The sequence below is a fragment of the Apodemus sylvaticus genome, chromosome 17 (assembly GCF_947179515.1).
Source record: "Apodemus sylvaticus chromosome 17, mApoSyl1.1, whole genome shotgun sequence".
NCBI classification, from domain to species: domain Eukaryota; kingdom Metazoa; phylum Chordata; class Mammalia; order Rodentia; family Muridae; genus Apodemus; species Apodemus sylvaticus.
Genome location: NC_067488.1, coordinates 9,273,937 through 9,850,652, shown reverse-complemented (window position 1 = coordinate 9,850,652; position 576,716 = coordinate 9,273,937). Strand labels below are relative to the sequence as shown.

General features: G+C 39.2%; 3 protein-coding genes, 1 non-coding gene and 2 pseudogenes across 10 annotated transcripts; 2 read left to right on the top strand and 4 right to left on the bottom strand.

Annotated features, from left to right (window-relative positions):
- Positions 1–34,136: 34,136 nt before the first annotated feature.
- Positions 34,137–34,254, bottom strand: LOC127668263 (uncharacterized; annotated as a pseudogene).
- A 28,204-nt stretch (positions 34,255–62,458) lies between these two features.
- LOC127668097 (60S ribosomal protein L7a-like) lies at positions 62,459–63,210 on the bottom strand. Its single transcript, XM_052161530.1, has 2 exons — positions 63,121–63,210; positions 62,459–62,956 (listed from the first exon to the last, which is right to left on the bottom strand). Exons 1-2 carry the CDS (start codon positions 63,208–63,210, stop codon positions 62,459–62,461), a joined length of 588 nt encoding a protein of 195 aa, XP_052017490.1.
- A 38,406-nt stretch (positions 63,211–101,616) lies between these two features.
- Positions 101,617–105,417, top strand: Abra (actin binding Rho activating protein). The gene is made up of 2 exons (XM_052161430.1): positions 101,617–102,266; positions 104,909–105,417. The coding sequence occupies exons 1-2, from the start codon at positions 101,617–101,619 to the stop codon at positions 105,384–105,386; spliced, it is 1,128 nt and encodes a 375-aa protein (XP_052017390.1). The 3' UTR covers positions 105,387–105,417.
- A 6,225-nt stretch (positions 105,418–111,642) lies between these two features.
- On the bottom strand, positions 111,643–521,452 carry Oxr1 (oxidation resistance 1). Of its 7 annotated transcripts, XM_052160406.1 has the most exons (17): positions 521,316–521,452; positions 436,594–436,749; positions 321,811–322,007; positions 172,590–172,672; positions 169,475–169,582; positions 168,432–168,545; positions 155,488–155,640; positions 150,637–150,821; positions 146,958–147,718; positions 143,930–144,098; positions 141,335–141,497; positions 119,910–119,990; positions 118,076–118,201; positions 117,238–117,390; positions 115,379–115,474; positions 113,519–113,592; positions 111,643–112,720 (listed from the first exon to the last, which is right to left on the bottom strand). In XM_052160406.1, the coding sequence occupies exons 2-17, from the start codon at positions 436,614–436,616 to the stop codon at positions 112,585–112,587; spliced, it is 2,622 nt and encodes an 873-aa protein (XP_052016366.1). In that variant the 5' UTR covers positions 436,617–436,749; positions 521,316–521,452; the 3' UTR covers positions 111,643–112,584. The 7 variants fall into 7 exon arrangements, with proteins under 7 accessions (XP_052016366.1, XP_052016368.1, XP_052016370.1 ...); XM_052160408.1 differs by lacking the exon at positions 119,910–119,990 and having other exon boundaries at positions 521,316–521,448; XM_052160410.1 differs by lacking the exons at positions 321,811–322,007; positions 436,594–436,749; positions 521,316–521,452 and adding an exon at positions 220,517–220,581.
- Positions 142,018–142,148, bottom strand: LOC127668317 (small nucleolar RNA SNORA57). Its single transcript, XR_007974085.1, has one exon. It is a non-coding gene; the product is annotated as a small nucleolar RNA SNORA57 (small nucleolar RNA).
- A 5,079-nt stretch (positions 521,453–526,531) lies between the features above and the next one.
- On the top strand, positions 526,532–543,932 carry LOC127668096 (60S ribosomal protein L5-like; annotated as a pseudogene).
- The last annotated feature ends 32,784 nt before the right edge of the window (positions 543,933–576,716 follow it).

The window sequence follows — 576,716 nt, the reverse complement described above, 5'->3', positions numbered from 1 at the left end:
TTCTCCTGGTCAGCTGTGTCCTGCTGGTGCCCACCCAGCTTCTCCGGGCCATCTTACATAGAGCTCAGCTACGAAATGTTTGGCACAGGGTGATTGCTCAAAAATGATCCTTGTTCCTCACGCTGGTAAACATAGTCATCCAATGAAAACTTCCCTAAGTAAATGGACAAAAGAACAATGCTCCTAAATTTTGATTTTCACCAGCCAGGGTGAATACTCAAGCTGGGCAAATTAGGACATTAAGATAACTTCTCTGATTCTAGCAGAATATGCATCAGCAGACAGGTAACTTCGATGTCTTGAAGTTTAGTATCCTAATACGTAAATGCAGAAGTTAGTTCTCCCTTGACGATTAATCCAAATATTATGTGAAATGACATGAGAAAAAATAATATATAAAGTGTTCTCTACTGTGTATTAGGTGCTCACTAAATGCTCAAGGCAGTGTAGGAACCAGGGTTTTCAAGGCTGCAACTTAGAAATGAGATCAAGATGAGAGTCCTAAACTGAATCTTGTACACAGATGACGACCGCCATGTAGTGTCGAATCAGAGGGAGGATGAAAACAGGGTGTCTGGAGAAGCATCTGATTTAATGAAAGGTGGGGGAGAAGGAGATACAAGGAGGAAAACAGGAGGGGATTAGCACAGAATTAGATCCTGGGAGAAGCCAAGGAATGATGCCAACTGTGGAAACTGCTATAAGGAACAGAGATGGCATCTCACAAGAGTGGACCAATAAATAGTGAGGGAGTCAGAAGCCTATATTGAGGACTGGACAGTTCTGAATTCTGGACATGTGAATGACTATTAGAAGAATTTTTTTAGGATGTGTGTAGATTGTTTTAGTTGCTGTTGGCAAGGGAGGCTTTGTTCTGATTTTGAATTTTAAATTATTTGTTACCCATTTACTATTAATCCTATAAATAATGCTATGTTCATCTATGTTGGTTTAAAATTTTTCATATTTTTACCTGTACAAATGTCAACCTCCTTGTGTGTATATATCTAGTTACACGTACTTAAAGGGCATCTTTTCACACAACAGTCCTGCGTTTTGATAATCCAAAGAAAACAGAAGGTAGTTGTAAAAATTGAGCATTTTCAATAATTTAGAAATCTGACTATTCAATATAGTTTCAAACAGTCATACCCACACAAAATGTTTCCATTCTTCAGACTGCAGTCTTCTGAACTGACTATTCTGTGTCTGTTTCCTTGTCACTAAATGGGAGAACTCTATTTGGAGCAAGTGGTTTCCACAAAAACATGCAAACACCACCCACGAGAACCCAGGTCTTCTTGGTGCTTCCTGCCCACAGCCTATTAAAAGCCATCTGGGATCCACCAGCCAGGCTCCCACTGTAACGGGGTGCATCCAAGGTGGGTATGCAGCAGATGAAGTCATTCTCCACTTCCTCTGCAGGAGGTGCTTACAGAAGGAGCAGCTTAAATCAGTGTAAAGTTTCCCCATGTAAATTCTAGAGCCCAACTGCCTGTATTCAATTGGTAGTATTGGCATGTGGAAGTTTTGTTATCTGTGTAACTGCTTTGTAGAAAGCCCTCAGGAACTATGTTAGAAAGTATATTTTATAAGCCTCATTTTTTTTCTTGTCTCTAAATGGAAAAGGCTTTTATTTTCCTCTTAACAGGTTGTGAGGGCAAAGCAAATTATGAAATACAAGTACCTGGAACCATTCCTACTGCACAGTTAGCGTTCTGTGGCGTGCCTGCTAATTTTCCTCACTGTCAGCTCACAAATGGATTGTATAGCGATTGGAAGGCTCAACATTCCTTTGTGTCTTACCTCATGTATGAACTGAAATCCAACAGAGAAAGTGAAATAGAAAGACACCCACGTGGTGCAAAGAAAATCTCAAAGTGTTTGATGTTCATGCCACCCTGAAGAAACGGCTATGAAGACTAAAGTCGTCTGGATGTGCTGAGACCCATCAGAGACATCATGGTCTCATAATTTTATGAATTCCTGGATGTATATTTATGCCTGTTAAAACTCTCACATCAAGCTGTGGTCATGATGATAAAAGGGTTTTTATTATGTGCCGAGCAGTGGACAACAATAAAAAGCAACAAGCGCTATGTTTCAGAATTTGAGACATGTGGGAGTCTAATGAAGTACACGCAAGGGAAAGGTCAAATACGCAGTGGACACAGAAAAGCTTACAGGCTGTGCAGCAGCAAGACCTGAAATGAGTTGGACAGTCCATAGAAAAATGCCCACGACACTTCATACACACACAATAGAGAGAAAATGGGCTATGAAAGGACAAAAACGCTCCAGACCAGATCAGAAAGGACTCTGAAGGGCAGAGTGTAGGCGTTACCTGGTCACACTGCGGTCAACTGAATGCCAGGTAACACAGAGGTTCAAAGTGTCGGGATATCAACTACAGGAGAGAGAAGGAGCTCTGCCCTCTGCACATAAAAATGATTCCTTGTGGAAATAAGTATGGGATTGATAGGCATCTGTGTTGAGACAAATGATACGAATAAGGGGAAAGTGTATTTGCAGGGGCCTGGAACACAGCGTTTCTCCTTCTGATCACCCTATTTGATTGCACACGTTTGTAAAAAGCCCAAGGGCAGAGAAGCTGTCCGCCGTGTTCAAGAGGCCTGACGAGCTTTGAGAATCTCCCTCACTGCACCTTTATTGTCAATACTCGTCTCTTTGTCTACTCGTAATTACAGATTTTAGGCAAACTAAACAAACTCTTTGAATGAACTAGAACTTGGCCCGTGGATGCTAAAAGAAGGAAAACTCCAATTCTTCGTATCCTTCCACTCCAAGATGGAGTTTCCTGGCCATTTTGTTTATGATTGTTTTAATAATGGAAATATTTCAAGTTAAAACTCCTTTCTCGTCTAAATCATCTGGGCATTTGTCTCAATTCACGTCCATTTAGGGAAGGAACTCCAGTGTTTATTTGGCATCACTGAGAATGAGGTGCAGTTCTCACAATGTCCGCAGGGTGGCAGGCAGGGACTTAGTCTGCCTTTCACAGCCGCTCCCAATATTCAATGAAGCAACAAACCTCTCTAAAACACATTTCCGAATGCCAAAGGTTATACTGGATTCTGAGGGCCAGCATTACCTAATTCTTAAGTGTACCTTAATGTATTTTTAATGAGTTATCTTTTTTTTCTGGGTGTTTTTGTGGGGAGGAGTTTTTTGTTGTAGTTTTGTTTGCTTGTGGGGAAAAGTCAGTAATATTTTAAGAATATACTAATACAATTAAACAGTATCCGAGAGGCTATAATTTAAAATCATGGAAAGAATGGAACGTGTAAACTGAGTCGAAATATTGGAAATATTTTTGATCTCTACCAAACTGTTTAAATCCTTCCAAAATTACCACACACCAAAAATAAATAAGACAAGAGTCCAAAATCAAGGGGCCTTTCACTTTGAAAAAAAAATTCCTTTGGAATTTAATTTGTTTATAATAATAATATGTATATGTATATATGTATAATATGTAAAATAATAATATGTATAATAATAATGTGTTCTAATAATAGATGCAAACAGAATTGGAAAATTCTATGTAGTATAGGCCTTTTCCCATTCATATATTCATATTTTTGGTTTCCACATCATAGAACACTGCAAACTAATTACTTAAATTAATATCAAAAAGAAAAATTAAGAATCATATGCTAGGTTAAAGAAGGCAAAATAGTATGCTAAAATGCAAGACAGTGTCATAGAATCAATGTTGGTGTAGAAAGAAACTGGCAGTTACTGGTCTGAAGATCTGTTTATAGGTTTTCAAAAATGATTCCTGCTAAGGGGCATGTTAGAGATAGAAGGGGAGCTAATTGGTGTCACAAAGGAAGTTTTCATTCACAGAAAAAAGATGTGAAAAAGGAGGGGAAAACAGAAGAAAGATATTCTGCTTCCTATAAAGACTTATTTCCCAGATAAACAATTCTGGACCCTGATAAATGCTGACCAACTCCACTGATGCTCCCACTGTCGTCACAGGCTGTCACCTGACAACCCAAGAATAAACCCCACAGAGAAAGGATTCGCAGAGCGCTTCTTGAGAAGGAAGGCCCGCACATGCTCAGGAAGTGCTATTCACTCCTTCCTTATTCAAATATATTCATATATTCAAAAACATTCATATTATTCAAAAACAACATGGTACCTTGCTGTTGTTTTCCAAAAACTAAACAGATAGATTATGGTTTTAGTCATGTCCTTATTTGAAAAATATTTCAGCCCCAGGAGGCATAAAATATAGGAGCAGCAAAATCTGTCTTTTAAAATAGAATGGATTGACCATCTAGATTTCTTAATAAATATTGTATTTTATTAGAAAATATGTGCCACCAAAAATTCAGTCAATAAAGTGGAAAATATTCAGGGAAACGTAACCAAAGATGTGTGTCCTAGGCTTTCTATTGCTGTGAACAGACACCATGACCGCAGCAACTCTTCCAAAGGAAAGCATTCATTTCCTTTGTGAGGCTGGCTTACAGTTCATAGGTTTAGTCAATTGTCACGGTCATCACGGCTGGAAGTATGGTGGCACTTGTGCAGACATGGTGCTAGAGAGGACATGGAGGGTTCTCCATCTGGATCCACAGGCAGCAGGAAGAGACAATGAGACCTCAAAACCCAGCCCCAGTGACACACTTCCTCCACCAAGACCACACCACCCAATAGCACCACTCCTGATGGGGGCCATTTTTATTCAAAGCACAACAATATGTCAGAAGATAAAGAGTGCTGAAAGTTTTGAGACATGTAAGTTTACAAAGTCAAAGCTAGAAAAGGAACAAACACGGATAAAGTGCTCAATGAGATGAGTTAAAGTCTCACTACTCCGATTCTGTAATCTCAACCACTCTCTGTCAGTTAGTTCTCTGTTTATGAAGAAGGACTACACCATATAGCAGTAGTGGGTCTCTCCACGGGATAACTTATGAGCTGTGAGAAATGAAAAGAACTGCGAACACATGAGTGTTGATTCAAAACTTCAAAACTTGTTTGAGAAAGAGTTTCAACTATGCTAAGCAATCCTGTGGAGTTTGCCCACCACGAGCAACTGACCATCGCATGCATTGGTAGTTGCTGCAGCAGCAATCAGCTGACCTACCTGGTATCCAAGGAAATTCCCTCCTATGGTGGGCTTGGAATCAAGTAAGATGTAAGATGGCTTCCCCTGGGGAGCCTGGCCTGTAACCCAGACACCCTGGGAATTATTACAGCTGTTCTGCAATGCAGCAAAAGAAGCCAGGTTATAATCCTTGTTTAAAATAAACCTTGTAGGGAAGTACAGAGAGGAAGGCCACAAAGTGTCTTGCCAAAGGTTCAAATCCCTGGATCTTACTGGGGCATTTCCTAAAGCCCCATCAACATCCTGATCTTTACTTTAGTGCTGAACCCAGCATCTTAACGACAAAATTCATTTGACTTAGTTCCTTTCAACTAACATAATGCCAACTACTTTTAAAAAATTGGACAGCAGGAACAGAATGTAGGAAACCAGAGGTTGTTGTTTTGAGTGATGGATCTGCCACCACAGGATTTATAACATACAATAGCTTGCAATCTGCACCCAGAGATTATGTTACCTGTTGATTCTAAACTTAAAAAAAAAACTTGTATTCCGCCTTTGTGTCCCCTTCAGTTCTCCCTCTTTCTGCCCCGCCCTCTTTTCTTTGGCTGTATCTCAAATGCTCATATCCTTCCCGAATTCCCATTCTGGAACCAAATGATCTGGAATCCTCATGAATCAGATCAGTGCCCTTACAAAGAAGGCTCCAGAGACTCCTTTGCCATTCTGAGGACCCGCTGGGAAAATAAATGAGAATCTGCAAGCCAGGAGTGAGCCCTTACCAGGCACTGAATATGCCTGGACCTTCACAGACATGCTCCAGAGTTATAAGAAGCTAAATGTATTGTTCATAGTGTAACTTGTGTATGGTAGTTACTTTACATACACAGTCACCTCTACGAAATGTTCAGTCGTTGTGTGTGTTATAGTTTAGGCGTGAAGCATCCCCAAAGGATCTTGTGTTGAGGGCTTGTTCTACCAATGAGGACACTACCATTATCAATGAACTGACCTACATGAATTTACAATAGGAAATGCTATTCACAGATGGAGCCTAGTTAGGGAAAGTAGTAGGTGAAGGTGTGCCATTGAACAGTATTAACTATGTCCCTCTCCACTTCCTGGCTGAACACTGAGTGTCCTCTGCTCTGGCATCCAGCTCTGATTCCACCTCACCATGAGCCTGACAGAGCCAATTGCTATGGACTAAGCCTGTGAACAAGTTTAAATGAGCTTTTCTTCCTTATTAATACTAGGCTGATTTGGATTTTCCTCTGCAAATGCAACTAATCCAAAACACTTCAATTTATAATCAGGCAAATTTTTTGGACAAGGGCAGAAATCAGCCACACTCTTTACCAAGCTATCACTAGAACAGTCTCTAGGTCACATACAAAAATTTCTCTCCTCTGAAACCTTCTAAGCTAGGCCCCCACAGTTCAAATAACCCTTAACACCACCTATCTTCCATGCCCCTATTAGTATGGCCTATTAATCCACACTTAAATCTTTCAACTGCTTTTCTAATCCAAAGTCCCAAAGTACATCCCTCCAAACAAAAGAAGCATGTTGTTTAGATAGATATAGATATAGATATAGATATAGATATAGATATAGATATAGATAGATGTAGATGTAGATATAGATAGATGTAGATGTAGATGTAGATGTAGATGTAGATGTAGATATAGATATAGATATAGATACAGATACAGATACAGATACAGATACAGATACAGATACAGATACAGATACAGATAGATATAATACTAGGGGCTAAAACTGTCAGTGGGGATGAAGCAGAGGGTGCACGAAAGGTGTGAATGGCAGCAGGTGAGCCAACACTAACAATTGTGAAGAGATCCTATAAAATCCCACTCCTTAATCTAATTAAAAATATAAGTTTAGACTGAGTGTGATGAAGGCCATCTTTAAACCCAGAACATGGGAGGGAAAGGCAGGTAGATATCTGTGAGTTCAATTCTGGTCACTACTTAGTTTCGGAATATATATATTCCGAACACCTCTCTGCTCATGGATAAACAAAGTTGTTCCCAGAAGGTGTGGGTGGGTTATTATACTGTTAGGCATGTTATCTCTCTATTGGTCAGGGAGGCCCCAGAAACACCCAAAACAATACAGGTTCTAGAATGTCCACCATAACTAGGTGGTAAGATTTAATTGCTAGATACCACCACTTTGGTTGCAAGACACAAAGAAATAAACCTTAAATTTGTCAGGAAATTCTGCCCCTGTTGACTAGATTTCAAAGTATGGAAGGTGTATTCCCACACTGCTGGAGAAGAAAGGTCATCAATTGTCTTACCAAGATAATCAAGATATGAACACTTGTTCAATGGTAACAAGACTATTCATAAAAATAGCTAACCACACTCTTGATTTCAGTCCTCCACATAAAGAAATTCATGCCTGATACTATAAACATGATCAGAACCCATGATTAGGGGGATATCATAAACCCTAGGAAGAAACATATGTTTATAGCCACAGATTTAAGCTGTTCTCAATGTTGACAAGAGAAGTCTCTTATTGCAGTAGGAAATGGCTAATTCAGAGACTCATAACTACTCTAAGTACAGAGAATAAGAGACTGGGAGTCATCAGCTATAGACAGAACATGTACATCAACCAAAGATTCTGGAAACCTTGAGGAAAATAGAATGGAAAGACTGTAAAAGCCAAGGACGATCTGTTAAGTGCTGTATTCTGGACAGGACATGGCCATAGTGCTGATAAACTAATAGTAGGTAACTGTAGTTACTACATAAGACCTTCAGAAGATCAAACCAGCTGAAATTCCAACATAGATCATGGAAGGATTACCAAGGGCTCCACTTTAGTAATTTGATGGTTATTGGAGAAAGGGAAATTCACCTTTCTTTGGTAAATTGCCATTGGTAGCTTGCCCATTTTCTAGTGTATGAACTCACATGAACACTCAAATTGGGAACACTAATTGGATTCAGTGAATTAAAGTAGTAAAATTGATAATACTAATTTTGAAAGTCAGCGATATGCAGTTGGAGGGACATGTGTTGGGGAATACTGTAGAAATTTTCATGAGAAGGGATGGAGATGGATATGATCAAGAAACTTTGTATACAAGTATGAAATTTTCAAAAAATAAGTAAAAGCTATTATTAAAAGGAAAGGAAAAAGGACTCTTCTGATTTCTGTCTGTGCTAGGAACTGATCCTGTACCACAGTACTCGATACCCAAATACTGCTGGGAGAGACCTGGTCTCCCAAGAGTGCACACTTGCCTGTGAGCCCAGAAAGACCACCACTGCTGCTCAGAGGGAACAACCCACAACCCTCAGGACACAGGAAATGAGGACTAGCCTATAACAGGATTTTTCAGTTTCTGTCTGCACCCTGGAGCTGACTACAGCTCTCCATGCCCAAATTCTTCCAGGAGACAACTGGTCTCCCAGGAGTACTGACTCATAGTCTTGCAGGAGGGACAAGCCACAGGCAGAGCAACAAGACCAGCAAACACAAGAGATAAACAGATGGTGAGAGGCAAGGGCAAGAAGATAAGCAACAGAAACCAAGGCTACTAAGCATCATCAGAACCTAGTTCTCCCACAACAGTGTGCCTTGGAAACCCCAACACACCAGAAAAGCAAGACTCTGATTTAAAATTATATCTCATGATGCTGATAGAGGACTTTAAGACAGATATAAATAACGCCCTTAAGGAAATACAGAAAAACACAGACAAACAGGTAGAAGTCCTTAAAGAGAAAACACAAAATTCCTTAAATTATTAGAGGAAAACATAACCAAACAAGTGGATGAATTGAACAAAACCATCCAAGATCTAAAATGGAAATAGAAACAATAAAGAAATCACATAGGAAGACAACCCTGGAGATAGAAAACCTGGGAGAGAAATCAGGAGTCATAGACACAAGCATCACCAACAGAATACAAGAGATAGAAGAGAGAATCTCAGAAGCAGAAGATACCATAAAAAACATTAACACAACAGTCAAAGAAAATGCAAAATGCAAAAAGATCCTAAGGCAAAACATCCAGGAAATTCAGGACACAAAGAGAAGACCAAACTTAAGGATAATAGGTATAGAAGAGAGTGAAGATTCCTAACTTAAAGGGCCTTAAACAAAATTATAGAAAAAAATTCCCTAACCTAAAGAAAGACATGCTTATAAACACACAAGAAGCCTACAGAACTCCAAATAAATTGGACCAGAAAAGAAACTCCTCTGTCACATAATAGTCAAAACACCAAATACAAAAAACAAAGAAAGAATATTAAAAGTAGTAAGATAAAAAGGTCAAGTAACATATAAAAGCAGACCTATCAGAATTATACCAGACTTATCAACAGAGACTATGAAAAATACAAGATCTTGGGCAGATGTCATACAAAGCATAAGAGAACACAAATGCCAGCCCAGACTACTATGACGAGCAAAACTCTTAAATAGCAAATATGGAGAAACTAAGATATTCCACGACAAAAACAAATTTACACAATATATTTCCACAAATCCAACCATACAAAGGATAATAGATGGAAAACAACAACAAAAGAAAAGGCAAGAAAGTAATTTTCTTTCAACAAACAAAAAAGAAGATAGCTACATAAACAGTAAAATAACATCAAAAATAAGAGGAAGCAACAATTGCTATTCCTTAATATCGCTTAACATCAATGAACTCAATTCCCCAATAAAAAGAAATAGACTAACTGACAGGATAACATAAACAGGATCCAGCATTCCGTTGCATACAGGAAACACACCTTAGTGTCAAAGACAGACACTGCCTTAGAGTACAGGGCTGAATTACAATTTTCCTAGCAAATGGGTCCCAAGAAGTAAAATGGATTAGCTATTCTAATATTGAATAAAATTAACTTTCAACCAAAAGTTATCAAAAAAAAGATAAGGAAGGACACTTCATACTCATCAAAGGAAAAATCTACCAAGAAGAACTCTTAATTCTGAACGTCTATGTTCCAAATGCAGGGCACCCACACTCATAAAAGAAACTTCACTAAAGCTCAAAGCACACATTGCACCTAACACGATAATGGTGGGTGATTTCAACATCCCATTATCTTCAATGGACAGATCATGGAAACACAAACTAAACAGAGACACAGTGAAACTAACAGAAGTGATGGACCAAATGGATTTAACAGATATCTATAGAACATTTAGTCCTAAAACAAAAGAATTTACTTCCTTCTCAGCACCTCATGGTACATTGTCCAAAATTGACCGTATAATTGGTTGCAAAACAGACCTCAACAGATACAAAAAGATTGAAATAATCCCATACATCCTATCAGATAACTACAGATTAAGGCTGGTCTTCAATAACAACAAAAACAATGGAAAGGCCACATACACATGGAAACTGAAAACACTCTACTCAATGATAACTTGGTCAAGGAAGAAATAAAGAAAGGAATTAATGACTTTTTGGAATTTAATGAAAATGGAGGCACATCATACCAAAATATAAGGGACATAATGAAAGCAATGCTAAGAGAGAAATTCATAGCTCTCAGTGTCTCCAAAAAGAAACTGGAAAGAACATACAGTATTAGCTTGACAGCACACCTGAAAGCTCTAGAACAAAAAGAAACAAACACAACCAAGAGGAGTAGATGGCAGCAAATTATCAAACTCAGGGCTGAAATCAACCAAGTAGAAACAAAAAGAACTATACAAAGAATCAATATAACCAGAAGTTGGTTCTTTAAGAAAATCAAAAATATAGACAAACCCTTGGCCAGACTAGCAAGAGGGCACAGAACAGTATCCAAATTAATAAAATCAGAACTGAAAAGGGAGAGATAACAATAGAAACAGAAAAAAATTTTTAAAAAATCATCAGATCCTACTACAAAAACTTATACTCAACCAAACTGGAAAGTCTGGATGAAATGAACAATTTTCTAGGCAGAAAGCAGGTGTAAAAGTTAAATCAGAATCAAATAAACCATCTAAACAGTCCCATAATCCCTAAAGAAAAGAAGTAGTCATTAAAAGTCTCCCAACCTTCATGCTTAAAGTCTTGGAGAGAACAGGAATTCAAGGCCCATACCTAAACATAGTAAAAGCAATATACAGCAAACCGGTAGCCAGCATCAAACTAAACGGAGAGAAACTTGAAGCAATCCCACTGAAATCAGGGACCAGACAAGGCTGCCCCCTTTCTCCTTATCTTTTCAATATTGTACTTGAGGTACTAGCTCGGGCAATTTGACAACATAAGGAGGTCAAAGGGATACAAATTGGAAAGGAGGAAGTCAAACTATCATTATTTGCAGACGACATGATCGTCTACCTAAGTGACCCAAAGAACTCCACTAGAGAGCTCCTACAGCTGATAAACAACTTCAGCAAAGTGGCAGGTTACAAAATCAACTCAAGCAAATCAGTGGCCTTCCTATACTCAAAGGATAAGCAGGCTGAGAAAGAAATTAGGGAAATGACCCCCTTCACAATAGCCACAAACAGTATAAAGTATCTTGGGGTGACTCTTACCAAACATGCGAAAGATCTGTATGACAAGAACTTCAAGACTCTGAAGAAGGAAATGGAAGAAGACCTCAAAAAATGGGGAAAACCTCCCATGCTCATGGATCGGTAGAATCAATATAGTTAAAATGGCCATTTTGCCTAAAGCACTATACAGATTCAATGCAATACCCATCAAAATCCCAACTCAATTCTTCACAGAGTTAGAAAGAGCAATTATCAAATTCATCTGGAACAACAAAAAACCCAGGATAGCTAAAACTATTCTCAGCAACAAAAGAAAATCTGGGGGAATCAGTATCCCTGACCTCAAGCAATACTACAGAGCAATAGTGTTAAAAACTGCATGGTATTGGTACAGTGACAGGCAGGAGGATCAATGGAACAGGATTGAAGATCCAGAAATGAACCCACACACCTATGGCCACTTGATCCTCGACAAAGAGGCTGAAAACATCCAATGGAAAAAAGATAGCCTTTTCAACAAATGGTGCTGGTTCAACTGGAGGTCAGCATGCAGAAGAATGCGAATTGATCCATCCTTGTCTCCTTGTACTAAGCTCAAATCCAAATGGATCAAGGACCTCCACATAAAGCCAGACACTCTGAAGCTAATAGAAAAGAAACTGGGGAAGACCCTTGAGGACATCGGTACAGGGAGAAAGTTTCTGAACAGAACACCAATAGCGTATGCTCTAAGAGCAAGAATTGACAAATGGGACCTCATAAGGTTACAGAGTTTCTGTAAGGCAAAGGACACCATCAAGAGGACAGATCGGCAACCAACAAATTGGGAAAAGATCTTCACCAATCCTACATCAGATAGAGGGCTAATATCCAATATATATAAAGAACTCAAGAAGTTAGACTCCAGAAAACCGAACAACCCTATTAAAAAATGGGGTACAGAGTTAAACAAAGAATTCTCACCTGAAGAACTTCGGATGGCGGAGAAACATCTTAAAAAATGCTCAACTTCATTAGTCATTAGGGAAATGCAAATCAAAACAACCCTAAGATTTCATCTTACACCAGTCAGAATGGCTAAGATTAAAAATTCAGGAGACAGCAGGTGTTGGAGAGGGTGCGGAGAAAGAGGAACACTCCTCCACTGCTGGTGGGGTTGCAAATTGGTACAACCACTCTGGAAAGCAGTCTGGCGGTTCCTCCGAAAACTGGGCACCTCACTTCCAGAAGATCCTGCTATACCACTCCTGGCCATATACCCAGAGGATTCCCCACCATGTAATAAGGATACATGCTCTACTATGTTCATAGCAGCCCTATTTATAATTGCCAGATGCTGGAAAGAACCCAGGTATCCCTCAACAGAAGAGTGGATACAAAAAATGTGGTATATCTACACAATGGAGTACTATTCAGCCATTAGAAACAATGAATTCATGAAATTCTTAGGCAAATGGATGGAGCTAGAGAACATCATACTAAGTGAGGTAACCCAGACTCAAAAGGTGAATCATGGTATGCACTCACTAATAAGTGGTTATTAACCTAGAAAACTGGAATACCCAAAACATAATCCACACATCAAATGAGATACAAGAAGAAAGCAGGAGTGGTCCCTGGTTCTGGAAAGACTCAGTGAAACAGTATTTGGCAAAACCAGAACGGGGAACTGGGAAGGGGTGGGAGGGAGGACAGGGGAAGAGAAGGGGGCTTACGGGACTTTCGGGGAGTGGGGGGGGGGGCTAGAAAAGGGGAAATCATTTGAAATGTAAATAAATTATATCGAATAAAAAAAAAGAAAGAAAAAAAAAAGTCTCCCAACCAAAACTAGCTGAGGACCAGATGGGTTTAGTGCAGAATTCTATCAGACCTTCAAAGAAGACCTAATACCAGTACTCTTCAAACTATTCCACAAAATAGAAACAGAAGGAGCACTACTCAATTTATTCTATGAAGCCACAATTATGCTTTTATCTAAACCACACAAAGACCCAACAAAGAAACATAACTTCAAACCAATTTCCCTTATGAATATCAATGCAAAAACACACAATAAAATTCTGGCAAACAAAATTCAAGAGCACGTCAAAATAATCATTCACCATGATCAAGTAGGCTTCATCACAGGGATGCAGGGATGGTTCAATATATGGAAATCCATCAACATAATCCACTACATAAACAAACTCAAAGAAAATAAAACCACATGATCATTTTAATTAGATGCTGAAAAATCATTTGACAAAATTCAACATCTCTTCATGTTTAAAATCTTGGAAAGATCAGGAATTCAAGGCCCATACTTAAACACAGTAAAACAATACACAGCAAACCAGTTGTCAAAGGCAAACTAAATGGAGATAAACTTGAAGCAATCCCACTAAAATCAGGGACTAGACAAGACTGCCCACTCTCTCCCTGTCTATTCACTATAATGCTGGAAGTTCTAGCTAGAGCAATTAGACATCAAATGGAGGTCAAAGGGATACAGATTGGAAAGGAAGAAGTCAAAATATCACTATTTGCAAATGATATGATAATATACCTAAGTGACTGCAAAAATTGCACCAGAGAACACCTAAACCTGGTAAACATCTTCATCAAAGTGGCTGGATATGAAATTAACTCAAAAAAATCAATAGCCTTCCTCTACTCAAAGGATAAACGTGTTGAGAAAGAAATTAGGGAAACGGCACCCTTCACAATAGTCAAAAACAATACAAAATATCTTGGTGTGACTCTAACCAAACAAGTGAAAGGTTTATACAATAAGAATGTCAAGTCTCTGTAGAAAGAAATCAAAGAAGACCTCAGAAGATGGAAATATTTCACATGCTCATGGATTGGCAGGATTAATAAAATTAATTATTAATTAATAATTGGCAGGATTAGTAAAAATGGCCATCTTGCCAAAAGCAGTCTACAGATTCAGTGCAATCCCCATCAAAATTCCAACTAAATTCTTCATAGAGTTAGAAAGAGAAATTCTCAAATTCATTTGAAATAATAAAAATCCAAGCATAGCAAAAACTATTCTCAACAATCATGAATGGTATTGGTACAGAGACAGCCAGGTAAATCAGTGGAATAGAATTGAAGACCCAGAAATGAACCCACACACCATAGTCACTTGATCTTTAACAAAGAAGCTAAAACCATCCAGTGGAAAAAACACAGCATTTTCATCAAATGGTGCTGTTTCAACTGGAGGTCAGCATGTAGAAGAATGCAAATGGACCCATTCTTATCTCCTTGTACAAAGGTCAATACCAAGTGGATCAAGGATGTCCACAAAAACTAGATAGACTGAAACTAATACAGGATAAAGTGGGGAAGAGCCACAAACACATGGGCACAGGGGAAAATTTCCTGAACAGAACACCAATAGCTTATGCTCTAAAATCAAGAATTGCCTAATGGTATCTCAAAAAAATGCAAATCTTCTGTAAGACAAAGGACACTGTCAATGGGACAAAATGGCAACCAACAGATTGGGTAAAGATCTTTACCAATACTACATCCAATAGAGGGCTAATATAAAATATATACGAAGACCTCAAAAAGTTGACTCCAGAGAACCAAATAACCCTATTAAAAATGGGGAAGAGAGTTAAACAAAATTCTAAATTGATGAATCCCAAATGCCTGAGAAACACGTAAAGAAATGTTCAACATCCTTAGTTATCAGGAAAATGCAAATCCAAACAGCACTGAAATTCCACCTTACACCAGTCAGAATGGTTAAGATTAAAAACTCAGGTGACAGCAGATGCTGGTGAGGATGCGGAGAAAGAGGAAAACTCCTCCATTGCTGGTGGGATGGCAAGCTGCTCCAACCACTCTGGTAATCAGTTTGGTGGTTCCTCAGAAAATTGGACATAGTACTACCTGAGGACCCAGCTATACCCCTGCTCAGCATATACCCAAAAGATGCTCCAACATATAATAAGGACACATGCTTCACTATGTTCATAGCAGCCTTATTTAAAATAGCCAGAAGTTGGACAGAACCCAGATGTCCCTCAACAGAGGAATGGATACAGAAAATGTGGTACATTTACACAATGGAATACTACTCAGCTATTAAACCAATGACTTCATGAAATTCTTAGGCAAATGAATGGAACTTGAAAATACCAACCTGAGTGAGATAACCCAATCACAAACGAACACACATGGTATGTACTTACTGCTAAGTGGATATTAGCACAAAGCTCCGAATATCCAATATACAATTCAGAGTCTACTTGAAGCTCAAGAAGAAGAAAGACCTAAGTGTGGGTGCTTCTCTCCTTCTTAGAAATGGGAACAAAATACTCAACTGGAGCAAACACGGAGACAAAGAGTGGAGTAGAGACTGAAGGAAAAGTAATCCAGAGACTGCCCCACCTGGGGATCCATCCCATATACTATTACCAAACCCAGACACTTTTGTGAAGTGCTTGCTGACAGGAGCTTGAGAGGCTCTGCCAGAGCCTGAGAAATACAGAGGCAGATGCTCCCAGCCAACCAATGGACTGAATGCAGGGTCCCGGATAGAGGAGTTGGAGAAAGGACTGAAGGAGCTGAGAGAGTTTGCAGCCCCATGGAGGGAGCGATACAGTGTCAACAGGACAGGGTTTTAGTTTTGGTTTTTCCTTTTAGACACAGGCTCCCACTCTGGGGTCATGATTTGGGTAGATTCCTCTCCTTCTGCCTCCTCAGTGCTGAGGTTGCAGCTGGTCTACAACAAACGAAGCTTACTAGGAATATTTGTAGTTCTCCATTTGCATGTGTAATTCTTTAATTGCATTGGTCCTTACATATCCTTGTGGATCAAACATCCCATATTGTACTCTTCAACACCTTCTAGGGATGCGTAGGCAGAAGCACAGAAGCATCTAGTATGCTCAGAGACCCATGTCTAGGAAGCTTGCATGCTGAGATTTGAATCTGGATACTCTCTATTCAGGACTCTACTCATAACCTTCATACAGAGATTTCTAGTATAAAATTTGTTGCTTTCAGGCTTCAGCCTTGTTGAGATGACCACAATGAAAACAGCTCTTATGTAGGCTATGTCAAGATCAAATCAAAATGAGCAAATTAGAAAAGATTCAATGGATTTTTATCTACTCAGCAAAATGATAAATGACTAAAGACAAGTTAAAAGTCAGTTATACTCTATGTTATATTGGGGAATGGCAAGAACTACAAAAAAAGAAACATCTGAATCTTATTTTATCCCTATAACATTCAAAACTATCATTGGGCCATCAGAACTCACCAGAATAAGTCTTCTTGGTTCACTCCAGACTGCCTTATATAGCTCTATAAAAAGTTAATGGAATTACACTAGTGTTTTAGTGAAACTTGATGTCTTGTTGACACTAGGTGATTTTTAAAGCACCTAATAATAAATTGAAGGTAACTCTCTTGTTCTCTTTAGAATGCCTTTAACAATAAGAAATCCTGTGGAGGTCAGGAATGGGGGTTTAAACTGCAGGCTTTGAGCAGAAACCTAGTGTATGAAACAGGAAAAGCATGGAAATCTCATGGAATGGACTGTGGTGTTCCGGAGCCTCCTGCAGGCCACAGAATCTCAGTTTTTCTCTCTCTTTCCCCAGAGCCTATAAGGTCTCTCTGAAACCCCTCTGCTAAGGTACCACAGTTTGAAAACTGTTGACACTGAGTTCACCACAAATGGGCAATATTTCCAGATTCTAGCAGTGATACACAATGCTCACTGAAGGCCATTTTGATTACTTTGTCAAAGCGAGCTAGTAAATCAACTTCCCAGAAAGGCTCGATGAGAATGGAAGGGATAAAGAAAAAACTTAGTTTTATATGCCCTTTCCTAGAACTGAAAAATAACCAACCAAATATGGTAAATCAGACGTGAGTTCATTTAGGGTACTAGGAGCATCTTAATTTAAAATTACTCAGCAGAGTGGATCAAACTGAGAGAGAAAAAGAGTGACATTATGCATACAGACATTGCAGAACACAAGTATACAGGATTGTGACAAAACTGCTTCAACCATGTATAAGCACAAAGAATAAACAACTAGCAATTAATGAATTAAATAAAAGTGACTGTCTAACAGTAAGAAGTCTGAGAAAATGAAGCTGCATCACTAAAAGAGGGATTGTCAATATAGACTTCTTGGAAAGCTAGAAAGCATACCGAAAACAACAAAGCACTCTGTAATGCTTAGGTCATATCTTAGAAAGCCCAAATGTTCTTAACAAGAGAGGCTGGGATGGGTACCGTGGGGCAGAGAGCAGAGACATGGAGCAATAGTGACTGTCACTGGCAGGGTTGCCTCCACTTTAAAAGGTTCCCAATGCCTATGTCAAATTTCTTTTTGATAAGTATGTCTGCTCTGGGAAACATGTTTTGTAGATTACATTTCTTTTACTGTAACATTTTTCTATGACTTATATCTGAATATCATTCAGAAAATCCCATTGGTAGCTCACAGTCAGCATGTTTTTCACTGAAGTAAGATATAATATTAAATGCTTATAATGCAGTAAATGCAATAAGTGTTGAATTTTTTGCTTTAAAAAATCTTTTTATCATATACAATATGTGCATGTATGTTGCATATACACATTTATCTATATGATTATATATGTTATCGTTTGTGTGTTTATTATGTGTATATGATTCAAATGTGTGTTGAGTCAATTTTTTTTTTTTACCATTTAGTCATACTAAAGATAATTTTGTGAGTCACCTTACTAGATGACTTTCTGGTAATAGCAATTAACTTCTTTTTTTTTGAAATTTCATATCCATAGACAATTTTTAGAAATATATATAATTAGTCTTATTCAATACTAATATTGAATAAGATCAGCTATAAAGTAATATACCAAAAGAGAGATCGAAGGGTTGGAGGGAGGAAACAGAAGGGGGAAATTACATGTCAATAAAATGTATACATTTCAACTAAAAAATAAAACTGAAAAAAGGAGAGTGTGTACCTCCTGTGAGACAAGGTCTTTCATTGGCCTGAAGTTCACAAGTTGAGCTACAAAGGTTGGCTAGTGACTGTGCCCCAGAGATCTTTCTACTTCTCCGCAGCATCAGAATTAAAAAGTTATCCCGTTTTGCTGGCATGCCTATGCAGGTTTTTGACACAGAGTCTTTACAAACTAAATTCTCTTCCCAGTCCCAGTGACTGGTCTTTTGAAACATATGACTACACATACAGAGTTTCTTCATTAAGCCTTAATTGTAATATGGGCAAACTCACTGTGGACTCAGATAGTAAATATATTGTGCATACTAGCTAAATAGTATCTATTATAATGTCATCCAAAAAGGACACATACGCATACATGTAGTTAATGTTCCGTAGAGTTTATTTTCAAAAACTGCAACAATTAATTTTGCCTGCACATCAGGTTGCAGATTCCAAGTTTTGACAGTATAAATATTACAATATAAAATGTTCTCTGTATAACTGAAATGACTCCAAGGTCTCTTTCTCTGAAAATTGTAAAAAATTGTTTAATTCTGGATGCATTCTCAATCTGACCAATCCACTCAGATTAGAGTACTAAAGGGTCATATTACAGTGAATATGCAGATTTTGGGTTTCTAGTGAACACAGCTCCTCAGTGGCTATAGACCTACTATTACAGAGATAGTGTTAACTGCTGAATTCTTGTCTGCGTTTTTCCTGAAGCCTAAGAGGTATATGCTTCTCTGAATAGAACAGTAAATTTAGGGTAAGGTATTTAGGTATTTCTCCTCGTGCCTTGCTTTTCAGATCTACTGAAATATCATCCAGGTTTCCTAGTGATAACTTGAATAAGCTATCAATCAGCTCACAGTCAGATCCTGTTCCTAATTCCAGTCACTTGGGGTCAGGAACTTTCACAAAATTCTTCACCCAACTCAGGACCTAGGGGACTTCCAGACCCTTCAAATGACTCAAAGAAGCTCAAATGAGAAATGAGGGCAGATACCCTGATTTCAGTTACTACAAACACGATGTGCCCTGTGGGGTGGAGCTACAGTTTGCTTCTCTTCAGTGTTTTCAACATGACAAAGCTATGAATCTGGATCCCTAAATCCAGTGGCTGTGAGGAGTATTGGAGCAGTGAATAGAGGTACTGTGTTGGCATCAATCTCTATATAAACTAGTTTGAATTCCACCAGGAATTCTTAATATCTGATAGGAAAGAGCTTTAGTTTTGAGTTCCTTTCACTTTAAATTGATCTGTGTTCACTCTCATTTGGCGGTTGGAGTATATGACCCGGCAGGGGGTGGGGAGGTGTCACAAAATCACATGAAAGCATGACCTCCCAGAATCCAGCTCAGGGTCATCTGAGCCTCATCCCAAGCAGATGCTCATCTGTACCTGTAAGCATCCTAGAAACCTGTGAGTTGCAGAGGCTGGTCAATGACTCTGCTAGATGAAAGCAGTAGGAAATGAAGAGTTCAAATGTTTTCAGGTGATTTTTGAAAATTTTCTTTTTTAAAGTGGTACTTTAATGTTTATTAAAGCTTCCAGTATCACAAAATGGATAAGATAGGGAGTGGCCTTTATTGAAAGACTTGGCAAGAAATATATTATCATCGTGGAAAACCACATTTTAATTGGAGAATAATTGTGTTTAGAAAAGGAAGAGTTTGAAAGACGTTTCAAAGTACAGTGTTGCCTTTTTAACAAATGGTATTAGGGAAAGCTGAACATATACAGGTGAACACTGTGGTGGTATCTTACATTACACTATGCATAAATATCGAGACAACCTGGCATGAAGAGCCAAACAATAGAATCAAAAGTATACAACCTAACTCCAGCCAAGGAAGAAGTTAGGCTAATTGCAGATCTTCACCCCTGCTCCTCCAAATCCAATCCTCAGTCCCCCACCCCCAGCTCTGGAGCAAAACATCTGCTTCAGCCTCCTCCTCATCATCATCCTCCTCCTCTTCCTCTTCCTCCTCTTCCTCCTCTTCCTCCTCCTCCTCTTCCTCCTCCTCCTCCTCTTCCTCCTCCTCCTCCTCTTCCTCCTCCTCCTCTTCCTCCTCCTCCTCTTCCTCCTCCTCCTCTCTGCCCTTTACTGCAGTAGATCACACAGACCTTCCATTCCTATCTTCTCTCCTTTCACTCATTGCTTTATTCACCCTCAAACCCCACAGGAAATCCATGGCACTACTCACAGGCAGTGCCAGCCAGGTAATTAAAAAAGTTAAATGCTTCTTTCCTTCCTGCATTCCTCCAATCCAACCGCCCCCCCCCCCCAGTTTCATCCCCAGCTCAGTACCAGACCACCTGCTGTCACCTCATCTAACCCTATGTCCCTATTCCCAGTGGATCCTGATGAAATACACTGCTTTTCTTCCCTCTTGTGAATCCCCAAGGACGCCCTTTCTCCTAGACAATCCCCGTTTCTGTCAGTTCTCACTACTTTCAAATACTTTAAAATAGTTTATCTGTAACCTGTGGCAACACCTATCAGGATGGCATTATAATTTCCTACCAGGAAACACTCAGCTACCACATTCTTCTAAGACAACAAAAATCAAGGAACAAAATGCCTACCCAGTGAAGACAAAACCAGATATCAGCAGCAAGAATTACAGTCTCCACAGACCCAGATGCCTAGACAACAACATAAAACTACAGTCAATAACAGAGCAATGTGTGGCCACTGGAGCCCAGCAAGACCAGAGAATTGCAACATGGCTGAGCCACAGAAGAGAAAGACCTTAAAATAGCCTGTAAGGATATGAAAGGGATCTGTAAAGAGTAAATGAATAACTCCATCAAGGAAATTGATAAAACCCCAAAAATCAGTGGAAGGAAATGAATAAAACAGTTTAACACTTGAAAGTAGAAATAAAATCAGTAAAGAAAACAAAATTGAGGGAAATCTGGAAATAAAAACTTTAGGAACTCAAACAGATAACCTCACAGGTAATCCTCATCAAAACAATAGGAGAGATTAAAGAGAGACTCTCAGGCCTTGAAGACATGCTAGAAAGAATGTATACTTCAGTCAAAGAGAATGATATATCGAAATAACTCCTGGCACAAAATATGCACGAAATTGAGGAGACTGAAATGACCAAAGCTAAGAAAAGTAAGACAAGGGGAAGGAAAAGAAATATCAGGGTTTTTACAAAAGCATAAAAATATTTTTTTTAATTTTTTTAGGTAGTATAATTTTTATTATATTCTAATATTTTCTAGTTGGCCTATTTCTGATAACAGAGACCATAGTGAGGTGGATACTTCTCACCCTGGGGTGAGACTGCAAAATGAATTGTAAGTGCAGTTCTAGCTGTCTTTACGTGAAAGAGTAGATTGGGAGCCACTGCCACCTCCTTCTTCTTTTATTTTTTTTATTGGTTATATTCTTTATTTACATTTCAAATAATTCCCCCTTTCCTTGATCCCCCCTCCCCGCAAGTTCCATGAGCCCTCTTCCCTTCCCCTGGTCCCCCATCTACCCCTTCCCACTTACCTGTTCTGGTATTCCCCTACACTGCTGCACTGAGCCTTTCCAGAACCAGGGGCCACACCTTCCTTCTTCTTGGACATCATTTGCTATGTGGATTGTGTCTTGGGTATTCCAAGTTTCTAGGCTAATATCCGCTTATCAGTGAGTGCATATCATGAGTGTTATTTTGAGACTGGGTAACCTCACTTAGGATGGTGTTCTCCAGAGCCAACCATTTGTCTAAGAATTTCATGAATTCATTGTTTCTAATGGCCAAATAATACTCCGTTGTGTATATATACCACATTTTTTGTATCCATTCCTCTGTTGAAGGACATCTGGGTCCTTTCCAGCTTCTGGCTATTATAAATAGGGCTGCTATGAACATAGTGGAGCATGTATCCTTATTACATGCTGGGGAACCTCTAGGTATATGCCCAGGAGTGGTATAGCAGGATCCTCCGGAAGTGTCCTGGCTAGTTTTCTGAGGAACCACCAGACTGATTTTCAGAGTGATTGTACCAGCTTGCAATCCCACCAGTAGTGGAGGAGTGCTCCTCTTTCTCCACATCCTCTCCAACACCTGCTGTCTCCTGAGTTTTTAGCCATTCTGACTGGTGTTAGGTGAAATCTCAGGGTTGTTTTGATTTGCATTTCCCTAATGACTAATGATGTTGAACATTTCTTAAGGTGCTTCTCAGCCATCTGAAGTTCTTCAGGTGAAAATTCTTTGTTTAGCTCTGTACCCCATTTTTAATAGGGTTATTTGGTTTTCTGAGGTCTAACTTCTTGAGTTCTTTGTATATATTGGATATTAGCCCTCTGTCAGATGTAGGGTTGATGAAGATCTTTTCCCAATTTGTTGGTTGCTGATTTGTCCTTCTGGAAGAATATTTCCCTACTTTAAAGAATTAAATACCTATCAAAGTATAAGAAGCAGGTAAAACAACAAATAGATGGTGCCAAAATAGAAATCCTCTTGGTACATAGTAATCAAAACATTAAGCAAATGTATAGAACACACACACACACACACACACACACACACACACACGGGAAAAATCAAGATACATATAAAGGCTGACCTATTGGAATAACACCTTACTTCTCAGTGGAGACTCTAAAACCCAGAAGGGCCTGGGAAGATGTGCAGCAAACAATAAGAGACCACTGATGCCAGCCCACACTACTATACCCAGCAAAACTTTCTATCACAGATCATGGAGAAAATAAGACATTCTGTAATAAAAATAAATTTAAGCAATATGTATCTATAAATCTAACTCCACAGAATGTGACGAAAGGAAAACACCAACCTAAAGATGGTTAACCATGTCTGAGAAAACACAAGGAAAAAATCATCAAAGACGAGCAAATCAAAAGAGGAGAAACACAAAACAAATACACAAAACACCACACACATGTACACACAAACACACACATGCACACACACACACACACACCATCACAACAATGACAAAATAAGAAGAATCAATAACCATTATTCTTTGATAAATCTCAACATCTATCTTCTCAATTTCTCAATAAAAAGAGAGTAAGAAAATGAATATATAAACAAGAACAGTTCTTCTGCTGCATCCAAGAATCACAAATCAACATTAGGGATAGACATCAACTCAGGTTAAATGGACAGAAAAAACAAATGGAGCTTAAAAAAAAAACAAGCTGGTTAATTTATTTAAATATCTGAACGCATAAACTTCAAACAAAAGCTAATCAGAAGAGATAAGGAAAGACACTCTCATACTCATCAAAGAAAAAAATCCACTAAGAGGACATCATAATTCTTAACATTGCACATTCTAAACACAAGGGCATACAAGGTTGTAAAAGAAACAATTCCATGGCTTAAATAATATAATGACCCTCATACACTGATGGTGGAAGGTTTCAATACTCCATTCTTGCCAATAGACAGGTCATCTAAACACAAACTAAACAGAGAAATACTGGAACTGACTTCATAATCCTAATGGACCTAATAGGTATTCACAGAACATTTCACCCAGACGCTAAAGAATATATTTTCTTCTTACCACCAATGGAACTAGCTCCAAAATCAACCACATATTTAGACACAAAGCAAGTCTCAACATATATAAGAAAATTGAAATAACACACTACATCCTATCTGACCACTAAGGATTAAAGCTAAATATCAATATCAAAAATAATAGAAAGCCTACAAACTCATGGAAACTGAATTATTTACTACTGAATAAAGCAACAAAAAATGGATCAAGACAGAAACTAAGAAGAAAATTAGAGTCTTTCTAGAACTGAATGAAAACAACACACAACATCCACAAACTTATGGGATACAATGAAGGTAGTTCTTAAAAGACAAGTTAATAAAATTAAGTGCATACATAAAAATTTCGAGAGATTTCATTACAACAAAAATAATACTGCACCTGAAAGCTCCAGAACAAAAGGAAGAAATCCCCAAAAGGGAAAGGTGCTGAAATAAACAAATAAACAAAAAATACAAAGAAATCAATGAAACAAGTTGATTCTATGAAAAAAAATAAGATTAATAAACTCTCATCTAAAATTCAGTCCACCATATAAACAAATTAGAAAATGAAACCACATGAACATCTGAGTAGATGCAAAAAAGCCCTTTGACCAAATCCAACATCCCTTCATTAATAAAAGTCCTAGAGAGATTAGATATACAAAGAACATTCCTAAACGTAATAAGGCCAATTTACACCAAGTCCATAGCCAAACAACATCAATTTAAATGGAGAGAAACTCAAAGCAATTCCACTAAAATCATGAACAAGACAAAGGTGTCCATTCTTTTCACCCCTATTCAATATAGTACTTGAAGTCTTAGCTTACACACACACACAAACACACACACAACAGGATAGCAAAAAAACAATCTTGAATAATCAAAGAACTGCTGGAGGTATCACCATCCTAATTTCAAGTTGTACTTGTAGTATATACAAGTTGTGTATTTGAGCTATAGGAAAAAAATTGGTACAGGAAGGGTCTCTGCATGCCACCAAAAGAGAAACATAAACACAAGGCCAGCCACAAACCAGTACTGTATATCTACAATGGTGTCCTACCTATAATATATGCTAGGACAATGGAGGCACAAAGAGCCTGTGTGAGTAACAAATATCTGATTTAAATGAAGGCCCATTCCACAAGATGGAAACCATACCTGAATGGCACTGCTTGAGTAACTGAAACCCTGAGACTGGATAGGGCATGGACCTAGAATAAAACTAAATAGCAATAAAATAGCATTCAGCTACCTTGTTCAGCCATGTGCAGAGAAGATCTCTCTTCAGGAGATAGAAATAAACAGAGACACAGAAGACGAAGACACTATGCAGAGAGTGAGAGACCTTGGAACACACAGCCCTTAAATAGGACTGTCTCAATAAAATCCCTCTTCTCGGGGCTCAAGGAATCCTGCACAAGAGGAGGTGGAAGAGTGGAAGAGCGAAAGGGGAATGAGGACACCAAGAATACAAGGCCCCCTATATCAATGTGGCCAAAGTTCTCAAGAACTCATAGAGAGTGAAGCAGCAAGCACGGGGTCTGCACAGGTCTGTACCTGGTCCTTTGTGTACATGATGTGGCTTCCAATTTAGTGTTTTTATGGGATCCCTGGGCCTGTGTATGAGTTGGTCTCTGGTTTGGGCAGAGGGGAATCTTCTCATAGCCTCTTTTCTTCCTGTTTGTTTGGTCCAATTCTGGTGTGTTAGTTGTGTATTATCTCATTTTTAATTTATTTATTTATTATTGGATATTTTCTTTATTTACATCTTAAATGTTATCCCCTTTCCCTGTCCCTCCCCAGACCTCCTTGCTCCCCTGCTTCTATGAGTATGTTCCCCCACCCAACCACCCATTCCTACCTCCATGCCCTCAAATTCCCCTACACTGGGGCATCCAGCCTTCAAAGGACTAAGGGCATCTCCTCCCATTGATGCCCAACAAGGTCATCCTCTGCTACATAAGTGGCTGGAGCCATGGTCCCTCCCTGTGTACTCGTTGGTTGGTGGTTTAGTCCCTGGGTGGGGGTGGGGGTCTGGTTGGTTGATATTGTTGTTTTCCCCGGGGGTATTTTTATTTTATTAAAAAAGAGAAAACATTTACTTTTCGGTAAAAACCAGTAGTCAAGCAAAGAAAGAAAGAATCTCATTTTTCTTGGGTTTGTTTGTTTGTTTGTTTGTTTGTTTTACGCAGAAGAGGTCAGACCATGACAGCTAAAACAGACTGAGAGTAGAATCGACCTCTTCCCAAAGTCTTCACAACCCTCTCAGCATCTCTCCACACCTTTGACTGCACTATATTTACCTGTGGCTTTTTCTGCCTCCTACCTCATCTCATTTTGGAGATTTTGTCATGGAATCTCTACTGATGTGTCCAGACACTTCACTCTGAGTGACCGTATATTGTAAAACCTGGTTCTACAAGCAATTTATCAATGCTAATGTTTACTGACACATTATTTTCTTCAAACTCCGGGGGCCCTGTGTATAGAAGAACAAGGGCTTCTTCTCTTACTTTGAGGGATGTTGGAAATAAATATTTGACATGGTAACTTAGATGTCAAATGCAAAAGATTTGTCAAGGGCCCTTGCTGTGCTGTAGTAACGGTGTCTGCATCAAGGAAACCTTGTTTTAGCATAGCTCGTGTGCTGCACTTAGCACGCTGGCTGGATTGGAGTGACTCTCCTCAACTCTGTTATATTTTGTCTTTACATTAAAGATACGCTCAAATTATCAAAAAAAATGTAGCTCTTAAATAGAAAAAAATTGTTAAGACATTGGATCACTGGATGTGTTAATGACTTATTGGTTATGACTCCAATGGTTAATATTTTGCTAGGTACGTCTTATATTGTCAAATTTAAAGAAAGTGAGAAGTTATTCACAGAGTGGAAGAAACCATCTGCAAATCATAACTGACAAGAGTTCTTCAGATGCTCTGTATACCAGGCCTTAAACATCAATAAAATCAAGATCCAATTGATATAGTGCTTTTGAATAAATATATACATATTTGACTGAGTATATGTGCTAAGTTTGTATACTTATAATTATTTATAAATCAGATGTTGTCTAATACAGGGATTCTGTATATTATAAACATTCGTAAATTTATACATACATTCTATATAAAATATAGAATGCAATTATAGCATATTGCATATATTATGTATATAACATACTGTGTATATAATATAAATATACATATTATATTGTATATATTACATTGTATATTATCATATACTATATATTATAATATATTATATTTTATATAAACTATATAATACATTATTATAAAATATGTATTGTATATCATTATACATAAATTTAAAACATTATATACAATTTTTTTTTTTTTTTGCTTTTTCGAGACAGGGTTTCTCTGTATAGCCCTAGCTGTCCTGCAACTCACTCTGTAGACCAGGCTGGCCTTGAACTCAGAAATCCACCTGCCTATGCTTCCCAAGTGCTGGAATTAAAGGTATGTGCCACCACTGCCTGGCTTACAAATGTTAACAGTACTTTATTGAGAGGAGCCAGAAGATGGAAATAACTTCCTTAATGAATAGATAAACCAATTGTTAGTGTACATATATACTCAAAATTTATTCACTGATAACAGGAATGCAGTAATTATACATAGAGCAACATGGGGAAATTTTGAAAGCATTATGGTAAGTGAAAGAAGTCGTATCCATAAGAATACATGTTGTATGAGTCCATTTACATGAAATATCCAGAATACAAAAATTAATAGAGCAGAAAGCAGATTAGTGGTCAAGAGCAGCTGGCATAGGAAGAGATAAATGGAAAGTGACAGTTAGTGACTGCTGAGTTTCCATTTGTGGTGCTAAAATCCTTCTAGAACTGGAGGAGTGGCTTCTTGTTCGGATGACTATGTTCATTGTACTGATTTTTATGGCGTGAGAATGGTGAGCCTGGCTCATTTTGTGTTGCATGTATTTTAGCATAATTCTTAAAATTGTCAGAGATGAGAAGTTGTGCCCCATGTGTCAGAAGGACAGAGTATGAACTGGGAGAAGTTTCAAAAGCCATCGGAAAGGTGTTCTTAGACAAAATTTTACAGAACCTTGAACATCCTATGCAGGAATATGTTATTACACTAACAAAATAAAGAACCATGGTCAGGCTTTACTTGAGGATTGACTGGTATGAGATTTCTAAAGTCCCTGCAATATTTTGAATGGATGGGTGGCAGACAGGCCATCTAAATAATGCTTGAGGGAAAACACATTAAAACTAGACTAATAAATGGAATTCTCCTGTGCTATTTTAAGCAAGTTAAAACCAGAAACCCACACTTCTAGTGTACACTTTTTGCAAATTCCTCCTACTATAAAGCTAAAAGTGCTCAGAGCAGTGATCATCTTGATAAAATGGTTTTAAATCCTCCTCCTCCTTGAGTACTTTTACAGAGAATGCTGCCTCCATAAACAATCAGTGGATTACATGCTTAAGCCAGCTTCTCCCGCTCCCAGGCAGCCCTGGGCCTCCTCTGAGCTGTGAGTTGATCCATGCGTGTAAGAACAAAAGCTATGGCTGCTAGCATTTCATGGCCAAAAGTCAACTGTGACGCCTTCAAGTCTGGCACATAAGGCATAGAGATCTATCAATCTGTAATAGTAATAATAATAATAATATTATCATCATCATCATTAAGAAAACCACCGACAGTTGGCACATTGCACATGCCAAGAATGCAGGCAGGAATTCTCTATGATCCAGCACTGACTGACCAGCACACACGAACACCTGATGTTGAGAGGCTCTTGGCATCTGTCACCCTTTGCTTGTCAGGATAGTCTAAATGCCACCCTACCATAAGTCAGTAGCTGTGGCCAGGCTCATATAGAGGTCTCATTGCATAGCCACCTCTTTGTACACCTGAGTGATTTCTAAATTAATGCTAAAACTTCTCATTCAGATGTCAAACTAAGAACTATTTCTTTTATTCTAAAATGAGCCTCACAACAACTGGCATTCATACAGGGGCCCTTTATGAGCCTCAAAGCGTCCTCTGCTGTTCTAGACTATGTGCTGCAATTCTCCCTTATCGCTCTCAAATCCAGTGGCTTATTGTGTGCTTGCTGATATGAGAGGTGCTAAGAATGCAACAAAGTAAGTATGCTTCCTGCCTTAAGATGCCACAGCTGCCCCATAGACAAACATGTTTCAGGGACAAAGCTATCTTTCAAATGTGTTTTCTCCCAGGACTGTTTTAGAAATGGCAAATCGGCGGTGGCATACGCCTGTAATCCCAGCACTCTGGGAGGCAGAAGCAGGTGGATTTCTGAGTTTCGAGGACAGCCTGGTCTACAAAGTGAGTTCCAGGATAGCCAGGGCTATACAAAGAAACCCTGTCTTGAAAAAACCAAATCCATAAAACAAAAAACAAAAAGAAAGAAAGAAAGAAAGAAAGAAAGAAAGAAAGAAAGAAAGAAAGAAAGAAAGAGAGAGAGAGAGAGAGAGAGAGAGAGAGGGAGAGAGAGAGAGAGAGAAAAGGAGAGAGAGAGAGAGAGAGAGAAAAGGAGAGAGAGAGAGAGAGAGAGAAAAGGAGAGAGAGAGAGAGAGAGAGAGAGAGAGAGAGAAAAGGAGAGAGAGAGAGAGAGAGAGAGAGAGAGAGAGAGAGAAATGGCAAATTTCTGTGCCAAGCACCTGAAATTAGAGACATGGCTCTATTCTAAGCAGGTTCTGACTTTGTTTATTCATAGTGTGGTAAAAATTTAGGAAAATCAGACAAGGCAAGGCAAAAGGGTGGCCCATACTTGTCAAGGTGAGAGCTAAAAGCATCCAGTTTTTGACAGACTCCCCTTCTCCTTCTCTGAACATGAAGGTATGCCTCCTCCTGCCTAAATGACCCAGGACCCTACCAACTTACAAACAACAGTCACTCTTCATTCCCATAATCAAGTAGTGATATTAAAAGGCAATTGGGTGCTATCTTATTACATATTGAGCCTTAACTGTACTATGTCATTATAATCTTCGACTTCTTTCAAGTCATTAACAGTCAGATCTCTTGATAAAGTGTTCTAAAACCACTAAATGTTATGCAAAGTTTGAGGACATGTGGAGCTTTAAGCCATTTTACAAGATGAACACAATCTCTCCCTTTGCATAAGTCAATGTAAGATAAAGTCTATGTATTTAAGATGCAGATATAATCTTTAAATCCTAAGCTGTTTCTGCTGAGTGAACCATGGGATAATAATCACATGTAGATGTCAGAGATTCTCACTGAAGACTTCTGTAGTAAATATGACACAAGATGCTGGCCTCATAGAGAATTTATCATATGCGTTTGCTGTGGGTGGGGGGGGGACATATGATAAATGTGCTGGGCATGCTGGAAACAACAGAAGGTGGCCCGGCAGTAATTAGGCATGGCTATGCTTCTATGCTGTTAAGGAGCTGAAATGATTATAAGAAAAGCAAGTCCATCTTTGCGGTGTGGGTCTTATTTGAAAATTAGAGGCTGGGCTTAATTTCCAAGACTCTTTTTCCTGTCTGAAAACTGGTTTTTATATACACTTAAACTGCCATCCTCGGCCATTCTTACAAATTAATAATCCCTTCACTTTTTAGTCAGACCCTTATATCTAAAACCTAAAGAGGCCTATCAATACAAACCTCCAATTTGGGGCACATAGTAGACACTTCATAAAGTCAACTTCATCTTTCAATAAAATGACGGCAATTCTAGTCCTACATCTGAGCTCCCACAGAAAAGTGCTTGATACTTTTTGTGTAGCTTATTTGGAATCTCACCAGAGGTCTCAGTGGGACTTTTTTCCCTATGTCTGTTACAACATTCCTATTTACACATAACAGTTGAATATAATAAGTTGAAACTTTTCAGTCATGCTCACTTTGCAAACTAAAGTCATTTTGCATCAGAAGAGTTGGGTTAAGACAAAATTCATTGTGGGGTACCTAGTAATCATGGATAAGATCACAAGTTTTCATTGTGATCTACACCAATTAATAGTACCCATTATGTTAAGGCAAACATACATATATATGTTTGTGTATGTCTGTATGTATGTATGTATGTATGTATGTGCATGTGTGTATGTATGTATGTGTGTATATGTATGTATGTATGTAAACATACACACACGCGCGCGCACACACACACACACACACACACACACAGGGCTACCCAAGGTCTAGATTTGGATGGTGGCAGAAAACAACTTTTGGTTTTGTCTTAATTGCCAAACAGATATCCCATACATTTGGGCAGGAAAAATAAATTACTTTTGTATGTGCTAGGTCTGTTTTGCATCTATTAGCACTCAGAGCAGAACAGGGATGATTAATTGAAACCCCAGGAGCCAAAGGGTTTAGAAGGCTCAATTTCAGAGAGAAAACTTTCTTCATGACTCTGAGGACAAAGAAAACCTGTCACAGGAATGAATGAAGATCCTCCTCCAGCTCCTCCTCCCTGTAGAGCACATGAAATCTCCAGCTATTTACCAAAGTCTGAGTTTAAAACTTACAGCGATTTTTAAAAGACAGGATCCTCTAGTAGAGTAGTCAGTCAATGCTTTTCACCACTGAACCATCTCTCCAGCCCCAAACCAGTAAATCTTGCAGGACATCTGGTCCCTAATTCTCTCCCAGGGAGCAAAAGCAAAATTCCACAAATGTAGAAACTAGACACACTATGGGGAAAGAAATAGGCTGGTAACCATATAAGCTAAAAAAATTAATTCAACTTCAGAAATTAAATATCTGAATACTGGAGAAGTTAAGCAAAGAAATGCAACAATGTGCCCTCAAAGCTAAAAGCTGTGGCCTTGCATCAAAGAGCTCTAGAAAGGATGCACAACTTGGCCAAGAAATGCAAAGTTCTGAGATGCAAACCCACTGCACAGGCAGGAGACACAAGGTCTCCTGCTACCCAAAGCAAAGGGAGGGTGGCTTTTGCTCACATCACCTAAGAGGCCAGCAGGTGTCAGTGCCAGCTAGGAAAATAGAAAGCATCTCCCGAGGCCTTTGGAACAGTTTCTGTAAATTTTCATGAGATTATGTTGTATACGTTTGTGATTTCAAATATAAAGAGAATTTCAGATGTACGGATTTTGTTAATAAACATGATAGATAAGCTGCCATCTTGTTCATGAACTAGGGGAACACACAGCGAGAGACAGAAGCAAAGGTTTGTGGTAGACAGTAACCAATTTTAATAAACAGGAACAGTCCTGCTCAGGCTCAGCATACATGTGGTACACAGAAAGGGCTGTCTGGATCCATGGACACTCTGTAATTCCAAAGGATGTTAAGGCTTCCTCACACACCCCTTGCTAGTGACCTTGCTTCAGGGATTTTGTATGTTTGCTGGATTTTGTTTTGCCTGTTAAATGAAATAGAGTCGGTATATTAAGAAAGTAGACAGGGAGGGAAGTGGAGGAGGTGTGGGATATGGAACAGTCAGAAGGTGGACTGGGAGGGAGGGATAAAGTCTGAACTGTAAAAAAAGGATTTAAAAAAAAAACTAAAAAAGAGTAGCATGCACCCCTGAGAGTGACCATGGGCTAGAGGTCTGGGAAGAAGACAGCTTAGACTTATATATGTATAGACTGTAAGTATAGACTGTCTATACATATAGACTTACACATCACTTACAAAGGCTGTGTTACGCTTAGTCTCAGTGGGAAAGGGTTCCTGTCCTGCTTCTTGTCCTGCCGACTGTGTTCTGTCATATGTTGTGTTTGTTCATTTGTTTGTCTTCTTTTATTTTAGGGACAGTCTCATCATTTAGCCATGGCTGGCCTGGAGACACTACACTGGCCTCACTGCAGCCACATTCCCAACTTGTATGCTTTTCTTTATCTTTATATTGATTCCTTGTGAATTTCACATCATGCACCCCAATCTGACTCATCTCCCACTCCCCTTGTACCCATCCTCCACCCTAGCAACCTCCCCCAACAGAAAAAAAAAACTCATTGTAGAAACTGTATTGTGTCACAGTGTATCCCACAGTATATCCTTTTGTCCACATGCCTTTCCTTGCAACTGGTCATCGCAATGAGTCATTGGTCTGCTGCTACAAGACCTCTGGCTTCTGCTCTCTATCAATGCTGGAACCTCAATGGTACTCTCAAATATCCTGTTGTTTTCCTGTGTCATAAAAACCCTGAAGTTTTGGATCTGTAAGACCAGCCCCTTCCTGCACCCCAGGAGTTCATCAGTGTGTCAGATGTTGGAGAGGCCAATTCTCAGCCCTGTCTCTGGGTCTGGGAGATATCAGAGCTGGTCAGCCAGCTGGCTCTTTCTGTTCTCCTGCCCTTGGCAGGTCACGTATAGCCCTGCAAACAGGGCAGTTCTACCCTGAAGTGTAGTGCCTCTCCCAAGGGTTTCAGCTGGTAACAACCATTTCTCTCACTCTCATGACCAAAGGGCCAGATCTTCCATCTGCCATATATGGTAAGGGTCAAGGAAGAGAAGAAGACATCTCTCACCAATGCCACTGAACAACAGAAGTCTGTCTGGACTTTTGTGGTAACAGATCCCTGCTGCTGCAGGCCCATGAACCCAGACATGGCCTCTGGTGGCAGTACAGGCCAGGACTCCACCATGATCCCAGATGGTATCGTTGACTACTTCACATCAGGCTGTTCTTCACTACCCTTGAGTGTCCACTCTTCATTGTAATCATATCCTTGTTTCTCGATCTGTTTCTCCACCACTTACTTGCTCCTCTTAGTAGAGACTCAGAGGGTGACTCTGAGTGTCTGGGGTCATCCCAGGAGTGTTCTCATGAGTGCTATACCAGCTTGTGAATTATAGCACCAGACAGCGGTCATCTCAGGCATGATCTGTCACCTAGGCTGTTGGTCATCTCAGGTTAGCTCCCTGTTCTGGCCCCATGGCACTAGTGGCTGTCTTGCCCACCAAGTAGGGCCACGTGAGGGTCATGTGTCAAGCTTGCTCCTACCTGGGGTTCCTCTAGTCTCTGGCTTGCTCCCCACCCTGGGTGGGGGCCAGGTGGTCATCTCAATGTTGCTTTTTTTTTTCAGGGAATATTAAGTTAGCAATCATTCAGATATCCATAGGTCATAACACTAAACATGGAGATAACCTATCTCCTCTCTGCCACCTACTGACAAACATGTGACACAGCAGCCTCTAGGGGCATGGTCATATGGTCATTTTAATGCCTCTCTTCTCAGCCCTACACCATCAACGTCCCCTTTCCCCCAAAGCTGTGGTCTCAGAAAACTTTTTCAGGGAACTGAAAGATGTTTCTGATTCTTAATAAAAAGTGGAACACTGTTCAGTTTATTTGGAGAGTGCCTCTACCACATAGAATTAGATAAAACAAACCACTTCCTGTTTCAACATGGAACTTGAATTATTCAGATTGACAGTCATTGCCCAAGAGTCAATTTCATGTGTTTCTATCTTAAGGAGCCCTGGGGTGTTGGGGAAACATCACCTAGGCTTTCCTATTTTCATAATGAGCTGCCAATTATTCATTAAAAAGTTAAAAAAAAGATCTTGAAGGAAATAAAGTCACTATTACTATATCTGCTCACGCATGTTCTTTTATGTTCACAGTTATCTTATGCAGTGGAATATGCATTATGTCATTGAGGAGAAAGAAGCCCATGGCACAGTGCCTCAACCTGCTAGCCTCTACTTTCCTTCCATAGAAGTTTCTAAGCAGATCCAAGAACAGATGCAAATAAACAAATGCATGCTACTAAAAAGGAACCGTTTCTATCAACGACCACTACACAGCAGCCAAACTGTCAACTAAGTCAACTTTTGGTCCAATTTTGTCTAAGGAGGTTGAAACTGCTGCAAGGTTACAATACTGTAAACAAACACAACACTGTTCATTGTTTTTCCCATCTTTGGCAGGAGTGGAGAAGGCTAAAGGCAAAGTTACACTTAGTACTGATTTATAAAGGTTAAATCCATACTTTTAAATTATATTATAAACAATTAAGGTAGAGAAAGTAAAGGCTATAGAGATGGGTGAAGGAATCAGGCAATCAGTTACTTCACTGGCTTCAGACCTGGAGCAGAGAAACCGGGTAGCTGGGACTGCAAATGCAGTTTCATGGGGCAGGTGGCTACAGTTCCTAAATACTGATCCCACCATCACCCAGACCAGAAGCAGATGAGGAAAATATCCATGGATTATAAGAATTGTTCTAAGCATGTCAGTCTGCGTCTAGGAGTGAGAAAAAGAAGAGAATCTACAAAGCTTCTGCAGTAAAGCCAGATGTAGCCTTGGGCAGCTCACTGCCGTGAGTCTAACAGCCTGAGTCTTGTCTAACAAGAAGCAATTAATAGAATGTGCTGAGGAGAGAAGGCTGTGTCCAAAAGGTCAGTTTTGTCTGAGGATATCACCTTTTCACCTCAACTCATCCACATCCAGTTTGCTTTGTGTACAGAGCAAGAACACTTTCGTATCTAGGAGACACCACCACTACCATCCCCAGCCTAAGCCCAACTGTCTCCCAAAAAAGGGCAGGTATCTTTAACAAGCAATTGTCTGGGTAAAGAGATAAATTCTGGAAGAAGAAAGAAGAGGTATCAAAGTGTTTATTATAGCCATCAAGTATCAAGCAGCATAGGCCAACCACATCTTGCCCAAGGGCAGGCACCTAAAATGAAGGTTGCCACCTGGCCAAGATAAGACATTAGGCTTTCCCAACCAAGGGCACAGTGATTGAGCTGTACTGGTTTCATTTCTTACCAAATTCAAATCAAAAGATTGAGAGGGCAAAGGGAATCAGGAGTATACTCTGATGGAACTGGGGTGGTGGAATCTGCCCACATGGATAAGTCCAGAAGAGTATTGCACAGGCAAGACATGTATGTGTATTTTAATCTCCTGGAATGTTTTCACTCTTGTTCTTTGCCAAAAATAGTTATCTCGGCAAGCAAATTGCCTGCTTTACCTTAAGTTTCACCAAGTAGTTAGCATATTTCGACAGAAAAGGAGCTGTAATTTAGGCTGTAGAGATCCAAAAGTCAAAATCACATTTCAGAGACAGTCAACTGGCATGGAATTCTAGTTTTTAACATATGTCTTCTAAGGAGAAAAAAATCACATCCCAGCCATTCAACAGGAAAGATGGCCTATGGAAAACATATTGTATAGCTCCCAGATATCAAGCAAACTGACTTTACAAGATATGAGAGGTGACTAAGCAAAAGACAATGCTGTGAATAGCAGATGGCTTACTGCAGAAGCTGTCAAGGTGAAAAAGTTTTACTAGATTATATCATATTTGTATTAAAACTAAGTGGAATCTAGATATGACAGAACAATCCACCATCTAAGGCATTTACTTCATTAGGAGATGTAAAAGCCTTCTGGCTTGAGAGATATTTGGCACCCCAGATGTGTGTTTGTGTGTGTGTTTGTGTATTTGTGTGTGTGTGTGTGTGTGTGTGACAGAGAGAGAGAGAGAGAGAGAGAGAGAGAGAGATATGCATTTATGTCTGTGTATTATTGGCATTGCATCAAGATTATATAATAACCTTTCAAGTTTACAAAAGCGTAAGCTAATCAGTGGGCCTACAAATTTCTCATACAATAGCAAATAGGAGCTGTGAGAAACAGTGGAGAGCATTAAGGATCAAAGTCATTCAGCATGTGTTAGATATTGTGGTGGTCTGAAGAAAATGGCTCCCATACGCTCATAGAGAGTGACACTATTGGGAGGTGTGGCCTTGTTGGAGGAAGTATATCACTCGGGTGGGCTTTCTGGTTTCAGAAGCTCATGCCAGACCCAGTGGTGCACTCTCTTCCTGCTGCCTGTGGATCCAGGTGTAGAACTCTCAGCTGCCTCTCCAACACCATGTGGGCCTGCATGCTTCCTGCTGTGGTGATAATGGACAAAACCTCTAACCTGTAAGATAGTTCCCAGTTAAATGATAATGGTTGCCATGGTTATGGTGTCTCTTTGCATCTCTTTGTCATCCTAAGACAGATGCCTTCAAAGCAGATGGAAGATTATGGAAAAGACAGGAAGGGGATTATGTTTAATAACTTCGTTACAAATTAACAGCTTAAAATAACAAGAGTTTCTTTGTATTGCTTCTGAAGGCCAGGAATCTGGCTGGGAGAATCAGATCTGTAGTTAGGTCACATTACAGACAAGAGTCGCAGAAGTACATCTGATTGGAGGATCTACTTCCAAGATCACTCATAGGGCATCTGACTGCATCATAACCTGTTTTTGCCAAGTAGGTTTCCTCATAAAGGAAACCTCAGTGGAAAGCTGTGTCTTTAGAAATAAGAGCCGCAGCTGCCAAGAATGCCTTAGCAAGGCTTAGAATCAAACATGGCATAGCACCACTATTTCCTTTATACCAGCAACAAATACCAAGCCTGGAAGAATGTTGGAAGGGACATTTATGAATACTGATATCTATACTAGTAGGTAGAAGATTAGATTAAAAATAATAAAATAAAATAAGGACATCTAATAAGCCACAGCAGGAGAGCATTTCTATTGTGGCCAAAGGGATGACTTCCTCACTAAAATGTTGCTAGTTTCTGACCCCTGAGTCAAGACCTAAAAATGGTAAGAAAAAAGCCTGATCTATTAGAGGAATGAAGCACCCCCTACCCAGGAATGATAAGAAAAAGGGCAAAGGAGACACTTGGATGGGAAAGCAATCAGATCGATTGTGAACTAAGAGTACAAGGAGTATGCGCTGGGAAAATTGCTGCCTCTCACTTAAGAGGTTTTATATCTAGTCCTCAGAAGGGAAGGAAGTCTGTAGCTCCTTTTTCTCCTAGCATAATCCTTATACTAATCTGTATTTCTAGGTGGTTAGGTTGGCTTCCAGATATGCACCCCCACTGGAAACCTCAGGACCCACATAGCTGGAGAGGTGGAAACCCATCAACCACAGACCTATCAACGGGTTCCAAACAGACAGAATCTCTGGAGGTCATCATTAGCAACCGCCACGGTGTAAGTGGTGCTTGAACAGTGGTTCACGAAATGCCACCACTGGGAATTGCAGACTACAAACAGAACCATATGCCTGAAATGGTTCTAAAGGCAAATTGTATTTGTTATGGTCACTGACCTAAATTATAGGTTTGACCAGAACAAAAGTATTTGGGGTTTTGTCTGTGCTGAGATCAAGGCTTTAAAATGAAGTATGACTGTGGTAGTTGTAAGAGAGTTCTATGATATTTCTCCCCTCTGGGCTACAATGGAATCCCTCTTGCTTGAACTATAATCCAGTCTACTTGCCTCCTAAGAAGCCAAATGGAGCTAAAATAGCTACTGTACTAGGGTTTTCGAAAAGAACATAACTTGCAAGTGGTCCTTTCTTGAAGCACAAGTATCTGGAACCCTCAGGCAATTTTTCAATGTCTGGCTGCCATGAAGCTAGAATTGCCTCCTAGAAAAGATATCAAGACTCAAGGAAGAATCTGGAAGAGTTCCTGAGGTGACATCCACCTGGCATCCACACTTTGGGGGCCTTCCTTCTTCTTAAGCTTCATATAGTCTATGAGTCTCATTCCAAGCTTTTTTCTTAATATTCACTTATCAGTGAGCACATACCATGTATATCCTCTGGGTCTGGGTTACCTCACTCAGGATGATAGTTTCTAGCTCCATTCATTTACCTGCAAAGTTTGTGAAGTTATCAATTTTTAATAACTGAATAGTATTCCGTTGAGTAAATGTACCACAATTTCTATACCCATTCCTCTGTTGAGGAGCATCTGGTTTATTTCCAGCATCTGGCTATGATAAATAAGGCTACTATGAACATAGTATACATGTGTCCTTGTTATATGTTGAAGTATCTTTTGAGTACATGCCCAGGAGTGGTATAACTGAGTCCCCAGGTAATGCTATGTCCAATTTTCTTGAGGAACTGCCAGACTGATATCCAAAGTGGTTTTAAAAGCTTGCACTCCCACCAGCACTGGAGGAATGTTCCTCTTTCTCCACATCCTTGCCAGAATCTGCTGTTGCCTGAGTTTTTGGTCTTAGCCATTCTGATTGGTATAAGGTGGAATCTCAGTGCTCTTTTGATTTGCATTTCCCTGATGACTAAGGATGAGGAACATTTCTTTAGGTGCTTCTCAGCCATTCGAGATTCTTCATTTGAGAATTTTTGTTTAGCTCTGTACCCCATTTTTAATAGGGTTATTTGGTTCTCTGGAGTCTAACTTCTTGAGTTCTTTGTATATATTGGATATTAGCCTTTATCTGATGTAGAGTTGGTAAAGATCTTTTCCCAGTCTGGAGGTTGCTGTTTTGTCCTGTTGACAGTGTTTTCAGTTTCATGAGTTCCATTTGCAATTATTTAATTAGAGCCTGAGATATTGGTGTTCTGTTCAGGAAATTTTCCTCTGTACCCAAGTGTTTGATGTTCTTTCCCACTTTCTCTTCTATTAGATTCAGTGTATCTGGTTTTATGTGGAGGTCCTTGATTCACTAGTACTTGACCTTTGTACAGGAGATAAAAGTGGATCAATTTGCATTCTTCTACATGCAGACCTCCAGTTTGACCAGGAATATTTGTCGAAAATGTTTTCTTTTTTTTTTTTCCACTGTATGGTTTTGTCTTCTTTTCTAAGGATCAAGTGACCATAGGAATGTGGTTTATTTCAGGGTCTTCAACTCTGTTCCATTGACTGACCTGTCTGTCTCTGTACAATACCATGTGGGTTTGTCTAGGTTTAGTTTAGTTTAGTTTAGTTTAGTTGTTTATTTTAGTTTAGTTTTTAATCACTATTGTACAGCTTGAGATCTGATGATTTTTTTTTTAATTTTCTCAGTATCTGTTGTTATGTCTCCCTTTTAATTTCTGATTTTGTTAATTTGCATACTGTCTCTATGTCCTTTAGTTAGTTTGGCTAAGAGCTTAATCTGTCTTATTGATTTTCTCACAGAACCATCTCTCAGTTTTGTAACAAAGTTCTCTTTGTTTCTCATTGGGTGATTTAAGGACTGAGTTTACTTCTTGCCATCTACTCTTCTTGGGTATGTTTACTTCAGAGTTTTCAGATGTGCTGTTAAGTTTCTGTGTAGGATCTCTCCAGTTCCTTTATGAAGGCACTCTACTATGAATTTTCCTCTTAGCACTCTTTTCATTGCCCCATAAGTTTGGGTATGTTGTGGCTTCATTTTCATCAAATTCTAGAAAGTCTTTAATTTCTTTCCTTATTTCTTTTCTAACCAAGTTATCATTGAGTAGAGAGTTGTTCAGTTTCCATGAGTATGAAGGATTTCTATTGCTTTTGTTGTTATCAAGTTCAGCCTTAGTCTATGGTGATCTAATAAAATGCATGGGATTATTTCATTCTCCTTATATCTGTTGAGACTTGTTTTGTGCCTGATTATATGGTCAGTTTTAGAGAAGATACCATGAGATGCTGAGAGGAAGGTATATTCTTTTGTCTTAGGGTGAAATGATTATATGTATGTATGTATGTTAAATTCATTTAGTTCATAACATGTTAGTTTCATTGTGTCTCTGTTTAGTTTCTGTTTCCATGATCTATCTGTATCCATGATTGGTGAGAGGGAGGTGCTGAAGTCACCCACTATTATTGTGTGAGGTTCATTGTGCGTTTTGAGCTTTAGCAGTGTTCCTTTTACAAATATGGGTGCTCTTGCATTTGAGGGATAGAGTTATAGAACTGAAAGTTCATCTTTGTGGATTTTTCCTTTGATGAATATGAAATGTCCTTCCCCATCTCTTTTGATAACTTTTGGTTGAAAGGCTATTCTATTGAATATTAGAATGACTACCAACTTGTTTCTTGGGACCATTTGCTTGGAAAACTTTTTTCAAGCCTTTTACTCTGAGGTAAAATGTGTCTTTATCACTGTTGTGTGTTTCCTGTATGCAGTAAAATGCTGGGTCTTATTAACATATCCAGTCTGTTAGCATATCCAGTATGTCTTTTTTATTGGGGAATTGATCTGATCTTGAGAGATATTAAGGGCCAATGACTGGTGCTTTCTGTTATTTTTGTTGTCAGAGGTGATATTATGTTGTGTGGTTCTCTTCTTTTGTATTTGTTGTGAGGTGATTAATTTCTTGGTTTTTCTTGGGTGTAATTTCCCTTCTTGTGTTGGAGTTTTCCTTCTATTATCCAGGGTATGGCTGGATTAGTGGAAAGATATTTTTTAAATTTGGTTTTGTCATTAAATATCTTTATTTTTCTATCTATGGTGATTGAGAGTTTTGCTGGGTTTAGCAGCCTGTGCTTGAATTTGTGTTCTTTTAGGGTCTGCATGATATCTGTCCAAGGTCTTGTGGCATTTAGAGTCCCTGTTGAGAAGTCTAGTATATTCCTGATAGGTCTTTATATGTTGCTTGGATATTCTTTCTTTCTTCTGCGTATTTAATGATTTGATCATTATGTGACAGGTGGAATTTCTTTTCTGGCCCAATCTACTTAGTGTTCTATAGGCTTCTTATGTTTATGGCTATCTCTTTAGGTTGGGGAAGTGTTCTATGATTTTGTTGAAGATGTGTTCTGGCTCTTTGAATTGGGAATCTTCACTCTCTTCTATTCTATTCTGTTAGGTTTGGTCTTTTCATTGTATCCTGAATTCCCTGGATGTTTTGGGTTGGGAGCTTTTTGTACTTTGTATTTTCTTTGACTGTTGTGTCAATATCTTCTATGGTATCTTCTATTCCTGAGATTCTCTCTTCTATCTCTTGCGTTCCGTTGGTGATGCTTGCATCTATGACTCTTGGTCTCTTTCCTAGGTTTTCCATCTCCAGGGTTGCCTCCTTTTGTAATTTCTTTATTGTTTCTATTTTCATTTTTAGATCCTAGATGGCTTTGTTCAATTCCTTTACCTGTTTGATTGTGTTTTCCTATATTTCCTCTTTAAGGACTTCTACCTGTTTACCCATGTTTTCCTGTATTTCTTTAAGGGGGTAATTTATGTCCTTCTTAATGTCCTGTATCATTTTCATGAGACAGAATTTTATGTCCCAATCTTGTTTTTCCAGTGTGTTAGGCTTACTATGGTGGGAGAACTGGGTTCTGATGGTGCCAAGTGTCATTGGTTTCTGTTGCTTATGTTCTTACACTTGCTTCTCACCATCTGGTTATCTCTGGTGTCAACTGGCCTTGCTCTCTCTGACTAGAGCCTGTCCTGCCTGTGAGCCTGGTTATGACAGACCTCCACCAGTCAAGCTATCTATGGGTATGGGAGAGTCTGGAACAACTGATCTGTGAGCCTGCTTATAAAAGACCTCCTGGGAGTCAAGCTGTCTCTGGGGGTGGGCAGGATTGGGGGGAGCTGGAGCATCTGATGTGCCCCTGGACACATTTGCCAATGTGAAGGAAGATGTGTCTCTGACAGAGCAGATTGGTCCCGCATTCACTGGGCCCCGTGGGGGGGGGGGGTCCCAGTTAGGCCAGGTATTGCTGCATGTGATCTCACCTGTGAGCCTGGTTGTGACAGATCTCCTGGGAGTCAAGCTGTCTCTGGGTGTGGGATGGGGTCTAGAGCACCAGATATATCCAAGGCAGAATTTTGGATCCGAAGGATGACATGGCTCCAGCAGGGCAGATAGGTCCTGCATTACTAAAAGGAAAACTTTTAATGCAGCCTTAATATGAACAACTTCTGTCTTCCAGTGATATTGAAGACCCACACAAAACACACACACAGGTGGTTCTTTCCCAGAATGGAGACAGATGTTCTACATAGTGAAATATGCCCAATACAGGGTATGATCAAAGTGAGTTTTTTCCTGAGATTTAATTTTAGAAGGTGCTAGACATATAGGCATGGGAGTGGCCTCAGAATGATGAGAACAGTATATAACAATGAGAGGGACATCCCCAGCACTTTAGTTAGTATGGTCCTGAGAAGGAAGGATCAGAGGATGAATGGCAGTGAATAAAATGTGTGACCAGGGATAATATCAGACCCCTGATATATTGACTCAAAGGAACATCAAATATTTCTCCTTAATATATATACCTCCCACCCTCATTTGGCGCAACCACACATGACAATTATGAACCCAGTGTCATTGGATTCTAAACTCAGTGTCCCTAGTCATTCTTTCTGTGCACTGGATTTATTCAAGTAAAGCCAGAAAGTTTACTTGAATGCTGTTTTCTCTGTAGGACTTGGTTGCCTTTGCACACTGGCCTTTACCTCTGGGTCAGCTCTCCTGTCAATGACAAATGAAATATAGAATGGTAGTCCTATCCTTTTGGGTTTGCTGATGTTCTGCAGGTCTCAGTGCCTGTTGGTACCTGCTGTCTGTCTATTTCCATATGTAAACTTAATGCTACAGTAATACTGAAAATTGTCCCAAATCTGTTTTAGAGAACATTCCCTAGGCAGGAACATAGAAAACTACTAGAAATAAAAGGGCACAGAGGAGAACTTGTCTGTCTTGAGAATGAATCCTCTATAATCACCACTATCCTGAATGTACTCATTTTGCCTCAGGGATTTGGTAATGGCTTACAAGACTCTTATGCAACCCAAACACTATCAAATGTCCTCTAGATTAGAATGGGCAAACTACTGCACTGACACAACTCAGAAATATTTCTAAAATACCGTGGACCATTAATGTCAAGCTAACACTTCTTGAAAAGTGACAGAAAACTTAGAGAGCAAAATAGGTTTGGAGATACTGTCCCCTCACCTGTCATCTCAATAGCATCAGATAACTATCCACGTGGATCTAAAAGGATTTTCAATTTCAGGATTTTCAATTTCCCTCTTTCCTTTACAAACCTAAATCTTATACCTATATGTATAGCTTTCTATCTCTTTATTTTACCAGTGGTCCACACCCTTTATTTCTCACACCCAGGATCTATACTTTCTTTCTTCTCAGCTTGTAGGAGCTTGTGGTCTCATGCCAATTGTGTTATCCAAAACCCCATGTCCAATAAGTAGGCTAAAGGAAGCCTTCCCCCAGTTGGCTTTGATTGGGAAATAAAGTTGCCAATGGCCAACTGCTGGGCAGGACTTTTAGATTTTCCAGACAAGGGACAAAGGGAAGAGGAAGAAAAAATATACAATATACCTAACAATGTTGAAATAATGAAAAACTTTAAATACTCTAAAATCTGGGACTGTTACAGGTCTCCTTGGAGCCCTGGCAGAGGTCTAGCGAGAAGAGAGATTTGGTTTACAAAGAACACCCACATTTTTAGCCCACATAGAAGGAGGGAAGAGCATAAAGCTTCACCAAAAATAAAAACAAACCAAAAACATACAAAAAAAATACCCACCTTTCAACTAACAAGTAATTGAAAATGTTTCATAGTCTGTTTATCTTATTTTCAGGATTAGAGAGATACTAAATTCTCCCTTTCAAGTTTGTTAGATGTGAGGCTAAATGTGGAACAGAAGATAAGACAGGCACCTTCGAGGAAGTATTGAACATTTTCTTCCACTGGCTTTTTCTAAATACTCCAAACTGTGATCTCTCTAGCCACAAAGGAGATGATAAGCTCAAGGAAAGGATTTGGTCATTGTCTACAGCCTCATGACAAGAAAAAAGTGAGGGTAGACTTTTGAACTAAATTGGGATACAGCCAATCTGGAGAATATTAAGCCAATCACAGCTCTAGGACCCATTGGCTAGACAAGATAATTAGCTTTGTCAGTATTAAATTTACAAGCCTACTGAGTTTAAAGAAGCCTTATGATCTCAAAGAATCCTAAAGTGCAGCCTTCCTTTCTTCAGTTAGCTATGTGTTGTAAGGATGGCAACAATCTAGTGTCTACTGGATCACTAAATTCTATAAGTGGTATTTATGTAAAGAGTTTTAATTTGTCAAGTCTACGATTGCTAACCATTGGTAACCATCTAGTTTAAATATATCATGAGGATTGATTCACTGACAATACTTTTAAAAATGTGTTTGGTTTTGTTAATTCCTTTTGTAGTAGTTTGGATGTGCTTTTTCCAGAGGAAGTGGCACTATTAGGAGGTGTGGCCTTGTTGGAGGAAGTGGGTCATTGTGGGGCTTGGCTTTGAGGTCCAGTGTTCAGGCTCCACACAGTGTGGAAGAGACTCTCCACCTGGCTGCCTGCAGAAAACAGACTCCTTTCAGCTGCCTTTGGATCAACGTGTAGAACTCTCAACTCACCCTCCAGTACCATGTCTGCCTGCACACTGCCATGCTTCCCACCATGATGAGAAATGACTGAGCCTCTGAAACTGTAAGCCAGAGCCAATTAAATGTTGTCTTTTATAAGAGTTGCCTTAGTCATGGTGTCTCTTCACAGCAAAAAAAATCTAAGAAATAATAATAATAAACTGAAAGACCCTTCTTCTTTAAATACACCTGGTACTATGAAAATGGTAGCAACGCAGTCTCACTGGTAACTTTTAAGAAACAAGTGAGGATTTGTTCAAAAAAGGTCTTGATGGCCCTGTTAGCACCACTAAGTGTTGGGTCTCATTGCCGCAGTCTGATGTCTCATAAAAATCCCCACTAAGGGAAGCGCTAAGTACCACTACTCAGTGAATCTTGGTCTAGGCCTTTCATGAGGAGAAAGCAGACCACCGGCACAGGGCCACACCCAGCCTCTGCTCTTGCACCAGGCACAGGGCCACACCCAGCCTCTGCTCGTGCTGGTTTTGTTGTGTTCCATAGTCTCCTAACATGCCAGCAGTATGTTTGCTTTTCATTTGTCTGTGGCTTATTTAAGCCACAGATGTGGGTGGGTGGCAGGAACTCAGCACTTTTCTTCTTTGGCGATAAGGCTGGTCATCAACAAAGCACATATGGCTCCTATTAGAGTAAATGGAAGGCACGTGTCTAATTTGGAGGGTAAAATTGGAAAAATTGAAACAGCTGCAGCTAGTGACCCTCTGTTCTGAATGGATGTTGAAAAAGGTGAATAGTTCAGTCTTGCTTGCTAACCTGCTTGTACGCCTTCCTCGTGGTATAACTGCCATCTCTTTCAATCTGGTTCACAAGGCCTAGGGTTTTCTCTGAGCCTTTTGAGTTTAATATCCATTTCTTTCTCGTTATGAAAGAAGAAATCTGGAAAAGTACACTTCACATTAAGTCTATTAGTACTCCAACCAGTAACATGTTGGAGTCAGCAGAATATGTGTAACCAATGATCAGGATCTTTTAAAGTGACCCACATATATAACTGAAACAGAAAAGTGAGCATAAAACTCATTTTGCTCTCAATTGTAAATTAATAGTTTAATCCAGTGATTGGTGAACATCTCAATATGCCAATAACTGGTTAAAAAAAGACAGAAAATTCTCATTCTCTAGGATTTCATATTCTAGGAAAGACCAGCAAGACAGTTGTTATACACATAAAACCATAGAAGCAAAGATTTGTTGTTATTCATTATTATTTTGTCTGTGCTCAAAAAATTATTGACTGTAACAATAAAATGCTTACAATGTATGCGGAAAGGCCAAGCAAAGACACTGGAAACAAACCATAAAGTTGGATAGAAAATGATGTCTCATCGGTACAGAATGTCGATGAATGTCAAAAGGAATGAGACAGGCCAGGAAGAATGTGTGCAGTCTGGCTAGCTTTGGAGAGGCTGACCTCTAAGAAAAAGCCATGGGAGAGGGAGGCATCAAGATGTTCAAAGATGTAAGATTGAATAAAAGAGAGTGTGGCAAGGGGGAGAGGGGGAGGGGGAGAGAAAGGAGAAAGGAAGAGGGGGAGAAAAAGAGGGAGGGAGAGAAAGAAAGAAAGAAAGAAAGAAAGAAAGAAAGAAAGAAAGAAAGAAAGAAAGAAAGAAAGAAAGAAAGAAAGAAAGAAAGAAAGAAGGAGAGAGAGAGGAGAGGGGGAGGGGAGAGGGAGGGAAAGGGAGAGAGAGAGAGAGAAAGCATTTTCATGGCTAGATGCTTCACACAACACCCTCAGTAAGACACAACAAAGACTGGCAAAGTATCAACAAATATTATCTACACATTCGCATATTATCTATGCCTCATGTGAGACAAAAGACTTTATGTCACTAAAGAGGACACCACCAACCTTTCCTAGAATTCAGGTAAGTTAGGTTTAACATGATGAGTTTTCAATTATGTACTTGAGCTAGCTTTTTAGCATCCTTCTGCACCTGTTATCAAGTGCTAGAGGATGAGAAAGGAAGGAAATAAAAATGAATAAACATTCCAGAAAACTTGGGAAGAAGTTAACAATATTGGTTCTGTAATTTTAATTCATGTTTGAAAGTTTCATTTTATTTTTTTATTCGATATATTTTTTATTTACGTTTCAAATGATTTCCCCTTTTCTGGACCCCCACTCCCCAGATGAATTTGAGAATTGCTCTTTCTAGCTCTATGAAGAACTGAGTTGGGATTTTGATAGGTATTGCGTTGAATCTGTATATTGCTTTTGGCAAAATGGCCATTTTAACTATATTAATCCTTCCGATCCATGAGCATGGGTGATTTTTTTCATTCTTTGAGGTCTTCTTCCATTTCCTTCTTCAGAGTCTTGAAGTTCTTGTCATACAGATCTTTCACATGTTTGGTAAGAGTCACCCCAAGGTACTTTATATTGTTTGTGGCTATTGTGAAGGGTGTCATTTCCCTAATTTCTTTCTCAGCCTGCTTATCCTTTGAGGATAGGAAGGCTACTGATTTGCTTGAGTTGATTTTATAACCAGCCACTTTGCTGAAGTTGTTTATCAGCTGTAGTAGTGGAGATTTTTGGGTCACTTATGTAGACTATCATATCATCTGCAAATAGTACTAGTTTGACTTTTTCCTTTCCAATTTGTATCCCTTTGACCTCCTTATGTTGTCTAATTGCCTGAGCTAGTACCTCAAGTACAATATTGAAAAGATAAGGAGAAAGGGGGCAGCCCTGTCTAGTCCCTGATTTTAGTGGGATTGCTTCAAGTTTCTCTCCATTTAGTTTGATGCTGGCTACCAGCTTGCTGTATATTGCTTTTACTATGTTTAGGTATGGGCCTTGAATTCCTGTTCTTTCCAAGACTTTAAGCATGAAAGGATGCCGAATTTTGTCAAATGCTTTTTCAGCATCCAATGAAATGACCATGTGGTTTTTTTTCTTTGAGTTTGTTTATGTAGTGGATTGCATTGATGGATTTCCATATATTGAACCATCCCTGCATCCCTGGGATGAAGCCTACTTGATCATGGTGGATGATCGTTTTGATGTGTTGTTGGATTCGGTTGGTAAGAATTTTATTGAGTATTTTTGCATCGATGTTCATAAGGGAAATTGGTCTGAAGTTCTCTTTCTTTGTTGGATCTTTGTGTGGTTTTGGTATCAGCATAATTGTGGCTTAATAGAAGGAATTTGGTAGTGTTCCTTCTGTTTCTATTTTGTGAAATAGTTTGAAGAGTATTGGTGTTAGTTCTTCTTTGAAGGACTGATAGAATTCTGCACTGAAGCCATCTGGTCCTGTGCTTTTTTTGGTTGGAAGACTTTCTATGACCCCTTCTATTTCTTTAGGGGTTATGGGACTGTTTAGATGCTCTATTTGGTCCTGATTTAATTTTAGTATTTGGTATGTGTCTAGGAAATTGTCCATTTCCTCCAGATTCTCCAGTTGTGTTGAGTATAGGCTTTTGTATTAGGATCTGATGATTTTTTTAATTTCCTCAGTTTCTGTTGTTATATCCACCTTTTCATTTCTAATTTTGTTAATTTGGATACTTTCTCTGTGCCCTTTGGTCAGTCTGGCTAAGGGTTTATCTATCTTGTTGATTTTCTCAAAGAACCAGCTCCTGGATTCGTTGATTCTTTGTATGGTTCTCTTTGTTTCCACTTGATTGATTTCAGCCCTGAGTTTGATGATTTCCTGTCTTCTCCTCCTGGGTGAAGTAGCTTCTTTTTGTTCCAGAGCTTTCAGTTGTGCCATTAAGCTGCTAGTGTATGCTCTCTCCATTTCTTTTTGGAGGCATTCAGGGCTATTAGTTTTCCTCTTAGCACTGCTTTCATTGTATCCCAAAGATTTGTGTATGTTGTACCTTCATTTTCATTAAATTCTAAAAAGTCTGATTTCTTTATTTCTTCTTTGGCCAAGGTGTCATTGAGTAGAGTATTGTTCAGCCTCCATGTGTATGTGGGCTTTCTATTGTTTTTGTTGCTATTGAAGACCACTCTTATTCCATAAGAATGGTCTCTGATTACTTATTCCATAGTGATCTGATAGGAGACATGGGATTAGTTCGATTAGTCCCGTAGCCAAAATGGAGGTGCGAGCACTGGGACAGACTGTAGGCAGATAGCCTCCTGGCCGGGTTGGCACACCGATGCCCACCCCACCCCCTACCCCCGCCCCTGAACAGCCCAGGGCCTGGATACAGGTTAACTCCTGTTGGTCTTAGATCCCTGCAATGTTGACCTCTGGCTAAGTCTGCTTACCTCAGGCTGTCAGTTCTCTCTGGCATCTGAGAGCCAAGATGGTGGAGAGTCTCTTGTAACTGACTGGTGGGAAGCAGAGTTCTAATGTGGCTTCAGTGCGGTGAAAGGCACTGTAAATCAGCTGCCGCTTGCAGCCCGGCTGGCCAGCGATGGTCAGTGGTAGCAGGCACAGGGTCTGCCAGGACCCTGTCGCCTTGGTTCCACTGCTGATGGCCCTTCAGTTGGATCTGCTGCTGCCGCAGCTGCCACCCACCCCCACCCCCCGCCGCCCTCTCCTTTGAAAGTTTCATTTTATGTTATCAACTTAAAGTTCACTTTTAGGTTGTATGTCATATAGTTAATTAGCCATGTTTTGTGGTGTTTTGGAAAGTGTCATAAAATTTGGACTCTCTCCTGAACATATTTGACAACAACTGACCTAACTGGTTGTAACAAAGTGAGGAGACACCTAAATTATTATTTACATACATTTCTCTGATAAAAAGTGGGTATAAAGAAACAATTGGCAATACATGCTGAAACTGAAAAATAAACTATACTATATGATATCCTTTGTCCATTTCTTATCAGAAGTCTTAGAGTGAGTTTAATACATAATCTATTCTTTAATAAGAACACAAAATTTTACCTTGATCTTAAAGTAAAATGTTTTAACTAAAGACACAGAATAATCTAAAGTGGGTCTTCAAATGATCAGGTGAGACGAGTAAGGCTAGTCATTAAAGAAAAGAAAAGTAGAAATGTTAATAACTACTACATATATACACAGGCATAAACAGATACACACACACACATACAGTCTGCATTAATATTCTCAAAGTAGCACAAATAAACTACACAAGTTTTACAGAAGTTCTTTTAGGTGGAGCCTGGATTATGGCCTTTTTGCTGTTAAAGCACTATTTCAATGTGACCTCGTGGATTTTGGTGCTCAGAAGTATCATATCATGAATTTTAGGCCCTTACAAGGTTAATGAGGTTAACCACTGCCTACCTGATTTCCCTCCAAATATATATTCACATACATTCTCCCACAGGCTATGGAGTATGCTCCAAATCCTGGTGAAACTTTTTAATTCATTACTAAATTTAAAATTAAGAACTAAGACTTCCAATGTATCAGCAACAGTTGTGAACTGTTTCTTGCTTGTACCTAAAGCAGGCGGATAGCATGTCCACTGGAGGGAAATGCTCTCTGAAAAGGCAAATCCATGAGATAGACATCTGAATGCTATTGCCATGGTTGGTTTATGTGGGGGAAAAAAAATCTCTTAGAAATGCTCAATGCCTGTGGCTGTTTATGTTAAATATGAGGAAGGGAGCGGAGCACACACAAGTCTATATCTCAAAATAACTGGTCTCTTAATGTAGGGGGAAAAACTCTATAGAAATGAAATTCATCTCATTCCCGATGAAGATGACTCACATATCATGGCTATGCTATCGTTTTCTCTGCAATCACCCAGTAAGCTATGCAGACTTACCACTTTTCCACCCTAGGAGTATACATAGACACTGAATTGATTTATGAATCTGAACAACCTTTGCCACCTACATGAAGAATATTTCTCACATAGTTTTTCTCAGCTGTTACTTTTCCTGACAGGATATCAAAGGCTCTGGCAGGTGAATCCTGCACCCCTGTGGTGGCGGTGGGTGTTGGCATTTGTAAGGCTGCATATTTCTGTCATCACCCATGAGCCTGAAGCACAGAAGAAAGCTCTGTATGCACTAAAGGAGAAGCAGCTGTTGCTGTCTGTGGAGGAAAATGAAACTAAACCCGTCAGCATACAATCTCAGCATCTCCTTTCCGAGAATAGGGGAGAGGTGGAGAGCCAAGGAGCTTCTGCCCAGGGAGGGATACATTGGGCCCTGGACTTGACACATTTTCTAACTAATAGCCTAAGCAGAAGAGGCTGGTGAAAGGTCATGGATGCATTCCATTCCAGCTTTGGAGTCCTATGAAAGGTCAGGGGTATACCTCTTCCCACCTTTAGAGACCTGTGCAAGGGAGCACTCAGTAACTGCTTATGTTGACTCTGTGTAAAAGGACATGGAGGAGAAAGTAATTTCTAATATTGTCTATGCTACAGAGACAGAGACAACCTAGGGAAATAAAGGAAACAAAAGTAAAGAAGGCACCTGCTAAGCTCTGTGAACTGTCTGCTGACATGTCTATTACAATATCTTATGGGAAACCAATTAAAGATATTTTCTACCTTGGAGAAAGGAGAGGAAGGATTGGAGAGAAAGAAAGGGGGAGAAAAGGGGAAAGGGACTGAGAAGGAGAGGGAGACAGAGAGAACTGTAGGACAAGGAAATGCTTTATACATAAATTAGATTAAATTAGATTAGATTAGATTAGATTAGATTTTGGAATGTTAGAGCTAGGAATCACTCCAAAATTAAAATTTCTAAACCTTTCCTTTTTGGTGAAGAGGCTGAAGCTCAAACAATGACTTCATCTTCAACACTGTAATAACAGTAGCTACCATGATACAGCTTGTAAAAGCAACTTTAATTTCCCATATGTAATTGTCATTCTTGGAAGCTTACTGCTGAATAAACTCACCCTTTCTAGTTTTCTGAACTCGTCAAGCTGACTGATTAAAATCAGATTCTCTCGTCTTCTGACTAAATTGCTCTGCTTGCAAAGACTGCCCCTGAACTCCACCAAACTAAAAAGAGTTAATGGAACTTGAATTTAACCTCTCTCTCTCTCTCTCTCTCTCTCTCTCTCTCTCTCTCTCTCTCTCTCTCCCCTCCTTCCTTCCCTCTCTCTCTCCCCCTCCTTCCTTCCCTCTCTCTCCTCCTCCCTCCCTCCTTCCCTCCCCCTCCTCCCTCCCTCCCCTTCCTCCCTCCCTCCCTCTTCCTCCTCTCCCTCTTTCCTGTTTGTTCCCATAAGAGTTGGGTGCATTTTATCTCTGACTCATTCCATCAAATCTCTTGGCACTCCTTCTATCCCTCAATTATATATCACTTTCAAACATGGCTGGTTCCTTCTAAAAACTAACCTTATTTTCATTGTTTGGTATTAAAGGTATATACTCTGGGCTCGTCTATAATCCAGCAGAATCACACAGAGCTAGAATGTTTTCACATGTGATCCCTTGCTGGAGCAGCCTTGTTGTTGGATTAAAATTTCTCCACAAAAGCTACTTAGCTACGTCATGGTGCTTGGAAGTATAGGTACAAAGGGAGAAGCAACTGTATCTTGTATTCTTGTGGCTAAGAGGCTCTGGCTTCCAACTGTAGGTCCATGGTCACTGGTGAACTATTGGTTAATCTGGAAGGATACACTCCTCCAGATAGTACAGTGGAAGCATAGGAAGCACAAACTGATGTCAGGAGCAGTACAAGAGTATCCACAAGTCCTCATGAATACCTTCAGGCAATCCCTGAACCATGACCTTGTAAACTTATGTGATTACAGTAGTTAATATAAATCCCAATTGTTACACTTACTAAGGAATTATGTGAAATCTCACTATAGAGGAGATTTGGGTTCATATTCTAAGTACCCCCATATACTTGGAAGCTGTGAAATCACTCTTTCCCTGACATGCGTATCATCATACCATCTGACCTTCTAGTAGGACATCTTTTTCCAGGTTTTCCTCTAACAGTTTATTAATATCTCAGTACCTTGTGCACCCCATTTACTAGTCAGAATTTAAACAGAACCAATACACAAAAGCCATGGTGATTACCTTGGGCTCATGCCATTAGAGGCTGAGAAATTCCAGCATATCCTCTATGCTTGAGGACAAAATGGAGTCATTCTAGATCAACATGTTTTTGTTCTTTAGGCCTGATCAGAAGATATCAGATTCAGTCAACTGATTCACATGTCAGTCTCATCCTTAAAGACCATCATTTACACAACAGAAATATTTCACCAGCTACTTCCTGTCACTAACCCGGTTGAATTGATAGTTAAAATTAACTATCTTACTTGTCAGATCCTTTTTCAACAGCCACCTGATTATGAATGTTGAAGCCTACTCCCCCAGAATAGCTGTGGCCATTTTGTTCCATGCCTGCCAGTCATTTCATATTGTTACTGATGCAGAGAAATACCTTGACTCAGAGCACACTCAAGCTGATCACATACTTTGTTATGTTCTGACATTTGTTAATTTTAAGAAATTCCATAACTATAAGCTCCACTTAGGACCAAACAGAATAAAGGTCAGTTACAACTGTTCTGTCTAGTTAGTCCAAATAGCTTGAGTCTGAACTGACCACAGGACAGTGCTTTCTGCACGTGTGGATTTTTTGCCTGAATAAACTGGCCCTGGGAGACATTTGTGGCCACAGTCAGCACCTAAGTCTAAGACTATTGCCCTGATCAATCAGTCTAGGAGTGTGCATTCAATAAACCAGCCTTGTTTAACTGAGATCAATGACTGAGATGATGAAATTGGTGACGCTCACACGCTTAGTAAGTATAATACAAATTGAAGAAAAAAGAGTACATGCAGCAGTCTACAGTCATTGCCTGTTCTCTGCTCCCTCTGGATTCTTTACAAAGAAGGTTCATATTCATCCTCGCTATCCCAAGATGCTCGCTCTGGTCCAAGGGTCCGTCCTACTCCCAAGGGCTTTGTGTGCTCCAGGAATATCTGTCCTTACCGATATAGGACAAAAGAAGATCTGCTGAGTGAAGGATGTGTCTCCCTCACACTGCTTCAATACTAAAAAATGACTTTGCAAAACAATTAAAGTGTGTGTGTGTGTGTGTGTGTGTGTGTGTGTGTGTGTGTGTGTGTGCAGGCACTGGAAAACAAAAAACTCTGCCTATGTTATTCAGCTCTACTACTGAACTACCATTCAGTCAGTAACTGACACTTGAATTGTCCATTTCTTTGAAGAAAATCTACTTTCATTCGTAAGACTGTGGTCAACCTGTTCAAGGAAAAAAATCTAGAGTTTGGTGGCTGTCTTAGTCAGGGTTTCTATTCCTGCACAAACATCATGACCAAGAAGCAAGTTGGGGAGGAAAGGGTTTATTGAGCTTACACTTCCACATTGCAGTTCATCACTAAAGGAAGTCAGGACTGGAACTCAAGCAGGTCAGGAAGCAGGAGCTGATGCAGAGGCCATGGAGGGATGTTTCTTTCTGGCTTGTTTCCCCTGGCTTGCTCAGCCTGCTCTCTTACAGAACCAAAGAGCACCCAGCCCAATGGTGGTACCACCCACAAGGGGCCCTCCCCACTTGATCACTAATTGAGAAAATGCCCCACAGCTGGATCTCATGGAGGCACTTCCCCAACTGAAGTTCCTTTCTCTGTGATAACTCCAGCCTGTGTCAAGTTGACTCACAAAACTAGCCAGTACAGTGGCACTATAAGTGATCTTTGTCTTTGATAGGCAGAATGATGCCTAAAAGGTTTCAATATTATAATCCCTGTAACCCACAAACATATATGGCAAAAGATACTCCACAGATCAGATTAAGGAGCATGAGCTAGAGAATGTAACCTGGATCATCAGGGTTCTTAAAAGCAGAGGTGTGTTTAGTTGAAATCCTTTGGTGGGGCAATGGTCAGAAAAAGATGGGACTTTTAAAGAGTTACCATAATATAGTGTTGGCCTCCAATTAGGAAGAGAAGCCCAAACTCAAGTAGCCTGAGGCAGGGTAGAAAAGGGTAATAGGTATCCCCTTGGAGCCTCCAGAAGGAACATGGCTTTACCAATCACTTCTCCTCAGCCCATGGAGCCTCAGCTTGGACTTCTGCAGGGGGAAGTGGAATGTGTTATTTTTAACCATTACATTTGTTGCTCTCCTCTGCCCCCCTCTTGCTCAAAATAGCCTGGGCTGTTCGGGAACTCACTATGTAGACCAGGCTAGCCTGGTACTCCCAGAGATCCACCTGCCTCTAATGGGATTAAAGGCAAACTTGGCTCTTCTTGCAAATTCTTAAACCAGAAAAAAAATATCTCTTTCAGCCGCTCCACATTAAGGGTTCAAGAAGCATGGGAAACCTTGTTACAGTTTCCATGTGGGTGAATCTTGAAGGTAGCTCAGGGTATTCTCATATTCTGATGAGTAGCACTTCTTTTCCACTCTTGATCATCCTCAGAAAGAGAGAGACAGAGAGAGGGGGGGAGGAAGAAAGGAGAAAGAAAGAAAGAAAGAAAGAAAGAAAGAAAGAAAGAAAGAAAGAAAGAAAGAAAGAAAGAAAGAAAGAAAGAAAGAAAGAAAGGAAGGAAGGAAGGAAGGAAGGAAGGAAGGAAGGAAGGAAGGAAGGAAGGAAGGAAGAAAGAAAGAAAGAAAGAAAGAAAGAAAGAAAGAAAGAAAGAAAGAAAGAAAGAAAGAAAGGAAGGAAGGAAGGAAGGAAGGAAGGAAGGAAGGAAGGAAGGAAGGAAGGAAGGAAGGAAAGAAAGAGAAGGAAGGAAGGATGGAAGAAAAAGAAGACAGAACAAAAGAAGGAAGGGAAGGGAAGAAAGGAAAGAAAAGGAAAGGAAAGGAACCCAGGCATTCATAACCTTAATGAGATTGCTAGCTTGAGCCACATAATTATTTGTTGGGGTGTAGAGCTATCCTGAGCATTGCAGGGTTCTATGCAATATGCATGGCCTCTTCCTATATCATTACAGAAGCAATCTTTGAGGTGTTATAACTAAACTATCTTCTAGACATTGCATTTGGCAGACTTCAGACCTAAAATCATTTAAATAAAACAAAAACGAAAACAAGCAAAAAGCTCTCAGAATGCCTTCTCCCTTTTGTTCAAGTATGCACTCCTATGACACTCTTTGGAGGCTTACAGGTTCTTGTTCTCAGAAACTGTCTTCTATGGACAGCTTTTAGATTTAAAGACAGTGCTTTCAGCTGGGAAGTATACACTGATAGAACATTATCAATCTAGTAATCTAGTCCTGGAACAAAGAAAGCTGGAGACACAAATACCTATTTCCAAATGATTTAGGTACTCAGATATTTTTAGATAAATTCTCTATGTTTCCTCTACTTTTAATGCCAAATCCCTTTGCATGAGTCAAATATTTTTCCTGGCAAGGTTAAATGAGCCAGCTGCTTTGGCTTTTCTTGTAAGAGAATGGTATAACGTCTTGTGACATCATTCACCAGCACTACCATGTGCAACATACACAGCACACATTGACAGGCAAAGATGGGATGCCACCATAGAGCCTCTGACCAAGCAGGGAATGGGGGTCTCAAACCACTAAATGAACTTATACTAAAAGTATTGGATGGAATTCCTTTTTTAAAAAAAATATTTTTATTTTCTATATTCTTTGTTTACATTCCAAATTATTTCCCCTTTCCCAGATCCCCCCTCCCCATATGTCCCATAAACCTTCTTCTCTCCATCCATTCTCCAATCACCTCCCTCCTTTTATTCTCTGTCCTTATATTCCCCTCCAATGCTAGATCAATCCTTTCCAGGATCAGGACCTTCTCCATACTTCTTCATGGGAGTCATTTGTTATGCGATTTGTGCCTTGGATATTCAGGGCTTCTGGGCTAATTAATATCCACTCATCAGAGATTGCATTCCATGTGTATTCTTTTGTGACTGGGTTACCTCACTTAGGATGTCTCAAAAAAAAAAAAGACATACTTTTATTCCACATATAAGGCTTTGTCTTACCACTAATTTCAGGCTGTGACATACATAAGAAACCAAAGGTTATCTATTCTTCTCAAATATAGTAATGATCTAAAAATAGGGAGTGATTTGGGAGCTAAACAAAGCAACAGAGCTAGTTGTTTATATTCTGTGAATAAGTCAGCATATGACTTCAACTGTCAGCAATTTGAAAATGAAGAACCCAGGCTAGAGAAAGATGTAACTTCTCATCATGATTATAATAACATAAATCAATGCAGCAAGTGACCTAAGATTCAAATCTATAGAAGATCAGGTGGGATGTTTCTTTCAAAGTATTAATAAAATTGGTTGAGTTTCTTGAAATCTTACAGGGATTTGCTTTCAAGTGTGTTACAAGGGTTGTACATCCGAGTGCAAGTAAAGTCTATGAGTTTTTCTAAATGTAGCTCACAGAGATGGATGTCTGAGGAAAGTATTTTCATAAAAAAACAAAAACCAAAAAAAACTTTAATGTTGTCAACTGAGAATCATTTAGCAAGAGAATGAGGTTGACTATAAATTCTCCCACAGGGAAGGCTGCACCATTATTTATTAAAACTTGTTCATAGTAAAGCTGTAATTTAAATGGGAGATTAAAGTACTAACCCTTAGAGTGTTATCTTCACACAGCTGGAATATTCTCATTCCAGCAGGAGCCTCTAGAACCTGGATTCTAAAATACCATAAGACCACCCACCTAGGCCCAGAGGAACCTGACACTCACCTCTCTTCAATGGTAGGAGCTTCTGTGTGAGAGACTGTCATTAGAACAGAGCACATGGTGTCACCAGAACAGCTAATCAGGGTCTATAGTATGTCTGTTCCCTTTCCTTACCCTTATTTCCCTCTCTGCAATAATCCATGTTATATAATCCATTTGAGGTTCTAGCCTTAATTACTTATTGATACCCTGTTGGGAATTTGATTTGTGCTTATATGGGAATTTGCATATCTTCTGCCGGTCTCTGACAACAATTGGTTTTTTGACTAGTCAATAAAGAGACATCAGCCAACAGCTGGGCAGAGGAACAGAGGTGGAACTTTGAGGATTCCCAGAGAAGTAACAGAGGACAGAAGAAGAATCAATAGGGCAGAAGGAAGTAAGTGTATACAAACATGAAAGCTGTGGAAGGCAGAGAACCAACCATGTAAGAATCAGGGATAAGTAGCCCCAGGATCCACTCCCCCATTTCGGTCTGGGGTAGCAGAGATAAAGTACAGATTTTAGAAAGAATTAACTCAGGAATATCAGAGGGGAGTGTGTGCTAGCTATGGGGAGGTTTGGAAGTGACTGCCCCTTAAACTAATTAAGGCATATTCAAAATAAGCTAACATGTGAGTCTTCTATTCATGAATCCAGAGCTCTTAGGCAGGCAGAGCCGTGCACACACCTGCCAGGAGTGTAGAGGAAACTGGAACTCTTTACCACCTCAATGCCCTTATTTGTATTTTGGTTCAAAACTGTTATTGGTAGGATATCTTAAACTGAAATCACTTGCTACTTCAGTATGTATATGCTAAGTGTTGTGTCTAGCACTATAGGAGCACTGAGAACACAATGGTGAGCATGATTCAAAGTGTGAGTAGGGTCTCCTACTCTTCAAGCTATTAACAGTCAAATGGTAAATACATGAAGACTAAGAAGCAATGGCAGCGTGACCTGTGAGAGAGGACACAAAACATGAATACCACAGGAGAAGATGGTGAGGCATGGTCCTTGGTAGATGAGGCAATATCTGCCAGACTGGGGAGTCTATATGCTGATGCGAGTGGAAAGAATGGAAAATAGTCTAAAACTGAGTTCCAGAAAAATCAGAAAGAAGCATGGCCTGAAGTCAGGAGACCTCCATGCTTCTGAAGAAAGGCTGATAGCCATAGAGTGACCCACTCAAAGATATGAACGTTCTTCTCCCTTTGATGGCTATTTCGTTGAGCCATATTGAACCTACTAGAGTAACAAAGAAAGTGCCACCTTAGGCCACACTGACTCTGTGGATAACACCAAGTGGTAGTACACTCCATTCTTTCTTGCCAATGTCTAGAAGCAACACAAATAGCAGAGACAGGAACTGTTCCTGTACTTCATCTTCTATTAGCTACAAAAAGCTTCTGGAAATCTCTGCAGAGAATTCCCACTGACAAAGTGCATTTCACAGTGTGGTCTCTCAACCACCTGCAAGCGCCCTGATCCTGGTCCTATCTATTATGATCATAAAAAAGAGAAAGCAGAGTGAGAATATGTTCTAAGGACATGTAGGGGAAGGGGGTGCCTCAGCAGGCCCATGCCAAGGCATCCCTTCCCCCTGAGGGGCCAGACACAGGATGGTATAGTATAGAATAGAATTTATTTAGGGCATGGGGAGGGGAGTTAAAACGAAGAAGAAGCAGAGAAAGGCAGAGAGAAGGAGAGAGTAGAAAAGTAGAGGTTGGCCATGACCACACTGAGAGAGGGGGAGGAGAAGGAGAGAAAGAAGAGACCAAGGGGGCAAGAGAGAAGCTAAAAGAGTGAGACAATAAGGGAGAGGAGGGGCCAAGCATCCCCTTTTATAGTGGGCCAGACCTACCTGGCTGTTGCCAGGTAACTGTGGGGAGGAGCATAACTGGCTATTGCCAGGTAATTGTGGGGTGGAGTTTAGATGGAGTCCTAACACTACCTACAGAAACATGTCCAGTTGGGAGTGTGGAGCAGGGAAGTCAATTTGAGTGTACTCACTTTTGGCCTTATTCTTCATGCACTGACGTGCCAAGGGAGAAAGTTTAGCAAGGAATAAGTCAGTTAGTGTGCCCCTTCTCTCCTGGAAGGACTTCCATCCTTTCATCCCAATCTTCCATCAAGAATTTGAATATAAAGCACATTCTGGGATGACGAATACCTATTCTAACCTTTCTTCTCTGCTCTCAGTTTCCACACTGTCTGATGTAGGAGAGTGAGGTGGTATGTAGATGCAGCTATATTCAACACCATTTCTTTAATCTATATTTAGAGTTCTTATCTACACACTGCATATTAACAATAGAGATGCAGTCTCAGATTCTGCCAATTAGCCACTACCTATTAATCACGCTTACCAAAGGTTTTATTGATCTTCATGGCCTACAACCTCCTAAAGTCTTCCTGCAAACTGTTTTCCTGGGCCTTGATTGTGAGATTGAAAATGTAATGGGAGAAACAGATGAATGTTAGAAAGATTGAAATGTTTATATAGAAAAGGAGTGGTTGTCTGGTATTCATTCCAGTGTCATCTGACAATGAAGGGGAAGTAGGTACATAAGGTAAGTAGTGGAAAGATAGGTAAGACAAGCTTGGCCACTGGTTTAAGATTGCTGAACCTGGATGATGGATGTCTGGAGGCCATAAAAGTCATGCTATCATCTCTATCTGCAGCTAAAATTTCCTCCATAAGTCTTAAAGGGCATAAGTAGCCATTACATAAAGTACTAGACAGTTTTGAAGTCTCTGGAATTGTTTAAAAGGCTTTGATAAAAAGGAGTTCACATTTGAATAAAAGCAGAGCAATGTCTCCAGGGTAGATGGTGGATTCAGGAAACTCAATACTGGTTTTGTAAGATCTTCACCTGAGCACAGGAAAGTGAATACTTTGACTTGCAAAACTGAAATTAGCTTGTGTGGAAAGGAGATAAAGAGAGCACTATACATTCTTTCTTGGCAATGATACCATTGGATTTACCAGTAGATATAAAGGGGCACATTTGCTTATTTCCAAAATATCTGAGTTCTGGTCTGGCTAAAGATAGAGATACATAGAGAAAATCTCTTATGTACTGTATGGATACAACACCCGTCAATTAAATCTGATTGGCCTGTAGCTGAGGTAAGAAACAGAAGATGGGACAACTTCTAGGCAGAATGGTGAGTTAAAAGACAAAAGCATACCTGTAAAGAATGCCCGAGAGAGAAAAATCTTAGAGAATTTAAAATCATACATCTATAAGAGATTGTAAAGCACTGTTCTCAAGATGGATGAGACATTTGTATCACTCCCCTTCACCCAAGGCCCAGGGACCATCAGGGTAGATGGGTTGGAGTGATTGTAAGACCCCAAAAGATACATGACCTATCTAGGTTCAGGCATTAAATGAACTTGGTGTTAAATGAATTCAGGAGTTAAATGAAATAATTTATCATGACACATTGCTAAACCCATAGATCAGTGCACCACCCAGCCCCAAACCAAACCCAGATCTATTAGCAGTTATCCCCTCAACTCCTTTTCCCACAGTCCTGAAAAATATTAGCCTACTTTATTTCTCTATGGATTTGCCAAGTCTGGATGAATTATATTATATATACAGAATCAGTGTGTGTAAATGTAAATGTTGCCTTCATTTCCTCAGATGAAGTAATAAGATAAGAGCTGTACCCAACCTGTGTGAATGCATGGCTTCAGCTGAACCCACAGCATTTCTAACTATCCCTAGGCCTGGGCCTAAAAGTACCTAACCTCCATACAATCCAATCTTCTGAGATGACTGATTCAACCTGGGCTTTCTTGGCTTCTGACTGAAGTGTTCTGCCTATCCTCATACTATCTTGGGCAATAAGTTCTAGTCTTCTTCTCATTCTCTGGCCAATTCTGTCTTCACCCATATCTAGCTTGTTCACTCTATAACCTCTATCTGTAAAACTGCCCTGGCAAACTATATGGTACCACTCACCACACCCCCTTTTTTATCTCTTGCTGGTCTTTAGTAACCTCTCTTCCTCTGCTGTTCTCATGTGAGTTGAGAATATCCTATCTTTGAATCATTCTTCAAATCTTTCTCTGATACAGCACTTTGTATCCCCCACAATTAGATATCACTTCCAAACATGGCGGCTTTCTTCTACAAACTAACCTTACCTTCATTTTTAGGGATTAAAAGTATGTGCTAAGGGCATATCTAACCAGATCATACTGGAATCCAGGATATCTGAATTACAGACAGATCACACCTTTGGCTGTGATCCTTTGTCAGAGAAGACATGTTGTGGGATTAAAATTCCTCTATAGTGTGTGACATTTTGGTGGTTGGCTTTTTCCCTAAGCATTGTACTTTCAAGTTCTTTTTCTGCTGTGAGTGCTATTCTATCCTTTTTAGAGCAAAGGATGCCCCAGTTTCCCATTCCTCCAAGTTTGATCTTTTTCTCTTCTCCCTTTTGACTACTATCAAGAACACTACTATGGACATTCATTACTGAACTTTTAATATGGATTCAAAGTAACCTTGATCATATGTAAACACTTGAAGGAGGACCTTTAATATCATAAGAAATCACAGTATACAACATTTTTCGTGATAAGTGAGGAATATACAATTTATTTTTTTGGAAGATAATTTTGTAATTATATTCACATACAGAAAAACTTAGTGTACATTTAACCCAATTTAGTGGCAAGATTTTTAGCCTTTGCCTTTTCTAGCTTGGCAATGTGAGCCGCAGACTTAAGATCCAGGTCATTGCCTCCCCAGGGGTGGCGAGCTGTCATTGTAGTCCTAATAGTTTCCACTAGCATAGCCAGAGCACCCTTGTCTTCTGAGTTCACCTGTGTGAAGGCAACAGTGGTGCATGTCTTCCTGTGAACCAGGCGCCTCAGCCTGGCCTTTCCCTTGATGATGCAGTAGGGCACCCCCATCTTTCGACAGCGGGCAAGCAGTAAAACCACCAGCTCAATGGGGTATACATCTTGGGCAATCACCACAGGCTGAGCCTTCTTGTTCTCCACATAAGTAGTGATTGTGATTGACTCCTGCTCGGAGGACAGGTGGGACGTCCCCTTTGCCAGTGGTTTCTTCTCTTGCTTTGTCTCTGGCCTGTAATTGTGGGCAAGCTTAAGCAACTGAGTAGCTGTTTGCCTGTCCAGGGTCTGGGTGAACTGGTTAATGGCAGAAGGGACTTTGAGGCACTTATAGAGGATGGCTCTTTGCTGCTACAGCCTGATGTAGTGGCGCCATTTGACAAAGTGTGTTAGATCTCTTTTGGGCTGGTGGTCCTGGCCAATGCTGAAGTTCTTGGGCCTTTTCTCAAAGGGTTGATCACCTTCTTGGCCTCCTGCTTCTTGACGATGGTGTGGGGGAGGGGAGACTGGGGGGATACCTTCTTCCCCTTGACCTTCTTTCCTTTGGGCATCTTGCTCGGCTGGTGGAGAGAGGAAGGAATATACAATTTATAATACTAATTGCAATTTACAAAGTTCCTGATTTTGTCACATCCTTGCCAATGCTTGCTTTGCCTGTTATTTTCATTTATCTTTGTGGGTTAGAAGTCATTGTCATTTCCTTGTTGAATTTGCAAATATTTATGCATACATACACATACACACACACACACTTACACATGCACATACACACACATACATTCCCTATATATGTTTATTAAATTGACTTGGTATGTGTGTATGCATGTGTATGTTTACATATACACATAATATACATACACATATATTGTATATATATATGTGTATGGTATATGCATATACATATATGCATTTCAAAAGACAGATATGAAGTGACTAGGAAGCAGCAGTCTTCGGTGAACTAAGACATTAAGTAAACTTGTAAAATAATGGTATACATTGAATTGGAGTATGGTTTTCTGGTTTAATGTTGAGAATTAAAGGAAGCCAGTCTAATTTTAAAAAAAATAAGTAAAAATTGATCCAGGGAAGAAAAGCAGAACTTCCAAAGCAATATAAAGGGTCAAGGTCCTACCAAATATTTTTGTTCTTTAGACCCCAAAGAGGAAATAAAATACAAGAAATGAATGATTTATAATTTTAAGACATACTTCATTTGCTTTTACTTCTACAAGTTTCATTTATTACTAAGTCTACAACTGACAGCTTTAAATAAAAGGTTCTTCCATTCAATGTCTTTAAAAATGATAATTTAATCAATAGTACTTGCCTCATATTGACCATAGCTGATATTTTCAATTGTTCTATAACATTCAGTAAACTGATGTTTCCTTTCCATTTTGCATGGTCATCTTATGTGTAATCAGAGATCCACAGAGGCATTCAGAACCGTGAGTGAGTTTACACCCTGCTCTAATTAAAGTTCTTGACATGTTTAAGGCATGTTCGATGTACAGAAAGTGCTTGGAGGCGGCTCGCTATGAATGCCAGCTAAGCCCTTGAGGTCCCTTTTGTTTAAATGTAGAGGTCACTTGAGGGCTGCTTTTCCCAGGTGCAATAAAACTGCCTGCAGAGGGAAGGGCATGTGGCTGGTGAAGTGAGTAATAGCACAGTCTGCCTGTTGCTAGGCAATGTGAAAGGACGTAGCCAATAGATCAACCTGTGCCTGGAGACTTTGAAGAATACAGAGGTCAGGCTACATAGTTATATTTTTAGACTAAAAAATGTAGCAATTGTTCTTCAAAGTCAAGTCCAGTGGGAGAGCAAAACAAGCAGCGAGGAATGAGATCATACTGTCTCATCACTGCCTCGAAACTCATGATGTAAGTTTTGGGCTCTGCTGTTGTATCAGAGAAGATAAAAAATTTGCCAATACACTCAGCAGGGGGATCTGAAAAGATTAATGTTCTAATCAGAAAGCTTTACATATACAATGTGGATTTAGGATGTGAGTTAATTAGTTCTTAAAGAAATATTCTAGTGACACTGTGGAAAATATAGGCTGAGTCTAACCTGTTCCATGGTAGCAGTTGTGAACAACCTGTGCTGTGGACACTGACTTCTACACTGTAGTCTTTGTGATGGTTTGAGTAGGAATGGCCCCACCATAAGCCTATGTATTTAAATGCTTGGTCATCAGGGAGTGACACTATTTGAGAAAGACTAGAAGGATTAGGAGGTGTGGATTTATTGGGTTCAGTGTGGCCTTGGTGAAGAAAGTGTGTTCCTTGGGTGGGCTTTCAGCTTTCAACGATACACAGTAGGCCAATTGTGTCTCAGTCTTCATCTCTCTGCCCAAGCATCAGGATGTACCTCTCTGTTCCGGTACTTATATGCCACTCTACTGTAGAGGTCTCCAATTAAATGCTTCTTTCATAAGAGTTGCCTTGGTTGTGGAGTCTCTTCCCAGCAATAGGACAGTAACTAAGACCGACCTCAGTGTCCTTTCCTAACAATGATCCATGGCATTGAGTATCCAGATATTATGGGAATGAAGAGAAACCTTCGCCAGCTGATAAGTACCTTCCACCCTGCCGTGTCCTAATAATAGAGAGCCCGGAAGAAGGAATCATTTACTAATTTTTCAAATATTGGTTACTAGTCTTGTATCTGAAAGGAAAACAAATCAGAAAATTTGTCTAATTCAGCTTATAGACTCTATTTATATGCCAGTCATAACCGCCTACTTTCCCCGTGTTTCTTAAGTCAGTGTATGACATCCAGTAACACCTGTGTTTAAGGAGCAAATGCTGTGATTCTTGGAGAAGCTATTCTGATAATATTTCTGATGTCCTTCTATTACTAATTTAAAGCATACCTAAGTACTCTGCTTCCTGCTTAGCTCTCTTTCCTGTCTCAGCAAGAGTTTTTTTTTAGCAGATCAAATGAGGTATTCAGATTTCCAAATCAAATAGCTCTCCGGGCTGGAAATTTACAGAGCGGCGGTAGATTAACTGGTGTTTGGGAAGACTAAAACGAAAACAGTGGAACACTTCACAGAAAATTTTCAAAGAAAACACTTCCTAATCCTTTGAAATACAGGTCGCATGAGTCACTGAAGCCTCTCCCCCCATTACTGTCACTTTCTCAACAGCTCTATTCTCAATGACATTCAACACTGAGCCTTGGAAACAGCTTGAGCAGAGTTCATGCTGGGTCCTGAAGGTGAAACCATGCACAAAGTGCAAACCTGTACCTTCTGGATCAAGACATTCAGACGTCCCTGGGCAGGCTAGGGTATTGGGCTTCCGTGTGGTTTATTCAAATATAGACATGTGCATCACATGTTCCTGCTTATATCCTTTGAAACCCCCACAATTCTTATCAGAATTTAAAGGAAAAAAATCTCAATTTTTGTACCATTGCACTGTTTATGTTTAAAGATTGTCTAATTTAGTTGTTCTAATGGGTCTCAGGTTTTCTTATATAATATTTCCCATTTTCAGTCATGAGGAAAAGCTCTCACCTAAAAGAATATTATTGTCTAACATTAGCAACTTTTTAAAGATTCTTAAATACTTTTGTCTTTTAACTTTCCTAACATAATTGATTCAAAATATGTACATATTACTTAATCTGGATTCAGATTTTAAAGACATCTACGTATTATTTTTTGCCAGTATTATTAGTATTGCATGTGTGTCTCAGTTAGCGTTACTATTGCTGTGATGAAATACAATGACCAAAAGCCATTTAAGGCGCACAGGGTTTCATTCCATTCCACGGGACAATGCACCATCAAAAACAGTGAGGGCAGAACTCAGTCAGGGCAGGAACCTAGAGGCAAGAGCTGGTGCAGATGACATACAGGAATGTTTGATTACTGGCTTGCTCCCACTGGCTTGTTCAGCCTGCTTTCTTCTTCTTCTTCTTCTTCTTCTTCTTCTTCTTCTTCTTCTTCTTCTTCTTCTTCTTCTTCTTCTTCTTCTTCTTCTTCTTCTTCTTCTTCTTCTTCTTCTTCTTCTTCTCCTTCTCTTCCTCCTCCTCCTCTTCTTCTTCCTCTTCTTCTTCCTCTTCTTCTTCTTTTCTTCTTCTTCCTTCTTCTTCCTTCTTCTTCTTTTCTTCTTCTTCTTCTTCTTCTTCTTCTTCTTCTTCTTCTTCTTCTTCTTCTTCTTCTTCTTCTTCTTCTTCTTCTTCTCCTTCTTCTCCTTCTCCTCCTTCTCCTCCTCTTCCTCCTCCTTCTTCTCTCTCCCTTTCTCTCTTTCAAGATTTATTTTATTTATATGAGTGGACTGTAGCTGTTTTCAGACATATCAGAAGAGGGCATCGGACCCATTACAGATGGATGTGAGCCACCATGAGATTGCTGGGAATTGGATTCAGGACCTCTGAAAGAGCAGCCAGTGCTCTTAACTACTGAGCCATCTCTCCAGCCCCCATTTTCTTAAAGAACTCAGTACTGTCAGTCCAAGAATAGCACCACTCACAATTTTAATCCACCAACATGGCTGCTGTGGCAAGAGATCACATCTAAAGACCTTCCAGATCTATGAACTGGCTGGAATACAGACATGCCCTTGGTACACATCTTCAACCCCAAACAATAAAATTAAGACTAGTTTTTAGAAGGAAGCAGCCATATTTGAACGTGATAATTAATTGAGAGGCAGAGAACGTACAGAATCAGAGAAGATTTGAGAAAATGAGTCAGAGATAGGACACGCCCAATTCTCAGGAAAATAGCACAGGGAAAAAAAGCTATTTAAGAGAAGTTCAGTGAGAAAGAGTAAATGAGTTGGGAGTCAGTTAGGAATGTAGTAAAGTGGAGTTGAGTTTCTTTGTGCAGTTCAACGCAGGTCAGGAGAAGTGGTTGAATGAAGGGAATAAGGAACCAGATGCTTATAACAAATTGCCATAGTTAGTCTGAGGCCAAGTAGAGCAATTCCGTGAGAAGCCAGATTGAATCAGTCAGCTTGGAGAGGAGTTAGAGCCAGAACAGCTGAGTTAAACCACACAGTCAGAGTTCAAAAGGAGGTAGAAAGGGTGAGTTGTTCACCAGAAAGCTGCAGAGACTTCTATTAAAACAGGCAGATAAAAGTTATTATTATGCCTGTACCTTACAAATCAGTCACAAATCAAGAAAACTCTACAGGCTTGTCCACCACCCAATCTTATGAAGGCCTTTTCCTAATTGAGATTCCCTCCTCTAAGACGACTTTAGGTTGTGTCAAATTGACATAAAACTATTTAGTACACCTACATCGGTATTTTTTAGTTATGTTTACCTCTAATAATATTCTAGATGAAAGCTTGAATTTATTTCATGACCCATCAAGCATGTATTCTATGGATGTGTTCTAGATGCATCAGTTCATGCTAGGAACCATACATTCACTTTTTTTGTGAATGGTTTTCTGTAGCATATATATCACAAAAAGAAGTTTCTTTTTAAGGAGTGAGAACTATACTTATCAGTTGGTGTAAGGGTAAATACCCAGAATGTGGCTAGGAATTGTGCTGTTTTGCCCACTCCTGATTTCAAGGCTCCTGTAATATTGTGGAAGATGGATTATTGTAAGATCCAGAGAAAGAGTATGCTTGCTGTGAGATTGCACCTCCTAGAAATGTCAGGCAAGCTACATCCATGAAGCCTCACCAGTATGGCTGCCTAAACAAGGCCTGAACAAAAACAGTAACAGTAGATGTGCTGATATAGAATGAGGATATCTCACCAGGCCCCAACCCTAGATTAAGAACTATAGTCACCTAAAGAATACCGAAAGCAAAGAAGATCTTTTCCCCTAGAAGAAGAGTCTCCAAGTGGGTTTTCAAATGCTAAATGGTCAGCCCTGAAATCTTAAGTCATTATTTGAATATGCTTAGCCCAGGGAGTGGCACTATCAGTATCTGGGCCTCATTCGAGTAGGTATGGCCTTGTCAGAAGAAGTGTGACACTTTTGGGGTGGTCTTTGAGTCCCTATTCCTTGTTTCCTGGGAGGTGGTCAAGCTCTCCTGGCTGCAGTCAGATCGAGATGCAGAATGCTCAGCTCCTGCTTCAGCACCATGCTTCTGCCTTTATAATAGACTGAACCTCTGAACCTATAAGCCAACACCAACTAAATGTCTTTCATGGGAATTGCCTTAGTCATGGTGTCTCTTCACAGCAATGGAAATGCTAACAAAGAGAGAAGTTGGTACCAGGAGTAGGGTACCAGTGATAGTAGGTACCAGTGATAGGCCTGGCCATGTATTTGTTTGGAGGAATGTGGTTTAGGGGAGTTTGAATTTAGAAATGCCAGCCTGAGTCAAAGTAAGTTCTAAGTGGAGAAAAGTTTAAGTCAGTCTTGGTGGACCAGGCCTTTAATCCCAGTACTCAGGAGGCAGAGCCATGCAAATCTCTAAGTTCAAGTTCAAGCTACAGAGTCAGTTTCAGGACAGCCATGCTTAGGCAATGAAATTCAGAATAACAGCATAAATGTTGTTAACATTTTTATGCAGATTCCTATATATTACTTGATTACTTGAGACATGTTAAATCAATGGGTCATGCTAAACAGATTAATAAAAATACATAGTATATCATGCTAACTCAAATATATATAGTTTAATTTTTATAGCTCTCACAATTCAATACTCCATCAGTGGGTTAAGGTTAGTACAACACATTTGCATTAGCAACAAAACTTAAACTTTTAGTTGATAAAGAAATGCATGTAAATTAACATGAATTGAGAGAAATAAATCTGCCTTTTCATTGCTTTCCTAAGTGCTGTAAAAACATTTAGGTAGTAATAGGTTGTGGAAATTTGGTTGCATGCAAAGATGCTTCTTGAAAGTTCCCTTATAGAGTGACTTAATATGGCTTAGTTGACAGCAATCAAATGTGCATGTCTTTGGTAGATTAAGACAAAAAGTCTACCTAATGGGGCTGCAGATGTGGCTCAGTGGTCAAGAGCTCTTGCTGCTCCTCCAGAGGTCCTGAGTTTGGTGTCTAGCACTCATGTTAAGAGGCTCACAAGTGCCTATAGATCCAGCTCTAAGAAATCTGATGCCCTCTACTGGCCTTTTTGGGTCTTATACTCATACATGACCTATAGTCACAAAAACATAGACACATAAATAAAAAGTAAAATAAATATTTTTAAAAAGTACCTCTGAATGCACAGTGAATTTTAAAAAAGAACATAGTAGCAAGGGACTTATAAATGCAAATATCCTAAAAGGAAATTTTAACTAAGCATATCTAAATAGAATTCTAAATGTGAAATGCAAGGCATTCCAATATGAAGGTTATACAGGCACTGACAAAGGTGAGAAGATACTTCGAAAAGTAAGTGCTTGACATGGTGTGGCATGTGACAGTTCATGAAAAGGCAAAAGGCCATCATCAGAGTCAGGACTAGAACTCTCTCATATTCTAATATTATTGTCAGAACAGCAGTCATACTGTCATCCAACGGCCCAGAGGTCTGGTGTTGTTTTAACTAGTTTGTGCTTGCCAGGGAAGTTACAATCAGCACTATTTTACCAATTCCATTTCTGACAAGAAGAAAGACCTAGATGATTCAATGATTGTCAGGTCAAGAGAGGCAAACAAAGGAAAAGAAGCACAAATTGAAACTGTGCTGAGTAATGTCTGTTTTATCCCATCTACCCTCGGCAGAGCCTGTTTTGCTTCACAGAAAAGACTTGATGGTAGAGTAATGTACTAGAAGTAGTCAACAAGTCCAGGTGCAGGGTTACTTCTGCCACTGACAATTTATATTCCCAAATGAACACACACACACACACACACACACACACACACACACACAGCCTTTATATTTTAATATGCCTTAAGCAGCACAATAGCTGGGTAACTGCCTACCCTTCATGCTGTTGATAAGCCCAAGTTACAATATACTCATTTCTATGCTCCATCTTGGCTGCTATTGACGGAGTTGAGCAGCCCCAGGGCCATGTTCTCTTAGTCCCTTTACACGGTGGCTTTGTTTCTCTCTCCTGCATGCTCTTACCCTTCCATGGCCACTATCTTCTCTCCTCTCCTGCACATACTCCTCGTACAGCATGGTGGCAGCCTCCCTCCTCCCTCTTTTTCATGGTCCCAAGCCCAGGAAACCTAAAGCCTTGCCTCTCTCTTCTCCTCAGCTATTAGCTGCAGACATATTTATTTACCAATTAGAACTAACTGAGGCTAAGGTCGCAGAACCTACATGCACACCCTCTCATGCAAACAGTTTTGAGGAACATAAATTAGCATTAGAATACAAGCACCTACATTTCTCCCTTTTTGTCCAATTCAAAAAGCTCTTTTGCCTCAGATATACATTGAACACAATTATATAAATTTTAAGGTATGATAAACACTTATAACATCTAGTATATTATACTTGCTATTCTATAATCTATCCAAACTTGAAGAACTTACAATTCTGTACCTCAGTCATGTTTGATTTCTACTTGTATTACCATCTGAAAACCATCCCTTAAAATCTGGAATACCTTCTTTTAATGCTAAAACAACTTTAGTTCAATTGTGAGACTATTACTAGTCTTCAACCTTGTCAGATATTTAAGAAGGAATTAAATATTAAATGAATATGTAGGAAGCACAAAGACATAGCTTCCAAAACTTATACTATTTGTAGAGACAGCTGATTTCCTAGATATAATATTTTGTATGATATTGGAGCATCTATCTTTAGCCTTCCGGCTCAGAACAGAGTAATAATTCAGGTTTGAAAATGAGGCTGGATCCCTAAGTCATAGATGTGTGGGGTTTTCTTTATGGAATGCACAAATGGTACTCTTGTATTCAACCTACTCCACTTAATGGAGTTCATTTTCCTACCTTGAATGAATAGACTTCTCCTATAAATGAACATAACACAGGAAATGAAAATGATCTTGCCAATATTATCACTGAATCAAATTCATTAGGCACACCTAGTATTCATGCCCTGGAAGCTCAACTATGGAAATACAACATGTGTGTCCTTCATGCTCATTTGCGTTGTCCACACTGCTACAGATACAAGTGACTGAGAATCATAAACCATGTGACTCATTTTATCTGATCAACATTCTAGTAATATAACTAACTTATCAAGTACCATGTGCCAAGTGCAATTTTAAATCCTTTATCAATATTAGTCACTGATATGCATAATATCACCATTGTTAACTGAAGTGGAAATTTAAGGATTCTTTGAAAATCAGTTGTGTTGGACAGTGTTTGTTAAGACAAACACATGAAGGAAGATTTTGCTGAAACATACACAGGTAAAAAGATGTTCTACTAAAGCAAAAACATGAAAGGACATGTGATATTCTATGCTAACAACATATATGTATTGGTCCACTTTACATTGCATAGTTGAGCTCCATTTGTCAGGACTCCATAGAGAAAAACTTACCAAAAAACCTTTTAATGATATGCTACAGCTTCTCGCCACTTCCATGCGTTCAGACTGATTGACAGAGTGATACCAGCTGAGATGGACTCACATGCTAAGACACATGGCAAGACAAGACCAGTGGAAGAATGTGATATTTGGAGAGAATAAAACCAGACTCAACTGACAGTGACAGGGGCTGAGCTAGGCTTACTTATAGATCTAGCTGTGCAATGCTTGTTGATCTCAAGTCTTTATTGAACTTTGCTGAAAGGTGCACAGTCGAGAACTTTTCCTAGCATTCCTAGTGGCCCCAGTCCCTCCTGACTCTTGCCAAAGCTGAGGACTGGCTGGTTCTGCTAAGTAATATCACTGCTGTTGATTCATTTTTGCTGTCCTGAGACTACTGAAGTAGACTGCTGGTATATCTATAAAGTGTTTCCAAATGGCTCGAGCTGCCACTGCCAATTTCCAGACAACACAGATAGGAATTGCTCCAAGGAAACATTTCTAAACAGGTCTAATTCCCCTGAATCCTTTCTTTTCCACAACTTGGGCTTGGTGGGCTAAAAGGAAGATTAAAGTGTTTAAGAACCTTCATTAAAAATAGGTTTTAAAAAATTAAAATTACAGTTAACTTTATGCTTATATCCTTTTAACACTTAGATACATAAGAGAAGAGAACTTTTCCTAAATGCATCAGATTTCTGTTTTTAATACCTTAACAGTTGAAAACAACACTCATGAATTTAATTACTGACTAAAATCAATCTTTGCATCTTCTATATGAAAGGCCCTGTTTCCTGCTGGCTGATGGCTGATAGGTGGATCCTACCAATACATCTCCAAAGGCGTCTCCATCATAAGAACCACTAATTTCATCCAGCCACCATAGAGTTTTCCCATGAAAGTTCCAATCCCCCTTCTAAAGTCTTTTTACCTGATCATGTCAGGTTTATTTTAGGGGCTTGTTCTTCAATTGAAAACGGAAAAATTAAATTCATCTGCAAAGCTTCTTCACTTTTTCTATATTCTGTTCAGTAGAAACAAGTCCCAAATCCCACCCACAGTCAAGCAGAGGAGGTTATATGAAGTGAGACCCCCCCACACACACCTATCTGCTAACTAGATCAATGTTCTAGGCATGTTAAAAACATCTGGGAACTTGTTACATGCAGATTTTGAATCAGTAGGTCTGAGACTTACTGATTCTACATTTCCATTCTATATTTCTATATTCCATTCTATATTTCTTACTGAGTCTATATTTCCAACAAGTTCCTGGCTGTATCCATTGTAAGGGGTTGATCTGTGTGCCATGAGGACCTCATGAATCTGGAGATTAGATCAGCTCTTTGAGCTCTTGACTGCATATTCTCAACTGCTTCCCATGCACTTGTCAGATCTCTCAGGGGCAAACCTTGTTTGTTGTCCACAATGGGTCTAGATTTGTAGAGATATTTACCCTTGGGATCCTAAGGTAATTGATGTAGGTGATCATGATTGCTTCTTTCACTTTTATGGAAGAGCTTAGAGAAGACACTTTGATGTGTTTTGTAAAGCAAGGATATGTTCTGTAGAGTGTGATATGATGCAGTCGGAGCGAGTTCCTCAGCGGGCCCATGATCCCCTCAAGGTACCAGTCATACCAGTTTAGTATAGAATAGAGTTTATTTAGGGGCATGAAAAGGAGAATTGAGAAGGGAGTAGAGACAGAGAAAAAAGGAGAGGGAGAGAGGGAGAGGGAGAGAGAGAGAGAGAGAGAGAGAGAGAGAGGTTCAGAGAGGAAAAGGTCAGAGAGATGGAAGAGACGCCAAACAGTATCCTTTATAGTAAGTCCAAGCAAACAAGTTGCCTGGCTGTTGCTAGGTAACTGTTGGATGGAGCCTTGAAGGAATGCTAACATTCCTCCATTTTGGTTAAAATTTAAAAAAGGAAAAACTAGAAAGAGGTGATGGTAAAACAGGAATAAGGTCATAGTGATCTTTTCCTACTTCCTGCTGAATTTGGGGAACATGTGTATGGAAAACCTAAAAAAAATTGGGCATGGGTATGTTGATCTAGTCTTAGGGTTGGCATTTTCTTGCTGTCCAGGGTCGGTGGGACCATCCTAGGGTAGGAAGGTGAAGGTCCAGTGGTAGCATCTGTAAGAGGAGATTGGAGCATCTGTGGGTTGCTTCTCTGGAGATGTCCTGGAAGTGGATTTTGAGTAAATGCCTAGATTTGGTAAAATGCTGAAATACACATACATATTGAAGGTAGAAAACAACTAAAGGAAACTTAAATTTGTGTCTATGATAGCTGATAGTGTAGGTTTACCATGAGAAACCCTTAAGTTATAGTTAGGAGACAATCAAAGGAAGCTTAAATTTTGAACTTGTGGTTATAAAAGTGGATCATATAGTGGAATTAGAGTTAGGCTAATTTATCAGTACTCTATTGGTTAATGTTAGAATTCTGCATGTTTGAAGTCTCAATATAACAGTGGCATAGCAAGGGGAAAAATATGAGACATTTAGTCACTGAAAACTGAATTTAGATAAGAAAGTAGCAGAAGGTTCCATCTGTGAAAGGTTACATCTGAACTTGTTTATCCTTTATCATGAGGCCTCTGAGCAAGCCAAACCTCTCTGTCTTTTTGATAAGAGATATGGTAATCTTAATGAGTTAATGAATTGACCTTGGGGTAAGGAGCTAGTTGTCTGTTTTCCAACTGTCAAGCTGTAGTTAGTTTAGATGTCAATGTAATCAGAAATCTGGAAAGAATAAATTATAATCTAGATGTCATATATTAATTAAAATGACAGAGGTTGGTCTATAGTCCACTACCTAAACAATTCTCCCAGGTCCCTGTGGTCTCCATCACAACTTGGGCAGAAGTAGTCTGGCCAACCCTAACCCTAACCCTAACCCTAACCCATGGGAGAAAAGATGAGAGACTTTTTCCTTGGAGGAAGAACATGGAAGAAATGACTTACCTCATCTTAGGAAATATGAGACATTTAAGCCTCTGGGTGTCCTCTGTTTGTCCACAGTTTAAGCAGAAGCCTGGCAGTGGGCAAGACATGGAGCAGTGTTTCTAAATAGTTATCATACCACAATCCTGGTAGAGTCCTTTGTTGAATTACCCATATCTTCTTAGAGACCGTGCTGGGGCAGGGCTGTCACGATTTGGGGGCCCCTATCACAGTAAGCTTAAGCATTTAACATTATACTTAGCAGATTTGTGACAGGACTGAGAACTAGTATCTAATAAGCATATCTGAATTACACAATCTGTGTTTTTAATTATTTGCTCTAGATTGTATTTACCAAACAAAGAGGTTACATTATAACGTAATAGTAGCAAAAACAAGCTAAACATATCTTTAAAGCAGTGGTCTTTTACTTTTTTATTGTTGTAAATCTTTAAAGTAGCATTAAATTTGATTATTATAAACCTTACGAAGTCCATAACAAAAGTGGTGGATAGTCATGAGACTGCCTTCAACCAAGATGGCGCTGAAACTACAGTCAGCTATGTGATGGCCCTTGGGTTGGATGGAGCTGAAGTGATAGTCTCGCCTGTGGAGGAGCATCACAAGTTCGTTATACCTTAGAATGAAACTACAGAAGCATGGCTATGTATCAGCAGAACCAAATAAACATTTAAAGGCAAATAGACATGTTTTGTCTGACGGACAGGGCATTATGTGCCTAGGAGGAGATCTCTCCCTGTCACCACCATGGGTATAGCTGGCAGTGGCGGGAGGGCAGAGTCTGAGCAGCACACAGAAAATGCTCTGTGAAGCACATAGGGATCCCGTCTCCAGTCACAGCTGGCTTAGAGCTAGTGCAGACCAGAATGGAAAGAAATCAGAGATAGAAATTTCCTAGGAAGTAGACAATTAAGACTGCCCACTGCACCAAACACCTGGCAGTGGCAGCAGTGGCAGAGCCAATAAGGTCCAAAACAAAATCTGGATAGTGCTGTTAGACTCAAAGGAGCAGGACAGGAAACCTTCCATTTTTAGGATTGCTGGTGAAAGTTGTAAAAGTTTAAGTGGCCATTTAGAGTTATTATTTAGTGGTTCTTGGGGCCAAATTTAGTTTGTGAATTTGGAAGCCTTTAAAAGCAGGTGGAGTCCCATTAGGGAGCCTAGAAGTAGCTGCAAAGACACACCTAGTGAGTGAGAGTAGAAGTTATCAATTGTATTGCTTGCGGCACCCAGAGGATAAATTAATAACTAGGAATAGTCAGGCTTATCACCAGGTTGTCATGAGGTAAACTAGGACTTGAACTGCATGCTACCCCCTGAGCTGCAGAATAATGGTCTACCTAGGCCTAGCATTTCCTAGCAGCAAGTGAGAGAAACTGTCTCAAGGAGAGAGAAAGATCTCACTCAAAGGGAAGAGGTCCTAAGTAGAGGAGTCTGCAAGAAGGGCCAGATACCTCTGTCCCCACAGACAACAGAGTGGCTGTGAGTTTAACAGCCCACTTTTGGGACCAGGGGCCATTTATGCTGACCAGAGGATGACACAGACAGAGGAAACCATCAGGGCCATCCCAACTACTTCCTCCAACTTAAGGGAAGTAGGTGTTAAGTTTACTAATTTCCCAGTGTTTGGATGGAGAGATGTAGCAATCAAATGGCTAGGAGGTCCATACAGCAGCAGGAAATGTGAACCTGCAAGTTTGTAAATCTGCAGGTTTGTAAAGTCTCTGCAGCAAATGATGTGTTTTATGTTTTATGGGGAGCAGTGGGAGAGGGTGCCTGCCCCCAGAGGTAGCCATATGATGGGTCTAGTATAGGATAGAGCTTATCTAGGAGCTTATTAGGGGAGATGAGAAGGAAGTAGAAGTAGAGAAAGAGAGGGGACACAAAAGGACTCAGAGAGAGAAAGAGAGGAGAGAAAGAAGGAAAGAGGCCAGCCAAGAACACTTGGAGAGAGGGGAGAGAGGGCGAGAATGAAAGAGACGAGAGGATCAGAGAGAGGAAAAGGTCAGAAAGAGCAAAGAGAGGTCAAAGAGTCCCTTTTAAAGCAAGCCAGGCCTAGCTGGCTGTTGTTTGCTAACTGCTGAGCAGAGCCTAGAATGAATGCTAACATACTTACCCCTGTAACGTGGCCTTCCACTCAAACATTCAGACAAACTTCCAGGAGTTCAAGTGCAATGATTAATTGGCATTGTTGAGTTGACTGGATGAATGTAATGTCTAGTAGATTAATGACGGTTAGCCCTTCATTAATCTATTAATGTGTATTTTATCTATCTATGTGTTTTAATCTATCAATGTGTATTATTCAATGTGTATTAATCTATTTAATGTGTATCAATCTATTATTATATGCTTTTGAATGCCTTTTCCAGGGACAACAAGATCATCAGGGCTTGGCTTGAAGAATGGATCAATCCTTCAATGGATTCATACTATTATGGCATCAAGGGAAGTAGTTAAATATGAGAGATGAATTCAAGTTGGAGGAAGTAGGTGGAGTGGGAGTCCTGATGCTTGCCTCTGGATGTGTCATCCTCTGGCCCCTCACTGCTATCTCTTTTCTCTGTTTCCTGTCTGCTATAATGGAAACTCTCCTGTTCTGCCACACTTGTTTCCAGATAGAGTTCCGCCCCTGAGAGCCCATGAACAAAATACATTTCATCCTGCTTTAAATTTCTTAGGTACTTTCCTCACAGCCATTTATAAGAAATAAACACAAGTTTAGTTTGTTTCCCTCAACCAGATTTTTCAAAATATGACATCTGTTGGGGTTTTGTGTAAGCTCCACCCCACACCTACCTGGCAATAGCCAGGTATGCCCCGCCCCAGAGATCTGGCCCACTATAAGAAGGGCTACTTGCTCCTCCTCTCCCTCTTTGCTCACCGCTCTCACACACACTCTCACCTCTCTGCCCCTGGGGCTCTTCCCCCCCTCCACGTGGTCATGGCCGGCCTCCACACTCTCTCTCTCTCTCTTTCTCTCTCCTCTCTCTCTCCCTCTCTCCCTCTCTACCACTAACTCCCATCCCCTATTCTGAATAAACTCTATTCTATACCATGTCCATGTTCACTGACTCCTACATTGACTCCCTCACTGACTCCTGCACCGAATCATCCTGATATACTCCTTCATTGGTGCTGTTGGCCCGGATACGAGAAACACCTGGGATATTAAGCCTCTTCCATCAATGGGTAAGTCTGGCACTTCCCGCATTTCCCTACAGAACCGCGCTGTTCTGTTGCTCTTTCCCAGTGGAACTGCAGCGGCTATGCCCCACACAGAGTGCCACCGGGCTCTAATTCACTCCTGCGTCTTATTACTGGTTTCCTTGTTTTCCCGCGCGCTGGCTTGGCGGCCCGCGGGACTCATGGCGTGCTGACCATGGTAGCGGTTGCTCCCGGGGCCACCGCCGCCATCGCTGCCCCGCCACCACCTTCCCCGCCAACTTCCCAGCCGGTCGCCACGGTGGAAGTGCGCCTGGCGGCCGTTCGCCGGCCGGGGGCGGTCCCCCGCCTCGAGCCCGGCTGTAGCCATTCGCCGGCCGGGGGCGGTCCCCCTCCGCGAGCCCTGCAGCCCGCGGCCCATGCAGCCCAGGCCAGAGCCCCCTCCCGCTCCAGAACTGCTGCCGAAGCCACCACCGCAGCTTCTACAACAGTTCCGCCCCTCCCGCGTCGTTGCTAGGATACGAAACAAACTATTTCCAGCCACTGTGCTAACTTCCTACTTCCGCTGCTGACAGGAAGTTCCGCCCCGCGCATGCGCGATCACTGATGCCTCCTCGGCTCTCAGAGACCGCTGCAGCAAGCCGTACTAACTTTCCCTGCTACAGTTTTCTCGCTGACAGTCTACCATCAGAGCCAAACCAGGTTCTGGTAACGCAACTGTTACACATGGCGCGGTCTCCAGGCTCTCAGAATCGCCTACACTCCATCCCTGCCGAGCGATGCTGCCTCCTCGCCGCAGCAAGCCTACACCCTTTCCAGTGGCTGCGCCCCACCCCCCACCACCATACTGTCCCACTCTGCTGGCTACAGTGCAGATTTCTAGGGCCTTTACCTGCAAAAGCCTAGCCACAGCCCACGTCCCCACCAATTCTAGACCCGATTCTTTCACAGTTATACAGCTTCTTCCTACCACCCTGTCTTCCCTCTTCTACACTGCGTGGTCTCCCACAGCAGTCCATGACTGGTCTTGCAGCCACGCACAGGCAGGTGAAGCAAGGTTGGGGGACCGGGTCCCACAGCCAAGCTGTCCACACTGACTTCCACGTTCCCGGATATCGGATTGCACTTCCTTACCAAACACCATCGGCCTAAGAAGGTAAGGTCTTTCGGTTGGCTGGACGGTTTCTTAAGTTCAGAAGGGATGTGGCCAGTCCTTGCTGGACCTAGGTGCCGCTTGGCTAACACTCGTTTTACGACGCTCATAACCCCAGGTGTTTTCCGTTCCAGAAGTAATCCTGACTCTCCCTCATTGGCTTCCAGCCGTTCTGAAAATCCTGGGGCCCCAGGTGGGTTACTTTTTTCCGGCTTTTTTGCCCCAGCTCCCAGGTTTCCGCACGACGGTCCAGACTCTCTGGCTTAGCTGCCGTTTCTTTGTTAAACACTATCCGGGACGCCGGTAGTGGTATAACAAAGCCCCCCACACCTGATGGGGAACAGAGCATCCTCGCCAGTACCCCCAGGAAGTCCCCTCAGTTGCCTCCTGGAGAATCTCAAGTCTCTAAAACTAACTCACGATGTGAGGCGGTCAAAACTAATTAACCTCTGTAATAAGGTCTGGACTCAATATAAACTAGATAATAATTCAAAATGGCCACCTAATGGCACCCTAGATCTAATTGTTTTAAGGGATCTTAATACATACTGTCAGCAATCCGGTAAATGGGACCGAATCCTATACATTCAAGCTTTTATCTATCTCTGGTCTAAGCCTTCTCTTTGCCCTGCCTGCTCCCCATCTGTGTTCCCACACCCTTAGCTCATTTGCTCCTATAGCCTGAGTGCTCAAGTTGATGTTAACAAGCCTAAATCTGCCTAGACATCACAATTTTATCCATTGCTGCCAGCTTTCTTTCTGTGATCCTAGCATCTTTACTAACCAAGACAATATACTTTCCTCTACCTATACAATCTGTCAAAGCTTCTTAAGATTTCCATTCCTAGTCTCTCTTTAACTATTGCTCTCCTATCTTGCACTCAATCTTGTCAGAAGTTTGTTATTAGATTTAAGACAGACAGAATTCCCAAAGGCCTGACAGCTTCTCCCAGGAGGTCTCAGAAGAAAGATGGACACCGCCACAGGATGTCTCAGAAGAAAGATGGACACCGCCACAGGATGCTGCCTGAAAGTACAGTGGACAAAACTAGATACCTTGAGTCAAATGACTTAGCTAAACAAAGGTAAGCCATTTCTCATGTCATGGGTATCCATTCCACAGAGAAAAGCCGTGCATCTTCTGTGCTTGAAAGCCACACTGACAGCCAAAGCCGCCATGGAGACCAGAGACCACAAAGAACTGCTGGCTACTGGAATCTGTCATTCTTTAATAATATAACTGCTAAGTTATTGTTTATTCCTCAGACTTCTGACTACATTGACAGCTAGACAGTTATCTCCTTACCTAAACTCTGTTTCCATTAAATGCTTCATATTTCCTCTTCTTGCTCTGTCACTTTCCCAACCTTCAATTCTATTCCTTCTGATCCACAAAGGCTCATCTTAAAGACTGTTCATGTGGTTAACTCATGTTGTTATCCCTTTAATAAACTTGTTAGCTACAGGAAACCTACCCAGATCTACTGCTCATGGACCAAGTAGGCTCCATCCAGATAAGTACATCTGCCCAAGTTCCCACTTTACTACCTTTCGAAAGGGTGGGATTCCTCTGGGTTTCAATTGTACATCTTAAAAAAATTTTCCTTTCTCCCAAATGTACTTAGTCTTATTCCCTAACTATACTAATGTGATCCAACATCTTATCAAGTCCAGGCCCTTGCCATATCCAGGACAGCTCCAGAGAAGCAACCTTCAGATGCTCCAATCTCCTCTCAGCTTCTCCAGCCGCAGACAGCTTCTACTGGACCTGTTCTCCTGACTTATCTTCAAATGGCTCTACAAACCCTGGACAGCAAAGAAGCAGCCAGTCCTCCTGGGACTGGACAATCACCCCCCATACCCCTTTCTCTAGGTTCCCCAGAGACACGCTGCCCCAATGTCAGCATGAAGCAGCCAGATCACAACAACGACCCTATTCCTGCTTCGCCGTATGCGCCGTCACTTCTTTTCTTTTTTCTTTTTCTTTTATTAATAAACCAAACATTGGGGACTGTTGGGGTTTTGTGTAAGCTCCACCCCACACCTACCTGGCAATAGCCAGGTATGCCCCGCCCCAGAGATCTGGCCCACTATAAGAAGGGCTACTTGCTCCTCCTCTCCCTCTTTGCTCACCGCTCTCACACACACTCTCACCTCTCTGCCCCTGGGGCTCTTCCCCCCCTCCACGTGGTCATGGCCGGCCTCCACACTCTCTCTCTCTCTCTTTCTCTCTCCTCTCTCTCTCCCTCTCTCCCTCTCTACCACTAACTCCCATCCCCTATTCTGAATAAACTCTATTCTATACCATGTCCGTGTTCACTGACTCCTACATTGACTCCCTCACTGACTCCTGCACCGAATCATCCTGATATACTCCTTCAACATCTACCTTTGATTAAAAGTGATACTTTATAGAAAGAGGATTTTTATCTACTGAGGATATTGGACAACGTTGCCCTAGAGTCTAGGCCATCACGTCCTCTTCCCAAATAGAAGTCTTCCTTCCCATTCAAGGTGCTTTTTGTCATACATTTGTAAGACACTTGGATAAGAAAATGTTTTTGCTATAGATATACACAATAAAATTGTTGTAGTCACATAAATATAGTTATCATTAGAAGATTCTTATTGACTTTAGAAATTGGGCTGCCTTGAAAATTTTCATTCAGCTAAAGGATTTTACCTGAGAAGCCATTTTAAATAAAAGAAAATAGAATAAAGAGTTAAACATTCCTTGGTTTTTGAAGAGGTAAATACTCTCTTCAGAGAAATGTTCAATGAGGACTTAAAGCATCTTAACTAACTACACACAACCCTTCCCTGGGCTGTGTGTGGTAGGAGAGAATGATTCTCACCAGAAGAATAAAGAACTAACAAATGCAAGGTTTAGCATCTCTTCTAGACAGGAAGCTGTTATCTGTCCCTTCTAAAGTGTGTTTAGACCCTTAACAGCTTAAATTTAGCTCTCAGGCAGCCTCTCCAGTCTCCCTGTGAGGAATGAGTGGTGTTAAAGGACCGACAGATGTTAAATAAAGATACCTTCCCACACAGATTCCTTTGACTCTTTGAGTGAGCTTTAATCTTTACTCATGGGGGGTAGGCAGGGACCCCCAAGAAATAAGCCAGTCAGGGGCCTCAGAAACTCTGAAATTAACATACCTCAGATTTTTGTCCAATGTCCTAAATCTTTAAATAGTGAATTTCCAATTGTCTGTCAGGTGGCTTGCAAGTCTTTGAAGCTAACATCCTGCAATGAGATTTCCTACAGCAAATACCTAACTCCAGGAAGATAAAGACAGAAAGAGCAGGATACTTGTCTTTTTGTAGCTCTGCATGTTGAAAACCTGAGCTCTCCTGTTACAAAAGCTAATCTCTCTGCATATTTACTGAGTTGTCCCAGCAGCTTTACATTCTACGCCTCATTTAATCTTTACAATGTTGCCATCCAATGCTGTCCACTGAGTATTCATGGCTCCCATTTGGACAGAGTATTAAAGCAGGGAGATGTTAAGTTACAGGCCCAAGGTCACACAGCTATCTAGTAAGCTTGTCCTAATTCAACCCTAAACCTGCTTAGAAAATACAAACATTTAAAATATTATACAGGATGTTTAATCACACCTTAGTGTCTGACAGCCTTTGCTCTCAATGTCAGAATCTTATTTATCAGAGATACTCTCTCATCAGGTTTTCACACTAGCTTGTCCCTTGAGTTTTTGTTTTGTTTTTTTTTTTTTGTTTTGATTTGTTGCAAGGCCCGGTGAAATGTTATGTCTTATAGCATAAGATTGAGAATCAAGTATTATTTCATATCTATTATCTTAACATAACGTTTAATAAAGTGCAACAATCTATGAAAAAGTATATGCATAATATGATACTGAAAGATGATAAGAGGCCACCTGTTGGTATTCAGTCTGGACTCCACCCCCACAGTTACCTGGCAACAGCCAGGTATGCTCCTCCCCCCTGTTCCCTGGCAACAGCCAGGTAGGCCTGGCCTACTGTAAAAGGGGCTGTTTGCCCCTCCTCCCTCTCTTACTCTTACTTCCTTGTCTCTTGCCCCCTTGCTCCCCCCCTTTCCCTATTCCCTTCCCCCTCTCTCCACGTGGTCATGGCCAGCCTCTACTTCTCTACTTCCTCCCTCTATCTGCCTTTCTCTGCCTCTACTACTCTCTTATCTCCCCCTCCCCCATACCCTAAATAAACTCTATTCTACACTATACTATCCTGTGTGTGGTCCCTCAGGGGGGAGGGATGCCTTGGTATGGGCACCCCTTCCCCCACACCTCACCATACACCCCAGAGAACATATTCTTACTCTTACGCCTATTTCTCTTTTTATGATCACAACACCACCCTTAATAAATGGACCGAATTTCCCCTCCAAAGGTACAGCCACGTGTTAAGAGTCTATGTGAATGTGAAACCAGCTGAACAAAGAAGTTTTTGTAGATGAAATTAAAAATCTCCAGATGTGATCATGAAAAACTTGGCCAGTCTTACCCACCAGACCTCTGAGTGGACCACGTGGAGATGTAAAATGGATGCAAAATGCATGAGGAATTTTTTTATTAAAAATACTAGCATGCTAGGGTCACTCTGCATATGAAGAGAGAGTGACCACTACAGTCCGTGCAGTAGACTTTTTATATAGTCCCCAGAGCAGATACCATTAGGCACAATATGATTGGCAGATCGGTGATACTTTTAAACAGATTGGTCCCCTAGGAGATGAGGTAAGTGGCCAATGGTCAGTCTGGTCAGTCCTTTGGAATGTGTCCTCATCCCCAGGTCGGTCTCTCCCTCCCCCTTGTGGTCTGAGGAATGCAACCCAGCCCCTCGCACTTTTTAAAGTTTCTGAGTTAACTCTTTCAATCATTTTTGTATTATCAGCCCTCAATGTCCTTTGAATAAGACCCCCAAAATATCCTTTGACTAAGACCGCCTTTGTAAACACAGAGAAGGACAGGGAAGTGATGCAATCATTACTCTAGGATGTTTGAGTCGTGAGAAGCTGGTAAAGGCAAGGTACAATTCTCTGAACAGCTTTGAGAGGGAACGCAGCTCTGCAGACATCTTGATGACATACTTTCTACCTCCACAGCTGGGAAAGAATAGATTTCTGACCTAAGTAAACAGATATTTGGTAACTTAATACCTTACCTAACTTAATTGACCCTACCAAGCTAACACAGAATCCATATGTGCCATATGTGTAAGGGAGGCGTCGAATTTGAGGTTTACTCCTACTGTCCCTTGTAGTTAGCACCAATAGGTGTCTCCTCCACTAAATTTCTCTCACAGGAGAGGCACAGATGATTTTGCATTCACCTTTGCAATTCGGGGTGCTAACCAGTAGCTCAGTGAATGGTCATTCAAATAGAAATAGCTAGAAGCCTACAGAACAGAGGCTGAAGAAAGAGACTGTGAGCCTGGGGTGACCTGAGAATATGAAAGGGTTGTAACAAAGTGACAGCTATCTGAAAACATCCCTGCGACTCTTTCTTTGGTCTAAGAGTGGAAGAGGGTGCCCTATGGAAGTTCATGACAACAGGAATGTTCTCAGTCCTGGCCTAATCAAGAACAATCCTAGAAATGAGATTAAATATTATTAATTACACAATAGAGGGAAAAAGGGAGAATGGGGAAGGAGATAAATCTGAGGCCCAGCTATCATTCATTCTTGCTATTTCACTTTTCAAATTATTTTATTATTGAAATATCTCAGGCTACCCAGTGACATCTTGCTTCCCACAATTATTTCTATCGATGCATTCATTTATTAAACAAGTATTTGTCTAGTATGTATATTATTATTGTTGCTTTTGAAGAGGGAATAAAAAATAAGAATTGTGTCAGTCTTCACAGTCTCCAAGTGGGCTGAGCTGAGGAGTACGGGGTAGCCCTGAGAAAAGTGACAATTGGTATATGGAAGTTAGCTGAAGGGTGGGTTCCTCTGCAGCTGCCCTGATCCATGTTTCCTCTCACCTCCCTCAAGCCTCGTGGTTTCATCATGTCATTGGATGTGGCGCATATTCAAACACACATGCTCACTTTCACTCCTCTAATGGAAGATATTGTATACAGAGAGCTTTCTTCACTTTTGAATATCTTGGAACTTCTTATCAGGTAACTGACAGAAAGTTACCCTTTTGTGTCTGTTTGTGCTACTGAGATTGTCTATTCTGTAGACTAGACGGTGACTGAATCAGACCCCTCTAGTAGATTTAAGTTGTTTTCAATATTTCGCCATCTGGAAAAATGTTGCAATGTATAACTTTACACAAACATCATTTGAAGCCCTTGGATAATTTCCCAGAAGAGGAATTTCTAGGATATATGTGAAAGTTTGACAAGTACTGCCAGATTGCCTTTCATCATGGTTCTGTTAACACCGCAGGGACAGTGAAGGAGAGTCCTGGTTTCCCCACAGGTTTCTGAAAGCAGCAGAGGTCAGACGAAAGTTGCTGTGGTCTTGGGTTTCTCTGAGTCAATGAAGAATGATGATCTCATGCAATTTTTAATATTCACTTGTCCTTTTCTGAGGAATAGTAAACATTTTCTCATGTGTTTAAGAGCATGTGCAATTCTTTCCCAATGAACTCATTGTTCAAATTTTTATCCAATTTTTTGCTGGAAACTGGCCTTTTTCTCATCCGTTTCTATCATCTTGTGAGAGACTGTTCTTGTTTAATTAGTTGAAGTGTTCTTTCATGTGTTTTGCTTGTTGGCTTTGACTATAGCTTTCTCCCCACCCACCCCATAGATGTTTGCTTTGTTTAGCAACATTTACCAATTTTTTAAATAGTTTCTGATTTTTGAATCATGTTTTAAAAGATGATTCCATTCCATATTTATAAATAAGTTATTTCTTCTAGTGTAATTATGACTTTTATATTTTTGGTTAACTCTTTGATCTTTTTATAGTATAGTCTGCTATGTGGCTCAAAAAATGAATCAGTTAGATTCCAATGATTCTATAGCTTTCATATGAATATATCTGTATCCATATAATTTCATTTTAGCTGAAATATTAAATCATAAAAGTAGTAAAAGGTACCATGTAATGTATACATAGACATATTTATTGTATAATCTATAATTCCAGGTAAATATGTCTGTCTTCTCAACTATTTATCATCCCTTTATGGTGAAGCCTATAATGCCTTTAGATTTAGTTTTTGGCAATTTCACAAATACAGTCAAAGTATTTTGGTCATTTGTCCACTCTTCCTCTCCTCTAGGTTTTGGAAACATACACCATGGATCTTCACAGTCTCCTGCTTATACAAGCCCACACCAGAACTTCTTATTCCTATCTAGAGTAGTATAACACCAAGTGACCAATGCCCCAGGCCTCTTTCCTGACTTTTTTACCCCTGTCCTCTGGAACCCTTGATCTCCACTCAATTTTCATATCGATCCATTGGTGCTCTTTAAACTCTATGTTGCCATACTCATTTGAGATGCATGTCCCTGGCGATATCACAGTTGTTTTATTTTCAAGCATGGCATTATACTTTCCAATGCAAGCACATTTAATATTTATCAATAGTTGAACATCCTTTCTTTTGAAATGTTTCTCTGGCCAAGCTGCTTTTGTCTTGTTTCCTTTTTTCCCCCTTGTTGGTTGTTGTTGTGTTGAGCTAAGGGACTAGGCCTGGATTCTCTTCCTTCTATCTCCACTGTGCTGGTGTTTCAGGTGTTTACTACTGCCTCTTGTGCTTTGCCTGGATTTGGTCATTTAATTTTTCTTATGACCTTCAGAACCAATACATTCAAACTGTGAAATAATTGACATTTTGTTGGCATCGAATTGAACCTACTGTAGAGCAGAATGACGCTTCCAGCATATGAAACCCTCCAAGGTAAGATTAATATTTATGTTTTTCCTTGTTCAGTCATATTTGTTTCTTCTGAAGTACAATGGTCTTAATTTAGTTTTTGAATATTCATCATTAAGTTTGTTAACAGGCATTTTTATCCTTATTATATAATACAAAATGGTTCATCTCACCCATTATATCTTCTGATTTTGTCAAAAGTATGTATGGTATTTTTTGCATACTGCTTCTCTGTCCCATCATCCAACTGTATTCTTATGTTTTCTCTGTATGGTCAGATCTTTGTAAATAGCTCCACTGTTATCTCTCCATCCCCTATTTTTTACCCACTTAATTTCTCTAGTATAGCTTTCTTTTGGGAGGTAAGTATTTTGTCACCTCTGCCATGAATTTTCACATTTGCTTACAGAATCTCATGCCAGTACTTCTTGCTCCTATCCAGAATAGTTTAGTACCCAATGACCAATGCTCCAGCACTCTTTCCTGATCTGCTTACCTTGCCTGTGGTGGTTTAAACATGCTTGGCCCAGGGAGTGGCAGTATTTTAGGTGTGACCTTGTTAGAGTGGGTGTGGCCTTGTTGAAGGGAGAGTGTCTCTGTGAGGGCGAGCAATGAGACACTCATACTAACCACGCGAGAGTCAGTCTTTTCCTTGTGGCCTTCAGATAAAGAAGTCAGCTCCTCCTGCACCTTGCCTGCAGGGATGCTGCCCTGTTTCCACCTTGACTGAACTTCTGAACCTGGAAGCCATCCTCAATTAAATGTTGTTCTTATAAGAGTTGCCTTGGTCACAATGTCTGTGCACAGCAGTAAAACATTTACTAAGACAGAAATCAGTCACCCAGAACCATCATTCTACACTCAACTTCGGTATGAAACTATGAATACTCTTTGAAACTCTAATTTTCCCTAGGGATTTGAGATGAACATTCCTGAACATATTTTTATGTATGGGTTTCTCTATTTTTAAGCATGATGTTCTATTTGTCAATGTAAGTAAATTTAATACTGTTAAACAATTGAATATTCTTTCTTTCCAAATGTTTGTTTGACTAAGCTGTTTCATTTTTCTATATAAGTCCAGAAAGAGAGCTTTGGGATTTTGGAGCAAAGCTCTACCATCATCTTCAGGCAACTATTCTCCCTTTGAAAAAAGCTCTTGGACTACTATTGAACCTTAGTGGAAACTGAACATTTGACAATAGGACACCAAATTACCATGTAATCTGAACTGCCCATCATGAGCTGGATGTTATCGGACCCTCCAAGTCATAGGACATGAACAGCAGAGGTCTATTATCAAATGGAAATGGTATATACATGATCTGGCCCTATCAGGTCCTAAAGGCACAAGCAAGTTACATGAAGAAGTTGCTCAGATGCCTATGGTTTCTATTCCTGTTACAATGCCATCTGTTGCCAAGTGTGTGCCTATAGCTTCATGGGGTGATCCCTAAAAATCAGCTGACTGAAGAAGAGAAGACTAGGACCTGGTTTATTGATGGCTCTGCACATTATACAAGTACCACCCAGAAGTGGACAGCTACAGCATTACAGCATCCCCTTTCCAGGACAACCCTGAAAGATACAAGTGAAGGAAAATCTTCACAGTGGGCAGAACTTCAAGCAGTACACATGGAATTACAGTTTGTTTGGAAGAAGAAATGGCCAGATGTATGACTGTTTGCTGATTCATGGGCTGTAGCCAATGGATTGGCTGGATGGCCAGGGATTTGGAAAGATGATTAGAAAATTGGTGAGAAAGACATTTGGGGAAAAAGTACATGGATAGAGCTCTCCAAATGAGCAAAGGATGTGAAGATATTTGTGTCCCATGTAAATGCTCACCAAAAGGTGACTTCAGCTGAGGAGGTGTTCAATAATCAAGTGGATAAGATGGCCCGTTCTGTGGACAGTCAGCCTCCTTCCCCAGCCATCCCTGTCACTGTTCAGTGGGCTCATGAACAGTGGCCATGACAGCCAATATGGGGGTTGTGCTTGGGCTCAACAACACAGACTTCAGCTCACCAAGGCTGACCTGGCTACAGCTGCTGCTGAATGCCAGATCTGCCAACAGCAGAGACCAACTCTGAGCCCCAGATATGGCACCATTCCTCAAGGTGACCAGCCAGCAACCTGGTACAGGTTGACTACTTTGGACCACTTCCTCCATGGAAAGGACAATATTTTGTTCTTACTGTAATAGATACTTATTCTGATTATGGATTTGTCTTTCCTTCACATAATGCTTCCACCAAAGCCACCATCTGAGGACTTACAGAATGCCTTATCCATTGTCATGGTATTCCACACAGTATTGCTTCTAACCAAGGAACTCATTTCATAGCCAGAGAAGTGCAACAGTGGGCCCACGATCATGGAATCCACTGGTCTTACCATGTTCCCATCATCCTGAAGCAGCTGGTCTGATAGAAAAATGGAATGGCCTTTTGAAGACACTGTTAAAACACCAATTAGGTGACAACAGCACTTTGGAGGATTACAAAAGATCATGTATAGTTTCCAGACATTGAAACAAGAAGCTGTAACATTAAAGTTGCCTTGGCAATTCCATGATGTTTGAGATGCCAAAGCTGTGGGCTATCTGCTGACGAAAGCTGCTAACAGGGAGTGGAAACAGCCCAGGAGAAAGAAGTTTGCTGCAGTGAAAAAAGATAAAAAGGGAGTTTGGAGATCTGAAGACTGCTATAATATCAGATATGGAGATGCAGAGTTTAGAGTTTACCCAGCTAATTTCCTGTCTTGCTTTGGGGATTATAGTAAAGTGATTGGATGAATCTCAGAAGAGAGTTTGAACTTTGGGCTTTTAACATTGTGGAGACTGCTAGACTATGGGAACTCTAGAAGTCGGACTAAATGTATTTTGCATTATGCTATGTTTAGGTGTGGCCCCCACAGACTAATATGTTTGAACAAGTCTATGAAGGCCACTCAGTGAATGTGATGGTTTATATATACTTGGCCCAGGGAGTGGCTCTATTAGGAGGTGTGGCCTTGTTGGAGTAGGTGTGTCACTTTGGGCATGAGCTTAAGACCCTCACCCTAGAAGTCAGTCTTTCACTAGCAGCCTTCAGATGAAGAAGTAGAACTCTCAGCTTCTCCTGTTCCATGCCTGCTTGGATGCTGCCATGTCCTAATCTTGATGATACTGGACTGAACCTCTGAACCTGTAAGCCAGCTCAATTAAATGTTGTCTTTTATAAGACTTACATTGGTCATGGTGTCTATTAACAGCAATAAAACCCTAACTAAGACATGAGGTTAGGCACTGTGAGAGGCCATGGAAGGGCATTGGTGAAGGTGCAGCCTCAGGTGCAATTGATGGGCCAGGACTAAAGGGGTCCTGCAAAGGAGTTGAGGCTTAGCACCATGGAGAGAGCCTATGAGAGGCTATTGGTGAAGCCTAGTTGCAGTGGAAGACAAGTATTTTGGAGATGCCAGTACCACGGGAGGATCATCAAGAACACTAACAGCAGTGGTACAGGCAGCTGGAGCCTAGAAGACAAGCTGTGTTCCTCAAAGGGCAGTGCTAGAGAAGTGACCCAAGCCCGTGGAGGAGCTCAGAAGATCTTAAGTGGGTCCCAGACATTGGACAGTTAGAGTTTGATTTTGATTTTGATTGTTACTGTACCCGGATATTTTTCCCTCTTGAAGAAAGAATTTTACTGAAGCCCACAGTTAAGAGGCTTTGAATTGTAAAAAGACTGAATTTTAAAAGATATTGGATATTTTAAAGGGATTGAAAATTCTAATATATAAAGACTGTGGGATTTTTAAAGTTATTTAGATCTTGGGGATGAACAAGGCTTAATAGTGATATTTTTGTGTATCAGGTTGACAAGGGATCAATTTTACTGGCTAGTTTTGTATGTTAACTTGACACAAGCTGGAGTTAACACAAAGAAAGGAGCCTCCCTTGAGGAAATGTCTCCATGAGATCCAGCTGTAAGGCATTTTCTTAATTAGTGACAAAGGGTGGAAAAGCCCAGCCCATTGTGGGTGGTGCCATCCCTGGGCTGGTAGTCCTGGGTTCTATAAGAAAGCAAGCTAAGCAAGCAAGTCAGTAACATTTCTCCATGGTCTCTGCATCAGCTCCTGCTTCCTGACCTGCTTGAGTTCCTGTCCTGACTTCCTTTGATAATAAACAGCAATGTGGAAAGTATAAGCTGAGTAAACCCTTTCCTCCCCAACTTTCTTCTTGGTCATGTTTTTTGCAGGAAGAGAAACCCTGACTAAGACACTGTTCAATAACTGAATGTTCTTTCTTTTCAATTGTTTCTTTGAAAAAAGCTGTTTCATTTTGTTTTTCCATTTATCCTCATCTTTCTTTTTTTCATCAAGATGTTTATATTTAAATTCATGGCAGACAGCTCGCATTTCTTCAAAATTTTATTGCAACTTTTTTTGGGGGACGCTTGTTGATTTCCTTAATGTACTTCTCCATGTTTTTCTTAGCATTCTTAGTCTACTCTTCAGAAAACATTATCTGTTATAGAATGATGTGCATTGTTTTGAGTTGAGGGCAGTTGTAAAGGGCTGGATGCTCCCAGTTGGATGCCACCTCTTAAGCCCTGACATAGCTCAACTGTCTCCTGTAAACATGGTGCAAAATATATGTTTGTAAAACCCTGTCACCTCTTCATTCTCAAACCCTCCCATCTGTGCCACCAAATCTCTTCATCCACTGCAGCAAGTAAGCTACACGTGATTGCACCAATAAATGAGAGGTTGGCAGAGCTGTGGAGTCATATGGAGTGGGCCTGGAGCAAGAGTGGGTCTGAAGACTGTCCAAACCCTGGAAATCTCATCCTGAGATTGGCAGTAGAATTACTACACCTTGTGTTGGGCCTACCTGTTCTGGCACATGTAAACCTGAGTCCACACCTTTGCCTCATCAGAGGAAGTCACATAACCCCATAGCTAAGTTAAATTTCCTCTCCCTTTATAAGGTCACATCCAACAGTAACGGAAGTTCCTTCTTATGAAAATGAGGCATCCCTAGTCTACCATCCTGGTCCTGGCCATTGATATAGATTCACCAAAGTTCATCCCATAGAGTTTAAATTACCCTTTGTTCCACCCTAATTAAACACCTATCTCCCAAGAGTCTACTCTTCCCTTGCTGCCTGAGGTCTGCATCCCCAGGCCATTTTTTGCCTTGCTTCCCTGCTACCTGCTATGGGTGGGGAAATGGGGCTGTGAACAACAAGTAAATAAACTGCTTCACTTCAAAAACTGTGCTTTTCCACCCTTCTGTAACCCTGCATTTCGAGGATTGCTTAGTATCCTTTTTTGGCTTCTTTCTAGATGACTTCTAACATATCCTGGCTAGTTTCAGTGGTCATTGCACATGTGTTAGGATCTGCTAATTATACATGTCCTATATCTCTGAAAGTATAATGCTTGAGATGGTTTCTCTGTAATTCTACTGATAACATTTTGCATTTTCTAAAATATTAGGGTAACTTGATATATAAAGCTATATGGAAAGAGTCATCACACTTTTTAAAAAAAAAAAAAAAAAGTTTGCTCAAAATTCAGCTCCGCACCCAAAAGAATACAATCAAGCTTTCTGGAGGTTGCAGCTTGGTGTGAAATGTGTGCCAATACAGGAGTTCCCTGACTGTGGTATCACTGTGGACAGTTATTTCTTACTGACTTTTCAATTGTTACCTTTCCTGGCCTCATTCTCTCTCAGCACACATTACAAGCACGTTTATACATTCATGCACCTGTGTGTACACATGTATGCATATGGATATGTACTTGGTTATCAAATATTATTAAAGACGAAAATAAGTTGAGACTTAAAATGCTCTTTAGATTTGACGATGGGGCAGGTGGTCACCTGTAACTAGGTTGACTTTTTGATGAAAACAATAACTATTGGAAAACTTGAGATGGAACCAGGAGGCAAATTAAGGAGTGCAGAATGTCTTTCTAATATACTTGGCTAGTAAGTAAAGGAAAATTTTACAGGATCAAATTGAAAGTCATGGCTAAGAAATTCTAAATTTAGATCGTCGTAAGAAACTTGTTTAGAAAGTGGCGTCACAAGCTTGTGAGTCCTGTCCTTGAGCGTGGGTGAGGAAAGCAAAGAGAAAGGACAGACTTTTCTAAGGGCACAGACTTCAGCAGTTTTCATTCTAGAGTCACATAGCAGGAGCTTTATCCTTTGAAAGTTTTCCTTGGCTTGAATGACAGATTTTGTTATGCTAAAAAATGAACTTATGCAATATCCAAGACCCTTTTCCTGACCAACTTTCCCACACTACTGCACAACTTCCCCTAAATGTCCTATAGGTCATTCAAAGTCAATTATCCATGCCATAATTTAATATTTTGTCCAATGCCAAAGCTGGTACCTGTCTTCTCTATATTACCCTTTTTTCTAAAAATTATTTATTTATGTTATATTTATGAGTACTCTGTAGCTGTCTTCAGACACACTAGAAGAAGGCATTGGATCCCTGTTACAGATGATTACCATGTGGTTGCTGGGCATTGAACTCAGGAACTCTGGAAGAGCAGTTAGCCCTTTTAACCTCTGAGCATCTTTCTAGCCCTATATTAGCTTTCTTCACAAATATACAGCAATTATCTACCTAGTAACTCTAGTAAGACATCCATGTGTATCTCAAAGGCCTCCTTTTCTCCCCAATATTTAACTTGTAATTGTGAAAGGCTCTTAGGTGCCACACTAATTTATTTCACTTGAAGTGCTCATGTTCCGTTCTACCCTAACCACATTCTTTGAGTAGGCTATAATCAATTCTTGCCTATACCATTGCTATATTTATTAATTATTTTCTGATCTACTCCATATCCACATACTTTCCTTATGTCACCCTCATGCCTCTAAAGTAGAGATTTTTTTCCCAAAATGGATCTGACTTTGCCATTTCATAGGTTAAATCTTCTCTTAAAAAAAAAGACAAGAGTCTGATTGTACCTCTACCTTTCCTGATTCAAGCTACACAGTACCTTATAGCTGCATATCTTAGTCTCCACTTCACAGTTTTACCTAGACTATTTGCTTAGAGAGAAGAAACTATTCCTGTTGAAGAAAATATCCTGTTTAGAATGCAATTTTGGTGAACTTTTGGATATGCAATATACAATCTTAAGCATTGTGGAGATTATGAAGACTAAAACAAAGAGAACTAGCATATGAATCTTGAGAAAGATGTAAGCTGAAGTCATGGTGACTGAGGCAACACCCAGGTCAATGACAGGAAGCCAGGGATCTAAGTAAGAGATGGAGAATTTGACAGAGCACTGTGAGGCATTGTTTTTTCTCTATGTAAAATAAAGCCATCAAAAGGTTTTGAACAAAGGGATATGACCTACGCTTATAAGGGATCTGGGTGAGGAGGACACTGTGGACCTGAGCAGGTACAAAGGGACCAGTTGAAGAGACTGGGTCAAACTTCACGCAAGAGTTGATGGTAACTTGTGTGTGTGGGCATGTGTGCATGGGGAGATGGCAAATCACTCATGCTATGCAGAATTTGACCAATTCTTATCACCTCTACTAGCATGAGGAGAACTGTATGTGATGTATATGAGAGGAGGAAAATAAAATATCCCTTCAAACTATTTTAGACAAAAGCTTACTTTAAGCTGGAAAGAGGAGAATATTGCAAAGAGTTGAAATTAAAACCATAATTGTGCATTTAGTATTGCTGAAACTAAGGCTGTCTGAGTCATCAGACTGTTGTCCAGTAGAGATTCCTAGCAAATTGTTGGCTTTGTAAGCTAGACACGTATGAAAGACATCACTTTGAATATACTTATTTAGGAACAATCATAATAAAGATTGTAGTTGAAGAATGAGATCACCAGAGAGGTTCGTGGAGACTGGAGCTGAACTCACTCTGTTATTAAGAAGAAAACAATTAAAAACAATAAAGACGTAACCAGTGATGTAGAAAACAAAACAGCAATAACAAAGCCTAGTAGAACGTGCTGTCCCAGAATCCAGTAAAGGATTTCAATGAGAAACATGTTTTGTAGTGTGTCAGAGGGTGTTAATAGGACAAGCAAACTGAGAACAAGTTACTGTTCATCATTAAATTTAGCAATGTAGAAATTACTGGTGACAGGGAAGAGAAATCTAATAAACACCTGTTTGGATTGGATTTAGGAGAAATTAGTAGAAATTGGAGGCAGGTAGTCTATATATTAATTATTTCAAAACATTTTGCTCTCAGAAAGGCAGGGTAGACTATCTCCTGTGGTAACAGAGGAACTGTACAGGCTGCTCACATAAAAAGTAATAATCTACAGTCCTGTCTGGCTGTAATAACCATGACCCCAAATAATGACCACAATGGCAAGATTTTCCAGAGGGTGAAAGAGTGGAGCGTACTTGCTGGGCGTAGCCAACAACTACCTAATTGGTCTGAAGGCTCACACACTTGGAGAAATGCATGCCTGGTACTGTAAACTTAGCCAACTGCCTGTGGCTGGTGGGGCCATGGAACACAGAGAAAAGCCTACTACGGCCATGCTTCCAAACCAGCAATGTCTAACCACACTCTAAACACTTATCCTTACACGTGCTTTCTCCCGCACCAGATAGATGCCACTACAGAAAGATACAACAGGTCAAAAATCAGAGGAAAATCTCTTCACATGGTACCTGTCCCCAGTTGATAAGTCTACAATGCAATTCCTGTAGCTCAAGCTAAGGGTACATTGCAGAACAGGGGGTGGGGAGACCATAAGCTAGAGGACCAGGATGCCTGTTTCAAGACAATATCTTCTAAAAACAAAAACAAGCAAACAAAGGAAGGACATGAAGTACAGAAGTAGAGGGAGGAAGAAGAAGGAAGGAAAATTTGGGTCTTAGAGGAGTTGGTGGGGGAAGGGAGAGGTGGATATGATCAAAACATGTATTATGAAAAATTAATCATTAAAAGAATATAATATAAAAAGGAACTAATAAAATATTGTTCTTAATTTTAAACTTAAAATGAAATTAATAGCACTTCCTTTTCTTCCCTCCAAGCATTCATGTGTAGCCCTTTGCAGACACGCACACACATACACATGCACACACAATTTCCTAAATATATAAGCACATATGCTCAATATGTATAATGTTACTTGTATGTAATTGCAAAGAAATACAGCATATTTTAAAAATTAAATATGCTGATTTCTTTATATGATGTTGACAATAGAAAGAAGTAACTAAGAAGAAAGGTAGAAAAAAGACCACTTCTGTGTCTTCATGGAGATGAGGGGTTGCTCTTCTGGAGAGCACTGCCCACTCATACAGCATCTACGGTGAAGGCGTGGCTACAGAAGTGTGTGCAGATGAGAAAACAGCCTAAGAGTAGGCATCCTGGGATGTGCTAGTGTCTAAATGAATGGATAGCAAGCCTAATAGTTGGAACTGAGGGTAGGAGAAGAAATAATAGAAGTGTGGGGAAATAGAATAGCCAATGAGATAGCAGGAAAATGCAAATAAAAACAAACAAACAAACAAAAACACCACAATAGAAATACAGAAGATAGCTGAGTGGCATATGAGGCTATTCACATTTAGCTATTGCACATGGACAAAAAAGAACATACCATATTGGAAGAGTTATACTATGAGAGGCTCAAGGAGCAAAGAAGTTAGTGATATGGTAGTTATGGAGTTGGATTAGCCTATTCTACAGAATTGAGATACTCATCTGAATTAAAGAATTAATTGGGGATGAGCTAAACCAATTTAGTGTCACAAACATAGAACCACTGAGCAACTGTTAGTCAAAGACAAGCAAATTTGAGTCATAATTACAAGAATACCTTCCCACACTCTGGTTTTTCATGTTAAATTAACATAACATTATTTTTGTGTTTGCTTCCTGAATGTAATTAATGTATTAGATGCCACCACTATGGAAAACATTGCGGAAGCTCCAAACATAAAAATAAAAATTGTATTACAATATGGCCTAGAAATCCTGAGTATATACTTACGGCAGATAAAAATCTTATTACAATATCTGAATTCTTAAGAATAAGAGACTTTGAAATGCTCACCCCTAAATGGGATACCTATACACTCTTCCCCAAAGGCTCAGAGATCTCTGCAAAAGATGGGCTTGAAAAACTCTAAGAACCAAAGGTACCTGATGATCTTAAGGAAACTGTTTTCAAGACACAACAAGGCAGATGCATTTATGAACTCACAAGGACATAAGCTGCATAAAACCTGCTAAAGCTCAAAACAGACAAGTTCCAAGCATGGAAGAGAAGTCGGGTGAACATGAAATTCCACCTCTAGCCAAGGAGTTACGGGCATCAGATTGTTGCTGGGTCAGGAAAAGTCAGTTTTCTTCAACAGAGTGATAGATACTTGGTCATAATCTAAGCCAGGTTCCAGGTCCAGGAGTAGTCAGTCAATACAATGTGAAACTTATGGATTTTTTATTTTTAAAGAGAAAGAACCTGAAGTTGGGTGGCTAGGGAGGTCGGAGAAGATCTAGGAAGAATTGGCATTTGAGAATAATATGATAAAATATACTCTATGTAATTATCACAAAACATGAAAAAGATACTTTAAAAAAGATATCTAGGGTCTGGAGAGATAGCTCAGTGTATAAGAACACTGACTGCTCTTTTAAAGGACCCTGATTCAATTCCCAGCATCACATGACAGCTCACAACTGCTGTAACTTCAGTTCCAGGGCTCTAACACCTTCACACAGACAGACGTTTTTATAAAACAAAATTAATTAATTTTTTTGGAAAAGATATCTGAACTCTCATATTCATTGCAGTATTATACAAAGAGCCAAGATAGAGAAATAACTTCATTATCTCCCCCATGTAGTGAGCCTTAAAAACAGTAAGACCCTGTCATTTGATCCAGCATAGATTGATACAGAGACATGCTTATGCACTAAAATATGCATGCACTGCATATCATTTGTGATAAAAATGATAACATTTCTTTTGTGATAAAATATGAATGCAATGCACTAAAATATATAGCACCTAACCTGAATGACACATGGAATAATAAAAACAATGTCAAACTGAAAGTAATAATACTTAGCAGTGTCAGGGGAAGAACTGGGAAAACATATAGGAAAATACAGGCTAAAATCACACAGTAGCAGGTATGGAGGATGAATAATGCTCACGTTTAATATTTTAGGTTGGGAGTATAGTTGATAGAATTGCTCTACAGTTTTTTAAAAGTCAATTTTATCTGCTGTATCAAAAAAGAGACTATATAAGATGATTGGTATGTTATATTTCGTCATTATCTTACCATCTTACTGTTTGAACATATCCTATAATTTGTTATGAACCTATAAATCAAATAAATAAAATAATGAGTTTTTGAAATTGTTTGATATATATTCAAAATAGATAAAGATTTATAAAATATCTTTGGTGTATAACCACGTACTACTGGCTGTGAAAACTGGCTACACTTGATTTAGAAGAGTAATATGTATAAATATCTCTTTGTCTTTTCTGCTACCATACGTGTGATCATATAGGAAATAAATCAATACTGGTTTTTTTTTAAGTGTTTAAGTGTATTGCCTGCATTTAACTATGTTTACTACCTGAAGGTTTGTGCCTGTGGAGGCCAGAAGGCACTGAATATTCTGGAACTGGAGTGATAGACGGTTGTCACCTGCTCTTTGTGTGCTAGCAGGTAGCTCAGAGTTCTCAGTGGGGGCGGCAAGTGCTCCAAAGCCCTGAGTCGTCTGTGGTTTTTTCCCATGGCAAGCTTCTCAAGTGGTCATTACTTCTGGCTTCTATCTCAACCAACAGTTTTAAATCTTCCTTCACAAGCCTTTTGCTGTGAACTAGTATTGATACAAATCATTGGCATGTCTTATTATTTTCAATTTTTTGTACCATATAATTAATGGGAGAATATATAATTCCTAAGAGCTTGGACCTTGATTGAGAACACGAAGCTAACATTTTTATAGCAATCGAAAGATTGGTAGTATGCAGGCCTTACTTAAGGGAAGGAATGTCCCAAGCAGACAGGAAGGGAAAGTATTGTAGACTCCTCTGTAAATGCCTGAAGGGCTACAGTTGCCATCAAATCCAAATGTGAAGGGAACAGACAGACCTTTTTAGGAGCTACTCCCTGCCCGCTAAAGACCATCTACCGACAGCCTCAAGCCTCAGGCAGCCAGAGGCAATGCTTGCTAGCTTATGAAGCCCTGTTAACATCATCTGTCTGTATTTCTTCTCTATCAGGGTGGAACCTGTACAACACTGAGCTGGAAAGTAGCACAATCTCCAATGAGGAAATCCACCTGATCCTGGGCTGAGCTTCTGGGAGTATCAGAGGAACCTCTTCTACTCATGACCTTCCAGGGGAGGAAGGGACTCCAACTAGAACTCAGCAGTGTTTAATGTGCCTACATTTCAGGAAGGAAGGCCCGGAATTTAAGCTGAGGTTTAATTTTTTGTTAGTCTCTGCCCCTTGTGATCCCATTTCCCACGTAAGAGGGATCCTGTCTCTGTGCTTTTGATGTTATCACCTGCTGCTGAACTGAGAGAACACACCTGACAGATTTCTAGATAGAGTTTTAAAACATTCTCTGAAAGTTTAACTCCCAGGGCATAAATTACTGACATGGTGAAACACCGATACCACACTTTTTCTTTAAGTGAATGTGTCCATCAGAAGATATTAACTTTTATATTTTTCATACGGTCCACAGGTAACAATTTCCAATGTATGGTATGTCAAACTTAGAGAGATGTACCAAGTTTAAAATCTAAAGCAGTGGCAAAAGAAAAACAAAGGTCTATTTGTCTTCAAGAAATTATTTAATGCTGAGTCCTGCACATTTTCATCTGGTCTAATATACTGAACAGATGCTGTTTCTCTGTCCACATGACTTACCTTTTCAGTTCTCTTAAAAATATTTATTTACTTGATGTCTGAAGGTTCAAACAAATGTCATTGCCTGCTATCAAAAATTTTACTATTAAAAACAAAGAAGAATATCTGTTTTCAGGCCTGACCATTTGGTATTGGACAACCAATGCATGAGCTGGTCGCTGGGGAAGACTGTTTTTCCTGTTCCCAGCATTCCTTAGTTGCCTGTAGTGCTTTGTATACAATCGGAGTCACATATACATACTTTTATAAACACTAGCAGGTTGCATTTATTTATTTAGCAAACACACACACACATACACACACCCACCCACACACACACACACACACACACACACACCAACAACAACAACAAGAACTGATGAAAACAGAGGCCACACACTTGAATGTAGGGATATATGGGAGGTTTGTAGGGAGAAGAAAATGATGTGATTATGTTACAACATCAATGATAAAAGAAACAATTTAAAACTAAACTAATAGTTAATCATTAAAAGCCAGACAACAAGGCAGGAGCCAGATTGGTGGTTCATGCCTTTAAGTCTAGCACACTGTGGGCAGAAGCAGGTGGATCTCTGGGAATTTGAAGAAAACTTCTTCTACATAGCAAGTTCCAGACCAGATAGGGGTACATAAAGAGACTTTGGTTTAATCCATATAATGACAAAATAATGGCTTTTATCTGAAGCATGCACTATTTTATTTTATTTTAAGACAATTTGAGATTTTAAGAGATGATTTTAGTCATAATTTCTAAAATACACAAAAATTTAATTTTATGTCCTTAGAATAGTTTAAGTTTACTGTCTTAATATTAATATATACTACATGCTAATGTATATTAATAGAATGTCAACAATAACTAGCCTTTCAACATTTGGACCTTATTTTCCTCTGGGTGTCAATACATCCATCTAGAAAACGAAGATATGAGCAGACAGTCTTCTACAATTTGTTTCTACTTGTTATAAATTAAAAGGAAACTCCAGCTTTGAACCTCTCATGATTTGAGTTTCATGTATTATTATCTGCAGAATGTAAGATATGTTTTTACTCGTGTATTAAAGGAGAGCAAATAACAGGTGTATTGAGGGATCCAGAGGTTTACCAGAGAACAAGCCCTCAACAGTCTAGGACAATCTGTGCACTAACTGTACACTTTTATAAATGGTAGGATCATATTTTAAGGTCAAGGAAAACATAAAGCTGAGCACATGATTCAATCTAGTACTTTCCATTCTGGCACTTGGAGAAGAAAGGAGGGGACATATCGGTGTCCTTTGCCACCAGAGATGTCCCTCTGCTGTGATGAAATGGGACCTGTCAAGGTTTAAAAACAGAACACCGTCAGGGCCGTGGCACCACATCTTGGCAAGAAATGCTTTGCATAGTTTCCACCGTCACAGCGCTCCTTGCCACTCACACCCTGCTTCTATTTAAGGCCCAGACAACTCTCTCAACCTCATTCCTGCCGTAGCCAGTGTCCAGGCTGTCTGCAGAGAAGAAACAGGTACCATGGCTCCAGGAGAAAGGGAAAGGGAGGCGGGGCCGGCCAAGAGTGCCCTCCGGAAGGTCCGCACAGCAACCTTGGTTATCAATTTGGCCCGAGGTTGGCAGCAATGGGCGAATGAGAACAGTACCAGACAGGCCCAGGAGCCCTCAGGCTGGCTGCCGGGAGCCGCTCAGGACTCAGCTCACACTCCTAAAGAAGCCGGTCCTTACCAGCATGTCCCCAAACCTCCATCTCCAAAGCCAGATGGAGACAGAGAGGGGCAACGCTCAGAAGAAGCCACCGAGGTCTCCCACATCAAAAGGAAAGAGGTGACCAGAACGGTTGTCAGCAAGGCTTATGAGAGAGGAGGAGATGTGAACCACCTGAGCCACAGGTATGAGAATGATGCTGGCGTGTCTGAAGCTACTCCGCCAGAGAATGACATCGACAGGATCCTTCTCAGTCACGACTCACCGACGCGGAGAAGGAAATGCACCAACCTGGTATCTGAGCTGACCAAAGGCTGGAAAGTGATGGAACAGGAGGAGCCCATGTGGAAGAGTGACAGCGTAGACACAGAGGACAGCGGCTACGGAGGGGACATGGAGGAGAGGACTGAACAAGATGCAACGCATGTGGCTCCTGTCAGAATCAAACGCCCCTTGCTCTCCCAGTAAGTGAATGCATCCTCTCAGTCACCAAGGAGTTCCAACGAGTGCTAAACGTATAGCGATCAGACGATGAATTGCCAGTTCCAGTAGGTCCTTTAGGGTAGCACACCCCTGGGCTGAAAGGGCAGTGCTCACTTCTTCGACCGTGGCTCTTCTGGTCCGTGCCATCACTGATTTACCTCCAAGTGGGCACTGCTGTCTGCACTCTTCTCGGGCTTCCTGAATTAGATTTGTACATGGACCACATTCTTGGTGCGGTGGAAATAAATGCACGTGAGCTTAGAAAATGAGACGCCCAGACACTAAGACACACCAAAGTCACAGGAGCAGTAAGTGAAGCAGCTGGAAAGGTTGATCCAGAGCATGTGCTGTGATCCCCATGCTACTCGAATTCCCTTAGCATAGAGCAAGATGTCGGTTTGATTGACATTGGTAACCTCCGAAGTGCAGGGTTTTAGTACAAGGGCTTTAAAACAGAGAAAAAAAATCATGGCCTCTTACTTTTCTGTGTGTGTATGTGTGCACATGAGTGTGTGGGTACATTTGTGCATGCACGTGGGCACAGGAGGATGCCAGGTGTCTTCCTCTGTCTCTAGCCACTCATATACAAGAGAAGGTATCTCATTGAACTGGAGGCTTGATATTTTGGCTCACCTGGCTGGCCAGCGAGGAATCAGTTTATCTGCTTTTTTTTTTTTTTTTTCAGTGCTGGGCTTAAACAAGCATTGGCTAGACCTAGAATGTATTTTTTTATTTTATTTTTGTGTGGGGCCTGGGGATTCAAACTCAGGTCCTCATGTTTGCATAGCAAGAACTCTTAACCAATGAGCTATCTCTCCAACCTAGCTTGATAATTAAGCCCGCTCCCTACCCCCACTCTAGTAAAAAGAATGCTTTTCTTGGACTTTGGAATAGTTACCAATTTGTAAAAAGAATCAGAGGCCTGGGTCTCAAGCTTGTTAGAAAGGAAAACAAAGGTCAAAATTGCTGATCAGCAAAGATGGCACTGCAATTTAGATGGTAATCTTGACACATGACCTCCCCCACTCCCTGACAGCCCCTGGGCAGTGACAATGACCAGCATTTCTGTGCATAGGGTAATGGAGACCTGGGATTCTTTAACCACAAGGACAAGTGGGCACTGACTGTGGGGCACTACAACCCCACATGTACCCTTCATACTCATCCCAAACATGAACAGGGAACTTCCTTAAGACCCCTTGACCCCTTGACCCACTGAAGCTGCGATTCCGGTGCAGGAAATTTTCTAGAGACCTCTCAAGCTTAAGAAACTGCAAAACACTTATATTGTGTATAGTTATGGATGGGGATTTCCCCAGTTAGCCTTGCTGCATGTTTACCGCCCTCTGGCTCTGAAGACAAACAAACAAACAAACAAATAAACAAACAAAATGCAGTCCCTTCCCATTCTAGCCTAACAGTGAGAGGACTTAGCCTGAAATGAACACAGGAATTAATGAAATTTCGCCATCTAGTGGATGTTATTTCCTTGAAAATAGCTTGCAAGGGTGCATTTAAACCCTATGTGTGGTGTCTGCCCTTGATGGGCTGCATGTGTCTCTTTGATGTCTGCATGTGTGTCTTCCTCACAGCAAACACTTGCACCCTGGCACTGGGATGATGTAATGAGTCTCATAAACTCGGGCTATCCTCATGACCCCAGGGACAGAGGTCTGAAACGCTTTAGAAACAGTTAAGCAGTTACTGGGTGATTCACTGACCCCTTTGTCACCTGAACCCATTTGTCACTGAGAATTTAGAAGTTTGTATCTTGACAGATAAGCCTGGCCCTCTCTCTGGCTTAGAGCAATGATTTAGGAGTGCTCTTAGGGTCCTGTCACTCCACTCATGGAGACAGTGCAAGAACTCCTTGTCACATCTTCAAGTCCAAAGCTTCCAGGTGTGAGGCTACTTAATGCTCTAAAGGTGGGTGCTTTGTGAAGATGGCCTCCTTCCTCTGCTATAGACTCAAGCAGTATTTCTTAAGAGTCGCATCCCGACAACTTAACTTGGCTTCAAAGTCTAATCTTAGCCTACTGCTTGCTTTGTGTCTTTAGGGTGCTCCTTAATCTTTTTGGCTTCAGTTTCTTCATCAACACAGTTGAAATATTATCCATACTAAAGGTGCTTGTGGAGAATAATAACAAAGTGTTCAGAAGAATACCAGCATGCAGGGTTCAATAAGTATTTTTGGTCTTCTACCTGCATAACTCAAGACTTTAGACATGGGTGTTCATCATTGACTCTAGTGTAAATAGGCTTTCATAAAAACAAACAAACCAATAAACAAACAAGGAATTCTGTGTAGAACTACTCCAATCTGTCTAGTAGTACCCAAAAGCATGTTTGGGAAATGGCTGGTATCAGAAGCCCTCTAAGAACTGATTCCAGTTCAAGAATGTTCTTGACATGCAACACTTTGGTAGATAGTCTCACACTCTATGTAAGGAAGGTTTTGTGGTTTGTTTTTTAGAGCTTGAGTTGAATATTAGTGGCTAATCCACTATTCTTATTGATGAAGTAGTAACACATATCACGACAGAAACTATACATGGGAAGTACGTAGGGTCCATGGCACTTGCTGTTCACCTAGTCACCTTGTTTCTTCACTTCTCTCCTCTAGGGCAAACAGGTACTCAGAGACACTCAACTGTAAGGCCCACCGGAAATACAGTCAAGTGGACAACTTGAAAGGCAAGTGGCAGCAGTGGGCCGATGACCACATACAGTCACAGAAGCTCAATCCCTTCAGTGAGGAATTTGACTATGACCTGGCCATGTCCACTCGACTCCACAAGGGGGACGAGGGCTATGGCCGTCCCAAAGAGGGGAGCGAGACAGCTGAGAGGGCCAAGCGGGCCCAGGAACACATCCATCGGGAAATCATGGAATTGTGCTTTGTTATCCGCACGATGGCTCGCCACAGACGAGATGGCAAGATCCAGGTTACTTTTGGAGAACTCTTTGATAGGTATGTTCGCATTTCTGATAAAGTGGTGGGCATCCTCATGCGTGCCAGGAAGCACGGACTGGTGCACTTTGAAGGGGAGATGCTATGGCAAGGCCGAGACGACCGTGTTGTGATTACTCTCCTTGAGTAATCACCCAACGAATCAACTCACCGTGGTTCTATTAAATGATAATGTAGTACAAGTTCGGAGGCAAGTTGCTCTGGAATGTTATCCATATTAAATGATTTTATATCAATGGCGTTTGGTACTGTTTCTATGAGGTTACTATATAAAGATTTCAACAAAAGAAACTTGAGAACATTTTAGAAGACTGTAATACATAGTCAGTATATTGATATTTGGAATTCTACTTACCCTTTTAAGCAAAAATTTCTGGCCTTAATTGATAAAATTATTACAAGTTGAAAATTACACATTACAGGTAAGAAAACTGACCTTAGATAAAGTAGAAGAACAGCATCTCAAAGTAATACTTTAGGGGAGAAAAATCCATTGAGCTGAATAAAATTTAAAGTTTGGCTTAAAAAAAAAATCATAACTAACTCAGAGTAGCCTCCAACTCTATTTAAAGTTGGCCTCCAACTCCAACTAAGGACGACTTCAAAACCTTACATGTCAGCTTTTCCTCTGTAGTGCTGGGACAGCAGGCTTACATGCAATCATTCTCACTTTGTTAAAGTGTTAGGGCACAGACCCAGGGCCTCATGCCTGCTCAGGAAGTATTCTATTTCTGAGAATATTCTCCACTATTTTGAGAAGAAAAAAAAAAAATCACAGCACCTTTGGTGCATAAACAAAGTTAAAATTCAAGATGTTGAAGATCCTCTGTGTGGTTCGGTTCCAGCCAGAAACAAGTCCTGCAGAAACAGATGCTCTCAGTGGCCTAATGATGCACAAAGATGGGGCACACCAGTGAAGTGGGGCACAGGGGGAGGTTCAGGCCTGTCTTTGTGGAGCTTCATGATCAGGTTTGATTTCTGCTGAAAGTCTTACTGGGCAATGCTGCTTATGTTTATGTTCATAAATGAACAGGAAATATAGACATTCTATGAAGTGAATATTTAATAGAGAAATACCTCATAGAATCATTTAATTTAAAAACCTGGAACATATTTCCTTCCTGTTCTAATAAAGAAAATGTTATAAAACAAAAAACTTACCAAAACAAAGAAACAAACACAGTATCCATTCTTCTGGGGTAAAGAAAATGCTAATTTAATACAAGGAAGTTAACACTGACCTGCCTATGACAAATTTTTTCCTTAGTGTGTACTGTAACTCTAAAGCCAAATGAATAGAATGTGAGAATATCTCAAAATAATAGGAATTTATAATTGTTACATGTCAGACATAATACTGATTAAACTACTAGAAACTGTCAATAATGATTGCTTCAAACTAAAAGTTCCAACATGTTTAAGGACAAATACACGATTTTGTTGCCATACTAGTCTGAGTCACTAGTTCTGACTCATATTCCTAGTGGGATTTCTTATGTATACACACACGTGTTGCCACCGTAAGAAGCATGTCAGAAAGAAAACCAGCAGAGTGGGAGCTGTTACAGTTTTTGTTGCTTTTGTATTATTTTTAGATTAGATTCCCAAAACACTTTGTGTGTGTCCGAAATAAAACAAATTCAGACTTGAACTTGGGATACTCCCAGTATCAGCATTTCAACTAATGCTTCAACGAGTTCCTGCTTCCTCATCTCTGCATAGAAAGATTTTGCAGGTTCTGGCATAAGGTTACTCAAAGTTCAATTTGTTTGAACTTAAGAATACACTGAAAACCCTTTCTATATTGTGTGGCAAAGTGAGATCATGTCTATTCTCAGCTTGTTTCTGGGCTTTAACTTCCGAATGTCAGTTCCTTTCCTGATATCAACATTTCTCATGGTACAGGAGGAACAGCATGTAAGCTAGAATCCTGAGTGAGGGCTCTAAGGTCGCTACACCCCTTCTTAGAGGGAATAATGGGTTTCAGGCGCATCTTAGCAGTAAGCTCACAATGGTCACCATAGCTCTCTAGTAACACAATGAGTGGTTAATGCTATGTAGATTTTTTTCGTATATTCTATTTTACTGTGATTAATATTGAATTGTAAGATCATTAATTAGTCCTATATTTTTTTTTCCTCACTTCAAATCCAAAACTATTCTCTCCCTAAAGGACAGAGAAATCTGTACTTGAAAATGTAGAGAACATTTTGACCAAAAAGAAAATATGAGAAAGCTCAGGAAACAAACTGATGGAAAGACCTGTTTTAGCCACAAGGTATATAAAACGATTCTATTTTATGAGAAATAGTTCTAAGTTCCTAGCGGCATGCACCTGCTCTCTCAAGCCCCACGTTTTCCCCTTAGTGTTCAATCCTTCCCAGTTCTGCTTTCCCCTTCCTTCCCAGTGTGTGCAAGTTGCTGACTCCCTGATTCAGTCCCTTCTCACTCTGCTCACAACCCAAGAACGGAACAGCTGAGCTTTGGGCCACTTTTCTTCCCATATTGTGTAGTAAAATTACATCATACCCATAAATATTTTTCCCCCTTTCTTTCCCTTTGAAACACAGTCACAAAAGAATACACATGGAATGCAGTCATTGATAAGTGGATATTAATTAGCCCTGAAGCTCTGAATACTGAAGATACAGTTAGCATATCAAATGATTCCCATGAAGAAGGAAGAAGAGGGCCCTAATCCTGGAAAGGATTGATCCAGCATAGTAGGGGAGTGCCAGGACAGAGAAAAGGGAGAGGAAAAGACAGGAGAATGGATGGAGAGAAGAGGACTTATGGAACTGGGGCGGGGGACTGGGAAAGGGGAAGGCTTCTAGAATGTAAAAGAAGAATACAGAAAATAAATTTAAAAAATTAAAAAAAAAAGAAAGTAAAGAATTTAGTTGGGCATGATGATGCATGCTGTTTCTGGCTGCTTTATTTCACCTGACACTAGCTGACGATATTTGAATGGAAAGAACTTCAGTGGGGGAGAGGCCCTTGGTCCTGGCAAGACTGGTAGAGGAATACCAGGACAGGGAAGCAGGGTAGGGTTGATTAGGGAAGGGGAGATGGCTTATGGAATTTTCAGGGGAGAGGGGAACCAGGAAAGGGGACATTTTAAGTATAAATAAAGAATATGACTAATTAAAAAAGAAAGGTAATTATAAATAAACAAGTTAAATAAAAGCATTGTTTGTTTAAAAAAGAAAAAAGAAAAAAAGAAAGAAACACCAGTTGGTATCCTCAACAGAGATAACGTAAAATTATTACGGAATGGAGGGAGCCATTTTTCAAGGTACAATAATAACTCTATGTAAGCTAGAATTTTTACTACACACACACACACACACACACACACACACACACACACACAACTCAGTCATTTTGAGTCATTGTAAAGCAAAGCATGCAGCCCATGCTGAAGTGGTGTCCCAGCATGGATGTCCACAGTTTACTCTTCGTACCCTGGGCACTTCTTAGTGCAAAGCTGGCCCATGCGTTTTACTTAATTCCTAGGCTGACATACATGTACTATTTCGAGTTTTCAGAGCATTTTTCATTGCATTGCACTGCCTTGTGCTCAAATATGGGGCCGATTCCAGTATGTGCTACAATTACATTGTACTTATTCATTTGGGTGTAAGTTCTCTCCCCCAAATACCTCTTGCATGTAAAACTTAAGCAATATAAAATCTATGTGCATATAAAATCTATATATATGCATACAAAACAGGTCATGTTCGTGTACGTGCTCATCAATATGTTTTGAAGATGAGGGAATTATGAAATACTGAAATCAACGTTCTGTAGGAATGACAAGAAATGAGTGCAGAGAAGAGCTAACATCTTACCAGAGTATACTAGCGTCCAGGAGCTTCTAAATATGGTGCATCTCACTGCCATTGGGTACATACAAAGGAATCAAGTTTGCTGGTCAAAGGAAAGTTCATTGCTTGGCTTTAGTTGATATCACCAAAAGTTTCCCACCTCACAATCACATTCCCTTTGAAATGACTATTATTGAGTGATTTTAAATCTTCTAGAATTGCCCAGTTACTTCTATAACTTTTCCTTGTTCATGGAGAGATTGTTCTGCCCCACCACCTCCCTTACAAGTTCAAAGCTTGTAAGGTTTCAACACTTTGGTCTCAAAAACAAGTTACTTACCTAAGACTACTGTTAGCTTTCACTTAAATACCAAGAATTACCTACCTGGGCCTTGAATGGTTTCTAAGGTTTTAGTTTGTGTCTGTCTGTCTGTCTGTCTATCTATCTAATCTATCCTCTTACCAGCCTTTCATATGATGTTGCCCAACTGCCAAGTTTATTAATACAAAGATATTCATTTGTTAATGACACCTTTAGTCTTATTACTTTTTGTTGTTTTTTCTAACAAAGACTATTCTCAGATTATGTTTTGCATCCTTTTACAATTATATTGACTTCTGCTCTATCTATATCTATATCTATATCTATCTATCTATCTATCTATCTATCTATCTATCTATCTATCTATCTATCTATCTATCTATATTTGCACTTGCTTTGGGTACAATTTCTTTTTCTTTTAGCTTGAGAGGGAAGCTCAGAGCGTTTTCTTATGCTGGTCAGTATTATTTGGTGAAAAGGATTTATTTCAAGAACCCTATTTTAAATTAGGTCTACAATTTCAAGGGGCATTTTATCCACAGGGATATTATCTTATTTCTTTAAAAACTTAGTATTTTGAAACAGAACATTAAATGTTTTCTTAAAATTGTTAATTCCTCGTACCATACTAGGGTCTGAATGGTACGTGCTTGTTTTTTCCTCTTTACACATTGGCAACATGACAATAACACATGTGAGTTCTTAAGTCAAAACCCTAAGGATGTCCGAGATATTACCCATATTTTTGGAACTTCATATATGTGCTAAACATATATATATACACACACACATACAAATATATATATACACACACACACACACATAGAAAATGTACTTTGATCACAGCTATCTTTAAATGCTGATACCCAGTTGGTAGCCAGATCTTGTCAAGCCCAATTCTTAAACCTCTTTCATACTTCTTTTCATTTTTATTGTTTTTTGTAATTTTTTTCTTATTGAGGCTTCATTTCCCCCCTCTGGATTTTACAATAGACTCGCTTACTTTTTTCTTCCATCTCTAGCTTTTTTCTCTATTAACCTATTTTTTCCACAGAGATTTTTCCTAAAGGGTGCATCTTTCCATGTTATTCCTCTACTCAAATAAGAAACTGCTTGGTGCTGGGCATGGAGCCCTTCATGACCCTGGGATGTCTGTCTGTCATGACCCTGGGATGTCTGTCTGTCTGTCATGTACTCTCTTGCCCTCCCCTGCAGCTCAAACCCATCAACTCCCTTGCAATCTGCTGGGCTGTGTTTCTCCAAACATTTTAAACAGCCGTGCTCCCTGTAACTCAATTCAAACCTCTATCTGTCACTCCCTGTTGCCACACCAACACAAACCACACTAGCAGAGCAGGTGAGGAGGCTGGAGTAGGCTATTACCAGTTCTTAGATATGGAAATGACTTGGTTACTGAATAAATCCAAACTCATTTGCATTTATGCATTTAATTTTATTTGGTATACATCTCTATGACCTTGTTGTAGTTGGAATCCATTGCAAGGTGTTTAAAGTTTTATGATTTAGTCACCTCCACAAAGACAATAATACTGCTGTGGAAGACCAATGGGAAGGAAGGGCACATTTATTTACAGTTCCTTATATTACAGCCATCTAACCTAGACACTAGTACCTGACTTGTAATGAGTGCTTTACACAGACGACGAAACGATGCTGTTTCTAGTCATCGTCAACAACAGCGTGTCATAGAACACCAGAGATTCTGATTAATATTATGCTTTCTTTAGATAGTTATCTAAACTGTTCCCAAAAGAACTAGGTATTTTTAAGAGTTATATAACTAAAACTACTTAAGCCAACATACTTGGCTGGTAATTTCATCTTCAGAATAATTTAAAGTGCTATAAGCAACCTGGCAGTCAACACTTTCTATAAGAACAAAACTATCTTTAAACATTAATTTACAAGATATACAACATTTGTGTGGAACAGCTGAATTTTCAGCACAAAGTCACTGTCACGTATAACAGCAGGATTTATTTTTTTGCATAACATGAAGCTCTGAAATTTAACTGATGAATTGTTGCCACATGGCTTATTGTTGGTTTCCTACAAGAAAGAATACAGTTGCTAGTTGATTCTATCTTTTCACTTTTGAGGCCACTTGACAATAAAGCTTGCACATTCACCAAGTCTACTGAGTTACAGTGTTGTCTACTACAGTCACTGCCCTGTTATAAGAGCAGATGCTAATGGTAACTAATAACATATACCACTTAGAAAATAACACGTTTTTATTTCAAAACAATTTTTTTTCCTTTTGAGAAGAAACAAAACAAAACAAAAATGTATTGGGGGAGTTGGTATGCAACAAGGCTGAACAAGAGAACTGTAAAACAGTGTATCTGACACAATGTTGAAGAAATATGCACGTTTTAGTTTTGTACTTATGATAATGCCCTATTAAGCTACAAATATGTAAATAGTATTACTTGCTTAATATATTAAATCCAATTGAATCATTGAATTCCCATTCTCCTCTGCCAATTTGTAAGTCTATCTGAAAATTCAGCGATGAAAACATGTGCCCAAACCTGCAGATTGTGTGCTGTGGTCTATGCCAATCAGACTGCACCTCCAATTTCATTGTCTTAAAATGAAATTGAGAATGTTTACAAAATGAATAAAGAGAATGCTGTAGTGAATTAGAACTAGAAGAGGTCTATGAACTATGTATTATTTTGGCATATGGTTTCTTATTTAGAAGAAAATGTAAGTAGGCCCAAATGTCACCTGTGCCAACTCCACCAGATACCAAAGTATCTGGGCCCCATTTCCTCAATGCCCTGTGTACACTGCTCTATAAAAAGAACCAATACAGATTAAAAAGAAGTTGAACAGAGCACCATCCAGTTAGGACTGAGATGCCATGAACTGAAGAGGTGGTGGCCTCGGTGACCCAAGTGCTGCACTATGCTGACAACCCCCACCTGCTGCTCCACTACTGGGTCCCAGGCCGTGGTGTAAACAAAAGAACTCTAGGACAGAAACATGATTTGAAAAATAAACTCCAAAATTATAGTTGCAGTAAATGGCCAAACAGACTGACTTTAAAGCACGAGTGACATATTAATTGTATTGCTTCTTGAACATTCCAAACGATGCGCTTGTCCATTCAGGTTTGGGCCGATGTCCTGCTACAACCAAGAGCACTGTATTTATTCAAAAGCCCAGATTTCAATGTCTTGGATAAAGAAATCTTCCTTCTTAGAAAGTGTATGATTCCCAAACGTTTTACAGGAATGACTTCTTCCATGGTAGAGATCTCCATCAAGCCAAAGAGCAAATTCTCCTCTGAAATATATCAAAACAAGTATCACCATTCGTGCCTCAATTATAAAATAATTAACTTGGTTTTTCAATGTGCACTTACTCAAAGCCATGAACTTCTCTAAACCTTCTCCTAGTACTTTTCTTTGTGGGACTGGTGGAATATTTTTTGAGTAAAAAATCATTTATTACTCAAATTAGGAATAAATACAGAACAATAAAGTTTATTTCACACTGCAATGACCTTTGGCATCTGGTATAAGTGTATCTTTACTACTTGATTACCTTCCTTTTCTCAGGGCAGGGCTCTATAGCTGCACTGTACCCCAAGTCTTTCTCTCTGTTGTACAGTTTTAGGTTTTTTAAATTTGGTTTTCTTACAGGTGTTAAAATTCATCTATGATAAAATGAGGGTTAATGATAAAGGTAGGACCGGAAAAAAAAAAAAAAAAACCTTAGTTATTCTAGATGCTTAGAAATATTGTGCTGTTAAAAACAGTATCAGGACAAGCAACAAGAGTGTCTAATCAGATACTTCTCCAACAGAGAGAAAGCAATGCTGGCTGTTTTTGTTTTTGTTTTTGTTTTTTTCTATTGGTAGCAAGACATGAAAAAGACTTAAACAGACAAGAGACATGATACTGGACTCCTTTATCAAGCAGTAGGAACAAGACAGAAGCCAGGTGTGATAGAGCTTAAAGTACCAAGTACTATTAACAGATTTCAGTGGAATGGACTTCAGAGTCATCTAGATAACTTACTTTGTAAATAATCTAAACCTATTTTTGAAGAATCTCATAGTGAAATGTTCAAGAGACTTACCCTCCACCACCAAATGCTAATGAATCCATGTCTCCTTTGATAAAAAACATATTATCTCCTGTCCACTTAAAGACCTATATAAATGAAAACCAAGTGTTGACTATATGTTGAAAATGGTCCTCCCAACACAACACACACACACCAACACCAAAGTTGTAGCAGAAAAGATTCCAGTCCTTCAGATTTCAGTGTCTCTGATTCTCTGTGAAAGCAGGTGGGCAACTCTAGCCACCTCTCTGTCCCTATTTCTCAGATCCTAACTCTTATACATAGTTCTCTCTTCTGGCATTAACTGTTCTTCTAAGATCAAACATAAATGTTTATAAACTGCTACAGGGCCAATATCTTTTTGGTGGGTTCAAATTTCTTGTTCATTATTTTTAGATTAATAACGCTTTTGATATTTCTAAATTAAAACCTTTGAAAAATAAGAAAAGGAAAACTAGAGTTAACAGTCTTGTATCTACTTTTTTCATGCATGCATAAAAGCCCATGTGGAGGTACACGCCCATGAACATGCATGCTGAGTCAGAGCCAGGTATCGGATATCTTCCTCTATGGCTCTCAGCCTTTGGCCCTGAGGCAGGGTCTCGGTGAACCAGAACCCGACTAATTTAGTATGACTGGCTGGCCACCAAGGCGTGACAGCGGCCGCCTGCCTCAGCCCTCGTCGTCAAGGCTATGGACACATGCAGCCAAGCCCAGCTTTTACAGATGCTGGGGGTGCAAACTCAGGGCCTCCTTATTGCAGAGGACCTTAAGCAATGACTGTTTCTTATACCCCAATATTACATTCTTATATATTTAAATATCATATGCTATAGAAAATTAACTAATTAAGATAGCCCTAGTGCTTTATGTTTTTCAAAAGTATTACATACATAAATACATACATATATCATATATACATATATACATATCCACACATCTTTCTTAGTAAGTTTTTAAATCTACTTCGTTTTTGTATATTAAACCATGGAACGCACAGGCAGTGGGCTCTGGTAGCTCAGGCCCCTCTGCATTAGCTCTCATGGTGTTCTTCTCTTGGTAGAACAGGCTGGCGCTTCAGCTAAACCCAGTTTCCTTTCTCTTGGCTTTTTTGTAAAACCCATTTTCCTTTACCCTTCTCAGGAAGCTATTTCAGCTCACAGCGTACGTACTGTGCTCAACATGCACAGTAATTCTCAAGAATCGTATCCTAAGCTTGCTTGCTTTTAACAATGCTAATAACATGATGGGTGACACTGTACTCTTCCAGGTTTATGATGGAACAATTTGTGGGACATAACTATGGATAGTACCCATTCCCGTGATGTTCTTGTAGATCTGTATATATGTGGCCAAAGGAACATTACCCAGTTTCCTAGAAGCTAGAGCACATTTGTATGCGGGCCTCTTCCCTTTGTGTTTGTTACTGTGGCAGGTTACTAGAGGACTGACTATGGTGGCCACAAGTTTCAATAAAGCTTTGATATTTCAGTTGCATATAAATAATAACCTCATTTATCAGATAGCTACATATAACACAAAAAGGTTTCAGCATTAAGCACAAATGCAGATTAAATCTGTAGCAACCATCAATTTATCATTGATATGTTCTATGGAGACAAAAGCACTAATTAGTCTGCATGAGCTTTTTTTTTTTTTTTTTTTTGGTTTTTTTCGAGACAGGGTTTCTCTGTGTAGCCCTGGCTGTCCTGAAACTCACTCTATAGACCAGGCTGGCCTCGAACTCAGAAATCCGCCTGCCTCTGCCTCCCAAGTGCTGGGATTACAGGTGTGTGACACCACTACCCGGCCTGCATGAGCTTTTATAACATCTCCTCTACATACTTGCAATGCTGAAATGACTTTTCTTACCTCAAATTCCGGACAGAATGTAAAGACAAATGTTTCTCCAGTCCCGTAAAAGCCATCGCTCACTTTAAATGGCTCTGATGCTAATGCACCAAAAACCTAAGGATGAGAAGGACACGCTCAGTGACAGGACTACTAACTTATTTCATCTGCATCACCCTCCATACACAGCTCAATCCAGTATAAAAATCAATCAGTAGTCCTGGTAACCTCTCCTTAGGGGAAAGGACAAGCTTCTGTGTTGTCGTAGTTCAATCCAGTACAAAGCACAGCAGCTTCTCAATGACTGCAGACAAGATGCCCCCTGGCTTTGAGTCTAGAAAGATACAGTGGTTATCTAAAAGTATTAAATATATTTCAAGAGAAAGAAGTCAGAGTACATAGACATATCCTCTACTGGATCACAGCTTGAAGAAAAATGGAATTCCTTTACTGTAGCTAGCATCCTTTCCTTCCTGCATCAGTACACACAGAATACCCTAGGGCACACCGTGACTTGGGTAGCCTTGAATGTTGAAAGCGTATACTATTTCCTAGTAAAGATCAAAAGAGGACGGAGACTCAGATATTTCCGTGCTCTGAAGCATATCATGAAAGGACAATGTAGAACCTTTACAGTTGCTATGTCTAACATTCTACCATTACAGTATCAATTTTAACAGCTTACATATAAAAGCTTATTTTATTTAGAGGAATGTGCATAAAATATAAATGTATAGTTCAATTACAATTATCATAAGTCTCAAAATAGAGAACTTCATCAGTCCTTAGAAAACTGTGTGTCCCTTCTCAGCCCCACTTCCTGGAGGATATATGCTCTGACACCATCATAAGGTCATTTTTCTCACTATGAATTTTCTATACATGGAATTACAATTACAGAATGCTTTACCTTGTGGTTTCTGAACCAGTATTATGCTTTCAACATTTATATATATGCTATGTGGTATGTACTGGTAGTTCACTTATTTTCACTGATTCTAATACCTGTTCCTGAGGATATCGGCTCAGGCACGTTAACTCTAGTTGGGGATGACTTTTAGTAATCTCTGCAGGGTTTAGACTAGACAACCAGCAGACAGCTAGCTAGGCACCTGGTACGTAGCCAACCCCGCAAGCCACTGGACTGCCACTGTCCACTACTGCATGAAGCTCCGTGCTGCCCTTTCATTACTGTCCAGGGGTGGTCGTGCTTATTTATAAGTTTCCTTTATTACTACACAATGACCTTTAACTCGTAAAAACTACCTATTAACTACTATGGGGAAGGAGTCATTTTCTTCAATGGTATAGCCACTAGTAAGTGGTCCACGCTCCAGGAACACCTCCTAATTAAACACTATGGGATACAAAATCCCATGTCCCTCACAAGATCAAAGTAGGAGGGGAACTTTGGGGAAGAGAAAGGAGTTCAGTTTGATAAGAACTGTAGAGGCTATTAGTGGCCAATTATGAACAAAATACATCATGTACATACATGAAATCAAAGAATAAATGCAAAAAATGTTTTTAAACATCTACTCATTCTTAAGAGTCTTTTAATTTCTCTCCCTTCCATTAGCCTCATTCTTATCTCCCTCATAGACACAAACACTTTCTGGACTCTTGACAGACCTAGCAGATTATGCTCACCTTTAAAAATGCTGGTAGGATAAAAACCGCCTCTAGCATAACTGTTTCCTTTCAACGCCAAACACTTATTTACTATGCTTACATCTAGCCTGTAGAACGCTCAGTCTTGTGCAATGAAACAAGGATTATTGATTCTGCACTAAAATGTATTAATGAAATACATTTTATCAACTAAGTAGCTCAAGGTTACAGGTAAAGGCCAAAGGATCTAGACGATTAGATTTCCATACCTGTCCATCACTGTCTTTGATCACCATTAGCACCGGAGTGTCTAACCCTGTCATTGTTCGATACAGGGTCTTCAAACTTGTGCCATGTTTCCCAGTCCCGTACACCAGAGTCCATGGATAGCCGATGGTTCTCGGGGGAAGGTGCTTAGTAAGCTTAGAGAAACAAATGCAGGGTTTACTTGACTGCAAGCCTCGGCAGCTGCAATATAATCACTCATGTGCAACGCAGGTTCAAAAAGGAAACGGCAGAAACCGTCTTCTTACTGATTCTGTGATGCTACAAAAGGACTTACACACTTTTTAGCAAGAAATATCATTGCCTACTAGAAAATGAGTAATGCCAAACCAAACTCACACCAGAGATAAGAAACACGGCTTGCTTGCCACTTGTACTGTACTAAATTAACAAAAATATTGGGTCAACTTTGAGCATGATTATTCAAATGTCAGATTACCAGAGCTTGAAAATCTTTTATAGCTATGACACTGAATAAATAAATTACTTTACGTCTCTACATGAATGATTTCTTCACCTACCAAGACTATGAACAACTATAATCTATAATTTTGAGAGCTCTGTTAACAAAGGCATGCAGTAACACACAGGGGACATGTAACTTGGCACATAACAAGCCACAGATTGCCAGGCACGGGGAGGCACGATCGGCCTAGCTGTGTATGGCAGTACTGTGGCAGCTGCTGTGGGACGCTCTGCTTTGCCCACTTACTCTTCCTGAAGAGGAGCGGCAGCAGCAGGAGCCCTGCAGCTGGAGAGGAACTGAGGAGGCTGCTTCCCTCTCATCGCACACACTCAGACGCTGCAGCGGGCATGGCATACCTTTTCAATCTGATCAGGCAGTAAGAGTTCACTGGGGTCACTTAGGTTTGGTCGGAAAGATTCAGGCTCCAGGTCTGCTTTTGCCGGAGCAGCCTGCTTTGAGTTGATGTCGTCCCTTGTAGTAATCTAAGGAAGTAAACAGCAGGACTATGTTCATAGACTGTGGTGACGAGCTCTGCACAGTTCAGCCTTCTGAGTTAAAACTTTACCATACACAGGTGGCTAAAGTGTTAGCAGGGCACAGGATGCTCCCATTAAGTACAGACAGCATGCTTGATGCACAATAGGGCAGAAAAAGTCCATTTCGTCCACAGCATGAGGAAGAACTGGCAGCATATGCTATATCTCCTGTTTCTGGGGGACAGGAAGCTTACACAGGAGCAAGAGAGCTGTTTAAGTAAGTGTTCTTTAAAATATGTGCTATTTTTTCCACACAAAATACAAAAATTGCCAAAATCATTAATAAAATTTCTTGTATCAAAATTTTAAAGAATGGTAGACTAAAAGTGATAACTTTCTCTTGGGATGTATGTGTGTGGGTCACTGACACTACCATTTGATAAAACTGTCTTCTATTTTGAACTTACTAAAAAAAAATTACTTTTCATAGGCTGGGACCAAACAATAAATATGAAGACTAATTTGTTCATAATTAAATGTTAGATGAATTGTTGTATTCATTTGTAAAATCAACACACTGATATTTATAAAGTGACAAAAATGGTAATTAAAAACTTTACTTTATAATCGATTGTTAGTGCATACATTTTCCATTAATTTTAGAATCTAAAACAAGTCGGTAACCCTAACAATACCGTAATTGAAAACCATAATTGTTGTTGATGAAACATTTCAACTAGAAAGCCCACAGAATCCTACTGGAGCAGATAACTAAAATGCAGCCCACCTCGGAGACAGTGCCACTCAGGCGTGGCGCCCTGGCCCACCAGCACAGCGCGTGCCAGGTCTAGACAGGATGAGATTTCAGCCAATGCATGTTTGGGAGCTGTATTGTCTCTGATGAGCAGCTAAATATGAAGGCTTTCACATCACTGAATTACCTTTATTTCAATGATGCGAAAGGTTAAAATGAACAAAACAGAAGCCCAAGGCAGCACTGGGAAAACTAAAGAAGAGCTGCTTAGTCAGCTTAGGAAAGCAATGGAAGCTTAAAGCGTACTTTTATAACAAGGAAACACAACTGAAAAATGAGTTTTCAATTTTATTACTTTCCTTAAACAACACAGATTATTTCAGAACATTTGAAGTAATGTATCTAGTTCAGGTGTCTTCCCTAGACTACCCCGAAGCACTTCTAACCAAGACTGCCTCAAGAACAGAACCAATTTGTCCCATTAAGATTTGATCCTTAGTTCCTACAGCTCAAACAGCCTTGAAGAGAAAATACTTAAGCCTTACTTTCCATAGGGGAGTTTATAATTTTCCTACCATCTGCTATCTTTCAGACTTTAGTCAATAAATGTTCAATTTACAAAACCAAATATTCTCCCAATGTCAAAATTAAATGAAAACTCATAGGTGATAGTGCTGAGAATAGTTCTCAAGGGGCTGAGTTGTGGTGGAAACTTTTCTAGTGAAAAGAAGATAGAGAAGAGGCAAAAAAGAAAAAGGAAAAACATAACAAAGGAAAGAAAAAAACGTATTTCTACAGCTCTCCAAGAAAAACCATTCTTCAAGAGAGGAATTTCCTGGTGGCTTATTTTAGTGCTTTATTCAAGACAAATCCTTCTAATGTGAGATTTGTCTTGAGAAAGGACACTAAAAACAAGGAGCATTTACTCTCCAAAGGAGTTTAAACTACAGAAGGGGGCACCTGGAGACGTCTGCAGAGTGTGCGCAGTTCTTCAGTGTTTAGAGCATCGATCCTGCGGTGATACTCAGCCACCGACACTACCTGAATATGGAAACAGGAAGACAATAATTCCACTGACAGTTGAGAAGAGAATATGTATATAAAAAGGAAAGAGGACAGAAAGAGAAGGGAAAGGGAGAGATTTAAATGGGAGAAAAGAGAATGGTAACCAAGCTACCTTTTCCTAGTTCACGCCAGATATGGTAGAAATTTATATAGAAACTATAGTTAAAATACATGCAGTGGCATACATTTTACCACTACATCCAACTGGTAGAAAATATATTTACTTTATAGGTAATTTAATATAGATTGGATTTAAAGCAGATTTTTTTAAAAGAGGAAACTATAACATGCTTTACAGATGCAGATGGCATTTAGTCAAAAGTGCCCTACAGTTTACAAAGAGAGTGGTTACCAACCACCATCGCGCTCAAACACAGCCGTGGTCCTAGAATTTCTTCTAGGCACATGTAACAAGCACACCCAACTGTATAACCATGAGAAAAGAGAAAAAAGGAAGGAAAAGAATAAAATTCATTTACAAAAAGACCAAGAGCAAAGGAGAAGGAGGGGGAGGGGGATGGAGGGAGAGAGAGAAAGACACACACACACACACACACAGATAGAGAGAGAGAGAAAGAGAGAGATCCAGCAATAGGAAAACTTTCAGAGGGGTGTCTAATTTACAGTTTCTTAAATCTGATACATAAATTTGGACACAGTAAAATGGACCTACACTATAAAACCCACGGGAGACCCAGCACAGTAAAGGATTTGAGGCAGCATTCACCTGCGATGCTGTGAGCTCTCACTTCTGCCAGGTCTGGGCACACTGCATGTGCACTTGGTCACTCTAGTCACTGCACCATGCTGTGACAGCAGAGCCCACCGGCTTGGACTAGTTTATACTAGGAAGTGCAGTATTCCCTGCTTACACGATGTCCTCTGGTTTAATTATGGCAAACATAGCTGTAATATGCTCCACGATCATTTCTCAGCATAAGAGTATTAAATTAATATATCTCCAGATTGTATTGTTAGAAAATTTTATTTCAAAAACTGATGTGCAAGTAGCTGATAAATTACATATACACTTGTACACACCTCAGTAAATATTTGCTTAGAATTAGGGCAGAATTTCCAATAACTTCTGAGATATCCCTCAAAATTTTTTGTCACCTTGCACTAAATATTTATGTAATATCGCACTGTTAGAAGTGACAATTAAAAATTCATTAAATAAAAAAATATTATTGCATATACTACATTAATAAATCTTCAGTTAAGATTTAAATCCATATACAAAACCAAACACATCAGTATTCAGACTTCTTTTGTTTTTAGTAAGTTGCCAAGGATTGTTTAAAAATAAATTTATGATTTGCTGTTGGTAAATGTTTGATTTTTAAAACTTTTTTTTATTCTATAAAATGTAAAAATTTCTGGGGTGAAAGATGGCAGGAACTAGTTTAAAGAGTACCGTCTGCTCATACGCCTCTACCTCCCGCTTTGGGGGTGTGTGTGTGCAAGTGTGATCATGTATGTGAACATGTAGAAGACAGACACTGACACTGCCGTTATCTCCCCTGATCTTGTTTTTGAGATGGTCTGTGTGAACCTGGAACCCATGGCTTCAGCTAGACTGGCTGGGGGCAAGGCTCGGGCCGCCGGCCTCCATCCCACCCCACCCTCTCTCTCACTGCTGCCTTGGTGAAGGACCATGTCTTCTCCCAGGTTTTTCTGAGCCTTCACTTCTCTGTTGTTTGGTCTATAGTGGTTATGCATGACAAAAACTCTACTGTATTACTACAGGGACGTTCTTAATCTTCTAAAACTGCCTAGACTGCTCTTCTTGCTTGGTGCTAAATCGGAAAGCCACATATTACAGGTAAGAACTATTACAGAAAACAGACAAAAAAAAAAAAAACCTTACAAGTTTCCTCAGGCCGATACAACAATTACAGATCTTCCAGACCACAACATAATTACAACAACTTCCCACAATACAGTGAAGGCAGAGATACCACAAACACATGGTGATTTTTCTGAGCTGTAGCACTTGTGACTCACCTCAACTGGTTATGGTAGGGGTTGTGGCTACAAAATGCAGTTAAGCTAACTCATGGCTTTGAAAGGCTTGTTTTCATTAACCACAACGAACTGGCTACCACGGAACACAGGAACAGCCCTATGAAAACCTGCGTGGTGGTGGCAGAAGGAACACTGGATCAGCCAAGCAACAGGATTCTACTGACAGGTACAGTGCGGCTCACCTTCCAGACCCTGGGGCTTCGCTCCAGCTGGGTTTAACCAGAGTACAAAGCAAGCCGGAGGGCTGAGCAAAGCAAAGGCCGCCATGTTTACAGAGGCGCGAGGGATGACTGACAGGCAGTGTCTCGGGAGCACTCTATGGCTGGGCTTGGATGTATCACATTTCCGGTTACCCCAGGAGTAAATCAGAGCCTGACTGGCTGGCTCCTTTCTCACCTGGAGCTTCCTCTCTAGATAAGGGAAGTATTTTATATATTTTGGATGACTATTTTGAAATTAAAATTTCAGTTTCAGAAAAACAACAATAAAGATCTGCCAATTAAAAAATTACTGGTCGTCATCATCATCATCATCATCATCAATAATTTTTAGTTCCTGGCTGGCCTGTAAATAACTATATGGGCCTGCCTCTGTTCCTAGAGCTCTGGGATTAAATCTGTGTGCCATCATCCCAGAAACAATACAGTTTTTAATAAAGATGAAAGAAAAAGATATGAAAAATGAAAACTCGTGGCCCTGTTTTTCACTTTTCCACATTCTACATTCCTAAGGGCCAGAGGATTCTATGTGCTGTTTAATGACACTTTATCGTGAGTCTCCTCAGTAAGAATCTTCTCATCCTGAAGCTGATTTCTGTGCTCCTTCCTTCGCACTAGTCTTAACCCTACTTTAAGTGCTACTCCTCTGAGTATACATTAAACACACTTCCTGAGGGGAAGTGAGCTTATGCTCACAAAAGGGTTAGTTTTATAAACACTTTAAAATCCTGTTTTAATAAACATCACTGAAAGGAGGAGTCATTAATATAATGAAGGATTGGCATTAAGAGTCCAAGTTTATAATGTAAATATCTAGTTTCTTTAATGTCAGAAGCCTATCTTTTCTCATTCTATGTTTTCTTACCTTAAAGTGTGTGTGTGTGTGTGTGTGTGTGTGTGTGTGTGTGTGTGTGTGTATGTATGCATGCATTTGTGTGTGTGTGCGCACAGGCACATGCGTATGCATACGTATGAGTGCTCGTGTGTGTATGGGACACAGCACATGTGTGCAATTCAGAGGACAATTTACAGATGCCAGGTCTCACATTCTACCATGTGAGTCCCAGGGACTGAACTCAGATCAACAGTCTTGGCAGAAAGTGACATTTTTACCTTCAAGGCCAACTCCCTGGCCCATTCAAAATTTACACACACACACACACACATATATTGTTAGGTTTCTTACTGCACACAACAAGGGACTGAGGTTCATATTTTACATATCAAAGCCAACCTGGCCTCCAGGTTCTCCCAGCACCCCTCAGTCCCTCCCTGGCACACTCTGACTCCAACCCGGAACTTTCCAGCCCAGAGGTTGGTCTGCCCTTCCCCAGAGGCTCTTCCCTATATAGTGCAGACATTTGGGGCTTGGCACGCCCTTTTGTTCTCTCTCTGCACACATACTCTTTCACCACCCCTCCCATGGGGACTCCCTGGCCCCCATCCTTGCGGCTGGTGAGCTTGCCCACCCGAGAGCAGCGTCCCCAAAAGCCTGCCTTACATATATTCTAATCTGGCTCGAATCGGCTCATTTCACAGGCAGAACAATAACCCATCACATATATATATTAGTATCCCTTCCTTCCCAAGCATTATAAATTCATTAGTTTCTTTGTTTTATTCTTATTTGATTTAGTTATTTTTGAAAAAGTCTAATGCAGGTCAGGCTAGCCTCAAACTTGTATGCAGCTGAAGATGACCAGGATCCCGCCATCATGCCTTCATACTTTGTTAAATGCTAATATGTACGCATGCTCAGGAAGACACAGACAGGCATCATAAATAAAGCCTGCAAGTTAACAAAAGAAAAAAAATCAAACTGAGTACAAATGTGGATTTCTTTAAAAAAATGAGTAAAAGTGAGATAAAAGTTTCCAATATAGACTAATAAATTAAGACTTTCATTAATTTTTGGTTTTGGTAACTCATGAAATATGCACAGAAGTTACTAATTATCCAGAAGACTAAACCTAAAAGAAATGACACTTTCCATTCTGTATTCCATATCACACTACTGACAGTTAAAAATATACTTACTAGGAAGGAAAAAAGAACGTCCATGCAAAAGCACGCTCACTGTGGCTAATGTCATGCCTTCAGAAATAAAATGGTTTGGACGCAACTCTAAGGCCAATGGAAAAAGATGCTGACTTATGTACAGCACAGAATTAAACTGCACAGTGCATTCTCTCTGGTCTCTGAAGGACCCTCAGAGGCAGAAGGTACTTTTGCGAGCATTATTTCAATACTTATCAATGTACAAACAGAGTAAGATTTAGACAATCATATTTTAGATGACGGATAGCAATACCACTTGCCAACGAGATGATGAATGGCAATAACACTGGCCAATGAGGGAGAAGAGAAAATACAATTGAGAGCTGCTCTCATCCCAATCTCATGAAGAGAACACGGCCACCCCTGAGAGCCTGCCTGACAGGCAGCACTAAGGGGAATCCTACTGACTTACTGACCTACTCCTCACTGACCTATTGACCTACTGCTGGACCTACACATCACAATGTCTTTAGCCCTTCTGCAGGGCAGCTTCTCCTAGTAATGTGGTGACTGCCACTGAGAGCCAGAGCCCGTCAAAATACAGAGAAAAGACTTCTGTGTGCTCAGTTCTAAATGGAATGTCTTTATATCACACCTCTCCCTAAATGACACAACAATCCTGGGGAAAGGAGACAGAAAGATGGTTAGAGCCAGAGGTGCTGAGCGGCTTCAAGGAAACCACGTCCTTTGGATATAACAGGGTAGATGACCATATGACCTCACAGTGATTGTTACAGTGGACACAAGGCCTGCCCATGTTCAGGCCAGGGAAATTCAGGGATGTGGGTAGGGCAGAGCTGGGTAGACACAGTCTCACTCTTAGCTGCTGGGAGAGGGAGCGTCAGCTTCCTTCGGTGACATAAGCCTTCCTAGGTGTCCTATACTCGGCCAGGCCCCATTCTGAAGAGCAGTGGGAAAATACATACCGGACTTGATAGGGAGAAAACAGAAGCAAGTTAGAAACAAAACAAAAAAAGAAAACTCAAAGTTGGGTGAATTGAGAGGTAAGGGAAGTATGGGAAGAGCTGATGGAATTAAGATCAAAATACATTATGAAAATCTGATTCAATAAAGAATATTATTAAAGACAAACAAAACCTAGGATCTTCTTGGCTTAGTGGTTATTCTAAAATACTGTGGTATTCCTGTCTGAGATTGCTCCCAAACAAACCAAACCCTCTGTTCAAGTGTGAATAAAATCTGTGATTATATCACATTTTACTACTACTATTTCCTGTATAAAATAAAAGGCAGTAAAAATGCATTATCTACCATATATACTTACTTTGGTAACCAAAAATACAAAGAAAGAAATACAAACTTGTTATAGCTAATGAAGATGAGAGACAACAGTATTTATGAAGTCATGGAACTTGTTTTTTTTTTTTAACTATAATTCACCAATTAAAATCATCTTTATTACAAAAGAAGCCCTGCTCCACTTTGTCTAAGAAAAAACCGTTGCTTTCACAATAACACTTCATAAAATTATAATAAAAAATTAAAAGCAAAGTGGTAACCACAAATTAGATAATTAGAAAACAGAAATGATAGAAAGAACAAAAGGATAAATACGGAATAAAAAACAAATTAAGTCTGTCAGTACAACTGTTCCAGGGTAGGCTAGGAGTTGAGGAACTGGGTGGAATGGCTTTTCCAGGAGGCAGCTCGAACCTTTCAAATGCTCACAGTGCGGCTGGCACTCCTCAGACGATTTGTGATATTAGTAAAAAATGAACCAAGAACAGCTTGTGGCCCTGGAGTGGCAGCAAAGAAAGCTAAAGGATAAACTGACAAGAATATTTAGAATCATCTGTGTTCCTGGTCCAAAGATACCAAAAGGTAAAACATAAATTCACAGTAATAAGTAGCTATATCCTATGGCAAGCACACAGCCACACAGAACAGGCTAGAACTGGCTGTACAGCTAAACCAATAGTAAGACAATGCCATTAAATATTTCTTCCTCAGTTGGCCTTAGGCGGTAGAGCAATTTTCATGGCCAAGGCTCACCTCGCCCTGGAGAGAATTGTTTTCATGCCCTATCAATTAAAAGCCTGAAGAGGTCAACCTCAATAAGCCTCGCTCTTTATTCTTCCCCCACACTGCTTGCCTTGCTGCTTCTAGGCAGGCTGCTTTACCGTCCTTAAAGGCTGGCTTCATTCAGAGCGCCTTCAACCTTTCTTCCAGTCCATGTTTGGATCTTAAGAATCTCTATAGACAAAAATCCTTAACACTAGGGCACTTAATATAAGGATTTCCCTAACCTTAGGCCACCTTGCCCACAGGACTGAGGTGTCTTTCCAGTGCTGTAGCCCAGGTTGGTCATTGTCAACCTTTCTCTCTCCTCCTCACTGCTGCTGGGATTACACAGACACAGGGAAGTCTACACTTAAAAATTTACTTCCGAACCTCAAGGTTACAGGGTCTACAGGGTGAGTCCCAGGACAGCCAGAGCTTCATAATAGTGATACTTTGTCTCAAAAACAAACAAATGATCAAGCAAGCAAGCAAACAAACAACCCAAACCAGAAAATAATTACATTCGACTTCCTTATCTGACTTACAAACAACTCAGATTCTTTAAAGAAAGCAGAAACACTCAAAGCCTTTGAAATTATAGAATACGTATGCTCTAACAGCTTTTAGGAATGATAAATATAAAAAGCCAGTCTTGTAAAAGGGAAAATCCTGTTTATACCCCATCAAGAGAAAAGAACACCCATTCACAGAATCTTTTGTCCCTTAGTGTTTGTGTGCTCAGAGCAAGAAGACAGTCCTCAAGGAATATAAACATGTCACTTGTCACTCAAGGTTCTTCAGATACATTTGTTCTGTGGCAAATGAATGCAAATTTATGGAGGAGTTAATAGGACTTTGTGAAACTCAGGATTTTAACACTTACAGAAATAAAAAGATTACTATTAAACGAATCTCTTTTCAAAGGTTTTACTGTATTTATGTATAATGTGCACACATGGCATGTTAGTGTGTGGGTGTGTATGGAGCAGCACATACACAGTAATAAAAAAAAAAAAAACCCAAAAAACAAAGCTCTGTTTCATCAGTTCTTGGTGAGGATTGGTTCTTATGCTTTGAATTAATCAATAATCTGAGCGCCCAAAAACTGAAGGTCCTTGTCCCCAATTGGTTTTTGATCAATCAATAAATGGCCAATGGCTAGGAACTGGGAGAAGGAAAAAGAATCCCCATGATTCCGAGGGAGACAGATCAGATTTAGAGCTACTGAAAGAAACTCATCTGAAATGTAGGTGAGAAGGAAGGCAGCCCCAGGAGGGCTGCCCAGAAGCATCTGGGGCAACAGAGACTAGGGAGCCGCCCAGAGCAGCCAGGGCCACAGAGATAAAACATAAAATTAGAGGGTGTTAAGCCAGGATTACAGAGGGAAATGTGTGTTAGCTGCAGGGAGGATTAGAACTGCCCAGCCTTTGAGCAAGCAATGCATTTAAAATTAACTGGTGTGTGTGTGTGTGTATGTGTGTGTGTCCGTCCATCCTTCATTTAAGAATCTAGATAGTTTCTGGGTAGGTGCCAGGAGCCAAAGCAGAGTAGCTAAATTCACCTCTACAAGTTCTTGCCTTCAGCTGAGTCCTGGGACAAAACAAAGCGAAGACTGTGAGGGGTGGTGGCCAGTGCCTTAACCTACTAAGCCATATTGCTGGCTCTTACTCAGTTCTTTGATTAACTACCCAATGATTTTAAAGTTTATTGAACCACTATTATTTTTAACTTCTACTAACATTTTCAGTGCATCTACTTATGCCGTCATCATTTTTAAAGCGTGGTAGTTGTGAAGGTCAAGCTGGCTTACTCTAAAGGCTAATTTCAAAACACTAGAGTTGTCTGGCTGATACTGTTTTTAGACAGAGTATATCTGATCCTTAAAGGAAGAAATTCCAAGAACGGGACTATATGATCGGTTCATATAGTTAGTCTAGTCTATCAGGAAGACATACACTGAGAAAAACGTCATGCTTAATTCAGGTCTTCAAGACTCTCACAGACTTAGATACATAAAATATGGGTCATGATAAATGATAGCACATAGCTCTAATTAAGTTCACACAAAAACTAAGCCAACTCTAGATATTAAAATTATCTGACAGAACTTACATGTGATTTTTTTTAAATTCTAAAAATAAGCAAACAGGAAGAGATGACTAAGCTTATTGGGAAATTAACCAAGTAGGAGTTTTATACAATACATGCAACTCTGAAACCATCAGTTATATCAAAAAAGCAGATGCTCATGAGTATTGTAGTAAAACTAGGAAACGTGCCTACAACTACCTATGATACCTTACTAAGAACAAAGTCTGAGAACTGGAAGAGCTTAGCACAGGAATTAGACTAATGAAACACTATTAATTTCAATTAAGTTCCTGCTAAAAAGAAAACACTTGAAAAGGTAATGCTGAGAATTTTTCAGAATTGATTGAAGATAGATAGATTTATAGATTTAAGCATTCTACTCCCTAAATAAGAAATACATACAATATACCTACTAAAACTTCAAAATATTTAAAAGAGAAGGTTTTGTTGTTGTTTCATTATTAGGTAACAAGTGAGAAAATTCACAAATCTCAGAGTGGAGGCAAACATTCCAAGGGCGGATACAAAGCCTCTGAGAGTAACAGCCTCTTTACTCAGGTCCTGAGGACCATGATGTAGGGAAGCGCAAACCCAAAATAAGTAATTATCAAACAAATCTAGATCACCACATGGCAGAAAACAAATGACCCATCTAAAATTGTTCATCCAAGCAAAACTAGATAAAGAAAAAAAAAGGAAAAGGAAAAAGAAAAACCCTAAAAGGCAGTTTTGCCTCTGCTCTCCATGAGGAACCGGGTTAATGTAGAGTCTCAAACTCCCAGACATTGAAGTTATTCTCATACACTACAGACCATTCATGATGGAGTAATATCCAATGCAATGAGAGTTCTAGAAAAGAGCTGGTTGTTACACTGTATTGTTTCAGAATAACAAGGGACGAATCTGTGCGTGCTCAGGACAGTTTTCAACTTTCAGTACTCTTCTATTTCAGACATAAGCTGAGAGTGTTAACCACCAACAAGGCTTCAGAGAAGAAATTCATAGAGTAAATGTCAACACGAAGGAAAATGATCCCCAGAGAGAAATGTGAGATACGTACAACAGAAAAATACCTAAAATCTCAAATGATCAGTATTTAAGCACTGTCTCAATAAATCAGTAAAAGTGTGGTTTGTGAGAAAAGAAGAATGAATACAGACTTTAGAAGCCCATAACTGGGAAGAGGGCATGCTGAATAAGAGGTATCAGGGAATTCTTTTTATTGCTTAAAAAGAAAACTAAAGATCTTAGCAAGAGTTTTAAAGGACAAATTACATGGAATTCTAAGAAAATCCCAACAACAACAACAACAACGACAACAATAGAACCTTAATACTTAATACAACACACACTGCCATCGAAGACTGGGAGGGGAGATGAAGCAGACAGAGGTGCAGAACAGTGTGCCCTTAGGAAAGCACATCAGCTCAATGATGAGTTACAACAAGTGATTCTGTACACTGACAAGTGGAGAGAGAAAAAGGGAGCTTCCTACCTGAAACTATACCTTAAAGTTATGCACTCCAAATATTAGGACAAGCACTAGGAAAAGTTAGAATGAATATAATTGAAAGGCAACAGATGAAAACTATGCAAACACATGATGTTAATTAAAACTAGGGAAGGAGAAACGAGTGGGAGATCAATTCCCAAAAGACATAAACCACCAAAAGTCTAGAAGAAGCAGATCTGATTAGATCGATCTCTCTATTAACCGGAGTCAAGGATTAACTTTCCAAAACAGGAAGCACCGGGCCCATATGGATTTACTGTTAAGTAAATGTCAAACATGGAAGGAGGAAACAAAACTAATTCTCCACAATCTCTCGCAGAAAATAGAAGCAGAGGAAATACTTACTAACTCATTCTGTGCGGCCAGCACTACCCTAATAAAAAAACAAAGACATTACAACAAAAAAAAATTACAGACCACTATTGCTCATGAAAATATACACGTGCGTGCGCATGCACGCACACGTGCGCGCGAACACACACACACACACACACCAAAATATTAGCCAGTGCCATGAAATAATGCATGAAAATAAATGTATATAATGATCAAGTCAAATTTATTACAGGGAAAGTTTATTTATTTATACAAGACAAGTTCAATATCTGAAAAGCCATTGATGTAACCAGGAAGCTAAAGTAAAATATTATGATCACAATATCACAGAAAATCCCATATCCATCTGTGATGAAAGCAATTGAGAAGTTGGGAGGATGCCAATGTGATAAGGAACCCATACAAAGAGTGCTCCTACGGCTGCTGTCACAGGCAGCAGGGAGAAAGAAGATTCTTCTGTATAAGGCCTGAAGCAAGGAAAGGAGATTCCCTTCATTACTCTATACAAGCTTCCAGGAAGTCCTGGATACACAATAAAGACATGAAATACAAGGCAGGCAGATAAGAAAGGCGGAATTAAAACTGACTTTGCTCTAAAAACAAATGCTATGGTTTGTGAGTAAAGAAAATCTAAATTATCAACTTAAATACTGCTGAATTAACAGATGGCTGCAGTGTTTCCAGCATACCACGCTAATACGCAAAAATCAACTACTTGCCATTAACATTATTTTAATAGCGTAGGCACAGACCTAACAAAGTGCACATTAGACATACATAGAGAAAAGTGTGAAATAGCGGTGAAGAAAACTAAGGCTTAAGTAATGGAGGCGACCTATGTTCATGGGCAGGGAGAGCTAATCAGTTACCAAGGTACCCGCTCTTCACATTGCAACTACTGTTCCACTTCTAATTCCACCAAGTTACTCTGCCGCTTCCTCAGCTTATTCAACAGTTGATCTGGAAGGTTCCCAGGGAAGGAGGCCCAGCCCAGCCCAGCTAGAGACCACAGCCGGTGCCGCCCGGGGCACCAATGCTGCTCTTCTTTGCAACTTACCTTGAAGCTGCAGCAAGCAAGAGAAGGAGGCTGGCAGCCTGCAGACAGACCCTGCAGCAGGACAGGAGCACACCCACACAAATGTGGGACAGAGGAAGAAGGACAAGAATGGGAAGAGGATGCTCACTACCCCAGAGATCAGGCTGGCAGAAGAGGAGCAAAATGTTCTTGTTTTTTACAGAAAAATTCAAAGTAGGTTACAGGCTCAAATGGAAAATGCAAAAATAAAATTCTTTAAATATATGAAAAACTCAAGGTAACTAAGGGGTTGAAGAGCTGTTTTTAAATAGAATACCAAAAGGATAATCATGAATGAGGAAATCAAGAAGCTACATATGATTAAAGATTAAAACTTCATAAGTCAAACCACAGATGATCTCCTTTGTTCAATATATATAACCAAAAATAAATGCGTGAATCCACATAGACAGAAGATTATCACTATGTGCTTCTATTCGAATGGACCCACCCCAAACAACTGGCCGGATCTGAGCTTACTGCTGATCAATACGAAATGGTGTAGTCATTCTGGAATTGTCTCATAAAACTAAACACATTCTTAACATATAAACTACCATTTGGGCTACCTGGGGACCTACATGATTTGAAAAGATGTTTATACAGAATCTGAATGTCAATTTCCTTTTTTATGAACAGGCCAATAATTCACAAATTAATGGTAGCACAGAGCTTATGGGAGTAACCAACCAGTACTGAATAACGTAAGAGCCTCTCCATTAGATGGAAGCCAATCTGATACTTCCTGGGTAGCCAAGAACCTGAATCTATAAAGCCCGGTGATACAGGGTAAAACCTAACTGAAATAATAATAATAATAATAACAACAACAACAACAAAATACCAGCAATAAATGCCTCCTATGGCAGCCTGCTCCGCCCCTTGCTCATCAGTCCCTCCTTGCTCAGATCATCAGAGAAGTCTCCCTCTGCAGCGGACAGGAACAAGTACAGAGATCTGCAGCCAGACACTACACAACGAGAGGCCCCAGATAACTCAGCCCTAGACGGGATGTCTCCACCAAATCCCTGCCCTCAAGGCTCAGGGAGCCCCATGCCTATCTATATATTACAGCTTCCAATTTAGAGTTTTTATGGGATTGTCGACTGTGCAAATGTGTGAGTCTCTGTTTCTTGTACCTTCTTTTGGCCCCTTTTCTGTTTGTTCAATTCTGATGTGCTAGCTTGTTTTATCTTCTTGTATTATATTTTTATTATGTTGTATTTTATAATTAGCCCATAAAATGTAAATACAAGTAAACTCTATTCACGGAAGTGAAAAATGAGTGAAACAATAAGCAAAATATTCAGGGTGGTGCTTATCAATTCGGGAAGACAGCATCAGACAGAGAAGCCCATGTAAGCAAATGTAACGTGAACGTGATGTTATCATTTTAACGCTCAGTGGCAAAATCAGATCTTCATTTTATTCTGATGCCTTCTAATTTATATACCTAAGTACACTTTTCAACTACTACGTCCAGTACAGACATGAGTCTAATGTCAGTATCTGTGCGTCCCTTGGGTTAAGCTGTGCGTGTCCACCGAGCAGGGGGTGTGTTTCTGACAGGATGTCATGTGTTACAAGGTCACGCATCACTACACTGCCTATTGGTACACAGGGTGGCAGCAGGATGGGCAGAAGAATGGCTCTGGGGTCGGAGTTGGGTTTCCACTCAAGCTTCTTAGAGCTCTGTCAACTTCAGCAGCCTCACAGAAATGAGGCTTTTTATAAGGAATAAATATTACATATAAAACAGGTAGAGGGTAAATGTTAAAACAGGAAAAGTACCACCAGCACCACCACCACCACCACACCCACGTTCCGTTCCCCTCTTTCTACTCTAATGACTGCAAGGGCAGAGACTTTACCAACATGGATGAGAACTGGGTAACAGTGAAGGCCTCACTCTGAATTTAGCCACTGTAGTATGATGGCCCCGATTCACATACAAGAGAAAGCTGATAGTGTAATGGGGTTGTAGAACTTTAAAAAGACAACCCATGCCACGTATGTAGAACACTACGTAACATGCACAGCCCTGCAGCCCTTATCTCTGTCACTCTTCCAGCCACCTCAGACTGTGATGACCAACTTGCACATTTCAATACTGCTTTTTGGAAGTCCCAGTGTGAGCTGACTCTTGGACTGTAACACACCAGTAACTTTCCCTGAGGGTGCACACCTCAAATACCAAAAAAATGAAGCCCACCTTTTCTACACAAAGACAACCTAAAATAATCAAACTGGTGAAAAACCTCAATTATTAGTAATGCTAATAAAATAATGTTGGTGTATAATGACTTTACTGCTGCTGCTGAATTAGACTAACCCTCGTTTTTATCAAATGCTTTCAAGCAAATTACAACTTACTGACAAATAACCAGAGATAAGAATTGACACACGTGTCTACTAAAGACATGAATATCTTTAAACAAAAGACTGGAGATTCAAGTTAAAGATGTCAGCCTGAATTTTCAAAACAGCCTTAAAGCTAAAAACATGAAAAAAAAAAAAAAAACAAAAAACAAAAAACCAAACCAACCCAAACTCCAGAAAGCTAAGCATACTTGAGTAATAGGATTCTCATGGAATCTAAGTTGCAACGGGTTAACTTCACGATATACATTTGACCCGAGGCATCTTCTAAGTACTATTAATGATTTTTAAAAGTGCTTATTTATTTTGCGTGGGGTATGTATGTGCCATGGTGTTCGTGTGAGACAACTCCTTTCAGAAGGTCGTCCTCTCTTTCTACTACATGAGTCCTGGAAGTCAGGTTTGGCAGCAAGTGTCTTTACTTTTTGTCCCTGTTGCTACCTATGTTAATATTTTGGAGTAAAATGATCTCATTCATAAAATGAAAATATCTTGTATTTACATATGTGGTAACTGTAAGATCAAATTTGATACCACATATACAAGCATTAAGAACAGTGTTAGTGCTAAGAGAAATAGATGGCCACATTCTCACCAGGTCTGTAAGACAGTCTCAAGTCTGTAACTATTTATCAGCTGTGTAAAAAACAGGAAGCATGCTAAAAAGCACGGCACACAGAGAGCAGACATCAGCTTTCCTGGGTTCTCAAAGACTGCTTATTCTCTCAGAGGAAAACTGTTTCGCTTTCAGTTTCAACACAGAAGAGCATTGGTAAGTAAGGACTCTAGGCCACCCATGTGTTACAAACCCAGCCTGCTCCAGCCCTTCCCTGTCCTCCATTCCCAGAGGGACCCGTCTCAGGTAGGAAAACTGGGAACAAAGCCCGATAGAGATGAGGACACAGGGCACTAGCCAGAAAGCCTTTATGAGACAAACTAGTGATGTGAAATCTTGCTGGCTTCAGGCTGAATCTCTGTCACCAGATGTCACTTAGTCCAGGGCAGTGCCTGCCTGCCTCCACATCTCACGGCAGCGAATTCAAAGAAAGTATAAAGAAAATGAAATATTGTATGCTTGCCTATACTGCATGTGTGAGTAGAGCTAATGACCAGTGAAAAACTAGCTGTTCAGGGACCTGCGTGAGCGGCAGGACTCAGTGAGCGCCCAGTGTGCCATGGGCAGCACTGTGCTGACCCAGGAAGTTCAAAACATGTAAGAATTGCCTAAAGTTGCAACTGAAATATTTTAAAAATCACTAAGTATTTAATTAAATTGTAAATAAAGAATATGAATACTTGTATTGCTCTTGGCTAAAAACTGAAAAGGCTGAGATAAGTAGTTAATCTGATAAACCTGATCACAAATTTAAAAATTATTATTTTCAGGAGCATAAAACCCATCACCACTGATGTGACAGAAAATTAAAAACCCGAAATTCTAGTTAAATAAAATCAAGTAGAGGGACTTTGTTATTTTTGACATGCTTAACATTTAGTTGAGTACAGTAACTTTGGGACATTTTCTAAAGTGACTCCTGATGGAGAGGAGAACATCTTTACCTAATTCACCCTTAATTATCACAAAACAAATAGCATTCGTAAGGAAAAACAGTCCTAAATCACAAGAGCAACGGACAATACATTTTACCAAATAGTGTGCATAATTATATTGAAAACCAAGTAGGTTCCTTAAAATACAATTTAGTTTTTTCTGTATAACTGTACTTAAAGATCTGTGTTAAGTAGCATTAACCAGAAACTTTCTGAATAGTTTTAAAAACCATCTTAGACTACACAACAATAGCATTTTCTCAGAGTGCCCAAGGAAATGTCTAACAGAATCTAGTTTGTGATTTATTACATAAAATTTAGTTTTCACTCTCTTCTTCTAATCAAGGAAAAAATTCTGAATCCTTTCCTACAAGATTATATTTAAATGAAAACATTAAGGCAGTAATAAAGATATGCTATTTTTTTCTTTTGGAGTGAATAGAAAACCACCATGTTTTCACAAAGCAAAAATCTACTGACATACTCATCTTCCTTTGAAATATACTTAGAATTCTTAAATATATGCTAACTTTTCTGCAATCATGTAACTTTCTACTCTATAAATACTCTGCTTATACATTCAAATATGATATAATTTTACATAATGGCACTAATACAAGATTGGCAGGTACAGAAACTGCAGTAATTGATTAAGATTTACCAGAGTGTATTTATGATTAACTGGCTGATGTCTTCTCCCTTTTTTCCCATACCAGAGTCGGGACATTTCCTTCCCAGGTCACATTAAGCTTCAGCAAATCACGAAAGAACTGTTTTCAAAAGCATTCTTCCTCTGTCAGAGATAAATTTGCAGCACCAGAGCCCTGCTACAGTGACAAAACAGTTTGCTAGAGACAAAGATTTGATTGACATGACAGAGAGCTAATCACTAAGTGGTATCCATTGAACAGCTAGTCCTGAGTGGAGACTGTAAAGCTGGGGAGGGAAGAACTGTTTCCCATGCTCAAGTTAGGTTGCACTGCACCCAAATGTGCAAAGAAAGAGCTCAAAAGTTTAAAGACGCAGAGCACATATTTCCACAGCATTCACACACACACTAGGTGTCACAGTTATAAGGCATGAGATAAGTAGTTAGTTTGATAAACTGTGTAATTCCATTCTAGAATTTCTCCCAGATTCCAGGTAACTGCACTTTCCTGTTTGCTCATACATTCCCACAGTTCTGCTCTATTTCTTTTTTGTTAGACATTTATTCTTTAGAGCTAATAATCCTATGAAATTCAATCTTTTATGAGAATACTCATAGATAACAAAAAGATCATTTAAAAATGTTTTCTAGTGTATTACTTATTGAATGATACTTAGAGTTACTATGTCTTCATATATTGTACTTCATTAATTAGTAGTATAAGGACTACAACCAAGAGCTTATTTTCAAAAAAAATAAGTGCAATCTATAATTAATTTAGATGTAAACTGAAGTTATCTAGAGCTCAGTTTATCTATGGTGTAATGGTATTGTCCAAATATTTCTTTCATTTTAAGGCAAACTGATTCTATTGTTAACCTGCTATATACAGTACCCACAGACATTTCTTCACCATACACACACACACACACACATGCACACACTATTTTTCAAGCACATAGAGCACAGTGCGCCCACAGAATGCAGCACTCTCTGCAATTAGCATTCTCCACTGCCCTGTCCACCTGCCGTGCTACTCTCCATTCCTCTCAACCACATTCCTAAACATAACGTACACTGCGGTCAAACTCCATCTTCTCACACAAGCTCTGCACAGCACAACCATTAACAATGCTAAAAAACAAAAACAAAACAAAACAAACAACAAAAAAACATTGGGGGAACATTTTAAAAACCTTTCTAAAACACAAAAATAGGTGCTTCAAAATGAAGTGTGCTATGGAAACCAACAAAGCACCACAGGCCCAGCCCAGCCCAGCATCTGCTGCCTACTCACTAGCCAGACCTGAGAACTGTGCTCTACCTGGGCTGACTTAGACAGAAACACACCCTTCACTTGTCGATACTGTCAACTGAATGAGCTAATAATCTAATGACTACGCTGACAAGAGACTAGGATCATTTTTGCTTATTCTTTTAATATACTGACCCAATTTTAATTTGGGATTAGGTAGTTCTCCAATAACAAAGATGAAGTGTATTTGGGAAAATAAACCTAGGTCATTTGTTACCCAGCTGTTCATCAGATAGCATGTTAACTAAGCCATTGCGGGCCTTTGGCACATTGCAAGTTTCAGCAGTGATAACCAGTGTTCTTCTTTGGAAACATTCAGTGAATGACCATAGCAATAGCTCTACTAATGACAGCTGTGCAAACAGAACTGAATCTACACAACAGGATAGAACTGAGAGTAATGGTGTAGAAGACTAAGATTAAATATTTACATTGATATAATCAAACCAGAGAACACTGGAAGTTATAAGCAAAATCATCATGTAAGTAATTTGAAAAATTAGGTCATAAGTAGACATAAAAATGTTAATATTCCTTTGGGGGTTTATTTTCTAAGCTGGCAACATATTACACTTCTATTTAAACAGATAACCCGAGCTTTGACTGACTGAGAAGTTCTAAGTGATATCTAATACTGAAAAAAGATTCAGGTCTAAGAAACTAGTCATTAAATGGAGCCTCCAATGTATCAATGCTTTGCCAAAGGATAGAGTTAGAGAATACGTCAGAGCCTTTTCTTTTAATAACAATCATTTCAAAAACAGAACTCTAGCTGGAAAGATGGCCCTGTTGTCAAGAGCCTTGCAGCCAACCTGATTCCTGATTAGGAGATGCCACTGTTGAAATGTGGATAAATTTTCCCCGTCTTTTGTGGGAGAGGGGATATCTCTTGGTGTAGAGCTCACCTATAAATCTCTAACAATGCCTTTCCAACTGTCCTCAAATTTCTAACCCTGAAACCCCTGCCTTTTCTATTTAGAGTCAGAGATTTAATTTCTGTGTGTTGTATAAAAGCTCTTTTGAGCATGTCTTTAAACTTCTCCTATTCCAACTGCACATCTTAGACAACTGGGAGACATGATATATAAGGTTTGAATAAATCTTAGACTAAAGATGGAGGTGACACAGGGTCTGAGAGAATCACTGACAGTAAACAATGGAGTTAAGGGAAGTAAACTGGGAGAAAAGATCAGTCTGTCCACAGGATTGTGGGATAGCCAAAATCTGACATGTTTGGATGATGTATTGATGTTCCCTGGAAGAAGGAATAAAGACAAATAGATGAAACACGGTAACAAAGGACTTTCTGACAGAACTGTCCTAAGAGGGAAAGCATTACTCTCTCAATCTCTATCACTGATGTTAAAACAAAAGACCAGTGTAGGAAAGACGCAAACTGAGAAGACCAGATGGTAGCGAACTATGCGTTCTAAATTCTAACTTCATATTCCGATTTCATAAAACTTGCACTTGAAAAGGTTAACCATGCACACCAGTGGTCCAAACATCTGAAACGGAACCTAAGTGGCTGAGCAATCAGTCTTAACTCCATTGCTGCCCCGCATTACCCATACTCAAGAGCATCAGCCCGGAGTGCTGCTTCCAGAAGACAAGGAGGACGGCACTGCTACACACCACACTTTGCCACCACTTGATTTGTTTGTTTTGTTTTGTTTTGTGTAAATTCTCCTAGGACAAATGAGGAGGTATAAAGATTTTTAATCAATAAATTATAATCTGCAATGTTTTCTCCAGAAACTGAATCTGTTCTTTTGAGTCAGGTTAAAGAGTTTGTCGGGTAAAAAGAGACCCTAAATTGGGGAGCTTGGAGCCCCAGAAGCCATATAAGGCTCAGGTGGAAGTAGAGGCTGCTCATGCTAGTTTCAGACACTGAGATGGGGGCGGGGGGAGTGCAAGCTGGCTGTGGCAGTGGTGCCTGGGAGCTCTGGGCTCCACAGAGAAGGGCTGCCTAAAAGAATATGGTGCGAGAGCCTAGCAACCTTGGTTTCTGCGAATACACATTCGCACATAAACTACAGTTCACACATTTGCAAATATGCACACAACGTATGTACCCATATGAAAAGAGGAAAAGATAACAAGTCAGAGGTTTCAGAGGTTTCGTACTGCCAAACTTAACTGATCCAACCATAACTGGAAAAAGGTTTTGATTCTCTTTTGTGATGAAAATTCTGCCACCCAGCATGGTACTGCCCGGTTTAGAAACTTCATCCTAATCTAGCTGCCACTAAACTCTTGTCATTCACATGCTCTCCTTTCCCACCTTAGTTCCTCCTGTGATCTACTTTCAACTGTTGCTATCTTAAAACTTGCACAGGTCTTCCAAAATCTGGACAAATTTACCTTCTAAAACCAAGTAAGTATTCTGTGCAGTCAGTTAGCATGTGATCACCACTCACAGTGAGGGGCAGCAGGTGCCCAATACCCCAGCACCATCCAGTAAGGGGCAGCAGGTGCCCAGCACCCCAGCACGATCCACAGTGAGGGGCAACAGGTACCCAGCACCCCAGCACCATCCACAGTGAGAGGCAGCAGGTGCCCAGCACCCCAGCACCATCCACAGTGAGGGGCAGCAGGTGCCCAGCACTCCCCATAAATTTCCTTCCTGCCACTTTGCTACTCCACAGTTCCCAGGAACTCAAGAACCCTGGAAAGCAATGCATTTCAGCTCCTTTTTCACTCTTTCATATCAGGCCTTCCCTTGGGTCATCCGCATGGTTGCTTATATCATTACAAATTTCTTTTTATTGTTGTATTACTTAAAATTTTATAAACATCTACAAATTTACCCATCTATTCTCCTGAAAGGGACTCAGGTCATTTCTAATTTAAAGCTATTATAAATGAAGCTGGAATTAAGATTAATAATTTTTATTTAAATATTAAAATGAATGTAAAATATAGATTATTTCTTTTCCTTCATTATATTGATGATGATGTTATATGTAACAAACACAATGATGTTAGACATTGAAAATCAGAAACACAACTTAAACAGAAAACATATCACATATACTTTAATCATTGTACATGCTAAGTACATGCACAGTAAACTCATATACACAAATAACCACAAACTAACCAAATGGATAATAAAATTTGAGTCCATTTATTATCACATTTTAGCATCTGCTCTATGTTTTCTTTTTTTTTTTTTTTTTTTTTTTTTTTTTTTTTTTTTTTTTTTTTTTTTTGTTTTTTGGTTTTTTGGATTTGTTTTTTTTTTTTTTTTTTTTTCGAGACAGGGTTTCTCTGTGTAGCCCTGGCTTGTCCTGGAACTCACTCTGTAGACCAGGCTGGCCTCGAACTCAGAAATCCGCCTGCCTCTGCCTCCCAGAGTGCTGGGATTACAGGCGTGCGCCACCACCGCCCAGCCTGCTCTATGTTTTCTAATAACATCAAGAAGAGATTAAGACAAAAATATCAGAATAAGAAAAATGTTGTTACACCATCAACCTCCCTGAACAAAGCATATAAAATGGTATAATCCTAAAATTTTTTTATCTATGGAGGCTTTGAAAAACACTTATCAATATTAGCTTGGACACTGTTTACAAACTCATTAAACTTGAGCACATAAAAAATTATTCTTATAAATTAGTACCACCTTGATATCATCATATTCAAATCAAGAAAACGCTTGTTAGGTATGAAACTGAGGAGTAACATCTAGTTGTACTAAATGAATGTTTTTTTTATTCAAGAGAAAAACTACAGTTAACTCAAATAGGGACTTTTTATGACAATATGATAGCAATGTTACTTCTATCTTTGTCAGGTTATCTTCCTTTATGCTAGTATATGTAAAAATTACTTTATTATTAGTGACTTTATTATTAGTGATTTATTATTATATTATTATTTTAATATAAAAACAGTGACAAAGAGCATTAACGTTACTAGTCAGACTCACTCAATAAATACATTTGGGCCTAGACTACAAACTAGGTCTTCAAAAATCTGTTTTGTGCAATGGTTCTTAAGTCTACGGCATACCGTAGGTTACACACTCACACAAAGTAAACAGAAGCAAGCAGGGCTGACGGGAGCCTGGCCCTCCTTACCTCCCACTCCCTGGCTGCGGCCTCACCAGCAGGGGCTTCATTTGGTTCAGACTCATCCAGCTTTTTGACTACTATAAATCCAGGCTCTCTGGTATATTCACCAGTATCTTCTGCATAGATTTCTGGACTCCACTGAATGAAGAAGGCGTACAAGTGGTCTGTCCTGTCAGAGCAAAAAACTATTAGCAGGCTATTAGCTCAAGGTAAAAACTTTATTTGTGAAATATCTTAATAGAAGCTGAAGACTTTCAAAATACACCACACACTATATAAAATCGTAAAGTCTATTAAGGGAAGATATTATCCTTAAAACCTAACTTGGCTAGGATCTGTCAGGTCCTATAAAAGCTGTGCCTCTGAAGGCCTTCCCCATGGCGACTGCAGTGTGGTACTCTCCTCCACAGAAGATACCAGCAGTGGGAAAGACAGCCGCTGCAGCATTCGGATTGATAGCAGCAGTCCACAGTGTGACCCCGACATATTAAAAGGGGAGTAACTTTTCCCTTTAGATAATCACTAACAACAGTTCTGTTAAGTTTTCTATGATAAATTTCAAAATTCTAGTAATATTAATATAAGATAAAAACCAAGGTACATTTTATTCATATTCGCAATGAAATTTCTAACGGGTAGTAAGGTAGAATAGTACTATTATTATTTTTTTTTTAGGTTCACAGACTTTATTTTTTGACAATGAACAGAAAAAAACCCATGAACGGGAGGCCACAAGCACCGAAGGCATGATGCTGAGAGGACCGGAGCCTTTCTTCTACCTCTGTACATTACAGGGAAGTATTAGTTTTAATCAAGGAGAACTAACAGACTTTTTCCTAGTTATGTTTGGAACACTTAAGTTTGGAACTAAGAGCAACATTAACAACAAAATTCCATATAAATATTAAAAAATAACTGGGCTGGAGAGATGGCTCAGCAGTTAAGAGCTGACTGTTCTTCCAGAGGTCCTGAGTTCAATTCCCAGCAACCACATGGTGGCTCACAACCATCTGTAATGGATCTGATGCCCCCTTCTGCTCTGTCTGAAGACAGCAACAGTGCACTCACATACATTAAATAAGTAAATAAATCTTTTAAAAAAAAAGAGAGAGAAAACCAAGAATAATGAGAAACACTAAGTTTTATGTTAGATTTAACAAAATAGCAACATTTTAAATTATAGCCATTTTAATATTACTGGCTTATTCAACAGGCTTAGGTTCTTTCAAGTAGTGAATTATGCAAATCAAGCTATTTTAATTACTAAAATCCCATTTGATACAAAAATGTACACTGTTTGGTATATCTCATAGTATAGAGGGAAGAAGACGTTTACCAATAGATCCCTGAAAGTAATACTATTCAGAGCATACTATCGAGGATTTCTAAGACACACTTTGCCTTTGGCGTGTCACTCCTGACCAGCACTGTCTGGGGACTGTGTGGCCAGGGTGCAGCCCACTCAACCCGTCTTCTGCTACCACTAGTGTTTCTTCCACAATTAAAATGAGAGAACCCTAACACATCGGGTTTCTAGGAGGGCATTTTTAAGTATAAACACTCTCAAGCTGCTCAAGACTGGTGAGAATATTAGGAACAATTATACAAAAAAGGTCTCTTTGTAGATCCAGTTGCTTCCAATTCATGGAAGAACACAGATCTGAGCTTTCAAGGAATAGGTCACCAATAGTCACTAAAAATTATGATAAAAGACCACTGAACAATTTTTGGAAGACACACAGACACATCTAAATAACTGGGTGCAGTTATTATAATGAGACATTACTGATGTTTAGAAAACAAAGCTTCCCAGCAATTAAAGAAAAATGAAATGGGCATGGTGGTCCAATCCTGAAATCCACCGCACACTTTCACAGAAGGTGCGTCTCTGTGCTATAGGGGTTGCCGCACTGCTATGGCTTTAAAAGTGAAGCATGCTATAGGTGGTAACTGTCCCACTATGAAAAACCCGATACTCTCTTCCATCATCCTAGCAAGTAAAAAACATGCAATTTCAGTATATCCAGAAAAATATGTACAATTTGCTACAAAATTATTAATAAAGGATAAAAATATCTTAAAAGATTCTGTAAGAAAACATACTAGAATACACAAATTTGAAGATAAACTGTTAGATAAAGAACTACACATGATTTTCCTTCATAGGACTGTATCCGTTCATATGCTCATGAATCTTCATGGCCCAGGACATAAGTCCTGACCTACTCAAACACCACTCATGCTCCAATGTTTCGGCATTAAGCTGTAAATAACCAATTTTAAAGATATAAATTAAAAGTACCAGAGAGCAGCTGATTTCATACAGACTTAAAACTAGCCTTTGTTCATTTACTTAGAGATAGCCCTGCTTAAACATGATACTGGGCACCTTCAACTCCCTGAGTATGCCAAACTGCTCCTGACCCTGCAGTGCCCCTACTCAGGCCTTTCTAGTGCTGGGATCACAGGTGTATGCCACCATGCCTGATTGATATTAGCTATTAATTAGGAACTGTAGGCTTTAAGTTATTTTGTTTCTAGTGTTATGGTAGATAAAAACTCTTGTGAGCAAGAACAGATGCTTTGAAGCTTCTATTTTACCTTTCTTGTGGCACTGCAAACCAATATTCATGTTTTTTATCTCTTTGCGCATACTGTTGCATTGTAGCACTTGCTTGAGATACAAATGTCTTCCTCATTGGCTTTCCGACTCTGAGACACAGGAATTTATGTAGTCGATGCCTTCTCTTTTCCCTTAACAGCGAGGAGCCTAGAAGTGATGTGTCAACAGGATCCATTCAGTTCTCTCAGAGTATACTCAAGTAGCTTAGATGAATCAATTTTACATTTTAGCTTCTCATTGTAGAATAATGCATTTTACTGGTACTTGTGCACATTCATTTAACTCCCTTGAACCTTTCTTGGCATGGAATATATAGTTACTGAAACAGCAAGATACAATGGAAGAGCCAATTGGTGAATTCCGTTTTGTCGAGGGCCATTAAGAGAACATGCAAAGCTCAGCAGAGACTCCTGCTAATAACAGCTATGCTGAACTGCATACACACGTAAAAATGTTCTGCAGATTCTCCATTCCTCTACAAAAATCACATCTAAGAAAGTATACATAATTTCTAAATGGTTGTTTTAATATAAAGTAAAAAAAATTAATGAAATCTCTAGTTTTTACATACATATAAACAGAGGTGTAAGAAATCAACATCCTGAGAACTCTCACATTCTTCTCACAGCAAAGCAGCACTTGACTAAGCGTCAGGCTCCTCGCTTCCCACCCCACCCCCACGCGTCATCACCAGTGTGTGCTCTGTGTCTTCCTTGACTCCAGCACCATGGAGAAGCGGAGCACACACATTTCTGGGGTTCATATTTCACTCAGTTGCGTGCTGTCACAACTTACCTGCCTTAGACTTTCCTCTTTTTAAAAACGTATTTATTGAGATTATAATCCAGTGACATCACTTCCCTAGTCACCTCCTTCCTCTAAGGCGTCCCATATAGCCCTTCTTCCTCTCTCAAACGCATGGTTCTTTCTTCACTAATTGTCATTTTCATATACATATATGTATGTAACACAAACCTATCTCTTTAAACTTGAAGAATTAACATTTCCATGCATATGATGTGTCATATTTTATTTGCCAGCAGGATGATGCAAAGAAAATCCAGTCATATGCATGGCACTGTAAATCATTCTACTATAAACAAATTTTGTACAAGTATCTACTTGAGTCCCTCTTTTCAGGGTTTTTTTTTTTTTTTTTTTTTTTTTTTTTTTTGGAAGAGGGTTGAGGATCATAAACCAAAAGAGGAATCACCAGGTCCTTCCACAGCTGCTGTGGGTCAACTTCATCTCCTCGCCGTCCACAGAACTCTGGCTCCAAGGAGCCGAAGGGGTCTGCAGCCCCATAGGAAGAACAACAATATGAACCAACCAGTACCCCAGAACTCCTAGGAACTAAACCATCAACCAAAGAGCAGACATGGAGGGACCCATGGCTCCAGCTGCATATGTAGCAGAGGATGGCCTTGTTGGACATCAATGAGAGGAGAGGCCCTTGGCCCTGTGAAGGCTTGATGCAGGAGTGTAGGGGAATGCCAGGGCAGGGAGGCAGGAGTGGGTGGGTTGGTGAGCAGGGGTTGGAGGGATGGGAAAGGGGGTTTTCGGAAGGGAAATGAAGAAAGGGGATAACATTGAAATGTAAATAAAGAAAATATCTAATAAAAAAAGGCCTAAGAAATACTATTGTTGTCTTGAGACATGTTCTCTAGCGACCCAGCCAGACAGGCCTTGGTCCTTCTGTCTTCCAAACACTGGCTTTTCAGTTCCCATTCAACGATCAGTTTTTAAAATACTGAATTTTCTTACCCAACTAAGACAGTTTGAAAATCTAAGATTATATTCATTAGTAACTAAAGAATGTGTTTACTGACAGCAATTTCCGTAAAAGGTGAACTGTTTCTATGTTCTGTGTATGTGTGTGTGTGTGTGTATGTTGTGTGTGTGTGTGTTTATTCAGAACACAATGAACATTTATTAGGAAGGACTGTCAAGTACAGGAAGTTACAGTACAGTTTACAGAATTACCTGGAGTTGATAACCAAGGATGATCAACTAGTATTAAGGTTACTACAGATCTTTGGAAGGAAGGAATGTTTGGTTTTTACTCATAATGCATCTATCTGTACATTCAGATTTTAATGTAAAATCAGGAGTGTACAATATGTGGTGTTATTTCCTGATTCTTTTCACTTAACATCTGTGTAGTGTATGCTTATTATAGCTTTTTCAAAATGTGGTTTTATTATCTTTAATTTATCTAAAAATTTATGTTGTTTTTAACAATTCATATTGTTAAGGCATTTACTCGTTTTGATATTAGTAACACTGGCATAAAGATCTTTGTATATGTTCTTTAGCTTTTTTGAAACTGAAAAAGTTTAAAAATAGATTATTATTTTAGTAAAATAAATACCTGAAAATTTAAAAAAAAGCTCATAAAAATTAAATATGGGCAATATGTCAATAAAATTGGGAAAATGCTTACTAAATTAGTTGAGCTATAGCTACTTAATTCATAATGTATTAAGCAAAAGTACACTATATTATGGTAATGCTCATATTAAAAAAAAAAACTGAACTAAGACAAGAAGTGATAACTTTTATCCTGAGCATTTGTTTTTAAAAGAAGCCATCTAATCAGATGAGCATTTTATGTATGTAAAAGAATTGTAGAAGTAGACTTCTAATGTCAACAGTTTTTTTCTATAAAAAAAATTATGGATTTAAAACTTTGGCGATTATAAATTAAAATTCGGACATGATATATGTGATGATATAATGGAACAATCACTATACTATACAGTGTGGGTACACGTTCGTAAGATGACTTTATGGACAGGAAGTGCTGCGAGTTAGGAGAGCTTAAACATGGCAGAAATGCCGTTCAGAGGCCAGGCATTGCAGACAGGCTCCTGCAGGAGTGATGTCAGTCCAGGGCGGTTTGATTCTCATTCACACTGACCTAACTCAACAGTCTGCTCAGAGGGAAAGCAGAAAGCCACGTGCAGTACACAGACTAGCCAGCCTTCCAGCCTCCCCAGCACTTACCCTCTCCATGTGCCTCTGCAGGTGCACCGCCGTGTTTACCTTCTCTCTGGGACACCTGCTGAATTGTGTCCCTTTGCTGCTTGGCTTGCTGCATAGAGTGAGTTTTCCAGAGCTTGCGTAGCTCCTCGGCTTCTATCTCTGAGTCCCGTTTTAGCTCCTTCCCTTGTTGATCCTTAAGAACAGCTGGCTTTTCTTTCAGTTCTACTGTTTCTCCAGAAGATACATTGTCTTCACCTGCCTCTTGCTGCACTGAATTTTCATGGTGGAAAGAATCCTGGTTATCCTGACCTTTTACGTCTGTGCTTTGTTCTTTAGGGCCTGAGACTTCTAGACGGTTTTCTGTTGCTTTATCTCCTTCCTTAGTGGCTATTTCCAGACTACTTAAACCAGTTTCATGAGATAAAGCCCCAACTTCATTTGAAGAATGTCCAGTATTCGACTTAACACGGTCAGGAACATTAGCAGACTCTGACGTGGCTGTCAAGGACTCTACTTCGATCTGACTGACAGTTTGCACAGATTCTGATGAGGCGTCAGATGATTTCTCCTGTCTCAGCTCTGAAGAGAGCAGCTCCTCGCGGATAGGAGAGAGTTCTGACTCTGTGAAAACATCTTCAGAGAGAGACTCCTCAGTGCTCCTGGGAGCAGTGCTGGCACTGTCGTTACCCTGATCGCGGGCTCTCGAGTCTGTTTCCTCAGCAGTGACTCCTGTCATTTTCTTTGAATGGCAGAACCCCCTTCCTGACAACTGATCTATTTCTCTGTTATCAAGAAAATATAAACATATTAGACATTAAAAACTGTATCAATGTACCTTTTGCAAGCAAATAATACAATAGTATCACAGAGGAGGCTTTTCAAAAACAGTAAAGGCTAGCTATCAACAGAATATACAAATATCATGTATTTCATATATACCACGTAATTACATCAAGATTTTTCATCAACTATTTACTATCTGGGAAACATCCACATAAGTGTTCCTTGTAAGAAAACTACAACAAAGTTTGATACCCTAAATTCCTGATAAAATTATAATACTGAAATAAAATTTTCATTGGTAGGATAAGGACAATAGAAAATTTCAATTTATCATATACATATGCAGTACTTATTTATATGCAAATATAAATTTGTTTCAGAGATTTCAAAAAACATGAATAATGAGAATCAACCTGCAGCAAAACACTTAAAGGAAATATATAAACCCCAAACAGTCCTAAGAGAATCTGTCCAGTTAAAGAACTAAGGTGTTGGATTATAAACATTTTCTGATGAGGTCTCATATCCATCTTTAGGTAAATATTAATGTTCCCAAGATATATGTTCTAGATCATCATTTAAATAAGTCATCATTTAAAAAGTCAGCAATTTGTAATGACGATTAAAGTTGCTTCATGATAATCAAAAATTCCTTGACATCTCAGTGGCAAAGCATCAATGCTTTATATGGTCTGCTAGTCAGAGCGGTAGTAAGGAAGCGACTGTGGATAGTAATGCTAGGTCTCTTATGTATTTTCTTGCAGGTTTTCAAGTCTTTATAACAAAATATACATTTTTTCCTAAGGTATATATTTATTTTAAAGATTTAGTTTAAGAGTCCTCTGCTTTTGTACCAGATTCATCTTTTAAAAGAGGCAATCTAACTTGAGATACTAAATATGCAATGGTGCCATCTAATGGTGATTCATTTAAACTGCACCCACAGGATCAAGGAACTGAGCTTTGGGAGAGTTCATCTATATAGTTAACAAACTCAAGAGATTAGCTGTTAGCAGGTTCTAAAAACACAGAAACAAACAAAAATAAAAACTACCAAGCTGTGATTTAAGTGACTTTTTTTTGTTTTTTTTGTTTTTTGTTTTTTTTTGGGGGGGCGGGGGGATTTGGTTTTTTCGAGACAGGGTTTCTCTGTATAGCCCTGGCTGTCCTGGAGCTCACTCTGTAGACCAGGCTGGCCTCAAACTCAGAAATCCGCCTGCCTCTGCCTCCCAGAGTGCTGGAATTACAGGCGTGCACCACCACCGCCCAGCTTAAGTGAGTTTTTTATCCTGACATTTAATACTTTGAAAGGCTAAACATTAATGGTGCATTATTCCACACAGTTTAGATAGTACCTTAGAAACCAATTCTCCAAGCATTAAAAAGGAGGGAAGACCATTAACATCTTTTACCTCACCTTTGCAAGCAGACTATAACTTTGCAAAGCCATTCTATGTATTTATCTTGTTTGAAGTCAAATTCTGATTTCAATTAACATACAAGCCAAGACTTGTATATTTCCTTCTGGTGACATTGTTTAAAGTATTTGAACTTAGGTCCCTGCCTTCCCAAATAATATGTAGAATGCTAAGATGGCCATTTGAAAGGCAAGGGCTGCTCCATCTTCCTTGCAGAGCAACACAGACCATACAGAACAGTATGTAACTGAACCACTGAGCTAGGATGTCAGGCAAGCTCTCCCTGACGCACGACCCCCCCTCTATCCCTGTAGGGCTGGGTTTTTAGCCTGTGTCTCATCTCTACATCTAAGCTTAATAATTGTGGTTTGGTGTTTTCTTTTTTGTTTCTTTTTTCCTGAAATTGGCTTTTGTTGACAACTTAAAAATATATCTAGTAGTTTAGCATACTTATTTTCTGGGAATTATTTGTGATTCTAGAGATCATTTTACCCAGCCAACACAGAATCTGTCATTACAGGCTAAACAAACCTTTCCCAAGCAGGGGTTTTAGCTAATCGCAGGCACTCTAATAGCTTACATACTGTACCAAAAAAATACCTAGCTCCTTCTCTCTAACTCTTTTTACCCCAAGCTCTAATTTCTAAACTGGCATAAGACTGTAAATTATCTGTTATCAGTGAAGAAGGTGAAGCCATTTTTAAATGGTTGCCAGTGTCAACACACAGGGAGTGGAAAGGGGTCTCTGTTGTACACCAAGTCTTCCCTTCCTCTGTCTTTCTATGTCTTAGCTCCTTTTATTTCTCAGTCTTTGCCATTTCTGCCTCCTACTTAGGCCATGCGTGCTGCTTTAAGGGGCTTTGGCTGACATTGTAGCCTCATATCTGTGCTATTCCATCACACAGGCTCCTGTAGAAGCACGCTACAAACCCTCACCAGTGCCTCCTGGAGGGCTTTTCTTCCCATTTGACACTTTCTGCATCCAGAAGCACAACTGTAAATGTAAATGCAACGTTGTTCTTACCATCACAGCGACGCCAGGCCTTTATCCAGGCCACACTCAGAACTCCACGCGCTCTAGGTATGTTCATGGAACTCGACAGTTACACTTGTTAATACAGAGTAAGTTAAATTTTTGATTTTGTGTCTAAATAACAAAGGGTTGATAGGCACTGGATTACATAAGTACTAGAGGCTACTTGTCAAATATCTGGTTCTTTAATCAAATAAATATAAGTCTAATGAAATTACCTATTATATACCAGGCTCACTAAAAATCAACTATTCAATAGTACTTAGGTTCTTGTTTTACTACGGACAAAATAAAAAGCAGCTATAATAAAACTAAGGAAATAAGAGTATTAGAGAAGGTTGAACTACATAAAAATATACATTAAAAAAAAAACCCCAACCAACCAACCAAACAAACAAAAAAAAAAAGAAAGAAAGAAAGAAAAAAGAAGAGAGAGGCCGCAACACCAGCGCACTGACGCACTCACACGGGCAGTGACTCCTTTATTTTGCTATCCAAAATCTCTTTGTACATGGCAGCGGACATCACCTCTTCCATCGGACACATGATGCCGTATTCCTCACAACCGTTCTCTTGAACCAAGGGGTCTGTCTTGTGTGGATCAAACATTATGTTATTTGGTGTGACTAGCAGGACGCCACTGACTGTGCCCTAGGAGGAAAAAGAAAGTAGCATTCAATCTCCAATTTCCTAATTTCATAAAAGATTCTAGCTGCCTCTATTAAGCTCTTTTTTGGACTTCTGGCCATCTGCTCTCTACATTCTATAGTCAGGCACTGAGGTGCTTTCATGAAAGCATGCTTTTCTACTAAACTCTATTTTATTCCTCAGCAGAGACAGAATTCAAACAATATCATGTTCTGCTAAACAGTCATGTGAGGAATGAAGTTTGACAAAGTAAAATAATGATCTGATTATGAAGAAAACACACTGCACAAGACCAAGTTTTACAGGAATCTGCCCCCACCCACCTCCTGTGTTCTCCCAATACAAGTACTAACTGTAGCTACACGTGCCTTAATACCTCATTACTGGTGGTAACGGAATAATTTCATAGAAATACTGTTTGAAAAAGTAATTAGTTTTGCTTGAATTTGCTATTTATCAGTTTTAGGACTTTCAAAATGCAAAGTTTGGGGGCATATTTCTTCATCTGTAAAGCTGGTAGATTAGATAAAATTCACAGTAAGCTATAACTGTTTTTTCATTTACCATTAAAGACTATGAATTGTAAATGAGTTTATATAAGCAGTGATATAAATCCTAAGAGTCTACGCTTATCAGTGAAGGTTTAGAGACATTGACAGCATTGGTAGGAATTAATATTTACTCCTTCATGTATATCAAACTCTGTATGTATACTGTTAACTTGACTCTCATAATCCTACCTCTGAAATAGGTACTATTTCTGAAATGTCCTGAAATATCCTATTCTACAGACATGAAAACAAAGACTGAGATAAGTGGGCAATTTGTTCAAAAGAAAACAAGCAGTCCTGGCAGTCTGTTTCTTCACCCTATTACTATACATGTCACAAGGTATGAATACTCCAAATCAAGTGGCAAGTATCCCTTACTCTCAGTTTTAAACTTTTGGTCCAAGATATTTTGTATTCATAAAAGTAAAAAGCCTGACAATTTTCTGAAAATCCAATGCTTACTTAAAGTCATCTTGCTTTATCCTGAAGTGTCAGGGAAAGCAAGTGACAGACAGACTGCTTGACTTGGTATTACTTTATTCTTTCAAGTCCAAACACAGGCACAGTCAACTTGAACAAAGTGTGGTGTAAGTTACGCCAGATACCACCTTTATGGGACTGAGCAAAGAAAGCCTGAAAGACTCTCCTGATGAAATCTCCAGAATAACTGAGAAGATACAACTGTATCGTGTATTACAGGCATAAAAGACTTACAGTAAACCTATGTCATAGTAAAATAAGTACATATGGGTGCGTTTGGTGGGTAAGTGATCTAAAACATTTCAACTAGCACTTCTTTAAAAGATGCTATTTACTGCATGTGGATGAATGCTTATGTGCACGTTATGTGTCAGAACATGTGCAAGGTGGTCGGAGGACAGCTTGCCAAGGGTCTTACCCACAGGGCCATCTCAAAGGCCCCGAGCTGCCACTCCAGACAACGAATCTCCGTAAGAAGTAGTAACTTTATATAACTTTATATAAACTTCAGTTTATTTAGCCTTTGAGCAGCGCTTTCATGAGACTCATTTGCAGCGATTTATTCTGCTGAAGCACATGCCAACACAAAGCAATGAGAGCCAGTAAAGTGTCACGCAGGACACTTACATTGCCGGGGATAACCCAACAGTGCACAAACAAGGCCACAGTGCGGGCACTTAACAAAATCTTAAAAGGATTCTAACCTTTTGTTTCTTTTGTTGCTTCAATTTTTGTAAAGACTTTGAAATCGGAAAGCAAGCGATTGGCTAAAATTAAGCAATATACTCCACATATTCCAAAAGAGATTTTGTTAAGTTTTACTTGTATATGAATTTTAACTGATTATTTTCTTTCCAGGTTTTGTGTTTATTTTGGAAATACTGAGGAAGAATCCTGGAGCATCATGCAATCAGAGCTACGTCACAGTGAGGTAGCTACCACTGAGCTACAGTCCCAGCCTGGAGCAGATTTGGCATACAACATCAGCATGCTACATGTGACATTTTAAAGTACTTTCAGAAGACAATTCTAAGTAGCTACTGCCATGGTAGCCCAGTGAAGTCTGTAGATATGATATTTTACAGACAGAGGCGGAAAAAATATCTCCTGGGAATAATGGACCTCCCCGTATATTTAGAAGCAGATAAATCTCACTTGGCAATTTCTTAAACTCTCCTATTTGCTTATAGCTAAAACATGGCCTAACCAAGCAAATATAGATATGTTAGAATCTATCTTATAACAAAAAATTCTGCTTTGCTTCAACCATTTATGTTATTCTGGTAAAGAAGGCATTCCAGAAATTCCAGTCACAGGTTCTAGCTACTACCTTTCAGGGCAGATAGTTTCCAAACAATAGCCCAGACCAAAGATATTTACATCTGAAAAAATCTTACTATGTCCCGCCAGAAAGATGAGTATTTGGGCAAGGTAGAATTTACATTTGAGTTGGTCCCTAGCTACCTCCCCCCACAAGTTAATCTAGTTCCACCTGTTGACTCTTCATTTTGCTTGCAGACAGGCTACCTCAGGCCCACCTGAATAGCAAAGGAAGCTTTATGAGGAACTGCCCTTTAGTGTTACAGGCCTCACGCAGGGAGCCCTTAAGGAAAACAACTTTTCTTAGCTTAACCAGGTGTGATTTAGGGATTCAGGATACAGTTTATACTTACTAACTCAGAGAGACTAAATTGAGTCACAGAGACAGAGTCACAGGGAGAGAGAAAGAGGAGAGAGATAGAGATAGAGAGATAGAGAGAGAGAGAGAGAGAGAGAGAGAGAGAGAGAGAGAGAGAGAATGTCAGAGAGGCAGACAGAGAGACAGATACTTTTGATTTACAGAGAGGCAATAGATTCTCTCTACCTAAGAGAGAGACACTCAGAGGAGAAATGAATTAGTTAATTCATCAAGCTGCAGCCAGTTAGCTTTACCAGGCTAGAGGCTAGAGACTGCTAGCTGATCGCCCAGGGCCCACGATGGACTCTTAAAAGACAGGGCAAGCAAGACAGCTTCTCAAGTTCTACAATGTCGCCATTTTCACCAGGAGGCTAAGCACCTGGCTTAAGAACCACCCTTCTTCAGCTCCCCAGCCGGTGTAACATCGAGACCAAGATGAAGAAGCAGTTTAGCCACATGGACCCTGGACTTGGGGTAAACACCCTGTATTGCCCGAGAAAGCCTAACTAACTGGCCTTTTACAGATGTATATGATACTTAATTCGAGATGTTGACTGGACTGGACTTTGAGAGATACCCGAGAAATACACTCAGATTTTAAACCACCTCTGTGGTCATGTCGGTTTGTCATGTTTCCGCTGGACCTGTGTCTTCCTGGACCAAGGAACCCTGGTTACCCCTGCGGCAGACCCCCACGCGGTCGGTAACAAGCTACAAATGAGCAAAAGGTCCAGTGCTTCCCGTCCTGCATAGACATTAATACTACAAAAGGCCTCAAAGTTGCTTCTAATTTCTGGGCTAAACTAGGAGATACCTTACCCACTAGATTAATCAGTCTGCTTTAACTTTCTAGGAATCCAGCCTTGGAGCTAAAAGGATGCAGAGGGGAATCCTTTAAATTCCTTTTCCCAAGGTTAAAGTTTTGAAAATCCCAAGAATTTACCATTTCAAGCTCATTTGACTAAAAGTCTAAAATTATACACTGTCCATAAGAAATACACTTTATGATGACAGCATGATGAAGCATGTTAACATTTCTTAAAAGTATCGGAAATGACTGTAGCATTATCTACCACTATCCACCAGAGTGGAATTTAGGACAAGGATTCCCAAGATTAATGTGAGTTTTTCATAATCAGTCAATTCGTCCAGATAATATAAGAATGCTAATATTTTCACATATAATAGTACTCTGAAAATCCAAGAATTATAAACTTAAAGAACTGAAACAGAAAACTACCCTTTGCAATGAGATAGTTCCACTCACCTGTTAATAATTTACAAAAGAAAGAAAGAAAGAAATCAGTAGAGATACAGAAAAAGACCATTATTGTGCAATTTGATTTCATTGATACTGCAAAATATTCCACTCAGCAGAAGCAAAATATGTTTTTTAAGCATACATGGAAGGTTTACCAAGAGATTCTAGGTCAGAAAATAAGTCACACTATATTAAAGTAAGCCTTCAAATGGAAGTAAGGATATTGTCTGACCACATGGGATCTCATCAGAAATTAGTTAACAGAAAGATACCCACAGCTGGTTAAATATATTAAAGCAGTTCAAATAATTAGCACACCTCAAATACTTTCTACCATATAATATAGATTCACTTAAGATAAGTAATCTCTCAATTTGTATGTTATATCAGGTTTTCCAAAGCTAGCACTCCTGCTATAATCAATACTGCTGGTTTAAAGATTTGTTTAATATCCTAGCAAAAATCATTACATGTGCTTTAAGGTTTATTTATATCCCATTACCTTTAATAACTGCCATAGATCATCAGACTCTATGTCATGGGCAAGGTCCATTCTAACTCAAACATCCAGTTACCAAAACCATGGTAAAATAATCAGGAGTGGCTGGCATTATTGATATACGGTGCGCATGCCAAGTTTTCCTAGTTCAGTAAAAACTGAAGCATGACAAAAGTCCACTCTAAGCTGTTATTCATTACCTTGCCATTGGTGATGTATTTGCAATTAATTTTAAGAAATTTCTCAGTAAATGCTTCTTCTTCTTCAGAAGTTGAAGATACAACTCTTGCAGGCCGAATGCCACTCACAGTAGATGAAGGAGGTGCTTCTTTTGGGTGGACTACATCGGGAGTCTGAAGCAAAGCAAAACAAAACACAAAAAGCATGCCTCAGGAAACTAGGTACATACACTCTTAATGGCAAACAAATAGCCTTGGAGAAATCCTACTCTCCCTCTCACCCCATTACGATAAATACCCCAAAGTCTCACAAATTATAACAATAACAGTATTTTCATTTTTAATGAAGAACTTAAATACAGCAAAAACTTCAGTTTTGAATGCTTATAATAAAAGGTTGCATATGAATTATATCTCTCTATACATCTACATGCAGATATGTGCACATGTGCGCGTGTGTGTGCGTCAACACACACACACACACACACACACACCTAGAAAGCATTAAAATCTAAATAGCTTGTATCCCTCCCAAACTCAGCACACATTCTGTGCTGCTTGTGAGTTAAGCCACTGGTTTTGATAGCACTAAGGTGGCATCCATGACATGCCAGAGCAGAAAGGGAAGAACTGGCCAGTGATATCCAGTATATAGAAGCAAGAAGATAAACTCATCATGGGAGTTTTCAACTTATTTATTTTTCAACTCTGTGTGTGTGTGGGGGGGGGGTACACATCCAAGTTTTAGGTATATGGGCACACATGTGTGTACATGTGCTACTTGTATTTGTGGAGACCTGAGGCTGATGTGCTGCAATGAATCATTGCATTTTCACCATATTCTCTGAGGAAGCACCTCACAATCAGACCCAGAGTTTAGCCAATCAGACCCAGAGTTTAGCCAAATTCCACACCTGGCCAAACAAGTAAGAGGAAGCTGAGCTGTAAGTCTGGGATGCTGACCCAGAGCCAGGGAATGCAGTAATCAGGAAGACGCACTTCCCCTTCAGAACTTCCACCAGATGATGGATAAAATGTTCCACCCCAAAAAGTATGATCCAGGACCATCGGGAAGTCCAAGATGGCAAAAAGCTAGGAACAAATTATATTTATAAAAGTTCAGTTACTCCTGAATTACGCATTCATTGTCTAATATGAGTATCACTAGCTACTATGAATCCATGTTATTCACAGAACAACTATTTCAAAGGATACTGTCAAATGTTCTCCTTAAATGAAGGTGATCTCAGTGAGCAACATGATATGAGTCTCCCTTATAGTCTCAAGTTTCACAGTTCGGTATCTACTTAAATATCTCAATGTAATCTTATTACAAAGATACAAAAGTTAGCTTGGCAAATGCTTAGGATGTAGCACAAAAAGATGTTTTCTTTCTAAAAGATTCAAAGTGGTTCAGGGGATTGTGATCAGACCTCAATATAAATTCCATAAATGGAAATCATTCAAAATGTCATTATCTCTATGGAGAGCTTGTTTGAACTGAGAGTCTATCTCTTGATGCAATGGTTTTGAACCTCATTAGAGAGCTTCCTGATCGTTCTCTGTAATTTTGTTTTAGCTACAAGGAACAGAAAAGTCCTTGACTAGAAATCCAGCTAGCTAGCTAGCATTAGTATGTCCCCCACATTCAACTGTGAACAGCCGAAGGCAGGAGAGAGTGCAACCTTGCCACTTCCGTTTGCTGTGTGCCTAGGCTGTACTGTGTGCGTTCTTATGGGGTGAGAACTTCCCTCACAGCCCAGTAACACAGAGGTGAAACACAAGAAGGGTTTCTCTCCCAATATATACATATATGCGCGCTATATAAATTTTAAAATATTCAATGCAATCATTTATCTCTTTCTGCAAGTTATATTTACTCACACATTAATTTATTTTTATTTTACTTCCTAGAACCAAGAAGTTGAGGAAGTTTAGAAACAAGATGCAGAACGGATTTTTTTAGGTGAAGAAAAGTGGGGTACGATTTCAAGGCATTCGTGTGGCTTTAGATCCGACTGAACTTTTATCCTCAGTTTTAAAATACTGGATTTTTAAAATAATTTTCCTGAGATTATAATTACAGGACTTTCCCCCTCCCTTTCTTCTCTCCAGCTTCTCCTATGCCCTCTTCTCTTTCAAATTCATGGGTGTTGGAGAAGTGGCTCAGTAGTCAAGAGCACAGTCTGCTCTTCCAGAGGACCTAAGTTCAATCCCCAGCACTCACATGGTGGCTCACAAATATCTATACTGAGATCTTATAGCATGCAGATATACATGCAGATAAAGCACTCATATACTTAAAATAAATGAATAAAAATCAAATTCATGGCCTCTTTTTCATCGTTGTTACATATACTTGTATATGTGTGTATACATACATATCCCTAGACACGAGTACAGCCCCTCAGTCCGTGTAACATCACATGTGTATTTTCGGGGACAACCCCTGGGTATCAGATGACCAGTTGGTGTGCACTTCCTGGGGAGACTGCTTCTCCCACCTCCAGCATTCCTTCCCTGCCTGCAGTGCTGTCTAAGGTTGAGGCCTTGCTTTTCAAATTCTAATTACAGAACAAGGCTCCCAAACCTATTGCAGAAGAAAACTGTCACTCAGTAACTTATCCAAGTATGGCTGTGTAAACATGAAAATTTACAGTTCTATTTCACTGGATATTAACCATGAGATTTTAAATAGAGACTATAAGACCAAGGTCTGATTGCAGCATAATCTCTTAAAAACTATGCACTATTGGCTAGGAAGATGGGCCAGCGGTTCCGAGTGTGAGGGAGGAGCCCATGATTGACTTCCTCTACCTCCACTGCAGCTTACACGTGCTGCTAACTGTGGTTTCAGGGAATCTGATACCCTCATCTAGCCACTGCATGCACAGGCATACACACAGAGCACATACACACATACTTACATATAAATACTAAGACACATTAAAGAAAAAGTAAATAAATATAAAACAAAATTAAATATATTATAAAAATAGTTAAAGTTGAAAACATCACATCTAACTTATTTATGCATTTTTGTCCTATAAGCATTTATTAAAATAACTGGCTTAGACTTAACAAAGTGTGTATGAGAGTCAGATTTATGCTTAAATGCCTTGAGATTAACATTCTAATTTATATTAGTTAATACTCCCTAGTCTACGGTCAAACCACACAGAATGCACCCAATCTAATCAGGCAATACAGATAAATGTACTTTACGTATAATACATTTTTTAAAATAGGGATTAATTACTCTTCAAGCATATGCAACATTCAGCTTTTAAACTGCTCTGGTGGATCCAATATTTTAACTCTGTGACTGTCCGCCACTACAGCAACCAACATACAATCAAGCACGCAACTTCAAGGTGCCAAATGACAATGACAGCAAGAGGGCACGCTCTGTTGTATTGAGAACATTAACAAGCATGTCCACAGGCTTGCATGAGAAGTTAATCTTCCTTCTGCATATCTGCATGTCTTCTGCATATCTGCATGTCTTCTGTGTATAAGTAAGGATATTTCCTAGATGTTTTTAAACACTACTACTACTGCTCCAAACAAAAACCTATGCTAAAGTCTTTGTTTTTTTAAAAGTAAAGGTGACTAAAATATGTAATTATTAAAATTAAGATAATAAATTGTAATTCTCTTGAAATTTTATAATGTTAGGTATTGACTGTGTTTCCCAAATGATACACTGAAAATTTAAGGCCCAGAACCCCCCCAAAATTGGTCTTCTTTGGTTTACTTAGCTTTTCAACGGGCATATAGAAGCAGTGGAGCCCTTACCCTTGATGATAGGGAGAAGCAGGTCATGTGACAACACAGGCAAAAATTGGAGCAACACATTTTCAAGCCAAGGAGTTCTAAACACTAGCAGACACTAGTGTTCCCTGCTTGCTAGATAAGCAGAAGACTGGCCTCCTGTGTTTTTAGAGGAGATAATGGCCCTGCAAATGACTAGAATTGAGGCTTCTTGCTTCCAGAACTAGACGACAATAATTTTCTGTTGTTACAAACACTCAACTTGTGATCTTTTATTAGAGAATAGCAGAAAACTAATAATGGCAACAGGGAAATTTTAAATAATTTAGAAAGCACACTAAGAAAGCCTGCAGGGGCAGCTTGCTTTTCCAAAGGACCACAGGTCAGTGTCAGCACTGAAATCAGGAGGCTCTCAACAGCCTGTCACCATCTCCAGGAGAGCAGGAGCTCTCTACTGGCCTCAACAGGCACCTGCATGCATGTGTAGATATGCATACATTTAAATAAATTATCAAAAATAAAACAAACAAACAAATTCCCAACAGCCATAGCTATTGAGTTCAGAAAGAAAAAAAGCAACACTTCCTTTTTTCCCTGCAGTTTTATCCATCCTTCTGATCACCAGCCAACTATACTGTCAGTTTTACTTGATTGAGTCAAGTTTTGTACTTCACATCCACACATCTTTTTACCTCTACAAACTTTCTAGTTTCTATGACACATATTTTAATCTTGCATAACCTACAGCTGCACAGTATTGGTTTTTGTTAGTCCATACAACAGGTACTTGAGGCAACACATGAGGTGCCGCGGTGGTTTACATAAGAATGTCCCCCATGGGCTCAGATATTGAAATGCTCAGTCACCAGGGAGTAGCACTGTTTGAAAGGATTAGCAGGTATGGCCTTGTAGGAGGAAGTGTATCACTGGGAGCGGGTCCGTGAGGTTTTAAAAGCCCTGGTCAAGTCTAGTGTCTTCCTCTCTGCCTGTGGACAGGGATGTAGCTGTCAACAGCTGTCAACTACCTCTCCAGCACTACGCCTACCACACCTGCTGCCATGCTTCCCACCATCATGATAACGGACTACACCTCTGAAACTATCAAGCCCCAGTTAAATGTGTTCTTTAATAAGAACTGCAGTGGTCATGGTGTTTCTTCTTCTAGTCATGGTCATGGTGTCTTCTAAAGGAGATGTTATCAGCTCTGCAAATTAAATAAAGCTCTGGGATTCCTGAATGAAAAGAGGGGTAAGTGGTATTAAGCATGGGGCCACAACAAAACCAGCAGCACAATCCAATCACTTGTAAGAAGACATGGAATATGCTGGAACTCTGCTGCAGCCTTTCCAGTTTCCTCTTTTCCAGGTCCAGGTCTTTTCTAAGATCTCTTAACACTTTTATTTTTCCTTAGTATGCTGCGCTTCTATTTCTATTGCTATCCAATGCTCTACTACTATCTTCTATACTGACTATTTTAGGTTAAGAAGACAACAACTGAATACACTTCAACCTTATTATACCATCTCCCCACATTATTACCTAAACAGTCTCCCTCTGGGTTTCACCACCATATAGTTTTAGCCTTTCATATTACATCTGAAATATGTATTTCATATTAGACTTACAGTGCACAAGAGAAGTCAAAGGCACACAAAAGCAGATTTTGGTTCTTACAGAATGTGAAGCGCAGGACTCTGCCCTGGTCACTGCTGACAGTTAACCTGACTAAACTAGCGTCACCAAGAAAGGACCCTCACATAAAGGATTCTCTCTCTCCGACTGTAGCCATATAAACAAGAGAAGACTAGACTGGTGACTGACGGGGGAGAATAGTCATTGCTGCTGGCTCTGAGCTGTGTAAGAGAGCTAGCCCAGCTAAGGCAAAGAGTGAGCCAGTGAGCTGTATCCTTCCATAGCTTCTTCCTTCAGTTTTCCACCTAGAGTCCTGCCCTGACTTCCTCAGTGATAGATTACTGCCTGCAAGTGTAAGCCAATAACCTCCCCTGATGGGAGTCTTATCAGAGCAACAGACCAGCTCCGGGGCAGAAAACGGTAAACCATGGCAGCTGCTTCCATGCCCACTAACAATGGCTAAATTATACTTCTGTTTCCACATCCACAAACGGCTAGGTATTACTCCTCTCTGTGGGTGAAATTAATTACTTAACTGAGTGATCAATTTCCACTATAAAGCCATAATTAACATAGAACGTAAGTTCTGGACCCACTGAGTAACCTCAGATGCCAATCAGTTACTGACTAGTTTCACCACTTTTACTCTACGGTCCCTCCACGTGAGAATAAAATTCTTCATCCATGTGAGAATAAAAATGAATCATTTAGAAATTTAAATTTTCAAAGATAATATTTCTATGTGTAAAAAAATTATTTAAAAGTATAAATGAAAACTTGAATAATAATAAACCTATAAATATTTTAGTCTCATACATACTGTGCAACACAAAACTGGATATTCAGGAAACTGATCAATGTTTACTGGAAATATTGACAATTTCTCCAATAAGCACAAAAGAAAATCTAACAGACATGATTTAATATAATGCTAGAATGCAACATGCCTTATAAAGTATTATATTCAAATATAATACTTTTCTTCTAAGAATATAAATTATTAGAAGTATAATGGTATAGGAGACAAACAGTAGTTATAATGCAGAAATATAATCATCTAAGACATACAAAAAGTTAAAAAATTATCTTAGTGCCATAATAAATTTTATTTTAGGCAGAAAATAAAATCTATACTTTATAAAATGACCTTCAAAATAGTGTTCTAACTACAGCAAATAATGCCCTGGTGAACACTTCATAAGCTCTTCCATTTCTTGACTACTCAGAGTAAGGGATACTTCTTTGGACCAAGTCTGACAGTAACTCTGGTGAAGGGGTCACTCACAAGGCTGTGTTATTCTTCCCATCTTTCACCTGCATAGCAAAGGCCAGATGAGCATCCCATGGGGGAGGAAATCTGCCCCCCCCCCAGTGTGTGTGTGTGTGTGTGTGTGTGTGTGTGTGTGTGTGTCTGTCTGTCTGCTCACACATCTCTCTGTCTCTATCTCCTTGTTTATTTTAAGCTTCCAAATAAAGTCAGGAGGTAGAGAGATGGTCTGAAGGTAATACCACAGGTTTCTACTTAAAAGAGATAATGCAAGTTACTCTAATAAGTCAACTTTTAAAGCTAGAAGCTCAGAGGAACACTCCTCCACTGCTGGTGGGGTTGCAAATTGGTACAACCACTCTGGAAATCAGTCTGGCGGTTCCTCCGAAAACTGGGCACCTCACTTCCAGAAGATCCTGCTATACCACTCCTGGGCATATACCCAGAAGACTCCCCACCATGTAATAAGGATACATGTTCTACTATGTTCATAGCAGCCCTATTTGTAATTGCCAGATGCTGGAAAGAACCCAGGTATCCCTCAACAGAAGAGTGGATGCAAAAAATGTGGTATATCTACACAATGGAGTACTATTCAGCCATTAGAAACAATGAATTCATGAAATTCTTAGGCAAATGGATGGAGCTAGAGAACATCATACTAAGTGAGGTAACCCAGACTCAAAAGGTGAATCATGGTATGCACTCACTAATAAGTGGATATTAACCTAGAAAACTGGAATACCCAAAACATAATCCACACATCAAATGAGGTACAAGAAGAAAGGAGGAGTGGCCCCTGGTTCTGGAAAGACTCAGTGAAACAGTATTCAGCAAAACCAGAACGGGGAAGTGGGAAGAGGTGGGTGGGAGGACAGGGGAAGAGAAGGGGGCTTGCGGGACTTTCGGGGAGTGGGGGTGCTAGAAAAGGGGTAATCATTTGAAATGTAAATAAATTATATCGAATAAAAAAAAAAAGCTAGAAGCTCAATCTAAATTCACATTTGACTATGTTTTTCCTGTTATTTCTCCTACTGTATCAAACTTGGCACATCTTTGGAATGGTAGAAACATTTTCCAGTTGCTATTGTGTTAATAGTCAGCAATATCCATCATAAACCTCTGACCTCTACTGTTATCAATGACAATAAATATAATGCAGATTGAATTTTTTTCACTTTATTAGATACATTCTTCATTTACATTTCAAATGTTGTCCCCTTTCCTGGTCGCCCCCCCCCCCCCCCGCCCCAATTTCTTTCTCAGCCTGTTTATTCTTTGAGTATAGAAAGGTTACTGATTTGTTTGAGTTAATTTTATATCCGGCAACATTACTGAAGTTGTTTATCAGCAGTAGGAGTTCTCTGGTGGAGTTTTGTGGGTCACTTAAGTATACTATATCATCTGCAAATAGTGATAGTTTGACTTCTTACTTTCCAATTTGAACCCCTTTGACTGCTCTAGCTAGAACTTCAAGTACTACTATATTGAATAAATGTGGAGAGGGCAGCCTTGTCTAGTCCCTGACTTTAGTGGGATTCCTTCAAGTGTCTCTCCATTTAGTTTAATGTTGGCTACTGGTTTGCTGTATGTTGATTTTACTTTGTTTAGGTATGAGCCTTGAATTCCTGATTGTTCCAAGACTTTTAACATGAAATGTTGCTGAATTTTGTCAAATGCTTTTTCAGCATCTAATGAAATGACCATGTGGTTTTTTTCTTTGAGTTTGTTTATGTAGTAGATTACATTGATGGATTTCCATATATTGAATCATCCCTGCATCCCTGGGATAAAGCCTACTTGGTCATGGTGAATGATCGTTTTGATGTGTTCTTAGATTCGGTTGGCAAGAATTTTATTGAGTATTTTTGCATCAATATTCATAAGGGAAATTGGTCTGAAGTTCTCTTTGTTGGATCTTTGTGTGGTTTTGGTATCAGTGTAATTGTAGCTTCATAGAGCAAGTTGGGTAGTATTCCTTCTGTTTCTATTTTGTGAATAGTTAGAAGAGTATTGGTATTAGGTCTTCATTGAAGGTCTGATAGAATTCTGTACTAAACCATCTGGTCCTGTGCTTTTTTTTGGTTGGGAGACTTTCAATGATTGCTTCTATTTCTTTAGGGGTTATGGACTGTTTAGATGGTCTCTCTGATCCTGAATTAAGTTTGGTATTTGGTATCTGTCCAGGAAATTGTCCATTTCATCCAATTTTCCAGTTGTGTTGAGTATAGTCCTTTGTAGTAGGATCTGATGATTTTTTGAATTTCCTCGGTTTCTGTTATATCTCCCTTTCCATTTCTGATTTTGTTAATTTGGATACTGTACTGGCTAGTTTTGTGTGTCAACTTGACACAGGCTGGAGTTATCTCAGAGAAAGGAGCTTCAGTTGGGGAAGTGCCTCCATGAGATCCAGTTGTGGGGAATTTTCTCAATTAGTGATCAAGTGGGGGAGGGCCCCTTGTGGGTGGTACCGCCTTTGGGCTGGTGCTCTTGGGTTCTATAAGAGAGCAGGCTGAGCAAGCCAGGGGAAGCAAGCCAGTAAGAAACATCCCTCCATGGCCTCTGCATCAGCTCCTGCTTCCTGACCTGCTTGAGTTCCAGTCCTGACTTCCTTTAGTGATGAACTGCAACGTGGAAGTGTAAGCTGAAAAACCCCTTTCCTCCCCAACTTGCTTCTTGGTCATGATGTTGTGCAGGAATAGAAACCCTGACTAAGACAGATACTGTCTCTGTGCCCTCTGATTAGTTTGGCTAGAGGTTTATCTATCTTGTTGATTTTCTCAAAGAGCCATTTCCTGGTTTTGATGATTCTTTGTATAGTTCTTTTCGTTTCTACTTGGTTGATTTCTGCCCTGAGTTTGATGATTTACTGCTGTCTACTCCTCTTGGGTATATTTGTTTCTTTCTGTTCTAGAGCTTTCAGGTGTACTGTTAAGCTGCTGGTGTATGCTCTCTCCAGTTTCTTTTTGTAGGCACTCAGAACTATGAGTTTTCCTCTTAGCACTGCTTTCATTGTTTCCCATATATTTGGGTATGTTGTATCTTCATTTTCATTAAATTCTAAAAAGCCTTTCTTTCCTTATTGGTATCACTGAGTAGAGCATTGTTCAGTTTCCATATGTATGTGGGCTTTCTTTTGTTTCTGTTGCTATTGAAGACCACCCTTACTCCATAGTGGTCTGATAGGAGGCATGGGATTAGTTCAATCTTTTTATATCTGTTGAGGTCTGTTTTGTGACCAATTATATGGTCATATAATTATATGGTCATGAGGTGCTGAGAAGAAGGTATATTCTTTTGATTTAGGATGAAATGTTCTATAGATATCTGTCAAATCCATTTGGTCCAAAATTTCTGTTAGTTTCACTGTGTCTCTGTTTAGTTTGTGTTTCCCTGATCTGTCCATTGAGGAGAGTGGGGTGCTGTGTGAGGTGCAATGTGTGCTTTCAGCTTTAGTAAAGTTTCTTTTACAAATGAAGGTGCCCTTGCATTTGGAGCATAGATGTTCAGAATTGAGAGTTCTTCTTGGTATATTTTTCCTTTGATGAATATGAAATGTCCTTCCATGTCTCTTTGATGACTTTTGGTTGAAAGTCCATTTTATCTGACATTAGAATGGCTACTCCAGCTCATTTTCTGAAACCATTTGCTTGGAAAATTGTTTTCCAGTCTTTTACTCTGAGGTAATGTTTGTCTTTGACACTGAGGTGCATTTCCTGTATGTATCAAAATGCTGGATCCTGTTTATGTATCCAGTCTGTTAAGTCTATGTCCTTTTATTGGGGAATTGAGTCCATTGATGCTAAGAGATATTATGGAATGGTGATTGTTGCTTCCTGTTATTTTTGATGTTATTTTTGGTGGTTATCTTCTTTTGGGTTTGTTGAAAGATTACTATCATGCTTTTTCTAGGGTGTAGCTGCCCTCTTTATATTGGCATTTTCCATCTCTTATCCTTCATAGGGCTGGATTTGTGCAAAGATATTGTGTAAATTTGGTTTTATCATTGAAAATCTTGGTTTCTCCGTCTATGGTCATTAAAAGTTTTGCTCAATATAGTAGCCTGGAATGGCATTTGTGTTCTCTTAGGGTTTGTATGAGGTCTGCCCTGGATCTTCTTGCTTTCATGGTCTCTGGCGAGAAGTCTGGTGTAATCCTGATAGGTCTTCCTTTATCTGTTACTTGACCTTTTTCCCTTACTGCTTTTAATATTCTTTCTTTGTTTAGTACATTTGATGTTTTGATTATTATGTGACGGGAGAAAATTCTGTTTTGGTCCAGTCTGTTTGGCGTTCTGTAGGCTTCTTGTATCTTCATGGGCATCTCTCTCTTTAGGTTAGGGAGGTTTTCTTCTATAATTTTGTTGAATTAAATTGTAGATCTTCACTCCCTTCTATACCTATAATCCTTAAGTTTGGTCTTTTCATTGTGTCCTGGATTTTCTGGATGTTTTAGGTTACACACATTTTGCATTTTGTATTTTCTTTGACTCTTGAGTCAATGTTTTCTATGGTATCTTCAGCACCTGAGATTCTTTCTTCTATCTCTTGTATTATGCTGTTGATGTTTGTGTCTATGACTCTTGATTTCTTTCCAAGGTTTTTCTATCTCCAGAGTTGTCTCCCTTTGTGATTTCGTAGTTGTTTCTACTTCCATTTTTAGTTCCTGGATGGTTTTGTTCAGTTCCTTCACTTGTTTGTTTGTGTTTTCCTGTAATTCTTTAAGGGATTTTTTGTGTTTCCTCTTTATGGGCTTCTATCTGTTGACCCATGTTCTCCTGTATTTCTTTAAAGGAATTATTAATCTCCTTCTTGAAATCCAGCCCTACGAAGGATAGTAGATGGAAAATGCCAATATAAAGAGGGCAACTACACCCTAGAAAAAGCATTTCTTTAACGATTTTTGTGTTTCCTTTTGAAGGGCTTCTACCTGTTGACTCATGCTCTCCTGTATTTCTTTAAAGGAATTATTAATCTCCTTCTTGAAATCCCCTAACAGCACCATGGGATGTGATTTTAAATCCAGATCTTGCTTTTCTAGTGTTTTGGGGTATCCAGGACTTACTGTAGTGGGAGAACTTGGTTCAGATGGTGCCCTGTTGCCTTGATTTCTGTTGGTAATGTTCCTGCATTTTCCTTTTGTCATCTGGTTATCTCTGGTGGTAACTAGTGTTGCTGTTTCTAATGGTGGCTTGTCTGTCATGCAAAGCCTCTGCATCTGTGCTCTTGGGAGACCAGTTCTCTCTGTGTACACAGGTATGTAGGTACTCCTGTGAGACCCGCTCCCTTGTGGTTGTTTTGGGGTATGTAGCTCTGGGGCCCCAATCAGTTCTGGGTGTGGGCAGAAAACAGAAGACTCCTGTCCCAGGCTGCTCTTAGGTTCTTGTGTCCTCAGGGTTTCCTGCTGCTTCTTCTGAGCAGCAGGACAGGTCTCACCTGTGCTGACTGTGTTCTCTGCGCTGATGGATGGTTGGCTGCCTTCCTGTGCCACTTGGATGCCCCGCGCTGTGGCAGAGGATGGTCCCAAGACGGAGACAGAAACTGGAAGGCTTCTGCCAGAGGGCTCTGGATGGGATCCTCTGAGCAGCAGGGCAGGTCTCAGCTGTGCTGACTGTCCTCTCTGAGCTGATGGGTAGTTAGCTACCCTTCCTGTGCCACTTGGAATAGGGTGCGCTGTGGATGGTCCCAAGCCAGAAACACAAACTGGAAGGCTTTTGTCAGAAGGTTCACAGATTGACTCTCAGTCTCAAAATCTCAAGTGCTCAGAAATCCAAAACTTCCTCATCAGTGAAAGCACAAGTTGCAAAGACCACACCTGACCTTGGGTTACATCAGGTATGCCACTGTACACTTCCAAGGTGGAAGAAATATACATTTGAATTTAGGATTGATTTTACTCCCAAGGTTCCATCTCACTCCCTTTACCCATTCTTATCTCCCTTCCACTGCTTCTTCATATAAGCATATATTCACTAGAGCATGCGCACGCGCGCGTGCGCACACACACACACATAAATACAAATTCCAGAAAATAAATATTCAAACTGTATATGACTTTATCTCATGTTTTTAAGTATAATTCCATGAAAAATTAAATTTCATATATTTCTAAGATAGAAAAGTTACATTTCTTGAACCATTACCACCAAAGGTGTATCAATCCAAGCTAAGCACTTTAACAAAATAAATGGATCTACTCTCACTTTAACCATAGTAAAGTAGAAAGACAGTACAAAGAGTAACATGTCCACTGTAATCTCTACATAGCAGTGACTGAAAAGTGGAGTACTCACGGTGGTTTTATCAAATTCAGCCTCAGATGACGTTGGCGACAGAGGACTTACAGGGCTTAGGGATGGGGAACTCTCAACACTAGAGACATATTCAGGATCAGGAACGTACAAAACCTGTAAGAGAATGTTCACATATAACTTCAAAGAAACAAATACTAATGACCAAATAATGTTCTATAAGTAAACATTACTTAATAGTGATCAGCAATAAAAAGAAAAAAATCAGATTATAAGAGTAGGGCAGTATATATCATAACAATCACAAAAAACAAAAACACTTTAAATGGATTTAACAAATTAATTTAAAATGGCTATTACAATAATCTGTTTACATAGTACAGAAAACACCTCTCAATTACTGTATTACTATATTACAGTACTCAATTATTCCTCATCTCAAAGGCAACTTGGCAATAACCAGAGAAATTAATTGTACAAATTTCCTTGACCCAACAATTTTATATATAGAATTTATGCCACGGAATATATATAAAATAGAAACATACAAGTGTTTACTATAGCAGTGTTAGCATTAGCACGAGAGTAGCAACACACTAAGTCCTGCTGTGTAGCTGGTTAGACAGTGGTATATCAATACTATGCATCACTACAGACAAAGAAAGTGGTGAGAGTTCTCTACTTAAATACACCATTCTTTAAGGGTCATAGACAAGCTTAAAGATCCAAACAAAATCCCCTGATAAAGGCTAGGTTATTTCTGCAAGATTTAATTTGTTAACTACTTTCATGTAGAAAACATGTTTTAGTTGGAAGAATAGTTTACCTTTAAAAACATTGGAATTCTGTCAATTTACAACAACTGCTTTGAATGTTTTCAAAAATTCTGTAAGACTATATTTGAAACATAACTTACAATTATTTTCAGTTGTTTTAAAAAGAGAATTAATAGATGTAACTGATACTTTTATCTGGATTTGTTCTCTGAACACTAAAAACTATTTTCTACATTGTTAAACATTCAAAAATGAATTATATTTTACTTAATAATTTTAAACAACAACACATTTAAATAATTACAATACCTGTCCAGTCACGACTGCTCGGGAGAATAACTTATTTAACTGAACAAGTTCATTGGGTGTGGTATCAAATTTCAGAGCTATGCTATTCAAAGAATCCCTTGATTCAACCTGTTTAAAATGAAAAACAGATTACTTTCATCAGTTAAAACAGAAAATTTAAATTATAAGATTGAGTGATTACGCAGTGTTAATACATCTTGAAAACAATCTTATATCTGATTCATAAACTGTAATTTCTGAGAAAACTCAAGAAATATCACATTCTACAATGATCTCAATCTACAGAGACAGAGAGCATGGATGTTAAAACATGTCGTTTACCACAGTCCACACTAGCCGGCAACTCAGTTTCCAAATACAAAGCACATATGTTAAAGCATGTTCCCTTTGCAGCAGCATTACAAGGACTGAGGCAGAGAGATGCTCCCGGTCGGGGTCAGAGCCTGCGCTGCTCTACAGAGGCCTAGGCTTTGGGTGCCAGTGCCCAGGCAGAAGGCTCACCACGGCCTGGGCCTCCAGCTCCATGGACCTGGGTTGCCTTGCCTCGTGCACATGTGCCCTCCCCATAGCTGTGCTAGAAACACACAGAACGCTCAGTCCTGCCACTGCATGGAAGAGAAGAACTGCAATTCTCAAAGCAGGAAGTGACAGCAGGAAATGCAAGCACCTGGGAAGGGAGGATCAGGGGAAACAAAAATCTGTGACAGAGGTCATGAAACTCGCAAGAACAGGTGAGAGAGGAGAGAGGGAGCTTAAGGAAGAGAGGGTGAAGAGAACCCATGTGACGAAGACCGAAGACCGAGGAAGGAAAGGAACCAGCCAGGAGAGAGAAGGGGTGCTGGGGGAGGAGGGACCGATTACAGCAAAGCACAGAACGCCACATCCGCATGGCAGCTCCGTAAGGAAGTTTGCAGGTCACTTGAAATTTAAGCAAAAAGCAAAGGACAGAAAGTGTATGGTAGGAAGGACGAAGGATGAACAGCAGCAGAAAGAAAATTCCGGTGGCTTTAGTAATGGGAAACTGCTTCACTAGGAAGGTATACAGAATTATCAAAAGTGATAACATACGTGTATAAATGTGTATGGAGTGTATGATCACGTTTGCACGTCTATACACACGCGTACATGACTGCGTACAGCACAGAGGTCAGCGAGCAGTACCACATTGGATTGCTCTTTCTGTTATATTTCCTGGCAGTCTTCTGCTGACACTCAGGCTGAGTGATGACGCTAAGCTGACTGGACGTCATCATGCTCCAGGGACCTGCCGGCCTCGTCTCCCCTCCGCTGGGACGACAGGCACACCCAGGCCTGGGTGCTTACGCGGGTCCTAGGGATCTGAACTACAACCCCATGTTCCCAACACTGGTACTTCTCCAGCTGAGCCGTCTCACAGACAGTATGCATGTACAATATTTTTATGGCCCACTCTAATTCCCATTTAAAGTAATTTTACGATGAAAACCGCAGCGTGTGTGTGTGTATGTGTGTGTGTGTGTGTGTGTGTATGTGTGTGTGTGTGTGTGTGCGCGAGCGTGCGCGTGCGTTTGAGTATGTGTGCATGTGTGTATATGACCTGATTTTTAGCTTTTAGCTACCTAAAAATATAATGATTAACTTTATATCATATTATATTTACATATAAGCTACACCACATATATTTTTCAAGTGGCTTGGCCAAGTTCCTGGAACTCAGGTGAAAACAACCCTGCCTTGCTTCAGCCTCCAGAGAGCTGGGACTACAACTGGATACAACTATGCCATCGTGAGGCATAAGTATGTGGTATAGAAAGGTCATGCTCTATGAAGACCTGACAGACTTCATCACGTGTTTCATAGATTATAATAAAATAGAGTATAAAACAACAATATCTTGCCTAGCTTTCACATTTCTTTCTGTTTATAATTTGACATGTTGAATAAAAGAAAAAAATGAATCTTAAAAAAAGACCTCTTAGATGTTTAATATGATCCCTTGTCAAAAATGTGAGTTTTTAAAGAGACCATCATAAAGTAAGAATGTTGTGGTTTTTAATGGTCTTCCCTTACTCCACAATAAATGGTTCTTATTTTAAATTTTCTCCTTATTTATTACATGCCAAGAATGGCAAATTCCTAAATTCAAAACCAATAAAATTATATAGCTTATGACCATGACATCAAAACTATATCACATACATTTTTATAGCATAAAATATATCTGAAGTATCAAATCTTATTCTTTTTTAAACATTCAAGAATATACTTAATTGTATTACTGAACCTTTCACTACTTGAACGCATTTGCTCATTCCAACCATGTGGGCACAAACATGCATAATTTAGGGATGTAGTGGCTTTAAAAATCCAACTCTTTTTATAGCAGTTAATTTAATTTTACCTAAAGATGTAGTTTCTAGCCCTTTGAACATGTTTAACATGGCAAATACATGGCAAAGTATATGTGTGTGTATACAGTATAATACTGATTAATAAATACAGTTATGTTAGAAAAATACAAAGTAAAAAAATTAATCTGAATTCATATATTTGTTGTACAAAATGTTCAGCACCATCTAAATCATGTTTATATTCAACCTAGTAAGTAAAATGCCACACTCCAAAATTAATTTGTCATCTCAGCCATCCTCTATTACCAGAGGAAGAAACAGCAACACTGCCTGAAGCCTGTCTCAAGAACAGCAGAGCCCCGCTTTCACAGCTGAGGAGACTCAGTACTCAGCCGAGCTCGGAAGGTTCCACCCTTCCTTAGCACTATCATATCATTAGCACTGCTGGGAACTCAATTAGCAGCTCAGTCTTAAAAAAGGTAAATATTTTCCTAAAAGCCTAATCTAATAAAATTATTACAGCGTAGGAACCCTGATTCTAAGTTATCATCAATATTAAATTTAACTAGCCAGAATACTGTCTTTGTAGAACACAGTAAGAAAAACAAATCATAAAATGCAATTAAGAGTCCAAGGATTATTATTAATGAAAGTAACACACACAAAAAAAATTCAGATTTTTTTAAATGAGGCAATTAACAATACTTGACTCATCTGCAGTCAAACAGAAAATGCCTTTGGTAAGACTGTTACAGAGATATATTGCTTCTGCCAAAGTAACTTACAGTATATTCAATAGTTCCTTTAGGCTTCTGAAAAGACATCCTTCTCCCATCTTTCTTGTCTGGGGTCTTCTTTTGGCCAGTGTCTAAGAAAAAAAGGAAGCAAAACACCAGTTAAACTCATTTTCCTTTCAGAGTAATGACAACAGGAGGCTATCAAACTCACTAATTTAGAGGAGCATTATTATTATTATTGTTATTACTATTAACTAATGTCTACAAAAGATACCATTAACATATACAGGAAATTATTTATAATAGCCAGAAGCTGGAAAGAACCCAGATGCCCCTCAAAGGAGGAATGGATACAGAAAATGTGGTATATTTACACAATGGAATACTACTCAGCAGTTAAGAAACAATGAATTCACAAAATTTTTAGGCAAATGGTTTGATCTGGAAAATATCATCCTAAGTGAGGTAACCCAACCACAAAAGAATACACATGAAATGCAATCTCTGATAAGTGGATATTAATTAGCCCAGAAGCCCTGAATACCCAAGGCACAAATTGCATAACAAATGACTCCCATGAAGAAGTATGGAGAGGGTCCTGATCCTGAAAAGGATTGATATAGCATGGGAAGGGAATATAAGGACAGAGAAAAAGGAGGGAGGTGATTGGAGAAGGGATGGAGAGAAGAAGGTTTATGGGACATATGGGGAGGGGGGATCCGGGAAAGGGGAAATCATTTGGAATATAAACAAAGAATATAGAAAATAAAAATATTTTTAAAAAAAACTTGCCATCTGAGTTTGTAATCGCTGCCACTAAACTATACCCTCCACAGTGTGTGTGCTGCATTCTACACGTTCCCTTCAGGACCTACCAATGGCCTGGAGTACGGCAAGCCATTTGAATGGACATATTCTGACACAATTTAAACTAGTACCACCATAATTCTTATAACTGCAGCACACTTTCCATAAGGATGTGGACCAATGAGATAGCTCAGCAGATACAGGTCCATGCCCACTCCTGGGGACTCCATCTCTGGAACACACACCATAAACAAACAATTAATTAATTAAAGGTTTAACAAGGCGTTACAGTGTGTATACCACAAAGGTATCAGGGCAGATGTCTGACAGGTGCATCTTTCCCTGTGTACCCCAAACATCTCATGAACTCAAAGTGGAGAGGCTGTTAAAAGTCAAGTGTAAACAATGGGCAAAAGACAAACAGAAGCCACAAGACAATAAGAATTAGGTTCACAGAGAACAAGTGAAGTGCAAGTTTAAATCACAATGGGATACCTTTTCCTAAGCATCAGACTGAGGGAAAACTTAAATGCTTAACTAAACTGTAGGAAAACTGGCATTATCTTGTATTTCTGGTAGGGTGCAAAATGCTAAAATTCTTAAAAAGAATGTTAATTTTGTCTATCAGAATATTCTCTTAACCCTTCTGTATATATCTGAAACATATAATTAATTTTCTGGATGAGAAAATAGGCTGTCTTATAATCCTTGTAAATTTTAAATAGAAATTTACTTCTATTGCTTTGTAAGTCACCAACAGAGGGAGCCAAAAATATAATGCAAAATAAGCCCCCAGGGCTTGTGCCAAAGTGGGGAAATATAAACTGAATTTAGTCATTCTCATAATGTCAGATACAGCCACCACGACTTTCTCCATCCAAAGGAACAAGGGCAGAACATGTCTCTGCGGTGATTACGTTAGAGCTGACATTGTTATAGCTTTCTTTTTCTTTTATTACCAATCAGAAATGACTCTCACACAGGTTGCTCTTCCACCAACACAAATCCTGGAGAAAAGATGGAAGCCCTAAAAGATTACTCTGCACAGTGCATGCATGCCCACGAACCTATTCCTATTTTTGTTCCAGGTTAAACCACTGTGCATGAACTATCAGTGAGTTATTCAATAATTCATGCATGGAAAGCAAAGCGACTGGAGGGAGAAGTGAAGGAGTCTGGATTGCAGGCATTCATCAAACTGTCATTCAGTTCACAAGATGTAAACCACAGCAGCTGATCAAAATGAGAACTCTAACAACAACACAGGAGAGGGTCTACTGATTGAAATAAGAGCTATAAAACAGTGCTTGACGAAACCAATCGTGAATGTTATGAACCGGCAAACGGCAGACAAAATAGCTCACAACATGTGTAACATGTTCCACTAAAAATAAGTCAGATTCTAACAGTACCAAGTGGCTAATGCTGTGAAATCAGGCACAATCTTAGGAGCCGGGTATGATCTTTCATAAAGATCCACTCTCTTTCCTAACTAGTCATCTTTCTACATTTATTTCCACTACAAGAGATCCCAGCAACGATGATATTCAATAATAGTCTCTGAATGGTCAGGTTAAATTGATTTACAAAGTGCAATGTTCAGAATGGATAGCTTCTTTATAGAGAGATCAGTTCCACCAGAGAGAGAGAGAGAGAGAGAGAGAGAGAGAGAGAAGTCCTGTATGTGCTCTTCTAAAACCCAGTTTAGAATTCTGCTAAGTCAGTTTAACAGCCTAACACAACTCCCCACCCCACCCCCTTCACCCGCGCCCCACACCTAACCACCTCTCATAGCTCATCAGGTTCTCTGTCATCCACGGTGGCCCAGTAAGTCTGATCCCCAGGGTCTGATGAACCATGCTTTTTGTCAGTTTCCCATCATCCTGTGTTTACTTACCCAGGTATATCTGGAAACAAGCTCTCTTTCCTACTGCAAAATCCACTTCTATAGTCCCAAAGACTAGGTGATGAGTCTAAATATAAGTTTCTGACCACGCTTGAACAAATATCCATGAATTTAACATTAGCTGTCATCGTATTTTCTGAATCCAGTATTTGTGACTGTGTGGGACACATATCATACGTAAATATATATTCAACTAAACAGAAAAAGTTTTGAAACTGGAGTCTTAAAGGATGACAAGGGTTCTTTTTCGGTGGTTATTTTAGCTATTTTTGCTATCTTACAGAGTTTTTCTCTTTACTCATAAAATCAAGAATAACTGTTTATCCTGGATGGCCAATCATGTTGATCTTTGTCTTATGGATACTGATTTATGCCTTTATATTGATATATAATGGATATATAATAATATATATTTATATTTACATTATACTGATTTACATTTTGATTAATTGCTAGTAAACAAAAACTAGCAACCTCTGACACTTGTGCTTGTTCTTAAAGCATGTCCCTTTCTTAGAGCACCAATCATGTGAAGTGCGGGGCGCCACTTTGATAAGTCAGTACACAAAAGAGCCTTGAATGGAGGCTCGCTCCTCTTAGCTTCAAGATCACGCTCCTGTCTCAGTTACGTGATGCCAATTACAGTCTGAAAACATTCAATGAAGTAATGCAAAAACACATAATGGGCTATCACAGAATTTACTTCACTGACCTCATGGTTCAAATCCAAGGCCACAAAATGTAAATTTTTGTTTGTTGCTCAAAATTAAGCACTCTGACAGTTACGTGAACCATTTCAACTCAGCTCTGTATTTTCAAAATTCAATAAACATTTTAGAAAACTGGGAGACAAGCTAAAGTACCCAAGTTTAAAAAAAACAAACCAACCAAAGCTAGTTAACCTCAGTTTGTGACGTGGAAGCATTAAGGATGAAGTCACTCGGAAGCTCTGGATTCTTCTCCACCCATGCCCTTTACTCCATCATTTTTCATCAGCTCTATCATACACATAACACTAATGCGTGATAAATGCCTCAATGTCCAGTTCAACAGTTTGCAGATGGACAGCATTAAAGACACCAATGGCCGGCCCACTTTGAAGGCTTAAAAACACTGCTCACTATTGAGGTCAGAACTTACAGACCCGACAATCACCATTTTAGGAAACTGGTTCCACTACAACTCCTACTTCCGCGATGCCCTAGGAGCTTCCTATCCAGGGGGCATAAAGGACCAAGATAGCTAAGAGAGCCCAGCTTCAGAGTTCTCTCTCAGGCCAGTTAACAGAGGCATAATGAATTGGGATGGGGCAGAGATTTGTGAGACGTAAACCACACCCCTCTGCCACTCTGAACCCAACTAGATAAAAGAACTAGACTCAGTAAGCAGATAAGAGAGGCGGAGCTTTAAAGTCAAGTAAATATCCAGCTGTATTATTTGTTCTGATTTTTCTTTGATTATTTGTTTGATTAATTAATTGCTACACTCCCAGAGATTGAGATTTTTAAAATAAGGATAGTCAATGGTTAGTTTTATGTTTTAGGTTCTAAAAGGTAAATGAGAAGAACATTGACATGGTGATATTTAAAGAATCCTGTCATCAAGAGGAAAACAGAATTGATATGAGAGAGTTTTGACAAAAGTTGATACGTTAATTTAAAACCTTAAACTTGTCAAAGCCACTGATCTGTATTTAATTAGTAGAATATGATTTAGTAAATATTTTTAAAGGCTATACCATGAAAGCTAACATCATCAGCAAGCACATTCAAGGTGGGTACATGTTTACAATCAGATCATGGGCAGGATTATACTGTTTCTTCTGTAATTGTCATTGGGAACAATGGTGTTGATTAGCACCCTTACTGTGCCTCCGTGGTGTTTCAATTACCATTTTCTTATAGAGATTCACCTCAAAAGTCAGCAAACACTAACTGACAAATGATGGCCCTGCCCCAAGAGGGTCAGGCAGAATAATTCTGGCAGCCCAGTAACTGGGCTATTTGTACACAGTGTAAAACCAGAATGTGTGACCTAAGTTTTCTCTACTCTTTCCATCAGTACTAAAACATGATGCAGTAAGAAGCAATATGTGGACAACAAGCAGGGCTCCAGACTGCAGACAACCTATAAGAATGTAAGCATCTCTACCAGGAAACATTGTCAAAGGACCCAGATATTTTTTTTTTTTTTTAAAAAGGTATATAGAAATGTAAGCTATAAAAAACAAACAAACAAACAAAACAACCACAAACAAACCAAAAACCTATCCAGAAGGGCAGCAGAAGCTAAAGGACTCATATGCAAGAACAACTGTATCCCAGCCCAAACCCAACTGCAAGGTCCAAAGAAGTAAATTCTCATTTTAAACAAGCACTGCTCAGGAATCTTAAAAGTGTGGTTCTATACAAATGCACACATGGTGCTCTTTAAAACTGTGGAAAATGTTAGGGAGCTAAACTTCCTCGTAGCCGGGGCCTCTACCTCAGCAGTCTTGTCAGCAAGCACTCACTGTTGGTTAAGCAGGGAGCTAATCACACTTCTTATAGACTTCAGAACTCTGCATCAGAACTTTAGACAGGCGATTTTTTTCTTAACGGCTGCATGCTATTCCCAAGCTGTCTTAATTATCTTTTTCACCAGATTTGCTTCCAATGGTTAAAAACCCCAGAGATCATTTGAGAACCTCTGAGATCATTTCATCCAACCACATTCACAAGCAAGGAAATTCAGGCCCAGAGGGATTTGGTAACTTTTCTAAGTTCTTTCACAAGTTAAAGCTATGCCAAACCCACCCACTTACTGTGGTCATGCCACCAAAAGACATCTCAGGGCTTCGTTAAACTGTGAGATCTGGGGCAGCGAGAACATTAGAATGTACAAGGAACTCATAAGCGGTTTCAGCAGAAGACACATCTGAATGGCTTCTGAAGCTGTAGATCTGAAGAAAAATGTCAGATCTAGTGCTGTGTTCAATGTATGATCAAAAATGAATGCTCTGCATATGCCTGTGCACATCAGTTTGACATCAGTTATATCCTTCTCTAGTTGGGTGCTCCACATACGATGCGATCACCCATTCAGAGTGACCAACTACAACTGTCAAGTAGGAAACTGAATTTCAGTTAAAATTTTTTACTCAAACATTCTCAAGTATAGTTTTTTTTTTATTCCTGGTCTCAACTTTAAAATTATTCTTAATCCAGCTAATACCTTTACAAAATTACCCCCCCCAACACACACACACACCTTTGTTCTTTCTAATTTCAAGAACAGAAAACCAGGAGTTCTAATGAAAGAAGAAAAAAATGGGCAAGGTAAAGAAATATGTATTTAAAGGAGCACGCTGAAACTAGATTTTAAAAGTCCAGTTTTTTTTTTTTTAAGCATAAGTTACACACCCACACACAGGGATGTGCAACTCATTACTTCAGTGCTCCTTAATAAATATTGGTGCGGGACTATGGATAAAAATTTTATGTATTTTGTGATTTTTCCCTACTTTTAAAATTGAACTGCTCATATTGCCACTTTTAAAGCATCCACAAAAGTGAAGACAAGCTGATGTATGTATACATATACACACATATATGTATATACACATATACATGTATATACACATACATTCTCTCTCTCTCTCTCTCTCACACACACACACACACACACACACACACACATACACACATATATATGAATGACTGATCCCACAGAACGCCAATAAAGCTGGAAAAGCTACCATATGCATTACACCGGAATGCACACGCAGCACTTTACACTTCTCGGTAAGGGATCAGTATCGTGCCATTATAACTTTTTAAGAGGAGCCCAAGTTGCAGTGGTGGAAGAGAAGGCACGGCGGTTCTTCAAATCCGTGAGAAAAGTTTCCACGTTGGGCCTCAAGAAAACACACTTTGCAAAACTCACGTAGGTTCCCAGAGGAGGGAAGCACTTCCGATTACAAAGTACCATTTGTTTTTGTTTTGAAAGTTAGGACACCAGCCCTGGCTCGCACCTAGGAAAACGACAGACCAAAGCAAAGGCAGCGCAGACCCGGCGTTCTGGAAGTCTAACTCCGTGGACGTCACAACTGGTTGGAGGAGGCAGAGGAGAGGGGAGGATCACTCACGGACTCGGGACGGGTCGGTGGCGGCGCCTGCCGGGGCGGGAAAGGCCACCCCGCAGCGTCGGGGCTCGGGGTTCCCGCACACCTGCGCGACCACACACCTGCCCGCGGCGCCGCCTCCCCGATCCCGGTCCCGGTGCCCGTCCGCGCGCCGCGAGGCGAGCGCCGCCGCGGGGTCGAGGGGACTCACCGGGTCCCTCGGGACTGGCCGGCGAGGGCGGCCGGAGCTCCGCGGGCCCGCAGCCGGGGTCGCCCGGAGCCGGCTCCCTCAGGTAGTCCTCGAAGCGCACCTGCCGCGCTTCCCCGCCGCCGCCGCCGAGTGCCCACAGGCGGCTGGCCGTGCCCCGCAGCAGCCGGCCGCTCTTGCCGGTGAACGTGGTCAGGTAGTCCATGCCGCCGCCCGTCGCCACGGTTCTCTGGGCCGCGGCTGCCGCGCGACAGCGCCCGCCCAGCCTGTCGAGCCGGGGGCGGCGGCTCCGCGCCTCGAGGCGACCGGCGCGGGCCAGGCCTCCTCCTTCGGCCCGGGACGGACCATCGGCCGCCGTGTCGGGGGAGCGCGGACACACAAAGTTCCTGAGAAGTTCTGCCTGTCGCTGCCGCACTCCAATCCCGGCAGAGCTTAACTTAGCTGACTGTAGCTCTTCTTCCCCGATGGACCCGTGGGTAGAAACGCCGGGACCTCTGAGTGTCCCGCGCCGGTTCGAGCCGCCCTCCCCCACCGTCCCGCCGCGGTGGAGCAGGCCGGCTCCCCCTCCCGCCCCGCCCCACCCCGTCCCGAACTCAGCCGGACTTTCTGGACCTCTGCGGAAGGGAGGACTCCTAGCCTTCTCCCCGGGGCGAGGTGGCGCTAGCAGCTGGCTTAGACACTCTGCTAAGCGTACTGGAAGTTCAGGAGCCCAACAAAGTTTTTGCTAATGGTGTGTGTGTGTGTGTGTGTGTGTGTGTGTGTGTGTGTGTGTGTGTGTGTGTGTGTGTCTTGTTTCGTGGGGGAATAAACTATATAAAAACTTGTACCTTTAGAACAGTCTTTAAGAGTGAAGTGATGGGTACTTTAAATGTTGAGTCTGCAGTCAGAGTTTAAATAATGCAGTGTGTCCCATGTATAAGGTTCGCTGTGAGTTCATAAGCTAATGCTAAATTGATTTTGCAGGAATCCAATTCAGTGAGAGCTCTGATGAACAAACAGATCCACCTTTTAGGTGGAAAACAAGAGGTTTGAGAAAGATCAGTGAGTTTTGACACACAAGCTTACTACTCGGTTTTGCTTCCTGGGAGATATGCTCGATCTTTTTATATGTCTGTTTATGCTTTTGATAGTTTTCCCCCAAAATTGAATGAGCCCTCTTTTCTGGAATCGCCAGTATCTTAAAATAATTGAGGAAAAGTTGTGAATTGCTTAGTATGTTGAAAGGCCAAGAACTCTGAATAATGGAGTCCAGAAAATAGGGAACTTATTTGCCCAGTCACTAAAGTACTAAAGATAATTCCTTCTGGGCCTGCTGCCCTCTGATCAACATTTTAAATCTTCATCTTTTTCCCCATTCCTTTATCATTATCAGTTTAAATTCTAACTTGATTGCGTAAACTTCAGGATCCTAACAGCAGCATCAACTTTATATCTGGTTAAAAATATAGAATGTGTGGGCAGCCTCCCCAGAGTGCCCGATTTACAGTGCTTAGGACAAAGAGGCCAAGGAAATTGCATTCTCAGCAAGCATCCGTATGCTCAGAAGTGATGCTTGGTTTGAAATCTGCTCCAGCCTTCCTTCTGTATCTCTTAAGGACATATTGGTTAGACCCTGTAAAGACAATGTTTGTGATTCCCCCAAACTCAGATGTTCAAATCCTAATCCCCACAGGAGGGTTTACTGAAGTTATTAAGCCATGGTCAAGTCCCCTGGTAGATACAGCCTCCAAGCATAGCTACCACATAAGCATCCACAGCTAAGACAGTCTGTAACTAGAAGGGGGCATTGCCAACAAAATCTGGCCTTGTTTGTTTTGGATTTCTAGACTATGTTAGCCATAAACCACCCAGGAATGTAACCCAGGATGTCCTTTTGACATCCTAAGAACAGTGGTTAGTTTGCCTTGGTGATATCTGAGAATTACATTTCAGTAGAAGGCATTACTCCAGCTCAGTACCTCACCGAGTCCTCTCAGAGCATCAGCATGTGAGCCAGGGTTGGAAGACACAGGCCTGCAGTCCTGGCTCTAAGGAAACAAGGCAGCACTAACTGTTCAAAGCGAACCTGAGCATCCTACCAAGTCGTTTCAAAATAAAATTTAGAGAAAGGAGGAGGATGGAGGAGAGGGAGGGAGGAGAGGACAGAAAGAGAGGGTGCTTCAAAAATATGTTTAAAGAAAAAATCTTGATAAACAGAAATTATGTTTCTAGGGTATGTTTTCTATTGTCTCACTAAATGTGCTTGCTTTTGGGATTAGCATAAGCAGTGTTTGAGTTCTTAATACGCACTTTTTACAAACAGTATGAATCTGCGTCCTGCTGTTTCAAATACAATTTTACAAGAAGTTATCCCCTCTCCCCCTTTTCTGCATCTATATCACAGAAGGCAAGAGTTGCCGGACAAACTGTATACTTTAATGTCTGTATACCTTACTGACTAAATACTTTACAAATTTGATTTAAATTCACATGATCAGTCAACCTCTTTTCCTGTGTGCCGCACTTATTATCTGAACTGTCATCATCCTGGTGAAGTACCAAGCTTATCACTCAAAAGTTTCTTTATCTTCTACAGGACCCAGAGAATCATACACAGGCCATCAAATATGAACGCTCATTTTTCTTCCGTTTTCCCCTCTTATCTTTCTATACAAGTTCCTTTCTATATTTTGACTCAGAAAGAGGTTCTTATTCCTGTCCCTACCTCCCCCTAAACTCTACTTTTTATCTTGATCTGTTTGGCAATTATCTGTCACACGCCAGCCTGTGAGTCTTCTCATATCCTAGGTCAGCAGCATGAACTTCTGTTGTCCTTAAAAACTTTCCTTGTCTACCATATTTGTTTGTAGGCTACCATTTACCTCATGTTTAATGTATCATTGCTGGCATCTAATACACATATCATAAAATCCACCTGTTCAAAGTGTACAAATTATGGAAGCACTATTAAAACTATCTTTAAATGTTTCTATCATGTGAAAATAGGCCTTCTGTCTGTTAGAGTTCCTCCTTACTTGCTGCCCTGAGCAACCACTAGTAGACTGTGTGTGGGTTTGCTTTCACAACATCTCACACAGAGAAATTGTGTAATGTTGATCATTGAGGCCTAGTTTCTTTCACTTCATGTATCACCCGTGGACCTGTCTCATGCTGCAGATGTATCCGTATAATACATAATGCTCCCCCAGACAGAGGCCACACTTACCCATTTGTATGTTGAGTTTTGGGGCTTCCCTGATTTTATGCTTAGTATTAACAATGTTGTAACCATCTCTGTATCTAAGTTCCTTTCCTGACATACTTCACTTGAGTATATACAAAAGCTGGAGGTCTTTGATCGCCCAATTTCAAAAGATAATATAAAATTAAAACTTGTATATTGGTATAAAGTTAGACATACATCAATGGTAATTAAGCATTAAGAAGTAAACTTCATATGCCATGTTGGTTTGGTTTTCAACGAGGATGCTGAAGCCATCTAATGTGTGGGGGCAGAGGGAAGAGGTTACTCTCTGCAACAAACAGTCCTAGATGGACTGGTAGCCCCATGACTGTCCCCTTACTCCAAACACACATGTGAACTCAACATGACTCAAAGAAACAACTATAAGTGCTAAAACCTTCTAACTTAAACGTAAGATGCAAGAAATGTTAAGTTTTTGGACTTGGCAAAGGGCTCTTAGCTCAGATATCCAAAGTTCAGATAACCTAAGAAACCTGCAAGCTCCTGCTTGTAGTAGTCAGTGAAATGCAGTAAGCAGACAATAAATGCCAATTTCTTTGATTACAGTAGCAGAGTTTAAAGACATTTTGGTGACAGTGAAACTACTGATTTTTGTACATGACAGGTATGTGGGCATACAGCATGGTACTTTCTGCAAAGGGCATTTGCAGAATCTATACACAGTTGTTAAAAGTTATGTACTTTCAAATTGTGGGGCCCACAATTCAATTTCCTATATCACAAGGAGAAAATGGAGGGAAAAAGGTAACTTACTCCTTTCTGGCACAAGTAACTTATGTTAAGTGGGAGAGACTAAACTTTTATTGTATAGTATGTGTACACAGACTATTACAATGTTTTGTAAGATAAAAGATATTTCAATGAGGCTATTCTGTCTTGTAGGAAGTTGAGAGATTGTGCAATGTTAAATTACTGTTACTCAGTTCTGGTCAAAAGATATTTAACATAAAATGCTATATTGCTTAATCACTAGTACTTTCTGCAACGAGTGTAATGCGTTCTTTCTCTGCAAGGGTAATCTTTATATCAGTTAAGGTCACTGGAACATAGTACACATGGCTCCTAAGGACACAGGCCCTAGGTCTGCCTTAGGCTCCACCTTCCCCACCACTAGCAATGCAACGAGAAGCAACTGACCTAAGCGCTCTGTCCTTTGAACTCCTTACCTATGAAAAAAAAAAGACACAATGGAGGGGGCAAAAGGTAACTTGCTCCTTTCTGGCACCAGTAACTTGGGTTAAGTGGGAGAGAGTGAATTTTTATTGTAAGGTGTGTATGTATACATAGCCTATTAAAATGTTGAGAAGAGCTGGGCAGTGGTGGTGCACACCTTTAATCCCAGCACTTGGGAGGCAGAGGCAGGAGGATTTCTGAGTTCGAGGCTAGCCTGGTCTACAACGTGAGTTCAGGACAGCCAGGATTACACAGAGAGACCCTGTCTCAAAAACAAAACAAAACAAAACAAAACAAAGCAAAACAAAGCAAAACAAAAAAAACATGAGCCAGGTCTGGGGAGATAGCTCAGTGGCAAAGTGTGTGCTATATAAGCATGAAGAACTCAGTTCAGTCCTCACCATCCATTTAAAGAGCTGGCCACAGTGACACACTTTTTATCCCAGTGCTTTCATAGGTAGGGGAATCTCTGGAGCTTGCTAGCCATCAAGTCTAGCTTAACTCAGGAGTCCCAGGTCCCAGTGAAAGACCTTGTTTTAAAAAAAAGTATATAGTTCATAAAGAACAATTCCTACCCTTCCACAAATGTGTGACCACACACACACACACACATCTTCATGAGTATAGATGACTGCCTGAAGAAGGATATTAGTACTTAGTAAAGATGTTATTTTATAACCTTTGTTATGACAATTTTGATCTTGCTTAATACACTAAGTAACTGTACGGGAAGCAAATGCAGGATCTGGAGAGATGGCTTAGCACCCAAGAAAGCTTGCTTCTCTTTCAGGACCCAAGTTTGAATCCCCAAACCCACATCTGTCATCTACTAACTGTGAAACTCCTGTTCCAGTGGTGGGCCTGACACCCTTTTCTAGCCTCCAAGGGCACCTAGTCACATGAGGTAAATAACGTATATATAGACACACACACACACACACATATGCATATATATATTTATACATAAAATAAACTAACAGAATATATTGTTAATTACATTGGTATTCTCCATGCTCAATTTAAAAATAATTATGACATATATGCAGAATTTCCAATGAGGAACAAGTTACTTGTGAAGATGTAATACACAGGTTTTCATCAGGGAGTAAATTTTACCTTCTTGCCTTAAGTCTCAAACACAATAGCCATATCTTTTTCTTAGAGATGGAGAACTACACTGTCTTTTCCTTAGAGATACCTTGTCTCATTGAAATAATTTTTTTCACTAACATTTTTAAAGAAAGAGAAAATGCAGGTAATAAAACAAAAATTAAAGGAGTATTAAAAGCTAAATAGTAAGTTTTCACCTCTTTGCAAAACCAAGGGTCTGTGGCATCTTTTGTATCTCTTCAGGAATCCTATGTGTTTATGCATAAAACATCCTCACATAAATGTGCACTGCTATGAGCATGTATGTACATAGACATGTGTAGCTTTTTGTTTTAAAGTACAAATGGCAGTTTATTGTAGTCATCAATTTACTTAAATTTATTTATATTGAAGGCTTTTTTATACAAAAACATATTGGGGAACTTCATTGGTGATACAGTTTTGGAATTGAATTTGTTGTAAATCTGGAGTGCCAAGAATACCCTACATGACATTTACTTACCAAAAATTATGTTGTGAAACACTCATGGAGAGCATATTGCTCATTGGTTGGAGCAGTGGTGTGTGTGTGTGTGTGTGTGTGTGTGTGTGTTTACTAAGATTATTGGTTGAGTAAACAACAACTCCCCCAGATACCCCAAAATTTAAAGCCCTCCCAGACCCAGACACCATTACATAGAAGAAACATTGTTCTCTTGATTTTTGGAAACACCAACTGCAGCATCTACTGTTAAATAACATCAGCAGCTTACCCTTAAATAGGAAAGTTTCAAATAACCCCTTTTTTGTGGTATATATACACAATGGAGTACTATTCAGCCATTAGAAACAATGAATTCATGAAATTCTTAGGCAAATGGATGGAGCTGGAGAACATCATACTAAGTGAGGTAACCCAGACTCAAAAGATGAATCATGGTATGCACTCACTAATAAGTGGATATTAACCTTGAAAACTGGAATACCCAAAACATAATCCACACATCAAATGAGGTACAAGAAGAACGGAGGAGTGGCCCCTTGTTCTGGAAAGACTCAGTGAAGCAGTATAGGGCTAAACCAGAACAGGGAAGTGGGAAGGGTTGGGTGGGAAAACGGGGAGGGAAGGGGGCTGATGGGACTTTCGCAGAGTGGGGGTCTAGAAAAGGGGAAATCATTTGAAATGTAAATAAAAATATATCAAAAAATAACCCCTTTTTCTTTTCAGGTATCTGCAGATCAAACTGTATCTCTCTAGCGCATGTTAGCAAATGATTTTCCAGTGAGCTGAATCCCTAGTCCATCAACTAAGACAAGTCTGACTAAAAGTAGGAACTTAGGGAGAAAAAAAGGTGAGCAAACTAGAAAATCACTCTGAATTTATTATTCTACCAAAAGGTGTAATAATCAATCATTTGAGAATAATGAGAACTATATCTCCAAAATACATTGGTTCGTGCTTTTCAAATTTTCCTAATTTTGTGTTATTTATAGTTTAAAGAAACTGTCGCCTGATTTGTAGGTTTGCCTTACCTGAAGTAGTCCAATATTAACCTGGATTAATTACCTGGTTAATATTGTCTTTGTGATCCTTCCTCAATCCCCACCCTTATCGGTCAGTCACATTTTTCTAGGCTCTCCCAGTTCAAGATCACATATTTATTTATTTATTTATTTATTTATTTATTTATTTATTTATTGTAAAGCCGACATCACACGGCTTTTCTATTCATAACACCGCTGGCATCCGTCCTGCTTCAGTGAGACTATTAGGAATAGATCCTTTGCTTTGCTCATTACTTTTCAAAATACTTTCTAATGCCAATGAAATTACTGGATCTTCGAGGAGAAATGGGATTTCACCAGAAAGCATGACAGAACTGTTTTGAGAAAAATCTAGACATTTTCCTCTCAAATTGAAGCACCCGAGCATAGTGCGCATGACGGCGAGCCTCACCCGAGCATAGTGCGCATGACGGCGAGCCTCTAAACAGGACGGTAAGATGCAGCTCATGTTCTCATCAAAAGGCTAGCCACATTAATAAGCACAGGAGAGAACTGGATCTTCAAGAAGTCAGACTCTGTCAGACCAGGTACCTGCAACTATTACGGTGCAGAAATGTCAGCACTCAAATTTCTTATGGGAGAAGCAGAAACACTGATAAAATGAGAGAGACAGGCACTCAGCAGAGATGTTTCAAAAGCGTTAAGAACAGGCGTCTCTTTCAAATCACTGCCTCAAGACCTGTCAGTTAAGCTACAACCTAGCTTGGTACAGAGCCAAACCCTGGTTACCCTTGACTAACTGTTCTTTTCTTTTTAAACTCCCTTCTCTTTCTTCTCCCTTTCTTTTCTTCTCCCTTTCCTTTTTAATATTCAAAGCCTAGTACTATTCTGTTCACAGAGAGGGCTACTAAAGGTACACTTGTTGTCAAATAGGAGGCTTCCAATGTGTCCAAGTAGCAGAAGGGAAGATGGTAACTTATTTAGCTGTAAGTATGATTACAATATCAAAGCTTTGATTGGTCTTTCAGTAGAATGGGAATGGACCTGATAATACTGCCCTGCATTAATAATCTTTACCATCCTTGCTATGCACCAAATAACTTGTTCTTATTTCTGAACATTAAAAAGTGTTAGTTCCCACCCATGTCAGAAGACCATTTCCATGTGAGTGAAGCGAAAGGAGACCTAGCAATACCATCATTAAAAATTATAATTTAAACCTAGGTCACAACAATTCACATCACCTTAACATAGAATTATTTCTGTACTATTTTTACAACCTCCTGAAGGTTATCATTACAATTACATAATTACAGCCTTAAATACTCTATACCTGGAATGAGGCAGCTTCTGGGGCTTCTGGATCAATTTCACTCAGCTCTGAGTGAGGGCCAAGAATATTGCAACGTCTACTCACAGCTGTGAGAACCCAACAAAGGCGTTTAGGAAGCAGGTGCTCAGAATCCCCAGGAAGGAATGTGCTATTGCACTGGCAAAGTTCCCCTTGTAATGCAGGTTTTTGCTAATTCCCTGTGGCTGTAGGAGGGCGTGTATCTGCTAGTGCCATCCCAGCCATGGTGTGCTCCCAACCTCTGTCTTTCAGACCCTTTTGTAGGCTCTCATTCCATATTTTCTCCTCTAAGATCTACAGTAGGTCTTTTGATATTGCTCTAGCTTACTGTATTTATTTAATAAAATATTTGTGTCTTAAGCTGAGGAAAACATTTGTGAGATATTAAACACCTTATTTTAATGTTAATTTTAGATACTTAGATATTTTCGTTTTATGACATTAAATTATACTTAGAGATTAAGCTTATTAAAAATTAATTGTCCTGTCTTGGGATATGTATTTTTTAAGTGAGGAGAAGAAAACAGATTGAAAACCATAAAGAAGAGGACAGTTATAATTTGGGCAGAACTTAACTCTGTTGCTCTTATGACAAATCCAAGTTTCCAGTTTCACTCCCTAGGATTTTGAAGCCTTTATTCCCTGTTCAGGGATGGCAGTCAGAGAGACAAGTGGGATCTGAACCTGGTATTGTTTCAGCCCTAGACACATCGGAGTGTGGCAATAAAACAATATCCTGCTTCCAGGTCCATGTCTGTCTCCACCCAGCCATGCTGCACAAGCACTGAAAGAACTGCCCCCTTTCCTAGGGGAAAAATGGGATGCCCTGCTCCCAACCACTCTGATCCAAACACCATTTGAGAATGCACCAGAAATGACAGCATACAGGAAAAGAAACCCAAATCAGGACAGTGAATCCTTAAAAGATCCTGTCAGTAACCTGAGAGCTCTGGTTTCAGTGAATCAGGCACTGACTACTTGCTGCTATTCTTATTTTTTACTTCCCAGTCTTCCCAGAAATGAGCAGACCCAGCAATACACCCACATTCGAAATTGCAGTCTTTGCTACCCTCGCAGGCGTACAGGTAAATCTGATGCTACGGCTACCCACAAGAGAAGCAAGCAGAGCACTTCCATCCACCTCATCCTTTGCCCAAGCACTCTGGTGTCAACACCATGGTGACAATTATTGACTAAACTCAACAGGGACTGAGTGGTTGTCATGTTATGCTTTTTCTAGTTTTTATGTTTTTCTAGTTTTCTAGCGATCAGAAAGGAAGGGCTAGGGATGAGAATCTTAAAATATACAGAGAAATCCAAGTATTCTTAGGACACTGGGTTGAACTATCCCTGCTAACACACAGAATAATATGTGAACACATGCAAGCATGTTTTCTCAATAAAAACCATACAAAGTGAACGTCCAAGCTATTTACTCCCTCCTCTTTAGTCCAGCCCAATACTGCAGACACTGTAATCCTAAATCCTCCTTCTCTGCATTAAAAACTGTAGCTCACAGTACTTCCTGTCAATAATGAGAATCAGCTGTAGAGCATTTTAAAAAGCAAATTTCCCAGCTACACCCAGACACACCAATTCTCAGATTACAGAGTGAGAACTCATGAGTCTGCATTTTTTAAAAACTATTAGACAAGTTTAAGATACTGCTTAAACACAGTTCTTCCAAGTGATTTTACATATTTCTTTCAGTGCAATCATACATTAAATTATAAAATTAATTCTGGCACAGTCATGAAGAAGAAATTATATGTATGCTTTATACACATGTTTGAAAGACAAGAAGCAGTTTACTCTCCAGAGGAGTGTTGCTCCTGCCGCAGCACCCAGTACAGGACGTATTCTCAATCGTGCAGAAGCAAAGTGTTGGCTCAGAAGTCAACCCCTGAGTCATTTGGTAGGACTTAAGATATAATCAAGAAGCTTATTAAGAAATTAAGTTGTGCTATATCACAAGTTCCTGAGGTTTAGGAGTTCATTTGATGCTGCAATTGAAACCTAGCTTACCAGAAAGGTAATGTTTACTTTCCATTATTAAATCCTTTGCAAGAAGACAACATAGTTGATATTGTCAGGGTGATACATTTGGCTTTTAGGCACCTTCTGCCTGTTCTATACTCCGAAGAATATTCTGAGATTGCAAGACTGAAATTGATCTCTTATGTGTGCTGAGAAGAATCTTCTTAATGTAGTATAACCAGAAACAAACCAATGAAGAACAAAAATAAAAAGGATATACTAGAGAGGCACTAAAGCTGGAATCAATTATTTGTGAATTGCATTGTAAGAGCCTCATTTCAAATTACCCCAGTTCTGTCAATAAATACTTTTTCAATTAGAAAACAAGAATTTGAAGCTATTAAACATGTTTTGTTTGCAAAATCCAGTTTTAAATTCCATATATTTGTCTCATATAAAACTATATCAGAGGTCTTTCAGAACTATAAAGAAAGTCTCACTTATTGGTGATGGTGGTGATGATGGTGGTGGTGGTGGCAGTGGAGCCAGAGCTGAAAGCTAAGGTCTTTCCTGTAAGATATTAGTATCAACCTTAACATCAAGCTTGAGAAGGGTCTACACATTTATTTAGGCTTCATTAGCTTCACAGCTAGGTAGACAATGGCCAGGGAAGTACAGTGTGTCTCCCATTGGGTTAAGACTAGAGCCAGAAGGATCCAGGGTTTCCTCGCAGGAAGTGCTGACACACCAAATTTCCTTCCGTATTTCACGCAGGTATTAATTGTCCTCTCCTTGGTCTTCCCAAACATTGGTGAAATGCCAGGATGACCATAGTTATTCAGCTGTGTGTTGATCAGGAAGGATCTTCTTAAGGCTTAAATGCAGTTACAGCTTTTCTGAAGGATTGGTCGACTGAAATTCAACTTGTATGTAAAACAAGAGCACTTAATGCCTATTTGGGAGTTAACCTCTGAGTGAAGAGCACATGATAGACAATACAGACAGTGTTAGGCATAACATCTTCTGGACCGAGCAAATTTAGATGTATTGTCTTCCGACTCTTGCTATTGTTCTATGTACCAAGAACTGGAAAACCAATGCCTATGGATCCAGTCTGGCCTTCAACAGTTATTCTAAATCACATGTTATTGTCACACAGCCATATCCAGTCTTTTTTTTTGTCTGTGGCTGCTGTGTGTTTCATAACAGAGATGACATGTTGTGAAAGAACTTGTGACCCTCCCCCCACACACACACACACAAGGCCTACTATTATAGTCTTTACTCTGGTTTGCTTCAGAAAATTTTCGTTGATCTCTTCTGGCTTGCTGAGATCACTGTAAAATTACTTCATCCATAGTGACATTTTAATGTCTCTTTAGATAGAATTAGCCACAAATCCACCTCCAATGTTCAGGAAGATATTGAATCAAATATGAGGAAAGTTTTAAGGAACAAGTACTCAAAACTACTACTGAGGCTGACAATGACTTCCTTGTATTAACTACTTTAAAGAAGTTTGAATCTACTAGAGGATGACTTTACTTATGAACTGAAGATTTGTCTTTGTCCATGTAAAAGAAATTAAAGTTGGGAGTTCAAGTGATCACTGTCTTCCTCCCCTCAAATTATTTCAAGTCTACCTTTTTCTTCTATCCTTCAATTCCAATTTAATACCATTTTCAGAAAGTTGGTGTTTTCTGCAGTATTCCCTACAAGCTAGTATGTTTCTGGTCTCCAACTGGTGGAGCTGTTTGGGAAGGTTCTAGAACCTTCAGAAGGTATGGCATCACTGGAGGTAGTGGGTCACTGGGGACTAGGGATGGTCATGAAGTTTTATAGTACTGTACCACTTCCTGTTCTCTCTCTCTCTCTCTCTCTCTCTCTCTCTCTCTCTCTCTCTGCTTCTTGCATGCCCTGTGACGAACCAGCCTTCTCCAGCCACCTTCCATACCAGTTTCCATGTCTTTGCAGATGGATGGACTATATCTCTCCAGAACTGTTACGTCTATCAGGTATTCCATCACAGCAACAGGAAAAGAAGCGAGTGCACTTAGCTTCTCTACCCAGTTACAGTTGTCTGGCAGAGTTTCCATCATCCAGATGGAGACTAGCTAGCTGTCACTGATGATTTCATCTTCCTAAGGACATACCAACACTATTTCCCAGATTCCCTTTGGTCAGGAGTTCTCAAGCAGCTGATTTCTTACCCCAACATGGATTGCAAAAATGATCTCCATTGTTGCCAGGCCCATCACAGAAGATGGTTCTAGTTGATGGTCCTCAGTCCTTTTCCTCAGCATCTTTATGGCAGATAAGTATGGTGGTATAAGATGCCAGCTACAAAACATGGCTGAGCCTCACGCTACAAGTTTCATGGACCTAAACCAAGGGAAGTGGTACATTCTTACAGTTCCAGTACTTGGATACTATGGCAGGTAGATTGTGAGTTTGAGGTCAGCCTTTGCACAGCCAACCTATATTCCATACTGAGCCCTTGCTTCAAACAGGAGGAGGGAGAGAAAGAGGAGGAAGGAGCTGAAGTGGCCAAGGTACCAGTGAGTGAACCTAGATGCCCAGCTCTACTCTGAGAGAACCAGCCTTCACTTAGCTACTCTCAGAAACTGCAAGTATAGCATGTTGAGACCTAAATACAACACAAACTTCTAACATATTTCATCCCATAAATATATGTTTGTGACAAGGTACAGTATATGTTTTCCAGATATATCATAATTCCTCCAAATGTATTATCAAAGGCCACATATGAAAATTCTCAGTAACTCACTCCCCTGAACCAGGGAGTTTGTGTTTATGGGTATCCTGTGTACATATCCTCATTAATCTTAGCCTACATATTTCTATAGTCTAACACTTGTGTTCTTAATCCAGTTCCTTGTTACTGATTGTAAAGAAGAAAATACAATGGGAGTTAAACTTTGCTCTTATGATTATAATGTAAATACTGTACAGCTTCCTTAAAAGAGATTCTCTCCTGTCCTGTCTAGTGTTAGTGTGTGATGTCACCATTAGTGAGTTTCTTTTATCTCCTTAAAACCTCACACTAGGCTATGACCTTGCTGACACTCAGTGATGAGTTTTCTGCCACTGTTTGTTTATTTATTTATACCTGCTCATGTGTCATTCCTGCTTATATTACTTTTATGTGCCAACTGAGGAAATATCTTGTCAGATTACATAATTTCTTTCCAATTTCATTTCTCATTAGGGCTCTCCATACCTTCTCTCAAGAGCTTTTTAGTTGTTGGTGCTGTCTTTACTGTTTTAGACTTACAAATTAGATCACAATGTCTCCTGTTTATTTCCTGTCTTTCCATAGTACTCCAATGAGATTTTTCCCTTTTACTAAGAACATAGCCTGGCACTCAGATCTGTATTTGTTGACTGCATGATAGAAATACTTGTTTTTGTTCCCTGCATTTTACCCAAGATGCTTTCTACAGCCCCAAATGATCCCTAATTCCTGTGAATTAGGCTATCGTCCTTCTTCTCTTCATCACCAGAGCAACAATTATTACACGATACTTTTTTCTCCAAGGCACTCAGCTGTTGCTACATATTTTTGGACACCCGACAAGTTGTGAAAAGCTTCACACGCTTGCCACACCAGGTCCATGAAATTCGGGCTTGTCTATCATTGGATCCAGATTTCCAGCAAGAAACTTCTTGGATGACTCCAGTGTACAACCAATGGAGTCACTACAGGCTTCCCGCTATGCTATTGTGGTTCTCTGTCCTGATAATGAAACTGTACTCCAGAGAATAATAAACATGACAATGTGTTGTGGATTTGGTTTAATGCATGCATTATGGGTTCCCAAATTCCATGAGAATCCCTCATTTAAGACATTGTGGGTCCTGGCCACAAGTTGGTTCTAACTGGTAAATAAAGTTGCCGGTGGTCAAAGGCTGGGCAGTGAGATAGGCTGGACTTTAGATGTCCTGGGCAAGGGAACTGAGGGAAGAAGAGCAACAGAACCCCCATACTCCCATATTGGGGAAGCAGAAAGATCAGGCCTGGGAAGTGCAGAACAAAGAGACAGCACATTAAGAGTCCTGGATCATGGCCCAGGTGGGCAGGGTGCGGGGTGCTGCAGGCTGGGGCAGCCAGGATGGGATTTAGGTTTTAATAAGTAATAATTCGGGAATATTGGAGGGGAGAGTGTGCTAGCTGCCTGGAAGTTTGGGAGTGGCCTGGCCACTGAGCTGCTTAGGGAATATTAAATATAAGGCTGTGTGTTTGTGTGTGTGTGTGTGTGTGTGTGTGTTTCATTCAAGAATCCAGACCATTGGTGCAGGTAGTGAGGAACTTGTGTTGCCACCACAGGACCATTAGATCTTAGAGTGAGTTAATCTACTACAGCAACAACAGCGTCTTGTGAAGAACCACTGGAGAGGGCAATGAAGATGTATTGTTTCCTGTGAGAGGCACTGCACTGAGGGTTTTCACATACTGTTTTAAGTATAACTCACATTGTCTGTTAAGGAGGTTACAGAGCTGCCCTGTGCAGCCAGGAGGCTAGGGCTACTGAATCCCAGGAAGGAGATAGCATTGGGTAGGTGGTCAAGAACCCCTGTGTGTTCTCTTTAACTTACTGAGACATATAACAGGGGTTTTCAGGTGCAATATTTCACTGTCTATTCAACTAAGTTTTCTAGATCATCAGGAATCCAGTTAATGGTATATTTCCGATAAACAATATTTATATGGGTCACATCTATACCAAAAAATGTCACTTGCTGTTTGTCTGGAATTCAAATTTACCCATCTCTCATTTTACATATCTCCTCATTTTACATATTAGGTTTGACAATCCTACCCACAGGGATGATGAGGGAAAGCCTGGAGATTCTGTTAAAGAAAAGGTATAACTCCTGTAATGTCCTACGTTGAGGCTAAGGATGCTGCCCACAAAGGCCCAATTCTCAGGGTGCCCTTCAATGTCCAGATTCAAATGTCAGTACACTCCACATTGAGAATACAGTCTGAAGCAATGTTAGGAAAGATTAAACACTCTTAACCACATCCTATCCCTGGGAACTTTTGTAATGTGTTTTAAGAAAGGCTTATTTTATCCTGCATCTGGTCACATTATCTAACACCTATAACACTTGCAATTGCTGGCTCTGCAACAGGGACAGCCGTCCTCCCTGGTCCTGGTGTCCATTTCTCAGAGAGGGAGGGGGCAGGCTGCCGCTAGGTTCAAACATGTCTTTCTGTGCTTTTTTTTCAGGCTTAAGGTTTTTGTTTTGTTTTGTTTTGTTTTGTGACTAAGAGCTTCTAAAGCTTTGTGGTCCCATTTAAGACACCCCATCTCTGAAGTCCTCCTTACACCAATTGAACTTAACTGCAATTAGCACAGAGGAATCTGGGACTGGAAAAGGGGTGTGATATGTGGCCATATGGTAAAGGGAGAAGATAGCTATGTGAGAAGTAGCTCACTGTAAAGAGAGTGATGTTTCCTTAGCTACCACCACTGTACATGAGCACTGTTAATATGATAGCGTATGTTTAATGGCTGTACAGCTGCACTGCTGTCCATGCAGATGTTTCCTTAGCTACCATCACTGTACGTGAGCACTGTTACTATGATAGTATGTGTTTAACAGCTATACAGCTGGACTGCCATCTATACAGATGTTTTCTTAAAACTCTAACTCGAAAACTTTGAAATGAATTTTACCTCCGTGATTATATAGAAAGTAGATCATAGCTTGTCATGAGTAAAGCTAAGTAAACTTTTACATATGCATATATATTCATCTGATTTGGAAGCTTGTAAAAGTATGCTGAAGATTCTTTCAAATATTCCATTTAAATATGGTATTAAGTGGTTAAATTTGGTTAACATTTTGAAAAATATTTCTTTAAAAAGTTGTGCTTAAACATTTTCTCAAGGCAGTTTTGGGGCTTCAAAAGAAAAAATTTATTTTATCAGATGGAACATTAATCCCTGCTTGTAAACACTGATTTGCAAATAGGTGATTGGTCATAGAGGGTTATAATTTGATTTTCTTCTCAAAGTAAACATTACTTGCTATTCAGCCTCTCTCTCTCCTCTCTCTTTCTCTCTCCCTCTCTCTCTATCTCTCTGTGAGTATATAAGAGTGTGTGTACATATGTGTATGTGAGTGTTATTTTTAGACAAAGATTACAGTACTTTAAAGTTTATAATACTAGTGTGTACTATTAGTAGCACTAATAGCAATAGTAGTAGTGAGTACTACTTTTCCCCAAAAAGAATCAACCATAAGTTCTAAAATAAAAATAAAAAGAGCTCAGTGCACATTACATGAAGGAGGAGGGTGGTTAGTGGGGCAGTAAAGGCAGCCAGTGGTCAGTTGTGGTGAGAGTGGGGGCAGGGGAAAAGAGTTCAGAAGAAAATCAGCAAAAATACAGTATGAACGAAATGCCATTATTACTAAGCTTAGTCCAAAATATCAACAGCAAATATAACAGAGCCAGATGCCTGGATGTCCACTGAGTATTATCTGTGTTAGCAGCAGCAGCATAGTCCCAATCATCATGTGTGTTAGTCAGCTTCCTGTCACTGTGAAAAAAATCCATGGAACACAAAGGAAAGTTTCATTTTGGCTCAAATGTCAGAATTTGGTCTGTGGTTGCTCAGACTGTGGATGAGGGGGAGAAGGATATCATGGTATAGAAATGTGTGGAAGAAAGCTACACACTTGATGGCAGATAAGGAGAGAGAGGAGAGAGGAGAGGGGGGAGAGGGGAGGGAGAGAGAGGAGGAGACAAAGAAGGAAGAGAGAGAAGGGAAGAAGATAAGGCACACATCCTATACTGCCTGCTTACTCCAAAAAGTCCTGCCTCCCAATAGTCAATTCATCCACAAATTCATCCACAGAGTAAGAGGCTAGCACTTTCATGAATCCCTCATTACAATAGAGTAGAATAGAACAGAATAGATCCATCAGCTGTCACCCACATCTTTAATAGCCAACCTTTCAAAAGACACATCGATTCAAAACATAACATGAAAAGCAAAAATGTTAATGAAATTAAATGTTAAAGAGTTAAATGAAATACATGGATTCACATTTTTGTGCACCGTACTGTGCAGTGTACAGTAGTAACACTGATGTGATCTCCATCTTCCCACAGTTGATGTTGTTTTCAGCATACATGTAAACATATATGTGTGGGCTCTAAGGGTATTGTTTCTGTAACAGATAGAGAACCAAGAGGGGTACGTTTAACCAAGCCCCTTTCCTTTGTAGTACTAGAAGTAACGTCAAGAAACTGACTCTGGAGACAGCAGGAAGGTCATTGGGTCCTTACTTGGACATCACCTCACCATGGTCTGCACATTGTTCATTGTTTTCCCTGTATGTTTTTCTTTGAGAATGGGAAGCATTGGTGTAAGTGACTGTACGGCTGTCTTACAGATCATCTAGGAGTACTGTGAATGATACCCAACTCACAGGATAAAACATTAGTTGAAGGACACACTAGACATCTTTGAATACTACCTTAAAATGCCCATCTTATTTTAAGAATCCCAAGCAACCCCATCAGCATCCTTGTTCAGTCTTAATTCACCATACTTCAAAACCTACCTTAAACTATGCTAATGCCCCTATATGCTACCATGTTAGTTATGAATTGTGGTTTTTGATGGTCTTAGGGGATCCTTGTGAAAGGGTCAATTGATCCTGAGAGAAGTCACACCCCACAGGCTGAGAACTACTGTCCCGGACAATTCCCTAAAGTCCAAACCAATAGACTAAAACATAGTATCATGTAGTGGGGGGTGTTGCATTTGAAATTGAATGGGTCCCTGAAGCAAATCCGTGCTGATTTGCTGACTCACTCTGCCAAGGCATGGTGCCTTCTAAACCAGTCAGACATCAGTGGCTCACACACAGGCAGTACGCTGTCCACCTCTGATGCATTAATGTTGGATGCATTTATTTTCTGCTCTTTGAGAACTGCTCTCAGGTTTCTACAGAAGAAGCATACGGATAACATGAGCACAGTCGTATAACAAGTTTAAAATGTGTACGGTCTTTTTAATAATTTGTAAAATCCATTTTGACCTCTTTTTCAGGAAGAAAAATATGATACACTTTACAGTAGATATGTACCATGAGAGATTTATATGCTGTTTTGAAAGGCATGTCTTTCTACATGACAAACATATACCCACTTAAAGGTTTCTAATTGATCATGTACTTCAAAGGCCTCAGTCTGTACATGCACGGAACCTCAAAAGAATGAACTCAATACAGGACTCCCTAGTAAATGCTTATTTCCAATGAGTAGGAGGCACAGCAGCTCATCAGTGAGCCGCTAAAGTGACCTGCCGGGAAAGCAGGCTCTGAGAGGCAGGCTCAAAGGTCTCATCTTAGTTTTGTTTGAGCTGTAACTGTGGCATGAGATCTCAAACCCATATTCCACATCCACAGAGTATGACACCTACCGTGGGATCATTTTGGGGAAAGAATGCTCGACAGATTTGTAAGGATGGAGTCTAGAATTGCCCCAGTCCACATGAATTGTTCTGTAATTAAAATACTTTGGAGAAAAATTTTGGAATTATATGACTAGTCCCTTTTACTATATGAAAATTTTCTTTCACATCTATTTATAAAATCGCTTAGGGACAAAACTAACTCTTTTAGTCTTTGAACAAGTTTATGGAAAGTTCTAACACATCCAAAAGTAGCAAGATTGAATAGCCAGTGACAGAAACTCATCAATTTTTTAAAAGTTTTGTCACGTTTGCATAACTTTACGGCTATTGTCTTTGTTGAAAGATCGTAAGGGAAAATCCAGACATTTGTGCTTCAGTATGTGCATCTAAACTCTGAAGATCTGGGCGTTCATCCGTCGTTTTAAAATGCCATTGTTGTACTTTTTTAAAATGCCAAATTTGTACTTTTTCTTTGGCAGAATTTGATAACTATGTCTTGACCAAAATTCTCTATTGCTTAAAATGAACTTTTGTAGTTGATTTCCTAACTAACCCACAGGTCCGTATTCCAGCAGCGTAGGTCTCTGGTTATTGAGCCTGAGGTTTCCCAGTCTTTTGTTGCACATTAAGCATTTGGTGCTCTTATGACTCAGTGGGGGCAGGGAAAGGCCAGGCACGCTTCCTTAGTGACAATATTCCTGGTGGCGCTAAGCATGCTGGGATAAAGTGCCGCACACTTTAGAGCAACATGGAGAAAGACCTCATTGCTTATTTCTCACATGCCAATGCCATGCAGTGGGCCGTTATCCTGGGCTACCTACGCCCCATGTACTGTGTTTGCATGTTTGCTTCCAAATTGTTATTTAATTTATCCTTTTTTTGCATTTTAAAATATTTTATTCAGTTCTTTGAACTTTTCTAATTTCATTCTCAATTTCTTTTTTTTGAGTTTTTTTAAAATTTTTTTTATTTTCTATATTCTTTGTTTACATTCCAAATGATTTCCCCCTTCCCAGTTCCCCCTCCCCATAAGTCCCATAAGCCCTCTTCCCTCTGCTCATTCCCCAATCACCCCTCCCATTTCTCTGTCCTGGTAATCCCCTACAGTGCTGCATCAAGCCTTTCCAGGACCAGGACCCTCTCAATTGGACAAAATGGCAACCAACAAATTGGGAAAAGATCTTCACTAACAGAGGGCTAATATCCAATATATACAAAGAACTCAAGAAGTTAGACTCCAGAGAGCCAAATGACCCTATTAAAAAATGGGGTACAGAGCTAAACAAAGAATTTTCACATGAAGAACTTCGAATGGCTGAGAAGCACCTTTAAAAAGGTTCAACATCATTAGTCATTAGGGAAACACAAATCAAAACAACCCTGAGACTTCACCTCATACTGGTCAGAATGGCTAGGATTAAAAATTCAGAAGACAGCAGGTGTTGGCGAGGATGTGGAGAAAGAGGAACACTCCTCCACTGCTGGTGGGATTGCAAGCTGGTACAACCACTCTGGAAATCAGTCTGGCTGTTCCTCAGAAAACTGGGCATGACACTTCCGGAGGACCCTGTTATACCACTCCTGGGCATATACCCAGAGGATTCTCCGGCATGCAATAAGGACACGTGCTCCACTGTGTTCATATCAGCCTTATTTATAATAGCCCGAAGCTGGAAAGAACCCAAATGTCCCTCAGTGGAGGAATGGATACAGAAAATGTGGTATATTTACACAATGGAATACTACTCAGCGATTAAAAACAGTGAATTCATGAATATCTTATAGAATTGTGTGGTTCAATGAGCTATTCCTCATGTATGAATATGATTCTTCTGCTTTTCTGGTGACTGTGGTATTAAAGAGGAGGCTCTAGTATCAAATTTCTATGTTTTGATTTTTTTCTTTCACTTCTTACATATGTTACCTTAAACTTGTTATGTACATTTCCATAATTTATAACTTGTGAATGGGAGAAATGATCATTCCTACTCTAGATGGTTACCGTGAAGACACACATGTTAAGTGTTCACTAAATGCATATATTTATTGTTGGTGCTGTCATCTTCTCCTCCAGATATTTGTTATTTTGACATTTCTTTGAAGATTAATGTTTCATCCCTTCATTCATCTTAGGTTCTCCTATAATTACATAAAGCTCTTCTCAGCTTCTGTACAGCACATAACACAAAGATAGCAGAATCTAATAACTTATAAACTTTGGGGGTGTTTTATTTTTCCTGTATTAATTCTCCTTTTAGATTATTTCAGACTGTTTATATCTTATGTCAATTCATCCAGGTTTCCAGTGGTTTATCATGAACTTTAAATAAGAAAAATATAATACAAATTGTTTTAAAAAAAACAGTCAGCATAATTAAAAAATATAAACTAAGGAAGTTTGCTGTTTAATCATATAAATACTATAAATCCTTTATGAATTACACGGCTTTCTAGGTGTCAGTAGAAATGCAGTTTTGATGGGAAGTAAAAAAATAAGTTGAAAGAGGCTACTGAATGTTGAACTTACAACTCTCAGAAAATCCTTATCTTTATTGGGATAGGCCAGTGAAGTTCAGTGACACACCCAAAACTGTCTTGTTATTTAAAGAAATCTAAAACACTACAGAAGGCGGCTGACTATAATACCAGATAGCACAGATCATTCTGAAGTTTATGACTGACTTTATAAACATAGCAGATGATTGACGTGGACGAGAAATCTGTAGTTACAAGATGAAGTCATGGCTTGTAAATGCTTCATAGTAAATTCCATCTGCACAGATTAACTTAAGAATCAGTCTCTGTGGCTCAGATGATCAGTGCAGAAATACAGTAGGCCAGGAGCCCAACATTGATTTACTCCTCTTTTCTTTCTTTTTTTTTTTTAAAAAAAATTTATTGTATATTTTCTTTATTTACATTTCAAACCCTTTCCTGGTTCCCACCTCCTTCCCCGGAAACCCCCATCCTATCCCTCCTCCCCATGCTTCTATGAGGGTGCTCCCCTACCCACCCACCCATTCCCACCTTCCTGCCCTCTGAATTCCCTTGGAGGCATCCTTAGAGCCTTCACAGGACCAAAGGCCTCTCCTCCCACTGATGCCTGACAAGGCCATCCAGGCCATCCTCTGCTATATGTGCGGCTGGAACCATAGGTCCCTCTATGTGTACTCCTTGGTTGGTGGCTTTGTCCCTGGGAACTCTGGGGGGTCTTGTTGGTTGATGTTCTTCCTATGGGGTTGCAAACCCCTTCAGCTCCTTCAGTCCTTTCTCTAACTCCTTCATTGGGGACATGGTGCTTCTTCTTTTCCTTTGAATTTGATTTTTTTCAGATTTTTTTTAAAGATATGTGAATATATTTGCTTCATAGATTTACCTTCCTTGCATAATAATATGGAGAATAACATCAGAGGTTAGAATTCACAAAGAATACTGAAGAAAACTAAAGAAAAACTGTTGACAGAAGATTTTGGAAGTCTATTGTTTCTAAAGAGTTACTTGGGAGACTTCCATGTGGCAACGGAACAGAAATGTTTTTCTTAACATCATCACAGTGCTGTGGTGCTTACCATTGTATGTCCTGTGCATTATCCTATGTGCATATGCCAGGAGTAAAGATAACTTGAGACTGCAGGCAGATCACATCCTTCCATAGACAATAGGAAGCAACAATTAAGATGAACAGGAGCAGTGTATAAAGTGGTCCCCTTTCTTCCTTACATATCTCTTTAACCATCAGCCTGTCATTCCATCCCTCTATTGCACTGAACTCCAAATCTAGACTACTACAGAAGAAGCACTAGCCAACAGAGGATGCACAGCTAAATTTAGAGAACAGACTGCTTTCTTTGACAACTTGTTTTTATTTTCAGGCCTTTGGATGCATTTAACCTGAAATTATTGATAAAAGCTAAACATAGAAGGGACTAGACGGAATATAATTACTCAGAAACAAAATAATTTTACAAACTTTTTTTTATTTTTATGCCAAATTAGTCTTCCAAAATTTAGCCTTTAAAAAAAGTCAGAAAGTTTTTAATAATTAATTACTCAAATAAACGACATTGCAAAGATACAGCTACATGACATGGAAAGTAGAGGCTGTTCTGTCCTAACCACAGAAATGACTATTTTCTCTCTCCAAGCATTTTTTTTTACTAAAATAGGAAGTATGTGTCTAAGTGGATCAGTGTTGTGTCTTTTTACATTCTAAATTTTCTGGGAAGTCTATTTTCCTAGCCTATTATTTGGTTTAAGGACTATATCAATACTATTTTCTCAATGAATATCAATAATATTGGTCTTCTTTTCTAGGATATAAACTAAAATTTTTCCGAGAGATTCTGGTTTTACTTGCATTTCCAAACTAAGGATTCAGCATCTCTTTAGCATAGCATCCTAATGAGGCTGCAGTAGTACAGCACTCTCCAAAATAAACATCAGATGTGCACTTTCCTCTGAAGGCTAACCTTGAGCTTCACTGATGTGGCTTTTATTTTTTTTCAGTTGGCAATTAAATGTCCATATCAACAGTCTATCCCCTGTGTATGTTTGTGTTGAAAATTACTACATGTTTATACAGTCTCATTAGCCACAATACTTCTTAGTAGACTGATTATGATCTTTAATGACCCAATTCAGCTCATTACAGAAACATAGTAGCTATTCAATAAATACTGAATGACTAAGATAACAAGTACTAACCATGCAATGAAAATATAGTAAATGCAAACTACATGGCCCTAAACTGACCTCACAACTATAAAGTATTTTAACTTTCATAATTCAATTTATACCTACTTAAAAGTTCAAACTACAAATACTATTCTGATACTTTTTTGTTAAAAATGCCAGCTAATAAGTAAAAATTGCAAGTCATGAGAGACTTTGTTTTGCATTTGACTATTATAGTTAACTAAAGTTGACTATTATCCTCACAGATCGATAGCAAACATTGCTATAAGGATATGTGAATAAATGTTGTAATAAAGATGTGGGAGAAAAGGGAACTGTTAATGAACTGTTGGTGAGAGTGCAGATTTAGTTCTGCCACCGTGGCAAACAGTGTGGAGGTTCCTCAAAAATTAAAAATAGAACTGTCCTGTGATCCAATAATTCCCCCAAGTGGTATATACCCCCAAAGAATCAAAGCCAGCTTGCTTAAAGGAAACCTTCACATCCATGTTTACCATAGCACTGCTGGAAATAGCAAGCCATGGCTCTCGCCTAGATGGACATTGCATGGATGAGAGAATGAAACAAAGTGTGGCATACACACACAATGGACTTTCATAGAGGCACAAAGAAGAGCTCAATTATATCACTTTCAAGAAAACGGGTGGAACTGGAGATCATTGCAAAGCCAAGCCCCACAAAATATGTATGATGTGTTTGCTGTCATGTGAGGCTTAGGGGGAAAAAGGATATGAAGGTAAGAGAAGGGCTATAAGTGATCTGAGAAGGGGAAGGGGCAGAAGTGAGTGATAGTCGGGGTGAAGAGGATCAAAGTGTGTTATATGAATGGATGAAAAATGTCATAAGGCAGCTTTATACTTTGTACAGTTAGTATGCGTCCATTAAAAAGTGACACTTTAGAAAACCTGAGGTTGTAATTGTATATCTGTAGCAATGCAGTTGCAGGTTTATATTTCTATCAATAAATATGTACTCTCTATGCAGATAAGGAAATAACTAAAATGACAAAAAAAATCACCAATGTCCAGAGCACACAGAATTTGTTTAGTACTTACAATGCTCACCTTCAAGCACATCCATTCTCTAGTCATTTCCCACCCCTCTCAGCACATGTACCCTAGACTTCCACATCTGTCATCACTGAACCAGTATTAGACATATTTAATTAATCTTCAATAGTCTAGGTGTCCCCCTGCCAAGCAACAACTCCGTACTTCCCCTCCACCTCAAGTGACCCTGTGAGCACCTCACTTCCAGCTCTGCACCCAGCTCTTCCAGGTAGCAACGACATAAAGCAAGTCTTGATGCTTAAGGGTAAGAGCTGCCTGGAAGTCAATGTGAGTCCTAGCATTAGAAGCATGTCAAAAATAAGGAATGTGTGTGTTGATAATTCTATACACTTAAATATTTGCAGTGGGTATTTAACAATGAGAGATCTAGCAAATGAAAAGTCATGGTTGATAATCGATATGCCTCCTGAAGCTTCCCCTTTTCTCATCTGTATTCAAGTGGCTTCCTCTTCTGCATTATCTAATGATCTCCATATTCTACTCAAGTGCATGTTAGTCTTATGGTTCCTATCAAGGGTAAAAACATAACACATCTCTCAGTTGCCCAATATTAAAACAACAGCACAATGCCCTTCAAAAACAAACTAGTGGTAGAGCCAACTCAAGACTTGGGTGTAAGACTCCTGGGTGAGGCTCATAGGTAGAGTAGATTCTGTTTCTGTGCCTGGTTTCTTAGATGAGAGCAGGGAAATGGAAAGTTGGGGATATTAGGTCTCAAAAAGTGGGAAGGTTTCTTTAGTTCATGATTCAACCAGTTAGCAAGTTTCCACACAGCATTAATCTTTAAAATAGCATTGGGGTCCATGGAGAGTGACAGTTCCTCAATGCTGGAGATGAAGTAATGATATCTTAAGAATTAATGCTTCAACTATCATGAAATTTACCCCTCTAAAATAACTTCCTGCTCATGGAAAAGGGAGACAAAGTAAAGGAATGAAGTTTTTAGGGCTCATCCATAAATTCCTAGACAGGTGCATGAAGTTCTCTGTTTTAAGAATAAGAGTGGTATTTATAGAAACATCATGCTTTATCTCAGTCACATTGACTATCATTTTGTTTCACACTGTGATGATCTCCATCCAGAGTTATATCAGACCTCGCAATTAATGAATAGCACCAAGAATGAATGAGAGATTCTACTATCCAAGGGTGCTTGCGTTCCCCCTCCAAAACAGTTTATTAAAAATGTTTGCATTTTCCTCCATGGAATTATGAATATTCACAGGCTTTAATAGTTGATAAAATACTTTTGAAATTTAGAGCATGATATAGATTATAGAAACATCTGTACTGTTTGACATATCAATACATAGCACAACAATAAAGTAACTAAAGGCAAACATGTGCTTATGAGTTCTTAAAACTGTAATTAAACATGAACAATATAGACACTGATAATGATGATAGTTGATCTTGGCAGTTGTACCACAAACTATTCAGGGAACAAAGTGACAGTTGGATAACTAGAACCCTAAACTAGAGGACACAAGCTCCAAGCAGTGCCTTTGCTGACTCACGGGGTGGCCTTGTGTTTGCCAGTTCATTCCGCCCCTGTTTTAAGATGTTCACATTTAGGAGTGCATCCCTAGACTCCTGCCTGTTCAGATGACTACAGAATGTTATGTAAAGGATCAATAATAGGCAAAATAGATAAAAACCTGTTATTAGCAAAGAGTATAAAGGGTAAATCCTATTTTTAAAAAGAAGGTTTTCTTTTTACTTCAGTGTCATGGAGTGTTGCTTCTCTTCCTACACCTTTTCTGTCTTGGGCTAAGATACTCCCTCCATTATGGAGAGAAATGAGTGATGATGTCAAATGAAACCAAAGGGCAGCTTCCGTATCTCTTCCCTTCTCACCTTTTAAGTCAGATGGTGCTCTTTCACAATAATCTAGTGGAGTTTTGCCTGACCTGTTACTGAAGATCCACATAGCCTAGAAGCAAGAATTCATCACTAAGGGAGTGCCATATACTTCAAGACGTAGTTAAACCTGCCTCACCCTGCAACCCTTCAGCACTTGTTGGGTGCTCTGCCTGGTGTCCAGCTCAGAGGATGCTAAGCGGAGGTAAGTGACCACGCCCACAGCGCCGCCCCACTGATCAGCAGCGATGAAGACATGAGTTTGCCCATGCTCACTCTGGTGAGTGTGGCAGCCGATGACAGAGGAAGGTTGGGCATCCACCGATAGCCAGCGACGCTCTCGGCCACCTAACCTTGGGAACCACGGGAAGGAGGAAAACACTTTTCTAGACTCCATAAGTTTTATAGTAATGTGGTTTTGAAAATGAATTTTTAATTAAGTGGAATTGTACACAAGGCAGTATGCCAGACAGCAGGAAGATTTATAAAACCATCAACTTCAGAGTTGAAGAGATAAAATTACAACAGTTTCTATCTATAGGCATGACCTTGGGTGAGTTGCCTAACCTTTCCAAATCCGTTTTTCAAAACAATTTTGTTTTTAAAATAGAGCATATTTAAAAATATCTATATTTCCTGGGGTATGGGAATAGTAATGAAAGAATATACTGAAGCAAGCAGGCCAGACCAGTCCTTGGCACCTGGGAAAAGGTAAATTTGCAAAAGATTCATGAAGATGATGATGATGATGATGATAATGATGATGATGATGATGATGATGATGAAGAAGACGAAGAAGAAGATGATGATGATTTATTTATTTATTTTCTAACTGATCCTTTACAGCAACACAATGGATGAACTTATTGACAGTAGCACAGTGTGACCAGAACAGAAAGGAGAAGAGAGACAGATCTTCAAACATGCAGGGCTTTGGGAGTCATGATGAGGAGCTTGGAGTATGTCAACCCAGTAATAGGAGAGCTTGAAAGATTTTTGTAAAAGAAAAACCACTGCGCTATATGTATGGTTCAGAGAGCAGGGAAAAGAGGAAGGTGTTCACTTAGGAGTACTATACGAAGCCATTCGTGTAAGAGCAGGCATGAGACATTTTTGACTGGAATACTATACATTTTCAAGGGTCTCAGGAGAATCCTCTGTGATGTTACCATCCACCTTTTCCAACAATCGTCCTATCATGGAAAACACATTCATCCTTTGGTGGTTTGGGTTGAGAATGGACCCCGTAGGCTCATATGTTTGGGTAATTGATCCCTGCCTGGTAAATGTATAGGAGGGATTAGGAGGTATGGCCATACTGGAGGAAGTGTGTGAGGTGAGCTTTGAGGTTTCAAAAGCCCATACCATTCCCAGTCAAGTTTTCCTGTTTCTTGCTTGTGATGAAGATTTAAGCCCTGCATCTGCAGCCTGCCTGAGGATCAAGTTCCCCTGACTGGACCACCTGGTCTGGCCTCAGTGGAAAGGATCCACCTAGTCCTGCAGTGACTGGATGTGCCAGTGGGGTGAGACGCTGGGGTGGGGGCTTCCTTTGCTCAGAGGAGAAGGGGAGGGAGGGATGAGGGGAGGAGCTGTGTGAGGGGAACTTGGAGGAGGGGGATGATATTGGGATGTAAATTGTATTACTAAGTAAATTAATGGAAACAATGTAAGCCCTTAGCTAACTGCTCCAGTGTCCTGCCTGCTTGCCCGCCAGCATGCTCTCTGTCATGAGGGTGAACGCTAACCCTCTTGACTGGAGTCCTAGACCAAACTTTTCCTTTTATAAGTTTCCCCGTTCATGGTGTCTTATCACAGCAACAGAAAAGTAGCTAAGACAGGACTCACATCCCAAATGCTTAATTCTGCTAACCATAAACCCCACAATCAATGGTACTTTTGAAATGGTTTTTATTATTACTGACTGGCATACAGTCTGGATTGTCTCTTCAAAACCAAGAAATGAGTAAGCTAAACTCTGTGATGGAAATGGAAGAGCTAAAGAGCAACAGGAAGTTTCTCGGCTGCAGGAAAGCAGCAGAAGGAAATATTAGGATGGTCTACTACCATGGCCATTACTGCCTTCTTTCCACATTGCTGAGACCAGCATCACTAACCTACCACACTGATTCAAGAATAGTAAATCAAACATGGCTGCAGAGAATCACAAGCACACCACGGATCCTCATTCACCACAGCAATGTGACCTTTTCTTAGAGTAGCAGCTTAGAGCTTTTACAGTCCCTTGAAGCCATGTTGTTGCAGAGTACCAACAGAAGATGGGGAGTCTGAAAGGCAAAAACACTGGACTATCATTAATAGTATTAGGGACTGGTGCTAGTCTATGGGATGGGTCTCAAGTTGGGTCAGTTACTGGTTGACCTTTCCCTCAGTCTCTCATCCATCCCCTGTGCCTGCATTTCTTGTAGACAGGACACAGTTTGGGTTGAGAGTTTTGTGGGTGGGTTGGTGTTTTGATTGCTCCATTGGGATTCCTGCCTGGCTACAGGAAGTGACCTCTTCGGGTTCCTTATCCCCAAAGTTTAAGTCACAGCTAAGGTCAACCCCATTGATTTTTGGGTGCCTCCCTTATCCCCAGTCTCTGTCTCATACTGGAGATAACTCCACTTCCTCACCCCTGTCAGTTGTACAGTTGTAGATAGGAGCATGTTGTCCTCTGAGAGGCTCAGCCCAGGTGCTGACTCAGACAAAAACAGATACCCACAGCCAAACAGTGGAGGGATCTTGGGAACTCTTAAGGAAGGATAGGAGGAAGGATTGCATCCCATAAGGGGATAAGAACTCCACAGGAAGACCAACAGAGTCAACAAACCTCAAACTCTGGGGCTCTCAGAGTCTGAACCACTAACCAAAAAACATAGACTTGACCAAAGTCTCCTCACACATATGAAGCAGATGTGGGGCCTGGTCTTCATGTGGGTCCTAAACAACTACAGCAAAGGCTATCACCAAAGCTGTTGCCTATACATGGGATCTGTTCTTGTAGCTGGGCTTCCTTTTCTGGTCTCACGGAGACTAGAAGTGCTAGGGTGGGGGATACCTGGAGTCCCCCTACCTACCCAGAAGAGAAGGGGAAAGGGGGATGACAGAAGGATTGTGGGAGGCAGTGACTGGGAGGGAGGCAGTGAGTGGAATGCAAAGTCAATAAGTAAAAAAATAAAATTAAATAAATGAAAAAAACAAAACCCCACACTGGAGAATCTTAGAGATGCTGAAGAATGTAGACTGGGTGAAAGGGTGGCTTCCCTCTGTCAACCCAGAGATCTACATAGATACCACAGGAAAAAGTAAGCTGTCTTTTGAAATGGCCACATTTCTTTCTAGAATGCTCCTCATTCCTCATATGCTTCTAGTCCTATTTTGCTGAAAAGGACATCATCCTTTTCTCTTCAGTTGTTTTTATGACATGTACATGTTTTTTGGTATTTGTGCTGTTGCTGATGAGTTACTATTTGGAAAAGTGTCAGCACATATAAGAGAAAAAAGATTTAAGTATGTAATCTTTAATATTTGTGTTTTGTAGTATTCGTTAATATTTTTAGTTTTAAATAACAAAAAATTGAGCTCCCTCTTTAAAGAAGTTATTGAGCAGAGTAAAACTATAACATATTTAAAATGTTAATTACCATATAGGCTTAAATGTCATAAACTTAATAAAACTTGAAAGCTGTAAATAAAATAGCTGTAAATAAAATGATTTCATGTGATTCTTGAAATTATGCAGTGTTGTTTATCTAATACCTAAGCAAAAGTGTGCCACAACACTAGTGCAAAAGCGTGCCACAATACTAGTACAAAAGTAGGCAACAACACTAGTGTAAAAGTGTGTTACAGTAGTGGTACGAAAGTGTGCCACAGCACTAGTACAAAAGTATACAACAACACTAGTGCAAGGGTGCCACAACACTAGTGCAAGTGTGCCACAGCACTAGTGCAAAAGTATGTCACAGAACTAGTGCAAAAGTGTGTCACAGCACTAGTATGTAAGAAACCCTACCAGATCTATCCCCATGCTTACAATATTATAGTGGAAGTTTGAAAAAAATATACTTGCAAAGACCTATGATACTAGGCCAGTTTGGTAGATTTTTTTTTAACATTATATGTATCAGCAAAACAGTAGAAATTAGAATAAAATCCTTACATATTTATCTTAAGTTTAGTAAATGTTTAATCAAAACAAAACTAGAAAATGAACTACTTTTACAATAAAGACTTTCACAGCAAAGATCTCATCAGACAGGTAAAGCAAGCAAAGGAATAAGAACAACAGATTAAGTCCATCAACAGAAATATATAGAAAGGACTGACTTAAAAAAGAAAAGCCACCAAATTCCAATCAAGTCTGTGCCATACGGGGTTATTAAACCAATTAAAAGAACTGATTTGAAAATAAATTTTGAAGGTATCTTTTCCCCCTGGGGCCTAGAGACGGCTGGGTGGGTAAGAATTTTGACTTCATAAGTACGAGAAGCTCAGCTTGCATCCTAACGCTCACAGAACTGTGTGGCCGCCTATGTGTGTGCCTGTTACCCCAGTCCTGTATGTGTTGAGACACGAGATAGGGCTTACTGGGCATCGATCTAGCTTTAGGTTGACAGAGAGAGTCTGTTTCAACAGAGTCAGGTACAGAGTGATAGGCCTGGATACCTGACACCCTCCTCTGGCACCTTGACAAGAACAATCACCTTCACCTCATCCTCAGCTTTATAAAAACCAAAGGGTTTTTAGTGGAGACATGAGTAATGTCTTTCTTTAGAATGGCTTGTTTCTAGCAATTAAAATATAAAGGAGGAACATGTGGCATTGTTATATAGCTCTGACTGGGATTGTTTGGTTTTTCATCAACTCTGGCAACTCCTTTTCTCTTTTGAAATAGCAAGTCCTTCAATATTAAAGCCACAAGTCCATTTCAAATCTGAGTGAGAAGAGGCTTTCAACTTTTCAACAATTCTGAATGTACACAGGGAGTCAGAGCTTGTTTGCCTGTCTATAAGAAGACATCCATTTTGAAACCTTTTGAAGTGAGCCTTCATTTATGTATGGCCACCAAAGCCGAAATATGTGTAGCATCAAGCACAGCTTAAGAACTTCATGAAACTAAGTAAAATGAGAAGAGCTATATAGAAACTAGCTGTTGCTATCAATTAAACAGCTTACAGCAAATACAACTTATCCTCCCTTAGAAGTAATCATCAATTAGAACACAACATAATAGACAATAGAGTGTTTCCGGCTTAGAGGATGGTCAGATCAGAGTGCTCTACCAGCTATCCACTCTGATGGGATTCCGTATTCCTCCACTCTGGATACTGTGCTGGTTTTTCTTCCTGTGATAGTGTGGATGAAAATGGTCCCCATAGATTCATAGGAATTGACATTATTTGAAAGGATTAGGGCTTGTGGCTCTGTTGGAATAGGCTCAGTTTTATTGGAGGAAGTGGGTCACTGGGGTAGGCGTTGAGGTTTCAGAAACTCCAGACGAGTTCACTCTCCCTTCCTGATGCCTGTGCATCTGGATGTAGAACTCTCAGCTACCTTTCTATCACCATGTCTGCCTGCTTGCAACCATGCTTCCTCCCATGATGATAATAAACTAAACCTTTGAACTCTAAGCCAGTACCAGTTAAATGTTTTCCTTTGTAAGAGCTGTCATGGTCATGGTGTTTCTACACACAATAGAAACCCTAACTATGACCATTCCATTTGTTGAAAAGGCAAATTCACTTCCGCTCCAAGGCCTTTCTCAAGACCAACTTAGCTCTTCCGTGATATCCTTTCATGTTGCCTTCTTTGTATCATGAGTTACAACCCTAATGATACCTTCTAGGAGATGCCCCAAATTGTAATTATCTGAGCTAATTACACCTACCTACTGCCTTGGGCAATCACATTACTCTATTATTTTCTTCTCAGCACTTCTTATATAAACATTCTATTATCTTTTTACTTGCTTGTTGATATAAAGACCACCACTAAGCCCTCTTGAGTAGGACCTGAAATGCAGCAGTGAATCACTAAGCTGCTAAGACCATTAGGCTTTGGAGGATAGTGGTGGAATTTCCCGAGTGACCTAAAGAGATGGGGTAAATGATTAGCCGAAAACCTGATTTTCCAAAGAAGTGGGAAATTGCCAGGAAGTGAACACAGGATGTAAATCATACCAAACAGGCCCAGGATAAATGACTCTGCATAGCATTTAGTGTTGGAAGCTACAATTTGCCTAATACCTTAACAAACATAAAAATGTAGAACAGAATTTATTGTTCTGGTTTGCTAGTACCCTGTAGTTTGAATCCTGTGAAGTTCATTTGGGAAACCTGATCTTCACAATAGCCTTTGAGTAAGATGATATTCTACCACAAGTTAATTTAATAGTGCTTCTAGTAATTGATTTCCCTGGAATGTCATTTCAAAACTTTTGAAACAAAATTTAAAAATCTCTCCTAATTGGTTCTATCCGGTAGGGCAGAGTTGTGAGGGAGAAAACATGTGTTTGTCTTTTTCCCCTTCTTTCAGGAATGACTTCTTCCATGTGTCCTTTAACTCCCAGTGTCTGCCTCTCTCCCCAGATTCCAAACTCGGTGTTACAAAGTATGCAGTCTCATTGCCTCCTTATAGCAGTATACAGAGTAATTATATACATGCTTTCATATTATATTTCCCTATTATATTCTACTTTTTTGAGACTGTGTACATTGTTTTATTTTTACTAGGTCAAAAAAAAATCATATCTTCTTTAAAAATAAAATGTGATGGTGACAGATCTTCCTTATGTGTGACTGTTCTGTGCTAGTCAATTGACCCTGGAATTTTCCATTTAACTGCAATGAATGCATATGGAAAAAGACTGACTCCTGGAGGCTGGGGAAATGTAGGTTAGTGGTTGAGTCTGTGACTTACACGTGTTTTTATTACCATTAGTGGAAAAAAAAAATCTGACTGTTTTCCTTCTTGGTCACTAGAGAATCACCACCGTCATGAATCATCTTGTGACTATCTGGACTGGGAAGTTCATGGTCAACTATCTTCTTTAAAGAAAACAAGTGGTCACTTGACAAGTGGTCATCCTTAACCTTTGAAGCAGTGGAACCAAAGACAGAGAAGCTGTGGGGCAGTGGACTGTGAACAGGCCTTGGTTGAGCCAAAGGCTTTGAGGCACGAGACCCTGAAGTGACGGTAGAAGCTTTGTCTGCTCCCAGGCCCGTGTCATGCGGCCACAGCGTTCCATAGATTTGTAGTCATCTGCCATGTCCTTCCACGTGTGGATGAGGCATCCCTAACATCTCAAACGAAGACAATAGGAAAAGAGATGTGACTACAGGTCGCGTAGGTTCATGACGGAGATCTCTATGCTGATGAGGTACCTAGAAGCCTGGAGGACATAACCAATAAGCTTCCTTCCCAGAATTCCTCCCTGCAAAAGGTATTTAATCTCAGGCCCACCCTGAGAAGGGGGTATGGTTTTACACTTTCAACCATAGCAATAAATGGTTTGGAACCATAGGCTGTATTTTTTCATAGAGATTAGCCTTGGGGAGCCATGGAGAAGGCGTTCGCCTATGGCCGCCATTTAGTCTCCCGTAGAAGGTCTCTTTGTGCTCCCAGCCATGATCACAAGCAAGTCAAGCCAAGGACTCTCCCTATGCCTGCAAGGGGCGGAGCGGGGCCCCTCACTCCATTCTCAGCTCTTCCAAGGTCACTGTCCCTTGCCTCAGACTGCTCTTTCCTATCCCAGTGGTGCCTCAGTGCTTCATTATGACCCAGTACCCAGCCAGCTCAGTGTGCGATAAGCACAATCAAACTTTGTCTCCCCTCCCCCAAGCTTCCATGTCCTGTGGCAGAGCGGATGCGGGATCCACAACCCTATAGAAAGCCAGCCAAAATACGTAAAATATTCATCTGTGTTTGAATACAGAACTAGAGATAGCAACAAATGGTTTCTGTCTTAAATATGGTTCCTTGGAAGACAAAACATGACCTATATGAGAAGAAAAAGATCTTGAGAAAGAAGCAAAGAATGATTTCGGCCACCCAGAAGCCCCAAGACTCCCAGGGACTGAATCATCAACCAAGGGCACACATGGTTCCAGCCAAAAATGTGGCAGAGGAAGGCTTTGTTGGGCATCAGTGGGAGGAATGGTCCTTGGTCAGATAAAGGCTCAACAGAGGCCCGAACAAAGGGAAACTGAGGCGGGGAGGAGGGAGTATCTTGGGTGGAGAGGCATATACATGGAAGCAGCGGGAAGGAGGAAGGGGAGGTGTTGGAGGTCTTAGGAGAGGGGGGATATTGGGAAAAGTTTTACCATTGGCAATGTAAATGAAGATGATATTCAATAAAAAAATAAATTAAAACAGAAAGAAAGAAGCAAAGAAATGTGAGGATGGAAGAAAGAAGGTATCTTAAGCAGGTGTTGAAAGGCTTTTGTCTGCAGAAACAATCCAGGAAAGAAGTCCAAATAGTGACTCCAAATGTCCGGTTCCATTCCCATTTCTGCCCACATTTCTTAACATAGCACATTCTGTTCTTCCTTTTGCCTTTTAAAAGTATTTTATCCTTAAAAACATATCCATTAACCAGTTACCTCTTTACAAAATAATCTATGGTAGCACGGGCCTGTTACTTACAGAATTTCAGGTGTGAAAGCAGTGTGATCAGGTACAGCTGACCAGTCAAAACCTTACAGCAAGTAGAAGGTCATTTTGTGCTTCATAGGCCTTCACAGAAAAAAAAATCAGACTAACAAAAGACACCATCAATAGGGCAAAATGGTAGCCTACAGAACAGGAAAAATTTTTCACTAACTCCACAGGACTAATTTCCAAAATACATAAAGAACTCAAGAAACTAGAGATCAACAAATCAAATAATCCAATTTTTAAAAATTGGGGTAGAGATCTAAGCAGAAAATTCCAAACAGGAATTTCAAATGTCCTAGAAGTATTTAATATTCTCCTTAGCTATCAGGGAAATGTAAACCAAAAGCACACTGAAATTTTGTCTTACATTTGTCAGAATGGCTAAGATCAATAAAACGAATAACAGCTCATGCTGGTGAGGAGGTGGAGCAAGAGGGACACTTCTTCCATGGCTGGTGGGAGTGCAAACTTGTATAGTCACTTTGTAAATCAATATGGTGGTGTCTGAGAAACTAGGTAATCGATCTACCTCAAGATACAGCTATATCACTCCTTGGCACATATCCAAAGGATGCTCCATCCTACCACAAGGACACTTACTGAACTATGTTCATAGTAGCTTTATTTGTAATAGCCAGAAACTGGAAACAACCTAGATGTCCCTTAACTGAAAAATGGATAAAGAAAATGTGTTGATTTTATACAATGAGGAATTATTCAGCAGTTAAGAAACAAAAAATAAACATGAAATTTGAAGGCATATGAACAGACCTAAAAAAACAAAGTCATCCTAAATGAGGTAACCGAGACCCAGAAAGACAATCATGGCATATACTCAATTATAGGTGGGTATTAGCCCTTTCTCTTTTAGGATAACCATGCTACAATCCACAACCCCAGGGATGCTAAGCAACATGGAGGGCTCAAGGTAGGAAACATGAATTTCTCCTTGTAAGAGAAATAAAGCAGATACCACAGTTGGACTGGAGGGTGGGAACAGAAGGGATCAGGGTTGGGGGAGGATGAAGGTAGAGAGTACTGGAGACACAACTGGATTGGGGAAGGGCATCACTGGGATGAGCTAGAAACTAGTATAATGCAAACTCCCAGGAATCTAGGAGGATGACTCTAGCTAAAACTTCTGATAATGGAGCCTGAACTGTCCATCTCCTGTACAGTTCTGCGCTACAAACTTAGCCACAAAACCTTTGACTTATAGTTTGCCTTGCCTACAAAATGTGCCTGGGTTAGGGACTCCTGCAGAAGATGGGGAGGAATGGTTATAGGAGCCAGAGGGTCAAGAAAACCCACAGAATCAACCAACCTAGGTTAATGGGGACTCACGGAGATGGAACCAACAACCAGGGAGCCTGCATAGGGCTGCCTTAGGCCCTCTGCACATATGTTACAGCGGTATAGCTTGGTCTTTTGTGTGACTCATAACAGTAGGAGCAGAATCTGTCTCTTACTTGCCTCCTTGGGACCCTTTTCCTCCTACTAGGTTGCTTCTTCCAGCCTGAGTATGAGGGGAGGTATTTAGTCTTATTGCAACTTGATATGCATTGTATGATTTCCATGGGAGTCATACCCTCTTCTGAAGAGAAATGCAGAGGAAGTGACTGAAGGGCGCTGGGGCGAGAGGAGAGGGGAAACTGTGGTCAAGAGAGAATATGTGAGAAGAAAAAAATAGCCTAAAATAAAATAAAATCTAAACAAATCTTGTGTCTTATAGTCACGATAGCAAAAGCATTAATACTCAGCAGTAATATCTTAAGGATTTTAAAGGTACAATACTATTATTTGTTTTAGTCATATTTTCTGTTTTTGAAACCATGAAATTCAGTAAATAAATATAAAAGTAAATATTATAGAATATACACACAAAAATATCCTAACCAGGCTACTTTTGTTGTAGGGTTTTTAAGGACCAAGAAATTTATTTTCCTGTTTACACAACTATGTTCTTTTCTGAGATTCCTTTTTCAGTACACAGTTGTAAGATGACACTCTTCTTTTTTTTAAGATTTATATATTATCATATGTAAGTACGCTGTAGTTGTCTTCAGACACCCCAGAAGAGGGCATCAGATCTCATTAAGATGGTTGTGAGCCATCATGTGGTTGCTGAGATTTGAACTCACGACCTTCAGAAGAGCAGTTGGTACTCTAAACTGCTGAGTCATCTCTCTAGCCCTAAAATGAAACTCTTAAAATTTCAAGAAAAGAATATGAGGTGTAGGTCACCCCTTCCTGCATCATCCACCGTCATGAACACTTAGATGGTATCAGAGAGGAAAGACCTCACAGAATACCCATCAGCAGTGGGGATTATCTTATACCTATAATTGTGCAGGTGCTGGGAGGTACTTGGTTAAAAAAGTGTGTTCCTGTTATTTCAGTTAACATCTTTATGGAACATAGGGGGCCGATCAAATAAAGGTGGGTTTCCTTGACCAAGCAAAACAAAGAACACATGAAGAACATTCATTTTCTCCACCTCCTTCAGTTCTCCCCTGAATGTAAGGAGTAAACAAAATAGTCACAAAGACATCCTAAAGACATCCTACCACTAGAGTATACAACTTGTTTTACGAGTTTCAATAATGTAAAAGTCCTCTGCTAAGAGCACTTATGTTGTTTCTTAAATAGAAGGAACAAAGATGGGAGAGGAACTGGGGAATCTCAGTCTTTTATTTTTAATCCCTAGGAGAGACACTGTGGGCTATGGTTTGCTAACTGAATAACGATAGGTACTCTGAGAGTCTGGCATATGCTTATCACTGAGTTTCAGAATTGACAGTGTGCAGAAATTCTCTGCACATAGACTTCAGAGTTCTCAGTCTTATTTCAAATATGTGATGGATCATATCACTATTAGTGATGATAATTAAACAAGATAATTGTATCCTTATCAGTTTATAATTAATTATAAATTAATTATAATTCTCTTTTCAAGTTAACTTTTTCAACATATGAACATAGTAATCGTTTAATGTTGGTCTTTAAAATTTATTATTTAATCTTTAAAATTGATAATTTAATAATACTTGGTGATTTTAAGTACCCTCATATATATTTCTTCTTCAATATTTTTATTTATCAGTCACAATTGGTGTGCATGTGTGTATGATTTACCAATGTATATTTGTAAATACAAGTGTTTATGTGCATTTGGAGGTCCAAAGACAACTTTATTGAGATGCTACTCTCTTTAAACTCATGCAACCAGACTTGTTTAGTAAGCATTTTATACCTGAGCCCACCCATAGTCTAAAAACCAGTCATGTCTAGTCTTTATTTTGCTTTTATTGTGCTGGAGATCAAACCCAGGGCCTTGCCCTTATTAGGCAAATGAGCCACATCCAAGGCCGTCATTTTTATCATTTTTTTACAGTATCAAAGAAATACTGCAGTTCTTCAGATGGGCCAATGGAGATTTGTATCGCTTAATGTACATTGTTTCCAGAAGCAGAACTCTATGATAGCCTTGGATTTTAGTATCACAGTTGCGTTCCCTTTCCATATCATTATAGTTGAATGTTGTCATTTAAATCCTTAATAATTTTCTTTGAGTTTTTCCAGGATTCCTTTAAGACTTTTGGATTAAACGGAGGTAGAATCAGCATGCAAAGACACTAGGGAGAAGCAGAGGATTAAAGAGAGGCAAAATGGGCCATGGGTAAGCCGCATCTGAGAAAAAAATGAGGTGCTTTTAAAATTTGAGTATACAATATGCAGAATTTAGCATATTGTACAAGTAAAAGACACCCACATGCACATATTTACTGTTATATTTATCAAATTAAAGATGCTTTTCATTGTATGATAAAACACAATGAGAGGGTTTTTTGTTTGTTTTTGTTTTTTGTTTTGGTGCCCAGCACTGTAAAATAATAGTTAAAAAAAAATGCAAGCTTCAGAAGATGTATCCTAGATGTAAGGATATTCAGTGGTAATGATTAAAGAGGAGCATAAAACTTCTCAAAATCAGTGATAAAACAATTTTATCTGCCAATCAATAAGCATTTATTAAGGGACTATAAATAGATACAAGGAAGCATACTGCATAGTGGATGTGAAGATGCTTAAGTGCTGTAGGTATGAAATATTTATCACTATCCTCCAGTCTCAGAGTGATGACAGTGGGTGAGGAAAACAGACTCACTTGTGCAAAAAGATGCCTGTGTGTAACTACCAAGGGACCATGGTTAGGGCCATCCCTAACCATGGATCGATAGGGGCCGCCCAGTTAGGAAAGGGGGAGAAAGGCGGGTTGTGGGAAAAGGGGTGGGGGCTAGAATGGCAGAGAGATACGAGGTGGGTTTAACAGATCCAGGACATTTGATAAAATTTAATTGTGGTCTGAATCCTGTTCATCTCACATCTTTTTATCCCAGAAAACATAAATTCTACTTCACATAAGAAACAGTTTCATATTTTTTTGATAAAATCCAGAGTCATGTCTAAATGTTCCCCTTCTTGTGTATTTTTAAAAGTGTCCATAATTTGATTATCATTAAGATCTGTACTAAGTGAAATTGATTTAAGTATTTGGTACTTCTTAGAAGTACAGCTCTGTTGTGTGTGGTGATTAGCTTCCCCAGCGACTTAAAAGCTCAAGATTTGTGATTAAAATTATAGTTGTTTACCCTGAAAACAATTGCCTAAATATTTTTTCCTGAGGATTTTGCATATATTAGGATTATCACTGAATCTGTGTGATGAGCTAGAAAAAATCAAATTCAGTTGTTTATTTGTAATTAAACACATTCTGTTTTCTGTAATGGGAATTAAATAAATTGTTCTATGATGTGAAATAATTGCATTTTAAATTACCAAAATGAAGAAGAAAAAATATGCAGTCCTTTAGCTGTTCATGATGCCCATCCATTTGTTACTAATTTAAGAGAACTAATAGCCTTTAACACCATTAAATCTCATGACTAAGTGGCAAACTATCATACATTGTGATGTTGACACACAGTTGTTTGTGACTGAGGAAAAACTGGACTAGTTAATAGTAATTACTTCTTTGGAAAGGAAAAATTATAAATAAATCATATTGTAGAGCAATTTCATCTTAAAAGTCAATAATGAATTCCATCAGCTGCATGCCATCAAAGGGGTACAGACATATGCCTTGCCTCTTTTTATATCTGTATTCTTGCCATACTTTAAAAGTGCAGGTTGATCCATCAATGATAATATTATTTTGGTTGGTTTGATCAAAAGTTTAAAGCATAAAAAGGAAGAAGAAATAAAACTCCCAAACCTCCCACTTCTCTGTGGTTACAAGTTAAAGCCATAAATAAAACACAAAAGGAAAAAAAATAAGCCAATTTTTTAAGCAGATTGTCAAGAGATGGTTAATGAATTGTATCACAAGCCTTTGAAAACCAGAATATAGAGTTAATGAAAGTATGATGTCATGTCCTGATCGCTGTCACCATCACATTCAGCATGACTTTTAGTTAGGGAGATACAGAAATTGGATTGACACGGTTTCCCTGTTACTGAATTGAAAAGAAAATCACTAATAACTTCTTACAAATGTCACTGGACATGAGAGGTACCAAGATCATGGCTTGAATCTAGTTTTTTGAGCACTTCCTTATAGAATCCTAATCAGCACCAGTTCTTCCAGCAGTTCACAAGGAAAACACACACATATAAAGGTTTCTTGAAAACACACATTCAACTTAGACGATTTCAATAGGATTTCCTCTGTCCTGGTCTCCCCACCATCCATTAAGCAGCAGCTATAAAACTTCTAATTCCGTTGTCAGCTCACCTAGATTTTTATAATATAAACCCCAGCACGTTCAAATCTGCTTATGTTCCCAGAGCACCTTGGCAGGCACTTCACATACCTTTCCGCGTGCAGAACATCTCTGCAGAACTCCCTCCAGGCCCAGCTCAGCGGCAAAATGCTGCTTTCAAGAAGCTGAGGCTGGGATTTTGGTTTGTATGCTTCCCTGGTAACATAACACTTCCCTTTTGGAGACTGGCCTCTTCTTTGGCCCAGCCCAGTCCCTGGGCTCTGGTAGCAGTATATAAAGCTTCTATTTCTGCTCGCAGGCAGCCTACAGTACCTGCCGTAGGACCGTGGACCTGCTGTCGGCTCACTGAACACTTTGCAGGCAGTGCCAGCACGTTCTGCATGATCTGTTACTAAGCTGACCCTGTAAAAGTCTGTCACGAATTGAGATAAGAAAAGCAGTGTTTAACTTCTGTATGCCTTCTTATCATAAAGCAAATGAAAGGCATGGCTGCCCTTCCTAATTGTACCAGAGAGCCATGGGTTTGATAAGCTGACTGCTAACCACGTTTGTGCTCTGTATCTTGACTACTGTGAACTATGGTTGGAATGCAAGGCTGACTGACACTCACCACTACCCTGGAATCTCCAGTTGCCTCTTCATGAGATCAACAATCTTTTTCATACTATACTTATTTTCTTCTCTATTCAAACCCACACTTTCCATACTGTGGACACTTAATAATTCGGCAAGTGGATAAGAGTAACAACTCTATTTTCTACCCAAATTCTTAATCCCCATCCCCTGTGAGTACTGAACCCAGAGCCTGCCTCCCTCACATTCTCAAGCTTCAGAATCCAGCAGAAGACTTTGATGGCTATCTCTGTCTAGTCTCTGTTGTCATTTCCTGTTTGTCAGAACTTCCTTTGGCAATGCATGGAAACTTAAACAAAATGCGATTCCTATTTTTATTTGGGGTGGGGGGGCTTAAGATCACAAAAGCCATGAGCAGAAAACGGCATCTCAGTAATTACAGATTCTTGAGTCCAAGCACGATTGGAAGCTTGGACTGGCAGCATTCAGATGAATTGCAGAGATCTACAAGTCATCAAAAACTATGCGCATACTTAATAAACGATGAAACAAAAATGACACAATGAAATGGAGCCCATGTTTCCAGCAGTTTACATCTTCAGTGCTCCATGTCAGATCTTACATGCCACACACAGATGATGGCCCTTGTCGATGACGATACAAAAACTCTGTAGCAAGCTGGCTGTCAACTGGAAAAAGATGAGTCACTGTTTTAGAGGGAGTTGGTGCATTGGCAATATGAAGTGTCCTGTCTTCTGTGTTTGAGGGAGGTACATTTGGATCCCTTTCAAGAGCTGCTGCAACATTCCAAGTAATTGCTAGTAAATGAATAAGGTAACCTACAGGAAAATTGTAGTTTAACGCCTGGCACTCTACTGGAGTGAGTGTTTAATAAATGTCAAACTCCATTCTCTTCCTTAACGCCATTACTGGTCTATTATACTTCTAGGCACCATTTTGTTACCTTCAAGTGATGCTAATATCAGTGTCTTCACATGAGTTTTATCATTTAAAAATATTTTCTTGTTAACTATACAATCATCCTGGGAGATGCTGCCTATTCTTAAAATTTTGCTGAGTTTGTTACTCACAGAAAAACCATGTCATAATAGGGTTTTTTTTTTTTTTTTTTTTTTTTTTTTGGTGAAGCTAGATGGTTTTCCTTGCAGCCTTACATGACAAGCAAATGGGGAAGACAATGGTATTCTGAAGATGTCGCTGTGTTCAACCTCAAACCGTTCATCATGCTTGCAGACTCCCAAGAAGCCATAATAGCAGGTAGCAAGTGAGAAGGAGTCATCTCCTTTATAAAGCAAGATTTATTATAGAAAAAAACACATGAAAAACATATAACGTAAGCCAATATGAGCTTTTTATATACTTAAATTTCACATAATAGCAGATATTATTACAATCTGCTTCAAGATTAAAGATGAATAAAAACTATGAAACTATCCATATACATTCACACATACCTATATAAAACACAATCATTCATTGGTTATAACTGATTATATTGTAGGCACCCATATAGTTAAATATCTTTATTTATTATCTACATACAAGTCAAATCAATATGAGTATTTCCAAATATTTTGTCATTTGCTCATAATTTGTTTTTATTAAAATTCAAAAAAAATAGACTTAAGTCACTGGTCCCCTCAGATTAAGTTTAGAAGAAAGATTTTACAACAGCAAGTCAATCATTTAGCTTGCTTAGAAATGGCCATTAGTGTAGTGTCTGATGAATATTGACTGCCCATTGCTTTTGGGTAAAGGCTGCCAAGAAGCTCTGATTTATAAATGTTTCAATGTTGTGGTCAGAAATGCTGTTAATTACATCTATACTCAAAGTTTGTTGGTTGGTTTACATGGTTTATATTCTTACATTTGTTTTAAGACCATGCACACTAAGTAATCTTTAATAATGTAGTGTTCAGTGTCTAAGTTTGTTGGTTTATTTCTTTATAGTGCTTTATAGTACTGGAGACATACATGTACAGGACTTTGTACATGCTAGGCAAGTGTTCTGACCACTGAGCTGCATCCACAGTCTTTTGAGACAGTATCTCACCAAACAGCCTATAGTGGGTTTGAACCCGTGATCATTCACTCTCTTTCCTTAGTGCTGGAATAGTACGTGTGCACCATCAAACCTGGCTTTTATTTTTATGAGATCCATAAATATGACTAAATATATCTGCTTTTATTTATTTATTTATTTATTCATTCATTCATTCATTCATTGTTACTGCTTTCTTTAATTTAAAGCTGCTTTAGATACACCTTTCACCAAAAGAAAATGTATGGTAGAAAAAATAGTTTTTTTTTTTGAAGATGCCGTAAATTGGAGTTAGAAATAAGTTCCTTAATTAGAGATGTTATTTATTGATAGTATAATTATAAATATACATTTAACCTGAGATGTGTGTTTTCTTTGCAGTGTGCATTCATTACAGATGTGCTCTGTAGGCATCTTCCCTCAGGGCAATACTGATCTGCTAAAAAATGTGGGAAAATGATGGGGACAAATGGTATCAGTTCTGAAGGGAAGTGTCCAGAGGCACTTATACCATAAAGGAATCTTGTCTCTTTCACACAGTTTTCCTATGTGATAAAGTTTAATTAGCAAGATTTAATTTTATTCTGGGAGCAGAGATAGTAGTTGAGAGTAACTCTTAAAATGTCTGAAATGTGTATAGTGGCATTTCTCATTTTTCTGGCATTTATTGGGCATGCATATCAAATGTGTTTGGGTGCTAGAGTGCATAGATATCTCGTAAAAAGCCCTATATGCTTTGCACATATAAAAGATACCCTGATAACATACCCAGACCAAGTACTATGCTATAAAATTTAGTGTTGTTTAATAAGCAACTAAACATTACAACAGCACATCACAGGCTTACTGGGGTGACCCAGCCACTGGAGAATGCAGACTGAATTTCTTTCTCTCTTTTTTTCCCTTGTGGGAATATTTTGTGACTAAAGGCAAAAAGTTCCTTAAAAGTTCTGTGGTTTCCCCTTGTGAGAAATGTCTCATGTTGCACACAGGGTGTATTTACCGTTCTTTGTTCCTGTTAAGCTTCTTGCTGACCCTGCTTTCCCCAGGCAGTATAGACCTGTGCTTTTCTGAATGCTGGCATTGCAAATCCATGCACAGTAAAGATCTCAGAAACATTCAGTTTGGGATCAAGACTGTGGAATACCTGACCCATTTTCTTCTCAATTTTGTCACCAGTGAAAATAGGATTGCAATATTTTCTACCACAAAATGTTGTGACTATTGAGTAAATTTAACATGCATAAGATAAAGTAGGGTTTGCCATGTCATAAACTTTCATGATTACTTTCATGAGGAGAAACATAAAAGGATATATAGGCTTCTGAAAAGCTGGCCAAAGCTTTGGTATGACATTGCTTACTGTCACCAAGGTCTGCATTATGCCATGTACTCAAGGGCATGAATGTATAAAGAAAATCTGATAAATAAACAACTAGTTTGCCCAATAAGAAAATTACCAAAATTATGCCATTTGCAGGAAAACAGATGAAGTTGAATATCATCATGTTAAACTAAGTAAGCCAGACTCAGGAAGTTTAGCATCTCTTGTTTTCATCCGTGATGAATTTAGAGGGAACAAGGAGCATGAATGTAAACGATGAACTCTGTGGAACACGGAAGGGCAAAGGCAGGGTGGAGAGGAAGAATGGAGAGGGCCACAGAAGGGCTGAAGTAGTCACAGTCTATTTTATGCATGGATGAAACCATCCCAATAAAAACATGATTTTGCACAGTTATTATTACCTAATTTAAGAAATAATTTTAAGGTTAAAAGCATAACTCTGCTGTGGTACTGCAGATTACTGTGACAGGGTAAGTAGTGGAGAAGTGTAGATGCAGAAATAGGCAAACCAAGCAGCCTAGCAGCAGAGGGAGTTGTGTTGGATGGCACGTTCATCTGACAGAAAGGGACAGCCTCCTAACCAAATACAAAGCAGACACCAGAGACAGAAAATCTCCTGCCTGTGCGTTGTATCTTCCATCTTGTTCTCAAAAATAGGAAAATTGTCAATAGTAGCAGTGAATGGGTAGGATTTAATCAAGATATTAAAGAGAATATATGATCTTATAATTTACCCACTAGACCTAGATCTTTCTAAGTATATTCCACAGATTTTAAAAATAATTTTTCCTCATTCTGTCCAGGTGGGACATTCACAGAATAGTGGGGTTAATTTATGATAGCTGTCAGCTTTTCATAATTACAGCCATCTTTATTTAGAAATCAGTTCACAGTTTTAAAAGCTGGCAAAGATAATATGCATGTTATACATCTCAGGTTGTTTATGTAATATGAACTTCAGAAAATTATAATTGGCTGTTATACTGTTCAGATATAAGTCATGTACTAATGCATAAAATAATCATTTCTACTTTATTAAATCAAAATAAATTTTGTGAAATCTTTTTCCAAATGATCCTGAAATTCTTTCTGTTAAAAATGGTCCTTTTAGAGGGGCAGTCGCAGAGATGTGCCCCGTTTTACTGAACTATTGTCTACTGATGGATTTTTAAAAAATATTTTAGATTTAATTTTATTAATTTATTTTTCTTTACATTTACAAATATTTTTCTTGTTGAATCCTCTGGAGCTAGGGTTATAGGCGGTTGTGAGCCATGATGTCAGTTCTGAGAATTGAATGTGGGTCTTCGACAAGAGCAGCCAGTGCTTGTAACCACTGAGCCATCTCTTCTGTCCCATACAGATGGATTCTCATTGAGGGACAGTTTATTGTTCAGGGATGGACCTACTGAGGCGCCTATGAAGCTCCAGTTGACAGTTCCAAGCCCTGGCCACACAGATGGTCCTGGTTAAACTCGGTGGATTGCAAGACAAACAACTCAGCAAAAGTTTAAAAAGTCCATTTTTAATACCGATCTAAATAGCTTCTGCAACAGAAACTGGAGAAAATGGTATTCCAAATATTGTCTGCCATGTCAAGGTAAGTCTTGCTAGTATCATGTTCTTAACAGTATAGACATGTTTTATGGTCAACGTTTTGAAAACAAAAATGTTCTTTGTGCTTACTTTAGAGAATTCAAAATGCACGCATGAATTCAGGGTGCGTGTGTGTGGGGGGGTAAGCCTCAGAGAGTGGTAAATGAGTTTAGTGTTTGGTTAAATATTAATATCAAGAGTGAAGACTTTTGTTTTGGAGACAGAGTCTTTCTTCTTAGCCTAGGCTGGCCCTGAATTCACTGAAGTGCTTGTACCTCAGGCTCCCAAGTGCGGAACTAGAGGTTTCAACGACCACTGTGAAGACTGTTATAAATTGTATGGATTTTAATGTGTTGCCGTATACAACCCCACTGCACTGGGATTATGTTGTTTGTATACCTTGTGTTCATTACATTTTATTTATTTACCTGAGGCCTAGGGCCTCGGGCATGGGTCTCCCATCATAAGCTGCCTTCACATCTCCTATTTTTTCCGTTTTTACCATACAGAATATATACAAGGCAGACATTTACATTAGCTCTATTTTGAACATGTGTCTGGAAATGGTGAGAAACACAATATCATTGTATTATTTTTTTAGACCATTTGTTATACTTTCCAACAACAAACAACAACAACAAAAAATCTCTGTTGGAGTTCAAAGACAAAGAACTCTCTCCATCATCACCTAAAGGCTGGGAAAGAATCACACTGTTTCTCATCTCAGGAAGGAATAGGAATAGGGCTGGGAAACATCAGAGAGAAGAGAGATGTCAAAGCTGTCCTTATCACTGGTTTGCGAGTGACCAAAGCTTTGATCTACTGGCCGCTGTATTCCCGACATTGGTTGTTTCTGGTATTCTGGGCTCTGTTCCCAATCTTTTGGGCAACAGTATTGCACTAGGGAGTCTGTTTCTATTTGCCTCTGTCCCCAATGTTCTTTCCTTCTCACTAACTGCAGTTCAGTGTGTTGTCTTTATTTACACGGAATATCTTTAGGACAATTGAAATTAATACCAAGACTTCATTAGAGCCAACAGACTGAAATGTCTGTTTAAGAGAACAGGTTCTGCCCCATAGAGCTCCTCACCAGTGCCTTTTTGCTAATCCCTGCAGGCTTGTTTATTATTCCTTTACTATTACTAGGAACAAGCTAAGCATGTTCCCAGCTGGCTTTTGCATTGCAGCTCCTATACTTCTAGAATGTTCTTCCACCCAGTCAATGGCCTGACCTTGCCTCAGCATCTTACCTAAGTCCCTGACTGCATGCATGCTCTTTGATCAGAGAGCTCTTCTGACTACTGATGTGTATTGGAAAGCACCTTTGGTATGTTTCTTCAAAACACTTACTACAAAGTGATGCATATTAATTTATGAATAGTTAACTTTGCTAAAATTTAAGCACGGAAATGTTTAACAGTCCCTGCACCCAAACCAATAGTGTCAGATAGCAAAGCATACCTGTTTAATGATCCAAACAGATGTAGCTAGCCATTCAACAGATATTCAACAAATATTTATAGAAAAATTGAACTGAGTGAAAGCACAAGTGATATATACCAGATTAATCAATATACAAATAATAATGTTATTATATTTTAAATGTCCTTCTAAACTAATCATACTTTGGATAACATGAGTTACAGGATACTATCTAAATTTTGATTTAAGAATAAAGTAAATGGGAATATATTATTGAAATATTAGTTTTTATGGGGGTGGGGTGTCATGGAGAAAGTGCTTAAAGCAAAATGTCCAACTCGAGATGAAGTTCACTGTCGCTTCGAGGGGACAGGAAAGAGGAGATGACATTCTAGGAAACAAGTGACTTCATATAGCTTGTAAATTAGTTTTGACAATTTTGATTTTAATCTCAGAGCCACAGGAATACAATTAGAATTTTAAGCAGAGCATTAATGGAATCAGATTTGACCTTTAGAAATTAGTCATAAGTCATGCAATGGATTACAAAGAGATACACCCTGAACATAGGAGACCACTTCTGAGCTGATGTTGTAACCTGTGTGCTCTGGGTATGAAGTAGAATCATGGCAGCAGGAATTAAGAGAGGTGGATTAATTCATAGCCTGCATTAATTTTTCAGAGTAAGGTGTATTGTTTTCAGCTCCCCCAATTGTATATATACCCCAAATTCATGAATTATACTAATTACTTAACTATTTGAATTTTTCTTCCTATGATAAACATAACAAGGTTTGGAGGAAGATTTTCCATTTTATTTTATATTAAAAAGGCCATTTCTTTCCCATCTATATAGAAAGCACAAGGACAAGGATACTGTGTAAGTACGTTCCCCAATGGACACTTGAATTGCTGCTCTGTCAGGAGCAGGAAAACATAAGATCTAGAAATTGGTTGTCGTATTAAGACCATGTTATTATACTATTTAAGTTGCACTTTGCTCTCTTGTTTGATTGCTACTTTGTTTTGTTTGTTCTCCCCTGTGGCAGGGGTGAGGGAGGATAGAGACAGGGTTTCTCTATGTAGTCCTGGCTGTCCTGGAGCCTACTCTGTATGGACTCAAACTCAGAGAGATCTGCCTGCCTATGCCTCCCTAGGCCTGGGATTAAAGGAGTTTTTTCTCTCCCACTTCCTTTACCCCTCCCCCTTTCCCTCCCTGTTCCCCTCCCTCCTCCCCTTCTCTCTCCTTAAGTACAGTCAAATAAACAAAGGATGAGGTAGAGTATTAGAATAAGGCACAAAGTCAACTCGACCAAATAGTATTTAGAATTCAGATTTCTACTAAGGACATGCAGGATATAAAGCATTGTCACAAGTGAATTTGTGGTCTTGCAGCAAGGAGTTTAGAGGACACAGCATTCCCAATTTACAAGAACCAGAGAGGCATAATGGGAAGCTTTGGTTACTGGGAGCCTTCTGCACTCTCCAGTGAAGCTGCTAAACTGGTTCTGTTTCCTTTGTGGGTGTTTTGTTCAAAGAAGAAAAGCAAGTTTTGGCCTGCCACTGGTTACACTAAGGGTTGATCTTTAATGAAAAAGGAATGGATTTGTCAGGATTGTTTTCCTTCTGCGAGGATCCTAATTTAGTTGGGGTTTTTTTTTTGGTTTTTGGTTTTTTTGTTTGTTTGTTTTTTGTTTTTGTTTTTGTTTTTGGCTCAAAGCCATGCACACCTGAAAAATTTCTTACTTCTTCTTCGAAGCTTTGAGACATGTACCTGGATTAATCTGCATGGCCACCTTCAAGGAAGATGTTTCTCCAGTGATCAAAACAGTACACATTGCAGTTTTTAGATGCCCACAGAAACCGCCACCAACATGAAGAAGAATACATCTGTCATTAGGTCTCTGAGAGATCTGTCACAGAATCCATGAACTCCAGCAAGAAAGAGATGCATGCCTTAAAACCAGACTTGAATGATAGACTCCCAGAGGCTAGGTAAACAATAGGGGCTTTGACATCCGTTGAATCTGAGACTGAATTCTCCCTGCTACAGTTACCTCATTGCTTTTGCTGGACATTATAAAGTTCTCTGTGCCCCAGTTGCATCTAGAGTAAAAAAGAGAGAGAGAGAGAAATAATATCTACCCACTAAGGTATTAAATTAGGATTGAAGGAGACAATATATGCAGAATATCTAAACACAGGGGCTGGCATATGGTGGGTGCTTGAAATAGCTCCTGGTGCCCTTTAACATACTAACAAGGGCTGATGCAACACAAGACAGAAGAGAGACTGAAGGGAGAATAAAGGGAAAGAAGAGAACTGAGGCTTCTTCAGGGTGCTGGCACAGTCAGTGGAGGAAGGAAAGCAGGAGACAGAAGGCTACTTCTGTAGGCGGAAGGTGCCTCCATGTTTGCATGCATGAGCAAACTGCCAAGGTCCTTTCTGGAACATGTCCATCTCAGGAGACACTTCTTCCATCTGACATGGACACTTTTACAAACAGCTGCCTGAGCACAAATGCAGGAAGCCTATGTAACAAGGAAGGAAAGTGTCACAACACGGGAACATCATCAGGGAAGAGCAGAAAGTACAAGTAGAATGCGACTCCAAACGTTCACATGCATGGGAGCAAACAGTTGTGCTTCTCTCACAACAGACGAGATGGTGTGAGTGAAAGACATGTATTCAAAGTCTGGAGATGGGTTCAAATACATGTGGAAAACACTGGGGAGAGCTGCGGGCCTCAGAGCTGGATGTATGAGACTTTAACTTTGACAGAGGAGCAAGCCCTCAACTTCTGTGTGTACTGAAGGTGTTAGTGTGGAGGTAAAGTGTCCTTGAGAAAGAAAAGGCATGTAACGAGGGGAAGGGGCAGCAGCTTCAGAGCACAGGGCCCGAGGTTAGATATGACAACAGTGTTGCTCTTTTCTTCTCCCAGGTTTCTAGGCAGAGTGCCCAAACTAGTGTTTGTACAAGGTGTTGAAACTCAGTGACCTGGGGCTTCCGGCTCATTTAGTTTCTGGAACACTGGTCAGTTGGCATCCTCTTACCTAAATATTACAAGGCATGCAGGGAAGGACTCTTCCTCCACAGCAAAGGGCAGCAAGCTTTGAGTGGTTTCCAAGAGGCTGGTATTCTGATATTGTTGGCAGAATGATGACCTCTAAAGGTGTCTTTATACTGCTTGCAGTAACCTATGGATGTCACCACATGATGGAGGACTAATTAATGTCTTTCCAGATGAGATGTTTGCTAGTTCGCTGCTTGTGTGTGTGTGTGTGTGTGTAGCATGCCTGTGGGTCTACTGTAATCACAAGAGTCCCTTCTAGTGGCAAGGAAGGCAGGAAGGATGGAGTCAAAGGGATGCGACATGAGAAACTTTGAAGACAGTTTGAGACCATGAACTATAAAATACTCATGTGTTTTAGAAACCTGAAGAAGTAAGAAAGTAGATTCCTGCCTAGAGCGTCCAGAAAAGAAAGCCTTCATGAAACCACATCTTTAGTCTAGAAATATGGAACTGAACTTCCCACTACTGGGAATTTAGATTTGTGTCATTTAAGCTAATAACTTTTTGCTAATATACTGTAAATACAATAGGAATTAAGTATAACTGCTAAATACATGTCATATACAAGGCTGTACAAAGTATTATCATCATTTTATAGAAAATAAATTGGGGACATAAAGAAATCATACCTAGTCTGATATAAACAAACAAAACTTAAACATTTAAAAATTCATATTTTCCCTCCCCTCTTCCTCTTTTGTTCCTTCCCTTTCATTTCTTCTCCTCTCCTACCTTTACCCCGACCTCATGCTAGGCATCAAACCCACGATCCTGATATGTTAGGCTAGAGTTAGACCACTGAGCAATATTGCCAGCCTTGACCAAACTGGTTTCCCCTCCAAATTCCCACAAAGTATTTACACAAGTACCCAAGCCATCATCGTTCATATAAAACTACAATATAGCTGCTATCTAAAGATATGGCATCATACTGCAAGATGTCATGTCATGTCATCAGAAATGGTTATGATAAAGACTCAGGAAAATAGAATGATTGCATGCTTATTAGCAAGACTTGTTAGCAAGACTTGTTTTTATTGCTTGACTTCTGTTGTTTTTATTTTCTTACTATCAAAGAGGAAAACTGTCTGTTGACAACTGTCTTTTTTTTTTTTGAAACTTTGTGCTTATCTTCTCTCAAACTAAGTAATCAGGAGGCATTCTGTGTAGAGTTTATAGGAAGACTTTTACTTTTACCATTTAACACTATTTCTGCAGTCAGTGAAAAGGCTTATAAAGTGAGATACTCGTTAAGTCGGAGGAGAGTCGAGTTTCATCCCTGGAACCCACACGGTGGAAGGAAAGACCTGACTCTGACAAGTTATTCTGTGACCTCCACAATGCCTATAGGATACTCAACTAGGCATATGCGTAAGTAAGTAAGTAAGTAAGTAAGTAAGTAAGTAAGTAAGTAAGTAAATGGAAACTGCAAATAAACAAAAACTCATTTCTGTCTTGACTTCTATACCATACGAAGTGTTTGGCTTAACAAGGTAAGTGTATAGGCTGAGTCTTGTTGCACAAGAAAACATTATCTGACTAAATATAAATGAGCCCCAGAAACCAAATTACTAATACAAGATGCTAACCATGTTCTTTCTGTCTTATGTTTGACTGTTATGATAAGTAAATTGTTTTTTGAAAAAAAATTAGGTTATGTTTTTCATTACAAAGGTTTCATTTCATTAATTTCATTTCGTGATTTTTTATAGCAGACTCCCCAAAGCTTGCTTGTCATAGCAGAATACTTTTATCATACATCTTTGGGACAAAAGTAAAAATTTGCCTTAGGAAAAATTGACAGTCCCAGTGCCTTGCCTCATTGAATTTGTAAGGCTTCACAAATCAAAGGTCATTTAACCCAAGCACTAACAACCATCAGATATGGAAATCTGCCCAGGACAAATAACATCCCATGTTAACTCAATCCCTTTGTAAAAAGATATGTGCAGATCTCTGTACCCACAGAAGCACAGGTTCTTACAAACATACTCACATGCTCTAAAACATAAGGAGTCAGCTAACATCATTTCTGAAATGCTTCCTTCTTGGTAGAAGTTTCAACCATATTACATAACCATATTGTAAGCAACTCTATAAAAGCAAAAAAGGAAGGCTTATGTAACAATGATCAAAAGTTAGGCATGTCTCTCATGCCGTTACGAGCAGCTGCCCCACCATTTGTGACGCAGCTGTTCACTAGAAAGGCGTATTCAATAAACCCTTCCTCTCTCCCGTTTTGTCCCACATTTAAAGTCATGAAAGCTAACACTTTTAAGAAGCAACTGAGTCTCATAATTACATATATGCATTTGTCCACATAAAACAAATGGATGAGAGTTCAAAAATAGTAATTTTTAATGTTTCAAATCTTTTTATGCCTGTTTCTTTATAAATTTCTGTATGTTTGTTTATTTGTTATTTGGAGACAGGATATCATGTAGCCCAATCTGGCCTCAAACTCACTATCCCAGGTGAGCCTTTAACTCCTGACCCACCTACCTACCTCTGCCTCCCAAGTTCTGGGCTTACAGACATGACACTGGGTTTTAATTTTGCAAATCTTTATATATATTTTTACAACGATATAGCATGTGTATGTGTGGATGCATACATATATAACATGTGCGCATGCCATAACATGTGTGTGGAGGTCAGTAGACATTTCTCTCCTTCCACCATGTGGATCTGAGGTCTACCTCTGGTTGTCAGGCTCGATGTCAAGCACCTTTCCCTGCTGAGTGACTGAACAGGTCCTGCAAATAATGTCTTCCTCCGACAATCTTCTCAGAGTATGTAATGGACTTGAATCATTCTCACCCTCCATTTCCTCTCTCATTTCTCTCTCCCATCAAACCCAATCTTCCCTCCAAGTCCCTTTGTACTTTATACATCTTTGTGAACTGCTAAGTTTACCTTTGGTTGTTTTCTGTGAGCCAGAGAAGAGGGTTAGCTACTGAAACATGGTCAACCATCTAGAGGTTCTACCACTAAAGATGACACCCTCCCCGCAGCACTGTTGAAGTCTTATGACAAACTGAGTTTTATATAATCCAATAGCCCAACTAATTAGATAGCGATGACCCTTAGGCACACTCAAGGTAGGAACACAGCTATATCTATCCATCTATGATTGGGCTTAATTTTATGAGTCAGTTTGGTTGGTTGAAGGTGCCCAGTTAGTCAATCTAACGCCAGTTTAGATGTTTTGGAGGCATGCTTAAATGTGATTAGCATCTAAAGCGACATCTGAAGATGTTTGAATAAAGCTGAGATTTTTTTATAAGGTGACTAGGCCTTATCCAATCACTGAAGACGTTTTGAGAAAAGACAAGTTTCCCAAATAAAAAATATTTTGTTTTCAAGATTACAGTATAAAAATTCCTATTTGAGTTCCAAGTTTGTCTTGCTTTGTGGAATTTTGACTAATTTTTAGTAGCTTGTGAGGATTTTAGCTCCAATAACCACATAAACCATATACTTTAAAAATCCCTCTCTCCCTTCCTCCTTCCCTTTCTTTTTTTGTCTCTCTAGCTACATTTGTATACATTGATCCAACCATGGTCTGTGAATATGCATGCTCATGTATACACACAGACACACACACACACACACACACACACACACCCTGTGCATCTCTTTCTACCTTTTTCTATGTCAAATCTATATATGCTTCTGGTTCCACTTCTCTGGAGAACTCAATGTGCAGGGCATATGACAGTTTATTAAGGTTGTTGTAGGGTATTATTTGATACAGAACGTGATTTAAATTTTTCAAATTCTCAGTCAGTCCTTTAAGTAGGTAAAGGTGAAGATCCTGAGTAAATGATGCTTTACCCAGCAGAATTCCTTAATGAATTCCTGAATTACAAACTGCATCACAGCCCTGATTGAAGTGGATAAAGAGTTCTAAACAGCTTAACAACCTTCCCAGTTTGAGGGAGTTTAGGAGAACTGACATGGGAGGGGGTATTGGTTATAAAAATAACTTCTAAAACCAGAGACTGAAAGTCAAACAACCTGTCAAGAGTATGAGGAGGAAGAACCATTATGGAGAATTAGCCCCAAATTCAGAGGGAGCAATGTTCTATCTTAAGTTTGAATTGTTCCCTGTTGTTTGCAATCATCACCTTTGACTATCCCCTCCCACTTCCCAACCTCCAATAAAGGATGTTCCACCCATAGGAATACTGTGTGTCTGGGGGTTAAAAAAAAAGAAGGGCTTTTAGCTTGAAGCAGAGTCAGTAATCAATCGAGATTCTGGTCCATGTCTTGGTGGAGAGCAGTGTTTACCCTTACAGACAAATGTGACTCCTCTCAGTCTCAACCACAGAAACTTCTCTCCACAATAAATGGTGATAAACGCAGAGTTGCATGCCTTACAAGGTATTGAGGAGAAGTGATTGTGTCCTGCTCCGTCCTAAACAGGACATTTATAATACCAACTCTAAGGCTCAAGGATAAGGAAAAAGAGGAAGAGGAAAGAAATAGAGGAGACAACAATAGAAAGAAAGGCTCTGAAATGCCAACTTCTGAGTATGACAGCCAATTTTGATGATCTCACAGCTGCCTATATAGTTGCACTGCCTATAATGGGTTTGCACAAGATGGAACCTGTCAGCAGTCAATCATAGCTCAGGGAGGAGTTTATCTCTCTGCTATCTCTCTGCTAAACTGTGGGCTACTGTTGGATTTGGGGATTGCACACGCATATGCATGCACAACCCTAAAACCTAAATCACTGCTTATGTCTTCTCTGTCACTCTGTAGACAGGGTTGGTGCTGTGTCACTTCCAAATGTGCTTTCTCTTCACTAGTAGACTCCTGTTTCTAGGTGTTATTATTTTTTGGCAGAGCAACACAGTGACTTTGTAAATGGTCTCCACTCCTGTTTCTCTCTGCTCATCCATCATGGAGAACAACTATGTCATTCATTTTCTATTAATTTGCTTTTTTTTTTAAGAATAAAAATCTATCAGCATGGATTTGGTGCTTTATAAACAATGAAAGTTTATTATTTCAGAATTTACTACCCATCCTTTCCCCTGGGTGGTGAACAGGCTGTGGATTTGCTAGATTCTCTGCTCAGAGGATCTCGCTAGGCTGAAATGTTAATGAGAAGTAGACCTTTCTGAGATCATCTATGATCTATAGGAACTCTGTGGCATGTGCCATGAAGGTTCTACTGAATAGTACATTAACACATGAAGACTGCATTCCAAGAGCTGATTGTGTCCCTCTTGAAGTTATGTGTTTGGTGGTTTTATATGCTTAGCCCAGGGAGTGGCACTATTGCAAGGTGTGACCCTGTTTGAGTAGGTGTGGCCTTGTTGGAGTAGGTGTGTCACTGTGGGTGTGGGCTTTAAGACCTCATTCTAGCTGCCTGGAAGTCAGTATTCCACTAGCAGCATTTAGCTGAAGGTATAGAACTCTCAGCTCCTCCTGCACCATGCCTGCCTGGATGCTGCCATGCTCCTACCTTGATAACGGACTGAACCTCTGAACCTGTAAGCCAGTCCCAATGATATGTTGTCTTTATAAGAGTTGCCTTGGTCATGATGTCGGTTCACAGCAGTAAAACCCTGACGAATACATCCTGTCACCAGAATTGCTCAAATAGAAGTTGAACAACTACTAGTAAGGATGCATAAGAAAAAGAAAGAGAAAAAGAGTCAGAAAAGGGAAAGTGAAAGAGGACAAGCCCAGATGGGAAGGGAAGACACTGTGGTCCAGGCTGGGCAGCACACTGGGGAGCCACATTTGGAGCGTTAATGTATTTTGTTGGGGAGGCATACGGTAGGTAGACTATCTTTAGATAAAGCATATGTTCTCAAAGTCCCATGGTTTCTGCCACTCCTACTGTTTAGAAATGATGCCTTCATTCATTTATAAGAGCTGCTGTCTCTAAGTAAACCCATGGGCTTCTACTCTTGGACTCTGTAATTTTTATTCCAAAGCACGGATACAAAGGACAAGGTCATAATTTGAAAGGGTTGTTCTAATAAAGAGATATAAACTTCACACCCAAAATAATCCTCACTGTGTGTCATACCCATCTTTCCTCTGTCCCTTGAGCCTTGACATTCTAGCTCAGGGATTCTCATTCTTATTATTAAAGCTTGTAGCTTACTTTGAAGATTTTTATCTTTCATCAAAATATTAACTTAACCTTTCCCAGAAAGTGATTCATAGCAACCAAAGACATGCATTCTCCAAAAGGAAAAAAATAAAGAATCTCATTTTGTTCTTCATTGAAAAATAAGTATCATCCAATTCAGACATAAAACAACGATATACATCCAGTGAGAAGCCCCTCTGGGGCAAACACTGAGTGAGGATCAGGCTTCTTTATTATTTCAGTCAACTGAGTTACAGCTGTATTTGCTTTTATCCAAGTAAAATATAAAGCCAACTTGATTGATTTTTTTCAACCAATATTACCATTTGAGACGCAGTATTAGTAATTAAAAACTTGTCAATAATGCTTCCTCCTTTCAGATAAACAGAATCTGGGAGAAAGGAAAACTAGTCCTACATATGTGAAAGATGAGCCTTACACTAACCTCCTTAATTAGATGAAGCCTAAGACAAGCCGTTGAGTTTGGCTACAAGTGCCTCTATTGCATATTTGTGATTTTTTTTTTATAAAATAATAATATCATCTTTTATATTAGAAGCTAAATAATACAAATGAAATTTCTCTAATGTCCATGGATTTTAGCAATTTCTCATTTAATGAAATGTATAAAGCATTTAATTAAATTATATACATCTATGCATATGTATGTATGTGTATGATTTGATGTTTGAGACCAGTTCTCACTATGCAGCTTAGGATGGACTTGAACTTATAATCTTCCTGCTCAGTCCACAAACTGTTAACTACAGGTAAAATGTGTGTGGCACCAACAGCCTGCTGAAATACTTTTTAGCAGTAAAGACAGGAGAAAAGAATTACTTCTCAATTTAAGTAACTATGTACTTAAAACTCTAGGCTCCTATAAATTTTCTACAAGGGAGATACCCTGCAGTTGTGAGATTATGCTTTTGAAGGCTGTATTCAAGGATGAAAATTATTCCAAATCTCTATTCTGAAGGCTTTCCATCTGGGGGACTGTGGAAATGTATATACCAAACACTTCAAATTAGCAACAGTTTATTCATCAGTTTTATTCTTATAGATATTTTTATTCTTCCTAAAAACTTTTGAGATTTCTAGTTAAAATTATTAGGCAGCCATGTTCTATGAAAAACAGTTGTCTTGTGCACATATGAACTCGAGAGACAGAGGCAGCATGCAGAGGTCCTGAGTGGGTCTGCAGCAGAGGAGATCCTAGAGCTGAAGGAAGAAGTAGAAACAGGTCCCCACCCCTAACCCAGAAACTGTCTCTAATTTATAACCAACTGCAAATGAAAAATTAGTGTTCCCCTAGGGAGTCTCACTGGGGACACAAACTCAGAGTAGCTGCATGCCTGGCAATGGAAGGGCAACAGAAAATGACGTCAATGGTATCTTTGTCATAATGTCATATGACTTGTCATAGTGACTTAATGTCATAATGTCATATCAGGGCTTTCTCTTTTCTAAAAAAAAATCTTAACTTTTTTATAATCACACACACACACACACACACACACACACACACACACACACACACACTGCCTTTTAACCCCACAAGTCCTTTGTGTATCTATTATGGCTTCCATTTTAGAGTTTTGATGGGTTTTCTGAGTGTGTGAATGAATGGGTCTCTGCATCTATATCTAATTCTTGTTAGCTTTTTACTCTTTTCCATTTGTTTGGGTTTTTTCCTATTCTGATGTGTTGGTTTTTTCCTATTCTGATGTGTTAGTTTTTGTCTTGCCATATTATTATATTATATTATATTATATTATATTATATTATATTATATTATATTATATTATATTATATTATTATACCTCAGAAGCCTGTTTGTTTTCTAATGAGAGACAGAAAGAGGGTGGATTCAAATGGGAGGGGCGATGGAGAGGAAATTACAGGAGTAGAGAGGAAAATGGACTCAGGATATATTGTGTGAAGAAAAAAAACATATTTTCAATAAAAGAAACAGTCATCTTGAATTTTGCAATATTTAAAGCTTAAAATGTTAGTGTAATAAGTGAACCTGAAAACATAACCTGAGGTATGCCAGACTCAGTGTGGTTTAACTGACTTTAATTGACTGTGGTTGTACTTCATTTTTATGAATTCTTAAAGTGAAGAATTTTCAGAAAATCCTATCTATCCTCCTAGACAGCTGGCTGTTTTCATAACGTACCCCCCAAATTAGGATATTATAAAACAGATAAAGACACAAAGACTACACATTTGGGAGTCATTAGTACAATCATTTATATTAATATTTTTCTATGGTATTAACTGTATTTATTTTTTCTCAGAATATTTTTATATATTGTTAGGACCTTTTAAATAAAGTTCACTGTTCATTGACAGTGTGCCAATGAACTTTCCTTGACAATATGCCAAGTCGTTAAAGCCAAGGCCCAGAGTAATCAGTGCAGTTCTCCAATTTTGCACTTGTAGGTCAACTGAGTTATTTTAGTGGATGAAGGAATTTTCTGTCTGAGAGCCTCTTGTCTATGGACAAGTCCCTTCATTAGAAAGAAGATTCTGGAAGCATAGAAAGTACAGCAAACAAACAAGGAGGCACGGTAAAAATGACCAGCAGAAGCTTTGGGCTGGTGCCTTTGTCCTGTAACTTCTATGTAATCCTAGCCTGGGAAGAGCATTGACATTTCCTAAGCCTTTTAAACCTCACCTACAAAAGAGGTTCCAAGAGTTCATGAGAAACAACTGAAGCCCCTTGGATCGAGGGTTTGACTGTTTAAGTGCTAGAAGTCCTTGGGCATTAGCCATTAAGGGCTAGAGTTACAGCACAGTGGTGAGACACTTTCCTTTCATGTTCAAAGCCTTGGGATTGGTCTCTAACACTTCAAAACTGAAATTAGAAAAGAAAAAAATTAAAACACCAGATATTATTTATCTCCATCAATCTGCCATTATTATCTCTAGGGGGTGCTCAAAAGTAAGGAAATATCAATGTTTCTATTTCTTTCTTGTTTCTTTCATTTTCATTTGACACATGTGGATCAGATCCGTAACATCTGCCTGCGAGCTAATGATGCTTACTGCTAGTTGTTCTGACAACAGAATCTTGATTCTCCAGATGCATGAACATTTTCTCCCTTATAGAGCATGCGCACTTAGCAAAAGGTGAAACGGCGAGTAATTCTGAATGAAGTCAAATCTCACTAACGACCAGGTCTGCTTTGTATTGAATGAAGACAGAACAGCCATAGCAGAACACAGAAACTTCCAGCCAGCAGTAATGACCCAAATCCAAACAATTCTGCGGAGGCCAAAGGGAAGAAAAGATGAAGCTATCGTCTACTCTGTACTGACAGAACTGTGACAACCTAAGAATCTGGCAGGAGGCACATGACAAACATGTACCTGTAGGAGGTACCTCAGCAGAAGAGGTGTGACCAAAGCCACTAAGCTGCCATCTTGAATGGTAAGAAAAAAACTCAAAAAAAAAAAAAAAAGAGAGAGAGAGACATGAATGTAATGTTTTAGTCAGACTAGGGTGCGATGAAGGGAAACTGTCAAGAGAGATTCTAATGACCAGGAAGCATGCATGCAGTAGAAGAACGCAGCACTCAGAACAGACTGTAGGGCTGAGTATAGTCTGGACAAAGAATTTGTAGGCTAGTCTGTTGAAACATAACAGAGGTCATAAACCATGCAGTGAATTGTTGGAGATACTGTAACAGGCAGTGGTTGGTGCCCCCAGGGAGCTCCCAGCAAAGGAAACAAGCCAGACTAAGAAGCCAGTGCCATAAGGAGGAATGTCACAGGATGCTGTGGGAAAAGTGACATGGAGACACCGATTTCACAGTTAGCGTAACCTGGGAAGGCTCAGCAGAGGGAAGACACCCAACCGGAAAGATTCAGATCGTCTTTAGAGGGTAGCTGGAGGAAGCTTAGGCGCATCTCTATAAAGACCCCAAGGCAAAAAAGGGAGCTTCCACGTCAGGAACTAGCCTGACGTGATGTGGTTTCAATGTGGACAGCGAGGAGAGCCTGACGGAGATACAGATGGTGAACAGAGATCAAGTCAGGAGGGACCTTGTGGACCACTCGACCTAGGGCATCAGAGGGAGGCTGTTGGGGTTTTGTCTAAGCTCCACCCCACACCTACCTGGCAATAGCCAGGTATGCCCCGCCCCAGAGATCTGGTCCAGTATAAGAGGGGCTACTTGCTCCTCCTCACCCTCCTTGCTCTCCGCTCTCCCATACTCTCTCACCTCTCTGCCCCTGGGGCTCTTCCTCCCCCTCCACGTGGTCATGGCCGGCCTCCACTCTCTCTAATCTCTCTCTCTCTCTCTCTCTCTCTCTCTCTCTCTCTCTCTCTCTCTCTCTCTCTCTCTCTCCCTCTCCCTCTCCCTCTCCCTCTCCCTCTCCCTCTTTCTCTCTCTCTCTCTCTCTCTCTCTCTCTCTCTCTCTCTCTCTCTCTCTCTCTCTTTCTACCTCTCTCTCTCTACCACTAACTCCCATCCCCTATTCTGAATAAACTCTATTCTATACCATGTCTGTGTGTGTGTGTGGTCCCTCAGGGGCAGAGGTGCCCAGGCAAAGGCCCGCCTGGACACCTTCCCCCACACCACCTAGCCACACTCACCTAACCCCCTACACTCCCCCCCTTTTAAGCCCCTTCATCATCCTGCTGCCGAAAGTCCTTCAGAGGCACTGAGGCACACTGCTTCGTTTTTTCTGAACAAATAAAGTTTTATAGGAAATACAACTGCAAAGTATAAAAACATGTTCCTTAAGGTAGGACTACTGATGTTAGATTGTCTTCCTCTCTTTTCGGGTTGGAAAAACCAAATACCACAAAGTATGCAAATCATTTTAAAAAAGAAAGAAAGAAACTTCTTTTTAATGTCTCACAGGATGAAGGAGCAGGTTTAGTCTCTGTGTGAACTAAGAATCTGCTGCTTCCTAGGCATCAATGTGGTAGGAAGGATGCGGAATCTCCCTTGTGCCTCTAAGAAGTGTACGAGCCCCTCACGAGTGCTTTGTCCTCTGGACCTAATTCAGCTCCAAAGGCTCTAGCTCTTAACAAAGAACCTTGGAAGTTAGGATTACATGAGTTTCAGGGGATACACATATTCAAGTCCTGGTACTTCAATTCTTTGCTTTAAACATGTATTCTGAAGCTAGGTATGGCTCTCGCCTGAAATCATAGCACTCAGAAGGCTGAGGAAAAGGGACTGATCATGAGTTTGAGGCCAGCTGGGCTACTCAATAAAGCAAGCCATTCTAGGCTACAAAGGGAGATACCATATCAGAAAAGCCACAGAAAGCGGTGAGGAGAGAAGTATTCTTTAAGTGTACATAACGTGTACTACTAGTTCTTCACAGATTGATTTACACTCATTCAATAAAGGAAAAGAACCACGTGTTCTTCTGAATAGAAACCTCAAGGGGAAACAAAGAACAGACAAAACACCAGCTATTCCTCTGTAATTCATTACTTGAAAATCCCCCAAGCTATTTTGTTATCCTTATTTAAACATTCAGTGTAAACACCCCGTCTTTGATGTTTTATCTTTACATTTTGCAGTGTTCTTTTGACGTACCAAAAAATTGACACTTGTTACAGAATCTAAGTCTCTCAAGGGCAGGAAGTTTTGTTACTCGATGGTCCTACAGTACTTGGAGGCATGCCTGAGGCTACAGGGTAGCCAATAAGCAGCTGCGTGAATTAAATAAATAGAAGAGTGCAAAGTCTCTACTGGGCCACGCAGAAACCTACTCTTTTAAATAACATGCACAAACTGAAATTACCAAGTAGAGGTCAGGGGTATACCTCAGGGGTAAAGCTCTTCCTTAGACTATGTGAGGACCTGGTTCAAGGACCTAACAAACAAACAAACAAACAAACAAACAAACAAACAAACATGTGCAAAGAAGTTACAAATCAGGAAGCAGAAACATTTAGAGTGTAGGTTTTCCAAGTGTAAAGCCTTGATGCATACTGTCTTTTACAAGGTTTTCTATTTACTAGTCTCCTTGGATTGGGATCTTTAACACGCTATGGCTAGAATAGCCACATATTTCCAGAAACACTCATGTGTTTACTGAATTCTAATTCCATTAGGTTACTGGAACCATGAATCCTGCCCTAGGAGTTTTATTTGGCACCTTTATTGGCAATGATTCAATCCTATCACGCCTGTGGGCTCCTTTACAAGCAGGGCGGATGCATCCCCTCCACCAGTACAGCTTTCTTTTAAAAGTGATCATAACAACTTGACAAATGATGCCTTTCTTGCTTGTTTTTCATTTCCTCCGAGATGTAGTTCTGATGTTCCTGAGAATAGATGTTTGCACAGCAAATGCAGAAACTCCTGAGGAATTAATGAAGCAGAAAGCCTCACTCTGCCCATATTCCTTCTTAAGAGTCCAAACTAGTTTTTAATTAAAAATTACTTTATGGGTACATATCTAGTGTACTTATCTAGAGATGCAGCTGCCCATGGGTACTAGAAGAGGGTATCAGACTTCCTGGAACTGGAGTTGTGGACAACCATGCATCACCTGATGCGGGTACTAAGAATGGTGGCTCTTCTACAAGGGCAGCAGGTGTTTAGCTTCCAAGAGTAGCATCCTGGTGATCCCCAGGCCACATCTGACTGGCACAAAGGAGATAAGTTTGTCTATGAGCTTCAAAATCTCTTTGAACTAACTTGCCAACTTGTGAAGGACAAGAAATTTTTCCATAATATCAACTTCCATTGAGATATTTGGTAAGAGTAGGCAGGCATTTCTGCAGGGTATTCACTCCTAAGTGCTCTCAAGAGCTGCCTGTTTGATCAAGCAGAGAAGGTTCGTAGTCATTCTCAACCTGACCTTTGTCTGTTGTGCATGCACTTGCAAGGGGAGCATGGAAAGACGGATACCTGTGAATGGTAGACAAACCAGCTCTCTTCATAGATGATCTCTCTTGTCAGTGTTCACAGGTCACGTTCTGCATCTATGAAATATTACTAGTTGGTGTTCACCAGCTCCCTGGGAACCAAAAGTCCATGCTTCACACAATCATTGGCAGTCATTTTTTATGATTTATGTGCCAAGCATTTTTTTATTCTAACTAAGCTTGTTCTCAGAAAAAGAGGATTTGAGCATATTCAGAGCAAAAACAGAAAACCATAACTGAAGATCACAGGGCTCTGGCAGGAGCTCTGCTTCTCAACTGAACATTAGAGTTCTTAAAAGAACTCAGCCCAGCTCGGTGGTAATAGAGATGGAGTGTGGAGGCTGTAAGGCTTCTGTGGGGTCGTCCATCACTCCTCTGTTCTCATATGCAACAAGGAGCACAATTCCCTCTGCTTTCTTGGTTTCATCACTACCTTCACAAATTCTAAGCTGAAATAGCTGATGAATTAGTTTGGTCTGAATCCATTTAAAAGAAGATATGGGCCAGTGGGATGGCTCGGAGGGTAAAGGCGTTTGCTGTCAAGCTGGTAATCTGACTAGCAGAAGGAGACAAAAGACTCCTATAAGCCATTCTCTGACCTCCACACACAGGTTTGGTAAGTAATAAAAACCAAAGGAAGACAAGAAGGTCATTTTATACAGAAATATTTATGTTGAGATATTCCTGCAAGGTTCACTTCCTTGGAGAAAAAGCAGAAATCAGTCTTCACAGCAGCCAGAACCAAATCTTTAAACTGCCACTTAGATGAGAAAAATGTTAAGACACAAACAATCTAGCAGACATCTATGTTTTATTCCCCTTGGATATTCTGTGACCCTTCCTAGAAATATGCCATAAGAAACCATAATAAAAGTTTATAACTTGGCTAGCTCCAGTTGCATGTATCTTAAAACAGACATACCATCTAAAAGATGGTTCACCTCTGCACACAAGCCTTTCACCAACTGAGATACAATGGCTGTTCACTATATCTTGGTAAGATGCTATAAATCACTAGTTCCTGTCTGCATATGGTTACAGAAATGTCCGAAGAAACCATATACCTTGAACTTTGGTATTACTTGTGCAAATGGAGTTAATTAATGAGAATCAATAAAACCAAATTGATAAACAATTCACTGTCATTCTGAGCCCACCATTCTATGATATATTTATGTAAACAAAAAATAGATACTTCTCTTGGTAGATCCAATCTCTACCAGGGATTTCAGCTTAGAGAACAGAGTTTATATTGGATTTCTCCTCCAAACAGCCTTGATCTGGTGCCTTTGTAATAAGTCAATATAAAGATCAATGCAAAATGTTCTGATGTTGTAAATAATTCTCAAAAGGTAGGTTTCAATGGAAAGGAAGGAAATAGCAGAAGAATTCTGAATAGAATCCAATACTCAAAAGAAGAAGCAAGGCAGATGAACACAGGCCATGTTTTCGAAATGCCACAGGCTTCAGGATTGCTAGGGTTTGTGTCATATTAACTCAGAAGCAAGGAATACACTGCAAAGCTTTAATCACAGAAGTCCATGGAGTGGAAGGCACAGCAGGCCAAGCTGAGATTTCTGCTTTTAATTCAGTGCTCATCACTAAAGTGGTTTTTCAGGATACAATAATGATAATTCTGAAAACAAACAAACAAAAAACAGCCAACAATCATTTAAGCATTTTGTATTAATTTTGCTAAGTGTACACGCATGAGCGGACTAAAAAAGATGTGTTGGTATGGCCTCTAGTTTGCAAATAGGGAACTAAAAGTTGAAAGGTCTGTGTCCCTATGGAGGACAAGGTTACTAATTGGAGGGCAAGAGTCAGGTCCCTTGATGACACCAAAGTCCTTAAACTGATGTGTTCCCATTCAATAGTTCAGCACTATGCTGCAGCAATGGGTGGGAAAAATGGATGGAACAGGGAAAGCACGGGACATTGCAAGGCCTATGAGAGGTGATAAAGACAGGAAGAAGTAGATGTGATATTTCAGAGGAAGAATGATTCACACGGAGAAAGAGACTGGCTGTCCAGAACATGGAAGTATTGAATAAAGAAGGTCTTAATATGGAGTACTCTTTTGGAAATGGACTTAAACCAGAATCAATGAAAGCAAGTTGTTCCTTAACCCATCGCCATTCTGAATACATGATGCTGTTTATTCAAATTAAATAAAAGTGGACACTTACCTTAGTGGATCCAACCTCAACAGGGACCATGTAGGGATTAGGTTGAAGTTTCTCCCCAATGGCCTTGGTCTGGTGCCTTTGTAAAGGACTTATAGCATACACACTATTAAAGTTTTAAAGATAATTAGGAGTTCCAGGGACAGGTGAATGCAATAGCCTGGAAAGGTGTTCAGGTGAAAATCAATGGGAAAACCAGAGTCTGGAGTATTAGTGTCCCTCTCAAAGATGGAAGCCATGCATGGCATAGCATAAAAGGATGGGGGAATGATAAGGTTGTAGAATCTGGGCTGTGTGTCTGTGACCACGTTACATGAACACAAGGCTTATTTAAAAACAAAAACAAAAACAAAACAAAACTACTGTGTTTGGGTCTCTGTTACCAACAGCTAAGCAAGTAACTTCTTTTGATCCATATTTGACACATAATTTCACTTAAATAAAGAAAAAAACTGGTTGTCATTACCCTGTTGTCTCTTAAATCTACACATCAAAGGAATAAGTCTGAGGACTAGCTGACCTTCTGGTTCAGTGCTGATAGTCCTTGCAGGCAACAGAGATTTTGTTCCCTCTTAAAGTGGCAAATAAAGTGATATGAGGTGGCTAAACCATTTGATAACAAATTCCTTAATGTTTGGGCCAGAAGAATTCATTATTTATTTTGCTGTTTATGTGTTTGGGGTTTTGCCTGTATGTATGTCTGTGCACAATGTGTGTGCCTGGTGCCTGCAGAGGCCAGGAGAGAACACTAGATCTCCAGGAACTTGAGTTCCAGATGATTGAGGGCTATCAAGTAGATGCTGGGAGTCAAACCCAGGTCCTACTAAAGAGCAGCCAGTGTCCTTAACTGGTGAGGCATCTATGCAGCCCCAAGACAAATATTTCTAATTTAAGAAAAAAAAAACCCAATTAGAACCATTTCAAGGCATTTTATTGCTTGGACGAAAGTTTGAGTACAAAGACATTTTCCATCTAGATACATGAGTTATTCTTCATAGTTTTCTAAAAAGAGGTATCAAAAGAACTCTATTGCTAAGTCCATAATATGAAGTCTAGACTTTGCAAGGACCAGGCTAAAGACAACGAGGCATGGTGATTTAAATAGCCACAAATGCAATCTCACCTGCCATGGATTGCATTAAAGAGAAATGTAGTTATCCACCCATGAAATGGATGGTATCACATACAATTAAGTCTGGTTATTATCATTCTATCATCAGAAGGCTTTCCCGGTTACTGCCCAGGGCTTGGGTCATCCTGAGAGAAGCCAGAAGACATCAACATGAAGCAGGCTGCAGGCTCTGGGGAGGGCTCTCTCGGGTTTAGGAAGTTATACTTACAATAGAGGAGGCCTTGGTGGGTTAAATTACTGGTTACTCCAATTAGTTTCCTTTTACCAATTCTTGACAGATACTATGCTTCTCTCAACTTAAACAGTGAACCTCTTATATCACAAATTAGGTCACTCCTCTGGTTAAAAATCCTTCAATGGCTTCCTTCGTCTTGCTATTTGTAATGAAATCCTAGCTCCTTTCCCAGATTTGAGGCATCCTGCATGCTGCTGCCGCTCCTTTTTAGAGGGCAGAAGGTGAGATAGGGTCTCTTGTATCCCAATGATGTCAAAGTTATGCTCAATTCTCCCACCTCTTCCTCCCAAATTCTGGGATTTCCAGTGTTCACCACCATCCCTGGCTTCCTGTGCTTGCTTCTTTACTAATTCAAGCCATGACTCTTTTATTTTCCTCTCTCTCGTATTCCCAAACTCACCTTGTGTGGGTGTGTTGGGGGGGGGGGGCGGTGCTATGTTCATGCTGTTTTCTGAACATTCAAGTGCGTGTCAGATTTTCTGTTTTGTTGCTCTTTCTTAGTTTTCCTAGTCTTTTCTCCCTCCCTCCTTATTGAGTCCACACCACCTCCTTGAAAACTTTAGATTTAGGCACTCACCATGTCCTTACATATGGACTACTGCTATGTTTGATGCATGTGCCACAATCATATTTACATACTGATGTTCTTTCCTGTTTACTGGCTAGTTATTCTCACACACATATGAACTTTGTTAGTAGAGGCCCTGATCTTCCATTTCTGCATGGTAATGGGAATTCAATAAACTCTTAGATTTTTAATTTAGTAGGGGCAGGGTAAGAAAATAAGCTAAGATGAAGTAACTTTTAATATTCTAATCCTAAATCTCTCTCCACCCACAACACTACGTTCAGTTTCAGGGATTAAGGTTCCCCTTTCACTGCTGGGACTCTGTGACTGAATTATGGACATAGGAAGGAAAACTTTATTTCCAGCAGCAGATGGCAGCACCGCCTTGGAACAAAGGCATCTGTGGTTCTAAGGACTTTTGTCCTCTTGTTTCCCACTAACATGGCATTTACTGTTAAATGAGTAAGATTTGCATTTACTTTTTGTGGGAAAGAAAAGAGCTGATGCCTTCAAAGAGGTGTAAGCTATTCTTTCTCTCATATAAATGGAAGTTTTTAGTTCAGGGATCCAGGAAACCCATACTTGCCTGCTGCCTTTATTCAAGTGGGAAGCAGTTAGTTACAGACCCTGAAAGAGCTGGACTGTGGACATAGCTACAGTTCTCGTTTTCGGCTTTGTCCTGTTTTCCAGAAGTGGGGAGTAAGAGTAAATGGGAATGAATAGATAATTACACTGTGAAACTCACAACAATTCTGAGTTAGATATCCAACAATGAAAGGAAGAAATCTGAATTTAAATAGTCTGCCTAGTCTAGGCTCAAGCAGAGACAACACAGAGCTCTTAGAGGGAGCTTTGCACCACTATGTGACGTTATAAGAAACTGCTTCTTTTAAAAAGAAATGAGGGATTGCGACCATACAGTCATTAGTGTGCAACTTCAACATCCCACTCTCACAACGGATGGGTCATCCAGACAAAAATTAAACAGAGAAATCCTGGAGTTTTATAGTATCATCAAATCAAATGGACCTAGCAGACATCTCTAGAATATTCCATATAAACACAAATTCACATAGTTTCTTCTAGAAAGCTCTTGAAACTTTTTGAAATTGACCACATAGCAATCAGACCCAAAGCAAGTCTCAACAAATAAGAGAAAATTGAAAAAGAACTCTGAAAATTACCTGACCACCATGAATTAAGGCTAAATATCAACAACAACAGAAGTTTATAAACTGGTTGGAAGTGAAAAACTCTTTACCAAGTGAAAAATGGGCCAAGACAGAAATTCACAAGAAATTAGAAACTTTATAGAACTGAATGAGAATAAAAGCACAACCTAACAAGTATCTGGCTAGTCTTAGGTGAACTTGATACACACTAGAATTACTGGAAAGGAGAGAACCTCAGTTGAGAAAATGTCCCCATAACATCCCCCGATAAGGCATTCTCTTATTTAGTAATTGATGGGGGAGGGCCCAGCCCATTGTAGTTGATACCAGTCCTGGACTGGTCGTCAAGAATTCTTTAAGAAAGCAGGCTGAACATGCCTCCTCCCATGACTTCCCGTCAGCTCCTGCCTTCAGGTTCCTGCCCTGTTAGCTCCTGTCCTGACTTCCTTTGATAGTGAACAGCACTATGGAAATGTAAGACAAATGAACCCTTTCCTTCCAACCTGTCTTTTGGTCATGGTATTTTGTTGCAGCAATAGAAACCCTAAGACAACATCCAAGTCTATGGGACACAAGGAAGGTAGTTCTAAGAAGCAAGCTCATAGTACTAAGTACCTGTATCAAGTAACTGGACAGGTTTCATATTAGTAACACGTTGTCACACCTGAAAGCTCTAGAAAAAGAAGAAATAAAATCCCAAAAGTGCACATGGTAAGAAACAATCAAACTCAGGGTGGAATTCAATGAAATAGAAACACGTGCACATGCACATGCAGATGCATGCACAGGCACATGCAGACACATGGCCGTGCAAACACTCGAAATGAAGAATAAATAAAATGAAGAGTTGGTTCTTTGAGAAAAGCAATAAGATTGACCAACCCTTAACCAAGTTATCTGAAAGAGAGAAGAGATCTAAATTAATAAAATTATAAGTAAAAGAGATACATCACAATAGACAGCAAGGCTGTCCAGAGACACTTAAGAACATTAAAAAAACAACAACAACAAAAAAACTATGCTATGCCAAACTGGAAAATCTAAAATAAACAGATAAATTTCTCAATGTATTCTATCTGCCAATGTTAAATCAAGAGCAGAGAAGCCAGTATAACATACCAATATCCTCTAGTACAGAAGCAAGCAGTAAGTTCTATCAGAGTTAACAACAACAACAAAAGAATTAATGTCAATACTCCTTACATTCTTCTGCAAAATTAAAGCTGAAGGAGCATTCCTAATTCTTGGTACAATAACACTATTTCTCTGATATGACATACAAAGACCCAAAAGAAAATGAAAATTATACACCAATAACCATTATAAACATATATGCAAAAATTTTCAGGCATCAATGTATGTCTCCTCCTTTGGCGAGTTTGTCCCTATGTTGTGTTATCCTCTGTATGCTAAAGTCTCAGAAACTAATATACTATAGACCTCTTGTGGAGTTCTAGATTTGTATTTGCAGCAAGCTTATCCTATGCAGAGAGCTTGTTTACATATGAAACCTAACATAAGTGTTTGGAAATAAATTTTAGAGTTTTCAACCAGTCTGCTCTACTCTCACTGGGCCCAAATGAGAGCAGACTGACGACTTTGGGGTTAAAATGCTCTTGAGAACATGCAACTCCCCTTCTGTCTTTCTCTCGCTCTTCCTCTCTACTCTTTTACAGCCCACAGGGAAGCCATCAGTCATTCACTTACTTTGAAAACATACACAAAATATGTCCACCTGTCATCTTGTTTTCTGAAGTAGGATGATCACTGAATCACAGCTATAACTCCTAACTATACTGTCTGTTTTCACTCTGGTTTAGGAGTCGATTCTCCACACTCCAGACTGAACCAATCTTTCAAAGAGTAAAACAGTTTCTGCCAGTTATTTCCTGAGGGTCAATAGTAACCATCCACTGCACTTACAGTAAGGACGCTAGTCATGTAACAGCCTCCAAAATGCTACGGTCAGGCCCCCATCATCTACTCAAGCTCACTCTTCATCCATTCTCCATTCTAAGAGCCACACATATCTACTCAGTGACCAGCACCCCATCTTCACTGAATTCCATTTACCTTGCACCTGATAACTTCCCTGTCTCTTGAACTGGGGTGTATCCCAGCCGTAGCCATCTAACCTCCTTTACCTGGCTTGAGACTTCTTTACTTCCTAGCACTTGTCACTGAGCAAACTAAATGTTTACTTTGTGTATTTTTTCTTTTTCTCATCTATCTATACTTACTTTCCTACCTTCTGATGTGTTTGCTCCATGAAAAAAACAATTGTCTCATTTACTCAATAGCAGGTAAAATGGTGGATCATAAAATTTCAAACAGAGCGCTGAATTCAACTAGACAAACTAAATATGAACAGGGTAACATACACATGTATTATAAATTATAGTAGATAAAATACTTCTTGAGTCTATAGCAAAATAAAATTAGGGAACCTGCAATACACGAAGTTAGAAGAAAATAAGTGGCCTTAAACAGTCCCATGACAATTTGAGACTTGCCTTGCTAACTTGTGATTTCAAAAGAATTTTCTAGAAGTTGCATTGAGAGCCCTATTCTAGAGTGACCACCTGTAAGACTAAACTTTGATGTCAGTTCCACACATTACAGCAAATGATGACAACAATCTCCTTAGCTGAACAAATTTATTTCTTCATAATTTTTAAATTAAATTTGTCATTTGACAATCCCCCACATGGATTTAATGTGTTCTCAATGTTCTTCTACCCACAGCCCTTCCTCATCTCCATCCATCCCTACTGCCCCCTTTTGCTGATTAATGACTTTATTTTGTTTTGCGTCTTATTTCATTTAACCAGAGCTATCTCTGTGAAAACTTAACTGGGATTATGAAAAAAAAATTAATCCCGAGAAAGTAAACTCAGTAAGTGTAGAAATGATGAAAAATTAGTACTGCCCACATATGGTTTAGGAGCATAAAGGGTTTTGTCTTTCTTATTCATTTTAAACATATATGGATTATACAAAGTGAGTGATTTCATTATGCACTCCTATAGACACATAATGTCCTTTGATCACAATTACTCTGTTCCCTCTCCCCTCCCCCTTACTTTCATGCCTTATATGATTATTTAATCATGCCTAATCCATGATTGTTTAATAAGACTTTATTTCTTTGTATGATTAGCCTTATCTTTAGTTCTGTAAGAACTAAAGAAATCTCCAGCTCCCCTGGACATCTTTTGATAGACAGGCATTTTCCTCATTCCCCATAGCCCACCTCTCTGAACTCTTCATTTTGTGCTGCTCTGACTTGGAAAGCTGCTATCAGGGATGTACTAGAAAGGTCCATGGATGAATTCTTTCAGTTCCTCCTCTGGAGCCCTTGTTCATGAAATTCCTTATATTTTCCTCTCTTGTTTTATCATGTTGGTGGAACACCAAAGAAACTACATGCTGGAGAGAATATGTTTAAATATCCATAGCTGAGATTGGTTAGATACTGCTTGACATTTGACTCACAGTGTTAGTAGAAGCTTGCTAAGGATAATTTACCATTTCAATTCAAAGACATGATATATTCATTCCAAGCTTCTAGCACTGCTTTAAAATTCTTCATTATTGTGATTACTAATACATTAAAATTCATTTTTATCAAAGCAGAAGATCTGGCCTTTAGCACCAATATTCAGATGCCTCATTATAATATGTGTAGGTGAGTCTGCTTTAGTCATTATCGTGATGCTGGGTTATTAAAATATGGAAACATAGTGTCCTTCAGTTCCGCACAGCTTTTCTTGTTTTATTTCTTTGAGGGTTCAGTTTTCTCTTTTCTGGTATTTTTTATGAAGCTTTTCATTGAGTGATTGAATTTCCTCACTGGTCCTCTCATCTCATTTTTTCTCTCTCATTATCAGAACCTCTATTCTTTTGTCCTATCTTCAAAAAACATTCCATGAAAATCCAAACAGTATTCACTGTGTTCTGAATTTCTGTAATTACAGCTTCAGTTTCTTAGAGGTTTTTTCTGCTTGATATTTGAACTCATCTTTCTGCCTCACCCTATTCTTCTTTCATGGCTACAATATATTTTATTCTTTTGAGACTGATAAGGATGCTTTTTTAATAGATTTTCTTGCCTTTTGCATATATTCTATTATTTTAAGCTTTTTCTTCTCCTTTTTTAACATTCTTATTTTGTTAGTGTTTGCAAACCAGATGCCTCCTTTCCCAAGTGTCTTTCCTGGTCAAGAGGAGACCACATTTGTATCGCCATATGGACCATACTCATGTATATGGCGAGTATAAAGGTGTTTCCAAAACACCAAAGTTTGAAATGATGGTTACCTCTGCATCGGAATGTTGGAAAGTACAGGGAACAGGAAGATTTGTGAGAGGTACCAGGGCCCTTCCACTATTTTTTCAAAGCCTATGCTTTGAAGCTGGCTGTTGGTTGTTCATTTTCATTATTCTTGATATGCTTGTACATCATTTAACCAATCCATTATAAATAAACCAAAGAAAAGAGTATTTCTCCAATAAAAAAGAATATTGAGAGCAATGCTCATTGCTTGTTGGCAATAGTATTTAACTTAACTTTCTGGTGAGTTGCTGCCTAAGGGTTTGTAAATAAATATCTATAACTTTAGGTCTTTTGTAAGAAAGATTTTTAGATCCCACCATTATTCGTAAAAGTATCGAACTTGCTTTTCCCTTCTTCACTGTGAAGCTAATCTTTCTTGGTTTTCCCATGAACCTTAAATTTCTTAGGTTTGTTGTTCAACTTCATTATTCTGTTGACAAAGGTCCACTTCTATGGTTATGTTTTGGGCTTCTGTCTCCTATGTTGACAAAATCATTTCACTTTCAAATATAGAAAAAAAGAGAGATCTTACAGCTCTTAGCGGTGCATTTGATCTGCCTGCTTTTCCTGGAAATCTTTCAACTCCTGATTTCAAGATGCTTGAAATACTTAGGAGAATCTATTTTATGTGCTTTGTACATTTGATCAATTAGGTCTATAGGCTAAGTGTTTGGTGGATGGCTTTGTCCATATTGTGTTTACTCAATCAGACATTTAAAGTGCTTACTTCTTAAATTGCTTAAATCTCAGAAGAAGGTTGCACTTTTAATTACATTTATGTTTATAGAAATTATATATTGCAGCACAATTAATTTGAAGTTGTCCTGTTTTGGGAAAAGACACACCCCTCCAAATAAAAAACTAATTACTGGTTCTCGAAACACAGTCCAAAATGAAATTGTGTGAGATTTCTGAGCGCTTATGAGAAAACTCCAAGAAAAGAAGACCTGACCTCAGTTTCTTCAAAACACCATATTGTTCTTGGAATGTTTTTCATGCTCCTCCCAGACATCCATATCATAAATGTGATGGTAAAAGATATTACATAGTCTGAGGTTTCTAGCATAGCCTTCAAGTATTTCAAATCATTAACTACAAAGATGCTGGTAGAGAATTTCTTTGGAGAAAACGGTCAGTGTTTTTATCTATCCTCCTTCTCCCTTATTCCCCATATGGGTTCAGGCTAAATGAAGTACTGCCATTAAAGGGAATGAACCTTCTTCAGGGGAAATAATCAGCAGGCTTGCCCCACCAGCTGGTGAAGGAAATAGGCTGTGCTCTCTGGTGCATTTCCACATGACAGTTGTGATTTAGTGTTCTGGAATTTCCTGGTGACTACCAGGAAACTTGTTCATGTTGGTCCTGAGATAGTTTTAATAGGGATATCATAATGAGAGTTTCAGGTGGTTATAAGTCACCTTGTGGGTTCAGGAAACCAAATGGGTATCCTCTTGACCAATGAGCCATGTCTCCAGTTCTGTGTTATTGTGTTTTGAATACTGGATATACAACACTGCTGTGAATCTTGGGTTTGTTTTGCTCTGTATTGAATGTGGTATTTTCCTCTAAGTTTATTATTAACACATAATATCACTCATAAACACCACAGAATATGGCTCTAACACTAGCATAGGCTGGGCTAAAATGTCTTAAAATGGAGACTGTTGAAATGGCTCAGGGGGTTGCTCTGAACCTTATAACCTGAGTTCAAGCTCCAGGTGGGAGAAAGAGAGAACTTAGTTCATAAAGTTGTTCTTTGCCAGATACTTTTTCATTCATACATTTACATGTTCACATACACAGACACACAAGAAATAATGTAAAGAGAGAGAGAGAGACAGTCACACACACACACACACACACACACATACACAGAGTGGTGGGGAGGGAGAGAGGGAGAGCTCTAAAATGTCTTCTCTTCTTTTGTGGTCTCCATTGCAGAATAACACCTCCAAGTAGAAAAGTGGCCAGCTGGACAATGGTAGAGACCCACCTGGCCTCTTCTTGCTCAACGAAGCACTGTTAGAACTTCTTATGAAAGGAATACTTCTGTTCCTCAGGTTTGCTATTTTTAACTGCCATATAAGACAAGTGCAGTATTTATAACTTATTAACTAGGACTTACCCATATGCACATTATCTTATTTACTCAAATAGTCTTTTATATATTTTCTCTTCAAGAGAGCTCTAAATGTGATCATTGCTGATCTATGGGGTTTTTTTCCCCCTTGTGTGACCTTTTCAAGACAGGACTGCTTGTAGCTGAAGATGACTTTGAACTTTGACTTTCTTGCCTCCACCTTCCAAGTGTAGGAATTAGAGGCATGAACCACCATGTCTCATTTACATGGGGCTACAGATCCAACTCAGGACTTCAGGCATGTAAGGCGAACACTCTACCAATGAATCTAGTTATCTTGCCATATTTATTTTAAAATTATCCGATAGCATTAGAAAATGTCAGTCGCTAGCTGTAGAGTGCTATAATGTACTGACTCGTTACAACCATCAGTTCTTAATAGAATCTCAGTGTGCACAGAGGAAATGAGGATGATAGCAAGCACACTATAATTTTAAATTTTTTATTTATTTGCATATTTAGAATGGAAAAGGGCATTTGATTCTCTAAGTTTGTACTCATGAAGTGGAAGGCAGAAACAAAACCAAATAATATGAATATAAATAGGATAACTACTTTAAAGATTATTTTGATTCCTATCACAGAATCAAAATATTACATAATACCAAAAGGAAACGTATTTTTTTCATTAGAGGTAAGCAATTTCTGAAGAAATGCAATATACAAATACACACACACACACACACACACACACACACACAATTTGCTGTCCTACTATTTGATTGTCTTGCCTCCAATGGCTGTGCTTCAGTAGTAAGTCCCAACATTTTCTAATAAATGATTCAGTCAAATGAACAGATTTTAAAAATGTAAAAATACATGATTTTAGTAACTCACTTCGCGGCTTCATGGCTCTTGGCTGTATTTTCTTGGAGCTGACCCTTCGTTGGCTGTAGCTCCTTGCATTGTCTTTCAGGTGTTCTTGCTATTGCACTGGGTTCGTCCCAATCCTGAAATCTACATCTCCAAGTCCAGGGAGTCTTGGCAATGCCTGGTTTTCCCTTCATCTTCAGCAGATAGTTGGAGTAAGATGTCTGTCCTCCCCACTGTCTCCCTCCAACTAACACTGAGCTGCTTTTGATTCTGAGTAAGACACTGGAGGCTGAAAGCCCAAGGAAACAATATCTGTTTTAGGTTCAAAAGGACAAGTTATCCATTTACTTAAGGAATGTCCGAGGGTAATATTTAGCTTCTATAGCTAAACATGTTTATGGGGATACAGCCCTGGGCTTCTCCGGCATACATCATTCCTTGTGAAATGCTAGCTTAAGTTGTATTATGCTTTCTGACATAAAAATACATTGTTATATCAAAATGGAATAAAAGAGGTATAATGCTTCCCAGATAATAAGTGTCCTTGAAGATGTGTAGTCACTGAAAGCTATCAGCCAAAGTATAAAATGTGTCAGAAGGAAATGTGATGGGGAAGCTTATGGGATTTCCCCGGGAGATCAAATATTGAGCTGCTGTAGAATCTGTCAGTTCCAGCAACAGGAGTATATGGAGGATACTTGAGAACAGGATTTTAAGGAGCGCCTCAGAGCTACATGAGGAGCAACACCCTCCAGTGTGGCCAACCAGGGAATCCATCCAAACATTCATTGTGTTCAGATGAACAAATACTTCATAAGACAGTGAGGGAACTTGGGCATATTACTAGCCTTAATTAGGAAGGAAGTCTTACTACATGCTAAATCATGCATAAACTTTAGGAATATTGTTGTAAGTCACTCAACCATCCTAATATGTGGGGGTCATGACCTGTAATTTGACAACTGGTGTTCTAAGTCAAAAAGGTAAGCACAGAAGGAAAAAAATACTGTATAATCCTACTTTTATGAAGTATATAAAGTACTGAGATTCATAGAAATAAAAGTAGACTAGTGACTACCAGTGCCAGACAACAGGAGAAGTCAAAAGAAGCAATTTAATGGGCATGTAGTTTCAGGGTTGGGAAATGAAAATTCTGGACACCTGTTTTATAACAGTGAGAATATATTTAACTGCCCACTTAAAATGGTTAAGATGATGAGGAGAGAAAATGATTTTAAGGACTATTTATTTAAACTATTTATTTAAAATACTTGAAAAATAAATTTTTATTGTCTATTTTATTTATTTAAAGTATTGTTTGGTAGACCAGTGGCGGGTTATAGGCTACGTTTTCTAGGCTAAATCATGATTAAACACTGTATGCTGTTGTTATCCAACAGTGGAGGCCAATGGGAATGTTGTCTGTGAGCCCAGAATGGGGACAGCAGCAGGATGGTTGCCCTGAGACCAGTGACAACGTCCTGAACTTTTCTGGGGCTTGTGACTGAACAGCACATCACTGAACTATGGGGTTGATCAGATTATGAAGGATCAGTTACATAAAATAAAGCAGATGTAGTCATATTATGATTTAGAATGTGGGGCCAGAGCACAGACTGCTCTGAAGCCTGTAACACCGGGCAAGTGTGTGAACCATTCAGCACCTTAACGTGTTCTCTTACTTCACAGAGAGAATGGGTAACCAACCAGCTAGGGGCAGGCTAAGGAACAGCGTGTCAAGGAGCTGCATGTTTACCACAGCCTCTGGCACGAACACACTGAGTCTTTGTTACCAATAACAATAACTTATTTTTCAAAAGGGACGATTGAGGCTAAGAGCTTTTTGGCTGGGAAAACAAAATGATCCTGTTCCTACAATTCCCAGAGTCAGGTTTTAGAACTATTGCCGTTGTGTAGATTATTTGAGTCCTTCAAATATTTTGTTTTTATGGCTGCTCTCTCCAAATCCCGTGATACCCTGAGAAGCAGCCAAAGCTTTGCCTCTTTGTGAGATACTGGAAAGAACTGGAGATCCTGCGTCAAGGCATGGAGGGGCCCAAGGCAGTTAATGATTTGTTATGTAGTATTGGGAACACTGTGGAAGCCTTATATCTTTTTTTTAAAGGTTTATTGATTTATTAATTATTTTTTTAAAGATGTATACAGCATTCAGCCTGCCTGGATACCTGCACTCCAGAAGAGGGCACAAGCTCTCATCACAGATGACTGTGACCCACCATGTGGTTGCTAGGATTTGAACTCAGGACCTCCAGAAGAGCAGTCAGTGCTCTTAACTGCTGAGCCATCTCTCCAGCCTGGTAGCCTTATATGTTTAGATCTGTTTCTTCATATGGAGAATTAGATTACTATTTATTAAAGGTGGTTCCCTCACATTTTTGATCCACATTTCCAAAGTGCAGAACAAGTAAAATTGTGTATTTCAGCAACTTGGCAATGGGCACACTGCCTACACCTCTGGTAACTTCGATTTTGGGTTCCCACAGTCTTTGGGTCTCTGAAACAGAACCTAAGATTCTGAGCTGTTTTGTTAATGGCAGTTCCTCTCCCCCATTCTTCTGCTTAGAGAAATAGGTTAAACAAAAATGGAGCAGCAATATTTGTGTAAGGGAAGCGAGGTTTACTCCACACTGAGTTGTCTGATGGAGAAGTCAGAGAGTGGACATTCAGATCGGCTACTCAATGTTAGGAATTAAGCAGAATCTTCTAATGCTATCATCAGGGTTAATTAAAAAAAAAACAACAAAAACAGCGAACATTTAGCTATCATTACATACTGGATACTATCTAAGAAATCTGCAAAAAAATGTTTATCACGATAGAATATTCTGGAGGCTTATATGTTCTCTTCATATTGCAGTATGTAAAGACAAGCAGGGATGTTAAGAAAGTTCGAGGCCAGCCTGGTCTACAACCAGAGCTACACAGATACACAGAGAAACCCTGTCTCAGAAAACCCAACAACAACAACAACAAAAGACCCAACAAGTCGCTAAGGATCACATAGCTAGTTTAGTGAGCAAAGACTTGAGGGTCCAGAAATAGCAAGTTTAGGCTTTCCAATGTCCTCCTGATGTAGAAATGGGACTTTCTTCTCCCACTGTGACCAGACTTTCCAGTCAGTTTACTTAGAGTCACAAGCTCTTAGGTAGGCCTGGTAAGCAATAGGCCAGGCCTAGTCCAGGGCCTCAGGTAAGAAGAAAGGACAGAGAGGAGACACAGATATTTGAATAAATCAAACAAGGATCCCCATCTCAGGGAATTTCAATGAGAAGAATCAACACAGGAGCAGTGATTTTCATGTGGTCAGTGACAGCCAAGCACAGCCACAGGTAAAGTGTTATGACAAAAGTCCCACAGTAGGCCAGCTATGTGGGTCTGGAAGCCGAAGTCAGTTTAAAGACTCTACAATCCAGAGAGTTTCGGGGGGGGTCTATACTTCTGGATGTTTGGTGTAATTTCATTTTAAGGAAAAATAATTGTGGTTATCTAGGTGATAACTGAAGTCAAAGCTACCGTGGTAATCAGTGCAGTAGTGGCAGCATCTGGATGTTGGCAGGAGCACCGTGCAGGTAACAGGAGTAGTGGGTAAGAGCCACAAGTAGCCACACAGCACCAGGAAGGCTGGGTACTTGGCTAACACTTAACTTCAGTACTCAAGAGTCAAGGACTTGGGTGAAGGAGGACGATGAATTATTCTATCTTACAAATTAAGAATCATTCTATTTCTACAGCCACAATAAATATGTGGTGTTCCCTTTTGTAGCTCTGTACATTTTCATGATTACACACATCAACACAATGCACATAAAAATATACTGTGCGCGACAAAGAAGTTACAATGTCCCTTACCCATACACAACTATTCTCTAGGTGAATCTGCTCTTTTAGAAAACAGGCAAAGTCCAGCTAGCTCCCATCAGAGAGAGCTTCAGCATTCATGTCCATGGTAATGCATGCACGAGTGCATGGTAATGCACTGCAGCAAGAGGACTCTGCGCATCTCTGTCTCATGCTTTAGGAACTTGTGGTGGATCATCAGTGCCAGGTCACAGACTAGAATGAAGGAGCATTTAGGTGTACGCTGTTAGCCCTGGTGGTCACAAAGGCGGGGAGTTCAGGGAAGATGAGCTAAATGAGAGTGGGGAGCCTAGAGAAGTGCTTGGAATTAATAAAGCAGGCTTAGGGAAGAGAGCCTGCACAGGGGCTGCAGATAAATACAGGACACATGGTTAAAATACAGAATATGAGCAAGGTCATGCTTAATGATTATCTATTGTTAAATCTGAACTTTAATTAATCTGGTTACTGTGGGCTTTTATTTAGTAAATGCTCTTATGTGTGCAGGGCCGTAACAGGACTTGCCGGTTGATGAAGTTGCTAGATTTAGTGGTTGCCTCTGGAATTAGTCTTGGTTGCCAGTGCATGGAGGTTAGCTGGAAAAGTACAGGAAAGATAAATAGAAATAAAGGAGACACATCTGTGTCAGCCTTGTGGTTTCCCTCAGGTGCCCCCTGTAGGAAACAGAAACTTGGTCTGAAGAGACCCGACTCTCACAAAACTAAGGATTGGTTCAGTGGTGAGATAGCAATTTAAACACCAGCATGTGTACAACCATGGTCAATCCAATGGTATTACATCCTATTTAATACCAAAGGAAAGCGATACACATGTACAAAAACGATTTATTGGACTCCATTATGTTCTGTGCTAGAAAGAAAGATTAAAGGAAATTAAATAATATCTGGAAAATCTGCTGATCAAAAGTTTTACTAAAGGATATAATTTATAAATATAATAGTTTTCAAAAAAAGAAAGCACTGTGAGTTTTTCTACATAAAGGCATTTAAAAGTCACTCTTGCAAATACAGAGAGAAAACTCTGAGTAAAGACTTACTACAATAATAGGATATATCCTCTCACATACAACATGAGCACATAGCGAAAAATGGAGGCGCTTCATGGCTAAAATTACCAAAGAGATTATATTGGCCTGAAGTGTAAGGGTTTTATTTTATTTATCATTTGGCTGTTATCGTTTTTTCTTTAAGATACAGCCTTACTGTGTTTCCCAAGCCTCCCAAGTAGCTGAATCACAGGAGAGTATCGCCAAGTCTGGCTAGAATAATAATTTTACTTGTAAAGTATTTTTAATGTTATCTATAAGACAAGAACACTCTTTCTAAACACATAACTTATGATGCACGAAATTACATTTTTGCTGCTGAAATGTCATTGTGGATGATTAATCACCATGATCAGTATTTCACAGAACAAATAGTTTTAAAAACAGGAGTAGACAGTTCCAAAGGACTACTGCTTAAATTACCTAAATTACCATTTTTGATATCACGACTAATTACACATTTTGTATCTCTACCGCTTTCCATTTTATGTTATTTATTCTAGATTAATTTTGCAATCTGGATAAAGATTTAAAAAGATTGCATCTTCCCAAAGACTATTTACATGAAGTGTGTGACGCCAAGCTGGACGTTTTCTTGATTAACTTGGCTAGCATCTTCAGCCATATAATTTTATGTTATTAGTACACACTGGGATAATGATGGGAAAATTGCAACCAAATTTAGTTACTAAATTATTAGAAGAAACACTGGGATAATGATTTAAATTTTTAAAACTTCAAGATTATTGCTTACAAATAATATAATTTAATTAATTCAGCTAGAGTAACACATTATATATTGCAACCAAATTTAGTTACTAAAATATTAGAAGAAACACTGGGATAATGATTTAAATTTTTAAAACTTCCAGATTATTGCTTACAAACAATATAATTTAATTATTTCAGCTAGAGTAACACATTATATATTGCAACCAAATTTAGTTACCAAAAAATTAGAAGAAAAATATTACTACCCCAAGAAAAATAATATTTAATGTTCATTAAAGTTACTTACAGTGAGTCTTTTCAATATTATGTTTGTCATAAAATTTTACCCACAAATATATAGCTATCATTTTTACAAAACTCTGTGTAATATTTTCTAACATCTTTTGATAGCTGAACCATAATTCTACTATTACAATAAAACATAATTCTGAAAAAATAATTTCACACATTTGTTCATAAACATCTCCATCTGTCCTTTGTCAATTTCTTATCATTATTTATTTTAAGGAATCTGCTGCTCTTCTTATTTATCATTTCTACTCTGTCTTGGGTTTGAAGACTGTATAATCTAATGTCCTGAGATCTTATCTAAATTCAGAGTTAGTGTGCTCTGAAATGAAAAGCTAATGTCTACAACTACATTGCCTTTGGCATAGAAGTGCTGCATCATTCACTAAGTAAATCAATTCATTCTCTTTCCATCTTTCTTACTCTCTTTCTATGCCTTTTTCCACCCCAGTCTCTCTGACTCTGTCTGTCTGTCTGTCTGTCTCTCTCTCTCTCTCTTGCACACACACACACACACACACACACACACACACACAGGAGCCAGTGAGATAGCTCAGTGGGTAGAGCTAAAGTGCTCTCATCAAGCCCGAGAGCCTGAGTTCTACTGTTGGAGCCTACATGGCAGGAGAAGGACACTGACCCCTACAGATTACCCCCTGACCTCACCACACACAGACACCAAAATAAAGAAATGTGAAAACATTATATATGTATATGTATAAAACAATCTTTTTCATAATCTCACAAATATTTATCATGCAATGAAAAGATTAAAGAAACAAAATATGTCTGCAAATTGTCAGTATCTGACTAGTGTTTCTGCATTTCCTCAGTAGAAGCATTAACAAACTGGGCTAGTCTCCTGTAATCTGCAGAACACCACAGCATCTAATAATTCTTTCTTATATTCACTTCTGAAAGTATGAGACAGATTCAATCTTCCCTAAAAATATATCTTAAATAACTAAAGTGCGTGCATGTGTGTGTGTGTGTGAATGAGATGGACATTTTGAATTGCTAGTTTGGGTAAAGCAGATTTCCCTAATTCAGACAGGGCTTGTCATCTCATATAAGACCTTAAGACTTAAGAGAACAAAAGAGCAGAGGAAGCGAGAACTCTTGCTTGACTGCTTTGAGCAAACTGGGTCACCACCTTCTTAGACATTTACACCTGGATCAAAACATCTGCTTTTTTTTGGCTTCTAAGTCTGATTGTAAGATTTGTGAATTAGAACTGACTGTGTTTTCTCAGGTTCTTTCTTCCCTTGAAAGCATCCATTTGACAAGAATCATATGCCCCATTTCGTGTACAATCACAGAGAAAGAATGCAGGATGACTACACCGTCTTGTCTATGCAACCCCCTTGCCTGTTCAGCACCACCCATGAGGCACAAACTGATGAGCACTCAGCTTTTACCTTAAAAAGGTAGTAGTCTATAAATTTATCACGGCATATTGGGATATGCTTTGACACCGTGTATATGAATAGGTGTCAAAAGCATTATCAAAAAATCTGGACCCTAGACGTCATCCAACATGCCATACTGTGAAAAGATGCAAGAATACCCTTCCTGGACCCCTTAGGGAGGAGGACAACAAACTCTTCAATAGTGATGACCTCCACTTACCTGTCATCTGACCACCAATGTGTACAACAAGAGACCCATAAACAGAAAACTCTCAACTGATTCAGGAGCTTAGCTATATCCCCACTGTGCCATAGCCTACTCAAATTACAGTCCGTCTGTCAACGCCTAAGCGTTTCTGGACCCAGTCCTATGCCTCATCCCTAAGGCTTCCATCTTTTCTTTGTAGATTGACTCAATGCTAAGATTCATCTCAACCTGTGAGCCTGAAGATCCTGTAGTTTGGCTCCATAGCTAGGTGGATTCTCCAGATATAATCCAATAGGATTAAATTATAATGCTCCTGTAGACACCTCCCTCACCTGCCCTATCCATGGAGAATCTCTTTGTATCTCTGTCAGCCTTCTGCCTTGTCTCTAGCAGGTCCTGTTTGCACCTACTAGAATTTCCCTGAGGTCTCCTTACTGTTTTTGTAGCCCTTCTGGTTTATTTGTTTGTTTGTTTGGTCAGTTTTGTTGTTTTTCTTTTTTAAATCTATGTGTGTGTATAAATTTATAATTACTTATAATTACTATGCAATATATATGTGTGATCAAAGAGTTGATTATAGTACTTAAGATCAACTTAAGAATATAACCTGTGCTTGCAAGCTAGCAACCAGCTAGCAAGAGAAACTGGAACTATTTAGAAAATTGTAACCAATGAAACCAATTCAGCTTGCAAATTTACTGTTATCCAATAAATTCTGACACCAGAAATTTGTGAATATTTTGATCTATGCTTCTGACAAGTGTGCTCTTAACACAGGAAGTAGCCATTTCAGAACTGAGTGGAGGCTCAAAACTGGAAGACTTTTGAGGTCTATACCAGAAATTATAAAAGAAGGGCCATTTTGGTGATTCTTCAGATGAAAAATGGCTTATTGGAAACAAGAGGAACAGGCAGTCTGTTTTACAAAGCAGGAAAAATCAGGCTGATTTACATACTAATGTTGTATGGATGGTAGAATTGGCAAGCAATCAAACAATACTTAGCAGAAGTGACTTCAGAGCAAAGCAGTGAAGGTGCACTTTGGAATCTTATTACTGACTGGAGTCAACTGGGAGGTGAGAGAATGGACTTTAGAGAAATGTTAAGAAGAGATGATCACTAACTTAGAGGTCTGGAAACTTCTCATCTTACCTACATTGCAAAACACAGAAAGACTTGATCTAAAAGCAGCATTAAGCGGGTAGCCCAAGAAGCCCTTGATAAGGAAATGAGGGATGTAAAATATAGTTCTAACCACCTGTCCCAGCAGAGGCCGAGAATAGAGATAAGAAGAGCCAACAACTGTCCTGCTGGTTTGCAATAAAGGGAAGAAGATGAGGTGAAAGACACATAAGCCATTAAGTTGTATTCCAGAAAACAGGTTATTAGAGCTCTTTGGCTACAACTTGCAGTAAGTATTCTTTATAAATGAAGAGAGTCACCGAGGAAATTATTCACAAGTCATCAGGACTGCACGCAAGCCTAACCGAACAGGCTGTTTGCTATTTTTTTTTTCAGAAGAATCCAGCATAGAGAGATCAAGGGGTGCAAGCAGGCAGAGCTATTGGGATAGCATCATCACCTTCTCAGGATCTGAAGGTCAAATCATCGACTCCAAGACTTCTTCTAGGGTTTCTGGGTCTAATGGCATCTGCACTACTAAGATGAACCTACTTGGGGCTTGATCTCCCCTCTTTAATATCCTTCCCTTCTCATAAGAAGAGGTGAAAATATCCTAGCCCTGCCCATCATTATCTTTTGGTAACATAAACATGTCTGTCTGTGTAGGCTTATAGCTATAGAGCACCTTTAGTCTTAGTGCAAAGTTCTTAGTAAGATATTATTGAGGATGGACCATCCCCTTATAATTGGCACCCTGAAAAAACATGAAGAGAAACAACAGGATGTTATTTAAGATAACACACACACACAGACACACACACACACACACAGACAGACAGACAGACAGACAGACAGATAGATAGATAGATAGATAGATAGATAGATAGATAGATAGATAGATAATCTACACATGAGTGTAATGCCTCTAGAGGTCAGAAGAGGGCACCATGGGGCTGGAGCTACAGGCATTTGTGAACTGCCTGAGATGGGTGCTGGGAATAAACTCTGGTCATTTGCAACAGCAGTAAAAGCACTTAACCACCGAAACACTGCCTTCCTGCCTTGAGACTATTTATTTATGTCATTCACACCTGATTTAGGTAATATTTAGAAAAGAATTTGGACATTAGACTTGAAAATTTATTAGGGATGGCTTGTCACTCTTGGGATCTAAGCAGACATATGTTACATGTGGGGAGAGGAAGAATGCTAAGAACTCAGTACATTCTTTCAAATCCCAGATACCACCCTGGATTCCTGGGAAAGACGATGTTGGAGAATAATTATATTTAGATGAGGTCACAAGGGTGAAGCTCTTAAGATGGTTATGCACAAAAAGATGATTCCCATCTCTTTCTCTTTGAGAAAATACAGTGGGAAGGTAGAGGTCTAGGACCTAAAAGAAAGAGTCCTCTACAGAACTTGGTCATACGTATTGGGGCTTAAACATCCTTAAAATGTACTCCCATGTTTCCCTCTTAGTGTTGGCTATGCTGTTGGATAATCTACCTCTTCAGCCACTTGATATATATTCCTCTTATCCTTGGCAACAGCATCCCAATTCCTTAATAATTCTACCCTCTCCTAACTATGTTCTTCAAGAATTGCCATGAGAAGTGGATTAGTATCCACAGGCAGCCCCAATACCACCACCACCACCACCTTTTGAGGAGAAAAAGAGGACTGGAGGATGGGGGTGGAAACTGAGGGACTAGGAGGAGAAGAGGGAGGGAAATTTGTGATCTGGATGTAAAATAAATAAATTGATTGATTGAAAAGTGAGTGCATCTTTCCCCACACACATGTACACACACTCACAGAGAGAGAGAGAGAGAGAGAGAGAGAGAGAGAGAGAGAGAGAGAGAGACAGAGAGAGAAGTTAGCATGACTCTAAATAAAAATAGGATCCAAGATACAGGCCAAAGATATTTGCTATATTTTCAATTCCAATATATTGCAATTGTAGGGTAGGATAAGTAGTGTTTTTCAATTCAAAGTCTTTGTTAAGCCAAATGAGATTTTTCTGTTCAGAGTCTCATATTTGAGTTCTACTTTGCTGAATGTGCATGAGACAGCATTATGAGATTTGCTGTCTTAACTCTTCCCAGAAGAATGCTAGCTACTGAGGACTGGACAGTTTAATCATGAAGAGTCTGGGATGTGAACAAGATAGCCATCTGGGGACCATGAAGTAGAAATTCAGAAAAGAGTTAGCACCGTGGAAGCAGAGTCGAGAGATGGAGAGAAAATGGAAATGTTTTTGTTTGTTTTTAATCATTTCTTCAGATTGGTCCAGCCTCATTTCACCTCACCTAACCTGTGAACCATAGCCAGGCTGATTTTAAAGAATCTTGTATTTGTTTAAATACGTTTAATACTGATTTTGTTACTTGCATCCAAAAACAGTCTTGGAATATGGGGCAAAGTTATTGCTGTAACCCTGCCCACCCTTCCAGGGTCTGGCCCTGTCCTTCAAGTTGCCAATGTCTCCAACCAGCACCCTCATGTGAATAGTCCTCAGCCCAGTCAGTATGTGTACAGAGAGGGAAGTGGCCGGGGTTACAGGGAGTACTTCACTTAATAGCAACTTCCTGATGCTCTCCTCAAGTGTCTAGTTTTTAAAAGCCCTTTCTGTTTAAATTGGGAGTTTCCTTGGCACACCAAAGTCCCTCTTCTACAGCCAGCCTGGCATGCTGATTCTACAAATTCAGTCTCTGTTTGAGCTCAAAATGGGAAAACTGGTCTTGTTGCATAGAAGGCTTGTCTATACTTGTTAATGAAGCTAGAGATTCTGAAGAATTGTTGTTTTCTGCTTCAACGCTGACATGCCAGTGGATGTAGATGCTTCACTTTTCCTTCCCCCTTCCCTTGGACAGTGTGGCTTGGACACGCAGCATTCTGGCTTTCATTGACAGTTGAACAACTCAGCAACATATAAAACACCTTAGACACTATGATACAAAGACTTAATGTATTCTATGGGTATCTTTCTGAGCATCGGTTACCTCACTCAGGATGATATTTTCTAGTTCCATCTATTTGCCTGCAAATTTCATGAAGTGGTTGTTTTTTAATAGCTGAATAGTATTCTGCTGTGTAAATGTACCACATTTTCTTTATCTAGTCTTTGGCGGAGGGACATCTAGGCTGTTTCCAGTTTCTGGCTATTATGAATAAAACTGCTATGAACAAAGTTGACTAAGTGTCCTTCTGGTATGATGGAGTATCTTTTTATATGCACAGGAGTGCTATAGCTGGGTCCTGAGATAGAACTATTGTCTGAGAAACCACTAGATTGAGTTCCAGAGTTGTACAAGTTTGCACTCCCACTAGCAATGGAGGAGTCTTCTGATTGTTCCACATCCCCATTCTCACCAGAATGTACTTACTGCCCCTTGAGGTTTTATTTTTGTTTTTTTTTTTTAATCATAGCCATTCTGATGGGTATAAGATGAAATCTCAGTCTTTTTGATTTGCCTTTCCCTGATGACTAAGAATGTCGAACATTTCTTTAAGCTTCTCATCCATTTGAGAGTCCTCTGTTGGGAATTCTGTTTAGCTCTATACCCCATTTTTCAATTGGGTCATTTGGTTTGTTGGTATCAAACTTTTTGAGTTCTTTATACATTTTGGATATTAGCCCTCTTTCAGATGTACAGTCTTACCATTCTGCATCCTGCTGTAATTTTTCTGTTGATAATGTCCTTTCCCTTTCATGAGCTTTTCAGTTTCGTGAAATACTTTTTATTAATTGTTGATCTTAGTGCCCGAGCTGTTGGTGCTCTGTTCACACAGTTGTCTCCTGTGCCTATGCATTCAAGGCTGTTCCCCACCTGCTCTTCTGCCAGATTTAGGACATCCAGTTGTACTCTCTTACAAGTGGATATTAGCCAAAAAGTACAGGATAATAGAGCTACAATCCACAGACCCAAAGAAGCTAAGTAACAAAGAGGACCTAAGGGAGGATGCTGTATCTTACTAAGAAGGGGAAATAAAAATAGATATCAGGGGTAAATGGATGGGAGAAACTGGGTTGGAGAGGGAGTAGGGAGGGACAGAAGGATCAAATGTGAAGAGGACAGGAAGAGAGAACTGGGAGAGAGAACTGAGGTTGGGGGTTGGACATCTAGAAACCTAGGACAAGGAAAACTCCCAGAAACCTATGAGAGTGACCCTAGTATGACTCTTAGCAATAGGGAATACAAAACTAGAAACAGCCACTTCCTGTAACCAGACAAGCCTTCCAATGAAGGGATGGGGACACCAACCTACCCCCAAATCTTTGACCCGCAATTTGTCCTGCCTATAAGATACGCAAGGAAAAAGATGGAGCAGAAATTAAGGAAATGGCCAACCAATGACTGCCCCAACTTGAGGGATGGCCCATCCTTGACACTATTAATGGTATTCTCCTATACGTGCAGACAGGGACCTAGTATAAATGTCCTCCGAGCTGACGGAAGCAGATGTAGAGACCCACAGCCAAGCACTAGGTGGAGCTTGAGAAATCTTGTGGAAGAGGTGAATCAAGGACGTCACAAGAAAACCTACAGAATCAACAAAGCAGTATCCATAGGGGTTCACAGACACTGAACTACCAACCAGAGAGCGTGCATTGCACAGATTTAGGTCCCCTATACACATGCAACAAATGTGTGGCTTGATCTTCATGTGGGAGCCCTAACCCCTGAATCAGGAGCAGTCTCTGTGTTTGTTGCTTGACCTTGAATCCATTACCCATTATTGGGGTTTAATAGGAGAAGCAGCACCTAGTCCTACTGCAACTTGATAGGCCAAGGTAAGTTGATTTCTATGGGAAGCCTCTCCTTCTCTGAATAGAAAGGGAGGAAGAATGGGGGAGATAAGGTGAGAGGGAGGAGAGAGAGAGAGGAAGCCCTCATTGGGATGCAAAGTAAGTAAGTAAGTAAGTAAGTAAGTAAGTAAGTAAATAAATGAATAAATAAATAAATAAATAAACAGACAATATATTACATGTCTTCATGATAATTTAATGTCTTGACTAATTGTGTTTCACATCACATACCTCCATAGTAAAAGTGGTACTATAAACAGTGAGTCCTAAAACGGTCCTTTGGCATATAAACTTGGAAATAATTTGTCACATGTGTTTGGAATCTTTTATTTCTTCCTCTATAGATTGTACATAGGCTGCTGGCCACCATATATGGAAATATCTTTTCTCATATGTCTTTATTTGTAGACTGATTTGATAAGACGGTACAGTTATTTATTTCAAAAAGACATCCTGATAAACTTAATAGGAAACTGTAGAATAGTCACAGTTTAAAGCCAACACTTAACTCAAATCTTACTTCTGATCATGCCAGTCCTTTCCTTAAAGGTGTCTTTAGCTTCCCCTTTCTCATTTTTTTTCTTTTGTTAACTTATTTTTCCAAGTTCAGGGTACATTTCAGTTTTGTAAACTTCCATAGACCTTTCTTATACTCTATAGAATGTAATGGCAAAGAAACTCCTATTTTTAACAGACATTGTCTTGTATTTCATTTGATTTGCAAAACTTATGAGACGTGGGAAGTAAGGCCCATGAAACATCTCCAAAGTTCTGCAGAAGTTAATGGCTCTCAGGATTCGCATCTGATAAATGCAGTCTCCTCTGTACCAGACTCTGTTAGATGCTTAATCAATTTCAGACAAATAAAAAGAGACCAACAGATATAACATTTAACATTTGAGCTTTTGAACAGGGTCTTACCACCCTTACCAATTTTATAAACCTGTTAACAACTACACTTGAATTTAGGGAGAAAAAAGAGGAAGTTCTGCATCATTTTGAGATAACTTTAATGTCTTCCAAATTAGGTTCATGGAATCTTAAGAAAAGAATCTCATGACTGTGCTAATATTGGACACTTTGGCAACCAGTAACTAACTTGCCTAGCTCTTTACCCTGGTGCTCACCATCTGCTGTACCTACGACTTTCTCAAGGAACAGTTTCTAGGTTCTCCAAATTGCTCTAAGCTAGTCTGAGCACTGCAGGTTAAATTTACTTCAATGAATGCCTATGCAGTTCTCAGAGTGTGCAACTCTGGACTAGGCATAATTCTTGGTTATACTTTTGATTTCTCATTGGAATGTTTCCTTTGACTGGAATGTTTGGCTATTTTCTTTTCCACAGTAATCTCCATTCCCTACAGATAACATCTGTTCTCTATGCCTTTTCTATTATCTTTGCTACAGCATACATCAATGCATAAGTTTCTGTATTTTTCCTTTCAATATCTTGTTTAACCATTTTTCTTTGAATTCTCTTCCTTCTCCCCTCTTAGTTTCCATACTGTAAGTTATCCCTCTTCTATGTCCTCATGTTGGCTACTTTGAAAATGGGGGGAAAAGGTCTGAGTAATCATTAATTGACTATATCTAATTGGACTTGATGCAATATAAAAGTAGAAAGTAATTGGCTTTGGAAGTTCAGGAAGCCTTGAATGCAGAGAGAGAGAGAGGGAGAGAGAGAGAGAGAGAGAGAGAGAGAGAGAGAGAGAGAGAGAGAGAGAGAGAAGCAGTATGAATAACTGTCCTGAATTCCAAATCAGATAACACAGGAAGTACAACTAGGCATTATTGGGTTTATTGTTCACATAAAAGTGCATATTAACAATTCAAGCATGAATCACAGGCAGGGGTCAAACTCAGACCAAACCATCCACACTGTACCTTGGCAACATGCTGACAAGAATGCCATAGCTGTAAAAATTATGTAAGGCCAAAGTCAGCTGCTAGATGTGCTCATTATTCCAAGGCAGTTGCACCCAGAAATATAAATAATACTGGATTTACCTTGTGAGAACAGCTCCCACACAGATATTAACATTTGATTCTGAGGGGAAATATGCATATCACAGACACTTTACATTATACTATTCTGATTTCAGAAAAGTTAGAATTGATTTCAACCTGCAATGTCAAATTATTCAAATGTGAACCATGATTTTATTGTAAAAAGTAAGAATGTTATAGTGGGCGTACTAATGTGAATGTCAACAGAAAATATACATGTACTTTGTTATCTGTCATTCCTTCTAAATTAATCAAAACAATCAAACTAAATAGCATTTGCTTTATATACTTTTAGTAAAACCACATTGTCATGGAGTTCAAATAATCTCACTAAGGCTGCTCAGAACAATACGCTACACCTTCGTAATGCTCAACAGTGAGCATAAAATGATCTTTAAAGCTGATTTTTGAATTTTTAACATAATTTCTATTAATCTACAGGGAAATTAATTTATTCTGCTTATTAAATATATTTTTTAAAATATAAAGTAACATAAACATTCAGAAAAGTTGTTGGCAAGAGGTAGTATTTGCCTAACTTGTAAGATTACTTAAATTTAACGATTCTTTTAGGAATTGATTCTATGAAATAGTCATTTATATGGTCAGGAAGGTCCCAGAGACTTCCAAAACAACATAGACTATTGCCAATTCTTTTGGTTGGCTTCCAAACATTGAAAGGAAGAACCTTTTGCTGAAGACACCACATTCTTTGCAAAGCAAGCGTGAAAGAATTGAGCTAGAGCACATCCCTGAGGACTGGCTCTGATTACTGGAAGGAGCTATGCAAACTGTTGGAGGAGAAAAGTAATCAATGCTCTACCCAGCTGTCATGTGTACCAACCACAAGAATGACAAGATACTTCTATTGTTGCAATAGTGTCACTTATACACTGAGGGGTAGTCAACAGCTAACTGTGCCTCAATTGTCCTGTGCAGGAACAAGTTTACGGCTGATCCTGCAAACCTATAGCACTACTGGTGTCTGGTGAGTCCACGAACCCTAGCATAATGCCTAATATTGCCCCTTTCCTCACTCCGTATCATTTCTAAATGGATTCTGAATAGCCATCCTCATGTAGGTAAAAAAAAGTGCAGTTCTCACATCTCATCAAAGAAGTTTCATTTTGCAGCAGATAGAGCAATAATGCAACTAGACAGCAGCAGATAGAAAGCTGCAACTGGAGAGACCAAAACATTTCTATAACAAGTGACAGTCTGGTGCCCAGCCCCAGAGCATTTAACTCTAATGGAATCCCTACACCTAACTCTTGGGAGCACAGCAGAGAAGGGGAGCAAAAGGATGGTACGTGCCAGAGGACCAGAAAGTCGGCAGTGAGAGGACCAGGAAGCTGGTAGTGAGCTTGTGAGAAATGACAAAGATGCTTCCTCATGTTTCCTTAACAATATGGTGGCCTACAAAGTTCCTGAAGCACCAACTGACATGTCGCTGTGGATGCAGGAAATCTCACAAGGCCTCATTCCTTGATAAGGAACTACAGCTGCAAAGAGAGGGAAAATTAGTCTTCTCTAGGGACAAGTCCCCTGAGAGGCCCAATCCTCAGTGGACAGCCCGAAACACATACACATGCAAGAAAGCTAAGTGAACTCAGTAGGATATGATTACAAATTAATTTATAATCTATAAATATATATATTTATAATCAATGAAATATGTATGTAACAATAATAAAGAATAAGAAAGCATGGTTTTGAGAAAAGATGGAGAAATAGTTCTAGGGAAGAGAGGGAGGGAGGGAGAGAATGTAAATATGTTATTCACAAATGAAGTTATAAGTAAATAAATAAATAAATATTACTTGAATCAAATAAAAGTAGTTATTGAGTTAAAAAGATGAGGGGAATAAGTTGATCTATAAGCTGTAGAATAAAATGGTCATTCTAAATGCAAATGGACAACAATGAACCACAAGTCCAACAGCAAGGATCAAGAAGCTGTGACTATCATTGTACTAGAGAACACTATAGGATAGAGAATACTAGAGAATAACCATTGAATATGGTGATCAGGGGTACACTTATTGACACAAAATATGCAGTATAATATACATTACTACATGAATGGATGTTAGTGATTAAGATGTGATATACTAGGTTTAAAAGAGTAGACTTTATAAAGAGCATGCTCTTGATGCTGACACTAGTGAGTCTGAACCACACAGCCCTCTGGGCATCTCCCAACGTTTGAGGAGGATTTTTTTATGGGAAGTACCTTATAACCAGATAGTATTAATCAGTTTTGTAAATATGATATGTGTGTTTCTATGAAGTTAGAAAATTAGATATGTTACATAAAGCAACACTAGAAAACATGTTTATCTTTAATTTCATATACAGGCTTACTTTGTAATGATTTATGTAATTCACAGTCATTTTATTTTTATGTTCAGAGACATAATAGCCAGCAAAAAATACAAAATATTAGTGGGAAAAAGCAGAGATTTCTGATCCCACATGAAGTGAGCCATTTTTAAAGGCATGAACAGCGATGGCATCTGTACCTGATGGTTTTGAAATGCCCTGGTTGATCATGACCTCAGGAGGAGGGCGTTCCCTAGTTTTCACACTTGAAGAAATTCAGAAAAAGGTTCATTGTTCATGCTCACACAGCAAGAAAGTAAAGAAACAACCTAAGACAAACATAAGTAAAGTCATATCTGGGGCTGGAATCTATCTTCATTATGTGGTTGACAGAAGAGAAACAAACAAAATGTAATAAAAACCAATGACATAAAATGTCATAAAATATTAGATTTGAAAAGGATCCCATCATGTACTATCTTTGTACTGTGGGTGCACAGAGTTTCTGAGAGGCTAAGAAACCTGCCCAGACTCATAATCATACAGCACTGGGCAGAAACAATCAGAAAATATCATAACATGAACTATGAAGCAGTGGTCCTACCTTCTGGCAGCTATTGTTCAGTGCCTGTCAGTAAATTTTTCAGTGATGGAATGTGGTCAACACATATAGCTTCATATAAGAAATCCCATTTACATCAAGGATCAAAAACTCAGGAGACAGCAGGTGTTGGCGAGGATGTGGAGAAAGAGGAACTCCTCCACGGCTGGTGGGATTTCAAGCTGGTACAGCCACTCTGGAAATCAGTTTAGCTGTTCCTCGGAAAATTGGACATAGTACTACCGGAGGACCAAGCTATATCACTCCTGGGCATATACCCAGAAGATGCTCCAACATGTAGTAAGTACAAATGCTCCACTATGTTCATAGCAGCCTAAGTACAAATGCTCCACTATGTTCATAGCAGCCATATTTATAACAGCCAGAAGCTGAAAACAACCCAGATGTCCCTCAACAGAGGAATCGATACAGAAAATGTGGTATATTTACACAACAGAATACTACTCAGCTATTAAAAATAATGATTTCATGAAATTCTTAGGCAAATGGATGAAACTAGAAAATATCATCCTGAGTAAGGTAACCCAATCACAAAAGAACACACATGGTATGCACTCACTGATAAGTGAATATTAGCCCAGAATCTCAGAATACCCAAGATACAATTCACAGACCAAATGAAGCTCAAGAAGAAGAAAGAACAAAGTATGGATACTCTGGTCCTTCTTAGAAGGTGGAACAAAATACCCATGGGAGGAAATACAGAGGCAAAGTATGGAGTACTGAAGGAAAGGCCATCCAGAGACTGCCCCACCTGGGGATCCACCCTATATACAGTTACCAAACCCAGACACTATTGTGGATGCCAACAAGCACTTGCTGACAGGAGCCTTATATAGCTGTCTCCTGAGAGGCTCTGCCAGTACCTGACAAATACAGAGGTGGATGCTCTCAGCCAACCATTGGACTGAGCACAAGGTCCCCAATTATGGAGCTAGAGAAAGGACTGAAGGAACTTGCAGCTCCATAGGAGGAACAACAATATGAACCAACCTGTAACCTCAGAGCTCCCAGGGAGTAAACCACCAACCAAAGAGTACACATGGAGGGACCCAAGACTCCAACTGCATAAGTAGCAGAGGATGGCCTTGTTGGACATCAAAGGGAGAAGAGGCCCTTGGTCCTGTGAAGGCTTGATGCCCCAGTGTATGGAAATGCCTGCTGGGATGGGAAAATGGAGTGGGTAGATTGGTGAGAAGGGAGAGAGGGAATGGGACAGAGAGTTTTCAGTGGGGAAAACAGGAAAGGGGATAGCTTATGAAATGTAAATAAAGAAAATATCTAATAAAAAATGTAAAAAAAAAGAAACCTCATTTACATTCTCAATGCAGACATTCTATCTTTATCATGAAGTCATAATAGAGAGCTACAGAAAATTATTTTTGAAGAAATTAGTTTGCATTACTTTTCTTTAGCTTCTGTTATTTTTATCAATTATTCACGAGTGTTTTGTGATCTGAAGGGGAACATCAAAGATTTGATTTTCAAATTACATATTTACCGTTTTGACATATCATTGTAAGCTTCCAACAAGTTCCAAATAATAGTATTTGTATTTGGTATTACAATGAATTTTCATCAGCCAAGTTAAGACAGAAAGCTCCTTTAATTTTTAAGATACATTTATTTAATTTTCTGGATGTGAGCGTTTTACCTGTACATGTAACATGTGTGTTCCTGGTGCTTCTGGAGTTTGGAGGGGGACATGAGATTGCCTAGAACTGAAGTTATGGATGGTTGTCAACCACCATGTGGGTGCTGAGAACCGAACCCAGGTCCTCAGCCACATCAGTAAGTGCTCTTAACCGAAGGCCATTTCTCCAGCTGCAAGTAACTCATCTTAAGAAAAGGTTTGAACTCATTTCTTCCTTTTGAGAACAAAATAAAATAAAAGTCATGACATTAAGCGGAGTTTTCCTTTGGAGGTAGGATGTGCATTAAGCAAGTGTGACTGCTGAAGATACAGAGCATCTGGCAAATGCACTTAAGAAACTTTTCAAAGCTCACAGAACTTACCTGAAGTGTTTGGTTCATCTTCCTTTAATATAAATGAATTCAACACTCACAAATGTTTATTTGCATCACAAGCATATACAGAGACTAGCTCCTCGCCTGTCTCTCCTTGCACCCAATGAGATACAAGAATGAGAAATCACTGTTATCCCATGAGAGGTGAAATAATAAGTTCTTAAGCTTGTGGTCTACTTGTTATACATGAGAAAAACTCAAGCATTATGGTTTGATCAGAGTTGAGATCTATTGCTTATGGACCCTGGGGAGTCTCCAGTGACCTCAATACCATCTGGAGTCAATAATGTACAACACAATATTCAGTGGAAGAAAGTATAAAAGCTTTCAAATACTTCTCAGAATGTCCATAGATTGTGGGACCCCAAAACCGTGCAACTGGGAGAGCTGGTCTGGAGCAAGAGTAAGGTAGATACATGTGCAAACCTAAAATCTCATCCCGAGTAAAATTGCTTCCTCCCTGCTCTGGCTCTGCATGCTCTAGTCCACACAGCCATATGACCCCTCCATCTCTGCCACCCTTGAGATCACATACCCTGGTGTCCAGACTACAGGTTAAACTTCTTCTCTTCTTATCATGACATGTCCAGCAAGCACATGGAATTCCTCTCCATGCAAAGGAAGCATTCCCAGCATGTTGGCACCAACTACTAATGTACACTCAACCCCCACTTTTACCTATTGCCCAAAATTTATATAGCCCTTGTTACCCCCAATAAAAAGTTGTTTCACTAAGACCATCTCCAATGAAGCCTTCATGCAGACCAAGATCCTGTCTCAGCTTCATTCTTTCCAGTCAGCCTGATACTCAACAGTGCCTGGACATCCCAACAGGGAAAAACAGACCCATCCAGCAATAGAATGCCTACTACTGTCAGATCTGAAGTAACTTCCTGAAGTTTTATAAGGATGCCATCAAGGCAAAGTGAGGTGGGTGTGCCCATGCTGTCAGGACAGACTGAAGGAAGGAGCAGGACTTTGTGAGGAGTGCCAAAGCAAAACCCTCACCACTGTTTGGGGGCAGAAACCAGACTCTTAAATGTAGCTATCATACAACTCAGTGCTACCTCAAGCTAGACTTCCCTTAGCTGAGTAAAATGTATGTAGTTAGTGGTTTGCTGACTTTGGTACCGATAATAATTATGTATTTAAATATAAAATGCAACTATAATTCTTTGGGCTGTTTTCTTCTGCTCTCTTTGTACCCAAATAACTGCAGGGAATTTCTATGCCTGCTCTAGCCTGTTCCTTCTCCTGAATAACTGACATAAAGACCTTTTAAGTTTATTAACAAGCTGCAAGCCTAGGCTCTGGAGGTTCTGTACCATTCTAACCCTCTAAGGCTACCTACTTGCCAGCCACAGGTCCTTTAGCTTCAATCTGAGTTTTGCCTTGGCTTTCTCTAGTCCATGTGTGATCTCAGGTCTGCTCCCTCATGGTCGCCCCATGACGGCTCCTCCTGGTCTCTCCTTGTGTTCTTCCTCTTACTTCTTGTCCCTCTATGGTCTCTCTGGGATGCTTCCAACTGGAATTGGAAGTTCCATCCTATTCGCTTCTGCCTAGTTAGTTGGCTGATCATCTTTTTATTGACCAATCAAAAGGTGATAGAGAAGAATGATTATCAAACACCAAGACAGGAGATATGCCATTCAAATAACAATACCAAAGTTCTGTATTCAACTCTTTTCCAGTATAGAAATCAGCATTTGAATAATGCAAAGATAATCTTTACACAGTGCATAAAAACATCATTCCAACAATATACTCCTGGCCTTCACCCTAGAGATTCTGTCTTCCTCTTTATTGATTATAGTTTTATGCTTCTCCATGATTTTAACTCTTTGAAGCAAAGCATAAGGCCTTGTCATAGCATTAGGGAGATGCCTAGCTCTTTTTCAGTGTACCATCTATGAAGTAGAAATGTCATTAAAAAGCAAATCAAGTAATATCTTGTTCTAGAACTCCCAGCCTCCATACTGTAATAATTTCTCTTTTTATAAAGTACATAGTAGGTTGTAACAGCAACCTGGATGGCCTAGTAAAGAAATGGCTGCTTCAGTAAATACAGTGCCCTTCCCCCAAAATGTAGAAATAGCTTTGTATTGGGCAATGAGTGGAAGAAATAGGAAACATTATTATGAGAAGACCCAAAGGGAAATTACAGTGAAAGTTTAGAGGAGGGTGAGCAGAGAGACTTAGTCTTTTAGAAGTTTTTGAGTGGCTATGCTCAGAACATTGGCAGAATGTAGATGTTGTAGACTATTCTTTAGGGTGTCTCAAGTGGACTGTTGGAAACTGGAAGGCAGGCTACCCTGTTATAAAACAGCAGAGAGCCTGCATGAGCAGTGTTCTTGCCCAAATGTTTTGTGGATGATAAACTATTTGAACAAAAACCTAGAATACTTAACCAAATAAAATATTCAAACAAAGCATTGATATTACATCATGGCATCTCTTAATACTTTACATCCTAATGCAAGAAGACCGAAGTTCTCTTTATAACGAAAAGGCAGCAGACATAAAAGTTGCCGACATTCAAAACAAAACTCATTCTTTTGAATGGGCAGTCTGGAGAAACCTGATAAACAGGCAGTAGCCTAGATGACAGTCAGTGAATGACCCTGAAAGAAGAAGCTAAGTTGCCAACACAAAGAATTGAGAACTTAATCTATGTTCTTTTAAGGTAGTTACTTTTGAATGGGCTTATAATGCAGCAATAGCTTACTAATGCAAAAATCTATGTATGTCTAGTTACCATAGTACCCTCTTCAAAAATGGATTAGAAATTCCTTGTAACAGCTGTGTGCATATGGGTAGCAATAATTGGATTCAGTGGGGGTAGTGGGTGTAGAAACAATCAAGATACATTGCACAAATATATGACATTTTCAAATAATAAATAAAATATTTAAAATTATATGTAAATATTCACAAAACTTTGAGGGCAATTCCATGAAGGAATTGGCATTTCCACTGCCCACATGAGGAAAATGAAGCACATCAAGGTGAGACGACTTCTTTTAAGTACAATAAAACAAAACAAACAAACAAACAAAAAACAGTCTTATCAATTGGTAAATCCAGAATTCAAAACCAGTTAGATCTGATGGCAAACCACTGTGGATGAAATTGGGCATCCAATACATAAATGTTGAAGGCAGTATAGGGCAGGAGGTTCCACATTATCCTCACTTATGTTGGGAATTTGAGGCCAGCCAGAGCTACCTGAAACCCTTTCTAAAACCAAACCAAACCAAACCAAACCAAACCAAACCAAACCAAACCAAAACAAAACAAAACAAAACAAAACCAGGACAATAGAATAAATAACTAAATAAATACTGTTAGTATTCTGTCTAAGCTCCACCCCACAATTACCTGGCAACAGCCAGGTATGCCCCTCCCCCATAGACCTGGCCCACTATAAAAGGGGATACTTGCCCCTCCTTTCTCTCTCATCACTCTCTCTCATCGCTCTCTCTCATCTCTCTCTCTCATCACTTTCTCTCATCGCTCTCCCCTCTTGGCACTCTCAACTCCCTGCCCATCTTGGGCTCTCCTCCCCTTCCCCCTCTCTCCACATGGTCATGGCCGGCCTCCACTCCTCCACTTCTCTACTCTCTCTCTTTCCCCCTCTCTCTGCCTCTCTAACTCCCATCCTTTGTCCAGAATAAACTCTATTCTATACCATGCCTGTGTGGGTGTGGTCCCTCAGGGGGAAGAGGTCCCTGGGCATGGACCCGCCTAGGCACCCTCTTCCCCCACACTGCCATGCCACACTCCCTAAACCCTCTCTCTCTTTTTATGCCCCCTTCATTGGTTCCGTGACTTGGAGAAACAGTGCGAGTTTGCCAACATTGCCATTTAAGCCACAACCTTGCTCGCTAGCCCTGGACGGTAAGCCAACAACCTCCTTACTGGTCAGAGAGACAGTTTTTATAGTTCTAGAATAATTTGGAGCTACTTCTCCATTGTCCTGAGGACAGGAGTCTATAATTTTTCCCTCTTCCCTCATCTGCAAACTACCGCCAAGCCCCTGCTGCACTGATGCTAGGCTACAAAACAAGCTACTTGGGTACTTTCTTCCCCACCCCCCACCTCGGACACCACTAGCTCATTCACCTCTGCTTCGTTGCTAGGATACGAAACAAGCTTCTTTGGTACTTCCTTTTTCGGCCAGCGTGGGCTAAGACTTCCACCGCTGGCTGGAAGTCCTGTCCTGTGCCTGTGCAGTCATAAAATAGCCCGCCTACAACTTTTCCAGCTGACAAACTATTCTGCTCTATAGCCACTACTGCCCATGCGACTACTGTGAGTCCCAGCAGCAACCATCACAGCTGCCGCAGCAAAGCTCAGTCTCTCCAGGTGGGTCTCAGAACCGCACAGCCACATCACCAGTTTCTCCTGCCTTGCCCACCACAGCAGGCCGAGGCCCACACCCAGCTCAGCTCCACTATGGCTGCCTGTAATACTAATCTTGCAGCGGCTTTCAGAGCCACGCTGCTCCTGTTCCTGCTCCTGCAGGTGGGTCGCGCGGACTTGGGTGTCCATTCCCCCAGATGCATGTGTTGTAAGAGCCCCCCAAAACCGAGGGTGCCCCAGCACCCCACAGCCCAGAAGGCGACACCCAAATCACTGGCGAGAAAAGGTCTCGATGCAATCGCATGAGGATTTCTTTATTCCAGAATTCTGGGTTCTATAGCCGTGCACCACGTAGGGTTGGAGGACTACGGACCCCCAGTACCGAATTGCAACAGCTTTTATAAGTTTACGACAAATCACAAACCAATCATTTCTTAGCATGGAGAGCCCACGAAATGTGAGCCAATTGATTTGTACCACTCCATAGTTTTTAGGCCAATCAGTTTAAATTATCAGAGCCCGCGCTCAGTGGACCAATTAGTTTCCTATAATGTCTACAGCTGCGTGAACTCCTGCTTAGGGGTAATGGCATAAGTTTACAGAAGCAAGATAAGCTTAGCCCATTTCCAGTTACCCTATGGGGCCAGGATCACCTATTCAAGGCCTTTCTGCTAGATCTAAACAAAGGGCGGGCTCTGGAATGTGACCTTTTACCTAGTTTCTAACAGAGCGAGATAGCATTTTAAACTCCTGATTTCTTGGGGTCATTAGAGTTAGGCTGTAGTATTTTCTATCCTTTCAGTATCTCCCACATGTGTGTGGCTGTGCCACTGCTTACTTTTCTCAAACTTCCAGTTTCCCATGCCTGGGAAAACAGCCACACTAGCAGACAGGTTCTTATTTCTTCTACCAGAATACAAATTCCTACAAATAAACACTAACCATAGTAATAGGTAACCCTTAGCCTTCAAATAAAGCCTGGCCAGCCTCTTTTGGACTAAGGCTTGCTTCTCAGCTAACATTTCTGATAGGACATTTAAGCCCTTGGGTGTACCCTCACTTGGAAGTGACACAGACCCCCCCCCCCCCCCTTAGCTTTTACAGCTGCCAATAAAAGTCCTGGTCCAGGCCTGACCGCTTCTCTGGGCATTCCGGGAATGCCAAAGCCCCTAAAGACTCAAGACAGCCTGAGTCTTTCCCCTGGCTGTACCGTGTTGCTAATAGATTTTCAGTATGCTGAAATTATATTTAGCAACTTTCCCACCCACCCAATGGGCTATAACTTGTCTTTGACCGTACATTTTAAAATTAACAGTCTGGTAAATGATAAAGGACCTAAGCCTCACCTATTCCGTGTTCTCACACCCTTAACTTGTTCGTTCCTATAGCCTGTGTGTTCAGCTGATATTAATGAGCCTAAATCTGCCTAGACAAACTCATTTTCTGTCACTACAATTTAATCCATTGCTGCCAGCTTTCTTACTTTTATCCTAGCGTCTTTACTAATAAAGCAATATACTTTCCTCTACCTATATAACCTGAGAAAGCTACTTAAGATTCTCATTCCTATCCTCTCTTGACTATTGCTCTCCTATCTTGCACTCAATCTTGTCAGAAGTTTGTTATTAAATTTAAGACAGACAGAATTCCCAAAGGCCTGACAGCTTCTCCCAGGAGGTCTCAGAAGAAAGATGGACACCACTACAGGATGCTGCCTGAAAGAGTACAGTGGACAAGACTGGATACCCTGAGTCAAATGACTTAGCTAAACAAAGGTAAGCCATTTCTCATGTCATGGGTATCCATTCCACAGGGAAAAAGCCCTGCATCTTCTGTGCTTGAAAGTCAGACTGACAGCCAAAGCTGCTGTGGAGACCAGAGACCATAAAGAACTACTGGCTACTGGAATCTGTCACTCTTTAATAATATAACTGCTAAGTTATTGTTTATTCCTCAGACTTCTGACTACATTGACAGCTAAACAGTTATCTCCTTACCTAAACTCTGTTTCTATTAAATACTTTATATTTCTTCTTCTTGCTCTGTCACTGTCCTAACATCTGAGTTCCTATAGATTTGCCTAACTCTAATAATAAATATTCCACTATATGATCCGACTTTCAATCTTGTTCCTTCTGCTCACAAAAGACTCATCTTAAAGACTGTTCATGTGGGTAACTCATGTTGTTATCTCTTTAATAAACTTGTTAGCTACAGAAAACCTACCGAGATCTAATGCTCATGAACCAAATAGGCTCCATCCAGATAAGTAAATCTGCCCAAGTTCCCACTTACTACCTATTCCAAAGGGTGGGATTCCTTTGGGTTTCAATTGTACATCTTAAGAAAGTTTTTCCTTTCTCCCAAATATACTTAATCTTATTTCCTACCTATACTAATGTGTTCCAACATCTTGTTAAGTCCAGGCCCTTGCCATATCCAGGACAGCTCCAGAGAAGCAACCTTCAGATGTTCCAATCTCCTCTCAGCTCCTCTAGACACAGACAGCTTCTACTGGACCTGTTCTCCTGACCTATCCTCAGATGGTCAAACCATCTACAAACCCTGGACAGCAAGGAAGCAGCCAAGTCCTCCTGAGACTGGACAAACACCCCCCATACCCCTTTTTCTAGGTTCCCCAGAGACACGTCACTCCTAATGTGAGCATGAAGCAGCCAAATATCACAACGACAACCCTATTCCTGCTTCGCCATCACCTCTTTTTAAATTTTTCTTTTTTAATTAAACAAATACTGGAGTATGTTAGTATTCTGTCTAAGCTCCACCCCACACTTACCTGGCAACAGCCAGATATGCCCCACCTCATAGACCTGGCCCACTATAAAAGGGAATACTTGCCCCTCCTCGCTCTCTCTCAACACTTTCTCTCATTACTCTTGCCTCTTGGAACTCTCACCTCCCTGGTCTCTTGGGCTCTCCTCCCTTCCTCTTCTCTCCACATGGTCATGGCCGGCCTCCACTTCTCTACATTCTCTCTCTCTCTCTCTCTCTCTCTCTCTCTCTCTCTCTCTGCCTCTCCAACTCCCATCCTTTGCCCTGAATAAACTCTATTCTATACCATGTCTGTGTGCATGTGGTCCCTCAGGAGGAAGAGCTCTCTCTCTCTCTCTCTCTCTCTCTCTCTCTCTCTCTCTCTCTCTCCCTGCCTCTCTAACTCCCATCCTTTGCCCTGAATAAACTCTATTCTATACCATGTCTGTGTGTGTATGGTCCCTCAGGGGGAAGAGGTGCCTGGGCATGGGCCCGCCTGGGCATCCCCTTTCCCCACACTGTCGTGCTACACTCCCTAAACCCTCTCTCTCTTTTTATGTCCCCTTCAAATACAAGTGAATTAAAAATAAATGTCATTAAGGTTAATAAGCATAGCAAAAGTCAAGATATATTAATTTGCTGATATTTTCATTCCAATTTATGGGTTAAGTATCTTAAAATCATTCCTTAGTGTTTTCCTTTTTAATTAATATAATATATATATTTAGAATTTCTGAATAGAATTTCTAATTCTAGAGCATTAAATGACAAACTGCTCTACTGCGAAAGGAAATTTTTTCAGACTGTTTGTGCCTCAATATTTATTTAACTCATATCCATCAATATATACATTATTATATATTTTCTTTTAAGTTAGTATATAGTACTATTAGTATATATAGTTATAACTGTCAAAGATAGAGCAAAATTCTACTTCAGAATATAGGGCTTTGACAGCGATATGAGTGGAATGTGTTCACTACTTGGGTTAACAGCATTTTTTAATTGTGACCCTAAAATCTTGTTCTAGCTGCACGCTAGCTGAGCTCTTCTTTGGTTGGCTGTGAATGGAAAGTCAATGCTGAACCTCAAGATTCGTTTTGGTGCCAAAGGGTCAATGTGATCCATTTACAAAGGAGAATCTAGGGACTTGTTTGCTCCCTTCCTCTTTGTCCAGCCCCAAAGGTGCTGCTTTGCAACAGAGTTGTTCTCCAAAAGGAGGCAGAAATCCAGAGGATGCTTTCTCTTAATTCTTTGATGTGGCTCAGATAAACATGTCCAGAAGGCCCTGCTGGGTTTGCCTGGCTTTCTATTACTGCTTTCCTTTAGCAGAAGCTTAAGTACTATCCAGAGTCCTAGTGGACAACAGAACCCTTAATTCTGTGGTTTATATACTTAGAATCTCATTTTAAGTAAGTGTTAGCTTACATCTATGCAAGGGATTGTTTGCAAAGCTTCAGCTGCCCTAATAAGGACAAAAACCAACTGAAGTGGCTTTGACTATCTCAAAGAAGAAAGGCTCCTTTATATTCCATTGATCTTTTTCCCAGGTAATGGGTCATGACTCCATTATTAGAAAAAGAAGGAAATTTTAATTAATTGGAAAAGCTCAATATAGAAAATGTCTCATTAACTACAATTAGAGGAAACACTAAGGGGAAGAAGGGAATTTGAGTTTGTGTATTAAGTGTGAAGAGAAGAGGGAGACTTACAATCATATAAGAATTCACAAGGAGAAAAAACTGCAGGTGGTATTTGCTCAGACTTCTTAAATACCTTCAAGGTTACAAAATTAACGAGGGAAGGGTATCGCTCAGTCTCGGTTGATCAGAACAAGATTTGGCCTGGAGCTACGAAAGGAAAGATCAGCCTAGCTGTTAGGAAATGGTGAGCTAGAAAGAACTAGCTGAGACAGAGACAGAAAAGGAGTGTGCAGTAACATCAGCAGAGCCCTTACATAAGCAGGCTGGCCAGGTTATGTAAAAAGGAAGGCTTCCCTTTCTATGGTCATCTTGCATAACCACGGGCTTCTCGGAGTGTGCTTTCATTTCCTCTTCTATCTTTTGAGTTTTAAAGGACATCTGACTCCCTGTTATGCTCAGCCTCCTGTGTATGATCTCCTTGAATTATAACAATTTATAAATTGTTTTACAGAAGAAATAGTGCGGCCATGTGATTTTAAATATTTTGAGCAGATTACAGTTAACAGAGGCATAGGCAGGGTCCAAATGCATGCTTATCCTGCAGTGTGCAGTTTCTCACCAAAGTCTTTTTTTCCAAAGATTTGTTTTTATTTTATGTGTATGGGTGTTTTGTCTGCATACATGTCTGTGCACCACAGGCATGCAGTGCACACTGAGGCCAGAAAAGGACATGAGAGTCACTGGAGTTATGGACAGTAGTTAGCCAACAAGTAAGTGCTGGAATCAAACTCTTGTCTTGGGAAAGTAGCAAGTGCTTTTAACCACTGGGTCATCTCTTCAGTCCTCTTACCATAGTCTTAAATAAAAATCATTTTTCTCCTCTGTTGTCAGGAATTAATAGTTTTCATTCTCAAGTTATCTAAACATATTTTTTTAAAACTAAAAGCATACTATAAAACTAGTTGGTGATGCTTTCTTCTTACTGAGCAGCCTTCCGTATTATACCTGTAGGTCAAATGATCCATTTTTCTTCATTCTTCTCTCTTTTTCACAGTATTTACACAGTATTTCACACCAACTGTGCTAGTCTGTGACAAGTCCTAACCAAGGGCCAAGCTTAATGCTTTGTTTTGTACAGCGCTCATGTGATAGTTTGTATATGCTTGGCCCAGGGAGTGGCAATATAAAGAGGTGTGGTCTTGTTGGAGTAGGCATATCACTGTGGGCTTTAGAACCCTAATCCCAGCTGCCATGAAGCCAGTCTTCTGTCTGCCTTCAAATGAAGATGTAGAACTCTCAGCTCCTCCTGCACCATGCCTGCCTGTTTGCTGCCATGCTCCCGCCTTGATGATAATGGGCTAAATTTCTGAACCTGTAACAAACCCCAGTTGAATGTTGTTCTTATAAGAGTTGCCTTGGTCATGGTATCTGTTCACAGCAGTAAAATTCAACTAAGACAGCTCACATGTTGCTGGTGTCATTCAGTGAATCCTGGCCTTAGAGATCTTCTGCTACATTAATTTACAGTCTTCTTACTATGATCTTTAGACAAATTAAGACAACTTCCATAGCTCCGTTTTCCTCCTTTGTTAGCCTAGAGTTGGAAAAAGCCAATTTCCAAAGGGACATAGCACAATAGCCTTTATAGACAAACACATGGCTGATAATGAACAAATGGGTAACCCTGTATCTTTTACTCTGTGGGTTTCCCAACTTTATCAACAGTTTCACAGTCAATCCATACTAATGGAAAAGCATGTTTTAAGCCTCTAGTTTTCCCTCCTTCCTCAAAGATAATTCTCATCCTTCCCTGTTTCCAGAATAAGAAGTAATTAGTATTTACTGAAGTCTCAACATCAGAGAAAAATATTGTTTTCAGTTTAGATAGCATAACAATCCAGTCCTTTTTTTTAAATTTTTTTTTTATTTTTTATTTTTTTAGTTTTTTCGAGAGACAGGGTTTCTCTGTGTAGAGCTGGCTGTCCTGGAACTCACTCTGCAAACCAGGCTGGCCTCAAACTCAGAAATCTGCCTACCTCTGCCTCCCGAGTGCTGAGATTAAAGGCATGTACCACCAGTGCTTTGCAACAATCCAGTCTTAGGAGTGGTGTACGGCTAGATTCTTTTCAGTTTCAGCCTTTGAATACACACACATACAAACATAAAGAATATCAAAGCGGAGTATTTATCAATAAATGGATATTTCCAATAAGCTAAAGGATGCATATAAATTAGGCTCTAATATGTGATAATAGAGACGGGCCTAGAGCCAGGAGATCATCTTTCATGTCAGCATCCAATGTCTTGTTGAGCGAGCCTGTACAACACTCAAGGGTATTATGAGTCTGTAACAGCGTCTACACTACTAATCTCTAACTTCATTACTATTCCCATAGTCAGTTCATACTCTGTGAGAAGCTCTGCTTCAAAATATGAGTATGTAGCTAAGGTCATAACTGGTATTATACATATTATTAAGGAGATGTTAGGAAGTCTTCAGTTCACATTGAATAGAGAACACTTAGAAAAGGGACACCTTACAAACACTTGAGAAAAGAAAAACCCACTGACCACAAGGCGCATTAATTACAACCACCATCATTTTATGCATTATTTTATGTACAGTATGAAGAAACATATTCATATTAAACTTCATTCTGTCCAATGCCTGCTTATGTCAAATGCCTTCTTGAAGCAAAATACTCACTTTCTGAGGGCAACTATTCATCCTTTTCAGAACGTCAAATACCCTCTAGCAAAATCTAATTCTGGAGCATTATATGACAAACTGTTCTACTGAGAAGGGAAACTTTTCAGGCTGTTTGGGCCTCTGAAATTATTTAACTCACATCTAGCATCATTACATAGACCAATGATGGTTATCAGTATATATTGCCATTATTTCCCAAGTCATATGGATATTAAACAATACATATACATAAAGGGCTTCTTCTAGTAGAGATTCAAGTCCTAATGAATGTAGAATGTAATATATGCTAATATTTAGTTAGTTATAAATAGTTCATATAAGTAGAATTCATTTCAACACAGATTGTAAAAGCCAGCTTGGACAACTTTGTGACACAAATAAGTGTTATGTTATATTTATTATCATGTTATTTGAAAGAAAAGACTAGAACATTCTTTTACTGGATGTGAAAAACTTGTTTGACTTTCATATAGCAAGAAAAAATATTATTAGAAAACTTTTATTTTAAATGACAATACTGAGAACAAACATATTTTAATAAGGACAGAGATGCCAAGATTATCTTTTGTAAATATCCCTCATGAGATCTGTTGTTGCTATAAAAATGACATCCTGGGGAAGTATAATTAGAGCTGTGATACTCAGTAAATGCTGCAATATGATTAATTTCCAGGAGGCTTCCCTAGAAAGGAAACACTACAGCACAACTTGCTCTGGAAAGGAGAATCTTGAGAAAAACAAAGTGGAGGCTTACGACTTTTGTACACATCAAGCACAGTCAAGGGATACAGCTAAGTTTCTCTCCCTGAAGATCAGAAGACCATCAATCACTGAAGATCAAGACAAGGAGCAGCAGAAAGGGTTGCAGTTCAAGGAAGGAGTGAGCACTGCCTCTGCAGGGGTGTTGTCTAATGAGCTCTTAATGATGGAGCAGGTGTAACCAGGCCAGGCACCCTCAGGGTTGCAAGAGCAGAGACAACCCAGTAGATTTGTCCATAATGATGTCTACAGAAAGATGCTAATATTTGACTCCATTATTATTTGCATGCTATGTCCAATCATTCTTGCACAAGAAATTAAAAACAAAACAAAACAAAGAATCTCTGTTAACCATTCACCTCCATTACAAATCCCTACATGCCTGCTGTTGCATGGGTAAGTCAAAAGGCAAAATAAAGCAAAATTAACAAACTCCAGGTGAGTCAGGTAGACAGATACTCATCTCCCCACAGTGGAATAAAGCCTGTCACAGCTGGTACTGAAACAGGTGCTCTCATGTATTAATGAAGAGTTTCTAAGACATACTGGCCATGGATCATCAAGATAAGGCACAGAATTTCCCTCACTACCATTGCAAAAGAAATACCAGGGCTCACCACAAGCTGTGCTCTGGAAACAGACAAAAAAGCACAAAGGTTCAACACTCCACTAGAATTACAGGATCATTAGACTTCTAGAACAGCTCTTCTGAGGATCAAGGATCGCCAGACAGAGCAGAAAGAATGTAAAAGCCGGAGAAAGGGGTGGAGTTAAGGTTAAAACCTTCTATCTTGGAGACAAACTCACTGAGACATAGGCTATTTGTGAGAAGTAAAGCAACAGGATGCTCTAAAGGGTTGTATAACATTACACTCTGCAGAGAGGGTTCGTAAGACAGAGAGTAAACAACTCAAACAGCTTCAGGAAGTTCCTAAAACTAACAATATTCATTAGACTCCCCACTTCCCCAGTATATACATATTGAGACTCCTCACTCCATATATATGTATGTATGTATGTATGTATAGAGAGAGAAGAGAGAAGAGAGAGAGAGAGAGAGAAAGAGAGAGAGAGAGAGAGAAGAAGAAGAAGAAGAAGAAGAAGAAGAAGAAGAAGAAGGAGGAGGAGGAGGAGGAGGAGGAGGAGGAGGAGGAGGAGGAGGAGGAGGAGGAGGAGGAGAAGGAGAAGGAGGAGGAGGAGGAGGAGGAGAAGAAGAAGGAGGGGAGGAGGAGGAGAAGGAGGGGGAGGAAAAGGAGGAAGAGGAGGAGGGGAAGAAGGAGGAGGAGAAGAAGGAGAAGAAGGAGGAGGAGGAGAAGGAGAAGGAGGAGAAGGAGAAGAAGAAGGAGAAGAAGGAGAAGAAGGAGAGGAAGGAGAAGAAGGAGAAGAAGGAGAGGAAGAAGGAGGAGAAGAAGGAGAAGGAGAAGAAGGAGAGGAAGGAGAAGAAGGAGAAGGAGAGGAAGAAGGAGAAGAAGGAGAAGGAGAAGGAGAAGGAGAAGGAGAAGGAGAAGAAGGAGAAGGAGAAGGAGGAGAAGGAGAAGGAGAAGGAGAAGGAGAAGGAGAAGGAGAAGGAGAAGGAGAAGGAGAAGGAGAAGAGCCAGCCAAACAGCCTAGAAGAGGCAAATAAAAGCCAAGTATTCTGTAAGAACCAGACTGTCTAAGATGCCTAGGGGAATATCCATCAGACGGAAGGCACCAGGAAAGGATACTCTGTACTTAGCAAGCTGCCTCTTGGCTGTGCGGTAATCACTAGTTTCCGGATTGGTGACCTGTCACCCATGCTGATGTGGGCTTTGGTAATGTAGGTGTCCTTGAGGCATTTCTTCTCTCCTAAGTAACCCCTCATGCATATTTCTGCAATTAAAGTAGCCCTAGGAAAACCCATTGGCTCATCAAGCTGACTCACTGTTTTAATCCTACTCAGGACAATAGAAACTGTGGATTCAAGTACATTAAGAATCATGACTACCATTAGAAAACTGAAAGTGAACCCAGACTTCTGGTTACCTCTGTCTTTTGGAAAAGCTGTTTTATCTTTTGCAGACAGAAAAATCACTGAATACTCTTTCAGGAAGACTCAGACAACAAGTGGGTTTTCAATACATTTCTGCTTTATGCTTTTTCAGAAGTGTATCTAGATAATTAGTAGTCAAATGCACATAGTGCTCTAGGTTGGGAATAGGGCTCAATATGCGATATTTCTGAAGTCCACGCGGACTTTCAGGAGGCTTGCATATATTTAATTCAAGTTTGATTTCTAAGTGTTCTGTGAGTGAGACTGAGATTCACATATTTCTACCTAAAAATAGAAAACACATCTGTCAACAAAGAACACTCATAGAAATTGAGGGACAAGAACAAAATGAACTTTCTTTTTCATAGAAACTGAACTACTTAAAACAAATCCATTTTTTAAAAAAAAAAACTGTTTTTTTTTTTTTTTAAACTCAGGTACAACTCTTCTAATAGATGTCAGCCATGGACTTGGTATATAAGTAAGGTCAATGGTCAACGAGAGACAGCAGCTATAGCCCAAGCCAGACCATGAGACTCACAAAGATAAATGAATCTTCCCTGTTTCCTGGTACAAGGATTCACTTAATGTGAGTGATTCCCTTAATTATCTAGAAACTAAGAATATTATTATAGATCAAATATATTTATAAGAACTTAACTACATTAAATTCACACAAACCTCACCTAGAAGTTCCTTTCCCATCTTTTATTAACACTGAACTGGGTTTAGCCTCAGCATTTTATATTAAGCTGTGGTTTTTGCCCAAAGCCAGATTTCAAGTAGTTAATTATGTAGCTGGGCTATGTCCCTAAACTTTGCTCTTTTCTGAAGAGTAGGGATGTCACAGAGTGTCAGGGCTTGTGCTGTAATCTCAAGAGAGATAGGACATGAAGGTACAGTTCCCTGGGGGTAATTTGGTGAGTGAAGACAGGTTTTTGAATGACAAGTGTTTACAATCTAAAGGCTTGTAGAGCACCCCCCCCCCCCTCGCATGGAAAGACAAGGAGAAAAGAGCAGGTAAGAATTAAGAAACCAATTTTAACCAAAGAAAAGTCAGCAACTTGATCTTTCTTGGACTTCTCAGACTATGGAACTTTGATCACTGTTTATAAGGGAACTGGTGTATGCTGTTTTATCATAACAGGCAGGATCTAACAACAGTGATGAGATCGTGTTAAAAACAGGAAGGACTGCTGGGTGGTGGTGGCACATGCCTTTAATCCCAGCACTTGGGAGGCAGAGGCACGCAGATTTCTGAGTTCGAGGCCAGCCTGGTCTACAGAGTGAGTTCCAGGACAGCCAGGACAGAGAGAAACCCTGTCTCAAACAAACAAACAAAAAAACAAACAAACAAACAAAAAAACAAAAAAAACAAAAACCAGGAAGGACAACATACTTGCAAGGAAGAAATCTTGTTGTCTGGAGCAGAAATTAAACTCCAAAGGTTTTAGAACATAGAACTCTTGCAATTGTGCTCAAACATATTTGCTCATATTCAGTATTCATAAGTCATAGACACACTAGATATTTATTGTGTGTGTCCTGTGTATCTGTGACTGAATAAATCCCTGTAGAAATGATTATTTATCAAGATACATAGATTTGTGCCAATTGGGAGTTTACTGAATAAGTATGGATGAATGTAATAGGAAAAGGAGTTTGATATGCTTAATGACGGGGTAAACATGGGGGTGGAGGGTTGCAGCTTGATTTGTGACATTAGAATTTTCTTCACTTCAAGAAGCTTTGTCTGTGTAGCATGTTCTAATTCCCATGTCTTAGGCTCACACTGCTGCTGTTCTGCTGCTGTTTTTTCCCAATGGCCATGTCTTTGAGATTTTAGGCTGTTGCAATCATGCCTGACAACAGAATAACCACTTTATTCCACTTTAAGACATTCACAGATGTGCTGTGACTATTTTTGTTTTGTGATCAATTGCATTGAGGGGCAAGAATTCTATGGCGGATGTTTAGACAAGCAAGTCTTTTTCTGCTACTGATTTTTGTCACATTTTCAAACACTTACAGACTACATTACCTCTGCATCCTTAAATATTATGAGAACTCAAAAAGTCAAGCCCAAATCCCTTCATACGAATAGAAAATAACACACCAATAGTTAGTACTCACTAGTAGATCTAGCACTTGTAAACACTAACTTCCTCCAAACTATTGCACACACATACCTTGGCACATCTTCAGCTGTCTCTCAATCCATTATTGAATGAGAGAGGTCCAATTGTTTTTAGTTTACTTTTCTACACTACTTTTAGATGAAATAATTGTTCATTTTACATTGAACCCCCCAATGTGATATATTTTATACATCTTTCATTTATAAATTTATTTCTTTTGTTGTTTATCTATTTCTGTATACTAAGAGGTTATAGATATCTAGCAAGAGAAAGTGATAAATAAAGAGGAATGTTTCTGTTTTGCCAATCTTGCATAGCTTCTAGAACATTCTGATTTTCTGGGAGAAACACTGGAGTGAGAGTCAGGAATGGTGTTAATTCTCTGGACAGGAGTTGTATAAGGAAGAAGTACAATTAACTAAGTCATAGCTGTTGTGAGTTGGATGTCAAATAGCTTCATGTGTTGGCAAATTGGTATCCAGCTGGGGGCACTGTTCTGGAACCGTTCAGATGGAGGAAACTGCCTTGCTGGAGGAAACTGAGTTGCTGATGGTGGGCTTTTGAAGTTCATTAATCCAGGTTCTTTTCTGTTAACTTCTCTGCATCCTGACAACAGACACAGTGTGATCAGCTGCTAACACTCCTGCCTATTACCACACCTCCCTCAGTACGAGGGTCACTCCTTTTGAAAATGTAATTCCAAATAAAACCTTCTTCCCTTAAGTTGCTTCTTTTCTGATATTTGTTTACAGCTACAACAAATGTAATTTATATAATAGCTGAGGACCTCCTCCAGGTAAAATACAGTGTATACACGTTTAACATTCTCAAGGAATTGATAGAAATATTGTATTTTTAAAAAATCCAAACCTGTTTCATACCATTCTGTGCACATAAAAGCCCTAATACTTGTGGGAGACCAAACTGTGGGAAATCAGACCTTTAACAGCTCCCACCCTGAGAATCCACTGACCCTTTGTGACCACCTCCTCCTTCACACAAGGCTGATCCTGAGAGTCCACTGGTCCTTATCTTGGCTGAACACCTGGAGTTGTCTAGGCGGAACCAGCATTCCACAAAAACTGCTAGGTGTTTCAAGCCTGCAGTCAGCATCCGCCCCAGATGACCTTCCCTCTTTCTGTGCCTTTAGCATTGCCCCTCAGCCCCTCCCTACTTCCTCTCACTGTGTGCTTATAACCAGGCTTTCAGCCTTTCATTAAACAAACCTTGACCATGACAACCCTTTGCTTGGTCTGGCTCCCTTTTCTTGCCTGTTTCTCTTTCAGGCTTGGGCGTCCCCCCCACCCCCCACCCCCGAATAACTAGGTCCCATGGGACAGGATAAATACTGAAACAGCAACATATAGAAAGAAGTGTTGGCAAGGGTACGAAAATTTGGAATTGTGGTGCATCACTACTGGTATATACAATGGTAGAGTGAGAGAGTATGGTTGCTCTTCAAAACCTTAAGGAATCACCAAGAAAACTGAAAGTAGAGACATAGTTATTTTCTTAACCATATTATACTGAGAACAGCATTCTTTACAATACCCTGCAGGAAGAAGCAGTCAAATTATCCATCAAGAGATTAGTGCAAATTCAATATGTTGCTATAGGGCAGTGGTCCAATCTTCCTAATTCTGTGACCCTTTAATATAGTTCTTCATGTGGTGGTGAACTTCAACCATAAAATTATTTTTTGTTGCTACTTCATAACTGTAATTTCGCTACTGTTATTTTTTTATAAATATTTTTATTTTCTATATTCTTTGTTTACATTCCAAATGATTTCCTCTTTCCCGGATCCCCCCTCCCCATATGTCCCATAAACCTTCTTCTCTCCATCCATTCTCCAATGACCTCCCTCCTTTTTTTCTCTGTCTTTATATTCCCCTCCAATGCTAGATCAATCCTTTCCAGGATCAGGACCTTCTCCATACTTCTTCATAGGAGTCATTTGTTATATGATTTGTGCCTTGGGTATTCAGGGCTTCTGGGCTAATTAATATCCACTTATCAGAGATTGCATTCCATGTGTATTCTTTTGTGACTGGGTTACCTCACTTAGGATGATATTTTCCAGATCAAACCATTTGCCTAAAAATTTTGTGAATTCATTGTTTCTAATTGCTGAGTAGTATTCCATTGTGTAAATATACCACATTTTCTGTATCCATTCCTCCTTTGAGGGGCATCTGGGTTCTTTCCAGCTCCTGGCTATTATAAATAAGGCTGCTATGAACATAATGGAACATGTGTCTTTATTGCATGCCGGGGAATCCTTTGGGTATATGCCCAGGAGAGGTATTAGCAGGGTCCTCTGGAAGTGTCATGTCTAGTTTTCTGAGGAACTGCCAGACTGATTTCCAAAGTGGTTGTACCATCTTACAGCCCCACCAGCAGTGGAGGAATGTTCCTCTTTCTCCACATCCTCACCAACACCTGCTGTCTCCTGAGTTTTTGACCTTAGCCATTCTGACTGGTGTAAGGTGAAATCTCAGGGTTGTTTTGATTTGCATTTCCCTAATGACTAATGATGTTGAGCACTTCTTAAAGTGCCTCTCGGCCATCCGAATTTCTTCAGGTGAAAATTCTTTGTTTAGATCTGTACCCCATTTTTTAATAGGGTTATTTGGTTCCCTGGGGTCTAACTTCTTGAGTTCTTTGTTTATATTGGATATTAGCCCTCTATCAGATGTAGGGTTGGTGAATATCCTTTCCCAATTTGATGGTTGCCGTTTTGTCCTTTTAACAGTGTCCTTTACCTTACAGAAACTTTGTAATTTTATGAGGTCCCATTTGTCAATTCTTGATCTTAGAGCATAAGCTATTGGTGATCTGTTCAGGAACTTTTCCCCTGTGCCCATGTCCTCTAGGGTCTTCCCTAGTTTCTTTTCTATTAGTTTTAGTGTGTCTGGTTTTACATGGAGGTCCTTGATCCACTTGGAGTGAAGTTTAGTACATGGAGATAAGAATGGATCAATTTGCATTCTTCTGCATGCTGACCTCCTGTAATTTTGCTACTGTTATTAACTGTGATGCACATATCTGTGGTTTCTGATGTTCTTAGACAACTCCTGTGAAGGAATTTTTCATCCCCAAAGAGATCATAAACTACAGGTTGGGAGCCACTGCTATGTGAGTATGTTATTGAAATTTAAAAGGACAGACCTTCCAGGATAGTAAGCTGCTCAGTGGGAACAGACACTTGCTGCTAAGTATGACCTGAACTTGGTCCTGAAATTCACATGATGGGCAAGAACTCCTGTAAGTCACCACCTGACCCTAACATATGCTTCAAGGCATACACACACACACACACACACACACACACACACTAAATAAATAAATAAATAAATAAATAAATAAATAAATGCAATAAAATAATTTTAAAAAGAAATTATTATCTCCATGGAAGTGCCCAATAAAAAAACAGATCTACTGAATTTTTAAGGAAACTATCTCATTAATAATTTTATATAGAAATGGGTTGGATTAATAACAGTTTGAATGTGCTAAACAAAGTGGGTTTTTAACTTAAAAGTCTTCAGACAGACTTTGTCCCTGTGATAAATTTTAAAGTTACATTTCTTTTTGTCATTTTTATGTAGGCAGAACAAAAGCACATTTACAGGGCTGTATGTCAATCAAAAGTAATCCGGCACCAATTAATCAAAAGTAAACAGAGTCTTTTTGCTCAGTGACATCTCCCGCTGGTAGTAGGTTCACATGTTTAATTGATTCCAATAGGAATAATTCAGATACACCTAAAGGAACATTTGAATAACTAGTATTACGCTTTGATGTTCTAAAACTTACACTAATGGAGAATCTTGAAACATTCTTGTGCGTGTGCCCCCTTTAGCAGGATGATGCGTTCTAACAGGATGCTCACGAAGGCGAAGAACTGCTGAAGGTTGTGCACATGCACGGTCTAGGGAACTTGCCTTCCGGTGGTGCGTTGCACAGATCTCTTTCCCCTTGGATTCGTGTTTGTTAAGACTATCATTCTGTAAATCACTCAGAAGATTTTCCTCTTTGCAACGATTAAGAAGCAGGATAAGAGCGAGTGGTCACATATTTAGAATGTTGATTCTTTCAACGTTGCTCAAGCCAGTGCCACTGAGATAATCTACAGAAGCACGGGCATCTATCCAGGGTCTCTCTTAAGCATGGCAATGTGCTGCGTGCATCACTGAATGTATACAAAATGGCCTAGAGGGTTTAGAGGCACAAACTCCATATTTTTCTAAATTCTCCTGTAAGTAAAGCCTGCCTTTAGATTCTACTAAGAAAAGGTACTTCAAAGGCCTTTGAAAGTAGACCACAGCAAACCATTGCTTTCCTCTTTTAATGACAAAGGTCTAACGGGCACAGAGAGCAGACCTTTGCAGGGCTCCCTGAAATCTGTACCAATTTTCCTCATCAGTGCCAAGGCAGCCTAGAACCCCTGCCAAGAGTTCCTGCTTATCCTAGCACTTCTTGGTCTTTTGAAAAGCAGCAACAGTCTTCCCTACCCTCCAGCACCAGCCCTTTTATAGCTCTGCAGGCATATAACTACTAGTTTGAAGTTTCTTCTTGCTTAAATCCTTAGAGTTACCTTTTGCTTTCTTAAGGGAGTCGTCATCAAGGTAGAATCAATTCACCATTAACCACCTGTCATCGGGAGGCATTCCGGACTGCTGTTAAAAGCTAGTTCAATGGTCTAAAAATGACAGTAGCTCATCATTAGACTTTAAATATATTATAATTTCTAGAGAATCCTTTCCTTTTCTTGGCTATGTGGGTGTTTGTATTTTAATATTAATGGGGTCCCCCTGACCAGTTTGTACTAGCAGGTTTGAACTACAAGTAGCTTCTGGGAACCTGACCAAAGTTAATTCGTTTAGTAACTAAGGATGCCAGCAGCCAATGGCTGGAGAGGACAGACAGAGGCGGGATTTTAGGATTTCCTGGGCTTAGGATTAGGAGGAGAGGAAGTAGGAGATCCAGCATGCTTTGGGAGACAGTAGAAAGAGGAGAGACCAGCACCCCCACTGGGTAGAGCAGTAAGGAGAGCACCCTGGGCCCTGGACCAAGAAGGCATCACCCAGGGGGCCACACAAATGGTCCAGAGGGGCCAAGATGGAACATAGAAGTTAGTAAGTAATAACTCAGAATTATCGGCGGGAGGTGGATTCTAGCAGCATAGAGTCTAGGCAGTCGCCCAGCTGCTCTGCTGCTTAAGACATGTTAAAATGTAATGGTTGTCTGTGTGCCTCTCATTCAGGGACACTGAGGCAGGAAGCAACTCCATGCCAACCATGATTAATAATTAATACTACATGGATGGTCATATAATATTTGTTATGTCAGCTCATCGGCGGCATAAAATCTTGACCCCATAATAACGAAATAGTCCATCAACATGAAACCAAGAAAATGTTACACATAGTTAATGTGGACATATTTCCTTCATCACTTTGACCTTAAGCCAAATAATGAGAATTTTTTTTTATCTATTTTCCATTTGCATAACAGATTTGAAACATTTAAGAGGGCTCTAATGATATGCAGTAATGTCATGACAGTTTTACAGAAGAGAATTGGAATTAAAAATGGAAAAAAAATCAACAGCAAAGCTTATAAACCACACTAGAAATTTCCTAAAACCAATAACCCAATGATTGTATTTATGCAAATATATGCATATGTGTAATTTTCTCAAAATAAAAACCCTTGGCAGAAATATAGATTTGGAAGAAAAAAATCTTTTTTCTGAACTTTTAAAGTTCTTTACAATAATTTCATGTCTAAGAAGTTTTGCTCATATTTCTAGGAGCTCCTCAGTTCCGTGTTCTCCATTCTTGGGTGTGCCATACGCTAACAAACATTTTAGGATACTTAACCTTTTATTTCCTTGTAAACTTCTTTCTCCTTAAGATTTCAGGTTGTGATATTTATAGGGGTCTCCAAGCGTAGCCTGAGCTTTGAAGTAGACTATACACATCTAGAGCATTACCTCTGTAGGTTGTGGGAAGGCAACCTATTAAATGAGTGAAACAGTGTGCTCTGTTTATCGAAGACTGAACACAAGGGTGTAGAATACAGCTCCTGGACAAAAGGCAGAAGTCCTTATTCCATCTATTCTGCTTGAGATCTCAGAAAAGCTGTTTCCCATAAGATTTCATCTTGTGCCTTTTCTAAGAAAAAGACAGTATACTGATGATGGTGGTGTAAGGTGATGAGCACTGCTATGGCCACTGTGAGTCACAGCACTGGGCTTGGCTGAGTGCTGGCATCTTACTCTATTTCATTGTGTGTTTCTGCTCCAGTGCCTTTGACGATTCTCCTCTCTTCCTGGCTCCTCAAGATGCTCTTGGTCTTTGAACCTCTCTCCCTGCTTTTACAGCCTTCTCTGGCACCCTCTGTGTCTGTACTTCATAAAACCCCAGGGAGGAAACTACTTCCCCACATCTAAGGTATGAGTCACTAATTTTCCAAATCTAGTATTTCCAAGATGCTAGCAGGAATCAAAAGTTTGTTTGGGGGGGGGCAATAATGAAGAGAAAATTCAGCCTATTAACTGATTCATTGTGAGTTTTACACCCATGAGTTAGAGGGACAAGGGGTTAAAATTAGTTGAAAAGTGTCCAGGAAGGTGGCTCAGTGGGTCATGTGTTTGCAGCGAAAGCATAAGAACATTTTTGGATATTCAGAAACTATTATAAACACTGAGTAAATGAGGCAGTCCACTTCTAATTTCATTGTGGAAAGCAGAGCTGGAATACCTGGGGATACCTGGGCAGTAGCTAGACTGACTTCATAGGAAAGCTCTACAGTCAACTGAAAGGCTGTGCATAAATGAACATGGTGGAGATCTAAGAAGGCTCCCAAAGTCACTCTCTGTCCCCTACCATTTGCATGCACGTGCATTGGCACGCACACACAAGTGCCTATCTACACACAAAAAGTTGTTCATGCATACCACAGGCATATGTGGAAAACAAAAATTATAAACTGGGTCTGTATTGAAAATACCACTCCCCTCCTCGTTGTGATCTGCTGAACAGTGTACTGCACAAATGCCACAGCACACTTACGTAAGGGACATTAGTGCCAGAGGATGTGGGCAAACAAGCCATGACCTCAGGAGGGAGACGCAAATTGGCTTTGCTGTATGGGAGTAAGATTTTAAATGAGCTCAGTTTCTTCTGTTTAGTTTTTTAATATTTTTATTTTTAAGATAATAATATAATTTTTAATCATTTCCCCTCTCCTGTCCTCGCTCAAAACCCTCCCATGTAGTCCTTTTTTATTAAAAATATTTAGATACACCTATTTTATTTTTATGTATATGAGAGTTTTGCCTACATGTATGTATGTGCACCCTGTGCCTGTCAGTTGCCCACAGAAGATGGTGTGACAGCACCTGGAACTGGAGTTACAGATAGTTATGAACTGCCATTAGGGTGCTAAGGCATAGAACCCAAGTCCCCTGCAAGAATATATGGCCTTAACCACTGAGCCATCTCTGTAGCCCTGATTCCTTGATTTCTTTACTACTGTCCTTCTTTTTCTAGAGAATAAGAATGAAATTACCTTATACTTCCTGAGAAAAACTAGGAAGAATATATATCAAGAGTCTGTAATTCTCGGTCACAGATCAAGCACATAGCCAGCTGTGATCTGTCTCAGGTTCATCCATATAACAACAGTCCTAGGCTTGTCCTAATACATTTTGGTTCATGGTAACATATCAGTTATTAATTTTCATTTATTTATCACTTACCATATGCTTGACATGCCTGTAAATATTTAGAAAATGAAATATTATTTGGAGTATGTGGATACTTGAAATCAAACCAAGGTCCTCTGGTAGGGTAGGCAATATTCTTAACTACTCAGCCATCTGTTCAGGTATCCAAACTTATGGCTTTCTAATAGACTACTATTTATGTCTTAGTAGTTAAACACTTAACATATTTTAAAGCACATAGTTATTTAAAGGTATACCTTTTCACATTTAATTTTTGGAGTTGCAATGACATCATCTGCTCAATAATATAGAAACTGAAGTTCAAAGAACTCCAGACTTTGAAATCAAAGAAAATTCCTTAACAGTGTTATATGAAAAAGAAATCTTGTATTCTACTTTTAAAATTTAAATTTTAAGCTACTATTATTGCAGTGGACAAAGCATGTTTTTGCCCACATATGTGAAGGGCAGGGGCAACCTGTTTTCAGGGCTGCATTCTCTTTTTCTAGCATGGGTCTGGGGATTGATGTTAGATGCTCATGTTTATATGGCAAGTATTTTTTCCCACAGAATCATCTCATTGGGCCAAACCTCCTCTTCTCCACAGCTCCTAACTAATACATGGTCCTAGCTGAACAGTAACTCGGAAGAACTAGAAAGAAAAGGAAGTGATCGCAGAGGCTAGGGGCACAAGCTCCATCGGATTCATCATCTTCACTGTTCTCAAACTAGGAGTCTTGTTTTATGTACACTTTCCTCTCTTTGTTAACTGAAGGTCCTAAGAAAAATTATGAGAAGGTTCTGCTGAAATCAAGATATTTATACATTTTTCAAATCCTAAAGTCTTTGTTTTAAATACAGCAAAGGGATTTGACATGACTTATTCTTAAGAAATGTGTTCCAGGAGCCATAGAAGAGCATTTCAGTGAGGTTAATTATGATCTTTTAAATGAATACAACTGAAAATGTATAGCTATGGAATTTAGAGTGTAAAACATACAAACTATACAAGTCCTCCTTAGTTTTTATTAGAGACTATCAACACACACACACACACACACACACACACACACACACACACACACACTTCCCAAACTGAACCATATGAAGAGTTTTCAAATACTCGTGGTACTCTGACTTAATTTAAAATACAGAAATGGCATGATTAAAATGCTTCAGTGGGAGCAATATACTAATTATAAAGAGACATTTCAAATATACATATGAGAAGATAAGTTGCATGTGAGCAGGATTAGGCCTATAACTGATCTCATTAGTTATTCATTGATTGTTCTTTAGCAACCATAAATGACATCCTGCTTTTATCCAGAGTAGCAACCATCACAGTTGTCTAGCACTTTATAATTCACACAGAGCTGAGACAGGCAGGATCACACATAATGAATTGCTACTAGGTGATAGAGCGTGTACTATGGAAAAAAAATTAAATGAAGGAAGATGGGGTTCCATCTTTAAACACAAACTTCTATCCTTGCTTTAAAACATACAAGCTAGGTGGCATTGGACAAGTCAGCAGATCTGTCGGAACTTGACTTGTAAAATAAAGACTTGAAACCCTGCTAACATCAGAGTTGACTTTATAGCCAAATATTTGCCAAAACCTGCAGTGCTAGTGTGAGTCCTGCTAACCAAGAACCTGCCCCCCCCATGGGTGCATGATCAAGCTTGGCTTTGTCTGATTGTATACAAAATACAGGGACTTGAGTCATTCACATTTCTGAGCTTCTCAAAACTGTCTGAGTTCCTGAAACTAAAACAAATGACACGGCCACTAAAGAAAGATTTCAGAAAATTTGGACAAAAAGCCTAGCTGAGTTTTAGAACAGCAGAATTCAACGAAATAGCAAGAAACATGGGAGAAAAGGGAAGGCTTAAGTAGCCGACCATGTTTCTTAAAACAAAATACTACTTTGGTATTTGTTTAGAGAAGTACTGTGCTAGCAAATGTGAAGTGGGAATTTTTAGTTTCTTTGGAAACTCAGTTGTGTGCCTGATGCTTTTATAGAAACTCTCTTGAGAGGATGTTTTACTGAAACAGACATGAGAGAAGGCATTTGATGTTTTGTTGGAGCAGATGCTTGAAGAGACTATGTGACATTTGGAAAGAGTATAAATGAGACCCTGTCAACCATGAGAAGTCACTTCTGCATTGTGATGCCATGCAAGACTTCACTGATCTTCGCTGATCTTCACTGGCCATGGAATGCTTCACTGCTGTGCAATACTTTGCTTGCACAATGCTTTGCTGGTCTTTGATGATCTTCACTTCATAGCGGAAAATACGCCAAAAAAACTTCGTGTGTTTCAGCTGATTCTTGCCACTTCTGTTGACTCTGTTGATTCAGCAGAGTCTTATAGTTTCTGCTAGATAAAGCCACTGCTATTGATTAGTGTTTGGTGTTTGCTGTTGAATTGGACTTGGACTCCACAACAAAAAGTGGAGTCATCACAAAGAACTACTTCTAAGCAGGACCACAAACCCTTTCCCTATTAACCTTCTTGCTCCCCAACCTCTAGTCAGTGGGTTAGAAGAGAGGTTGAAGCATTCAAGAACCCTATATAAAGTAGGTTTAGAAAAATCCAACCCTACAAAAGTCAATGCTCAAAACAATTTCAATTGGATTCAAAACATGCACATCAGTTACAAATTGCAAAACCAATAACTCGAGGCTTCAAGAGGTCATGAGGACCAGGAGGATACAAAAGGACCTAAATGGGCAGACGAATGGGAATCCAATCATGCCCAGGACTAAAAGCAACATAGGAAAGAGAGGAAAGGATTTAATGTAGTTTGATTTGGGCCATGTCTTTTCATTATTAAGAATTATTAGTTGTGATCAGGTCACCTGGAACCTCTGCATGCCACAGGCCAATGCAGATTCTTTCTGCAACTAATACATAACTCTTTCTTAATTTCACACAGGAAATCAAATCATAGTTAATATACTTGGGTCAGCATCGACCTTGATAGGAATCCATGGGCTATCAAGGAGGAGGAGGAAAGAAGGGCTATCATGCCCATTTTCCCCTCTTTCCTCTCCTACCCAGCTCTCTCTGTCCTTGGTTCTTCCCTTCTCACTTCTTCTGAGCTCCACTTCCATATTGGGGGTATATCCTGATTGCTGTCAGCCCTAAAGCAATGTGGAGTTTCTAAGGATCTTCCTTACTTTCATTGTGGAGATCTATTCTTGACTGTCAATTAGAGTCATCCCAGTTCAACACTCATTATAACCATGGGGTCAAATGCAACCTCAAGACCTGCACCCTTGGGTCTTACAAATTTGTTTTCTACTTTTATCACCACTTACAGGTGCAGTGACTGAAAGGGTAGTTCGCACATGAGGAAACATTCACAAATACAGAAGAATGATATGTTTTACTAGTGGGCCATCTTTTAAAGCAGTTCTGATTATTTTTCTTGGAAGAAAGAAAGAATAGTTTTGCTAAGGATGGTTTTACCTCCTGTAATGTTATAGAAAACAATCGCAATAAGTATCATGTTTGTTGAATATTTAAGATAACTGAGCAAAGAAACTTGGAATATTGTTAATGGGTAACAGAACAGAGGCCACGGGAGAGATAGAGAAATTTGTCTCTGGGGGTTATATGCTGACATTTTAATGAAAGCAAAACACTGAGCAACTGTTTTGGTCTTCCAAAGGACCCTTTCCCAGAGAAGACTGACTTACACACAGAGAGGACAGACAAAGGTTTCTCTCTGTGTCTTAGAGGATAGCTGGGAAGGTCCAATACAAATTTTCCGATTTATAATTTCAGGGTTTAAGCTACAGCAAATGCCTGCCTTCTTCACATACCACTGAGGGAGGGTCTGTGGAAAGGGCAGCCAGTATGCTACTAATGTCCTCTAAATCAAGCTTTATCCACAAAACTTTGTGCTTACTTTCAAGAAAAAATAAATATGGAGTATACAAGTAGTGTGTCAATCACATTTCCCCTAATCTAGTACTACTCATTATTGTCAACTTATTGAATAGTAACTATTTCTCCATGGACCCATCTCCATTTGCATTCTCCAACTTTAATATCAGCAACTTGTTTAACATTGGCCAGACTCAGTACTGATTTTTGTATGCATTATTGTACTTTGTTTTATGATAAACAAATTTGATCAGTATAATATTTTAGTAATACAGCTAATTCTAATGCATCCAGCAAATTTCTAAGTGGTGATAAGTTCTTATTATTCCCAGACCTTTTTTTCGTATTCTAGAATATTTGAATCATTCATGGAGACTACTTTTGATGAACAATATATTCTCTTCTCTGCACTTTCCACAAAATAGGTTATTCTTTAATCTTGTGATGTCCCAAGGTCCCATCAAGGTTATCTCTTATGAATGATATGGTTTTATGTATTTCTTAAGCGGCCAATAGAGAGTAAGAATGGGGAAACTTATTGGATCAGGAAGAAAATAACAAAAACAGCTTCCATGTTGGATCCTCCTCAGCTTCATTTTAGCCTACTGACATTCTGTTCCCATTAAATAGAATCAAAGAAATCTGCAGAGGCAGCTCAACCCAAGGAGAACACAGCAGATTCACAAAATACCTTTGAATTGTATATGCATAATTAGATATTAAGCCCAAATTGAGTAAAGCAGGTATTGCTTTTGGATTTAGAATTCTGGACCCAATAAAGAATAAGAAAACAAAAAACAAAAAACAGAAGGGCAATTATCATGACTCTTCAAGACCTTTATAACTTTTCCAGCAAAGAAAATTCCAGTTTATTCTGTATATGTAGAAGCTGTATTGGATTGTACTTCTTGTTTTGCTGTGATTGTTGTGTTTTATTAAATTGAATTAAATGCATGACAAGATACCATGAACTTTCCTAGCCAAGAAGAAACCAAAGACACATATCAACTAAATGCAGCTTGCCATATCCCGGACCCCTAGAGGACACAGGGTAATAAAGTGGAACTTGGGGTAAAGTAAAGTTTTCTTTACTAACAGTGTACTAGCACTGCACCTATTGGGCTATCTTCCATGTACTTAATGCATTATTTTGCTAATATTTATAACAAATGGGTGCTTTTAAATTCAATATTTGTTAGTTCTAAAGGTCCATTCCTTACATGCTAATTTATGTGTTTTTTTCCATTTTGTGTACACAGAGATGCTCATTTTGCTTATATTTGTTTAAATATGCTTAACTCAAGGAGTGGCACTATAGGAGGTATAGGCTTATTGGAAGAATATGTCACTGTGGTGGTAGGCTTGAGATGCTCCTACTCCTGCCGGGAATACAGTCTCTTTCCTGTCTGCCTTTGAATCGTGATGCAGAACTTTCAGCTCCTTTCCCAACATCATGTCTGCCTGGATGCTGCCATCTTCGCGCCATGATGGTCCTGGACAGACCCTCTGAACCTGTCAGCTAGCCCCAATGAAATGTTGTCCTTTCAAAGAGTTGTCTTGGTCATGGTATCGGTTCTCAGCAGTGGAAATCCTAACTAAGGCAAGAACACACATATTTTTAACTCAAAAATGTTGATTGCCATTGTTCACAAGATTTGAAAGTGGATATAGTAGAACTAGTTTTTATGTACATGTACAGAGAACACGTAACGAGAACATTTCCCCCTTTCACCTCTGGCTTGTCATTGTTCTTCTGGATTTATGACCTCCATTTCTCTGGGATCATGTTGCATCTTTCTCACTTTAGGAACTGATTATTCTACATTAGAATGCTCTTGGCACATTGCCTTTCAGTTGATACCTACTGCCTGCTTACTATGTGTCAAGTACTAGCGATCAACTTAAAATCAGGCAAACCATCTTACGAACACCTGAGTGGTAAAGGGGATGTCAGCGAGGATAATTATTTATCCAATCACAGAGGGGCTAAAATCCTAATATAAGCATACATTAGCCTAAAATAAAATCTCAAATGCAACATCATATGACATCTTTTAACCTTCTACAATATTCGTCAATATTCTATGCCTACAATATTCTTCTCTACATAAGCACACATATACCCATCAAATCATCACACAATGCTTTATAAAGAAAAATTATCAAGATACTCTCCTAACTAAAACCCTTTCTTCCCAAACTCCCATAGTGCCAAAGTCAAGCCTAAACTCTCAAGCATCACACACAGGTCTTAACCTGATGGCTCCTCTCTGTAAAGCCTCTTCTGCACTCATCGACAATGATGACTGTTCAATCATTAATAATCTCCCCTGAACTGAGGCTTGAATAGGTTTATATAGAGATAAAGCTGAAAAAATAAACAAGAATCTAGAATTAGGCATCATGATTTTTGACCCTCTTCATCTTCTGAGCAGCATCCTGTAATCCCATACTCTATCTCAGTCTGAGTTCCTAATGCATTCTGCTTATTTCTAACAGTGCTTCTCAGGTGAAAAGGATCTGCAATATGAAAGCTTTTTAATTAATACATTTTTCCCTGATGGTATATTATATTACCAAGACTAGCTTTGAATTTAGTCCTTCTGTCTCAGCTTTGTGAGTAAGATCACAAGCACATGTCATCATCTAGTTTGAGGGAGTTATCTGAAGCATGATGCAATAAGTTCCTTGTTCTAAATAGGATACCACGTACCCTGCTTTTAGAGTGCATATTATTGTGCTACTCTTGATTATATTGAAGAAACACTTGCAAAGACCTCAAGACTCAAACTACCTAACGGCAGAGGAATGTGTTTTTAAATGGTTTGCAAGATACTCTAAATTTACTCACAATGTTCTACTCTCTGAAGGCACTTATGATATTTTATTGTCCAATAAAGTAACAGAAATTATTTTCTCCTTACAGATCAAAGAACTATGAGAGGAATCCAATGGTGTCCCTACCAATCTGTATTAAAAATTAAGTAACAAAGTAAATGCTCAAGATCTGCATAATAAATAGAGATCCAGAAGTGTAGCTGGGTGAGACCCCTTCTTGCTTCCATATTGATGTGCAGTTATCTATATATACAACACACTGTGGTTTTAATACTTTTAGGAATAATCTTGTAAACAAGATGCATGCTATCTCTTGAATACACACACACACACACACACACACACACGGAGGCAGGTAGGAACTTCAAACATCTAGTCACATCATATCCACAGTAAATCAAAGAGAGAAATGAATGCATATGAGCTCCTTGCTCAGTCCTCTCACTACATGGACACAGTTCAGGACCCAAACCCGAAAATGTAACTACCCATAATGGCTAATTCATCTCACTTCAATTAATGAAATCAAAGCAATCTCCAAAAGGCATACCCACAGCCCAACCTGATCTTCATTCAAAGTCTGTGTCAAGTTGACACGTTAAGCCAACCATTACAAATAGAAATACTAGGAAAATTTGGAAATATTTCGCTGCCCAAATTACTATAATTTCTAATCTTAAATGTTGAGAATAATAAGCTTTTCTTCCACAGCCACAGTCACAGTTCAGTAGACAGGAGCAGTCATGGCATCGCTGTGGGCGGATGGACACATTCTGAGAACCGATAGTGCTGAAACCCTTATTTCATGAGGGACTTGGCAAATTTCAAACATAATCACGATTATTTTTCAACCATGAAAAATGCCATTTTAATTATTGTACAATTTAAACCAACATAGGCTTAATTAGGCAGTTAGAAATCATTACATAAGTCGACAGGTATAATTTGTTTTTAATAAGTGATAAGACTATTATGCTCCAACTCAAATACAAAAGCACTACAATTTGCTGACAGAAACCTCAGGGTTATTGACGTTCTTTAATCCATTTATCACAGCTATGATTAAGCTGTGTTTCTTGATCCTGACTTGATTGCTTCTGACAGAGTACAATAACAGAATCAGGGCAAAAATGAAAGACACAAATTGACAAAACATGGTGCTGGCCACAGGAAACTAGAGCTGGCAAGCTTACAAACGACACCACAAGCACTCCCAGTCTGCAAATATCAAACCAACACTTTTCATTCTTTTTAGCGTACTTTCTGCTACTCAGGGAACTTTAGCTATTGACGTTACATACATGTTCAGCTTTTTAAAATCTGATTTTTTTTGAAATAAAGCTCTCATATTTATTCTAGAGTTTAAACGTGTCCTTTTCTTGAGGTTTTTCTTTGACTTCGTGATTTAACGTGAATTTTAGGTAGATTAAATAAAAATGACTTAAAAGCCCGATCAAGTACGCCCACCATTACTATGAAAATCAAGGTTCCTTCTTTGGGTTCATAATCTCATTAATAATCGAATTTAGAAATGGTTGTAGAAGGAAGCTTCAGGTCAGTTTTATTAGTGATTCACAGAACAATGGGCAATGGAAGTCAGCAAGGAGCTTTAGAGCATGCAAGTAGCTGTGTGATGGAAGCTTTGAAGAAACAGAGACAGAAAGTCCAGAGTGCCCTGGGAAGTGTGCCTAGACTTTGGACAATATCCAAAAGAAAAACATAGAAGGAAAAGGAAAAGTTACATTATTTGAATACTTCAGAAAAGCAGGCAGGTGTGGTGTTTCAAGACTAAAGCTCAGCAAGGGGCTGGATTTTGGTTCCAGTTTCTGGGAATGATGATTAGCATGGCTTTCAGTGGACCTGCCTTCCTGAGGGATGGTCTCCTGGCCAGGTGATTGAAAAACCGCAGTGCATTAACTCTTCAGGGAGCAAACTCCAGTTGAGTAATATTCTAAACTTTAGAGTAGATATGGAATATCCTATCTTTACCCAAGGCCAGAGGTGGATTCTGTTTTGACCAGACAGAGAATGTCCCTAACAGACTGCCATACAGAGCTGGTATCCACTCTCAATGTCTTCCAACAGCACTTTACTGCCTCACGATAGGCAAGTACTGACTTAAGTGTTTCTAAATTTGTACTGATGCTCAGGTCTGTGTATTCTATAAATAAACCACCACCACCATCACCACCACACCACCATCACTACCACCACACCACCACCATCACCACCATCACCACCATCACCACCATCACCACCACCATCACCACCATCACCACCATCACCACCATCACCACCATCACCACCATCACCACCACCACTACCACACAACCACCACTACAACACAACCACCATCACCACCACACCACCACCACCACTATCACCACTACCCCCACTACCACCACCACAACTACCACCAATGCTTAGATCCCTTATATCATCAAGTTCCACCAGCTTAAATACTTGTCCTGAGTGTGTGTGTGTGTGTGTATATATATATATATATATATATATATATATATATATATATCTTCTCTGATATTTATAAAAACCTCAGGTCTTTTCAGGGATTTCTAGCTTCCATAGATGACAAATAACTTCAGCCATGAAATAATTTCCTCTAACTTTCCTGTGACCTATAAAACATAAAAAGTCATCAAACTGTCAGAACCAAGATCAGCTCAAAACAAAGTCATTTTTCTCAGCAACATAATTTAATTGGAGCCCTCAGAACAGTTATCTGTTTCAGTTTCTGTGCTGTGAGATGGTGACCTGTCTGCCAAGATGGTTCTACTGACTAACTCACAGGGACTTTGGTCCCTCACAGGAAGAATCTTCTTGCCTGGAGACTAAGTTCCAGTTGATGGGTGACCTATTTTCAAGCTGTGGTATGTGTTACCTCCAGCAATATTAGCTTTTTCTTTCTTTCTATATTGTTTCTAAACTTCCTGCTACAGTATTTTCTTATTAGAGTTGATCTGTTTTATTCTATAATTAAAACGTCTGGCTTCAAAATCTGAAGCATGCCGAAAATGGGATGGTATGTTTAAATGTCTGCTCTGCTGCAATTAAAAAGCAGATAAATATGTGTCTTGATGTTCTCTTTTTAGGGTTTCAGAGCTAGTTATTACTGTTTTAATTTCACCAACCACTGAGACAAGTTCCCAGGAGCTTCTAATTCTTCAGTCTCTTTCTCAGTGTATAAACAGATTATGGAGAGTGAGACAAATATTTGCATTTGACTGCACTTCATTATGCTGGGACTGTATTTTAACCTGATGGCAGGAAAAAGGACAAGTTTGAAACTTCTCACTTTGGACAAACTGGTAAAAGTTCAAAACGGATACTTCAGGGGTCATTTCCTGATAATATTTGGCAAATAAGGTAGACTGAAAGAAATTAGTCTTATAAAATATCACTTACTCAACTAATGTACTAAGCCATGATTTCATAAATGTCATCTCATTTTAACACAAATAATGAAGGAAAGGAAGGAGAGAAGAATCAAAGAAAAGAAAACAAGAAGGAATGTAAAGTGTGTGGGGGAGGGGGGAGAGAGATTGAGAGAGAGACACACAGAGACAGAGAGACAGAGATAGATAGATAGATAGATAGATAGATAGATTGCTATAGAGATCAATGAGTCCATACTTCTACAATTAAAGTGTCATTAATTCTCTTCCTTCTTTTTCATTCCCTCCAATTTTGTCTCTTCCTCTCTCCCTCCCTTCCTCCTTTTCCAACTAAAGACACTGAGCTTTGAGACCCCAAATACCCTAATTATGGTCTTTTAGCTAAGAGGACTGAGGAGGTTCTACTTAAACATTCATCTGGGAGGTCAAGTTCCTCTTCACTAATATGACTGTTTTTTTGACCAGATTGAGAGAGAGAGAGAGAGAGAGAGAGAGAGAGAGAGAGAGAGAGAGAGAGACAGAGAGAGAGAGACAGAGAGAGAGAGACAGAGAAAGACAGAGAGACAGAGAGACAGAGACAGATAGAGACAGAGAGAACCCCACTGAGTGGCCATACTTCTGCTATCAGCTAATAAAATCCCTCTGAATGTCTGCTAATCTTGACTTTCTCCAGAGGCAAAGTGACTTCTATATTATTCTAAACAGACAACAGCTATATTTAGAAAAATAAAAAAACTCTAGACATTCTAGGATTTGTTATCTTCTCTCTGATATTTAATTTCACTATTCTCCACCCAGCTGAACCCACATGCATTTCATTGGTGGAGCAGGCATGGTTGGGGACCGAGAGACCAGGTCCCTGCCCCTGGGACAGAATCCCAGTGTGAGCCTTTGGGAGTGTTAATGGCTGCTGTGGCCTAAGGCTTGTACATATTTCACATTCCTCCAAGGAATGCTCTTTCTGTTAACTTTTTTTTTTTTGACTCCATACTAATCAAACAGCAGGAGTCCAGGAGGTGAAGGTGTGGCTATGTCTCTGCAAAACAATTGGCAAGCCCTGGGACGGTGTGCTTAAGGTTATGGAAAAGAGCTTTAAATACATGAGTTCGAAAATATATAATTTCTCAACTTTGCAAAAATTAGGATGCAGTATGAATTATGAGGGCTTCATGAATCTAAAGGAACAAAGGCAGCTGCTTTAATGAGCCAGCTTACCAGAAAGATACAAAGGCAGGCAGATAAAAATGCAGGCAGATTCCTAAATTCAAGGTCAATCTGGGACACAGCAAGGTTAGGCCCAGGTGTGGCAGAAATGGTAATTTCAGGATAGGGTCCCACCCAGCTAGTTTAGCATCTGTGTGTAACTGAGGCAGGCAGATCTCTAAATCACTTTGCTATCTTATAAGAAATGTATGCTTGCGGTTTCCTAAGAATCACAGGGGTGGGGCCATCAGTATGCTGATTCATAAAATAATCAAAAGGGAACCTAGGATAAATAACTGAATTGATATGTAAATACAAAACTGAGCTTTGGGTCTTCCTGAGATTAGCTAGCAGAAAGCAGTAGCAGTTCTCTGGAATTTTCTCTAGCAAAATCTGAGCTGTCTGGAGATCACTGGAGAGCAAAGAGTTTTTTTTCTTAACAGGATTTCTGACTTGGTCAGAAGACTCAGTAATTTTTTATAGCAGCTTTTCTAACATTGGTCAGAAAACCCCATGAGCCATTCAAATAGCTTGTAGAATTTTTACCTGCAGAGAGAGCTATTATTGTAAGACCCCCCAAAACCAAGGGTGCCCTAGCACCCCACGCCTTGGAAGGCGACACCCAAATCCCTCTCGAGAAACGGTCTGGATGCAATAACAAGAGGATTTCTTTATTCCAGAATTCTGGGTTCCACAGCTGTACAACGCGCTGGGGTAGAGGACTGTGGACTCCGGACAGCTTTTATAAGTTTACAACAAAGCCTGCGAATCACAAACCAATCATTTCTTAGCATGGAGAGCCCGCGAAATGCGAGCCAATTGACTTGTACCACTCCATACTTTTTAGGCCAATCAGTTTAAATTATTGGAGCCCGTGCTCAGTGGACCAATTAGTCCTATTTTCTTGGATGTCTATAGCTGCGTGAACTCCTGGATAGGAGTAATGGCATAAGCAGTTTACAGAAGCAAGATAAGCTTAGCTCCAGTGTCCAGTTACCTTATTGGGCCAGGATCACCTATTCAAGGCCTTTCTGCCTAGCCCTTAAAGGGTGGCCTCTGGACTGTGACCTTTTACCTAGTTTCTAACAAAGAGCACAAAGAGCGGGCTCTGGAATGTGAAGTGTTTGGGGCTCCTTAGAAGGCTGGAGTTAGGCTGTATTTTCTATTCTTTCATTATCATCTTAACCAGAGTTTTTAGAATAGCAAGAAAAGGCTGTCTAGAGCAGAGCAGAACACACACACACATACACACACACACACACACACACACACACACACACAGAGAGAGAGAGAGAGAGAGAGAGAGAGAGAGAGAGAGAGAGAGAGAGTTTGGAAAGCCATCTCCGCAGAACCTAGGCCACCATCTTGAACCCATGATTTAACTTCGAGTCTTTCCTTTTTCCCACACCCAGACACCCCTCTTCTCAGAACCCCTCTTCATGCCAAGACTGGTTGTTGGCTATTGGCAGAAATGAAGAACATCCTAACATCCTTGCTAGCATCTTTGCCTGGAAACAATACTAGGAACTTGTAGGTCCTTCAGTTACTATTCAATCTTTTTTCCTTCCTTCTCCTTCTTCATGTTATAACTATTAATTCCATTAGTCTTTTATATATATATATTAGTTCTATTGGAAAGAAAATAAAAGACCAATATTGGGAAAATCCATTATTAATACATCCAGTGAGTGAGGTTGTTGGTTTCTCAATGAGAGATGAGATAATGCATCTGATAGACTGTTAATAACAACTGTATAATATTTAAACACAGTTTCTGTGCTTAAATGCTGTGTTTCTGAAAAACTTGTCACCATTCTCCATTAACCTGCTTTATTGTTTTTGAAAAATGACCATTCCTTGACTATGTGTTAAAATCTGATTATATATTTATTCTTTGCTCATCTGCCTTGCTAGACTAGGAGCACACAATAGCAGATTTGGTCTTATTTACTTGGAGATTCCCAGCAACAGGCATTCAGTATTTTTTTTTTTACCGAATTAATAATTACTGAATTCATTAGAGACTAGACATAGTAGAAAAGTTTGAGATTTATATACATTCTAACATTCTACACATAAACCAGAAACAATTTTTCTGACTGTAACTGGAAAGCCTGAGTAAAGGAAACTTTAAATCATTGATCATAGGTGGTATCTAAGCAGGGTCAGGTATTGGATGGCCAGGGATTAACTTGGGATAGAAGGCAAAGGCTGATCCATGAGAAGAAATTGCTGATACTAAGCAGTTGGTAGGCTGCCTGTATAAGACTCTGGCGAGCCTTCACTTACCAATGACCCCTGACTGAACCACGTGGAGATGGGAATTGATGTGGAAGCAAGAGGAGTTTTATTCAATCCAGCATGCTGGGATGCTACACACAGGGAGGAAACTACCATGCACAGCTTGTCCAGGGAGACTTTATACAGTTCACAGGGCATCTGCCACTAGGCACAATGCGATTGGCAGAACAGTGTTACCTTTAAACTAATTGGTTGTTAGGGAGTGAGGTAGGTAGACAAAGGGTCCGTCCTTCAAAATGTGTCCCCACCCTCAGGTCAGTTCCCCCCACCCTGTGGTCTGAAGAATGATAATTAGCCTCTCCCTTCTGGAGGGGCAAGTATTCTATGACCTTTCAAAAGTTTCCGAATTGACCCCTTCTATGTGAAGCTGGGCACAATCTCGGCTGAAAGAAGTTCAGAGGCACAAATTCAACATAAGTCAGCCAAGGAGTCTCCTAACATGACATACTTGAAAAGCCCATGGACAGAAGGATCTGTCTATGAACACACCACACACACACACTGGGTGCTTGCAGGTGGTTTTACACAGCATAGGCTATAGTAGAGGACTCTGCTCCTCTGGGTATTTACATGAGTATGACGTCTTCATCATATTTTCCAGGCCTCTCCTCATCCTTTAACACCGTAGTGCTTCCCAAGTTGTTCCTTTGTATTATTGTGACTAGCTTCCATTTCTTCCTCTCTGTTGGGAAGGGCAAGAGTCACATGGAAAGCTTTTCCTACATCCCCTAGCGCACCCCAACTCTGACTTGGTCCTTAAGGGGCCATGTACACTGTAAACTCCCATCTCATCGTGACTGAGGCCAACTACAGAGGCAGATATGTCCAAACAAGGTAAGGGCAACAGTAATTATGGAAAGTTAAGGGGAGTATGGTGTTAGACTGTTGTTTGTGGGAGCAGTAAAGAACCTCTGCATGTCATTTCAGCATCTTTGCTACTTGACAGCAGCTCTCTAAGCCAGTCACCTCTGTCCCCTTCTTCCTCATGAAAACTTTGAAGAGATTCTGCCATGTGTTCGACTCCCTGCTGTCCACTGAAATCAGCTGTAGGTGACTGGTTTCCTCCATCCTTAGATGAGCATGTGACTCCAGAGAAAGCCAGGCTAGGCTTCATTTTAGCGGCATCCCAAGAGGTGTCGCTGGTACAATGTTCACATAGCAGGCACTGGTCAGGACCAGTCAGTGTTTGTGCCTCATTAAATGACCAATCACAGACACATCAGCCCAAGAGCTGTACTAATTCCTGTAACATCCCAAGTGTGGGAAAGGCACTTGGCTCCTTTAAGCAATGGTCACAGAAGCTGATGTGAGTTCTCTAACAACAATGAGCAAATACATCACGGAGTTACTGTAGCCTTAGAGGGAGTGATAATATAGTTTTGGATTCATTATGTACAGCTTTCTTTACTCTCTTTGTGCTAAATCTGAAAACAAAACAAAACAAAGAAAGCCTCAGAAGTCTGTACATATGATTCTCTGATTTAAGAGTAGTAGAATCAATGTAGAATCACTCCAGAGTTTGCAGTTTGCTTCACATTCTTTAAGTGGAGGCTATGGCGTCAAAGAATGCATTTGTTGAGTATATACTATTAAGCTTTGGTATATTGTTGAGCACAAACAAAAACTGAAGCAGGAAAAATGTCTCTGCTTTTTTTTCATCTATGTACCCATTAAGGAGTGTCTACTGAAGTGTTACTTTTCTTTTTATTCTAATTCTAATTAACAATCACATTAAAAAAAGAATAATTTTAGACATTGGAGGTTCTCTAACCAGTCCAGTGATATTGTCCAAACTTTGAGACTTAAATAAATCCACAACAGACTTCAAAATCAATTTTGTGAGTTGAGATTTTATTTGAAAAACAAAATAGGATAGAATAAGAACATCAGAAATGATAATAAAGGAAGTATTTTTCCAGGATCTTTGCTTGAGCTGTGTTGGTATTTCAGTGTGAATTCACTAGAGGTGCATAAAACTCCTAGAAGGGTTTCAAGGCAAATCTCCAGATCCCCACCCCTCTGCATCCCGCCTGGGAATGGGATAGTTCCTTTTATAATGAGGTTATGTGGACAGGAAAACTGACCACAGGGGGTTCAGGGTTGTGGGGAGAAATAGGTTTATTTCAGGTGTCCTTTAAGAGCAGGAAATGTTCTTGGTTGGCTATGCAAAAGGAAGATGGGAGAGGCAGGGAACTGGACACAGAATGACCCAGCTCAGAGACAGAGGGATTTACATGGTAAAGCAGGCAAGTGGCATCTCAGAGCTAAGAGTGGACCCTGACTAGAAACCAGCAAGGAATGTTGGAACAGAGTTCTACAGTAGCATGGATTTGACCCAAACCAACAGGAAGGCGCTTAAAGGCATCTCAATCCCTAATCAAAGCCATGCAAGCACCCAGCCTAGGCAACCTCGGGACAAGATCTCAGCTGTGCCAAATGGACTCCTGACACTCATTCGGTCAAACTGTCCACAACTCAGTTGAAAAAGTCAGAGACAAATCACTTGTTGAGGATTACCATTGGCAGCCAAAGCCAACAGAACACTCTCCTACTTAAGATGCAGTACTCATCTAGTGACTTATTTTTATTTTTTTAAAGGTTCAAATGAAGAGTCCGGTTTCATATAGACAATTAGCTTTCCCCCTAATTATTCTAAATAAGTAAACTTTCATTATACATATTCCAAGACTGATTAATCCATAAAAAGTGAGTTTTACTGGTATTAATTTTTGATATGATGTCTCTTCTATTAGGATTAATTAAGGACAGAAGGCAGTCATGTGTGGAAAGAGGACATGTTCTATTTCTTAAGGCTCTCTCAATAGGAAATAGATGCTATACAGAAGTTTGTGAAAGATAAATGAGCTCAAAAATAAATTCTTAGAGAAGCCACTTACATCTTTCATTAACCTAAAGAGGTATTTCAAATTGTTCTAGCTTTTGTTAAAATCGAAAATGTTCTAGCTTGATTCAAATATAGTAACTGTAAAGAATTTTAGAGGGCCATAGATCAACTAAGGTGTAGTACTGCACTGTGCCACCAGAGGGCTCCCTGGGATTTTTCAAATTTTCAGTTGTACAAACCCTGAACTGAAATATTGACAGGTACCGCCCTTCAACAATATCAACCAACCAGACACCCCTCAGAGCTACCATGTGCTAAGCCACCAAACAAGGAGTAAGCATAGCTCCAGCTGCATATATAGCAGAGGATTGCCTTGTCAGGCATCAATGGGAGGAGAGGTCCTTGATAGACGCCCCACTATAGGGGAATTGAGGGCGGGGAAGTGGGAGTGGGTGGGTGGGTGGGTGGAGGAACACCCTCATTGAAGTAGGAGGAGGGAGGATGGGATAGGGAGTTTCCAGGAAGGGGGGGGGACCAGGAAAGAGGATAACATTTGAAATGTAAATAAAGAAAATAACCAATAAAAGAAAGAAAGAAAGAAAGAAAGAAAGAAAGAAAGAAAGAAAGAAAGAAAGAAAGAAAGAAAGAAAGAAAGAAAGAAAGAAAGGAAGGAAGGAAGGAAGGAAGGAAGGAAGGAAGGAAGGAATTTTCTTGATTGGATCTTTAGAAATATGAAGACCCACTCTAAGTCCTTTGAGGGAGGAAGTTTCACCTTAAATTTGGGCCACCCCTTCCAGTGCCAGTGTAGATAATGCACATGGGAGAAAGAAACTTTTGCTATTTGCCTGCTTGCTCTGTCTCACCCTGGAGAGTCCATTCCTTCACTGGCAATAGAGTCCACTTCTTTGGGATTCTGGATTATACTGAAGACCTGCTGAGACACCCAGACTTGTGGAAATAAACAATTGGAATCTTAAACTTTCTATCAGTAGATAGACATTGTTGGACTAGCTGGACCACATTCTGTAAGTCATTGCAATAAATCCCCTTTAAATATATATTCACTCTTCTGCCTTATTCCTGAAGAGAATTGTAACACTCATGGAATTTTAAACATGCTTTTTCATTTTCTATATTCTTCATTTATATCACAAATGATTTCCCTTTCCTGGTTCCCCCCTCTTCATAAGTCCCATGTGCCCTCGTCCCTCCGCCCGTTCTCCAATCAACCCCCTCCTACTTCTCTGTCCTGGCAATCCCCTACAATGCTGCATCAAGTCTTTCCAGGACCAGGGCCCTCTCCTTCCTTCTTCTTGGGAATCATTTGATATGTAAGTTGTGTCTTGGGTATTCAGAGCTTCTGGGCTAATATCCACTTACCAGTGACTACATTCCATATGTGTTCTTTTGTGATTGGGTTACCTCACTTAGGATGATATTTTCCAGTTCCAACAATTTGCCTACAAATTTCATGAATTTATTGTTTTTAATTGCTGAGTAGTATTCCATTGTGTAAATATACCACATGTTCTGTTTCCATTCCTCCATTGACGGACATCTGGGTTCATTCCAGCTTCTGGCCATTACAAAAAGGCTGCTATGAATATAGTTGAGCATGTGTCCTTATTACATGCTGGGGAATCCTCTGGGTATATGCCCAGGAGTGGTATAGCAGGGTCCTCCGGAAGTGTCATGCCCAGTTTTCTGAGGAACCACCAGACTGATTTCCAGAGTGGTTGTACCAACTTGCATTCCCACCAGCAGTGGAGGAGTGTTCCTCTTTCTCCACATCCTCACCAACACCTGCTATCTCCTGAGTTTTTAATCTTAGCCATTCTGACTGGTGGGACCTCATAAAATTACAAAGTTTCTGTAAGGCAAAGGACACTGTAAAAAGGACCAAATGGCAACCAACAAACTGGGAAAAAAGATCTTCACCAACCCTACATCCGACAGAGGGCTAATATCCAATAAATACAAAGAACTCAAGAAGTTAGACTCCAGAGAGCCAAATAACCCTATTAAAAATGGGATACAGAGCTAAATAAAAAATTTTCACCTGAAGAACTTTGAATGGCTGAGAAGCACCTTAAGAATTGTTCAGCATCATTAGGGAAATGCAAATCAAAACAACCCTGAGAATACTTTTGTTTTGTACTCACAGTACTTTTTAAATGAAGGGATATTGAAATAGATTCATTTTATGAAAAGTACTTTCAGTTACATATTTGATATATTTTAACCTTAAAAATAATGCTTTGAGAGCCAAATTAGAAGATAGGTTATATAGACATATTAAAGCTGAGAATCCAAACAACTCTTTCAACACAGTAATTAAACGTGGTTTTGATACTGACAATAAATCAAACCGTTGCAAATTCATTAATTAAAATTTTGCTATGAGGCTGGGAAGATGACTCAGGGGGTGAAGTACTTTCAGTGCAAGCGTGAGAGTTCAGATCCCCAGCAACTACACAAAAATCAGGGGTGCTAGGATACGGCTGTAACCCTGGTGCTTAGTAGGGCAGAGATAAACCAGATGGTGATATCCAGTTCCATAAAGTGAGATGGAGAAGAATAAAATGACACTTGACGTCAGCCTCTGGATTTCCAAGGACACACACGGGTAAGTCTACACAACAGATCCGTGTACACACAAGGATAAGTGCCGCCAATACACACATGCACAAACACATACACACACAAGTACAACAAATACACACATGCAGAAGTATGTACACACAGGCAAGTGCACCCAATACACGCATGCAGAAACTTGTACACACACAGGTAAGCACACCCTATTAATGTGTGCACAAGCATGCAAACAGAATAAATAAAAAAACCCCAAATAACACACCGCTTACTTTTCTACCTTGAAATTTAACTTTTAGACTTCTCTTTTTCTAAAGTCTTGACTTTTTATTCACTATGGTCAAGCGTGGTAGTCTCTCTCTCTCTCTCTCTCTCTCTCTCTCTCTGTGTGTGTGCGTGTGTGTGTGTCTGTCTGTCTGTCTGTCTGTCTTATTTAGATGGAATATGGAGTTTATAAGATCGATTTTATTTCCTGAAGGCAAACCACTTACTCTTCCTAATCAGTTCATAAATCAGAAGACTATAGAAGGTTGCATAAGTGACAAACAGCAGGAGCAAAGGGCCCTGGCAAGCAGGCAGTGACATGTGCCTTGTGGGATTTTCTGGTTGATTCATTTTTTGAACTATGCTAACGTTACGTTTTGAAAGTGGAAATATGCACCTGTCTGCTGTACTGTCTTGCATCAATCAAAAGTGTTTGATGATAGATTGCCTTTAGAACGCTTTGTTTCTACCTGATTTTTTTTTAAGCCGTGAAAACGTTAATCAGAACAAGGAAAGCTATGAGAGGAACAAGGATGAGGATTTAAAGGGGAAGCAGTGGAAAGCAGTCTCCGCCACCAGCAAATTCCAAAAGAGCACTCAGCCCACAGGAGGCGTTTCCTCAAGGTTTGAAGGAAGCAATGACTCAGAAGAAACCAGAACATGTCCTGGATTCTAGAACTAGAAACCTGCTTTCTTGGTCATAATGTATAATATAAAATATTTAATTTATATATCAATATATAAATATATATTAAAAGTCTGAAATACCTGAGAAACACATTGTCATTTTAAAGCAAACACCCCATATTGAGGTTACAGGGTTTTAGGTGCCAGAAATATTCAACTTCCTCAACAGCATTTTGATGAACTAAGCCCCAGCTCCACTACTTGGTCAAACAGAATGAAATTCCTCCAAATGAAGGAGCATGCAGGACCAAGTAGCCATCTTCCTACCTTATATCCACAACTTACCTCCTGCCAAGTACAAAGCCTTTCATCTTAAACTTATCGGAAATGCTGCAAACTGTTACTTTTGAAAAATCACTTATTCAAAGATCTACTGGAAAGGCAGATCTACAGAATTTTTCAGCTCTATGTATTTAGGCCCGTTATGTAACAGTCTCCGGCAAAGTTCAAAATTCCTGAGCAGTCTTCTCTCTAGGGACACAGCAGCCTAATAACTACAAGACCCTGTTCAGAGCCTACTGCTTTCTGATATGATTACTTCTGGACTCTATACCCCTAGAGTTTGCAATGCAAGAAGTCCAACAGCTCTCCAATGTAACTTGTTCCTCAGAATGCAATAACTTTCTCCCTTCATAATGGCTCCGTGATAAGCTGACATCAGCCACTGCTTTTACAACCTGACAGAACAGGGTCAGAGACTTAGAAGCCCAGAGGGAAAATGAAAAGAACAAAAGCAAAGTATAAGAACAGTGTGGGCTGAGGGTGGCTAAAATGAAAATAGTAACGGATAAGGTTAAACTCTGAAAAGGTATTTTTCTTCTCTTCAGCTTAGATGGCCACTGGGCCCATTTTCTTACCCAACTTTGTTAAAGACTTTAGTAATTCTGCATCTTCCATCTTTCTTTTTAGACCAAGAAAATGTCCACACAAACCATAAGAAAGACACACAATTATGCAACAAGGAGTTATTTAACTTAACTAAGCAAATCCTGCATTCATTGGCACAGCTGTCAAAGAGGTACAAGTTCACTTGTCAAACCCCTTGCACTCACCAATGGTATAGAACCTCTTCAGTTCACTTTTTCTGGGAGGATGCTTCTGGGTGTTTGTTGAGTTGTTCTGTTCTTCCTCGATGATGGGAGTCTTGGGTGCGGGAGGCTTGCTGGCTTGGGGTGCTTGCTTCCCTGCCCCACCCAAAGGGTTGAACCCTGGAGCAGTGATATCCACTGACTGGGACTTTTTCTTCAACCTACAGATGAAGAATACCACACACTGTGAATCCTGACTCAGGAGATGCTTGTTGCATGTTTATTTGCATCATGACCTTTTATTTTTAGCACTAGAGTTGCTTTTGGTCTTAAATTAGAACCTGGTCTATTTAGAAGTTACAAAACTTTCCTCTAACGTTTTAAGAAAATTTAGTTAAAGAGGTATTAAGCCAATTAGAAAAATGGTTAAAGCAATTAGAAAAATGTTTCTATTTATTTTTAACAGCTCATTAAGATATATCAAAACATAATGTGGTAAAGGATGTCTATTATTTTAGTGATAACAAACAACGTGAGGTGGTCAAATGAAAGTAATGCCCTCAATGCAGCAGTGGGGGCCACACTCATAATCAGAACGTCCGAAGCTAAGTCAGAAAGGTCCCGAGATGAAGGCCAGATTGAAACAAGTAGGAAAACACTGTGTCAAAACTGCACTTGATCACTGCATTTATTTCTAAAAGGAACACTCCAATTAAATTTAGTTATAATAGCAATTGCAACTTAGCAAAATAAAATAAAATGGTTGCATTTTAACTAATATACTGATACCTTTTTTCTTTCTCATGTGTGTGTGTGTGTGTGGTGTGCACATGCATGCACAGGTGTGTGTTGCTGCATATGCACCCATGTGCAATGAGAAGACAAGTTGACATCAATAATTTCCTTGATTGCTCTCCACCTCATTTACTGAGATGAGCTGTCTTGCTGGACACAGAGCACATAGACTCTGCTGCTCCATTTTCCAGCTTGCCCCAGAGGTCCACTGTTCCTGCCTTTCCTGTTTTAGAATTACAGGTGAGTCACCATCCTCCATTTTAGACTCTAAGAGGGTTTTGAGGTCTGCACTGTGGTCCTCATACTTCTACTGACCTATATCCTCAACTTCAACTACTAGTAATTTTTAGCTTAATTTGTTTTATTATGTTAATGATGAAAATGAGAGCACTTGTACCATTTCTTAACACATGCCCAGTAATAATAAATGTTTGACCCACTTCTACGTTTTCAAGAGGTTTAATGTGAAAAGTCAAAGTTATCCACAAAATATTTTGTGCATTCATGTAGATATTAGGATTGTAAAAGTTACTGTAACTGATGAGCTCAATTCAAACATTCAAATGTTTTAAACCCACAACAAATAATTTAGGTCTTAAGCATAGTTTACCTTAATGATTATGAAAGCAAACATACATCTTAAAACATATTTTGTTTCCTATAGGAAGTCTAGCAATTGTCCTCATTATCTATGATTATCACACCTAAACATATGTACTTTCCTAGAAATCACATATATTTTCATGCCCTCATCATGAATTTAGGGTTTCCAGACCTCTGGCTTCTACTTATTTCCCCTATGTCAGACTCTGCTCAGCACTGGGGAACTAGCTTAATGGTGGCCTCTGAAGACTTGGGTTGGGATAGCTCCATGCCATCCAGCAAAAATCAGAATTTGCCTTCAGAAAGTTTCTCTTGAATTAAATGTACCAGAACAACAACCTTACAGGGAACATGTTCTACTAATACAGTTTCATTAATGAAAGTTGTATAAGTTTTAGTCAGCTAATTATCACCAATATAATTACTATTTTATTTCCATACTACCTGTGTGACTTTAATATCCATGAAAATATTTTACAATGGCAAATTAATGTGTTCAACAACATTATTTCTGAGACATAAAGAATAAAGCCATATTGCATTCAGAACACATGAGAGACAGTGGCTAAAATGTAAAATAGTTGAAACCATGGTGACAGGGAGTAACTGGAACTCCCATGTCTCAGTGGGAGGACACTCTGTCAAAATCATATTGGAAAATGTCTATCCATGTCTCCTAGGGCCCAAAGTATGCATATCTTATCTAGAAGTCATGTTTGAGAATATTCATACCAGCATTATTCATAATACACAGAAACAGAAAGTGCCACTCAACTCTGTGGCCACTGAATTTTACATTCTGAAGCTAACTGATGGTATAACAGATAGTTAGGGAATATTTCCCCTAACACAAAAGACTATACCTTCTTCTCTCCACCTAATGATGCTTTCTACAACAGTGTCCATATACTTAGACACAAAGAAAGTCTCAACAAATACAAGAAATGGAAATAACTCCCTGTATCCTATCTGACCACCATGAATTAAAGATGGGAAAAAAACCCACCCAGAAACAACAGAAACCTTACAAACACGTGGAAACTAGACAACCCTCTATTGAATGACAAATGGGTAAAGACCTAAATTAAGAAAGAAATTAGTTCACTTGTGTATATCAAAATGGTAAAGGGAGGGAGAGGGAACTTATAGAGCCCACCTCCAGCAGGAAGACAGGGCATCATATGAGGGAGAGGGCCATCCCACAGTCACAACTCTGACCCATAAATGTTCCTATCTGAAAGAACTACAGAGATGGAAATGGAGAGGAGCTCGAAGAAAAGAAGGTTCAGCAACAGGTACAAAGTGGGATCCAGCTCAAGGAGAGGTCCCAAGGCTTGACACTATAAGACTATGGAGCACTTACAAAAAGGGACCTAGCATGACAGCACTCCAGAAGACTCAACAAGCAGCTGAACGAACCAGATGCAGATATTTGCACCTAACCAATGGACAGAAGCAGATGACTCCTGTGGAATTAGGGAAGACTGAAAGAAGCTGAGGAGAAGGGCAATCCTGTAGGAAGACCAGCAGTCTCAATTAATCTAGACCCCCTAGATCTCTCACACACTGGACCACCAACCAGGCAGCATACACAAGCTCATATGAGGCCCCCAAAATATATATAGCAGAGTACTGCCGAGTTTGTGTTCATTCAAAGATGATGCATCTAATCTTCAAGAGACTGGAGGCTCCAGGGAGTTTAGAGGTCAGGTAGGGTGGGGAATGGGGACATCCACCTGGAGATAGGTAGGTGGGGAGGAGGTATGGGATGTGGAACAGTCGGAGGGTGGACAAGGAGAGGGAATAAAATATGGAGTTTAAAATAAATAAATAAATAAATAAATATTTTCTTAAAGAAATTAAAGGCTTCAGAAAACTGAATGAAAATGAATATACAACATATCAAAACTTATGAGACATGATGAAAGTAGTTTTAACAGCAAGTTCACAGCACAAAGTGCCCATATTAAAAAGGGAAGAAATTTCATTTGTAACTTAACAGCATACCTAAAAGAAAAATAATATGTCACACCCAAAGGAGTAGACAAAAGAAATTATCAAAATCAGGGCTGAAACCAATAAAGTAGAAACAATCAATTCAAATAATCAATGAAACAGAGTTGGTTCTTGAAGAAATCAGTAAGATTGAAAACCCTTATCCAAATTAACTAGAAGACAGATAAAGAATATTTAAGCTAATAAAATCAGAAATGACAAGGGGGAGAGAGCAATCGGCACCAAGGGAATCCGGAAAATCCTAAAGAAATAATTTAAAAACCTGTACTCAACCAAATGTTAATATCTAAAGAAAATGGATAATTTTTACAATAGCATCACTTACAAAAGTTAAAACAAGATCACTCATTGAAATAGATTTCTAACCCATAAGGAAATAAAAACAGTCATTAAAAGTCACCTAACCAGTAACAAAAAAACAAAAACAAAAACCAAAAAAAATGAAGAACAAAAAAGAACTCATTTGTACAGGAAAAGAGTTTCTGAGTAGAACACCATTAACACAAGCAAGAAAATAAATTTAATAAATGGAACCTCTTGATACTGAAATGCTTGTGCATAGCAAAGGACGTTGGCATTTGGACAAATCAGCAACCTACAAAATGAGAAAAGATTTTAGCAACTATACATGCTCAGCACTAATGGGATGTCTCCATAAAATCCCTCCCATCAAAGTATAGAGAACCCTGCAGCAGAGGAGGAGGAAAAAGTGTCAAAGCAGAGGAGATGGAGAACACCAAGAAAACAAGACCCTCTAAATCAAGATCACCAAAGCTCATGTGAATGCACGGAGTCTTAGCCAGCATGCACAGGGTCTGTGAGGGTGGATACCAGGTCCTCTCATTACACAGTGACTTCCAGTTTAGTGTTTTTATGGGATTCCTGGATGTTCAAACAAGTGGGTCTCTGAGTCTTATGTTTTAACTTGTTATGTGTTCCTTCGGTTGGTTTGTCTTGTCTAACTTGATGTGACAGCATTTGTTCATCTTAGTATATTTTATTTTGGTTTGTTTTAAAAACATGATGCCCAATCCAACATAAACCTAAAATCATGAAACAATATTTTGCAATTTAAATATTAGTTTCCTTTAATCCCGCTATTTTGAAAATACTATGAAAAATGGGGAGTTCAAGAAACTGGCATATTTTAGTATACAACTAGATGAAGAAAAAATTAGGGCATGGTTAATTAAAAGAGTGACTCCTCCATGCAATTCAGGAGATGACAATGGTGGCATCAAGGCACAACAGGGACACCTCAAAGGACACTTCCTTTTTCTAAAGGAATGGGAGAAAAGTGAAATAAGACAGCATTCCTTACTCCTCACATGTAGGAAAAGGAAAGGATGGAGATTGGACAGAGATGTACTTCCAGTTGACATCTTCCAAGAGTGCTAGAAAGGACCAATGTGGTCATTATCTACAACTAGATGCAGCATAAGGCTCCCAGTGAAATACATAAGTTAGTGTTAAACAGGGAAACAAAAAACAAAAACAGAACCAGGCCAAACTACATACAATATTTAAAGTGTGAACAGGATCACTGTTAAGTTATTAGACTGATGACAAATGAAGGCATTGCTGGGACTTTTAGTAATGATGTTATGTAATCTAAGCACTGAGCATATTAACTTTATGAAAAATGTATAAATTTTGCCTCTTTCCGAATACATGCTATAATTCATTAAATAACTTCCATGAAAAATTGAGTGACTTTTACCCTCCTCGTTTCAATGATGTAATGGCTAATGTTTCAAATGAAACATTGGTCTTCCTGTCTCCCCCAAAACGAGAACATAGTGAATCTGGCAAGGGGAGATGAGCTCCGAATGGAGGACGGCTACTTTCTGTGAGCGAGAATGCATGCTTCAGGGAGATGCAATGAACGGAAAGAGCAGATACCTACCACCACCTACCACCACGGAGCACTTACTCCTGTGAAGTGAAACCAGCAACGAACCAATACGTAACAATTGATGTGATGGCTTATATCTGATAAGCTTGTAGGTGTCATAGTTGCTAAGATTCTGTTACTGAGAAACTTCAACGTGGCCCACCACTCTTTTAAAGTTGCCTGGGCTGAACTGAGGCTGCAAAGCTAGAGTCTGAAAGTCCAAAGGAAGAAGAGAACACCAACTTTTCCTGCTTTCTTTGCATCTTCTGTAAATATCCTCCCTTGGAGACTTGAAGTGTGAAGTACTTTCTTACTTTTGTTAACATCTAGAGGATCCCTAATAGGTTTTCTGGCTTGCTTAAGACAAGCTTTTGCACATTCTTAGAAAGCAGAATTGTGTGGGTAATTGAATTACTCTCAAGAGTTCTAAAGTCGACTAAAGTCGACGATTATAGTTGACAAGAAAGCTTGCTAAATGCTACCTTTGATTTCTAAATTCCATGTGGGGAGAAGTCTTTCTAAAATTTAAATAATGTTCTTAATTAAATGTGTTAAATAATTGTAAATATAGCATAATGGAATATGTAGGTGTGTGTGAGAGATAAAATACCCTGTAGTAAAATGTTACAAAAAGACACAAAAATAATCTCCAAATAGGCACTGAAAGGATCTTTCTTTAATGAAATTTGCATTTCAAAAAAAATAAAAGAGTGTTAGTAACTTTAGTGGAGAATAGGAATTGGGTAATGAAAGCACCCTGGTTGGCTTGGCTCCCCCAAACAGATGGCCTGGTATTTCACAATCCTTGCTTTCTCTTCTTCCTCCACTTGTGAACAGAAAAGAACTAAGCTACACCTGTCTTCGGGCATTCCAACACACACACATTTAACCTCATAATAATGTCAGCATTGAACTTATAGGAGGTACACTGCATTTAGTAGGAGGTTGTGTACATTCAGGAAGGAAGATTTTTGCAAGAGTGGAGAGCAAAAAGGGACAAAAGGACATCGCTTGCTTGGTATACAATATGATACTTCAATGCATAATTATGATATAATTCAGAAAAGAAACACATTAGTGGGTTCATTTACATGAGCTTATACTTTTTATTTGTGGAGGCAGGAGCCAAAAGTTGAGATCAGAGTCAGGGGAAGAGTCCAGCGAACCACGAGGAAAAAAGGAGAACAAATAAGAAACTATGTGAGGAGCTTTAATCCGTTTCTAACTGTAAAAATGGGGTTCAAAAACATGCCAGAAAAGAATTAGAAGAGGCCCAATATGTTGAAGGTGGAATATGAGGTCAAAGTATTATAAATAATAAAGAAATTGGTAGAAAACCTTTAGGACTAAATGATTTAAAAAGTCATCAGCAAAATTTGACTCTCAAATAATTTTATGATTTATATTGGAATCACCGTTAATATTTGATTAAGTTTCAGTTCACTTTTTGAGTCCACTACCTAAAGCTTTTGGATTTAATGGGCATCTGAAAGCCAGAGTTTGGGGCAGTAGTGACTGAACCTAGATCTCCATCACCCACATCAGAGAAAAGCATCGAACTGAATGCTCAACTCTCTATTCAACAGCTCTCAGCATGAGATGCCTCCTTTTGTGGTCCAGCCTTCTCTGCTGTCACTTCGCATACTGGTTGGGTCTCATCCTCCTCTCTTCCTCTCACAAAATGAAACTTTCTTACCTACAACCTTCCACTTGAGTCTGACCAAGTCACGCTTTTCATTTGTTCCCCGTCAATCATGTTTTGCATCCTTGAATAGTCTCATTATCCCAGCTGTGTGAATACCACATGTTATATCACTCTGCCTTAAGTACAACAAACTCATAGTTTCTTTTTACTTGACTTCTTAACTTGCCTTATCCCTCCATCAATTGGTGTCCAAGTTACCTCTGCATTATTACTAATTGATTGTGTTCCTGAGTTCTGTACCTAAGTGAAAAACCAAACCAAAGCAAATCTATTCACTTATTATAGTCCTTGGATGGTAATGGTAATAGCAGCAATAGGTGATGGAATCTACAATAGTACAACAGGAATGTTCCCTTTGCTTCAGGAATTCATGGGAATATATCATTAGCACACAGACTGAATATGAAATGTCTTTGACAAGTTCAGATGCCTGAACATTTGGTCCCCACGTGGTGGCAGTGTTTGCAGAGACTGTGCATCCTTTGGGATGGTGGACCTTGTAACCAAAGGAGGTTACCAGGGAGAGGCCTTCAAAGTCGATTCTGTTTCTGCTTTCTGCTACCGGACTGATCTGTCCAGATGTGAGGGCATGAGGCTATTGCCTCATACTCCTGTAACCACAGAGGGATCCAGACCAATTACCATGTCTTCCTGCCATAATGGACCATATCACTTATAACCAGGAGCCAAAATGAACCTTTCTTCTCTTAAGTTGCATCTATCATGCTATTCTGTTTCAGTGATGAGAAAAACTGTAACAATATATAGAAGCCACATCTCTATATGATTTCTATATTCATCTGGAATAACAGAATAGGGATAAGACTACAGGCATACACTTCCTAGAACTAAATCCCCAATCTCACATGAGCTAGCTCTTTAGACTTGGGAAAAATTCAGCATCTTCTTGTTTTAATTTTCTCATTTTGAAATTGAAACATTAATACTAATGTAAAAGATATTGCATGAGAATTAAACTGGCATTTGGTAAATGTATTGGTAGGATGGCAATCATGTACTGTGTCATGTAAGTTCTTGCTTTAGATAAAAGCAAGCAAACCTGAGCAGTCATTAACCATTTATACTGTTTGATATACAAGGCTATAATGTCATGCATTCTACATTATATTGACCATGGACAATTAAGCAAAAGGCTTCATATTTCCTATGTGCAGAAGGGTCAACTGAGAGTATTGAAAGTGATGAGGTGACAAATTCAGAAAGCTGGAGATCAACCAGGACATTTAGAACGAAATTTCACACTAAGAATTAAAAGACAGAGGAGAATTTTAGCCTTTTTAATTCAGGTCTTTTAAGATCCTGAAAGACTCTTGAGCAATTGTGCTCTCCTGCCTTGATAATGGTGTGCATGAGGCAACTTTAGAAAGCCATGTGAGCCTAAGACATGAGACGCTTGGTAAACAGGGTGGTAGATCCAACTGTTGAAATTTGAGATGTAAAGAACTGCTCACATTCACATGGTGCCAAGTGTTTCTTGTATGGTAGTCAGACACAAACCTGAATGTACCTGAAGAAGCGTGTATCCCAAGGCTCAACACTGACAGCCCTTCCTGTAATTTCCAGCAGGCCTTCTGTGGCTTGCACATCTCATTACTGCCAGAGAAGCTGTCTCCTGGTGTCCTAAAAGAGCTAATGTAAGGGTATTATTGAAAGGAGTGAAGCTGCTGAGAATGCAGGTTTTCCAAGCTGGATACTGTGTTTCCGCAAAAGTCTTAGCTCTCTAAAAAAGAGCTTTGGGGAGCAAATGCCTAAAAAAAAAATTCACTTGCAAAATTAAGGGCTTCTCAGTATAACTGAGAAATCAGCAGCTGTAAACAAAATGAGAAAAAATAATTGGGCATACTCAGTTCACATTCAGAAGAAAAGGCAAATTGGAAACTTATGCATTGAAACAAGGAACCTATTTCTTAGGTAGAAGAAAACAGCAATCCTGGCTTACTCCATGACTGCAGTAGCCATTTTTTCCTCCAGTGGCATCAGAAATTATCATTCTCATTTACACTTCTAAACCAATGCAAAGAGCTTAAATAAAAGCATCCTCTGGGAATGCAAATTAGAATTGGAATAGTTAACAGGACATCAGAATTAAAGCGCTTGTTACCATAAAATACCAGTCTGACCTTGTCTTCATTCCAAGAAATTCATGTTTTTCATACCACAGGTATTCACATATCGGGAATTTAACATCAAACTACATTCCTAAATAATATGTAGGAATGATGTAGAAATCCTTGCATGAACAGGACAATTCCTTGTTAAATACAACTAATTTCGACTTTGAAATCGGGTCACTATTAAATATGGAAAGAAAGCACTGAATCCATTGCAGTTATATCTAATGTTATGGTAGAAATAATAGAAACTAATTCTTAACAGATTCTCCCTCCTGAGTGTTAAACAAATCCTCACATAAAGAGTTTTCATTTCTTACTGAATTTTCATGGCGAAGACATCAAGCCCCAAGTTTGCCAGCTGCTCTCCTAATATATAAACATGGCAGCAGCTCAGAGGAAAGAGGAGAACAAAACCTTTCTATTAGATCTCCTCACCAGCAGTTTCATTTGATTACTATGTACATAGATTCTTCACACAGTACATATAGGGACTCATCATGTTATTCCTGAGACCTAGCATAGTGCTTGGTATGCAGTAGTTGCTGAATAAATGGTTGAATGGATCTTACCACATGAGGATTAAACAACAAATTATGCAGGAACACAGGCATGAATACTAAAACATACAAGCAAACAAAAGTAGACTTTGGATTACTGAAACAGTAAATTAGTACTAGTAAAATTTTTATGAGATTTCCCCTTCCATGTATTTTCTGATTATTCCACGATATTGGAAGCATTCACTTTTCTTTTTGTTTTTTGTATCCTGCAGGGAAGAGTCTGACCTGCAGGGAGATGCATTCACTTTTCAATTGCACAAATATCAACTTCATTTTGGCTTTTGCCTTGGAAGTTCAGAGTCTTTCAGCTAGAAAAGCTTGAAAATGGAAAGACATTATGTAAATTTAAAGATTAGAGCTCAAGGGATTTTGAAGTCAAATTCTTCAAATATTCTAGTCTTCTATAATAACTCTCCGAGCTGAACTTTAATTTCATTACCTTTGATGAAATGATTTGTAACATATGATTGCATTCTGTTTACTCATTTAAGGAAGAAGAAATCAGAACACATGAAACTATTTTAAGACTTTAGGCTCCTAGCCAACCTTACTGATTAAAAGCATTTATTCTTAACAGGGCCTATTACAAAGACTCTGTACAAAGCACATGGGTTAGCAGACTAACCGCAAGTCTTTTTCAGAAAGAACATAAACCAACTTATCCTTAACTTAGTCAAGACGGGCTTCTGTGACTAGTGATGATCTGGGTGAAACTGGAAGTTCACAGACAAATTGACAACAAAGACAAGAATTTCTTAGAGACACGTGAGACAGGAATAAGAGAGACCAGGAATTGTAAAGGTTTCACTTAACATTGATTTAGGAATCAGATAGAAAACATCTTTCTGGTTTATCTAGAAATGACATTTTCATTTAAATATCATTTAAATACCAGAACATAGCCGGGCAATGGTGGCGCACGCCTTTAATCCCAGCACTTGGGAGGCAGAGGCAGGCAGATTTCTGAGTTTGAGGCCAGCCTGGTCTACAGAGTGAGTTCCAGGACAGCCAGAGCTACACAGGGAAACCCTGTCTCAAAAAAAAAAAAAAAAACCCAAAAAATCAGAACATTACTTAGTAAAAGTTTTTTTTGTTTTTTGTTTTTGTTTTTTGAACTGCTGGGGTGTAGCTCAATGGTAGAGTATGCATGAGGTTCTAGATTCAGTTGTTAGGAGGGACAAAAGGAGAAAAGAGGAACATTTTTAGAAAATGGTCATGCTGGGGTTGAGTAGACAGTTGCCTTGGTAATACTCTTGATTTGAAAATACAAGAATTTGAATTTGATGAGTAGAACTTTATATATATAAATAAATAAAAGCCAGGCATGGGTTCATGCTTGTAATGCCAGTGTCAGGAGCCAGAGGGCAGCAGATCCCTGGGGAATCTCTGGACAAAGAGCTTAGCCTGATAGAGGAACAGAGTCCTGGGCTAGTAAGAGACTGTTTCAAAAGATGGAGGGGATAGCAAAGTGACTCAGGTAAAAGTACTTATTGAGTTTGATTCTTGAGAACTCATGGAGAAGAACTAGATGTTTGTAATCCTAACTCTTGTACTTCTGTGATGAGATGGGGGGAAGAGATAGGAGAGTCATCTGGATGTTACCTTACAGGGCAAAGTGGCAGAAACAAGTGAGACCCTGCCTCCGAAATAAGACAGAAGGAAAAAAAACAGACCCTGGAAATAATGTCCATTGTCTTCCACATGTGTGCTGTGGCTCCCATGGACCTGTACTGAGATCACACACACACACACACACACACACTCATTCATACACGAAAAATGCAAAAATAAACATAATTTTTTGAAAAGATATGACCTATTTGTTACATGTATTGTGATAAAATACATTGAGACTGGATAAATGCATGATTTAATCAACAGGCTGGAGCTAGAAGACCTTAGTAAATGCATGTTGGATGGTAGGCATTGTGTTAACGAGTATTTTACTGCATGGTTCCAAGTTCTCATAGTTCTCAATATTTAAGTTGCAATAGAAGGTGGAAAAAAACAAGTCGAGGTTAAGTGCAGAGAAATTAAATATTATACATACATCAACAGATGCTAGAGAAAACAAGAACAATGTGAATTACACACTCACACACAATTTCATAAAAGTTTCATAAAATTACTATGTAATTGTTTAAAAATAGAACACTTTCTGGCGATTATCACCAAAGAGAAAGAAATGAAATCTAGTTATTGTGGATTGGAGGCTTTTGAACCTGTAGATGGCACTGGGTCAGGGTCAGGGTAAGTGGCAGAACTAGTGTGTAAGCGGTTGTGTTCTTTGCTATCCATGTTAGCAAATATAAAATCATTGACTTAACTCTCGCTCTAGAAACTAGTTCCTGTCGGATTATCCCATTCACATTTGAACTTCCAGGGCCGTGCACCCTGCCAGTCACCTAGTAACTACTCCTGAAAGTTTGACTTCCTCAAAAGGAAAATAGACTCACTGGGAAGACACAAGCAGTCCCGGGAAGCACAGCCCTGAAGCCCTCCCCCCTTGCTCACTTCCTGCTCAGGCTTGGCCCCTTCAACAGTGCTGCTCTGGGTTCATCCCACTGTGCCACTGTAGAATGACAAGACCAGTATTCAGAAAGACTGGACAGAAGCTTGAAACAGGACACACAGCCTGCACCTCACTGCTTTGTCACTTGTGCGATGCTGACGCACGAGGTGTTAGCCACATAAGGTTGTATGTCTTTGTATCCAGTCGTTGTCCGCTGAGTCACCGTCACGGCTCAGGGCTCATCTGGTTAACCCGCGAGGATCTTCCTGGCAGGCATCAGCTCTTGCCTTCCATTAGGTGTGTAAAGCTGGCTCCTTCTTTGCTTGGCTGAGCTATTTTATGAGTTCATTGTAGCGTTCCCCATCAGATCTCACACCTGAAGTCTCTGCTTTGTGAGAAAGCGAATGCAGCTTTCGTCGGTGTCACTAAGAGACCACAGATGGGGTAGTGCACCTCTCTTCTCCTTCTGGTGGTTTATTCCCCACACCCCAGACCTGGGCCAGCAACACATAGCTCTCTAGGACAGTATCTAAGAAGACTCATTCATGTTCTCTTACTGGGTCTCTTCTTGACAATGGGAAACAAGCATCCTTTCCCATGTAAATTTCAGAAGACACACCAAACAATTGCTCTTTGCAAGTGGTTATCAGATGTCCCAGGCAACTACAGTAGCTACTACACCTTTTCATTCCTAGGTTGACATAAGGCTTGCTCAGAGATCTCTGGCTTCTCCTATTGTGGCATTTCCTTATGTAGTGTTACCAAAAGTTTAGCAAGGAAAGTAGTGAAAGCAGAGACAGATCCTTCTAATTGGAGAGAGAGAGACAGAGAGAGAGAGAGACAGAGAGAGACAGAGAGAGAGAGAGAGGTCAGGGTTGATATCAAGTATCTTTCACAATTGGTTTCTCCATTTTTTTTGGTTCTTTTTGGTTTTTGGTTTTTGACTTTTGTTCCGTTGTTTTTTGTTTGTTTTGTTTTTGCTTTTGTTTTTGATACCTTCTCTCACTGATCCTTGAGCTCTCTGACTGAATGATCTAGCTACTCTGGTTGTCCAATGAACTCTAAAGACTTGCTTTTCTCTGCCTATCATCATTGATGGGGGGGGGGGGTTACAGATACCCACGCCCAGATTTTTGGTGGTACTGGGAGTCTGAACTCAGTAACTTACTTACGAACAGTATGCACTTTACGAATTGAGCCACACCTGAAGGTCTCTATATTTAAATTATTTCGTTAATTCTTTTTTTCATTTACTTTCTATAAATTTGCTGTTAGTTAACAGAGTCCACTGCCTTCTGCTATGAACTGGGGTCTCCACAGTAAAAAGCAGATGGTTGTTATATTTCAAGTCATAAAAAGGGAATGACTTAAAAAATAAAACAATAGAAAACTCTGAGCTTGTATACTATCATTTCCAAAGATTGGATTTGCCTTAAAAGAATCTCTAATGCACATTGATCTATTTCAGAATTCCTCTTACACAAAAGTAAGAAATCAGATTCAGATATTTGTGAGTGGTGAGTTGTTGCTCTTGGGAATAATTAGAATAAAAAAAAGTGACATTGGAATGAGTTAAATAAAACCAGTATTTAAAACCTGTTAAGCAGAGGAATAAAAGGAAATGTCACTATTTTAAGATGGAATTTATCAATAAAAAACAGCTACCTATTATAACAGGATATAACTTATATTAGACAAAAAGAAGGATTGGATCAAATAGTAAAATAAAGAGCAAAAATGCAGACTGAGCAAGCTCACTTATAAAGCACAACAAAACCAAAACAACCCCAAAAGCAATGCCACACATGTTTACAATTTGCCATGATGAGGTAAAATCAGGTGAGCACAAGGTACACACAGGTACTCATGCAACACCCAAGAATGGTTCCCAGGTGGTGTTTCCTGTTTGAAAGACCATTGGTTCAGATCCATTGGTCTCTTCTCTGTCTCTGCTGACTCACTACAGGCAGACAAATATTTTGAGGTATTTGAGCTGTGGGTCATGGACAGGCTGCTCGGGATAATCTGTGATGCTCTGCACAGTGCAAAAATTAAAAAAGACCCTTGTAAAATGTACTAAGAAGTAAAACCAGCAACTGCAGAGCACTGAGCTCAGTGTGCCACACCTGCCGGTGCGACACTCACAGATCAGACCTTCCAGTGCTGCCTCACAAGATCCCTCAGTGACTTCCCAAAGCACAGCACTTTGATTTTTACTAGAAGCTATTTCTTATGAAAACAATGGATTTGCTATAATTATAACCCACAAATAGAACGTACTTTACCCCCTTTCACAGCCATCTCTTGCTCCCCACACCCATTGGCCCCCTTTCTGTTCCCCCAACCTCTGTTGTGTCACACTCACATCCTTTGGTACAGTCTGAGAGGATGTGGTACTTGCCTTTTTTTTTTTTTGAATATTTGCTTCTTATTTTATTTGAGAAGGCATAGAAAATTTAAGAATATGGTAGCCTCATAACAGAAGAAGTAATTTGGAGAGATAATAAAAATCAACTGTGAAGGTCTCTGTATTCTGCATGTTTTTCATGGATACTGGACTGAAGTCAACTCTTTCTTTCTTCCTTCCTTTCTTTCTTTCTTTGTTTCTTTTTTTTCTTTCTTTCTTTTTTTTTTTTTTTGATTTCACCTCACACCAGTCAGAATGGCTAAGATTAAAAACTCAGGAGACAGCAGATGTTGGCGAGGATGTGGAGAAAGAGGAACACTCCTCCACTGCTGGTGGGGTTGCAAATTAGTAAAACCACTCTGGAAATCAGTCTGGCAGTCCCTCAGAAAACTGGGCATGTCACTTCTGAAAGAATCTGCTATACCACTCCTGGGCATATACCCAGAGGATTCCCCAGCATGTAATAAGGATACATGTTCCACTATGTTCATAGCAGCCCTATTTATAATTGCCAGAAGCTGGAAAGAACACAGGTATCCCTCAACAGAAGAATGGATGCAAAAAATGTGGTATTTCTACACAATGGAGTACTATTTAGCCATTAGAAACAATGAATTCATGAAATTCTTAGGCAAATGGATGGAGCTGGAGAACATCATACTAAGTGAGGTAACCCAGTCTCAAAAGATCAGTCATGGTATGCACTCACTAATAAGTGGATATTAGCTTATTATTATTCACTAATAAGTGGAAAACTGGAATACCCAAAACATAATCCACACATCAAATGAGGTACAAGAAGAATGGAGGAGTGACCCCTTGTTTTGGAAAGACTCAGTGTAGCAGTATAAGACAAAACCAGAACATGGAAGTGGGAAGGGGTGGGTGGGAGAACAGAGGGAGGGAAGGGGGCTTATGTGACTTTCGGGGAGTGGGGAACCAGAAAAGGGGAAATCATTTGAAATGTAAATAAAAAATATATCGAATAAAATTAAAAAAAAAGAAGTTAAACTGGTACTTGTCTTTTAGAGTCATTAAAAGCGCAGCTTCTAAAGAAGCTTCCATCTCTGTATGAGAATTCTGTATAAAAATTTTTCCAGAATACTTTTCCAGATTGATGAAGCCTATGTTACTGACAAGTAAATAATGCCTTGCAGGTCATAGCTCAACTCAAAAGTACCATAGAGTATGAATTTAAACATCATAACCTTCTTGAAGTTGAAATTCCCTTAGTGAGTTTAAGTTCTCACTGCGAGTGTCAGGTTCTTACTGCAGTTTAAGCACCAGGGTCTAAGTATAAGCAAGTTGATCTTAAGTGCCTGGAGATTTCAGAGGAAAGTTTTGGCAGAAAAATGGGGACTGTCTCTGAGTATTAAAGTGGAAATCAGCTGGGGAGGAAGTACTTCTTCCGTCCCTTTCCACTGGGGTAGGATAGTATGTCTTGACCAGAGTTTTACTCTGTGGTCACAGTAGTAATTTCAGAACACAGATAATTTGGAGAGTCTTTGGAAAAGTTCTCTGCCTATCACATGAGGCTAACTCACTTTTCTCTCATCTTTCATTCCACTATGGACTGGACAGATCCTACTATTCCTTTCTCTCTTTAAGCCCATTCTGTGTAATTGAAGTCATGTGAGTAAGTCCCTCACTCCGAGCATACTCCAAGCTGCCCCATGTAGCCTTCCAGTTCCCACATGGACCGCTCTATATGCTCCTCACACTGCCTGTTCTTCTGACCAACTTTCCTTTCTGCATGCAGACACGGAATGAGCCCGAGAGCATCACATTAGAAGCTGCTTCTACTTAAACACAGCTTCCATAAGATTCCCATGTTATCTAGGCCGCAACTCAGAATTGCTGTCCTCGACTTGCAGTCACAAGTAGTCAACTCTCCTTCACTCTTACTTGTGTTTCACTCAGACTACTCATCACCAATGTGTTTTCATGAGAAATATTTATGACCTTTAAATTTTTTATGCTCCTCTCATGACTAGTGTGAGAGTGACAGGATTGTCTGGCCTGTTCAACTACAAGATCCCCAGATCCAAGAACAGGGTTTCAGATGATGCTGTAACGCCTTTACACACACAGACACTTCATTCTGCACCAAGAAGGACATTCTCTTATTCAGAAATGACTGTTACAATATAGAAACTTTTTTATATACACAAGAAGAATGAATGCTTAAATAGGACTTTTTCTGGCTATAATATATATATGCTGTGCTTCTCCTTAATGGTTAAACTCATTTGCCCTCTAGAGTAATTCCTCAGGATCTGATTTAGGAATTCTATTTGCAGTGATGACAATTTGCAGTACATATAAATTAATGTATTATTTTATATACACTGATGTATATATACATGCATATATATTAATATGCTTTAACTAGAAGGTAGACACAAGTCCTTATTTACATTTCCTGTTTCATTGACTTTTATCACAGTAAGCAAGTGAAAAGTCCTTAACTATATAGGTTGCATTCACTTCCCAATGTCACAAGCACCAGAAATTCTGCCTTATTACCCAGACAACAACCTGCAATTGCAAGTCACTGCAGAGATAGTGACAAGCCAGTCAGAGCCTCAGCAAAGCAAACTTCTCACTGCTATTGCAGAGGCACCCAAAGAAACTCAAGGGCATTTCTGGAGTCAGGACTCAGAGACTGCTTCATCTCCCTGTGCACGTCAACTACTTCTGTTCGCATCCTTTCCCCTCTGATGTGAAGCATCAAAGAAGATTCTACACGTTATGGAAAAATTCAAGAAGAGTGAAGTTCTGGGAAACTTGCTCCTAATTCTTGTCACACACTCGCTGGATTAAGGGCAGCAATTGCAGTGCAGCAGTCCTCTGTGGATGTGATCATCCTCTCAATAAAGTAGAAGCAACGCGTTACATAAGTTTGGGGGAAAATAAACCTCTGTTGATATTTAAGGATGAGTCCATTTTGTTATTTTTACTGGCAAGGCTGTAGGATAAGAAAAAGGAAACCTTCATATATTGTGTTTTGGATCACAGAAAGTAAAGGGTCTGAAAAGAAGACATTCCATAGTAAATATGTGCAATTTGTTCTGCATTCAGGATGACCCTAGTGGACCAATGTTGAATAAAGACTCCAACTTATCATTAGAATAAGTATTAGCTCAAAGCAAAAGTAGTAATTAATAGTTATTCTCAGTAAAATGATTTTTGATCTTAGTCACAGAAAATGGGATTAAGTATGTGTGTTCTTATCTAATGCTTTTTTATTTTTTGTTTTATTTTGTTTTGTTTTGTTTTCGAGACAGGGTTTCTCTGTGTAGCACTGGCTGTCCTAAAACTCACTCTATAGACCAGGCTGGCCTCGAACTCAGAAATTCGCCTGCCTCGCCTCCCAAGTACTGGGATTACAGACATGCGCCACCACCGCCTGGCCTTTTATGTTTTGCTAAGGAGTCACAACCCTTATTAGTTGGTTAATTGTTATATGAGAAAATGAGAAAAATCAATGTCACGTGACATTGACTTGGAAAAAATATCAGAGGTCCAGTGTTATTATTTACATGAATATCACACACACACACACACACACACACACACACACACACTCACACACACACTTTAGAATATAATTAGAACAAAGAAAGATGCAGCTATTATTTTAAACATAAATCTTAAGAATGACTGAGTAATTCCTAAGGCTTATGCTGTAGTGTGAAGGACAGACTTTGGATTCTCTATGAAAGTTTAATCAAGCTAACTAAGAGGCGGACTCTAAACTGTGCTGGGAAACTTATTCATTCATAGCCAATATTTTGTAATTTTTGCATAGAGAATATTTATCCCAAAGTGTCTATTATATTTAAATTGCTCCCATGATTGGTTTATTTTTTAAAGCAATCATGGAAATATATTCCATATGCATCATTTAGACAATACATTGTCTTTATAAATCTAGATACCTGATATTCAAACAATATAGAATTTTCTTAAAAGTGAATTTTAGGACAATGTTTCAATGTGGGACTAATAGTCTATAATATATGTTAAACTCCATAGTCTCTAGGAGAACTTTCAGTCTCTCTTGCATAAGGAAAACTACTAATCAAATTTATAGAAAGAAATTAAAATAAGAAAAAAATTCACATATCTGAAATCAGAGATGAAAAATTAGCAGATGTGAATCTGATTAAAAGTGCATTAATCAAGTCTATAAATGAGTTTTCCTATGAAATGCACATACATATTTCACAAAGATAGGACCACAAGTGACCAGAAATTAAAATGTTTATATTGTTTTGTGGGAAGTTGTAAAATTCTCTATCAAAGGAATCTGACCATGCTTAGTTATGCAGTGAACAAACACTTTCACACACATATGTACACACACATATATACTCATTCACATGGATATGCATACAGACACACAGGTACATACACATGCACACACATATGCACATACACACACGCACACATATATATTTACATTCACACATTCACACACACACTAATACACACAAATGCACACATATGCATATACATATACATTCACATCCACACACACACACTGATACACACAAATGCACACATCAGATTCACCAAATATAAACATGATTTTTTAAATAATAGAACAAACATTATCATCAATACAGTGGCTAAGACACCAGTGAATATTTGCAAGAGTATTAACTAATAAAAGCTTCTACAGATGAATTGTATCACTAGATCATTCAACTCTTTATTTTAAATTTATTGATATATTTATTTACATTACAAATGATTTCCCCTTTTCTGGACCCTCTCTTCCCGAAAGTCCCATCAGCCTCCTTCCCTCCCCCTGTTTATCCACCCAACCCTTCCCACTTCCCTGTTCTGGTTTTGCCCTATACTGCTTCACTGAGTCTTTCCAGAACAAGGGGCCACTCCTCCGTTCTTCTTGTACCTCATTTGATGTGTGGATTATGTTTTGGGTATTCCAGTTTTCTAGGTTAACACCCACTTCTTAGTGAGTGCATACCATGATTCATCTTTTGAGTCTGGGTTACCTCACTTAGTATGATGTTCTCCAGCTCCATCCATTTGCCTAAGAATTTCATGAATTCATTGTTTCTAATGGCTGAATAGTACTCCATTGTGTATATATACCACATTTATTGCATCCACTCTTCTGTTGAGGGATACCTGGGTTCTTTCAAGCTTCTGGCAATTATAAATAGGGCTGCTATGAACATAGTGGAACATGTATCCTTATTACATGCTGGGGAATCTTCTGGGTACATGCCCAGGAGTGGTATAGCAGAATCTTCTGGAAGTGAGGTGCCCAGTTTTTGGAGGAACCGCCAGACTGATTTCCAGAGTGGTTGTACCAATTTACAACCCCACCAGCAGTGGAGGAGTGTTCCTCTTTCTCCACATCCTCGCCAACATCTGCTGTCTCCTGAATTTTTTTTATTCGATATAATTTATTTACATTTCAAATGATTTCCCTTTTCTAGCCCCCCCAATCCCCGAAAGTCCCGTAAGCCCCCTTCTCTTCCCCTGTCCTCCCACCCACCCCTTCCCACTTCCCCGTTCTGGTTTTGCCGAATACTGTTTCACTGAGTCTTTCCAGAACCAGGGGCCACTCCTCCTTTCTTCTTGTACCTCATTTGATGTGTGGATTATGTTTTGGGTATTCCAGTTTTCTAGGTTAATATCCACTTATTAGTGAGTGCATACCATGATTCACCTTTTGAGTCTGGGTTACCTCACTTAGTATGATATTCTCTAGCTCCATCCATTTGCCTAAGAATTTCATGAATTGTTTCTAATGGCTGAATAGTACTCCATTGTGTAGATATACCACATTTTTTGCATCCACTCTTCTGTTGAGGGATACCTGGGTTCTTTCCAGCATCTGGCAATTATAAATAGGGCTGCTATGAACATAGTAGAACATGTATCCTTATTACATGGTGGGGAGTCTTCTGGGTATATGCCCAGGAGTGGTATAGCAGGATCTTCTGGAAGTGAGGTGCCCAGTTTTCGAAGGAACCACCAGACTGCTTTCCAGAGTGGTTGTACCAATTTGCAACCCCACCAGCAGTGGAGGAGTGTTCCTCTTTCTCCACACGCTCTCCAACACCTGCTGTCTCCTGAATTTTTAATCTTAGCCATTCTGACTGGTGTAAGATGAAATCTTAGGGTTGTTTTGATTTGCATTTCCCTAATGACTAATGAAGTTGAGCATTTTTTAAGATGCTTCTCCGCCATCCGAAGTTCTTCAGGTGAGAATTCTTTGTTTAACTCTGTACCCCATTTTTTAATAGGGTTGTTCGGTTTTCTGGAGTCTAACTTCTTGAGTTCTTTATATCTATTGGATATTAGCCCTCTAACTGATGTAGGATTGGTGAAGATCTTTTCCCAATTTGTTGGTTGCCGATTTTTCCTCTTGATGGTGTCCTTTGCCTTACAGAAACTTTGTAATTTTATGAGGTCCCATTTGTCAATTCTTGCTCTTAGAGCATACGCTATTGGTGTTCTGTTCAGAAACTTTCTCCCTGTACCGATGTTCTCAAGGGTCTTCCCCAGTTTCTTTTCTATTAGCTTCAGAGTGTCTGGCTTTATGTGGAGGTCCTTGATCCATTTGGATTTGAGCTTAGTACAAGGAGACAAGGATGGATCAATTCACATTCTTCTGCATGCTGACCTCCAGTTGAACCAGCACCATTTGTTGAAAAGGCTATCTTTTTTCCATTGGATGTTTTCTGCCCCTTTGCCGAGGATCAAGTGGCCATAGGTGTGTGGGTTCATTTCAGGATCTTCAATCCTGTTCCATTGATCCGCCTGCCTGTCACTGTACCAATACCATGCAGTTTTTAACACTATTGCTCTGTAGTATTGCTTGAGGTCAGGGATACTGATACCCCCAGAATTTCTTTTATTGTTGAGAATAGTTTTAGCTATCCTGGGTTTTTTTGTTATTCCAGATGAATTTGTGGATTGCTCTTTCTAACTCTGTGAAGAATTGAGTTGGGATTTTGATGGGTATTGCGTTGAATCTGTATATTGCTTTTGGCAAAATGGCCATTTTAACTATATTAATCCTGCCGATCCATGAGCATGGGAGGTTTTTCCATTTTTTGAGATCTTCTTCCATTTCCTTCTTCATAGACTTGAAGTTCTTGTCATACAGATCTTTCACATGTTTGGTAACAGTCATCCCAAGGTACTTTATACTGTTTGTGGCTATTGTGAAGGGGATCATTTCCCTAATTTCTTTCTCAGCCTGCTTATCCTTTGAGTACAGGAAGGCTACTGATTTGCTTGAGTTGATTTTATAACCTGCCACTTTGCTGAAGTTGTTTATCAGCTGTAGGAGTTCTCTAGTGAAGTTTTTTGGGTCACTTAGGTAGACTATCATGTCATCTGCAAATAATGATAGTTTGACTTCTTCCTTTCCAATTTGTATCCCTTTGACCTCCTTTTGTTGTCTAATTGCCCGAGCTAGTACCTCAAGTACAATATTGAAAAGATAAGGAGAAAGTGGGCAGCCCTGTCTAGTCCCTGATTTCAATGGGATTGCTTCAAGTTTCTCTCCATTTAGTTTAATGCTGGCTAGCGGTTTGCTGTATATTGCTTTAATGATGTTTAGGTATGGGCCTTGAATTCCTGTTCTTTCCAAGACTTTAAGCATAAAAGGATGCTGAATTTTGTCAAATGCTTTTTCAGCATCCAATGAAATGACCATGTCGTTTTTTTTTTTTTTTTTTTTTTTTTTTTTTTTTTTTCCCCCCCGCATACAGGAAACAGACCTAAATGTCAAAGACTAAAACTACCTTAGAGTAAAAGGCTGGAAGACAATTTTACAAGCCAATGGTCTCAGGAAAGGAGCCGGAGTAGCCATTCTAATATCAGATAAAATTGACTTTCAAACTAAAGTCATCAAAAGAGACACTGAGGGACACTTCTTGCTGGTCAAAGGAAAAATCCACCAAGAAGAAGTTTTAATTCTGAACATCTATGCGCCAAATGCAAGGGCACCCTCATTCGTAAAAGAAACTTTACTAAAGCTCAAAGCACACATTGCACCTAACACAATAATTGTGGGTGACTTCAGCACTCCACTCTCCTCAAGGGACCGATCAGGAAAACAGAAACTAAACAGGGACACAGTAAAACTAATTGAAGCTTTGGACCAATTGGATTTGACTGATATTTATAGAACATTTCACCCTAAAGCAAAAGAATATACCTTTTTCTCAGCACCTCATGGTACCTTCTCCAAAATCGACCATATAATTGGTCACAAGACAGACCTCAACAAATACAAGAAGATCGAACTAATCCCATGCCTCCTATCAGATCACTATGGTGTAAGAGTGGTTTTCAATAGCAACAAAAACAACAGAAAGCTCACATACACATGGAGGCTGAACAATACTCTACTCAATGACATCTTGGTCAAAGAAGAAATAAAGAAAGAAATCAAAGACTTTAGAATTTAATGAAAATGATGGCACAACATAACCAAATCTTTGGGACACAATGAAAGCAGTGCTAAGAGGAAAACTCATAGCCCCGAGTGCCTCCAAAAAGAAAATGGAGAGAGCATACACTAGCAGCTTAACGACACACCTGAAAGCCCTGGAACAAAAAGAAGCTATTTCACTCAGGAGGAGTAGAAGAGAGGAAATCATCAAACTCAGGGCTGATATCAATCAAGTGGAAACAAAGAGAACCATACAAAGAATCAACGAGTCCAGGAGCTGGTTCTTTGAGAAAATCAACAAGATAGATAAACCCTTAGCCAGACTGACCAAAGGGCACAGAGAAAATATCCAAATTAACAAAATTAGAAATGAAAAGGGAGATATTACATCAGAAACTGAGGAAATCCAAAAAATCATTAGATCCTACTACAAAAGCCTATAGTCAACACAACTGGAGAATCTGGAGGAAATGGACAATTTCCTAGACAGATACCAAATACCAAAATTAAATCAGGACTAAATAGATCATCTAAACAGTCCCATAACTCCTAAAGAAATAGAAGGGGTCATAGAAAGTCTTCCAACCAAAAAAAGCACAGGACCAGATGGTTTCAGTGCAGAATTCTATCAGACCTTCAAAGAAGACCTAACCCCAATACTCTTCAAACTATTCCACAAAATAGAAACAGAAGGAACACTACCCAATTCCTTCTATGAAGCCACAATTACGCTGATACCAAAACCACACAAAGATCCAACAAAGAAAGAGAACTTCAGACCAATTTCCCTTATGAACATCGATGCAAAAATACTCAATAAAATTCTTGTCAACCGAATCCAAGAACACATCAAAACGATCATCTACCATGATCAAGTAGGCTTTATCCCAGGGATGCAGGGTTGGTTCAATATACGGAAATCCATCATTCAACTTTTACTATGACTATTTTTTGAGAATTGTGTGACTAATAACTTTACCTTATCCTCAGATAAAAGCAGCAGGTACAGTGTTATAGAGAAGCTGAAAGAGTGAAAACCACCTAGTTGATGAAAAATTTACCTGTCAAAACCACAAAGAAAACATTAGGTCTGCTAATTCAAATAACTCCATTAACTGAGTCCCCATACCAACCTAGGAAGATGATAGGTATCAGGTTTCTCTGAGCCAATTTAGTCAGCATCCAGGTACTGTGCTTGTACAATTCACACAGTGGTTCCGATGAACATGACATTCACTGCACATGCTGGAGGATGTTAGAAATAGGCAAGGTTAGCTTGCCTGTGATCTAAGCATCTGTGGTAGGAAATGTTCTTTTAGGAACATGGGTGACCACAGCGATCTTAGCAGAACCCATAAATCGATCATGAACTTTATAGTTCATGCCCGTTATCATACCAAAATTACCAATAAGACATAGATCTTCTTATGAGTTAAGAAACATAAGTTTACATATAAAAACCAAACTTTATATTGAGAAATTGAATGTCAACACAATGGCTTCCTTTGTAATCCCCGCCAAAGGAGTGAAGGGAACACTGGTAGAGAAGATGAATAATGTAGACGGCCTCTTCCTCTCAGTCCATATTGAATTCTCCTTTACTTCAAGAAAAGCCTATCTCCACTAGTTGTTCTCAAAGTAACTATTATATAATAAATAAAAATATTGTTAAAAAATAACTGGTTTTCTTCTTCATCAAGATACACACATAGTAATACCTTTATGAAATGTAGATCCTCTCCCTACCTCCCCCTCTCTCTGTGTGTTCATACAGGAGTTGTTTCCTTCTACCATGAGAGTTCTATGAGTCAAACTTAGGTAGTCAAACTTGCAGCAAGAGCCTTGTCACAGAGAGCCATCTCTGAGGCCCCTGCAAGTTTAGGACCCAATCAACAGTAGAAAACAAACATCCACAAACTCTTGCCTTTTGTACAGAACAACTTCCTATATCAGATAATCAGAAAAAGTGATTAATTGATCACAGTGAGGAGACAAGAAGGTAAGTAGTAAGAAATCCATCTAAGAAAATCTGTCATATTCCATTCCTTCTCACTATATATTTTTGTCTTCTTCTAAGACCAGTACAAATCATCACCCTGAAATTCCCAATAATCATTTGATTTTAAGTTTTATTGTTCTTGGTCATAATACAAAATTTGACACAATTAATCATATACTTATAACATTTGTTTGATAACATATTCCTCAGCGGGTGATGAAAATTATATAATAACATATGAATACTACATATTTATGCATATAACCATATTGATATATACATTCATCCAGTCAGTCATTTAGTAAGACAAAACATCTGTAAATACCTATGTGCAGATAAATGCTTTTGAGCTCCAGCTAGCTGTGAATACTTCCATGGATTAGGCTATGTGCTAGGTACTGTAAACAGTGATGATCAAGGTGGGAAGGTTTACATTCTCTTTGAATGTACATTTGCTTGCAGGGTGTAGATAACTAAATAACTATATGATCACAAATGTCAGAGTGCTACACTGAAATTGAAAGGGGTAACAGAACATCACTGTGCACCCCAAACTTTAATGTGTGCTACATTCACCTAGAATATAGTCTCAGAGCGTGGCTGTCACTCCAGCTGAAGATGTCACTAAAGCAGCAGGTAGGAGATGGGCAGAGTTAAGCTTGGATAGTGTCTGGTCCCAGGTTAGATCTAGTGAACAAACCAGTAAGATGTTTGGTGATTCATTTGTATATTAAAGCTTGAGAAGAACTATGATAGGTCGCTACAGAATTGCAAGTAAGAGGAGCTCAACAGACACTCACTTATTCACATCTAGTACTTTCAGGCTCACTGACTGACCACTGTATTTGAAGGTTGACTAAGCAAGACTCTGGTAAAATCTATAGAGGGTTCAGACAAACTTGAGATATCTTGATGCGACGTGACATCAAGAACCCTGTTAAATGAAGAAAAGGCACTGGTTTTGTGAGAACATAAGGAATGTAATCAGTTTTAAGTTCTTTGTCAATTTCTACAAAAGTCCTAAGTCCTAATATTGAAAAAATCCAAATGCTTAAGAACCCCCAGCTTCTACAAGATGTCAAACCATCTCATAGGAAAAGGGTCAGCTGCAGAATAGGTAGGGGAGAGGGGTGTCTTATGGTTTTAGAATTTACCAAGTAATGATTCATGCATGCTTCCTTACTTTTCCAAAATCTTTTGAATACCTTTTCAATAGCCTTATTCTGACAATGGAGTTCATAGTATGTCATAAGTGTTTACTATTCACACAGACATAATCTCTAACATCTGATGTGATTCTCTGAGTCATTAAGGTATATATTATACCCTCCTTTCTAAAAAAGAAGAAATAAAGGGTACTCAATGTAAACCTGTAGAGCTCAAGTTTGATTACAGAAAAAAAAAATTGAGTAGTTTTCATAGAATGTGTTCTTTCAGCCCAGGAAGGCTCAGAGTAACATATTGTAGGTTTATATCATATCATCCTTCATTTTTTTGTTCTTTCTCCTCTCCTTTAATGACTACAAACATTAACAAAGAATGTAAAGGAAAAAGGATTTTGGCATTTCATCACTTCATCCTGATCCTCCAGTAGAAATGAAGTGGTTAGGGTGATGCTAACCTCTCAGGGAGAGAAGTACCCTCACAGACAGTATTCCCAAGGAGTGCACAGTGATTCCACTGTTCCTTAGCCCACTCCACAAGTGTCACACAAATAGTTCATTAGCACTGCTGATTTCTGGTCTCCACTGTCAGAAGTTTTGCTTTTGTGGGAATGTATTGTGAACAGGAACTCCAACTCCAACTCCAGGATCTGGTTCAAGGGATCTATGGACCAGGCTGTATATAGAAGACTGGACAAACTGGAGAAAGGGGAAAAGATGAGAGAAGGTGGAAGAAAAGCACTTGAAACAATCAGGGATGAAAGAAATCAGCCCCAAGCAGTACAGGGGCTTAAGGATGTGACAAATCACACCTGAGTCTGACAGGGGAAGCCTCTTTGCTCCTGGTGTAAGGCAATACCCTTATTAATAGTACATATATCATAAAAATGGCAATGTTGTTTAACCAAGTGGTCCCACAAGCAAGTTCTATATGTATAGCCACGACCATTTAGAGAGCACAACACCCTATAATGTGCTTCAGAAAGAGAACTTTTGAATATAATTCGGTAGAATAGTCATTTAGCCCAAAAGCCTACTACTCTTGCAACTTCTGTGTATATGTATAGAATACTGTGAAGGCTCAATGAGGAATATCTCGCATAGGTTCATGTACTTGAACATTTGGTTCTCCAGTTGGTGGTACCAAATGGGAAAGTTATGGAGCTCACAGCAAGTAGAGCCTTGCTGGACGAAGTAAGGATGCTTAGAGAGGGTATAGACAATCTCTACGTTTGAGCCACACTCTTCGCCTCCTGCCCATGGTTGGGAATATGAACTCCAGGCCTCCAGTTCTGGCTGCCTGCTACCATACCATCCCTGTGATTAGGTACTCTTAGGTCCGGGAAACATACACTAAAGCAAACTCCTTCTTCCATTGAGTTGTTTTGGGTTATGACACATGGTTACAGCAACAAAAAAGGAACTAACAAAAATATAGACTAACAATTTAGAAGAGTTATAACGAATGTTGGAAAACTATTTTAATATAGATCCCTATGTAAAGTCTTCTGTTCCTACTTACAGCTTGAGAATCCTGGCTTCCCCACTTAGGATTATAGACTGGTGAACTTCATTAAAACATTACTATTACCACCTCATAGGAATGATTTACTATTTATTATACTTTTGGGATCAATTATTTGGAAACTCAAGGTCTTTGAAGAAGCGTGTCTTTTACGAAACCATTAGCTTATTCCACAGGATGGAAGACCTGTGGGCAATAGCTTAAGATATTATGAAGGAGCTGACAGATTTAGCTGACACACTTGCCTCACTGTTCCAGGCCTGTAGGAGGACAGTAAACAGTTGGTAGTTCTTTTACACTGAGCATCATTTAGACAACCTGCTGGTGACAGATTCATGGTACACATGACCAAGAGCCTAAGCACAGAGAGCACGAGGTGCTGTGGTCACAGGTAAGCACTAGAAAAACCAGGAACGTCAAACATGCTGGATGATCTCCAAAGAGAGGAGATGTTTACCCTTTCTCCACCTGGAAGGCTGGCGATGGATGTAGTTAATAGCCTGATGATGTGTGCTATAAGACCAGGCCACATCTGAATCCCCCAGACTATCATATTTATGATTGATTGTTTATGCCATATTCTTCCTCCCTAGACATTATTTCAGTGAATAAAGCCTATCCTTATGGGAGATGTTTGTATTTGACAACAGCCTAGGTAACTTCTGTGCTATCTGTAGGGCCAGGCTTCTCCCAACTCCCACAGACGTGTACATTTATATGTCATTCTCTTTAGACCCTTACCTTGAGCACTATTTCTGAGTCAGTGTAACCCATCTTTAAGGAAAAGCCACATGCACTTTGTAAAGAGTTTCAATGCAAACACTTGGTTAAGGTTTATCAACACAGAATTGAGTCAATTATCACCAGGAGACTTCCCCCCCCCAAAAAAAATTGTGCTTTACTTAACTATGCCTAATATAAAGTGCCTGGTATCAGACCCTAGACATTTGTGACATCACCAGGTATTGAGTGGTGTTGAACTGGATTTCCTTCTTGCCTCTCACCGATTATTGCTCTGACAGCCCTGGTGTTTGCAGAGACCCCCATACCCAAGATGGCCATAGAGTGCTGAGGGAAACTGCACCTGATACTGGGGTGCCTCACAGAGCCCTGCCTCTCTTACTTTCTTCTCATTTCACTTCAGATGCTTGGAAGCTGCTATGCCAGGAAGCCTGGGTTTCTCTTTCAAGTTTTCCTCTGAGGTCTTTCTGAGATGACACTACCTAAAGAGACTGTGAAACTATGACGAGGGTAAGTGGTATTGGGCAGCACGCCACTTGCTAACTCTTAGTGGAAACTTCTAATGTAAATGTGACACCAGAAAGTTTGAGAAACTGTCTTGAGCTTTATAACATAAGCAGATATAACTTCTGTAGCTTGACACTGGGTTTCCTTTGCTTTCCACTGTTAAATGTAGAATAAAAGTGGCCACTTATCTACCTGAGGGTGTGCTATGCAAGAGCTGATCTAAAGTCCCAAGTCAGCCATCTTAATTACTCCTCACGAGTTGGAGTTGTTTTCTTGGTTTCATTTCATATGCATACATCAGAAGAGACACTCTAACTCACAGGAGATTACATGTCCCTGAGTTGGCTCTGCTCCTGGATCTGTCCACCTCTAACCACTGAACCACATCCCACATCTCCTCATCACAGAAGATCATGGAAAAGGTTACCACCATGCACCAGCCATCTTCAGCCCTTAAAGTGGAACATTTTTGCGCTAGACACATTCTCACAGGGGCTTGCTGTGGACGTTGAAAAGACTTGACACATAGCCATGTTAATTGTATGGATGATTTATTATTTCGGATAAGTAAAAGTGTGAGGGAAAGTACCTGGCAGTCAATGACAGGGAACTGCGGTTTGTGTAAAATATTAACTGAAAAATTTAAGCTAAGCACTCGTAAAAGTCAGTAAAGAAAAATTGGGAGTGGGAAGAAGGTATAAAGAGGAGAAAACCTTTCTGGGGATCAGAGTGAGACAGCTGATGGAGGACTCCCAGGCAGGAGGACTGCACAGAGGAACTGTTGCTACCAAAATTAAAGGAGGAGACATTGGGGTGCTCACATAAGGAGCTCAGCATCAGGGAAGTATGTCAGAAAGGACTGGAGAGAAAAGAGTGATAGCCCGGAGTCAGAGAGAGCAGTTGGAATCCAGAACCAGCAACAGAGACTACTGTAGTTTCCTTGATAAATGTGTCCTGTGAGTGCATTTCCCTCAGGGCACACAAGGCCGTCCACATCTCCACTTGACATCAGCTCCTCTAGTTTCCCCAAACACAGGCAGAACGAGGCAAGCTGAAGTCATCATTCTTGTGTGCTGACACAAGACTAAAGTGACAGCATGTACACCTTCCTCTGAGAATAGGCCAGAGCCCTGGGGTAACGCCTGCTCACATTGGGCCTTTAGTTTTCAATAGCTCGTGCTATAGTGTGGCACTGTGTCTTCCCCCCACACCCTACTGCCCGTCAGATACTCCACCTGCCCCCTTTTATCGTAGCTGCTGCAGGTCCTAGGACTTGATGTCAGCATGTTGACCACACTAATCCCACTGAAAGCTTTCAGACAATTAAACAGGAAATACTGTCTGTGTGTGTGTGTGTGTGCCTGTGTGTCTAAGCTGTTCACATAATTTTTAAACACAATTTTCCTATACCAAAACATCTTGTATTGCCTCAGTTGTCTGAGTTATTTCCTGTTTTCTCACATATCAGTACCCGATTTCTAAAATTAAAAATCAAGCAATTAATACATATTTAATACATATTTACGCAGTGTCTGTTTACATAAGACATAAAACATGCTAGATAAAGTATGATGAGGTATCCTTTTTTTGATGAACATACTAAGTTATAAAAGGAACTCCATGCCCCAGGATTCTTGAAAAGTTAAACTCTTTCTGGAAGATGTTCAGGCTCATCCTAGTGATACTTCTCCACAGCTCGGCGTCGCAGCAGGAATGTTCTAGACTGAGCACTCACTAACTCATGAAACAAGGCATCATCACAGAAACGAACAAAGAAAGGCTTTCACTCACATGAGCCATTACTTAAATATTTTCATAGTTTATTATCACTCTACACTCACCGAGATAAACAAATCACTAGAAAAGGACAACCGCAATAACAGTCAAGAAGAAACAACAATATTACAGCTACAGCAAGGCAATCAATGCCCTTTCAAAAGCCTAAAGAAAGCAAAAGCTACTTATGTGATGTCTTTATAAAGTCGAGAAGAAAAAAATGCAGAAAATAAAATAACTGGAATAGCTTTGTGTTCTGAAGGAAGATAATTAGGAAAAGTGTTGGAGGCACGAGTGAGCTGAGTTGGGTCTGTGTGGCGCAAAGGATGCTAAAGTTAGTCAGATGCTCAGTGAGTCCTCTCCTTTCCTTAATGGTGTTTCCATCCCATCACAGCTGCTTGTCATGTATAGCTTAAAGATTAATGCCAATCACCAGTTCTTAGGGACTCCTGTGTACGCATGGAGTAGTCCAAAGAATGCGAGGAATCACTACTACAGCTTTTAAACATCGATACATCAAGGATTGCTGAAATGCTTGTCATATATTGACCACTGCAACTCCTACCGTCTCAGTCTACATAATCAGACAATTTCACAACTGAAAGCTGTGCTATAAACACTCCACGGCTGTTTTTATTTCAGCACCGTGTCTTACCTTCACTCCCTAAATTAAGAGTTCTAATCTTCTGCTGAATTAATGCTACGTTGACATATTTATATTCTAAAAATGCCACTTCCAGATAGGACAGGTATGAACACTGATTAGATTTGCCATATGAAAGGCATTTTATAACACAGGATAATTCATGTAAAACATGTGTTAATTTATTTGCTATCTCTAGACTGTAAGCATAAATGTCATGCCTTATATTCCTTTATATTTGCACAGAGAAAACAGTAATCAAGAAATTCATATAATAGCCAGAGCACTTAGGAGGCAGAGGCAGGCAGATCTCTGAGTTCCAGGGTTGGCCTAGGGAGAATTCGAAGACAACTAGGGCTACACAGAAAGACCCTGTCTCAACATGACTGCAGCCCCCAAAGAAAGTCATATACTATACAATAGGGAAAGATTGATGTGGGGTGCACCCATACCTTCCTGAATTATGTAACACAACAGCTTTGTAAAGAAAGTAGTGAAAATAAATGTTTCCTGTGACTAGTGGAGAAGATTTCATGAGAAAAGCTTAAGTAATACCATGGAAAGCAATATGGACTGATTAATTAAATCAGTGGCAGCTGTATAAATTATGCAAAGTGATTCACAGCATACATAGAAGCAGTGTATAAAGCTGGGGCTGAAGTCCAAAAGTAATTTAAATAGGTCTCATGCTATCCATAGCTACATCTGGGTTGATATGTAAGTATCTATATCTACATCTGTATGTACACCTATATCTACAAGAGACAAAATACAGCATTGTTCATGAGCATTAATGAAATATTCACACCAAAGTCTAACTATTGCTTTATATATCTAGTAACATATCGGTTAAGAGTTATAAAAGTGAACAACCTACTGAAAATCACTTGTTTTCATAATCATCTGAGAAGGTAAGTATTTGATTGCTATAGTAGCTAATGAAAAACAGATAAAAACCTTCAAAAGGATTGATCCTGATCCAGAACAGATCTATTGAAAGGCACATACACTATCATAGACTCATGCATATATATGCATATATATCCTTTAAATAAAATATACATGTTAAAATTCATATACACTCACATTCTACAACTTTTTCTTAAAATATTTTAATCCAAGTAATTTCAATAGTTTTCTTACAGCTAAGTTATAATGACTTTGTTTTAAAAATCCCAGAAAATTGGGAGAAATTATATGACATTTCTTTCATATGATACAATAATTCTTAGAATTATTAGTATGAGTGTATTAAATTTAAACACTAACTTCCTAAAGGGAAAGGGTTTTTCCACCGAAGACTCACTTTAATTTATCTACTTACCACATTAAAAATGTACTTTTCTGGGTGTGGCCAAGTCTAGTGACACCAATGTGAAAACTTTCCTTCTGCCCAATTACTGCACTTCATATTCTTTTGGACAAGCAAATTTTCATCTCTTTCCCAGACATAAATTCAACTATGTGGGTTTTTTTTTTGACCTTTTATTCTACTTTCCCACATAAATCAAAATGCTACCTTGAAAAATGTCAGAGTATACGGAACAGTAAATAATTTTGGATCCATTGCTCTTTGGCTAGAAATTACCAACTTTTTAAAACAATATTAAACAGTGGTGTGCTTCATGAATATAATCAATGATATTTTCTGCTTTATATTCAATGATATAAAGCAGAGGACCGAGGTCTTTCTCAGCCACTCAGTCTTTACAGAACTGCCCCTAACAGAAAACAGAAATGCAGCTCTGGCATTATATTTCCTCCCGCCTTACGACTGGAGAAATCTGGCATGCTTGAAGTGAATTTCCAACCTGATGGTAACCTCTCACCTGTATCACACCCTCCCCAAGGTCATAAGTCCCAGTTATCACTACTCTGTCAGGTTGAGGTTACTATCATCACTGATTTTGGTGGATGCCATCATAAAGGTGACAATCCCCAAATGCCTTTCACTTTGTTTTTACTCTGACAGCCTTTTCTGCCCTGTAGCCAACATCACAGCAGAACATAGGTGCATTAAAGGCTCACTATTTAACGATAGCAGCTAGCATCGATGGGCATGCACTTAGCCTCGATTTCCCATTTAATTCTTACAAAAATCCCAAGTAGATACAGAAAGCCACAACACGCACTAATGAAGTTTCACTGGCCATGACAGGCTCTGTCTCCATTGCTGCTTCTATATTTATACAAACTTTGCTTGACTGAGCCTAGAATTTATAGTTTTTCATTTTAAGTGAAAAAACTGAGGCGCAGAAGTTATCACACTAACACCCTGAGGAATCCTACATGGCTATCCAAGGCGAGGTACAGAAAAGCTTGCAACCCCTAAGTGGGGTCAGAACAACAGTATGTATCATGGCACATAGAATTCCTATTTACCCTATATGTGCTTGTGGGGGCATTCTGTACAATCCTTATGTTATAGTCCTCAGGAAACATGAGGCGGAAACTCACATGCAACATATATAGTTTACTTCTTGCTAGATTCATGATCACATAGTACAGTTAAAAAAATCAATCTTTGGCTCTGGATGCTTTTCTATCATCTGCTGAGAGTTTTTAGGGCAGACAAAGACACCAGTAGAAAGCAGAAGAAAGGAAGGGCTCCTGACTGGATTCCTCCCAACGATATTGAACAGGTGTGGCTGAAACTGCCTCTAACGGAACCTTCTCTGACTGAACTCTATACATCAAATGCACAGCAACAAACCAATTGGCAATTGCATTGTGAACACTGAAATATTCTGTGTACCATGCTAGCATAGCTCCTAACAATTCCGCTCAGAAATCTCTGCACTCTGTACTGAAATTGCATTCTATTAAATTCCACTTTATCAAAGTGTTTCCCCCTCCCCTCTCTCTCTCTCTTAAGCAACACATTTCAGGGTAGATCACACGGCTCCATTTTGAAGCCTTCTAGAAAATGGAAAGATATATACTTTATGTTAAAAGGGAGCCTTTTATCTATCTTCCACGTTATTATTTTACACAACAAAAGGTTACACTCAATTTTCCTTTAAACCTACAATCGAGCACTCAGAACCCTAGCATTTGTTTTATTTTTCCCCAGAAACCCTGAGATGCTTAATGAGAGCACATGCTGCCAAAACAACACAATTTTGTGTCGCCTTTTCAAAGGCAGCCCAAGAAACGCTCAGGCTGCGTGACGCCTACCATGAGGGCGCAGTGATATTCTTTGACCTTTATCTAATCACCATCATCAGAAGCCTTACCAGGTGTCCAGCGGTGGCAGTAGCCTATTTGTGCTCTGCCATTACATTTCCTCCCGCCTTATGGCTGGGAGAAAGCTGGCATGCTCAGAGTGAATTTCCAATCAGGAAGCTACTTAACCCACAGAGAGAATGTGCTGTGTCCTGATAGTCCAATCAAACTTCACTGTCAAACATTTTGAACTTCACAGAAAATTAGTGAAAAGCAGATTTTCTAGAATAGGGTAATGATAAATATTTTTTAAAATGATGGGAGAATAAAATTTTCCAGGCATTTTCCTACATAGACTTTTATAGAGCATAAATAAACAAAAATACCTTACATTCTAAGATGAACAAGGGCAGATGAAAACCACGGCCATCTGGTAGCGCATATAACCCAGAGACTATATGCTTTTCTGTGTAAATAGCTACCTTAAAAAAATCAAACACATATTTAGATGAAGGGAGAATATGAGTTTATCCCTAAAAAAGAACAAATATTGAACCAACCCAAAGGATCAATTAATACAATTAAATATGTCGCTTCCATGACTTAAGGATTATGTCAAACATTTGCTTCATTGTTTTCTTGAAACACTGAACTATACAGTATTTTTGCTGCGTTTACTAACTCATCTTTTATTTATAAATAGAAAATCTTAATAAATTAGATTGGAGAAAATGACAACTCAATATTGCTCAAAACATATTTAAAATAAATATGTACATCTATGTATCTAATAATGTATGTTATATAACATATATTACTATAAATGCACATATGTATGTACTTACGGCACATTGCTAATGTTTCAACAAGTGCATACTAGTTTATATACTATTGACTTTGGAATTCAATCATAAAGAAACATTCAAAAGTCTATAAAATAACCCCTGCTATTTAAAGAAGGAAAGTCATTAAAATGTAGAGGAAAATTGCACAGTTGGGGAATAACTAAGAAAGCATTTGATAGTACAATGTAGGGTTCAGAAATGGATCAGAAACATAGAAAAGGAGCCTAGGTAAAACGCTAAAATTCCAATAGAACAGAATTCCAAATTGACAGATCCCACCTGTGCCTATTCCCATGTCTCAGTAATCTAACTGCAGTCACATAGGATATTAATATTAGAAGAAGCTGACTCAAAGGGAGTAGGAAAAATATTTTTGTAACATTCCTCTAGGTCTAAAATTATTTCAAACTATGTTGTAAAGACAAGACTATCTTTCTCTTCAATGTTCCTTAGTTATATGCCAATCATTTTAATTCAAGGATTAGAATCTTACTGAACTTTTTTTGAGTGCAAAGTTTAGAAAATACCAAAAATAATCTCAGAATATGAAAATCAGAGACATTACCTTGGTTTCCTGTCTTGTGTTGAAGACCATTCAACAATGAAGAACCTAGAGCACTCAGAAAATTCTAGGCTATGATCCTTGGAACCTGTATTGCTCCTGAATTACCAGGTCTATAGTCAATGAATGACCTTATACACTGTACATAGAGTTTCATTCTTCTACAAACAGATGTTTTTGGCTGTCTGTTTTATCATTTGTTAAAGAATGTACAATAATTTTTGTATATGGCTTTATGTTTCAGCTTTGCTGAAAATTATGTGGCTTTAGGTATCTAGGTTTATTTCTGAGTCTTTTATTTTAATGGGCTACACGTCAGTTTTTGTTACTACGGTTTGTAGTGTAGTTTGACACAAAGTCTCATGATATTTCTATCACTGAGTCTGTAGATCACTTTGTCAACATAGGCATCTTTGTAATGTTGACTTGGCCTATCCTTGAGCATGAAAGGCCTTTTCTTCTTATGTTTTCTTTAATTTCTTTCTTATTTTTAGTGGATTATAGTATGACTACTAATTTGTTGATTTACAGCTATTTTGCTGAAAGTAAAGTCAGAGTGAGCGGGGAGGGGTGTCTCTAGGGTCTTTCAGTATCATGTTGTCTAGAAATGGGGATACTTTGATGACATCCTTTCAAACCTGAGTCATTTCACTTTTATGTCTTATCTCACTACACCAGCTATCCTAGAACGATGAATGGGCACCTTGGTGGTCTCCTTTCTATTGACGCCTATTGCCTTAAGCCCTGACTATCAGTACTATTTACATGTTGACAACTAACAACATTGTCTCTAAACCTAGCCTTTCCCAAGGCCTCAAAAACTTACTGGCATTACTATTTGACTACTTAATGGTCATCATAAACATAACTTGCCCAGAATAAGCTTTCTTTCCTTCAAACTTTTCCACCCCCAACCTTTTCCATCTCAACTGATGGCAACTCCATCCTTGCAGCTGCTTAGGCAAAAATACTTGGACATATCTTAGAGTCCTCTCTTTCACTCACACCCACATCCAATCTGCCACGCAAACTTAGCTATATGTCAAAAAGAAAAGGGAAAGCTACAAGAACATTTTATTGCATCAGTATTGGTCTGCAGTGCTGGAACCAAACACATCTATGAGGTTCTCTTAGTTTTAAAAGATACATAGCTATTGAGCAGGCTGCAGAGGCTCCCATTATCCTAGCACCTCAGAGAAAACCATCGTAAGATTAAGTCCTTTCTAGGCTAGATAGGAAATTCCATACCAGCTTGAGCTATTTAATGAAGCTCTGCTTCCAAGGAAAAAGCTATTGGGAAATACAGACTTTAACTGACGGCTAAGTTAACTCAGAAAATGCAAACATTTGCCGGTTGGATTAAATTGAAAATTGGTCAAAAAAATCCCATCCATGTGCTGTTAAATCCCTTCCCAGTAGCACTTAGGGACTACTGTAATTGAAAGTCATATAGAAGAGTCATTTAAGTAAGGAGACGATATAATGGATTTAAAGTTGCCGTTCAGCTTCTCTCCATATATTTTCCTCTCTGCTGGTTTTGTTTCTCTAAATTAGATAAAATACTGGTATAAAGAAATAAGTACTTTGAAAAAGGTACATGACTTCTGCCATGACATTCTGGTACAGATTTTGAATCCTCTGCAACAGAGATCTCTTATCCACAAAACAGAAACAACACTCACCAAGAAGAAGAAAAATAAATAGCTATAAAAATATCATGCATTCAAGGAATGTAGGTTAGTTTCACCCACCATTGCTGAATTGTGGTAAACATTCACATGGACTTTGATAGGTTATCATTTTGGCCCTAGGTATGAGAATCATTGGGTGTAATGCAATTAAGCCTAACTCAAGGTCACAGAACAGCAGTAGTCAGAGCCAACTGATCTAATTCCTGATGTAGTGCTCTTTGTGGCAAAGCCACCCATGCAAAGGACCTACCATGATGAGTTTGTTTGCTTCTTAATACATTGAGTGTTTTTTGGAACAACAGAAATGCTGCTGCTGCTACTAGAACTGTTCTCACCAGAATGATAATCTCCTGACATGGACCCTCATTCAACACTCAGAGATAACAACCAAAGCACTGCCTTTGTTATTCATTCAGGGAAGCAACTTTGTTTTCCCAAGTTTTACATGTGCATTGAAGAGTATGTGAATGGACAAAGATGGAAGTGGAGATCAGAAAAAAAAGTGACATATTTATTGTGGAAATAGCGATTGTTAAGAACAACACCGTCTCCTATTTATACTTTTGTATGTTGCTTAAATCATATCCATTAGGAAGCCTTGTCACCTTACCTACATATCAAATCCAGTCTATAAGTGAATGGATGGTCTCACATATATTAAAGCAGTAGCCCACTGTCACCAACTTAAAAACGTTAGGTAAATCAATATAAAGGGAAACTATTTCATCAGGAAAACCATTTTGTAAAGTGAGTCAGTGCCCTTTGCTCTAAACAAAGGGCTTCTCAAATATCTTTATGTGTTTTAATTTGGATGTTCCTTATAGATGCTAATGAATAACTGTGGCATTAGTCAGGACTTATTCACTCATTAATTATTAACTTCCTTTAGCGCAACAGAAATAATCATTCCCTATATTTTTGGACACACTTAGTTTGCAGCAGCTATTCTGCCATGTATAAGAACCCAGGCATTATTATTGTCAAGGTACAAATAAAGAAACTCATAATCAACGTGAATCCAGTATTTTTAGGTCAAAATAAAGTCTAAAGGTTATCTATTTAAACTGCATGCTCAAACCTTCCTTCAAACTTCCCATATTTAAATTTATCTAGAGAAAAGGTACTTATTTCCTAAGAAGTTTACCCCGGCCTTATCTGAATTTGAGAAAGCATTTCCTCATTGTTCATTGAAATCCATTCACTAAATTGCAAGGAAAAGACTTTAACTCAAGGTCACACAGGGCAAATTTAACTGCTCTCAAATGAACAGATGGTAAGATATGTATGCTTAGCCCTGTGTGCCCTTAGTTTTCTTTCCTGGAGGTGGACATTAACTTCTGTCTTATATGTACATAATTAACACATTGGTACCTGCATATTAACTTATTGAACTACTTATATATAATACATACATAATATAAAATATGTCACACTGTGATAAATATTTTCGTTAAATATCTGAAACAGTTCTTTTTCGATCTGCATAGTTTTGTTTTATCTGACAGCCATTTTTTTAGACAGTATATACTTCCCTTTCTGAACAAAGGGAAGAATTCTGCCTTTCTTCAATTCTTTTTCTTAAAGGAACACATTAAGAACAGCAATGATTGAAAAATTTATGCTTGCTAACTCTATGAAGAATTGAGTTGGAATTTTGATGGGGATTGCATTGAATCTGTAGATTGTTTTCAGCAAGATGGCCATTTTTACTATATTAATTCTGCCAATCCATGAGCATGGGAGATCTTTCCATCTTCTGAGATCCTCTTTGATTTCTTTTTTCAGAGACTTGAAGTTCTTGCCATACAGATCTTTCACTTGCTTGGTTAGAGTCACACCAAGATATTTTGTATTGTTAGTGACTATTTTGAAGGATGTTGTTTCCCTAATTTCTTCCTCAGCCCGTTTATCCTTTGAGTAGAGGAAAGCCACTTATTTGTCTGAGTTAATTTTATATCCAGCCACTTTGCTGAAGTTGTTTATCATCTTTAGGAGTTCTCTGGTGGAAATTTTGGGGTGACTTAAACATACTATCATATCATCTGTAAACTGTGATATTTTGACTTCTTCCTTTCCAATTTGTATCCCTTTGACCTCCTTTGGTTGTTTAATTACTCTGACTAGGACTTCAAGTACTATATTGAATAGGTAGGGAGAGAGTAGGCAGCCTTATCTAGTCCCTGATTTTAGTGGGATTGCTTCAAGTTTCTCTCCATTTAGTTTGATTTTCAATTCTTCATAGTGTTAGAAAGAACAATTTGCAAATTCATCTGGAATAACAAAAAAACCCAGGATAGCTAAAACTATTCTCAACAATAAAAGAACTTCTGGCAGAACCACCATCCCTGACCTCAAGCTGTACTAAAAAAACCAAACAAAAACAAAACTGCATGTTATTGGTATAATGACAAGGAGGTAGATCAATGGAATAGAATTGAAGAGCTAGAAATGAACCTACATACCTATGGTCATTTCATCTTTGACAAATGTGCTAAAACCATCCAGGAGAAAAGATGGCATTTTCAACAAATGGTGCTGGTTCAACTAGCTGTTAGCTTATAGAAAACTGCAAATCAATCCATTCTTTTCTCCTTATACAAAGCTTAAGTCCAAGTAGACCATGGACCTCCACATAAAACCAGATACACTGAAACTAATAGAAAAGAAAATGGGGAAGAGCCTTAAAAACTGACACAGGGTAAAATTTCCTGAACAGAACACCAATGGTTTATGCTCTAAGATCAAGAACTGAAAAATAGGACCTCATAAAATTGCAAAGCTTCTGTAAGGTAAAGGACACTGTCAATGTGACAAAATGGCAACCAACAAGTTGGGAAAAGATTTTTAGCAACCCTATATCTTATAGAGGGGTACTATCCAAAATATACAAAGAACTCAAGAAGTTAGACACCTGAGAACCAAATAACTATTAAAAAATGGAGTACCGAGCTATACAAAGAATTCTCAACTGAGGAATGCCAATTAACTAAAAAGCACCTAAAGAAATGTTCAGCATCCTTAGTCATCAGGGAAATTCAAATCAAAACAACCCTGAGATTCTACTTCACACCAGTCAAAATGGCTAAGAAGAAAAACTCAGGTGACAGCAGATGCTGGTAAGGATATGGAGAAAGAGGAACACTCCTCCATTGTTGATGGGATTGAAATTTGGTACAACCACTCTGGAAATCAGTTTGGCAGTTCCTCAGAAAATTGGACTTAGTACTAGCGGAGGACCCAGCTATACCCCACTTGGGCATATACCCAGAAGATGCTCCAACATGTAATAAGAGCACCTCCTCCACTATGTTCATAGCAGCCTTATTTATAATAGCCAGAAAGAACTCAGATGTTCTTCAACAGAGAAATGGATACAAAAATTGTGATATATTTATACAATGGAGTACTAGTCACTTATTAAAAATGATGAATTCATTAAATTTTTATGCAAATAGATGGAACTAGAAAATATCATCCTGAGTGAGGTAACTCAATCACAAAAGAACATACATGGCATGCACTCACTGTTAAGTGGATATTAGCCCAGAAGCTTTTGAATACCCAAGATACAATTCACAGACCACATGAAGTTCAAGAAGAAGGAAGACCAAACTGTGGATACTTTGGTTCTTCTTAGTAGTGGGAATAAAATACCCTTTGGAGGAGATATAGAGTCAAAACGTGGAGCAGAGATTAAAGAAAACAGCATCCAGAGACAGCCCTACCTGGGAATCCATCCCATATATAGTCACCAAACCCATAAAATATTGTGGATGCCAACAATGCTTGCTGATAAGAGCCTGATATAGTTGAGAGGCTCTGCCAGTGTTTGACAAATACAGAGGTGGATGCTCACAGTCAACCATTAGACTGAGCATAGGGTCCCCAATGGAGGATCTAGAGAAAGGACTGAAGGAGCTGAAGGGGTTTGTAGCCCCACAGGAGGAACAACAATATCAAACAAACAGTACCCCCAGAGCTCCCAGGGACTAAACCGCCATCCAAAGAGTAAACATACAGGGACCCAAGGCTCCAGCTGCATATGTAGCAGAGAATGGCCTTGTCAGACATCAATAGGAGGAGAGGCCCTTGGTCCTGTGAAGGCTTGATGCCCCAGTGTACTGGAATGCCAGTACAGGGAAGTGGGTGTGGGTGGGTTGGTGAGCAGTTGGAGGGGGGATGGGATTGAAGGTTTTCTGAGGGGAAATGAGGAAAGGAGATAACATTTGACATGTAAATAAAGAAAATAGCTAATAATAAAAAAAAAAGGAAAATTCATGCTTTTGGAACATTTTATAAAATTAATTTGTTTTTCTAACATAATAATATCTATAGAAATTATTTCATTGTCCATAGTCCTGATTTTGCACAGGCACAAGAAAAAGGTATTGGCTATCTTTATATTCTGCCTCCAAACTCTGTAGTCATCATTATTAATGTTTCTCTTGAAACCAGGGCTGTGTTTAGATGGCAATGTCTTAGAATGACAGGTATTGGCAACTGGGAAATGGATCCTTGTGTCTCACTAGAATTCATGGATTGTTTGTTCTTCTACAATGTCCCCAGAGAAACGGTAAGAGAATATAATGCATTGGAAGTGCTTTTTCCTGCTTGTGGAGTCGGACCATGGCAGCTTTTGAAGGCTTAGGCAATTTCAGCAGAGCTTGCACGTCGCTTGGGCCATTCTCATTGTCAAGGCACTAATGGAAAGACATGGTGTTGAAAGTAACTTCAGGGTGAATAGTAAGATGTACACTGGAAACCATAATACTAAGGCCATGTCTGCCTCATCAACCACGCCCCCTCATACATAGACCTGTGCTTATACAACACAGGCATCAAACAGGAAAACCTTTATAAAAACAGATACATAGTCAATTACTGCATGCACAAGTCAGTTAATAGTCAATAATCTATGCTGTTGCTAAAGAAAATGGAACAGGGGCTGGAGAGATGACTCTGCAGTTAAGAGCACTGGCTGCTCTTCCAGAGGACAAGAATTTAATTACCTGCCCCCACATGGAACCTCGTAAGTTTCTGTAACTCCAGTTCCCTGGGATCCAACATCCTCACACAGACAAACATGCAAGCAAAACACCAGGGCACATAAAAATAAATAAAATATGTAAATAAAACGATACACCTGTGAATGAATCTTGCCTGGTTGTAGCTTCTCCATGACAGCTGCAGAAAGTTTGCCATAATGATGTCTGTTGACAGACATTGTGATAAAACGATAATAAAATGCCAAATATCACAAGCAATATGTTTATTATATCAGTGAAGGGAGAAATAAGCAAAAGAGTAACTGATACAGTAGTTAAAACCTGGTATGTACCAGTGAGGCAAAGTCACAGCCTAAACATTAAGAAAAATAAGCACCAAAAGACTGATATGCCTATGTTTTCTTTCAAAAATCCAGATCATCTTTCCTCTAGGGAAAGATTCTACATAGGAATCAAAAGATATTTCACCTATTTAGGCAGACATAGGAAGAGAGAAGATGGCTCTTCTATAAGTTTCTGGAAGCAAGGAAGAAGGAAGTAATTATTTTGCTCAGCAGTGAACCCCATTGCTGGGTTCAGTCACTGCTATGGTGCAAGCATAGTAAATTAATAGATAACTTGATCTTAAGTGAATATGTCCTAGTTTACCAAATGGTATATGAATAAAATATAGGTTGAAGTTGTTTCAAAATTTTGCCAGTCAAATTGTGTGAGGCACTTGGTCTATTTGATACCATGAAGCTGCAGTTCATAGGGTGCATGTACATGCATGCACACTTGAAGATTTATGTCTATTTACTTGTAGGCTTTCAGAGCCTTTTCCATCTCTCGTTCCTGCACAGACGAGTCTCTAGAAAGAGTCGCATTAATGTCTGGGCAGAGAGATTAATGAGGCTCCGAAGGTAGCCACAGCTGCCTAACATATTGTGGCATTGTTTATTATATGTAGATGTCCTAAAAGCTAAAGAACTTACATAGATAAAATCATAATACAGAGAAAAATAGCTCATCATCAGTGATAGTTGTTCTCTTCCTTTCAGATGACATTCAGGGTACTAAACAATTTGTGACACAACTGTTTTATCAGTGAGACAATGGTGCTATATATAAATAAACTCAGTTGTTGTACTTCTTAGTTTCTTTGTTCACTGCATAAAAATTTAATGCCTCTTTAGTAAGTACTGCTTCTGCTTCTGCTGAATAAACTAGAACAAGCCAAAAAATCCTTAATGAAAAGCTGTTCAGGAAACAGCTGCACTACGTTCTGGTCTCATGACTCAACAGATCGATGTAAGTCGTCAGAGGAAGTAGGTGGGGAGAAAAGGCCGAGGTCTGCGTTCTATTTCCAGCTCTAGCCCCAGCCTCTGGGTGACCTGTGATGAGTCACAGCTGTCTTTCTGAGTGCTGGCAATGACTCAGGCTTGCTTTAAGAAGTTCCCTGTTCAGTTCCACGTTACAGATCACTTCCTCTCAAAAGCTCCAACAGTACAAAATGATCCTTTTCATTCTTGATCTGTCATGCGAAATAATCGGCAGCCCCTTATGCGAAGTGAAATGACGTTGCATTTGTATCACCTAAGAGCAATGATGATGCTAGAGAGCCTTCTACGAAGCCTTGAGTTAGTGGACTCAACAGCACCTACTTCCCACACAGAATTGGAATTGTACTTTTCCATGAATTACCTAGAAGCCACAGTGCACATTTCATCCCACTGTACCAGTCAGCTGTACCAGAGGAGACCAGACAGAGTTTTCAATAGCACTGTCCAGAGGAGACCCTCTTGATTATCTGTCAGTGTCTTCCTGAGAATTACCTTATCACAATTCTATAAATAAACACAGTTGTTGTTAACTCATTCAGATACACTTGATTCTGAAACTTAAAAAAAGAAAAGGCCTGAACCTCCATTTAATTTGTTTGATTATTTTTATTAACGGAAAACTTTTGAACTAAGACTTAAGACTTGATCTATGAAACCTTCCTTGTAATTGCTTGTGATCTCTGGGTTGACTTAAAACTTTTAAATATCAAATTATTTATTGTTACATAATGTGTATAACAGTGATGGAAGGCACACCAATATTTGTTAGTGGGTTTTGTTGTTATTTGTTAGATACAACTTTGGTCTTATCCCATACAGAACTCTGAGACTCTGATTAAATCAAAGTGAGAAGACCTTGCCAGATATAGCTTGAGTAAGAACACCAGTCACATCTAAGCATGCATCAGGAGACCTCCCAGGACAACTTGGGAACAGGACCTTTTCATTCCGTATAATTCCATAGCCAACTGGAGGAAGAAATTATATCAAACTACAGTCAGGCAAGTTTACTGAATAATGGTTAATGCAGAATAAGCAAACTCACAGAGTAAAGCACTGCCACTTGGGTAGAAGCTCTTGCGTGGTGTGAGAAGAGTGGGTAGGGGTAAGGAGAGAGTGATAGAAAAGAGAATGCTTCATAATACAGAAGGGTGAGTATAGCTGACAGCAATTAATTATACGGTACAAAATAGCTAATGCAGGGCCTGGTGAATGTTCCTAAAAAAAGAAAATAGAGCTAATAGATACTCCAATTGCCCAAATTTGGTCATTACATGTATGTATTGAATTATCATACAGATCATATTACATAAATATGCGCAATTGCTGTGTATCAATTAAAAATAACGATACTTTGTCAAGTAAATATTCAAAATATAAGAGCACAGAATTGAAAATAAATTTGCCTCAGTGTAGAAAAATTTCATACTTTAGGGTAAAACTGTATGTTTTTGAATGGTGGGGAGAAGATACTAGAAGGAAAAAGATGGAGATCCATTAATAACATGGTACATTCATATGCTCATGTGTTAAGGTCTGTCGTGGGCTTTGAGATGCTCCTTTTTCTCTTTCTCTCTCCTTCCTTCTCCCTCCTTCCCTATCTGTCACCTATTTATCATCTATCGGTTACCTACCTATCATTTACTTATCTATCATCTATCTATCTATCTATCTATCTATCCACCTATTATCTATCTATCTATCTACCTATCTATCTATCCACCTATTATCTATCTACCTGTCTGTCTGTCTGTCTATCTGTCTATCTATCTATCTATCTATCTATCTATCTATCTATCTATTTATCTATCTACATGTATCTGTCATCATCATCAATCTTTTTTTTTCTTCCATTTCAATGCCTGTAACATCAGTATGTTGCTGCACAGCTGGCAGCTTTGATACTGGTTCCAACTCTGCATGCACATCAAAACTCCTGAAATAAGAGACAATGGCTTGCAATAAAATGAATTTTTAGAAGTGCTTTTTTTGTATGTGTGTGAAACAGGGAACTATTCTGTGAAAAATATGAATTGTAAAAACTTTGATGTTTCCACCTCAGAGATTCAGAAAAATCTGATATTTATCTAAACATGAATTGACAAGAATAACCTGACTATTTTTTATTTATCCTTCTTTGAATGAATACTCAAGAATGATAGATAATAAACATACTTTTTTTCCCCTGACAAAACTAAAAATGTTCTTTAAACTAGATGGAAATAAATTCTCAAAGGGTATAAGAAAATTGTATTGGCGGATACGTTTCTAGTGCCACACAGAATTTATGATTAGTTACTCATTAATTAAATACACTCACAAGCCTCTGTATCTTATGATTCTCAGCTATGATAGGCATCATACTAGAGGCTGGAAACGTATGGTGGGAAAAAAAGACATCACCCTACATGTCAGCATGCCTATCAGCCAGAATCTTGACCAGTGCCTTGAAATCCTGGAATATGAACATCACTGAAATAATAATATACCTCAAGAATTTAAGAGGAATGCATAATCAGGTACGCTTATATATAGGATGGGAAGCGGAGAGAGGACTGGACACTGGAGCGCTACTAAAAAAGGTGTTGAAATGGTTTGGGTGGGATATATTGAGACCTTGAATGAAGACAGTGCCATTGATAGAGGACAAAAAGATTTAATCATGCTCAGGATGTTACTGATCTTAGGTCATGATCAAAGAACCCACATAGGCAAGTTTAGCTCCCAGTACGTTCTTGGAAATGTATAGGCAACCAGGCACATCTGCAGACATCTAAAAGTGACTCCACAACAATCAGGCACCTTTACAGCCAGCTTTCGATACACTTCATCTTTAGTTGCCCAAGAGGCAGCAGTGGCGCTCCTGTCGCAGGTCCCTTTGTGCATGCTCCTCAACCTCAATAAAAATCATGTTCTGCCTGACCCCATTTTCTTCTTTCCTCTCTCTCCCAGAGGTGGCCTCAGTATCCCCCTGTCCAATAAACCCCCCCCCCCCCCCGTGTGAGACAAACAGCTTGGTGTGGATTTTGTCAGGACCTAGTCCTATCAGTAACTGACAGATAAACATGCTTCACTTTTGAGCTTGCACATACCCATAAGGCCGACCTTAGCCAACACCATGACACTGCATACACAAACTTGACTGTTCTTTAGTGAATGGCGGTGTAGGAACAGAGGTAAGGCAGGCACCAGGACAGCTTAGGGAACACAGCACTTCCTGGCACTAGAAACTATCCCCAAAGGGTAATACCATTTGACCAGGCACTCAGGAAATAGCAGGAAGAAGCAATAGATTTAGTAATATAAGAGAGGACATCCTGGGCTGTCATAAGTGAGCATGAAGATACAGCAGTTAAAGAACAGAGGGCACCGAGGACACGTTACACCATCCAGGCATGGTAAATGCAGTCTGCTTTTCAGCAGGGGGAGAGGGGTAAGAAATCAGTTGATCCCAAAGCCTTATATCTGATTACATTCCACTAAACTTGGAAGGTGACAGATCTGCTAAAGAATTGTCATGTTTTAGTTTCTGCTGTTTCAACTGGCCTTCCAAATGTTTAATCCTCTAAATTGGCTTTCAGAAAAAAAAAAAAAACCTTAAAAAGAGTTTTCAATGTTTTTCAAAATAACAGAGGAGGGGATGTTGACTCTGACTTTCATTAAGCTAAGTGGTTGACTTAAAACCTATCATAAATTAAAGTGCTAGGAGCAGAAAAGTGTTGGTTTGATTTTTAATTTTTGTTCTTCACAAATATAACACTAAGTAGAGGAGGTGATCCTAAATTTAGAATTATTGTAAAATAAAATAGAATAACAAAACTAGTCACAGATACTGAGTTGTTTAAAAATCTTCTGTATGGTTTTGGTAAAGATACAAATTATGTAGCAGTAGTCTAGTTAATTCGAAACTACTCTTATTATCTGAGCATATTTATGTATGTGCACATGTACTATAATATCTCAAAGGATACACATATATATAAAATGTGTTCCTCAGAGAGGGCCCTGGTCCTGAAAAGGCTTAATGCAGCAATGCAGGGGATTGCCAGGACAAAGAAGTGGGAGGGGGGTTTATCAGGGAATGGGTAGAGGGAAGAGGGCTTCTGGGACTTATGGGGAAGGGGAGACTGGGAAAGGGGAAATAATTTGGAATGTAAACAAAGAATGTAGAAAATAATTTTAAAAATGTGTTCCTCATATAAATATATGCAATTGTTAACTCTACATTATTTCATCTATTGTCAGATGAATAAAGACAGAATAAATACAGAATAAAGACAGATTTCAGATTTATATTAATTTTATAGATTTATAAAAGCATATAACATGAAAATAGCAGTCACTCTTGTCTTTTGTATATTTGTGATGTTGTGTACCCGTTTCCTATCATCTTTAATTCATCATTTAAGAATAAACTGCTTTTGATCGGACTAACAGAACTTCAACGCTTGTGTTGGGAGTCAAACCATGTACACAGATCCTACATACAAAACATTCTCTGGACGTTGGAAATCTGAGCCTTGTCCCGCGCTTTTCGTCTCGCCAGCAAGAACGCACGCAGGATACTAGGATCCTTCTGCAGCCAAGCCTTTATTGATGCTTTTCGTGGAGGAAGACCCCGCGCCCAAGATGGACGCCGTTTATATACCCCTTGGCGTGGCGTGTACACACCTGATTGGCTGTTTACTCATGACCTCATTCGAATGCCCCGGGACAGGCAGAGATTTGGCGTGAAGATACTCTTGCACTTGTGCAGATAGCTTGTCCACTAAGAAAGCGGAGCTGGCACAGTGGAAGCCGGTGCCATCTCATAATGGCGAATACAGCCGCGGCTTTCCACAGAGCCTCACACACAGTGGATCAAGAATGCCCCATCCCTGAGGCCATGTCTAATTTATAGGTATATCTGACTCCCATTGCTCTGAGCAGGATGCAGTATTTGTTCTTAATGTCACATTTTTGGCTTTACCCACTAAACTGTAAAAACTGCAAAGCATAAATTGTTCATTTATCTTGAATTTTCTTGTAACACCACCTTAAGAAACAGGAACCAAACCCTTAAGAAATGTATGTGAACTAAATTACAGATGCATATACAGTAGTTAAAGTTGTATTGCTAGTCCCAAAAGTACTTTTAAAAAGCCAATAAAAATATTATATAATAAAGGCATGTAAGATCCCTGTTCCTGCTCTATCTTAAAATAACTAAACTTTGCATTAATATCATTTAAAATTAACAAAATTAGTATTTAAAAAGAAAAGATTTTTATTATTCGAATTAAAAGAAATTAACATAAAATCATTCTGAAATTAAGCTGATTTGAAGTGAATGTGCACATAAAATTTATTAAAATACAAAACTTCAGAGTCAATGTAAATAGTGAATATTTCTAATTACAGTTAAGTCAAACTATTCCAAGTACCATGCATTCATATGTTGCTCTATATTACAGATAATTGAAAATACAATGTTCAGAATATTGACATTAAAACTCGTATTCTCGGGTGATTTCCTTTACGTCATCATACTATAACAAATCATTTTACAACTTTTTAAAAATGCTATTTTCAGTGCTATTTATTTAATGCCATATTTAAATGCTACTTAAACATGCTATTACTTTCAGACATTGGAGTTTTGAAAGGAATCAGGCTCAGTTGTCACTGCCTGCCAAACTACCATGTTTTCCTCAGGTCTAGAACAGTGGTTCTCAACATGTGGGTCATGACCCCTTTGGGGTCACCTATCACCTATTAGATATTCTGTATATCAGGTAGTGACACTATTATTCATAACAGTAGCAAAAGCAGAATTACAGTTATGAAGTAGCAGGGAAAATAATTTTATGTTTAGGGTCACCACAACGTAAGGACTGTATCAAAGGGTCTCAGCATTAGGAAGGTTGAGAACTTCCACTTGAAGCAAAAAAGTCAGAGTAATGGTTAGATGAGCTCTTCCGTATTAAGAAAAAAGAAAACAGGACAAGAGACATGGGTCGGAGGTTCAGGGTGATCGCTGCTCTTCCAGAGGACCTCAGATGGAATGGGAAGGAATTGCTTTTCACAAACACTGGGGCTAGAACTAATCACAACTAATCAGTTGAAGGTTTGGATCCTAGCACTCTTGTGGTACACTTGTAAGTCCGCTCCAGGGAACTCAACACCTCTGGCTTCCATGAACATGTCACATAGACGTGTACATACTACACACATACAGACACATAATTAAAGACAATAAAACTAAATCTTAGACATATGAAGAAGGAATTGCTTTTCACAAACACTGGGGCTAGAACTAACACAACTGATCAGTTGAAGGTTTGCTTTCCTTTAAAGCAGGAAAAAACCTCTCTCTATGAGCAGTGAACTGAGCTCCAGGAAATGTGGGATTTGCCCTTTGTTCTGTACAGGGAGCTCCTGCAGTGTCATTGGCAGCTCATTCTCAGCGAGGATAACCTTGGGGATGTGTTCAAGGCCCTGCCGTGTATCTCTTTTTGTTTTGATTGCTTCTGGGTTTCCATTCTAGTCCAAATTCTGAACATCAGTGATTCAGTGACCTTCCCTTTCCATCAGTAAAAAAAACACATTGTGTATGGATTTCTAAGCTTTCATTTCCTGAGTATTTTTTGTGTGCCTCAAACAGAAAGAAATACGAAGAGACAGATATGAAGCCGCATTCTTTGAGGTGGTAGGGAACAATTTAAGAAATAGACACTTGGGAGGATGTACCCAGGCACGGTTTTGATCAAAAGACCACAGAGCCACTGCACGGTGACAGGAATGGCTTTGAAATCCACCCATGGCATCACATTGGTCAAACCCCTGGCTCAGTTAACTCTTTCGGTCAAGTATCTATTTCAAACACCCAGGCAATCGATCAGCCACATATCTAAGCACTCACCACACTATGAATAAATTATGGCCCATTCTTCACATGAAATACACACCATGACAAAACTGAGCTGAAGTCGCACACACCGCTCCCCTCAGAGCAAGTGCCACATTACAGACTTGCAAAGTAATGTCTGTACTATTTTCATTATTGTTTAAAAATATGAACCAGCACACACGTGATTGCATTTTAAAGACAAAGGAAATTGTGCAAGGACACTCTACACTGCCAAAGAGAAAGAAGCAGATGTTGTAGGAGCAGTGGTGGTTGCAGATCAATACACAAGCCACAAGGCACACTGAGTGCCTTATAGTATGTAGCCTATAGGAAAGAGTGGCATCTCTCCACAGGCAATAGACTCCTACCTAGAACCATGTCTAAAGAAACAATTTGATAAGATTTCTCAGCAAGTGACCCAACTTTTAAAAACTGAATTGTATTCTACACAACTACCTGCTTTCGGCTCAGTGCTTTGGGTGGTTTTCAGCCTTTAAATATCCATGGGGAAAAAAGAGCTATAAATTCTTATCTTATTAAACCGTCACGGTGAACAAGGGAGTAAGGTCAGCTACAGCAAGCTAGCGCTTCTTGAGGCTCCTTCAAACCTTGGATTATCTATTATTATTCAGGTGCAAAAAAAAAGCCCTATATTTTTAAAAAAAATCAAGTTTCCAAATAACTGTGGTTTTCTGACTTTCAAATTCAAGTTCTCTGTCAAGTGCAATGCTAAGACCGGCAGCACCATGCTAATTAAGGAATCTTGTTAAATATTCAAGTTTCCAGAATTGTGTTTTTCCCACCTTCCCACTTATAAACGTCGCATCAGAGAAGAAAAACAGCATTAATTTTATTAGGCAATTTAAAAAATTGCTTACCTCAGGGCTCAGGGAACCCTGATAGTAGGAGGCAGAAAGATTTTAAGAACCGGAAGTGATAGAGGGCACCAAGGAACCCAGGCCTTCCTAACATAGCAGTGCAAATGAACTTTTTTTTCAATTCACTTTGTCCTAATTTGTTTGTTTTTATCTAACTGTATCATTATCATTATTATTATTATTACTACTACTACTATTTAGATGTTTGTTTTTATCCTAAAGAAAAAAATAAAGGATGTGGATTTGAGTGGATGGGGAAGGAGGAGGTTCTGTGAGGAGTTAGAGAAAAAAAACATACTTAGAATATGTTGTATTAAAATATATTTTCATATAAAATATTGTATAAATAATGATACTATACAAAGATGTTACTTTTTACAAATTTTGTCAAGGAGAATGCAAAACTAAAATGCATTCTTATAGTAAAAAAAAAAGAGAGAGATAGCAAATTGATCAACAAAGAAACTGTGTGCAAAAATGGGAGGGGCAGGATTATCCCCCACTCTATAACTGAACCCTTCCCTGAGCATCTGCTGCTGCCAGTCAGACACCTGACTGTCAAGAACAAGAGTCCTGGGCCTAAGAGAGGGCTCAGTGGCAACAGTGCTGGCTGATGACTGAGTTCACTCCTTACATCCCATGGCTGAAAGACCAGTTCTTGTGTTTGCTGTCCTGAGCTACGAGGTTGCAGCTACTGCTCCAACACCATGCCTGCCTGCTGCTACAAGTCGTACCCAACCTAACGAGCTCGTCCTCCGACACTGTAAGGCCTGATAAACGCTTTTATTAAGTTGCCTAAGTCATGGCGTCTTAGCCCAGCAACAGAAAATGACTAAGACCCTGCCTGCACATCAGGTAAACAAAGACAGCAGTGGACTTGCTTCAAAGGATGGGAAAGCCCAGGAGACCCCAGTCCTGCCAGCAACTACAGACAACTTAGAAATGCCGGAGAAACAGCTTTGTTGCAGAAGAGCACTTGCCAACTGACTATCCAATACCAAATGGTCAGTACTGAAAGCGCACATACGATCATCCTTACACCGACTGAGCAGGTTGCACTTTTGTATCTAGGAATATTACAAACAGTTAATGAAAAATGAGAGAATGAATTTGAGAAAGAACAAGGGAGGCATATGGAAAGGCTTGGAGAGGGAGGAAATGATGCCTGTTATGTAATTATAATCTCTAAGACTAAAAAAAGTTTAAATACTCTTCTTTCGTACGTGTGCCTAAGACCGTATGTGCTGATCATGCTCGCATTTTGCAGGAACAAAAACAGAAACAAAACAAAAACAAAGCAAAACGAAACAAAATTGCTTAACCCTATAAACACAAAGATTTGATCAGAGATGATCCCATAACAGGAAATATCTTCCTAATTGAGGAAGCAATAACAGATGGAGACAGACACGTGACACCTACCCTGAGCTGCCTTTATCCTTGGTCATTTCTGTGCAGGCAGCAGGCGACATTACAGCCTCCAGAGAGCTCAGATAGAGGTAGCATCAGCTAGGCCAGAGTTCTGTTACCTGTGTGCTCTGATGCCTCACAAGCCCCGCCTACCACCTCCCCCAGGAGCCACTTATTCAGATAAACATCCAGTGCAAGATGATAGCCCATGCTCCACCCCACGTGCGCCTCTGCTGCAGAAATACAAGGCTTTCACTGGGAACAACCAAGGAGATCACTGGCTACAGCTGGATTTTAGATATGTCCAGGAGAATTATGATTCAAGAAGTATATATTTTTTTATTTTTCCAAGAAAATGTAGAAGTCATTTAGAGGTAGAAGTCATATAGATTTCTACCATGACATCATACAGAACCCAAGAAATTAACACTGTTATTGTCAAACTTCATGGTATTCTTATCATGTGCTGGGCACTGTGGTAAGCATGTTAAGGTATTATTAGTTAGGTTCTTGGTAGCTTATGAGGGAATACTTCTCATCCTCCCATGTAGCAGAACTGAAACAAGATAAACCGACCAAACAAACAAACAAAAAAATCCAGACAATTCGCCAAGGCTGAGTAATGTGCAGGAAGTCACGTGACCTGTCACTGTGCGAAAATGCAGTTGAATTCTTCACCTGTAAAACTTGACTCCTTGAACTTTTTTTTGTTCAGTTTTTTGTTGTTGAATTTCCCTCCTTTGATTGCACTGATCTTATCAGAAAGAACTCTCTTCCTAGATGTTACCAGAAAATGCTTAGACGGCATAGACTTACTGATTGTTGGGGTTAGAGTTACTGGGATAGCATCTGGCTGGAAAACCCAATCTGGCTATTGATCCACAATCCTCTTTGCCTTACTTAGGAGTAAAGGTGTTACCACCAAACTCAGCCAAACTATTTATAAACCTCTCTAGGAAATTCCCTTCCATTCCTAAAAGTCTAATTACTGTCCTCAAAAAGTTTGATGCCCATACTCCTCATGACATCCTTTAACTTTAGCTTACCATGGACCTGAACCATCTTTAGCTAGGATGGTTCCAGGGTAGGCCCACACTGGACTGTGCATGGAAAGCCTGAGCTAGAACAGTTTCCTCAGAGAACAAGAACACATTCCAATGCATAGCCTCAGCATCCACTCTTCTGATTTCCAGAGTCGTTGTGCCTGGGAGACCAGCTATTTCTCTGCACACTCGTGGTTCTACTTTCTTTTGTGTGTCTGGAAGGGAGAAAACCCACCACAAGTCCATCTTTCATAGTGTAACCCATTAAGGGCCCATGTGTTTCTTTCTGCTGTCAGATTGAAGAGGCTGGGAAGACACTGGCCTTGTCAAGGCTTCCGGTAGCCAACACTCCCACACTGGAAGAAGTTAATGTCCATCTGCTTCTGAATCAGGACTTCACTTGGATCTGTAAGTAAATTCATTTTTGCCATATTTGTTTGGAGGAACTTCTTGAGATTTAAGAAGATGAGAAAGATATTTCTTGCCATGACAAGTAATTCTTCCTAAAGAATACCTAAACTGGACTTATGCCAAAATGGAAGCCAATCAGAACATGTGTCCATTTATTCTTTCACATGTCATGTTATTTAAATGTGACTGTGGACTTAGAAAGCAGAACCCATGCTGTATGATCTGACAGTGGATACACAGGACCCCAGGAATAGCCCTGGGTTTCTGTAAACTAGAAGTGGTACCATCTGGCCATCTGAAACCTGAGCCCCTTAAGAAGTTGCTGCCAACTGTGGGCACCAGAGTGCCTCCCTCAGTGCCATGCAGATACTGGCACTGACGATGCTGAGGAGAAACCTAATAGAGCCCAGTAGTAATTTCCATCTCTGTGTTTCTATTGCTTTTGATTCACAGTTCACCACTGAAGGGTGTTTTGTGCCTGAATAGGCCTCTTAAATCATGGCCAACTTTCCAGTCTATGAGCTTCTGCTGGAAAAAAAATAGGTGAGAAGGGTGTGCTCTGCGAATACCATTCTTCAAGGTTCTTAAATGACAGGCAGCAGTTGGAGGCAATAAGGACCTAGGTTCCCTTTGATGTCCCATAAAGAAGTGGATCTGTGAATAGGATCAGTAGACAATGAACTTAGAAATGTCAGAAAAGGTCTCCCCTGAAGACTTGATACTTCTTGCTTGGTCATTTTTTGACCTTATTTTATATTTGATCTTAATATAGAAATTTATATTCAATTCTAAAGCTAACATCAGCATGATGTGCATATGTTATGTACACTTCTGTGTATGTCTATACACACATACATTTCTGCATTAAACAATCGCTGACAGTCATACTTGGGGCAAGATGTTGCTACTATTTTAATCTTTCAGATGACCAAACTGGGGAAAACAACCTTGTGTTAATCTCAGTTAACATGCTGTTTCAGTATTTTAAATGCAATTTTATGACGCTATTTAACAGCTTTTCAAAGTCTAAGGATGTTAGAGTTTCATATTTAACGATTCTAACTCCCAAGATGTCTCTTCACTATTGTTTTAGTTACCTATATTCAAAGACTTACAATTGCAAACCAAGTCTATTCTTCTTTGAAAAGTAGAAAATGAGGGCAGAGACTTGGCTGTATCTGTTCATGGTGCCTTGACAATTTTTATTGTGTAACTAGGTTTAGACTGTAAACTTTATAGGAAGATGTAGCAATCAAATATTAATAGATTTTAAGATATTCTGTCACATAGAGTAAACAGAAGGAACAGAAAGGAAAGATTGGTTTTACTACTATTAGTCTGATAGTTCCCCCCAAAACAAACTCTCTTCTGCAAGGTTCCTCCACTATTGAGAACACTAAGGATTTTTGTGTGAAAAGGGACATCATGGTTCTCCCAAAGAGCTATTATGAGGATCACCCTGCAATAGTTATTAGCACTGAGGACAAAATTTCATGTTTATTGTTTATTGGCCCACATGGCACGTGTGAGTTCAACTGTCTAAGAAGACCCGTTATGCGTTATTCAAGCAGAACCTGTTCTACCATAGGTTTTTGGTAACCTGCAGGTAAAAGAACAAGCTAGTTGTAAAACTATAACATCTAGATAATACACTAGAGTTTCTAAAATCACCATCTACTTTAAACATTATTAATGAAGTCACATGATAAATCCCCTCTAGGACATATTACCACATCTATCTACGTTTTGCTTAACATAAAATAAGAATAAATTAATTCCCATTGTTTCCATGTCGTCGGGTACAATCATTTGCTGGAAAGCCTCCTTTACCCTGCACTCTCATCCCAACAGAGCATAATGAGGTGAAAGTTAGCAAGCTCGTAGAGAGTTTATTCACAGTGGAGGCTACTGTACAGAGATTCATTGTATGTATATATTAAATGTTGTTAACATTGAACAGGCGACCTGTTTCCTGCATATTCAACAGCTTTATTGGCGACCTCCTATAAGGTTGTACTTCCAAGCAGCATTCCTATGCTTAGAATCTAGGTTTAATTATGTGGCTTTAAAGCACACACACACACACACACACACACACACACACACACGTATACATACACACACACATTTATTGCTCTACCACTGAAGTCTGTATATCTATATCTGTACATACATCATATACACATATGAAGATTTGGGCAGGGAATGATAAGGTTTATGTTGACTATGGAAACGGACTTTTTAATTGTTTGAGAAGATTTTATTAGCAAGAATCAAGTGAAAATGAGAAATTTAACGTTTGTATAAGAACTGCATAATGACGTTTGGAAAAAGATGACAATGAAAAGAGGTATTGGTAAATACTTATTTTGGTATCATTAAGAGACTATTCCAAGGTCTTTTCTTCCCTTCCATGGCCCCGTTTTAATTTCAGGGTTTCTAGATTCATCATATATTATCAAATCTAAATACTAGAAGCTGTGATACACAGGCAAGAAAGAGCATGCAGTGTTTGCCTTCTCTGGGCCTGCATTAACTCACTCAATATAGTATTTTCCAGCTCCATTTTTTTTTTGCTACCCTCATAAAATCAGTGCTTTTTTAGAGCTGAATAAAATTCCATTGTATGTATATCGTATTTCCCCCATTCATTTCTCAGTTAACGCACAGGACATGTAGTCTGAGTAAATTTCCTAGCAGCAACGAACATGGCTGGGCACACAAGTCTGTAGTTTGATAAAGTCATATGTATATCCCCAGAAGTGGTATATGTAGGTCATAAGGTATATTTACTTCTAGGTTTTTGAGAAATTGTCAGACTGCTTTCCACATTGGTTGCACTATTTATATTTCCCCCAACAACATGTAAGGATTCCCATTTCTCTATATCACCAACATATTTTAGTGTCATTTATAGTCTTGATGGTAGCCAGTTTGATTGGGGTGAGGTTGGATCTACGTAGTTTTCATCTGCATTTCCCTGATGGCTAAAGGGTGTTGAAGACCTTTTTAAAATTAATGTTTTTATTTATACTGTAAGGATTTTATACAATATATTTTGATTGTATTCATTACTATAGTGCATTGACATACTTCTAAGATACCCTAAAATTAATTTGTTCTTTCTAACTTACAAGAGAACATAATGATGCTAAAACAATTTCCCTTTGAGTATGCTTTGAAAGCAATTGGTAGCTGACTATGTTTTCACAAGACTTCATTTTTCTCTATGATAGAGGTGGTAATATCAACTCTAAGATATTCTGAGCTCTGCCTATGCCCTACTTCTTGGTCTTCTGACTCTATAAAATAGGTAACAACTTTGTTTCTGTAGAGGTGGAGAAACATTTTACAAATGGCAGATGCTTAGAAGTGGGGAAAGGGAAGAAAAGTGTTATTCTCAATGTTACAAAGAGATCAATAAACTTTTCTTCCTATAGCCACTCTTAAAAAGTAAGGCACTTGAAAATAATACTAAATGTCCCCTCTTTTAGCTCTGAAATAAACTAGATATGGAATGAACAAAGTTTACACTGAAGAAAGCAAACATGATACTCATTTTCATCTGTGCTAGGTGTGACTGTATTTTTTAAATGCCAGTGGCTTTCACCCCATTATTTCCTTCCTAAGATTTAGCAAACACAACTAGCCCATTGGCTTACATAACATAGAAAATTCCTTCAACACTTCGCAAATGTCCTTTGATGTTTTAAAAAACTATTCATTCTGCAAGAGATTAGAGCTTCAGGAAAAACTGCTTACAGAGAACAAAAGACACCAGCTCATTATGTAAATAAAAGCACAAAAATTCCATCCACACGCATAAACATAAAAAGGCTACAAAAATCCTTCTATTCTTACTTTTAACTCTACAGGGACATAAATTTCTATGGCCATCTATTCACAGAAACAGGTTATTATAGAGATTACTGGAAAATGTTTATATTGAACACCCATAAGCTTTAATATATTATAGAAATACAGCAGACATAAAAAAAGTTCTAGGAGAATTTCACAGTAATCTTTCTTAGGAAAAAATGAGAAACCCATAAGCAGACTAGTTAACAACTTAGCCACACACTTTGGAATTGGGGGCGCTAACACACACACACACACACACACACACACACACACGCACGCACACACGCACACACTTTATGGCTTACTGTGAAATGTCTCATAAGCTCCTGTATTTGAACACTTGGTTTCCACATGTGTGCTCCAACTGAGGGCATCAGGCTGTAGGCCTCTAGCGCTCTCTGCTGATTAGTGCCTTATGAGAAGCTGCCACTGCATCATCTGTGACTACACACTGAGCCCCTCCTATGCTTCTTCCTTAGCTAGGATGAACTAAACTTCCCTAAAACCATAAACCAGAAAATAGTCTTTTCCTCTTCAGTTGCTTCTGTCAGATATTTGTCCAAGCAATGAGGAACATAAGATATATATGTATATAGATACACACACACACACACATATATATATATATACATATATATGTACATGTGTGTATACAATATGTATGTATACATATAGTATATATATATATATATTATACTATTCTAAATATAAAATTTAAAATATTTATATCATCATTCAACGAGCTAATCATTGTTATGTGTGCTAGATTTCTTGCTGAGGTCTACATCTGTTAGTAGATACCATAAACTATTGATGAGTATAAGACTCTGGTCAGGCATCTTCCTCCCCTGGGAGGGCAGAGGTGGCGGAAGAGAATGCTGAGACTCTGCATTAGCAGAAGAGCCACTGTTAACAAAGTCCCTGTACCAACACAAACGTATGCACACGTTGTTTGCAGAATGATCACATGGTAAACAGGAAAAGGCAGGATGGGAGCCATAGCTGATGACAGAGCCCTGGCTCCTTCTTCCTTAGGCAAGCTTGATATCCGCTCTTGCACTCAGATGCAAAGTGATTATGAAACTTTAGGAAATTTGCTTACTACATTTTTACTCCAATCTCTGGGTCCTAGTTTTTTTTAAAGTAATCTTTAAATGCATACTCATGCTAGTAAGGATGAGCATTAATATTGAGGGGCCTTCCAAGGTGACCTACAGGCATATATATGTTCATACCAAGTTTATGGCTTCCAAATATCTTATATGCATGGCCTGTATTACATGTGTGCATTTTGATTTTAATTTCTAAACCTTTATTTTTGTGTTGCATGTTAAGATGATTTGATACTCAGAATCTGCTTGTATTTTTGCTTGCTATAGTTTGGTATGGGTTTGGTATGGGTATACCTTCTGAATGTGCACATGCTGGAAGCCTAGTTTTCAGTACAGTAGAGTTGAGATAAGGGAACAGTTAGGAGGTGGGGGCAGGGCTTGAGAGATGGTCCAGTTAAGAAAATTCCTGCCATGAAAGCACGTGTTCAATGTAGATCTCTGACCTCTACACATACTTATGTCCATGTACCTGCACAATGTTTTATCCATGTACCTGCACAATGGGAACACATGAACAAATGCCTGTACTGTGTGTACATGCACACACATGTGTACACACACACACACACACACACACACACATGCACCAATGAATGATATATTGGCTAGTGGGAAGTAATTCATTTATGTAGGAATGGATTAATGCAAATCTCATGAGACTGGATTAGTTCTTGAGAAAATAGGTTGTTTGGAAGCTCAATCCCTTTCCAGTATGGCCATGTGCCTTTCTTCTGCAAACAAACTTGTCATTTAGATGCCTCTTGCAATGTGTCTTTTGCCAGAAACATGCAGATAACTGCTGTCATGCTCATGTTGCTCTGGAACTAAAAGGTTGATAATTGCTTTCTTTTTGCAAAGTGGCGGGCCTCAGGTAACTTGCCACAGAAACATAAAATAGCCAACAAATACTTATCCAGTTATTACATTTCCTTAACTGCAACACTCTTTATTTCATCAGTCTAACACAATGGAAACTGAGTCCTGTATTCTAGAGTATTTAGCAGTCTGGACCCTCAAGTTTACTGTCTTCTACAATTTGTCACAAAGATCTTAGAATGAAGGTACTGACAACCTCCAGATTCACGATTATCATAACCAGTTAAATAACTGCTGCAGACATAAATGCAGATGAGCAGACTCCCAGTCTCTTCCAGCCCCTCCCCCTATTTTCTCCAAACAGTGAGGTAAGGAAATATTGAGTCTTGCAAAGGCAGGAGTGACCTTGGGACAAACTCTGGCCAGGAAGAACAAATCAAAGAGCTCATATCCTTAATTCTGTCTCAGGCATCTCCACGTCCCTCCACTTCCACATTCTAGACTGTTTATGTGAGAAGAAAAACCCAGTATTTCTTTAACTCATTGTTTATTGATATACTGTCTATTATAGAAACCATTAGCCACCCTGGGTTGTACAAATTTTAGTTTGCTAAACCTATTTAAAGCCCAAAACTTGTTATTCAATATTAGACCCTTTAATTATAAAATATGTTCATTCTAGGAGTTTCTTCTTCAATGGCAATAGGTATAAAAGTTACAAATATTACTTTTTTCATCACACTATAACAGTGATAAGAAAATCTGAATCTCAGTCCCTAAGCCAAGCCCATGTTATTTCCAGTCATCCAATATTTAACCTATTGATGAAATATCACCATTGGTCTCTCATCTAAGATTTCTCGAGAGAGTCTTGGACAATAAGATGTTTGAACTCAATCCTTTCTGGTACTTCTAAGAGGCTCACTTGTTTCTACCACCATATTTACACTCCTAACAACCCAAAGAAGAAGCCAGTTAGTATCATCTAAGGGATAAAGACAGTGAAGGAAGTCTTAGGAGAGACATAAATATTCATTTCATCATATTCTTTTGTAGCTAGCTAAAAATGCTGCTCAAAGTAAAACCCCTTCCCAAAGCAAATATCATCCAATTCAAAAGTCTAGTTGTCCCTCTACAAAGTTTAAATAATGGAAAAAGGCATAGAATTATGCCTGTATGGCTTGCTTTCTAGGTATAATAGCAGCTCAAGAGAAGTAAGGACTACTTAACAGCATCATGAGACCAGCTCAGTTATGTGCCAGAATGTAGTCAACCAAGGTTCTAAATTTCTTTTAAAGTATACCATTTCTACAATGGCAGAATACAGAAATAGCTCCTTAAATAAAGCCCAGCCATTTAATTGAAATGACAGTTCCAAGACATGCCTTGTACCTGAGGACATGTGTTACATGTGCTTCAAAGTGATAAACTCTGGGCTTAGTGATAAGCTTTATGGTCTTTCTTTATTAACTTTTATCTAACTAAGTGGTAATTTAATCTATTGTAATAAGGAACAAGTCATGGGAATAACAATAAAAGGTGGACTGAAAGTCCACAGTATGATCTAGGATAGCATAGACAGAGGCATCAACATATTCAAACGCACTGGATACTTCTGCTAACCAGCCAGGGTAGCATCTCTCCTACCAGTACCAAACAGCATTCTAACCTCTCCAGAGAGTTAAGATCTGGAGTCCTCATCTTCTGATACCTTAGTTTCAACACTGCACTAGAAGTTCAAATTACTATATAGCTATTTGTCTAAGACTCAGTTGCCTCCTTTCTGAATAAAGTCTTATGTATAAAGTCTAATTTACATGGTAATAGCCAAGATGCTTTGAGGTATAGCCACTTCATTTTTTTCTATATTCTTTGTTTACAATTCCAAATGATTTTCCCTTTCTTGGTTCCCCCCTCCCCATAAGCCCTCTTCCCTCCGCCCATTCCCCAATCAACCCCCTCCCACTTGTATAGCCACTTTATAAAATGAAATAAATATATGCATTCATACTATTGCAGTTAGATAGAATAAATAAGTTCAGAGTATTGGAAAAATATGTCTGCACTGCCACACAGAAAGAGAGAAGAGGAAGACGGAAGACCGGGGTGGGGGTGGGGGTGGGGACAACTGGCAATCCAGAATCAAAAGGTCTAAGGAAGATTTAGAACTTAACTCTCTATAGCAGGAAGATGTAAATTATCAAATCACTTAAATAAGAACATACATGAGTTTGGTGGACAAATGTTAGGAGAGAAAATATGTAAGATGGGCTTCTAATATGGCTAGCCTACATGAGAAAGCCAGATGGAATCTACTGTTGCTGCTTTAAGCCACGCCCGTCTGGAGGGGTCTGCTGCCCCAGCGGGCATAGAATATGATCTCTGGCTCCATGGCCTTCAGTTCCCCACGCCTCCAGCCACGTAATCAGCTCATCTGTCATCTGTTAGCTTTCAAGCCAACAGGCTATTGAGTGGTTCCAGACTCCAGGGACAGAGATGTTCTTTCCAGATCTGCTGACAGGCCCATGCTGTGACCTTGAATGAGCCAATGCACCTCAGTGCCTCCGGCCCTCTCTCTAAATAGAGGATAAGAAATAGCCTGCCACAGGACTGCTTCAGCAGCCTTTCGGGTCAATGTGAGCTCACAGGAAGATGCTTGCTCTGGATAAGGTTTTTCCTCAACCATTGTGCTAAAAGAGGCTGAAGCAACAGCTTTGCACCCCTCTTAAGGTCCCTGAGATTCCACTGCCCAAAAAATGTCATCTGCAAGTTCATCATCAAAACGTAAATGTGACCATTTCCACATAACCAATGGTATCATAGTCGTGATAGAAGCTTCCAATTTTTATTGATAATCATCCTATATAATTGGTTTACTCTTTTGTTTTACATTTATTTTGAGTCAAGTCTCAGTTATGTAGCCCATGCTGGCTTCGAAGTCCTAATCATCCCTACCTCAGCTTCCCATGTGCTGTGGTTACAAGTGGGTATATATTAAAAAGTCTTATATTTTTTAATGCTGCATACTTTGGTTCTGAGCATGTTTCCAAAATTAGAAAGTTTATACTCTGAGGACTAATGTAGCATCCATGAGTTACTCAAAGTTAACCATTGGCAATATTCCAGAGAGTTCTTCACATCTCTCAGGATGCAGATTCACACACATGTTACATGTCTGGACATAGCTTTAAATGGACAGCTATCTACCCCTGGATCTCCTTATCAAAGTCTGTGTGCTGCTTTGGATTCACTTCCTGCTTACATCATACATTTAAACTGACTAGGAAATTAAAAGCATTTTCTGTGAACAGCAATATCTTTGGAGATATTATATTTCTTAAGAACGAAAGTTCTGATAAATGAGCTAAAGTGAAATAATTTGAAATTACTTAAACTGTTCCTTTCTTAATCATGCTTGAAATAAATGAATTCCTGTAAGTCTGATGTTTAAACTGACAGATAAATGATTTTGAAAAACACACGTAATAAACCCTAATTGTATTTGAGTGATAAATTTGAAAATCTTGCATTTTCTCAGGTGATGTCATCTGTTTCCAGATAAGGTCATATAACTGGTATAAGGCGAATTTGAAACTTAATTCAAAGCACAGCCACTCTTTAAGATACTGAAAAGATTCGATGCAAAGGCAGAAATCCTTCAGATATGCAATCGCCCTATCTGTTTAGAACCCTTGTCCCTCTTCGGTTTCCATTGTGTCTCTTTGTAATTTGAATCGCAGTGTGGGTTGTTAATGCAAATTTTTCGAGAAAACTTGCTTTTCCATGAATGAAAGCTCTAACTGAGTCTTGCTAGCCCCTAAAGGCCAAGTCACTCAACGAAAGAAAATCTGGAGGCTGATTGTTCAGAGTTAAATTCAGAAACCACAAGTGACCAAACAAGAACTGAAATATTTGCCATGCCTTTCCTCTGCTAGGTCGCCATGCTCAGGTGGGTGGTGCCCTGTCTGCGGTGCTCCAGGTAGCACTGACTGGACTTCAGTGGGTTAAAACAAAAGTGGGTAAAAACAAAAGGGGAGATGTGAACCTGAGAAGGCATGGGGGAGCCTGTGGGAGTTACAGAGCAGTAACAAGTGTGGTGGTAGAAAAAATTAAAATACATCATATACATGTATTAAATTTTCAAATAATAAATAAAAATTATTAAGGAACATGGACTGGGACAGCTTTTAATGGACTGTTGGCAGATTTGGACACTGCTGCCAGCCTCAACCTTCACACTTCAGTAGCCTCTTCCTCCAAATGTGAGATGGGCACTCCCTGTCACCGAACATCAGAATCGTGAGGACTTCCTATTCGCCGTGTGCTTTGGCAAGACTTTGTTTCCATGATCTCCTTGAATCTCACAGGTTTTGATTCACTACTATTATCATCCTCCTTGCATAAATCAAAGAATTGTACCTGGTTCCTTAAGAATTTTACAAATGTCAGTTTTAGTCAAATGGATTTTTCCACACCTTCAAAAAAATATCAGTAGACAGTCACAGTGACTTTGGCTTTATCAGAAATGCAGGGTCCTTACTTTAAAGTATAATAGAGAAATCTTAATTATCACTTATTTTGTGTGTTAACAAAGTCAACGTGGATTATGTTCCTTGAATGGTGGCTCCTGTGTGCAATCTCAGGTCTGAGGAGCCAGAAGTAGAAGGAGGTGTTGGTCGAGGCCAGCCCAGGTTACATGTGAGATTATTGTCTCAAACTACACAACAGAAACATCATTAGTAAGTGAGTCTTAACTGGAACTCACCTTGCCTTACTCCAGCCACACTAAACAAGCTACAATCCGTTCTCCTCTCTCTCCTTTACACTCAGACCCATGAATGTGGCACTGCAACTCTCCATTTGCTTTTTCTAATTCTCCCACAATTAGTTTAAAACATCATTGCTAATTACTCAGTCTGTAACCTAAAGGTTGCTTCTGCCCTGAAATGTCACTTACAATGTTGGAGCATCCCCTATGTGCAAGCTGGGTAAGAAATGCCCTACTCACTTGGCATAGTATTCAAGAGGTATTCAAAACCTGGTTCACGAAGATAAACAACAAATATCATTTAAGGAAAAAAAACTTCAAAGTTACTGAAGAACAATTTGAAGATATTCTATTTGCAAGATACATAAATATAAATCAACTGTATGAACACATCTTTCAGGGATAAACTGTTGGGGGACTTACATCACTTAAAACTGAGATTGGCATGCACACAGTAGCAGAGAATGTTCTCACTCCAGGACTGGAAAGAGTGAGGACATGTTATGGGGCCACAATATAGTAAACACTTGCTACAAGAAACTCTTGTTGCTGGGAACTGATCACCAGATAGCAACAGGACAAACATCAAGCTTGTTTTCCACATATACAAATCCAGTTTCTCCTCATTCCTGTTCTCCTACTCTGGTATCTGTTTCTGCCTGCCTCACTTTCCCATTCCCAAAACTTCCTTAAAATTATAATAGTGCAGGGGCTGGAGAGATGGCTCACCACTTATAACCATATAGTGTTCTTTGAGATGATGTCAGCTTGATTCCCAGTACCTACTTAGGGGTACTCACAGCTTCCTGACTAAAAACAAAACATTTAAATAGATGCACCATTTACCCATTCTAATATTTTTAATACATGTGGGGATGAAGCTAAAAATCACAATGTCATTTTGTTGTCAACATTAACTGATAAAATGAACTGTGGATGACAGAGTATCTTCTGGTTCAGCAGACATCTTAATACCAACCAAAGATGGCTTAACACCATTGTGAGTTTACAAGGAAGACGGTGATTGATTTTAGACCTAAGAAGAACACTGCACATTTACAAAATAAGGGAGGTTTTCTAAAACTGTGCAAAGAAAATTGTGGTATTGCTCAAGCCATTACAACAGGGCGCCATTGTCGTTAGGAAGTCAGCTCTGAAAAGACATGTCACCTGTCACTACAGATGTGTGTTTGTGTATCCTGGAGTTTCCACTCCAGTGCAAATGCTGACTGGGATGCAGTCCAGACATCAGCCTTCGCAGTAATCATCTTGCTAAGTTTGCAGCACAGCCTTTGCCTTTGGCTCAGCAGTTGGCCTAGGGTTATAAACTGTACTATTTATTAAGTCTTATTAAGACTGCTGTCAGCTGTAATCATATTGCTCCTCCACGGAAAACCCTGAGTGGCTCCCCGCTGCCTCTCTAATTAGGTCTATACTCTTGGTGTTCAAAAGTCCTCTGCAATTTGTCAATAGCCCTCCCTTTCCAGTTTATATTCTGACCGCTCCTCCAAAGGTGGTTTTGGCTTACTCAAAGCAAAATTGCTACTTGCTTCAAACACCTTTTTTGATTTCTGCCCTCTACCTGGTTGAGGACATTCTGTGTTCCTCAGCTGCTGGTTTGTATCCACTCTTCTGTCTACATAGGCAATGTTTTGTAAGATTTCCAAATGTATCTCAAAAGTTTGTTGCACACTTAAGAATTTAAGTGGTATAGTTGGTATAGATAATCGCTTTAGGCTAAAAATTGAATTCTTATTTTTCCCTTGCTAGGTACCCTGGGATATGTTATAAAGATCCTACATCTAATCCTTCTGCTGAAACATCTAGTGTAGGGTGAAAAAACTATGTAGCTGGCTTCCTTTTTCCATGATCTCTCCAACACGATCTCTTCCATTTTGAGATTACGTGTGATGGAAGCCATTCTTTCTCTGTCAGCTGGGAGATACACACGGTGTCTCAGTGCAGATCACGTGAGACCCGCCCTTCCTGTCAGTGATACATTTTCAATGATACCTTGACAAGCTAAACAGGGACAAACCATGAATTACACAAAACACAATCCCAAGTACAACCAATAAGATCATATTATGCTCAAAAATTAACAATTAAATTCTTATTTCGACTAAAATATCACCCGTGGTTGAGAAAAATATGCACAGTATAAAGGTAACAAAATGTAAGATACAAAATAAATATAAAGTAGATGAGCCACTATATTATTTTAATATTATTTTGCCATTTACCATGGTAAGTGCACTCACTGTAAAGTGGATCTATCTTGGGAAACTAGAAAATGCTCATTCATGAATATCTTCTAGAATGTACAGTGATTAAAAAAACCCTAATTATTATGTTTAACCCAGTCTACTCAATCTTTTCTACATTGCTGAAAATTTGCCTTAGTTTTTATATAATTTAACATATTTAATGATCACTAAATCTGTCTAGAGTATTTCACATCATTAAGGATTTTTTGAGTTTCAACAAGAAGTTCAATAGTCCATACATCATCCAATACATATTGAGAATCCCTGTGATCCTGGAAGGTATCACTCTATGGAAGGATCCATAGAGAAATGAAATAGGACACCAAGGTTAGGTCTGAACTTCCACTGAATCCATGTTTTTAGCTAAATATCCACTAATGGGGTGCTCAGAAGTACTGTTAAATCAAAGGTAAACCCATGTCATCGAAAAACAGGTAAGTATTCAAAAAGTACTTTACAGAACAACACACACCACTAACTGATACCTGAATACACACTGCTCATTGGCACCTGAACACACACTACTCCCTGATATCTGAACACACACTACCCACTGGTACCTGAACGCCATGCTGCAGTGTTATATAGTTAGTTTGATAAACAGTTGTACAAATCATTTTTCTTACTCTTTAGAGAAAATCAACAGAAGAACAGGAAGATGACCACTACAATTACTCATAGAAACTCAAGTTCAGTCATTTCCCTTAACTATAGGAATGTTGGTTCAGTGTGTCTGACATGAATATGATGCTATTTCGGTGCAGAGAGAGGGATATAAAACCTCTTAATATTCAGTGTAGTTCATCTTAAAAGGTAATAATATTTGTTCAGGAACTTTCTGTGCGAAGTAAATTATGAAAATGAAAATAGTGTTGGCAGCATCTGTTTGGTTCTAATTCTAGAATCTGGTACACTATTATAGCTGATGACAATTTGACAAAGTTCTGGAAATTGCTTCCAAGGCTAGGTCTTAAATAGCTTTCACCTTTATAACTCATCTGGAGAGATACACGCATCTCACATCCAGTCCCAGGGCACTTGTTACTCAGCCAGTATTTGAAGGTCAGGAAGTCTGCAAAGTCCTGGGATTAAGTTATATATTGTCTACGAAGACCAAGAAAGCGACATATGCATAAAAGGCCTGAGAGGGCATGAGGTTGAAAAGAGGGAAAGTTATCAGAGGAAAGAAGAAATACAGAGTCACATGTGAAAATTGCTACTATCTCCGAAGAATTGTGGAAACTGGTATCAATAGTTATGAAATAAAATAATGAGTAATGACTTTTACTGTTTCCTATTACTAAGTATTGGGCATTTTCTAAGAATTTATAAAACATTTTATTTCCAATCCAATCTCAAATGCTGCAAGTTTTGTTCAGATTTCCCCCGTTTGTTGCTGAGAAACCGAGAAGACTGAAATTGCAATGTCATGCTGCTTCTTTCTTAGGCTGATGAGCAGTCCATAGAACAGATTTTCTGTTTTTTGAGCACATCTTGCATTAGCTCAGCCACACCTTAGGTTTTTAAGTCACAGAATTTTGTCTCTCTCTTTGCTGTATTTATTAACACTTGGTTCCCCACTTGGACTAACACCTAAAAGTGAGAAGCTCCTGAGAGCTGACCCAATGGCCTTAGAGGCCAGCTCTCGGGGCCTCCTGAAGGCTTAGGGCTCCTTTTCAAAAAAGAAGCCCCAGTTTGATCTTTACTAATGAGTTGATTTAGGAAAGGACGATGCAGCTTCTTCAAAGGATCATTCCCCGTTTCCTATCACATGACATAGACACTGATTATCATTGTGGTTGATTAGAGAAGCAAGAAATCGCATCCTGATTTTCCAGGGTGTCAACGATGTTCTAGTCCTTTATTTGACAAATCTGCCCTACTGAACTGGAAGTCACAGAGATACCAGGACTGTAGCCCGGTCTACAGGAGGACAGGCACGTGTTCCCTTTCTGCCTCTCAGAAGGAATGAAGCTAAATTGGGGACAAGAGTAAAAATGAATGTTTGTATGCCCAACTCTCACCTCACTTGGAAATAAATAGAAATTACATAATCACTGTCATTCTAAAACTGTTATTCATTAGAAACTGGGCTATAACAATCAGAGGGAAGAAATGTGGGTAAATATAATCTAAACGCACTATATGAAATTCTCAAAGAATCAATAAAACATTTTTAAATCAATTTAAAATATCAAAAAATTTTCATCTTTACTTTTATTGATAGAAGACCTTATCATATACATTTGAAGGTCATTTCCAAGATAGTTCTTTAATGAACAAGAGGAATGAGTATACACAAAAAATAAATAATTTACTGAGCTCCTTTTAAAGACCATATGTTGTTGTTCTATGCACTCCAAGAAAAGAAAGCCAATCTAATTCTCCTTCTATAATTATGCCAAGGCTTATTATAAGCAAGACTTTCATACCTCTCAATTATAACATTCTCTTATGTCACATTAGGGGACAAGTCACAATATGGCTGCAGCACAGTCTAGGCACTGTGGATTCACTTCCATGGACATCACTTCTGAAAGCCTCAGTAAAGTTGCTCCAAATGTTGCAAACTCTAAGTACATTACTGTCACATTGCCATTGGTTTTGCATTCTAAGTATGCCTAAAAATTTGTTGTTTCTCATATAAATAAAATAATCTGGCATCTTTGGAAAGAAAATATTTTTCTCAATTTTAGTTAGACTTTTCAAGGCCAAACTGCAATTCCAGAGAGTGAGATAGCTGTGGCTAAGAAAACTGCCTGTTCCAAAAAGAAAAAAAAAATGATTTTCCTTGTGTTGGAAAATGATGCTTTTCATTTACTGTTTGCATGAAAATAATGGCCACCAATAGCTTTGGGAAAGGATAATCATAGATAAATGTGGTGTGTGGTTCCCAGCTCCATGTTCCACTACAGTAACCTGCACTACATACCTACCATGTACCAGGCACTGGAGAGGGGAGCCTGAGAGGGTCAACAGATAAGGAATGAAAGAAATCACACAACCGCTTCCTTCAAGGTGATAGACCTTTGCCTGGGAGTTCAACTGCAAAGTCTTCTCTAACAGGCAAAGCACCTTCTGTCTGTACCTTCTGTCTCCCATAAGACCTGTATCTTAGCATGAATGGTTTTGTATTGGCTGATGCTTAAAATTATCCGATCATGACTAAGGTTTCCCTCAGCTACAGCACACTAGCACATGTTTCATTTTACCCAGTGATCGTTTAAAAAAAAAACCTGAGAATATGAGAGAATATGGGTAAAGCTAAATTGCAAATATAAACTTCCTTCCACATGAGAGAACACAGGTACCTTTTCTCTGACCTGACCATAAGTATAATATTAATTTATTTTAACCAAAGCAGAAAAACATTTTCTTTGGAAAAAAAAGAATTGAAGCCTATATTCCCTCTCCTTAAAATAGTGAGTTAAAAACTGTATGTCTAAAACCTTGTAAAATAGGCACAGAACTCAAGAAAGAGGAAAAGGAGAATGAGAAGTCTCACCAATAATAACTTTAGTGATGGTATGTGATTCAGATCTGTATAGCCAGGAAATAGTTTATAAAAAGTTGAAATATCAACTAAGATATATATATATATATATATATATATATATGATAGCTAGCTAGCTAGATGATAGATAGATAGATAGATAGATAGATAGATAGATAGAAAGGTAGGTAGATAGATAGATGATAGCTAACTAGCTAGATGATAGATAGATAGATAGATAGATAGATAGATAGATAGATAGATAGATAGATAAAAAGAAAGGAAGAAAGAAAGGTAGGTAGGTAGATAGATAGATGATAGATAGATGATAGATAGATAGATGATAGATAGATAGATAGATAGATAGATAGATAGATAAAAAGAAAGAAAGGTAGGTTGGTAGATAGATAGATAGACAGATAGATAGATATGCAGATAGATAGATAGATATACAGATAGATAGAAGTTGTCATTTCTTAGTGTCCTGAAATGTTCATCTCACCTGCTATTTAAAATATGGGTACTCCTGATCAGAGCAAGCATGTGCTTCAGGACAATGCTGTTTTCAAAGTATCCCTACATCATCCCCCGTGATATCTGTGGCTGGAGAAAGTCTTCTTTGGTGGGTAGGATGGGATGACTGTGTACTGTAAGGCATTCAACAGTTTGCATGGCTTCCAACCAGTATATACCAGAAACATCTTCAAGTCTTGACAACTAAAAATATTTTGAGGGATAGCAGATGTCTCATAGGCAGGAAGGCCTCTGCTTGGTACAACTGCAGGCATAGCAGGGGTAGAAAAAGGTATGGTGCAAATTCTGCCGTCCATACCTTAGAGAAGATGTTGGACATTTCTCAAACCTAGTGAGTTTTTAATTGCGCTTTCTGTGGTGAGCAAGAAATGAGTGCAAAGCTGATCTCTATTCCTTCCTTATGAATAAATGTAATGGGAAAGCTCACAAACTAGTTCAGATCAATGCTAGAATTTTATAGCCAAAATATTATCCACTTATAAAGAGGCCTGCTGTCCTTTTGTCTGTCTACCTCAACATACTTTAGACAATTGGCACCGCCAACAGTAACATGATTCCCTGTCTAGTTTGGTCATTAGCAAGCTATGTAAGTTTAGGAACGTTGGCCTACTTCTCAGTTTCACTGCCCTAGTCTATAAAATGAAGGCGGAAGTAAGTAGTAAGGCGATGGCCGCTAGGGCCTCTTAAGATTATGGATTCTTTGATAAGTTATTTTTTTGTTTCTTCTAACAGTCTCTCTGCTCATTAAGATGGGCACCTTCATGTTATATTGATTTGCAGTGAGCACTAATCAAACAGCACTTCTAATATATGTGGTATTGCAAGCGGATTAGAAATGCAGTCTTGGTTTTCAAGCCCCTCTGGGGAAAATCACTCAGGTTCAAAGAAGAACTTACTCACCCTTTAGATACAACCCAGCATTATTACACTGGCAGTGATTTAAATTGCTCAGGATTGCATCAATTTCAAAGAATTACATCCCTGTCATCTCTAGCCTGCCACTCACATGCACATGTAATAAATTAAAATACTTCAAAACTCCTAAATGGTCCACAATGGTAGAGAAAAATCTAGTACTATCAATACTTCAGATATTTTTTAAAAGAAATATTTGGAGGGTTTTGGAGGAGTTTAGGTTAGCAATCAAAATAAACAGAGACTGCAGAGGTCTCAGTACCACCTGCTAACATGTGTTTTTGTGTATGAAATTTGTATGTATATATATATATATACATACATACAAATTTATATATATCATATAATCAGAGGGAAGAGTTGGGAGAAAAATCTATCTATCATCTATCTATCTATCTATCTATCTATCTATCTATCTATCTATCTATCTATCTATTTATCTATCTATCTATCTATTATGCCAATCTGAAATGGATATGACTTCTTATACTCCTGACTCAAAAATAAATTAGGTTTTAGTAAAGTAATCAATGAATATATAGGTTTCTTTCTGTTGTTTTGTTTTGAGACAAGATCTCCTTGCAGCCTGACTGGCCAAGAACTCAGGATCCTCCTCCCACCACCTCCCACCTTCCTAGTGCCAGCATTATAAGTGTGCACACATGACATGTTATAAACACCTCACAGGTTCTGCTGTCGAACAAACCAAAAGATGGAAGTGTGTGCGAGCTTTAGCAGACATGACTCTAAACATGTACAGTGTCCCATCTGATGATTTGCTGACGCCATGAAGCTTTCCTGGGTTCAAAGAAAGAAGAAACATTTCATTTCTGGATAAACCAGGCTGCAAAGTCACTGTCTAAATTGGGGTTAATATTGCTATGATAAAACACCATGACCAACAGCAACGTGAGGAGGAAAGGGCTTATTTCACTCACAGTTCCATATACCAGCTCAAAGGAAGAAGTCAAACTATCACTATTTGCAGATGATATGATAGTATACTTAAGTGACCCAAAAAACTGTACTAGAGAACTCCTACAGCTGATAAACAACTTCAGCAAAGTGGATGGCTACAAAATCAATGCAAGCAAATCAGTAGCCTTCCTATACTCAAAGGATAAGCAGACTGAGAAAGAAATTAGGGAAATGACCACCCTTCACAATAGCCACAAACAGCATAAAGTATCTTGGGGTGATTCTCATCAAACAAGTGAAAGACCTATATGACAAGAACTTCAGATCTCTGAAGAAGGAAATCGAAGAAGATCTCAGAAAATGGAAAAATCTTCCATGCTCAGGAGACAGCAGGTGTTGGCGAGGATGTGGAGAAAGAGGAACACTCCTCCACTGCTGGTGGGATTGCAAGATGGTGCAACCACTTTGGAAATCAGTCTGGCGGTTCCTCAGAAAACTGGGCAAGTGGATATTAGCCTAGAAACTTTGAGTACCCAAGACATAATCCACATATTAAATGATGTCCAAAAAGAATGGAGGAGTGGCCCCTGATTCTGGAAAGACTCAATGCAACAGTATAGGGAAATATCAGAACAGGGAAGTGGGAAGGAGTAGATGGAGGAACATGGGGAGGTAAGAGGGCTTATGGGACTTGTGGGGAGTGGGGACCCAGAAAAGGGGAAATCATTTGATATGTAAATAAAAATATATCAATAAAGAAAAAAATGTAGAAAAAAATAAATAAAAGCACTGAAGATAGGAATTCATGCAGGACCGGAATCTAAAGGCAAAGCTGATGCAGTGGTGCTGCTGATAGACTTTCACTCATGGGTTGATTAGTCTTCTTTCTTATAGGATCCAAGACCACCTGTCCAGAGATGGACCCATGTACACAGAGGCTAGCCCTTCCCCTTCAATTCTAATTAAGAAACTCCAAGCTTGCCTACAGCCTGATATTCTCAGTTGAATTGCTCTCCTATTTAATGACTCTAGCCTGTCACATTGACACAAAACTCTCCAGCACAGTCGCCTTGCATAGAGAATCGCTGAAGGATGGAGTGAGCGTTGTGGCAATTTTTACAATTTTCATCTGGGTTGGTGGACAACATCGTGGTTTAAGTTTTGAGCTCCAGAAATTAGCCATCAAAGGTCAAATCCTGCTTTTACTCACCTACCTAAGCTGTACTTCACTGAACTTAAATTGCTTCATTTGCAAATGAGGATAGAAACAGTAACCCCCCTGTGGAATTACCATGCATGGTTCACACTTCCTGACACTTAAAAGAATTCACCCAAAAAAAGAAAGAAAGAAAGAAAGAAAGAAAGAAAGAAAGAAAGAAAGAAAGAAAGAAAGAAAGAAAGGAAAAGCTAGGCAGTGGTGGCATACTCCTTTAATCCCAGCACTTGGGAGGCAGAGGCAGAGGCAGGTGGATTTCTGAGCTCGAGGCCAGCCTGGTCTACAGAGTGAGTTCCAGGACAGCTCTACACAGAGAAACCCTGTCTCGAAAAACCAAAAAAAAAAAAAAAAAAAAAAAAAAAAAAAAAAAAAAAACCAAAAAAAATCACTATTTTCATTGCTGCTTTTCTACCCTATTGTTACAATGTAATTTTACCATGCTGTTAGAACCAAATTACTTAGTTTAGTTAAAATACTCTCCCAACCTCATATAATTCATCTTTAACCCATTTGCTTCTAAATATATAGCAAAGACATAGAATTTGCTTAGATAATTCTGGTTAGCTTTTACTTTTATAATAACTAATAATTTTACATGTTTCTATATGAACCTAGGGATTCTTGAATAGCACTCAATCACTCTGGTCCCAAACTATTCTCTACTGGTTAAGTTTAATTTTTTTTTTAAATTTTTTTTATTCGATATAATTTATTTACATTTCAAATGATTTCCCCTTTTCTAGCCCCCCACTCCCCGAAAGTCCTGTAAGCCCCCTTCTCTTCCCCTGTCCTCCCACCCACCCCTTCCCACTTCCCCGTTCTGGTTTTGTCGAATACTGCTTCACTGAGTCTTTCCAGAACCAGGGGCCACTCCTCCTTTCTTCTTGTATCTCATTTGATGTGTGGATTATGTTTTGGGTATTCCAGTTTTCTAGGTTAATATCCACTTATTAGTGAGTGCATACCATGATTCACCTTTTGAGTCTGGGTTACCTCACTTAGTATGATGTTCTCTAGCTCCATCCATTTGCCTAAGAATTTCATGAATTCATTGTTTCTAATGGCTGAATAGTACTCCATTGTGTAGATATACCACATTTTTTGCATCCACTCTTCTGTTGAGGGATACCTGGGTTCTTTCCAGCATCTGGCAATTATAAATAGGGCTGCTATGAACATAGTAGAGCATGTATCCTTACTACATGGTGAGGAATCCTCTGGGTATATGCCCAGGAGTGGTATAGCAGGATCTTCTGGAAGTGAGGTGCCCAGTTTTCGGAGGAACTGCCAGATTGCTTTCCAGAGTGGTTGTACCAATTTGCAACCCCACCAGCAGTGGAGGAGTATTCCTCTTTCTCCACACCCTCTCCAACACCTGTTGTCTCCTGAATTTTTAATCTTAGCCATTCTGACTGGTGTAAGATGAAATCTCAGGGTTGTTTTGATTTGCATTTCCCTAATGACTAATGAAGTTGAGCATTTTTTAAGATGCTTCTCCGCCATCTGAAGTTCTTCAAAAGTTTAATTTTTTTAATGAATGACAATACCAGAGACAGTTCCAGTATACCTCATAATGTTATAGCAGATATGGTTTCTTTGTTTGAGAAAATGAATGCATTGCCTAAAAAAACTAGGCAGCTCCTAGTTTCACACATACACATTTTCCCCTTTGTCAATAAGCCACCCCTACCTAGAAGCACTACTGGTTATAGAAATGACAAGAATACACACATACTGCTGTAGCTCTAGTGTATACCACCTTCCCAGCCCTGCATTCATGACCACGCTAATTTTATTTTGTTCTGATAAAACACCACTGCTAAGATAACTGATTGAAGGGAAATTTTATCTTGACTTCTGGTTCCAGAGAGATCAGAGTCTTTTTTGGTGTAAGGCAGGCCTGCCAGCAGTGGCAGGAAGCTGAGAGATCTCACATCATCAGCTGCAAGCATGAAGCAGAGAGAACAAACTGGAAGTAGGGTGAGGCACTGTACTCTCTAAGCCCACATCCAGTGACATCCAGCAAGGCTGCATCTGCTAAACCACCACAAGCACTGTCACTGTGCACTAAGTACTAAACGACCACAAGCACTGTCACCGTGCACTAAGTACTCAAAGGTCTAAGCCTGTGGGGGCTACTTCACATGCAAACCGCCCTATACAATAATTTATTTTTCAGTGATATTGATTACCTTTCAATCAGAAGATAATGTACTAGTCTTGAATTAGAGTCATAATCTTCAAATGTGCACATTATGAGCCCTTAAGAAATTCATGGTCTTAGTAACATCATTAGCATTAGGGCCCCTAATCAAGACAACGGGATTATCAATAGTGGTATGTGGATGACCTGTTCCCTAATCATATTTGTTCTTTGATCACAGGAACCCTTCTGTGACAAGGTATTCACCACAGGCCAATATCATCTTCTATGACTTTGCAGTCTTTGTAAACAAAAGCCAAGTAAGATCATACTGCTTATAAATCAACAAGTGTGTTATGGCATTAGAAAATAAGCTAATACTATAGAACTACAATAAAGTTCTCTGAAGGAACAAGGAATTTTGTGAAAGAAGTGGTCTAAATTCCCATAGTGTCTACTTTATTGCCTTTGTGAGGTCAAACAGGGCCTCCAAAGGTCAATGATTTAACCACCACTCCACCTCTTTAGAAACATATCCTAAAGCATTTCTCAGAAGCCTTTAACAGCTTGTTGAAAGCTCCTGACTGCAGCTGTCAGCACCTGAATGCTTCTGCACAGTGGCCAGCATGGCCTCTGCCTTACCGAGCAACCCACCTGGCTCTTCCAGCTCTGGAGCCTCTTGTCACCAATTCAGATAAAACCCAACAAGATTTTGCTCCTGTCCTCTATTCACAGAGGCAGCACAGGATTTTTGTTTTTTAAATTAAATTGTTTCTTCTCCCATGGAGAATGATGTGTTTGATGGTTTCTGCCTTCTCACTGGGAGCCTTCAAATACAGTTCCAGGAAGATCTCTAGAATGATTTTTTGCAATCCTATCACAGCAGACCCATCAAATATTCCAACATATTTGAAGTCCAAGAAAAAGACCTTAAACTTAACTCTATAAAAATGATAATGTCCTTAAATCGAAAATAAATAAACCCATTTTTAAGAACTCTAGAAAAACACAAATAGAAAATTGGAGGAAAAAATTAAACCCTTTAAAGAAAGCCGGGGAAATACAACTTGAAGAAACAAATAAATGAAGGCAGGGGAAAGGGAACAGTTGTAGGAAATGAATAAAACTTTGCAAGACCTGAAAATGGAAATAGAAGTGATAAGGAAGTTTGAAAATAAAATGTACAAATTTTAATAGGAACTACAGAAGTAAGCCTCATCAACAGAATACAAGTGATGGAATAAAGTTCTGGCATTGAAGATACAACAGAAGAAGTCTATATATCAGTGAAAAAAAAGTTAAATTTAAAAAATTTCCTGACACAAAACATGCAGGAAATCCTAGACACTATGAAAAGAAAACTAAGAATAATATGAATAGAGGAAGGAGAAGGATCCCAGCTCAAAGGCCCAGAAAATATTTAACAAAATCATAGAGGAAATATTTCTAACATAAAAAAGGAGATGCCTATAAAGATTCCAAAAAGCTTACAGAATACTAATTTGGACCAGAAAATAAAGTCCCTTTGCCAAATAATAATCAAGACACTAAACATACAGAAGAAAAAATACTAAAAGCTGAAGAAAAAAAATAAGACTAAGTAACATATAAAGGCAGACCTGTTAGAATTACACATTACTTCTCAACATAGGCTCTAAAAGCTAGAAGAGTCTGTACAGAATTTCTGCAACTTTAGGAGATCACAGATGCCAGCGTAGACTATTATACTCAGCAAAACTTTGAATCAACAAAGATGTGAAAATAAGATATTCTATGATGAAGTAAAATTAAACATGTCTTTAAAAATCCAGTCCTACAGAAGGTGACAGAAGAAAAAAAAATCAATCCAAGGGTGTTAACTATACATATATATATATATATATATATATATATATATATATATATATATATATATATATATGAAATAAATCAGAACAGGAAAAACAAAAGATGGAAGCTTTTTCTCTTTCCTTCCTCTACCCACTCCATGTCATCATCAATACCACCACCACCAAAGGCAACAAACAATCATAAAAGAATAAGAATTAAGAACAATTGGTCATTGATATCTCTCAACAACAATGGTCTCAATTATCAGATTAAAAAAAAACTCAGACTAACAGGATGGATGCAAAAACAGAATTCATGCAACCAAAAAAAAAACATACCACAACATCAATGACAGACATTATCTAACAGTAAAAGGTTAGAAAAATATATTCCAAGCAAATGAAGTAAGAAGCAATCTGTTGTACCCTTTTCAATGTCTAAAAAGAATAGATTTCAAACCAAAACTAATCAAATAAGATGGGGAGGGGAAGGAATCCACATAATCATTAAAGAAAAAAATCCCAGAGGACATTTCAGCTTTTAACAACTATGCCTCAAACAAAAAGGCATCCAGGCTTATAAAAGAAATGTAACTAGAGCATAAATCACATAGTAACCCTCACACAAAGACTGTGGGAGACTTCAACACCCAACTCTCAACAATGGACCAGACATCCAGACAAAAACTAACCAAAGAAATAGTGGAGTTAACAGACATTATAAAGGAAATGGACTTAAGAGATATTCATAAAGCATTTCACTCAATCACAGAAGAATTTCCTAAAGTAACCTTCTTTTCAGCACCTCATGGAATTTTCTCCAAAACTGAAAACATACATAGACACAAAACCAGTCTCAGTAGATAAAAGCAAATGGAAATAGCCCTCTGCATCCTATCTGACCATCATGGATAAAAGCTGAATATCAACAACAGAGACAACAGGAAGCTTACAAACTCATGAAAACTGAGCGACTCACTACTGAATGAAAAATGGGTCAAGACATAAATTCACAAAGAAAATTAATACATCCTAGAATTGAATAAAAATAAATAAACAATATACCCGAACTTATGAGGCAAAAAGGAGGGGGTTCTATGAGGCAAGGTCATAGTGCTCAGTGCCTATGAAAAACACTGGAGTGATCTCATACTAGTAAGGGAAGTGGAGAACACCTAGCTAGTAGAGCACACCTTGCTCTAAAACAAAAAGTAGAAATCATGTGTAAAATAGTAGATGGCAACAAATCATTAAATTCAAGGCTGAAATCAATAGAATAACACAAAGAATGAACAAAACAGAATTGGTTCTTTGAGAATATCAATTATTAAAAGGTAAAGAAAGGATATTCAAATTAACAAGATTAAGAACATAAGAAGAGGCCATTATAACATACGCTAAAATATCCAGAAAATTATAGACATATTTTAATATCCTGTACTATACCAAATTAGAAAATGCAAAATAAATAATGTTACCAATACATATCACCCACTAAAGTTAAATCAAGTTCAGATTAAGCTATTTAAAAAAAAATCATCCTATGTGGAGAAAGAGGAATACTTCTCCACTGCTGGTGGGATTGCAAGATGGTGCAACCACTTTGAAAATCAGTCTGGCAGTTCCTCAGAAAACTGGGCATGAGACTTCCTGAGGACCCTGTTATACCACTCCTGGGCATATACCCAGAGGATTCTTCAACATGCAATAAGGATACATGCTCCACTATGTTCATAGCAGCCCTATTTGTAGTAGCCAGAAGCTAGAAAGAACCCAGGTGTCCTTCAACGGAGGAATGGATACAAAAAATGTGGTATATTTACACAATGGAGTACTATTCAGCCATTAGAAACAATGAATTCATGAAATTCTTAGACAAATGGATGGAGCTGGAGAACATCATAATAAGTGAGGTAGCACAGTCTCAAAAGATCAATCATGGTATGCATTCACTGATAAGTGGATATTAGCCTAGAAACTTTGAATACCCAAGACATAATCCACAAATTAAATGCTGTCCAAGAAGAACGGAGGAGTGGCCCCTGGTTCTGGAAAAACTCAGTGCAAGAGTATAGGGGAATTCCAGAACAGGGAAGGGGGAGGGGGTAGATAGAGGACTATCATCCAGGGGAGGGAACAGGGCTTATGGGACTTGTGGGGAGTGGGGACCCAGAAAAGGGGAAATCATTTGAAATGTAAATAAAAAATATATCAATTAAAAAAAAAAAACTCTGACTAGGAAGCACAGTCCATTATTGGCCTATTGGTGTAACTTTAGCACCTGGCAGTTTTACAGGCTTGACTAAAAGTATATGTTTAAATCCCACTAGTGTATAATTAAATGAAACTTAGCTTTATTTAAAACTGAAAAAAAATCATCCTATATCCCTAGTGAAATTATCAAATGGATCTGTGACCTCAACATAAAACCAATAGAAAAGAAAGTATGGAATAGCCGTGAACTCACTGGCACAGAAGAGGATTTCCTGAACAAGACATCAAGAGTACAAACATTAAGATTAATAATAAATAATGAATCTGAATCTGAAAAGCTTCTATAAGCCAAAGAACACCTGCAATACCACAAAGTGGCAACCTATAGAATGGGGAAAGATTTTTACCTTCTCCTTCACTGGATAGATGGCTGATATACACCATATATAAAAGAATTCAACTAACTGCATATTAAAAATCAAATAATCCAACTAAAATAGGTATAATAAATCTGAACCTAGACTTGTCATTAAAAAAAATTTCAAATGACTGAGCAACACTTAGAAAAATGTTCAACATCCTTAGTCATCAGGGAAATGCAAATCAAAACTACTTTGAGATTCCATCTTACACCTGTCAGAACGGCTGAGATCAATAACAAAAGTGACAGCTCCTGCTGGTGAGGATGTGAAGCAATGACAACACTCCTCTATTGTTGGACAGAGTGCAAACTTGTACAACCCCTACGGGAGTCAGTATGGCTGTTCTTCAGAGAATGGGAATCAATATACCTCAAGACCTAGCTATACCACTCTTGGGCATACACCCAAAGGACACTCCATCCTACTATAAGGCCACTTCATTGACTATGTTTATTGTAATTTATTCATACTAGCTAAAAAAAAAAAACTGGGAACAACCTAAATCCTCCTGAAAGAAATTTTTTTTTTAATTAATTAAACAGAAAGAGTGATATGTCATAGGATTTTCCCTGTCCAATTACATTGGTACAAAGGAGGCCTGTGATTGGATGTGGATAGGGGAGGTGAGCTAAGAGTTACAGAGAGAGAGAGACAGAGAGAGAGAGAGAGAGCGAGAGACAGAGACAGAGACAGAGACAGAGAGACAGAGAGACAGAGAGACAGAGACGGCTGGTGACCTGTACCTGCATGGCATTTTCTAGCCGTAAGTAGCTTTGGTTTCACAAGGTTAGAAATATTGGGATAAAGCTTTTATCATTATCAATTGGCTCTGAAATTACTATATTGACATCTTGTAAATTGTGATTTTATTGCTTGAAATCTGATTGGTTAATTAAGAGTCTTGACTCTACTGGGGTTGAGATGGCTCATCACGGGGTGTGTGGGATGTGTGGGGTGTTGTGCGAAAGTGAGAGGAACTCAGGGTCCCTGCCACAGAGATAGCTCAACAGGGGCTGGAGAGTTGGCAGGCCAGCACTGCAGAGAGTTGTTAGTCGATTTTAAAAACATTTTTCAAAACACACCTCGATAAAAGAATGGATAAAGCAAAGTGGTACATTCACAGTGAAGTGTTACTCTGCTGTTAAAAAAGGGCATTATGAAATTTGCAGGCAAATGAATGCAAGTTGAAAATATTCTGACTGAGGTAATCCAGACCCAAACATATAAACATGGTATCTGTATTCACTTATGAATGGGTGATAGCTATTAAGTAATTGATAGCCAAGGTATAATCCAGAGTCACAGTAAGGTATGGCAAAGAGTAGGACTCTAGGGAGGACATGTGAATCTCCCTGGGAAAGAGAAATATTATAGAGTTTATGGGTGGACTTAGGAACGTGTGGGACTAGGAACAGGAAGAATCAGGTGGGGAAGGAGATAGAATGAAAGGAGAGAATGTGGGGAGAGATGGCTGGCATTAGAGGCATCAGGGGAGGTGAGAACCTAGTGCAGTAGAAACTTCGGAAATCTATAAGGGTGATCCTGGTGAGCACTCCTAATGATGATGTGGGAGACAATGTCTGAACTGGCCATCTCTTATAACCAGGCAAGGCTCTCAGTGGCAAGACTGGGTTCCATTCAATTATGGTCACTGAGCAAGAGTATCTGTGTCCCATACTGGTCCCCCAACAACCCTGGCTGATGTTAGGAGAGAGAGTTTCTCTCTACAAATTGGCAGCTGGGGTCCCATTTCCAAGTATAGCATCCACACAGCTCACTACACATGGAGATGCCAAGTTGGTGCCTACATGGAATATCCCCCCCCTACATTCTATTCTCTGTGGTGCAGGAAGGTACTCTGTGGGCTACCAAAAGCAAAACGTGATACCAATCCAATCACAAAACAAGCCTATAAGATGCACTGGGGCAATGATGGTGCAGAACTTGCTGGAGTGACCTAACAAGATCAGAACTAAGTTGAGGCCCACTCTAGGAGAGGGAGGCCATGCCTGACATTGATTGGATGGCCAGGAACTAGAGACTGGAGAGCTCAGAGGGTAGAACTAAACATGGATGTCAAGATAGATTGATAGGTAAGTAGTTACATAGATAGAATCAATGAAATTATTCCTAATGATATTCTGCTATACTCAGTGGCTCAGTAGATTGATGCCTTATCTAATTGTCATCAGGTGCTTTTCCCAGCAGCAGATCAGAGCAGTTGCAGAGACTGCTCAGACTTTATGCAGAGAGATTCAAAAATGGAGGTCTCTATCAGGTTCTTCCCCTCAGAGCTCTTGGAACCCCATAGAAGAGGGAGAGAAAAAATCATAGGAGTCAGAGGGGATGGAGGACTCTAGGAGAACAGAGACAACAGAACCAACTAAGCAAGGCACATGTAGGCTGAGAAACTGGGTGGCAAGCACTGGGTCTGCAGGGTGCAGGGGTCTGCACAAATCCTCTGCATATATGATGCAGTTGTTACCTTGTTGTTTTGTGGGATCCCTAACTGTGGGAGGATGTGTGCCTTCAACTCTTCTGCCTGCTCTTGAGACTCTTTTTCTCCAGATGGTTGCCGTGTGTGTGTGTGTGTGTGTGTGTGTGTGTGTCATGTTTGATTGTTGTCTTGCCTGAATCCAGCCCCAGCAGGGTTATGAAATAGGGGAAAGAAGACTTTAATGAAGAGGTGCACTTCACAAACTCTGGTACTGAGACAACTAAGGCCATCTTTATTTATACACCTATTTTCATGTTTTAACATTGATTTTCTCATGTGAATCTCTTTTAAGAACTTCTTATGTTTAGGAATAACATGTACACTGTACTTTTTTCCTTCCTTCTTCTCCTCCTCAGTTCCCACAGTTTCCTGCTAACCCATGAACTGTACCACAAAAGAGGAAACACTGCTTCAGCAAGGAGTGAACATCTAACCCAGCACATTGGTACATAGCCAAGTGACCATGTTTAGGAGCAATCGCAGTAACAGTACAGAGAGGTGATAGCTACATACCCAGGAAATTCTGGTTTAATCATCAACACCTAGCATCTCCCGATCAGGAGGTCTGATTCCTCTAATGCCGGGAGTGCTCAGTAAATTAGTAACCTGAGAGAGTTCCTGCTCATCCTTGCTTGGTTTACCTCTGAATGTTCCCACTGAATCTTGGAAATAACAATCCAGGAAGACCATTCTAACTTTTTGATAATTAACTAACTATTGTTTGGAAAAGGTTGGTGGACAAATTGTTGTCAGAACAAGGTTTCTATCGGAAGAGAACATCAGAATGTTAGCTGATATACCCAGACCATGGCCTTGTGTTGTCTCACCAATATTAACAAAGGAGTAGTAATCTGTTATACGTGTGTGTGTGTGTGTGTGTGTGTGTGTGTGTGTGTGTGTATGTGTGAGTGTGATAACATACATATATAAAGAGAAATAATGTTATATATAATTCTCCTTATATTTGTACAATTTTATTGAATAGGACCATGATTTCTAGTGTTTTAAGTGAAACTTACTTTATTCAGCACAAGATGAGACCCATAAGTATGTATGTTACACACTGGTGGGCTGTGCAAGTATGTTCACATTCCTGATGGAAGGATGCTGTAGCAGTTCAGGAATCTGGAGCATGCAAGACTGCAACGTTCAGAGGTCATCAATGCAGATGCTGATTAAAGTGAAGCAACGCATGCAGCTGCTAAGGGATCAAATTACAGCGGTGGGAAAAATAGTTGGAAGGATCACAGTAACTGCGAAAAGGCAAATTCTGAAAGGGCAAAACATTATGCATGAGAAAAACCCAAACCAATTAGGAGTACGGACAAAATGGGAAAGAACAACAGAAAGTGCATCGTGCTATATAAGACTGTTTGGCGATGAGTTGTCTTCACTTAACCAGAAACTAAGACACTTAAGGCAAGAATAAAACTCACTGAGGATAGTTTTTAAAGAAGAACTCAAAGTGTTGACCCTTGAACTTATGTACACAATGTATGTTGCTCCTCTCCATCTGTACCCCTCTCTAATCGAATCCCAACTCATTGCCACACTTCTCAACTGTTTTACTAAGAGAGCAAAGTACAGAGAGGCTCAGGGCTTTTGGCTTGGTTTCAAGGCATTTTGATTCGTTTGCTTGTTTGTTTTTGAGAATCAAACTTGCAAAGAAACTCAGGCTGTCCTTGAGCTCTCGATCCTCCTGCCTCAGTCTCCCAGGTGCTTGAACTACAAGCAGGTACTAGCAGGGACAGGACCCAAAGGTACTAGCTGGAATCAAAGATTAGTTTGTCACTAGTACCTATAGCTCCTAAAGTGCCCAGCCTCCTTTCTCATGCAACTCCCTCCTCCTTTGTAGAACACAGATAACAGCAATAATGCCTTCGTATGTCACCCACGCAGCGTGGGAACTGCATTTCCCAAGATTACATTTCCTCTACAGTTCTGGATTACTTTTGTATAAAGATGGCTCTAGGCAGTCTTATACTTGGAGACAATAAAAAATCATAACAAGACAATAAAAAATAAAAGAGCTTCTTTGGAGACTATAAAATGTATTTCACATCATGTATATTAATTGTCACATCTGTCTGCATCAACCTATTGGATCCATTTTAAAAAATGATACATGTGAGAGGTTATATTGGATTATAAGTTGGTCCACAATGCCTCCTTTTTATTTCTTGTTTTCCTAGTAAGGCTGACTAACACTTGGGAGCCAGGGAAAATAACGATGATGAAGTGCTAGAATCGTTGGCAGTTGCAGCTGCATCAGTAAGTGTAATGCAAATGATTGTGAAAATATAATGTGAAACTTTTCCAGGTCTTTTTGCAGAAAGCTTTTTCATATTTATTCACTTAATCTTGACAACAAGAAAATAAAGCACACTAGGGCAATGATGAAATCATTATATTTCTGTCAGAGATGACTCAAGATGCTGTAATAGGCTCACTCTAACTGGTTACCTGTTTCTATTTCAACTTCACATTTCAGTATTTTCAAGTGGCCTTTGAGCAAAATATTCTCAGATGTGAATGTGAAAGGAACATTCTTTTTGAGAATATTGGCAGCTAGTGAATGAGAGGTCTACAAGCAGGGAGAAGAGGTGTCTAGCTAAGCTTGTGTGTTAGCTATCTACAGTGGACTAAGGGTGAGTACAGGCCTCTGAAGGGATGCTGGGATTGCTGTGAGGAACAGTGGTTAGCAGGAACATGGAGTCTGCTCTCAAACTCTGTGTCCCACATTTTCAAGTAGAAAAGAAGAGTTATTAAAGACATCTTGCTGAAGAAAGGTATCATGATCAAATGAATTTAAACATTCATTTTGCTTCAGCCTAATTATCCTGATCCTTTGGTAGGAAGTCATCAAAACTAAAAACAACTATCACCATAGGCTCCTTTTCTCCTCCTTGCCCGAAGCATAACACACTCTTCCACACCTTTACATTCTTTATTCTCTATCCCAGGGTGAATCTGCCCTGCAGCTGAGGTCAACCTTGTGAGAATCATTTGGAGAAATGATTTCAGAAATGCTCATGCTGCATTCTGTAATATCAAAATTGAAGTCTCATGGGAGTGATAATTATTTACCTGCTTTTTCTCCCAGGTTTCATAGGTAACTGCCATATATCCAGGCTTAAGAACAGTCTAAAATTGAGTCTGGTGGCTTAAGCCTGTAATCCCAGAACTGGAAGTACTAATGTGGGAGGATCATTAGTTCAAGGCCAGCCTAGGCAACATAGAGAAATTTCATCTCCAAATGATGATGATGACGATATTTTAAAAGCATATAAGAAAAATCTAAAGAACATGGGTTACTCCTAAACTGGGCAATTCAGCCAGTAACCCAGCCTTTCGTAAGTGGAGGGAACTAGGAGAACAGTCTTTATGTGGAAACAGAATCTTTATAATGAGAAACAAATGGAAATGAAAACATTAAGTTGGATACTAACCCTCTAGGGCTTAGATCCTAACAGACGTATGAGATCTAAATAGACCACCATGCAAGGAGGAGAGTGTGTGAGGAAGACATTGGTCAGGGTGACTGATCACAAACCACTGCACACCAGACCACCAGCAAATCTCTAGATGCTAGGGGAGAGAGTCAGAGCAGATAGCTCCTGTGCCTTAGCAGGACAAAGTTCTACTCACATCTTAATCCTGGCCTTCTTGCCTCCCAGTCATACGACAATAAATCCTTACTACTTACATCATCCCATTGCTGGGACACTATCACAGCAGTCTTAGCAAACAAATACAAGGCTCACATAGACATCCAATTTATGGGACAATATTAGCTTCTCTGTCCCTAATGGGACAATATTAGCTTCTCAAAGGTAACTATTGACTTTGGTGCAAGGTTAAGGAAAAAAGCTACTAATTTCCCCTTAGGCCAGGCAGTAGTGATACATGCCTTTAATCCCAGAAGAAGAAAGAGGCAGGTATATCTCAGAGTTATACAATGTAAGATTTCCTGAAAAAAATCAAAAACAAAAAACAAAACAAAAACAAAAAAGTAAAAACCAACAAAAGCAAACAAACAAAATTTTCCACAGTGGTGGGAGTAGGGGTGTGGAGGAGGCATCTACATTAAACACATTCTTCTATTACTAATCCTAAAAATTTCTCATGTAGACTAAAATTTGTAATGACTTAGAAAATAAGACAACAATAAAAATGCCCTCAAGGCAACATGCCTGTCAAACCCTAAGTTAGCTTTTAAATTGGTCTTGTAGCACAAAAATCCTCATGACAAAGGCTGGTTAGTAAAAGTCTCTTTCACACTGGAGAGCTATGACTCTTACTAATTTTCCTGATTTATTCTTGTTATTTGTACATATGTCTATGTGAAGGGGTGGTTGGGAAATAAGAGAGTTAGCGAGTGTGCTCCCAGAGTCCACTGGAACTGAGTGACCGGTGTGCCCCAACCATGGGTGCTGGGCAACAAACCCAGGTCCTCTGCGAGGACAGTATGCACTCTTAGCTGCTGAGCCATCTCTCCAGCCTGACTCTTTACATATTAATAAAAGCATGAAGAGAATGAAGAGGTATAAACTGAAATTACACTTTGTAGCCATGACGAATGTGAAAGACCCATACATAACCACTGCCATCTATGAGCTATGAAGGAAATTCAGAACTCAATTCTCAGACATATGAGCTATGAGACTGTCCCATGGAGAAATTCTTCTGAGTGAAGGGAATAAGTAGATTTTTATTGGAAAAGGAGGATGTTTTCCAAAGCCCAAGCAATTGGACACTACCAGTTTCCCAAGCTAGCTCATGTCCTAAACTATCAAACTTTGAAACTAGGAACAAGAAAGTAAGATGGTAGAGCTTCTTAGGTTAGGGTGATGTTACTGTTTACCTTGGGAAGCACAAATCCACAGGAAACAGTGGGAATCAGAGATGGCTTCTCTATAGTACTAGACCAGGGCAAAGGCTGCAAGTCTTTGAAATGCAGACCCTAATGGGCAGGCACAGATGGGACATCACTGTCCTAGTACCTGTAAAAAGTTACCCAGGGGTTTTAACTACATCTGGGTCTTTTAATATTTCCCCCTAAAGACTACAGAAATTAATATTATATTTATCTTCATTCGCACTGAAGGACATAAATATGCAAGTTCTAACTTCTTGACAAATTCACATCTTCCGCTGTCACCTTTCTCTCCATCTGGTTACCTGTCACTTGTAATTTGCTAATATCAAAGAACCCACACACTCAGTGTTCTAATATTAGATTGACAATAAAAGTAATTGATCACTCAGTTGGCTAACCCCTCCAAAAAAATCACTTGACCTTCAAATGACAGGTACAGTTATATTTATTTTTGGATGTATGAGAATTTAACCTTGATTTCTGGCCTTTAATGTGTACTGGGCTAGACAATGCCGCAGAGCAAGCCGTTTGGAGATCAATAAGGTACTGTGTGAAATGGACTCACAACTCCTTCAGCCAGCAGCTGGAGCATAATGAACACCCAAGCAACCTCATTACTCAGGAACCTGCATGCATTTGTAGATGCACTTGCAGGTCTGCTCTGAAGCATGTGTCTTCAATTATTCACCAGAAATCAAATTCTAGTAGACACAATCCTGGGCTTAAATTGCTTTTTTTCATTCTTATAGTTTTTTCCATGAAGTAGAAAACAAATGGAAGTTATTTTGGACTATGTGTATGACCTTTGGGTGTTCCATTAATAGCTAAGAATCTCAGTTCATTCATAATGTTACTTTTATAAGGATTTATAAGTAAAAATGAAAGGAGGTAAAAGCTAGATTCGTAATCTTAGAGGAGTGGAAAATGTTTTCAAAAGAATAACTTCCTTTTTATTGAAAGTTGACTCTTCTTTCATATACTATATTCCAGCCAGAGTTTCCCTTCACTCACCCCCCCCCCCCCAGCACCTGTCTGCCTCTCCTCTGCCCTGGGTACATTTACTTACTCTTTGGAAACAGAGCAGGCCTCCAAGAGACAAAGACCAAAGAGGACAAAACAAGATACAAGACAAGCAGGGGAGCACAGGAGAGAGAAGAGAGAGAGAGAGAGAGAGAGAGAGAGAGAGAGAGAGACCGAATTCATACAGGGCTCATGCTTGTCTTTTCACTCTCCTTAAGCCCATGTAAGCCCTGCTTAGTTGACACAGAGGGACGTGTTTTGATGTCCTCCATGCCCTCTGACTCCTACAGTCTTTCCTCTCCTTCTTTTTGTGGGGTTCCCCAGGATCCAAAGACTTAATGGAGACCTCCAATTAAGACTTTCTGTATAATCTCTACAGCAGGTGCAGCCTCTACACCTGCTCCTGTCTAATGCTGGAGCAAGCCTTACTCATGACGAATGGACACAGCACCGATCACTGAGATTAGTAAACTTGCACAGCCATTGTAAGAATCAACATGGCTTCCCTCAGAATATTGGAAATTGATCTACATCATGACCCAGTTCTTCTACTATTGGGAATATACTCAAAGGACACTCCATCCTACCACAAGGACACTTGCTCAACCATGTTAATTATGGCTTTCTTTATAATAGCCAGAAAGTGACAATAAACTAGATAACCCTCAATTGGAAAGTAGATATAAAAAAATGTAGGACATTTACATAATGGAGTATTATTCAGATATTTAAAAAAATGATATCATGAAATTTTCAGACACATGACCGCAACTAGGAAAAAAAAAAAGCCTAAGTGAATTAACCAAGGCCCAGAAAGACAAATACACTATATATCCAACTATAGTTGAATTAGCTATTGAATAAATGATAATCAAGCTACAAGCCAGAGACCCAAAGAGGTTATGTAAAGTTGGGAGTTCTAGGGGGAGAGAGGGATCTGCCTGGGAAAGGGAAAGAGAATGGATTCATTGGGTAGACTAGAGGTAGGTGGGGCTTGGAGCATAGCAGAAGGGGATCACAGGTAGATATGACTGGAATTAGGAGACATCTGGGTGATGGTGTGGAAAGCTAGTGCAGTGGAAACGTCCTAGAATCTTTGAGTGTGACCCTACTGAGGACTCCTGGTAATGGAGGATATAGAGTTTGTACTGGCCATCTTTTGTAGGCAGGCAAGGCTCCCAGTGTTGGGACTGTTGTTGCATTAGGTTGAGTTAGCCAAGGAGATTTCATGGAAATCCCTAAACAACCAAGGCTGATGCTGGGAGAGAAGCACTGAAAACTGACAGTGGGGCCCCATTGCTGAAGACAACTTCCACACAGCTCACCGGATGCAGGAGGTCGAGATGCTGTGGGCTTGGAGCCTTCACTCCTATGTTCAAAAGAATACCCTCTTTTTCTAGACTCCTGAGACCATTCCCATGGGCCTCTACCTAATGTCATCTTGTAAATGTAGCTCTGTCTAGATGGTAAGAGGGTTTCCTATGGAATTTCCACAAGTGTTGGGGCATTTACTGCTCAATATCTGCAAGTTTTCATTAACAAACCACTAGAAAGAACAGGCAGTCTGCTAGCTTCATGCATTATTATAGCTGTCTTTTTTTATTAGATATTTTCTGTATTTACATTTCAAATGTTATCCCCTTTCCTCATTTCCCCTCCGAATTTCCCCTATCCCATCCTCCTCTTCGTGTTCACCAACGCACCCACTCCTGCTTCCCTGTCCTGGCATTCCCCTTCACCGGGGCATCAAGCCATCACAGGACCAAGGGCCTCTACTCTCATTAATGTTCAACAAGGCCATCATCTGCTACATATGCAGTTGGAGCCATGGGTCCCTCTATGTGTACTCTTTGGTTGGTGGTTTAGTCCCTGGGAGCTCTGGGTGTGCTGGTTAGTTAATATTGTTGTTCCTCCTATGGAACTGCAAACCCCTTCAGCTCCTTGGGTCCCTTCTCTAGCTTCTATGGCTTTCCTCTTTAACACTGATTTTAGAATGATGCTACCCAACTCCTACTGTACCTTCAGAACATTATTCTGAGCGGTGTATCTGAGGCATAGAACTGACACACCTTCCCGCATTTTTAAGGCTCCTCTTGACTAGCTTCCATGTTGTAACTTGAACTTATTCTCACTTACTCTAGCCTTTCCCTGGAAGCAGTGTGTTTAATGTCCTTACTCCTCACTGCTTGGTAACTGAAGTAGCTTCACAACTATCCCTCCTTTTTAGTTTCATCTCCCAGCATCCAAATTTCCTATCATTCTTCAAAATGTCTGTTTTCAAGTCCTCAATATCAACACAATGAGTGACTTAGGTTACCCAAAGCTTCTCTCTCCAGCCTTATCTTTCTAGTTCTCTGCACTTCTCTTCCCCCAGCTAAGCTTGCAACCTTGGTGTCCCAAAAATGCCCTTCCCTTCCCAGGCTTCCACAGATGCCATCTTTGTTATCTGACCTGCCTCCCTCCAAGGCCATTTCCCTCTTGCACTTTGGAATGTGGTGGGAGGGTAACAGAGCAAGTAAACAAAGCGTCAGAGAAGATGACCGAAACAGTAATCCCATTACAACTTATCTAGAATTAATTGTATTCACGCAATAGTTATACCAATTTGGACAATCCTTAACTGTTCTTGAAAATGAGGAGGTTTGAGGTTTGTTACTTCCTTTCTTTCTTTTTTTTTTCCTTTCTTTTTTTTTAAGCAACACATTATTTTATAGGAATTCATTTCCTCTTGTGAGCTGTCTAACTTGGTGCTGGGAGAGATGACTTCTATGATGAAACTGTCTTATTAAATTAATGTACATAAGGCCTCATTTTTGCTCAATCAGGTTTTATGTCTTAAAGAAAAACAGAGAATTTTACATTGAAAGCAAGCTTTCTAGTCCAACTTCTAAGTCCTAGAGGAACCTCTAAATGAACATCCCTTTGTAAGTGTGGACTATCCTACTTTGAACATAGACCTTGTTTGCAATGTAATCATCAATAGATATAGAAACATGCTACAGAATATTCTAGACACCAGTTTTCATGCTGCCACTCCTTGCAGATGTAAAGCTAAAGGCCAGATCTGCAAGCAGCGGCCTTTTCTGTCACACCTGTGCCTTGCTTCAGCACACTTGGGGTCTTGGGTGACTGAGTGTATTTGGCAGAACCAAGTACACCGAGACTGTCTAGCAGAAAACAAGTATTTAAAAATGTACTTTGTGTGTTCCAAGCTTCTAAAATGCTGGAAGGTAATTCTGAATTACCTTCAATGATGAGAATACAATGATGTTAACTGACCTGGCCTGTATTACCCACACTGTGTATACACCATACAGAAAATAGTTGCTTCTTCTCAGTGTAACAAACTGCATTGTAAGACAACAGAATCCCGACTATCCCTGCAAACCACATAGTAAGAGGGCCAAGGGCCAAGATATATACCATACACCCCTCCCTGTGACGGAAGCAGCTCCTCATCTATGCGTTTCTTCTATCTTTAAAGAGAAAATACTATAATTATTCACCCCACCCCCCAGATTGGTTAGGTGTAAAATGCTTGGAACTCTGCTCACCATGTATGCACATTCAATAAATACTAGTGATGCTTATAGATACAGTTTTAAATTTATGTTAGGTGAATATCTTCACCAAAAGGCAACTTTTACAACTCATATTCAATAAAATAAACGACATTTGCTAATTACCAAAGAAATATTATTGCCAGATCAATTTTACAATATCATTATTAAAGAACCAGAAGAAACCCGCCATCAATCTGCCTCAAATTAGAACATGATCACAGATTATAGCTGTCATTAGAGAAAGTATCACGAGAATTGGACACCAGTCTTGGCCTGGGAGAGTTACTCTGAGTTGTAAAACAAAACTCACTGGTTTCCATCTCTGGTAGAGAAAGATACACTAGTCTGGCCTGGAACTAAGAGTGGGAAATAATACAACACTCTGTAACATTGCCTTGAATTTGTGTGTGTGTGTGTGTGTGTGTGTGTGTGTGTGTGGTTATGTAAAACACTAGCCTGCTATGAGCTCCTGATACTTCTGCTATCCTCTATGACCCCCATAGGAATGCAAGGATTACAGATGTCATGCTCTGTGCCCAGATTTAATGGGCATTCTAGAGATTTGATTTCTGCTTTTCACACATCACAAGCTGCTACTTTACCCACTAGCCATCACTAAGTCCTGAGTCAAAAACTGAACAGTAAGACAACAAAAGCTTTTGACAATTCGTAATGCTCAAACAACTGAAAAGTCTTCATTTCTATAGTAAAATGAAGAGGAGCAGACCAGATTACGGGCCTCCCCTGGCTTAGAAATCACTGTATACAGATCCTCCTGCTCTCCTTTGAGCTGATCAGGGGATTCTTTCCTATATGCCTGGGCAATGTCTACAGAATTTAACTCACTTGCTGGTCTGCATCCTGATGTCTCTCACACCACTCTCTGCCTTCTTACAAAGTGCTACATCCTAGAAAATGTCAAGGACTTTATCATTAGGCCAGGAACTTGATCTCTTCATCTTGCTGATGATGTCACCCCAGGAAAGTGAAATAACCTCTGTGCACCTGTTTTTAACATCTGTGACATGGGAGGTAAGTGGAGATTGTTGACATGATGCCATATATATTGAATATTATTAGTGCTAGCACTTTTTCTCAGGTTCCAAATGTTCATAGTGCTAACACAGTAATTAAAGCATATCCTTGAGGTGTGATTCTATTTATATGTACTTCTTATAGACAGACTTCATTTCATCATCCTCTTCAATAATCTTAAGATAAAGTTAGATATGTCATCCTGTCAGTATGAGTTCACTATTGCAGCTGGGAAATGACATCTTCTCCTTGCTCTAGTTCAAAGGCTATTCTAAAAGGACCTGTTTTAGCAGGTATAAGCTCAGTGCACTTTAGATGTGTATTAACTTTAAGGATAAATAAAATCTTCCATCTGTTATATTCCAATTCCCTCAAACTTGCCAGTTTTATGGGTGATGAAGACATTTTCCCAAATGCCTCATGATATGAGTTTTGCTTAGAGACAGCATAACTTAATATGTGTGATTTAAGTGTTTAGACCCTGTAGGTAGATTGCATAAACAACATATAATTTGTATTCATTGGTATTAAAAACCCAATTACATTATTGTCTTTCTTAGAAAACGTGGAGCTGAATTTGAGTCTTAACTACCTTTTCTTTAGGCCCAAAGTGCATACTCAATAAATACTGAACTTCTAGCTTTTAAGCAGAGAAATAATGGCTTGCTTCTTTGATTTTATCAAGCATAGCACATATAAGATAATATAGGTAGAGTATATATATATATATATATATGTGTGTGTGTGTGTGTGTGTGTGTGTGTGTGTGTATTGCATCAATTCCTTCCTAAAGCAGTGTTTCATGTGGTGTAATGGCAGAAGCACACATCTGGTTTATAAGCCATGCTTCATATTAACATAATTTTGTAGCGGCCTAGAGGATGTAACACATGCCATCAATAACACCCTCCCAGCTTTAATACAGCATGGCTTATTAAACGTGCTGAATGCATATTGAGGTGTACAGAAATGAATGATGTCGACTATGTAAAAATGCATAGAATTTCTACAAAGAGAAATTTGAGAATGCCTTTCATGCTATAACTTAATTACATCAACAGTTCCCTTATCTCATCACAGAAACAACTCAAGGGATGGCAACTGACTTTATAACCATTTATTATTAACAGTGTGAAAACATGGTTCCCATTCATTCAGGCACCTTAAAATGAAATCAACAAGTTCTCCAAAATTGTGGGTATCAGTCTTTTCCACAGTCACATCTTTAAGGGATGATTACATGTTCTCCCATGTAAGCCTGGTACTTTCTCTCTACAGTTGCCATGGATAAGCAGACAAACAAAGAGAGGGACATCACCTGGCAGAGGTTCAGACTACTTTCTGCCACATACCTAAAGGAGATATCTACCCTGTGTCGCCCTCAGTTTTTTCTCAAACAAGGCAGTGATAATCCAACTTCCAGGGTAGTACTATGTTACCACTTACCTAACTTAGTACATGACATAGAAAACACTTTCCCAGTCTCCCTAAGGTCCCTCCCCCCAAAAAAACCCTCAAAAATGGCCATAGTTTTCAGTCCTGAACAGGACAGAAGATTCTGGATGCCTGTGAACCTCAAACATGGTAATGAGGTCAGAGTGTAACACTTGTTGATGACTCATGGGGTAACACTCACAATGGCTCACAGGCTAACATTCAGGGTAGCTCACAGGTAGACAGGCCAAGATCTTAACAAGAGAAAGAATAGTGTTCCTGAGATCTGGGACTGGAACCATCCACCTTGCAGTTCTAGATTAAAGGTACAGCAGTACATGAAGGATTCCACGATCCAGAAGGAAAATTGACTAGAAATCCTATTTGAGGGATGTATGCGTGATTGAGGAAATTGACAATGAGAAAATATGACATTATCAAATTAAAGATATTTCAAAACTCAGAACACTATAACCTTTAAAAATATCCTTGAACATGATTACTAAGCAAAGGAAATTCATCTTCAACTAATCTAAAGAGCTATAAAAAGGCTGGAAGGAACCTCATATTCACTTTTAATTGTGGTTTTAAAATAAGGAAAACATATCTAAAGTTTTAATGAAGTGACTTAACCAAGAGCACTGCTAGTTACCCACAAGGTCAGGCTCAGTAATACGTCTGTGGATTCAGTGTGTGAGTAAAAAGCCTGATTTCTGTTGATACATTGAAATAATTTCAAAAGTAAAGTGTCATCCATGAGCCACCAATATAAAGAGAGAAGCATTTGAAAGAAGCCCACCGTGTGTAAAGAGACGTTTGTACTGTTCGTGAAATTCACTACATCTAAAAGATGAAAACTGTTACCGACTTCCTATACCTACATGCTATGTGCTGCTACAGTAGGGCTGCAAGCATATGCCACAGAGATATTGCATTGGAACTGGTATATTTGGTGAACGTTAATTAAAATCTTTCCTCAAACTGCAGAATGTCATTTAAAAATATAACAATGCAGTGTATTCTACAGTAAGGAAGATTTTCTTCTTTGTCTTTTCCTTTCTTAAATTTTTCCTGAGACAAGGTTTCTTTGTGTTTCTCTGGCTGTCTTGGAACTTACTCTGTAGACCAGGCTGACCTCAATGAATCTGAGCAGAGATCTGCCTGCTTCTACCGACGTTAAAGGGTTAAAGGTGTGTGCTACCACCACCTGACTAAGGAAGAATTCTTATCGATGGAATCTATGTGTATTTGATTAAAGTTTCAGGCAAGAGAATTATAAAAAGGCAAGTGATAAGATCAGAAATCTCATTCAAACCAACAGATCCATTTGAGTAGTAATAAAGTTATAACTTTTTGTGCACCTGTCTAGTGACATTGAGAGTTATCAACAGGTGGTCTGCAAGTCGCTATGGGGTTGCGCCTCTGAATTTTGTCCCTGGAGACCTATGGAGATCCTGTCCTCATTGTTCCTTTGTAGTCAATCTACCGTTCCCGCTCCACACGTGTCATCTCCATTGCTTCGAGTATGTTCCTTTCCTTGATCCTGATTCCCACCCATGTCAGTCTTCCCTCCTGCTCATTCCAATTAACAGAGACCAGGTCGTAGTGTGCATTCCTGACTGCCTCACTCAGCAAGGAAGGCCCTACACTTCTAGTGCTCTCATCCTAGAGTAAACATCCTTAGGTGTCATCAATATCAGATTCTTTTAAAATTTTACAATGACTTTCTCCAACAAGTTCAGAAAAAAACTCCTAAATCAAATATTCCACATATATAATTGGTAATGGGTCAAGTTAATAATGACCATTGTTACACCATCTGCTACCAGAAAAAAATCTTATTTTTTACCTTATACTTAACTTCTCCATTTTTCAAGAATAATATCAGCTACTTCAAACCTTTAGCCAGAAGCATTATTGTGTGAACACATTTCTGATGCACATCAGCATCTAAAAATGTACAAATAACTTTTTAAGTTCAACAATGAATAAAATTCTATCTGAAACAGACAAATATCAATGGCATTCCCCACCAAGTGAAGAAAAAGATATTCAGTGTCAAATGATTGTGGTGCATCAACCAAAGCTAAAGTAAGATGCTACTCAGATGCTCTAGCATTAACTTTATAAGAATAAAGAAAGGGACTATGTTAATCCAAAAGAAGAAGAAGAAGAACTAACAGTGACGTAAATAAAAGAAGCACCAATGGACTCAAGGTAAGAACTCATGCAGCTGTGCTGTTTTGGAAAAAAAAAAACAACTAAGTTACTTGAAAACTAAATGCAAAGTTATAGTGGTACCATGCAATTCCTACTGAAAGCACAAGAGAAATAAAAAGATTGCTCAAGGGGGGAAATCTTGCATAAAGGTTTACAGAAGTACTATTCATTCTATACCAAATGTAGAAACCACTCAATGCCCACCAGTTGATGAGTGGATAAATAAAACGCCATGACCATTCAATGAAAGGTTCTCCTTGAAAAGAATGGACTTCTTACATGTGACGCAGCATGGATTAACCGTAAAAGCTAAGACCATATGAAGGAATCGAGGAATAAAACATTATCTACTATATGATTGAATTTAGAGTGAAATGTCCAGAATAAGTAAATCCAGAGATATAGGTTAGCTCAAAGGCTCAGATTAGTTATTTAGGACTGTGTGAATAAAAAAGAATATGTACTGTGGCTAAGAATTGGGTAGTGGGGGGAGAGGGAGCTCAGTGGCTAGGAGCGCTGGCTGTGCTTGCAGGAGTTCTGAGCTCCATCCCCAGCTCCCACTTAGAAGCTCAGGACCATCTACAACTCCAATTCCAGGAGCTCTTATGACCTCTTATGGCTTCCTGCCAACACGAAAAATACATGTGATACATAGATACATATGCAGTCAAAACCCCTCACACATAAATAATAAGTATCTAATAGGGGATTAAGAAAAGAAAATTAACTAATATAAAGAAGGGAATTTCTTTTGACCATAACAGAAATATTCTGCAATTGCTTTTGGTTATGGATGAAAAATGTGAATATACTTACACTCTCATAGTTTAAATGGGTGGGATTCAAGCCCCGTGAGTTGCAGTTCAACAAAACTGTTATTTTAAAATTTACATGAGAACAGGAGTGGGCAGAAATATGCTCTAGTGGAACACATTTCCCAGTTAAAGCTTTAAATACCAAAAAAAGAGAAAAAAACCACTCATTTTTAAAACAAGTTTATTGCAAAAGTTGATCCAATGTTTTCAGTGATGAGCTGCCAAAATTAACAGGAGAAAGGAAGATGGTCTTCTATGCCACCAGCACTCTCTTCCTGTCAAAAATCTTAGAAAATCAGCTGAAACTGTTAGTTAATATTATTGCAAGGATCTTCTGCATATCAATTATGCCCGAAGTCATTATTTTTGGCAGTCAGGCTATAAATCCTGACTCAAGAGAGATAATTTGGTACCATCTGTTCTCAAACTTGAACATTCATCAGAATCACCTGGAGGCTTGACAGAATACAGATTGCTGGATGCCTCTTTCAGAATTCCCGAGGCAAGCAGAAATGCAAAGCCAACACTAATTCAGCTGGCCCAAGGACTGAACTTCCTAGAACTTCTCATGGGTGTTTGTTTACTAGTCTACTTAGTTTTCTCACGGACATATTTATGGACAATCTTCTTTGGTTGGTTTAATCGCAATTGTACTAAAAAGCCAAGTCTGTCCCGTGATCCCTATGGTACCTTAGATTTTTCTAAGCAACTACTTGATAGGAAGGAAACTATTATATAATACAGAATATGGTGTATACAACTCGCTTGAAAAATACAAGTTTTAGGGTACTGTAGAAGGAGAGTTGGAGGGTCACAAAAAAGTGGAGTATTAGTGAATTAGAATGATACCAGAGAACTAGAAAAAATCAATAAAGACTAACTCCTTCATTGTAGAGGGGGGACAATGATGTTAGAACCCTTGGCGCATTCTCACATCCTACCTATCATCCAGGTCTTGACTACATTCTGTTCTGTGCATCCCAGTGATGCAGCCCCAAGTGCAGGGGTCCTGACAGGTCTGTGCTGTTGTTTCCTAAATCCAAAGAGCTTCCCTGTTTGGGCAAAATGCCTTTGTGTTTTCTGGCTATCTCCTGGAATAACCTGTCTTTATTTAAGACAGCTTGAGTGTATACGTTTCCTTTCAATTCTGATTGACTACATTATAAGAAAATCTCTACATGATAGAAGGATACTCAGCTCTAACAAGACCATTCTTTAAATAGATATGGGCTTATTGTGGATTCCTAGCTGAGGATTCATTAGCAGAAGCTATAACTGAAGGGAGATATGAGCCAAAAATGAACATAGCAGTCAGTCCTTGTTTGGGTTCTCCTATTGCCATATTTTGTAAGCAATTAACAAGCTAAGGTGGAAATTAAGCTAAGGTACAGAATATGGTGTATACCTTAAATTGTAAACAAGTTAATAAAACATTTGTTGGAAGAGTAAGGATATCTAAAAGCATATAACTGAGAAGGAAGTAAAGGAAATACATTCAAAAATGTGAAATAGATTGGGTCGAATAATATTGAATTAACAACATTAAAACAGAAAAGAAGAAAACAATATAATTTGGAAACCAGATCATTATAACTCTCTCCAAAATATTTACACTTGAAATTAATATATGCATAGTAGCCACTTGATAAATACTTTGCACATGAACTGTTCCACTAAAATTGCTTTAAGTACTTAAGTTAGCCAATGCATTGTTTAAACGACGGCTTCTCAAATTTGTGGCAGCAATTCTCCTTTCTTTGTAATATATTCCACCAAACTCATGTTCTTTAAAAAGTAATTTGGAACTCACTTCCTTGGACACATCATATATAATTGTAAGGAATATTATAAAGAAGTATTTGGAGTTACAGAGCTGGAGCTGGGGAGTGTGAACACACGATCATGAGGAACGCCCAGAAGCAGAAAGCATAGCTCGTGGGGTTCAAGGTTCAAAGAAAGGATTTTCAGAAATGGATGAGTTACCACCATTATGGTTTGTGGATGAGGTATAGGATTTGGGAAATTAGTTCAAAACCTATGTTAGTTTTGCTCATGGCTCACTTATAAGAAAACATAAAATTGAAGGGGACTAATTACTCCTGCTTTTATTCATTAGACACAATAATAGTAATAAATCACTTCAAAAAGTCATGCTTTAACAACCGCAACAAAAAGAAAGGACATCACTGTAGAAAAAAAGAAGACTTGGCAACATGAGCCTACTATTACCTTTAATGTCCAGTTTTGGAATAGGACAAGTGAATGCCTTGTCTGTTAGCTTAGAGTTGTTCACTAATAGCACACGTGAACACTGGAAACACGGAGCATTCACATCTTCAAAATGTTCCACAATGCTAGGGGAATGCCTCTTCAACCTCAAGCAATAATTTATGAACATGTTTGTCTCAAATAATCTCAAATCTAATTCAAATAATTGACTATCTCAAATAATTCACAGCTTTAGCTCACCCTGGGAAAACATATCCACAAATTTCCTTTGTGAGCAGTGTCAAATGTTTGATACAACACACAGACCAAGCTTCTAGCTTCCAAATTACCTCACCTTCTGCTAAATGTGTTTTCATGCCAAGAATCTTCAACCCATGCTATGTTTCTATGCTGTGTTCCAGGGCCTGCCTGGGAATCAGACCCAAGGCTTGGGCCCTTTGTTAATGCAAAACACCTGTTGAACTTGTTTGCCAGGATTAAATAGGATGACCCTCATCTGTCTTAAAGTGATCTGATTTGTAGTGTGTTTTAATGAGAAAGTATTATATCTCTCCTCACATATGTGTTGACAGTAGCTATTGCTCAATGATTGATTTCAACTGATAACATTTATAACTTGCCAAATATAGTGAACATCTCCTATGGTTGCTTTTTCTTCAAGTGTTTAATAACTGGATTGGGGAAAGTACAGAAGTATGTCAAGAAAATTCTTCCTTCAAAATTACTTTCTATTATTCATGACATGAGCACCTAGAAGGAACAAATATAATGAAAGTTTTTGCAAAGCAATTGAATAAATTGATGCATTTTAAACTTTACATAGTAACATCATTACCGTTGCTTTGAGTATATAACTAGCTTTGAATAAAATCATTAAAAGGCATATTATGGGTTGGAAAAGATCATCATCATTTCTCTGAGCCTGATTGTGTAAAAATTCTGTTTCTGGATATAATTTTAAGATACTATAAAAAAAAACTCAGGGGAAAAATGTCTAAATGAAAAACCACTCTGGGAGATTACTTAATCTGAATTTAAGTTTCTTTTGTCAAATTCATGAAAGCACTTTATATCAGTAATCTAAAACCAAAGGTGTAGTTAAGTTAATCTAATTTTTAAAGTCTATCATGCAGAACAGGCTTTTGATTACAGCAAGGGACTACCACATGAGAAGGCGTAAGACTGAAAATTTATCTGGAACAGTGGTGTCCACCCTCCATGGAATCTGCCAATCAATAGATAAGTCAGTTTAGCTTTCAGGTCACAGCAAAAACAGGGAGTCCTGGTGTACATTGCTGGGAGGAACTCAGGGCCCAGTAGAGATTTTTGCTCTGAGCAACTTCTGAGCTACTATCATCACCGAGGTAGCTAAGTTATACATTTCATCTAAAAGTCTAAAGGAAAGACACTTGTAATTATAAAAGTCTCAACTCACCAAGGAAAATTTATGCAGCCTAAGTATCAATGTCAGCACTTAACTTTCCAAATTCTGATAAATTAAGACACATTCAATGCTTCAAACCTAGTTTGAAAAATGATATTTCTTAATGCATAGAACTAGCATTGACACATTGAGTGGTGTGGTGCTACAAATTGATTTTGACTCTAAATGGTGAATCTCTCTAAAGTACTATTAGAAGAATATTATTGCTCTCCAGTAAAGAAAATGTAATTATTTGAAGTAACAAAAAAAAAAACCAAACAATTCAGTAATGTTAATTATGACTACAAAGCAAGAACAGGAAAGAAGCAGCTCTGACTGTCTAAAGACATTCACTAGACATCAAATGAAAAGGTACAAAAAATTGCTCCAACTAGAGTAAGGTAATTGAGAGTTTTGCTGGGTATAATAACCTGAGTTGACATTTGTATTCTCTTGGGTTCTGTTGTCATTTGTATTCTCTTAGGTTCTGTATGACATTTGCCAGGATCTTTTGGCTTTCATAGTCTCTGACAAGAAATCTTGTATAATTCTGATAGGTCTGCCTTTACATGTTTCTTAACCTTTTCCCCCTTACTGCTTTTAATATTATTTCTTTGCTTTGTGCATTTGGTGTTTTGGTTATCATGTGAAGGGAGGAATTTCTTTTCTGGTCCAATCTATTTGGAGTTCTGTAGGCTTCTTGTATGTTTATGGGCATCTCTTTCTTTAGGTTAGGGAAGTTTTCTTCTATAATTTTGTTAAAGATATTTACTGTCCCTTTAAGCTGGAAATCTTTGCTCTCTTCTATTGGATACTTTGGTCCTTCTTAGAAGAGGGATCAAAATACCCATGGGAGGAAATACAGAGACAAAGTGTGGAGCAGATACTGAAGGAAAGGCCATCCAGAGACTGCCCCATCTAGGGATCCATACCATATACAGTTACCAAACACAGCCACTATTGTGGATGCCAAGTGCTTGCTGACAGGAACCTAATATAGCTGTCTCCTGAGAGGCTCTGCCTTTGCCTGACAAAAACAGAAGTGGATGCTCACATTCAGTCAATGGACTGAGCACAGGGTCTACAGTGGAAACGCTAGAGAGAGGACCCAAAGAGCTGAAGGGGTTTGCAGCCTCATAGGAGGAACAACAATATGAACCAACCAGCACCCCCAGAGCTCCCAGGGACCACCATCCAAAGAGTACACATGGAAGGATTCATGGCTCCAGCCACATATGTAATTGAGGATGGTCTTGTTGGACATCAATGAGAGGAGAGGCCAAGGGTCCTGTGAAGGCTCGATACCCCAGTGTAGGAGAATGTCAGGACAGGGAAGCAGAAGTGGGTGGGCTGGTGAGTAGGGGCAGGGGGGGTGGGATAGGGAAACCAGGAAAGGGGATAACATTTGAAATGTAAATAAAGAAAATATCTAATATATAAAAGTGATCCAAGTATCAGACCTACCTTCTATAGGCAGTTTGATACACATGGCAAATAAAAGAAGATTAAAGTAGGCTGAATGTGTCTGGTCCTATACAATCATTTTGCCCAACTAAGTTCTGTTGAAGATTTTTTTCAATGTCCTGTCTGTAGCAAGCTCCTGGGCAAACCTGCTGCAGGTACCCATGAGACATTTCTTCTGTGATCAGAATCATAAAACACTGACATCATTACTTTAGAATGGGGCTAATTTGCACTAATTCCCAGGTCATCAGAGATCCCAGACATTTTGATTTTATGTTCTAAATGAAAGGCATGCACAGGCATAGTGAACATCTAGATAGGAAGAGGTGAAGGTCAAGATTGTTTTCAACTTTTATTTTGCTAAATAAGGACGCTAATAAATTCCAAATCCCACTTTAGGTGCCATAAGCAAACCATATTACACAGAAAGTATAGAATAGTTATAAACTTTAAACAAGCATGATTTATCTCCCCTTAAGAAATGGCACCTAGTGGTTTTTACTCCATCATTTTCTCTAGAACATGGTAGCCCTGACTGTATATTGTATTATATATCTTCAGTGAAAGAAGCACAACCATATTAAGCAGTCAGTGGACATAACACAATATATTATTTCAACATTTCTGTTTACATATTGGAATTAACTTTAGAGTTCTTTGGGGAGAAGGGATTACTATAAGCCTCAAATGCAAGTAGAACAGCAAAAAATAAAAAAGGCTCAATTTCTACAACTTACATTTACAAGTCTCCTACAAAAGTGTTTAATGCAAGCAATATGGTTTGTAGATGAAATATCCTTTATATTATGCCTCTAATTATTTAGATGGGTACAGATATGTTGGTACATGTTTTTAAATTGACAATAATGAAAAACAGGCTATATCCTTATAAGGGATTTTCATTATTTCATTATTTGTATGTTATTGTCATATTATATTTTCTCAGTATATTTTCTGAGTGTTTATATTATGAGCACAATTTAATTATCTTTATAAGCTGCAGGCGCCAAGCAAGCCCTTTTAGATTTGTAAGTCACATCACATCATTGCTGCTTCAGACTCTTGCCAGTACTAACTTTCCCTGGACCTGCACTCTGTGTGACATTTCACTAGGTCTAGTGAGTGACAGCAGTATCCAATCACAATGAGAATATTCCTCAGTCACCTGTTCTCTCTGGCTTGACTCAGAGCCACCATGCTAAGGCCGCCTCCAAGTACAACTCTCTTTATTCCTCCTTGATAATCCCTGAGACATACCATGGGCCTGTCATCATCTGGGCGTTCCCAATTCATTACATAATGACGTTTTCAGTGTGCACTGAAAGCAGCCTTAGAGTCCGTGATGGTAACATTTAATAGTAAACTTACAATGCAACTTGGATAGCTGCAATACAGTCTGTGGCTGGGATGGCTCTCTTCTACATACAAATGTGAAACTTCACAGCTTCCTACTTCAATGGTATTGCCTCAAAAAGTCTAACAAAGCCCATCCTCCAGAGATGACTAGATACTGTCATTTCAGTCTGCTTGACTATCTTCAGAGTATATGTGTGTGCATATATATATATGACATTAGAGATTTATCTTTCATTACCATTCTAAACACAGCATTAAAAATTATACATTGAAACTATTTAGAATAACCTATCGAAATAAGTGTCTAATAATAAGAAATAATATATTATTTATATTAAAACAATAGTTTCAGCCTACATATCATTAAACTATATTATACCATCCCTCAAACTGTGTAAGAATTATTTTTAAATTCCTATTCAATCACAAACTAAATCATCCTCAAGAATCATTACAACTTAAAAGTGGAACAAAAAACAAAGGATAAGTGAATGGATGGAGTGAGTGCTTTTAGTGAACAGCCGATGTTGTTGGAAAGTATTGGTTTCATTTCTTTTGTTGATTAATCTGAAATTGATATAAAACCGAGTGAAATCTCTTTACAATAAAACTAATAGCACAAAAAACAAACATGAGACCCAGGAAAGGAACAAAAAGACAGATGGCAGTGTACTTTCTAGGAGTCATGATAACTTCACACACCGATATAAAGACAATTTTAAAGATTAGACTATCAAATTTCTTTGATCACACTGAAAAGAACATACCTAAGACTACATAACCATTTTAATGATTGAAAATATATCATAAGAATTTTACTTTTTAAATTATGTTTTCCATTGCTCAAGCCCCAAAGGGATTTTTGCCTTGAGGGTTGGAATGGCCTGTGAAGCTTTGTTAAAGCTTCCACAGTCTAAGAAATATTGGCATTATTAGTCACTAAAGTTTCTTTTACAAGAGAATAACCCCTAACCCTGATGGCTCCAAAATTAAGAGAAAACATATTTCAACAAACGGCGTTGTATTCCTTGCACTAGACAGTATTCATAAGCAAGGTGATCCTTGGGACCTATCACCAGTCACTAGAGGGTACTTGGCTTGAATGCCTGTGTATTTTCCTCCATATTAGTTGTGGATTGGTGATGATCAATCTCCTGCTCATAGTGAGGGTGGCTGTGACAGTCTGTGATGGAAGGCTAGTCATGCCCACAGAACTAGGCTGTAAAAACAAACAGACCTAATTAGTGCCTGTGGGGATTGAACCTTTAGCCCAAGACTCATCCCAAGAACACAAAACCCTCTAAGAATACCATGACTTGCAAACAATTTTCTTCCTTGAAATATTTCATTTCTAGCTTGCATTACTATTAGTAATAAAGTAAAAACATTTTTCTGGTACATGTTTATCAGTGGGAGTACACTTACAAAGAATGTAAGAGTCCCTGAATTAGTTCCATGGTGTCACACAAATATTACTTTTCATTTATTATTTGAGTTTTTCATTTCTTAAAAAATTAAATTAGGGTACACGTTTATTCAGGAGAAATTCATACAGAGACAAAATTATAAATAGCCTTGGATCTAGTTTGAAAGATAGCCTAGAAACAGTGGGAAAGAATGATACAGCGTAAAATTTAAAGATATATTTAGCAAGTTAACATTACAAGAAATGGAATTTTGGAGTAAAAGCAGTAATAGGAATAATTCCTATCAGTTCTAACAGGCATCAAGAGTCCAGATTAGGGTGACAACAATGAAATCCAGGGACAGCTCAAAGAAGAAACAACAAAATCAAATTGCTGTATAAGAGAATGCTTAAAATACTGGAGGGCATGGCCCATGCCAGCTATTTCTATCACTACAATCTTTTCCAGGGTTGGCTTAATAGCCAATATACACAGTAAAAATAATGGAGCAAAACAAAAGGAATGACTCCAAAGATAACCCCAGGTCACAGAAGTCAGAATTAGAAATACACACCCAATGCTTAATTTAATTTTAGCTGTGCTGAATGTTGGGTGTAGGATAAGAAAACATTCAAGTATATCCAGTCAATGCATCTCCAATCACTGATTGAAAACACAGTCTAAGTCATAAGAGGAAGTGCAACACAGGACAGATATATCTGGAAATTAGTAAGAGGATAATATACAATTATTGTGTAGTTTGTAAAATCCCTTTTCTTGATAACTATATGTTGTATTGTTATAACGAAAGAAACACTGTGGACTGTTTGTCAAAGAGATTTATTTATAGTTTTAGAGAATTTATAGATTCCAAGATTGGTCAGCCATATTAGGCTCACCTCTGGGGAGGATGGAATTTGTTATGCAGCAATTGGGTCAAAAGCCCAGAGGAAAATAGCCTAGTCCAAAGGAGCCCAGTAAACACTTGGATTGGTCTTGTTTTTATAAAAGCCTGCTCCCAAGAAAGAAAAATCATTTGTGGTAGATACAAAAAATATTCAAGAGACTACTTATAAATGTTAAAGTGTTAAAAGCTATTTCTAAAAGTATCAGTGAAGTTCAAAAAAGTGGAGGATTCTAAAAATAAAGTGTATTCACCAGAAGAAGAGCCAATTGCAAAGCAAGTTGATACTGATCATTTTAATAATGAAGAGATTTCAACTTGAAAAGGCATGTTATGAATGGAAAGGCATATTGAAATTTTACAGAAATCAAAATCGTGACTTTACTCCAAATCATGAGATCTTACCTCAAAGTGTTATACATTCGGGGGGAGGGGGAAGGGGCAGGGGGTGGACTTGTTTTGTTTTGAGCTCTTGTTTTGTCTGTTTTAATATTTCCTGTTTTCTTCTTGTTGCATGGTTTCTGCTAGTTTAGTTTCCCCTAAACCCCATGTACTTTTCTTGTGCTCAGCTTAATTCCCAATGCTTACGGCCTCCACTTTTCAAGACCATTACCTTTAGCCGATGGTCTCTGAGCTTAGTCAAAAAGCAAGTTCACTCACCCAGTATCTTAACCACCCAACATGCATTTGGCATGCTAGGAAATACTGGTTCTATGTGACCAAGGAAACTTACTTCAATATAGAATTCTCATGGCTTTATGTTTATGTAAAATCTTTCTCCTCTTTGTCATCTACAACAGACTGCAGACAATTCGGATGTTATTCTTTACCATAAAGCTGGGTTTAAAGATCACTCCTGAAATCTTAACTGCATTCTCCACATTGGGCTCTAAATCTTTACTCCAAAAAGACAACTCAAGCTCCAACCTCCTTGCCACTGAAAATACCAGTATTGCCTCTGAGAGTTAGGGGGAGTTGATACAAGTAGGGAAAGTTGACTTAAACACCACATAGAGTGGGAAACACATACTATGTGCAATATTTACTTTAGAAATGTATAATTCATATTATATATGTATATAATGCAAATTAATCCAAAGTTGTTTTCATGATTTATTAGAGTAAAATTAAATTTGTCAATATGCATAATAGCACTTTAAAACGTAAGTCTACTTAGGAAATATAATTTATTTCTTATAAATGTAGTCAATACATTATTTACTTCAATAATTCAAATGGTGCTATATCTCCAGACACACATAACAGAAATTGTACTAGCATTATATAAGATTATCTTGGTCGACTAGAAATAAAGGATAACTTAGACAATTAACAGCATGGTGCTAAGTGTTTATAGGCATTAAATCAGGAGAGCACACAGTTCACACCGGAATGCAAGGCACACTGAATGGCTTACTACCTCTTGAGGAAATGATATTTGCACACTTGTCCCTCACAGCGTCAAAATCATGTTACCATAGTAACGACTCTTTAGAGAAGAAAGCCAGAAGACAACTGAAGGGCTAGCCTAGCTGCATGAAATAAATGGCCGTACTGTTAGAAGTGTCAATGCACTACCCTGATGATGTCACCCCCTTCCCCATCAAATAAAGCAATAAGCATAAACCTTCATGAAAACAGGAGACATCAAATATCATGCAGGGCATAAGTATTTCACAAGAACAATGTGAATATACATAGAACATAATATCCCTCGGCGTTTTAAAAGCGTGTTTTCTGTCACTCGAGTCATTTTAAATTTCTGCCCTATAACTGTGGTGTGATCTTCGTTATTGTAATCACCATGCTTTATTATGCAAGAGCTACTTTAGTGTTTCTGAAAAGTGAGGCCTTTCCTCCCTGGTGGGAAACAGAAACACCCATTTTTGCTTTCCAAAAACATTCTGGAAGCATCATGTTTAGAGCATGCATCATGCTAAATCAGGGGGTGCTTGACTGAGTTTCCATCTTCTCGCTGACACTGAGCACTGTGAAGAGAAGCCTGCCTCTATCTGCACACCACCACTGTGCACAGCAGAAGACACTGTACACAAAGGATGTTCAATGCATCTGGCTACTTGGTTTCTAAAAATCTGAATCCAGTGATTTCTTTATTCTCCCCTGGCTGCCCGAAGCCAAGCAAATATTAATTATTCTTTTTTTCCCCCAAGGTCTCACAAAATAGGCCAGACTTGCCTCAAACTTGGGATCTTCCTGCTTAAGTCTGTTGAATGCAAAGACAGCAATATATACACCATCATCCACAGTGGAAAAAATACTTTCCCTACAAATACTAATCAACATGGAACAACACAGCTACCGTAACAAAAACAGGAGGAGTCAGGGTGCTAAAGTCACAGATGCGGAAGTAAAAAGACTATATAGATTAGTGGAGAGTCTCACAAGAGACTGAACAGCCTAGATACTAGTTGAATCAGAGCAAGCACTTTCTATTCTTATATTCTACTTGTTTGCTTGTTTGTTTGTTTGTATTAAGAAAAACTTTTGGAAACAAGTCAAAGTCAGTACACAGAGCCAGGGTGATGATGCGTGCCTGAGATCACAGCACTCACTTCAAGGTAGAGGAAGGAAGATGAGGAGCTCGAGGTAATCCCCAGCTGCATAGAGAATTCTGAAACAGACTGAGTTATCTGAGACACTTTATTGAAAAACAATCATGAGAAAGTGCTGCTCTCTGTATACCTTGTAATTTATGGAGCTCACTTTATGTAAGTTTATAAAACCCAACTAAATATCTGCTATTACCAACTGCATTGCTTTCCCCAGGAAATTGGTGGGGATATCAGCAGCCTCCTCCACAGTACTATTGTACTACCTGGACCCTACTACCTGATACTGTCGTTTGAAAGATGAGTTTTAGTATGTAGACTGAAGAAAGCAAAGAGAAACATGGACATGGAAGCCAGAAGTTGTAGGTAGAATTTGTTAGAGATGGGGCTTATCATGTTGAACAAGTTACTTAGTATCCTGTGCCTCACTGTTCCCATTCACAAAAATGCAAATAACACCCAAGAAAGTGACAATTCCAAGTTAATATTTGGAAATTCTCCAACAGTGCAGGGTGCACACGGTAAAGGAAATACAATCATTCACTCTTTGATAATGTTTGCTATACTTGACAAAAGGAGCACATTTTAACTTCCAGGTAGATATAAATATCCAACATTATAAAATATAAACCATGGGAATTGATGGAATTAAGAAGGAGGCTGTTTAGTTCTGCAAGCACTCATTGGCCTCACACCACCTCTTTTGTGCTACAGACACAAGCCTTGTTTTATCTGAGGTTCCCGTGTCTCCTGCTAATTATGTCTGCTACCAAAGACATTTCTTTTCCACAGATCTTAACCTGAAGTTGCCACCTGCTCATAGATGTCTGCAATGGATCCTGAGCATCTCTTCATTTTACCCTAAGCAGCATCACCTCAGCCATTGTCTCCATCTGATAAATACGAGCGAAACAGAAAGATTCTTGAAACATCTGTTTTTATCTCTATGAAAATCTTATAATCAAGTCCCACTGTTTTCCTCTATGCTGGAGATCACAGCTTCCTAAAAATCTGGAAGCATTTTGTTTTTTTGGTTTTTTTTTTTTTTTTTTTTTTTTTTTTTTGAGACAGGGTTTCTCTTTGTAGCCCTGGCTGTCCTGGAACTCACTCTGTAGACCAGGCTGGCCTTGAACTCAGAAATCCACCTGCCTTTGCCTCCCAAGTGCTGAGATTAAAGGTGTGTGCCACCACAGACCGGCTATCTGGAAGCATTATAATGCCTAAAGCTTTTTAGAGGTGTGTGTGTGTGTGTGTAAAACAACTGTTCTAAAAATATATAACTACTAAATAAGAAAGATTTTTTAATCTATATGAATAAGACTAGCTATTCTTAAGAGTTAATATTATAATTAATATTAAGAGTTAATATTATTGATTGGATTGTCTTAGAAATGAATGTAAGTATCTTAACTTACATTTTCTTAATTCTTATGTTACTGTGGGAACTGGGGTAGACACCCACACATAAACATGCATTACACTGAGTGTTTACTGCTAAAATCAGGAAATGGTTATTAACATTGAATACAAGATTATGGGAGGTGGGCAAAAATGCACACAGAATGGCATGCGCTTTTTAAATGTATTTATTTATTACTATGTACATATGCTAACTTAGTATGTGCATACATATGTTAGCATACACATGCTACACCATACATGTGGATGCCACAGGTCAACTTGCAGGATTCTCCTTCCTACTAAATATTCATTCTGGGGACCAAACGTAGCTCATCAGATAGCAGATACATGTGACATCTCACCAGCCTATCATGAGTTTTCACTGTGAACTCAGTACTAAAATTAACAAGAACAGGCAGAAGAGAGTTTTTGAAAAGTACAACTTGGAAGAATCGTAAAACTCAATAGGATTGATATTCACATCTAGGCAGATGCTGTTCTGAAAATAAACCTTGTTAGAGGGGTCTACACAATCTTGTGGCTTTGAATCTTGGAAACACAGGTCTTTCCCTGTTACAATTACCTTCAACAGCACACTGCAGACTTAGTTTCCCCTACAGGTTTCTTTTCCACAAGAGGGAACACAGTTGTTAAAACAACTCAGGTATCCATGCACTCAAATATTACATGCCAATTAAGAATCGGACAATATCACTTATTTCCAGTGTGAGGCAGTCTGTTTCTGGACTTTAAAACAGAGCCATGTCACGGAACAGCAATAATTCCATTAAATTCATGTAATTTTATGTATACTTCACACTGAAACTTGGTAGGCTGCTCCACATCCTTCAGTAAATATTTACAGGCTAATGCTCCCTCAAAACACAGATGACAATTGTTAGGGTGTATGAAAATTTACAGGGATTAATTTGGAAACGTTAGTCACTTCTTTCAAGAGTAAGAAACATGACTTGTGGCTTAACTTGACTACCCTGGCCTCATTACCTAGTCTTCATTACTAGAACGAGACAGCTCAGATGCTAAGAGGGATGCTGCCACAGGTGCATGGTGGTGACACTGATGAAGATGAAGCTCTCACACCATGGGAACCTAATGTGGACTGCACTGGATTACAGCACCATGGCATCATTTCTCCCACCTTCAAACCTCCAACATGAGCATCGTTCACTATTTCAGACATGCTGGACTCTAGCAGTGCGCTCTGAATTTAGATTTCTCTTTTAGAATGAAGGGATGTGCTTCCGTTAAATTGCCTGTTTTGCATTTTTCACCGTATTCCCACAGCATCTATTTGCAGAACACCTACCTACTTGTGGGAGCCTTGACAGACAATTAGGCTGGAATGACAGACGATCTCTCTGCTGTATCTCACCTTGTTTCAGGTGACCCTAAATCCAATCAGCTCATCACAGTAGGGCGAAGTGAGGATCCTGAAGACAGGCGACTGTGTCAGCTCTGCGCTGTGTCCGTGTACTAGGTCACACCCACCAGATCCTGAGACTTGACAGTCACATCTGCTTTAATATCCCCATCCCTGTAATGCCACTGTCACCGGTCCCTTTCCTCTTTCATTTTCTCATACTCTTCCTCCATTCCTCCTCTGCCTCCTTTCCTTTCTCCTCCCACTGGCCACCCACCTTCCATGATATAACATTTGTTTTCTATTTATTTCACTTAATCTTTAGGTCGTGTGTGTGTGTGTGTGTGTGTGTGAGAGAGAGAGAGAGAGAGAGAGAGAGAGAGAGAGAGAGAGAGAGAGAGAGATCCTTGTGCATATGTGCATATGTCCACATACATGTGGCGGTCAGAGTAGACATGGAATTCCTTCTTCAGTTGTTCTGCACTTTAGTTTTTGAGATCATCAATTCAGGCCGAGTGGGTGGTCACATGTCCCACGCATTGTCCTGTTTCCATCTCTTAGGTCAGGAGTTATAGGAATGCACATCCAAGCACAATATTCTACACACGGGTGCTGAGGATTCGAACTGAGGTCATCTCACTTGAGTGGCAAGTACTTTCCCCTCTATAGAATGTGTATGGTCTTTGAAGACTGATTTTCCACACAGTTGCCAGGGTAAAATTCTTTTTTAAATAACTGGGTCAACATTTTTCACAGATTTGAAAAGATTCTCAAGACTTGGAGAAATTAACGATTCTTTTAAAATGTAATGATAATTTCATTTTAATAAATATATGAGTAAATTACATTCTATACTAATAATTTCCCATTTAAGTGTTTCATTATTGGTGTACAGAATATATTTTAAATCTCCTAATTCTATTTATTTATTTATTTATCCAAATGAGGCACTTAGCACTCAGGCCTAAGGATCCAAGAACACATTCTGTGGATGCTATTAGAAATTATGTTCTTCAGAACATTGCACTAAATTTAAACAAATAATTATACCCTTTGCTGTAAATAAATCCCTTACTTATCTAAAAATGAATTCACAAAGCTATAGCAAATCAGCAAGAGAATTCTGACTCTGATGCCATTTCTGTTTGCAGAAGAAAATGAAATGAGTTCTTAAAGAAATTGGGAGTTGGCAGACTTCTCTTACAGACCTAAATACTGATAGTTTTCTTTCTTTTTATTTAAATATTTTACAGTTTCATTTCTTTACTTTAAAAACGATTCTGGCATTCAGATTCATTCCTGGATATTACTGTTCCTCGTGGTATCCTGCTGATTCCCAGGAAATGACCTTCCAACTTCTTGTCTTATTAACAGAGATGGGATTAATCAGGAACCAAAAAACCAAAGATAAGCTACAATGGAGCTATTCAGAAATCTGAATTTTAATGGAATTTTGAGTTCTTTTTAATTTCTTTTAGGTCGATTTATTTTTGGGGGGACAGAAGCCTAAGAAAAGAGAAACTGATGAGCAAACTTCTAGAGTCCCCAATGTCACAGCACTGAAAGAGTTAAATGTGGATGATGAAAATCTCACAGGACCCCACCCTAGATGAAGCACTATAGATAACCAATAGCTACTGAAACAGAGAATGAATCTGAAGATCAACCACTAATAGGATAATGGGATTATCAGACACCATTCAGTCAGCCCTAAATGCATATGAATATGAGCAACTAAAGAACCCAGCAGATGGTATCTATGTATATATGTAACAATAATAAAGAATAAGTAGTCATGAATTTGAGGAATGGGGAACACAAGGGGCTGAGAGGAGGAGAAGGAAAGGAACATGATGAAAATAAAGTTACTATATTCAAATTATCTGAAAGTAAATTAAAAGAAAAAAATCTCTTCTCATTCTTATATAAGACATTCAGAAAAATATGATTTTTAAAGTTCTATGCCCAGGTTCCAATAAGGCAACTATCACAAAACCCTGCTTCCTGTATACATGTATTTGTTCTTGAGATCAGAATGTACTTTACTCACCATGATAGATTAGATACAGACATTGCAGCAATCAGTGATGGAGTCTCCTCTAAAGTCAGAATAGGGAATCAGGACCACTTGACCGGACCACTCTCGGTTTCTACTCTGCCCTTGGAAGAGGATCAAACCACTTGTTTACTCCAGGCTTGAGAGGACCTGCGGAGAAAACAAAAATATTGATGTTTCTAGGACATAATCTTAGGAGCAGCAATAGATATCTTTCTAGACTGGAAGCCGCAATATAGAGGAAGACACACCTGTGTATGATATTATTTTTTCTTAGGGCAAACAAGATGCCATACGTCAGTGATAGAATTAAAACGAGCATATGAGCTGCTAAATTCCTTCCTTATAAAATCCACTGAATGAATACCAAGATAGTCTTTCTCCAAAGGAGGGAGTACAGAGAGGAACCCAAAGGACTTTTAGAGGAATCAAATATTCTACTTTTAAAGCTACTTTCACACATTTGTGACAGAATGATCAGAGATCCTGATTTTCTTATAGCAGAAACACTAGAAGACAAAAGTAAATTAGTGGATACACATACACAGACAAACACGAAGACCTGGGCATGAGCCATGACCATTACTCATCTGAGAGTAATACAAATCCACTCACTTTGCTCTGTGTAGACTGCAATAGGATGTAGCATGGAGGAGAGAGGGACAGGGATTTTACACGACAAATTTCACTGCATACAACTGTTTGAGTATCTATTGAATATACTGTCCTATAATTTAAAACCAAAACTTCTTCAGAGAACAACTAATTCCAGGAATCTGTTATCACTTTTAATAGCTTGGGGTGTTTTCTATTATTCTAATAATACTTATTGACATATTCCTTCCTGTTTGAACCTTTGCCTGAAGTAGACCCAGGGCTTGGGCTCCCCACCCACTCCTACAACATCCAGAGGAAGCTTGACTCCCGGGAGCTCTGATACACCAGGATATCAGGTAAGGCCCCAACCTCTGCCTCAACACTCGGTGTAACTGGAACCCTTCCCCCAGGACCCAGGGGCACAGGAAGCCCTGACAGCCACCCCTGCCCAGCAACAGGCACACATTGCTTCTTGTTTGCACTCATGCCCAGAGCAGACCCAGAGCTCTGCCCCCCCCCCCACTCCTACAGCACTCAAAGGAAGTGTGAGTTCCAGGAGCTTTGACACACTCAGGATCTCAGGAGCACAGGATCCCAAAATCACAGGATCACAGGATCACAGGATCACAGAAACGGCTGGACTCCCAGGAGTTCTGTCACAACCAGGCCTACAGAAGGGACAGCCTCCAGTCAGTAAGGCCAGTGAGCACTAGATTTAACCAAATGACAAAAGGCAAGCACAAGAACATAAGCAACAGAAACCAATGCTACTTGACAACATAAGGACCCAGCTACCACACCAAGCCTTGGATACCCCAACACACTTGAAAAGCAAGATTCAGATTTTAAAAGAACATAAATAACTCTCTTAAAGAAATGCAGGAGAACATAGATAAACAAGTAGAAGCCCTTAAAAAGAAAGCACATAAATCTCTTTTTTTTTTTATTTTCTAAATCCTTTGTTTACATTCCAAATGCTTTCCCCTTTCCCAGTTCCCCCCACCCCATATGTCCCATAAGCCTTCTCTACTCCCATTCTCCAATCACCTCCCTCCTTTTTTTCTCTGTCTTGGTATTCCCCTACAATGCTGGATCAGGCGTTTCCAGGATCAGGGCCCTCTCCTTACTTCTTCATGGGAGTCATTTGATATGCTACTTGTGTCTTGGGTATTCATAGCTTCTGGGTTAGTTAATATCCACTTATCAGTGATTGCATTCCATGTATATTCTTTTGTGATTGGGTTAACTCACTTAGGATGATATTTTCCAGTTCCAACCATTTGCCTAAAAATTTCATGACTTCATTGTTTTTAATTGCTGTGTAGTATTCCATTGTGTAAATATACCACATTTTCTGTATCCATTCCTCCATTGAGGGACATCTGGGTTCTTTCCAGCTTCTGGCTATTATAAATAAGGCTGCTATTAACGTAGTGGAGCATGTGTCCTTATTGCATGCCAGGGAATCCTCTGGGTATATGCCCAGGAGTGGTATAGCAAGGTCTTCCGGAAGTGTCCCGTTCAGTTTTCTGAGGAACCGCCAGACTGATTTCCAGAGTGGTTGTACCATCTTGCAATCCCACCAGCAGTGGAGGAGTGTTCCTCTTTCTCCACATCCTCGCCAACACATGCTGTCTGAATTTTTAACCTTAGCCATTCTGACTGGTGTGAGGTGAAATCTTAAGGTTGTTTGGATTTGCATTTACCTAATGACTAATGATGTCGAGCATTTCTTAAGGTGCTTCTCAGCCATCCGAATTTCTTCAGGTGAAAACTCTTTGTGTAGATCTGCACACCATTTTTAAATAGGGTTATTTGGTTCCCTGGGGTCTAACTTCTTCAGTTCTTTGTATATATTGGAAATTAGCCTTTTATCGGATGTAGGGTTGGTGAAGATCTTTTCCCAGTTTGTTGGTTGCCATTTTGTCCTTTTGACAGTGTTCTTTGCCTTACAGAAACTGTAATTTTATGAGGTCCCATTTGCCAATTCTTGATCTTAAAGTATAAGCTATTGGTGTTTTGTTCAGGAACTTTTCCCCTGTGCCCATGTCCTCAAGGGTTTTCCCCAGTTTCTTTTCTATTAGCTTCAGTGTGTCTGGAGGTCCTTGATCCACTTGGAGTTGAGCTTAGTACAAGGAGATAAGAATGAATCAATTCGCAATCTTCTGCATACTGACCTCCAGTTGAACCAGCACCATTTGTTGAAAAGGCTATCTTTTTTCCCACTGGATGTTTTATGTTTCTTTGTTGAAGGAATATTTCTCAAATCATTCCATAAAATAGAAACAGAAACTACCAAACACATTCTATCAAGCCACAGTTATACTGATACCTAAACCACACAAAGACACAACAAAGCAATAGAACTTCAGACCAATTTCCCTTATGAATAATGATGCAAAAATACTCAATAAAATCCTCACAAACTGAATTCATTAACACATCAAAACAGTCATTCACCATGATCAAATGGGCTTCATTCCAGGGATGCGGGGATGTGGGGATGAGGGGATGCAGGGATGGTTCAATATATGGAAATGGAACAATGTTATCCAGTATTTAAACATACTCAAAGAAAAAACTACATGATCATCTTATTAGATGCTGCAAAAGCCTTTGAAAAAAATACAATACCCCTTTTTGTTAAAAGTATAGGAGAGATCACAAATTCAAGGCCCATACCTAAAAATAACAAAAGTAATATAGAACAAACCAATAGCCAACATCAAACTGAATAGAGAGAAACCTGAAGCAATCCCACTAAAATCAGGGACAAGACAAGGTTATTCATTTCCCCCTATCTATTTCAATATAGAACTTGAAGTTCTAGGCAAAGCAATTAGGCAACAAAATGAGATCAAAGGAGGAAGTCAAGGTACTACTATTTGCAAACGATATGATAGTATACATAAGAGACCCAAAACAATACACAAAAGATTTCAGGCAGCTGATAAATAAACAACTTCAGCAATGTGGCTAGATAAAATCAGTAGTTTTCCTCTACTTAAATGTTAAATAGGCTGAGAAAGCAATTAGAGAAAGGATGCCCTTCACAACATTTACAAATAATATAAAATATCGTGATGTGACCCTAACCTAGCAAGTGAAAGTTCTGTATGACAAGAACTTCAAGAAAGAAATCAAGGAAGATCTCAGAAGATGGAAAGATCCCCATGTTCATTGATCATTAGGATTAACATAGTAAAAATGGCCATCTAAACAAAAGCAATCTTCAGATTCAATGCAATCCCATTCAAAATCTCAACTCTACATGTAGAAGAATGCAAATTGACGCATTTTATCTCCTTGTACAAAGCTCAAGTCCAAGTGGATCAAGGACCTCCACATAAAACCAGATATATTGAATCGAATAGATGAGAAAATGAGAAAGAACCTTAAATATATGAGCATAGGGGAAAATTTCCTAAACAGAAAACCCATGGCTCATGTTTCTACGTTCAACAACTGACAAATGCGACCTCATAAAATTGAAAAACTTCTGTAAGACAAAGGACCTTGTCAATATGAGAAAATGGCAACCCACACATTGGGAAAAGATCTTTAGCAGCCATACATCTGATAGAGTATGAATCTGATACATTATCAGATGCCACTATACTCTGATAAAGTGAACACAGAAATAAAGAAGTTATATACTCCAGAGAACCAAATAACCCTATTAAAAATGGGGTATAGAGCTAAACAAAGAATTCTCAACTGAGGAATCTTGAATGGTTTAGAAGCACATAAAGAAATGTTCAACATCCTTAGTTATCAGGGAAATATAAATCAAAACAACTCTGAGATTCCAACTCACACAAGTCAGAATGGGTAAGATCAAAAACTCAGGTGAACAGAAAATGCTGGCAAGGATGTGGAGAACTCTTCTCTGTTGCTGGTAGGGCTGCAAGCTGGTACAACCACTCTGGAAATCAGTCTGGTAGTTCCCTAGAAAATTGGAAATAATTCTACCTGAGGACTCAGCTATACCACTCCTGGGCATAAGCTGAAAAGATGCTCCAAAATATAACAAGGACACATGCTCCACTATATTCATAAAAGCCTTATTTATAATAACCAGATTCTGGAAACAACCCAGATGTCCCTCAACAGAAGAATATATACAGAAAATGTGGTACATTTACACACTCAGCTATTAAAAGCAATGACTTCATGAAATTCTCAGCTAGTGGATGGAACTATAAAATATCATCTTGAGTGAGGTAACCCAGTCACAATAGAACACACATGGTATATACTCACTGATAAGTGGATATTAGTCAAAAAAGCTTGGGATACCCAAAATACAACTCACAGACCACATGAAACCCAAAAAGAAGGAAGATCAAAGTGTGGATGCTTCAGTCCTATTCAGAATGTTGAAGAAAACAATATAGATGTGGGAGGGAGAGAGGAAGGGGAGGAAAAAGGGGGGCAGGTTCAGATGGGGGGTGGAGAAGGTACAGAGAGTTAGGAATAATTCAAATGGAGGTGTGAAGCAGCACTGGGTGGAGAACTAGGGACAGCCACTATAAAGTCCCAGATGCCAGGGACCCAACAGGAATGATATTAGCTGAAATACCCAACAAAGGGGAGATACAAATTGTAGAGACCATCCGCAGTGGAAAGGCATGGCCTATTGCTGAGTGATGAGGCCACCAGCCCATCTCAAAAATATCAATCCAGAATTTCTCCTGTCAAAAGGAAATGCAGAGACAAAAAGTGGAAACAGGCTGAAGGAAAGGCTATCCAGAGGCAGCCCCATCTAGGGATCCATCCCATCTGCAGACAGCACACCAAGACACTATTGCTGATTCAAAGAAGTACTTGCTGACAGGAGCCTGGTATAGCTGTCCCTTGAGAAACTCTGCGAGAGCCTGACCAAAACAGATGTGGATGCTCGAAGCCAACCATCAGACTGAGCATGGGGACTCCAATGGAGGAGTTAGGGGAAGGACTGAAGGATCTGAAGCGGTTTGCAATCCCATAGGAAGAGCAACAATATCAACCAACCAGCCCCTGCCCCAGAACTCCCAGGGACTAAACCACCAACTAAAGAGTTCACATGGAAGAATACATGGGTCCAGCTGCACATGTAGCAGAGGACTGTATTATCTGGCATTAACGGGAGGAGAGGTCCTTGGTCCTGTGGAGGCTCGATGCCCCAGTGGAGAGGAATGCTAGGGCACCGAGGAAGGACTGGGTGGATAGGTGATGAAGCATCCTCATAGAGTCATTGGGAGGAAGCAGAGGACAGCAGGTTTGTGGAGGGGAAACTGAAAAGGGGGATAATATTTGAAATATAAATAAATAAAATAACCAAAAAAGGAGTACTCATTGAGCACATACTCTATCCACTAACAGTAGCATGGTTACAGATCTGGAATAAAGATGAACGGCTCTTAAGTAAGACACTGACTCTATTTCCAACTAATACTTTATAAAAAAAAATCACTACCATAAAATGGAATCGATTTTCTTCAAAAACCATTACGGGACACATACAGGCACAGCAGGAGTCTTCTAGCTCAGTTACAGAGACTTGCAAAGAATTACTAAAGAAGATACCCATAAATTCCCACCAAAAAGCTTAGATAAAAGTTTTAAAAAATTCCAAAGTCCTGATGAATTAGCAGGCCAGTTTATTTGTCTCTTACATAAAAGAACTTAAAGAACAGAAGTCCATGGAAAGTAGAATAATTCCACTGGGTCAAGGATCTTCCTTCATATCTCAACACGTGTGTCCTCCTTGTGACCTTATTTTATCTGCTGAGCTCCACTGAGTGTCTGCACTCCAGCAATCAGAAGGGAGAAAAAAAAATCTGTCCTGATGTTTACATGTAATGTTTCTAGTTGAATTTTATTGATCAAAGAGCTTGGTCATTTAGCCCCTGCTAATCAAAAGGAAGGGGAGAAAATGCTACAGCTTCTCTGGGTACACTCAAATACATACGATCACAGGGGATGGTGGAGCAGAATGTGAAGGAAAACTATCTGAGTCTGTCGCCACACTCAAACTGCAGTAACCTTGACCCTGGAATATTTTATAAATGTTGTGCCTTTCACAGAAGGATGGATATTCAGTAGAAGAAAGGTGGAATTGGCCTATGAATAGCGAATAATTTTACACATATAGTCTATAATAATATTAAAGTTCGTTGTTAATGAATATGTAACAGTTAATGGTCAATGAATAAGTATCGTGCCCAGCTACTTAGCATTTAAAAATATGGGCTGTGGATGATGTAAGAGAATAATCATGAGTATCCGTTGGCTGGATCAAGAAACACCAAATCAGTAAAACGCAGGTCTAGATGTGGTCTGTGAGGTCACTTTGTAGAAGATGAGGTCATTGGGCTCTACCTTAATCCACTGATGGATTAAAAGTTTAAATCTGTGATTGGATGGTAGAGAGACCATGGATGTGGGGATATGGCTGGAGGATGTTGGTCCTTTAGAGTTTCTCCTTCAAGGCTATGCCTTGCCCTAGCCCACTTCTGCTGCTGATTCACTCTGCTTCATTCCTGTCTGTCATAAGATGAGAAGCCTCAGTCACGTTCTCTGGTTGCCATGGTGTTTTGCCTCAGCTGGGGTCCAGATTTAATGGAGGAATATGTGCTAAAACTCTGAAATGAAGTGATCTAAACAATCCCTTCTACATGTGCATTGCATCTTACCACGCCAACTTAAAACTAATCAAGAAAAATGCAAGATGAATAAGACACAATCCATATAAAGAACTCATTAATATAAAAGCATCTATAAGATAGAAAAAATTAAACATGAAATGAAGATCACTGGATTTGTATGAGTGCAGATGAGTCACTATGGTATGACAGAAAAGTGAACTTAATTCAAATGGGTTACAGTTTTGACCAGAAATGGACTGCCAGGATAATTTTGATCCTCTTGTAGAATAAGCAGTCATGAAGGTCCACACTGTAAACTGACTACATTCCAAAAGAAACTGTCAACTGTATTCCTTCCTTGGTTAACTGTTAAGTCATGTAGCTGGAGATTGCTAGGAATATAGAAACTATCTTGTGTCAACCTCAACAGCTATTCTCAACCTTTTTTAGCTTGACATTTCTCAAGAATTCAGTTACCAAGTACAATATGCAGAGGATATTTTCTGGTGCTATACATTCTTCTGGATATATTTAATTATATCTTTAGAGAGCTGTGCTTCTGGATGTCATTATTTTAATATATAATCAAATTTCCTTTACTGAATTATACTGGGCATTTTTACCCAGAGTTTCCACTGAAAGCTGTAATTAGAGAAAATAATAAGCAAAGACCACAGCTATGAAATGAGCTATTGGGTTTATTAGAATATTCACCAACACAAAAATACTGTGTTTATGCGCATTCACAAGAACAAGTTCTGTTAGAATTCACTACCAGAAAAAAATATTATTCTCAATTTGAGCATGAATTTATAGCTTTCAGCCAAAATGTACCATAATTAAAAACCATTAACAGTCCCGTCATTGCCGTGTTAGATGAAACCTTTAAAAACCATCTGAAGTGAAATGACATCCCTGAGTGCCCAGGCAGACTGGGGCTGGTAACTGTAGACACATCATTCCCTTTTGATCTTGTTTTAGTACAATGTTAAGGAAAATAGCCTGTGTGCGTATCAAAAGGCCCTACCATTAATATAGTCATTAAAATCATGAGTGGCTCTTGAACATAATAATAAATTGTTATTAGGATAATGCTTTAAAAATATTTAAACATCTATTATTCATAAATAAGATTTTATATTTCTAATGCAGTTGAAAGAAACACTATATTTAACAAGCTCAACTAGTTGCAACAATGTTGTCATACAGTAGCATGATATTCAAAGCTACTCTGGTGAAGTGAGTTTATTCCTACAAAAGAAGCTATTTCAAAACTTAGTCCTATGAGTATTTTCTATCATTTAAATCTAAAAAGTCCATGAATGCTGGTTTGAACCACTTACTGCAGAATAAATAAGTTGCATATGTGCAATATTTGAGATAATAAGGCTATAAAATATAATTTGAAAAGAGAATCACACTGTTAAAAGTTTGGGCCATAAAAACACATATGCTAATTATATAAATAACTATTGCATTAAAAAAATGCCAACTGGATGTCTTGAATGACAGTGCTTTGTTTAAAAAAAAAAAAGAGAGAGAGATCTTGGACCCCAAAGTGATACCAAATACAGTATTCTAGTTTCAAACCAATGATTCATTCTGCTCTAAGGGATATGTCATTCTGGTGAGGAGGTGAAACATTCATTCAAACTCTTCTCTAAATACTGCAGGACACAACGGGCATAAACAGTGAAATATACCAGTTTGGAAAGAATATTTATACTGAAGATTCAAAACAGATGTCAGAAAAGCGAATCATCATGGAATATTAACTCCTGATATGTTCATAATCCAGATATCTTTAGTTATCGCATGACAGCAGCAGCCTCTTTTTTCTTGGTCTGCTCATAAACTAACTCTGTGGATCTGTATTTTAAATCCTAGCCTCTCTGTTTTCATGAAGCTTACTTGCTTGCAATGCTCATTACAAATGCCTTCACATACCACAAGGACTGATTGTTGTCAATCACCCAACAGACTAATTTCTGTCTACTCTCATTTATTTACATACCCTGGGGATGTGTACAGGATCCACTGACCCTGTGAATCCTTGTATTGATCCTTCTTTCCTTTTTTGAATTAATTGGTATCAAATTTAGCAAATAAAACGTATGCTATTTGCCCTTTCCCAAATAAGCTTTCAATTTAGAAAGAAAACAGCTTGCGTCTTTTGTATCTAAATTCTTGAATATCAAGAGCTTTCCCATTAATATTAATATTAATAAATCTAGGGAGAGTGTACCGTGTTCAAACACAGAAAGACATGTTCTAATTTACTGGACAATAATGAATTTGCAAGTTACATAAGTTTTACTGACTAAAATTTGCCAAGGAATCCTGATTTCACTTAACATTGAAGTCAACTTACACAAGGGCTGCGGTAGAGATAAAGAGGCTGCAGAGTTCAAAGAAGTCTTACTGAAGGCAGGGGCAGAGTTCTGACCCAGACACAGAGAGTCACTGTGGGTAGCTGAAAGCTGTTTCCACAGACACAGTCTGAGGTCTGGTGCAGTCAAACAGAATGCAGCCACTTCAAGGGAGTGGTGGTTCAGAGCAGAGCAGGCCCAGGAAAAGGAGAAGAGAGATAGATGTAGGATCAGGTAGAGAGGTGCTGTCACTCAGCTGGGCCACACTAAGCAACAAGCACAATACATTGGAATAGTCAAGGGTTTGTCACATGTCTGTTACATGATGTATGCACAGCATGTTGGATGACAGGTCAGCAGTACTACTGCGTGTCCTTGTTTTAGACGCCTCTCCTTTTTCATTTAGGTGAGGAGGTGATAGCCTTGTGTGGTCTGATGTACATGAAAAGCTTACGTCCATATGCCTATAGCAAGTGAATAGATTGCCCTTTCCTATCTGCAGGACAAACTTATTATCTGTGTCATACTAGACAGAAAGTGGCTTCTTGTTCTCAAAATGAGAGGTTGAGTCATTCTGACCCGTACTTGTAATCAGCATAGATACAACTACTGCATTGCAAAATTTTCTCTTGGAGAAAGGAATAGCCTGAAATCTATCATTTCATAGCATATGGAATACTTAAGGAAAGTGATAACCAAAAATAGGGCGTGGGCTGATCTCTCAAACTCAGAGAGTTTTGCCAGCCCATCAACCTGCAGAGCAGCTGCCCAGGCACACAGGCTATACTGTGAAAAGATCTCACAGAATATCTGAAAATTGCCCTGAGAAGTACCTCAAGCCAATCTTAGGTATAACAAATCTTGACTACAGAGGAACCCAGATGAAGAACAGGTCTATCAGAAACCCTGCAAGTCAGCCTGGTAATCTCATTCCCATAGGAAATGGTACTATAATCCAGTTTTAACTCCTCTCAACAATAGACATAATCAGGCCTCTCTCTGTAAATGACCTGCTGGGAGACATTCCCATCTCTGTCTGCAGACATAGGCCTGAGGAGTCTAGTCTCAGCTAGAGACCATGAAGTACCTGTCACCGAGTACACAGATGCAGAACTGGGCAGTCCTTCCTACCTGGGAACCCTCATGGTGATTTGACAGCAAACCTAAAGACTAGCAGTATGCCAGTCAAAGCTGAAAAACTAAGAATGAATATCTACAGCTTCAAGAATAAATTACAGCATCATTACCACTGCGATTATCTTTTTTTAATTGAATATATTCTTCATTTACATTTTCCGATTTCCCAGTTCCCAGAAAACCCCACCCCATCCTCCCACGCCCTGCCTCCAAAAATATGCCCCTCCACCCAACCCACTCTCACCTACCCCACCCCTCATTTCCCCATGCTGGAGCATCTATTGAGCCTTTTAGGGCCAAGGACTTCATCTCCCACTGATGCCGGACAAGGAACTCCTCTGCCACTCTTTTGGCTGGAACCATGTGCACTCCTTGGTTGACGGCTTAGTCCCTGGGAGCCCTGGGGGGTCTGGTTGGCAGACATCATTCTTCTTTCTATAGGGCCCCAAAACCCTTCAGCTCCTCCATCTGACCTTCAACTCCCCCATTGGATACCCTACACTCAGTCCAATGGTTGGCTGCTAGAATCTGCCTCTGTATCTGTAAGGTTCTGGCAGAGCCCCTACCAAGAAAACTATAACAGGCTCCTTTTGGTACACACTTCTTGTCCTCCATAGTAGTGTCGGGGTTTGGTGACTACTTGTAGGATGAATCTCCAGGTAGGACAGTCTCTGGGTGGCCTTTCCTTCAGTCTCTGCTCCACACTTTGTTTCCATAACTGTTCCTACATTTTGTTCCCTTTCTCAGAGGAACCAAAGCACCCTCACTTCAGTCCTCCTTCTTCTTGAGCTTCCTGTGGTCTGAGAATTGTAACTTGTTTATTTTGCGCTTCCTGGATAGAACACCAGTGGTTTATATTCTAAGACCAAGAATTGACAAATAGGTCCTCATAAAACTACAAAGCTTTAGTAAGGCAGAGGACACAGTCAATAGGACAAAATGGCAACCAACAGATTGGGAAAAATTTTTTACCAATCCTACATCAGACAGAAGGCTAATATTCAAGGTATACAAAGAACTCAGGAAGTTAGACTCCAGAGAACCAAATAATATGGGGTATTAATAATGGGGTACAGAGCTAAACAGGGGATTTTCAACTGAGGAAACTCGAATGGCTGAGAAGCACCTAAAGAAATGTTCAGCATCCTAGTTATCAGGGAAATGCAAATCAAAACAACCCTGAGATTCCACCTCACACCAATCAGAATGTTGAAGATGAAAAACTCAGGGGACAGCAGATGCTGGAGAGGATGCGGAGAAAGATAAACACTACTCCGTAGCTGGTGGGATTGCAAGCTGGTAAAACGACTCTGGAAAACAGTTTGGTAGTACTTCAGAAAATTAGACATAGAACTACCTGCGGACCCAGCTACACCACTCCTAGGCATATACCCAGAAGACACTCCAACATGTAATAAGGGCACATGCTCCGCTATGTTCATAGCAGCCTTATTTATAATGGCCAGAAGCTGGAAAGAACCCAGATGTCTTTCAACGAGGAATGGATACAGAAATTGTGGTATATATACACAATGCAGTACTATTCAGCTATTAAGAACAATGAATTCATGAAATTCTTAGGCAAATGGACGGAACTAGATAGTGTCATCGTGAGTAAGGTAACCCAATCACAAAAGAACACACTCACTAATAAGTAGTTATTAGCCCCAAAGCTCTTTTTTTATTAGATAAATACTTTATATTTTTAATTTTATTTTTTATTAGATATATTCTTTATTTACATTTCAAATGATTCCCCCTTTCCTGCCCCCCCAATCCTATAAACCATCTCCCCTCTCCCTGTTCCCCAATCAACCCCCTCCTGCTTCCCTGTCCTGGTATTCCCCTACACTGCTGCATAGAGCCTTTCCAGGACTGGGGCCTCTTCTCCTTTCGATGTCCAACAAGGCCATCTTCTGCTGCCTATATGTCTGGAGCCATGGGTAGCACCATGTGTACTATCTGATTGACGTTTTTGTCCCTGGGAGCTCTGGTAGTACTGGGTGACTCATATTGTTGTTCCTCCTATGGAGCTGCAAACCCCTTCATCTCCTTGGATCCTTTCTCTAGCTCTCCAATTGGGGACCCTGTGCTCAGTTCAATGGCTGGCTCAGAGTGTCCCCTTCTGTATTCTTCAAGATACTTACTAAAAGAATTGTCTTTTCTTTACAACTATAAAATTTTATTTTTTTATTCTTTTATTTTGGGGTCATGTTTAAACATTTGGGAATTCTTTTTTTTATTTGATATATTTTTTATTTACATTTCAAATGATTTCTCCTTTTCTGGCCTCCCACTCTCCGAAAGTCCCATAAGCCCCTTTCCCTCCCCTTGTTCTCCCACCCACCACTTTCCACTTCCCTGTTCTGGTTTTGCTCTATACTGCTACACTGAGTCTTTCCAGTACAAGGGGCCACCCTCCATTCTTCTTGTACCTCATTTGATGTATGGATTATGTTTTGGGTATTCCAGTTTTTTAGGCTAATATCCACTTGTTAGTGAGTGCATACCATGATTGATCTTTTGAGACTGGGTTACCTCACTTAGTATAATGTTCTCCAGCTCCATCCATTTGCCTAAGAATTTCATGAATTCATTGTTTCTAATGGCTGAATAGTACTCCATTGTGTGTGTGTGTGTGTGTGTGTGTGTGTGTGTGTGTATGATGCCTATTTTTCCTTTTTAAATGTATGCATATATATTTGTTTGTTCTTTTGAGACTATGTCTCATGTAGCCCAAGTTAGCCTGAAACTCACTACATAGTTACATAGTTGACAATTACCTTAAATTCTGCAAAGATAAACTTTTTGCTACCACGTCTGAATCCTGCACTTGCAGGCAGGCAGTCATATGCCTGGTTTTGTGTGGTGTTGGTGTGGGTTTGCCCGGGGATACATCTGCCTCTTCATTGTATTGAGAACATAGGCTAGTAGTATAACACGCAAACTGGTATCTTTTTGTTTGCAATGTAGGGTCATGACTTTCAAGCAATTTCTGTAATCTGAAATTTTTTATTGAGATAGAGAAATGTATCCTTCCCTAACCCCTGAGTGATTAAGGTCAGCATGGATATAACCTCCACAATGTTCAAGAACCTTCCAAGCTATGCACCAACAGCTACCCTGAAACTACTATCTTGGCACAGGTTGAAAAATTCCCACATGGAAACTTCAGATCAGCACAGATGGTAACCTTGGAGACAAGCTAATGCAAAGCCTCATGCTGCTTCTCTCTACAGTGCAGCTGTCATCGAGGCTGTACTGAAGTTACTTTATGGACATTATTAGTATTCAAATGGGTATGTCAATAACTGGTCTAAAGTATTTATTCCTGAGACCCTGTTGTATAGATAGGCGTCTGACGCATAGCTCCAAATTTAGGAAGTCTTTGTCATATTCAAAGAAATAATTGGCAATGACCTTGGAGCAATTTTAAAATAAAAGATTAGCGGAAACAGAGATGACTTCAAAACCCATTTGCTATTTTTTTCTTCATCTAGATAAGTGATTGTGTTATCATATATTTACTGTTGAATTGTTTTTGAGACGTCATCTCATGTTTGAATGAACTACAAAGACAACTTTCTCGCTGCCCATTGAATGCCTATGCTCTGATCCCATTTCCACGTCTTTCATCTCCACATCTTATTGGTTCTTTCCTTCCTGTGGCCTGACTCTGCAGTCTCTGCTTGCCTTAGCTATGACTTTAACAGATGCCACTGCTCTCCTTTGCTCCCAGGACAAAGCCAACAGAGGACTGCTGTAGACCCACTGCTTTCCCCTTGCAGCACCCATGGGTGTTTCCTGATCTTCAACTCAGTATTCCCATCTCCAACCCTACCTGCCAGGATTCCGCCAAGGAACCCATTGTCTCCGTTCAGAACCTGTTCCACCCTTGTGGACTTTCCTCCCTGGAGATGAGCATGTCTAACTAGACCTTTGCTCACTGATGAATCAATCACCTTTCCCCATGTGTATATGCTTCTGAGTTCAACCTGGGATGTTCCCTACTACCTACACTGGGAGTGGCCAGAGATTGCTGTTGTGGGTTTTTTTTTGTTTGTTTTATTTGTATGTTTTGTTTTGTTTTTCCCTTCTACCATGAATATCATGAAAGCAATGAAATCTTCTATCTCTGCACAAGGACAGGTCTGCATGATTTTTAGTCTTATCCACTTTTTTTTATGTTCATTAACCATGAACCATATACATTTTTTAAATGAACCAACACTAAGAATGAAATGGAATTTCTTTAAACAACTTCTTTGTGCAGATACAAACCCTTAGCACTTAGCTGGGGCCCACTATTGTCTGATGAGAACCCAGGTTTTCTGTTGCATACTTCAAAGGGATCATCAGCTAGAATTCATTATATTTGTTGTGCAAACTTGGCCTTTAACACTACAAATAATATTCAAAAACAATTTCAACAAGATGCAAATTCCCTGCTTATCCCTGCTTCCCAGACAAACCATCACTTAAATATTATACTCCGGATCCTCGTCGCCTCTGTCTATGCTGTGGAGCCTCTTTGCTCACATTAAATGCCCACTCCCAGTGAAATGATCTCCACTTTCCACGGAAGCCTGGGTACAGCACTGAACAAGTCAGAAATCAAACTAATCCTCTGCTCCAAACTCACGTCGTCCAGGTGCACATTACCAAACTCAAGAGCAGCACTAAAATATCAAGCATTTCAAAGAGTACAATCTGTCTAAAGCAGCCAGTGCTTTCAGATTTTACAATACACTTTGATGAGTCACTAAAGATTCCATCCCATGAGGATGAGCCAGTCAAAGAGACAGCCAAAAATCGGCTTTAATTAAACACAGAAAGAAACAAAGCAGCAGATTGAGTTTAAAAATATATATATTTTAAGCAGAAAAAAAATACTTAGATGCATTAAATGAATCTTTCTGTACTCTCGGAGCATATGCATTTCAACATTCAGAATTAACTTTGGAGGAAAGAGGGAAACTTCCGGTAAACAATGCATTTAGGAATGTAAGGCGGGCTATTAACAAATGATTCCCACCCCTAGCCGGAAAATTGATTCAAGGTCTGGCACTGCACAGCCCAGATTGGCTTGCCAGCCTTCATCTGAAAATGCCTCCACCTCCACCCCTTCGGCCTTGTAAATCCCTTCAGCACAAGCCTGGTTTCTCTTTGAATAAACTAATCAACTCCAGGCCCATATGTTTCAGAACAGACTGAAAGATCATTGTGTTCCTGTTTCCAGGAATCTCCCTCTCTCCATGATTAAAAAAATTATAAAGTCCAGCTTAAGTATCAATAATTTAAAACTCTGAGAAGTTTTAGTCTCATTACATATTGTACACATTATACTTCTCAATCTTCCTTCATATTGTGGTTTCCTCTCTGGGAAAAAGGAGCACTGTGACTAACAAATATTATAATATCTAACTACATAAGCTATAGTAATCTGCCTAAGATATTTGTAGTCTGACATTTTTGGCTATGGGGATGGGGAATATCATTTCCTAAAATGAAAATAAGGATAACAAAAAAATGCAGTAATATTTATGTAGAATATAATTACTTGTAGATATTTTAAAACATATACAAAAGCAAAAGAAATTAAATATTTATTGATTCATTTATTTTATATGAGCCCAACTTTCAATAAATGTATCTACATAAAAGATTCAGAAAAGCAAGACAGACAGACAGACAGGCAGACAAGCAGAGAGAAAGAACCTTGTTCAAAGAGAAACTTGTTCAGTGCCAAATCATCAGTTTTGAAATCATTCACAGAAGTAACATTATATGAACTGAGCAGATTATATTTAAGAATGTATATGTATGTACAAATATGCATACAATAACAATAAAAATAGGCCAGAGAATTTGAAGGAAATTGTGGATGTGTGTTTGTATATGTATGTATGTGTGTGTATGTGTGCATATATGTATATTGTATATTTGTGCATGCATGTATGTGTGTATGTTGGTATGTATAGTAAGCATATATGCATTTCTGAGGTTATGTATCCTGCTATACTCAACTTCCTCTAGAGAAGTGGGAGTATATTATTTATTCTTCCCTCTGACAGTCTAGAATGTTTAGTTGTATGTTAATTTTACTTGTTAATAGTCTAGGGAGATTGTCTAATGAGGAAACTGCTTTATTATTTTTATAAAAGACACAATACTATTTTAAATATCTTCTTTTGTTCCTCGTTCTTTTCAAGAGTCATTAACCTTAATTTATAACAGATACCTGTTTAATGTGTTCTCCATGGCATTCTAGAATATTTACTTGTTATATAGCAGTCCTACTCCAAATATTTAATTAGTAGTGATGATTGTAAAACAAAATAAACTATATATAGGAATGGTATGGAAAATATTGACATGCAACCCTCTATAACTGAAATATATAAAAAGAGAAAGAATACCAGCCTTTACAACACTTTCTACTCTCTTAAGTCAAAAAACATGTTGGAGTTGAGGGTTTGTTCACTACCTTCCCTGTTTCTATTTGCTGATCGGTGCACTAAGAATGATGCTACTTTGCCTAATGTGGCTTTAGGGTTTACAAGATTTGCTGCAAAAGCTTTGCAAATATCTATAAATGTCAAATAATACAGAAGGCTTAGGAGGAAAGGTTTAAGATGCTTGCACTGTAGCAGGCAGCATAGCGTCAAGTCATGCTTTTCTTGGGATTCTTGGTGCCTTTCCATTCATTTATTCAACACATGTTCAAAGGACTGGAAGAGTTATTATACGTGTCAAAATTACAGTAGAGGAAAAGGGAAGCACTGCTGTCGCTACGTGATTGACATCTTATTAAAGGAAAAAAAGACACAAAATATTAAAGGGACACATCCAAGAAAAAAAAATGGATGTTGCGAATATAAATAAGTCTCTCGAGGTACTCAGACTACGATTTCTGATAAGATCAGAGAGAGCTTAGCTCAACAGAGGGGAGACTCCGGGAGAAAGTTCAGAAGGGAACAACTTCAATTCTTTCTAACACATTTATGAACACTTACATGTTTTAAAATATATCAAAAATAAACCCCGAAGGATTAAAAATGTATCAAAAATGAAAATAGGATGTCTGGGATCTCAGATAACAGTTTTAAAGCACCTTATTATGCACAACTGTGCTGTGTCGAAAGGGATGACTCAGAAAAAATTTCAGTGTTTCTCAGTGAGTCCCTTGGCGGTCACTATTAGGACCTCTGAATCAGAACACTTCCTTTCTTGTCTGTCTTTGACAGCTGCTCTAATCACTGGCTAGCACCTGACAGCTGCTCCAATCACAGGCTATCTCTTGACATCTGCTCCAATCATAGACTGCCACCTCATGTCTACTGACGACTGCTCCAATCACAGGCTACCTCCTGACGGCTGCTCCAATCACAAACTGCCTTCTGACAGCTTGTTCTAATCACAGGCTACCTCCTGACAACTGCTCCAATCACAGACTACCTTCTTACAGCTGCAGTGACATCTGGCCCAATCACAGGCTATCTCCTGCCAAGTGCTCCAATCACAGGCTAACTCCTGCCAAGTGCTCCAATCACAGGCTTTCTCCTGACAACTCCTCCAATCATAGACTATAGGTTCACAGCTGCTAATCCCTGCAGCAGGAACATCAGGGCCATAGGGAAAGAACGGGTTTAAAGAAAACAGGTTCTTTGAAAAAGTTTGAATGAACGATGATTCTGTCTTCCCTACAGAAGAACTTTTGAGTATTGTTTGTAAAATATTTTTATCATCTTAGAAAGCTATTTTATAAAGTTGATACTGTAAAAAATGTTTAAACGCAAAGGACATGTTCACACATTATATAGTAAAAACTAGTATTTATTTGGCCTAATTTTTAGTTTATTTTTTATATTTTTATTTATATATAAATAAATACATATATTTTATAATATAATTATTATATAAATAATATAATTTATAAATGTATTTATAAATAACATAAATATTATAAAATAAAATATATTTTATTATATTTATACACCACAATATCTGAAGTGCTTATCATATTTCTAAGTTTGTTGTTAGCACTTCCTTCTAGCTAATCCTTCAGGCTTTAAGCTCCCTGTCTCTGTTTTAGCACTTTAACAGTGGAGAAAAAGAGTGGTGTAAAACTAAATACTGTGCTTATTTAGATTTAAGAAGGAAGGCAGAACAGTGCAATGAGGCAACAACCCTTTTCCCCACAGTCCTCGTGTTCCTGATGCAGTGTTTAGCAGCTGTCAGGAAATAGGCTGTGATTGGAGCAGTTGTCAACATAGAGTCGGTGATTGGAGCAGCTGTCGATGACAGACAGGAAAAGAAATGTCCTCTTTCAAATAGGCCATAATGGTTATTTTGGTGCTGAGATGGTATTGATGGGTTCTACTCACTGCAGTGAGGGCAGAGAATATAAATTTCTCTAAACAGTTGCTCAAAGTCACTGCTCAGGATGGTTTGTGCTTCGGTGTCTCATCTGTTCGCTCGAGATGGTTTGTTCTTGTGGTTCACCTATTTGGGGCTTGCTTGAGTTTGTGTGCTTCACCTGTTGTTAAGTTTATCAGTGTGGATAGCTGAACATGTGCAATAAGGCACCAACCCCAAATAATCATCGAAGCCAGTTTCTGAGGAAACAGAAGAATGGGCATTCATTGTGAAGAGGAAAGATGAAATCCAAACTACAGATCTCTTTGTAAGAACCAAGGAAGTAACAGTAAATGGAAGAAAATATCAAGATAGAGATCACTGTGTTCCCTTTTTCTCAAATGCCAACACCCGAGACAGGTTTCAGCCCTCACCCCACCTGTACACCGAGTTACCAGCCAGGGAATCAAGAAGGCAGGTTTTCATTGTCTTTCTTGTCCTCCAACCCATCCCTAGTTTGGGAACAGACCACCTGCTATGGCCACTTCTTTCTCTGTGTTTTATTCAAAAGAATCCAAACACATCTCCTATATCCTTCCTTCCTAACCCTGTCCTGTTCTGACACCCACCAATACCACAGACAGCCTTTCTCTGGAAACCCTCTGTCCATATCTGTCACAGAACCAGATATCCAGATCCTCAGGGCAGACCCAGCTTTCCTATTTCCTGTGGAAAAATACCCTGCCTTTGTATCCAAATCTCCATTTCTGCAGGTCAGCTCCCACTTCCTAGATACAAGATCTACCCAGGATCCCCTATAGTCACACCTGTCAGACATGCTGAAGGACTCCTTACCAGGAAACTTATAGTCATCACATACTCTTAGGAGCCAGAGAAGGCAACAGGTACCACAGAAGAGAAAACATATGTAAAAAAAATAAATAAATAAAAACAAGACCAGATATCAACTCCTAGAATTACAATCAACTGAAACCCAGACGCCTAGACATCAGAATAAAAACACAAACATCTTCAGAATCTTGGGTGTTGGGGAGACAGAACCTGAAGAAACCAGCTCCAGTAGATAGATGTGACCCCCAGTTGAGGGATGGGGCCACTCATCCATCACAAAATTTTTAACCCAGAATTGTTCCTGCCTAAAGGAAATGCAGGGACTAAAAATGAATAAAGAGGTGGAAGGAAAGGCCGTTCAGAGACCTTGGGATCTATGCCATGCACAGATATCAAAGCCTGACATCATTGCTGATATCAAGATGTGCTTGCAGACAAGAGTCTGGCATGGCTGTCCTCTGAGAGGCTCTGCTAGCACATTACTGAGACAGATGCAGACACTTATCACCAACCACTGGAGTAAGCCCAGGGACCCCTAAGAAGACATAGGGAAGAACTGATATAGCTGAAGAGGATTGCAACCCCATAGGAAGAACAACAGTAGTAACAAACTGGACCCCTCAGGCGTCCCAGGGACTAAGCCACCAACCAAAGAGCATATATAGCCTGGCCCGTGTACCCTGCTACATATGGATCAGACAGTTGCCTTGTCTAGCATCACCGAGAAAGGATGCATTTGATCCTGTGGAGGCTGGATGACCCAGAGAAGGGGAATGCTAGAGTGGTGAGGTGGGAGTGGGCAGGTGAGTGGGGGAAAACCCTCTTAGAGGCAAAGGAGAGGGTAGTTGGGGTGGGAGCTTGTGGAGGGGGGACAGGGAAAGGGGGACAACATATTTAAATGTAAATAAATAAAATAATCAATAAAAATAAACAACTGTAACAATCAGTCAAAATTATAATGGTGTTAACCATAATTATACCACTTAATAGGTAAGCATGTTATAGTACACTTACATGTTTAATGCTACATAGCAAACATATTGGTAAGAATAAACACTTAAGACAAAAAAGCACAAGCAATAACACCCAGGAAATAAGTCTGCAAGAGAAAACTGTTAAATCTAAAAAACATGTAATAATAGGATTAGGAGAGAAGGAAAAACAAACAAATAAAAACCAATGTCAAAGGTACAGAAAATATTTTCAACAAAATCATGGAAGAAAATTTTCTAACATAAAGAGGTGCCTATCAAGATATAAGGAGCATACAAAATACCAAATATACTGGACTAAAAAGGAAATTTCCCATGATAAATAAATAATAATCAAAACACTAAATGTACAAAACAAAGAAATAATATTAAAAGCTCAAGATGAGAAGACCAAGTAATACATAAAGGGTATGTATAATAGCATTTTTAAATTCTAAAAGTCAGAAAGACCCATATAGATATTCTTCAAACTCTAAGAAAACAAAGATGCCAGCCCAGACTACTATACTCAGCAAAACTTTCAATCACAATAAACAAACACATTCCCTAATAAAACCAAATTTAAGCAGTATCTTTCTACAAATCCTATTCTATAGAAAGTGCCAGAAGAAAAACCTCAATGTCTGGGGGTTAACCACACCCAAGAAAATATAAGGAAAAAATAATCTGAGAATAGTATAGCAAAAGAAGGGAAGCAAATTCTGCACCACCACAAGAAAAATAACAGGAATCAACAAACCGTGCTCACTGTGAATTCTGTACATCAGTGGTTTCAATTTCCTAACAAAAATACACAAAGAAATTAGATACAAAGACAGAATCCATCCTTCTTCTTGATCCAATAAAACACATCTCAATATCAAGTATAGATATCACATTAGGGTAAAAATATGAAAAAAAAATTCCACGAAAATAGACCCAATAAGAAAACTGGCATTGTCATTTTAGCATTCAAAAATTAGACTTAAAGGCAAAATTAAACCCAAAGAGACAGGGAAGGATACTATATACTCTGCAAAGGGACAATCCACCAAGGGATGTTGCAATTCTAAATATCTAGATATCAAACACAAGGGCACCCATTCATAAACACTTTTAGAGGTAAAATCACATATTGAACCTTCCACATCAGCAGTGGGTGACTTTAGTACTCCACTATTGCCAATAGACAGGTCATCCAAATTACAATTAAACAGAGAAAGGCTGGAGGGAACTGATGTCATAAACCAAATGGACTAACAGATATTTACAGAACATCTCACCCAAACACAAAAGAATATATTACTTTATCAGCTGCTCATGCAACTTTCTCGAAAATTGACCATACTTGTACACAGGCAAATCTCAACAGGTGCAAGAAAATTGAAATGATAACCTGCAGTCCATATGACTGTGCTGTTTGGTTTTATGTCAACTTGATACAGAATACAATCGTCAGATAGGAGGTTATCTTCATTTGAGAAAATGCCTCTATAAGATCAGGCTGTAGGTGGACCTGTAGGGCAACTTCTTATTTAAGGATTAATGGGAAAGAGCCCAACTCACTGTGGGTGCTACCCTCCCTGGGTTGGTGATCCTAATTTCTTTATGAAATCAGGGTGAGAAAACCATGAGCAAGTCAGTAAGCATCACCCACTCCATGGTCTCTGCTTCATCTCCTGCCTTCAGTTCCTACCCTGTTTGAGTTTCTGTTCTGATTTCCTTTCATGATGAACAGGGATATAAAATGTAAACCAAATAAACCCTTTCCTCCCCAAGTTGCTTTGGTGATGGTGATGGTGAAGGTGCTGCCGGCATAGCAACAGTAACATTCACTAAGACCCTGGCCACAACAGATCAGAGCTAGACATCAGCAGTGGAAAGCATACAGAGTCATGAAAACGTAATTCACTACTAAATGAAAAATATATAAAGAAAGAAATTAAAAACTCTTTAGGATTAAATGAAAATGAAACCAAAATATACCCAAATGTATGGGACATAATGAAGGTAGTTCTCAGAAGCAAGATCCTAGCACAAGGGTGTACATTTTAAAAAAAAGATATGGAGATATCACATATTAGTAATTAATAGCACAACTGAGAGCTCTGGATCAAAAGGAAGATACAATACCCAAAGGGTAGTAGAAAGCAAGAAATATCCAAACTGAGGGCTACATGATAGCCACATGATCATCTATCTCATTGATGTAGAAAAGGCCTCTAACAAAATCCAACATCCCTTCATACTAAAAATACTGGAAAGAGTAGGCATACAAACAATACATGTCAACATGACAAAGGCAATTCGCAACAATGAGACAGCCAACACTAACCAAGTGGAGAGAAACTTAAAGCATTTCCACTAAAATCAGAGACCAGACTGTGCTATCCACTGTCTCCATAATTAATCAATATCATACTTGAAGTCTCAGTTACAGTAGAAATAAGGCAACTAAAAGAGATCAAGGGGATACAAATAATAAATAAGAAGCTTCCTAAATCATATGCATATATGAAGGTGATCTAGATTTAATTGCCAAACAACAGAGAATCGCAAGCCCCAGCTAGACAATGCTCTTTGTCAACTAAAGCCTCCAGATCCAGGAATGAGTTACATCTAACTAGTTGCTGTCCAAAGAGTCCCCATGGAAACCACAAAACATTGCATTTGATTTCGAAGGCTATATAGGTTATTCTCCACAAAGTGACACTAAGGTCCCATTGCTGAAAACAACACCTACATGTGACTCACTGAATTCACATGGAGAAGGTGAACTCATGCCTACCTGAAGGCTTCATTCCTAACTGTTAGTGTTCAGGGTACTGGAAAGTATTCTGTGTGCTATAAAAGGAGAAAGGTAAACATCAACCCAGCTACAAGAATAAAGGTCATAAAGCACAAGAAATTTAAGGGATAATGACAGTCTATGATTGGTATGAACTCAGTGGATAGAGCAGTCAATATAGTGCTTGCTGTAGAAGCGTGAGTACCTGGGCTGCCTGAAAGTGACATTAAAAAGCTAGTCTTTGTGACATGTTTTATAATTCCAGTGCTGAGGAGGTGGAGACCAGAAGATGCCTGGGACTCCCTGGCCAGCCAGCCTATGCTACTCCAGGTCTTCAAGAAATCCTATTCCAGGAAGGAAAGGTTATGGCCAGTTACAAACACTGGCTGTTATTGCAGAGGGCTTATGGTCAGTTCCCATCATCTACATCAGGTGGTTTTTAACTGATGCAACTCCAGTTCCAGAGAATAATGCTTTCCTTCGACCTCAGCAGGCATGAGCATGCATGGGTGTACATACAGACTGGCACACACTCATACACACACACACACACACACACACACACACACACACGGTAATTACACTTGTGCATATCTTTAAGTAAATCAAATTTACTATATTTTGAGTTTTCTACCTATATTTAAATATTTATTTTCCTCAATGGGATGTTACTTTAGACTTTTAGATAGCTATTCCTAATTTTATGTTTTTCTTTGTATAATTTTAAATAATGAAATAAAATTCTTTTCAAAATGTTCTAATTCAGAGAGAATAGAAAATTCTGTATATACTTCTACATAATGAAAGGTGATTGCCTAATTTTCCAGTGGAAACGTTGACTTCTGCTTCTTTTTTAGGGAGACTACTTCATTTGTTTTTAATTCAAAGCTCTCGTGTTTGGAGCTATAACATTTACAAATTTAAATAACAGTTCTGACAATGCTTCAAAATTTCTGGACCTAGATTACTAGGCATTGATAGGCTGTCTGTAATGAGTGGAATGATAATAGAAAGATAAATGCTGCATAAGCTGAATATTCCCTGGTACCCCGCTTAGCACATGTAAGGTTATGGGCTCGATATCTAATAATACCAGACTTGTTCTTTGTGTGTCAAGGAACCCAGGCTAGATTATTTGGCGTGTGGTATAGCAAATAAAATACTTTATAATTTCCCAAACATTCTCTGGTTTTTCTTTCCATTCTCAAAGAGTTTGCTCCAGCTTCATGTTATATTAACTTCCAACTTATTTGAATTAGTCGTAAACCCAAGAGTGCAGAATATATTTAGGCTGTAAAATTCTACAGAATGTTTTCACAGTTTGAAATTAATTAAATGTACCACATATTAGAGATATTTGACTTTTAAAAACCACAATTAAAATCCCATCTGGAAAAAGACATATTCATGAATCATATTTGGACTGTCATGTTAATTACAAACCTAAATATTTTCATTCTTACTTTATAATTAACAAATTATTTACCAATTAGAAAACTGAGTAAGCATAACTGCTTAAATTTACATCCATGAAATGTACATAAGTTGGATGTACTGAGGGCATATTATACCCTATCATCATGGTATCGACTTTTGCTCATCAGAATATGAATCAGCTTCAGTGACTCTTAGTTATGACATTGGTTTATGTAAACATCTCCAAGACATTAAGTAGTTGTTATGACCCAGTGGTCAGGATAAGAAATACTGAAATGCTTTTCAACCTGACACAGTACCAAAAATTTTCCTACTTGGTATTTATCTCCTGAGGCTGGCATAGCAATTCTTCCAAAGCACACACTTTCAGTAGAAGAAGGCAATGTCTTGAGGCTTGAATTAACCCCTTCCTCACAGGAATGAAATGTGGGAGGTAAAAAAAAAAAAACTCTACTCAAATTTGCAACACTGTGTTCCATGTAGATTGTGATTCAGGAGACAGCAGATGTTGGCGAGGATGTGGAGAAAGAGGAACACTCCTCCACTGCTGGTGGGGTTGCAAATTGGTACAACCACTCTGGAAATCAGTCTGGTGGTTCCTCCTAAAACTGGGCACCTCACTTCCAGAAAATCCTGCTATACCACTCCTGGGCATACACCCAGAAGATTCCCCAGCATGTAATAAGGATACATATTCCACCATGTTCATAGCAGGCTTATTTATAATTGCCAGAAGCTGGAAAGAACCCAGGTATCCCTCAACAGAAGAGTGGATGCAAAAAAGGTGGTATATATACACAATGGAGTACTATTCAGCCATTAGAAACAATAAATTCATGAAATTCTTAGGCAAATGGATGGAGCTGGAGAACATACTAAGTGAGGTAACCCAGACTCAAAAGATGAATCATGGTATGCACTCACTAATAAGTGGATATTAACCTAGAAAACTGGAATACCAAAAACATAATCCACATATCAAATGAGGTACAAGAAGAACGGAGGAGTGGCCCCTTGTTCTGGAAAGACTCAGTGAAGCAGTATAGAGCAAAATCAGAACAGGGAAGTGGGAAGGGGTGGGTGGGAAAACAGGGGGAGGGAAGGGGGCTGATGGGACTTTCGGAGAGTGGGGGTCTAGAAAAGGGGAAATCATTTGAAATGTAAATAAAAATATATCAAATAAAAAAAAGAAAAAGAAAAAAAGAAAGAAAAAGAAAAAATTTTGACTGAATTTGCAGCTTATTATTGAACTCAGTGCAAAGCTACTGAAGGATTCATGAGCAGAAATATATCATAAGATGGTTTGATCAAATAGGCATTGTCTGTCCTCAAGATGGAGGATGAATTGGAGAACAGGTACTAAGTTTAAGGAAAAGGATCAGCAGTAAATGCTGGTGGGGGGGGGTGAGAAAGAAAAAAAAGAAAAGAAAGGAAAAGAAAAGAAAGCTTACATAAAAGTAAAAGTGGTCACACAACAGGGCGGCATGTGACAAATGCCAACAACTTATAAGAGGTGGCCTGGACAGTGGCTAGAAAACATTCCCTCGGTGTGGCCTGGAACATGGCTGGACAGTGTCCCCTTAGTGTGGCCTGGACAGTGCCTGGAGAGTGTCCCCACAGTGTGGCCTGGACAATGTCCCCTCTGTGGCCTGGACAGTGACTGGACAATGTTCCTACAGTGTGGCTTGGAAAATGGTTGGCTGTGCTCCTCTGGTGTTCCCTGCACAGTGGTTGGTGAGCTGTTTTCTACAGTGTACCCTGGGTGAGAGCTGAAAAGTTGATTTCTGTTGTTAGCTCAGGGATTATTATCTATCTTATTTTATGAGAATCTACATAAGATTCATATCAACTTACTACAGCAATTGTTGTTGTTTTTGTTGTTGTTGTTGTTGATGATGATGTTGCTGCTGCTGCTGCTGCTGGTGGTGTTGGTTATCTCCATGTGCTGGAGAACACAGCCAGAGTCTCACATAAAGAAAATGGGCCTTTTACCTCTGAGCTACAAGCTCTGGCCTCTACTTCCTTTGTTTCAATGGTACTCAAAATAGGTACTCAATTAACAACACATTCATCATCAAACACAGAAAGGTTTCTCCTTTACTCAGGAATAAGATTAGATTACCTACTTTCTCACTTCTGTTTAGTACTATGTTAGAAGGTTTGTCCAGGGGAAGTAAGAGAAAAAGGAAATTAATGGTGTATAGATTAGAAATGGGGAAATAAAACTACTTATACATAATAAGATATTGTGTGCATATTTATTACATGTAACATTCTAAGAATTATCAAAAAAATCCCACTAGTCTCCAACAAACTAAAAAGAAATCAAGAAAGTAGTTCTACTTATAAACTAGAAAATTTTACTGTTTAATTTACTTAAAAGAAAAACTAAACAGTCTGTGGGAACTAAAAGAGTTAAACATTATTGGAAGAAATGAAAGATCAAATAAGTCCAGCTCTCTCAGGCTCTGGGCCAGAAGCTCAGGTCTAAGGACATCATTCCCATAGATATTCCCTGTATATTCCATGCAAATCTTGCAGAAACATCCAGTCTGCTTTTTCATTTGGGTAGGACATACAAACCCATGTCACCAGGAAGAAATCATGACAATAGCAGTGAGGCACTGCCATTAAAAAAGAATGCAAACAAAACAAAAAAAGCAAACATACTTAGGAGGAGTAGACAGCAGGAAATAATCAAACTCAAGGATGAAATCAACCAAGTAGAAGCAAAAAGAACTATATGAAGAATCAACAAAACCAAGAGCCCATTCTTTGAGAAAAATCAACAAGACTGGTAAACCTTTAGCCAGACTAACCAGAGGGCACAGAGACAGTATCCAAATTTATAAAATCAGAAAAAGGGAGACATAAATAATGACAGAAACCAAGGAAATTCAAAAAATCATCAGATCCTACTACAAAAGCCTATATTCAACTAAACTGGAAAATCTGGATGAAATGGAAATTTTTCTAGACAGATACTGAGTATAAAAGTTAACTCAGGATCATATATATCATCTAAACAGTCCCCAAACCCCTAAAGAAATAGCAGCAGTCATTAAAATCTCCCAACCAAAAAAAAAAAGAAGAAGAAAGAAAGAAAGAAAGAAAGAAAGAAAGAAAGAAAGAAAGAAGCCCAGGACTAGATAGGTTTAATGCAGAATTCTATCAGAACTTCAAAGAAGACCTAAACCAATACTCTTCAAACTATACCACAAAATAGAAACAGAAGGAACACTACACAGTTCGTTCAATGAATCCTCAATTATGCTCATACCTAAGCCACACAAGAACCAAACAAAGAAAGAGAACTTCAGACCAATTTCCCTTATGAATATTGATGCAAAAATACTCAACAAAATTCTCTTGAACTGAATCCAAGAAGACATCAAAACTATCATCCATCATGTAAATAGGTTTCATCCCAGGGATGCAGGGATGGCTCAATAAAAGGAAATCCATCGATGTATAAATAAATCAATCACTATATAAACAAACTCAAAGAAAAAAAAGCCACATGATCATTTCATTAGATGATGAAAAAGCATTTGACAAAATCCAACATCTTTCCAATTTGTATCCCTTTGACCTCCTTTTTTTTTTGTTGTTGGTCTAATTGCTCTGGCTAGGACTTCAAGTACTATACGAATAGGTATGGATGGATGGATGTCTATCCCAGAAGTTGATAAACAAGTAGACAGAAAGCACTATGTCCATGAAATAGCACACCATTCAGACAGGGAAAGTATTAATAATATATGTTATGACATGGATGAAACTTGAAAACATGCTGAACAAAGGAATCAGACGCGAAGATCCCATACTATAGAATCTTGCTCATATGTAATGTCCAGAGTACAGACATCCATCCATCCGCACAGAGAGAAGACAGGCTAAGGTTGCCAAGGTCTGGAAAAGGACAGCCAGGAAGTGCTTGTCAATGGCAGGAAGTTAACACAGGGAGTATTAGAATACTCCAGAACTAGACAGAGATTAAGGGTTTGGAAGATGGAAAAAAAAATCACTAAGTTGAATCCCGAAAAGGAGTAAATTAAATTGTATTTTTAAATGGTGGCATGCTACCCAGAGAAGATCAAGTATGGGTACACATGGTGGGCCAGCTACCAAATACATGGCACACATCTAGAAACCCGGTTTTCCCTCTTTCCCTACCACTTCCTAGGTTTTGCCTAAGCGCCTGCAGCATCTTGACAACGAATTACTTGGGTACTGCCAAAACTCAGATTCATAAGATAAAGCAGGCACAGATGCCAGGAAGTATAGCCAGTATCTTAACACTCACGCAAGCAAACCTCAGGATTCTTCCATCAAATCTAAAACTGTGGAGAACAGACTGGAAAATTTCCAGATCAAAGACGAAGTATAGCAAAGACACAGTACACCTGGCTCTAATTTCAGAGCTGCTAATTAAGTTCCCCTTGACTATTTCCCAGACTTGATTATACATTCCAAGCTCCCTACATGAGCATCTATCTTATAGAAAATAAATTAGTACACATGTGTAAGAAGGAAGCTCTACGATACTCTGAGAAACACATATACAAAGAGTAAAAAAAAATCGCCCTAAAGATGCACCACTAATTAGTTTCCTTTGCAAATGAAAAACTACCAGGTAGTGGTTGTGGTATTTCTTTCTGTGATCCAAAACAGGTAACTTCAAAGCCATAGCATATTATATTTGTATTTTCAAACTAATATGAAATTCATTTAAAATGATTGTATAATTTATTTTACAGATATATCTGAAGCATTGTAGAAACAAGTTTGTAAATAAATTAAATGTAGCCACATAAGTATTTCTGTGACAAATTAATCCATGGCAACAGTTACCTCAGTTGTTAACATTTGAAGCTTTTCAAACAATTCATCTTAATCGTGGGAAAATATTGGGAATTATTAAAGGAAAAAATGAGAAATATTCAATATCACATTTAATTTTGAGTGTTTTATTGATGTTATGCAATCAGAATATATTACTAGGGTCCTTTCGTTATTGGATAAAATGTTGGTTTACTTGAGGGCCGGTGATAAATAGTACTTAATTATTTAAAAATATAGGTCAAATAATATTGAAGGAAGAGCCAATCACAAGTGGGTCTTGAGCATGACTTGCTCACTGAACTGTAGTGAGTTATGAGCAGTGTGCCACATATAGTCACTGCACTGAACTCAAAGTAACTCCATCATCTCAGCTCTGCTCAGTGAGTGGTAATTCCTTCCAGCATTTCACGCTTTTCATACTTCAACTGCTATTTCTAAAAAGCCATTTGATCAATATTATGAAACCTGCCTCATGGAGATTACAGACATGACTATTCCTGAGTTCTTAGAAGTTTCCCAGAAGCCACCACGTATTTCTTTGTAGAGGCAAACCTCCTGATGTTTTTTCCAAGGTCAGACCACTGATTATGCTGATCAAAGAGCACCAGCTATTCATCCATGGATGGTGCAGCTGATCACCTCAGCAACAGAGAACTTCAATTAGCACTGTCCTTTCCATTGCAGAAAAGTAGGTTCTCATGAAGACAATCCACAATCTGCATGTTTCTAATACCCATGAGACTTGAACCCTATTCTTTAAGCATAAGACAGCATGCCAAGGTCATTCCTGGAGAACTTGTTGGGGTGATAATATTTTGAATCTCACAAATAAACATCGTAATGCATTTAGTATGGAGATCAGATAAAATTGCCTAGTTACATCAACGTATTAAGTCTCTCAAGAAGCTACCACACTCAACCCAAATGCTGCCTCAGACCACATGGCTGCACGTGTCCCTGGGGTGAGATATTCTCTACGATGTAACTTCTGTACAGTCCCACTGAGTGACTGAGCTGAAGCAACTAAATGAAGCCAGTTCTACTTTGAAGCATGAATAGCTGTCTGATGTAAACCAGTCCTCTCCTGGAATCATAGTAAATACTTTAAACTCAAGTAAACATAACTATGAGTTTTCATCTCTTTACTATAGAGGGAGAAATAGACAAATGAATATTAGCAGGCTGTTAACTAACACATTTGCTGCAGTTAAACCTGAGGGATGTCTACGTGATTGGCCCTGAGAATCCAGAAGCATCCAGCATTCAGCCTAAGGCCATCATGAATAGCAGCTGATAATTTTCTTCATTGCTCCTCCTGAGACAAGTCTATAAGGCTGATATTATTTTAATTTACCTGTCATTGATGAAGAAACTAAGATATAAGAAATTCACTTCTACAATTGTATACAGGGAGAAGAGGTTTTCCCCTACAATCATGGGCTATTGCAAAGAATCAGAAAAGTCTGCATTCTCCCCATTGCTAAGCATATGCCCTTGATGAGTAGCTTCCATAGAGAGATGTAGTAAGAACGGCTTTGCTTTCAGAATGGTGAAGATGAACCTACAATGTAGCACGGGTTGGAGAGGACACACCTCAGAGCAGACAAGGTAATTGCAGGACAAAATGGCCATCAAGGCCAGAGGAGAGGAGCCATCAACTCTGGAATCAGCAATGGCCAACAAACAGTGCTGATTAAAGTGAAGTTATGTTTGCCTTTCAGAGTAGAGTAGTTTATTTGATAGGACACCTTACTTTATGTCAATGGCAAGAAAGAATAAGCACAGCTTACTGGTCACTTCTATTGTGAAACAGATATAACTAAACTACACCTTAGTAGACCACACATCTTCCAAAGGTTCACAGGAGCCTCAGGGCACTGACAATGGAACACTCTCAAATGGTTCGCCGAGCAGCCAAAATTAACTATCTTAGATACAAATAGGTTCCTGAGTCAGGCATCTTAATGTGTCAAGGAATAATGGTTGGCTGAACAAAAACATCTTTACTTCACTCCTCCTTATTCATCCCTAAGAGGTAAGAGCAGGCCGCGTGGTCAGCAAAGGAGGCTGCCCTTTGAGAGGTTCTGTTTCATGTCTATGGGTGTGGCTAAGCCGTTCGTGGTTCCAGGGAGTTTGAGCAGGAACCCTTGAAAGAAGTTCTGTTAAAATGCCATTGTCACCCTGCATCAGGAAGAGCTGACTTTGTGGCTACCACACTAGCCTCTCAAATGCCACCTCACATTCACGTCTCATGCCAGCTCACTTTGCCCTCCACAACTGAGCACCCCAACAATGTTCATTTCATTTCTCACCTCTCTTCATGAAGATTATCACCCAGGGGCATGTCATGACCAAAAATGGCCCAGTCTAGGAACACTGTGAAACAGTGCACGGGGGAGACTCACAGCCTCACCGCTCAGACACTCAGCTATAAGGCCATGTTCTCTGGGGCCAATTTACTGACATTCGTTGCCACAAACAATGAGGCTGAAATTGAAAGTTATTTATACGAGAGAGATGTTAGAACATTGAGAATACCATATTGTCTCCTTCCCCCCAAGTCCCCAGATTTGCTGGATTTGAATCAACCGCAGTTCCTTCCCATCTCTTTTTCAGTAAACTGATTTGAATTGGGCTTCTGCCACTGGCTCTGGGTGAATCTTGTGTCAAATTCAAAGACAGCAAAGCGTTCATTCATTTGAAACCCAAAATAATGCAATGTTGGTTTTTAAAAGGTTTATTATGTAGTAAAACAAATTTATATTTTTCTAGTCAATAGATTAACTTCAATCATTAATTGTTTCTCATAATTTCTCTGGCATAGGACAACCAACTATTAGAGAAGTTAGAGATTCAGAAGCAAATGAGTATGTTCTAGAAGGAAAATTTAGAGAAAAAGCAAATAACAAAACAAACAAAAGTATTTTCTCTAAAGTATAAAGCCACTAGGGAAGGTGAACATTTCACCATCTCTAGCAAAGTGGAGAGCATTCAGCAAGGCACATCTCAATTAGGGATGATAGAACACAAGAGTGAATACATTTCATGAATTATACATTGTATCAGAATCTCATCTACTAAGCATTCTGACCTCTGGAGCTATTCCTGGGCTGGTGTCGGCTTCACTCACAATTAATCAGAAGAGAAATTAGCATGGTCGATCATAGATAACCCTGGATTTAAAACCTGAAAACTCTTATAGTAAATTAACATTTAAAAGCATGAAATTAGTTTTGAAATTAAAATGAAGTCAAAGAGAAAGAAGCACCCGCTTCTGGGCTCACACTGCAGTTTGTGGGAGGACTTGAAATTATTCACGACATTTTGATTTTCTACAGCATCGTTCATTTGCTTTTGAACTGTGTCCTGGAGGATAATGATAAAGAGAGCTGTGAGCTGAGCAGTGCTCATGCTTCATCCAAGCACAATGTGCCTCTATAAAGTGCAGCTCAGAGGTTAGACAGAGGAAAAATGATGATGCTAGATTCTTTATTGACATCATAAGCAGAAATAGATGTTCATCATAGATGAAAACTAACTATCTAAATATATATGTGTGGCTTTTCTTAAAATTTAGAATACTGAAATTACATTTCCCTGACAGCATTAATATGCATTAATCACATTTTTATGTAGTAAAAATTCTATAAAATATGCGTAATTTTTAATATAGAAATTTCTTGGCATAGAAATTAGTAAAAGGTGCTGCTGCAGTTCCACAGAGCCTTCGTGGAGCCTCTCTGCACCTCCGTCCTGTCTCCTTGTCTCTCTTTCACACTGCCTTCCTTTTCTCCCTCTGCTCAAACCACACCCAGGAACACTCCTCCACATTCCCAGAAAGCCCCCCAACCTCGCAGCACTTGCACAGACTGTCCTCTCTGCCTAAAATGTTCCTTCCATAGTCACATGGCTTACTCCCGTGTCCCCTCCAGGTTATATCCAATGCCGTTTCCTCAAGAATCCACCCCGTAACTACCATATTTAAAGTTGCCCCACACTGCTTCTCAGTTCCTCCTAGCATGTTCACTTACTTTCAGTACTTGGCAGCAAATTACATACTTTAATATTTGCAATGTTGCTATAAAATTTCTCCATGTCCTACTCATTAGTTTCTTTTTATTTCATTTATGCTGTATTCCTGTTTTACAAAAATAAGTAGGGATCCCTATCTCGAGTATTCACTTTTTATATTCCAAGTACTTAGAGAAGTCAATGTCAAGGCATCCAGTAGCATTTGTTAGGCAGATAATAGAAAACTGAGTGTGACCACACTGAATGAAAGTGAATGTCATACAGATCCTAGTTTATATCTCCATCTGCGATCATCAAAGGAGTTGTTCCGTTGTGTATGAGAGCAAACTTCTCAAGGGCTCTAATTTGGGCCTAACTAGTGAATCTACACCAAAACAGAAGAAGCATAAACAGTAGGGTTCTCTAGTCTAAAAGAACCAGAAGAGGGGAAAAGGGAAAGAGATAAATATAAAAGAAAAGGAGGAGGAAGTGGAGGAGGAAGAAGAGAAGAAAAGGAAGAGGAGGCGTAGGAAAGAAAAGAGGAAGAAGCGGAAGGGGAAGAGGGGAGAAGGAAGAGGCATCCTAACGGACTAAGAGTCAAGACTCTCAGGTCCTTCCTGTGGCACAACAACCTGGGCCTAGCTTATTATTTGATAATTAAAAACTAAAGATTAAACTTTATAGAATCAATGAAGAATTTATATAAATAAATACGCCCGTAAAGGAAAGCCCCATCTTATCATAGTTAATACCAATACCAGAACAACAGTACAAATGTGAGACAGGATCCAGAAGTCCCCACGGCTCTTCTGAAGAAGAGTAAAATGAATGAGCAGAGAAAATCTGAACCATCTCTGGCTGAGATAAATGAAAGTCTGCTATCTACAAGCAAGAGCCAGTAGTTAGTCTTTCTTTATCTGTAACAGTCAGAGAAATAGCCAAGATGGCTTGTCAAGGTAGAATATACATTAGGAAATGGGCCCATTTTGTTCAACATTTCTTTCTTGCCCTTCCTTGTCTTATTAAAATGATAAGTCAAGCAATGCAAGTATCCAGGTCAAGTGAGAAAAACATTTCCTAGCCAGGGCACCACAACAGCCTTCAGAGCTGTAGCCTTTCACTCTGAAACATAACAAGGATCACTCTTTAGTTAATACAGAAGATACACTTTGGATGAATGAAAACTTAAGGATATGTATTAAGAAAATGAACTTTGACATGTATCAGAGGCTATACCACATCCCCACAAACATTATATTACCAACTCTCAGTCAAAAATATTCATTAAAGCTTATTATAATTCTGAAGAAGTCAATCCAACTTACTTTACAAACATTCCCAGAGTCTGAGTTTGAACAACTGATTAATAGTGATGGTTCTAAGTACACCTGTTATCTACTATAATAAGCCAGAAAATGAATGGTACATAGACAGTATCATCCAAATTTATTCCTTTACAATTTCTCATATACAATGTTTTCACTTAAAAGAAGTTTTATTTTCTAGCAAACTGAATTAAAATATGGTATTCATTTTTGAAAAGTAGATGAATCCAAGTTAATCCATATATTTGCTTAGAAGTATAAATGTAAAATATAGATGTATGAATGTAAAATATAGTCTACAGTTTTCTCTTTAACATCTTACTAGAACACTCAAATACAAATAGGATACTTTGATTGAGTAAAACAGTGTGACTGGCATATTCCAGGCTGATCCAAGACTGAGCAGGTGTGAGCATAACCACCACATATGCTATGAGAACACTCATGTATTCATCAGTATGTCCTTCACAACAACCCTATGCCACACATGTAAACCGTGTTTTGGCAAGGAAACAAGACAAAGAAGTTAGTCTATAAAGGAGCACATCAGATTTGGTTCCCAGACAAGAAATTTATTGCAGTCTTTAGTTCATACTGTAACTCCAATGTGGTCAAGGAGATCCTCTATAAAACAGATACCGATAAATAAAGGGGAGCATATGCAGATTGTATATAAAGAGAAATTTTATAGGCTTGGGTAGTATTAGCAAAATCCAAATTTTTTTAAATATTTATTTTATTGTTTACTGTGTGCTTGTGTGTGCCTGTATAGTAGTGTGTGTGTGTGTGTGTGTGTGTGTGTGTGTGTGTGTGTGTGTGTGTGTGTGTAAAATGCACCTGCCTACAAAAGCCACAAGAGGGTGTCACATCCCTGGGAGCTGGAATTACAAGAGGTTGTGTGCTACCCAATGTGGGTGATGGGAACTGAACTTGGGTCCTTTGCAAACTAGAGGTTATAGTCCTTGCTTGGAACCTCTCAGCCATGTCTAAAGGCACAAAGTCCAAGTCTCTTTACAATACTAGCAGAGAATGGCCCTTGAAAACACATTGAGAGCTAAGCAAATGGGGTAGGAGAGACATGTGGCTCAGTGCTAAGACATTTGCCTAGCATAAATAAGGCCTTGGGTTCTGTCCTCAGTACTAAATCTTTCCAACATGTCCCTCCTCTTCTGTCTTCCTTATACTTAATATAATGTGGTACATGGTGAGCTCTCAACAGATGTGTGGTTGATGTCTACAGAGGGCACTTACCAAGGTAGGGAGAGGTAGGTACAGGGTCTACATTACATCCCTGCATGTAATGACAGGGATTCATAAATCCCCCTTTTGTAAACAACCTTCCTATCTAACAAAAACGTACACTGAAACACAAATGTCCAACAAATAAAAACAAAGTTTCCCTTCATGGCAATATAGATATTAATTATAGATACTTCTGTTCTTTCTTTGAGCATTCAGTATTCTTTCATATAATATGCTGTTATTGCTCAGCATGTATACAGCTGACTTAATATAATTATACAAAGAGGTATATAAATCTGCCTTCAAAGTAAGAAAGGAGCACCCTCTGGGGGAAGGTCAAGGTTTTCCACCATGAACAATAAATATTTGGTAGTTTCCAGTTAAAGAGGGCAATGCTTTACAGCATTTGCATAAAGCACCATTCCAGTAAATAACCCCTTATGAGGAGTAAAACGTGTTTCTACCGTGAATTAAGGCCCACTCTTAATTCTTGACAGGAGAATCTGGACCTGTGCCTTCAGTTGGCAGGCAGCCATGTTTTCTACTCTCTCTCTTCACTCTTAGTGGCTTTTTTTTTAAAAAAGCACTGTTGCCACATGAATTTCTATAGACTTGTATTATTACATCTTTTGCATGTTAATATTTTCAACTGTCAAATGCTGAGAGAAACCAATAATGCAAGAATTTATCAAACATACTAAAATCAAGGTGAAGAGAAAAGTAGAGTCAGAAGGGAGAAATAATTAGCATTGGGAAGACAGTAGTTTCACTCTTATCCTTATGAAATTGCAGATAGAGGAAACTCTTAGTTATTAATGTACAGTGCATTTGTCCTCTGAGTTCTAAAGGACAGTTTAACCTCATATTAGCACGGTTACAGGCAGAGTAAGGTAACTGAAGTTTTCTAGGTCAGCTGCTAAAATGGTAAAACTTAAAGGCTGATAATCCCACTCCCCGTTATAAGATTGTTCTCATCTTGTCTTTGATATATCCAGAACACATGGAAAACAACTGGTACCTAGGGAAGAATAAAATCATCATGATGAGATGCCAAGGAGGAGTAGGCAGTAAGTGATTGAGAAGAAAATATCTGTGAAGCTTGAAAAAAAAAGACTAAAGTCCACTAAAAACAGTCTAGAAACATTACAAAGGGTCATTTGAACACCCACCTAGGTACATCCACAATGGGAATTGTCTTAGTTAGGGTTTTACTGTTATGAATAGATACCATGACCAAGGCAACTCTTATAAAGGACAGCATTTAATTGGGCCTGGCTTACAGGTTCCGAGGTTCAGTCCATTATCATCAAGGTGGGAGCATGGCAGCATCCAGGCAGACATAGGGCTGGAGGAGCTGAAAGTTCTACCTCTTGTCCCTAAGGCAACTAGGAGAAGACTGGCTTCCAGGCAGCTAGGATGAGGGTTTTTAAGCCCGAGCCACAGTGACACACACATCTACACCAGAACGACTACACCTACTACAACAAGGCCACACCTCCAAACAGTGCCACTTCCTGGGCTAGGCTTGCTCAAACTGGGACTTAGGAGGTGGAATTCCTGTGACTGCCATCACTGAATATCTATAGTTACTACTTCAGCTCTAACGCCTATGAACACCAAGGTCCAAATGAAGAGGCACAGACCAGAAAACTCAACAAATTAAGGTGTGTGTGTGTGTGTGTGTGTGAGAGAGAGAGAGAGAGAGAGAGAGAGAGAGAGAGAGAGAGAGAGACTACAACCACTTACTCTCAATCCTGCTGCTAATTTAAATTGAGGTGGGGAGCTAATCTGCTGAGTTTTCACTTGGGCTAACTGGCCTATTCACAGACATGTCTACAGTGTAACAAATAAAGGAACACCTTTCTTCCTTCTGCTGGAGGCTACCACAGAAATCATTTATCTTCAGGGAGTTATCCTCTCAAATATTCCCCTACAACATGGCCTGAGGGGAAACGGCTATAGCTGCTGTTAATACAATTTTTGTCAGGAAGATAAGTTTCCTCATTGAAAGGGTAAATGGAAGTAGAAAAGTTTTTTGCAAACTGTCATATTTCACCAGGAAAGGCCTTTTTGAAAATTCCCTATAGTTAGAGTTTGACTTTCCTCTTTTAGAAAGAATGAGCTGTAATTGGTCTCCTTCGGGTGGGGAAGATGTGCTTTGTGTCTTCAATCCCAAACAAGAGAAAAAGTTTAATTCTCTGAAAGGACTGTCCTTTTCCATGAAATTGCTTTCCTTCCAAACATAAAATAGGCCAGTCACCATTCTGAACGTGAGCTGCTTTAGTGGGATGTGAATGTCCATTGACAAAGCAAGTCTCTATACAGCTTCCCCTTCTGGCCTCTTGACGAAGGAGGTCAATGTTTTGCCATCTTTTTCTCTGGGAATCATTCCATTGCAACATCACTGGATCCATTTCAACAGCAGAGAAGGCTTTTGGATGGACACCAACCCTAAATTACTTCTGTTGAAAAAATCTCAAAGAAAGAAGAGACTGCAAAACAATTGGTTTCAAGAAAATGGTATGATACAGCTAAGTTAGTTTAATAAATTGTATAAAGAATCATTACAAAGCCCCTGGGTTATAGTAAAGACTGTAGGCCGTCCATTCAAGCAGTGTGAATGCCCTGGGGAATACAGACACTGCTGGAAATATGAACTATTTAAATACTCCACCTACTTAGGCAGTAAGATTAATATACTCATTCAAAAGAAGGAGTGTCTTGAATTCTTCCTCCCTCATTTGATAAATGACAGATGTGTCCTCAATTGTTAAATGACAGCTATTTGACAGAGAGATTTGCTATTTGACTTGATTGTCTTTATACCATGCAAGGCTCTAGTGACAAAAATATATATAAATGTGCTTGCTCTCCAACCATTTGGAAACAAACAAATATGTATTTTTTCTTTGTTTTATTCTAGTATCTTCATTTACAAGTGAAAGACTGGAATTTTGATATACTTTGTTAGAGCTGAATGCAAAATTATTTTCTCAGCTTTAATATTTAAGCTAACAACAACACAAACTCTTGAGATTTTAAAAAGTGTTTGTTGGAATAGATGGAAAAATGGGCAATGGAGAGGGAGTGATGGAAGGTCTCTTACAGAAGGGTACAACGGAGGTGTCATGCTACAGTAGCTAAATTCCATAGCCACTCAGAATAGGAATCCTCAGGAAGATTGTGATGTGTACAGTATCTCTCCCTTCTTCCTCTCCTGCTCCTCGCTCCTCCCTGTCTCTGTGTGCTCTGATGGCATCCTAGCTAGAAAGACATCTAGGTCAAGAACCAATGGGGAATCCGCACTAAACTTGATTGTCCCTTATGTAAATTTCATCAATATGACTGATCAATATTTAAAATTAGATCTTAAACATAGAATGTCCACTTGCACCAAAATGGAATATTGAATCTCTATTCTTAATCATGTTTGGGTTAACTTTCATTAAAATAGAAAAAAAAAAACTTTCACAATACTGTTTAAAGTTGAAGTTACTAATTTTACTCTTTTGAAAAAGAAACAAATACACTGAGACAGTACTTCACTAGACTCACTTGCGCCAGAAGCTTAACTCTGAATCCTTAAAGAACAAAGGGAGGAAAGACAGAAGATATAATGAAAACACAATGAGACAGGATCGGCCAAACCACCCTGCATGTCTGCAGTGCATGTTCTTTTCAATGAAGATTGATTGTAGTATTCAAAGTATGATGCATGTCATTATTTTGCAGAAAGTCAGGAACTGGAAAACTAAGGTCTCCAGATATTTTTATTAGTCTGTGTTTGACTACATCTATGAATAAAGCAAAAAGCTTTGGGTTTTTGTGTGTTTGCTTGTTTGAGTCAGTGTTGAAAGTAAAGCAGAATGGCTTCAGTCTTCTACAAACTCCTGATGCCCTTGCCTCTGTCTTCTAACTACTCAGATTATAGGAATAGGGCATCATGCCCACTTACGTCGCATTGGGAATAAAATCTTAGATTTCTGAAGCTACTGCTTCAATCTTCAGATTAACTGGGATTAACAATCCATGTCACAATGTACAGCCTAATACCTTCAAAGTTCATTTTAAAGTCCCAGTTATACGCATCACAATCTTTTATCATCTACTCTTTCTGCCTCTTGTTTGCAGTTAATCTCACCTAGCTTTACTCTTTGTGGAATCAGAGTGAGCATTCAATGATGTTCTGATTTCATCTATTGCCACACAAGAGCTGGGCTTAGAAGCCATGCAATGTACAGACTTGATCAATTAATTCTAACTGAAGGTCCAACACCACTACTCTCTGATTATGCCACATCTCTTTGACTCTAAAGGGACTGTCAATTATGTCTTAGTTGTGAAGTAATAATGGTAGTGTTTACAAATATTTCAAATTATTAGATGGGTAGAACTTCAAATCTGATAGTAAAAAATAATTTGAAACAAAATGTTAACTGAGGCTTTAAGGATCTTCAATAAACTTAGAACATCATGAAATTCAAAAAATCTTCAGTCAATTTATATTAATGTTGAAAATATGCTACACAGTAACAAACAGAAATTTAACATAGCACTAAAATTGCAAAAGAGGAGAGATAAAATAGATATTATTTATTCAATAATATATGTTTTCTAATGCCATTTCCACTGCAACACATCTCTACTAAATGTCAACTGGAGAGTTTACAAAGAGAAACAAACATCAAAAAAAACCACAACTCTGACAAAATACATTTTTGTATACTTTAAATGTCTGCTCAGGGAAGCTGGAGAGACAGCTTGGTGGGTAGGAGCACTGGCGGTTCTTGCTGAATGCCTGGGTTCGATTCCCAGCATCCACCAGGTGGTTCACAGCCATTTGAAACTTTATTTACAGTCAGTCCATTTCTGACATCCACAATCACCATGCACTCCCGTCGTGCACAAGCATACATGTTGCCAAGACACCCATACACGTACAAAAAAAGTCAATTTTAATTGCTCAGATGTACACCTACTCTGTCCATCATTTATGTCCAATCATTCAAATATGAGCACCAACACCAAAACCCTCACAGAGATAAAACTGTGAGATTCTACGTATTGCTTTGTTCTCACAATATCATTATCTTTAAAAAAAAAAATCCAGGCCAGGTCCCAGGATTTTCATCTACATCATTACGTTCTTTCTCTGATGAGCACATGGCTTTCAACAGGTTGTTAGCATCCTATCTTTTACTCTGTTTTCTAGGAGTGAGAGCTTAGGTGATGTCAACCCTGGGCAAGATGTGGGCTCCTCCTTCAGTGTGTCACTTGCTGACTGTGGAACCTTAGATCACTCACTTGAGCCTCATTATACCCCACTGTTAGCAGTTATGGGTTCTTGGCCACAAGGCTCTTAGCCAACTTCCTGACAGAGGAAACTCAAATGACTCATTCTATACATGTTTTGAACATTACTGAAGTTCACACCATAGAAAAGTCAAAGAATTGAAATTCTCTATGCATTTAATTTCAGTTCAGACAGTAGGCACAGTGACCTCAGTCTCTTGAACATTGCAGTAATTAGACCTAAATTTAGACTGGAACATATTATATTCAGTTCCATCACTAATTAACATTGCCTTCTCTTTAGAATAAGCTAAGTACTGGTGAGATTGCCTGTGGTCTACAACATCCATTTTGAAAGTCCATTCTTTATCAGGAATAGTAATCACCAATGTGTACTTCATAGACACTGGCCTTCAGATCTCTTCCTACATAAACAAAAATGGCTCTCTGAAATAATGGATTTTTTAAAAATAACCTATTTGGTGACACCTGATGTTCATATGCTCTTGATGAGCATTTCCCAAAAGTGGATGACAGTAAAATTCTTTTTTCTTCTTAAGACCTATTAAAACTGTATCTAAGGACACTGTGGGACTCAACAGTCCTCTAGGGAGACTGAAAAGCTGACCAAAACAACAATAACAACAATGATGACAACCTAAAGATTTTATTTTTAATCTCTAGTAGAAAGTGATATTATACTGTAGTCTTCAATGTTCAAAAAAAAAAAAAAGAAAGAAAGAAAAGAAAAAACAAAATCCTCTGACAGGGGTATGAAGGCATTTGCTGAAGTGGAATTTCAGCCACTGCAGCGTTGAAGGTACTGGATGAGAATAGCATATGGCATGGCGTCTTACACTTCCTACCTACATCCACTATTTTAGCTCCATAAAAATATTCATCACATTTTTTTTTGGCCATGGATGCCTGCCATAGAAATAATATATTTCTGTGCTATGATATAGTTGGAAGAACTCATTTTGTTTTAACAGTGGTAAAAAAAAAATCTATATTGGATTAGGGTGGCTCCTTCTCATCACAAAATTGAATTGTGTACCCACAATTGATAACTGAAATTGCTATCAAACCCTTCCATAGGAAAATGCAGCATCAACCCCTAGCCACCAAATTAGGGAAATCTCATTAAATTCCAAACAACTAAATGAAAATCAAATGACCATGGAAAATAGTGTGCCTCATTTACATGTTTCTAAAATTTACTGCAGAACAGAATATGCTGTACCCTAATTATATCAGTTTCTAGTGGACTTAAAAACTGAAAAGAAAATTTTCTCCCCAAAAAAAATATGTATGCGCTTTGAATATTTTCCAAGATAGAACCTTGACTCCACACCATGAAGGAAGAAGGCTACTCTTTCCCAACAAGGGGAGGCCATTATTCAACCATCATAAAATAATCTCACCTAGTACTATGACTACTTCAATATTTCATAAAACTTTAGAAATACATACTGAAGCTAAAATAATCAAAACCTCTCCTGTCTTCCCTAAATTTGTCATCACCAAAAGATCTCTGATGGTCTTTCTGCCCATGTTTCCAGTGACCACATTTTTAATGAGAAAATTCCTCCAAAATATTCTCTGTGTAGGTCAGAGGATTGGCCCCTCAGCCAGAATTTCTATGTGGATGTCATCTGTTACCCACTTGAAAATAGCAGCATATGTATAATGTGAGGCCCTGTAGCTGACGACTGAAAAGCTAACTTTACCTCGGACCCATATAAGATAGCCGAATTAGATGCCAAGTGAACTCATAATACATTGTGAGACATATAGGCTGATGGGTTGATTTAATTTTATGACTACCTTTCAAAAACTAATATTTTGATTTTAATTTTTCCTGAATAACACTAGGAGATTGAATTCACCTGAAAGTGCCAACACCAGTCAGACAAGCTGGAATAAGAGAGCAAGCTATTGAGTGCGGGAGCTTGGATAAATTCCAGAGTGGCAGGAATTTACAGAAAGACCTTCAGTGACTTATGTGCCTGATGTTCACGTTACTGTGCTTTCTTTCCAAAACTGAATAACTATTCTCCAAGGAAATAAAGGATGTGACATCACAGGCCAGGTTATAGATGACATTGAGATCTGTTGCCTTTTATTGGATTGATCATACTTGTGAAAGCCAGGCTGACACATGGAGAACTCCAATAGGGAAAGAACCAAAAAGCCTCTGGCCAGCCCCCAGCACCATGGAAATAAGATGTCTTAGAGGATACCTCACCGCCAGTGTTGGTAAAACTGCAGGCCTGATTGGCAAATGAACTCTATCTGGTGATGAAGTTTGAGTTAAAGGCATCGAAACCAAGCTGCCTATACAGTACTCTGCTATACAGACGGAAGTGTCATGTCATCTTCATCCTATGTGGACTCCTCCTATAACAAATCAATATAAACTAGGTAGTTTATGAACCAGAAATGTATTTCTCCTGGCCTTAAGATAAGATTTGCAGATTAAAACGAGCAGGTTTGATATCTGATGAAGGTCCACTTGCTGGGTTGTAAAAACTCACTGTCCTCTGCTCTCACAGGAGGGAAGGACAAGACTCCTCAGAGTCAACAGAGCGTTAACCCCATTCATTAAAGCACAGTCCTTGTGGCTTAATAACTTCAACAAGTCCCATCACCTAGTTTCATCTCTGTGGGATTTCCAACAGACATACGTGGAGGGGGCACACAGTAGATCGTAGCATATAAGAAACAGGTACCATGTTTTAAAGGTATTGAACTGTCAAAATGCATTACAGAGCAATACACAGCTAACACATCTCCAACCTATAATGCTTTGGAGCTGTTAATTTCTCAAAATGTCTTTTTATAATGAGTAAAAATTTTGCTATAGTGATAGGCAAAAATGAATGCAGATTTTCGAAGAATTGTCACTTCTCTTAAATGTGAAGATTTCACTGCACAATGAACTACAGACAACTACTGATGGCTGAGAGAAGCAGTCTATGCCAGGGATAAGCCCCTTACTGGATCATCCCATAAGAAATGGGCAGTCTAAAATCAGATATACACAAACAATGAAAATAACCTCAAAAAAAAAAGAAAGAAAATGCACTCAATAGGCTTTGCATATACATTTTTGCATGCAAATACACATATATATGACAGTCAGTTACATACACACATATGTGTGTTTCTGTCATATATATATATATATATACACACATATATTTATGCAAAACAGATAAGTGTGTATGTGTGTGTGTGTGTGTGTGTGTGTGTGTGTATACCAAAGAGAGGCTACCAACCTGAGAGGGGCTATGGGGAGAAATAGGGTGGAAGGGAAAAAGGAGAGAAAGTGATATAACTATATTTGTAATTAAAATAAAAACATTAAAAAACAATTAACTGTACAATATTTAACAAATATTAGTTCCATGAGAACAGTAATATTTTGGGGACTGTTTCCATGTTGAGATAATATCATGTGCTTAAAGTAACTAAATGAGTGAACAATGTGTAATTGGGACGGAATTTCCATGTGACATTCATTGCACACAAATGTGCTTTCTTTTTGAATAGTGTGCTATAGGAAGCCATCTTGATAGGAAAGGAATACTCCTCAGTTGGGCCTGCCTAGAAGATATCCCCTACACTGCAGTGACTGCTCTCCCCGTGCCCACTCCTATTCCCTCCTGCAGGCAATCTCTACTGAAAGTGAAGCTGGTTCTAGGCTAAGCTAAAACTGAGTTCAGCTGTTTATCCTGATTTAATAAGGATGGTGTTTGACAATACTGTCATCATGAACTACTTCTCAGGAAGTAAGAAAAACTACATAAAAAAAAAAAACCCTGGCTGTCCAGCTAGATTTAGTTTGAAAACATGCTAAAGTTACATGAAATCCACTCTTTACAACATCCGTGAGTCCAAGACTCCCAAGAAAAGCAAGACAGCCTCTGTTCCCTCTGACAAGCGCACACAGGTGACCTTTAAACGAAGGGGTTGGCTGTTACTTCTGCTGGAGGTACGGAGAATAAGTCACTCTCGAGTGCCATAAATAAACAAGACAGGCCACTCACGCTAAGACTCAGGAAGCACCAATGAAGAGGCTGCAGAAAGAACGTAAGATCCACAGGATGGGGGAGGGGTGGTGCAAGCCTTCTGGAAATGGCAGTCTTTGCAACCAGGAATCACAGCAGCATCAGCTGCCTGTCACTGGCCTGCAGGAGACTGCATCCATCAGCAGTCAGGGATGGTGGGAGGACTCATGGGACCCTCTGTCATCCGGCTGAACTCATGGCTACACACACACACACACACACACACACACATCATTGGAGATGGGGAATGATCGTGTTCCATCCCGCACCTACTAGTGAGCCCAGGAGGGCCCAATGGATAGCTTCAAACCTGCGGTCACATAAAGAGCCCTAGCTAAACTCACAGGCTCAAAAATCTAAAAGACATGAATATGGGAAAGGACTTAGAAGAAAAAGGGAGTTGGTAAGCTCTCGAAGGAGATTAGGAAGGGTGGAAAACATGGACAGATTTCTCAGAGAGTAAACTGGATTCAGGTTTTAAGTGGGCTTTTTAAACAGATACAAACTCAGAGGAATAACAGTTCCAAGAAGACAGACAATGGTAGAGAGGGGAAACTACTTGGTAGAGACAGGCTGGAAAGAACAGTGAAGAACAGCAGAACTGAAAAAGCTGAACAAGGGGCAGGGAGGAACAATACCCAGTTCACTTGTAAATCAGAGAGAGCTAGGAACGGGGCAGACATTTGTGAAGGAGGTGCACTGGCTGGGGCTATGATTGGTATCAACTAAGCAGACCCCAGCCTTAGACCAAACCCTAGGCCAATCTAAGGAGCCCAGGGATTATGCCAGGCACGAGAATGACAGTTTAGTCTCACAAAAAGTTAAACTCAACTTTGAACCCCAGAAACAGGTGAAGTTCAGGTTTCCTAAATCCAATTAAAGATTAAGTAAATGCCTACAGTAGAGAATGATCTCTCTGGTCCCCACACACCTCAACGATCCAACCTTCCCAGTCCTAAGAACACCACCATGCTAGTAAGAAAGAGGTCAAAATATCCTTCTCTGAAAACACAGGACAAGCACAGGACAATAACATCAGTATTCACATATATCCTCACTAACAATACAAAAAAGATGGATAAATAAAAAGAACATACACTGAAGCATCCTGCTCAGGTAGTTCACCACGGATCTGAGGCATTGTTAGGTTACAGTCTAGTAGAATAACAGTCTTACTTTATGCTGTCTATGTAAATATGGTATATGTGATATGTACAAAGATGTGTATATATTAGATACGTGTGTATACACATGCCAATATGCCAATATGCATATGTATGTATGAACATTCATGTTTTGGCCTGAAACTCTCTCTCTCTCACACACACACACTCACTCACACACACACACACACACACACACACAGAGCTCTGACTACTGCAGATTTGGTTGTATTGTTTGTAAATGTTTTACTCAGTATATGTGTATATGTTCATAGCAGTCTTATTTATAATAGTCAGAAGCTGAAAACAAGGTAGATGACCCTCAACAGAGGAATGGATACAGAAAATGTGGTACATTTATACAATGGAGTACTACTCGGTCATTAAAAAACAATGACTTCATGAAATTCTTAAGCAAATGGGTGGAACTAGAAAATATCATCCTGAGTGAGGTAACCCAGTCACAAAAGAACAGACATGCTGATAAGTGGATATCAGGGAAAAAAAAAAGCTCTGAATACTCAAGATACAACTGACAGACCATATGAAGCTCAAGAAGAAGCAAGACTTCTTCTTCTTGAAGTCTTGTGGGTGGGTGATTCAGTCCTCCTTAGAAGGGGAAACAAAATAATCAAGAAAGGTAGAGAGTAGGAGGGACTTGGGGATGGAGAAAGGAGGGGGAAAAGGGGGGGCAGGATCAGGTGTGGGAGAAGACCAGGGAGAGGTACTTAGGGTCAGGAAATTAAACAGGTGTGTGGCAACTGGGGGGGGGAACTGTTGGGGGGTAGCCAACAGAAAGTCCCAGAGGCCAGGAAAGCAAAAGGCTCTCCGTACCCAATGGCAGATGACATTAGCTGCAAGACCCAACAAAGGGAAGAGAGAACCTGTAGAGACCTATCCAGAGGTTAGCCAAGGCCTCCAGTTGAGGGATGGGGCCACCCACCCATTTCAAAATTTTAACCCAGAATTGCTCCTGTCTAAAGGATATACAGGGACGAAGAGTGGAGAAGAGACTAAAGGAAGGGCCATCCAGAGACTGCCCCACCTTGGGATCCATCCCATCAGCAGACAGCACACCCAGACACTACTGCCAATGCCAAGAAGTATTTGCTGACAGGAACCTGATATGGATGTCTCCTGAGAGGCTCTGTGAGAGCCTGACCACTACAGATGAGGATGCTTGGAGCCAACCATTGGACTGAGCCCAGGGGACCCCAACTGAGGAGTTAGGGGAAGGACTGAAGGAGCTGAAGGGGTTTGTAACCTCATCGGAAGAGCAACAATATCAACCAACTATACCCCTCAGAGTTCCCAAGGACTAAACCACCAATCAAAGAGTACACATGGAGGGATCCATGACTCCAGTCACATATGTAGCAGAGGATGGCCTTATCTGGCATCAATGGGACAGGGCGCCCTTGGTCCTCTGAAGGCCTGGTGCCCCAGCGTAGGGGACTGCTTAGGCAGTGAGGTGAGATGGGGTGGGAGGGTGGAGAAGCACCCTCATAGAAGCAGGGGAAGCGGATGGGATGGGGGTTTTTGGAAAGGAAACCTGGAAGGGGATAACATTTGAAATATAAATAAATAAAATAACCAATAAAAAATTTTTAAAAAAGAATTGAAATTTCACTCAAAGATATGAAGAGAGGAAGGCTCATTTTTATGAATACTGTTCTGAATGAGGTCCTCGGCTAAAGTATTTTCATTAGATCTATACTTCCTAAAACTTTCTAAGTTTTAAAATTTTGGTTCCAGTGATGACTCCTAACTTATTTTTCAATTAAGTAGATTGAATTGCTTGATAGCAGAGACAGTGGTTTCAAGAAGGAATCTATTACAGGAAGTCTTTGGATCACATGTGTGGATTTGCATGCGCCCAATGAACAAAATAATTTACTTATAAGAAACAGTCATTTAATGGGGAAAACAAATTGCATCGGTTAGTAAGTAATTTGAGAAAGTCTTTCTTGTTAAGAGACAGTGTCGATATATACGCTTACCTCCTGGTCAATTCAAAGATTTTCATGGTAGCTCAATGTAAGTCATATCACATATCAAACTAAGAAATATTTATGTTACAGCCGGGCAGTGATGGCACAGGCTTTTAATCCTACCACTTGGGAGGCAGAAGCAGGCAGATTTCTGAGTTTGAGGCCAGCCTGGTCTACAGAGTGAGTTCCAGGACAGCCAGGGCTATACAGAGAAATCCTGTCTCAAAAAAAAAAAAAAAAAATAAAAATAAAAAAAAAAAAAATAAAATAAAATAAATAAATAAATAAATAAATAAATAAATATTTAGTTTTTATTGCCAAAAATGTATAAATAAAATAGAAGACTAATACCATAAACCCCTGTGCCCATAGGAACTTCTGATCTTGACCTCTGGTCCTCATCTTGCAGACGCCACAAAGTGGGCTTTTTTCTACCTTCATAACTTTGTGAGCTTCTCGTTTCTCCTTACACCTGTTCTACATATTTGTATGAATTCTGTTGCTTCCATTTCTGTGGGAAACACTAACACCGCTATCACTATTTTTCAGACTGTGAATGTGTTGCCTATTGCCTTTATTCTCAGATGTATCATTCTGAGACTCTGTATCCATGACTGGAATCATGACAGCTGTACCCTTATACACAGATGAAAATTTACAAGTCAACAGTTAGGTCATGTATTAACCTCATGACACTACTTTCAGAATTCAAACCATTCCTTTAAAATATTCCTGGGCATAAACTATAACCCTAGGCTATTCTTTATCCAATAGAGCTATAACCTATAATCATGCATTCATTTGTGCCTCTATGAAATCTGTATTCTATGGGAAGATGCACATAGATAAGAACAGAGAATAAAAATGGGACCAAAATGTCATGGATCAGTGAAACATGAGACCAGAGAAATCTATGTGACAAAGGACGTGACATGTCTGAACCTTAAGCTAGAGCACATGTGAACACACACAGAGCCAAGCACATTCTCCAAACCAGATGCTGCTACTGACTGTGGCAGGGAAGGAAAGAGCTGGCAAAGAATGAGGGAGGGAGCTAAAGGACAGTGGGCTTTGTTATTTTGTTACATGAAAAGTTAAGAGAAAATTATTTTTTAATTATGTTCATCAAAAGATTATGTGTCCCTAACAACATATCAGTGGGCCAGCAGAAATGCAGTGACTGGGCGTGTTCATGGCTGGCTTCAAACAACTCTCCTTGTTTCTCAGGCTATAGCATGGAAGGTTCCCAGACCTGGAAAAAATTACTAAGTTTTATGTAATGCTGGAATTTTTCGATAGAGCAAGTAAGAGAAAAAAATGAGAGGTATAAAAACAAGAAAGGAGAAAGCTTAATTATCCAGATTTATAGATGACATAATATTATAGACAGAAAACATACTAAAGATTTAATTGGAAGACTATTAAAATTAATAAAAATGAATAACATGTGGGTTATAACATTAGCACACAAAATTAGTATCATTTCCATACATGAATAATCAGAATACATGTAAAACAGTTATAAAAGGTCCTCTTCAGAATAATTACAAAATTATTTCTAAAGTTAAATTTAACCAAAGGAGTAAAAATTATACATGACCAATGAAAACACTGAAGTCGTGGAAGCTGAAAAATCATTGCATTCTGTATAGTTTGCAAGAATTGATATTAAAATATACGCATAACTCAAAGCAATTTATAGATTCAACATGACATCAGCTAAAGCCCAGGGGGTCCCCAGGAACAGAATGAAAAGAGAAGTGAAAGCACAGCAATGCCCAATTCTGATACATTTTACAGAGCTAGAGTAACTAAACTTATAGATGCCTTTTAAATACACACGCACGCCAACCACCAGAGAACACGGGAACACATCCGTACATGGATGATTTGCATTAGTAATACCACAAATGCATGTTAAAAAAGCGGGGGGGGGTAGCTTCTTTAAAATCGGTGCTATGAAAACTGATTATTTCTCTACAATACTGAAACTTGAGCCCTATTATTGACCTTAAAGGCATCAATTCAAATAAATCAAATACACAAAGATCTAAAACTCTGGCCATAAAAGAAAAGATAGATAGGAAAGCACTTTAAGTCTCTAGAATCAAAGATAAAAATAGACAAGTCAATGATATAAAACTTAAAACTTGCACAGCAAAGAAATCATTCAATGGAGTCAAGAGATAGCTAATCAGAATGGGAAAAAATATATTCTGAATATTATTCTGAATAAAAGGGTGTGTTCGTAATGTACAAAAGATTCAATAGTTAGCATTAAAAGTAATCTAATCTTTTTCCAGATTTGTATATTATTTATTATATTATTTAATGTACAGCTATTTGTCTGCTTGTGTTATGCACACAGAATGAACACATAAAATGCCCACAGCCATCAGAGGAGGCTGCTGCATCCCCTGGAACTGGAGTTGTAGATGGTTTTTCATCATCATGTGGGTGCTATGAACCAAACCTGGGCCCTTGGCAAGGACAAAATCTTTTCTTGACCACTGAGCAACTTCTCTATCCCCAAGCAAAACAAAACCAAAATTCTTAAAAGAAGAAATGCAAATGGCCAACAACATGAAAAATCCCCATATCATTATTGATCATGAAAACTAAAACCAAAACTGCCATAAGACATCAAGTAAATACAATTATAATAAGCAGTACCACCATACTCCACATAGATAATCGGTAATGGCTCATTTTTCCAGGATATGGAGGAAACAGAACTTGTATGCATCCTTAATTATAATGTACATTAATACAAGCACAATGAAGAACAGTGTGGCACTCCTCTACCAACTGAAATCAAAGGCCTGAACCGCATATCCTACTTTGCATTTATATATGAAATAAAATGAAATAAGCATTCAACAGTGACACCCGAATGCCCATGCCCATGGGATCTGATCCACAATAGTGAAGAGAGGGAACCAATTCAGGCACTTGAAGAATGAATAAAGGAGATGTGGTGTGTATATAATAACACTCAATTATGTATTATCTATTCGTATTCAATGAAATCTTGTCATTGATGGTAAAATGGATGAAACTAGGGGATGTTGTATGAAATAAGGCAGATGAAAAATGCATGCTCTTTCTCATACATGGAAGATAAAATATAAATAAGACTCAGCGAGGAGAGTGATCAGGAGAGACTTAAATGGGTGGCTGGAGGGTGGATTTGACCAGTGTGCACTTCTTGAATATAGTGAAATTTTGAACTGAAAACAGTTAATATGTACAATTAATGCATGTTAATCACAAATTTAAAATCTAAATGCAGATTTATCAGGGAAGCATTTCTTCTTGCTATTCCCAGTTGTTGCTATCACAGACACAGTGTCAGGATCCCTTCACCCTTCTGCATAAGATGAAGCTACTCAGCATCATTTACCATCTTAGCACTGCTTCTTCATCTCTCCCCAATTGTTATTTCAATCTTGCAAATATCTGCATTCTATTCTATTTTATTCTGAAAGTAAATATGAATGAGCGTTTACATTGCATTCTGAAGGTGCATAGAATTAAATGAAAATACAAAGTGAAAACTTGAATTATGTTTACTTAATTGTATAAAATCATAACCAACAGTCCTATTAAGGTACAGAACAAGTTTATTGTTCTAGAAAGCTCCCCACTGGGCTTACAATAAATTTCTAAGCCTCATAGGAAACCGCTATTCTTATTTCTATCATGTATAATATTTATAACTACATCTAGAAATTCTTAAAATGGAATTATTCAATATTATGCATTTACCCAAAATAAAGCCATAAATACCCATGTTTTGTATCAACAACTCATTTTCTCTATATTATAAAGTAGTGTCCTGTTGCATTGGTATATAAATCTGATTATCTCCTCTTACTGGTAAAAGCTTGTTTTGTTTTCTCAATTTACAGTTAATACAAATGATAACTATTCCCACTATGTGTCTAGCTGAATATGATTAATTCAGTTTATTGAATCTTAGTTTCTCTACATGAAATGAAATTTTAATGGTTTTTAAATCCTAATTCTCAATTAATTTCAAGCTCTAAAATACATGCTATAAAATCTATACCCAGGTGTTATGTCAGTAAAGCTTTCCGTATGACTTGAATAAATACACTACCTTATCCTCAGTCCCTAAATGCATAATGCAACCAAGTTGTAATATATTTCTCCAGCCTTAAATGGCTTTATTATGAATAATAATGGAATAAAACTTAATTTTTAGAATTTATATATCAGTGTCTTGTGAACAAAATCATTTGTTCGTTCACTATAATAAAAATCACATTTGATATGCTTTAGACTAACTTGAGAAACATTAGATTGAAATACCATTTAATCTTCTGTTGAGCTGTGGAGTTTGAGAATTCCCTACATTCTTTTTTTTTTAACTTCAGGCATTCCTTGAACATACATGCACTTTTCTCTCCAGTTATTATCTCTTATGGATACTAAATCTACCTTTATGTCCCAAATTAAAAGTTAGGAGCCACAAGAAAAAGCATTCCTTTAATGTTCCCAATAGCAAGTCATATAGGTGCGGGAAAGCTTTAAACATTAATCTGTATAAGAATACCAAAGTATCTTCAAAATGTAGAAAATATAATTCATGCTGAGTTACAGTAAAAACTGTGTGCAGAGAGGGAAAAGTCTCAAGAACATGGAAGCAAGGGAAAACTCACAGCACTTCCCCAAAGCCCAAGCCAAATAGACACAGTCCAGTCTATTTTCAAGAAAGAGGACAAGATGAAGAATCCTGAGTCTTCACACTAGAGAATCCATTGTGACTTGTGACTAATGAAACTCTCTCTGTACCAGTTGCAATTTATGAAGCAGAATGAAGAGTCCCAGATACTGGTTTACAATAGCAATGAAGTAAAAAAAAAAAAAAAAACCACAAACTGAATCTTTGACAGACACTGCTCATGAAAGATACTTGGGCCTAGAGAAATCAAAAGCTATGGTGAAAAATTAAAAACCACCAAGCGTGCACTCACTAATAAGTGGATATTAACCTAGAAAACTGGAATACCCAAAACATAATCCACACATCAAATGAGGTACAAGAAGAAAGGAGGAGTGGCCCCTGGTTCTGGAAAGACTCAGTGAAACAGTATTCAGCAAAACCAGAACGGGGAAGTGGGAAGGGGTGGGTGGGAGGACAGGGGAAGAGAAGGGGGCTTGCGGGACTTTCGGGGAGTGGGGGGGCTAGAAAAGGGGAAATCATTTGAAATGTAAATAAATTATATCGAATAAAAAAAAAAAAAAAAAAAAAAAAAAAAAAAAAAAAAAACCACCAAGCGTGAAGTGAAAATAGGAGAGAATAAGACAGACATCATGTCTGGGGAATGTCTGAAGGCTTAAAAAAGAGGAACTTAGGAAATACTCCTTCTTCCACAGCTAAGCAAAGCATTAAGTAATATTTTAATGTAAGGTTTCTCAAGTTAGTGTAAAGCACATCCAATATGACTTTCATTGGAGTGGAAGAACTATGCAAAGTCTCAGGGTAATTCCTGAATCTACCCCTAGGCTCCTTTACATTCATCTACTTAGAAGGTTTGACTCCTCCGGAGCTATTAACATGTTCAAGTACTTTTTTACTAAATCTCCCTCCCAAAAAGGTAACGCTGCATGATGTGTGGGGACTGTGGAGATGGCTCAGTGGGCAAAGATTGCTGCGTAAGCAAGAGATCGAGAGTTTGGATCTTAATCACCCGTTAAAACAAAAACAAAAGACAAAAAAACCAAAACCAGTCACAGTACTACAAGGCTATGTTCCCAGTACCCAGAAGCAGAGGCAGGAGGACCCAGGGAGGTTACTGGCCAGCCAGTGCTGTCAATCAGTGAGTGAACTGCCCTGTCTCAAAACACAAGTTCAGAAGATACCAGCTGTCTGCCTGTTCCAGCATCAACATAGTGTGCTTCCACACCCATGTGTGCACACATACACATAAACCACACACTCCCCCCCTACACACACTGGCATCCATGTCCACCCACATTACAATTTAAACTATGGATACATAATTTTATGGATATCATTTTAATATTAGGGGAAAGAATTGAAATATCATAGGTTTTGCAAATAAAAGTAGTGAATAAGTCATACGCTTAAATTATTAAAGAATAATTAATTAACAGAGGCAGCACTTGGGGAAAGAAAGTGCCATAACATATTCAACATTGGTGGATATAACTTTTTTATATAATAATTCTAACTGGGCCTAACTAGTAATTTTGCTCTCTTGGAAGACAGAAGCATGGAATTTCTGAGTTTAGCTTTCATTGTTTTCTCTTTAAAACATTATACCACTTTAAATGAAATGTAGCAAATGAAAGGCAATTCTTGCTTTGGGTGGTTTTTTTTTTATCTCAAACAAAAGAACGAATACAAACTGAGTGTGGGGCTTTTCCCTGTATATTAATTGAAGTAAGAGAAACAGTCAATCATATTATGAGGCGTTCCAACCACTGGCTCCAACAGCGGAATAGGAATTCTCTCTACTCAAAGGTAACAAGTACAACAGTATTTCCCTTAAATAACCATTTAGAACTTGGCAGCCAATATGGCAGCCAATAGCTGGAAGCATCGACTGAGTTCTTAAAAAGATTCAGCTCAATGGAGGAGCTTAACTTTTAAATTTAACTGAGATGGCTTCAGAGATGGAATGTATGAATTGAATTTTGAAGATAATACAGAAGTGTTAAATATTACAGCAATGTTTTTTCAATATTGCTTATAAATTTAGATGAGGTTTATTATTACACTGAGCTAAAAGGGTATTATTAGAAATAATTTTTGTCCACCTGGATTTGTGTTTGATTTTTTGATGTTTGTAACAGAGAAGTTTATTTTCTAACTTTTTACTACAGTCGTTCATTTCTGGGAAGATGTGGCTTGTGTGTGACGGCATGCGTGTGATGGCATGTGTGTGACGGCATGCATGTGGCCTCAGAGGACAACTTGTGACCAGGGACAATGGTTGTGCCCTTTTACCATGCAGACTCGGGCAATGGAACTTGGGTTATCGGGCCTGGTGGCATGAGTCTTTCCTCTCTGAGCCACCTTGCTGGCCCTAATGACATGAAAACTTAATATAGCTCCCACCATATTTCTATCACATAGCCTTGGGTTTAGATACTTTAAACAAAATGGAGAATCTGGTTGGATAGATCTTTTCAAGATAGTACTTTAAAATAAATTGAACAATTATGCCATTTTGTTTTTATATTTTATTTTTAAGATTCTAATATAATCATATTTCCTCCATCCTTCCCTCCCTCCAAACCTTCCCATATGACCACCCTTGCTCTCTCCTTAAATCCACGGCTTCTTTATTTCTTTATTATTAGTTTTTTATTAGTCCTGGGAGTTTACTCATTTGGAATAATTCCTGGCTTAGACTTTACCACAGCAGAAAAGACAAAATTCAAAACATTCATCCAAGTAAAAGATGTCTTTAAGCACACTATATAGAATGTGAACTTGGGTAAAGAAGATAGTTAATTATATTTTACTACTTACATTTAAATTTTATTATTATTAATTTTGGGTAGGGGTTTTACTAGGTATTGAAATAAGAGCCTCAAGTATACTCATCAAATAATGTAGCTGTAAGCTGCATCTTCAGCCCGGTTGCCTTTTTAAGGTGAATCTAGGACCTATATGGTAATGTGGAGTAAGAAGGTTATGATTAGTGTTCAGTGCAGAAGACCAGTTACTATTTAGAGACTAAAAACAGATTAAATCTTTATAAAGTAACGGGCTAAATTAGAGAGGATTTAATTGAAAACTGTCCAAATTTAATCAGGATTCCAGGATGTAGTCAGAAAGACTTGATTGAATCGATTTCCCCCGCAAAATATCTAAAAGGAATACATGTGCAGAAAAATAATTTTAGTTAATGAAAAATGAGACAGTTTAGAGTAGTGATTTTACTCTGAATACAATCACTTTTAAATAATTTATAGTTTAAGAGAGTGTTGCTTTACTGTGTTCCGTTTTTCTAACCAAAGATAACTGAAATATAAACACTCATTAAATCCATGGGGTGAATTTCACTTTTAGAAAACAAATTCCATCTTCAACTGTACTCATCTGAAGAATATTGGAAAGAAGGCACTATCAATTTTAAAAAGCACACTTAAGTTTTTCATTAAAGTAAGTTTACAGCCAGGTGTGGTGTGGTGGCACTCATGGTTAATCCCAGCCTTCAGGAGGAAGAAGGGGTGGGTCTCTGGGACTTTGAGGCTAGCTCGGTCTGTGGAGTGAATTCCAGAAAAGCCAAGCTATATAAAGAGACCCTGTCTAAAATTTTTAAAAAGTTCATTTCTGGAATGTATTTTCTTCCAAATCATATGAACTGTTTCATTAATAATTAATAATAGACATCTGTGTTTCTAATCACTCTAAAACAAGAACGTTCTACCAACAGCGACTTGGAATCCTGGTTTTTAATTTAATACATTACTTATATGAATAAACAAGGGCTAGTACAAAAATTTCCAAGTCCCTGGCATAGTAAACCTCCAATGTTTATTCCTTTTCTGTAGGTGTAAAATATGTAGATTTTTAAATCTGTAGAAAAATGCATCCATATTCATGTGAAAATTAAAATATTAGGCTAAACTTATTCAAGGCATCTACTTTCATATTTATAGATTAGAAGCAAGAGATACACTTTAAACTGTATCCTTTTTCTTAAGTATTCTTTATAGCATTTTTTTCTTACTAAGCCCCATAAACATACTGAGGTGACAGTTTCTAAATGAGTCTCAAATTTCAAATATTTAATATCTGAAGATGTGTCCCAGACTGTGAAATTCACTAAACCAAAAGTTATGTAAAAACAAATTGTTAAATTCAAATACAGCAGGAAGTTCTTTCAATGGTAGAATGACTCCAGAAAGTTCTTTTAATGGAAGAATGACTCCAGAACTTCTCTCAGAAAGACAGGTTGGAACTAGTCATGAACTCTTACAGAATCACGATGCCAGCATGCCCCTGAACCTTGGTCTCCCTACTATTTAGCTTACCTTTCTTTGGCTATCCTTATAATCAGTCATTTTACAAAACTGATTTTTATGTTTATCTCTATTTAGAAAGAAAGAATGACCAAGACTACATTTTTATTTCTGATTTCTAAAAGTAAGTATTTTCATATGAATTACAAAGCAGCTATCTAAAGAAAATGAGGCAGTTTTAAATGTTTTAAACAAGGCTCAGCATTTCTCCATGTTCTGTGATATAACTCTCAGTACAGCCCTGCAAATCTTTGAAACTTTGAAACTGTCACTCATTTATCTTTTAAACCAATAATGACATTGAGGTCAATGAGTTTAATACCCGAAACCAAACAGATTCTATATATTTTTCAGTTCCCCATGTTGACTGGCTTCACTTCATTGTTTCATTGAAGTCTGTGATGGGTGCCTCCTACTGACTGAATCTCATGACAGTGACACCGCATCACGGGTGCTATGTGAAGTTTGCTGGATAAAAATACCCTGGCTCAGGGCTGGAGAGATGGCTCAGAGGTTGAGAACACGATCTGCTCTTCTAGAGGTCCTGAGTTCAATTCCCAGCAAGCACATGGTCGTTCGTAACCATCCATAACATCATCTGATGCCCTTTTCTAGCATGTAGATATACATGCAGATAAAGCACCTATTGAAATAAATGAATAAATCATATACAGAAAAACCTTACTCATGTATGTAACAATATTATAATGGACAGAAAGACCGAAATTGTGTTCAAATATGACTGCTTTCCCCAGTAACTGTAAGCCTCACGGGCTGATACACTTTTTTAAGAAGTTTTTTATATTCAGGAACTTTTCCCTTGTGCCCATGTCCTCAAGGGTCTTCCCCAGTTTCTTTTCTATTAGTTTCAGTGTGTCTGGTTTTATGATGGATCAATTTGTATTCTTCTGCAAGCTGATCTCCAGACGAACCAGCACCATTTGTTGAAAAGGCTATCTTTTTTCCACTGGATGGTTTCAGTTCCTTTGTCAGTAACCAAGTAACCATAGGTGTGTGGGTTCATTTCTGGGTCTTCAATCCCATTCCACTGATCTACCTGCCTGTCACTGTACTAGTACCACACAGTTTTTAACACTATTGCTCTGTAGTACTGCTTGAGGTCTGGGATACTGATTCCCCCGGAAGTTCTTTGGCTGTTGAGAATAGTTTTAGCCATCCTGGGTAATGGGGCCTCATAAAATTACAAAGTTTTTGTAAGGCAAAGGACACGGTCAAGTGGACAAAACGGCAACCAACAAATTGGGAAAGAATCTTCACCAACCCTACATCCAACAGAGAGCTAATATCCAACATATACAAAGAACTCATGAAGTTAGACTCCAGAGAGTCAAATAACCCTATTAAAAATGGGGTACAGAGCTAAACAAAGAATTTTCACCTCAAGAACTTCAAATGGCTATGAAGCACCTTAAAAAATGTTCAACATCATTAGTCATTAGGGAAATGCAAATCAAAACAACCCTGAGATTTCACCTTACACCTTCAGAATGGGTAAGATTAAAAACTCAGGAGACTATAAGTGTTGGTGAGGATGTGGAGAAAGAGGAACACTCCTCCACTGCTGGTGGGAATGCAAGTTGGTAGAACCACTCTGGAAATCAGTCTGGCGGTTCCTCAGAAAACTGGGTATAACACTTCCAGAGGACCCTGCAATACCACTTCTGGGCATATACCCAGAGGATTCCCTGGCATGCAATAAAGACACATGCTCCACTACATTCATAGCAGTCCTATTTATGAGAGCCAGAAGCTGGAAAGAACCCAGATGTCCCTGAATGGAGGAATGGATACAGAAAATGTGGTATATTTACACAATGGAATACTACTCAGCAATTAAAAACAATGAATTCATGAAATTCTTAGGCAAATAGTTGGATCTGGAAAATATCATCCTAAGTGAGGCAACCCAATCACAAAAGAACACACTTGGAATAAAATCACTAATAAGTGGACAATAGCTCAGAAACACTGAATATCCAAGACATAGTTCATATTTCAAATGACTCCTAAGAATGAGGAAAAAGAGGTCCCTGATCCTGAAAATGCTTATTCCAGCATTGTAGGGGAATACCAAGACAGAGAAGAAGGGGGGGGGGTGATAGGAGAATGGGCAGAGGGAAGAGGACTTAGGGAACTTGAGGGGGGGGACTGGGAAAGGGAAAATCATTTTGAATGTAAACAAAGAATATTGAAAATAAAAATTATTTAAAAAATAAGTTTTTTTATATAAGAAGGAAACAAAATGCAGCTACATAAAATCCATCAAATAGTGTCTATGCTTATTTAGTCTACCATCTGCAACAATCAAGGACGTCTCCTAGAATAGGGACCAATTCTCTAGGGTGTTATTTTCTGAAAACTACAATGAGTTTTTAATGCTTTAAATTTTTAACATTCATTAATTTGTAAACTTTACAAAGTGTTGCTTTATATTTTTATGCATGTATTTTGATCCTGTTTGACTACTAATGATTTTTTAATATAGATCTCACATACATGGCATTTTTCTTTTAAGATCTTGTTTATTTTACTAGGTAATCTATAATTTTTATCCATTTCCTGATGATGATGACAATGACAACGATAACATAAGTTTCTTCTCTTTGGTTGAAAATATTACAATGGGTCACCTCTCTTTCATCTACCACTCTGCTGACGAGCACACAGGCTGCTTCCCTATGGGCTAATAATTCACAACAGTCTGCACTGGATTTCGACTTTTATTCCTTTGATACAAGAGGTGGAATAGGTGGAATATGTTGTTTCTACTTTCTATTTGGTGAGAACTCCCCATATCCATGCCCACACTAGCTCAGGTAATTTGAATACCCACCTACAGTAGCAGGGTTCTGTCCTGTCCCACCCAACCCTACATCATCGCTGTTTTTTCTTGATGTGAACTGACAAGACTTGGGTGAGATGGAGTCCCAGTGCACAAATAACTTGTGTTTCTTTCATGACTGAGAAGATTGAGAGTTTTTATTCTCACCTATTTATTGGTCCTTTGAGCTTCTTTGGAGACCTCTCTTCCCAATCCATTCACACATCTATTGGTAAGATTACTTATTAGTCTCATGTTTAATTATTTGTGTTCTTTGTGTACTCTGAATATTAATTCCCTGTCAAGGGCCAGCAGGGAAACATTTATCTCATTCTGAAGTCTGTTTCTTTACTACAGTAATCACTCACCTGCAGGGCAGAAGCTTATTAAATTGATTCAACCCCATTTCTCAATTCTTGTCATTATGTCCTGAACTATCCAGGAAGTAGCTACTGATATCTATATCAGGGAGGGATGCACCACGTTTGCTTCAACTTGATGTGAAGTTCCAGATCTTACACTGAGATCGTTAATGTATCCCCAGATAGTTTTTTTGTAGAGGTGAGAATTTTGTGTCATTTTTCTTCATGCTATTAGTGAGTTTCCCCACCACCCATTGTTAATATCTTTTCTCTGAGCTATGTTTTGGCACACACTAATAATCAAAGAGCTGTAGAACCACAGCTTCACTTCTAGGTCTTCCTGTGGTGTGTGCCTGTTTATGGGGGGGGGGGCAGGGTCATGGTGTTTAGTAAAATTTGGAATCACATATGAGACCACCGACAACACCACTCTTTGTCAGCTTTGGCTGACAGGGATATTGTGTGCTCGCATCTGAATATGGGATCTTTATGAAACTATTTTAAGAGGAATGTTACAGGAACTTTGGAGAATTTAACATTCATCAAGATTGTCCTCAGTTGATAGAGCATTCACAATGCATACCACTATGATATGCTACAGTGCTGTAGTGAAGTGAATTAGTATTATTGGTATGTTTTCTGTAGGAAGATTATACACACTTATTCTGTGCTAATATTGACTGACTTTGATGATATGAACAGAATGAATGTAGATGGGCAGAAGCAATTCAACACATTCTGAGAGTTGTTATGACCTCTCTTAATTATTATAAATCAGGTCTTTTTCCAGAGGAAGGCTACACCGCCAGCCTAGGAACTTGGGATGTATGTGTTGAACAGGAGTACACTTTGGTGGTTTAAGTCATTAGGATTCTGTGATTGACTTCAAACACATCTTACTCTAGCTTACCCCAAACTTATTGTGTGTGCTTACTCATGTAGAAAAATAATCAGTATGGTCTTGCACAAATGCAGGCATCCATAGAGCACACTCATAGTCTGATACGTGGGCGCAAAAATGTATCTTTCTCAGTGTCACTGAAAGCAAGAGAACAGGGAGTAGCCATTTAGCAGCCATTACCAGAGACCATCATGGAAAGCATGACTCTTTGGGGTGTGCTTAGTTTCTATTGTTACTGCTATTTTCTCAGAAATACACCCTTTCCATTAAAGAAAATAAATAATGGTTGTTTCAGATCAAATCAGTCATGTGCATATTCAGTCGCTGAATATATTAGGCTCCATATTCATCTGTGTACCATTTTAGTTCCATTCCACTTACTTTTTTTAAAACAGAAAGAAAGCAGAACACATAGGGAATTTAGAGACAGAAACTGTATTGATCATGACTGATTCCTATTTTAATAACTCATCTTTCCCACAACCCATCTTTGACATGCACCAGTAAACAAGCGCAAATCTGATAGAGGCAGAAAAACAAATCCTATTTATTGTAAGAAAATATTTTATTGCTTACCAACGAAATAAACTGCAAAATTTGTTGTTGTACATGATCTGTGTGTAGTCTATTTCTGGATTATTGGCTTTTACCATGATAGATTTTCTATATTTGCCAAGGCAATAGCTTATTAAAACTTATCTCCATGATAAATCTCTGTATTCATTAGATGACCTCATAACGTGTTTTTATTTCCTTAATCTTGAAGACATCTACATACTCTTCTCCAGGTATTTTAGTCAAGGGACTATGCATCTGTGAAAAAGCATCTAAAACCATTTCTACAGTGAATCATATGATTGCTAAAATAAGAACCAACATGAAGCAGCCAGTGGAGGGTATCTAACGAGTGGTGGTGCCCCTCATTATGAAAGTATCTAATGTGAAATATAGCATATCCTTATTTTATATTCTATCAAAGAAAAATAATCTAAATTCTCATGTCTTTCCCATTGTGAGGCTTAATTTACATTATGTCAATAGCAAAGATATCAGCTTCACAGATCATTCTATACAAGTTACTATATTGGTAACACAGTAATAGAATCAACCTCATTAGATCTTTAGAAGAAACAATGAAGTACTACACAGAAGGTGCTTAGAAATTTCAGCCATTAGTGCCTTTGAAGCCAGTGAAGAAGTCATTGTTTATCCCACTTTCAGAGAATTGAATTTTTTCCAAGAAAAATCCAATGTGAACAAGGCACATGTTACCAACTTAGGTCCAAACAAGGCCACAGGAAGTAAGCACCTATAGAATAATAGTTGGACCAGAGTGATGGAGATGTTACACTTGACCTTGAAGGCCTCCTGTCTCCGTGCTATCTTCCCCTCTTTTGAACAGGCCTCAGCCTTTAATCTTCAACCCAGTGGCACTGAAACAAATATCCACTGCATCTCGAAGGACAGGATGCCAGACAGTGTTTTCAGCCTGAACTATGAACAGTGACTTCCAGTAATCTGCGCAATCCCGATCACTAGTGTTTAGTCTGTCTCAGGATGCCAAAGAGAGAACCAGGGCTCTATCTGGAGTTGACTACCTTCTCAGAAGGCATAAACTGAAAATGTTGGTGAATAAGTTTTCTTTCTTGCTTACTCATCTACACAATGGGCTAATAATGCTATCTTCTTCCCGTAGTTGACAAAGGAAAACCATAGAAGGCAGAGGCATTGGTATTCTAGTTATCAATAAATATTAACGATGGCACGCATATTATTATTCCCATTATCAACATCATTGTTATCTGGAGAAGGTTGGAGGAACCATTTATTACAGTGTGATTTCTGCTTTTAGGACTAGCAATAGGGTAAATACAGTCAGGGGACCCACTTTGGATGAAATTTGGCAGACACATTGGTCACTTCAAGTCAAGGGAGGGGTGGAAAGAAGAGGAGAGGAGAGGGGAGGGGAGGAGTAGGGAGGGGAAGGAGGGGAGGGGAGGGGAGAGGAAAGAAGAAGAGGAGAGAGGAGGATATGCAAAAGGGAGGGAAAGGGGAGGGGAAGGAGGGAAGGGGGAGGGGATAAGAGGGAAGGGAAGGGGAGGGAAAGGGAGGGGAGGAGAGGGAAAGAAAGGGCCTGGGAGAATAATACAGCTTGGGTGTACTCTCAGGAGACTCTAAGAAAGGCTGACCAGAACAACCTGAGGGAGACCACACTGGAAGTTACCCTTGAAAACACTATGGTTTGGAACCTACCCTGCTGATGGGCAGTGAACTGCAAGGCTGATGAAAGCAGTCCCTCTGGGGACTGTCAGTAGAAACAGCAGCCATAGCATGGTTAGGACCATGGGGCTGTGAGCTCATGAGCTAGGAGCTGTGAGTCACTCTTGTCAGAAGAGCATTGGGCTTGGACTCTTCTCTAAGCTGTGGAGACACGTGTAGTACAAGACTGGCAGCATTTTCCTTTACTCTTCCCTAAGGATGTTTTCCTCACCATTCTGTCTCTCTACAGAGTTCTCAGGCCATGAACCAGGAACCTTTGATGTTATAGATGCTGTGGTGGTTTGAATGAAAATGGGTCCCCTAAGCTGATAGGGTACCATAAGGAGGTGTGGCCTCGTAGGAATAGATGGTAGGAATTCCTCGTAGGAATGATCTTGCCTTGTTGGAAGAAGTGTGTCACTAGGGGAGGGCTTTGAGGTTTCAAATGCATTTCCATATTCATTTGCACACACATATGATGAACTGAATTCGTTTGTACATGCATATGATGAACTGAATTCATTTGTACACGCATATGATGAACTGAATTCATTTGCAAATTCAAGCCCAGCCCAGTGACTCTCTCTGTACTGCCGAAGGATCTAGATGTAGAACTGCCAGCTCCTTCCCCAGCGCCATGTCTGACTCAGTGATGTCTTGCTTCCTGCCATGACGATGAACTGAACCTTTGAGCTGTGAGCCGGCGGCAATAAATGTTTTCCTTTATAAGAGATGCAGTAGTTAGCCCAGCAATAAAACCCTAAGACAGAGGCTCCGCATCTTGTGGGGGGAAATAAACAAACAAAAATACAAACAAAGCCAATCAAACAACACCCCCCCACACACACACCCGAAGGAAGGCTTTATGTGCTCTGACTCAGCAAGCAACCTGGGCTCACTGGAAGGCAAGTGGTCAGCTGATAAAGCATAATAAAGTCTTCAGATCCTCGCCAAATATATGATGCTAAACAAACAAGTAGAAGAATGACTAGATCTATCTGAAGTCATAAACACGGTAATACAGTGAGTCAGGCAGGCCCTACACATGGTATGTAAATCCATGTCTCCTATTACTGAGATTTTGTCACTTAGCTGTTCTCAGTTAATACAGATGCCTGAGAAATACCGTGTCATAATTATTTAAAACTTAAAAGGACCAGGATGTCTGTTACAAGGTAGTGTCACACATACAAATGCACACACACAAACACAAACATGCACACGAATATGTACATGTATGTATATATGAGGAGCTGCACCTATTAAATCCCAACAATGCAGTTGTGTAGCTATGACTCAGCCACGACAATACCAGTTGACATGACAACGTGGATGGGAAATTTCACAAGGCCCCACTCCTAGATGGACAGCTACAGGCAATCAATGAATGCAGAGAGAGCAGAGCAAACCTCTCAGGAGTGAGTTCCCTAAGTGGTTATCCAATAACGAGTGCTCAGTCCTGAACGTACACGCATAAGAGCTGCACTAAAGGCATTTCCATATTCCTTTGCACACGCATATGATGAACTGAATTCCTTTGCACATGCATTCATGAACTGAATTCATTTGCACACGCATTCATGAACTGAATTCATTTGCACATGGATACGATGGACTAAATGAGAGGAAGTAGATGGGTTACAGAAGAAAGTGGATGACTGAGTGGTATAAATACAGAATAGAATAAATCCAATAGACCATACAAATTAAAACTAAGGAAGGAAATGCTAACAATACACATTTGAAGCTGCAATTGATAACACTTATCTAGAATGTCGGTCAGCTTAAAGTCTTTGCTTTGGTAGTCATTCCAAATTTGAATACTATCATGTTTAACAGTCCACAGTAAAATCCTAACTACCCAGAAGCCCCATCTGCTTGTATGGCCCACCTACAAAGTTTCCAGCCAGCCACCTAGGCACGCTATACATGAAAGTGACCACAGGGCATTCAACTTGCTGTTGGTAGAAAACCTTAGGGAAAGAACAGGTCTAAATGCACGGGACACTCCCCTGCACATAAGCAGAGTTTCCATGCACTTCCCATGTAAGACCAGGAAGCAATCCATCTGGCTGGAGCGGCTTAGGGGCCTCTGATAAGTGAGCAAGAGATTCAGACTTAAGGGACAGCAACCACTAACAACGCATGACTAGGAATAAACTCCCAAGCTTGGATACACTGTGAATTTTGCTCGCTCAAAAGACACCTAAGGCTGTGAGGTTGATCTGCATTGCTCGTTTCCATCTTTTTGTCTCTAGGAAGGCAGATTTCCATGTTCTCACTTCACCAAGCACCACTGAACACCATGTTATCCTCATGGCATCACTCAAAATACTTTTGTGGGCACCATTTTCCCCACACAAAGGATAATGGTTTTCCCAGTAATTACTTGAGAAAGAGAAACCGGTTTTCCTTTTTTTTTTTTGATGGTATTTTGAGACCTTCTGGAAAATGGGGGTTAACTTCATTTTTCTCTCTATGCTTGGTGACTGACTATTCACATGTCTTGAAAGACTATGTTTCCTGGTCACTGGAAGACAATATGCAGCTCACTTCTTATTATAGCTTAGTAACCAGAGTCTATTTTTAGGTAAGTGATTATCTTATAACACTTCTTAGCAGAAATTATCCATATGAACAAGCATTAGTCTGAGATAAAATGAGTCTTAATAATAGCCTCATACCCCAGACTCCTTTTAGCCACAAACTGTCCTAAGTTACACAAATTTCATGTCTCTCTTCTGGAAGAAATAGTTAAAAGCAAGCCACTAGCATAAATTTATACCAAAAATGTTACCACAGACACCCCATAATCAGAATTTCATTTCTAATGTTTTAATTAACAGTCAATCGATGGTCTGAAAATAGGATACAGAACATTCAAAAACTAAAGAGAAACCACATACTTTCATGGCATTGTACTATCATAATTGCTATATTTTATTGTTACATACTATTGTCTTTTACTGTGTTCATTTATAAAGTAAATCTTTTCATACCTATGCATATATATTAAAGTGCCAGGCAAAGGGTGACAGCACGTGCCTGTGCTCTCAGCACTAGAGGCTTAAGGCAGGAGGATCATGAGGTGGAAGAAAGCCTAGACAAAATAATTCAACCCTGTCTTAGAAGAGAGCAGAAGGGAGGGTCAGGAAGAGGAGGAGAAGGAAGGTAAGAGAGAGGAGAGGAGGAGAGGGAGGGAGAAAGGAAAGGGAACAGATAAGAAGAGAAGAACAAGTCTGCAAAATGTTTAACACTGGACTAAGTAGTCCACAGTTTCATGCATCCACTGGAGGTCTTTGGTAGACGGAAAAGAGAGTACTGGATAATTCCTCCATATTCTGTAAATTCTCACAGGACACTTGAAACACTCATTCACAAGCCCATACAATGTATCTTTCCTGCCATCCTCAAAGGAAATGCCTGTGAGAAGGCGATACCTAGGATACCACAGGGAATGAAGCTGCGTCAGGACCTTGCTTCCACAATGATCTTCTGTTTGGTGGCCTACTGAAAACACAAATGGCTTTTCATTGCTGAGTAACCAGAATTATAGAATGGATAAAATAATTTGTTCTTTATTATTTTACTGCTGGTCTCTCTAATCTTGTCATTCAAGTTAGGAGCTATTATCAGGGTTATAATATCTTACTTGTTGAACAAAAGACCTAGAATGCCTCTTTCAAAAAGCAAATGCATAACAAAGATGCTAAGAGTTTGAATTCCATGGAATTCAAATAGCAAGGCTGTAACTAGGTTGCAGCCAGTGATCACTTATGTTTGTTTCCTTTATGCATGGCAACAGTATCTCCTTTCTGTATCTACAATTCTAGTTCCTCAGAAGGTAGACAGCTTTTGTTAAAATGTTCTATGCAATTGCAAGGTGATGGTGGCGCACTCTAGGAGGCAGAGGCAGGCGGATTTCTGAGTTTGAGGCCAGCCTTGTCTACAGAGTGAGTTCCAGGGCATCCAGGGCTATACAGAGAAACCCTGTCTTGAAAAAACCAAATCCAAAAAAAAAAAAAAATGTTTTATGCGACTTAAAGAAATGGAAACAGAAAATTTGCCCCTCTCCTTTGATCTGTCTTAAAACTCTTCCTGACTCACAGCAAAAGAAATTGTCCCACCTTCCACAGCTAGACCAGGTGACATCTGCACACCTCTCCTACCTGCGGCTATTGCAGCATAGGATATATTGCCCGCAGACAGCAAACATTCATCTTTTCTTTCAGTGACAGAAACAGAAACCTTGTTAGCTTAAACAGAAATGGAAAATGTGTTTACGGAGCCCCAACATTTAGGAGTCACGGCTACTTCAGTGGCCCCTGGTTGGAGTTTGTGCTGTTACTTGTTGTGGTTTTCCTTGATCCAGCTTCACATACCTCAAATTTCTTCCATTCCACAAGAAAGATGGGCAAGGTCTCCATAAAGAATCCTGACCATGTTGGAAATCTCACGCTAAAGATTTTTGTCCAACCACTCCCAAGGATTTCATCTCTCATCATCCTTCAAAGATATCAACAGATATCTTTGCCCAAGCCACACATAACTAGAGATGACAGTACAGTAACTGCTTATCTTGCACTGCAGCCCTTGGTAACAAAAGACAAGGGTTCAGGTCACCTCACATCAGAAACCATGGGAACTCCCAGACCCATAGTTGGCACCATTTAACAGCAGGGCCCTTGGCAATGTCCAATGACAAAGAACACCTAAAATTATAAAGTGGCTATCTGTGAGAAAAACTTAATGAGGTTGTAGCTATTACTATATACCAATATTTAATACTACAAAAGAGGCAGAGATGGCAGTACTTTGAAGACTATATTTTGTCTCTCTCTCTCACACACACACATAAATCAGGCTTCATTTTACATATTTACTTAAAATAATCTAAAAATTTCAAAGATTTTTTTATTTTAATTCAAAGTGCTGACTGAGGATGTCCTTATATATAAACCAATATTTGGTCAGATTTGACCATATCTTTAGATACACAGATGGAATATTCAAATTTTTATCAATTTAAATATACACAATACTAGCAACCCTAATACAGGCTGCGTTCAAGCCATTTTTATTCAATTACAATAGTTCCTCCAGCCTTTTATAATATTATTAAGCTAAATAAATGAACTATAGCAACTAAAATTAGCAAGCAAATATATGAATAAACTTTAGTAGCCCTCTTTTGTAAAACATCGAAGTAAATATTACTAGTTTTATGTGTGTGTATGTGATTGATTGATTGATTTACATACTATTTACATGACTAGTCATTATTTGTTAAAAGTTCTTGAAGATCATCTTAAAGATCCCATGGTAAAAAGAGCATCATATATATATATATATGGAATTTCTCAAAGACGAAGGACAAAAAAAAAACCAGAGAAGTCTCAGCAATTCTAGCACAGAAGCCAATCATGTCTTACCCAGCAGTGAATGTGCCCCTGTAGAAATGCACATGTGGGTGTATATCATGTCTGCAATGTTTAACCATAACAACCCTTTTCTTCAAAAACATATTAGACATCCTGCTTTTCGTAATTCTAGCTATTCTGAAAAATATAATTATTGGTATGTCAGAAAAGGGGAGTTAATCAGGTTGCCTTCTGCTTCAAAGACCAAAATCCCCTACTTTGCCTCAAAGATTCTGTGCTACACGACACTGGTTTTCTCACTTACATTTGCTCCCAACCTCATGCTCATCCCAGGCACTCAGAATGTCTTTCATTTTCTTTATGTTCCTCACTATTTTCTCTGCCAGGGACACCCTTCCTCTGCTCTGAACCCCAATCATCCTTGAACCTACAGAAGCTTTCCTTTCCACAGCACAATTCTTAGACTCACCCACTTGACCCTCGCGACATCAGTCAAGAAATACATCTAATGTCTCCCATACATACCACCTACCCAAGGTTAGGGGTCATGAGCCTTGCCTGTTAGTGTCTCAAAAACACCTGCTGTGTGCCTGCATCTGAGGTAACTGTTAGAAAGATGCTATGTGGATTTGGGGGCACTGTACAAAGTGCTAAATAATGTTCCACACAGCTTAAGACTTCTGTCTCCCAGTAAATATATCTCTGCCAAATGTATTTTGATTTGGCAGATTTCACCATAATCTGCATTTCTGGAACACAACAAGATGGCCACAGTCTGAGCATATTTGAGCACTCCAGGAAATTCCTAGATAATTGTGAGATGTAAAGGCCAGATCTTCTTCCATGTTAAAAGGTAAATAAAAGCAGATGTTGCTCCAAAACAGGCAAGCTTTCATAAAGACTCCAACAATAAAGAGAGCTAGATCATTTATCATCAGCACAGACAGATGCAGTGTATGATGTGAATTCCAACCAACAGGAGAAGCATCCTTCCCATTGCTCAGGGGCATACGGAAGTCCCCTGAACCAGTTTCTCTGCTGGCACTTAGGTCAATGCGGAGAGTCCTTCTGGCATGACAGCTCTTAGAATCACTAAATGAGAAGCAAGCACAAGTAACATACCAGAGATGATAGTAAAGGAAGATGGTAGCAAAAGAAATCAAACCTAGCTTTCCAAATGACCAAGGAAATAAAATTTTGTTCCAGAACTTATAGGAAAATAGCCATGATATATGTGGTCCAGCATTCACATCAGTCAATTAGAGAGTCTCAGACATCCAAGGTCAGACCTACTAAGACATGCCTATCACCATAGCCTCTCTCTGAACCAAGGGTTCCAAAATGCAGAGCCATCAGTGCAGGAAGTCAGAAAAGCCTTGCTCCAGATAGGGAAGGGGATGAGCAGCTCTACAAGCCAGTCCTATTCTGGGTTCCACTGTAGGACAAAGTCTAGAGATTGTGACTGTCACTGTACTAGAAATTACTATGTGCCTTCTAGGAGCATTGTTTCCTATAGAGTGGTACAGGGGACCCAGTGGGTCAGGAACATGTGTGACCACTTAAAGCACTCAACAGCTCTAGTTGTTTGCCGCAAGTCATGTGTACCAAATAGAACTCACCAGGAGCCAAAGAAAGAGCATAGATTCTTTATTTTTTATTTTGATATTATAATTGTATTTTTTCCTTCTTTTTCCTCCTCCAACCACCCCTACATACCCCTCCTGGCTCTCTTTCAAATACATGGCATCCTTTTTCATGAATTGCCATATATGTTTATAAATATATGTTCATAAACATTACCTCTTCAGTTTGAATAATGTTACTTGTATGCATGTTTTTAGGTGACCATTTGCTATTGGTTAATGAATTGTGTGTTCTTCCCTGGGGAAGACAATTTCCCCAATTCTTAGAATTCCTTAGTAATCCACAGTTCTTGGAGTAGGACTGAGGTCATGTGGTCATTCCTTCATCCACTCTGGTATGTCTCCAGCAATCTATTAGAGCCTATAACCTGTACACAGAATGACATACATAGCACTTGATCATAAATTAAGTACCCAAGTTTAAAGGGAAAAATGTATATGTGGTATACATATGTAGTATATTTAAGAAAATCACTCTGGGCACCAAGGAGCCAGGAGACTCCACAGCCTTCTGTGATCAGCAGAGCAGCTGGGGCAGAAGTCTTCCTGCCGCCATTTGCACCAGGGAGCCTGGAGACTCCACAGCCTTTTGCACATAGCCCACCAGGAGGCAGTGATCACCTAAAAGGCTTTCACTTTAGAGTGCAGAGATGAGATCTCCACCTTCTCTCTGGAGGGAACCCAACTAGAGCACACAGGACCTAAGATCAGTGGAGCAGCTGGGACTGAAGTCTTCCAGCAGCCACTGGCACCAGGGAGACAGGCGACTCCATCGTCTTCTGTGCATAGCCCGCCAGGAGAGAGAGAGAGAGAGATCTCCTAGCAGTGCTTTCACTTTTGAGCTCAGAGGAGTAAGGACACAGGCTTACAGGCCCACAGGAGGAACAAGCTCCAGCCAAGAGACAAGAATACTAACTAGCACCAGATAGCCAAAGGCAACCATAAGAACCCTACCAACAGAAACCAAGGCCACATGGCAACATCAGAACCCAGTTCTCCCACCACAGCAAGTCCAGGATACCCCAACATACCAGAAAAGCAAGAGTTGGATTTAAAATCGTATCTCGTGATGCTGATAGATATCAGCTGATATCTATCAGCTGATAGATGCTCATCCCCTTCCCTATCTGGAAGTCTTCAAGAAATATTTAAATGACCCCCTTAAAGAAATACAGGAGATCATGGGTCAACAAGCTGAAGCCCTTAAAGAAGAAACACAAAAATCCCTTGAAGAATTACAGGAAAACACAAACAATCAAGTGAAGGAACTGAACAAAACCATCCAGGATCTAAAAGTGGAAGTAGAAACAATAAAGAAATCACAAAGTGAGACATCTCTGGAGATAGAAAACCTTTGAAAGAATTCAGGAGTCATAGATGCAAGTATCAGCAACAGAATACAAGAGATAGAAGAAAGAACCTCAGGTGCTCAAGATAGCATAGAAAACATTGACTCAACAGTCAAAGAAAATGCAAAATGCATAAAGCTGGTAACTCAAAACATCCAGTAACTCCAGGACACAATGAGAAGACCAAACCTAAGGATTATAGGTATAGACGAGAGTGAGGATTTACATCTTAAAGACCCAGTAGATATTTTCAACAAATTGTAGAAGAAAACTTCCCTAACCTAGCGAAAGAGATGCCCATGAACATACAAGAAGCCTTCAGAACTCCAAATAGACTGGTCCAGAACAGAAAATCTACCTGGCACATAATAATGAAAACACCAAATTCACTAAATAAAAAAAGAATACTAAAAGCAGTAAGGGAAAAAGGGCAAGTAACTTATAAAGACAGATGTATCAGAATCACACCAGACTTCTCACCAGAAACGATCAAAGCTAGAAGATCCTGGGCAGACCTCATACAGACCCTAAGAGCACACAAATGCCTATCCAGACTACTATACCCAGCAAAACTCCCAATCACTATAGGCGGAGAAACCAAGCTATTCCATGTTAAAACCAAATTTGCACAATATCTGTCCACAAATCCAGCCCTACAAAGGATAGTTGATGGAAAATGCCAACACAAGGAGGGAAACTACACCCTAGAAAAAGCAAGAAAGTAATCTTCCAAATAAACCCAAAAGAAGATACCCACACAAACATAAAAATAGCATCAAAAATAACAGGAAGCTACAATTACTACTCCCTAATATCTCTTAACAAAAATGGACTCAACTCCCCAGTAAAAAGACATAGACTAACGAAATATTTCTCATGAAAATCTTCAATTTTATCAGAAAATATTTGTAATTTCCCTTTTAATTAATTTAGTAATTTCTTTTATGTCTACCATTTATCTGCATTATTTTTCATGATAATCTTCAATTTTAATGTCTTTCTATATTCTATACTTCCTCTATTTTATCAGAAATGTTTCCAATGTAAATCTTTGATTTTATCACAAATGTTTCTAATTCCACCTTCAATTAATTTAGAGTTTTTACATCAACCATTTTTATGTAAAATTTTCCATGAAATTGTCAATTTTAATGTGTTTGTTTATTTACTTCTTGAATTTTACCAGAAATATTTTTCATGTAAATCTTCAATGTTATCTGAAAATGTTTATAATTCCACTTTCAATCAACTTAAAATATCTTTATGCCTATCATTATATCTATTTCTATCATAATCTTTAATTTTAACATGTTTTTCTATATATTTCTACAATTTCATCAGAAGTAATTTCCATGTAAATCTTCAAGGTTATTAGAAAATGTTTATTTTCAGATTTTCAAATAATCAAAATTATCAGAAAATGTTTATAATTCCACTTTTAATCAGCTTAGGAATATTTTTATGCCTACCATTATTATATCTATATAAAATTTTCCATGATAATCTTCAATTCTAACATGTTTTTTTACATTTTTCTACAATTTTATCAGAAATATTTTCCACGTAAATCTTCAATTCTATCATAAAATGTTTCTATCCCATATTTCAATTAATTTAGCAATGTTTTACATGTCTACCACTTTACTCCTTAATTTTCCATGAAAATTGTCAGTTATAAAGTGTTTATCTGAAATATTTTCCATGTAAATCTTTGATTTTATCATAACGTGTTTTTACTTCCCTTTACTTTCCATTTCATAAACAAAAAATTTAAAAAATTAAAAAAAACAAAAACAAAAACAAAACAAAAAAGAAAATCACTCTGACACTGGAAATAAAAGGATTTAAGAGACATGCCGCATGAACAATAGTTTCAACACTACAATGGACATAATTTATTGCTTAAAATATCTGCAGATGACAGTGTATGATACTAGTTGGTAATAAAGTCATATGTACATTAATACTGGTATGGTTTATAAGTCAAAGTCAAAATAACGAAATTAGTAAATTGTAAGGAAAACAACCTGCCCTCCATCAATGTTCATTTACTAATGGAATTCTTCTTGTGACTGACAACTTCAATGCAAAAGCTTGTTAGAGAGGAAGATTTGTTTGATTGTGAAGAACTTTTTACTTTAAATAATGTCTAATCACTTAAGTTCATGGTAAGTAAAAAAGTTGCACATGTGTTTACAAAACATTCAACTAACAGAACAGAAATTGCTTGCTTGTAAGTAGCATTCGACATATAGCAATAATAAATGAGACAGAATTCATATATTTTCCTTGGAACTGCGATTGCTTAGTGCTGGTATTACATTGGGTCCAGATAATACTGCCGAGCTAGACTAGTTTTCCACAGAACCCTTGTGATTAACTTGCAAGTCTTTCTCTTTTCTGGAAGTGCCACACCTACATGAAATTGCATGTTTCTGCCCAGTATGGTTCTACCTGTGCAGTGATCGCCTGCACAGAGATGACCCCAGAAACTTTCCCTATGTTCCCTTCCATTCCCAACTAATAATCTAGCCTATGGAATGTGCTTGCCTTCTATAATGTGCTTATTCATTGCTGAAACAATAGTATCTGGGTTCTTTCTGGCTTGTGACTGCAATGGTCACAGCTGTATAAACAGTGAGGGTCTCTGGATCCAGCCTCAGTCTGAGGCCTTGTGGTCCTAGATCTTTTATTAAATTTGTTCCATTTCTCTATCCCCACTTTCTCAAGTTACATAAAAATAAGTTCTGAAGTTTATACAGACCTTCACTCTGCATAGTCCAAGAATCCCAAGCCCAAATCTTATAGATTCCTCTCCCCAGGAATATATTATATTGACAGGAGAGAGGAATATTGAGCTGTATCTGAAATCGATGAATATTCTTTGGTAAGAAGTTCACTGTGGGATGGGAACCAATATGTTATTTTTGCCTTCCAGACAGCTATTTAGATAACAACCTCAAGCTTTCTCTGGGAAGTTTTATCGGTATTGGTTCATGTCTTAGGTTACCCTCTCATCTAACTTTACCATGGAAGCAAGGTACTGTACCTCCTCCTCTCTTTGGATTCTGTCTGGAGGGCAGGGGCTCGAAGGTGGCACACAGCTAGAGCTCGTTCAGATCTGCCATGGGGTCCTACTCCTGTCGAGAGTTTCTTCATCCTTCAATTCCTTGAACTCCACCAATGGATCATATCAGTGATCTTAAATGAACTATAATCTGTGTTTTTATTTGATTCACTTAAGGAATTTACAGATTATAACATCCCCTCTCTTCCTTCCCCCAAATAACTAGGTCAAAACTTGTCTATCTGCAGACCTTACAATGTATTCATTATTGTCTTAGCAAAGCTATGTTTCAATCTAAGAAGCTAATGGAAATTAATTCATAACTTCCCATTGAGCTTCACAAATTCTTAATTTCACTTCAGTTAAAGCTATTAAAATAATTTATGAACTCCATTATGAAAAAAATAAAAATAAAAAGTTTTCACAATAATCCATGACCAAGTCTGGGATGTAAGTTTCAGTGTACAGAATAATGAACAATGCCATCAAATTTGTCTGGTTTTTCTAGAAATTGGTGACTGTCACTATCTAACTTTTAAGTTTTCTACTTACTTCATCTTGACTGAAAAAGAAGATACTAAAAAATAATAATAGACTGCACTATAGTTGGCTAAGCACAGACAAGCTTTGAGGGAATCACCAGTGAAATAAATGAGTTCTTTCCCTGTCAGAAATGAGTTTCTGATTTTAGAGTAACTCAAAACTAGATCCCCATCATTTAAATGGCCTCCTGCTAGCTCTGTTGTACCTCCTCAATAGGGTTTTCAACTTAAAAATATTAAAGAATGTGAGAAAAGAGCATCCCATTAAAATCTTGCTTTAACAATACCTTAATTGTTTTAATAAAAGAAGACTTGAGTGTCTTAAAAATTTAAGATCCCAAAGTGATATAACAGGTAGTAGATGCATTGCTGACTTCTGTAGTATTCCCATTTTAAATAAACATATAAATATGTGTGTTTATTTATTTGCAGTGTTGTAGAGTGGACAAGCAGCCTTCTATAGGTGTCAAAGCACTGTACCACTGAGCCACATGCCTAGCCCGAACTGATTGTTGAATATCCTGCCCCTCAGTGCTGGAAACTCTGTTGGAAAATGCAACTGATATGATGACATACCACAGGTAGACCACATTTATAGGGGCCTCAGTGTTAACTTCTTAAAATGTAAACAAATGAAAATTTACCATTCCATTTGGAAACACTTCAAAATAAGGCAGCTACACTCATTTATATAATAACTCATTTGGATGAATGAAAACAAAAGAAAACCTCCTTTTTAAAAGCCATTTATCATGGTCAACACTCTTCTCCCAAATGTGTGATGGGTACTTATGACATCCTGTCAATGTGATCTATGCAAAGAGTTAAAAATAGATAAGAGGAAAATGCTTTAGTCCATTCACAGATTAATTCAAAAAATGTTCTACCACATTTTATCTTAGAAAACAGCTACAATGGACAAGCTTTTTCTAGTTCTTTTCACAGAATAATCCCACTAAGAAGTGAATTTTTTAAATACATGAAAACCTAACAAATTAACCTTAGAGAAAGACAAGTGAGCTGAACATGCTTGTACATACTCAAAAGCCAGCAGCGATATCCATGCTGCTGTTGCTACTGGCTTAATTGGATAAGTTGCATGATCTTGGTGTTGGGAAAGATCGTCCTTCCCAGGAGAACTAGCTGAGGAAACCAAACACAGGGAGAGCAATGCCAGGTTCAGAGAGGCGCCTATCAAAGGCATTCCCGGGCAGTGCAAACATGGTGGTAGCCCTATGTTCACAGCAATTTGGTTCATTGAAGCAGTACTGGAAGCCAGGCTGGGCCAGGATCAAGGGATAAATTATTATGTTAGCTAATAGCTTATATAATGACTTCATTCACTGACCTTTGTCAGAAAACAGAAGAGTGATCCTATGAAGTATCTCATGAAAGAGAAGTATTAGGCTATCAACAGACATTTATTTAATGCAGTGTCTACCCACACAGTCTAGTGTTGTCTACTGAAGAAGAGAACTAATGTACAGTGGCTCCATTTACCTTGAAACTCCAGAACAATTATTAGAAATACATGCTCAGTAATGATGTGGGACTTGATATATTTTAATATAGCCAAATCCTATAAATATAGCAGAGTTTGTTACATGTTAATCATGACCCAGGAAATGAATGCATAATTCTAATAGGATACCTCCAGCAAATCAACTTGCATTTTGAAAACCTGAAATTCTTGTAGGATGCACTGAGCAATAACACCGTATCAATTCCTAAGCCATAATCACCACAACACCACAACTATCAACTAGTGCCAGTTTTGAATTTTCAAATAAAATGTCCTAATTAAAGGATATTATCCATAGCTTCAGATGTCTTTTGAGATCTGGTTACCTAAAACACTGTATTCATCCCAAATAAGGTAAAACAAGAAGGCCCTTGATCCTTTCATCACCTTCTCTAACACTATGACCTAGTTCACATAGAACCAAACATAACCATCTGTCACTTAAGATGAGGGGCTCCAAGATTGAAGTCACAAACTGGTGAGGATTGCTAGGTTCACTTGCAAATCTCTGACTGGCCTCAGTCCCTCTGCCTCTTTCCTTGGAAATGGGTAGGTAATATTCTGGTTCATCTACCAGTGCGCTTGCAGCACAGTTGTTCAAATCAAAGTTGCTGAAATCAGGTTTCACAACCCAGAAGGCTGAGTTCTGTGGTTTTTTAGCTAGTGACTGTTCAGACAAATGTCAAGGGCATACATTTTTCCTTGAATAAAACAGCTGCTGTGGACACAGCTGCTGTGCTCTCAGGGATCGGCAGCACAGGCCTTCTACCTGCTTTAAGAGGCCAGAGAAAACTCTAAATCACAAACTTATAAGGCATTCTGAGAGCACACAATACCACATACTGAATATTCTGAAGATACTAAAGACACAATAGCAAGGGTGAAATCTTTGGGAGGTGTGTCATTCTCCTTGTTGCTTGTGATAAATAATCACAGAGGTGAACATCTTCCACAGTAAAGCTTCATTTTCCATAAGTTTCTATCCATCGGTCTTAGCAATGATAAGCTCAAGTGAAACTTAAAACAGATCCTCTCTTTGCCTTTGCTACAGCATTAATTTCAAAATCTGGTTACTGACGTTCTTGAATGCATCAAGGCCAGCACGCACTGAATCAATGCCCATGGCTCCTGCTATTCGTCCTCTCACTGGGACAATGATGGACATGCCAGCAGGCACCATGTTTGCCTCTGCAGGCAAAAGGGTTGCCATGCTATCTCACTGTCTCTCAAAACCAGGAAAATATAATCCTGGTATATTATAAATGTGGGTATTATTACAGTTTATTGCTCAAACAGAAGAAAACAAGTGATCAGTTTTCAGACATTTTGTTCATCCCAACAGTCCAGCACAATGCTATAGGCTTTAAAATGTGTGCGTCAAAAGTTCTATCAGGGCAGAACTGATTTGAAATTCTGCTTCATTCTAACAAACACTACCTGCTATGCAACGGCTGTAAGAACTGTAAACAGACAGGCATGATCTAGCCAACAAGTATCAGCACCAAAAAACCCTCTCTCTCCTCACTCAGATGTCAAAGAGAATCAATAACAATTTCCCACAGGGAAAAAAAAAGACAGATGAGATCTGACCCCTTTCACCTCAACTTGTACCCTCTCCTGCTGTCCCTTCTACACACACACACACACACACACACACACACACACACACACACACCTATAGTCTTTCTCCTTAACAGTTTCTTTCACTTTCTGCATTTCAGAAACTCTTCAGAAGTCTCTTAAAGAACCATTATGTATCTGCTCCAAATTAAAAAGTGAATATTCATCTTGTGTTTCTTTTCATAAATCATTTTGTGACATGTATAAAAATATTATTCTAAACAGACTTAGTTTTATAAACTGGAAATAACGCAGGATGCAGTTTGTTGTAAATCCAAAGACCTCAAGTCATGGACAGAGTCTCCTGTTGTCAACTCTCAAATCCTTTGAATTGTATGAATACACATGCCTACCATTGGCTCTTATCCTACCTTGCATGCATTCATATCAGCAATGACAGGCTCCTTTCTGAGTCTGATGGTTTTCTCGCTGGCTTTGTTTTCCTCAGTTAGTTCTCTTGGGGAAGAACTATCCTTCTCAACACCAATATCAAGCAACTCAGCAAATTAAGCCAGTAGCAAGCCAGCATGGAAATTAAGTCTGGCTTTGTGGAAAACCAGCGCTTTCCCCACAGCCATCTTCCAAGAGACAAACCTAATGTGTTCCACCAGGACAGAGATGAGAGCTTTCTGTTTGCAGACACAGGAGAAAGGGAGGGGCTATGAGAGACTCCAGGGACTTGGTAGGTGAGGTACATGAAGTCTCTGCTCTGCAGGAATCCCTCAGGGATTTAATGGCTAAGAGTGCAGGGCACGGCTGACTATTAGAACAAAGGAGGAAGGAAGCAGCTCTAATGACCCCTTCAGAATGAATCTGAAAGGAACCCACAGATGATAAAAGTGTTGTGAGAGGGAAACCAGGAGAGCAATAGAATCCTTGAGCAAAGCTGGACTTTCTCTGGGCCTTAGTGTGCTAATGGCACAGCCCTTACCTAGTAAACAGTCTCTGTCCAGCATGCAGGCTCTGACAGGACAGCAGCAGATCTCATTTCAAGAATGAGTGCAAGCTATTGTTCATCTTTCCTAGGCATTGCATTGTGCTGCTAACTAGGAAAGTTCCCTGTCCACAGTACACACTATTCTGTTGGCTTAATAAGGAAACTAAATACGGAACAATTATCTGGGTCTCTTACCTTTCTGTGTAGAAATCTGAGCACTAAAGTTTCTCCCTGAAATATTTCATGAACTTCAGCTAATTTTTTTTTCTCTCTAATTCTACTGGATCACTCACTAAAGGAAAAAGTGATAATTGTTGTTTTCATTTCTTTTTACAAATGAGCATTTTCTTTCTTAAAAAAGCATCTGGGAACCTAGTAAGTCAGTGCAGAACAATTCTGTTGTTGGATTTGTTTGCCTGGGTCATGTCACAAATGCATAGAACCAGCTTTTGAGGAATCCCTAGTTTAAGTTTTTATTGTTTGTTTGTTTTTGTTTGTTTGTTTGTTTGTTTTAATGGAGCGGAGGACCGAACCCAGGGCCTTGCGCTTGCTCTACCACTGAGCTAAATCCCCAACCCCTGTTTGTTTGTTTTTTAAGATTTGTTTATTTTTATTTTGTGTGCTTGAGAGTGTGTGCACCATGAGCATGCTTGGTGCCCATGATGGCCACAAGAGGGCATCAGATCTTCTGGCACTGGACGGGGCTGTGAGCCCCATGTGGGTGCTGGGAAACAAGTCCATCCCCTCTGTAAGAGTGGCACGTGCTCTTAACCTCTGAGCCATCTCTTCAACCCTGCAGGACATTTCCTAAAAGCCAAAATAAACTTCTACTAATAAGTAGATCCCATTACCTTAAAATAAGGTATGGAAACACGGTATCATTTTGCAATGAAATCTCTGAAAATTAATGTTTGTTACTGAGATGAACTTCTGGAAGAAATATCTAACTTTTTTTTTAAAAATAGAGCATTGTTTTTAAAAAATTTGAAACATTAAAAAAATGATTTTGTATGTGCACATGCTGTGACAGGGGTGTGGTGGAGGCCACAGGTCAATTTTTAAAGGACCATTCATAATCCCAGGAACACGGAAAGCCATGGTTTCTAATCTGTACAGATTACAGATTGTACCGTACAACTGTGGACACTATCTAATTCATCATCAGAAGCTAATAGCAGCTCCAGCTCTGACCTGTGAAATGCACATAACACCCTTCCCAAAGTTACCGAAAGTCAAAAATGCTAGGATGCCTCAGTGGGATGCCCTCAGCTGAGACACAGTGCTTGAAGCCGCTCAGTCATTTCCTTTCCTGGAGTGAGACAACATGATTTCTCTCCTACTTTGACTGACATTTCTTTTATCCTCAGGGAGACAGCGCGCCATTTTTTGATGCCTTTACCTTAGGGCAGCAGATTTCACTGACTGTTTGCTGAAGCTTAGCTATGCTTAGGGACAGATCCTTCAGGAGAGTTGTCAAGTTATGCCTCTACTTCAGAATTCTCCCCTCTGAGAAGGTAGCCAAAGGGCACATACAGTTCTTTGGATCAAAAGGCAAGATGTTGGGAGGAAGGATATTCTTATTTCATACTAAATTTAACGTTAAATAAATAGAGCCTTCGCCTCTACACACTCACAAGATCTCCAGACTCTTGTCTCTGCTGAACACCTATGCCCAAACTCCCTCCCTTCTCCTTGGACATCCCCTCCCGCAGCAACCATCCCCCCAATTCAATGCAGACAAACACAGTTATGTTTTATTAGAACTATATTCTGAAGGAAAAAAACAAGGAAGCCTCTAAAAGAATCACCTTGACATGCTCTATGCAATCAATTAAAAACTCACAGTAATGGAAGCAAAAGATAACAGCAAAAAAAAAAGAAATACCTTTTCATTATTCAAATTTCCCACCTTCCAGATCTTTAGAAAAGTAGACATATTTTCAAACAGTGACCCCACCAATCTGGCCCAGCCAATGAGGTAAAAGGTCACCCCCTGGCCACTACTGTCATTTTTGTTATGTCACTCCATAGGGCAGGCAAGACTGTGAAAAAAAAAAAGAAAAAGAAAAAGAAAAAGAAAAAGAAAAAGAAAAAGAAAAGCAAAACAAAGCCCATGCCCCACTCCTCATTAAAGTTCTGGCTGCTCTTCATCTGAACACTGATGTGTGTGTGTGTGTGTGTGTGTGTGTGTGTACCCCCCTCAATTTGACAGGTTAAACATATTGGTCATGGCACATAATCAGAGACCCATCCTCTGAAGCAGCAGTCTGTGGCCGCAAGTCGAACCCTCCTCTGTCCTCAGTGCACACACAGATGGCCCAGGTTTCCAGCCCTATCTTCAGCTTCATTTCCTACTGTGCAGCTTTAAAACGTGCCCACCAGCAAACATGCTCAGCCAGAGAGAGCTTGAGAAGACGTGGTGGTGGTGACACCCACCGCTTCATTGCCGGTTCCCATGCTGGAACCTGCAGATCCTTCCTGATTCAGGTAGCTAGCTGGTGGGTAAAATCTATGCTCGTCAAATGGAGTCTTTATTTTGCAACAGAATTGTCGATGCTTATTAAACTAGTCTATCCCTTTGTAAGTCATTGACTTACATGCCTGGAACTGAGAGGAGGTCTCCCTTCAAAAGCAGGTAAGTAATGGTCACTGTTCCCACCCTACTCACAGCCCCTCCCAGTCCATTTGAAGCTACCTGCTTACAGGATGCACAGATGTTATGATCCTCATGTCCTCTGAGAAGGCCCCATGGTTCTAGAGCACCTGTGACATTGGGGACTTCTCGGATTCCTTCCCTGGGTAGGAGATGGGAACAACCCTGCTGGAGATGCATCCTCTAAGTGCAGAAATCAGGGAAGACAAGCAGCATCAGGTTTCAGATAAAAGGTAACCAGAGGGAGGCTGTGGAAGCACATCACTGGGCTAGAAAGAATGTAACCAGCAAAAGGAGGCAGAAGAGACACAGGGAAGGGGAACCACATTTCCCTTAATCCTCTCCTGGACCACCTCCAGAGTCCTGATCTCCTGGTCGTGGAGACAGACTGCACAGCACGGAGGACACCTAGCTGGCAACACACACCGGCAAAGCGCATGCATGCATGTGCACACCCTGCTGCGTGTTGCATACTGCAGACTTCTACCTTACTTAGCAGCCCAGAACACAAAATCCCCCTTCCCCATAGGAGACTAGGGATCCCCTTGGCCTCGAACACACACCACTCCCCCTCTGTGTAATGCACAAATCCAGTCCCACATTGCTCAAAATAGACTCGGATACACATCCCGGTAAAGGAAGCACTGGTGGCTCCCTGTAAGCAACTACCTTCCCCACTGCTTCATCTCTGCCCAGGATCCTAGGAGCCTCCAGACCTGGTAGGAGATGGAAGAGGAACCTCAGAGAAGTGCCTCTAAACCACTACCACGGGACTTGACTTGCAACTACAAGGTTCGCAGACATACCAGCAACCCCCTTTCTAGGCATGAACCTACCCCACTCCCTGCTCACATTCCCCCAATTCCCTCATCACCTTCCCAGCCCTCCCTTCCAGGCCACTTTCTGCACCTGCAGGTTCTCACAACATGTTGCCTCACACACTCCCTCCGAAGGCTTGAATTAAACCTGCCTCTCTCCATCATATCTGCCTAAGCTTGTTCTGATTCCCCAAATTAACCAAGTTCACCCGCCCATCAGGCGCCCACTGACCCTTCCACTGGCGTCCTTTGCTCTCCTACAAATCCGCTTTTCACACGCCCCACTTTCTATCTATCTTCCCTTCTGTCATCCTGGTTCAGGACACACCGCCCTTCTATGTTGCTCTCTGACCCTCTCTCAGTCCCAGGGACACCACTTTCCCTTTTTGGCTGTTCCCATGCAGGTCCCTGCTCCAGCACTAGCCGGCTCCTGGCCTGCCGGGTCCACTACCTCACCCGCGGTCCTTCTTCCTTCCAGTGTCCCACACCTGACCCCTGAGCCAGTCCTGCCCTCCTGGGTCTGTTCATCATCGCCTTTGCTGGAGCATCCTCTTAAGCAGGAGCTCTCTACCTGCCCAGCGGTTGGGAGAAGCACGGGGCTCTGGAGGCAGAAGGCTGCCCGCTCTCCGGGTGGATATCCAGGCGCTCTTCCCGCTCGCGGTCCCCGGCTCCCCCGGCGCCTAGCCCTCGCCCCGGCAGCCGCACAAACTTACTTGCGGGTCGGCGGGAGGGGGCTGCGGCGAGCGGTGCGAGCCCCGCAGCGGCGAGTGCGCCCCTCTCGGTGGGGCCGGGCGGCGCTGGCACTGCGCTCCCGCGGCCGCGCGCGGACTGCGCTCAGCCTGACGCAGCCCAGCTCTGCCCCCACCGCCGTCGCCGCCGCCGGGGCCGCCGAGCGCTTGCAGACATGCTCAGTTTCCGGACCTGCCCGCGTGGAAGCTACCAAGAGCCATCCGCGGCGGGGGAGGCGGCGCCGAGCTGCAGAGCGGCGGCCAGGAGCTGGAGGCGACCACGCCAGCGGCCCCGGGAAAAGGGGGGCGAAGCGCTGCTAAAAATAGCTCCTGCGGAAGGAAGCCACCCGCTGCTGCCAGCGCACCCCCTCTCCGCGCGTCCCCGCAGCGGACTCTCAGACTCCAGGAGCTGGCGTCCTGCCGGACCCCTGCCCTGGGAAACCGTGCCCCAAGAACAGACACCTGCCAGGGTAGCCAGAGCAGAGCCCCAACTCCAGGCTGCTGGGTATGGCACCCCTCCCTCCTTGCCCCTTGTCCCCGGAGCTGCCCAGCAGCCCGAGCTTCGGGGCCTTAGATGGAGACATTGAGGGGAAAAAAATGGTCTGAAATAGTGGGAAAGCTCCCCTGCTACTGACTTACCAAGAGGAAGAAAAAAGTTTTCAGGTTTATTTTGGTGAAATTGGAACGAGAAATGAGGGGAGGCGGGCAAAATACAAAGATCTGGAGGCCAAAGGGTGGGATGGGGCTGTGGGTTGAAAGGGGCTCTGGAAAGATTTCCTTAAATGCAGGAGTAGGCTGGGCTTCTCCCCGACTCTATTTCCGCAGGATTTTACATAATTAGTTGACTCTAAGCCTGACCTTGGAGGCACTATTCCTGTTGCCTGAACAGCAATTTACTTTCCTTGTCTGCCGCCTTCTACTTCCACTGCTCCCACCTTTCCAACTCTGCCTGGGAAATTATGAGAAGGGAGCACGGATGAGGGTCAAAGTACAGCTCAGGAGACTGGAACCCGGTCCTGACTTGAACGAAGTCAGTCCCGTGGCCAGGATGAGCCCCGGGTTTTCTAAGCATCAATCCGCCCAGCAAATCAGCCCAAGGGCCTCTCAAAACCACCTGATCAGATCTGATCTGATCTGGCTCTCACTATTAATCTCCAGGATACCCCACCTCAATTGCTGTCAATTAGTGTTACCTCTTCTCTCCCTTGAAATGTCCATCACTCTGTAAAAGCCAGGAGGAAGAGGGAGGAGGGGAATATTTATACTGAAAAGGGGACCAGTAGGAAAAGAGATGAATTTGAGTGAAGCACAGTGATTGATGTACATGCATTTCATAATGAAACCCATTATTCTGTACGCTAAAAAAAAATCAATGAAAAATTCTAATTCTAAGAATGAAATGTTCAGATGTTTCCTGGGTCAAGTTATAGTTTTAGCTCTTTCTCTGGAAGTCACCGAATTAGATTCGTCACTTAGGAATTCACTGCTTTTGTTTGACAGAGGAGGACAACTGTTACCTGAAATAATACCTAGCTGAACGCAGAATCTGCCGGATGAGAAATTACCCAAGTTTAAATATAACCTATTATTTCCTGAAATCAATAGCTGCACTTGGAGTAAGAGATCAGAAAAGTAGGAGCAGTTTTCAGTGCAGCTGATTAATTTGATAATCTCATTTTCTCTATTTGTAAGAAGGAAATTCAAAACCTAGATTTTGCGTTCTCTTGAAAGTGCTGTTTTATCTCAGTTCATTTACGTCTTTTGATGCCATGCATGGGCTAGAACAAGAGCTCACAGCCGGTGCTCAGTAAAACTACGTTCATTTGCAGTTATCAAAATTGAGTAAAGCCTGGTTAGCCGAAACCAAGTCACGCGTGTGTGCTTTAACCATACTATAACAAGACAGGCTCCTAAATCCTTCAGTTCCCAATCACAATTTAGTTTCGTGTTTAACTTTTTAAATATCCACTTTAAAGACTTTTTTCAGTTCCTACATAAAACATATGGTTCAATATGCACTGCATTCAAGACTTCCATAGATAAATTGAGAACATTATTCATTGGTTCATATAACTCAGAGGCACAGAGGTGGGGCCTCCTGCCTGACATAGAACCGTGTCAGAGAGAACGGGATTCCCTGGCTCTGAGCATTTGTTTCCTCTGCTGGTGTTAATATTCCTTCCATTAGGAGCAGAATGCGTTTCCAGGCATGCAGAAGCAACAAAGTTTCTTTGTCAGAACAAATCAAGACTTTTACTCTCATGAGCCTTAAAATAAGAGCCGAATTGGCTGTCCAGGCTGGCATGGATGAATCTATCCGCCCTAGAGAAAGATTTGCTGTAGCTGAAAGATTTGGGTAGCTGAAGGAACCCATGAAACAACAGAGACAGTGTGCATTGCCTTCCTGAAGAGACTTGCCTCCCCTGCAGTCAGAGAGAGAGAGAGACAAAGACACAGAAAGACACATAGAAAGAGACAGAGACACAGATAAAGACAGAGAGAAGGGAGAGAGACAAAGCACAGATAAAGAGAGAGAGAGACAGACAGACAGAAAGACAGAGACAGACAGACAGAGAGACAGAGAGAGAGATTCTATTGGAATATCCATTGGTCTGAGTTAGTCAAAATGAGCAAAAGAAAAACACCACTTTGAAGAGAAGTTTTTCTTCCTTTTCTCCGGTGAAGATACTTTGATTTGCCTGCCTACAGGCAACAGTTAGTGCTCTTTGTAGCCTTTGCATCTTTGTTTCGGGCCTGGGTTGCTTCCAAAGTGGAGTCGCTCCTTAAAGCTGTGTAATGAGCCACAGAGGTAGCTGAGGCCTCTAGTCCAGTCTGCCTCTGTAGGAAAAGGGCAGGTTCCCTATTACTGAAGCTTATTTTTCATGTGTGTGTGGTTCAATAGACCTGATCATGTGTCAATGGACTGTGTGATAATAGAAAGTAGGCATATTCCTTTTGCCCTCCTACTGGATGGGAGAAGATGCTACAACAGTTGCTGTCTTATTTTTCCTGAAGATTTGCTAGAATTGTTATTTATTATTAATTTTTTTGAGAAAGAGTCTTATCTAGCAAGCCTTCTGCAAACCAAGCTATATTCCCGTGCAATTTTTTCTTTTCTTTCTTAACTTCCATAAAATTACTAAGCCACACAGGATTCATATTTATATCCTTTAATCATTATTTTAGAAGGAGATGACTAAAGTACTAGGATTTGTTTCATTCAAATAGCGTTTTTGTAGTTATGCAAAAACCCTCCAGCTATTCCCTGGTGGTGGACACATACACTGAAGCCCTGCACTGAGGACACTGAGGCAGAGGAGTTAGAGGTTTGAAACCTGCCTGGTCTGCACAACAAAATCTATGAGTAAAGACACAAGCAAAATCATGAAATCTAGAATATGTTCATTCACATCCTGCAAGGTCTTCAGTGAACCCCTCTCTCGGCCTCCACGACTCTGTGTCTCCTCTCCTGCTCAGACTGCTGCTTCTGTCCAGCCCACTGTTTTTATCTCTTCTTTGCAGTTCCCTGTTCTTCCCTTAGGAAGGTTCTCTTCTATATCACTTCTCAACACAATTGCACTGTCGTCTCTGCTGACATTGGAAGATTGGCACCATGACAAATTCCTGTGTGGACATTGATCCTTGGTGGTTTTGATAGATGCTTACTGGGGCATTTGTAGAGTGTTAGAAAGGTTGAGCCCTTAGATGTAAACAAAGAGGATGCCGGGTAAATACTTCCTCACTTGGTTGCAGGGAGTGGCAGAAGGTGGGAAGGTCTAGAGAGACGATGTCACACAATACAGATTTTGCCTATTTCACTAATGTGCTGAGGAGAGCTCTTCTTTCCCCATTTGGATTTTGTTAACCAAATCATCCGATCGAATTCCCCAAGTGTTGCCTAGACCACGCTGTCAAATAGATCTTGTACCTCCGAACGTTGACACAGTTCCCTGTGCATGTTCTGCTTCTGCCGCATAAGGCATTTTAGACCCATGTACATTGGGTTTCTCTCTGATGCATGTCTTTCACACTAATTTTGCCCTTAGAAAATCAGAACCAAAGAGGGAAGAGCAAAAAGTGTTCTTAAATTAGTTCTTTAAGAGAAGCGGAAATATCAGGACGGCTTCATTAAAGAGCTATTAAAAGTTCATCTTCTTGATAATTATTTCTCTATTGTGAGGGAGTCAAAGGGGAAGCATTAACCTGGAGTGACTCAGAGTCACTTTTGCCCCAGTTCTTCTTGCATTTTTGAGTGTGTCTTATTTATACATACGTGTCATAACAGATCAGTTCATGATATGCACTAAAGATATAAGTGTTCACTGCCCCGCACCCCCAGCATACTCAGCCTAAAACTGCTGTAGGTGAAATTCGTGGGACATTAAGGATGCTCACGGCATTGTGAATCAAAGATGCTTCTTGCCTAAAAGACTTAGCTCTGATGTTCCTTTCCTCGGGGAAGAAGAATGTGCATAATTATGTACTTCAAATATCAGGCTGCTCTTTTTGTGTGTCTAACACAAACACGACTTAGGAACTGAGCAAGCAGCCATGACTTGATTGAGCTACAGCTTTCGCCTTTTCCTCTGTAACATCCAGTGCCAGAGAGACAAGTTTCAAATCATCAAGCACCATTTGAGAGATTCATCTTGTGATACCCTTCCATAATGCTTTGGAGTGTAATTAATTCAACGTTAAGGCTGCCTTAACATCAGCTACCCCTCTGTGTAATGTCATTTGTTAGGTCCAATCACAATCCAATGAGACAGTATGCGAATTATCGTGTTTTCAGTTGTATGTGTAGGAATCTATCCCAAATGGGTGCAATGTGGTATGAAATAAAACCTCAAGAAGAGAGGAGTTCCCTGTGATTATCAGGACCAGAAAAACATATCTGTCCATTTCCACACAGTGTCTCCTTTCCAGCTTAATTTTTCTACCTTGTATGCAGGCCTCCTTCACAGCCTTTATGGTCCTAGTATTCATCCTTTATTAAAACACTAAATCAGTTCCATCAGTTTGATTTCAAAGATCTCAAAGAAGCTAATGACTTGCTTCCAAACCCTACAGAGTATGGCAAAGGAAAGTGGGTGGTCCAGAGGAGCTGAGGAGGCTTACAGCCCCCATGGGAAGAACAATGACGTCAGCCACCCAGACGCCCCAAGACTCCCAGGGACTGAACCATCAACCAAGGGGCACACATGGTTCCAGTCAAAAATGTGGCCAAGAAATGCCTTATCGGCCATCAGTACGAGGAATGGTCCTTGGTCAGGTAAAGGTTCAACAGAGGCCCCAACAAAGGGAAACTTAAGGGGGGGAGGTGGGAGTGTGTCGAATGGAGGGGCATATACATGGAGGCAGGGAGAGGGAGGTGGGGTTCGGCGTCTTTGGGGAGGAAAATATTGGGAAAGGTTTTACCATTGGCAATGTAAATGAAGATGATATTCAATAAAAAAAGGGAAAGTGGGTAGCACATTACTGGAGACAGATGACAGACAGTAAGGCATGTTACATCACCAATGATGTCACATGGATGCCTCTCATGACATTCTGTTAGCATGTAAACGATAAGGGCACTTTGTTTAGGTAGAATTCTTTCCCAAAATGCTGCAACTCCAGTTTATACAAGGACAAAAATATTCATACAATTTTAAATTAAGGGACTTTTGACAAAATTCCTTTGCCCAGCACCATTCAAAATCCATAGTCATAAAGAAAAAAATGAAAGACTGGGAGACCTGGAAAGGGGAAAACATTTGAAACATAAATTCAGAAAGTATCTAATAAAAAAGAAATGTAAATAAATAAAATAACCAATAAAATTTTTTAAGAAATGAAAGACGGAAGGTTGCCATAGCCTCAAGGTGACCAGGGGCACAAAGCCTAATCCCAGTGGCTGCTTTGTGTTAGAGCCTAGATCACAAAGAGGGTACCACTGACGCACAGCGATAGAACCTTCAGTTAGCACAGCTAATGGCACTGGGACATTTTATCGCCTTCTTTTTTGTCAAAAGTGAGATGTCCACAGCACAAATGGATGAAGGATAAATAGGAGGACTCTTGCTAACATTATACATTTTATATTTACTATTTAATATAATATATATTCTAAACTATAGAAGATGAATCCCTACGCAAAACCATGATCTGAGCAGCTAGAAGTAGATTTCTACCCAAGACTTCTTGCCTGGGAGCAGTGGGTTGGGTCATTTACCAGAATTGGCCCTGAGGATCCCACTTGATTTTCTAGCCATTCACAAAGAAGGAAAATGGAAGGGAGGGAGGGAGGGAGGGAAGGAGGGAAGGAGGGAAGGAGGGAGGGAGGGAGGGAGGGAGGGAGGGAGGGAGGGAGGGAGGGAGGGAGGGAGGGAGGGAGGGAGGTCGACATCTCTGGGTGTCACCAGGCTCTAGAGATCTTTTGTTATAATTCACTTGTGCTCTGTGGTTACAACTAAACTTATCTCAGCTTAAGATAAGGTGAAACAGAGCAGATGTTTGAGTTTTCCAGTTGTGAGGACATTATAATCTTTGACTCACTTTGAAGATCTCCACAATTCACAGCCTTCTGGCTATAATTGCTCTATCACTGGTTACTGTGACTGCATCCACCTTCATTCTAGTGGGTGAGATGCTGCCTGCAGTCCTCTAGAGTTACAATCATCTATTGTCCTTAAATCCTAGAAACCACTCCTCTCATGCTCTCTGCTGGAGCCTAGATCACTTTCATATAGAATTTCCTTTATGATGAGTAAATGCAGAAACCTTTAGTAATGGCCATTGCTGGACCTTATTTATTCTCTCATTCTTCCCAGCCCAATCAAGTCATCTAGTGGGCCAAACATCCTTTTTTAATCACTTGAAACTACTTTTGACATCATAAAGCCTGAGCCACAGTATGGAATCTTCTACAGGCTTTGTGGAAACCACTAAGTTGAGAATCATACTTTGGTATCTGGGATTGGGGTATTGCTGGACCATGCTGTCAGTGAGGATATGAAGGACACGGGATGCATCCCTATATGCACCATTCCAAGAAGTCTCTAGTGTGTTGTAGTTCTCTCTACTCTACTCAATCCCAATCTAAATATTCAGAGTTTCTTCTGATGGGTGTAACCTAAATCAAACCTGAAACTTCCAGCTCTACCGATGTTTTGAAATGAAGGATGGTATCTTCCCTTACCCTGGCTTCTTCTAGCCTCCAAAAAAAGTAGTGTGAACATATGCTGAGTTGGATCGGTGCCTGCCTTCATTGGTGCTGCCTGGAATACAAGAGCTCAATAAAGGGCACTTCTGTCTGTAGACTCAGATCGACGGCCACTCCCTTGGGTCATTTTTGCCTATCCAAACCTTAGTGAATCTGATAGGGATATGCTCCCCAAACTGATTCACTTTTTTAAAGTTTTACTACACTTATGATGATTCTATAAAAATGTCTTTTGTTCCATGTTGAACAAAACATCCAGAAAAAAAACCCAGAAAATAAGTCTAATTTTAAAAGAAAATACAGTATAATAAATATCTTATGATCAAGATCTTTAATGGCAGATGCACATGAAATGTTTTTAAATTATAAAATGTAATTGATAGAGCCTTTGCCCCACTTCCTCAGGCTCTGCACCTAATAATGTTTTTGTAATGTAAAGGAATGCACATTTAAGTGTCATGGCACCTAGCTTTAATAGAACTATTTTTAGAAACTGAGGTACACAGTTAAGAATGGTTTGTAAGAATTGTACTTCTACTTGATATGAATATTCAAGTGAGATCTTTAAAATGTATTGTTAAAACTTACGTATATGTGAAATCCTCCTCATCTTTGTTCATTTATACCTTTACTTTGCAGAATATAATTTATTTCCATGCCTCTATCTATGTGAAGCTCATGGTTGCAGTTGTGGTTTTCATTCTCCCCTGTCTTTGTAGTTTGGGCAGCATCACTGGCTGTTGTGGCAGTGCAGGTCATGTGGAAGGGAACCTAGGGGGATGACAGTCAAGGTGTTTACTTCCTCCTGGAGTCTAGACCACAGAACAGTTAATGCCTAAGTTGAACTCCTGGGTACCATCACTTTCTATACTTATTAATAAATTGTCCTATTCCATCAAATTTAAAACAACATTAAAACATTTTCAGGGAAATAGATACATATCAATTTCAAGAATATTAAAATGTGAATGAGCTATTTTATCTTGAAATAGATCAATTATGGTAATCAGTCTGTGTCCTTCTGTTCCTCTGCTTCTTTCTCTGGGTTGCTTGTTAACCATCTTCTTGGGCTCACATCTATGTCTTTCTTTTCTTTCTCTCTTTCTTTCTTTCTTTCTTTCTTTCTTTCTTTCTTTCTTTCTTTCTTTCTTTCTTTCTTTCTGTTTTCTTTCCTTCTTTCCTTTCTTTTTTTCTTTCTTTCTCCTTTCTTCCCTCCATCCTTCTCTCTCTCCCTCCCTCTCTCCTTACAAACAAGTAACAGATTGTGCTCCTGGTGTTTTCCATGTGGTGCCTATGTTTAGTTACCAGCAGGTCTAGATGTCCAGAAAATCCCAGACCTGTTTGTAGATTATTGTACTATACTTCTGACCCTATGCTGTTACTGGCACATCACACATAGAAACCACAAGTCATATCTGTCTGAGAACCCCCTGTGGTCTTCACACTCTATGGGAGTGATGAATTCTCAACCCCTTGGGGAAGACTTCGAATAAGCAAACTAGGCAACTAGTGTTAGCTCACAGCTCATCAATGTTGTGTCAGGGAAGGACAAAGAACTTAACAAAAACCACTCCTGCTAACAAAACCATCACCTCCAATTGTCAAGCTATTAGCCTCCCTAGCAATGCAGCAAAATGAATGAATAAATAAATTAATATATCCACAGGGCAATCACAAAGGCAGCTACTCCCAAATGATTGATACAAGACAGTGCTCACATTCACATCCTGGACAGAACTCACATGTTCATTTTACTTAGGAGCTGTGAGGATCCCGGGCAAAGAAGATTGTCAAAGTCTGAAATTCTTTGTCCACTTACACACTTGACATTGCTACTGCAGAACTCAGGGGAGCCCTGACCCAATGTGAACTCTTCATTTGACACATGTGTCTTTTATTGTATCACAAACAGAGAGGGCCAGCATTGTCTGATTCCCTCTTTCCTGGTTAGAGGTACATAGAATTTATTAGTTTATCTTGATGCAATATCAGTTCATTCCAGGAGTCCAGAGCTCCTTGTCTATAACCAACACAGGTTTTCAATACAGATACCTTCACTGACTAAATTGTGATAATAGGACTTTGTGATGTAAAATTATATTCTAGTTATCCAGGTAAGATAATTCTGTGCTGGGGATAAATGGAAAGCAAAATCTGTTTTTAAAAAATTATTTTTTGATATTGATCCTCATCTATGCTCTGTGAGAAAAGATATTTCCATCACCCCCCCCCACACACACACACACACACAATCCAGGCACCTAGAACAATCAAGTGTTCTGTGAGTGCTTCCTTCACCCTTGGGTAGAGAATGTGACGCTTTTAAAGGCATCTTCTCCAGGTAGATATTATGCTCTTACTGCAAAGCATTATAATTCAGGAGAGTTTTGAGTTTCCCCTAAAACAAGATTGGATTTGCAGTCACTTGGAAGATCAAGTGTGGGCTGCAATAAGTAATGAACATTCTACATTTCTTCAATCCCATGATGATCTATGCTTAAAGGGACTCACATTCATGAAAAAGGACAGGCTAATTACTTACTTAAGACATGCTGGGAAGATATTGCTCATAATAGGGCAATTATGATGTGTGATTGTGTGTTTGTTTGCTTTTACCACTTAGCATTGAGCAGTTAATGAGACCTCTAAACAAGGCGTATCTAAAAGGATGAGAGTCAGGAAAGTTATAAAGAAGAGCATACGAAAATAAAGCAACTCTAAGACATTTCATATCTGACTTTGTTAAAAAGAGGTATTAATGGGAAAATATGCTGTTTTTGTCTTGTAAATAGCAGGTAAACAAAGAAACCTTCTTTTCCTTAATAATTAAATCACCCCTCTCTCCCGCCTCTCTCTCTCTCTCTCTCCCTCTCTCTCCTCCCTTTCTCTCCTTCCCCACTCTCCAGTTCCTGAATTCTTTCCATCTCCCTTTGTTACAATGTTCCTTGACCTTTGAGGGAAAGTAGAGGCTTGATAAAGTTATCCCTCTCCGGGGTAAGCTTAAAATCTGTTCTCAACATTTTTAGTTCTCAGCTCTGAAGTGACTAATGCCCAATGCCAAAAGAAGTGTCTACGGCCCAGACTGAAAGCGGCCCAAGACCAGTCTCATTCAGTCTCCTTTGGCTTCTCCTGATGATAATTTTCCATTTTCTAATTCTGTATTTCTACTGAAGAATGTTTGTAGGTGCTTTTTTATTCTTTTAGACAGTGGAAGACATGGAGAGTCAATCAACAATGACCCAAGAACTCATGAATCTCCTGTTTCCTGGCTCTAATCAACAATCATCGTCATCGTCTTCATCATCTTCACCACCCTCAAAGCCATGGCCTCGCTTCACATCCCTGGTTGGATGAGCCTTGTTTTAGCTAAATCTTTCACAAAAGCAGAAATGTTAATCTTTGCGCTTTTCTCTTTTCAAATATCGATTTTGTCCTTTATGACGTATAGACAGCCAAGGAACATTTGGCACTTGGTACAGAATAGAGCTTTCAGTTAGGTGCTGGAGTTGAAAGGAAGTCGCCACCCAGCTGGAAGATAAGTCACCCACACGGACAGATACGCAGTCAGACAGGGGAATGTGTAAATGTCAAGGCTGAATCAGCAGCGGCTCTGGCTTCATTGTCATTTCTGTAAATGGTTTCTTCGTTTCCTGACTTCCTTTTCTTCTCTTTATGCTCTGTCCCTTCATTCATCCTAAATCAGTATCCTCAGCTCCTTCTTCCGAGTGGAAGCAGACAGATTTCTCCCTTCCTACACAGTTCACTCAATCAATACGTTAGGAGATTTTTTTGTTTGCTTTTCTCATAAAAAAAAATTAGAAATTTTAAATGTCAGGTAGACAGATGTGCTGAAAAGTTCTTGTCAGGTAGAGGGAAAGAGATGCTTCAGTATCTATATATACAGAAAGCTAAGGAACTTCACTTCTGTTGTGTTTTGGAGATTAGAAACCTCACAAATTGTACATTTGAAGCATTTCAACAAAATATTTTGCCTATTAAATGTTTCTCAAGAAATGCCACCCAGTTTAAGAGACAGTGAAATAAAATCACAACACAACTTCCTCGGCTCCTATTCTCATGCCCACAGTTGTCAATTCGTGGAACTCTGGATATCCGTTTCTGTTTTGGAAATGCATCCGCTTTAAGCAAACCTTCAGGCTCTGCATGAACTAGTCTGTCAGCTGCTTTCTAGTGTGCGTGGCCTTGGCTGGTCAACCTGATGACTCCTGTTCAATCCCTGAGAGAGGACAAAGGAAATTGCCTAAAATAAGAGACGAATGTAAGTACAAAAAGAGAATATACATGCTTTCACACTTCTCTAACTTTGAGGGTTGTAGTGAAATACAGAAGATTTCTCACATGGCTTTACTACACCTCTTATCAGTTTTGAGCAGACATTGATTTTTATAATTTTCTATCGTCATGATCTCACAATATACACTAATATTACACACTGCACAAATATGGTGTAATGCCTATCGTTAGGAGCTGAAAGTTAAGAAATACCTCTTTTCTCCAATATCTCAGTTTTGGTATCAGAATATTTCACTTTTGGTTCCATTTTATATTTCCCTTCTTAGAGCAGTGAAATGAAAATGACAACCCTGTATTCTTGTTTTGTCTCAGAAAATCAAGCACATGTTGGAACCTAGTTGCTAGGGGATTGTAGCAAAAGAAAACGGTAAACACTCTGACAAAGCTGTAGAAACTATCATAGAAATGAATATAAATATATAATCTTAAAATGTATTATTGAATACAACCTAAAATATAAGAAAAGTATTTTATGAGCCTTACTTAGAAGCTTCGGGTGTATCTGTTTGTTTTGTTTCTCTTGTGTGTGTGTTTGTATATCTGTTGCTGTTCCAGCTCTGCCTCTCTGCCCACAACACCCTGAGGTGCCTGTGATAGCAACCTGCAGGTCCTGAGAAGGGAAGGGAGGCAGGAACAGCCTAGAGCAGAAGAGCTCTCAAACTACTGGAAGACAGCTTCAGAGAGACAACTCATTTAACAGGGGAGACAAACGCTACTTAAACATTTGAGGGGTGTGTAGGGGTTTTTAGGATTCTGGGGATGCCCATTTTCATAAGGAGGAACTCCATGTGCTGTCAGACATGACTTTATAAAGGGTTAGGGAGTTTGACCTGGCTGCCAGGCTATGTGACTTCCTTGGGAGGTGGAGGCAAAAGTGGGGGTACAGGGCTACATGCACTGGGACACGCAAGCCCGGAGTGACTGATCCTACTCCAACTAATTTCAGGATGAGACTTCCAAGGTTTAGACCCAACTCTCCAACCAGGCCACCTACCATGCCCCTCTGGTCCCATAACTTCCTGATCCCCAAATCTATATCTACCTATCTATGTCTGTCTGTTTTTCTGTCTATCTATCTATATCTATCTATCTATCTATCTATCTATCTATCTATCTATCTATCTATCTATCAGCCATGCATCCGTCCATGCATCCATCTATCCATCCATCCATGCATCTATCTATCTATCTCCATCCTTCCATGTACCTATTTAACCATCTATATATAATATATATAATGTGTAACATGTACTATGTGATAAATATGTGATATGCAATATGTAATTATATTAGTACATATTAATTATATATTAACTAGTTCCATTAATGATGATAATAAACTTTAATAAATTATTAATACATTAATATATAATTATACATTGTTTTTTATTATAGTATAATATATACTGTATAATCTATATTACATGTATACTATGTATGAATATAATATATTAGTATATATTATAACATTAATTATGAACTGATCTATTAGCAATTTATAATTTTAATTAATTAACATAACTAACAAATGAAATTGATAAACTTATATAATTACATATTACATATTAGATATAGATATAAATTGCTTACTCATAAGTTATGCCTTTCGTTTATAAATTATGTAAATAGATAAAGAGATGATAGATACATAAATATAAGTTACCTACTGATAGATAGATAGGTAGATAGAAGGATAGATGGATAGATAGATAGATAGATAGATAGATAGATAGATAGAACTACCATGCCTTATCATTTGATAAGAGTTTTCAAAATATCGCATTTATGTATAAAGTTTCATAACCCTTTTTTCATATAATTACAATATACTAAAAAGTGGGAAAAACCCACAATTCTGTGAAATGTTCTTACCAGATATATGATGTACTTTTATTTATCTTTTAAAAATTATTTATCATGAGAATAGTATTGAAAACTACATGCATCTACCAATCCTTAGATCGGATTTCATCCACAATCTATGACATATGGGTGATTTACCACCTCTGAATTCTCTCTTCTAATTTTTCCATGCCAAGTACAATTGGTTCTGGGTTTTGGAGTTTTGTTGTTGTTGTTGTTGTTTGTTTGTTTGTCTTTAGAAATCACCTTAGTAGTAAAGTCTTCCTCTACTGGGGATTCAACACTGTGCCCTGTAAAGGAGCAGAAGGGGTGATGTTACCTATTCCAGAGGTAAGTGAAGAACCAAAGGAAGATGTTTAGTTAGACATTATCAATCGTCCACAGTCCTTAATTCCATTTCATTTAATTTTGAATCTGTGGTGGCGCATACCTTTAATCCCAGCACCAGGGAGGCAGAAACAGGCAGATTTCTGAGTTCAAGACCAGCCTGGTCTACAGAGTAAGTTCCAGGACAGCCAGGGCTATAGAGAGAAACCCTTTCTCAAAACAAACAAACAAACAAACAAACAAAAAATTAAATCCATTTAGTTCTTTTCCTTGAAAGAAAGCAAGTCTCTGAACTTCATCAATTTAAAAGTGAGACATACATGGTATTTAGAATTTAAAAGACAAAAAGTCCTTAGAAAGGGTTGCTTAGATAGCCATTTTTAGCCAAACCCATTGATTTACTTATTTTACTAATTTTAATAAATGTTGTGGGATTTCAATGGCACAGTATAAATCTTATTTAAAAATAATAATTGCTAACAAATATTTAAAGAAAAAAGAACAAACCAAAAAAAGGAAAAAGATAAGAAAAGACAGAAAAAGAAAATTTCAAAATGTGAACCAGATATAGTCTCGTATCTGCAGTTCCAGCATCTAGGAGGATGAAGAAGGATCACTATTTTAGAAGTCATTCTGGGATACTTAGTGGAAGCCCTTCTTTTAAACATAGCAGGACAACAACAATAACAACAAAAGGTAATGGATGTTTTCTGCAGGACAATTCCCAAGAGCTAAATTATGGATCCAAGCTAGACAACCAACAAGATGCCTGAGTGAAAGCAAAATGTTGTGCTTTTTGTTTTTGCTTTTTGTTTGTTTGTTTATTTGTTTGCTGTTCTGGAACAGGTTGGCGTCAGACCCACAGGTATCTGTCTGGTTTTGCTTCCCACTGTTGGGATTAAAGGCATGCTCCACATGCCTGGCTTACAGTAGACTTTTTACAGTGACATCCCAGTGTTTGAAAGAAAATGGATGCACTGGAGATAGCCACAGCAAGCAAATTAAACCAGTTTCAGAGTGATAAATATTTTATGTGCTTCTCTCATTTGTGGTGGCTGCATTTTTATAGAGATGCGTAAAATCAGGTATGCATGCATGGTATGAAAGTAGAAGCACACTGTCTAGGGAAATGAAGGGATACTTAGGTGATGAGAGAGGGGAGAAGGAGAAGCAGACATGGTGAAAGTATTCTTGATATACAGTGGATGCTTGTATGAAGCTAAAAGAAAATGGAAAGAAAAAGCTTGACAGGCTAGTAGGATAAATTTGAATGTGAATTTGAAGGGAATTGCTAGCTTAGAAAACTCCAGAAAGTCTTCGAACTCATGTAGGACCAGTTATCTATTATTCTTTCTTTTATTATTGTTTTGTTGTTAAAAAATAAATTGGTGGGCTGGAGAGATGGCTCAGTGGTTAAGAGCACTGACTGCTCTTCTGAATTCAAAAACCTCCTGAGTTGGAGAGGGTGCGGAGAAAGAGGAACACTCCTCCACTGCTGGTGGGGTTGCAAATTGGTACAACCACTCTGGAAAGCAGTCTGGCGGTTCCTCCGAAAACTGGGCACCTCACTTCCAGAAGATCCTGCTATACCACTCCTGGGCATATACCCAGAGGATTCCCCACCATGTAATAAGGATACATGCTCTACTATGTTCATAGCAGCCCTATTTATAATTGCCAGAGGCTGGAAAGAACCCAGGTATCCCTCAACAGAAGAGTGGATGCAAAAAATGTGGTATATCTACACAATGGAGTACTATTCAGCCATTAGAAACAATGAATTCATGAAATTCTTAGGCAAATGGATGGAGCTAGAGAACATCATACTAAGTGAGGTAACCCAGACTCAAAAGGTGAATCATGGTATGCACTCACTAATAAGTGGTTATTAACTTAGAAAACTGGAATACCCAAAACATAATCCACACATCAAATGAGATAAAAGAAGAAAGCAGGAGTGGTCCCTGGTTCTGGAAAGACTCAGTGAAACAGTATTTGGCAAAACCAGAACGGGGAACTGGGAAGGGGTGGGAGGGAGGACAGGGGAAGAGAAGGGGGCTTACGGGACTTTCGGGGAGTGGGGGGGGCTAGAAAAGGGGAAATCATTTGATATGTAAATAAATTATATCGAATAAAAAAAAAGGGAAAAAAAAGAATGTAATGTGGATTGTAATCATTTAGTTTTACTGAAATTGCCCTTACTAAAGTCACCAATGAGCTTCTTATCATTAAACTAATCATCAATTCTCAAAAAAAAAAAAAAAAAAAAACAAAAACCTCCTGAGTTCAAATACCAGCAACCACTTGGTGGCTCACAACCATCATAATGAGATCTGACGCCCTCTCTGGTGTGTCTGAAGACAGCTACAGTGTACTTACATATGTATAATAAATGAATAAATCTTCTTAAAATAAATAAATAAATAAATAAATAAATACATAAATAAATAAATTGGTGCAGGAAAAGAAAAATGAATATAGACTGAAAGATAAGCACAAGGAATAGTCTTTAAAGAATTACATAAGTTCTGTCCAGAAGGTTGCCATGATAAAGGGATCTCACTGGGCTGTGGCAAGTGTCAGGGAAAGTCGGCTTGAGGCCAGGAAAGCTCACACATTGGAACTCTCAGAAAATGCTGTTTGGGGTGTAAAACTGAGTCCACATGCTTACATGCTCGTAGATACCCGACTCATAGATACGCATAGTTCATCCTTTCTTGCCGAGTGACAATTGTTTAGTGGATTAAGTCCTTTGCACTGAGGCTGGAATAACTACCACTTGGAGTGACCAAGAAATGAGTGCACACTAAAGAGGGTCTAGATCTGACTTTTGGATTCTTTTTGGCATGCTTGGGTTTTGTGTTCCTTAAGCAAATTTCTATAGCCAGCTCGCTGTGCTTCTTTGATTAAAAAACAAACAAACAAACAAACAAAAAAACCTGAATCACATGCAAATTCTTAGTGCCCGAGAATGGCACTGGTCTGAAGGTACTTTGGGCATTTCAGGAAACAGAGAGAGGTGATTTGCCATGCAAATCCAGCTGTCACTCACAGAATGGCTGCACACAAATGCTCCATTACCTTGTGCTGAGGTGGGTTGTAGGAAAACCGAGTGAGTAAGCAGACATAGGTCTCCTGTACTGCAGTTGCAGCTCTGCAACTCTGCTGCTCTGTAGGCCTCTGGAAGAACAAGGCTTTAAGAGACCGACAGAAATGAATGCAAAGGAATATAAACATTGGTGTGACAAAGTACAGTCTTCTTTTACAAACATCTTAGAGTAGGAGAATAGATTGGCTACTAGCATATTTCTTTTCTGGTAAGGCCTACGCTTTTAGTCTAGAATACTGGCCTCTCCACTAGTCAGTTATAAGGAAGCTGGAAGGGTTCTTCAGCCCCATGGGCACTGATAGAAATATCTTCACCCTAGGATATAACCTAGGATATTAAACAAAAAAGATATGAAGAAAAGTTTCTGGGTATTTCAAGAATACCCCTACAGTGTGTTTGGGTGGCTCTGAAGGTTTGAACACAGTTGCTGTGTAACCTGTGACACCCATACAGTGGAAAAAGAGGGTTGTCATCTGACTGCTACCTGCGCATCATGATGCTTATAAACACACACACACACACACACTCTCACACACACACTCACATAAAGACATTCTCACACACACTGGCACACACTCACACTCACACAGAGACACACACAGAGACACATGTGCACACATAGGCACACGGAGACACACACACACTGACACACACACACTGACACACACACACTGACACACACATACTGACACACACTGACACACACACACTGACATACACAGAAACAAATGTATGCATGAACACACACACACAAGTACAGAGACTGACACAAAAACACACACACACACAGACACACTGAAGTACACACATACATACACACACTCACACACTGACACACACAGATACAAATGCATGGACACACACATACAGCAAATTTTTAAAAAGAGGAAAACTTCTTTCCTCACAATAAATCTTGTATGAGCAAGAACTTGTCCCTGTAATCTTCACCTAGATAGGAAACTTCTTCCTTCTCCTTTACTTTATTATTTCTGTTTATTGATAAACAGAAACAAACCAATGGAAAGGAATTTCTAAACTCTTCTAGGTTTTAATAGGATAATTTATCTTGAGTGACACCTCCACAAAGAACAGCATCAACATTTGCACCAGCCCTGCAAAACCACACTGATTATGCTTATCTGCCAGGGAGCATGTCTAAGCCTCTTTCAGTGTGGTAAGATATGATTACTTCATAGCAGTGAGCCATTCATTTAAAATTATCTTATTTTCATAGGCACATTGATTTCTATGTTTTTTCTCTTTACATTATTATCTAATTATACTAAAGTAAATCAAACCAATCATCAACTTAAATAGATAGTTCTGCCTTAGGCATTCTTCAGAGTGATAGCCATAAAGGGAGTTTTTAGGACTCCTCTTGGCTTGACCTTTGGTCAGAGCAAACGTTGGCAGCAACATGTCATTTTCTTTGTTAGTAAGTACAGAACTTGCCTCACTTCACTGGAGAGGGGAGGGAGACAAGATGTGAAGGATCTGAGCTGGAGAGATGGGTCAGTGGTTAAGAGCACTGACTGTTCTTCCAGAGGTCCTGAGTTCAGTTCCCAGCAACTACACGGTGGCTCACAACCATCTGTAATGGCCCTCTTCTAGTGGGTCCAAACAAATAAATGAGTATTTTTTTTTAAAGATGCAAAGGATCTCGTTAAAATTTGCTTTGCTTGAACACGATGAGGCACTAAGACAAGTTGGGATTTTTATCTGCTCTCCTCACTCGGATGCTGCTGCTGCTGAGGTTTTCACACCATTATGAGCATTTACCTCAAGCTTTTGAGAATGAAGAAGATCTAACAATAATGGCACCTGGGAAGGAAATTCTCCTCCTCACTATGGCTCATGCTCTGAATCTGTGTGAGTCATGCCCAGTGAAGTCTATTTAGGTGAATGGTAAAACAAATGCATGGTGCCCATTACACAGCCTAATATTGGTAGAGCCATTTGTAATAATGAACCAAAAAAGCCACCCCACCCCAAATAGAATAGTCTTTCTATTTTACACACTTTAAAGGCCTGTTTCCTTTCCAAAAGAATATGCGTGAACCTTTGCAAGTATTTCAAGATGAACCACTATTTTTATAAACTTTTACTGTTTTTTTTTCTTTTTGATTACCTTGGGTTTAGTTGCCTACACTGCATCTTTCATACTAAGCCATTGGCTCCTAACTGCCTGCCATTTTCAAGAAGTTACTGCTGTTCTTTGACAAACATCCTGACTTATAAATATTCTACACATGTGAGAAATTTCTACAAAAGTTATACCCTGAATTTTGAGGTCTGAAAAAAAATATTTAAATTTTTCAATATTGGGCTGGAGCAGGGATGTGTATCTTGAGGAATTCTATAGTATATATCTTGAAAACTTCAGGAATTACAACATAAAGAGATCTTTTATAAATTATATATTTTTTGCTGATATTAGAGTCACATTTTTGTCTCTGTGCCTTACCTCCCTTTAAACACTCCCATATATATACCCCCTTGCTCTCTTTCAGATACACAGTCTCTTTTTCACCAATTGTTATTGCATTGATACATACATACATACCTACATACATACATACATACACACACATTTAAAACTTACAAATTTGAGGACAAACATTCATGATTTACACCACATTTTAATCATGAAGGTGACATATGCAGGACTATTATGGTCTGTGAAAGCATATTTGGAAGAATATTACAGTGACTGTTAACAAAAAGTCATCACCAGAGCTTAATATCTATAACCAGTAACAGTATGTATCAGGAGTGAAGCGGCACTTAAACTTCTGATGATTTTTGAAGCAAGGAAGAAAGATTCTACACTTTCACATTGAAACTCACAAAGGCAATACCAAATAATTTGTGGAGTTACAATGTTTAGCTAGAAGAATCTTCCTGTGGTCAATCCTAGAATATTAGCAAGTAGAGAAGATACTAATGCAGAAAAATTTGTATAGGACTGATAGATCGAGTCAGCACAAAATGCTTGGTTGAGAGAAATTGAGATCAGACTTCAGCCATGTCTTCTCTACAATAAATTCTGACTTACATAATCTCTTATCCCTTTATTCCAAAATGCTCAGCAGTCCAGTTAGGCCAGGACTCGCTACATCGCATGGCTTCCAGGCTTAGAGTTAGAGCTTTAAGTGAAGAATGGGGTCCTAATGATCTTACAGAAAGTCACTGCAACACTGGCTCCCAATCCTTACGATTTCCCCAAACTTGCTGGGGTTTGTTCTCTCAGTCCTCTCCTCCTGACAGCTGCTTTAGGAATATCCTTTAGCTGATTATTTTCTTGCAAGGCAGCTTGCTATTCTGCAGCAACCACTTTAGATTCTTGGCAAATAAGCAGTGAAAGACCCTCCTCATTGATGTGCTTTTAAAGTCTTTTTGAAATCTGCTGGAGCTCAGAAGTCCTTGCACCCTGCATGAAATTCTGCCTCTGTCTCTGTCTCCATCTCTGTCGTCTTTTCTGTCTATCTCTGTCTCTCTGTCTTTCCTTCTGCATGTGTTTGTGTGTACACATGTGTCTGCAAGCCCTTGTGAATTGTGCACACATCTTTGTGCCTGTTTGTGTGTGCTCATTTTGGGCCTGTGAGCCTGAGGAAGTCAGAAAACAATTTGGCTCTGGGATCTGTTCTTGTCTATCTGCCTCAGTTTATCTTAAGAGTCAAAGCAAACTCAGAGTTGTATTTTCTTTTTATTTTAATTTGAAAGTATTTTCTTTTCTCATAAAATGCACCCTAGTTATAGTTTTCTGCCCCTCTACTCTTCTCAGGTCTTCTCCACCTCCCCTCCCCTCCAGATCCACCCCGTTTCTGTTTCTCATTAGAGAAGAACAGGCTTCAAAGAGGTAACAACCAAACACAACAGAATAAAATGTAATAAGATGAAGCAAAACTATCCTATCAAACTTCGCCGTGGCAACACAACTCGAGCGAAATAGTCCCAAGAGCAGACGTAAGAGTCAGAGACTCATTCTCAGTCAGGAGTCCCATGAAAATACTAAGCTAATAACTAATATGTATCTGCCTTAGTTATTATATATGGTATATATTTTATGTGTGATGTGCTGTAGCTTGCTGCTTTAGTCTCTGTAAGCACATGTGTGCCTTGCTTAGTTGTTTCAATGGCTGTGGTGGAGGGTCTCGTCCACCCCTTTTGACTCCAACAGTCTTTCTGCCTTAGATTCTCCAAATTAGACACTCTACATCATATCGGCAGTGGATCTCTGCATCTGTTCCCATCCCCTGCAGGAGAAAGCCTCTCTGATGATGAGAAGGCACTGATCTATGGGTATAGCAGAAGAATATTAGGATCATGCTATAGAGTTTTTTCAAATTAGTCACATTTGCTTTTACTCTAGGTCTCTGGGCTATCTAGCCTCTGGTTCTTGTTACTCAAGCAGTGTTGGGTATAGGTTTCTTCTTGTGGAGTGAGTCTTAAGACAAATCAGACATTGGTTGGGTTACTCCCACAAGTTCTGTGCCACCGTTACCTTAGCATATTTTACAGGCAGGGCAGATTGTAGATCAAAGGTTTTGTGCCTGAGTTGATGTTTACATTTCTTTTTTGGTAGCCTGCAGAAAACCTTCCCTTACCAAAGAGGCTAGAATGTAGGGTAAAGGCTCCATGTAGGCACCAGCCATTCATGTTCAATGAGTTGTGCTTTTCAGAGAGAATCCCTTAGTCTTAGCAATAGCCTAGTTTGTTTGGGGATTTCCATGGGACCTCCCTGCCCCCATGCCAACAACACAAATGATGCAGCCCGGTCCCTTCATTGGAAGCCTTGCCTGGCTACAAGAGATGGACAGTTGAGATTCTTTATCCACTGTTAGTAGGAGTCCTCATTAACATCACCTTCGGCAGGGCTGCATGGAGCAGGTTACTGGTCTCTGTTCTGCAGGGACCTGAAAGTTGTCAAAAATAAGGCCTACTTTAAAAAATACCGTGAGATTTAGAAGATCGCATTAGGGTAAAACTGACTGCTATACGCAAAAATAATAGGTAATCCAGGACAAGAATAAGTATGACTCACCCAAATATAGGATGATAGTTTGTGTAACAATCTGCCAGATTGCATATGCCTGTATAGAAGGGGATATGATCGTCTGTGCAGCATATGCACATGAACTTCCAAAATATGATGTGAAAGTTGGCCTGACCAACTATGCTGCAGCCTATTGCACTGGCCTGCTGCTAGCTCTCAGGGTTCTCAGTAAGTTTGGCATGGATAAGATCTAGGAAGGCCAAGTGGAGGTGAATGGAGGTGAATACAATGTGGAAAGCATTGATGGTGTCACCCTGGTGCCTTCACTTGCTATTTGGATGCAGATCTTGTCCGAACTACAACTGGCAATAAAGTTTTGGGGCCCTGAAGGGAGCTGTGGATGGAGGCTTGTCTATACCTCATAGTACCAAATGATTGCCTGGCTATGACTCTGAAAGCAAGGAGTTTAGTGCAGAGGAAAATCGGAAGTACATCATGGGTCAGAATGTGGCAGACTGCATGTGCTACCTAACGGAGGAAGATGAAGATGCGTATAAGAAACAGTTCTCTCAGTATATCAAGAACAACAGAACTCCAGACATGATGGAGGAGATGTATAAGAAGGCCCAGGCTGCTATCCGAGAGAATCCAACCTATGAGAAGAAGCCCAAGAGAGATGTGAAGAAGAGGTGGAATTGTTCCAAAATGTCTCTTACCCAGAAGAAAGACCGGGTTGCTCAAAAGAAGGCAAGCTTCCTCAGAGCTCAGGGATGGGCTGCTGAAAGCTAAAGCAACTTTTTATGAAGATTTTTTTTCATAAAGACACTAAACATATTGATCAAGCCTCCCCCCCCCCCCGAAGAAAGGATCCCCTTCATAGATCTGAGGTAGTTTCCAGTGAAATAGTATCCATACTTCCCACTATTTTCCTCTAAATGTCAGCTATCTCTCACCACATTTTCCCTCCATCCCACCTGCACCCTCACCTGCTCCCTCCCATCTTCACACACTCTCAAGACCACCCATAAAATCTATTCTATTTCCCCATCCCAGAGAGAGCCATGCATTTTCTCTAGGTGCCTGACTCTGCACCTAGGATTTGCATGCTTTTATAAGCAAATACATTCTACGCTTGTTTTTCTCGGTCTGTGCTACCTCATTCAGGTTGACTCTTTTCTACTTCCATCCATTTGCCTACAAATTTCATAATGTCATGTCTTTTTACAGCTGAGTAAGACTATTGTGTAGCACACCCCATTTTGTTCATCCATTCTTCAGCTGAGAGACATCTAGGTTGTTTCTAGTTTCTGACTTTTATGAATAAAGTTTCAGTAAAAGTAGTTGAACATGTGTCCTTGTGGTAGGATGGAGTGTTCTTTGACTATATTACCACACATGGTATAGCCAAGTCTTGATGTAGATTGATTCCCAATTTACTAAGGAACAATCATATTCTTTCCACAGTGGCTGTACAAGATTTTACTCTCACCATCAATGGAGTATTCCCCTTGATCCACCCACATCCTCACCAACAGGGGCTGTCACTTATTTTATTGATTTTAGCCGCATTCTGACAGGTGTTAAGATGGAATCTCAAAGTAGTTTTTGATTTGCATGTCCTTGATGGCTAAGGATGTTTCTTTAAGTGTTTCTCAGATATTTGAGATTCCTCTGTTGAGAATTCTGTTTGCATCTGCATCACATTTTTGATTAGCAGATTATTTAATTTTTGATATCTAGTTTCCTGAGTTCTTCATGTATTTTAAATATTAGACATCTAGCAGATGCTGAGTTTGTTTTAAAAAAAAGTATTTTTCCAATTACATAGGCTGCTACTTTGACCAATTGATTGTATCCTTTGCCTTATAGAAGCTTTTTGGTTTCATGAGGACCCATTTATTAATTGTTGATTTTATTGCCCACACAGTGTATCTGATTTTATGCCGATCTACTATTGATCCACTTGGACTTGAGTTTTAAGTGGGGTAAAAGATATGGATCTACTTACATTCTTTTGGGGGGAGGACTTTTTTCTTTTTTTTATTAGATATATCCTTTATTTACATTTCAAATGTTGTCTACTTTCCTGGTTCCCCCCTCCCCTGAAAATCCCATAGGCCATCTCTCCTTTCCCAATCAACCCTCTCCTGCTTCTGTAAGGCAAAGGACATTGTCAATAGGACAAAAAGGCAACCAACAAATTGGGAAAAGATCTTTACCAACCCTACATCCAACAGAGGGTTAATATCAAATATATACAAAGAACTCAAGAAGTTAGACTCCAGAGAGCCAAATAACCCTATTTAAAAAATGGGGGTACAGAGCTAAACAAAGAATTTTCACCTGAGGAATATCGAATAGTGGAGAAGCACCTAAAGAAATGTTCCGCATCCTTAGACATCAGGGAAATGCAAATCCAAACAACCTTGAGATTTCACCTCACACCAGTCAGAATGGCTAAGATAAAACTCAGGAGACAGCAGGCGCTGGCGAGGATGTGGAGAAAAAGGGCCACTCCTCCACTGCTGGTGGGAGTGCAAGCTGGTACAACCACTCTGCAGATCAGTTTGGTGGTTCCTCAGAAAACTGGGCATAAACTACTGGAGGACTCCGTTACACAACTCCTGGGCATATACCCAGAGGATTCTTCAGCATGTAATAAAGATACATGCTCGAATACATTCATAGCAGCCCTATTTATAATAGCCACAAGCTGCAAAGAACCCAGATGTCCCTCAACGGAGGAATGGATACAGAAAATGTGGTACACAATGGAGTACTATTCTGCTATTAAAAACAGTGAATTCATGAAATTCTTAGACAAATGAATGGAACTGGAAAATAACATCCTGAGTGAGGTAACCCAATCACGAAAGAACACACATGGTATACACTCACTAATAAGTGGATATTAGCCCAGAAACTTGGAATAACTAAAACACATTTCACATATCAAATTATGGCCAAGAAAGAGGAAAAACAAAGTATGGATACTTTGGTCCTTTGTAAAAAGGGGGAACAAAAGACCCACAGAAGGAGATACAGAGACAACGGGTGGAGCAGAGTCTGAGGGAAAGACCATCCAGAGACTGCCCCACCCAGGAATCCATCCCATTTACAGTTACAAAACCCAGACACTATTATTGATGCCCTCAAATGCTGGAGCCAGATATAGCTGTCATCTGAAAGGCTCTGCCAGTGCATGAGAAATACAGATGGGGACACTCTCAGCCAACCATTGAACTGAGCACAGGGTCCTCCCCAATGGAGCAGCTAGAGAGAGGACACAAGGAGCTGAAGGGGTTTGCTGCACCATAGGAGGAACAACATGAGTCACCCAGTACTCTCAGAGCTCCCAGGGACAAAACCAACAACCAAAAAGTACACATGAAATTCCCCATGGTTCCAGATACATAGGCAGCAGAGGATGGCCTTGTTAGACACCAAATGGAGAAGAGACCCTTGGTCCTAGAAAGATCTACTTACATGCTTGTACTAGTAGTTTCAGTAGCACCATTTGTTGAAGATGCTTTTCTCCCAATGTGTATTTCTCGCTTCTATATGAAAAAATCAAGTGTCCATAAGTGTGCAGACTTCTATCTGGGTCTTCAATTCAATTCTGTTGATCAACACATCTGTTTTTATGCTAATACCATGCAGCTTTTATTACTATAGGTCTATAGCACATCTAAATATCAGTGAGAGTGATAAGTTCTTTATTGTTCAGGATTGTTTTAATCATCTTGGGTATTTTTGTTTTTCCATAGGAAGATGTGTATTGTTCTTTCAAGGTCCCTAAAGAACTGTGTTTGAATTTGGATGAGGATTTCATTGAATCTCTAGTTTGCTTTTGGTAGGATGGTTGTTTTTACTATGTTAATCCTACCAATCCATGAGTATGGGGGATATTTTTATCTTGATATCTTCTCTAATTTCCTTAAAGGCTTGAAGTTTTTATCATACAAGTCTTTCTCTTGCTTAGGATTATCCCAAGGTATTTTATATTACACAAGGCGATTCTGAAATGCTCATTCGTCATTTTTATATGAGGGGAGTTAGCTATTCATTCATTCATTAATTCATCCTAGGTAAGTTAGGATCCAGCCATTTTGTTAAAAGTGTTTATCAGCTGTAGTGGTTTCCTGATGGTTTTTTTAGGGTTACTTATATATAATATCATGTCATCTGAAAATAATGATAATTTGACTTCTTTTTTTACAATTTGAATTCCCTTGATCTCCTTCAGTTATCTTATTGCTCTGGCTAAACCTCAAGAATATTGAATAGATATTGAGAGAGTATTTCTGATTTTAGTGAAATTGCTTTGAGTGTCCTGATTTAATTTGATGTTGGCTATAGTCTTACTGTAAATTACCTTTTTTATATTTAAGTACATCCCTTGTATAAAAATCTCTTCAGAACTTTTATCATAAAGGGATGTTGGATATGATCAAAGAGTTTTTTTTTCAGTATCTAATGAGATAATCATGTATGTTTTTTTCTTTCAGTTTGTTTATATGTTTGGTTACAGTTACTGATTTTTGTACATTAAACCCTCCCTGCATCTCTGGGATGAAACCTATGTGATCATAGTGGATCCCTTTTTATATGTACTTAGATTCAATTTGGAAATATTTTATGAATGTTTTTTGTGTCTATGTTAATAAGGGAAATTGGTATGTAATTTTCTTTATTAGGGCTTTATGTAGTTTGGATATCAGGATAGCTATGGCCTCATAAAATGAATTGGCCGATGTTCCTTCTGTTTCTGTTTTGCGGAATAATTTGAGGAGTTTTGGTGTTAACTCTTTGAAAGTCATCTGGAAGAATTCTGCACTAAACCATCTGACCTTGGGCTTTTGTTGGCCGGGAGAATTTTAATGACCACTTCTATTTCATGGTGTTTGGTAAGTCTATTTAAGCTGTTTTTCTGACCTTTATTTAATTTTGGTAAGAGGCAGATTTCATGAAAATTGTGTACTTATTTTAGATGTTCCATTTTAGTGGAGTACAGGTTTTAAAAGTATGTTCTTATTATTCTCTGGATCCCCTTAGTGCCTGTTGTTATATCCTCCCCCTTTTATTTCTGATTTTGTTAATTTGAATATTCTCGCTCAGTCTTTAAGCTTGTTTGAAAAAGAATTTGTCTATCTTGCTGACTTTCCCAAAGAACCAATTCTTTGTTCCATTGATTCTTTGTATTGTTCCCTTTGTTTCTGATTCATTGATTTCAGCCTTTGGTTGATTATTTCTGCCATCTGCTCTTGAGTGTGTTTGCATCTTTTTGTTCTAGAGCATTCATATATGATATCAAGTTGTTAGCATGAGAGCTCTCTAATTTTTTGTTGGCTTATAGTGCTGTCAACTTTCCTTTTAGCAGCATTTCTGTTGTCTCATAACTTTGGGTGTGTGATGCATTAATTTTCATTGTACTCTAGGTCTTTAATTTATTTCTGTCTTGACTCATTTTTTCATTCAGTATAGGCTTTTTTAGATTCCATGAGTTTGTAAGCTTTCTGTTGCTGATACCCAGCTTAAATCCATGGGGGGTCTGATGAGATGCAGAGAGTCATTTCAACTATCTTATATCTGCTGTAACTTGCTTTGTGTCTGAGTATGTGATAATTTTGGAAAAAAATCCAAGAGATTCAGAGAAGATGTATTCTTTTGCATTTTCGTGAAGTGTTTTGCAAATATCTGTTAGGTCCATTTGTTTTATATCATCCGTTAGCTCTCCTATATTTCTGTTGGTTTCTGTCTGGATGACCTGTTTATCAGTAAGAGTGGGGTATTGAAGACTCCCACAATCAGTTTGTAAGAATCAATATGTGATTGAAGATATAGTAGTTTTCTTTGGGTTGCCTTGTATTGGGGCACAGATTTTAAGAACTAAAATGGCTTTCTGGATTTTTTTCATTGATGAGTATATACTGTCCTTCCCAAACTGTTTTGATTAATTATGGTAGGAAGTCTATTTTATTAGATATTAAAATGCTTATACCAACTTGCTTGTTGGGTCTATTTGCTTGTTATATCTTTTTAAAACCCTTTACCCATAGGTAATATCTATCCGTGATGTTGAGGTCTGTTTCTTCGATGCATCAGAGAGGGGTACCCTTTTTTGCATCCATTCTAAAAGTCTGTGTTTTTTTATTGGAGATTTAAGAATATTTATATTGAGAGACATCAGTGACCAATGATTGATAATTCCTGTTATTTTGTTGTTGGTGGTGGTGGTAGTGGTGGTGGTATGTGTGTCTGCAAATATGTGCGTTTCTCTTCTTTTGGATTTCCTCATGTGAGATTGTTTTTTTTTTTTTCCTATGTTTTCTTGGGTGTTAAGAACCTTTATATGTTGGAATTTTCCATTTAGTGCTTCCGTAAGGCTGTATTTTCAATATTATATTTTTTCCATCATTGGTGATTGAAAGTATATCTTTGAGTCTGTGACACATATGTCTAAGTCCTTCTGTCTTTTAGAGACTTCGTTGAGAAGTGGACATAATTCTAATAGGTCTATCTTTATGTGTTACTTGATCTTTCCCACTCACAATTTTTAATATTCTTTTTTGTCCCTTTATGCTTAGTGTTTTATTTAATATAGGGCAAGAGAACTTTCTTTTATTGTCCAATCTATTTGGTGTTCTGCATGCTTCTTGTACCTTGATAGGCACCCCCTTCGTTTAGAATAAAATTTTCTTCTATGATTTCAGTGAAAATATTTCCTGGGCCTTTGTTATTTGTTATTGCTTTTATTCTTAGGTTTGGCATTTTCATGGTTTCCTAGATTTTCTAGAGAATTTTGTGAAAAATTTATCCTAAGTAGACCTTTCTTCTATGATAGCTTTAGTTTCTGAGATTCTCTTCAATCTCCTGTGTTCTGTAGTTCCCATTTGAATTCCTAAAATTTTGATTTCCAGAATTCTCTCAGTTTGTGTTTTATTTATTACTTTTATTTCCATTTCAGGTCTTGAACAGTTTTATTTATTTCTTTTAACTGTATTTTCTTGGATTTTTCTGGGGGAATTCACTCATTTCCTTTAATTGCTTGGTTGTGGTTTTGGATCATTTTGGAGAATTCATTCATTAACTCGTTGTAAGACTTTTTTCCTGTGCTTCAGCCATGTTGAAATATTCATGGCCTGCTGCAGTAGGATAATGCTGCCCTTGTTGGGACATATTATACTGTTATGGTTTTTTGGCTTTTTCACTTTTAAAATTGAAATTTATTAGTGTTTGCAATGTATGCACTAATACAGCATCTTTCACTGAAAAATTAACAAATATTAATAAGTTGAAGATATTTTTTAATTTTTCTTTTCTATATATTTTTTTTTACATTCTAAAGATTTTCCCTTTTCTGGTTCCCCCCACCCCAAAAGTCCCATAAGCCCTCTTCCCTCTGCCTGTTCTCCGATCAACCCCCTCCTACTTCTCTGTCCTGGTACTCCCCTACAATGCTGGATCAAGCCTTTCCAAGACCAGAGACCTCTCCTTCCTTCTTCTTGGGAGTCATTTGTGTCTTGGGTTATCAGTGAGTGCATTCCATGTGTGTTCTTTTGTGATCAGGTTACCTCACTTAGGATGATATTTTCCAGATCCAACCATTTGCCTAAAAATTTCATGAATTCATTGTTTTTCATTGCTGAGTAGTAGTCCATTGTGTAAATATACCACATTTTCTATATCCATTCCTCCATTGAGGGACATCTGGGTTCTTTCCAGCTTCTGGCTATTATAAATAGGGCTGCTATGAACATAGTGGAGCATGTGTCCTTATTGCATGCCGGGGAATCCTTTGGGTATATGCCCAGGAGTAGTATTGCAGGGTCCTCCATAAGTGTAATGCCCAGTTTTCTGAGGAACAGTCAGACTGATTTCCAGAGTGGTTGTACTAACTTGCATTCCCACCAGCAGTGGAGGAGTGTTCATCTTTCTCCACATCCTCACCAACACCTGCTGTCTACTGCCATCTAGCATCTGGATTTGAGATTATTACAGATTTGGGTGCTGATTTCTACATTTGTTGAATGTATAGTTGCATTTTCTAAGAGCCGTGTTGTATATTTTATTTCTTCTTGTGCAATTTTTGGGATCTTTGGTGAATTTAAAGATAGTTATTGTGGCTTAGTTTCAAATTTTTCCTTTTATCTTTCCAGAGAACTGAATACTTTGGATTGGGACTTTGGGTCATGTGATCTTAATCCTTGTGGTGATTAATGTAATGTAAACTGGAAAATTATTAAATTTCTAAAAGATCATTAATGAAAATGTATATAACATTATTTGGAACAGGAAAACACTGCAGTAGTCCTATAATCTTGCTCACATATTTAAAATCAAAATACTGAAAATTCTGAATGCAGGCCAGGAGGTGGCACAACAGAAATTCTCTTTAGCTAAGGGAAAGCAAGATGGTATAGCCACATTTGCATTTGGAATTCTTTATAATACAATGTACAAGAATACATATGGTCTAGTACTTGGCCTTCCTTATACTTACCTATATGGGTTAGAAACACAAGACCAAGCAATAGCTACTCAAGTGTTCACAGCAGCAGTGTTCACAATGCTCATACCTGAAAATAGCCAAGGTGTCCTGCAGTATGTGAGTGGATAATGAAGGGTGCAATATCTAATGCAGTGGTGCTCAACTTGTGGGTTGTGACCCCTTTTGGGGTCTACCTTTTCACCTAAGACCATCAGAAAACAGAGATATTGACATCATGATTAATAACAGTAGCAAAATGACAGTTATGAATTAGTAATGAAAACAATTTTGTGATTTGGGATCACCACAGCATGTGGTACTCTATTAAAGTGTCACAGCATTAGGAAGGTTGAGAACCACTGCTCAAATATAACATTCATGTGGGCTTAACAAGAATAACTATAAGAATAACTTAAAATAATAAGAAATAAACTATAAACCATGAAACGTCGTGGAAAAAACCCAGAAGATTCCGCTAAGCAAAATCAAACAAGCAACAGCAACAAACCACAAATGTCCATGCAAATGTTCCAGCGATATTGGCAATCTAGAAAAAGACAAAACTATGCACCATAGGATTAGTGGTTGTCGGTTAAGGAAAAAGACATGAATATACAAGAAAGTCACAGATGATTTTTTAGGCAATGAAACTCTCTGTGTGACATTTTAATGGCGTATGCATTGCATTACATGTTAGTTGAACTAATAGGACACATAAAACTGAACTCAAAAGAGGTACTGATGTGCTCATGTTGGTTATCAGTGGCACAGTATAATATTCTGCTGTAAATTTTGTTGGTGAAAGAGTTCTATGGATATGTAGATTTGGGAAATATATGCTAAATTTCATTGAATCTTCCTATGAACATAAAACTTGTCTATTTTTTTTTTTAAATCTAGGCTTGATTTTCTCTAACAGCAGAATAATAACAACAGTCCTAATCTGACAAGCTTGTCAGGAGTGCAAAATGAGATAAGCACTTATTAAAATCATGACTCATAATTGGTGCTAAACAAATCTCAGATCCCCCTGGAAAATTCTACCTGTCATTAGTCCACTGTGTAAGTTCCTTCATTTCTATACCCATTTCTCATTCTCAATGGATGCAGGAGGATCAAAACTATCTGCTGGGGTTTTGTTCTTTTTTAAACATCCTGTTCAATAAAATAACTGGTAATTGGTTTATATAGCACGAATTTAGCTAGGATATTCATGAGCTTTGTGCTTGACCAGGGATAATGTAATAAATAGAAAGCACTAAATCTGTAGAAGTAGATTCACCCATTTGTGAAGATAAGAAATCAATAGCAGAGTAACAATTTGTCGTTACTATTGATGACTGGTACTATTGATAAGTAATGGATGCTATAAAAATGATGTTGATGTTTTTCTTTTTAAATGATACCGTATTTAGTTTTTGAAATTCCATACATGTATACAATATATCTTGATCAGATCTACCCCAACTTTCTCCCTCCAACTTTATCTTGCTTCCTCCAATCCCCATCCTATCTCCCTCTCAACTTCAAATCTTCCCTTTTCAGCTGACCTCATAAGTACAAATAGTGCAACCATATGTATGTAAACACCCTATCAGTAATTACTCCCAAAGAAAAGTGACTCTCCCTTCTTCTGCAGCCATTGTCTACCAATAGTTCCTCAGCTGAAGGAGGGCTCTCTGAGCAAGCTGAGGTCAGCACAAATCTGCAGATTTAAACATACATATTTAGAAGACAGCTTAAGAGCTTGATTATTTAGCAAAACAACATTAGTAACTCTCAGGTCCCTGGATTACAGCTATGGGATTTTAGCATTCTTATAATACCAGGCATAAATTCCCTCCTGCAGAGCAAGTCTCAAATCCAGTCAAGGGAACAGTTGATAACCACATAAGCAGTCTGGTCTCTATTGTACCAATGGGCATATCTTGCTTGACATTTTGGCACAATAACATGCAGAATTCAGTACCAGGCAAGACTACTGATTTTTTTTTTTTTTTGACTGGAGATCTTAGGTAAGAAGGTTGACAAGTCTATCTATGGAACCAGTTAACAATTTACAAAGTTACTTATAAATAGATTCAGTGAAATTATTGGCCCTTTTACAAGCAGTTCTAAGTTTGATTGTGTGCATATTGTCTTTAATTTCTTCAGTGATAAAGTTAGAGGATTGCTACTTAGAAATCAGGTGGCTTAGAATTCTATGAAAAAAAATACTTAACATTCTAAGAACAAAAGAAGGAATTACTTTCAAACAATGTTTACCTAAGAATAAGAAGACAAGAGGCTACTCTAATTAAAAACATACTTTAAATTTTGGATAACTATTTTAATGAATTTATTAAAGATTATAGTTTTCAAAGTACCATACTTGCTATAATTTTGATTCATGTTTTATTAAAACTTAATCCACTCATTCAGCAAATAAGTCAAGAGACTTTCTCTGCTCCTGAAGCTGTGACATAGTGAAAGAGGGAGGCTTTTCAGGAGAAATAAAAACCATATATATCATCAAAGATTTAACGAGGTAATGAAGGGCGTGAGTGGGTATTGTGTGATAGAACAAAAGAAACAAGATTTCCATCTGGGAAACTGGACAATGCTTCTCTCAAGAAATGAGAAGTGAAATGGGAGCTGAAGGTGAGTAGAAAGTCAGCAATAAGAATGGGGAAAGAATCCTGTCTCAGCAGTTAGAAGTACATAGTGCATATACGGTCCCCTCTACACACACACACACCACACACACACACACACACACACACACACCACACCACACCACACACACACACACACACACACACACATAATGAAGAATAACAAAATGGCATACATAGTACATACTGCACACACATGATGAATAACAAAGCGAATTTTTCAAGAAAATGCCCTTCTCAAACAGCAGTGATTACCAAGGATGGCCGTTACCAAGGGTGCAAGAAATGTTTGAAAACAAATAACAAGGATGTTCAGCTAGAGCTGAAACAATGGGTAGTGATATATGAGATTAATGAGGCTCTAGATGGCACAGAATTTGGATTATATTCAAGTCAAAGAGAAAGGCATTAGAAGTCATTATAATGCAGTGGTTATGACATCATAGCACATTACAGTAAATTATAATACTGTGTTTGCTCATGAACAAATATAATGAATAAGAAAACATAATAATATGTAGTAACAAGAAAGTAAATTCAGAGTTGGATTTCATTCCTAAGAGGAATTTTTTTGGAAAATTCTGTTTCTATTCTTGAAATTCTCAATTGCATTCAGCAATGTGACAGATAAGAACTGGTTAAATATCACCTTGAGCAGCTAACTCTTGGGGATAATATGTCTTGACTTCTCACTACCTTTAAGGAGAAAAGGGATCATGGCATTAAGATGCCAACATTCCTTCCTGAATCATCTTTTAATTATATTTTATTTCCATTATTTAAAAATTTTTAAATTTAAATAAATTTTAATTATATGTATGCTCCCAAAGTCCCTTTAGATCCTTTCCCCCTTCCTACCCATCAAACTTTAAATTCTTACACCACAACCCCCCCCAAAGATTAAATAAAAACATGCCCCCAAAGAATTCTAGGTATTTTCAAGGAACTCCTGCGTGTGTGAACGATAGGGTCTCTGAGCCTTTTCTTGGGCTCTTTCCCTTCTGTTGGCTTGTCTTGCCCATCTCTGAAGTGATAGTTTTTTTATTTTATCTTATATTTTGTTTTGTTAATTTAAAAAAGAAATGAATGAATGAATGAATGAATAACATCCTAGCCACTGAGCTAAAAGCTAACAGCTGAGCTTCTCCATTATACCTGCTGAGAGAGGGAAAGCCAGTTTGATCCAATGGAGTGACAGTAGGTATATCAACCACTCCAGGACACTCTTCATGTTTAGGAGTAATTGACCAGCATGCAATGGTCCCAGTATTTTTGTATGCTTTTATTAGTGATACTTAAAATACTTTGGAAATGTAATTTCAGAGAACTCAAAAATATGGATAATGTCAATCTCAAGCTCATGTATTTATTAAACACACACTGAGATCAGCACTTGAGCTGTAAGCGGGTCTTACAAATACTGCTATAGGAGCTTACAGTCTGAAGCACCATGCTGGAAATGCACAGGAAACGACAAAGGCAGATTCCGACCCTGCAGGAATGCAGACAGGGGGTTGCAGAACAGCAATCTAGTGAAAATCCTTCCTGGTGACAATTAGGTTTGAAGCATGAGACTCAAATGTCAGTGGTCTCTGCAACACATCCTGAATGCCCCAGATAGACACAATGATATTCAACTATGATATTAACATATTTGCATCACATTCTTTCCTCAGTAATGTAAGAGTCTTCACTCTAGACTTCTCATCAGTAAGAAACCCACAATGATAGAGAAATACCAAGACAAGGAAGTGGGAGTAGGTTAATTGGGTAACAGGGAAGGGGAGATAGGTTATGGGATTTTGGGGGGGAAACCAGGAAAGGGTACAACATTTGAAATGTACATAAAGAATATATCTAATAAAAAATAAATCCACAATTACAGATATTCACCACAAATATGTTAATACAAAAATTCCACCCTTTTATTAAAACAGACATTCATGGGGGCACATTTTGGCTCTAATTTTGATAATAAAGATGGAATCTTCAAAGTTATGAATTTCTAAAAAGAGGACACAATTATAACCTACAAAATCTCTATGCTGTGTCCATGGCTGCAGAACAGACAGGATTGCTTCTACATACTTAGTCTTAATTTCAATAGAGATTTTATCTCAGGCTCCTAGACAGGAGACCCCTGAACTTACTACAAAATATGAGTTTTAGCATGCATTGCTAGTTTGTGTCCCAGGAAGAAGTAGAAAGGTTACTGTGTTATATTTCATGGAAAGCCTTCTCACCCAGACCAAGTGACACTGTTCTCCTCATTCTGCCCAGAGTTAATCAGATCAACCAGGGGACAAGTATGAAATGGCCGATGTGAAACACTTGACATTTTCAAGAGATAGTCACACACTTAACGAGAACCAACTTATTTTCTCTCCACTTATAAGACTCACTAGACTGTATTTTCTAAAGCTATTTTAGGTTTCACAGAAAATTTGAGAGAGAGAAAAAGACTGTCTGGGCTTGGGTGATGGCTCAGTAGATCAAATGTTTGCTGTGCATTGGGATCTGCAGAATCCACAAAAAAGTTGAGTAGTTGTGGCAGCTGCCTGTAATTTCAGAGCTCAGAAGTCAGGGCCATGCGATGCACCGGCAAGCTGGAAGCACCGGGAAGCCACAATTTGCAAGATCTGAATTCTGCAAGGGATCTTGGCTCAATAGATAAAGTGGAGAATGATAGAGGCATGTGAGGTCAACTTCAGGCCTCTGCATGCACAGGCACATATGTGGATTTACATCTGCACATACATGTCTGATATGCATATGTGATACTATGCATATAAATATATACACACATGCAAAAAAGTTTCCTGTGTGACTGACACTACTAACTATTCTTCTATTCCTACTTCCCTTTAAACTGGTTTCTTTTTTTAATAACTTTTTTGCAATAATGTAGTATATTTATGAGAGTCAATGAACCTACCTTGTTACTAAATGGTTAACTAGTGTCACTAGAAGTTTACATTAAAGCATACTCTTCATTATGTGTTTCATGTGTTTAAACAAACTTAAGTTTCTACCTTCACAGTACACTATAGAATAGCTTCACTATTTTGGGCATTCTCTGTGCTCCACCTGTTCATCATTATATCCTTCCTGTTGAGACCCCAATTATCACTGACACTTTTATTGTCCCCTTAAGCTTTGCCTCTCCTAGAATCCCACATCGTTGTAATTACACAGTACATAGCACTTTCACATTGCCTTATTTCACTTAGCAATAAGTATTTAAGGCTTCTTACCATGCAATAATGTTTGGCTGGAGAAGTTAATTGCACTTTGTGTTCTTACTGGATATCTCACTTCCTTCCAAGACCTTGAAATACTACACACACTCACTTGCCTATTTTTGAGTAGATAAATGTTTCCAATTCATTTGTTAAATACAAAAGATAATAATTCTCGACCAGTTTGTAAATGTATGTTTAGTGGTGTGGGTAACTGACAAACCAGTGGTTCTCGACCTGTGGGGTCACAACCCCGTGGAGAGAAAGAATGACTCTTTCACAGGAGTCACTTAGGCCTTCAGAAGACACATATTGACATTATGACTCATAATAGCAACAGAATTGCAGTTATGAAGTAGCAATGGTAGGGGATAACCACAGCATGAGGCTATTAAACATGTATTAAAGGGTCTCAGCATGAAGAAGGCTAAGGACCACCATTGGGAAACAGTTTTTCCAAAGGGCTGTACAACTGTGTTGTCCTCAGAAGTGAGGCAGTGTCCCTGTTGTTCCAACTCCTGGCCAGCATGCTATTTCTTAGATTTTAACCAGTGAAAGTGTCACAGTAGCATCTCATTGCTATTAAAAGGAGCTGTTAACTGGCAGTATGAGATGGAAGTGGTCTTTCTCTTTGTGCTCTATGATGACTCAGAATCTTCACTCATTTTTAATTAAGATGTTTGTTTTCTTGCTGTTGTTCCTTTTCACTCCTTCACTCTGTGTATTTAACTTTCTTTCATTTTATAACCAATACAATGGCATAGTAAGCATATTTTGTTAGGTTTTCACTTAGGATAAATATTATACAAAAGTAGAGCTAGGTCTTTACCAGCCACTTGTGATGGGACATATGTCACTTCAGTCTAGAGCCAAAAGAAATAGAAAAGTGCAGGTAACATAAAGACTTTTTAAAAAAGTGCTATGTTGATTCTATAAGATCCAGAAGCTCTCACCAACATGGCTGTCTAGCCATGGCCTGAACAAGGACAATACCGATGTCATCCAAGTATGTACTGGTAAGCTCGGGGGCCTCAATCCTAGATAAAGATAATGAACTACAGGTAACTAAGTTATGCTTCAAGCAAGGGAAATAGTTTTCCCCAGGGAAGAACAGATTAATTGCTTATCCAATTCCAAACAGTTAGCCCTGAAAACATATAAACATAATATATATATAAACATATATATACATACATATATATATATATATATATATATATATATATATATATATATATACATACACACACGTAACATTATGTAGACTGAGCAGACTGTGTGCATGTCTGTGCATGTGTGTGTGTGTGTGTGTGTGTGTGTGTGTGTCTTATGTCTTATTCCTCTATAACACTGGTATTTCTTCCACCAGCCACAAAGAACTTGGGGAAGAAGTTTGCCCCCAAAATTCTTTAAAACACACACACACATACACACACACACACACATACACACACACATACCACAGATTAAAGAAATAGAGGCTGTGCATTTGAAAGGCATTAAGGGAATACATAGAATGGGAGGGTTTGGAGGAAGGAAATGTAGGGTAGAAATTATGTAACTACATTATAATTTTTAAAAATAATTTTAAAAGATCTAAGAGGTTGGAAGGGTAGCATCAAACACAGCAGTCGAAGGCATAAGGTCTTGGTTTGGGCACCTGAGTTTATATTGTACATGTTTTCTCCCATGGGGACTACTATATGTTTTTAAGATGTCTGCCTTGCCTCAATCCCTAGAATAATTGATTGGTTTATGTGTGGACTCATGGATCATACTAAATATGAGGGTCATTTTCCAGGAATCTGAAAAGACAACAAACACAAATGGAAAAATATATCAAAGTATTCCAACACAGGTTATCCTATGCTTCAATTTAATTTCACCCATTATTCATTATACAAATCATTCCCCAAGGAAACTATGGACTGTTACTATAAAATACCTGCGATACAATTTTCCATTTCCAAGCCTCAACAATGAAAGAAATGAAATCGCATGAAACCTAGCTCGAACCTTTCTCAGTGTAATAGACAGGAGTGGCCAAGAGACCGAGGCATATTCCTCTTCTTGATTTCTTCCCTATTGTGAACAGATGGGGGCTCTGCTATTTAAAGAATAGTAGATCCTGGTATTTGGCCATTATCCAAAGCAAAAAAACGAAAGAAGGAGCAACATTCATCTGGCTCAGTAACAGAACACTAAAAATAGCCAGCCAGCCACAGTGAGGAGTACAAGCTGCTAGGCTGGAGGGCTTCTTCCGTGGCGGCTAAAGGCTTTCTTCCTTCATTCACGACATGGCTGCTAAATCACTCTGATATATTTATTTCCCTATTTAATGCCTACCCATAGCCTGTTGTTGTTGTTGTTGTTGTTGTTGTTTATATTTTAGTTGTTGCCATGCCAAGGATCAAACTTGAGGCCTTGTGCATGCAGTGAAATACGACAGCCCCAGCCAACTGTTCTATTTAGCAAAGATGCCTATTAAAATGATTCACGAACTAAAATAGCTCTAGGTTTTCTGAGTCCAGTGAGTCTAATGTGATACTGTGCCTCTGAATAGTTTTACTCCTAATGTTATTATTTTATTATGAACAAATGAATTTTCTTTAATTAGAGATACTACCACCTTAAGGGTGTGGCCTTCTGAGAGCTTCTGCTGTGATATCAAGTACTTGCACTAAGTTTTCGCTCATGTCTTGAACACCTCCTTCAGTTACATTTCCTCTGCAAACAGTCTCTTATAGAAATGCTGGGTGTTTCCATGTGCCCTGCAGTATCTGTGATATCTGGAGTCCTGGAGAGAGGAGTACAGAAATACACTGAGAACTGTATAAGCACAGGGCTGATGAGTGGGGGCGGTTTATTGATTAAAAGAGAAAATGAGCTCTACTTCAGAGACTCAGTAGTGTCTACTGTTCCATCTCAGCAGTCATCACTTCATCACACACATTTGAGATGCTATCGATAAAATTATACTTTAACTCAGACATGAAACAAACTGAATTAGAAGACAGCCTGGGAGAGACTCATGGTAATACTGAGCCAAAGGAGGCAGATAGGGCAGGATGTGTGGTGTAAGCTTCGAAGCAGATACCGGGAATTGGGAGGAGTTCTGAGAAGTCTTTCAAGCATGGTAGACCTGCTTTGTTTGAGTATTGGTTACATGGAAGTATATCATTCATAGCAATGTGTCAAAATGTATCTGTAACTTTTCAATCTTCTGAGTATATGCTACTTTTTTTGTTTTGATTTTTTTTCAAGACAGGGTTTCTCTGTGTAGGCCTGGCTGTCCTAGAACTCACTTTGTAGACCAAGGTAGCCTCGAACTCAGAAATCTGCCTGCCTCTTATATGCTACTTTTTAATAAAAATGTATTACAATCTAAAACCAAAGTCCTGCCTTAAATAGCAGCATCTTATTAACTATAGGCTACTATGCCTTTTAATAGATAGAATATTAAAGATTTATGAATTTAATTATTAAACTATTAAAAACTGTGTCTTAACTGATTATTTTTGAACACTGCTTGTCCTTCTGTACACTTACTAAGTTAAGTTTCATTCCTTTTCAAGTCATTCCTAACCGATCAACCACCTTTGTCTCTTAAACATGGACAAAATCTAACCTAAAATTAAATGCGGATTGACTTACACATTGCAAACCACACTGCAGCAGCATTGCTTATTGATTTCCTTAACCCCACTGCTGCTGAAGCTAAGCTGACTGAATGGTACAGGCTTCAGTCTCAGGCAATAGTTCAGCATGACCTCACTCTTTATTCCATGGGACTTGTAAAGGATGGGTGACTCTATGAAGCCACATAGACAACTTAGCTACATGAGGATTTCTTAGACTAGCCTGTCTTGCTCTGACGTGCAAAGCTGTAGAATCTGAGTTTTAATGTTTCTATGTACTCTGCTCTTCATTATTTTAATTTATTAAATTCATTCCTTACCTATCTCTAGATTTTATAAACAAAATTTATTTTGAATTCACCACAACTCATATAAGCAAATATCTGCAAACATAAACATTTAATGTAGTTAGGTGTTTTTTAAATGAACCCACACACCTATGGCCACTTGATCCTCGACAAAGGGGCTGAAAACATCCAGTGGAAAAAAGATAGCCTTTTCAACAAATGGTGCTGGTTCAACTGGAGGTCAGCATGCAGAAGAATGTGAATTGATCCATCCTTATCTCTTTGTACTAAGCTCAACTCCAAATAGGTCAAGGACCTCCACATAAAGCCAGACAAACTGAAACTAGTAGAAAAGAAACCGGGGAAGACCCTTGAGTACAGAGGGAATGTTCCCGAACAGAACACCAATAGCTTATGCTCTAAGATTAAGAATTGACAAATGGGACCTCATAAAATTACAAAGTTTCTGTAAGGCAAAGGACACCATCAAAAGGACAAATCGGCAACCAACAAATTGGTAAAAGATCTTCACCAACCCTACATCCCACAGAGGGCTAATATCCAATATATACAAAGAACTCAAGAAGTTAGACTCCAGAAAACCAAATAACCCCATTAAAAATGGGGTACAGAGCTAAACAAAGAATTTTCACCTGAAGAACTTCGGATGGCTAAGAAGCACCTTAAGAAATGCTCAACATCATTAGTCATTAGGGAAATGTAAATCAAAACAATCCTGAGATTTCACCTTACACCAGTCAGAATGGCTAAGATTAAAAACTCAGGAGACAACAGGTGTTGGTGAGGATGTGGAGAAAGAGGAACACTCCTCCACTGCTGGTGGGGTTGCAAATTGGTACAACCACTCTGGAAATTAGTCTGGTGGTTCCTCCGAAAACTAGGCACATCACTTCCAGAGGATCCTGCTATACCACTCCTGGGCATATACCCAGAGGATTCCCCAGCATGTAATAAGGATACGTGCTCCACTATGTTCATAGCAGCCCTATTTCTAATAGCCAGAAGCTGGAAAGAACCCAGGTATCCCTCAACGGAGGAATGGATACAAAAAAATGTGGTATATATACATAATGGAGTACCATTCAGTCATTATAAAGAACAAATTCATGAAATTCTTAGACAAATGGATGGAGCTAGAGAACATGATACTAAGTGAGGTAACCCAGTCTCAAAAGATCAATCATGGTATGCACTCACTAAGTGAATATTAGACTAGAAAATTGGAATGCCCAAAACTTAATCCACACATCAAATGATGTCCAAGAAGAACGGAGGAGTAGCTTCTGGTTTTGGAAAGACTCAGTGTTTCAGTATAGGGCAATACCAGAACAGGGAAGTGGGAAAGGGTGGATGGAGGAATAGGGGGAGGGAAAAGGGCTTATAGGACTTCTGGGGAGTGGGGAGCCAGAAAAATGGAAAATCATTTGAAATGTAAATAAAAATATATCGAATAAAAAAAAAGGTACGATCCACTATAGTGTTTAATTCTATGTCCTGTCAAGGAACCTTGGAATGTGTTAGGTCATATGCCCACTTTGCTTGTATATTTTCTTAGCCAGTAACTCTGATTGAACAGTCCCACCATTTTCATAAAGTTCTGTTTATACCTACCGTTTTGATTCATGTGAGGACTGAGGCAGGCTGACTCCATGACAGGCTCCAAACTGACATTGGAAGAGACTGGGCCTAAGTTTCTGTTTGGCAAAACTGGGCAAGTCTGGACAAATCAGTTCCTGGAAAAACTATAGCCCATGGGCAGCCAATCAGGAGCTGCCTTGCCATCTGGTCTGGGACAGTCAAATTGAGTTGTAAACTGTTTCTAAGACCCCCATGTAAAGTCCTTAAAGCCTAAGCCAATTCCAAAGACACATATAATCTTAAAGACTGAGCCTACCAATCAAGTTAAAGGTCACTTGCTACTCCCTGGAATTCCTCTTATCTGCTTTAAATTGAGCCTGTGAGCTTACCTCGACATCTGCATCTTGGTGAACGGCAGGTAGATTCCTGCTTGCTGGATTTCAGCAGAATAAATCACTGTTTGCTTTTACATACTGTTTGAGTCTGGGGTATTATTTTTCAGCGAATCAAGGACCCTTACCTTCTGATATGTGATTAATTAATGAAATTTAAGCCACTACCTAGATCTAGTATAGAGTCTGAGTTTTCTCAGTTTAAAGTATCCTAAGAGGTTTCCAGATACATTTTGTCATGGGATTCCATTAACAGTTCCTCTATGTGCACTGCTTGACGGTAGGAGAAAAACCAGACCTTCATTTTGAACTCACTCACCAGTAACAGTAGTTGTAAAGCACAGATTTGGGAATCCTGGACATTTGAGCAATATTATTCATAAAATCACAAATGGTTGATGCTGCCCTACAACACTGATCAGTGATGATCACAACCTGCACATTCATCATAAATGTATGTTTCATATATGGGGAGTATGAAATGCCAAAATAAACATATTAACTCTTCATACACTTATAAAACACTCTCAGTTTTACTGTAATTACATTATGCAAAGAATGGACAGAGTGTAAATCATTCTGGCTTCTTGGAGTGCAATTTTTCCAATGGTTATCAAAATCACAAGTGTGCTTTTACTATGACTTTACATTGTCCTTTTCAGGAGCTTATTTTACAGTTGGCACTTGCACAGTAGACAGAGGATTCATTGGAAAATCATTGATGCATCATACTTGTAATAGCAAAACACTGAAAACAACCTAAGTGTCAGTCAACATGTGAGAAATTAAGTAAAAAATAGCATATTCATACAACGGATCAATTTCCAGCTACCTAAAAATAACAGAAGATTTTAATATAGTGAATTAGATGCACAGACTATTAAGGTACTAAGTACTTAGTAATGTACAAAGTAATAAGAAGTGAGTTACTACAATGCTATTTGTGCAAACAAGAGAGAGGATAACCAGGATGCCCTTATCCCGGTGTAGTACATCTTTGATGGACCACCTGAGAAACTGATATTGCCTACAGTCAAGAAAGTCAATGAGTGATTGCAGGCCAGTGGCAGAAGACAGCTCTGAACATGTACGATTCTATGTACAATGAATAATGAAACTGTGAATAAATCACCTACTCAAGAATGAAATATAGTAAGAAAAATAGAGGAAAATGCCTATTCCTGACCAGTGATCTTTTAAAATTAAGATTTAAAAGTCATCTTAATTTTAGAAGCAATGCCATACCCTGGACATCTGTGGTTGGCACAAACTTGTTGTGGACTGTAACAGACATGGTGAATCTGAAGAACCCATTCATCTTCATATTAAACAAATGGGAGATTTAAAGGGCAAGTCAGTCAGATGGATTGCCTCGTCTTTCTCACTTTCAAATGACACTCTTAATTTCCACCATTTCTCCTGGGGCCTGGTGTTCTTTCCTGCTTATAACTGTGGTGGGCTGAAAGATCACCTGAGGTGCCTATTTCAGGCCTTCTGACCAATTTGTTTGTATTATGCTTTCCACTAAAGCTCTTCTCTTCTTTCTCAAAAAGCACACTATGTGAAGGGAGATCTGCTCCAGGGCATATCTCTAGTCTTCTATAAGATAGGTAGGTATGCAGGCAGGTAGCTAGGTAGGTAGGTGGGTGGGTGGGTAGATAGATAGATAGATAGATAGATAGATAGATAGATAGATAGAACAGAGAGTACAGACAAGCAGATAGACATAATCAGAAAAACAAAGGATACAGAATCAAAATGCCCCCAGAATGATTATGTTTTTACTGTTTATGACATGTATTTTCTCCAAAATTCCATATGCCTAACCATTTTGCAGAAAAACTTGATTTGGTTTATGAGAAAAGTAGTAGGTTTTTCATCCTCTCCATTGCACTGACCAGGCTTAACATAGAACTGAAATTAATTTCTGAGATCACACTTCAATATTGACAACACTACCACAGTTAGTTATTAAATAGCTTCTACTTTGCTAGTTATTACAATGAAGTATAGGAAAGTATTGTGTGCACAGCTCTAATTCAGTTCAAGAAGCACCTTTCCAGCACACACCAACTGCACCAGAATTTGTGGCTTCACTGACGCTATTGCTGAGTCAGGAGACCATAGTGTCAGTCCCAGAATTTAACATTTCTCTAGAATTCCTGGATCATTGGGTAGAGGCACACCACTTGTCTTCAAACTCCTATTCCCTTTTCTTCTGATAGACTTTCGTTTCTCTTCCCTGAGGTGGGTATGCAGGAACCACTGAATCTTGTGTGTAAAGTATCTGTGTCATCTTTCCCCAGCCCTGAGCTCTGGATATCTGACTGGAAGTTAATCCTCTCATCAGAACACACAGATGGTTGTATATTTTTGCTCGCTGTTTTTAGTAGATGCTAGGACTGGAAGATGGTTATTTCTTTTCCTTTACTGATTTTCAGGAAAAAAGTAGTCGGATTTATTTTTAATGTAAAACTCCTCTTTACTTAACATCAACCTAACCAGATATCATAAGCTTTGGATATCTTTTGACTCCTCCCTTCTTTCATTTCCATTTTGTTTTAAGAAAAAAAATCTCTGATCTTTGCCATTTTTTCCTCATCTCAGCTCTTTACTTAAAATGAATAATTAAAACCACACAACTAAAAACATCAGAAACGCTGCAGTCAAAGTAATTTATTTTAATTAAAATTTGATTCACAGGATTCAAACATGTCCCATAAGGCAAAAACTTGCAGCCAAATTCAGAAAATGTCTTGGGAGCCTGGAGAAAGTCCATCAGCATTTCTAATACCAGTATAAGATTAACATCATTAAAATGACTCCAGGGAAATAAATAGGAATGATGGGAGAGAAACAGATATTAATGTATATTTCAATGTTTGATCTGGAGGGACTATGGACTCTGTTGGGCTCCGAAGTTTAAAGATATTGACAATTTTAGAAAAGAAGTCTAACAATATTTAAATGCTGTGTAACAGCGCAAGTTTTCATGTCCAAAGTAGCAACATAAGGTTAATATAAGGATGGACAATCAAGACCAGAAAAAAATGCATGCAGAGACATGAAATTCCGTACATTTATAATTCAACTTATAAAGAAGCACACTTGCAAAGCACTTGGGAAGCAAAGGCCGTCTAAGTTCAAGGCCAGATTTGTCTGTATAGTGAGTTCTCTACAGTCAGAGATACACAGTAAGATTCTGTCTCAAAAAATCAAACACACAAATCATTAGCCTTCCTATACTCAAAGGATAAGCAAGCTGAGAAAGAAATTAGGGAAATGACCCCCTTCACAATAGCCACAAACAGTATAAAGTACCTTGGGGTGACTCCTACCAAACATGTGAAAGATCTGTATGACAAGAACGTCAAGACTCTGAAGAAGGAAATGGAAGAAGATCTCAAAAAATGGAAAAAGCTCCCATGCTCATGGATTGGCAGAATTAATATAGTTAAAATGGCCATTTTGCAAAAAGCAATATACAGATTCAATGCAATACCCATCAAAATCCCAACTCAATTCTTCATAGAGTTAGAAAAAGCAATTCTCAAATTCATCTGGAATAACAAAAAACTCAGTGTAGCCGCCAGCAGCTACATGTAAACCGGGTTACCTGTTGAGAGAATTTTGGGGTCATAGGGAAGAGCGGCGAAAAGAACGTACGGCTAAGTCAATGTTCACTGATCAAAGCCGTAAATTTTAATGGCGCCGGACCTTTTAACAGTTTGGGCAAACCCTCCCCCCAGACTCTAGGCTGAGTTCCGGTGGAAGTTGTCTAGCTTCTCTTGGAGGTCTTCGTCTTGACTGTTCCGGCAGCTGGGTGGGTCACCTGTTTAATTCAGGAATCTCTATACCAGGAAGAACAATGAACTTAACCTTTACTACGTGCACTCCACCCTAGGTGGAGCAGGATCCTGGCTAACTGGGAGAAGTTAACCTTGACCAAAGTCAAACTCTGACCAAGTGTAAGACTGCCCCAATATGGCTCTGTACATGTCCTCCCTTTTTTTATTAATTTGAACACGAGGAGGTAGAAAACAAGTGGATAAATATCCTTCATAAGAAGGCGGGCCTTAACCAGGAGGGGAAGCATTGACCGTAATTCCTCTTAAATATTGTATAACGTCTTTTTCAGAGGAGGGGTAATAGGCTCCCTTATTATTTTAAGGACAGCCTCTCGACGTTAACCCCTATGTAATTAGGTGTACTTCCTGGGGACTCAGAAGCAGAAATTCACCTCTCCATGTAGTGCTTTGCCTCGCACGTCTCGCTGGTACCCATGTTTGTTCAAAAACAAACACACATAGATCTGAGTTCTATGTGGCTCCCTCTTTGGAGATCCACTTGTGTAAGTTTTGAAGCCAGGGGGGTCTGCAAGTGTCTTTAACAGACATGTAATCTCTCCATCCAGGTGAGCCTGGGTGGAGACAGCCAGTCTGCTTAACAGACAAGGTCAAGAGTTAAAGGTGGAATAGGATTAACTTGTCCCAGAAGTATCCAATTCAGTTGTAAATTAACAACTTTAAGGACCCAAGGCTTGGCCTCTGAGGTGGGAGAGGTAGCCTTGTGAATCAAGAATTAAGCTGTTACTTCTCAGGAAAAGTGGAGACTATATGTTAAATTAACACAGCTGGCTGAAGATTGTTAGCCATCTTCAAAATTGGAATCTTCAATATTGGAATTATTTCTAGACCAGTCTATGGTTGAGTCAGTTGAACACAATAAGGAGAAGAGTCATTTTAACTCTTCTTAATTAATTTTTCCTAAGCTAGCATAACAGTCTCTATGTTCTGTCCCACAAAGTCTAAAAGCTTGAAGCTAGGCAATTTATCTAACCTGGGACATTTAACAATTGAGGTAAGTCAAGAACATATACCCAATATAGCTCTTATGTTACCATGGTCTGGGCATTCAGCAAGCACAATCAGCATATCTTCTGCAGCATTCTGTGGAAAAAACAGAGGACATGCCTTCTCCCCCAATATTAAATCAGGATCATGGCATATGTTAGTAAGTGAATTCCTTCATTTTACCTAGACATCAATATGTCTAATTACAAGATGTCATATACATTTAGCAAGGAGTTTCTTGGCATCTAAATTTTAAAATTTTCTTAAAAACATGTAAGCATAATATAAATGATATGTACAGGGACACGATTTCCCCTCTCTTCTTTCTTCTAAGAAGATATTGTTTTATTAATTTAAGTTGGAACACAAAGTATAAACCATAACATAGGCAATAACTATGTAATTATATAAAATATAGTTGTTTTTTCTGTTAGAGTAGTTGTAACTAGACAGCCTAAAAATGAATCATTAGTCACATGTACATATTTTTTTAATCTTTTAAATTAGAAATATGAATATCATTTATCTGTAATAACTAAGTCCTCTAGGATTAACACCATTACGTGGTAGAGGTAGAAATTGAGTACATCAAGAACAAATCTTTATAATTTGATGTGTACAAAATATAAAATTATTTCAAATACCTAAAGGACAGTCATTTAGAGAACATATCTTTTGTTCTTAGAAATTTGAATCACATTTGTATAAACTGTAGAAATTAAGAATTAGTAGTATTAAAAATGGACTAATTTTAAGCAATTATAAACCATGAGCTATGTATATCTACTATTATTAAAAGCTTGACCTTTAACATCTTAAAAATAGCTGTTATAGCACCCAATTCAGGTATCTGTGTTGGAGCAGGGAGAAACTTAAAGGAATAAACATGTGATCTGATAGTACAATTATCTTTTGGATAACAATTATTAATTTTGTCTAAAAATGTTTGTCATGTAATAGACCAACCATTAATAATAAATTTGATTGTTGCTTGAAGCAAGGAACAAATGTTTTCTACCTTGAAAACAGAGGTTTAAGACCTTTTGTGGCAAGCTTAAAATGAGGTAAATAAGATAAAGCCAATTAATATATCCTAACAACTTTTGAAAGCCATTTACCTAAAAATTCTAAAAGTCTATAGGAGCAAGGGCCTGTAACAAACATTCTATGAACATTATACACTGAAAATTTTAAGATCTTAACTTCTAGTATTGAAACAGAGACAAAACACATTTTTCTTTTTTTTTTTTTTTTTATTTGCCCTAGGATCCACCTTTAGTCCTTGGCAAGGACTAGACCTGAGCCTTTTAACTAAGACCAGACCCAAACCTGCTAGGACGTTTTCAGGATTAAACAAAAGAAACCTGTAATTTTATGGTCAAAGGAACCTACTTGATATCAAATACATTTCTACAGAGATATCCTTTTTAATCTTGGAGGGTTAAATTTTGTTCTTACCATTGTAGCCTATAAACTTGTGGAAAAGTGGCAATGGGCCCCTAAAACCCATAGCTGTATCACTCTCAAAATTATCTTAATTACAAAATGTTAACAATTACGAGCCTGTAAACTGAAAACTGTAGCCAATGACACACTGATTTTTATTGTAACTCAATGTTTTCTTGTAATATTAGAGCACAATTGTAATTTTGGAAGCAAATCTCAATTTTAAACAATCTATTTTCTTTAAAATTAATGGCAAACACATATTTACAGCACAAGGTTTGTATGCCAGTTCTTATGTTCAAGTGTATAACAGTGTAACTTATTAAAGAGACAATATTTTAGATCTTAATCTTCATTAAGTCTAATCTCCAGGCCAAGATTTACATGAAACACCATGTCAATTTAGGAGCGTCCCAAAGGCCTGTATTTCCTGGATTGTGTCATGTCACGTGGTGTTCAAAATGGCGACTACCCTAAACTACCAGCCTTAATCGTCATGCTACGTGTTCAAAATGGCGACTACCCTAAACTACCAGCCTTAACCTAACTTTTGTTAATAACATTATACCTTTTAAATCATGTGTAGTGACTTAAGCCAATACTCTATAGTCAAGACATGTAAAATATACCTTTAAATCTAATTATAAACAAGAACAAAGCATGAGTGGCGTTAGGCCACGTGTAGTTAGTTAAGATAGCTCTAACACTGAATCACCAGTTTTAAACTAACCTTTTCTTAATAACACTATACCTTTTATATAATAACCAATTAATTTATAACTCTTTAGTCAAGAAATGTAAAGCCTTATATCATTAAAACCAATTAGAAACAAGTATAAAGCGACTAGATGAATTTCACAAGCCAAACCAAGGTCTTCTCAAATCTTGAGGTTTCTGGGCTTTTAAGAGCGGCTTTTTCCCCAGCCATGTTTCTGTCTTGGGTGAGTGAGCTACGCTGTTGTAGCGTGGCTTTGAATCAATCCCCACACAAACTGTGGCTAGCTCAAGAGGTTACCAGCAGATGTAATCTTTACCAATTTTTCTTTTTAACATGAAACAGTCATTCACACAAAGACACAGAGAGGGCATAAACATACACATAGACAGTCGGTGCACCGGGACAAACACGGAAAGATACACAGAAAGTTAAGCGTGCTTGTTAAGCAATTGTATCTATTTTCCTCTTTAAACAGCTCTTAGAAGCTGTGGACATATGTCTATTTTTAAAAACCCCTTTCTTTTCGCCGAAATCAGCTCTTACGAGCTTTGGGCAAATGTCTACCAAATTCCTTCCCCATATTTCCCTATCTTATCAACCCAAGCAGTCTTGTGCTGGGTCTACGTAGTATGCTTGAAAAACTGTATCCATTCCTGCACTCACAACCATAGACACGAATTCACTAGCGCTAGTTTTGTCCTCTATGTTGTTTACCGTGTGGACACCATTAATTTTTACCTTTTTTTGCGAAGCTTCGCTGGATAGGGCTACCTCAAGAAATTCTCTCGTGCCAGGTCGCCCCACGTTGGGCGCCACTATGTAGCCGCCAGCAGCTACATGTAAACCGGGTTACCTGTTGAGAGAATTTTGGGGTCATAGGGAAGAGCGGCGAAAAGAACGTACGGCTAAGTCAATGTTCACTGATCAAAGCCGTAAATTTTAATGGCGCCGGACCTTTTAACAGTTTGGGCAAACCCTCCCCCCAGACTCTAGGCTGAGTTCCGGTGGAAGTTGTCTAGCTTCTCTTGGAGGTCTTCGTCTTGACTGTTCCGGCAGCTGGGTGGGTCACCTGTTTAATTCAGGAATCTCTATACCAAGAAGAACAATGAACTTAACCTTTACTACGTACACTCCACCCTAGGTGGAACAAGATCCTGGCTAACTGAGAGAAGTTAACCTTGACCAAAGTCAAACTCTGACCAAGTGTAAGACTGCCCCAATATGGCTCTGTACACTCAGGATAGCTAAAACTGTTCTCAACAACAAAAGAAATTCTGGGGGTATCAGTGTCCCTGACCTCAAGCAATACTACAGAGCAATAGTGTTAAAAACTGCATGGTATTGGTACAGTGATAGGCAGGCGGATCAATGGAACAGGATTGAAGATCCAGAAATGAACCCACACACCTATGGCCACTTGATCCTCGAGAAAGGGGCTGAAAACATCCAATGGAAAAAAGATAGCCTTTTCAACAAATGGTGCTGGTTCAACTGGAGGTCAGCATACAGAAGAATGAGAATTGATTCATCCTTGTCTCCTTGTACTAAGCTCAACTCCAAATGGATCAAGGACCTCCACATAAAGCCAGACACTCTGAAGCTAATAGAAAAGAAACTGGGGAAGACCCTTGAGGACATCGGCACAGGGGAAAGTTCCTGAACAGAACACCAATAGCTTATGCTCTAAGACCAAGAATTGACAAATGGGACCTCATAAAATTACAAAGTTTCTGTAAAGCAAAGGACACCATCAAAAGGGCAAATCGGCAACCAACAAATTAGGAAAAGATCTTCACCAACCCTACATCAGATAGAGGGCTAATATCCAATATATACAAAGAACTCAAGAAGTTAGATCCCAGAAAACCAAATAACCCTATTAAAAAAAATGGGGTACAGAGTTAAACAAAGATTCTCACCTGAAGAACTTTGGATGGTGGAGGAGCATCTTAAAAAATGCTCAACTTCATTAGTCATCAGGAAAATGCAAATCAAAACAACCCCGAGATTTCACCTTACACCAGTCAGAATGGCTAAGATTAAAAACTCAGGAGACAGTGGATATTAGGTGTTTGAGAAGCTGTAGAGAAAGAGTAACACTCCTCCACTGCTGGTGGGGTTGCAAATTGGTACAACCACTCTGGAAATCAGTCTGGCGGTTCTTCAGAAAACTGGGCACATCACTTCCAAAAGATCCTGCTATACCACTCCTGGGCATATACCCAGAGGATTCCCTAGCATGTAATAGGGATATATGCTCCACTACGTTCATAGCAGCCCTATTTATAATAGCCAGAAGCTGGAAAGAACCCAGGTATCCCTCAACAGAAGAATGGATGCAAAATATGTGGTATATATACACAATGTAGTACTATTCAGCCATTAGAAACAATGAATTCATGAAATTCTTAGGCAAATGGATGGAGCTGGAGAACATCATACTAAGTGAGGTAGCCCAGTCTCAAAAGATCAATCATGGTATGCACTCACTAATAAGTGGATATTAGCCTGGAAAACTGGAATACCCAAAACATAATCCACACATCAAATGAGGTACAAGAAGAATGGAGGAGTGGCCCCTGGTTCTGGAAAGACTCAGTGTAGCAGCATAAGGCAAAACCAGAACAGGGAAATGGGAAGGGGTGGGTGGGAGAACAGGGGGAGGGAAGGGGGCTTATGTGACTTTCGGGGAGTGGGGGACCAGAAAAGGGGAAATCATTTGAAATGTAAATAAAAAATATATCGAATAAAAAAATTTAAAAAAAAAGTAAAACAGAAGAATCATGTTTGTAATTATCACATGGAAATAGCATCATCAACTTAATTAGTAGAATTATCTTCTTTCATTATTTGATATTTTCTTTATTTACATTTCAAATTTTATCCCCTTTCCTCATTTCCCCTCTGAAAACCACCAACCCATCCTCCCTCCCCATGCTCACCAACCCACCCACTCCTGCCTCCCTTTCCTGGCATTCCCCTAAACTGGGAATCCAGCCTTTACATGATCAAGGGCCTCTCCTCTCACTGATGTCCCACAAGGCCATCCTCTGCTACATATGCAGCTGGAGCCATGGGTCCCTCCATGTGTATTCTTTGGTTGGTGGTTTAGTCCCTGGGAGCTCTGGAGGTACTGGGTCGTTCATATTGTTGTTCCTTCTATGGGGTTGCAAACCCCTTCAACTTCTTGGGTCCTTTCTCTAGCTTCTTCATTGGGGACCCTGTACTCAGTTCAATGTTTAGCTGAGAGCATCCACCTCTGTATTTGTCAGGCTGAGCCTCTCAGGAGACAGCTGTATCAGGCTCCTGTCAACAAGCACTTCTTGGCATCCACAATAGTGTCTGGGTTTGGTAACTATATATGGGATGGATCCCTGGGTAGTGAAGTCTCTGGATGGCCTGTCCTTCAGTCTCTGCTCTACACTTTGTCTGTGTATCTCCCCCCATGGGTATATCATTCCCCCTTCTAAGAAGGACTGAAGTATCCACACTTTGGTCTTCCTTCTTCTTGAGCTTCATGTGGTCGGTGAATTGTATCTTGAGTATTCCAAGCTTCTGGGCTAATATGCAGTTATCAGTGAGTGCATACCATGTGTGTTCTTTTGTGATTGGGTTACCTCACTCAGGATGATATTTTCTAGTTCCATCCTTTTGCCTATGAGTTTCATGAATTCATTGTTTTTAATAGCTGAGTAGTACTCCTTTGTGTCAATGTACCACATTTTCTGTATCCATTCCTCTGTTGAGGGACATCTGGGCTCTTTTCAGCTTCTGGCTATTATAAATAAAGCTGCTATGAACATAGTTGGAGAATCTTCTGGGTATATGCCTAGGAGTGGTGTAGCTGGGTCCACGGGTAGTATTGTGTCAATTTTTCTGAGGAACCACCAAACTGATTTCCAGAATGGTTGTACTAGCTTGCAATTCCACCAACAATGGAGGAGTGTTTCTCTTTCACCACATCCTCGCGAGCATCTGCTGTCACCTGAGTTTTTAATCTTAACCATTCTTACTGGTATGAGGTGGGAATCTCAGGGTTGTTTCGAGTTGCATTTCCATGATGACTAAGGATATAGAACATTTCTTTAGGTGCTTCTCAGCCATTCCAGATTCCTCAGTTGAGAATTCTTTGTTTAGCTCTGTACTTCATTTTTAATAGGGTTATTTGTTTCTCTGGAGTCTAACTTTCTGAGTTCTTTGTATATATTGGATATTAGCTCTCTGTCAGATATAGGGTTGGTAAAGATCTTTTCCCAATCTGTTGGTTGAAATTTTGTCATATTGACAGTGTCCTTTGCCTTACAGAAGATTTATATGAGGTCACCTTTGTCAATTCTTGATCTTAGAGCTTAAGTTATTGGTGTTATGGTCAGAAAAATTTCCCCTCTGCTCATGTGCTCGAGACTCTTCCACACTTACTTTTCTCTTAGTTTCATTGTATCTGGTTTTATGTGGAAGTCTTTGATCCACTTGGACTTGAACTTTGTACAAGGAGATAAGAATGGATTGATTTGCATTCTTCTTCATGCTGACAGTTGAACTAGCACCATTTGTTGAAAATGTTGTCTTTTTTTCCACTGGATGATTTTAGTTCCGTTTTCAAAGATGAAGTGACCATAGGTGTGTGGGTTCATTTTTGGTTCTTCAATTCTATTCCACTGATCTACCTGCCTGTCACTGTACAGTTTGTATTATTATTGCTCTGTAGTACAGCACGAAGTCAGGGATGATGATGATTCTGCCAAAAGTCCTTTCATTATTGAGAATAGTTTTCAATATCCTGGGTTTTTTGCTATTCCAGATGAAATTTCAAATTGCTTTCTCTAACTCTTTGAAGAATTGATTTGGAATTTTGATTGGGATTTCACTGAATCTGTGGATTGCTTTTTTTTTTTTTTTTTGCAAGATAGTCATTTTTACTACATGAATCCTGCCAATCCGCGAGCATGGGAGATCTTTCCATCTTCTGAGAGTTTCTTCAATTTCTTTCTTCAGAGCCTTGAAGTTCTTGCCATACAGATCTTACACTTGCTTAGTTAGGGTCACATTAAGGTATTTTATATTATTTGTGACTATTGGGAAGGGTGTTATTTCTGTAATTTCTTTCTCCATCTGCTTATCCTTTGAGTAGAGGAAGGCCACAGATTTGTTTGAGTTAATTTTATATCCAGCCATTTTACTAAAGTTATATATCAGATTTAGGAGTTCTCTGGTGGAATTTTTGCGGTCACTTACTAATATCGTATACTATAGTATACTAACATACAGTATGCAAACATATCATCTGCAAATAGTGATATGTTGACTTCCTCCTTTCAAATTTTTATCTCTGTGATCTCCTTTTGTTGTCTAATTGCACTGGCTAGGAATTTGAGTACTATATTGAATAGGTAGGGAGAGAGTGTGCAGCCTTGTCTAGTTCCTGATTTTAGTGGGATTTCTTCAAGTTTCTCTCCATTTAGTTTGATGTTCTCTACTGGTTTGCTGTATATTGCTTTTTACTATGTTTAGGTATGAGCCTTGAATTCCTGATATTGCCAAGACTTTTATCATGAAGGGGTGTTGGATTTTGTCAAATGCTTTTTCAGCATCTAATGAAATGATCACGTATTTTCTTTTTCTTTGAATCTGTTTGTATAGTGGATTACATTGATACATTTCTGTATATTGAACATCCCTATATCACTGGGATGAAGCCTATTTGATCATGATGGATGATTGTTTTTATGTGTTCTTGGATTGGGTTTGAGAGAATTTTATTGAGTATTTTTGCATCAGCAATCATAAGGGAAATTGGCCTAAAGTTCTCTTTCTTTGTTGGGTCTTTGTGTGGTTTAGGTATCAGTGTAATTGTGGTTTCATAGAAGAAATTGGGTAGTGTTCCTTCTGTTTCTATTTTGTGAAATAGTTTGAAGAGTTTTGCTATTTGGTTTTCTTTGAAGGTCTGATAGAACTCTGCACTAAATCCATCTGTTCCTGAGCTTTTCTTGGTTGGGACTCTATTAATGACTGCTTCTATTTCTTTAGGGTTTATGGGACTGTTTAGATAATTTATCTGATCCTGATTTACTTTGGTACCTGATAAGTGTCAAAGAAATTGTCCATTTCATACAGATTTTCCAGTTATGTTGAATATATGTTTTCATAGTAGGATCTGATGACTTTTTGGATTTCTTCAGTTTCTGTTGTTATGTCTCCCTTTTCATTTCTGTTTTCGTTGGTTTCCATACTGTTTCAGTGCCCTCTGGTTAGTCTG

Excerpts from the sequence above, each read along its gene's own strand:
- LOC127668097 (XM_052161530.1), bottom strand. The coding sequence starts at position 63,210 with ATGCCCAAAGGAAAGAAGGTCAAGGGGAAGAAGGTATCCCCCCAGTCT. Across the intron at positions 62,957-63,120 it reads AGAAGCAGGAGGCCAAGAAG|TTCACCCAGACCCTGGACAG; the intron begins GTGATCAACCCT and ends GCCATTAACCAG.
- Abra (XM_052161430.1), top strand. The coding sequence starts at position 101,617 with ATGGCTCCAGGAGAAAGGGAAAGGGAGGCGGGGCCGGCCAAGAGTGCC. Across the intron at positions 102,267-104,908 it reads AAACGCCCCTTGCTCTCCCA|GGCAAACAGGTACTCAGAGA; the intron begins GTAAGTGAATGC and ends TCTCTCCTCTAG.
- Oxr1 (XM_052160406.1), bottom strand. The coding sequence starts at position 436,616 with ATGTCTGTATCTAATCTATCATG. Across the intron at positions 168,546-169,474 it reads GAGCAGTCGTGACTGGACAG|GTTTTGTACGTTCCTGATCC; the intron begins GTATTGTAATTA and ends ATTCTCTTACAG. Across the intron at positions 113,593-115,378 it reads CATTCTGTCCGGAATTTGAG|GTCTTTAAGTGGACAGGAGA; the intron begins GTAAGAAAAGTC and ends TCATTTATATAG.